Source organism: Triturus cristatus, chromosome 8, assembly GCF_964204655.1.
Source record: "Triturus cristatus chromosome 8, aTriCri1.1, whole genome shotgun sequence".
Taxonomy (NCBI): Eukaryota; Metazoa; Chordata; class Amphibia; order Caudata; family Salamandridae; genus Triturus; species Triturus cristatus.
In genome coordinates, this window is record NC_140591.1 from 221,046,253 (window position 1) to 221,581,986 (window position 535,734).

At 45.2% G+C, this 535,734-nt stretch overlaps 1 protein-coding gene across 1 annotated transcript; it reads left to right on the forward strand.

Moving 5' to 3' along the window:
* The first annotated feature begins 41,702 nt into the window (after nucleotides 1-41,702).
* On the forward strand, nucleotides 41,703-426,339 carry HEPHL1 (hephaestin like 1). Its single transcript, XM_085621400.1, has 20 exons — nucleotides 41,703-41,946; nucleotides 127,128-127,372; nucleotides 142,417-142,629; nucleotides 198,821-198,994; nucleotides 203,325-203,579; nucleotides 207,464-207,632; nucleotides 227,879-228,018; nucleotides 252,029-252,160; nucleotides 253,905-254,116; nucleotides 271,110-271,260; nucleotides 286,000-286,212; nucleotides 312,991-313,201; nucleotides 319,572-319,711; nucleotides 367,338-367,478; nucleotides 367,918-368,024; nucleotides 391,896-392,118; nucleotides 415,664-415,803; nucleotides 419,314-419,476; nucleotides 423,125-423,163; nucleotides 423,247-426,339. Exons 1-20 carry the CDS (start codon nucleotides 41,774-41,776, stop codon nucleotides 423,444-423,446), a joined length of 3,441 nt encoding a protein of 1,146 aa, XP_085477526.1. The 5' UTR covers nucleotides 41,703-41,773; the 3' UTR covers nucleotides 423,447-426,339.
* The last annotated feature ends 109,395 nt before the right edge of the window (nucleotides 426,340-535,734 follow it).

The following is a 535,734-nucleotide window of genomic DNA, read 5'->3' on the forward strand; positions in this document are numbered from 1 at the left end:
TTTAATGTATATATAAATTGTCCGTTGAATGAATGTAAAAAGATGAACAGTCCCAACCAGATATGAAATAAGAAATAAATTATGGTTGTGACTTGGAATGAACTATGAATGTTTTTTTGTTTTTTTTTTTAATAAATTGAAATTCGATGGGATTAGGACCCTATGTACTTGAGCAATTAAATGTACCCTAGTGTAATTACTTTTTGATATCTGTTCCACCACCTCATATTGTCTCTTCAACTAGGCTTTTTTAGCATTGGAGTCATATGCATTCCTCCAAGTACATTCAAGCACTTTACAGTATTTCTTTTGGTTAACTAAATAGTTATCATACCACTAGGCAGGAGATTTGTTTTCTGCTTAACTACCTTTTTTAGAATCAATGTATTCTGAGCCAAGACAATCCAAGAATTGGCATTCATCACTGTGTCATCTATATTAGTGTCGGCCTCCCCCCCCCCCGAATATTGTACCAAGTTGCAAAAGTTGGCTTCATCCAGTTTGTACCATTGTTTACTTACATGGAGTCTACACCTCATTTGCAGAGACGAGGACTCCAACTACAGCTAACGGAACCACAATGTGGTCTGACCAAGCCAGAGGAACAGGAATTTGCACACACAAGTGGGACAGGTTGGAAAACACCTTTCTCCAGCAAATGACCTGTTAAGTGAGTGGAACCCTTAACTCATTGGAAAGGCTGAATAGATTCCAAATCTCTCATTAAGTTTAGAACATGAACCGAATTATTGGATTCAGAGAGCAGGCTCAGCATTGTGGTTCACCAGACAGGAGCAATTTAAGCTAAACATTTGCAGTTTAACTATCTTCAAGCTGCTCCGACTGGAGCCATACTTGTTAAAAGGACTTAATGCAAAATCGCACGCCTTGCAGTTAACTCCCCCTTACTAAGATTCACAGAGTGACATTGTGGGAAGAAGGGCAAGCAATTGTGGTCAAGTATAGCATAAGCAGTACCTGGACAATCTTGCATAGTCCCTAGCCCATGGCGCTGTCCAGGGGTGGATGGCCGCTGACAGGCTTGCCTTTGGTGCACCAGCAACGCGTCCGCACATCAGCCCTCTTTTTAAAGACAGTAGGTGTAGGAAGGTAGGATCCTTCTCCAGTGTTTATCCCCACTTTTTGCCTGGTGTTTGTATGTTTTTGACTAGTCTGACTGGGATCCTATTAATCAGGACCCCAGTCACTGTGCTTCCTCCCTAAGTTTGACTTGGGAAGTACTTCTGTACCTCCACAATTGGCTACTGGTGTGCCCCTGTAAGTCTCTAGTATATGGTAATAAGATACCCAGGGCATAGGTACAACCGGGGTCTCCCCTGGGCTGCTGCATGTATTATGCCATCCATGAGAGACCACTCAAACTGTGACTACAGGCCATTGCAGCCTGTGTAAGCTGGTGCTAGCACCACTTATGACAGATATACGTTTCCAGATATAATATGAGGTCACTACACTTAAAATCTATAAGTGACCCCTAAGGCAGGCCTTTTAATCCTGAAGGCAGGGTGCTGGGTTATAAGTGTGAGGGTGCCCCTGCATGAGCAGGTCACCCTTACAAACCCTGGAGTCGATTCTCCAGACTTTGTAAGTACAGTCAGCCATTTTGTATACATTTAGTGGCCATGCGTTATTATGCAATGGCTAACTATATAGTGGCTGTGCTGAACCTGGGCATGTTTGATACCAAACATGTTGGAATCATACCCCAACACCGTTACCAGTGGGGGGCTCCTCCAGGAAGCCCCACAGTACTCCCGGTAACAGCCTTCCAGGGTATGCCAGCCAACTAGTGTTGTTGCCGACCCCGACACGATTCTGCCCTCCTGCTGCTGAGCTGAGCTTAAGCAGGGGATGGTACAACAAATAGGTTTCCTCTCACAGGGAGGTGTGACCACCTCCCAGGTAGGACTTAGTGTATTGGGCTGGGGTGGGAGTTCCACCAGAATGCTCTGAAGGGCACATTTGGTGCCCTCCTTGCATTCTCTAGTTAGAACCAGTTCTGGGAGCCCTTGGCTCCTGCTCTGGTGCAAAACTGGACAAAGGACATGGGAGTATCCTAACCTCTGTCCAGCCCCTCCTCTGGGAGGGACCTCTGAGTCGTCCTATCAGCTTTCTTAAGGTATGAAAGGGCTTACCTGGGGGTAGGTCCTCAGATTCAGCTTGGGACAAGACTCAAGCCTGAAACCGCGTCACTCTTCAACCATCTGGACACTTAGACTTCGCTGGACTTCGCCTGGAACCGAGACTGCACCAAGGAAGATTCCTGCTACTCCTGATCTCACTGCATTCTTCGTCGTCTGTGCTTCTTCCAGGATCTTCAACAGACCTGTTGGCATCAAGAAAACCCGAAGTAATCTCTGTTGGAGTGAAGGAGTCACTACCCTGCACCTGCCGGTACTGCAATGAAGCTGACCAGTCTGCTGCTCCTGACGTCCCATGGACTTCGAAAGACTCAGCAAAACAGGTGGTGGTTCAGCAACTCCCTCGAAGCCTGACCTGTCCTCTCTGCAATTTTGAAGCCTATTTCCTTCGTCGGAACTGCTGGGACTGAACCCCTGTGCACTGCATCGACTTGCTGTTGCAAGGCCTGGTGGCTATGTACTCCAGAGATCTTCGGGCTACTAGAAGCTCCTGCCTCCAGCATCTCTTCCTGCCAAGATCTTCGTCCTCACCGCAGTCTCTGCATCGTGGGCCTTCATCTTTGATGAGCTGCTTGTGGTCCTCTTGCGACTCCTATTCCATCGGCCTGTAAGTCCTCTTGAGGGTCTTCTACTACTTCCTGCTTGCTTGGGGCCTGCTCTGACCCTCCTGCACTTGGTGAGTCCCTTGGGCCTTGCTGGTCCCAACATTGCTCCTTCCTCGTATTCCACGTCTGTTGCTGCTGCCAAGGCTTGTAGGTGCTCTCGCTGGACACCGACCCCCTGGTTCTCGACTTCTGACATGGGATAGCTTGTGAATGGCTACCTGTCTTCCTCAGTGTCACCTGGTCCTCACAGCTGCAGGGACAAGGTTACCGTCATCAGTCCTGTATCCAGTGGTGGCTCACAGAGGGCGTGCTGCGGGGCAGTAAGGAAAGTAATTATTACTTTCCTCCGTTCCGTCGTATGTCTGAGTTTACTACCCCACCACCCTGTCCCTCCCCGCCCCGCAGCATGCCCTATGCAAGCCGCCACTGCCTGGATCTTCTGTAATCGGTGGGCATTGCTCTTCCGTGCCTCCTGGTGACCTCCAAGTGGCATAGACTCTGTCCCCTCTACTTGTAAGTTCTTCTCTTCAAGATCCACCCTTGGATTCCACTTGACTCTTGCAGAGTCGTTGCCAGCGGCATCTTTACTGAAGTCCTCCATTGTGGTCTATGGCGGGTACGGGCGTCACTTCGCACCTATCCACTCTGCTTCCCTGGTGTAGGTATTCCGGTTCCTGGGGTATCCACAGAGGGGGGGTGACTCTCCAACCTTCTGCCTTCCACAGGTTCTCTTCAGGGTGCACTGGGAAGGGTCCTTCTTCTTCAAAACCGCAACTGCGACTTTCCCGTTGACTTCTATTGAGTACGAGGCTGTGTTTCCACCCTGCACACAGCCTCCGTGGGGTTTCTGGTTATTTACCTTGGGTGGATCCTTGTGTCCCCAGCTGTTCCGAGTCTCCTGGTCCAAGTCCCGACTTCGGTCGCAGTTTGCATTCCACTTTCTTAGTATATGGTTTGGTCTTGCCCTGGAGACTGTGTATTGTGCTTACTTACCTCTTGCAATTGAAGTATATTTGTGTATTTGTTTTGATATCTCCGGGTAGGTGATATACCAATGTGTCAGTGAGTGTTGTGTGATAAATAGACATATTTTTATAACTACACTGTGTCGTTCTTTTTCATTTAACCTACACTAGATGATTAGATCTGGTAAAACAAGCTGCTTAACACTCCTTCTGGACTAGGTCTGAAGGCTGCGCTCCACAGCTACCACTTAGAGAGCTTTCTAAGGTTGTCTAAGACCATTAAAACCACCATAAGGGTTGCCTGGGTTAGTGCAAGGTGCTTCACATAAAAAAGTAAGCACCATATAATAAGCCAGCCTCCTACAGTAGGTCTTACTGGTGAAGTCGTGTGCCAGTCAACTAGACCACACGGACTAACATATGCCTCCAAGATAAGGCACAGCCAAAATGGCTGCTGCCGAGCTTTTTCCCTCTGCAACTCACCGTGAATCGGGGAGAATGCCATAACAAAACCAGCAAAACAATACAGAAATAGTACCAACTTTAAAAGCTGCACTTTACTGTTAAAAACAGCCCACAAAGTAAAAAGACCAGCCAGGAAGCTGCAACAGCAGCATCTTCCTCTTTACATGAGGAGTGCATCTGCACATCAGCCCTTTGTATGGCTTACTGACGAAGGCATGTGACGACCAAGTATCCCGCACAAAGTAAAATATGTCTGCAAGAAAAGGCACAGCCAAAATAGTTGCTGTCGAGCGTTCTCCCTCCTCAACTGGTCATGGACCGGCGAGAATGCCACTAACAAAACCAGCAAACAAATGCATAAATTGTACCAACTTTCAAAACTTCCCTTTTCTGTTACAAATAGCTCAAAGAGTGAAAAGGCCAGCCGGGAAGCGGCAAAAGCAGCATTTTTCTCTTTACTTTTCACTTGCTGTTTGGGAAAGGATAGGCTCATGGTTTGACTGGTAAAAGAAAAGTAATAAAATAATTGTGGTACTAATAGTAATAATTGTGATTCAACAAACGGAAGATTGCTCCTGATGAGATGAAGGTCAGAATCTATGATAACTTGAAAGCCTTGCAGGAGAAGAAATTGACAAAACCAAGAATGATGAAAGACATGTTGTAGTACCGTAGGGGGATATTTAGCTACTAATGATCAAAGGGATTTGATTGAGAGTTTTATTTTACCAGAAAATAATAAAAGGCATGCTCATTCATGAAATGCTGAAAAAAAAAACGCATGCTTATTTCAGGTGTAGGAGCATTCCACATGCGTGTGTCTTTCTTTATTTGAGAAAATTACGAAAAATGCAGCCTCAGCCATGGCCTGTCCTAATGCAAATGTATAATAATTTGTTCCACTCTCCAATTGAAGGTTGTGCTTCTCTTAGAAGTTAAAGGTCACTCAGCGGAGCTCTGCTGGTGGTTGAACAATCTATTACATTCCTGTGTTTCATAATGCACGATTTCATCTTCTTAAGTAAATCTGTACAGCTTTATTTACTTTCGATTGCATTTATTGTATGTGTTTTCGAAGTTTAGAGATGCCAAATCTTGTAATATCAAGTGTCAAAGGTCATATATACATGCCAATATACCCGATTCAGGCTGGAGACTCCGGATTTTTTTTTAATGACTTTCTTTCACCCATCTTCCATCCAAAATTCCCTCAGCTTCAATAGAAGTGAATGGGGGAAATACATTCTCCCGAATATTGTTTTTTCAAATCTCCCACTGTCTTCTTCTAAAATGTTGGCATGTTTGTATCACTTGACATAATGTCTTGTGATATCATCAGGGTAAGCAGTCAGGTGAGGTGACTTCATGTGAAGTCGTGTAGGGGGACTCAAAAAGCAGGATGTCACATCATCTACCCCTAGCATTCTACTGACTCACCCTCCATAAACACAGCCTGGGCTCTCACTCCTTCCCCTTCCTTACATGGAGGTGGTCTGTGTTTAAGCCCCCCACCAACACTCCATACGCCATCAACTCCCTACCCCCCCCCCCCCTCCCTCATTTTATAAAGCGACGGAGAGCCAATTTTCTGTGAAAAAAATCCATGACATATTTTCTCCTTTTGCATCTACGCTGACCACGAGTTTATGGGTTCGGCCAAGGTGCATAATATAACCTTGACTTAAGCCTTCAGACACAATGCAACTCGTGGACTGGACTCGTGAAGTGAAGTACCCTTTCTCTTTCACAGTGGACGCTGAATTGTTTGAAGCTTTTAATGTCTAACGAAGATTAAAATCACTACTCATAAAACCGTTCCTCGATGTTATAGGATTACACAAACACGACTCCTTCGTGGCCTCCGCCCGCTGCAGGTCGGTCCTGGGAAGGCTTGCACAAGAGGCAGCCAGCCAGGCTAGTAACTGGAATGCAAGGGCGCTCATTATCTGTATTTAACGGCCCTGAAAATCCAGCTCTGTGAAATAATGTTAATACCACTGCTGGCTGCCAAGCCGGCGGGGATTCCCCGGGAATTTCCCGCCCTTCAAAACAGGCTTTGTTTTTCCGCACCCGTTTACTTTTCTCCCAGTAATTCAATCAGCTTTCGTTTCCTGACTGTTCACGTTACATCCCAGGCTGACCTGCAGAAGGAAGGAATTGGTGGCCGATATCTTTTACTGTTAGCATATAAAGTATTTTAAAAGAAGCAAGCTGGCAATGAATTATACATTCTAGTGCAGAAGAAATACATAACACAGGCTAGCAAAATTACTACTTTTACACTGGTTCTGAGCAATATGATACAATCACTTTTAGGTAAGTTTTGTACCAGGATGAGTCATGGGGAAGATAAAAAATAGACTTGGCTTTGAAATATGTATGAGCAGTGCATAATTTGTATTAAAAAAAATCAGTGCGAGGGCTCTCGTCAGGAGTCTACTGCAGTTTGCACCACACGTTGCCAATGCCGTGCTGCCAATGATAGTAACAACACAACTACTAACCAACACACACAAGTGTGACAATTTGGACTATCCAGGCACCCAAAGACTGGCTTGGGTTGCAGATAAGAGCCATCTTTAATGTATATTAAATGAACAATTAACTGTTGTTGTGGTCATCTCCAAATTGCCCAGACAGCGCCACCTTGTGGCAAATAATCACAAGTGCTGGTGTTGATAATTAAGTGTCGGTGCCGGCACCGGAATCCACCGGTTCAAATTAAGCACTGTGTATGGGTGTGAATTACAAGCTCCACCTGCATAGGGTCAACCAGCAAGAAGCTTTCTGAATGACCAAAGTCTTCCTCCCTGCTGCAAGAGTGGCCTCTCCAGGGTAAATCTATAAGACCTGGGCCCATGCCAGATTTTCAAAGATATAAAAATGAATTTATATATTTAATTTGAGCCGGTGGTGGCTGGTGGGACCCACTAGCACTCATTTTGAACACCGGAGCGTACTCTTTCATCATCAGTCATTGACCCAGAAGAGGAGAGAGAGAGAGAGAAAAGGGAAGAAATAAGAGGGAAGATGTGAAAACAGAGAGAGAAAGCAGGGTTTAAAAAAACCTAAGAGTGAGATGAAGGTGCCGCGGTGTAGAACTGTGAATGAACAGGCAAAAGGTGGAATCAGGACTAAGCTGCCTTTGTTTTCCTCAACCTCTACATGCAGCAGTGGCAGTGGAATGCTTTAGAGAGAAAGTTTGGGCACTTTCACTCATTCTTTTACAAATTAAACCAGAGGTCTTTAAACTTTTTTTGTTTTGAGGCCCCCTAAGCAAAATGTTTTCAAGTCGCCCCCCCCCCCCCCTCCAAAACCTTATGGTAAGATTTGGGAGAGCTAATCGCAGGTGCAGGGATTACAAAATCATTTCACTGGTACTTTTATCTTTAGCTAATAATCCACACTAAATATGCAAAACAAAACAGAAATTTACCATCATTTGGTGTTGTGTGCCCCTCACACTCCTGGGACCCAATGCCACGGCACTTGACAATTATAGCCATGAGTAGCAGGCTGGTCCCTCTGCCTTTTCACCCCTTCCCCACCATGCTTGCACATCAGTACAACCTTGAAACACACTGTATGTCACTTTCAGAAAAACGGGTTCCCCATGTGGTGTCCGAGCTCTAACCCAAGCAAGGAAAATTAGCCCCCATACCTCTGCTGTAAAGTAAATTAGTCATAAAAGTGAAGCAGTGAGCCCCACAGACTTCTGGGCCCCGGTGTGACTCCACCTGCTCACCTTGCCATTTCACAAGCCTGGCTGCTGGAAGGAATACAGTCACATTCATAAGGCAGCCTAGCATCCCGAGCATGCATCTTGCCCTCCATTAACAGCCGCATATCTGATGCTTTCAGAAGTTACCTGCAGTGTGCAATTGCCCACTTTTTCTTTCATTGTACTTCCTGAAACTGATAATATGTGATGTCATAAGGAGTGCATTGCGGGGTCGTAAGTTATAGTTAGCTCAGGTAACTATAACTGCTGAATTTCAATGGTTTTGTACAAGTGAAACCTGAGTCTAACTATAACGTCCCTAAAACCAGGGTTTTTTAGTGACTTTGTAAGATTCTTTTAATTCTATTTCCTAACTATAACGTCCCCATAACCATTGTTTTTTTTAGTGAAATTGTAAGGTTTTTTAAATTATATTTCCCAACTATAATGTCCCTGTAACCTTTTTTTTTTCAGTGAATTTAATATATATTCACTGAAAAAACTAAAGGTTACAGGGAAGTTATAGTTAGGCTCAGGTTTCACTTGTATAAAACGAGTGAAATTCAGCCGTTGTAGTGAGTGAGCTAACTATAACTTGCTCCCCCTCAATGCACTGATTATGACCTCACATATAACATCACTCATGACATAGTCAGTGACATCATTGATGACATCTCAAATGACATCACTGATGACATCATCCACAGAATCTCTGATGCACCCACTCATACCCCCATATAAACTTTCATACACCACTCCAACTTACACACGTTTTTTAATCTGTCTCAATAGAAGTCAGAATGTCAAACCGTGGAATCAATTACTTCAACAACAATTTAGTAACTGAAAGGCTATCTGATCTCCGGGTGGGTAGGACTCAACCCATTTAGAAAACAAGCAGACAGTCACTAAGATGTACTTTAAGCCTTTTGCTTTGCCAATGTGGCTCATAAGTGTCCATTTCCTTCTCCCTTGGTTGTTTAAATGGCACACCAAAAACCTTCCATAAACATCCTCAGCAACAGCTCTGGATTTTGTGTGTTCCCAATATGTTTTCAAAATTTACACCAGACTATGTCTTTCTGCATAACTCCTGTTGAACAAATATATACACATTGGTTGCAACACTGCATAAAGGAGTACATATTTGCTCTCAGCATTGAAAAAGAAATCCTGATATTTGTTCATGTGACCTAATTTCACCAATTTATTTTTGTCATCATCTGGTGCACCTTCCTGGAGATCTCTCAATACACTCAAAGAAGCTTCGATTGACCTAATTAAGAAACAATTAAAAAATTTTCCATTTTGCACAGTATTTATTCTTGACTGATCCTTAATATTCTCCTCTTTAACAGCCTTACCTTGCAATGCACAATATCTTCGCATCTGACTTACATACCTGTTCCCAAGTGTGACTAAAGGTCATGCTATTTTGGCAGTCATCCCGCCCGCTGCCTTTGCGGTTTGCTCACCCGATTTAGATGTTGGCGGCCCATCATAGAAACACCGCCTCTGTCCCGTTGAATCTGCCAGGAATTTTTGACTGATATGATTGCTGTAGGGCATGAAACGGCTGGCGGCGGGACACTAGCAATGATTCCCATCGAGCTGATTATGAAGTGCCTGCCTGCCAGCCAATCTATTGCGGGAAGACATCCTACTTCTAGGTTGAGGAATCGAAGGAAATGAGGCAAGAACATACCTATTTCCTACTTACTGCTTCCGTTCTCCTCTTCAACGCCTTTGTCCAGGTCCCCCCTTTGCTTCACCGACACCACCACAATGCCAAACGAGTCTGTTGTCACCGGGGTCGAAGGTAAGCCACTTGTACATGTCTCCTACTTATGGTACGTGGGTCATTCAAGGGTGTGTAAATGTTGTGTGAACAGCATGCAAAATGTGACACAAAGGGACATATCACATTGCCTACATATGCATGCTAACATGACACATATATTTTAATATCCATAAGTAACTTGTACAATCCAGCATTCACTACACCAGGACCTCACTCCGCCGAGACACTGCCACTTTTGGACTGAGAACACAGTTGGTGTAATACAGCTGGCTTGATGGCAGCCGGCAGAGAAGACCACTGATGCAGCTGTCTTTTGTATCTAGCCGCCACATCTAAATACAGCAGGCACAAGACCGTCAACTTGGTGGAGTACTTGGGACGGCCCGCCATGGTGGGATGGTGGTAAGACCCCTAACATCAAAATCAGGCCCTAAATCTTTTTGAGACTTATTGACAAAACACTTGACCTCAGCAATTTCTTTTGGTTTTGTTATTGCTTTTAACAAATCAAATATATAGACACTGTGTTAATAGGAGCTCCAGAAGATGTCATAAAGACCCTCTGTGACCATATTGACTGGAGTCATGCACAACACCAAAACCATACTGGGTGTCTGTATAAGTCGTCACATCCACATTTCTGACAAGCAACAAGCTCTTGCCAATGCAACCAATGATGCTGCTTGTGCTGAAGTTACATTTGGCAGTGAGAATGCCTCTAAAGTCCCAGAAATGGTACACACTGCTTTCCATGCTCCACATTGGTCTCTGAAATAAGAACAATCAGCAATGCCAGAACAGCAATTGTGACTGGATTTACTTTAATATTTGGTCTTGGTTTTGTGCATACTTTAGTAACTTTGATTTAATGATGCTGAGGCTCATTATCATCATCATCAATTTCCCTATCTTCATGATTTCTGTCTGAAATAGGAAGCAGTGTTGCTGGATTCAATTAATTGCACCCTTTAATAGAGATGTTTAATGCTGCAAGTATCAACTACTCATTAACGAGTCTGCTTGCCATTAGTGATATTAGTATTACTAATATTAATAGTATGTTAAAAGATCTCAACTGAGTGCGGAACATTTATAATCAAAGTAAGTTTCATTACTATTCCTCCACTCTGTTTAATGGCAACACAAACAGCTGCAACTGATTTCAAACATCCTGGAAGTCTTAAAGCTACTGGATCTAACACTGCTGGTAGGTAGGCCACTGGACGCTTGAGACCATTATGTCTCTGTGTTAAGTATTGAGAGTGCACATCCACCACTCTCATGACAGAACATATAAAACGTTAATTTATAGTCAAGCATCCATAGTGCAGACATTTGACATCCAGAGTGCATGCAAACTCTCTTTCAATTCTTTGAATGCATCGGAGCATTCTTTGTCAAATGGCACAGGATCTTGCATATCACTGCACTTCAACCTTACTAAAGGTTTTACAATGAAGGAAAAGTTTGGAATCCAAACAGTTGCCAACAGTTCCGAAAAACATCCGAACCTCCTTTTTGGGTGGAAGGCTAACTGATTTTCTGAATTGCAGAAATCCTTTTTTTTTAAGGCTTTCCTCACAAGCTCTTCTATGTGATGACCAAGGTAAATCACTTTCATTTTAGGCTTCGCCTACACAGCACTTGCGCTGTGCTTCTGAAATTGTAATGATGAAGGTCCACACAAGAGGTAGTATTTCAGGATGCTCGCCAAAATATGTAGTGATGAAGGTCCACACAAGAGGCAGTATTTCAAGACGCTTTATTCCATGAAGATAACATGTAGTAAGGTACAGGACATCATGTAGTTATGAAGTAGATCAGAGCCCCACCAGGAGCTGCCTGTCAGCTGCTCAGCCCATGACCAACTGTCCCTCTGCCTCTCTCAGTCCCAACATTCCGAGGCATCATCAGACTCCTACATTCTAATGAGTCAGAGCCCAGGCACTGGCAGAGCAGGGCTGTTAACACAACTTACAATATAACATGCAGGATACTACAGAAATCTATTATATTTAATATAAATCTTAAAAGGGGCTTACATCCTGCCCTTACTTTTCACTTGTTTGTGTGTTTGCCACTTACTTTTCCTGCATTTCTATTGGTTGTAGCATTCTATTACCTGCTGATCTTCTTGTGTTCTTCTAATCAGTGTCCCATGTCCCAAGTACTCCCTTTCACCTCTTTTTGTGGTACATTCTTTAGGTTTTGCCTGCACAGCACTTGCGCTGTGCTTGTTTTGTTTAGACTTCACATTGAGAAGCTCCAGTCTCTGGCCAATTGGGCCTCAAAGGTGGAATAGAAATGTGCAGGAAGGCCACCCGGCACAATAGCTACGATGTGTGCCTCCATACCGCCACGGGCTGTGATTCAGCTGGCAGCGCCTCATTTACCTGCTCAAGCGCATCACTGTCTCCCGTGGAGGGCCGTCATTGTTAGAACATCACGGGCATGCCCTGTACACCCTCATTTTCACCGCAGCAGACCGCAGTGACTATCTTTTCTTTTAGGCACACCGTAGGACCATGTGACAGCCTATAGTGTTCAAGAAATGGTGCGGTTCCAGGTCTGGGACCTCGACCTCCTGTAAAACTACATGAAACCCTGTAGATATTACCTTTGGCCTGGAGTATCACATAAAATAACATCCAGGTAGCCATTCTTCTCTGGGAATCAGCATTTACAACGCTGGTAATACTACGCGGGTAGGTTACAACGCAGACGTTACATCGTCCGCTTTGTTACCATGCATGGCAGAACATTGCAAGTCGTTTCTACGACTTGCGCTAGATGGCTCGCAACACCAGGGAATGTGTTGGATTTTAAATCCAATACATTCCCTGCTGTTGCACTAACTGGAGTAGGAATAGTAATTTATGCTATTCCTAAGTCCAGCACGCCATCTAGTGCAAGTCGTAGAAACGACTTGCGATGTAAAGCCATGCGTGGTAACAATGCGGACGATGTAACATCTGTGTTGTAACCTACTGCGGAGTAATGGATGGCGTAGTAACGTCATACATTCCCATTCCCTTGATGGGAGCCATCTTCTTTACTTTTCTTCTTCTCATGATTCCACAGTCTAGCTCCTGGAAGGCTGTGGGAAGGGTTTTTGTTACACCATTCTAAGATGGCAACCTTTCCTATCATTGTCATCACTTTTTCTCTATCAAAGATGGCGACAGCTTAATTCCTGTGACATCACTTCCTGTCTATGGGTAAATAAGGGGCCAAATTCTTCATCTCCTTGTGTTGCAACACTCCTTGCTCCTGCTGATGTGTCCTTGCTTGTGTTGGTGTTCTCTACTCCTGTCTGGTGTATCTTCGCTTCCTGTTCCTGTTGGAATCCTTGGAGCTTTCTGCTCTTGCCTGGAGTTTCTTGTCTTCAGGTCTATTTTTCCTTGCTGGGGTCTTCCGGCCATTACATCGGCCTTCTGCCTTTCGCCTCCTTTCCATTCCTGGAGTCTCTGCCTGCAGTAAGAGGTTTTTTCCCTTCTTGGTTTTTCCTCTTTGGGACTCTTTGACACAGTCTGCTCTGGTGCAACATTGTCGGCAGCAAACACCATGGCTACCAGAAAGGGTCGCCCTTACCTTGGACAGACCAGAACCTTCAAGAACCGAACTCAGGAACCATCTCAGCGAACCAAAGTTGGTATGAGAAGTTCCGACCATGACAGCCTGATTCCCACCGACTGACCTAAACAATGCCCATGGACCACCACCTTAAAATCTTCCCATTCATCCAGGCCAGTGGTCGCTGAGCCCTGGTTGAGATCAAAATACCCCGCAATGGCGGACCATAAGGAGTCCCTGTAACAGGCGTCCTCAAGGGCTGTTGGGTTAAGTCGCCACACAGGGATGACCAAGCGTTCATCAAGTGGCCGAAACCTCAAAAGCAAGAAGCTGTGATCAGACAAGGTGTGGCCAAGATACTCTCAGAGCGTGTCACATATTGACTCAGCTTGTCAGAGCATACAAATCTGTTCAGTCTGGCATGCAGAGAGGAGATAGGGGAATACTAGGAGTAATCCCTCTCAACCCTATGGTGGATATGCCAGATGTCAGTGAACACCCAAAGTCGTAACCAGTCTCGGAGGCCTTCAGCCATTCTATGTGCCTCAGCCCCTGGGAGAGGCATGGCGGAATGGTCCATCAATACATCAGTGACACAAACAAAGTCTCCCCCCATGAGCATATTTTGATCACCAGGTGTCCTAGTGGTGCAGAAAAGGATTGGAAAAAGCTACCTGGTCTTGTTTCGGCACATAGATACTACCAATAGTCTGCCCCTGAGCAGAACATTTCTCCCTGCCCTATGTAAATCTGTCCCAGCCCTAATCCACACCAAGGCCCCTCGGGCATACATTGAGTAGGAGGTGGTATACTACTGCCCTTGTCAACAGAACCACAAGAGGTCTACTTCTATACCAGTAAGGCTGTAGGCTACCCAAACACATGAGAGACAAAAATTGTCAGAGGCATTACTCCACCAGATTCATGGCAAGGGTTGAGGGGTCGGCAGATATAGATTATAGGCATCAGGCCCATTCCAGCCCAGAGAAAGCATGTCACCTGGGAATAGACCACAGCTCTGAATAGACCAGTCGGTTATTCCACATGCAGGAGGTGTAGATAAAAGCACAATGGTGTTCTGTGCGGGCCCCACAGGCACTACAGAGGCAAGGGGATGGGGAGGTCATCAAGAGGTCAGTGACAAAGGCATGGGCCTATGATTTTACTGCCGTACAAGGTGAGTGAAATCAGAAGTGGAGCAAAGCCCAGCAGCTAGACGCCCCAAAGCCACACCCCATCAAATCAGTTTGTTTGCAGACTGAGGGTCACCTTTGGGGGACCCCCGTCACCCATTGCGACCCCTCTGATTCCGACTCCGCCAACTGGTGCACCGATGGGGAGCCCATCAACACCAGGGGCACTATGATTCATCTGTTGCCTGAAGATCAGCAGCCCGATCCCTCTCAGTCTGCGATATAGATGGCTTCATCATAGAAATTTTGCAAGTGGCACCTCGGAAGCATCTCCTGGGTCTGCGCCTCACTGCACCCCCGAGGGCCGTGGGACCGGCAGAGCCGATTCTGAAATGTAGTCCCATGCAGCTTTGGGATCGTCACAAAAGTGTGTGACACTATTCAACATGATTTTCAGTTTGGCCAGGAACATTAATGTGTATTGGAAACCATCTTTCACCTCCAAGAATGTAGCTCATTTGGGCTGTACAGCAGCAACGAAATCCAGGAAAAGCGATATCCTCCCATAAGCACAAATCTGTCTCTGAAGTGAAGCAATTAGGCCACCACAGACCTGGGTGGGTGGCCCAGCACCGGCGGTCGAGCAGGAACCCTGTGTGCTCACTCCAGGTCGAAGAAGCGGGACAGGTGGTTCAGGGCTACTTTGGTCCACAACCATTCTTCAGGGTAAGAGACCATGGCTCCAACTTCCATGCCCTCGGGGAGCCCTACAAGGCATATATTGTTCCTGCGGTTGTGGCCCTTTTGCATCTTCAACACGGTGTTCAAGGATACATAGTCAGTCGCTTAGGGCTGTCACCCTTTGGGTCAGAGCCCGATGTTTCAGCTGCAACTCGTCCACCACTGTCTCTACATCTTTCACCTTGTCGGCCAATTTCTGGTGGTCGGCTCGCAAGAGTCCCATGCCAATTGAGACAGCAGTAATAGCTTGTTGAAAGGTAGTGTTTCAGTTCACAGTGCCACTGGCACACGCCAAGCCAAGATCAGCTGAACAATCTAGGCCGGCAAGCCACAAGCTCCCTGAGGTTCGCTGGGTACAGCATCAGGTCCCAGGGGTCATCAAGTTGCTAGAGGGTTTCTCCGCATGACAATCTGAGGCACATGATTTCCAAAAGGGAGGTGAGCACCCTAGACCCAGCTGCAACACTCTTAGCGTTCAGGGAGAATAGTGGCAAAATATGACCCCCAGAACTCTGCTAAGCCACCAGCCAGCACAGAAATCTCAGGCATCTGGGCAGGGTATGCAGCGCACAGCATAGCAGGTCAGTGACTAGGGCCCCCTCCATGTGCCGACATGCACCCGGCACTACAGGCCTGCCCCTTCTTACTCATCAGCTAGGGCCACCGGCCCATATAACTACTTATGTAAGGGGGCAACTTGCATGACATGTGGCAGGAGCAGAGCACAGGGGGAGCCCTCAGGGGAGTCAGATAGGCTCCTCCCAAAAGAGGCCGGTGCCAGGCACCAGAATGTACCCTGGAGGCGGCCGCATGCAAAAAGCCAGTAGCTCAGATAGGGCCCATGGTTATCTCACCTCCTCTCCTTCAGCTGGCACTGCAGGGGTACTTCACAGCAGGTGGAGCCTCTCACAGGTCTCCAAACACCCCCAGCATGTAGGTGACAGCTGACCAACTCTTTGACCCCTGCATGGCACTGCCAGCATTCACCGCAGTGTATATCAGGAGTTTGGAAGAGCAGTCTTTCTCTCGATCCGACGGTAGAGTTTAGACGCCCCAGATCACCTTGCCCTCCAGCACTCGTCCCCCCTTAAGGACAGCACAGAAGGAAGGCTGTGTCCTTTTAATCGCCGGTCGACCGTGGAGTTCAACACCATCCACAAGTGTTTCATTTTATGGGCCGTGACATGGCCCATCTGTGTCCGTAGTCCGAGGCGGTGATCTTCTGTCCTCCAAGGGTCCCACCAGCCAGGGCCCGGCGGCCCCTACCAGTCGCTACAGTGCTCATGGAGAGGCCTCCTCCCCAGCAGCAGTGTTGCTCTCCTAATTGCCCCAGACAACAGCCTCCAGCAGTGGCACAATCTCTGGCATTTAGCCACCCACCACGCAGACCCCGCAGCAGTCCCCTCTGTTCCACGGGGTCTTCAGCATTCCCCAAATCGTTCTCCAGCCTAGGAGAGCCATCGCCAGGGTTGCCGCCACCAGCACCACAGATGCAAGAGGCAAGGCGTGTCTCTAGGAGGCTGATGGCAAAGGATAAAGTACGGGCTGGAGCTGAGTCAATGAATCAAGCAGCCACTGTCTTCGCCTGTCAAGTCCCTCCCCAGTCCACAGTACTTGAATCACACAAAATAAATTGGTGCTTGTTATCCATCTGTGAATTTTACATCTGCAGAAACCTGGTTAACAATCTGTTTTTTACTTATCCCTACAACATTGATTTCCCTTCCCAAGAGAGGTAGGTTTTGGACTTCCACAGAATGAACTGTAGAATGAATGGGTACCCCCCATATCTCTTAACAAGCATTGGCATAGCCAATAGGTCTCGCCTTTGGGACATTATAAGTGTTTAGTTATCCAGCACAATATCCTTGGTGCACCAACATCAACTGTTGCATGGCTAAACACTTATAAGGTCCCAAAGGCGAGACCTATTGGCTATGCCAATGCTTTTTTATGATAGATACTGCTTCTGCCAATTCAAAATTATTGCTAAGTCTGTATAGAAGTCTTTTAGCAACTCCTTGATCGTTTTGCTAATTCCCACTCATTCATAAAGATGGAATATTTGTTTTTGGTTGTCCGTTGTATCTTATGCTGCTGATAAAGCCAGCAGGGTAAATATCATCAATTGATTCTCACCGACTGGGTGAGTAGGTCTATTATGCTATCTGATAAGACTTAATCATGTTTCTGGCTGCCTTGGATCCTGATTGAAAGTTGTCTACCTGTGAACTCTGAAAGGTACTGGTTGACATTGCTCTCTTGTGTCTTGTTTGGGAAGAGAAGATTAGAGACTGGCCTGTGGTTTGAGGAGTCTTTCACATCAACAGAAGGTATCATGAGGGGGAGGATCTCAAAGACATATTTCTGGGGGCCCTGAATCTGATATGTTGCAGAAGCGTATTCCTAATATCTGTAAGGTTCGGTCAAAGTGTTGTGAAACCAGGGTGGAAATCCGACAGACATTTCATCAAAGGGGTCCATTGGTAGATTGTGCCAGAAAGAATAGTATCATTGTAGCTTTTAGGAATGTACAAAGCATGTTTAAGGCTAAAATTCAAAAATACATTGTTTTATGACTAAATAACATCTCTCCCTCTTGCTCCCTTTCACTCATATAGTGATGAGTCACATAAAAAGGATCTCTCCTTCCCTTCCCTTAAATACTGCTGTGCTGTGCTGAACAATGAGAAGGGTCCTTGCATCAATAGGGGTAATTTCTGTCTTCACTGTGATTGTGGAAGATCGGGTCGGTGGAAACCTGAGGATTCCCATTAGTTAAAATGTTGTGCATGATCACATTTCCTCTGACCCTTTCATGCTGAATCACCATAGTCATAAACTAATCTGCTGATGCACCGATCTGCAGCGCAGCAGTATTTAACAGGAGTGTGAAGCACACAGCTCTCTGGTAAAATAAGACATGTTTTTCTTTTAGTCAAATGTGTTGGGACGCTGGGACGGTCCTTGAAAAACCAGGACTGTTATGGTAAATCCAGGATATTTCATCTAATGACACAGTATTACGGGGACAAAGTGGAAGGGAGAAGCAGCATAGACTGGGGGACACAGAGTGTTAGTGGGGCCTGAAGCAACTCGGGCATGGAAGTAACACGGAGGGCGGGGGGAAGCAAATTGGTGAGAGGCGGAGCACATTAGAGCACGGAGGTAGAAGAGCAGATTGGCGTGAGGGAAGCAGCAACGCAGTGGGGACCACAGAGGGGCGAGCACATCACAGAGGGGCGATGGGGAGACCCACAAATGCCGAAGAAATGCGAGAAAAAATAAAAACCTGAATCAACAAAAAAAAAAAGCATTGGAAATACCTACCGCAAACCTACGCTCCGAGGCTGTGTTGGGTCAGGAGTGCAGTGAAGAGGCGGGGATTATGAGTCTGCAAGCCAAACAAAACAAGCGTTGGCCACGCGCGAGCGGCTGGAGACGCAATATGTGGTGGGGGAGGGGGAGAAGCGGGAGTTGTGTGTGCGCGTGCGTCATCGTGATCGCGATCGCTCTGAAAGCGAAAGTGATCGCGATCGCGATGATGCACGAGTTTCCAAAGTGCTGCTGGCGGCCGGCTGCGCGCATGCACGGTCGCGTGAACGCAAGCGTTAGGCCAGCCAGCAGCACTTTGAAATTCCCATATACAAAATGTCTCTTCGAGCCAGCGCATGCGCTGGGCTCAGCGAGACCTAAAAATGGAACGGGACGGCAACTGACTTCTCTGTCAACATTTGGGCCACTTTGGTCCATCTCTAGGATTGCTGCATGCATGCATTCCTCCTCCCCTTCAGGCACCGTCATTTTCAATCAATCAAGTAGTGCTTGTATAGCGCGGCTTATCACCCTAAAGGATATCCAGGCGCTGTGCTGCAGGTATCAGTCAAAGAGCTAGGTCTTGAGCCCCTTGCTGAAGTGGGTCAGAGGGGTCACGGTGCGGAGGTGAAGGGGGAGAGCGTTCCAGGCTTTGGAGGTAGGAGAAGAAGCATCCTCTGGAGAGGCAGTGATGGATATGTGGTTACTGTGAGAGAGCTAGGTGTGCGGAGCGGAGATTCTGGGTGAGTCGGTGGAAATGCAGGGGGTGGTTAATGTAGGTGGTTCCTTGGTCACGGAGGGCATTGTAGGTGTGGGTCAGAAGCTTAAAATGATATCTCTTCTGGACACGGAGTCAGTGGAGATCCTTCAGATGCTGGGTGATGTGTGCATTGCCATAGTCTAGTCTGCTGGTGATGAGGGCCTGCATCACCGTTTTCCTGCTGCTGATGAGGAAGTAGGCTGAGGAAACGGCGTTGCCTTGACATTTCATGGAGAGTTTGCTGTCCAGGATGATGCTGAGGTTACTGGTGTGGTCTTCTGGTGTGGGGGTGGGTCAAAGCTCCGCTGGCCACCAGGAGTCGTTCAAGAGGGCAGTGTGTTTGGCAAAGATCAGAACTTCAGTTTTGTCAGTGCTGAGCTTTAGGCAGTTGTCCTTCATCCAGGCCGAGACATTCTTCATACAGTTGTGGAGGTTGGCCTTTGTCGAGGTGGGGTCTGCTGAAAATGAGAGGACGAGCTGGGCATCGTCCGCCCAGGAGATGAAGTTGATGTTGTGTGATATGACGATGTCTGCGAGTGGTGGCATGTAGATGTTGAAGAGGGTTGGACTGAGAGATGAGCCTTGAGGTACGCCACAGAGTTTTGTGCTTGGGTTGCGAGGTGAAGGGAGGGAGGTGGACTCACTGAATGTGTCCCGTGGGGAAGGATGCCATCCATCTTAGCGCATCGTCTGTGATTCCAATCTGGTATAGTGGATTGCAGGCGCGTAGCTAGGGGGGGGCGGTGGGGGCGGACCGCCCCAGGCAGCACTGTTTTTAGGGCGGCCGCTCAGCACTGGTGGCCCGTTGCGGCTGCGGCGGCCTTTTTTAATTTATTTAGGGACAGATTTGACTGTCCCTAAATAAATTATAAAGTCAGCCGCGGCCGCAACAGCGAGCGCGGCCGGCGGCCCAGTTAAAAGTTAAACTTGTCTTCAAGCAGCGCGGTGAGCGCGCTGCGCACTGCACGCACCTGACGCTGCCCAGCAGACCTACTTGTTTGTGGTGCGCCAGTGCGTCAGCGCCTGCTGCAGTGCTGCCTTGCCATCATGACGTCGGTCGGTTCCGGTTCGGCAAGACTAGAGCCAGGACTTCGTATTGGTCACCCAGCCTGCTCCAGGGCCTCGCGATGAGAACGTTACGTAGTGGTGACGCGTCACGCGCTTCACCACTACGCACTCGTGAGGACCCAATTCTGTGCTGCACAGGTCGGAGTCGGATTGTCGGAGAAAATAAGTTTGTTTATTCCTATTCCCCTTTCCTGACCCCTGCAGCTGCTTATCGCATCAGGCTGTGACACAGAGTTCGACTAGTAGGTAAGAGAATGTGTTACTATTTTTTTTCTTTTAAAAATATGTGCAGGCCCAGCAGGACACATACTTCTGTGCACGTCATTTAAACAGTTTTTATCCTTCTCATGGCCGATGCAGGACACAATATGACAACGCAATTCAGAATGCCCAGATAACGCTAGTGATTAATGATCCTGCTGGAGAGCAATCGTTTGTCTGTTGGTAGTTTTTAAGTGCAGATGAACTGTATTTTATGTGGATAGCTCAGTGGGTTACTGCCTTTGTCACAGAGATCCTTGTGTTACTTGCAGTTCAGAAGTTACAATCCTAACATAGGACAGTGACCAATGAACTGTCATCAAAGAGCTGCATACAAACATGAATGGTATCGTTTTTTTTGTTTTGTGATATAGTTAGAGCTTCCTCAGTCTTTCATCATTCTAATGTTGCTAAAATGAGTATGTTTGAGCAGAGATACATTTTTATCAGTAAAGCTGATCCCCATGGAATACTCTTTTAAATCCTAAGGTTGTGTTTCCCCAGACCAAATCCTCTCAAAATATACTGCCCACCAGTATGGATGACATGTGATTCCTACACCTTGTAATCCTCATTGGCTTATGTGACATTCCCTGTAGACTGATTTACATACTTGTATGATTGATTGTCTCTGTATAATGTGTTTGTGGTGTAAAGTGCTGACACACTACACTACACTGATATGAGTAGCGCTAAACAACAAATGCATATGAGAGAGAGGCTACGGAGCGATGAGAGGCACTGGTGGAGGGTGGCAGTGAGGGAATCTGAGGAGGAGGTAGTTGGAGGGGCTGTGGAGCGATGAGGGGCACTGGCGGAGGGTGACTGCAGGGCTCGAGTCGGGGTACCAGGCGGGTGGACGGTGTCCGTGTCCCCTCACTTATTTTAACGGGAGCTCGATTACTGGAGCAAATGGAGCCACACATTTACTCTTTGGCCTCTCTGGGGCGAGATTGGAGCTCATTCAGAACGCTGCTCACGCGCTGGCTTCTCTGATGCAATGGCATCTAAGGGGTGAGCGAGGGGAGGCAATGAGTCTGATGGTGCAAGCCACTTTCGTGACATTACTTCCTGTTGTGACGTCAGCGTCCCCATACTTCTTTTTTAGGACTTGTGCCCTGGGTGACAGTGAGGGAATCCGAGGAAGAGGTCATGGTGTGGAGGGGGAGCTAGGGTGAGATGAGGAGCACTGGTGGAGGGTGGTAGTGAGGGAGTCTGAGGAGGAGGTCATGAGGGGGAGAGGCTGCAGAGAGATAAGGGGCACTGGTGGATGGTGGCAGTGAGGGAGTCCAAGGAGGAGGTCATGAGGGGGAGGGGCTATGGGGAGATGAGGGGCACTTGTGGCGTGAGGCAGTGAGGGAATCTGAGGAGGAGGTCACTAGGGGGGCCATGGAGGGACGAGGGGCACTGTTGGAAGGTGGTAGTAAAGGTATTTACAGAGAAAGAGGTTATTAGTGTGGCGCCAAAAAAGACTTTCGCATCAGCGCTAAAGCCGGCCCTGTCATGGCCTTTCTGTTTTTGTTTATTTAATTAGCAGTCGGGTCATAAGGGCTACTGTGGAACATGCTTTAAAGTGCTGCTAATTATATTTACTGCTATATTCAATGTTTTAAGTTTTAAGGTGATTTTACTAATGTTTTTACCGGGAAAAAGCAAAGTGGAGCTCGATAGTGCCTGATATGGGGCTGGGGCCCAAGGACAGCTGTGAGAAAAGGTGCACTGGAGAGAGGAGTAGTGGATAATCAAGCCTGTAAGGGAGAGCGTTGCCGAGTCCGGGGTCAGCTGGAGGTAGTAATGAAGAGGGATCCTCCATGAAGGCTCAAACAGATGGAGCCTGAGTAGTATCACTTGCCTGATACTCCCACCTCAAAAAAATCCTCTTCCCATCAAAGGAACATTACATGGAAAAAGCACTTTTTGTGAGTGATAATATTTAGAAAGAGATTTGGAAAAGAGTGAGTTTTACTGGTCCTTATAAGGCTAAGAAGAGATAAAGGAGGGCTCTGAAGCAGGCCTGCCCAGACATGTATGCGACAAATCGAGCCCGCAGTGGCCCACCCAAATGCACCCTTGGCCCACCCAAATAAAAATTCCTGGAGCCAGGCCTGATGTGTGGCAAAAATATTTGTGCATGTTTGTTATGTGGCATTGCTCTGTGGTGGTGACTGTTTTTAAGCTGCCTCATCTGGAGGCATCCGACTGGGCCTCAGTGGGTTTATCCTGCTGGCTACGATGCATGCTAGTATTTTACAATGAACATTTATGTGCGATGGGGATAGTGATATGTATGGTTAGGGTTGAATGGCCACACAGTGTTAAAGATCCTCAACCCTTTACGTTCAAAGAATGGGTGAGCACAGCTCTAAACGGTTTGAAGCTGAAAGGCTCTCCACAGAGAAGAGGCATGGGGCTTCAAAAAGCATTCCATAAGCGATCAATGACTGGGTGTATAATAATGTTAACAGACAAATCTTGTGGTTCCAGCATCTGAGCAGTACTTCCAAAATTAAGACCCATTACACACATTAAAATCCCACTCCACATTGAGGAAGAATGTAACAGCTTGGACCCAGGGGCTTAGTTGATCCTCGACCATTTACATTCAAACAATGGATGTCTGGAGCTGACAGCATGGCACTCCACAGAGCAGCCCTGCCCTGGCACTGCCTCCCAGCCCGTGTCTCTCTCGGCAGTGGCTCCCTTCCTGTGTCCTGGGTAGACTTGGGGGTAAGTTACAGGCTCAGCCCACAGGACAGGCGGCTCTCAGCTTCCCACCATTGGCTGCACTTCCAGCCCATTAGGAAAATGAAGACCCCTCTCCGGTTGCCCGAGCGGCTAATGTCGTTTTCTGGAAACCCTCCTCATTCTCTTTATCACTCCCTGGCCTCTCTCCCTCACACTGGCCCTCCTCATTCTCTTCCTGTCTCGCCTGTTGGTCGCCCCCCTAAGTATGTGCATCTACAGTCCCTCTACCAATTTGCCTGCCTCTACTCCTTCATTACCTCCCGCTGCTCTCTGACACAAGCCTGACCATGTAATTGCACGTTCTTTTTTCTTCCTGCATCGCGTCCTCTTCCATGAGGTTCCCTCCCTGTCCGGAGTGTGTCTTGCTGTGCATTGCCCTCCCAGGTTCTTTTGTGTCCTCCGTCCCCAGACGTGAACCAACCCCTGCCATAGAGACCCTGGCTCTGGCTGCCACCACTGTGGAGTGCTGCTGGAGGCTGAGTGAGGTAAGAGCTAAACGTTTTCAGAGGGGATATTTAGTGAGTGGCAGAGTGGCAGCATAGCTGCCAAGGTTTCAGATGTGTGACATTTTCTCATAACTTCAGTGTAATTATGATTGACATTTCAACGATTATGAGCATAGCTCCCAAGGTTTCAAATTGCTATGTGTGACATTTTCATAATTCAATTGTAGTTGTGAGTGACATTTCAACGACTATGAGTGACACTTCTTTGCGAGCAAAACTCAAGCAATGAAGACGAGGGAAACATATATATATATATATATATATATATATATATCAGTAATTACACCCATTTGAGCAATGAGAAACTCTAAGAAGACTAAAACTGGTACAAATGTCTGCGGCGGCGGACTCATAATTGCAATAAAATTATGAAAATATCACACCCAGCAATCTGAAAGCTTGGCAGCTATGCACTTTGAGGCTGCTATTTACCAACTGACGTTGGAACTACTCAAAACAACAATGTACAGTAGAACTCTTCTTACTGTGTATCATCTGTGACTTGTCCATGCACATCAAGGGTTGGATCTCTTTGGCAGTACCCCCATATAAGTCATATAGATTGCACAATTTTCTTCTCTAATGTATAATTCAGATGTAGCTTACTCAAATTATTTTAACTTATGTTGGTAATAGATTTTAATGGGCACATATAACAGGGGGGCACAGTAGTATAGCACAATACAGCCCATCCCATAATCTCCATGATTATCTCATGTACATCCAGGGTTCGATTCCCTGGCTTTACATCCCTTAATTTTCAGTTTGATTGTTATTGTCTTCTTTAATTTAGCCATAATGTATGTGTGGTATTAGTTTGGCAATATATTTAAATAGACACACCTAACAGCATCTCATGTAAGTTTAGCATAATGCAGCCTACCTGGTATGCTCAAGACTCACCTCTGTACATCTACTTCCTTTAATCTAGATGTATTTCACTTAAATTTTAGCAGCTGACAATCACACTTAACATGCTTGATGTCGTCTTTGTCTTGTATCTATTTATTTGCCCTGCACATTTCTTTATTTCGAAACATTGACCATTCTTGGCCGACATCACTGTGGTTTAATATTTCTTGTTTCTTCTGAATATTCAAGGAGTGCCGCAGCGCCGGAACAGTTTGTCCCGGGTCTTGGATAGAGTTGAACAAGTCCCCATGGCCCCCACAACTGTGTTTAAGGATTGTGATCATAATGTGTCGGCCCTCCCTGTATTTTAGCTTTGGGCCCCCAGGCAGGCTGTGCACCATGTGTGTGCTGAGGCTGCTGTGAAGGAGAGATGCACTATTACAAGCTGGTTTTGGGTACCAAGAGCACACGTCTTTTCATTCCCAGGGAGTTGGTTGCTGCTGCTTTGAAGTAATGACAGGGAGCGGCCCCTGGATGTTGCCTTTGGGCCACCAGAGTGGGCTTTGTATCTGGTCTGTGTTGGCAAGGTGGAGCTGACTGACCCCTTTGTGCTGCGTTTAGTTTTAAGGGCACACAGTGAGTCATTCCCTGTGAATAATTAATTTGCTGTTTTTGAAAGATAAAGAATCACAGGCTTCGACACTGTTAAGTTGGTTTTGGGTCCCCAGAGCACATCACGTTCGTGCAGGTCCCCACTGCTTTAATGGTGGGACCATGATGTATGGTCATTTAATGTCAGCTGTAGATGAAGGTTACATGAACAGTGTCATGTGTGTGCATGTTTGCATTGTGTTGAGGGGATTACCAGGTAATTGTTCACGCAGCTCTCTGATGGATGTCATATGAGGTTTTTCTGAGTCCCCAGATAGATCATGCAGTCTGTGTGTTCTCTTTTGTACTGCCAGTCACCGGTGTATTCAACTGTGTAGCCTTGGACCGTGTCATGTATGTGCATGTAACTTGCATGATCAAGGTAACTATTCGAGGCGATATTACGTTTTTTTCGGATCTCTTTGAAGTGCATGCCCTCCCGCCGGGGGGGGGGGGGGGGGGGGGCAATCTGAGGGATAGCCCCGGGCGCCACAAGCTCTAGCTACGCCACTGGTGGATTGATGAGGGTGTGGTGGGAGACGGTGTTGAAAACTGTGGACAGGTCCAGGATGATCCAGGCATCTGATTCTCCTCTGTCAAGTAGAGTGCGGATGTCGCCTGTTGCATCGATCAGGGCTGTCTCGTGGTGTGGTTGGCTCTGAAACCTGATTAGGAAGGGTCCAGTAGGTTGTTTCTCTTCAGGTGTTTGGTGAATTGGAGGTTTCTGGCCTTTTCAAGGACTTTGTTGGGGAACGGGAGCTGGGAGATGGGACTGTAGTCCTGGAGCTTGCTGGGGTCTGCCGAACGTTTCTTGAGGAGGGGTCCAACCTTGCGTGTTTCCATGCATCAAAAAAGGTGGCTGTGGTTATGGAGGCATTGAGGATGGTGGTGAGCTGGTGACTGATCTCGTCTCTTCCGAAGTTCAAGAGCTGGTGGGGGCAAGGGTCAGTAAGTGCTCCTGGGTGGATAGAGTTCATAAGAGTGGTTGTGCTCTGTGAGCTGAGTTGTACCCATGCAGTGAGTGGGTGGTCGGCGGTGGTGGTAAATGGGTTGCTGAAGAGGTCAGAGGGTTGGGAATTGAAGTTTCAACAGATGGTTGCTATCTTGTTGTGGAAGTGGTCGGCGAGGGCATTGTAGAGTTTCTGTGAGGAGGTAATCGAGTTCTGGGTGGCTGACGAGCAGGTGAACTCTCTTACAATGGTGAAGAGTTCCTTGGCTTTGTTGGCACTGGTCTCAATCCGGTGGGTCAGGGCCTCTTTTTTAGTGGCTTTGAGCTTGTGGTGGTGGTCGTTGAGGGCTGATTTGTAAATGGCTTGGTAGGTGTGGTTCCTGCTGGTGTGCCATCTTCTTTCCAGTTGTTTGCACCTGCGTGTCGACGTGTTGAGTTCTGGAGTGTATCAGCAGGCTCGTTTGATGGGTCTGTGCATTTTGGTTGGTTTGGTGAGAGCAACTCAGTTGACAACACGGGTGATCCAAGCGTTAAAGTTCTCTATTGTCTGGTCCAGGTTGGGGGTGATGTTGAGCTGTGTGGTGCTGAGGGCATTGGTCCATTGTTGCAGAGTGACCTCGGTCCAGCTACGGTAGGGGGCAATGTGGTGGTTGGGGGTGGGGTGGAGTGGTCCAGCGGGGGTAAAGTGATGGAGTGGTCCAACAAGGTGAGTTCAGAGGTGTGGTTGTATCTGATTATGTTGCTAGATGTAAAAATGGGGTCCAGCGTGTGTCTTGCTTTGTGCATGGGGTCAGTGACCCCTTGCTTGAGGCTGATGTTATCCAATCTTTCCAGGAGGTCAGGGGAGTTCATGTCACGGTAGTCATCCAGGCAGAATTTGAAGTCTCACAGGAAGATGTAGTGTTCGGATTCAGCGATGACGTCACTGAGGCAGGTTTGTGGTCCTGGCGGCGAGGCCCTGGCGGTCTGTATGCAAGGGTGCCTTTGAAGGTGGTTTTGTCATCGGTGCAGAGCTGGAAGTTCATGTGTTCCATGATTGCTGTGATATCGTAATCCGTGATGGTGCAGGCAATTGATTCTTTGTGAACGATGGCAATGTCACCTCCGTGTCTGTTGATCCAGTCACAGTGTTTCATCTTGTAGCTGCTGGGCCTTAGAATGGCAATGTCTGGGGATGATGTGGGGGTGAGCGCGGTCTCAGTGATGAAGGTCACGTCAGGGGTGAGGGTGGAAAAGGTGTCCCAGTTATCTGGCATTGATCAGGAGGCAGCTAAGTTGTTCCGGGGCGGGGAGGTTGCCGGCATCCGGGGCTGGCGTGGTGCATGTTGCTGGGGTGTTGGTCACTGACGTGGAGGTGAACCGCCATTGGATGCAGGTGAAAGGTCCCGCTGTGGAGTGCGATGATGCGAGGCAGCAGTTGTTTTTACACCAGGGAAACAAAGGTCTGCGGTGCAGTATCTGTGGGAGTGAGAAGGGCCAGGGTTCCTGGCGCTGGGTGCGGTCCAGGCATGGATGAGCACAGACGGGCTTGCCTGTGGTGAGCTGACGGTGTGGCCGTGCAGCGGCCTCCATAAGAATTCCTTGGAGGTGGGAGGGGCTGGGCGGGAGGCGGGAGGTTGTAAAGCAGGAAGAAGCCTATAGGAAAATGGAAGGAGGGGACGGGGCCACGAAGGGGAAGTGCACCCAACACTTGAGAAAGACTAGCCCTGTAAACAAGTGCCCACAACAACATCTTTAATATGGGCTCTCAGAGTGAATAAACCCATTTCTCTGCCTTCTTCAAGTGCCAAATCCATTTTTATAATTTAGTTTCATAGCTTTGATTTTGCTGAAGTCCATCTTACATTCATCAGCTACCATCTGCTTCAGTCACACATCTGGCTACTTCTTTAATCAAATATCTCATTTCATCAGCATTATAAGTCAACAGCCTGTTCAAATTATAATTTCCCTGTAACCTTTTACCAAATTCAATTTTTGAAATGGCAATATTAATTTCTTAAGGACCCCCCCACTGCCCTTAGAGGTGTGATAGCTTTAATCTGTTCATCAGGTTGTATATCTTCACTTGTGCTAGGCACCGCTGTCATCACTGTATTTATCAGTGCACTCTGTACCATTAGAGTAGTAGCTGAACCTGTCTAAGTGTACTACCATCCCCCCCAGCACCCGTATCAGGTCCTGAACTAGTGTCACTTGTCCCCACTGGTCCTACTGTGTATGGAGGAGGTCTGAAATTCAAAAGCTCATTTATAAAAATGATCCTCCTTTTCAAAATCCTTCAACTGCTTCTCTTTTTTTATTTGTCTTGTCCTTTCATGTGTTTCTTTAACTATGGCACGATAAGCTGTTACGCCCTCTATCATATCCTCCCTCCAGCATTTCCCCTGCCTGTCCCACTTGTTTTCAAGCCACTGTCTAAATGAGCTCTTCATGTGTTTTGTCATTCTCTTTCTCTGTCATCAGATTCCGATCCCATTCATTAAACACCTCAAACTCTCTAGGTCTTGGCATCAGCTTCATGCCATTCATAGTTTGCCTCAAGAAATCTAATTTTCTACTGTTAAAAGTGTCCTCTAACGGAAACTGTAAATCTTTATCAGAAGCTCTATATTCATGCTATTCAGAGATCTAGGTACATGTGTGAAACCCAATGCTTGTTATCATTTCATATGCAGGCATCCCTTCTGCAGGTATTGTTTTATCCTCTGTAGCAAATACAATAGAAGCTTTAGGTTTTCACAGTACATTCCCCATTATTGTCCCTTCAAAACAACCTCAAAATCACCCTAAAATCACAACAAACGAACTAACGAACAACAATCAATCACAGTGCTGTTTTGTTAAAGGTCAACTTATCACAGCACGGCTCTGTCAGCAACGACCCAATCAGAATGCAGCTTTGTGGTGACATCTCACCAATCCCAGCTCCCTAGCTGATTAACCAATCACAGCACAACTTCTCTAAGAACAGGAAAACAATAACAAAACATTTTTATTTAAACTTAAACTAATTAAACCGCTGTCTGCTTTCTCTACTTAGTAAAATAAATCAATAGCTTAAGTAGACAACTTAATTGCAAACCCCTGAAACTAAGCAATAAGAAAACAAAGGCATTAAACCAAAATCGGAAAACAGAAAGCACTGCTAAAGCACAATTCACACGAGAAAAACTCCCGGCAAGCTGCAGCACACTCTGATTATTGTGCTCATTCCTTTTCACTTGGGAGTAAGATACATAAACCTAAATAAAACACGCAACCTAGGAAAAAAGATTTGTCAGTTCTGAATCCTGGTCTTTGTGCATGCAGCGCCTCGCACTACACTAGGTAGACAAGTAAAACCAATATATCTTGAGATCTTGGATTTGGACAAAACCGACAAGCAAAATCAAAGCAATAAAAATACAAATGCAATTACAAATTTGAAATGTACAACATCAGAAGATTAGTTAGTAATCCACCAGTTAAACCCACAATCATCATGGCATATTCAAACAACTCACAACAAAAACAGAAATCCATTTTTCAAATACAACCAAATACACATTAGCAAATGCATACAACATTCACAAATCAAATCCCCCTATTCAGACTTACACTCCAAATCATTTAGTAACACAATGTAAGTCAATTCTGGAAAGTTTCCAGTAATGGAACTTTTGGCAGAATTCCAAAAACTCTAGGGAACAGCGAATTGGGGACTACTGACCAGGAAATCTTTAAGGATCCACTAGGAAAGAGGAGGTACTCTTATGCAACCATCCTCTGCTACCAAATTGTGGGAGCAGAATCCGAACTTCAAAATTCAAGAAACCCTAAATTTCAGAACACCCAAACTTTACCTTTGGCCATTTCGCTCAGATTCGTATCTTGTGTTTAAGAACACCCTCCCCATCAACAGATCCAACATAAGTTTAGCAGAGTAGCAAATGAGTAACTGAGTCCACTCAATAAATAAGTTCTAGATCTGAGAAAAGTTAAAAGGTTTCATTACAAAATTCTCAGAAATCAAACAGTACAGAGTAATTGCAGAGTATGCCAGGAAGGCTCAAAGGCAAGGTGCATAGTTAGAAATCAGAAATAGTTAAGTCCTAAATGAACAGCAAAATCATGAGATAAATGGACAGTATCGCTAGCTGAAAGATGTTCAGGAAAATCTCCGGCTTACCCCCAAAAGCAAGGGGTTTTTATACACATTTGCAGCATACAGAATTAGAAAAATTACAATCTCATGGTGCATGATAAAAAGTAACAAATATTGGACGAATCAGAAGTTAAAATGTCACATAAATGGCCTGTAACACTATGCCATTTCTAGGTACGTTTCGAGCAGCCTTAGCAACAAAACATTATAAGAAATTCAGCAACAAGGCAACATTTTGAATAATGGGCTATACACAAATGCAAGAGTGCTCACCCAGCATTGGAACTTCAGCGAAAGAAACCTTGAAAAAGCAGTAACAATTGGAACACGTGGAAGTTTATTCACAATACACGCACATCTAGGAAAATAACCAGTTATGTCACAATGTACTGTGCTCTGCTGAAACTGTGGGAAGAGAAGATGCGCAGGGGGACAGGATGGAAGGGGAAATGAGCAGGATGAATTAATACCATCAAAATAGCATCCAGGTAAACCTAATATAGCTTCTCATCCAATTGTGGCATAACTAAATTATGTTAATAAACACACTTCTACGTGTCAGATTAAACTTGTTTCAACTCCAGTTTAATTATTTCAGAATATGTAGTATGGATCTGTTATACAAATCTTTTTTCAGAAGCATTAGTTTTTTTGCATTTTTCCAAAATTCAAAAATGTTACATTTTAATTTTAATGTTATATTTAAATAAATAGTTGACAAGGGTATGGGTGGTTCAATGAATTAGTATATCTTCATCACCATGCAATTTGAGAGGAGAGTGTCTGTGTTGTGTCGGACTTCACCTTTCTTGGTGTAGGTTTTTCTTTCCATTCATACTGTACATGTGCATACCACCAGTGCATGCATGTATAAAGTACACGTGAATGCACTACAATGCATAATTTAAGCCAGTGGTTTCCTGTGGGGCCAATGGCATTAATTTTCGGGGACCGGCACTTATCTTCCTGCATTAGACATTAACAAGAGCATGAGAGAGCCAAACGCACAAAACAGAAAGACGAAAAAAGAGAAAGATAGAAAAAACACCTCAAAGGGAGAAAGCTGGAACCTGCAAGAGTGAGATAAAGTGGCAAGGAGGGTCTGGTAGTGAATTAAAGAGAATTGAGGTGGATTTAGAACCATTTAGCCATGGAATTTGGTGTGCTGACTATCAATTGCACTAGCTGTGAGCTTCTGAGTGGAGCTTTGAGCACTGACACTCATTCGTTTACAAGTTAAGCACTGATGCAAGTGAGACTATGTGGCCTCGGGTTCAGAGCTGCTGGCTTTGGAGCAGGCACCAGGCTTGAATCTCGCAGTGGCACAAATCTTTAGTTCAGGGCTCTGGGAGTCAGCAGTTGGCTCATTGCAGCCGATGTGGACCGGCTGGCTCTGTGGTTTACAGCTCCCCCCTGCTGTACCTCGAGGGGAGGGCAATGAACCTGCTGCTGTGTGCTATGTTATACCAAGCTCTTGCCATGGACGTTCGGCGTTCCCTCAGGTTGGTTTGCTTTCTGGCTCTTTTCCTGCCTGGGCTCATTGTTTGGCGTTTTTTCTCCACATGAGCTGTTTGCCTCTCTCTGCTGGGGAGTTTGCCACTGTTGTGTTATTCGCCCTGCTATAGTAGACCGGGATTGCTGGGTGTGTCCTTTATGGGCATGCGCTCTTTGTGAGCTACCTCTTCCTGTTTGCTCCTGCCCGTGGCGACATGCCTCGGCAGGCGGGACTCGCATTCTTGCACCCTGTGTTATAGTAGAATATCTTCATTCTTGTGATCTATTGCCATGGGTGCATTTTCACTGCATCTATGTGCTCTGCTTGTATCTCTTTGAATATGTTGTATTCGTTTCACATTCTGAAGAACAGTTATTTCTCAGTTTCACTGCTGCTCTTCAGGAGGTGGATGCTCCAATAAACGACTCTTCAACTTTACAAGAGACTCTGTAGAATTTCTTCCTATTACATATTGGTGACGATCTGGGATTTTTCTTACCCTATCAAGACGCTGGAGCATCCACATGCACACCTTATTTCTACTTGGATTACATTTTCTCCTCATTTCCTCCATCCATTGCTGTTGGTTCTTCCTGAGTGCTTTGCTTGTTCCGGCGAGTCGCTGCTTGAGGAATTGCTGGAGATTTGCCGTCCACCCGTTCTAGGCTGTTGTGCATTTATCCGCTTGTTTCGGACCGGCCTGCTGTATTTGTTGCTCCCTTGGCCGTCTGTTACTGTGTAACTCTGGTCGCACGCACTTGATTTTGCTTTCTGGAACTTGCGGTGATTTTTCTTGTTTTCCGAGGATTTGGCACCTCACTGCATTGTTTGTTACCACACGTGCAAACTGGGAGCCGTGTTGTTTACCTTCAAAGCTCCTGCATTCGCTTCCCTCGAGACGCTCGTCACTGCATCCCTTGAGAACGCTTTCTTCATTGTTTTCACGTCCGACGTCGGACATCTGACGAGACGTGCTACATCATCACGTCCCCGCCATATTGGATAGGGTTCGTATATACCCTGCGTGCCTCGGTGACAAGCACACCTTTCTAACACTCTCTTCCCTGCGTGTTTCGGTGACACGCACACCTTATTGTTATTTATTTATCACTTTAACCTTCTCATGCTTTATTTTTACATTTTACAATTTCCACATTATTCTGGTATTGACATTTAAACCTTGTCTCTATTTTTACTCATATTTACCATACCATGAGCACTGTTTGCGGAAACCCTCCACCTCCCTTTTATTCTGGTCCTAACCAACCCAGCATGAAATGGGGAAAATGGTATAGGCTATTTAATAATTATCTGTTACCTATTAATGGTAACAGTTTTAATGCTAAGAGAAAGAAAGCGTTACTCTTAAATACGTTGGGAAGTCATGCTAAGGATGTCTTTGAACATTTACCTCCATCTCCAACACCAGCAGGAATGGACAGTGGTGATTATGATTGCTTCACAGAAGCAATAGATAGACTTAAAAATAGATTTATTGAACAACCCCATATTGTGATGGAGAGATATACTGTGTATACTAGACATCAATTAGTTAACGAATCGGTTGATGCTTATGTTGAATGTTTAAGAGTTTTAGCAGCAGAATGTGATTTTGGGGCTCAATTAGACAAATATATTCAAGACCAATTAATTATTCGTTGTTCTAATAAAAAAATTCAAGAGCAACTTTTAAGGCAAAGCAATCCGTCTTTACAAGAGGCTTTTGAAATTGCCAAGAGTGTTGAACGCTCTATCACCTCATTCAATACTATCAATGTTGATAATCTGACTACAGGTGTAGCAGCTATTAGTTTGAAAGATTCCAATGTTAAACCAGCTAACTTTAGAAGTAAACCTAACAAACTCACTACATTATACACTCCTGCTAAACAATTTCCTAACACTGGTAAACTGTTTTGCAGTCGATATGGTTCGAAATCTCATTCGTTTCAGTTGAGACATTGCCCAGCTAGAGACAAAGAGTGCTACAAATGTAAAAAACTAGGTCATTTTGGAGCACTTTGGCAATCCAACAAGAGAGTTGCCAGTCTTACTGACGAGGATAGTACAGATCAAGTGAATATTGAACCAACGTTTGAAAATACCATTCTATCTATAACAGAAGGTGATTTTCAATGACACAAGTTGGGTCAAGTCACTTACAATGTAAATAATGATATTGATTCCGAACCTTATGTTCCTCCCATGTGTACCATTACTGTTGATGGCAAAAAGGTGTTACTTATGGCAGACTCTGGCTCCCCCTATACAATCATTTCTGATTCCTTTTTCAACAAGTCTTGGAAAGATAAAACGCTTGAACCTAATGACATTCGTGTTTATGGTTTTGGGGACAAAAACATTGAAATGTTGGGGTATTTTGTTTCTCATATTTCTTTTAATCAAAAAACTATAGTTGGAAAAGTTTATGTTGCTGTTGATGGATTGCAGGTGTTGGTGTGGAAACAACAAGGAAAATGTAATATCACTTTGTGTCCTAATGCCAAGATACAAGAATGTTTGGTGGAACATCTGCAAATAGTACATGCTGATCTTCAGAACAATGAAGAAATGGTCCAAGCTATTCTTAAGAACCATAAAAATGTTTTTTCAAAAGATTTAGGAAAAGTTCAAGGGCTTTCTCACAAAATTGTGTTTAAAAAAATGCTGTTCTGTCTAGACGCAAATTGAGAAATGTCCCTTTGTCTGTGAGGAATGAATTGGCTGACAAGATTAAAAAAGTGTGCGCTGATGGGGGCACCGGGCAATCCCCTGGTCGGCCGCACTGGTGGGGGCCGGTTTTGGGCCCCTGGGGACTGTTTTTGTTACAGGGCCATTTTTGCAGCTTAGCTGCAAAATAGGCCCGTAACAAAATCGGCCAAAAACTGGCCCTGGCAAAGAGCTCGGCCGCAACCCCAACCCCCGGGAGGGGGTGGCCGAGCACTTTGCCAGGGCCGGTTTTGGTTCCCAGTCCGGCCCTGGATGAGGTAATAGAACTTGTCAATGCTTCTGAATGGATTTCTCCCATCGTTTTAGTTAAAAAACGGAATGGAGAACTTAGAATGTGCATTGATTTGAGATCAGTAAACAAATAAATCGTTTTGGAATGTCACCCTTTACCTAAGGTACAAGACTTATTAGCCAAATTAGATGGTGCAAATTTTTTTACCACCTTCGATCTCAAATCAGCGTACCATCAAATAGAGTTAACTGAGGATTCAGGAGACATCACTACCTTCATCACACCTGAAGGAACCTTTAGATACATTGGAATACCCTTTGGCCTCTCATCGGCTGCATCAGTGTTTCAAAGGTTAATGAATTGCTTATTTGGGGACACTGATGGAGTGGTGGCTTTTCGGGACCATATCCTGATATTTTCTGACACTATCAAAAAACATCATGAAACCGTTGATAAAGTCTTATCTGTGTTAGAAGATAAAGGTATGACCATTCGCCTGGATAAATGCAAGTTATTTTTGTCTGATGTTGAGTATTTGGGACATCAGATTAAGGGCAACGGCATTTTTCCCGAGAAGGATCTCCTTATGTCCATTAAGAATATGAATAATCCTCAAGACAAAGACCAACTAAAATCCTTTTTAGGATTTTGTATATATTATTCAAGATTTGTTCCTAAGTGCTCTGACATAGTTCTTCTATTAAGATTATTGCTGAAAAAAGGCAGTAAATGTATTTTGACCTCTGATCATTCGCAAACTGTTAATGCTATAAAATCTGCTATTATTGTTTGCAATCCTTAGTCTCCCTTTTCATCATCTGCTACCAATGTTGTTACGGTTGATGCAAGTGCCATAGGTCTTGGTGCTATCCTCAGTCAAGTTAAAACGGGCATCAAAGTCACCATTGCTTTTGCTTCAAGACTCTTGTCTATTTCTGAATCAAAGTGCTCTACAATTGGAAGAGAAGCTTTGGGTTCCCCTTGGGCAGTCGAACATTTTAAAACCTATTTGTGGAGCAAACCCTTTAAACTCAAAACTGGGCACAAACCTTTAATACCTCTTCTATCTAACAATGGTGTTGGGAAAGCATCTTTTAGGTTTGTTCGCATTCTGGCTAAACTGCACGAGTACAATTTTGAGGTAATTTACATTCCTGGTTCTCAAAATATGAGAGCTGACTGTTTGTCCAGGTGTTATCAGATTCTCATATTCCGAATCAAGTTGAATGTTTTGAAGAATGTGTTGTTGCATCTGTTGATGATATGGTTCTCTCAATGTCTCAAGTTATCTCAAAAGAGAAATGGTCAAAAGCCATGGCTTTGGATGAAGACTTAAAAGTTGTGAAAAAATATATTGTTGAAGGTTGGCCAATAGAAAGAAGTCTACCCAAAGAGCTTGTAGTATTTTGGAAAGTTAGAGAAGAGCTATCTATCAATGAAGGTCTTATTTTAAAAGAAGACTCTTTTGTTCCTCCAATAGCCATAAGGAAAAAACGTATGTCTATTGCTCATTTAGGTCAGTCAAGTACTATTATAAAAGTTAGAGACTTATTTTGGTGGCCTTATATGGACAGTTGTGTTGTTGACTTTGTCAGAAATTGTAAGTTATGTGCTGATTCTGATAAAGTTTTGAAGCTACAACACCCACATGTGGTGCAAGTTCAAGTTCCTGACAATCCATGGGAAAAAATTGCAATTGATGTCCGAGGTCCTTACGAAGGAATTTCGACAGAGAAATTATATATACTAGTTGCTATTGATTATTTCTCTAAGTGGGTTGAATTTAAATGGATCAACCAACCTGATTCATTGTCTGTCATCAAATTTCTTCAAGACATTTTCAAAAAAGAAGGTTTACCATCAACGATTGTTTCTGATAATGAGCCTCAATTCACCTCACATGTGTTTACTACTTTCCTCAAAAATGTCAATATTTTACATATTAAGACTGCTCTTTATTCTCCAAATATGAATGGCCTTGTAGAAAGATTTAACAAAACTTTAGTGGAGGGTATTCAATTGGCCATTAAAGCTTGTGTTGATGTTAAAGCTCATGTAGCAGATTTGTTTTGGTCCTATCTCTGTACTCCACACTGTACCACTAAATTCTCACCTTTTGTTCTATTAAAAGGTAGGAAACCCAGACAAAAATGATCTCTTTTATGGGCTAAATCTTATGAAACTAGCTTGAATATGGTTAAAATACACAAGTTAGAAAAAACAAATTGTAACAATTCCAAAAACTCTGTTTATCATAAACAACCAGTATTGTAAGTAGGTGACAAAGTTAAAATCAAATTACCTGTACATGTAAAAAAGGGCCAATCAAAATTTTCTGATGTTTTTATTATTCAAAAGGTTGGTAAAACATCTATTCTTTTAAACAATGGTTCTTGGTGGAGCATTTCTAAAATTGCCAAAGTCAATGTAACCAATTCCAAAACATCTGTGTGTTCTTCCATTCCAGACTTCTCTAATGATTCGGTAATTTTGGAAAAAAGAATAGAGCCAATATGTTCTCCCTCCTTAGTAAATGTTGATAATCCCTCCTTGGTAAATGTTGATCATCTTGTTTCTTCTTCCAGTTCTTCTTCTTCCATGTCGGCTGACATCAAGAGACAGAAATTGTTACCTAAATTTTTAAAGATTTTGTATTATTTTAATGGTATTCCTTCCTTGTGTTTATTGTATCTTTTCCTTTATTTTGTAAGGAAGGAAGATAAATGTGATAGTAGAATGTCTTCATTCTTGTGTTCAATTACCATGGGTGCATTCTCCCTGCATCTATGTGCTCTGCTTGTATCTCTTTGAATATGTTGTATTCGTTCCACATTCTGAAGAGCAGTTACACTGCTGCTCTTCAGGAGGTGGTTGCTCCAATAAACGACTCTTCAACTGTACAAGAGACTCTGTGGGATTTCTTCCTATTACACCCTGTTGTGGTGATGTGTTTGGTGTCCCAGGCCCATGTTGCTCTGCTTCAGTGAGCATGGATTGGGGTCTACCGGTTCGGCTCCTTCGCGTCCCTCGCCTGCCGCACTTGGCATTTGTGGGCGGGGCTTGGGGTTTCCAAGTACTTTTTGCCATGGGCGTGTTATTTGTATGACTCTCGCCGGGGTTCGCTCTGCAGTCTTGTGGCGAGTGGGCTGGGTTTGCTGTGGCCTGGTTTGTTTTCCCCATATGTTTTATGGGGTTACTTTGGGTTGGCTCTGCCCCTGGTCAGGCCTCACTGGATGTCTTCTTGTGGTATGGCGCGGGAGGTCGCCTTTGCTGCCTCGTGTTTTTCGCACACATCTTTGGCTCTATGTTACCCTTTTTGAACTTCTGGTGTTCCTTGGCCATGGTCCTTTGTGCTGTGTCGCTTGGTCTGTGCCACTTGCCCCAGGGGTTGTGTGCACATTATCTTTGGGCCATGCTACGACTGTGGTGGTGGCGGCTTTTTGGTCCTGGGTGTCCCCTCTTTGAGTCCCATTGCCGGTTGTGTTTGACCTGATGAGGATCCGGTGGTGGACTGCCGGAGGGGTGATGCCTGGGCAGCCCTACTGTGGAATCTTGGTGTCTTTTAGTCTCCCCTCCTCTTGCGCTGTAGTCCCCTTCTGTTTCTTCGCGCAACTGTGCCCTTCTGGGTGCCTGTTCACTTTGCACTGTTAAACGCATATGTTAAAAATTGTGCATGACACTGTACCTTTAAGAAAGCTTGCCCTTGTATCTCGTATTGGCTACAAGCTTCACTCTTCAGCCTGATGAATGTTTCATGTGTTTGACTGTCTGTACTTTTTGTTTAGTGTGTAAGGACACAGGACTGTGTCCCACTCTACATTCTAACGTATGTCAAAAATTACTTCTATTGATCATTAAAACTTCAATGTCCGGCTGGGCATTGTACAAATGATATAGAGCCGATTCTGGTCTATATTTATCGTATATTGTATTGTTTTTGAAGGACCTCCTGTTTTTCAAACTGTTCACTTTGCACTAGCACATGTTGCATATATAGCGTGTGGTGGCCAGGTCATTTTTCCTTTACGGCATTCTGTGGTCGTGTTTTGCAGTTGCCTTTCTTTCGTGGCATCTCCGCCATTGGCTTTGACCAGGTCTGGAGGTTTTATGGTCTGTTGCGTCCACAGTTGGGGCCTACGTTTTGTCCTTATCGTCCCTGGTTCAGATCCCGGCATCCTTCGTCCTGTTGGACACCTGTCTGCATATTCCCTTCCCTCTGTTTGGTCCGTTGTGACTTCGCGCTCCTGCCATTTTCGGGTACTTCTTTTCAGCTTTTATTCGTCACCATTGGTTTTTCCAACCCTCTTGGCCCCACTGGCTCTGTGGTTCTACGGGGCCCTCTTTCCTCTGTTCCGTTGTATTTCCTGTATTCTTCTCCTTCTCTGGGTATCTGCCCCTCTCTGCCTGCCGGTTCTGGGGGAGATGGCCTACACACTAGCCGTGCTCTCCAGAGTCCGTCTGCATTTGTACTCTGTTTCTGGCTTCTCCTGGCTCAGTGGTTTCACTACCTCAGGGGCTCATTCATTCTCCCTCGATGGTCTTGGGGACCGATGAGAGTGCCTGAGCGATTGGCGCTGCTGAGGGATTCCTGGCCTGCTGTTCACATTCCTAAGCTCTCTGATCTTTGTCCTGGTGGCATTGGTTGCCTTGCGTTGGGCACTATCTCTGTTTTCTGCTTTCTCCTGTGTATGGGCCACTTTGTGAACCTTGGGGAGTCGGCGTTCTCTCTTCTGAGGGTGGTGACGGGCCTTTTGTTTCTTTTGGCCCCTGGGCCATTCTGACCATTTTTTTCCTGGTTTGGCCTTCCCTGGCTGGGTCTCTTTGCCTTGGCTGTGTTAGCCATTCTCCCTCTGTTTGGGCTTGATTCCCTCATGGTTCAGCCAAGGTGTTCGCTGCTTCCTTCCTCCCATGGCCCTTATTCTCTGGTACCTTGAGGGGATTTGTGTGGTTCTGCCAGTGGTTTGTCTGTTTGTTCCCTCCTAGGTGCGAGACTGTGGTTACCCCTTCTTCTGGGGTTTTCTGCTTGTTTGCATTCATTGGTTCCCATGTTCCCATCTCCACTGCTTGCTCCTCCTTTCAGCCTGTCCTCCCTGCTGCACCTCAGGCTGGGAGTTTGTCGCTGGGATGGTTGTCCCTGTTGGTGCTGAGTTGTGTGCTTGTGGTGCCTCTCTCCTTGTGGTTCTCTTGTGGACCTTCGCCCCTAGTGTCTTGCAGTCGTCATTGGGGTGCTTTGGCTCTCGGTGTCTGGCTCCCTTTTTGCAGGGTCTTTTTGCTTCTGGATCCTGTCCTCTGCTTGGCAGTTCTCGTCCAGGGTCTTCCATTGGTGCTTCTGGCATTGCCTAGTCCTACTTTGCGCCTCTGTTTCCAGTTGCTCTTGTGGGTTTGTGTCCTTCCAGGCTTTTCTCCTGCTTTGTCTTCTCCGGAGATGGGGGTTCTCCATTCTTTGGATGTGTTGTGGGCTTTTTGCATATGCCTGTGCCGTTCCTCTGTCTTTTGGCGGTGGCTTTCTTTTGTGTTGCCTTGGGTCCTTCTGTGTGGGGTCTTGTGCCTTCCTTGCCCCTCCTGACTTTTTGGGTGTTGTTTTCCTCATCCTGGACCTTGTTTCTGGTTGCCTCCTTCCATGATGTTTGTAATGCTACTGCATGGGCCTCTTCCCATGCTTTTGTTTCCCCTTATTGTATTCTTTTGGGGATAGCAGCGTCTGCTGCTTTTAGCGCTGGTGTTTTGTTTCATGTACATGTTTTGTGCTTTGTACTGTTTTCTTTTGTCATTACACTGACGTGTTGGTCTGCCTACCTCCTTCTGGTCTTTGTGTTTCAATCACCATGCGCTTGGGTATGGGTTCATTGTTAAGGAATGGGACGTGAAGACGGACAAGTTGGTAATGCCCGGTTACTCACTAGTAACCTTCATTACTCTGTGTCCTAGTCTTTCCGTTCCATTCCTGAGCCCCTCCCTCCCTATTTCTGTTTATGGTGATTGGTTTGTGTTTTTTCTTCTTCTTGAGGTTCTTTGGTATTCTCAGGATGTGTGGAAGACTCACTTCCCCCTTTATGCATGCCGGGCCAGGTAGGCGGCGCCATATTGGGGGAAGTATTCGACTTTGCTAGGTAATAGGTTTCTGTAGAACAGACAAGCTCATTGTTAAGGAATGGAACAGGAAGGCCAGGGCACGGAGTAATGAAGATTACCGGTGAGTAACCAGGCATTACCTCCTCGTCTGTCTTCGAGGTCGACCATTCCAGCCGTTGGTACCAAGGTAATCATGTAATATAGTCTCCTCAACGCCTCATGATTTAAATATATTTGGGAAGTCCAGCTATGTGTCCCCAAACATCAGCAAAGTGTATGTTCTCAAAATGCACACATTTTTGTCTCGAACACATGCTTTTCTGTTTTGGGATACATATAGTAGTAATTCAACCAAGGCAAAGCTTCTAGGCTAAGCTGCACCCAGGCGAGCTACTTCCAGGGAGAGTCTAGGCAGCCTTTCCATTGATTCGTCGTCCAGTTTATCCCCATGTTCACTATCTGTGCTAGTGGCATGCACTTCACAGATAAAACGTGTCCTACAGATGTGCACTGGGGCTGATAAAAAAGCCTGTGTCAAACGTCAACAAGGAACACAATACTAAAAGAATCTCAGACATCATGTTGATTTACTTCTGCAATAAACAGTGCCCCTTGGAGCAGGGAAGGGAAAAAGACCACGTCGCCATAGCAACCTCATCAGTAGGCGCATTGTATGCCGCCTGTAAGAGCTATCAGCCCCAGCCAGCCTCTGCGCAGGCTGAATGCGGTGGGCGGAGCCTGTCTCGCGGCTCTGGGTTAGACATTGCTCTCAGCTGAGCCGGGTGGCGAGGGACTGAGTGGACGAGGAAGCGGCTCTTTCTGTTATGATGCGTTCGGTAACAAGAGGCTGGGTGCTGGCGCTAGCTTGCCTATGGCTGCAGCCTGGTACGGTAGAACCGATCACCAGGACACACTATTTCGGGATTGAAGAGTTAGACTGGGACTACGCCCCCAGCGGGAGGAACCTTATTAAAGGACAAGCAATCACAGAAGATGAGTAAGTCACATTTTCAAGCAGCCGTTCCAAGAATTATCATGAGGTGTCACTGTTTGTTATGGATTATGATTGGCTAAAATACAGTTTTGTTTTTCATTTTGCCCGGTTGCCGATGTCACGGGGGTGTTTGCACCACGGTACTGGTGATAGCCGCTATCCCTGTACAACACAGCACACCGTGAGTTATTTAACGCCTCAGACAATGTTTTTGGAACTTTGAGTCAGTGCGGTGTCCAGGTGATACCGAGTCACTTTGCTTCCTCAAATAAGCTTCCGCTTAGCACACTAATGCATTGTGGGACTTGTATTCTTGAATCATTGGTGCATTTGGATTCTTGCGCAAGTTTGGAAACATGGGCATCCTTGTTTCATGCGGAGTGAAGACAGGAGGTGGGGGGTTGAAAGGCACACTCAGCCCACCTGGTGAACTGCAGATACCGATGCTTTCGGTCACCCAGATGTCCTATTTAGTTTGCAAATTATTTAAAGTCTAGAAGATACGGCAACTTCACATTATCCAATGTCATGTTATACCATAAACTTTACTATGCAGTATTGCTGTTTTCTGTGTTTACAAATTACGAAGCACGCGTTTAATTTTTTGTCAGTGGTATACGGTGACTACAGTTTGCCATTTTTGAATTTCCCACTTTGAATTTGCTGCGCTGTCCGCCTGGGCTCCGTTTCCTCCCAGACTGTCGTGTGTGCCAGTTTACAGGCCCGCCTGGGTACAAGGGGAACCAAAACAAACAAGCATGCAGGGACTGAGGCAGCTGACCTTTGACTGAGATAATGACAGCCACTGTTTCTGTAAATGTTCTGCTTGCATACCAGTGCCCCCCCCCCCCACCACCACCACCACCAACTGCAGTACTTCAAGCCTAGTGAGGGCTTTAAGTGGGCCGGATCTCGTCGGTGCTCTAAAAAGTAGATGCTGAAACGGGTCTCCATTTTTGCCCTAACCCTCGGGGTGAAAAACAAAATCTTAACTCTGCAGCGGTGCCAGCCTTCACTGCCGTTGAGGTAACTTCAAAGAGACTCCTACCTAGTAGTTCTTTTACAGTCTCATCATTTCAGAACGGAAGTCGCCCCCACGCTGCCCGCCTGCTCTGCCTGCCTCCTTACCTGCTGCCTGCCCGACCTCGGATCCCCGGCAGCCCAGCCACCGCAGGGCCGCCCACCAAGCCCGCATAGGTTTTCCCGCCGTTCCCTGCCGCGACCCCGCCCCCCCGTCTGCCGATTGGCCCCCTGCGCTCCCCGCCTCCCAGCGGACCCTCCCTCCCGGCTCCCTTCTTATGACGCCCCCTGAGCGACCGCGCAGCGGACGCGCGCAGCGGGTGCACCGATTGAGCGCCGAAGGTGCGCCAAAGGTAAGCCCGTCTACGCCTGTCCGCGCCCCGCGCCAGGACCCCTGGCCCCCGCAGACCCCAGCCCACCCGCCGGACTTACGCCGCCGCCACCCTCAACGCACTCAACACCGGCCGAATCCCAGGATGCTACAGAGCCACCCCGAGACGCACCCACGGACCCTTCAGCTGCCACTCCTGCAAGTTCACCTGCATCCGGACCTGCACTGCACCAACACTCACCAAGCCGAACACCAGCAGCAACCACCTGAAGTGCATCCTGCTCAACACCCGCTCCGTCCACAGACACACCGTCCAACTCTGGAACCTCCTCGACACCACAGCTCCTGACGTCGCCTTCCTCACGGAAACATGGATGAACGCCTCCTCAGCGCCCGACATCGCCATCCCAGAGGGCTACAAGATCACCCGGAGGGACCGCGGCAACCAGACCGGAGGAGGCATCGCCATCATCCACAGGAACACCATCCGCATCACGACCAACACTGACGACACCCTGACAACCGCCGAACACCTGCACTTCCAGATCCACACCGACCCCAAGACCACCCTCGGGGGCACCCTGATCTACCGACCCCCGGGACCCCGCACACCATTCAGCGAAGACATCGCCGACTTCATCAGCCCGCACACCCTCCCCTCCGCTGACTACATCCTCCTCGGGGACCTCAACTTCCACCTGGAGAACGACAACGACCGCAACACCACTACCCTGCTTGACAACCTCGCCAACCTCGGACTCAAGCAGCTGGTGACCACCCCCACCCACCTCGCCGGACACACACTCGACGCCGTCTTCTCATCCAGCAAGGACATCGTCTTCAGCCACGCCACCGGACTCCACTGGACGGACCACAGCTGCATCCACTTCAGCTTCGGAAGGACCACGATCCACCACCACCAGCCACAGGTTGCACGAAGAAGCTGGAAAAAGATCACAGCCGACCAACTCGCCGCATCCCTGAGCCAGCACCCTCCCGCCAGCTCAGCGAACCCCAGGCAGGCCGCCGACAACCTCACGAAGTGGATCAGCAAATGCGCAAACGAACTCGCCCCCCTGAGGACCCCGCCCAGCAGACCCGGCAGCAAGAAGGCCCCTTGGTTCACCGACGAACTCAAATGCTCCAAGAAGAACTGCCGAGCCCTCGAGAAAGCCTGGAGAAGAGACCCAACACCGGACAACATGACTACCCTCAAGCTCGCCACCCGAAAGCTCCATCAACTGATCCACGCCACCAAGAAAACAGCATTCAAGGACCGCCTGGACAACAACGCACACAACAGCAAGGAACTCTTCAACATCGTGAAAGAGCTCTCCAACCCCAACGCCGGAAACAACGACATCACCCCATCGCAAGACCTCTGCAACTCCCTCGCCTCGTACTTCCACAACAAGATCGCTGACATACACAACAGCTTCAGCACACAACCAACGCCACCCACGACCGCACCAACGCCCCCCACCACCACCCTCAGCGCCTGGACACCGTTCAACACCGAAGACACCATCCGCACGATGAACTCCATCCACTCCGGATCCCCAACCGACCCCTGCCCTCACCACGTCTTCAACAAGGCCGACGCTGTCATCGCACCCCACCTGCGGGACATCATCAATACCTCCTTCGACACCGCCACCTTCCCGGAGAGCTGGAAGCACGCCGATCTCAGCGCTCTACTAAAGAAACCAACAGCGGACCCCACCGAACTCAAGAACTACCGCCCCATCTCGCTCCTCCTGTTTCCAGCCAAAGTCATCGAGAAGACAGTCAACAAGCAGCTGGCCGCCTTCCTCGAGACGAACGGATCCCTCGACCCCTCACAGTCTGGCTTCCGGGCCAACCACAGCACCGAAACCGCCCTCATCGCTGCCACCGATGACATCCGAGCCCTGCTGGACAACGGAGAAACAGCGGTCCTCATCCTTCTAGACCTCTCCGCGGCATTCAACACTAGTGCAGCGCCTCAACAACGTCGGAATCCAGGAGAAGGCACTGGATTGGATCATCTCCTTCCTCGTTGGAAGGACACAGAGAGTTCGCCTACCCCCGTTCAGATCTGCAGCAACAGAAGTCATCTGCGGCGTTCCCCCAAGGCTCCTCGCTCAGCCCCACCCTCTTCAATGTCTACATGTGCCCCCTTGCGGCCATCGCATGCCAACACAACCTCAACATCATCTCCTACGCCGACGACACACAGCTGATCCTCTCCCTCACCAACGACCCCGCCACCGCCAGAGCCAACCTACACCAAGGGATGAAAGACGTAGCCGAATGGATGACGACCAGCCGCTTGAAACTGAACTCAGACAAGACGGAAGTCCTCATCCTGGGCTCCTCGCCCTCCGCCTGGGACGACTCCTGGTGGCCCCCCGCCCTGGGCACCGTACCCAAACCGACAGACCACGCACGCAACCTGGGATTCATCCTGGACTCCTCCCTCTCCATGACCAGACAAGTCAATGCCGTCTCCTCGTCTTGTTTCAACATCCTGCGCATGCTACGTAAGATCTTCCGGTGGATCCCCACCGAGACCAGGAAGACGGTCACCCAGGCCCTCGTCACCAGCCGTCTGGACTACGGCAACGCCCTCTACGCCGGAACCACCGCCAAGCTCCAGAAGAGACTCCAGCGGATCCAGAACGCCTCAGCGAGACTCATCCTTGACATCCCCAGACACAGCCACGTCTCCAGACACCTGAGAGACCTGCACTGGCTCCCGGTCAACAAGAGAATTACCTTCCGGCTCCTCACCCACGCACACAAAGCCCTACACAACCAAGGCCCGAGTTACCTCAACAGCCACCTCAACTTCTACGCTCCCAAACGCCATCTCCGATCGACCAGTCACGCCCTCGCTGCCGTCCCCCGCATCCGAAGAGCGACAACAGGAGGAAGGTCCTTCTCCCACCTGGCCGCCAAGACCTGGAACTCCCTCCCTCCCGACCTACGCCTGACCCAAGACCACCTCTCCTTCAGGAAGAAGCTCAAGACCTGGCTGTTCGAGCAGTAGCGGACCCCCCCCCCCCCCCCCCCCCCCTAGCGCCTTGAGACCCTCCGGGTGAGTAGTGCGCGTTATAAATGCCTTTGATTGATTGATTGAAGTATTTTCAATATTATATGCAACAAAGCCATAGTTGTTGCTTGTGTATCTTATGCAACTAACAGCATTTGACAAAGCCAATAGACCTAGCTTGTTGTAGGTAATCTTACTTACTGTATTACATATATGGATTCAATCACAGAAACAGCAAAATGCCAGTCAGGCGGCACACTATGCTAAGGACACAATTTTAGCTTACTCTTTTTAAGCCACGCCCTTAACTGCAAGGGCCACCCCCATTTGAGAGACCAACCAATTGTTTCATCCCAGTTAAAGCCCTGAGCCTCGTCCAGTAAAAAGGGTAAACAATATATGTCACTCGTGCTCTTTTTCGGAAGTAGCACAACAACCGTCACTGGCACCTGAAACTGTAACGTGTGAAGTGCCGGTTCAGCATTGGGTAGACCTCTTGCACAAGTCTCTCACAGGTTTTTCAGTTAATTACTCTCCGAAGCGTCCTTGCAGTAAAAGTGCAGACTAAGTACTGATGCGGACTATTCTCCAGGGTAAAACTGCGTGGCACAAGGGAGCAAAGGTGACGGGGGGGCGGGGCCTTGAGTGCCGTCGGTCCATCTGTCCGTCACCTACAATCGTACCGAGCTCTCTTCTGTTTCTACAGCTACGAAGCGCTGCCTTGTGTCATTCGAGCCGGATCCCACGCGGCCTGGCAGGTCACACATGCAATTAAGGGTCAGAGCGTGCAGTCGCCTTCACAGCTGGAGGTGAAGGAAGGAATCCCTTGAACTCAACATTAAAGCCGCTTTTAAACTCTCACATTGTATTTTGTTGTTTCAGCGTCTCTCAGACTTCTAGAGTATTCAATTCAATTTTAAAAATAACGTTATTCGGTCCGTGGCTGAACCTTAAAGGCGTACACACTCATAAAATGCGACCCCAATACATTTTACAGGCACAAATAAATATAGAAAACATTATACATTGAACGCAGTATATATACAAATGACAAGAATAGAATTCATCTGATTGTATAGTGCCATGTGACCGCACTGCTGACCGAAAAGATAAGCTTTACACAGAGGCAGGACTCTTTATCTAAAAATTGTTGGAGATGATAGTAAGCCTGAACGCAGTGCCCAACGTCCCTACTTTTTAGGAACGGGGCCAAGCACCTGTTAGTGTACATTTTATAAAAGTCACAGAAAGAAGTAATGTAACATTGATTGGTTGGGGGTATTCTTACCGGGACGTACTTTACGTTCTAAATTATGGGGCATATTAACAAGGGCTTTATCTCCGCTTTTTTGGCTTTAAAAGCCAAAGAAGCGGAGATAAAAATATCACCCTATCAACAACAGGGTGCTAACATGCAAAATCGCATGTTAGCACCCTTTTTCACTACGCTTCCCTTTGCATCTCTAATGAGTTGCAAAGTGGGCGTTCTAGAGCAAAATAATAGGAGAAATGTTGCTATGCGACATTTCTCCTATTATCAGCTTCACGCTAACCCTGTTAGAGACAAAAAAAAGAAGCGCTAACCACGGTTAACACTGCTTTTTTACGTCTGCTAATTTTCAGACTTAGCTATGTAATCCAATGGGAGGTGGATTACATGGCTAAGTCCACCATGGGCTATCAACAAGGATATCTCTATCCTTGTAGTTTTATCGCTGCATTACCAGCGATAACCTCCCAAAAGGTGGTTAGCGTTGTTAATAACGCGATAACCAGGCGATATTATCCAGCGATAGCGGGCGTTAAAAAAATTAACAGGGATGGCATGAGGTGTTCTGTCTAAGAAAATACGGGACAGGCCTATCTCGCCACGTGATTTATTGACATACGCCAGCCATGGTATTGTAAGCCCCTTATCTCAAGCCAGGAAATCAATTTTTATGTCCTGGGTTAAACTCGCCTTCTCTTTTTTCTGCATTGATAACCACAGTGAAGTCGGTTTAATATGATTGGGATCACTCAGGTAATTCAAATCCAGTTCCTTATGGCAAACACAGTGAGGGGTAGAAAAGGGGACGGCTAGAACTGTCCTGAGGAAACCATTTCCTTCCCTCTGTGCTGTTACACAGTCACCTATTCCCCAAATTTCTGCCCCATATGATGCTAACGGGACACAGCGGCAAAAATCTACAATGTGGGGGCCAGTATCCGGCCCCCCCCTGGGGCATGGGAGGCCAAGAAGGGATCCCACTGCTCGGGGCAACTTTGCTCTGCAAAGGGCAGGGTTTGGAGCTGAAGGTTACACCCAAATAAGAACATGAGGCTGCCCGAGGCCCACACAGGCCCCCCCCCATAGGAGGGGGGCCACCCTAGTGCCACATGATGGCACAAACACAACAGGGCTAGTGTTTGGAACCCCCGGATGTCCAAGCGCTACTCTTTGTCATTTGCGGCGCGACAGTGGGCAGGGGGCAGGTATATCTAGCTCCCCCGCCCAGCTGGTGATCCTTTTTCGCGCCGAGGATCTTATGCAAAATAAACCTTAAGCAATGTTTTCTCCAACAACCAATGTGTCATGTGTGTTCTTTATCATGGTATTGCTGTGATTGCAGGTTTGGTGTGTTGCCGATATTGGCACTAGCTGCCTGTGCTTGTCAGTCAATGGGATCCAGCTTGTATGGACGTAAGTCTAATGCGCTTAGGGCCACAGGACATAATGAATTATTTAACATAATTAGTTGTTAGCTCGAGATCAGCCATGAACTGTACCGATGATTGCAGTAGTGAGCGCAGCACTTTACGGGTGCGGGCCATAGGCACGGCGTCACCCGGATACAACAGAACTGGTTGCGGTACGCCGTTTATTTGGAACATCGGGGGTACTTGATGTCAGCTCTGCGCCTAATTTATTAATACAAAGATAAAACAACAAAGGCACAAGGACACACCCTTGACAAACCTCCCCCTTCTACGCAGATCTCATTTGAGACCTCCCCATTTTGGCCAAGCCTGAATCTGGCCTTTGTGTTTGTATGTAAAGAAATTAGTAGCTACACTAAATATTTATCTAGGCCTATCTCCAGAAGTAAATGCCACAACTTTGACCTGTTGGCACAATCAAATGTCAGTGGCAGGTCCATAAAGGCGGGATAAAGAGAGGACTGCTTGGCAACTGTATATTTCCCGATGAGTAAGTTCACATGTATGCCTTGCTCGATGCTGGTAGGCTTACCTGGCAATGCAGAGTTCTCAGCGGCTTTACGCTTGCCCATGGTACTGAGTAAGGAGAAACCGTGCCCTTACCTAGAAATATTTTATGGTTTATATCTTTTTATTGAATTTCAGAAAGAAAAACAAATTCACCACCTACATCCAATTGGCTGGTGTGAAAACATCGGATATTATAGAGGGAGAGAAAGGATAGAGGCTAGAGGTGTAGAAGAGGAGAAACTGTAGAGGGGTGTGGGGAAATCAGCGCTTGCTATTATCGTGCGTGCCTGGTGGGCATCGTCTTCTGTCCTGCGTTGCTGCGGGGATGACTTCGGGTCTCGGGGGAGATCTCTAGTAAGTCCAAGCACACGTAGGTACTCCAGAGTGGATTTCCAGGTTTTATCGAAGCGGGGAGGCTGTGAGATATACTGGCTGTAACCTTCTCCATTCCTACCACTTCCCATAATTTATGTATCCAATCAAAGCTGGTGGGGACGCCCTCCTTACCCCACCTAATCAGTATCACCTGTTTGGCCGCCCCCAACGCTAGCGTAATGGCTCTTCCTCTACATGACTTCAAGGGGTATGTTAAGGCGTTCGGGAGGCCTAGTAATATGTAACTTAGAAATCGTAGTAGGTCAGTATCGTAGGTGTTATTTATGTCAGGCAATATAGAATCTTGGGGCATTCCCACAGTAGATGGGTCAAGGTACCTATCTGGCCGCAGTGGCGCCAGCAGTAAGCATCTGCCCCCCGTTTCCAGCGCGCCACCCTTTCTGGGGTGTAGTACCAGTAATACACTATTTTGAGGAACATCTCCTTGCCTGCCGTACTACAAGAGGATTCTCTGGCCCTGTGTACAATGTCTTGCCAATCTTTAGGGGAAAATTCTCGCGCGCACTCTGTCTCCCATCTGCGCTGCGCTGGTGTTTTACCTCACTGTGTGGGCGTGATTAAAAAGGCATATATGTCTGACATGAGCCTTTTGTCTGAGGTTCTGGTTATAAACCATTTCTCGAATTTCGTTAGGGGTCGCCCTGCGTGTATATGGACTGTCAGTTGTGTCACCCAGTGTCTTAGGGCAAGGTACTGCCAGTACGTGGATTTAGGGAGCCCATATCCCTCCACCAGTTGGGGGAAGTCCATTATCCCATTCTCGTCGAAAAGATTCCCCACCCTCTTGCAGTTAGCTTCTTGCCACGTAAGGTAACTCTGTCCTTGACTTGCCGGTGGGAACTCTGGGTGACCTATGAAAGGAGTCAATGGGGATGTAGGGGTTGACAGGCCTTGTGCCAACTGGACCCTGTCCCAAGTCGTCAGCGTGGATCTCAATACCGGGGATATGTATACCCCCAGTGGGCGGTAACACTTAGGAAGCCATAGGGCCTTCCACATATGTATACTCGCTATTGCCCGATCTTTGAAGATTTTGGACATTAGCCTATACCATTCGACCATATAGCGTAATAGGGCCGCTTGATAGTAGCGCACCAAATTGGGAAGTCCCAGGCTACCATCAGCTTGCTTCAAATAGGTTTGTTGGCATGCCATGCGGGCTTTCTTCACGCCCCAGACGAAATCCACTAAGAGATGTTGCAGTTTGGCGAGTATCTGAGGGGGAGGCTGTAGCGGGAGAGTTTACACAACATACAATATACGGGGAAGTATAGTCATCTTGACTGCGGCTAATCTGCCCAGCCAAGACAGTGTATTGTCTCCATCGTTGGAAGGTGACGCGTGTGTTATTTAGTAGTGTATCATAGTTCTCACGTACCGTATGGTCCAGCGTAGAGAATATCTAGAGGCCAAGATAGGGGGCACCTGTGTCCGCCCATCCAAAGGGGTAATCCGCCTTTAACCGCTATAGGTCAGCACTAGGAATAGTGAGGCTAAGGGCTTGGGTCTTGTGTATATTCATCCTAAAGCCTGTGACTTGGTCAAAGACTTCGAATTCCCGCATGAGTGGTGGTATGGAGGGTTCTGGGTGAGTGAGAAAAAGCACCACATCGTCCACGTAAAGGGAAATCTTGTGTTACCTAGCTCCCATGTGAATGCCAGTGATTGCGGAGTGCTGATGAATACGTTCCGCAAAGGGCTCCATATACAGAGAAAATAGAAGAGGTGATAAAGAACACCCCTGCAGGGTGCCTCTCCCAATTTTGAAGGGTTGAGACCCAATCCCATTGACATGAATCAGTGCTGCAGGGACTTTATATGTGCTATTGACCCATTGCAAGAATCTTGGTCCCAGGCCAAATCCCGCCGATACCATACGCAGATAAGCCCACTGAACCCAGTCAAAAGCCTTCTCGGCATCTACCGACAAGAGCAAGGCTGGTTTCTGTGATCATTGGGTCTTGTCGATAAGGTGGCATAGTCGGCGGGAGCCATCGCTACAGTTCCTTTTGGGTATAAAGCCAAACTGGTCCGGGTCCACTAGCCCCTGCATGTGTGGTGCTAGGCGGTCCGCCAGTATGCTGGTGAAGATTTTGAAATCAACATTCAGCAGCGAAATAGGGCGGTACCTTCAGTACTGTAGGAATTAAAAAGTTGCGTGTGTATCGGGAGTAAGCTCGGGTCCAAGCTTTTATAAAAATCTGAAGAAAATCCATCTTCCCCTGGGGCCTTGCCTGACTCCAGACCCTGAATCGCTTTCAGTACCTCGTCTGGTGTGATGTCTACCTCTAATTTATCTGCATCCGTAGCCGGAAGAGAGGCGACCTGTGCTTAAGCGACATATGCCTCTGCTGCTGCTTCATCTGAGGGATCTGCCGTGTACAAAGCAGTGTAGAATTTTTCAAATTCCAGAGCTATCAGGTCGCCTTGTATTGTGTCTCGGTGTCCGGTTTCTATCTCTGCTATGTGGCGCTGCAGTATTTGTCCCAGAAATACTTTAAAAGACAATATTCCACACAGCGGCCTCGACAGAGGGGTGGCCCAGCCCAGCCTTGTCTGGCCACGGATGGACACAGTTGGGCCCGCACTTGGCCCCGGCTTTGCCCAGGCATGGCCAGCGCAGCGGGGAAGCCGGTAGTGATATGAGTGCTCGGTGCAGGGCACCCCGCCCCCTTGCTCATGATGATCGCGCTTCCGGGTGCTTGGGGAGCTGGTAAATTAAGTCTCTCCCTTCAGCAATAATAATATATAAACAATGGGGTGACCCTGTGTCCCTCAGAACCTGGGTAAGATTATTATAGGAAAACAATGGTTCTGTCGGGTAATAATGGCACACCAGCAGCAGCAGTACATGGGGGCGTAAAACCCCCTCAGGCATCAAAGTAATTTTGGGAGAGAGGGGCGCAGCACAGACCACTGATCATTTGTATTGTGTGAAAAAGGGCGCTTTAATCAAACTGGTGTACATCACAACATTACCTGGGCAGTCCAGCTTACAAAACTAGTGCCCCACAACACATCAAATGAACTAGCCAATATTCTACCCCCACCCCTATGGTACCACCCACATAAACCACTGTGCAACTATCTCATTTGAACTGTAGTGCATTTCATCAGTTTTCAACTTCAACTTTCTCCTACAGCCTATCTCTACATGTATCAACCTCTAAGCAACCAAACTTCCTGCTTACCCTCCCTTTCCACTTGGTTCACCAACTGGCAATGCCAACCAAATTCCTGTAAACTCATGCAAAACTTTCCAGGTCACTGCCACCCAGAAATATGAAGCCTGCTAACTTTTTCGGCCCAGCTCTACCTCCCCCACTAAATGGTCAGCTTTTACCTCCGCTCCAACAAATATAACTCCAGCCCAACACCAACAAATGTACCCCGTCCTGTTAACGTATTAATATTAGCATGGAAAATGCTTCCGGAACCAATTTCCCTGTTCACTTACTTGCACGCCCTGTCTATAGCTGAGGGCTTGCTGGCCCCCCTCAAACTCCTCGGCATAATCTTTGCCTGTAGCACAAAGCGGCTGGCCCACCGGGCATTAATCTGCAATAAATCCTGTTTCATGGCCCTCAACAGCACCACACCTTTCTACCTCCCGAAATCCTTCTCCCCTAAATGGAGAACCAACACGTTTGGGCACCTTCCGTCTTTTAACATGCCAGTAAAACACTGAGAGAGTTTGCACCAATAACCCCCACAAATAATGGTAAACAAATGCTTGTGAAAACCCCAATCCTCCTCATAAGCCCTTAGTGTGGTTTGGCTCTCTGTCCACTTGATGAATGAGTGGCCCACCACCCAAATGGACACATCCTCCGCCGCGGGACATGCAAATGAACCTGCAACCAAACAAAACAAGCATTGGCATAGCCAATAGGTCTCACCTTTGGGACCTTTATAAGTGCTTAGCCATGCAACAGCTGATGTTGTTGTACCAAGGATATTGTACTGCATAACTAAACACTTATAAGGTCCCAAAGGCGAGACCTATTGGCTATGACGATGCTTTTTTTTTTTTTTTTTAAGGACAAGCAGTGCTATCAGGCTCCGGCTGGCACTTAGTCCACCGCAGGGTAGAAGAGGGGTAGAGTGGTAGAAGAGGGGTAGAGGGGTAGAAGAGGGGTAGAGGGGTAGAAGAGGGGTACAGGGTTAGAAGAGGGGTATAAGAGGGGTAGTAGAGGGGTAGGGGGTAGTGGGGTAGAGGGGTAGTAGAGGGGTAGTGGGGTAGAAGGGTAAAGGGGTAGAAGAGGGGTAGAGGGGTAGAGGGTTAGAAGAGGGGTAGAGGGGTAGAAGGGTGGTAGAAGAGGGGTAGAGGGGTGGTAGAGGGATAGAAGAGGGATAGATGGATAGAAAAGGGGTAGATGGGTAGTAGAGGGGTTGAAGAGGGGTAGAGGGGTTGAAGAGGGGTAGAGGGGTTGAAGAGGGGTAGAGGGGTTGAGGGGTAGAAGAGGGGTTGAGGGGTAGAAGAGTAGAAGAGGGGTAGACGAGGGGTAGAGGGGTAGTAGAGGGGTAGAGGGGTAGTAGAGGGGTAGATGGTTAGTAATGGGGTAGAGGGGTAGTAGAGGGGTAGAGGGGTGGAAGAGGGGTAGTAGAGGGGTAGAAGACGAGTAGAAGAGGGGTAGAGGGGTAGAAGAAGGGTAGAGGGGTAGAAGAAGGGTAGAGGGGTAGTAGAGGGGTGGTAGAGGGGTAGTAGAGGGGTAGAGGTGACATAGAGGGGAAGAGAGGTAGAAGAGGGGAAGAGGGGTAGAAGAGGGGAAGAGGGGTAGAAGAGGGGAAGAGGGGTAGAAGAGGGGTAGAAGAGAGGTAGAAGGGTAGAGGGGTAGAAGAGGGGTAGATGGGTAGAAGAGGGGTAGAGGGGTAGAAGGGGTAGGGGGTTAGAAGGGGGTCAGGGGTAGAAAAGGGGTAGTAGAGGGGTAGAGGGGTAGTAGAGGGGTAGAATGGTAGAGCGGTAGAGGTGTGGTATAGGGCTAGAGGAGTGGTAGAGGGGTAGAAGGGTAGAAGAGGGGTAGAAGAGGGGTAGAAGGGTAGAAGAGAGGTAGAGGGGTAGACGAGGGGTAGAAGAGGGGTAGAGGGGTAGTAGAGGGGTAGAGGGGTGGTAGAGGGGTAGAAGATGGGTAGAAGAGGGGTAGTGGAGGGGTAGAAGGGTAGAGGGGTAGAAGGGTAGAAGAGGGGTAGAGGGGTAGAAGAGGGGTAGTGCAGTGGTTCTATATATTTATCACAGCAGCAATACACTGGGAATGTCCTGCGAGGGTTTTATTTTATATAAAAATACATCACTTTAGTATGTCTCAGAATATATAAATATATGCACAGTAGGAATGAAAGTAAAAAATGTAACCAACCTTGCCAATAGGTCTGGTCTTGATACATTTGTACAGGTTCTATGTTGAATGCATTGACAAACGCCGCACGTGCAGGTGCTCATTTGCCTACAGACACGGCCCAGATGTGCACTTGAATGCACATGTACACACAATCGGACCGCACACGTAGCAGCACATGCAGACGCAGGTGGATGTTGGTTGGAAAAATGCTTAAAATCATGGCTGTGAAGTGCTATAGAGGGATGGACAGCTGGCTGGGGGTGTATGCGATGGTGGGTGGAAGGATGTGTAGATAGAAGGGCGTTGATGCATTGCTGGGTGTATAAAAGAGTGAGTGAATAGATGAATGCTTGGGTCTCCGTGGAAAAATGAGTGTTTGCTTGTTAGTGGATGGATATATGCTTGCTTGGGTTGATGGAAATATGTGGGTGAGTGGATGAATGTACGAGTATTTAGAAGTAAGAATAGATGGCACTTTCTAAAACTTTGTTTAATTGATATTGGTTAAGCAGATCAGCCCAAAGATAGATTAATGAAGTGTTTAAAAAATGTATACGACATTGGAATCTTGCACAGATCTCTATTAGACAAAGTCAGTGGTGTGTTACTGATGAAAAGGAATTTGTTGTATTTAACTACATCCAAACTTCCCTCAATGGAATCTACTCGATAACCACATTGTAAGCCAAGAGGTCACACACTGTCATTAAATAAACATGAGACCATGTACTGCCAGCAACGCAAAACGCAGTTGGCAAGAGAAATGTAGAAGCATAGCTGGAATTCCTTCATCCAAACCAGAGAGAATATAGAACAAGCGGGAGATGTGTGCGCGCGCACGCTAAAAGAAAAAAAAAAGGACGCTAGTGGTATGCGCGCGCGACAGCAAAAGTGAAAGCAGGCTGGCGAGTGGTGTGCGATGTGCGCGCACCATGACGAGAGAGGAAAGCCAGATGGCGCCTCTGCTCATCATTGTGCGTGTAACCGCATGCTCTATGCCAGCCAAAAGGCTGTGGTCGGCTTTTTAAAGCCCACGCACTAAATGTCTCGCATGAACAGCGCATGCGCTGGCTCAGGCGAGACCTAAACAGCAGTAAAACTTCTCGCAACGTGACCCGCGGCTCTTCCCTCAGCTCCCAGAACACACACATAATGCCTGTAACATTCTGAAGACCAACACCCCAAACGCATAATGTCTTTGTGTGCTCAGCCTCTATTACCTGGTTCAGTCGCAGCACCAGTCCGGAAGGAATGCGTACCTCTATAGATCCCCTGGACCCATCGGGTCCTTTTTCGAGGACCTACAGTCGGCCTTATCAGTACCTTGCATGCGTTCTGCGCACTGCTTGTTATTAGGCGACTTAAATTTGCACATGGACTGTCTAACCGATGCTGAAGCTACCAAACTCCGTGATATCACGGCGATGTTAGGGCTAGCCCCTTTTATCCACAGCCCCACTCACGTGAAAGGCCACACATTAGATGTGATCTTTTCCTCCAAGCCTATTGAGGTGTCCCCTCCACTCCCGGTCCTCTGGTCAGATCATTATCTGATAAACTTTGCCTTAGTGTTTGTATCTAAGCTTAGCCAAAGGGCTCTGAAGGAAGGGTCCCGGCAATCTAGAGCCTTCCACCTAGTGACAGCAGATATGCTCTCCGATGCTCTCTGCCAATACCCGTGTCAACTGACAGGGGTTCTGGAAGCCGACCTAATCCTGGTCCAGAACTGGATGCAGGCAAGATTCGAGGAGCTGGCCCCATTGAAGCCTGCTAGAACAGCACCTCATCTTAATTCTGCTCCTTGGTTCTCTTCCACTTTACGTACAATGCGACAAGACTGCAAAAAGTTGGAAAGGCGGTGGCGGCGCAAGTACGATCTTGTGGAGCTAACGAAATACCGCGACGCGATAAAGTCTTACTATAAACAGATTGCCGCAGCCAAAAAGAACTATCTTGAGCAGAGAATTGACAAAGCCGATAATACGAGCCGGGAACTCTTTAGGATTGTGAAGGAGTTTGTCAACCCTGTAGTAGGGACCCCGGTCCATTCACACACGGAAGAATGGATCAAACAGCTCGCCGACTTTTTTGTGACTAAAATCTTAAAGATTCAGGACACTTTTCCATCTGTGGATTCCCGAACGGCTGACGCTGTGTTAGGGGATAAGTCGACCTATTTAGCTCCCTCACAGGCTGAATCTGGGCCTTTACTATCTGTCTTTCCCCAGCTGTCCTGTGAGACATCGCTTGAGCTGTTATCCCGGCTGCAATCTGGCTCGCCTCTGGATGCTTGTCCGGCGAAATGCTTGGGCAAGGTGGCCTCAGCGTTGAACAGCTTGCTGAACCCCCTGCTTAATCTATCATTGAGTTCAGGGGTGGTTCCACGACAATGGAAACACGCACTCATTCTGCCGCTGATTAAGAAGCCTCTGCTCGACCCCCTGCAATGCGCTAACTATAGACCAATCTCCCTCCTCCCTGCTCTGGCGAAGGTGTTGGAGAAACATGTTCAGCATACTCTGACCACCTTTATTGAGAACAACAAACTGCTGCATGACTCCCAGTCCGGCTTTCGTGCGAATTACAGCACGGAGACGGCTCTGGTAGAGGTTACCGACGCCATCAGGGAGTCGCTCGATCATGGGGGAAAGGCTATGCTAGTCATGTTGGACCTATCGGCGGCGTTCGACACCGTCCCACACGCAGGTCTCCTCTCAAGACTCAGGGAGATTGGTCTGCGAGGGACGGTGCTGGACTGGTTTCAATCCTTTCTTGCCGACCGCCGACAGGTGATCTGGGCTCCGCCGTTCTCGGCCGAAATGCTTTCGCTGGAGGTGGGGGTGCCTCAAGGTTCCATCCTGAGCCCCACCATCTTCAACATATACATGGCCCCTCTAGCGGAGGTAGCGGAGGCGTTTGGGGCCCGGGTCATCTCATACGCTGATGACACCCAGCTCTTGTTCACTTGCAGGAAGGGAGAGGCCTTCAACGGCGGCAGAATCAAGGACTGTCTGAGCGCAGTCTTTGCGTGGTTTCAGCGGCACAGCCTGAAATGCAACTCAGACAAATCTGAGCTGCTCTTTTTCGGCTGTGCCCCTGATCCGGGCTGGAAGACATGGTGGCCCCAGGACATGTTCCCTCCAGAGAAACCATCTTCTCAGGTAAAAAATCTCGGAGTGGTGTTTGACGATGATTTATCCTTCCGCCCACACATCCTGGGATTAGCAGGGAAATGTTTCAGCATCCTCAAGATGCTTAGGAAATTTCTTCCTCTGCTCTCACTGCAGTATCGTAGGAATGTAGTCCAGGCGCTTGTGGGCTCCCGCCTGGACTATGCTAATGCACTCTTTGCAGGCCTACCTAAGTATCTGTTATCCAGACTGCAGATTGCCCAGAATTCGGCGGCCAGAGCCATCTATGGGCTGCCCAGGAGAGCTAGCGCCTCTGCGCTCCTGGCTAGGCTGCACTGGCTGCCAATTTCGGGGAGAATCAGATTTAAGCTCCTCACTCTGGCATTTAAAGCCCTCCATGCGATTGGCCCTAACTATCTGAGGAAGCGTATTGCTTTCTATGTGCCGCGGAGGTTGCTGAGGTCGGCGGACCTGGCTAAAATGGAGGTGCCTGTGGTCAAACGTGTTCGGATGGGAGGTCGTTCCTTCCAATACGTGACAGCCTGCTTGTGGAACGAGCTCCCACTTTCCCTTCGGAAAGCAAACAACCTCCTGGCTTTCAGGAAGGAGTTGAAGACTCTGCTCTTTACCAAGTAATCCGCTGTGACTGTAGTAGGTTTGCCTTTGGTTTCCTGTTTCTCTGGGCCTCTTTGCTAAAGCGCCGGGACACCCTTTTGGGGTAGCCGTGCGCTCAAAAAGTTCGGCTTAACATAACAACAACATAATCAGCAGGGGGAACTCCCATGCCGCAAGTGCATTGTGCAGAACTGATAAAGGTTGAAATGCCAAGACCTTCACCCCAGACTGATGCCTGAAAACCATACCACTAAGACCCCCACTACAAGCAGCCCATCGTCCACCCCAAACCACCAGGCATTGCCCTGATGACATTAAAGAGTTCATCACCACCCTTCGCATCTACGCTCTCTGATCAGTTTTCGAGCTACAAAGCCATACCTCCAACCTGCCGTGCCTTCCCATGATGTCCTCCCACTGTACCTCACCCCGACCCCTGCCACCCAGCTACTCCAACAATCGGAATGCATAAAAAAACATCCAGGAAATGAGGGCAGAGAACAAGCATGTCTCCACTGGACCCCAGCATACCGCCGGCAGCTGTCATAGAACCTTTTAAAACAAGTGCCACGTTAGCGGCCGCTTTAGCCACCCCAAATGACCCTGCTCCCTCGCTCAATACTCAAGAAACCTCTATCTGAATTTGCCTGCAGAAGGGGCATATCCCCACAACAATTTCCCCATAAAAGCGATACCCATGAGTTTGCCAGCAAAGGGCCCTCTCGGTTAAGACCAAGACAAACTGAACCACATTCTCAGCCCAAAGCCACTCCTCCACCCTGCGCTGTGCACCCAATGCCAAAAATTCCACCCATGCCTGACTGTAAGCTCTCCGTGTCGACTCTGCGAGGGACCCTACCACCAGTTGCTCTATCCTGCGTTCCCTATCGACCATAACTCCTCCGGCATGGGCGTCTTGTATCCTTGGTCAACCTACAGAATCTTCCCCACTGTAAAATGTCATTGTCCATCCCCAGCACTTCTCGCCGGATATCATGCCGCAAGCAACCCAACACAAGGGAGAGGATGTAGCCTTACGGCTAGAGCGGTCGACCTCGAAGCTGGGGAACCGGGTTCAAGTTTCAGCAACGACCCTTAACATCCTGTGATTCTGGACAAATCACTTAATCTCCCCGTGCCTAACAAAAATGAAAGTGTTCTTTTGTAACAAAACTGGTGCTCATGTAAAGCGCTCTGATACCCGATGTCTCGGGTCTAGTTCGTGCTATATACACCTAAAAAATTAAATAAAAAAGCAACCCAACACAAAACAAAACAGCAGCAATTTCAACACCTGTGCATCCCTGGCAGACTGTCTATTCACGACCTGTACCACCGACAAATTGTCAACCCGGAACCCACCCGCCGATGAGCCAGCTCCATTCCTCACAATGTGACAGCCACCACCAGAGGAAACGGTTACAAAAATGCAACGCTCCTGACCCCTCTTTTCCCTGTGCCAGCAATGCCCCTGCACTCCACCTCCCTTGCCAATACAAACTGAAACCCATACCACCCACTGCATCTGAGAATATCTGCACACCCCAATACATGTCCTTCTGCTGAACTAAAGAAATCCCATTGAAGGACTGTAGGGAAAAACACCCCATCTGAAAATCTTCCTCGGCCCTTGCTGGTAGTTGCACATGATGATGATGCAGCGAGAAGCCAGACAGAGCTAGACCCAACCTTCTGCAAAATCTTCTATCCATTCTGACCGCCCTGCAAGTGAAATTACAGTTCCCCAGCAACACCTGAATTTTCCTAATGTTCTCCTTGTCTCTTGCCAGCATGCAAACCAACAATACCTCCATCGTCTCCTTTTCGTCCTGCAGCAACCTTACCTCCATCTGTTGGGAATCTATTTCAATGCCCAGAAAAGAAAACACTGTACTCGGGCCCACAGGTTTCTCTAGTGCCAAAGGAACACCAAGGTCACCCATGAGCTCTTGGAAACTTACCAGCATCCACTGGTAGACCGCCGAGCTGGGATCCCCCACAAAAAAGAAATCGTCCAAATAATGTGTCACCAACTAATGGCTTGTATGCCAGATGAAAAGCAACTACAGAAATGAACTTTAAAATTCAAACCGTGCATATGATATTGAACAGCCCATTGGCAGTGTCTTGTCTACATACCACAGCCCTTCAAATTGCATGCCCAATAGTTAAAAATAATCCAGATGGACAGGAAGCTGCTGAAAAGCTGACTTCACAAACACTTTGCAAACACAAGGAGATGATGGACGGAGCTCTGAAACTTTTCAGACTCTCACCCCAGACACAGATCTGGGTTGAATTCATCATCGTTCCTTAGCTCACTTCGCCACCCCAGTTCAGACACAGACATATGCAAATCAGTCTTGGCCGAGTTCCTCAAGGGAACATTCCAGCCCGAACTGGCAAATCAGGTCTTCCCTGGACCGTAAATAAGCATCCTGGGACCGGTTTCGGGGTAACATCAGCCAGGCTAGCTAGTATCCAGTGGCAAAGTGAGCAAAGGACCAACGTCCGGGCATTCCCTGCCAACTTAAGGTGAACAAAGAAAACACAAGGAGATGATGGACGGAGCGCTGAAACTTTTCAGACACCCCCAGTCACAGATCTTGGTTGAATCCATCATTGTTCTTTAGTACACTTCGCCACCCCAGTTCAGACCCAACCTTATGCAAATGAGTCTTGACCCTGTTCCTCATGGGACCGGTCCAGCCTGAACTGCCAAGTCAGGTCTTCCCTGGACCGGAAACAAGCATCCTGGGACCGGTTTCTGGGGTAACATCTCTCATCAGCCAGGCTAGCTTGAATCCAGTTGGAACGTGAGCAAGGGACCCAAGTCTGGGTATAACCTGCCAACTTAGGGTGAAGAAAGCAAACATAAGGAGATGATGGACAGAGCGCTTAAACTTTTCAGACACTCCCCCCCCAGTCAAAGATCTGGGTTGAATCCATCATCGTTCCTTAGCTCACTTCGCCACCCCAGTTCAAACCCATCCCTCATCAGCCAGACAAGCTTGAATCCAGTGGCAAAGTGAGCAAAGCACCCATATCTTGGCATACCCTGCCAATTTAGGGTGAACAAAGCAAACACAAGGAGATGATGGACGGAGCGCTGAAACTTTCCAGACACTCGCCCCAGTTACAGATCTGGGTTGAATTCATCATTGTTCTTTAGTTCACTTCACCACCCCAGTTCAGACCCAACCGTATGCAAATCAGTCTTGACCCTGTACCTCATGGGAACAGTCCAGCCCGAACTGCCAAGTCAGGTCTTCCCTGGACTGGAAACAAGCATCCTGGCACCGGTTTCAGGGTAACACCCCTCATCAGCCAGGCTAGCTTGAATCCGGTTGGAACGTGAGCAAGGGACCCAAGTCTGGGTATAACCTGCCAACTTAGGGTGAAGAAAGCAAACATAAGGAGATGATGGACAGAGCGCTTAAACTTTTCAGACACTCCCCCCCCAGTCAAAGATCTGGGTTGAATCCATCATCGTTCCTTAGCTCACTTCGCCACCCCAGTTCAAACCCAGCCATATGCAAATCAGTCTGTTTTTTTGTTGTTGTCCTCATTCACCTCAGGTTCCAATGTCTAATAACTTATCCCAGTAATGAGGAAAAGAAACTGACCTCAGGCAGGCATCAGAAATAGACATTTCCTCCCTGCAGGTACATCTCTCTCAGAATGTCCGATTAACGGCAGCTGCGTCAAATGAGGGGAAGACATTGCAGCAAAAACAGAGAGTTATACAGGTGTAATCATTGGGCAAGTCTATAATCCATTGTATCCTCAATAACCATTGCTTCCCACTTCACCATAGCCCAACTTTGTTACAGAGCCCAGAATCTTTTCTTCTTAGAGTCTTTCCCTAATAAGTCCATTCTAGACATATAAAAAAAGAAATCTAACCACTCCAAATGTTGAGGTGGGGTACCTCCCACCCAATTTTGACAGATTTCTCTTCTGGTCAATAAACTAGCGTAAAACAGGAAATCTCTAGCAATTCCTGAAACTCTTTCCATTACTCCAAAAATGATCAATGAAAGGCTTACCTTAAATTGCAGCCCCAAAATACCTGAAACTGTCTTTCCCACTTCATCCCAAAGCCTCCTTATTCCCGGGCATTGGTGAAACATATGAACATCCATCTCCTTTTCTAGACCACACTTTGTGCATACAGTAGATCTGCCTTTCCCCATCTTTGACAGCTTCTCAGGTGTTATATATGCCCTGTGAAGTGAAAAAAGGGGGTTTCTCTTTAAAAAAGCAGGCTTGAAAATGGAATATAATATGCACAGTGATAATTGCCACGTATTTTGTAACTGCTCCCTTGGCAAGCATCTTTCGCACAATTCTTCTGCCAGGCTGAATTCTCCATCTAAAGTGTCTTGTAATTCCCAAAACCAAAATGAAACGTCTTTGATTCCTGGGAGCTTTCCGAGAAGTTGCTGTTCCAAGCCGTTTACAATACCCAAGGGCAGCTTCCGGCTTTGTTCCCAACTTTTCAATTGTATATATTTCAATTTTGAGAGTTTGCCCCCCAACAGCTCATTTAACCTGTTCCATGGTATAAGGTTACCATCTTGAGTAAGTTCTCCCCAGACCTGTACACCTGCATTTCTTATCGGTACCGCCAGTTTGTCTTTATGACACTCTGGTGTGCCTGGAGATTCCCAAATAGGGGCTGAGTGGGAGTAGTAGTACAATTTTGACCATCGTTTAATAGTACAACAGATTCTAGCCAATGACTGAAGCACTTTTAATTTGATTTAAAAAAAAAAAAAAAAGAGTCTCCAAATCTACAAAGGACATGTCTATACCCACATTGCTTCCTTTTATCATTTCCAAAAGCATGATTCCTAATTCTGATCCATCCGGCGTATTAAAGAGCATTCTGGAGTTAGTCAGTTGGAAGGCCCAAGCATAATATTGGGTGTCTGGTAATGAGAGCCCCTTTTCTCCCTTGTTTTTCCACAAAATCCTAATCCCTTATATGCCCAAATAAAGGTGTTTATCGCTTGCTGGACTTTATTGAAGATTTCTCAAAACGTAGGTGGATCGTATTGAATAGTAAAATTATTTTTGGCAAAATCACCATCTTGGCCAGAGTCACCCACCCAAGAATTGTTAGGGGAATGTGTGCCCATCTCTTAATTAACTGCACAATTTCTCTTGATATCTTTGCTCAGGTTTATTTCTGGAATTTCATTTATTTCTTGCACAGTTTTTAAACCCAGATATCTCATTTCCTTCTTAATCATTGGGTTATCCATTCTCTGATTCCATACCATGACCTCTGTTCCCCTCATTTGCTAGATAACCGGACCCTTTGCCGAACTCCGAAGCCATCTCTAAGGTGGCCGACAGAGCCACTGCAAGATTTGAGGAGAAGACCATAAGATCATCTGCGTATAATGCTACCTTCTTTATTCAACCCTCATGGGAGAAAGGAGAAATGTTAGCTGCCGTTCTAAGTTTATGTGTGAGGGGCTCTATATAAAGGTTAAACAAATGGGGTTTAGGGGGTAACCCTGTCTTGCACCTCTAAGTATTTTAAAAGATGAAGATAGATTCCCGTTCGCTAAAACTCTTGCTGAGGGTGGCTGATATATTAGTTGAATTGCTCTATGAAATGTATCCCGAGCTCGTATTGTTTCAAAACAGTAAACAGGTAAGACCACTTTACCCTATCAAACGCCTTAGAAGCATCTAGAGTAATTTCTACTAAGGGGGTCGAATGGATAGTTGCAAGGTCGATAGCCCCTACGAGCCCGTATTTTAACTCATGTAAATATCTTCCTTTAATGAACCCCTTCTGATCCTTGTGTATCACATCTCCGGCTATCTTACTTGATCTCCCTGCCAGGCTTTTGTGAACATTTTATAATCAGTATTCATGAGTGATATCGGTCTATACAATTCACAGCTTGCGGGATCCTTACCTGGCTTCAAAATAAGTATAATTATTGCTTCATCCGAGGATTTTGGTAGCAGTGCCCCTTGGTCTAAAATCTCTATGATCATTGCTGTGATATATGGGTTTAACACCTCCCATAGAATTTTATATAGCTCCGCTGGTATGCCATCGGGCCCTGCGGTTTTTTCCCCCTTACTTGACTGTACAGCCGTTCTGACCTCCTCCTTTGTGATGTCCTGCTTTAGAAACTTTTGCTGAGTTCAGTCCAGGGGTTCAATAGAGCCTGCTAACCAACCATTAACCTCCTCTTCTAGTACTGTTCCCTCTTCCGAATATAGATCCCAGAAGTAGTCCTTAAATGCCTCTTCTATCTCCATCTCACTGGTCAGCATACCACCTGACTGCCCGTCCTTGATTTCCTTAATCTGATTTTTATTTTGATCTCCCTTAATCTTCGAAGCTAATAGCTTCCCTGCTCCCTCCCGTACTCAAAATGAGCTAACTTACTAGCATCCCATCTTTTTTTAATCCGAGTTTGGATGATTTCTTCCATTTGGTTTTTCAGTAAATGCAGTTTCTTCTTTGCCAAAATCCTACTATCATCTGCTAGATTTGTTTTTATTTCAGTCTCTAACTTTTCCATTTCATTCTCTAACCGACACACCTCACTCCTGTGCCATTTATTTCTTTTGCAAACTGCACTTGTAATCTTACCTCTAATAAAGTCTTTGAGTGTGTCCCATATTATCCCAGTGGGAGCCGAGCCGCTATTGATCTTAAGGAATTCTCCTACTTCTATTTTCAGAGCTTCCATTACTTCTGTATCCACTAGTATAGTACGATCTAGTGTACACTTCCTTCCCGTAGCTCTGCTAGTACCCCTGATTGTTAATGTTACTGCCGAATGGTCTAACAGATGGGTCTTATACATAATGTCTACGATATCCTCTCTCAGGCTACAATCTACTAAAAAGTAGTCTATCCTCCATCTATGTCCATATTTCTTATTATGAAATGAGGCACCCTGCAAGCAGCTGGCCCTCTCTCTCCACAAGTCGCAAACAGCATGTGTTTTCATCATAGATTTAAAAAATGCACGTGATTTGGGAGTAGGTATAGCTCTGCTTTTTTTAATTCATCTAAATTCAGATTCATTATCACGTTAAAGTCTCCTGCCACAATTACGGGACCTGGAAAATCTAACAGATTGGTGAACACGGTTTTTAGTGGCTCACAGTCATCGTAGTTTGAACCATAATATCTACTAATGTTAGATAATCTGTCCCCTATTTTTATTTTTGCTATGATCCACCTGCTGCCCTTATCTACCCTTGTATCCATTATCCATATTTTTGCCTGTTTTTTCACCACTATTGCTACCTCTCGTATATTCGCACCCTGATCTGTACATACCTTCTGTTGTGCCCATCTTTGTTCCCGAAATAGCTCAACACATTCATTTTCCACCAGATGTGTCTCCTGTAGGATCAAAATCTGTGAGGGAGAATCTCTAAAATATTGTAGTATCTTGACCCTCCTCACTTTCATACGTAACCCATGTTCCATGTTAATAATACCTGAATCAACATGTTCCTGCTTTTTTCTCCCTACCCTCCGTTTGGGCACCTATATCTCTTCTGAATGCCTTTCATATCTCTGAGGTTTTTGAGGAATTTTTTAATATTTTTTTCCCACATGCTCCCCACCCAGTGCATCCCTCTTTATCCCCCACACCCTCCCTTGGAGAACCCACCCATACTTCCTTCTGGACCTGATGTTAGTCCAATTTTCTTTCACAACACCACAGGCACCCACCACCAAAACATAAACAAATTCATATTGCCCCCTTTACCCCCCTGTACAACCTTAGGAAAATACAGGGCACACCCTGTCCTACAGCTCCACTTGTACACCTATTATCTCCTAGTTTCCCGCTCCTCCCTTCTTGATAGCCTCTAATAGATCATCTGCCAATTTTTGACTTTTTAACATATGCATTTTATTATTGTGCATAACTCTTAGGGATGCAGGGAATTTAAGCTGTGCTGTCGGCCCTACATTTTTTAATTTGTCTAAATGCTTTCCCAATTCCCAATGTCTGTTTAAGGTGACTCGTGATAGATCTGATCTAATCTCAAATGAGAAGTCTTTCCCCCTTAATGCCTTCAATTGTAATACACATGCAATAATTTTTTCCTTTAGAGCGTACGTCTGAAAGTTAAGGAGAATCTTCAGCGGCTTAACCCCATTTGGATTTTTTCTGAAGGGATTTCTATCTACCCATTGAAATCTTTTGCAATATCCTCCTCACTCTCATCAATCTGAACCATTACCTTTATAAGGGAGACCACAAAAGCTTTTAGATCATTGCCTTCCTTCCCCTCCGGGGCATTCAATATCCTCAGGTTATTTCTTCTTGAGTTAATCTCCAGCTGCTCCAGTTTCTCCTGCAATTCTTGCTCATCCCGCTGTAGCGCCTGTGGTTCCATTTTACTACTGCCTAGATCTTCTTTCAGCTCCCCCACCATGGTCTCAAGCTTTTGCATACTTACACACAGAATATCAGTCTTTTTCGCAAGGGCCTCGCAGAAACTGCATATTTCACTCTGATTTGCTTCAGATACAGCAAAACTCTTCCAAATATTAACAGTGAGCGAAGAAAACATAGTTTCTAAGGAGCTAGCTGGAGCCTCTACATTTTTTTTTCTTTCCCTAGTATTTTAAAGGCCATGTCTGGCAGAAGTTTCTCCTTATCCTTATCTTGTGTAGGATCATCCACTTGGGGCCCAGCTTTCTTTTAAAGCTGTTTCTTGATTAGTCCACTCTGGGCTACATGTACTCCCCTCCGCTGCCATCATTGATAGCACTGGTTTGTCCCCCACCCTCTCTACAGCACCTGTTTCTTGCTCTTGGAGAGTCACCATGGGGGAGGGGTAAGATTTTAAAAAAGGACATGAACAAGGGAGTAATTTTTAATTTGGCTCTAAAATGTAATTCCTTCTTTGCACTCTCCCTGTCGTTTGCACCTCCTTCCTAGACTTCTCATTGGATCTACACACCTGGATTTGGGTAAGGCTGGGCGTAGTGGGCGTAGTGAGGGTACGTGAAGCATTACGGAGTGGGGGCAAATCTACGCCCACCCGCACACTTTACGTAGCCCCACTACGCGCCTCCCGCCTCTCTCCCGCCCTCATTTTACAATTACTTAGAACATTACTTATAAAGAAAATTACTTACCTGAGCTGTCGCGTCCCGGGGCTCCATCTTGCTGCTTCCTGGCTAGCATCTTCCTTACAAATGCGCATGCGCGGGCGCCCGCACATGCGCATTCGTGAGGAAGAAGCTAGCCAGGAAGTAGCAAGATGGAGCCCCGGGACGCGGCAGGACGCGGCAGCTCAGGTAAGTAATTTTCTTTATATGTAATGTTCTAAGTAATTGTAAAATGAGGGCGGGAGGGAGGCGGGTCGCGGGCAACTCTGCTCCACCGCGGCGTGTGCGTAGTCTGCCCCTGCTATGCCTACTTTGCGAAGCACGAAGTGGGCAGTACTACGCACACTCCACGGGCAGAGCGAAGCACTGCGCCCACCCTTAGATTTGGGGGCAAGTTCCTTCCTCACTGTGTTCAGAAGGCAAACAAATTGGGGGAGTATTTAAGAGCTGCTCTGGGGTTTTTCTTTGCTGCCCTCTGTTATATTAACGACCTTCTCCTTTTGCAAAGTTTTGAACTTGCCCACATTTTGTTTTCCCCCACCTAGAATGACCCACCCTATCTCTCACCTGTGTGGCTACCTTCCCGGTAGGCTTTTTTTCCAGCCTTTCCTCCTTCCTTCCACCAATCGATAGCTCTTCCTTGTGGCACTCAGCACTCTCCAAAGCAGCCTGAGAATCCTTCAGCACTTCAGGGACTGCAGGTGCAGCTTATGTGCTGACGCTGCTTCCCACTGACCCGAAGGAGACGTCGCGCTGCCACCCTGAGCTCCAGGGCAGTCGTGAACCTCCGCTCACCCTTAAGTGACAGGGTATGCCCAGACATGGGTCCTTTGCTCACTTTGCCGCTGGATTCAAGCTAGCTAGGCTGATGAGGGGTGTTACCCCGAAACCGGTCTCAGGATCCTTGTTTCCAGTGCAGGGAAGACCTGACTTGGCAATTCAGGCTGGACTGCTGTCCTGGTTTCAATTGCCTGGGGTACCATCAGCCACTTTGCCAGCGCATACTCCTCTTCCTCTTTAGACCCCTTCTTCGAGCAAACCTCCCTATGTAGTAGCTTGAGCATTTCTACATATTCCCCTTTCCAGATTGTCTCTTTGGTAGCCAACATCAATGGCTCCCCCAAATGGCTTTGTCACCTCATATAGAGCAAACTCTAGATCGTGAGCTTCTTGCTTTCCAACCCCTCATTTACCTTCCCTTTATTGTCTACACCCCGCAGCCTTCTCCCATACTGCTAACGTCAGTAGTCTGTCACTGCTCCCTGCATGCCCTTTTCTCAGGCAGTTACTGCATTTGTACCTACTCTCACAGCTGCTATATACTTGCCCTTACGTAGCCGCTTCCCATCCACTAGTCATTCCCTGCCTCCACACCTGCGGACACCATCACTGGACCCACAACGGTGTCTTAGCCCTTGGCCGCCTCGCCAGGGGCCTTCGTGTCTCCACCGCCATACTCGGCCAGTCCACATTTGCCTAAAACACACTAGACACGGCATTAGCAGAACCCCCCCATCCACATAACGACCTGTGCCACCACAGACTCCTCTCCGTCTCATTCCTCACCTTCTTTAAAGCTGTCCTCGTCATAACAAACCAGTGTGACCCCCAAAGGGTCTTCCACCCTGTCCCAACTAGGACCCGCACAAACTCCCCCTTGTGATATCTTTACTTGCTTTGTGGTCGTTGGGTGACACACAGCATCCAGGGGGACTGAAAAAAACCTCTCCATACTGCTCTGCTGACACCATCCATCTGTCCTTCGTGCTGTGCTGGCTGGAGGCCGGTGAGGCAGACAAGCTCGTTCCGGACCTTCTTCTGCAAGCTGTGTAGGGATCCCCCGACGACGTCTGGCAAACCGTACTAGGCCCACCTATCTCTTCCGCTCAGTGCACTCGAGCCGCCCCCAGTTCTACTGAGTCTGGAAACCTGTGTCGTTCCTCCACCTGGAAAAAAAGATGCCTGGACTGGTGAACTGGCTCCCTGCACCTTCCGCATCTGGCCCCCGTCATCCCCCTAGGCCCAAAACCACCTATTGCGTCCTGCCTCCACACTTGCATCTCCCCTGAAGTACCAGCCCACCCCAACCTCAGCAAGTCCTGCTGCACACCCTCCCTGCCATGCATCCCTGGCCCCTGTACCTTCACTTCCCCCTCATCCTCATCCCCACTCCACTCTAACATAGCTGCTACCAACGCAGACGCGGGGCCCCTAGGCTGGGCTGACCCCCATCATCTCCATCCCTTGCTTGCTAAGGGATGTCCCCACCGACTGCAACCCTGAAGCATGCATATAAATCTCCCCCATGGCCTTCCTGTTGCCCAATGGGACTGCAGCCCCTGTGGGGCTCTCTGTAACCACTCCCACCTCTCTGCTCCTGTTCATCATTGGGCCACACCCCAACCGCCAGACCTTTGGCTTGTGAGGGTTCCCCCACCTCGGGGTCCTCCATAATCCCTGAATCATACTCTCCTTCCTCTGCACTGCATGGCACCCTCACTCGCACGGCACGAGTTTCTGGCCCCCTCCTGAAGGCACCCTTGTCTGGTTGACTCGCCCCCTCTCCTGCCCTTGCGCTCTGTTGAGTCAGTACCGATCTCGTGGGCAGCTCTGCAGACACTGCCTGCTTCGCTTGAGCATTTTTGGCAGCGGTCCCATACACACGCAGTCCGTGCGGTCAGGCCACTGGCTTCTAAGCCATATCACTTTCGGCAGCTGCCCTTGTGGCCGCATCACCAGGGGCTCCCAAATTCCCTGTTTCAAACACCTCAAACACCTCAAACCGCTGCCCCACTTCTATTCGCTGGGCCTCTTGGGCTTGCTCGGCCGATATGGGCCACTCCAGATGCCCCGTCTCTTTGTACACCATGAGGGGCCGCTCGTCTCCACACAGAGCAGCCCCTGGCACTTACCCTCTCTGCCGCAGTAGCCGCTGCCCGCAATTTTCACGGCGGTAAACATGAAACAAGCATTGGCATAGCCAATAGGTCTTGCCTTTGGGACCTTATAAGTGTTTAGCCATGCAACATTTGATGTTGCACCAAGGATATATTGTGCTGCATAACTAAATACTTGGTCCCAGGTCCCAAAAGCGAGACCTATTGGCTATGCCAATGCTTTTTTAATACAGACTTCTTGAGGCACAAGTGAAGAGAGTTAAAAAAAAAAAAAAACAAGAGCAGACTGCACTTTCTGGTAGTATGCATGCATCAAAGAAGACTGTGACAATAGTTTACACAACAAAGTGTACCTAAGTTTTTCCTCGACAGACATAGACTGCTGATGTGAACTTTTGCGTGGGTCAGTAGACTTGATGCAGCAATACAAACATATCATAAAACAAAGCGTATCCGTATTGTTACAGCCCATGCACTTGAACACACTGACGGGGATAAAAGAGCATCATAATCTCATCAGCAAGTGTGGCAGAGCTGGGCTTTGAATTAAAAAGCCCCCCTCCTCTGTGGACGAGATTTGGCGGGCCATTATCTGAGGAGATCTGGTAATGAGCTCCAGCCTACCTGACAATTGCCATCCATGCCCTTCTGAGGGGAGAATGGGGGCGGGGTGGACGGCGTCAAACAGGGATACAATTAGCGCCCCGGAGCACACGCCGCACCCTCCTCATCTCACGCGGACTGACAAACTGCTCCCATCAGCCCTTACAAGGCCCCGAGATGCTGTCATTGATAAATACATCCGAAAGGTGATGGGTCAATGGCACGCCTCGTTATTCACCGATAATAACGGCGGGTCTCTGGCTTCCCGCCACACGCAGATGGTTTAAGTCAACAATCGAAAGAAAATAGCAAACCTACCCGCTTCCCTCAGTAAGTAGCCCTCACTCACATCGACTGACATTCTGCAAAAAAAGAACAAGCTTTGGCCACGGGGCCGTGAAAGTGACACGGGCGCGTGGCCCGCGAAAGTGAAAGTGATCGCGATCAAAGACAAATGGCAGCTGCGTGCGTGCACGCTTGAGTGAACGCAAGTGCTAGGCCACCAAAAGCCTGTGGCAGCACTTTGAAAACCCGTATACTAAATGTCTTGCAGAGCAGCACATGCGCTGGCTCATCTAGACCTAAAAATGACCACAGCCATGTGGTCGGATGCCCGTCAAGGCGATCGGGCTGCAATCACTATCACGTTGTTTCCCACCACTAGGTCGATCCGCCTGGCCTCCAGAAGGAGCCACATCACCTCCACCACTTTTGGCGCAGAGTCTGCCATGACTAATAAACCACTGATAATGTTCAAAGTTAATAGCCACCATGCGCTATAAGAAAGAATCACAAGAAAATCGTCACTATATCTCCCTGCCACCAGTCACCAGATCACCTGTACCTAAAATAGTGGCAGGGAGCCCAAAAGAAGCCACTATATAACCTTGAGCTATAATGGGCTATAAATGTAGCCCAAACACAAAATGGTAGTCCTGGACTGCACCATTCTCTCAATCTGCCTGGGGGGCAGACCTTATTGTGGTTGGCTGCCCCTTAAGCCCCCCCCCCTTGGGAGAGGGTTGGTAAAAAAAGAGAAGGAGAAAATGGGGTTTAATGGCCAGAGCTACCAACCAGGCCCGGCTTTAGAGCTGTTGGGGCCTGGTGCAACAATCTTTTTTGGAGCTCCCCATGACCTCCTCCTCGGATTCCCTCACTATCATCCAACATAAGTGCCAATCATCTCTCCAAAGCACCGTCTCGCACATGCATTTAATGTGTTTTAAGGTGCTGGTAAAGGTTGATTTTACTAGCCCACTCAACTAGCCCATAAAATACAGATCTGTACAGCAGGCGTATTAACGCTCTGCGCTACTTTATGGCGAGTCAAACTGCCACTATGTTCTCTCCCTTACAATAACATTAATCAATCCATCAGTCAATCAATCCGGGACTTTTAAAGCACGCTACTCACCCGTAAGGGTCTCAAGGCGCTGGTGTGGGGGCAGCTCTGGGTCAGTTGAAAAGCCAGGTCTTGAGGTTCTTCCTGAAGGTGTGCAGGGTAGGGGAGTGTCTGATGTTGACTGGGAGCTTGTTCCAGGCTTTGGCTGCGACATAGGAGAAGGCTCTTCCACCTGCTCTGGTACTGCAGATGCGCGGGGTCTGTGCTAGGGCGAGGTTGGCGGAGCAGAGGTTTCTTTTGGGTGCGTGGAAAGAGGTTCTTTCATTGAGGTATTAGGGTCTGATGTTGTGGAGGGATTTGTAGGTGTTGGTGAGTAGCTTGAGAGTTACTCTCTTCTCGACGGGGAGCCAGTGCAGGTCTCACAGGTGTTGGGTCATGTGCTCATGTTATCGGGTGCCGAGGACGAGTCTGGCTGCTGTGTTCTGGATGGTCTGGAGTTTGTGTATCAGGGATTTGTTGATTCCAGCATAGAGGGTGTTCCCGTAGTCCAGTCTGCTAGTTATGAGTGCGTGGGTGACGGCTTCGGGGGGGGATCCACTTGAAGGTCTTGTGGAGGATGCAGAGGGAGTTGACACAGGTGGAGGCGACTGCGTTTATCTGGCGAGTCATGGTGAGGGAGGAGTCTAGAATGATGCAGAGGTTCCGGGAGTGGTCCGTCAGGGTGGTTGGGTTTCCGAGGGCAGAGGACTACCAGGAGTTGTCCCAAGCGGTGGGGGAGGGTCCAAGGACGAGGACTTCTCTCTTCTCCAAGTTCAGCTTTAGGCAGCTGTTGCTCATCCAGGCTGCGACGTCTTTAATTCCTTCCTGGAAGATGAGTCTGGTGTCTTCGGGGTTCTTTGGAGGGAGAGGATGAGCTGGGTGTCGTCTGCATAGGATACTATGCTGAGCCCATGCTGTCTGATGATGGTGGCGAGGGGGGCCATTTAGATGTTGAAGAGCATGGGGCTAAGCGATGATCCTTGGGGTATTCCGCAGTTGATCTCTGTGGGTTCGGAGCGGAAGGGTGGGAGTCTAATCCTTTGGGTTCTGCCTGCGAGAAAAGAGCGGATCCAGTCGAGGGCGGTTCCCTGTATGCCAGTGTCGTGGAGTCTGGCTGCAAGAGTAGAGTGGGAGATGGTGTCGAAGGCTGCGGAGAGGTCTAGCAGGATGAGGGCCGAGGTGTGTCCCTGGTCGAGTAGGATGCGGATGTTGTCGGTGGCAGCGAAGAGGGCAGTCTCGTGCTGTGGTTGCTGCGGAATCCAGACTTGGAGGAGTCGAGGATGGCATTCTCTTCGAGAGAGATGGGCCGGTAGTTTTTCATGTCTATCGAGTCAGCCAAGGGTTTCTTGAGGAGGGGCTTGACCTCAGCCCACTTCCAGTCATTGGGGAAGATGCCGGATTCGAAGGTGGCGTTGATGGTGTGGCGCAATTCAGGCGCAATGGCGGCGGCGGCGGCTCTGTGGAAGATGTGAGGTGAGCAGGGGTCTGTGGGGGCTCCTGAATGAGTGCTCTTCATGGTCGTGGTGCTGTCTTCGGTGGTGACCGGTGTCCAGGTAGTGATGGCAGGCTGGCTGTCATTGCTGGAGTGGAGGGTGGTTTCCAGAGTCTGTTAGCTGAAGTTGTCGTAGAGGACCTTGATTTTCAGGTGGGAGTAGGAGCCGAGGTTGTTGCAGAGGTCCTGGGACGGTGTGATGTCCATGGCTTTGCTGGGGGGTTTGGTAAACTGCTGTGTAATGTTGAAGAGTTCCTTTGAGTTGCTGGTGTTAGTGAGGATTTTGTTCAGAATGAAGGTCCTCTTGGTGGCTTTTATGAGTTGGCGGTATTCTGTCATGGCGTGTTTGTAGGTGGTTTTGCTGTTTCTCCATTGTTTCTTGAGACGTCTGGAGGAGTGTCTGGCTTCTTGGAGGTCGGTGCTAAACTAGGCGGCCTTCAGAGGGCATTGTCTGTCGGTGTGGGGGAGGGGAGCGAGCTTGTCCGCGCAGCTGGTGATCCAGTGGTGTACTCCTGTGGCTGCAGAGTTGGCATCGGTTGTGGAGGAGGGGGGGTCGTGGATGAGGGTAGAGTTGAGTTGGTCGTCTGTGACCTTGCTCCAGTTCCTTTGTGGCGGGTGCAGGGTGGGCTTGTGTGCGGTGGTGGTGCTGAAGGAGAAGTATACACAGTGGTGGTCTGTCCAGAGGGGCTGCGAGGTGTGGCTGAAGTGGATGTTTGTCCCCCCTGCGAAGATGGGGCAAGGATGTGTCTGGCCTTGTGGGTGGGGGTGGTGGCGAGCTGCTTCAGTCCGGGGTTGGCAAGGTTGTCTAGGAGGGCGGTGGAGTTGGGGTCACTGCGGTTGTCGAGGTGGAAGTTCAGGTCTCCGATGAGTATGTAGTCCATGGAGGTGATGGCGTGGGGTGTGATGAGGTCGGCAATGGTGGTGGTGAAAGGAGTGCGAGGCCTGGGGGGTCTGTAAGCGAGGGTGCCGCGCAGTGTGGTTCTGTGGCTGGCCTGGATCTGGAAGTGGAGGTGTTCGGTGTTGGAGAGGAAGTCGCTCGTGCTGGAGGTGGAGAGTCAGAGGGAGCTCTTGTGTGCAATGGCGAGTCCTCCTCCTGGTCGGTGGGGGTGGTCCTTCCTCTGGATCTTGTAGCCGTCGGGAAGGGCAGTGGTGATGTTGGGGGCAGAGGTGGCATTTGTCCAGGTTTCCGTGAAGAAGGCGACGTCTGGCGAGAGGGTGTCGAAGAGGTCTCAGATCTCTAGGGCGTCTCTGAGCAGGGAGCGCACAATGAAGAGGATGCATTTCACAGACCCCCCAGGATATAGCGGCATGGATTAGCAAATTTAGCGGCACAAATATGGAAATTTAGCGGCACAAATATGGAAATTTAGCGGCATTTTTGCGGCACTTTATTTTACTCATAATCATTCATTTTCAGCCTGAAATCAATGGCAGCTGTTTTAGCAGAGCATTCCACTTTGAAATAGGCATGTTTAAAGTGTCTGCAGCTCTACGGAAGCACAGCTCCAGTCCTAACCTTGTGGGAGTGTGCTGTATTTCTCCCTGGGATGTTCTAGTGCCCATGTATGCACCCCTGTCGGGCATCGCTGCCTACGGATCCGAGAGGCAGGACACCTCTTCCTCAGGCACCCTCTTTTGCCAATTTTGGGTGCCACTGATGCCCGCAACATTGGTAGCAACATAATATTTTTTTTTTTTAATTTGCTGCAAAGATATTGGTAACAGAAGACAAATGTGACAGTAAATCCCTTCTAGGTTACTCAATTGGTTACATAGAGGTTGCATTTTAAAATATCTTACAGGGTTAAGATACCTGTTGGAGAGACCATTGTGTGCCCTGCAATTTTGAGGGGATTTTAATAGAGGTAAGATAACTTTTGCTCCCAGCTGAATGTTGAAATAAGAAAGCCCTCCTACTGCCTGCACGTTGCTGCACCCAGCCGAATACAAACAGCTTGCAGGCGCTGCTGTATTATCAGACAACAGGACAAATTCAGCATTTTTCTCAGGGAAATTAGCTGCCGGAAGTGAGATCAGGTGGGTTTCCCCTACTTTTCAGCACTGGTTACCATCTCCAAAGAAATTGATAGTTCATGTTGCCTGATAATTGTAGTTTTCTTGTTGGTTACGTTGAACAGTGCATTCTGCACAGACAGGAAACCTTTTGTCATGCAGCAACAAGGTTCAATGGCCACCGCCCGTCTTCCCTTTCCTTGGAATTTTGTGAGCATGAGTATTGACACCCTGGTGCTTGCAAAGGCCTATCCAATAAGGCACACGTACTACATCGCAGACAGCTGTACTGTCAACAGACCTAAAATAATTCTGTTATTTCCATTTCAATTGTTGACTCATTCCTTCTCTCTCTTCGTTTTCTTGCTGTTCTGTTATTTTTCTCAATCCTTGTCGCTCCTCTTCCTTGACTCTGTTTTCATTGCCCCTTCCCTTTCTCTTCTCTTTATTTCCTACCTCCCCTTTCTCTTTTCTCGTTTTCAGTTTTGTTCTTGCTTCCATCACTTCTCATCCCTGTAATTCCCACTCCAGTGCTTCTTATCATTCTCTTTCAAATGCTCTTTCCTCCTTACTTGCTCTGTTCTCTTCTTCGTTGTTTTTTCTCTCTTTTTCACTCCAATTTTCTGCCTCGGTTCTTTTCAGTGCACGTCTCTTCCTTTCATGCCTTTCCCTCCTGCTTTCAGTTTGTCCTTCCTGCCTCTCTGACGCATTCACTTCCAGCACTTCTCCTTTGTCTTCCCATCTCTTCTATCTTTGTCTCTGGTTTATATTCCATCTCCCCACTTCTCCTTCTCTTTGCCCCCCTCCCCCACTTCAGCTCTCACCACCCCCCTCTATTTCATTCTCCTCGCATCTCTGTTCTCCTGTCCCACCGCTCTCTACATCTTGTACTCTTTCTCCCTTCTTCTCCCATCTCTTCCGCTCCTCTTTTCCCCATCTCAACCTCGTTCTGCCCCCTTCAAGGCCTCTCCCTTTCCTCCCCTCTTTAGCCTCCTTTCGCACACCTAATTCTTCTATCCCAGCTCTCTTTTGCCATCTCTATCTTCCTTCCCACCCTCTCCAACTCACACCTTCCATTTCTTTCCAACCTTCCCCTTTCTAGCTCCTTAACTCTAACTTCACATCTCACACTTCTCTCCCCTTCTTGTCTCTTCACCTTTCCCCCTCCTCCAATCTCTCTTCCCTTCACCTCTACATCATCCAGCCCTCCCCCGTTCGCGCCCCCTCACTCTTTATCCCTTTCCCTCTCCATCTCTTCCTCTTTCAATCCTCATCCTCACGTCTCATTGGCAGCTCTCGCCTCTCCACGCTGCACATCTTTCCGTCCCTCGCAGTTTGTTCTTCATTCAAATGCCCGCAGTTGCCGCTGGTCACATCAGCCCCCCTCCCCCACACCTCCTTCACTTGCTCCCCCCACAGGATGCACAGGCTGTCCGAAATCCTTTACCGGCATCTACCAGAGATTCACCATGTGTGGGAGGGGGCGAAATTGAGACACAGAGAGCCCTGTCATGCCCTGGGAACATAATGCAATTACACATTTTAAAAGGGGAGGCATATTATGCAACGTGTATTCGCACCTTCCAGGGTCAAAAAGCATGTGGGGCTCAAAGTCCCTCCCACCCCCCTTCCCCCACCATCGTGTGTGCAGCCCGGGCCAAGACAGCTTCCCCAGCAAACACACAGACAGTTTTAGAGCTGTGTAGGCAAGTGTCTGTATTATTGCAGCCGCACCCAAGTGCTTCACAGGTCTTTAAAAGACTATTTAAATGTTAACAAAGCTTTGTTGTTTTTCACCTCTTCTTAGAGCCCCTGCATATCCACTCTGCCAATTGATGGAAGATTTAGCCCCCCATAAATATTTATACATACTAAAGAATGAAAAGGAAATGTCTGAAGCTCAGCAATGATTCACTAACAACATCTTGCAGAAAGCGTCCGCTGTGATTGACAGCCACATGAGTAACAAACACAAGCTCTGCCACTTTTGCAAAGATTGTTCTGCACACCTGAGGCATTACATCTTGTCGAAGGTGGACTGCCGCCACTGACTGGATATTACTATGCCACAGAGCGCGCTTTTTCCACACCTACTTAGTCAAGGTATGCAAAAAATTTAAGACCAATTATGTGGCATAATCCAGCACATTCTGTGACAGTATTATTTCACAACATTTTAACCCTAATTAGTTCTGTCAGGGCAAACGTTTCACCACATTTCCGAAATTTCGCGGGCAGTTTTGTAAAAATCGCGGCATTTTTACAAAACTGCCGATTTCGCGATTTTTTTGCAAATCGCGAAATCCTGGAGGGTCTGATTTCAGGGCTTCCTTGGTGCAGGCGTCTGGTGTGGGTGCGGAGGTCGGGGGTGCTGTGGATGGTGAAGGAATGTTGGCAGTGTCGGCAGGAGAACTGGCTGTGGGTGGTGTTCGGCGTCGACAGCTGGCAGTTGTTGTTCCTTCCGGGGTTGAGTGCAAGGAGGGCAGCTGGGTTGTAGAGGCGGAAGATGGAAGGTCTAGGGTCCCTGGCACTGGTCGCGGTCGGGTTGCAAATGGGCGCAGACGGGCTTGCCTTTGGCGGTCACCATTAGGTAAGGAAAGGGGGAGGGAATCTCAGCTGGGAGGCGGGAGGGGGAAATCGGCAGGGGGGAGGGGCAGCAGTGGCCAGAAGAGAAATGGGCAGGAACAGGAGAAAAACAAGAAAAAACAGATAAACAAAAACAAAAATACAGGGGCAAAAGACAGAAAAACAGGCACAGTTACAATATAGAAAACAAAGACAGAAAACGAACAGAAAACGGGCACAATACAGCACAATGCAGCACAGACTGCAGTGGAACCAGCAGAAGAGCAAGGCTCTCCCACTGGACCACCAGGGATGAGGCACAGACAGGAGCCTGCGGATGGAGGAAGGCCTCGAACCCCTACCTGTACAGAGCACAGCACGGGCAGCGGCACTTACCAGCAGAGCTGCAGGGGGAGAGAGCAGGTCCCTGACCAGGAGGTCAGAGGTCTTGCCTCAAGAGTTAGCTTGACATTTTTATTGCTGCCTGAAAGCTGGACCCACAGAGAACTCTGCAGCAGGTGATTTAAAAAGGCTATTGCTATACACAGCGCCCCCACTTGAGGTCAGTGACACCCCCTTTCAGGTCAGTGTCCAGTGCGGCTGCACCGGTCGCTCCGCCCTAAAGCCGGCCCTGCTGCCAACTTTGTAACTGAGAAACCAACTTTGAGTCTGGGTGTCGGCTCAACATTATGTGATTCTGGGAAAATCACTTTATCTCCCCATGCCTAACCCCCACCTGCCAAAAAAACAAGCTTTGGCAAAACCAATAAGTTTCACCTATGCAAGACGGATTGTTGTCGTTGATGATGTTGCTCAGCAGCAAGGGCTGCTAAGTATGGCTCAAAGCAAATAAAAATAAAGCACTGTGGTGCGGCCAATGTTGACTGCATCATATCGCTTTGTTTTTATTTACTTCAAGACATGTTGCACGGTAACCCGTGCCACTGTGTAATTGCCTTAAAACAGTGCTGGGGGATGGCAAGCACCCTGGTCTCTGGGGAGAGGATGTGGTGTTCCGAACAGAATTATAGACTATTGAACCAGTTTCTGTGATTCTGGGCAAATCACTTAATCTCCATGTGCCTAAAAAAATATAAGCATTGGCAAAGCCAATATATCCCATCTATTCAATAGCTATTGGTTTTGCCAATTTGTTGTAGCTATGTTGTACACAAGTGTGGCTGCTGTTCAACATGGCTAAAAATTAGTGGTGTGGAGTGTTGTAGAATATTGTGGAGTGGTGTAGTGGGATAAACTGGAGTAGAGTGAAATGGGGTGTCGTGGAGTGGCGTTAAGTGGCATAGAGTTTCGTGGCGGGAGAAGAGTGGAGTGGAGTAGAGTGAAAGGGACTAGAGTGGAGGGGCATGGGGTGGTGTAGAGTGGAGTAGAGTGGAGTGGAGTGAAGTGGCGCAGATTAGATTGTAGTGGCATAGAGTGGAGCAAAGTGGCGTAGAGGGAGTTGTGTACTGTGGAGTCGAGTGTTGGTGCGCAGCATGTAATAGAATAGATTGACAGAGTGGCATAGAGTATCATGGAGTGGAGTGAAGTATTGTGACGTAGAGTGGAGGTCATGTCATAGACTGTAGTGGCATACCACAGAGTGGCATAGAGTGGAGGGGAATTTAGTGGAGTACAGTGTTGTAGATTGGAGTGGTGTAGTGTGTAGTACGGATGGAGTGGTAGTGCACTGCCATTATGGACAAAATATTTCTAATTGAGAAGGCCATTACATTTGCAGAGATGTACAGTTTTATTGATAATCGTATATAGTGTGTAGGAAGCTGGCTCTGTATATACTATACCAAAGTAAGGTATAGTGTGCACAAAGTCCAGTGGATCCCCAGAGGCTTTACAGAGACTAGTGTGGGCGAGCAGTTTGGCTTATCAGTGGGCATTGCTAAGCATTTGTTGTACACACACAGGCAAGAAATGATTAGACACACACAATGACTAAATCTGACACCAATGGTTTGTAAAAATATTACTTTTTGTATATTTATTTCTTAGACCCAAACATACATTGTTGCAGTAAAATACGTTTTGCAATATCATTGTTTTTCAATGTACAAAGTGGAGTGCATTTTTCAATCACAACAATGTTATCCTTTAGGAGGAAAACACAATCAACAGTATGCAGGTAAGTAAACGATTTACAATGTTGGGTGAAGAATCAGTACCAGGAAGGTTCAGGGGAGAGACCTCACTCCACCTCCAGCGGCACTGGGGCAGCCGGGTGCAGAAGTCAAACTCAGGATCTGGTGCCAATGTCATTCAATGGAGAAAGGGGGCAATCAAAGTGGCATTACTTGGAGGTGAGTTTCACAGTTTTGGAACCTAGTCTCTGGGGGTTAAGGTATGCACAGGGGGGCCACAAGGCAGCACCAAACTTACACCTCCTGCAGCACAAGGGCAGCCAGGTGCAGAGTGCCAACTTAGCGTCTGGTGCCCAATGCAAACCAATGGGGAATCTCAAACTTGGAAAAAGGCTGCAGGCTCAGGTGAGGAGGCTGATTGAGGGAAACCTACAGCTGCACAGGTAGGTTGGGATGTGCTGGAGCATCGGGATACCATCAGTAGATCTCCCTGGGCCCAGGGGCTCCGGGTGCAGGTGTGTCCTTTGGCATCAGAAGTTAGCTTACCAGTGCCGTTGCGGTTGGCGGGGGTCGTTGTGCAGAGGAAGCAGGACTCGAAGTGGAGTCCGGCAAGGGTCAACCCAAGAGGGAATCTTACTCAGGATCGCTGGGGAACCTTTTCTGGACTGGTGGGCCTCTTGGACCCGGGCCATGGGAGTCGGTGCAGAGATGGTCGACTTTGCGGTTCCACAACTTTGGTCTTTCAACTTTTTTTTTGGATAGGTCTGCTGTCCACGGGAGATCAGGAGTCTTTGTTGAAGACAAGCAGTCCTCCCAGGGTTTTGGAGGTCGCAGGTGTGCAGGACGAGTTGTGCAATGTTTGAAGTTCGCAGACTGGCTGGCAGGGCTGGGACCACAGCAATCGCTGGAGTTCCTTGTCGTGCAGGGATTGGCTTTTCTTTGTCCTCTTCTTCATAGGTAACAGGTAATCTGAAGATTAAGGTTCAGGGGTTCCCCTAAATACTCAATTTAGGGGCATTACAGGGGTCAGGTAGTAGCCAATGGGCTACTTACCTTTAAGATGCCTTCACCCTTTGTATGTCCACTCCCTCTAGGGAGGGGGAATACCCCCAAACCTATTGGCTAGAATCCTCCAAAACACTATGGAGGATTTCAAAGTAGAGGGTCACTTTAGCTAAGTGCACCTTATGGTGGTCCTGGCTGAGCGGGGACACACCTCTCCTGCTTACTAATTTTCCCGCAGACCTTGCTGCCAAAAAGTGGGGATTGGTCAGGGTGGTAGGCATCTTCACTAGCTGGAGAGGCCCTGGTCAGCATAACAAAAGGCAGGAAGCCTTTGAGGTTCACCGCCGTGCTATGCTATTCCTGCCTGGGGGTAGGTGTGAAGCACCTCCACCCAGAACAGGCTTTGTTTCTGACCCACGAGAGCAAAAGGCTCCCGCCTTAGGGGGTCAGAAACATGTCTAGAAGTGGCAGGCTGGTGCAGACCGGTCAGGAATGCACTAGTGGGTTGGTAGGTTGAGTACATTTATTAATGAATCTAACACTGGCATCAGTCTAGGTTCATTTATCTTGGAATTCGATGAAGCCATCATGGAGCTGTGGAACTCGTAGTGACAAGCTCACAGCCCATGTACTCAGTATGGCTTCACTGTGCATATATAATGTCTAAGAATGGACTTAGACACTATAGGGGCATATCTGCTAATGCAGTTATGCCCTACCAAGAGGTATAGTGCATCATGCCTTAGAGCGGCAAGAGCTAGTTTAGTGGTTACTTACCTATGCTTATTGCACTGCTGGTAGGCCTGGCACACAGGGATGACTGCCAGGTGGACTCTTCACTTTTTTCTGCATCAAAACACGCAGGCTGTAGAGGCAGTGTGCATGTGTTTGGTGAGAGGTGCCTTAGGGTGGGACAAAACATGCTGCAGCCCTTAGAGACCCTTTATGGTCACAAGGCCCTTGGTACCACGCTATCTTTTACTAGGGACTTACATGCGTGCCAGAGGTTTGTCAATTGTGGAAACAAAGGTACAGTTTTGGGAAAGAGCACAGACACTGGAAACCTGGATAGCAGAAACTCCATGCATATTCAGGCAAAGATGAATCAGAGTCGTGCAAAAAGTAGGGGGTAACCATGACAAAAGGAATACTTTCCTACATAGTGCACAAACGATAATGTGTGGAAATGTAATCACCTAGTGTATTCATTTACTTTCATCGTATTAAAATACGTGTCCACCACACTTCAGAATTATAATTTTTTTTGCATCATTTGCACTTTCCTAATTCTGATTTATCTGAAATCGCTGCACAGTTCATTTACAGACTTTTAACATTTTGTTGTGTGCTAGAAAAAAGACTATTCTTTCACAGGAACATTTTCACAAAAAATCCTCTCACTTTGAAGTCAAAAGTGAACATCAAGCTCCCTCACAAGACAGAGCCTGACATTTGACCTTTGTCTTTGACTGCACAGCAAATGTGACAAGATAAGAACAAGATTTGAATGCCTGTTTATAGAAAAAAGCACTAGTGGAAGACTACACTGAGTAGGCTATGCTCCAGGGGAGGGACAAACTCAAATTGGACAGCCTGAAAGGAATAAAGCCAGCAAATGGAAAGCAAATAAAATGTGCATTACAAAACACAAAGCCAATGTTAATTAAAAGGCTGAATGCATTCCCAGGGAAGCTTTCAGAATGTCCCCAAGATGTCATTAGCAGTATGCAATTGTGCAGCTGTTGTGATTTTCGTATAATTATAGATTTGCTGCATTTGCGATATAATCCATCATCTGCTGCATAATATGCAGATTTTTCCCCCAAAAAAACATTTGTTTCTAGCTCAAACGGTTGAAAAGTTACTAAAAACGCAGTGGCACGTTGTTCCGCAGTGGATGCCTTTTGTAAAGGCTGACTGGTCACCTTTCTGTTGCTTATTGCTATATTTCAGTATCACACTGGTCCTAATGAGGTGCAGCCAGTGCCCAGACAGTGTTAACAAGTGAAAAAAGTACAAAATAATGAAGTACTACTATAAAAACATGTGCTGCATTATTTGCGTTTTTTTCCTGCATAATTTACTCAACCCTGACGAATAATTTGTCCTTCTCCTGCCGCATAATTGCAGTGACCATGGTCATTAGCAGCAAACAAGCCAGTAGTGCTGACTCGTAGACTTTGATCTAAAAAATGAGTGTGTCCCTGTGTAACAGAAGTGGTTCTCTTGTAAAGCTCTCCACTACCTTTGCGTCGTGTTTGCGCAATATAAACCAAAAAGAAAAAGCAACAAGAGGGATGAGGGTGGGGAAGAAAGGTGGTTGTTTATGTGGGTTAAAGAGAATAACAGGGGTGAGCAGGGTGTCAAAGTTAAAAAAAATAAAAATAAGTATCAAGAGGGAGGAGGGTGGTAAAGAAAGTGGGTGGAGTGAGTGGGTTAAAGAGAATGCCGGGGGTGGGAGTGCCGAAAAGAAAATAAGAGTACCTGAAGAAGCCTGTGGGCAGTGGAAGCACACTGGCAACAGGAAGCAGTACCTGGTCCGAATATGACTCGTTACAACGCGAGTCCTCACAACGCGTGCCATAACAACGCGGTCGTTACAACGACCGCGTTGTTACCACATAAAGCCATTACTACGAAAGTCATTACATCGACTTGCAGTAGATGGCGTGCTGACATTAGAAATGTATAATTTACTATTCCAACTCCAGCCTATGTAACAGTAGGGAAGGTGTTGGACTAGTAAACTATACTATTTCTAATGTTAGCACGCCATCTACTGCAAGTCGATGTAATGACTTGCGTAGTAATGGCATTGTGTGGTAACAACGCGGTCGTTATAACGACCGCGTTGAAAGCGCATCGGGATGTGATGCCCGCGTTGTAGTTGCTGTTTTCTACCTGGTCCATGCTCCACAGCAGGGATGAAGACTGAACCCCAACAGGAAGCCAAAGGAACCGACCAAAGAGGCATGGTAACAAGACTGACCTGCGAGCCAACCAGTGGTAAGTAAAGGTAAAACATAGGCAGGCTCTAAGCCCCTTTTAAGCTTCTTAAAAAAAGTTTTTTTTAGAACAATAGCTTTCGCTGTAGACAAAACCTAAAAACTGAATGTTCCTTGTTTAATATAACTAGTGCTCATGTAAAATGCTCCAGTACCTTCGGGTCGAGTTCACGTTATATAAAACTACATTAAAAAAAAGAGAGAGAAAAGTGAAGAACATTGTCATTTGCTTTAATCAATAAAGGTTTATTTTGATTTTGGCAAAACCGCTGTTGTCAGTTTTGTAAGTTCTCTTTTTGACACACACCCTTGTCATCAGGTTGTTTGAACACCATGGCCTCAATAGAACCACTTGCCACTCACATAATAATCCACAACAGCCCTACACATGTCCTTGCTTTGCTTGATTTTAAAGGGCCCAGTCAATGCTTAATTTGTAAAAAAAATATATATATATGAAATACATGGGCCCAAACCTTTTCTTAGGAGCCCACCAAATGTGCTGATGAATGCCCTTTTACGAGACAGCCTACTCCCAATTCCACCTCATTCTTCTGTCTCCATTACCCTTCAGTTGCTGTATATCTCTCTTTGCCGGTTCTTTTCCATCCCTGCTTTCTCCCTTGGCCACTATTGTTCCATCTTTCTCTTCTTTATGCCTTTTCTCTCTCTCTCTCTCTCTCTCTCTCTCTCTCTCTCTCTCTCTAGCTCTGGGTCAAAGTCTGATCATTAAAATAAGTCCTAGTTCAAAAAATAAGTACTGCTGCCCACCACAGACGGCCACCAGCAGAAATTAAACAATGTTTCCACTGTGGTAAAAAGTTATTTAGCAGTAACTTTCTTATTGACAGTGTATCACTTGCCTGGACCTATTCATAAATACTGAGGCAGCCATTGAAGTTACTGTGCCCCTTTGGGCCCAGGACCTGCAATGGCCTTGCTGCCACTGTGCTATCCATTTGCTCTTGCCTTTGGAACAAGCTTGAAAGCCACACTGAAGCTATAGTATAGTTGTATGGTTCTGTCCTGCTGACAATGCCTGCAAGGATACATTCAGGCCATCCCAAGCTGTCCAGAGGCATAGCACCTAGAAGCCCTCCCAACCCCTCACTAGATATGGCCAGAGTTACCCAAGAAATATACTGGTAGAAGTGCAGCTGAGCTGAATGATGGCTGCTTGGCATGCACCCTGCCTGGTGGCCACACCTTTGTGGTACTGTTCATTGTGGAGGTGGCCAGCACCCAGTTGGTTGGCTTGTGTGCCTGCAAGAAGCACCTTTTGCCCTTGGAGTTTGCGTTTGCTTCTGTGGGACTGACAGTGGTTTGACCTCTGCCTCGTCTTGATCCACTGACCCAGAATCTCGAAGTCACTTAGCTTGCATGACACCTACACCTTGGTTGACCGGCACCGCTAACCCCAAACCGTGAGATCGGCATACCATCTTGGAGCCACAGAACATACTCTTTGGTCATTGAGGCATGTTCCATTGTTTGTAAGCTCCATGTGCATTATTAATCATTTACTGTTAGACCTGTCAAACATTTTGTATATTTACCTCAATGTTTGTGCTGAAATTCGTTTTTGTTGGCCTTAGGACTCCGTGCACTTTACTACTTCAAACCAGTGCTAAAGTGCTTGTGCTCACTCCCCTAAAATGGTTTGAAGGGCTTACACCTTATTGGCATATTTAATTTACTTTTAAGTCCCTTGCGGTGTGGTATACCATATACTCGGGCCTGTAAATTAAATGCTATTAGTGAGCCTGCAGTACCTATTGTGCCACCCACTTAAGTAAAACCTTAACACGTGTCCCAGGCCTGCCATTGCAGCCTGAATAAAGTTTTAAACTGCCTGTTCAACTTGACAACATAACCCCATTGCCAAGCCTTAATGCATATATGTCATGCCTAAAGGAGGCCCTAGGTAGCCCAAAGGGCAGGGTGCATTGTAATTAAAAGGTTGGACATGCACTTTTAAGTTTTACATGTCCTGGTAGTGAACAACTCCTAAATTATCGTTTTTCACTACTGCAAGGCTTGCCTGTTCCATAGGGTAACATTGGGTTGCCTTATTGCTTTTTAATAAGTACTATTGTTTACCTAGCGCCCCTGCAGGTGGACTCGTTACGTGGGTCACCTACGCAGGAAAACCTAAAGGGTCTGTAGAGATATGAAAATGCGGAGCAGGATGACTCTTGGCTACAATGCCAGGGGCTTTACATTGGAGTACTCCGTCATTACAACTAGTAGGTTGGGACCTAATGGTAGGGAGTACTTGTGAACTGAGCTGAGCAATGTCCCGGAAGCAAGGCGAAAGACCTGTTGGCTCACAGTTGCAATAGCAACCTGCTCAAGAAGCGCCCTGAGATGAGCTGAGGATTTCCTTCAGGTGTTTCTGTTTTGCCCTCAGTCATCGGTCCCCAGGGCGTAGCTTGGTTAGTAGGATTGGGGGAGCTTCAGATTTCCCAGCAATATAATGTTAAAATACATTATAGCACAAGCGGGGTGCATGAGAGGGTCTTGAAGGGCAGTAAAAAGGGTGAGGAATGCAGATTGGTAGGGTTACTAAGTGAGAGAATTCACAATATTTGGTAAATTAGGCAACATTTTTGAAGACTTTCAAAACATAGAGATGGAGAGAGTGTGTATGTGTTTTTATCTGTGTGTGTGTAAAACGTCCTGGTGAAATCCAACAGACACCTCGCCAAACCGACTGAAAGCACCAGTACCCTGTGCTTAATTTGTGAAAAAAATAAGTGTCTGGGCTCTCGTAAGGAGACCACTGCAGCTTGCACCGCATATTGCCCCAGCCTTGGTGCCAGTGACAGTAACAACACAACTACTAACATCACACTCCTACAAGTGTAACAATTCAAACTATTCCAGGACCCCAAAGCTATAAGAATGGCTTGGGGGATATAATAGTAATTTGTAATGTATATTGAATTAACTGCTGTTGTGGTAATCTCTCAATTAACGAAACAGTGCCACCTTGTGGCAGACTGTCACAAGCACCGGTGGTGACAATTAAGTGCCGGTGCCAAGCCCCAGAAATCACCGGCTCAAATTAAGCACTGCCTGTACCCAACTATTTACCAGAAAATACATTTATTAGGGGGAGTATAAAATGCCAAACAGTCCCCCACCCCGAAGCTACACCCCTGATTGATACCTCAGTCACGTAAATATGTATACTCTATAAATGGTCCAGGAATGTAGCTAAGAGTTCTTTTCCACTCAATTTGCATTTATACAGGATTTATATTTCTCGAATCAATCGATGGCTCAGAACCTGGAAATATAGCATTTGTACAAAAAATGTTAGTTTCCAGACTCTAGAAGCGTGCTGAAATAAATGGCCTTTAAAGTACGCTCTGTTCCCAAAAGATAATGAAAGCCTTTGGGCGATCACAAGCACTAAATGAAAGCTCACATTGTTCATCAGCACTTTCTGCTGCAAGAAGTATTAAAAATCCATCAGTTACACTGTTTTGTATAGATTTAGACTTGTTGGGTTTGCATGGCCTCTCATTAGCGCGCGGGTTTTAAGATCGCCGCTGAAGCCTGTGATTTGTAGGCGTGGCTGCATGTATTATACTTCACATAGCATCTTAGAGCAGCCTGTAATGACTTATTACCGTTCAGTCCAGGCACCACGGTGCTAGTGCATACAGGGGTCCAATGACCCTCCATTGGAACATTACCTACGCTCACTTGGTTCATAGGAGGCGGGTATTCCTAACACATCTTGTCTATTCTATGTGGCTTGTCTCCAACACAACAGTCAGTTGAAATCTCCTGGAGACTGGCGTTTCTCAGGCAGTTCTGAATTCACGGCATCTTACAAAATACTGTGGTCCCCAATCAATATGGAAGCAAGAAGAGTGCCTTGTCGACAAAGGGGCCATCCTTCCACAACGTGATCAGATGTCCTTTCACATTCATTATGCTGCATGGCTTGGGATGAAACAGAAGCTCCTCCCTATGTGAGCCTTTTGGCCTGACCTTCACATGTCCTTTTCTCTCATTATTTTCCTACTGCCACATGTGTCTCTTTTTGTAGCCTTTCCACTCCTGTATCTGTCTTGGACCCTGTGGGTGGGCGGATGCATGTGTACATCTTTCAGGCAAACCACAGATGAGCAATGAGTGTGACAGTTTGCTATATGCTTCTGGCACTGAAGGGTATTTATTGAGCGACACCTATAGCGCATTTGCAACAGCTTCTGTACTGCTAATAAGGGCAGTGCTGGATTAAACCCTGTGGAGGCCCCTAGCCACTCGAAATTTCGTGGCAACCCTCAGAATTATCTCCTAATATCCAAAGCACTCGATTTGTTTTACAAAATGACAGCTGCCAGAAGGTGTTTTTTTAGGAGACAAACTGGTATGTGAATCTGATGTTTCTGGTTTATGTACTATAAGTTGTTAATGGGTACATTACATTAATACAGTATTTTCTTTACAGTCTTTAATGTAAAGCTTTAGTTTCTTTGAGTTGATTCATTTTTTTCTATCTTTTGGAAACAATATTTAAGAAAGCTTGATTGTAGTTTTCTTTCAAGATCAAATCAATATTATTTTGATCCATTGTTTTAGGGGCCCTGAAAGGCCCATAGGCCGGTGCCTACTTTGTCTGTTTGGTACTCCGGAACTGAATAAGGGTAACCTTTAGCACAATTCTTGGGCCCTTAAGGGGGCTTGCATGTGTTCAGGGTGTGTCGTCTCCACAAAGAGTTGTCCACAGGGCAAAACCTGTGCATAGTAGGGGATTGGTCACTTAATGGAGCTTGTTCGTTTGGAGATAGTGAGCTTCCCGTAAATAGCTGTGCACATGCAAAACTATGTGTAGTAGAGGCTTGGCCACGTAATTGGACTTGGGTGCTTAGAGGTAGTGGGTTCACCATGAAAAGCTCTGCTTGGGGCAAAGGAGTTTGACTATCAAATGGGACATGGGTGTCTGTTGAGACTGGGCACTCCGTGAAGAGTTTTCCACAGGCTGAAGGCTCTGTGTAGTAGGAGCGTTGGCACCTAATGGGGATTGGGTGTTTGGAGGTAGTGGAGTTTCTGTCAAAATGTGTGCACATTGTGTAGTAGGAGCTTGGCCCAATATTGGGGCTTGTGTGTCTAGAGGGAATGGACTGCAGTCTAATTATTTCATATAAGCACATATGTGTCTGTAAGTTATGTTTTACATGATTCTGTGTCATGTATTGCTCATTTACATATTTCAGAGGCTTTTCTGGTTTGTAGGCTCAATTGAAAAAGCAGTATGTTGAATGGTGTCATCAGTGATGTCGTCAATAATGTCATTGAGATGAACATGTCATGTGTGATGTAATCTATTAGGTCATAAGCAGTGCATGGTGGGGAGTGCAAGTTATAGTAAGCTAAATAAAATATAACCGGTGAATTTCAAAAGGTGTTTCAATTTAAAAGGGTATTTTTGACTGACATTCACCTAACTAGAACGTCCCTGTAACCTTTTGATTTTTTATGGTTGAACTTCTTGGATTTTTTTAAACACAAAGTAAAATATTACTTGCATGCGTAACTGTACATCGTAGGCTATGTAAGGAGGCTTGAGTATGTGAAGGGAGTGAGCTCTCCGTCAAGAGCTGCCTAGAGAGCACAGCCTCTCTCTAGTAGTGGCCTTCACACCAAATCAGCTTGGTAAAAAGTAATGAAGTACATTGATGTAAACTATTTGAAGAGCAAAAACAAAGATTGTTGTTGTGAGCGACCTGACTTCATGGCAAAATTGAAATTGAATTCATAGTTCCTTTTGTGTGTTTTTATTTGTATTTACAGGGTCCAAGAGCCTCTTTTAAATATTTACCATGAATATGCAGAGTTATTGTTTCATTTCAGTATATAACCTTGTTTGAGGAAAAATAGTAGTTCAATGAATTTTGGAGCAAAGCTACTTCTTCACTTAAGTGACAACCCCTTAAAGTGATGCATTTGTAACTCATTTTAAAACAAAAAATGCACTTTTCCCATCTCCTTATCCCTCACTCTTCCTTCTGCTCTCTAACCCTTTCCATCAGTCTCTTCCCTCCTCCTTTCTTTAACTATATCTCTGTGACCCCTTGTCTGAATCCTCCTGTTTTCTAATTAATATTGCTCCTCTTTACCCCTCATTCTTTCTTCTATCACCTTTTCTCATCTTTGTGTCTCCTTCTTTCTTTAGGGCTTTTCTTTCACTCTTTCTTCTACTCTTCTCCTCATTCCCATTCTTCCTTTTTCACCCTACTTCCAGTTTGTCTCTCTTCTCCTTTTTATCTCCATCACCTTTTGAATGGTCTAAAAGTGCACATGCAGAACTTAGGAGTAGACAACTCAGCCAGACCGCCAGTCATTCATTGTCACCCTCACAGACTGCCACTCATACAAATCATATACCAGAAATAACTATCTGCCAGAGAACTGGTGTCAAACAGTATTAGCCTTGTGACAACAGCCGAACACTAGAGGGCACCGGTTTGCAACCCTATATGAAGGCCTATTGGAATATTCTGCTATGCTCTGTATTATAATGGCATTGCCGCATTTGCGTAATAAACCATCATCTGCTGCATATTCAGCAGATTTTACTAAATAAAATGTCCAGCTTAAATGGATCAAAAGTTAGTAAAAACTTGGCAATATGTTCCTGTGCAGTGGAAGGCCCAGTGCAAAGGTTGGCTGTTCATCTTTGAGTTTCTTATTGCTGTATCAGGGTATTAAACTGGTAATAATAAGGTGAAATCTTTTCATAGACAGTGTTACTGTATGTAAAATTGACAAAAAAATGTATACTATTATATAAGGTGCCGCATAATTTGCCTCTTCTTGCCGCATAATTTAGTCAACCCTGTCATATAATTTTGGTCCTCCCCGCGGCATAATTCCAGTTGTACAAAACTCGAGTCCTGACTCAACTAAACCAGTGACACATAATGAAGTGCACCATGCTGTAGCAGAGTCCCTTTAATGCAGGACCGTGGCTTACTTCGGGCGCAGGTGTATCACATGTATAAAGATTGAAATAGCTGAAAATAAAAAAGAAATGGTGCTGGAAGGGGGCTTAATTGATATCTCGCAGACAGTTATTCTTTGATTGAACAGCATCCTATGAAGTGTTCACAAATGTCATCAATATAATTTGTCAATTTTCGGTTCCATCTATATCTCTTGCTCGTTCTCGCTCTCTTCACTCTCCCCACTTTCTTTCTTCTAACTCACCTATTTCTCTCTCCTTCCACCTTTCCCTCCCTCTCTCTCTTATGGGGCACTGGGGGAAATTAAATGCATTCTAATTATTTGCCCATGTAAAATTGTGTCCATACAGAACTCGAGTGCTTTTTCACACTGCCTCTTGCCTTCCTATCTCTACTGTAACGCAAAACCACTCAGATCTGCTAAAAAACATAATTATAATAATAACTTTACACAAATTGAATTTAATGTCCCCTTTCACTTGGGAAAGGCAGCAGACCCTGCATCACACACCTACAATGGGACTAACTGGCAAGGGTCAATGGACCCTGCACTGTTCATCACTGTGTGATGCAACCTCTTGAAACCCGCGGGAAGCCCTGACAAAGGAAATGAGCTGCTGCTGATTCATCAGCGGCGTAGCCGAGGGCAACACCGGTGCATGGCTATAGAGTGGCGCGCTTACGCAGCATGCCGCTGACTCTGCCGCGGTGTTCTTCTGGGACTGGTACTCTCCTTGGCTAAGGGGAAGTTCCAGTACTCAGAGGCTGAAAATTGAAAAGTGCCGTTACTTAGTACCAGTGAGTACTGGCCAAATTAAAGCACTGGGATTAGGTCTCTGGAGTGAGTGGGCGTTGCACACAGTCTGCACACTGGGCGCAGACTGTGCATAATAGGGGCATGGCCATGTAATGAGGCTTCATAGAGTATTAGGACTCAACTTTCCTTAAAGCACTATGCACAGCCTGAAGACTGTTTTATTTTTTGATTTTTTTTGTGTCTCTCCTAGTTCCAGAGGGAGTCCTGAGGGATAGTGACAACATTTATTTATTTAAATTCCAACCCTGCGAGCGTGGAATCCCTCTAGGATCCCTCCACAAGGGCTAGAAGGTCTTGGTATCCCAACCCTGCCGACATATGGCCTTTAAAAAAATTGTTTAGGACTCTGGCACCAAGTCCTATAATGGTGGCCGTAACAATCCTGCGTGACTACCTTAATACCAGCGAGTCAGAATAATTTAATTTGTTTGTTTTTTCCCATTGAGTTCCACAAGACTCCTGCGGCAACACATATCCATAAATTGCAAACTTTAGGTTTTCGAAAACAGCTGAACAGATTGACACCAAATCATAACAAGCATTTGCAATGCAATTGGTCTCGCCTTTGGGACCTTATATGTATTTACCTATGCAGCACATTATTGTGGATACAGCAATATTTAATGTTCCAATGTGGACGAAGCAGTGAAAGGGTACAGTACCACATGCTGTCACTCGGTGTCCCTTGGGACCTCTTTGGACCACGTAAGGTACTGCACCTTTTTTTTAAACTAATATAGCAGTGCCAGCAAAGATGTGGTAGCGAATGAAACATCAAAGAATATATGTGTGCTTGTTTTTTCAAAGAAATTCTTTTAATGGAATGTAGCCACATCATTGCACCTGCTACCACGTTTTCCTGACCTCCAGATCACACCTCATATTACCTTGCCAAATAATAACATCCGGGTCAGTATACTGCTGCGCACGTTAGCACACATATTAAATATATATCAATATCGATGCCATTCTGAGGAAAATATCTGTTTTTGAAATATCCATATAAGTACGATAATGAGTTAATGAAACCTGTTCCCTGCCTTTTGAGTGCTTCTTGTGAAGTCGACTGTGACAGGCATGGTCGCTGCCTTAGAGCAGTGATGGAAGCGTCCCCCAAGGCTCGCATAGGTCTGCGCCTCTAACACATGCGTCAAGGCGGTCACTTTTCTGTAAAATAAAAAACATATTAAGAAGCGTCAGACTAATATATCCTTTGACTTGACAACATCCATATTATTTGTGAAGTCTAGGTGTTCCATTGTAAGATGGGTTCAGATAACATGACAATGTAGTTATCTGAAAGCAAAACAGTGCAGTGGCTACGTGGGAAATATCAGTATGTGCGCACAGACTGGACTGGTGTCACATACAAAACACACAGATGTCACTTTGGATGACAGATTTGTCATATGTGACTGCGATTTAGTTGTTTCTTGAGGAGAAGCATTCTGTGTAATAGGTGTAATTAACACAATTAATAAATGCAGTGTTCTCAGAGGTGGGGACAGGCAAGCAGTGTTGTGGAAGGGGGGGTGGAGATGGCAAAGGGAGATGAAATGAGGGCACTACAGTGCAAACAAAGAGTAAATTAAACAAACGGGCAAAATGAGCAGTGGCCTCGGAGGGGTGGCGGGGGCCAGTGTGCAGTGTTTTTGGAGGGGCTAGGGGGAGGCATTGGGAGATTAAGGGATGGCAAGCGGACCGAAATTTCATGCACAAGTAAACTGAACACTTAAAGAGCAGAGGCAGGCCAGCCAAACAAAAAAGAGTGCTCACAAAGTATAACTAACATGAAGAGTAAGAACACATGTAACAGGGGCAGTCCTCATTAGAGGATACAAAACTCCAAAAGGAGGGACTACTTAGTGTACTCATTAATGAAAAGCCAGCATTTCTAACGGACAGAAAGAGAAATACATGAAAAAGATGGGTGTTTTTTGAAGCCTATATCCTAGATACAGCATGTCTAGAAGAGACACGCATACAACGCATGCGCTGCCTAGGCGAGACCGAAAAAGCATGCTTTCCGGGAAAGGATCTAACTTCCTATCAAATTTGTTGTCATTTTGTTTAGCCCTTTGCGGTAGCATAGTCTAAAGTTCCTATGGGAAATTGCATAAGTAAAATATGTTTTGGGACCCTGCCTTTTTGCCTGCCCCCGCTTGATGGATCACCCTAAAAGTTTTCATGAAGGAACGGAGATGGGTTAACTTTTTTGGGGCAAAGTTTTATGAAGATTCGTCATCCAGTGCCAAAGTTATTAGCAAAACAATAAACACTTTTCCCATGGAAACTTGGTCCTAACTATCACTACACACCAGCAACCACCACTGTGTAATATATACCCTTGAACATGTGTACATATCCTAATATATTTATATATAAATATATATGTACATACAAAGTCAAATTTAATGGTTTTCAGCAAATAACACTGATTTAAAGTGAAAGGTATTTGGGCAAATTGATGTGTGTCGTGTGGTGTCTGGTATTTTTCTGTGATGACTCCTGGCACATTCAACAGCTGTGGTGGTGGGGCCCAAGGGGGAGGTCAGGACAAATATTGCTGGGGCTGTGCCCTCTCTGCCCCCTCACAACACACCAGTGCTTTTTGTAGTGGAATGTGGTGTGTCCCTGAAAAACTACCAAAATGCAACACTTTTCAAACGAGGCAGTTTGAAACATTCAATCATGCCATTCTCTTGAGGCCAGATAGATGTGTTTTCAGTAAAGTGGGAATCCCATGTGCATAGCAAATTCCCTTGAGCCCATCTCATTACAATGAGGCTCATTTTCTGATTTGGCAACCCTTCCTATTTGTGTTCAAAGACTGGAATGACCACTTAAGCAGCTGTATTGGATTTGAGCACTACCACAGGGACCTGGAGTACTCCTCTGTAACCACTACTAGATGCTGATCTAATGCAATGATGATGACTAATTCATCCATACGCCATCTGGCTGTGAGGGCTATCTGAAGTGTCTCTGAAGCAATGTCTTTGTCCTAGAGTTTGACATAGCTGAAGGTTTCCAAGTATCTTTTCTATTAGCTAGTCGAAGAAAGTTCTCTTAGAGGCTGCTAAGCCTCTGTGCCTTCCATGTACCAGTTTAGCATCCTGTTTTTCAAGGACCTTGGGAATTATCAAAACTGAGGCTCTTAGGAATAGCCCTTTCGAATCCTAGCCTGCTAGTTATGCACATTGTGAAAAGCCTTCAGCTTCTTGAGATACTGTGTTTGCACTCTCTTGAAACACTTTGTCTCTGCAGTTTGATGCATTTGTTCGCTGCTGGAAGAATGTCATTCTGACTTACCAGTTCAGATCTGGTCTGCCTTACGAAGTATCATAGGCGTTCTTTAGCTGTTGGAGGTTGTGGCTGTCATTTTGTAGTAAGAAACAGAAGTCAGCAGCTCTGTGCGGTTTTCTGGCTAGTGAACTATCCGTGGGTGGTCATTTACAAGACAGACCCCATCATTCAGTCTTCAGTGGCATCTTTGCTTTGAGTTTCCAAGTATAGTGATAATGGCCTGATAATCGGTGACCACTTGAATGTCTTTGCCCATTAACACATAGAAATACATACACACCCAATCCACCACTGGAGTTTCTTCCTCACCCTACTCCAGGTTTCACCCAGAAAAGCTATCCTCATTATGAGCTGGGGAAAATTGTGAATTTTTATAAATTGTAATTGCATTTATATAGCGCTTACTTTTTCGGCGAGTAGCATGCTACTCTGGAACCCAAAGACGACTAGATGTGAATTAGTATAGGGAGCTATGAAATCAATTTGAGCGGTGGACATGTGAGTTTGTTTTTTGGATTGAAAAGGATAGTGGAGGGATAGAAGAGGGAAGGGTCAGATCAGTGAGTCAGGGAAGGGAAGGGTAATCAGGTGACTCCCTGTAGCTCTCCCATCCAGGACGTCTATGGCTATTTTCACCACAGTGGCCAGGTACGTATTTATTATCCAATGAAGCTAAGTTCATTGGATAATAATAGTGAACAGCCATCTCTTTTTTCCGATTCCCTTAACATTCCCTCTGCAGTCACTGAAAGTATGCTGATTGGTTGACTTTTAAAATACCTGGACAAGATAGAACCCCTTTATCTCTAGGGAATTGAGAATTGTTATACTTATTCTCCCTTTGCCCCACCAAAATGTATCATCTTGCCCTGCAATTCCCTTACTTCAGATTTCAGAATTGTTGGACTTAGCCCTTTTTGCAGGGTCATCCCAGAACTTTTTGCCTTCCTCCTGTATTTTTTCTGACCTGTTGTTGGTGGTTTTATGACTCTGGGCACTTTACCACTGCTAATCAGTGCTAAAGTGCATGTGCTCTCTTTGTAAATTGATGTTATGGATTAGTGATTCCACGATTGGCATATTTGATTTACTTGTCAGACCCTAGTGCAGTGCACTGTGTGTGCCCAGGGACTGTAAATCAAATGGTGCCAGTGGGCTGCAGCACTGATTGTGCCACCCACAGAAGCAGCCTGTAAAGTGTGACTCTGGCCTGCCATTTCAGAGCCTGCGTGCAGTCTGGGAATGCCATGTCAACTTGGCAAGTGCACACACTTGCCAGTCCCTAAACCTTCCCTTTTCTATATATTAGTCACCCCTAAGGTAGGCCCAAGGTACCCCTGTGGGCGGGGTGCATTGTATGTGAAAGGTAGGACATGCCCTGATGGGTGTGGCATCTCCTGATAGTGAAATACTGCCAATTTCGTTTTTCACTATTGCAAGGCCATCTGTTCCCATAGGACAGTATGGGGAGTTTGTTTATAACATCTTATGAACATAACTGACCCTAGGAACAAGATTAAAAAGTAAAGTTTAGTATGCCTGTAATCAGAATGTTAAAGTGCATCTTTTAGTGAGGGTGATTTTTACATTCTGTGTTTGAAAATACCACTTTTAGAAAGTAGGTCTTTTCTTGCCTCACCATCCAGTGTGCCTCTGCTAGGTTTGTGTATTGCATGTCTGGCTTTTTGGATGACAGGGGCTGGAGAGGGGCAGCGGCTCCAGAAGTCTGATGAGTCAGGGCTGGGCTGAATGGAAGTTGTTGTGCACTTGCAAAGTGCCCCACATAACGGGTTTTGGCTGGGTAGAGACACTCTCTGCCTTCAGAGAAAAAATCATTTTTCGGTATAAAAAGAGGGACCCACACCCCAGACTTTTAGATCACTTCTGGGAAATCAAGAGGAACCTTTGTCAAGGAGAAGAGCTGGATAAGCTGAGGAGGAATACTGCACCTGTGCTGTTTGCTGTCTGGGGTTGGCCTGCAGAACTGCTTGCTGCCAAGGAAAGGAGAAAACGAACTTTGCTGTTTGCTTTGTCACCTGCTTGAAGAAATTATTTCTAAGGGCTTGAAACTGAGCATGCCTCCTGTTCTGAAGTCTCAGGGACACAAAGACTTCACCACCAGCTCCCCTGAATTTCCTTGCTGGGAATTCCAACCTGCATAGAGGTGCTTGCTGCTGTTTAGGACCTCTAGAGACTGTTTGTCGCTTGGAGCTGGAAAATTGACGCAACATCGAAGAAACTACCTCAAAAAATCTTGGGGTGAAACTGGACACTGATATGTCCATAAAGTCCCAGTTCCAATCCGTGGCCGGCACATGCTTTGGGCTACTAAAAACGATGAGGAACTTCCTCCCCTTGCTCCCAATCTCGCATAGGAAAACAGTGGTCCAAACCCTGATTACGTCAAGGTTGGACTATGTCAACGTGCTGTACTTGGGTCTCCCTGATTACTTACTGGGCAGCCTGCAGGTGGTAGAAAACGCGGTGGCAAAGGCCGTACTCATGGTCGGACCCAGGACACACATGACTCCTTACTTGAAGTCCCTGCACTGGCTCTCGGTGCAAAAAAGGGTACATTTTAAAGCCCTGGTGCTGGCCTTTTGCAACTTAGGGGCCCCTTACATTAGAAATAGAATTCAGCCCTATACACCATCCAGAACCTTGCGTTCTTCGACCCAGCACCTGACGATCGTGCCAAAGTTTGTTCTGTCACGTATGGGTGGATGCTCCTTCCAGGTGGCAGCCTCGAAGCTATGGAATAGTCTGCCACCCTCCCTGAGACAGGTGCAGGACCTCCTTAGTTTCAGGAGAAACTTAAAAACTTGGCTCTTCCAACAGTAGAGGAGCCATCTGCTGCTGTGTTCACTGCTCTGTCAAGGGGTCACCCTAGCGCCGAGACACTCCCTGGAGTAGCCACACGCTCTACAAATACCCTGTAACAAAACATAATGTAACAAGCGCATCCGCACCTGTTTCAGACGCATCACCGAAGAAACTGTTGCAGCGCCTGCCGCTGCTCGAGAAATCGCTGCACGACGCATCGGGTGCAATGATCTCCGAAGTCCGAGATCACCGCACCAATCCCAACGCAAGCCTGCTGTGTGGCTGCACAAAACCATGCATCGCACCGGATCGATGCATCGCATCGAGGTGCCAAGACTGTCGCATCGTTAGGGGCCGCAGTAAGAAACAGATGCGCCATTTTCTTACTGCATGGGGAGTTGATGCATCACCTACTCTCCGGTAAGGAACAAACGCATCAACTCCTCTGCTCTGCATTAAGAAACCGTCGCATCACCTCCCCCGGAGCAAGGAATCGATGCATCACCTTCCCTGAGTGTAAGGAACCGACGCATCACCATCCCTGTGGCCATTTTGTTTGTTTTGCGTGACCCTTCTAAGGTACTTTTGAGACAAGTGTTGCATCTGCAATTTGCTTGAACTGAACTATTTCTACCATCTGAAAGTCATATTTTTAATACTGTATTATGGATATTTGCCATTTGGTCTTGTTTTGGTTTAGATAAAGATGACTTATTTTTCTTAACTGGTTTGGTGTCCATTTGTAGTGTTTTCACTGTATTACTGTATGTGTTCACAAATGCTTTACACACTGCCTCTGAGATGAGCCTGTCTGCTCGTGCCAAGATACCAAGGGGGTGAACAGTGGTTATTTTAGGAGGGTATCCCCCTTACCCTGACTAGAAGCAAGGGTCCCTAGTTGAACAAAGGTACCTACTTCTGCCAACTAGAGACCCCGATTTCTAACAAGTATGGATACTGGTAGGGTTTGAAACAGATGCTGTACTTGATGGACGTTTAGCTTTAATACATGGATGTGGCATAGCCACGATATAAACATGTGGCACCAGCAACGCACACGTTCCAGTTTTTGATGGTATAATGTTGGTCAGGTGGCTGCACACTGGCCATCCAGCTTGTTTATTAGATATATACTCAGTTACTTCTTCTGTCTTAATGCCCACTTCCATGGTAAGCTCCCCAGGAGCCGGGTCATTGCTTTTGGGGGTGTACAGATGTTCAGGAATTCTGAATTGTCTATTTATTTTAAATTCAGCGACTTTTTCCAATTTATCTGAGGGATCAAATAGTATTGCAATGGCTTTCAGATTCCAATGGAATTAACAGGGTGTCTGCAGCAAGTGCAATTCTTTCAATATTTGGGTGCACACATACGGCTATTACCAGGGAGGGGTTCATCCACCAGTGCAATAAGTTAGGGTGATAGCAGATGCCCCTGCCTCATTCCTTTCTATAATGGGCAGACGTATGACCTGCTGCCATCTACCCTGACCCTAGCTCGATTTTGGTGCCTCATAATTTGTTAGTGTGCACCCTAACATCTAGGGCCCTAAGCCCATTTTGCATAGATCACACCTAGGAAGGTGAGCTCTCCTTATCGAATGTCAGTATCAAGTGCTATTGATTTTATTTTTTTAAAGATATATCTTTATTAGCATTTTTAGAATAAACACACTTTACATGTACAGACATATATGCAGTATCTACCATCAGGTGGCCATGTATATCTCAATAAAAATGCTCAATAATTTGTCCCAATCCACTCGTGCGGGTGGGACAAAACCACAATTGTGAAATACCTCACAAATATTCTCTGTACTTTTACCCATGTGTACTTGAGGGAGTTACAAATATCCAATAAACATAGAGATATATCAACCAAACAATAACACAGCATTTTATCTCTAACTCTGTGAAACTCCGTAATGGTGTGTCTCCTACCAGCTCCGCATCATGGCCTATATCTGCTTCCATAGGGGGGAAATCCGTTCAGTTCAGAGTGCTGGATCCATGTTGGTCATCAGGGGTTTGGGGGGGAAGAAACAAGGAAGGCAGGGAATCCCTCCTACATAGTTCTTATCTAGACACCTCTCAGGCCCAGACCCGAAGCTATCAGCGACCATGTCCTTATGCAGTCTTGGCATCACTTCCTGAGCATGCTTCATGCCAAGCCACCCAGGCTCTTAGTACTTCCGTCCACGGTGGATCCCCCGTGCATCGTCCCTCTGTAGTGCCCTCTGCTCAGCCCTAGCCCATGTGTCTACATTGCTTTCCCAGGCTGTTATAAGGGGACCTGTCACTGTTTTCCAATGCTGTGCTATCTGTCTCCTCGCCAAAACCACAGCTAATTCTGCAAACCTGTTACCCACTTTCCTAGCTTTAGGTTTGGGGGAACAGTGTCAGCAGGCATACCTCTGCTGTGTTGGAAAGAGTGTGGGCCAGGGTCCTCTCAACCATGGTCAAGACTGTCTTCCAGAACTCCCTAAGGCACGCACTCTCCCAGATCATGTGGGCGAACCCCACGTCTCCCAGTCTACATCTAAGGCAACCACAGTCCTCCCTTCCATGCATAGCATTCAATCTATGAGGTGTCAAATATACCATATGGATATAATTGAATTAAATGACCATGAAGTTAGAGTTTCTGGAGACCTGTTTCGGGATCCGCAGGACCCGGGACCCTCATCTGGGATTCGGGATCCCCAGGACCCATTCCTTGTCCAGCAGATCTCTTGCTATCATTTCCCCCCACTTCTCTCGCATCGGAACTAGAGGTCTTTTCACCATTTCCAACAACGCTCTGTACAGCCACTGAACTAAATTTCTGGCTGCCCCTAGTGTTATCAACGCCTGGAGGACCCCATGTGTTTGTGGTTCCTGCTGGCCATTCCGCCATAGGTCCCTAAACGTCCTTGTCATCGAGTGGTATGTCAGAAATTGTCGGTGGGTAGATCACATTGGGATGAAAAATTATCTAGGGAAATTAATGTCCCCAGGTGATAGCAGTCTCTCACTGTGGTAATCCCAGCCATTGTGCATTCCGACAACTGAGCCCTTGTGAATGGAGCCTGTGGGGCACCATGCGGAAACCCGATCAAAGGGAAGTCTGGTGCGTAGGGATGGGCTACGTTTGTACGTCTGAAGCACCTCTTCCAGCAGTCCAATGCAGCTTGCAACAGCACGCCTGGCTTTGGGATAATTACTGCCAGGTGTAGGAACCTGGCCCACAACCACCCCTGGATATTAATACAACTCTCCTGTCCCAGCATTTCGAGATTCCTGCCCTCTAACCATTGAGCTAACCTTGTTTTGAAGGCTGTAGGCAGGTCCAGGGACGAAGGACTCGGCGTTTTATGGGGCCAATTATTGAGTAACTTCTAATGCTTAGAAAATTCACTAATCGTAGTGAATGTTCATGAATGTTCCAAACTTTTGGAGTCTGAAACGTGATTTGTGGACTAAATTTGGTTACAGTTTTTTTGTGGAACATTTACCCTAAAATTGGGATCAACTGAAGAATTCCCTTTCTTGTAATATTGGATATCAAAGAAGAACTGGCGTATGATTGTGAAGCAAACCAAGTAGTGATTGTGGCACTCCAGTGATGTGTACAAGATCGGATTATTTTCCAATTTTGCCCTGAGGAAGCCCGCTGTCGGGCGAAATGCGTTGGCTGTATTGCTGCTGCTGTTCAACTTGCGACATTAAAGAACATATTATGAATTAATGAAAAAACTTGGACTCAAATATTTAGTGTACAACCTTTTGCATTTTGGAGTGTTGCCTCTCTGTGTTGATTTTTATCTGCTTAAAGAAAGATACCGAATGGCCTAACAAAAACCACCGCAGTGCGGGGGGCTGCGGGGCGAGATCCAGGGGGCCCCTCAGCACAGTACCCTGGCCCGAGAGCTTCCCTAAGTGAGTCCGGAGGTGCGGGGAGTGGGGGGGGGGGGGGGCTCAACGTTCGTTAGGTACTGACGATGGCTGTCTGGAGTTTGGCAAACTTCGAGTCAGTCATCACACTAATGCGTCAACCAGAAAAGAGACTGTGTTACCACATAAAGCAATATCCTGAACAAATTCCGTGATGTCAGGGGCGTAACACAAGCCCCCGCAGAGGCCCCCTCAGCTTTCGTTACGCCACTGCGTGATTTCAAACTTTATATTCAAAACGGTGACATCCAATCCTTATATTTTGACTTGCCTCGGTGCGGAAGATCAGATGCAGGTGATTCACTTGTGCACTTGTCTTCAGTGGTGACCTCTTGAGCGCGTGACTTAAAACTGTAAAGATATCTTATGCGGTTTGCACCCGTGCTGCAGGGATCTGCGTGTAAGCTGCTCCTCACAGATCCGAGCCCCCATAGAATACCTCACCATGCCTGTTGCTGAGCCCTCTATGTAACATGAAGGTCACAGGGTTGCATGTTAGTTAGTATCTCATTCGGTCACCGCTCTCACTGCAGAGATCATTGTGTAAACCGGAGGGCACTTTTGGTCAATTAGTGGGTTATGTGCCCTCTACATACAGCCGCATGGAGAGTGAAAATGCATATCGTTACATCATGTCTGCAGTTTTAACTCCTTTTCAAATCTTTTTTTCATGCATGATACAATGTAGGGCTGCCAGATCCTCTTGTAAGGAGCCAACATGTTTCCTCACCCTGGGATTTCCTTGTGTGAGTCATTGCTCCTGGGTGCGGCGCCAACTGAAAACCCTGCACAGGGCAACGGTACAGCTGACTTTGCAAAGACAAATTTACAGCACGCAAAATGACTATGAATCACAGTGCACGAATTGTGTCCCTTGCGTGTCGCAAGGGAGAGTGTGGCTAAGGGGCGTTCTTTTCTTGCAGTCGTATGCAGAAATGCTTTGCAGGAGTTTGTGGTTGTATAGCACCGAATGTGTAGAGTCTGCCAGGGCAGGGGTTACCCATTTGCAAAACTGTCTAATTGACAGCTAACATGGGGCTTGTGCCGCCAGGGGCCTCGGGAGGAGCAGATAGTGGCTCCATGCATTCCCTTCCCAATATCAAATGTCATTGCTGCCCTGGCATCATAACCCGAGCCCCTTTTGGAGAACCCTTGGGGACGCACACAGTGGACCATCCTCTGCGTATCCGGCCCGAGCGGGTCTGGCAACCATAACAATAAAGTGGGTAGTAATTAATGCAAATAAACACTGGCCAATGTGACCCCATGTGAGGTTCTTCAGTAGGGTGTGTTTTTTTTACTTGTGATGGACTGGTGAGTCTGGAGGCTCCTGTGTGGCTGTGTCCGGAATGTCTTCTGACCTCCAAGGCCTCTTTCTAGCCAGGTTTCAATTAGGACAAGGGAATACTTGAAGTGAACTGTCCCAATCTGGCTAGTCTCCTTGCATGGGGCAGCTCTGCCATCACAGCATGCACTGGCTACGTGCTGGCGCCACATGACTCCCTGCTTTGGTCCTGCACCAGGGTATGCCTGGTGAATATCCATAGGAACCAGACGTGCCGGCATGACAATGGGATTTGGGACCCAGCTGGTCGTTTCTGTCTACCACCACTGATGGTGACCCGCAAGCAGAGAACCCTCTCCTCCCACCTGCACAAACAAAATAGTTAAATAGTTTCCAATGACCTAGCTCGAACGCGAGAAATTTGCGTTTCTTGGTATTATTCATTAAGAGAAGCAGACATCATTAGGAAAGCCCATGCACGTTCCTACAGATGTTAAAATTTAACCAAACTGAGGATCCTGTCCATATATGCAAATTACACTGTTATAGACAGACACCAGGAAGGAAACAGACTAGAAGGTACAAGATAAGTAGGCAGAGTCCGGTAAACCAGGACATCTTCGGAGCATATTGCCACAGTAGGACCAGGATTAAATGAGTGGCAAGCAATGTTACAGACCATCGTAGACTTCGATCACATTTTAAGATTTGTATACATCACATTTTAAACAAATCTTTAGTTGATTATCAAGCAGTGTTGGTGACAGTGGGAATAGACTGTAATAGTAGGAAATCATTTGTGACTTTGTTCTAATGTAGTAGAATCTGTCTGTTTCTGTGCTGATTAATTAATTGTTGCTTGGAATTTAAAAATAGAAAAGAAAAACTACAAATGAAAGGTTTTTTATAAGATATATATGGCATGCTCTGTTTTTGGAACCCTGAGGTGTCCCAAACTTGGGTAGCTTAGTTCTGCTTCTGTTTGGCTGTTTCAGATGATGGATGCCTTGACTCTCAGTCAACTTTTAGCTCCAAGTCTGATGTGCTAAGAGAATCATGCGCTGTTCGATTCAGTTGGCGGAGCCAGAGACAGGGTGCACATATATAGTATGACCTAGACCTCTTGTTGTTCCAAGATGGTGTTGTGGAGAGACACCTGCAAATGGAGGTGTAGCCATTACAGTTCCTGAGAATGTGTCACTTGTCAAGCAATAAAAAATACCCGAGCTGAAACAGCAGACCTCGGTGATGAGGTAGGACCTATCAGAAAACAAATTGGGTGAGGCGACCCTAGCCTGAGCAAACCTAACTCTATGTTCTTATTTGCTCTACTGTATTTTAGTCACTCAATCAGCATTTGTATAGTGCAGCACTTGCACCCCTAGAGGTATCTGGGTGCTGAAGGTGCCGAGTCGCAGTCGAAAAGGCAGGTCTTGAGTTTCTTTCTGAAGTCCACCAGGGAGGGTGCTGTGCGGAGGTGGAGGGGCAGGTTGTTCCAGATCTTGGCAGCGATGTAGGAGATGGAGCAGCTGCGATGAATGTGGGGTGTGTGTGTGAGGGCGAGTGAAGTGGAGCACAGGTGTCTTTAGGTCCTGGTGAAAGTTCAGTCGATGATTGCTGTAGGATGGTCCTTGGTTGTATAGAGCTTTGTATGTGTGAGTGAAGATCTTGAACTGGCATCTCATCTGGATGGGTAGCCAGTGGAGGATTCCTGGGTGGGGGGGTTGATGTGAGTGCATTTGGCGAGGTCAAGGAGGAGTCTGGCTGTGGTGTTCTGTACTGTCTTGAGTCTTTTGAGGAGCTGTGTGGGAATTCTTACGTACATGGCATTGCCGTAGTTGAGGTGGCTGGTTACAAGGGTCTGTGTGATGGTCTTTCTATTGTTGATTGGGATCCATCTGAAGATTCTGCAGAGCATGCAAAGGGTGTGGAAGCAGGAGGAGGTGGTGACTACGTTGAGTATAGGAAACTGTTATTTCATTAAGTAAAATCATTTACTACTCATAAGTTTGGGACCTCCCACCTGATTCATTCAGGTTTAAACTCTTTAGTGTAGTAGGGAGGGTCATTAGTGTTTGACTGCTTCTGTCTGTCCATTTCTATGAGCTGGGACAAAGGCCAGCAGCAACCAGAAGACCACAGTGATCAGTGCGCTTGGTGCTTGTTCTTTGGCTCTTTCACAAGGTGTTCTCAGCCAGATTGGATTCTGCTCCACTGCAACATTAATCATGCGATCTGATGTTGAGCATAACCTATCCAGTATCAGTGGTGCAAGCATGCTAGATAGATCTGGGTATCGTCCACATAGAGATGGAAGGGGATGTTGTCTTTTTTGAGTATGGCGATGTGGGTTCCATGTAGATGTTGAATAGTTGTGGGGAGAGAACTGATCCTTGGGGGACACCCCTGCTTATGGGGTGTAGGTCAGATGTGCCGTTTTTTATTTTTATTCTTTGGGTGCAGTTCTGCAGAAAGGAGGTGAACCACTGCGAGACCACCTCTTCCGCTCCGACCCTTTCTTGAAATATCTTGATGAGTAGTTTATGGTCAACGTGTTGAAGGCTGCCGATAAGTCCAGGAGTATAAGTAGACAGCATCGGTCCTTATCAAGTGATTTGTGAACATTATCTATGACATTCAGGGTCACTGTCACTGTACTGTAGCTTTTTCTGAAGCCCGATTGGTGAGGGTCTAGAAGGTTGTTACTGTCCATTTGTTGAGTAAGTTGAAGGAGAACACATCTTTCCATGATTTTAGCTAGGAATGGGAGATTAGAGACAGGTTTGAAGTTGTTGAGATCGTTTGGTCAGAGCCCGGCTTTTTAAGTTAAGCGTGACCTGGCCAAAATTTGAGACACTCAGGCCTGACTCCAGTTTTCAGGCAGCTATTAATAATCTTGGTCCAGAGCGAGGCTTGGGTGAATTTGAGCTTTTTGGCCAGTTGGGTAGAAATGGGATCCGAAAAGTGAGATGAGGGTTTGGAACTGGTAATCATTTCGATGATCTCAGCTTCGGAGATGGGGTTGAAGGATTTCCAGTTGTTTGGGGGGGGTGCTTAGTGTGATATCTTCTATCCCTGGGATCGCGCTTCTGTTGGGGGGGTCTGTGGTGATCCTCCAGGGAGAGCTCAATCTTGGTGATTTTATCATTAAAGAAATTGCAAAAGTTATCGCAAAGGTCTTTGGAGGACTTAACTGAGGATGATGGGGGCTTGGAAGTTTGATGCCCAGTGAGGTTGAAGAGTTCTTTGGGCCTATTTTTTGCATTGTCTAGAGCATCGCAGAAGAAGGAAGTTTTTTTCACTCTCAATATGTTTTTTTGTAGTTCCTGCGTTCAGATTTGAGTCGATCAAGGAGGATTGTGGACGGGTTGTTCCGCCAGAGTCTTTCTGCAGCTCTTAGTTGTCTTCTTTCGAAGCTTAGCTCTGTGTTGAACCAGGATCTATATGGAATGTTTCTGAATCTTTTTTTGTTTCAAGGGAGCTATTTGGTCAAGTATGGAAGTCACTGTTGTATTGTAGTGTGAGGTGAGTTCAGTTGAGGAGAGGTCGCTTGTGGAGGTGGGAAGGAGTGAGCTTACCCTTTCTTCAAGGTCAGCAAGGGGAATCTGACTTAGATTTCTTGCCCAGTGGGGGTTTCCTGTGTACAAGGTAGGCATTGGATCGTTTGGTTGATGTGGAATAGAATGATATGATGGTCTGACCAGTCAACAGGAAGGATGTGGTCAATAGTGACTGTACCTACTTGAGCTATAAAAGCATCCAGGATTGAGCCTCTGTCATGGGTTTGCTCTGTGCAGTGTTGGATAAGGTTGTTGTTGTGTAGAAGTTTGTTCAAGGATTGGATCAGCGAGTTGTTTTCTTCATTCCAGTGTAGGTTGAGGTCACCTAGTATTATGTTATTGGGGTCCAGGAGTGAGCAGTGTGTTATCAAGTCGGAGAGGTGTTCTCCGAATGAGGTGGTGTTGCCTGGCGGGTGGTAGAGGAGATGGCAGTATAGTGTTTTGTTGTCACTCGTCTTAATGGTGGCGGTTAGATATTCAAATGTGTTGTATTTGAAGGAGTCAGTTTCAGTTACGGAGATGTTGCTCTTGTGGATGATTGCAATACCCCCGCCTCGCTGGTTTTTTCTGTCTTTATTGATGATTAAGAAGCCCGGGGGCACAAGCATGTCAATGATTGGGAAAGAGAACTCATTTAGCCATGTTTCAGTGATGAACGTGATGTCTATGTCTTGTTTTGTGAGTTATCCAGGGTGGTCAGTCGGTCGGCGGGTAGGGAGTGGCTTGGGTGAGAATAGCGTGAGTGAGAGAGGGCTTTGCGTAGTGAGGGGAAGAGGGAGTCATATGCATCTAGGTTGTCATTGTTGGCTTGGATCAGGACTGTACAGTTAGTGTTGATGGTCGCAGGGGTGTTGCCACTACGCGGAGGGCGGTTTGAGATTGAGATCGTCAGTTTGCAGCTGAAGGGAGTGCTAGTTGTTTTGGATATGTGAAGGTGCGTTCTAAGAATGATGTTCCATTTCGCAGGTCTTTCGATATAGAAAATGAGATCCATTTTCAATTGGCCTTTGGATGAGCAGTAATATATATGTCAGTGAATAGTGTTTCAAGGTGATCATTCTGTGTTTGAAGTTTCTTTTCGCTTTTAGTGAGAGATTGGGGGTGGAAAACGATAGAGAAGGAGTTAGGGCCATGTGGTTTCAAGCAATTTGGGGCAGAGGGCAATTAAAGTGGCAGGTGTCATTTTGTCTCAGTTGGAAAGGTAGATAGCTACCCAGAGCTCCACCCAGTTTATTGGTCTTAGAAAGTTAGGACTGGGAGGTGTTAGGTGTTGGTATCACTCTCGGTGGCTTAGTGACAGTTAGAGATGTGTTCTTTCTCTTTCTAAGAGTACGTGCTCAGCATTTGAGTCCACGGCGTGAGTTAACTGGGTTCAGTGGTATGGGAGCTACCTCTGACTGTTAGGAGAGGTCAGTTAGATAGGTGTATTACCCCTCAGAGGCTTCCCCGACTGCAGTTATTAGAGAGGTAGAGATAGGGGGTGTCAGGGACTTGTTTCACTTTTGGTGGCTTAGTTACCGTTGTATGTGAGCCCCCTCTCTGTCTGAGAGGGGGCTGCCCAGCATTCATAACATCAGCGTGAGATTTCTGGACTCAGTGGTGGTAAAGTTCCTTTCCTCCCTTGTTGCGGGTCTGTTGCCTCTGCAAGGTGGAGGAAAGGGAGGGGGGGCCAGCCGGGATTTACACTAAGGCGTGATCCTCGAGCCCGGGTGGCCAACTCCTAGAGCTCTTTCCCTGCGGTCGTTTTGCCCGTGAGGTTTCCGTGTTGTCTGCTTATCTATATTATAAGGCTACGGAGGGGCTGAACCTCTCAATTCTCTTATTTATTGGGGTGATGTGGAGTTGTACCTCTCTCTTAGGTTGAATAAGTGTTTTGATCGATTACTCATTGAATAAGTGTTTTGGCATGAGTGTCAAATTGGGCATATCAGGCAGATTAGGCATGTGTACCATCAATAGGTTTATACAAAAGGAGGTGAACAGTTGATGTGTTTTTTTACAGCAGGTGGTAGACATCAAGAAAATGACACCCACATGGTTTTGTGGGAAGTGTTTGTGCTGTTCTCATTGGTAGTGACTAAGGCCCAGTTCTAATTGATTGAAAGGGTCACACTGTTAGAACCATTCTGATTGGTTACTGGCACCCTATCTGAATCCTTGCGAGCACCAACATTGCCATGTCAAACCCTCCAGGGAGGCATGTAAGTGAACCAGATTTTTAAAAATGTTTCTGCATTCAGAAAACTGGTTGACTTCCTTTTTTTTTTATTATATTTTTTATTTTACCATAAAGAAAAGTCCATCTGAAGCGAAAAATCATGATGCTTATAATACCATAGATATGGGTCGGTATATAACAGATAAAAGCCATTATCAGCTAAAACCAGATACCAAAAACGAGAGATTCTGAGGTAATGAGGACTATTTACTAGCAATAAATACATTCAGATGTTAAAGCAGTTACATTTGTCTCTACCCGTAAAAAAAAGAGCTAAATACAATAGAAGGATAAAAGGCAAAAGATACAACAGCATTTCATCGCATAGCCCTTAAACTAAACAGTTATCCCCATACATTTCATTCTGCTTGTGTGAATGGAGTGACCCAGGTTGTAAACAGGCCCAACATCTTTTTCCCTTTTGCCCTACCCTTTTTACCCCTTCGCTCATAAAGTGCTTTTCCTAGATTATAAATGTGCCAAAATCGGCCTTTCCACTGTTGAAAAGTCGGGGGTTGCGGGTCTAACCAGGCAGAGGCAACACAAAGTCTAAAAGATGCCATTGCGATAAAAATAAGCTCTTCTCCCTTTTTCCCTATTAATTCATTGACCCCCAATAGCATAAGATGAGGTGACAGAGGAGCATCCTCTTTTAAAACAAGTTGTAAAAAAAGCTGATATTTCTCGACCGATTGGCTCAATGCAGGGGCAAATGGAAAAAATGTGTATTATGTCCGCAGCATGTGCCTTGCACCTAAATCATTATATTCACTCCATTCCTCCCCATTTCGCAATTTTAGCAGGCGTGATATAAAGGTCAAACAGGGTCTTGAAATGTTGTAATTGCAAATTGGCCGAACACAAGACGGAATTCCCAAATGTAACTGATTTAAGAAAACAAGAATCCAGAACCCCCAGTTTATCTTGCCATCTTTCCTGTGCTTATCTAGATCGTCTGGCAATCCTTCCAACAGGCAGCTATAGAGTTGTGAGATTGAGGAACCCGAACTGCGAATAAGCAGTTCGAGTATTGCCACCTGCCCAAAACCTGCAGCACCGCCAGCTTTTTTGAAAAGGAAATCCCTTAACTGTAAGAATTTTAAAAATCTCGGGGGCCTATACTAAATCTTTCCCGGATTATATCAAAGGGAGCTATGTGACCCCCTGCCAGGAGAGCCCCAATCCTATATAATAACATCTTGACCACTAGCGTTAGGATAGCCTCGCACTCACTGCTATTCTGCTGCTGGCTGCTGCTGTAATTCATTTTTAAAACGTCCCGTTTTTGTGTTTTATTTTAATTTTAGTTATTCGTTTTTCCCCTGTTTTTAAATTAAATCCACTCGCATACCTGCATTGCTGCCACCTTACTCTCACCTTAATTTGGTCAAAGCACCGCGTTTTAGCGGGTCCCTGCCCACTGTCTCGTGCTGGTGGCCATCTTGGGAGGGGGGACATTGCAGGAGGCGCAGGTAGCGCGCTAGTGTCTCTAGTGTCCCGCGCTCGGTGTGCATAAAGCCAGGCAAATCTCAGGTGAGCACCCTTAACATCTTGACCACTAGCGTTAGGATAGCCTCGCACTCACCGCTATTCTGCTGCTGGCTGCTGCTGTAATTCATTTTTAAAACGTCCCGTTTTTGTGTTTTATTTTAATTTTAGTTATTCGTTTTTCCCCTGTTTTTAAATTAAATCCACTCGCATACCTGCATTGCTGCCACCTTACTCTCACCTTAATTTGGTCAAAGCACCGCGTTTTAGCGGGTCCCTGCCCACTGTCTCGTGCTGGTGGCCATCTTGGGAGGGGGGACATTGCAGGAGGCGCAGGTAGCGCGCTAGTGTCTCTAGTGTCCCGCGCTCGGTGTGCATAAAGCTAGCCATGCTGACGCGCAGCGTCATCACGCAGCGTCATCGCCGGACTATCGCCGGAGTTTCGCCAGAGTCAAGCCCGTCTGGGCCCAGACGGGCCCAGGGCACACCACTCTGCTAAACACCTCTTGCCCTCAGATCCCCTGTTACAGGTACTCACGGGACACACTGCTTGCTTTACGCACGCCCAGACACCCCAGCTGCTGCTATTATTGGGCTGAGGGCTCCGTTTTCAATCATTGTCTTGACTGTCGACCGTACAATACTTGTAAGCACCCTAACTCTCTTACTATGGCACTGCTCAACTGTAGATCATTGCCTTGTCATACTACCGAAGTTCATTCCCTCCTTCTGGACCATGGTCTGGATGTTTTATTTCTGACGGAAACGTGGCTGACTACAGGTTCCGACCCCGACATCGTCAACGCTCTTCCCTCGGGGTATCTTATGTTCCATCTTGATAGGCCGGATGGGAGAGGGGGTGGAGTGGCCATTGTTTACAGAGACACATTTGTATGCAAAGCAGTCGACTGTGGCATTAACAACGCTGAAAGTTGTCAGTTTACCCTTTGCATCTCCTCAACTGTCTCTATCTCTGGCCTCCTTGTGTATCGGCCGCCCGCTACCCTAGGGAATTTCGTGGATTCCTTCATGGAGGCTGTCATCCCATTGGCTGCTGCCTCGTCCCACTTCGTCACCCTTGGGGACTTCAATTTTCATTTTGACGACCCCAATGATGTAGTGGCAAGGGAGCTTGTAAGCTCGCTTGGTGCACTGGACCTTCATCTTGTTAATATGGGAGTTACCCATAACAGAGGCCATCAGCTTGATGCAGTTTTTGCTAACTCTGTGAACTTGCAGGCTCTTCAGATGTTGGCTCTCCCCTGGACTGATCATCATCTTGTTCCGTTTAGCTGGCTGCTGGGGAACCGCAGAGACCCCGCTCCTAGACAACATACTGTGGATCGACTTTGGTCGAAGCTCCCGGTGGACAGTTGGGCGGAAGAGCTATCTAGAACCTGTCCTCACTTCACAGATGACCCCAACACTGCTGACCAGCTCTTGGGCAAATGGCTTACCAACTCTCTGGACTTACTGATCCCTAATAAAAGAAGGCTTGTCAGGGAGAGAAGGATTGGCTCTGCCCCCTGGTATACCCCCGAACTGGGGTGCATCAGAACCTCTTGTAAAAGGCTTGAACGTGCCTGGAGGAGAGAGTGGACGGAAGATAGCCGGGCCAATTATAAAAGGGAACTTAGGAAATATAAAAGCGCACTGAAGGACGCTAAAAAGACTTTCTTTAGCGACCGGATTGAGAGAGCAAGCAATTCTTCAGGAGAATCGTTTAAAATCTTCAAGGAACTTCTGAAAGCTCCGGTCCCTCCAGTGTTGCATGATAATCCCAAAGAAAAATGTGAGGAACTGGCCAGCTTCTTCCACTCTAAAATAGAGAAAATATTATCCTCCTTACCTACTATCCCTCAAAGCGATGAATCGGTTGCTAGTCCTACAAGTTGCCTGATTGAGCTAGCATCTTTTGGCCCCTTTTCGGAAGAGGAGGTCATAAAAGTCCTGTTAGAGATGAAGAGTGGCTCCCCGAGTGACCCAGTCCCCATAAAACATCTCAAACTCGTGGCTAACACCTTGTCAACTCCTCTGACTGACCTCTTGAACCTTTCACTCACGCAGGGCATAGTGCCCCAGAGATGGAAAAAGGCCGTGGTGAAGGCCTTATTGAAAAAGCCAGGAATGGACTCATCCAACTTGACCAACTTTAGGCCAATTTCACTTCTGCCTGGTTTCTCAAAAATTGCAGAGAAGCTGGTTAACCGTCAGCTCTCTCACCATCTTGAGTCTAACCACCTGCTAGGAGACTCCCAGACTGGTTTCCGTCCCGGCCATGGAACAGACACTGCCTTGCTGGCAGTAGTGGAGGAGGCAAGGAGCACTCTAGATACAGGAGGGTCAGTGGCAGTGATCCTCCTGGACTTGAGCGCTGCCTTTGACACTGTGAGTCATCAAGTGCTCCTCCAACGTCTGTCAGAGGTAGGTGTCTCAGGGTCGGCCCTGAAATGGTTGGGATCTTTTTTATCTGACCGTTTCTACCAAGTCTGGGAGGGGTCAGAGCAATCTGCCCTAATCCCTCTTCAATGTGGAGTCCCGCAGGGCTCATCGCTGAGCCCTACTTTATTTAATATATATATGACTCCACTTGAAAGAGTGGTCGCCCCCTCGGGGGTGAAGATCATCAGCTATGCTGATGATACTCAGCTGGTGGTCGGCCTCACTCAGCTGGCGGAACAACCTGAGGTTTTACACGACTGCCTCGCCAATGTTTATCGTTGGATGTCCATCTCTGCCTTAAAGCTCAATGGAGGTAAAACCGAGCTGATGCTCCTGGGCAATCCCAGTCCCTCCATTATTGCGACCTGTTGGCCCCGGTCTCTTGGTGACCCACCATCCCCCAAGAAGGAGATCAAGTCCTTGGGAGTATGGTTGGAAGAAGATCTGTCCTTCCGGACTCATGCCAGGAAGACCGCAGGGGTTTGCTTTGGCTTACTGAAATCAGCCCGAAAGGTGCTACCTTTGCTTCCTGATCCAGCAAGGAAGCTGTTGATACGTGGCCTAATCCTATCGAGGCTCGATTATGGGAATGCGCTGTTTCTCGGTGCCCCCGAAGCGACCTTTAAAACTCTCCAACAGGTGCAAAACGCAGCTGCGAGAATCCTTATGGATGTTTCCAGAAGGCAGTCTGCTGCTCCTGCTCTCAGAGCGCTTCACTGGCTCCCCGTGAAGGAGCGGGTGAAATTTAAGGCGCTATGTACTGCCCACAAAATTCTACATGGCAAAGGCCCCCCTATCCTTGCGCATATGGCCCGTCCCTATAAACCTCCACGTCTGCTGCGCTCGGACCAAAAACACCTTCTGCAGTCAGCCAGAGTAAGAAAAGCTCGTTCTGGGGGTAGGCGTTTCTCGGTGCAGGTGGCTTCTCTTTGGAACTCTCTGCCCATCAGGATTCGCTCAGAGCCCAAGATCCTACCATTTAGGAAACTTCTTAAGACCTACCTGTTTCCACAGTAGTGACTAGCTGAGTCTCCCCTTCTGGTCTGTTGCGCCGGGACGCCCCTGGGTAAGCTGAGCGCATTACAAATTTCATATTATTATTATTATTATTATTATTATATTTTATCCAAACAGTGGTTCAAAGTGTACAAAGAATTACTATAGCACAAACATATGTCAACAACAATTGAATAATTCAAACAAAAATGATATATATAACAACAATACACACCTAACAGTAAAGAGAAAAAAGAAAATACAGCCCATATACGGAAAATCTAGAAAGACCTACAAAATGTATTCAATAAAAAAGTTTCGTGAGGCTCAGACATATAATCTGGTATATATAACATTTGATAGACATACACAACCAGACAAGTGGCAGACAAAAAGAGGTTACATAAAAGAAGAAGTTCCAGGACAACACTGGAACTACAACAAACAGAACAATGTGTCCTCCATAAATTGCGGCCACAATTGCGTCGATGACGTTTCGACCTTTGTCATTAGTACACGGTCATCTTCAGGACAGATAATTAACTGAGCATCCCACCAGACAATTTCTTTTCGCAGGAAGGAGAGCAGGCATGGTAGTAATCAATGCTTGTATAAAGAAAATTATGTTTGTGTAAAAAGAGAAGAAATTGACTGGAAGCCCTTTACAATTCAGCTCCAATCATTTCTTGGCCTCTGTAACTGCTGGGAGTCAATCTAGCAGAACTAGCCACAGGAGGAATGTTCCCTTTCTCTACACTTCCTGCATGCGCCCGAACAAAAGTAAATTAAATTCAAGCGCCAACTCGATTGTGGGGCCCGATCCTATATAAGCCACCTCTTTCCCACCTTGCCAAACACTCATCCTGTAGGGCCATTGGGAGCTGTTCGTTCCTGATCAAGGGAGTATACCTGTTAAATCTGCCTTCTCCTAATTTTTTCCCTTATGCCAGCCCAGTTACGAAAGGCAATAATTAAAACCTTGAATCACCCCGTGGAAAAAGGCTGTGGATAGGAATGGTAGGTGGGCTATAATGGATTGTCAAAGTAGTGCAAGTTTTTTATACTGAGTTCAGTATATGCATCAGTGCTAGATGATCCAGGTTTACTGCGTTTTCTAGCTAATGAATTGCCCTCTTGGTCGGCACCTTATGTGGTCTGCGGAGATTTAAATCTTAACGGTTCAAGAGGAATCCCAGGTGATACTGGCGTATCTAGTAAAGGGCGCAAACCACACTCCATGAGGGCGTATAACAATCTTTTAAAAGACATCGGCCCTAGTAGATGTGTGGGCTAAATTGAAAGCTGATGATTCTGGCTATACTTATTATTCGGCACCTCATGGTAAATTCGCTCGGCTTGATTATTTTTTTATTTCCCCATCTCTTCTTCAGAAGGCTAAGGTGGAGCTTTTTCAAAGAGTAATGTCTGATCACAGCCCTATTGTCATGGAACTTCCAGTTAGTGGCATACGTAAGGAGTATACGGCTTGGACGTTTGAGAGGGCACTCCTCTCAGACAATGAATATGTCGAATATATGAAGGGTTGGATCAGAGAATTCTTTGACAATAATATCGGTAGCGGTACTCCTGGAATGATGTGGGATGCTTTTAAGGCTACAATGAGAGAGGAGACTCTACAAAATAGTCTGACCAAACAGAAAAAAGGGGCTGCGCAGATTAAACTGTTTTATCTGAAGCTCGCCCGCCTGGAAACAGAACTAATATGCAAGGTAGCTAGGGGAGAGGACCTCTCCGCAACTTTGAATTCTATCACGGTCACTACAGCATGCCTGTCCCACTTTAATACTGATAGGACAGCTGGGAAGTACTTGGCCAAAAGACAGGACTGTTACGAATTTAGTGAGTATGTTGGTCGATTATTGGCAGTTAGGGCTAGGCAACAGGTTGCGTCAGGTCATATAGAACAGGCTAAGAATATGAGTGGGATCCCGGAGATATTAGAGAGGCTTTTAGGGAGTTTTATGAGGATCTATATAGCACTTCTCCTTCTGCTACTCCTTTAGAGGATGATGAACTGGGGGAATTTACCCCGAAAAGAAAGGTCTCCCAGGAGGAGTGTCTACAATTGGGACTTGATATCTCACAGGAGGAGTTGAATTGCGCACTTGAATCCCTACCAGCAGGTAAGGCAACGGGCACCGATTATATCCCTATAGAGTTTTATAAGGTTTTTTTAGTGAGACCTGCCAGGCTCTGTTAGGCACATTTAAGAGAGGTCAGGGAAGGAGCTCTACCACCAGGCTCTTGGGGCACTGCCAATATCATCGTTTTCTTATAGAAGGGCAAAGATCCTATTAGTCTGGGCTCATACAGACCCCTTACACTGCTCAACAGTGATGCTTAACTATACTCGAAGATTTTTGCCACTCGGCTGAATTCTGTGATGCATCAACAAGTTACAGTATGGCAGCACGGTTTCATACAGGGGAGAGGGACGGAGGACCATGTCAGAAGGGTAATTTCACTCTTTGACGCTACCGAAGTCCTTACAAATCCTATGGGGGTCGCCTTCTTGGACGCCCAGAAGGCTTTTAATCGTGTGGCATGGAATTACTTATGGAAGGTTCTGGAGGGCAACGGCCTGGGAGATTCATTTGTGAATGTGATATGGGTCTTGTACATCAACCCTATCGCACGACTGAGAATAATGGGGGGGGAATCAGAGGGTTTTTCAATCGGCAGGAGCACTAGGCAGGGCTGCCCGTCCTCCCCCCTGTTATTCGTACTAAATATTGACCCCCTTCTTAGACGGCTGGAGGCCTTGGCAGATATTATTCCTGTAAGCCTACACGGTTGGGATACTAAGCTCCTGGCGTATGCCGACGATGTGGCCATAATTACTTCTGACCCCGATGGAGCGATGTGCGCTGTGGAAAGCATTGCCAAAGACTTTGGGACTCATTCAGGCTTTTCGTTGAATAGTGCTAAAACACAGATTTTTATAAATAGACTCGTTACGACCTCAGACACTCGGATTGTTGAGAAAGCGGTTTATCTAGGGGCATGCATAACAGCTAAGGTCGAGGATATCGTAGAGCTAAATATGACCCCCATAAAGGGGAAAATTACAAATGATCTCCAGCGACGGGACAATCTGAAGCTGTCGGTAATGGGGAGGTGCAATATCATAAAAATGATGATTTTGCCTAAATTGCTGTATTTCTTTTGCACAATCCCCCTGGAAATACACAATTTCTGGTTTCGTCAAATTGAGAGGGAGGTAGCGATATTTATTTGGTCTTATGGCAAAACAAGGAGAGCTAACGCATTTTTATCTCTCCCAAGGGAGAGAGGGGGATGGGGACTCCCACATTTTAAGCTATACTACCTAGCTGCAGTCTTCCAATATTACAGGGCTCTCCTTGGTGTCAAGGCTAGGGATGGAAACAACTCTAGCTACGTCCCCGCAATATTTGAAATCTTGATTGGCACACGGGCTAACGGTCGTTTCTTAAAATTTTATGAAGCCAGCTACTTTAAGAAAACTGGTTGAATTCCATGCCGATTATGTAACCCAGAGAATGTGCTCGAAGGAAAATAAAACATCCACACAACAATGAAACAACATTGTTCAATTCATTGAAAATGAGTAATTTTAATTCTATTAAGCATTATGCTTTGATAGCCTCTTCTTTCATTTGTTTGGATTGATCTGGGAAAAGTTGGCTTACTTATTATAGAGATAATCAGAAGTCCCGGAAACAGTTAAGCCAGTGTACACTGGGTGACCCGGTAGATAATTCTCAACACCAGTGCCTCACTGTATGTATGGAAGTGAGTAAACGTGTCTCTGGCCAGTTCTTTGGGGCTCAGGAAACTCTGACACCTAGGCACTCATCTTAACAAGTGTTCCATTTTGCCTATGGATCCTTAGAAAAAAAAAACTACTGGACATTGTATTGTCTAATGGCCAGTATCTTCCTTTGGGTTTGGTCACAGGCATCTTTATTTTTGTGCATGACCTCAAGTTACCAATTATTTTAAAAGAAGAAATACTGATAGAGCCGGCTTTAGGCCAGCTTCATTCAACGCTTGGCTTTCATGTGTTTTCCATAGTTTGCTGTTGGTTGGATGGTCATCGAGGTGTGCATTTTGAAGATGGTTATGTTCCATTTGTGTTCCCATTAGGTTTTGGTAATGGGGTCATCGCATAGTTCTCTTTTGCCTGAAGTTTGCCAGACAGCACAGCTGACTGGTTGTGAAAGACTTTAAGGGGACATGTCAAAGCAACTCTGCCTATTGTTTTCGATTAGCTTTTTGTCTTGTTTCTCTTACTTTCTTGCTTTCTATTCAATGGTTTTATTTATTTTAGCCTGTCCCTCCAAACTTTGTCCCTCCCTTGGAGCATAGCCTGCTTACTATCTCTCTAATTGTCTCCTATTATGCTTCCACAAGTGTCTACTTTTTGGGAACTTTTTTCTTTTTCTAAAAGCACTCCATGAGAGTGCATTTGTTTCCCTGCCTTAAGAGTGCATGCAGTTCCCCAGCCATGAGAGTGCATGCGTTTTTACAATTCAGAATATTTGCCTGTTTCTCTAAACATATTTCTTTTCATAACATTATACAAATTTAATTTTAGACAACTTTGTCCTTTGATCCGCTCTTGCGTATACTTTCAATTTTATACAGAGTTGACCTGCTCTCCTGTGCACTTTAAATCGATGCTGTGTTCTTTCATCGTTTGCTTCCACCTCTCAAGTTGCCCTGTCTCCTTTTGCTGCCCTCACTGTGCCCTCTGTGTTGCTTCCCCCACTCGTGCCCTCTGTGTTCCTTCTGCCCAACTGCCTGTTGTTTCCCCATGTTCAGTAAATTAACCATCTGTGTTGCTTACCCCAACCGGCGCTCTTCCCCCACCCATGTTTTGCACGCGATCCGCTCACAATACTTTTTTTTTTTTCAGATCCAACTCAGATTGGTAAACAAGGGAAAAAAAGCTTGTGTCCCATGGGCTTTGTTCCTGTTATTACCCTTGCTTTACGGCATCGGGGACGGTGTGCAGCATGGCTAAAAACATTTGCAAAGCCAATATGTCCCAAAGGCGAGATCTGCTGGCTTTGCCAATGCTTGTTATACTAAAGATGCGACTTATAGCTTGACACCCAGTGTGTGTTCCTGGATTTATTTACTCTGCTGATACAACAACATTTTAATTGTAGAGTGTTGGTATTTTTCTTTAGGAAGTACTTACAGATGATACCTTATCCTGTCTTTAAGGCACGGTAATATTCATCAATAGCCTTTGACCATACATTTCTTTCACTTTGTTGTCATAGTAACATGTTGGGTGTACAGAACATTTCCTTTTTCACAGTAAAAAACAAGCATTTACAATGCAATAGGTCTCGAAACTGCGAATTTTATAGCTATTGGCATTGTAAATGGCAATGCCTTTAAAAAAATTAAAAGCTATTGTTATTTACAATATCAAAAGCAACACCTATTGCATTGCATAGCACGTGTCCGTTACTTACATCCTGCAATATAACCATTGTCTCGGTGCCATGAGTCCTCAAAGAACACTAAACAGTCTCAGCTCTGACCCTCTCAAACTCACATGAAGAAGAGACCATTTAAAATTCTACAAAAAATGTAAATAGATTCACCCAGTCTTTTGAGGTATCTGTTTCCTTCAAACCTGCAGTTCTTGCACCTTTATTTCACTACTCCATTGCTCCGTTGAAGCCCTTTCCACTCACACTCGAAAGCAATCAAGCATCCGCAAGCATACCCTTGCTCCCTCTGGCTTACCATATGCGTCCTGATGCACAAGCTGGTTGTTTCAAGCCGTGCAGCCCTCTAACCGACCGGGTGGGGGTGGGGGGGGGGGAGATGTGGTGGGGATTTGATGTGCTCTTCAATCCAGGGCAGGAAAGCGCTGCCATGACGATACAGAGTATGTAACCGAGTCTTGGTAAATACTGATCCATACTGAGATCGAACCTGCAACCTTGTTGTTATTATCGCCACACTGTATCTGCTGAGCTAACAGGCCCGAACTAGTAAATAAAGAAAACATTCTAAATCAGTTCAAATCTCCGTTACCATGGGAGAACACGCATATTACATTCTTCACTGAACGATTGAAAACGCTGCCAATTATAACAATTGCCACTTTGATCAGCCCTGTGGCGGCTGGTGCGGGCCTACCTATGCCGTTACCTTGCACCTTCCCCATCCTAATAGGCGGGCTGAAAATTGCTGCTTGACTCTCCTCGTGCGAAGACAGCCCCCGCTGCGCAACAGGAAGCCTGCATCAGCCAACCAGTGCACCGCGACCAGCCATGCGAGCCCCATTGTTACAATTATCAAGGCACCGGCCCCCAAGGTGAGCCCAGAGACCTGAAATCGCACTCCGTTGCAAGGCAGTGTGAGAAAGCAGCCCCTTCCCCCATCCCAAAGCACGTCTGAAGAGCACACAGTCGTGTTAGTGCTGCGTGTATCTGAAGAGCACAGGGCGGTATTGTGCTGTGTGTATCTAGCGAGCACACAGAGGAGTATTAGCAGTGTGTGGTCTCTTGACAACACGCAGAGGCATCCGCGCTACATGCATCTGGAGAGCACAGATTAGCGCTATGTGTATCGGTTGACCGCACAGAGAGGCATTAGCGCTGCGTGTATCTGGAGAGAACAGGTATCGGGAGAGCACATTGAGAGAGCACAATGAGAGGTATCGGCGCTGCTTATATGCGGTATTAGACGAGCAGCCTCTCCTTTCCTCCTCTCGTTGCTCAAAGCGAGGACCAGGGCCGGACTGGGGACTATAACCGTCCCTGGCAAAGTGCTCGGCCGGCCCCTGGGGCTTGGGGGTGCCGCCGAGCTCTTTCCCAGGGTCGGTTTTCGGACGATTTTGTTACAGGGCCGATTTTGCAGCTATGCTGAAAAAACGTCCCTGTAACAAAAACGGCCCCCAGGGGCTCAAAACCGGCCCCCACCCGTGCGGCGCACCGGGGGATTGCCCGGTGCCCGCTACGGCCAGTCCGGCCCTGGCGAGGACAGTCGGAGGAGGAGAAGAAGGAATATCAAGCATTGCGGAAAGGCAGGGGGCCATCTGTTTTTACTCAGGCGCGCGTTGATATTTGCATCGCATTTTCGCTTTCACTTTAAGTGAAAGCGCGATGCAAAATAAGAAATTGCTTTGCAACAGCTGCAAAGTAGACAAACCAGTCCGGATGGGCCAGCCGAAAAGGTGAAAGGGCGGCAACAAAAATACCCCATTTCCAATGGCAGGCCACCGTTGAGCATAAACGGTGACACAAGCCAATGAAAATGAGGGGCAGGGCTTCGAGTCCCCTTCTGAAAACCCCTCATCAACAATATCTCTCGCCGAGCGAGCAATGCATGCCCTGCAACGCTAGGCGAGACCTAAAAAAGCATGCATATAGGCTTGCTTTAAGATGCAATAATGCTCAATGTTTGTGCTTGCCACATGGTGTTACATGTTTTTCAAATAAATGAAACATTTAGTCAATCTTGTGCTCTGTAGTTCTGTAACACTGAATAGTTTTTACAGGTAAATTCTGTCTGTCTGTCTTTTACCAGGCAAGTATAACTTCCCATTGGCCCAGGCAGTTTACACTTGGTGCACATCTTTCTAAATGGCAGTAAAGGTTTGCGATTGCGGCCTAGGTGCTCTATGCCGGCTAATTGGGAAGTTCAGAACGTTTTGCAAATTTAACGGTTCAGTCACGTGAGTTCCGGTCAGCATGCAGCAATACTGTCCATCAAGTGACTCAAGCAGTTGTAATTTGGGACACTGGTGGCTCATGGTAAAGTCTTGGCAACTTTTAAATGTGTGACGTGTTTAAGGATACATGACTTGGTGTGGGTGGAGGGAATCCAAGCCTTGCATGTAGGAGAACCAGTGCTTAACTTGAGCCGGTGGTTTTCTGTGTTTGGCACTGGCAGTAAATTGTCCACACCTGCACTTATGACAGTCATCCACATGGTGTCTCTTTTTGCTTAATTTAGAAACGAGCACAGCAGTTGTTGGTTTATTTGATCTAATTTAAAAATGAACGATATGTACCGCCAAAGCAATTCTTATAGCTATGGGGGCCTGGACTAGTGAGAATTGTCACACTTGTGGGAGTGTAATGGTTAGATCCCGTAATTGGCAGCGCTGACAGTGACAATGGCGGTGCAAGTGGAAGTGGCATTTTAGGTGGGCCCTGGCTGGTATTTGTTTTTTACAAATTGAGCACTGAGAAGAACATGCCAGTTGGGCAGGTATCAAGTGAAATGAGGAAACCATATCAGTCTGAATTGCAGCAAGGGCTAAGCACGAGAACCTTGGGAAGCCCACCCTGTGCCGTGGTAATAAAAAGAGATATCTGTTCCAGGGGAAGAAAGTGTGCCTAAGCGACCTGGCTAAAGCTTTCTATCTGACGCTATTGAGCTCTTAACTCCTCCAACGTGTTACTGACATACAACAAACCAGGGTCTCTTTTGCAGGGAGGATAACGAGAGAAGTGGATGGGCCATCTGTGGCCACTGTGTGCAAAATCTCTGTATGATCCTAGGAATCGCACACAAGACCTCGGATACTGCCCAGCTTTGGCAGCCTTAGACCTGGGCGTAGACTCTCAACCATCGTGCATGCTGGAACCTGCAACTGGTCTGACGGGAAATAGCAGTGCGAGCCACAATAGAGGTAGACACCTAATACAAATCCCAGTAACAAACAAGAACAATATGCCAGGTATTGCTGTAATATACGCTGATGATAAGTCCAGCTGTGCCCATCATATGCCCAAGTGTTGGTATTGTAGCTTCTGGTTACTCTTCGGCACCTATTTTGGCAGTGATGACAGAGGGTTTGTCAGTAAACTGAGCACAGGAATAGGGGAACCTGTGCTCTAAATATGGAAAGCAATTCTTTCTGGGACATAATTTTCCACCAGATGCACTCTGAGACTGCCATGATAGTTTATTTTATGGGGATATATTGGACAAAAACCATTCTTTGCATTCAGGAGGGACTCCTTCAGACTCCCCAAACAATGCCTAAATCACCTTTAATGGCCATTTCAAGAAGACATTTCAGTGGAAAATATGCTCTCTGTACAGAGACTCTACCTTGCCACTCCATGCTTTACTGATATATATTTGGGAAAGTGTGTTTCAAAATGCACCATCTGAGACCATGCAACAAGGCTACCATACTCCTGCTGAATGGGTGTGGCTAATTTTCTACACTTGTCCTTTATAATACTACTTTGATTTTTTTTTTTTTATAAAACCTGTGATTTCACTGACATTACATTGGCAGCAGCACTCCCACACCAAAAATTGTTCCAGCACCACTACATATAAAAGGAGCAGATATGCCCCCTCTCAAGCACATGGTTATGGCCTGCCACTAAGACGATGGGACAACTAGTAGTGTAGATTCCACTGCCCTTGAGAATGCCACCCCCACTCGCCAGGGCTGCCACTATAGAGAGCTTGGAGGCGCTTCAGAAACCTGAGGCGCTGAACCTCTGGATATCAGATGGTAAGTGTATATCGAGTACAAGCGCCTTAAACACGGACATCAGGGCTCTGTATCTGTGGGGCGAGCCCTGAACCAGGACAAAGGTAGAGGGCTATCCCAGTACTCTAACCCACCCAGAGGGTCATTCTTGCAGTTCTGTCTGACTGTGTTCCTCTAGAATTCTCTTCTCCATGTAGCCCTGGATCCTGGCACTTCTCAGCTTGTCTGTGACGTATGGATTCCCAGTCCTTGCCTCTTGTGTAACATGCTCCAGGGTATGGAGCAGCTCTAGCTGCATTCTACAGCTTTCCAGAGCAGTTTAACACCATATTCCAGAGCTGTTCATACCCAGGCAGACGCCCCTATCATTTAACTGCTGAATTCATTCCCCCTTTGTCCAGATTGGCCAGGCCGTCCCTGAAGGTCAGTATCAGAGGCTCCACCTGTTCTAAGATGTGACTTCTGTAAGACCTCCAGGCAGGGGCGTAGCTTCACGTGGTGTTTGGGATGTTAATAAATAGTTGGTTACAGGAGCTTTCAGTGGGGTATGGTCTGTCGGATTTCACCTGGTATTTTTAAATACGCCGACAAAAACACATACATGCGCTCTTGTCTCTGTTTTGAAGGTCTTAAAACATGGTTATTTTACAAAAAACTGTTTTAAGCACCCTCACTCCTTTCTGTTTCCATTTGCTCTTAACCCCCCCCCCATATGCTACTTCTCATATCATGATTAACATGATATGAAGCTCACACCCCACGGGTCTTACTGACCAAGCTACACCCCTGCCTGCAGGAGAGTGTATGCCCTCTGAAATAGGTCTGACAAAGTACACATACCTATTCCATTCACTGTCTTCAATGGCAGACGTCTGAAAAGCAGCCTTACACTACCATGTGCCTAGATACAGCCATCACATGACATGGTGCCGCTGGCACTTGACGGAGTGCTGCGTCATCACCTTATTGCCACCACCATCTTCTAGCTCCCTCTTATCTTAAAATACTACTCCCCTTTTCCCTTTTAAGGGAGTATATGGACTCCCAGAAGTTCCAGGTGGGAGAGAACCTGTTCCTGCAGTTATGTTCTCCTGCCTCATACTTGTGCATCAGGCACTGGGGAAGACAGAGCCCCCTGCTGGGTACCCTGTCTTTCTAGGATCACATTATGCACTCTGGGTAGGAGCACAGGGGTACTGCAGAGAAGAGTTGTGCAATGAGATTGCACTTTCCTCCCCTCATGACCTTCTCATTATGGCTATAGTGAGGCTCTGGTACTTCCAGCAGGCGCTTCATCCTGCTGAACCCCATTCTAGTGTTTTGGCTCTTCTTACTCCATTCTATTGTCAACATGAGGTTGTTGGAGGGCATGGGGAGGACCAGCTGGTGAAAACCCCAGTGATGGAACAGCTTTCTTTGCTTCTCTGTGTGTTCATCTATGTGACCAAAGATAGCATAGGGCCTACACGGGTCGGGTACCAAGAGATGCAAGTGCTGGGCCTTACCTCTGTTGACTATTGAAAGATTAAACTGAGCACTGGAATCGGAGACTGTAGTAATCCAGGAATGTAGGTATACTGTATGGCAGCAGTTCCTAAACTTTTGACTTCTGTCAACCCATACTGAACCACTACTGGAAGCCGGGGAAACCCACCTAAGCAATTTCTATGATTTGAACCTCAACACAACAACGGAAATAGTGTCACGAATGATCATCAAATAAATACACAAATTATGAAATATTTTTTTCAATACACAAACCAAAAATATATGCAAAAACCGAAACTGTACTCGAAAGCTTGGACTTTTTACAATTTTAGTTTTTAAGACAAAGCAATATGCTAGACTCTAGCACTTAACTTTATCTTTTTTGCTCCCTTATGCATCCCAGTGCTTCAATTGATGCCTCCAATTATCCATAGTAGATTATGTGTGTTTCACTGACGCTGCTTCCACAAATCAAGATAGGAATAGAACGTAATTTTTAAGCTCCAATTTTAAATTCTTAACATTTACACAGCATTTCAAAATTTTCAAATTTTCTTCTTTATGATTATACACATCATTAATAGACAAAAAATGTATTTTCTAAATAGTTGTGCACCCCCGTGAGTAGGCATCCCTGCTTAAGAACCTCTGCAGTATGGTATAACTGGTCAACAATGGGCTTTGTTTTAGTGTAAATTTGCCTTCATTTGTAATGGTGGATTATTTGACTGTTGGCTTCTCACTGCAGACCAATTTAGTCTGTCACTTTAGTCAGGCCTTTCCCAATAGTTAACCCAGCCCTTTCACCTCATACTCTTAAATGCTCTCTCACCTGTGGTTTGCAGGAACCTTGCCTTTACATTTTCCCTTTAGGTTGTATGGTAAGTCATTCTTCCCTGGTTTCTCCCCCAATATTTAGGAAATATTCCACTAAGCAATGTATGCACAAATAAACCTTCAGATGTGCTGCTAGGTTTTTCTGAGCTCTACCTATAGCATTTGTTGCCTTTGAAAAACTGTCTTGCTGGTTGTGTCTTAGTAAGTGTGTTACAGAAATATCATTGCACCAAAGTTAACTTGATGCTTTGTGTGTCACAGGCATGCTTCAGTATTTTTGGCAAAGGAAGCGAACACGATTGGACGGGTGTACAAAAAGGCCGTTTACAAGGAGTTCACCGATGACGACTATACAACAGAAGTCCCTAAACCCGCCTGGCTGGGGTTTCTGGGCCCGTTGTTGAAGGCTGAGGTCGACGATAAAATTGTAGTGCATTTGAAGAATATGGCTTCACGTCCGTACTCTCTTCATCCTCACGGAGTTTTCTATGAGAAAGATTCCGAAGGTAAGCAACATTTTGTTGTTGTTTGTTTACCTTTTGTAGGTGAACTTCAGCTTTCATGCCACTGATGTATTGTAATTTTGCCCAATTCTGGCAGAGTAGCAAACCTAAAGGGAGGACCAATAGTTATGCGACAATAGAGTATCAAATTATGCAGCAGGGTTAACTAAATTATATGCAAAAAAAGGCAAATAATGTGGCGTTGTTGCAGGAATTCTGCTCGGAAACAGAACCATGCTTGGGGCCATAGAACATCAGTATGTAGGGACTGAGTTGCCGTACCACCTCCGTATCTAAGAGCCTGAGCCCGACTAGCTATAGTTCCTCACTTGTCCTCCAAACCTTTCCAGAGAGACAAATAATGTTGGCACCCCAGAACAAAACACTCTCGACCCTCTCAGAGATCGCGGGAACAGGACACACTCTTCTGCTCCCTCACTCGTAATTGTCCACAATAAGATAAAAAAGAGACATGAAGGAAGTTTACAATTTATATTTAAACTATTGTGCTCTAAGGTGCAATCATTGCGTCGCAATTATAAAACAAAATAAATGCCAATATTATCATCAGCATGGTTAATAAACCAAATACAATAAAAAGACCTGGCATGTTATCTGATAGATCTGCCTAAACCCTCCCGTACTACTGAAGCTAAAGGGTTATATTTTATAGATCTCTGAGTTTAGTGGCAGACCCCATACTTTAGCATACATAGGTGGATGTTCAACATCTCAGCTGCCGCAGAACTCGTCTCAGGATCTTCACACTGTGTGTCTGTTTTTTCAAAACCCCTGTACTCAGTTATATGACAAGTGTTGCTGTGTTTATAGCAACATTTGTTCCGTTTGAGGAAGAAACTAATATAGTTTTTACTGTAATCTGCAGATTATGCAGCATATGATGAGTTTTGTGGCAAAATACTATAATCCAAGCAGCCCAGTCAATAGAGAATTGGTCGTGGAAGTCAAATATATAGCTGTTGAGAATTAAGGCTTCAAAAAGAGAAAATGAAAACTACCAAAATGATATGGCCATAGTTTAAGTTCAAAATGTAAGTACCATTAGAGACAACCGGTTTGATGTTATAAAAATGGATTCATCTTATTGACACAGAAGTGAATAGAATGAGCTTGAGAGTTGCAAAACCATGTTGACATATTTTTGCACAGTAGTGTTTCCATGTCATGATACTAAAAAGTGAAGCCACCTTTGGTCATTAACAAGTGTGTCTAGGCTAAACGTGTAGGCACTACCCGGCCACAACATTATTTTATAGTTGTGTAGGTGTGCTCAAAATACAACTACAAGGTATTGGGAACCTATACGTTGTTTAATTATCAGTATATTGATTCCAAAAAATGATACTGGGTGTCCATATTCTTAACACAAAACTGTTATATGCTCTCAGTCATTGATGACCAGATTAACATAACTTGGTGCCATATTTGATCCCATTATTGTCTCACAAAAAAATTGTCATAAATTTTAAAACCATTCTTTTTTTCCCATATAACCAAGATAGTCCTAATAAATGTGATAAAAGTTAGTTACCTTATTCTGCACCTGCAGTTCTCTTATAATTTTGTAATCATTTTATACATTCAAAATGGAGACGTTCATGTTTAAGTCTACACGGAGATCACTAAATACATGTTCCCAATTCAACCCTGCACTTTCTATTTTCCTATAAAAGCCCGATGTGTTCCACTAGAGGTTGAAATACACAACAGACAGTACCAGAAGCAGGCGCTCTCTTAATGATGTTAAAATGGTATGTTTTCTACACATCTCGCCTAGCCATCTCTTGCACCAGGGGCACTTATTTGCCATCATGAACTCTTTTCAAAGAAGGGTTTCACCATGCTTAGATTGCTTGATGAAAACATGACCCAAGACAAGATGTGCAGATAAATAAATAATAGATTTTAACTACTTCTAGAGGTGCATCTGCTTTTGGCATCATCTAATAGGTTGAAATTGTGTAAAGGAAATTATGCAGCCCATGCAGCAGTGCACTAGTACTGGATGCTCCATGTGCAGTATGTCAGTGCAGCACCTAGCAGAACCTTTTGTGTGTGTTCACATTAGCCCTAAAAATGTGCGCCAATAGAACATCCTATTTGAAATATTTATACTAATAAACATACATACATGTATTCAGTACTACATTCAAAGGCTAAGTCCCACATCATTAACATGATAGGCCTGACTGACGTGAGAAACAAGTGCTTCCTGCCGCGCAGACTGCACATGACAATTTCTTTACATAGGAAAACCACTCCTACTACTCACAAAAACTAGTCAATGTAAGTTTCATCCTGCTACTTAAATGTACACTGTCCTGGGTCTGGTAAAATAACTGTTTCTACCTACTACTCATGAAACAAATAGCATGGCAGAAACCATATGTACAGGTCCACAGAGGAATGCTGTGTATTACCATTGTAGAGGGGAGAAGAAGAAGAGCGTCATGGCCGGCTGGAGGCTTTCATGAACCTGGGTATGGGCTTCACCACACTCAATAATGGCAATAAATACCATATTATGCTCTGCAAATCTGAAAATAAGTCCAAAACCGCTGACTGAACATCTCAAGAGACATTAGATATTCAACGACAACAGCTAAAGCTAACAAACAGCACAATGTCCAACCTGAGCGTCCTCATGGATGTGCTGGTGAATGCTGTTCTGTGCCCTGCCTATCGTAGTAGTGTGGATTCTGATTTTCATGGATTGTAATCTAGGGTTCAGTGACTCAGTAGTGCACAAGTCTTCAGCAATTCCATGAATCATTGACACTGCTACTGGAAAGTGCAATGGGAAATTGTAAACCTGTGAAATTAGGTTTTTTTCTTTAATGACTCCATTAGTACCTGAGAAATATGAAAATGACTTGTAAGATGTGGCTTGAAATTTTGTGAAGCAGATTAAGTCTTGAGAGTCGTTCCCAGCGTGAGACTTCTGTACTGTGTTGAGTGAGGTGAAAGGTATCAGTCACCTGCCTATGAATGTCTTGGGCGAGTGTGTGGGTGTGTGTGTGAGGGGGTGGGCTGGGTGCCTAACTCATCCTTATTCACTTATCTGCTTCTCTCCCACACCCCCCAACTACTCCCCATCCGCCACCCGTCCTAGTATTCTTGAAGGTATACTCCTTTTTAATGCACGTTTGAGCCTACTTGTGTACTCTGTGTCCACTGATGTTTTATAGATGCTTTTTAAGTAAATATTCAGTTAAACACACTTTGTGATGTATTTTCTAGGCATCTCAATCCATTCTTTCTACACCCCAGTACAAGTACATAATGGATTAGTCAGGCTTGTTTCCCCCTTGTAGGTCGAAATGCAATAGACATTTTTGTGAGCAGAAAGACAGAATGTGTGTTGAATACGAGAAATTCATAAAATGTAAGTCATTTTTAAATTGAGAAGAATTAAAGGGAGATATAGAATAGAAAATGCATTAAAGTGTTTTGAAAAAAATATATGAAATTGTGTAAATAGCTGGACACAAGGATATAGAGAACCCTACAACAATATTGTCGGGACAGCTTTAGTTGTCCTTCCGATGTTTGCAATAAATAAAAATAATACATAAAAAATGAAATCATACATAGAAAGAGAACAGTCATTACTCTTGGCTGTGTCAGTCATGTTATAGATCAGTCTGCCAGACAACTTTTCGATAATTGGATCTTTCCCTAGCTGGGGACAAGGATCTGTTCATGTTAGCTCGCGACGACGAAAGTGAACCTGGTGGCGCATGATACGAGGAAAGCTTAGTCGGTGCTGGCGCTGCACGTGCACTCTTGTTATCACTTCCTCAGTGAGGAGTGTCCTGCCTCTCTTAAACTCTATGGCCATCGGGGAAGAGGAGGTTGGACCTAGAGGAACATGCAGTCCTTGTCTGACAACCGCTCCCAAGGGGGACTGAAAGGACACTGCCGTGACACAGGGGGTACAACGAGCAAGAGGTGGCATCAGGCCCTGGCATTGGGGACCGTATAAGAACGAGCCAAGGATGAGGATTGTGCCCCCCGCAGTCCTTGTCAGGACCGAAAAATGCCAGTTACCACTGACTGTTCAATATAATGCATCCGACCTGGGATTTCTAGGCAGATGCTATGTAGGGCTTTGAGGTAAACTGCTTTTGCTTCATTCCCCATCGCTGTATTGGTAGAAGGGTTGGGTACTAGTTCATATGTGGCAGCAGAGTATTTCAGAGTGTTACTGAGGGTCCAAGTCTAGGTTGATGATGACATTGGGACGGGATTTTGAATGGGAGAAAAAAACGTATTGTCTGCGGAGAAACTTAGCAAAGCTTGTTGTGGTCATCCATTCTTAGTGAGCGCGTGTTACTCTTTGCGAAGCCATTTCTCATTATTTTAAAATAGAAGTAAGCAGCGTACATACAAATACAGACAGTAAAACCATTAATATCCAGTAACGTTTAACTGCTGGCTGAGAACCATACATACATACATAGATCATAAAAATACAACAAACAGAAGTAGAGAAGAAAAAGCGGCACAAGACCAGGGACCAAACAAAAGTACGCAGATACACAAGTGTAATCATCACATAGTCGCAGTGGAAACAGTAGTGCTGAGATGGATCAAGAGGGCAAGAAAGAGGACATTACTCAGATATGAGACTAAGATAATAGGACCAGCAGGTCTGGAAAAGGGGCAAAAAGATAGTAATCAAGGGGTGACAAGACAATAAGGAGTGGGACGGAGATGAGCGGCAACGAAAAAGGCAAGAGTGTGATCGCAAGAAAATGAAGGTAGTAATTCAGAAACAAATCAGGCAGCAGAATCATACACCCAATCCAAGAATCAATACAACCACTGGGAAATATTTCAAGATATTGTTTGTATACTAAAAAGTATGGTAGAAAAAAGGCAAAAATGCAAGATAAGGTGCGAAAGTCCTATGCCATCAGAGCAGAAAGCACAGGGTTTCATATGCCCTCAAAGACGGAAATCTGTTTATGAAGCCTGTAGACAAGTCTTTTGTGGCTGGCCATTATCATCGCCTTCCACTGCCAGGTGGTGTTGGAATCGCTGCTGTCTTTCCGTTCTGGATGCATCTCTTCACAACAGGCAGGGATTTGGAGAACCAATGTCTCCAAAGCACAGTCGGACGAGGAGCGTGAGTGACCTCCTGTACGGTGGCGAGGGAGGGCGATCTAAAAGTTGAAGCCACTAGATTCTCTCATGCTCGCCAACACATGGGACCAGTATAAAGACATGGCAGGCCTAGAGCATGTGCAAGATATCAATCCCAGGTTTTTCATATATCCATCTGCCATACTGGTAGCTAAAGCATGCTAAGCAGAGTTTGGATGGTAACCTGCACCAGTCTTGAAATATTTTAAATAAGTCATTGTGTCACTGAAAAACAGAGCAAGGATGAAAGTTTAGTTATTAATGTCGTACAGCTCTATAGTGAATCTATCATCTGGCATCCTTTTAGACATATCGTTAATGGCCTTAGTCACATTATCTTCCAACACACCATCCTCCAACCTCTTTTGGGCATCAATGGACAGTTTTGACGACCTACTTTGTACAGAAATTTCTCTTCTAACATACTTGTGTCAATGCGGTCATAATCGTACACTTGCTGTAGAAGAAGGCAGATTCTTAGGTAACGTCCGGGGGTTGAGTAGACAACCTATTTTATTGGTCTCAAATGGTATGAACAAGTAAGGACGAGTCTCTCCTGCCCAGTTGTATCTCCATAACGGACTTTTCTCTAGGTTTGTTGTTTCTCCACTTTATTCTGACAAGGCATATTCCACCAGAGAGACAAAGGGTGCATTAAGTTTGAATTCGTATTTTGGCTTGTTTATATGTCACCTTCTTTGAAGAGGGGAAACCAGCTCCACAGTTGAAATCGTTTGTATCGTTGCATGATTGGAGATGCGCCCTCTCCGAATGGATCACAAGGAAACCTCTGGTAGAAGCAAACAAGAGGTGAGAAAAGTCAGTGTTGCAAACACATTGCCCGACATCACGTCCCTAAGGAGACCCCTGTTGCGGCCACCACCAAGGTTGAGTCTCCCAGAACTATTCACGAGTCAATAATCCTATTTCATTCTCCTTGACATTTTACCATTAAGTTAACAAACACAGTCAGAGTCCTATAAGGTCAAATTATATATGGTGAGTCTGCCATCGAAAGTTTGTGCTGTATCTAGATTTTTGCCAAAGTGGGAGAGACTAAGATTTTATAATCAACATTAAAAGTGATTTATGAAACAAGATCACCTCTCTGTCCTTAAAGCTAGGACCGGATGATGAGTTTGTCAGCTTCTGCAAGAGCTTGTTGTGTCTAATGAAGAAGAAATGTATTTGGTGACGTAATAGCTACTTCTCGCTTAGGGCAAACATACTGTGGTCCCTGTATACAGGTGTTCTTTTTGGTAACAGAGGTATCCAGGAAGGGGAAACGCTATGTACAGTGTAAATAAAGTACCTACATATTTGTTGGACAGATTCTTCAGGGAATAACATGCTGTAAAGGTGATGATGTAGTCTCTTCAAGCCGAACATGCCGGGTGATGATCAAGGGATTATCAGGGACAGGGAAAGGATGGGACAATGCGGTGGCCAGTTTAAGCCAGGCCTGGTTTCCTGAAGTCAGGGAACTGTGACCAGTTGGGCTGTGAATCCACACACTCACTCATGGCAGGCTAGGAAACTGTCACAAGGCTTTCAGTGGGACAAATAGTCTCTTAAAAGTGCTGCCACCATGACTTTCTGGTTCATATTGGAACCCTGTCCATGTAGCACTCCCTGCAATTCTGCATCCAGCAGACTGAGAAGTTTCTGTAAGACCTGTAACTTATTTAGAAGTCTCTTCTGCATGTTAATGTAGAGGGCATTACAATAGTCCAACTTTGAAAGAATGAGGGCAGTAACCCCTAGTTTCCTTAGATCGAGTGGAATGAAGGGAAGAACCCTTCTTAAGATCTTTAAAGTCAAGAAAGATGAGGAAGTCAGTGTGTTTATTCACTTTGTCAAATGACAGTTTGTCGTCAAACACAATTCCTAGGTTTTTTTACTTTAGGAACAGGGACTGGTGAATCTCCTAAATCTGACGGGCACCTGGCTGGAGACCAAAAGGAAGTACGATTGCCAAGTAGGAGAACTTCTGTCTTGCCAGAGTTACATTTTAGGAAATTCTTTAATATCCAGTGGCTGATATGCTGCATAAACCTGTGGAAGTTGGCAGCTGTGACTTCCTGGTTTCCGGACACAGAAACCACAATCTGGGTGTCATCTGCATGCTTACCACAGAAACCAAATTTTAGATGAGATTAGCTAAGGGCGTAATATACAAATGGAAAATGATTGGGCTCAGAGCACTGGCGTAACCCAGCTCCTCACTGTGCGCAAGTTCCATGTGGCCCTCTCAGCACAGTACTCAGCCCTGAGAGATCCTTATTGAGTCTGGAGGGGGCCCCTCCTCGTACCTTGAAGGGGGGCCTCCTCAAGTTTTGTTACCCAACAGGCTCAGGGATGGGTCCTGAGGCACCCTACAAGGAAGAGAAAACGGACTGGAGGTGTAGCCATCTGTAGCAACAGATTGCTCTGTCTTATAGAAAGAATTTGAGAAGAGCCAGAGCAGAATCCCTATACCCAATGAGTTGAGACAGTCAATTAACACCCCATGATTGACCCTATCAAATGCGGCCAAGAGGTCTACCAAGATCAATGTAGTACTACTGCCCCTGTCAAGAATAGCTCTCAGTTCCTCGGAGGCCACTATCAGAACAGATTCTGTACTGTGTTGGCCCTGGAAACCAAATTGTGTATGGTCCAGAAGTTTATTGGTTTCAAGAAAGAGATCAATTTAATTGATATTTGCCTCCTCCACAATCTTGGTGGGAAAGGGAATGCGAGCGATGGGCTTGTAGTCATTTGGGTCCAGAGGACTAAGATTCGTTTTTTTTAAACAGAGGTAGGATAGAGGCTACTTTCCAGACCTCTAGAACCTTGATTAAACATTTCATTAAAGATGTAATTTAAATATCAGGCTGTTGTTGTGGGGATCAGTTGCAAGATCTTAAGAGGACAGGGGTCCAAAAGTGAGCCCGATCTCATAGATAATAGTAAATCCTGAACTTGATCTGTAATTAATGCGAGGAAAGAAGAAAGAGCTACTGAGTCAGAAAGAGAGAGTGTCACCTCATGACTTGGGGAACCCACTGTGCAGAAACTTTCTACACTAACATCTATAGATGTCAAAGAAACGTGTGCCAAATTTGTGGTGAAGGTATTATATATATATATATATATCTACCACCTTTGCCTGAAAGGCAGGTGCAGTGCTGTCTCATAAAGATTGACTGCTAAAGGTCCTATTGAGAACTTCGATCTTAGCAAGTTGTTTTGCCGTAGAGAATAGTTCTTTTAAATAATTTTTTAATGTTATTATCTTCTGCGAAAAATAGGCCGATTTTTCTGCGAAGAGCAAAGCTTTGTGTCCTGAAATTTTCTGTTTGTAGAGAATGTTTTCCCTAGGTTCATAGTTTTTGCTCCAACTACCCTCTTGTTGTCGGCAGACCTGTTTCAGCTCTCTGAGTTTCTCAGAGAACCAGGGCTGGGAGAAGCAGTCTCCAATTACTTACTAGCTTTACCTAGGCTAGCTGACTAAAAGTTGAAGTTAGCCAGGACTGATACGCCAATGTGTCATGGTCAAGGCTATTTGTGACAGTTTATTATCAAACATTTTAGAGTCGATAGTATGCCAGGGGTGGTTGGTTCTCGAAAAAGTGGTGGGAAAGTTTTTACTTGCCTTAGCCACAAACTTTAAATTGAACATGACCGCAGCGTGATCAGACCAGGTTAGCAGTAGTGCCTCTGAAAAAGGTAATGAAGTGTTATACCATCAAGTGTGTGACCAGCAGCTGATTCATGTCAAGACTGTTCCTTAAATCTAACAGATTCTCTGTGTTTCTATCTTCCTTGTTCTTCAAATGAAAATTAAAATCGCAGAGAACAGTAAAGTTGGCAGTCTGAGCCTTACCTTCTAGTAATTGGCCGAAAATTCGTAGGAACGCTGATCTAGGACGAGGCGGTCGGTAAATTAGCAGACCATTAAAGGAAGTGTTCTTATTAAAAACAAACTTAAAAACTAAAGCCTCACAAACAGTGGAGAGAGGGGCTGCAGAGAAACTACCAATCAGATGGTTTCGATACACAATGGCCAGACCACCCCCTTTCTTTCCAACACAGTCCAATCTAAAAACTGAGTACCCCTCTGGGATAGCTGATGCTAAGTCACGGCCAGAACTATAATCGGCCCAAGTTTCAGAGGCAAAAGCGAGGTCTACAGTGTGGGTTTGAAGGAACTCAAAAAATTCTATTTCATCTTGAGGGCACATTTTCAATAGCTCTTCCCTGGTATACTGAGGTATCAGACTGGATTCTAGTAGCAAACCGTCATGGTGGCTGGCAGTGATTGCAGTCTGAGTGCAGACAGGCACAGACGGACTTGCCTTAGGTGGTGCCAGTGGCGTGCCCTGTACGCGGCCGAGCAGTTTGGCTTCTTCTGAAGCCCAAAGGGCTTCAGAAGGATGAGGGGGGCGTGTCCAAAGCGCTCCACAGCGTACGATAACTGTGAGGGCAAAAGAAAGACTAACATGCATCCAGCAACCCCTTCTGTACAGGTGCAAGCTCCTTTAGCCTGCACAGATACTGGTAAGTAAAGCAAAATTAAAATAAGAGGGAGAAATACTAAAAACCACTAAAAGAAATAAGGTTAAAAGTGAGGCTCAGAAGTCTTCCAAATGGTGCCAGTTCCAATGGGATTCGGAGTCAGACACCTGCCTAAAAACGAACACTAGTGCATACAAGGAAATTAAGTGAAGGAAGGGCTAACCTTCTGTTGTTAGCAGCACAGACATGCAGTTTACCTTCTTTTGAAGGCCAACATCCGGGGAAAGTAAGGGGCACTGCGCAATAACTGTGAGGGCAAAAGGAAGACTATCAAGGGTCCAGCAACAGACACTAGCATATGTGGTTGCCACATAACTGCCATGCAAGGCGCCGTCCCTTACGGCATGGCAGTCTTTTCCAAGGTGGCACCTCCAAGCATACAGGATCACGGCTACGGTGTCACTCAGGCTTCAGCCCTCACCACATGGCAATCTTTTTACATGACTATATTCAGGGTGGCCCTCTCCTGGCATACGGGGGTTACCAACTTAGTACTGCACATGGGCAACAACCCAATCAGTGCAACAGCAGCCATCTCCTCACACTTTGCACCAGGCATCCACTCGACACGGCTCCCCACTAGTCCTCACTCCCTTCAACACTCTCCTATTACTTGCAAGGCACAATGGTTGGTTCTCCAGCCTCCAGAGCAGGTGGTCTGGGTTTCCCTGGATGATGTCACCTCACCCAGCAGGGAGACTAGCAGGCCTTGGCCCGTGGTCATGGTTACAGGCAGATGTCTTGCAGAGCTTCCCCTCCTCACACAGCCTGTCTGGCTGCCTGGCAAATGACAGTTTTTGGGGTCTCAGCCTCTCCTTCTTAGAGTCCATTTCCATACACCAAATGTGATTTACGGTCTGGGTCTTTAAGGTTTTATGTTGAGACTCTTCATTTTTCAAAGTACATACTTCTCCACTGCCTCTTCCTCTTAAAAAGCTGTCCGTTACAGCAGGAGAGACTCCGAAGCTGATAGTCCCACCACACAGGCCATGGACGTGACTAGAGTTCACACCTGGATGCCAGCCATAGTGATATGTGTATCAAAAGATTAATCTTGGGCTCCCAGCCCCACTCTTTATCATTCTCTCATCATCCCCATCTCCTTCCTGAGATGCATCTAGGCCCATTCCTTGTGATGTCTCACTGAATCAAAGAGCCCCTTTTGAAGTGTACAGGGGGAGCTTCACTCTCCACAGCTCCAGTGTGTCCCACCTAGCTCATAAGAATGTAGCAATTCACAAATCTTTCTGGGGGCATTTCTCTACCTCCTAGTGTCTTCACGAGGAAGGCAGGGACCTCAGAAAATGGAACCAAGGTTGCTCAATGTAATGTACCATTACAGGCACACTTGCACTCAGTGTATGTACACAGCACACACACTATTGACCACTGTTGCCTCCATGTATTGTTCCACCACAGGCACACATACTCTCAGCACACACATTCACTCTGCACACACTGCTCAGTACTGTAGCCTTTGTGTATTGTGCCACTTGCATGCACACCTACTGCCAAGCCACACATTCATCACGTGCTCTCTGCACAACACTACTGCCTTCATGTACTGTACTCTTCATAGGTAGACATACACCCAGTACATGCACTCACCGTGCACGCACTGCATAGCACTACATCTTTCATGTCTACACTCCTTTCAGTTATACATACTAGTACATGCACTCAGTATGCACGCAGTACACAGGATGTCTCTATCCCTGCATTGTCCCATTCCTAGGCACACATACAACTAGTGCAAAGTCCCCACTTCTGCACAGCACTTCACATCTAAATGATGTAGGCCAAAGGGCGAGTTAAGCACACACCAGCAACACTTTGAAAATGTGAGTGAGCCTGCAGGCCTCATTCCGGTGGCATGGGTTGGCAAGTCCTGTTCACTCCTACTGATCACTACATGGTATGATGCCTTTGTACTGCTTAACTCTTGGTGAAGTTAGTAACCTTCCACCATTCAGGCAGTTACAGACCAGAAAGCACAATGACTTACCAAATGCTGGGACCTGGTCTAGTTCTTCATCAGGATCATTGCAGACTAGATCGTTAACATTGAAGATATTCAAGAATCTGTTCATCATGATGGTCTTGTGCACTTTTTAAAGTTTTGTTTACTTGATCCGCTCACTGCAGGAAGGCCTACATGACCATTAAGGTCAAGCTTTAAGCACACTGGTAAGATCAGGTGTTAGTGACACAACAGTCAGCCCCTGCAGTGATCAAATAAATCAGATAACTTACTCTAATTCAACAAGAATAAAATGATCAAATACAGTCAACAAAGGAACCTCCACTCCAGATTGGCACCTCGCCTTAAAATCCCACCATACAAGAGAAATAACATAACTGGCACATCTTTCTCTATTCAAGCAGGCATACTATAGAATTAATTCCCCCAAACATAAGGTCCACAAATAACTATCTTATTTTCAGAAGACTACTCAAGAGTTGGCTCTTTCCTATATAACCACCATACTCAAACACAAATGTACAGAATATCCCTGTGTATATAAACATTAAATTGTATTATATGTATGTATCTAGATATGTTTATTTCTTGATATAAATATGTACTTATGTATCTCTTACTTCACTCCTATAGTCCGATGCACTACCCTATATTTCACCCTATAACTCTTTCAATATATTGTCTACTTCCACTCTCTGACTCATCCCAAACCTCAATCTTCTACTATGATCTCCAGGACTCTTCCCACCTCTATCCCTCCTTGGATCACCCCAAACCTTATTTTAATACTATGATCTCCCAAACAACCCTCTAAATTCTTCCTTCACCTATCCCTCCTTTGACTCATCTCAAAACCAATTTTACTACTGTGATCTCCCTAATCTATTTCCAGAGATTCTTCCCTCCATCTCTCATTTTACTCACCCAAACCTCATCTTACTACTATGATCTCCCAATTAACACTTTCTAGACTCTTCCCTCCTCTATTGCCCCTTTCCCCCCATTATCCTTTTCAATCCAAGTAACAGAGTCACATGTCCACCATTAAAATTTCCCTATACTAATCTACTACTAATCCTTTTGGGTTCCAAAGTAGCGTGCTACTCGCTGAAAATCACTTTGACGCCTCTTCAGGGTTAGTAAGCTCTATATAAGTACATTTACAGCAATACAATGCCATGAGGGTAGTGCTGTGGGGGCCCTCCTGGTCCAACAAGATTGGAATCCATGAGAAGTGCCTATGTCATGGCACACACGCGTGATCAGTGTTTGCCTATGACTACAAAAATAAGCATTGGGGATCCAGACAACAATACCGTTGTGCACTCAGGGCATGCAAACTTTGCAGAAAACTTTTATATCCCAACTATCCTTTATAATATTGCACACTTCGGAGATGATGTTTTTGTATTAGAGCGACCTAAGCAATAAAACTCCGCCTGAGCTTAGGAACCTCAGTGTCTGAGGCTGGTGCAAACCAGAAGCTTGCCGGGGCGAATGGGTGGATTTACTGATTTCATCAGTACTTCTGTTTTTAAACGGTTTTGTTTAGGAAATTCATGAATTCTTAACCAATTGAATGCATGGAAACAGTTTTGAATTTTATTGATAGTATGTGTTTTCCAGTTATTCAGCTGTAATTGGGCAACAAACACTTGTTTTTATTTATTTATAGTGGGGTTTTTTAATTAACATCATTCTTAAAATTGATAAAGTTTATGCTTCACTGACATGGGTTCTGATTACACTCCACTCCCTGATCCAAAACACGCTCCTGTGCTTTGAGACAACCACATAGGTGGGCCATTGAAGCTACCTACAAGAGAATCCGTGCACCAATCTTACACCGGTGTGTGCGGGAAGAAGGGTAATAGTAGGCATTGTGAGCATTGTTGCTTGATTCCCTCTACTTTAATTCCGATTCCATAATGTGCTACTAGTGCTACTATGCGAAAACTAGAAAGTTACAGAATTGAAGATATTTCCATTAGCAAAACATTGCAATTGATAGCACGCGTCTGTTCTAGGCCGGCACTGGGGCGGTGCGACTGGTGCCATTGTACTGGGTGCTGCCTTCAGGGGGCGCTGTGTTTGCAGGCTTATTTTGGAATTAAAAGCACCTGCTGCCAGGATCCTTGCCTCCAGCAATTTCCAGGCAACAATACAAATGTCAAGATAACTCTGGTGATTAATGTTCTTCCTGGAGAAAGATCGGAGTTTTAATATGCCTGCTGCAAAGCACGTGTACCATGCAGATCACAAAGTGAATATAATGCAAATAGGTCAGTGGGCTACTGCTTTTGTCCGAGAGATCCTTTTGTTATTTGCAGTTTATAAGTTAAAATCGTAATATAGAACAGTGAATTATCAACTGTCATCAAAGAACTGCATGTACACTACAACGTATAGATTAGAGCACAGATTAATGTTGCTAAAAGTGTTAATTTGGGTAGAAATCGATTCTTATTATTGAAGAGAACCCTCAACTATGCTGTTCCATTTTCAATTCTGAGTTTGTGTTTCTACAGACCAAGCACTCTTTAAACTATACTGCCTACCAGTATAGATGACATGTGACTCCTACACCCTGTAGTCCTCTATCTTATGTAACATTTCCTATACACTGATTTACAGATGTATGATTGATTGTCTCTGTGTAATGTGTGTGTGATGCAAAGTGCTCTGACACTCTGCACTGGTATAAGGGCCGCTATATAACTAACTAAATGCATCTGAAAGAGAGTGGTCATGGAGACTTGAGGGGCACAGTTAAAAGGTGGTGGTGAGGGATTTTGTGAAGGAGGGGGTCACCACCTCCACCATGAAGGGGGGGGGCGCCAACAAACAGTGACAGAGGAATTCACAATCCATATGTTTAAATAGTTCTCTAGTTCCAGTCTCACATGGTCTAAGAGAAGCATAACCCAAATGTTTGAGAGCAGCAAGAAAGAGACTTGCAGGCCCATGATTGAGAAAAAATGTGTAACCCCTGGTTTGAAAATCCCGCCTCTATCATGTGGCTTCTGTTTCTTTAAGAGGCGGGAAGAACAATGGCACTCAGTGTCACATTTTGCATTTGATAGATTTGCCAGAATGATAATTCTCTTGCCGTATACATCTTACACTCAGCCGCATTCCAAGAGACTGTCGCAGTACCATTTGTGTGACTCAGTAACTATTGCTGAAATTATTATTTTTCATTATTTTAGTTTTTTTTGTATATATTCTATTCTATCTACATATAAGTCCGACTCCCCAACCCTCTGGTTGGGTGACTGCATTAGTTGTGATTGTTATAAGGTCTATCTCCCACCCTTACATATGTTTCACATTTCAGGAGCCCTCTACCCAGATAAAACCAGTGGGAGCAACAAAAAGGATGATTTTGTTCCTCCTGGAGGTAATCACACCTATGTATGGATAGTGAAGGAACAGTACGCTCCCACCGCTGAAGACCCCAGCTGCCTGACATGGATCTACCACTCCCACATCGATGCGCCAAAGGATATTGCATCTGGATTAATAGGAGCCCTGCTTACTTGTAGAAAGGGTAAGTATTTTATTTAATTTGCAAATTAACTAGTTTACTTATTTAAAAAAAATGTGTTCTTATTGCTACACCACATCCAACTTTTGGAAATAATGAGCTGAAGTTGTTCAGTGCCAATTTAGCTAGGGAATGTGAGAGTTGTTGGTGAAGTGAATGAAATATGTCCAGAGGATTTCTTTGGAAAGGAATCCCCAACCTTGGAACAGAAAACACAAGAAGTTGGGAGCCTTGTCCCACTGGGTGAGAAAAGGACTTTGCCCACTACCAAAAGATCAGAATATGCGCATATACTCCCAACACCTAGGACATTTTTTTTAACAAGTATTTTTATTGACTTTCCCTGCACTTGACTGAGCAAGATGTACAATGTATCAGCAGAGAATATCTACAAAGCAAACCTTACGTCAAAAACGAGGTAGAGAAGGCAAGTAGGGAATGGGAAGGAGTCCAGAACCAGTGCGTTGTTGGAGGTAGGATGAGGACAAAGTCAGGGCACGAGAGACCTATAGGACCAGGCCACATCGTCAGAGACACAATTGGAGGAAAAGGAGGAGGGTTTGGCATGCCACTGGGGCTCAGTCAGGGAAGGTTCAGCACTGGGGGAGCACAATGCATGGTTCATTGAGGTAGTGTATCATCCCTTGTAAGGGTGACGATAAATGCTCGAGAAGGGCAGCCCACGCCTGGAAGATGGGCTGCCTATGGATGCACCAAACCTCCTCAAGCCGTAATGCCTCGCTCTTGGCCTGTCCCCACCGCTGCACAGCCCCATGCCTGGCACCAATCCTGGAGGCTGAGAAGAATGTCAATTAAGGCCAATTGAGCGCTTATTAAGGAGTAAAGCTAGACCCGCAAAGCACACCCCCACTACCACACACTTTCTGTGTTTTCTCGATCCCATTGTGCAGGCTTCCAAAGTGTCTATATCTGGGAGTTCTGTCACCTCGTGGAGTGTGTTGTGGATATCTTGCCAGTACTGAGAGAGGGCTGAACAGACCAGAGCATGTGCTGAAGATCTGCCAATAATCCCCATCAGCGGGTGCAGCCTAGGTGGGCCATGGGAAAATAACAGTTTTCCTGGTGTGGTGTGGTGCTCTATACAGTACAGGAAACTCTATGCTCTGAAACTGGGCGTTACGGGAGACTTTTTCCAGGAATTTGAGGTCTCAGTCACATTCAGAATCGTGGCATGCCCGGCCTATATCCCTATCCCATTTGTCTCGGAGGAAGGTGAGCAGGGCTCATAGCCTTATAGCTCTGTAGAGCCATGTGATAAGTCGGCGTCCCGTCCCCATAGTGAATAAAGTTTGAACAGCTGTATGTATGGGAGGTTCAGTGTCTACTATGGACCATTGGCAATGAAGGTTCTGCTGTATCTGGTGGTACTGTAAAAACTGCCCTCTGAGAAGAGTGAAGTCATTGATTAGGCAGCCGATGGGAACAAGCTAGCCATCTACGAACAAGTTGCCCATCCTTGTGGGAGAACGATCATGCTAGGGGGTAAAATCCCTGAAAAAGGGGCCAGAGCCAGAAAAAATGGGAAACCTCGCAGGGGGAAGGCCAGGGGGTATGGGACTACATGGCTTGTAAGGGCCAGCATCTGTCAAACAGATTTGTGTGCTGTGCTCGTCAGGCATGGTAAGTGCTGCTCAAGGTGGGCTGCCTTAGGCAGTAAGAAGCTCTGGAGATCTGGGAGGGGGAGGGAGTCTGTGTCTGCGTGAGTTTCTAACAGGTTGTGCTGCACCAGCCACCGAGACTCACTTTGAGGCTGCTAGATAGTAAGCCTCAAAGGAAAGGTATGCCTAGACCACCCCTCTCAACGGGGAGCTGCAATTTCTGTAAGGCTATATGGTGGCGCTTGTTATTCCAGATAAGCTCCTGCAGTTGAGCCTCCAAATGGTGAAAACATCTGCGGGTGGGGGAATCTGGAAGATTGGCAAAGTGATGAAGAAGGTGGAGGAGCATGATCATTTTAGATTGGGCGATATTGCCCCTTAAGGCTAGTGGCAGGGATTTCCAGAATAAATGTGTATTTGTAAAGCACATTCACCCAGAAAGGTATCTTGGCGCTGAATAACAGATGTTTATTGTTAGTAAACTCAATGGTACTCATTTTGTTGACCTCCGAAGGATGAAAGGCTGAGTGGACCCGCCAGGATTTGAACCTGTGACCATGAGGTCGAACACAGGCCCCTATAGTGGACGGATTAGTCCACTAAGCCACCAAACCCGGCAATTGAACCTGGAACTTTATGGCTATGAATCTTTTTAAAGGTAACCACTGCAGGTTACCTTAAAAAAGATCCATGGGAGAGCGGCACAAGCAGACCCCTAGATATCGAACTGCATCTATTTTCCACTCCAGTTGGTATCCTCCCATCCAAACCTCGTCGGGGGCCAGGGACTCTCCCAAGGGACATGCACAGGATTTTGCCAATCTCACCTCAAATTTGGAAATATGCACAAAGGAACTCAATGGGGTATGAATAGAGGAGAGATCTGTGTGAACGTCTCTGATGTAGAGTAGTAGATCGTCTGTGTAAAGAGAAACTCTGTGAGTCATGCTGCTGAGAGGAATGCCCAACACCCTTCCCTCCAAACGGAGTCGGGAGGCCAAAAGCTCCACTGCAAGTGCAAACAGCAATGGAGAGAGGGGACAGCCCTGTCTGGTACCCCTCTCTACTGAAAATGCTGGGAAGACCAAGCGGCCCAACCGAACTCTAGATCGTGGAGAAGTGTATAGTTATCGAGTGTATGACGAAAGGCGCTCACGCAATCCAAATGTGGACAGTACTTGGAAGAGGAAGTCCCATCCCGTTAAATGCATTCTCTAAATCAAGAATACGGCAAGCATCATAGGGAATCGGCAGGGGGCCTGGTCCATTAAGTGGAAAAGGTGTCACAGATTATGAGAGGTGCTCCATCCTGGGACGAAGTAATTTTGGTCAGGGTCAAGTAGGTTTGGCAGGAGTTGGTCAAAGCGCTCAACAAGTATCTTTCCCAGAATTCTATAATCCATGCTCAATATAGGAATGGGACTATAGGACGCAAGAACGGTCGGGTCATGGTGAGGCTTTGGGAGCAATGTCAGGACGGATTCACACAGAGAAGGAGGCAGACTTTCAGTACATAAGGCATCTTCTTAGACCTCGGCCAGGCGAGGGGCATGAAGGGAGCAAAAAGTACTGTAATATTCAACTGAAAGACCGTCGAGGCTGGGTGTCAGTCAGTCAGTCAGTCAATTATCTTTATTCGATTATTGAAAATCATAAAAGAACGAGCAAAAAAATACATAACAACAATTCATCAGATCATTAAATTTTCGTACAATTATCAAAAAAAAGAAACAATTAAATTTGTACATTTAAAACATGCATAAATATTTTAAAAAGGGTAAAAAGAAGGGTATGTTATAAAAAAGAGGAAGTTCATTTTTCACAGATAAAGTGCCTGTGCCTAAATTTGGACTTATTCAAACGTACTCCTGCCACTAGAAAACTAGCGACAGCAAAGGCTACTTTTATATTAGGAAGAAGTTGCAAGAAAAGCAGAGCTGGTTTTACCTGAATAAAGCCCTGAGAACGTAAAATAGGGAGCAAGTACCTTTTTCTAATCTCAATGTAATGGCCGCAGAACATAATAAAGTGCATCGTATCCTGAACCGAGAAACAATCGCAATCACAGGGTTCAGCGTCATCAGGTCTTGCCCAAGTTCCAAAGTTACCCAAGATAAAGTGGATTAAATCGAAACGAAATCTCGTTAAGAGAAAACGATGGTAAGGGTTTGTTACCCACACAAGGTATGGTTCCATTCCGGGAACAGAATTGAGCAAAAAGTGTTTCCTTACCATGGTTTTTTTTAACTCTTGTGCTTCCCTTTCCAAAGCGTATAGATTTAACAGGGTATTTTTAACTGATTTTAAGTCTTCGTAAGTTATTTCATCCGGAGATGAAAAGAGCTCCGGTCGGCCTGCTAAGGACAGCTGAGTTCTCACATATCTTACCCATGGGATTTTAAGAGCTCCGTCCAGGGCTAAACAGTCTTTTAAAATGGTGTGATTTAATGTAAGCTCCTGGTTAAGCCAGATTTTTAACCAGCCAATCACTGGAGCTAATTTCAGAGTATCAGCTATATAACCCAAACCTGCCTCTGAATGTAATGCAAACGTCGGGGTTGATTGGGGAACAGAAAGAAGAGATCTTAAGAATTTGTTTTCTACATTCTGTATTTTAGTGGGGTTAATATATCCCCAAATAATGGAGCCATACTGGGCGACTGCCATGCATTTTGCTTTATAAACTTTAATTATGCTTTCCATAGGACGTGCGCCCAGTTTTTTGGCAAAACCCAACAGCCCTGCGGTTGCTCTAGCGACAGCGTTGCTTTTAACCAGAAGCTGAGGGCCCCAGGAGCCCTTTTCATCAAAAGTCACACCTAAATATGGGAAAGAAGGAACTCTCTTTACCTCCTTCCCTGCGCAATAAAATGTTAGCATCTTTTTTTTTCTGCCTGCGTGTCCAGAGATCATTACGTGTGATTTATCTGTATTAATTTTCATATCCAAAGATGCCATAAAAGCTCCAAAGGATAAAAGGAGTTTATTCAATGCAACTCCAGAGCGTGCAAGAAGAACAGCGTCATCCGCGTACAGGAGGACAGGTATCTTTGTCTCCCCTGCACGCGGAATATCACTGTGTGATGTTTGCATTACTGTCTCGAGGTCGTTGATATATAGAGTAAATAATAGGGGGGCGAGTATACACCCTTGTCTAACCCCCCTCTCAGACTTAAAGAGACAGGTGCATCTTCCTTCCCTAGTGACTCTTACAGAAGTCATAAGATCCTTATGTAGCTCAGCTAAGTAAACAACTAAGGGTGGGTCAAGGCCCATGGCCAACAGGATCCCCCACAGCTTCGACCTGTTAACTAGGTCAAAAGCTGAGGAGAGGTCCATAAAGGCCATGTACAGTGAGCCACCCCTAGCGACCACATATTTGTTTATAATAAGCTCTAGGTTTAGGCATTGATCTAAAGTTCCTCTTTTGGCTCTAAAGCCATATTGTGCATTAGATAAAATACCCTTACTATCTAAAATCGTGGACAATCTGCCTAACAGGACTCTCCCCAAAATTTTGACACTTGAATCAATAAGAGAGATGGGCCTGTAACAGGCCGGATCTGTCCTCTGGCCCTTTTTGAAGATTGGCACGAGGCTGGGTGTTTTATTCCTGGCGTGCAAATAGCTTGTTTTATCTCTTGGATGGTTAAGGGCCCATCGAATTCCTTACGACAGATTGGAGTGACTTCCGGGAGGGAGCACTCTGAGAGAAAGGGGCTAATCTCGTCCCCAGAGTATGAGGGGTTGCAGCGTAGACTGTGGAATAGTAGGCTTCCAGGATGGTCTGCCGGATGAGAGGGGCAGACCCTGTGGGCAGGGTGATCACTAGAATAAACCGGGAACTGGAATCCTGGCAGGCCAGCCAATTCAAGAGCTTAATAGATATAGCTCCCTTTCCAGTGCGTTTTAGCCTTATATGCCTTAAATTTAAAGCAACGCCGCTGGTCAACAACTATGGCCTATTGAGTCTTGGCATCCGAAAGTGGCGCCCGTCTGAAAATGACAAGAACCACTGTCTTATCCAGGTCTGAAATCAGGCGTTCAGCCTAAGTTATTTCCTGGTCTAGTGTTTTGCAGACCCCAGAAGTTTCTTGGATGCATTGCCTGGGTGTGACCACCTTAAAGGTGTCCACTCAATAGCGAGCGAGGACACCGAACCGCTATTGGTAGAAAAAATATTGAGTGATGTTTTGAGCATGTGAGGCCTGAAAGGAGGGGTCCTCCAGAGTCTTCTTGGGCAGGCACCATGTATGGGCTGGAGGAGCACCCCAGGAGAGGTCCACTGTCGGTGCATAGTGGACAGAAAGTATGCGCCTGATAATCTGCCCGGCATACAGCATCTAGGAGAGTGGCCGACAGGAAGATCTGATCAAGATGCACATAGAGGTCATACACTGACAGTAGAAGTGCTCGCCTGTATGACTCGACTGCCATGCGTCGATCAATGCCCATTGGTGGATCCACTCCCGGAGGAATGCTGCTTGCGTGTGGAGAGGAGTGTGTGGCAATGGGGGGGCGGGAGCGGTGTAAGGAGTTATCAAGTGTGCAGTTGTAATCACCAGGTATGATCCATTGGGTCCCTGTTTTGTGTGCTAGTGTGAGCAGATGGTGCGAGGGCCTCTAAGTTGTGTGGGGCGGATGTGCCCCAGCTGATGGGCCAGCTGCAGGCCACAGAGGTCGGGGCGGCCTCCACAGTCAGTAAACTGTGGCAGAAGGTATGGGGATGGCAGAATTGGTTGCTATCAGCCCCAATCAACACCACCAACTCTACAAGAGGCTGGGCCACAGGATGGCACATTCAGGCGGGCCAAGGGAGAGATTTTACAAGATCTGAGTGCCCGGCATCTCTGTACCTAAATGGGGGAAACTGCAGATTAAATATGGCAATTTAACAGAGCATATTTTCAGTTTGCTTCACATCAACTGATTGGTTTATTCCATGCTAGTCAGATTGTATTGTACTGTATCCTTTAAGTAGCACTAACTACCCCTTTGTTGGGTGCTTAAGCACTTGCCTATATGGGTAGCATGCTATGTAGTGTGTGTGATTGGAGGGGTGTTGTCTTTGTTTTGATTTTATGTGGAAAGTGTTTCCGTTTCATGAATGCGAACCACTGGGTTGGATATCGAGTTTTTGGACGCAGCGCTTTATAGTGTAAAGGATGAGGAAGTGGGTGAGATAGGGTCACAAGTTATGGTTTTTTGTAATCTGGCATCTTTGATCTGCTGTGCAGGTCCCTTTATGGTGTTTTTATGCTCACAGTCCACTAAACCGGTTTCCTCACAGGGTTGCCCATTTTTAGATTTTTTTGTTTGTTTATGGTTCTGAGCAGCAGTGGTGGCTGATGGAGTTTGAAAGTGGTAAGGCATGAAATTAAACCATCAATTTTCTATTATTGAGCAGGCCTGGGGGGGTAAATGTGCTGTTTATGCCCCTTTTTTATAGGTCCTTCAGTTCTACCCTCTTTGTAAAAGAACATTATAAAAACATGTATTATAAGAAACACGCGTTTTAGAATTATGCTAAACGGAACATAATTTTGCACCCCAGGGTTCATTTGCACATAGGGTGCACTTCCCCTGTTGTGGGGCTGTTAACAGTATAATGTGGTGGAAGGGGAGTTTTGGCTTTGTTATAACAATGTTTTGTCTTTTTAATGTTTGAAATCAGTTCTATGGAGAATTTGTTACAGAAGGCTTGCGATTATGGCCTGTCTCTCTTTTGGCACTCTGGATTATGGAATTCTGCTAGGATCTTGTGGGTGTCCTTAGAAGTGTAGTCAGCATCAGTTAGGCATGTGAGATAGCGCTATCATTTGTGGCTCTTATGGCTTTACTGTAATCTGTTTACTGGTGTAGTATGATTTTTCTTTATTTCAAAACATGATTTTCTCCACTTTCATCATACAAAGGAAAACATTATTTTAAGCCCTCCTTCTATTTAGTTGCAGACAGTAGATATTTTTTGGTAATGGTTTCCCAAGGATAAAGGTCCTGGTGTGAAGTTGGAGAGGGGGGCAGTCCACAGTGAAAATCAATATGCGTATTGCAAAGGATAGAGAAGAACTGAGATCCAAGGATGGCCTGTCTATTGTCTTGCTTGTCCTGTCTGCAGTACTTACTGACCTACACAGACTACCAGCTTAAATTGCAATTTATTGGGGGGGGTTGACAGCATAAAATATATATATATGATAGACCTGATGATATAGAAAATGTTGACACGTTTTGCTAATAAAAAGGTGGCCATAGACTCTCCACTTCTTAAATGTACTAGTGTCCTGGTGAATGAATTGGTTATCCATTTATTCTCAATTCATGTTTCTTGAGTAAGATATGAAATCTGACCAAATCCCATGTAGAAAAATTCTATAAACAATAGGTTTCTTTTGTCATCTTTGCTTTTTTTTTATTTCGACATTTTCACTGGGCCATGGCTTTAATTTGAACAAAAGCTCTCCTCTTTCTTGAACTTTTGTCAAGTAGAATAAGCAGATTGCTCTGTTTCAAACAGTACTTTTGTCATACTGCATTCAGAGTCTCTAGACATACATTTATTGTTTTTGGTCAGGTTTGCTTTAAAATTATGTGGAAAAATCACAGTCTCAAATAGACCCGGACGCCAATATACCCAGTTTAATATGAATCTGGTCCAGTTAAGACCGGATAAGTAGGAATGAGGTCTAAAACACTTGTCTCTATCAGAATTGTGATACAATTGGCTGATGAGTGCGATATGTCATACTCGTCGGCACATCACATCACACCACATCAAATGTGTTCACTAATAAAGTTTGTAAGCCCTGATGAAGACCTTTGCAACTAATTATCAGGTCTAGAGAAGGTTGAAACACGTCTGCACAATAAAGTGCATTTGAGAGCACCCCCCCCCCCACAAAGGTTAACAAAAGCCAGAGGACATTAATAAGGAGAATTGAAGCCACATACACAACCAACTGTAGAACATTGTACCCCAAGCCCATAAAATCCCTCGTTGTACACATGACAACACAAAAGGAGGACACTTTTGTATCCCCTCCGTTTATACATTTTATGTTGGACACTTTTTTGCTGTTACATGGATATATATTGCCTATGTGAAATGTAATTTATGTGTTTGATTGCTAAGCCATTTGTCTCATTGTATTGAATATTAATGTGAATCGACCACAGCTATTGTGTAATTAAATAAGTCTTTTGTGGATGTACTATATGTTCACAGGAAAGAACATCCCTTGCTTGCTTATAATATTTGTTTTTCAATCACTTCTAATTCGTCATGGTTTGGATGAAATGTATTCAGTATATGTTCTAGTGCAGGTACAGATATGTGATGATCTTTAAATAACTTTCTCAATAATATGGAATGCTCTTTAGCAAGAGCAGGTATGGAATGGTAATGCAGCCCAAGTAACTCTTGACCAATTCATGATATGGGAGGTGTCTTTTTGTGTAGCCCCGCCCCCTACTTCCTTAACTTGAGCATCTCACGGACCCAACTGCCCAGATATACAATAATGTTTAAGCCTTAATTTCTCAGAAACTAGTAAATGGATTTACACCACGTAGAAAAAAGCACAAGCAGTGAACCAAGATCTAGCTTCATGCCAAATTTTGTGTAATTCGGTTGAGCAGTTTTTGCTGTTGTGCTTCTTAGAGAAGTCTATGGAAAATGCATGGTGATTTTATGTTTTGGGAACCCCCTTTTTTTCTCAGCCCCCATTCAATGGATCATCCTAAAACTTTCCATGCAAAAACAAGCAAAAAGTAGCACCTTTTTGGAAAGTTCGTGGAGATTCGTCAAACGGGGAGAAAGTTATCAGCAACACAAAAAATGCTTTTCCTATGTAACAGCTGATCTAACTATAACTATGTATATATCTATATCTATATTCACAGAAAAAACCATAGGTTTCAGGCACGTTATAGTTAGGAATTAGCATTTAAAAAACCTCAGAAATTCACTGACAAAACCATAGGTTTCAGGGGTGTTATAGTTAGCTGGACTTTTCACTTGTACAAAACCATTGAAATTCCCCCGTTATAGTTAGTTCAGCTAACTATAACTCGCGCGCCCGCAATGCACTGCTGATGACGTCACATATTACATCACTCATGACATGGTCAGTGACATCACTCATGACATCACTGATGACATCTCAAATGACATCACTGATGACATCACTGATGACATCATCCAGTGAATGTGTGTTTTTCTGAAAATTAAATATGTTTTATATATGTATATCTCAAGGTCGATGGAAGAATAAATGGGTATATAAGTGTCTAAATGGATGATTTGTTTTTGAAAAATTGATTGTGTAACTGACTGATTAAGTGTATCATAGTGAATACATGGCTTAGTGAGTAATGTTTAAATATGTAAATATCTGTATCAGTCTCTCACTTTGTGTATAAGTGGCTGCATGGGTTGGTGAGTAGCTACATGGGTGTCTATATAGGTTATTAGTTGGTTTTTTGAGTATCAGTCTGAGTGTCTGCATGGTTCGGTGGGGGGTATTACGTAGTGCATAGGTGCATGAATGAGTGACTCACTGTTTGTATGTGTTGAACACAGCATGTGTGCAGGACTGTATGGGTGGATGAGTGTGTGTATGGGTGTGTTAGTGAGTGAATGACTGTCTCAATAGTGTCTTTATGAGTAACTACATATGTTTTAAACTAGTATATGTGACTATTGGTGTATATATGTGAGTATATGTGAGAGTGAGAGATTGAAAGAGTTCCTGTATGAATAAGTATGTGTTTCTATAAGTGATTGTTTAAAAGACTAAGTATGTGTAAGTTTCCGTAGAAGTAAGTATGGTGGTGTGTGTATAACTGTATATGCAAGTAAATGTATGTTTGATTCTTTATTAGCATGAGTGACTATGTGTGTGAGTAACTCTATGGATGAGTGGCATTGTGTAACAGGATGTATAGGTGTATGAGTACATATGATGAGTGAGTACATGTATGAGTGACTGTATAGGACTGTTGGTGAATGAGTGGATGTGTATGTGGATCTTAGAATTACTGAAGAGGTTGTTGTAACTGGTATTGGTATGTCCATTGTTTTGAAAATTTTAGTCTCTATTTTTGAATGTGTGTATCAAAGGTTATATTAGGGTGAGAGGAGGTCTGCCACTCTATCACAAGGATGATGTCATCAGTGATGTCATCAGTGATGTCATTTGAGATGTCATCAGTGATGTCATGAGTGATGTCACTGACCATGTCATGAGTGATGTAATATGTGACGTCATCAGCAGTGCATTGCGGGCGCGCGAGTTATAGTTAGCTGAACTAACTATAACGGGGGAATTTCAATGGTTTTGTACAAGTGAAAAGTCCAGCTAACTATAACACCCCTGAAACCTATGGTTTTGTCAGTGAATTTCTGAGGTTTTTTAAATGCTAATTCCTAACTATAACGTGCCTGAAACCTATGGTTTTTTCTGTGAATTTCAAAGGTTTTTTAAATGCTAATTTCTAACTATGCCTACAGAGATAGGACATGTGAAGAAAGAAGAAAAAATGCACAGAAAGAAACAAAAGAAGTGCAGAAAGAAGCAACAGAAGTCCTCAAATACGAAGATAAGTGCAGGAAGAAGGATAACATGCAGAAAGAACAAAAAGAAGAGCAGAAAGAAGCCTTGTTGCAAAATCATCCTGTACCCTCAACTTTTTCAGACGGATACTGGTGGTAACTGAGTCTGACTAACCAGTCCTAGAGCCAGTGCTATGTTAAAAGACACTTAGAATACAGTGAAAACACCTACATACACTAGGGAGCATTATGCGTTGGGGTCCCCCTGTGATTAGCATGACCTCCTCTGTAAGCCCCTAGTGTATAATAGGGCATGGGGATTAAAACTACCTCTTAAAACAGGCCACAGGGCGTTTTTGCACACGTTAACTCAGGCCCCGTCCCCTCCCTTCACCACTGTGTAAACACGCCCTGTGTCCATTTTTAGTTGGGAGATTAAGTTCATTTGAATCCTGAGGGTCCCTAGGGTCCAACTAGCCCACTAGGTACCTCCAGTAAGTGCCACAGAGCTGCGTTGCAGAGAGGTGTAAAAAGTGGCACGGCCTGGACCACCTCTCTGCAATGCAGCTCAGTGGCGCTTACTGGAAGCACTTGGTGGGCTAGTTAGCCCCCAGGGGCCCTCAGTATTGAAGGGAAATCATATCCCCAATTTAAAACATGCCATAGTGCGTGTTTGCACACGTCACCTCAAGCCCCGTCCCCTCCCTTCACCACTGTGTAAACGCGCCCTGTGGCTGTTCTAAGTTGAGAGATTAAGTCCCCCTGAATCCTAAGGGTCCCTAGGGTCAAACTAGACCACTAGGTACCTCCAGTAAGCGCCACAGAGCTGCGTTGCAGAGAGGTGTAAAAAGGGGCTTGGCCTCAGAACACCTGGCTGCAGCGCAGCTCCCTGGCGCATACTGGAGATGCCTGTTGGGGGCGCGTTTGCAGAGTGCTGCACGGAGGGGGCATGGCCTCCGGCACGATGCCAGTCTTTTATTTATTTTAGTTTTTTAAGAAGGGGGGCTGTTTGGTTCCCCTTCTTATTCTAATTTATTGGCCCTGATGACCCCATAACCCAGGGCCAGTCTCCTAATTATATTTTTTTGACCCCAATCCCCAGGGCCGGCCACTGTTTTTTATTATTTTTAAAAAATATATATTTATAGACACACCTAGGACATGCTGGACAAACCGTACGTACCTATCACCATGACGATTTGCGTGATATTCATTAAAAGGCGACTATGCATGCAATGAATCCACGTGGAATGTATTTACACCACTAGTGAAGCTCTGACATGTCTGATGCCCTACCGTGCCTAATCCTGGTAGACACCCTTGTCGTTTATTTATACAAACATGGGTAGCTATTGACGGGCACATTTAATACACATGCACACCAAGCCATTCAAAGGGGATTCGACAAAAATTCGACCAAAACTATGCAAGAAACCCCCCTCACGGTTAATAAAACACACATCCACTGCCGGATGTGTAATACTTTTTATTTTACTCTCTGGAAAGGGGACGAACATCACTTGAGAGTCACAGCGTGCTCCTGACAGAGCCCAATGCTGTGTTACACCCACCATTGCCTGCCGAGTGCCACACACCTCTGTGTTGTATTCCACTAGCTAGTGCATATGCTATGACACTCTCTAGCCCATGTGCACTGTAACACCACCCCGTGAATATGTCATGCCACACTTGTCTTCGCACGGGTTATATTGCCCCATCTAACGTGCCTTTCTCGATGCCTATGTTATAACGCACAGTGCTATGCCATACATATTACAATCTGGGATCCATATATTTGTCACAGTGCATATGCAACGTTACACTCCCCAGCACATATTTTATATTACAACTTTAGAGACTAGTTAGGTTACACAACACTGCCCTGTGCATATTACACTCCAAGGCGCATATCGCATAGCACGCGCTAGTGCCTGTGCTATCTCGCGCTCTCCAATGAATCTGTCATTGCGCACAATGTATTGCATATTATATTTCACGCCCGGTTCATCTTATATCACACTTTTTGGTGCATAGTTTATACCATACACTATATCTAGTTTTCATTTTCAATCGTGCTCTCAGGACTATGTTCTATATAACACTGTGTTCACCTACCCTTTTCACGGGCATTACATTTTGCGATAGGGGGTGGAGGGTCAGGGGGTGTTTCTGCCAAGTGAGCCCGGAGTCACAGTCACAAACGTCCTCTTCTTCCTGAATAAAAGTGAGATTATGCTGCATACTTGTTCATATTTTAAGTCGTTCGCACAGACACAATGTTTTAAAAACAATAAAGTTCCTAATACCCGCCTTCTCTGAACAGTTAGCTTGCTGCCCCATCCCCTTCCTCCCTATCCTCTGTTGTGTGAATCCATGGACTAGCCTCCTCCCTCCTGCCATGCATGGTCTGATGTGCTGCCACTGCCCTCAATTTAGTATGATGTACCAGTCCACTCCTCCTGCCCTCCATTGCCCAATTCTATGCCCCATCATTGACCTCCTGCTTAAACTCTGTGCTTAGCTTGCTGCCCCTATTCTCCTTCCCCCTGCCCTCCGATGTCTTTGTGCATGCCCCTGCTCCATCCTTTTTGCCCACCATGTCCCATGGACCTGCCACTCCTATCTACTCTGAGTGTTCTGTTGAGCTGCCACTCCCCTCCCACCTGCCTAGCATTGTCAGATGACTGTAACCTGTCCCTGCCACCTCCACCCTGCCTGTCCACATGCCATGCCCCTATCCTCTTCCTCCTGTCCTACATGGTCCATTGTACTGCCACACCCTTCTGCCCTCCCTGGTCTGTTGTGCTGCAACTGCTCCTCCTGCCTGCCCCGTGTGGTCTGTTGTGAGGTCCCTTCCCCTGAACTTTCTTGTCTGTGCACAGGTCCTGACCCTCCCTTCTATCCTCCATTGTCCTTTGTGCATGCCCCTCCACCCTCCTTCTTGCCCATCATAGCCATTGTGCTGCCACTAACCCTCCCACTTGCCATGCGTGGTCTTCTGTGCTGCCATGGCCCCTCCCACCTTCCCTGTGTGGTCAGTTAGCTGCCCCTGACCCCCTCCCACCTTCCCTCCATGGTCTGTGTGTATGCCATCACAGTCTCACTGTTGCTCTTCATGGTGTGTCTTGCTTCTAGTGCCCATCCTGCCTGACCTCCATGGCTATCTTGCTGCTCCTGCCCTGCCCCCTTGCCCCCAGCCCTACTCCCTCCCTCCTGGCTTGTCTGTTCCATTGTAATGCCCCTGATCCGTCCCTCCTGCCCTTTATGGTCTGTTATGCTGCAGCTTTCTCTCCTGTCTGTCCATTATGGTCAGCTAGCTACCATTGCCTCTTGCCCCTCTGTTCTCTGTTGTCCATGTGCATGGTCCTGTCCCCTCCCTCTTGCTTTCTATGGATTGTTGTGCTGCACTCCCGTCCTGCATGCCCTGTGTGGTGTATTGTGCTGCTGCAAACCCTGATGCCTGCCCTGCAGGGTCAGTTTGGTGCACCTCTCCATGTCCCTCCTGTCCTCTGTTATCCAAGTCCATGTCCCTATCCCATTTCCTTCCATGATCCAATGTACCATACTTGCGAACATTTTGAACTTGGTAAGAGGGAGATTTTGAAAAAAAACTGGGGTATTGATTTTCCCCTTTGAGTTACATTGAAAAAGAGGATATTGTAGACAGGAGACAGATCAAATAAAGCCCATTTGAGCTTAAAAACATTGGACGTTTCCTGGCTGAATCGGGTCTGTTGGCATGTATGGTTGTACTACCATTGCCTCTTCCTTCTGCCCACAATGGTCTATTACATTGCCACAGCCTTGAAGGAGGGTAGATTTTGTATCACAGGGGGCCCCTGGCCCGTTCTGTCCACACCTGAAGTGTGAGACCCTTGTCCTTGCCCTGCCAGCTGCATTTGTAGGCCGTATTAAATTGACCAGCGGGTCCTGTGTTGCTATATAATTATCCTGAGACATCCTTACCACTCAGCCAGCATAAAACCCCTGTGTAGGCCCTTCTGTTCAATATGTAGGCCTCTTTGTTAAATTGACCATAGCTCTGCAATTTTAGTGTATAGCAGTCTGAAGGCAGGTCTGCGAGGCCTTCTGATCCAAACTAGTAGCCCCCACCCTACCCGAGTGCTCCGTGCTCGGTATCAAAGTTCAACATCCCCCTGAAGCTGTCGACATACAGTAGGCTGCATCCTGGACTGGTACTTGCTTCCTGGGCAAGTTTCCCGCTTTTAAGGAAGTGGCAACCGCAGAGCGTCAAGTTAGGAGAACTGAGGAGATTTTATACATAAATATATTGAATTCCCGTACAATACCCATTATTTTCTGCTTGCTCTATGGAACTTACGATAAGCGATTGGCCTGAGAGACTGACCTTTTCACCCAGTCCATTGTCAGCATTAAGTGGGTAAATGACGAAATGTCTGGTAAAATCTGCAGACGAAGCTTTTGGGTAGCATACGTAGGTAGATGTAGCGTGCAAAGGAGCCCACAAAATGATATAAAAAGGGAGCACCCACAGATATCGACGGACTACCTCGCCGTCTGTATGTAGGTTAACAGGCAGTGCAGGTTTTCCCCAAGAGCTGGGAGCTCTTGTCTTCCTTTGCTTAAAATGTCTTGCTCTGCTTTGCTTGAAGTATCTTATTCTATTTTACCTATATGAAATGTCATGTTATGTTTAACCATTGTTCTCTTTACTTTTGCATTTAAAAGATTTTGTATTGTAATTGCAGGAATGCTTGCTCTAAGAGTAAACGTGAGTGTTCCTAGGTAACATTTTCCTTGGTGTAACTTGTTTCTCATGATGCATTTATAGATGTGTTTTCTCTCTCTCTCTGTCAGTACATTAATTGAGATACAGAGAATATTATGACAGCTGTATGATTATCTGGATTCTGTATTTTGTACTTTATGTCTCTATTCTGCGGTTTCTTTGAAGTTGCATCTTCTCATTAAACTGCCATTGTATTCTGCCTCCAATTCCATGTCTCATATGTCTGTTTTCTTCATTTTTGGAGCAAGCGTTCCTAGGCACCCCGGCTCAAATTAAGGTGCCCCTTTTGTCCCTGACTCACTTTCCTGCTCAGTTCTGTGGTGGCTCCCGGGGATCTGGGGACCGCCCCTAGCTTCCTTGACCCGTAATAGATCTTCCCTCCAACAGCCTCTCTTGCAAGTCCTGTATTGTTGGTTTGTTGCCCCTGCCCCCCTTTCCACTGCCCTCTGTTGTGCTTCCACGGCCCTTCCTGCCTGCTCAGTGTGGTTAAATTGTTGCCTTTGCACCCTCCTACCTGCCTTCAATTTTCAGAGTCCGTGCCCCTGGCCTCTGCCTCTCAACAGTATCCTAATGAACAACTAGATTGCTAACATTCTATATTTATTACAAAAGTGTGGAACGCCTGACATCATCTTGATGTAATCAAAACTGTAATACCTAGAGCATTTCCTTTAGAAATTACATATATGAGAGGGTCTTATTGGCATCAAAATTATGGTTAGTGCTCTAAAAGACTAAAATAAGGACATATTTTCTGAGTTTTCAAATAGCGACAAAGCACTTTTAAATTATTTGTTATCTTTATGTTTTTTTATCCAGTTGACCACTTGATTAAATGTTGCACTTAGGGGAGAGGATGTGGTGTTACTTCCAGAACTGCAGACTTTGCAACTGGGGAACCAGGTTGAAGTTTCTGCTTCAGCTCGACATTCTGTGATTCTGGTCAAATCACTTAGTCTCCCCATGTCTACAACCAAAATGAATTTGTTCTTGTGTGATGTAACCAATGCTCATGTAAAGCACTCCAATACCTGACAAGTCTGCTCTATATAACACTGCAAAAACACAAAATAATAAGTGTTTTGCACACTTCTGTCATTGGGCTATATTTGGGCTACATCTGGTTGATTTTGGGCTACATTTGGGCTCTTTTGTCTCCGGTGGCCATCTTGGGAGATTTCTTTGTTATGAAGTTTCCTAATTTCCTCATGTACTGCAGTCTCCTCAGTAGGAAATGCTTTCAGTTTTTTACTTTGATTCCATCATGAAGGTATTCAGATATGTCACACATTTGCCATAAATTCTGAATGTTAGCACTCTAGTTGCTCATTAGATCACTGTAGTAAAACTACTCCACCATGGAAGTCTGCTCCTGGTATTAAAAGTGCATGTTTCAATCTGCATGTCAGAATTTTTTAATGAAATAGAAGAGGATTTGAGAAGTCACTCAAAATGTGCCCTCATTTTCTTTCTTCAGCATTAATCATAATTTCTATGGCAAAATGAACCTCCTCATTGTGTTCCTTTTTAAATTAAATGTTTTAAGTGTTACCAGTTTATTCCAATCAAGATGGCTTCAGGTGTGCCATACTTTTGTCATAATGAAGACAGTAAGCGCTCTAGTTGTTTTTAAGAACATTCTGGGACATTCTGTCATTGGGCTATACTTGGGCTACATCTGGGTGATATTTGGGCTACATTTGGGCTCTTTTGTCTCTGGTGGCCATCTTGGGAGACTTATTTGTTATGAAGTTTCCTAATTTCCTCATTTACTGCAGTCTCCTCAGTAGGAAGTACTTTCAGTTTTTTACTTTGATTCCATCAAGAAGGCATTCAGATGTGTCACACATTTGCCATAAATTCAGAATGTTAGCACTCTTTTTGCTCATTAGATCACTGTAGTAAAGCTACTGCTCACCAGGGAAAACTGCTGCTGGTATTGAAAGTGCATGTTTCAGTCTGCATGTCAGAATTTTTTAATGAAATAGAAGAGGATTTGAGAAGTCACTCAAAATGTGCCCTAATTTTTCTTTCTGCAGCACTAATCATACTTTTTATGGAAAAATGAACCCCCTCATTTTGTTCCTTTTTAAATTAAATGTTTTAAGAGTTACCACTTTAATCCAAGCAAGATGGCTTCAGGTGTGCCATACGTTTATCATAAGTAGGACTGTTAGCGCTCTAGTAGTTCTTTGGAACACTCTGGGAAGCTGCAGTAGAACACAAAGGAATCAACTGACAGTCTCTGCCCTTGTTGGATGTACATGTTTTACTGAGAATGTCAGACTTCATTCTCACATGACTGAGAAAGATAATGTGAATTTACAGAAAATAAGCTCTCAGTTTAGCCTATAGATCACCTTCCAAACCTCTGTGGTAAAAGCATGAGAAAATATTTTTCTCTCAATCATGATATCCCAGCAGAAGGCTTTTTCACATGGTGAAATCACCTTAGAACATACCACAATTCCTAAAATGAGTATGGTACCATCAACAAATGATTTATAATGTAACTAAAGTCTTAAAACCTTCTATTAACTGCAATGCTTTTTAATGAGGTGCTATCATGTATATTGGTCCCAAGATGGCTGCCAACACTTCTTGGATGAAGTGCTGACAGCCAATCAGATCTCAGGATGAGATGTGTGGTTAGGCTCCGCCCACATATATATATGCTTTTAAATGCTATTTACTCAGGAAATACTGAACAGATTTACACCAGACCTGCAAAAGGCACTTCCTTGACCTTATGGCTACCTCTCTGCCAAATTTCAAGTAATTCTGTTCAGCCGTTCGGGCTGTAGCTGTGTCTAAAGGTCCTATGGAAAAATGCATGGGGAAAACGCGTTTTGGGACCCCCCTTTTTTCTCGGCCCCTGCTTGACGAATCCCCCCGAGACTTTCAGGGTAGGAGCGGAGCGTAGCGCCCCACCTATTTTGAAAATTTCGCGAGGATTCGTCGACCGGCGCCAAAGTTATTCCAAATAGAATGTTGCGGATTTCCTATGGAAACAGGGTCCTAACTATAACTACCTACTGGCGACCGCCAGTAGGTAATATATCAATATATATATATATCTATATAGATAGCTATATATATATATATAAATATATATACATATCTATATTCACAGAAAAAACCATAGGTTTCAGGCACGTTATAGTTAGGAATTAGCATTTAAAAAACCTCAGAAATTCACTGACAAAACCATAGGTTTCAGGGGTGTTATAGTTAGCTGGACTTTTCACTTGTACAAAACCATTGAAATTCCCCCGTTATAGTTAGTTCAGCTAACTATAACTCGCGCGCCCGCAATGCACTGCTGATGACGTCACATATTACATCACTCATGACATGGTCAGTGACATCACTCATGACATCACTGATGACATCTCAAATGACATCACTGATGACATCACTGATGACATCATCCAGTGAATGTGTGTTTTTCTGAAAATTAAATATGTTTTATATATGTATATCTCAAGGTCGATGGAAGAATAAATGGGTATATAAGTGTCTAAATGGATGATTTGTTTTTGAAAAATTGATTGTGTAACTGACTGATTAAGTGTATCATAGTGAATACATGGCTTAGTGAGTAATGTTTAAATATGTAAATATCTGTATCAGTCTCTCACTTTGTGTATAAGTGGCTGCATGGGTTGGTGAGTAGCTACATGGGTGTCTATATAGGTTATTAGTTGGTTTTTTGAGTATCAGTCTGAGTGTCTGCATGGTTCGGTGGGGGGTATTACGTAGTGCATAGGTGCATGAATGAGTGACTCACTGTTTGTATGTGTTGAACACAGCATGTGTGCAGGACTGTATGGGTGGATGAGTGTGTGTATGGGTGTGTTAGTGAGTGAATGACTGTCTCAATAGTGTCTTTATGAGTAACTACATATGTTTTAAACTAGTATATGTGACTATTGGTGTATATATGTGAGTATATGTGAGAGTGAGAGATTGAAAGAGTTCCTGTATGAATAAGTATGTGTTTCTATAAGTGATTGTTTAAAAGACTAAGTATGTGTAAGTTTCCGTAGAAGTAAGTATGGTGGTGTGTGTATAACTGTATATGCAAGCAAATGTATGTTTGATTCTTTATTAGCATGAGTGACTATGTGTGTGAGTAACTCTATGGATGAGTGGCATTGTGTAACAGGATGTATAGGTGTATGAGTACATATGATGAGTGAGTACATGTATGAGTGACTGTATAGGACTGTTGGTGAATGAGTGGATGTGTATGTGGATCTTAGAATTACTGAAGAGGTTGTTGTAACTGGTATTGGTATGTCCATTGTTTTGAAAATTTTAGTCTCTATTTTTGAATGTGTGTATCAAAGGTTATATTAGGGTGAGAGGAGGTCTGCCACTCTATCACAAGGATGATGTCATCAGTGATGTCATCAGTGATGTCATTTGAGATGTCATCAGTGATGTCATGAGTGATGTCACTGACCATGTCATGAGTGATGTAATATGTGACGTCATCAGCAGTGCATTGCGGGCGCGCGAGTTATAGTTAGCTGAACTAACTATAACGGGGGAATTTCAATGGTTTTGTACAAGTGAAAAGTCCAGCTAACTATAACACCCCTGAAACCTATGGTTTTGTCAGTGAATTTCTGAGGTTTTTTAAATGCTAATTCCTAACTATAACGTGCCTGAAACCTATGGTTTTTTCTGTGAATTTCAAAGGTTTTTTAAATGCTAATTTCTAACTATGCCTACAGAGATAGGACATGTGAAGAAAGAAGAAAAAATGCACAGAAAGAAACAAAAGAAGTGCAGAAAGAAGCAACAGAAGTCCTCAAATACGAAGATAAGTGCAGGAAGAAGGATAACATGCAGAAAGAACAAAAAGAAGAGCAGAAAGAAGCCTTGTTGCAAAATCATCCTGTACCCTCAACTTTTTCAGACGGATACTGGTGGTAACTGAGTCTGACTAACCAGTCCTAGAGCCAGTGCTATGTTAAAAGACACTTAGAATACAGTGAAAACACCTACATACACTAGGGAGCATTATGCGTTGGGGTCCCCCTGTGATTAGCATGACCTCCTCTGTAAGCCCCTAGTGTATAATAGGGCATGGGGATTAAAACTACCTCTTAAAACAGGCCACAGGGCGTTTTTGCACACGTTAACTCAGGCCCCGTCCCCTCCCTTCACCACTGTGTAAACACGCCCTGTGTCCATTTTTAGTTGGGAGATTAAGTTCATTTGAATCCTGAGGGTCCCTAGGGTCCAACTAGCCCACTAGGTACCTCCAGTAAGTGCCACAGAGCTGCGTTGCAGAGAGGTGTAAAAAGTGGCACGGCCTGGACCACCTCTCTGCAATGCAGCTCAGTGGCGCTTACTGGAAGCACTTGGTGGGCTAGTTAGCCCCCAGGGGCCCTCAGTATTGAAGGGAAATCATATCCCCAATTTAAAACATGCCATAGTGCGTGTTTGCACACGTCACCTCAAGCCCCGTCCCCTCCCTTCACCACTGTGTAAACGCGCCCTGTGGCTGTTCTAAGTTGAGAGATTAAGTCCCCCTGAATCCTAAGGGTCCCTAGGGTCAAACTAGACCACTAGGTACCTCCAGTAAGCGCCACAGAGCTGCGTTGCAGAGAGGTGTAAAAAGGGGCTTGGCCTCAGAACACCTGGCTGCAGCGCAGCTCCCTGGCGCATACTGGAGATGCCTGTTGGGGGCGCGTTTGCAGAGTGCTGCACGGAGGGGGCATGGCCTCCGGCACGATGCCAGTCTTTTATTTATTTTAGTTTTTTAAGAAGGGGGGCTGTTTGGTTCCCCTTCTTATTCTAATTTATTGGCCCTGATGACCCCATAACCCAGGGCCAGTCTCCTAATTATATTTTTTTGACCCCAATCCCCAGGGCCGGCCACTGTTTTTTATTATTTTTAAAAAATATATATTTATAGACACACCTAGGACATGCTGGACAAACCGTACGTACCTATCACCATGACGATTTGCGTGATATTCATTAAAAGGCGACTATGCATGCAATGAATCCACGTGGAATGTATTTACACCACTAGTGAAGCTCTGACATGTCTGATGCCCTACCGTGCCTAATCCTGGTAGACACCCTTGTCGTTTATTTATACAAACATGGGTAGCTATTGACGGGCACATTTAATACACATGCACACCAAGCCATTCAAAGGGGATTCGACAAAAATTCGACCAAAACTATGCAAGAAACCCCCCTCACGGTTAATAAAACACACATCCACTGCCGGATGTGTAATACTTTTTATTTTACTCTCTGGAAAGGGGACGAACATCACTTGAGAGTCACAGCGTGCTCCTGACAGAGCCCAATGCTGTGTTACACCCACCATTGCCTGCCGAGTGCCACACACCTCTGTGTTGTATTCCACTAGCTAGTGCATATGCTATGACACTCTCTAGCCCATGTGCACTGTAACACCACCCCGTGAATATGTCATGCCACACTTGTCTTCGCACGGGTTATATTGCCCCATCTAACGTGCCTTTCTCGATGCCTATGTTATAACGCACAGTGCTATGCCATACATATTACAATCTGGGATCCATATATTTGTCACAGTGCATATGCAACGTTACACTCCCCAGCACATATTTTATATTACAACTTTAGAGACTAGTTAGGTTACACAACACTGCCCTGTGCATATTACACTCCAAGGCGCATATCGCATAGCACGCGCTAGTGCCTGTGCTATCTCGCGCTCTCCAATGAATCTGTCATTGCGCACAATGTATTGCATATTATATTTCACGCCCGGTTCATCTTATATCACACTTTTTGGTGCATAGTTTATACCATACACTATATCTAGTTTTCATTTTCAATCGTGCTCTCAGGACTATGTTCTATATAACACTGTGTTCACCTACCCTTTTCACGGGCATTACATTTTGCGATAGGGGGTGGAGGGTCAGGGGGTGTTTCTGCCAAGTGAGCCCGGAGTCACAGTCACAAACGTCCTCTTCTTCCTGAATAAAAGTGAGATTATGCTGCATACTTGTTCATATTTTAAGTCGTTCGCACAGACACAATGTTTTAAAAACAATAAAGTTCCTAATACCCGCCTTCTCTGAACAGTTAGCTTGCTGCCCCATCCCCTTCCTCCCTATCCTCTGTTGTGTGAATCCATGGACTAGCCTCCTCCCTCCTGCCATGCATGGTCTGATGTGCTGCCACTGCCCTCAATTTAGTATGATGTACCAGTCCACTCCTCCTGCCCTCCATTGCCCAATTCTATGCCCCATCATTGACCTCCTGCTTAAACTCTGTGCTTAGCTTGCTGCCCCTATTCTCCTTCCCCCTGCCCTCCGATGTCTTTGTGCATGCCCCTGCTCCATCCTTTTTGCCCACCATGTCCCATGGACCTGCCACTCCTATCTACTCTGAGTGTTCTGTTGAGCTGCCACTCCCCTCCCACCTGCCTAGCATTGTCAGATGACTGTAACCTGTCCCTGCCACCTCCACCCTGCCTGTCCACATGCCATGCCCCTATCCTCTTCCTCCTGTCCTACATGGTCCATTGTACTGCCACACCCTTCTGCCCTCCCTGGTCTGTTGTGCTGCAACTGCTCCTCCTGCCTGCCCCGTGTGGTCTGTTGTGAGGTCCCTTCCCCTGAACTTTCTTGTCTGTGCACAGGTCCTGACCCTCCCTTCTATCCTCCATTGTCCTTTGTGCATGCCCCTCCACCCTCCTTCTTGCCCATCATAGCCATTGTGCTGCCACTAACCCTCCCACTTGCCATGCGTGGTCTTCTGTGCTGCCATGGCCCCTCCCACCTTCCCTGTGTGGTCAGTTAGCTGCCCCTGACCCCCTCCCACCTTCCCTCCATGGTCTGTGTGTATGCCATCACAGTCTCACTGTTGCTCTTCATGGTGTGTCTTGCTTCTAGTGCCCATCCTGCCTGACCTCCATGGCTATCTTGCTGCTCCTGCCCTGCCCCCTTGCCCCCAGCCCTACTCCCTCCCTCCTGGCTTGTCTGTTCCATTGTAATGCCCCTGATCCGTCCCTCCTGCCCTTTATGGTCTGTTATGCTGCAGCTTTCTCTCCTGTCTGTCCATTATGGTCAGCTAGCTACCATTGCCTCTTGCCCCTCTGTTCTCTGTTGTCCATGTGCATGGTCCTGTCCCCTCCCTCTTGCTTTCTATGGATTGTTGTGCTGCACTCCCGTCCTGCATGCCCTGTGTGGTGTATTGTGCTGCTGCAAACCCTGATGCCTGCCCTGCAGGGTCAGTTTGGTGCACCTCTCCATGTCCCTCCTGTCCTCTGTTATCCAAGTCCATGTCCCTATCCCATTTCCTTCCATGATCCAATGTACCATACTTGCGAACATTTTGAACTTGGTAAGAGGGAGATTTTGAAAAAAAACTGGGGTATTGATTTTCCCCTTTGAGTTACATTGAAAAAGAGGATATTGTAGACAGGAGACAGATCAAATAAAGCCCATTTGAGCTTAAAAACATTGGACGTTTCCTGGCTGAATCGGGTCTGTTGGCATGTATGGTTGTACTACCATTGCCTCTTCCTTCTGCCCACAATGGTCTATTACATTGCCACAGCCTTGAAGGAGGGTAGATTTTGTATCACAGGGGGCCCCTGGCCCGTTCTGTCCACACCTGAAGTGTGAGACCCTTGTCCTTGCCCTGCCAGCTGCATTTGTAGGCCGTATTAAATTGACCAGCGGGTCCTGTGTTGCTATATAATTATCCTGAGACATCCTTACCACTCAGCCAGCATAAAACCCCTGTGTAGGCCCTTCTGTTCAATATGTAGGCCTCTTTGTTAAATTGACCATAGCTCTGCAATTTTAGTGTATAGCAGTCTGAAGGCAGGTCTGCGAGGCCTTCTGATCCAAACTAGTAGCCCCCACCCTACCCGAGTGCTCCGTGCTCGGTATCAAAGTTCAACATCCCCCTGAAGCTGTCGACATACAGTAGGCTGCATCCTGGACTGGTACTTGCTTCCTGGGCAAGTTTCCCGCTTTTAAGGAAGTGGCAACCGCAGAGCGTCAAGTTAGGAGAACTGAGGAGATTTTATACATAAATATATTGAATTCCCGTACAATACCCATTATTTTCTGCTTGCTCTATGGAACTTACGATAAGCGATTGGCCTGAGAGACTGACCTTTTCACCCAGTCCATTGTCAGCATTAAGTGGGTAAATGACGAAATGTCTGGTAAAATCTGCAGACGAAGCTTTTGGGTAGCATACGTAGGTAGATGTAGCGTGCAAAGGAGCCCACAAAATGATATAAAAAGGGAGCACCCACAGATATCGACGGACTACCTCGCCGTCTGTATGTAGGTTAACAGGCAGTGCAGGTTTTCCCCAAGAGCTGGGAGCTCTTGTCTTCCTTTGCTTAAAATGTCTTGCTCTGCTTTGCTTGAAGTATCTTATTCTATTTTACCTATATGAAATGTCATGTTATGTTTAACCATTGTTCTCTTTACTTTTGCATTTAAAAGATTTTGTATTGTAATTGCAGGAATGCTTGCTCTAAGAGTAAACGTGAGTGTTCCTAGGTAACATTTTCCTTGGTGTAACTTGTTTCTCATGATGCATTTATAGATGTGTTTTCTCTCTCTCTCTGTCAGTACATTAATTGAGATACAGAGAATATTATGACAGCTGTATGATTATCTGGATTCTGTATTTTGTACTTTATGTCTCTATTCTGCGGTTTCTTTGAAGTTGCATCTTCTCATTAAACTGCCATTGTATTCTGCCTCCAATTCCATGTCTCATATGTCTGTTTTCTTCATTTTTGGAGCAAGCGTTCCTAGGCACCCCGGCTCAAATTAAGGTGCCCCTTTTGTCCCTGACTCACTTTCCTGCTCAGTTCTGTGGTGGCTCCCGGGGATCTGGGGACCGCCCCTAGCTTCCTTGACCCGTAATAGATCTTCCCTCCAACAGCCTCTCTTGCAAGTCCTGTATTGTTGGTTTGTTGCCCCTGCCCCCCTTTCCACTGCCCTCTGTTGTGCTTCCACGGCCCTTCCTGCCTGCTCAGTGTGGTTAAATTGTTGCCTTTGCACCCTCCTACCTGCCTTCAATTTTCAGAGTCCGTGCCCCTGGCCTCTGCCTCTCAACAGTATCCTAATGAACAACTAGATTGCTAACATTCTATATTTATTACAAAAGTGTGGAACGCCTGACATCATCTTGATGTAATCAAAACTGTAATACCTAGAGCATTTCCTTTAGAAATTACATATATGAGAGGGTCTTATTGGCATCAAAATTATGGTTAGTGCTCTAAAAGACTAAAATAAGGACATATTTTCTGAGTTTTCAAATAGCGACAAAGCACTTTTAAATTATTTGTTATCTTTATGTTTTTTTATCCAGTTGACCACTTGATTAAATGTTGCACTTAGGGGAGAGGATGTGGTGTTACTTCCAGAACTGCAGACTTTGCAACTGGGGAACCAGGTTGAAGTTTCTGCTTCAGCTCGACATTCTGTGATTCTGGTCAAATCACTTAGTCTCCCCATGTCTACAACCAAAATGAATTTGTTCTTGTGTGATGTAACCAATGCTCATGTAAAGCACTCCAATACCTGACAAGTCTGCTCTATATAACACTGCAAAAACACAAAATAATAAGTGTTTTGCACACTTCTGTCATTGGGCTATATTTGGGCTACATCTGGTTGATTTTGGGCTACATTTGGGCTCTTTTGTCTCCGGTGGCCATCTTGGGAGATTTCTTTGTTATGAAGTTTCCTAATTTCCTCATGTACTGCAGTCTCCTCAGTAGGAAATGCTTTCAGTTTTTTACTTTGATTCCATCATGAAGGTATTCAGATATGTCACACATTTGCCATAAATTCTGAATGTTAGCACTCTAGTTGCTCATTAGATCACTGTAGTAAAACTACTCCACCATGGAAGTCTGCTCCTGGTATTAAAAGTGCATGTTTCAATCTGCATGTCAGAATTTTTTAATGAAATAGAAGAGGATTTGAGAAGTCACTCAAAATGTGCCCTCATTTTCTTTCTTCAGCATTAATCATAATTTCTATGGCAAAATGAACCTCCTCATTGTGTTCCTTTTTAAATTAAATGTTTTAAGTGTTACCAGTTTATTCCAATCAAGATGGCTTCAGGTGTGCCATACTTTTGTCATAATGAAGACAGTAAGCGCTCTAGTTGTTTTTAAGAACATTCTGGGACATTCTGTCATTGGGCTATACTTGGGCTACATCTGGGTGATATTTGGGCTACATTTGGGCTCTTTTGTCTCTGGTGGCCATCTTGGGAGACTTATTTGTTATGAAGTTTCCTAATTTCCTCATTTACTGCAGTCTCCTCAGTAGGAAGTACTTTCAGTTTTTTACTTTGATTCCATCAAGAAGGCATTCAGATGTGTCACACATTTGCCATAAATTCAGAATGTTAGCACTCTTTTTGCTCATTAGATCACTGTAGTAAAGCTACTGCTCACCAGGGAAAACTGCTGCTGGTATTGAAAGTGCATGTTTCAGTCTGCATGTCAGAATTTTTTAATGAAATAGAAGAGGATTTGAGAAGTCACTCAAAATGTGCCCTAATTTTTCTTTCTGCAGCACTAATCATACTTTTTATGGAAAAATGAACCCCCTCATTTTGTTCCTTTTTAAATTAAATGTTTTAAGAGTTACCACTTTAATCCAAGCAAGATGGCTTCAGGTGTGCCATACGTTTATCATAAGTAGGACTGTTAGCGCTCTAGTAGTTCTTTGGAACACTCTGGGAAGCTGCAGTAGAACACAAAGGAATCAACTGACAGTCTCTGCCCTTGTTGGATGTACATGTTTTACTGAGAATGTCAGACTTCATTCTCACATGACTGAGAAAGATAATGTGAATTTACAGAAAATAAGCTCTCAGTTTAGCCTATAGATCACCTTCCAAACCTCTGTGGTAAAAGCATGAGAAAATATTTTTCTCTCAATCATGATATCCCAGCAGAAGGCTTTTTCACATGGTGAAATCACCTTAGAACATACCACAATTCCTAAAATGAGTATGGTACCATCAACAAATGATTTATAATGTAACTAAAGTCTTAAAACCTTCTATTAACTGCAATGCTTTTTAATGAGGTGCTATCATGTATATTGGTCCCAAGATGGCTGCCAACACTTCTTGGATGAAGTGCTGACAGCCAATCAGATCTCAGGATGAGATGTGTGGTTAGGCTCCGCCCACATATATATATGCTTTTAAATGCTATTTACTCAGGAAATACTGAACAGATTTACACCAGACCTGCAAAAGGCACTTCCTTGACCTTATGGCTACCTCTCTGCCAAATTTCAAGTAATTCTGTTCAGCCGTTCGGGCTGTAGCTGTGTCTAAAGGTCCTATGGAAAAATGCATGGGGAAAACGCGTTTTGGGACCCCCCTTTTTTCTCGGCCCCTGCTTGACGAATCCCCCCGAGACTTTCAGGGTAGGAGCGGAGCGTAGCGCCCCACCTATTTTGAAAATTTCGCGAGGATTCGTCGACCGGCGCCAAAGTTATTCCAAATAGAATGTTGCGGATTTCCTATGGAAACAGGGTCCTAACTATAACTACCTACTGGCGACCGCCAGTAGGTAATATATAGATATATAGATATATATATATATTTATAGATATAAAATTCACTGGAAAAAAACAAAGGTTACAGGGACATTAAAGTTAGGATATAGAATTTAAAAAAACTTAGATATTCACTGAAAAAGCCAAATGTTACAGGGACGTTATAGTTAGGAAATAGAATTTAAAAAACGTGGAAATTCACAAAAAAAACAGTGATGTTATTTTATTGTTAGATGTTAATGAAGTTTTTATCATACTTTAGATACTATTTTGTCTTTTAAAAAATGTTTTTATATGTTTTTAAACATAAGAATCACTTATGTACTTAAAGTAAATGAAGTTTTTTTAATGTAATTAAACAAATAAATAGTTTTTTTTTTAAAACAATTTGAGGTACCACGGTATCTTTGCGGGTCCTGAAATACAGACCGGCTGCTACTTTGTGGGTTTTACTCCCAATCACCTGTTCGGAACGAATCGGCAAGTCAAAATCCGCGGATTCACTGAAAACTTATATAAATTACTGCACATAGGCACACCTCTCTAGTGTCATTAATAACATCAGTGTGAACATATTTATAAGTATATATAAACCACCTTATATATGTTTTTCAAAAAATGTACCCATTTTACCAGCTTTGCGAATCGGCGAATTTACAGACCGGATCAGCGAATTCACTCAAACACACCTCAACGGTGCCATCTAGTTGGATACATTAAGAATCCACCCTTCCACATGCAACACCACACCCCAAAGCAGTTACTTCTCCAGTGAAGTCTCTAGAAGGAGGATAGAGAGCCAGCACTGCTGTGCTTTTAGAAAATGGCAGAAGATACATCGTCAGTCCAAGATAAGCATCCACGACCTGTTGAGGATTAAGAAGAAGACACACCTCCTTGCAGAAAAGAAAGTGATGCGTTTAAGCACTTTACTATACCTTCTGGGGAAAACAGTTGCGGCTTCTCCTGTGAATCAGCAGTGGGGGGGATGAGGGTGGAGAAAATTAAAATAAAAAAATTTACTTACCTGCCGGCCGGCCTCTCTTCTGTCCTCTTCCTGGCTTCTGTTGGAGCAAGAAACAGTATAGGTTCCCCATAGCCAATCACAAGGCTGAAATGCAGTGTTGTGATTTGTAAGCACCCAGGCTCCCCTGAGCCAATCACAAAGCTGCAATGCAGCATTGTGATTGGTCGGAGCGCTGTGGGTCAGCGCTCAGACGGGGAATGGAAGCCCGGGCATGTTCTCCACCCAGGCTGTTAAGTAACCTGGGTGGAGGACATGCAAAGTGCGCATAAATGTTTGACCTGCCCCAGAGGGACGGCCAAACATTCATGCACATTTAGGAGTGTGACACCATTCCTACCCCCTGTGCAGCCTACCCCTGCCCCACAAAACTGCCCCAGCACAGAAAAATAAAATGATAATAACATCTCATTATTATCATTTTATTTTTCCTTTTTTGCTGTGCTTCAAAAAGGCAGTGGGGCGAGGCTCCTCCGCCTTAACGGAGGAACCTACCCTGAGGGAAAAGAAGGTAACAGCACAAAATGTCAAGTGCACAATTAGTGATAAGCAGTTATCCAGAGGCACCGCAAAGAAGTATTTGCATGGGACAAGTTCTATGAGGAAGCACCTAAAAATTCATGAGAGGGTCTACAACCAGATGATGAGAGAGAAAGCAGGTGCAACAGGCCAGTCTCCCTCTACAGCAGCCTTGGGAGAACCATCTTCAGCTGCAGTCATTACAATACCTGCTGCGTGTGGGGAACTGAGTGACATGGTTATTCACTATGCAAAATGCCATCTGCTTGTCGCTGTAACAATGTCTTCTGTGGGTGCATTCTTGGATACAGTGAAGATGCATTGCTGTTAGTTTTCTTTTCCTCTCAGTGACTACATAATGTTTGTTGAAGAGTGAAGTCAGTTGCTTCTTTGCATTTGCCCATCCTTACCCTTTTAACTACATTGTTCACTTTTTGTTTTAAAAAAATCTAAAAAAGTTTTTAACAAGCATTTGCAATGCAATAGATCTTGCATTTGTGAGATTTTGAGCTATTGGCATTGTAAATGACAATGCCTTTTATTTATGTGTTTTGAAAACCCGCAGCATAAACATGCACTTTGTACTCATAGTTGTTGCTTACAAGAAGCGAGGCCGGCAGTAACTGCACCTCTTTTACTGCCATCCTTCCTTCTTGTAAGCAAGGACTATAAGTACAAAGTGCGTGTTTATGCACCACTTGCAGGTTTTCAAAGCACATAAATAAAAGGCATTGTCATTTTTAATGCCAATAGCTCAAACTCTTGCAAGTGCGAGACCTATTGCGTTGCAAATCTTTTTTTTTGAGCTCATAGCAGTAGGAGATTTGGATGAGTAAATGGGAGGTGGAGGGGGGAAGATTCAGAGGGAAGGGTTTAGAAAGACTTGTTTGGGAGATCTGAATAGTAGAAGAGGTATGAGATGATGCAAGGAGGGGTAGAGTCTAGAAAGGGTTATTTTATCCCATTGATGGTATGTTTGCAGGGTTGTGACCAAAACTATAAATATGAGTGTAAATATTCAGCAATTTATTTGGTGCAGAAAACCGTTTCTAATTGCTCCGGATTGCGTCAAATGAGGTAATGAGGAACAGAAGAAAGATAAGTTCCCCAGGACCACATTATTTCCTAGGTGAAGCCAAACCTGAAACTTAGAAGGAAAGTTATGTAACTAGTTGTTCGTCTGCCTTATTTGAATTATGTGGAATAGATTCTAATGCCTCTGGAACAAAACTGTTATGTGATTCGGTCGATGTTTCCTGGGTCACCCCGGCAATTTAGCAAGTAGATAGAATCTAAACGCTCTTCGTGTCACTGGAAGACAAAACCTCTAGCCAGGAATTAGCTGGAGTGCCTCGGGGGACATCAATTACATCCACTTCAGTCTAGACATCAGCAAACCCGATTTCTAATCAAAACCCGAACACTCTGCCGCACCCCTCGAAACGTCCATTTTGTCTCTACCCCTCTTCCACTTACTACCACCCTGACAAATCGCCTGTGCACTTTCTTCCTGGTGTTTACACAACAACACTTTCTTGATAAGGAAAGTTAGGTACCACGTGCATGGTCTGTGACAAAATGACACCGTTCACTGCAGGTCGAATGCGGCCCCCAGGGGAAGTGAAGGTCGCAGACCAGTCTTGCCCTGGGGAATTTGCGCAAAGACCGGAAGGACAAGGTGGGGGGTGGGATTAGAGTGGCAAGGGAAAGGGGCGGGATTTGGGTGGCTTTATAACATGTTGGGAGAGGAGGAACAGCCTCTTCGTAACACCCGAGCAACACTGGGAGGACATAATAAAACTTTGTCCACCCACCCACCCTACAGGTCTTATGCGATGGGCTTGGGGTGGTTTTCGGGTATGAGCGTGCCAGTTTAGGGCAGGTTGCAGAGCAGAGATGTTGCGGTACTTTGGAGGGGTGGTGAGTCGCATACTGGCGGATCCACCCCTGGGGGTGGAGAACGGTACACGGGTGACTGATAGCGGGGCGCGTGAGGCAATGAAGGAAATGCAACAGAGGATGCTCGGAGGGCAAGTGAAGGTGAGAATGGGGAGAGGAAGGAGGTCACCGAGTGAATGGGGAAGAGTCAAACAGGTGAGATGGTTTTGAGAAGGAAGAATGGAGAATGAGTTGGTATGGGATGGGGAAAGTATATTTATTGCATTTATGTACTATGTAAGAAAGTTTAAAGGATTGCAACCTTGTCCTAATAAATGGCCTTTTACGCTTCAAGTAACAGCGTGGAGTGTGGTTCTTGCGCGAGGGGGTGTCTTTCGGAAGCATGCTGCGTCTATGAATGTACTGCTTTTCGAATTATGCTGTCTTCAGATGAAACCATAGGGCTCCTTTTTATGCGCAGCAATACAAACAATTTCTGCTGAAGCAGGAAAACAACAAGTCGCACACTAATCACAGTTGTCCCTTGCCTCCTCGCGTTGTGTGATCCTCTGCAAATCAGTTGTCTCTCGGACACGATTCCCTTGCTCATAAAGATTAGGGGTATTATTACCCCGTGTTGCAGGGGCAGCTGTTAAGGTGCGTTGCTACCTTGAACTGAGAACCCTATGAACAAGAATAATATATTTTAAAGCACCGCTCCTGTCACCTCTAAGTGCTTTAAATAGCAACTGTTACCATTACTTTTTGTAAAGATATAACATTTACCCACCTCAGAAGTATGGTCCGCCCATAACATTCCAAGTCAGCAGCGATGTTTAACTCGCTGAGCCATCTTGTACAGTTGTTATGTGTGTGAGACAGCTGTGCAGTGGCGAGTGCATGCGTGTACTAAGTATATGCTTTAAGTTTAATTTCTCATTTTTGGTCCGAATTTAATTTCAGGTATGCCAGATTGTGTTCACCCTCATTGGCAGGGAGATTTGTACATGGCGTTCTCTGATGGGCAGCTGCCATTTACATGGGATGACTGAAAGTCCCCCTCGTGAGTTTGGGCCCTCTGCAATAACATATTTTAAATGGGTGAAAAATAAGTGATCAAACACACAAGGCCATGACAATGTCTGAGGCAAAATGACACGCGGCTGAGAGAGTGTTCTGGACACGCAGCTACGACTTGTAATCTCTCGTTATGTCTGCTACAATACAACGGAAGTCGAAATGTAACAACTGCACAACGAACATTAGGCGTTTTTAATCCATCTATTCTCCCTTGTCTTTCTAACAAAGATGTTTCTTACGTAAAGTTTTGTTGTTTACCTACCAAAAGTACCCCACTAGCTGCAAGCAAAGATGCAAGCGTGTGTACACAAAGACAATATGTAGTCCTTACCTGTGGAGTATTTGAATTTCAAATAATGAGTAGTTAATGCAGACGTGCTCTGCTTTTCAGACAACGTTTTGAAACATTGAACTTCTGTTGATCACTGAATATCTATAAATGTGAATAACCAGTTACTGTGCCTGGGTTGGTGGCTGATTAGTGTTGCGGAGTACCATGTTATTTGGTGTTTACTAGCAGAGCGTGATCGGAAGCTCTCTGCTTACCTCTGACCCCTGTGCAAAAACAACAGTTGATAGACAGAATGCAGAACAATGTCATACATTCACCCCAGTACAGAGATCTGGGCCTAAATCCATCGTTTTTTTGCTCACCACGCCATTCCAGTTTGAACCCAGCCATATCAAAATCAGTCTTGACCCTGTGCCTCATGGGAACAGTCCAGCCCGAACTGCCAAGCCAGGTCCTCCCTGGACTGAAAACAAGCATACTAGGACCGGTTTCGGGGTTTCACCCCTCTTCAGCCACGATAGCTTACAGACTGTAAATAAAAGATCTTGAGTAACAACACATGTAAAAGGGCCAAACCTGATTGGAGGCTACAAAATAAGACAGGGAGGTACTAAGGAGGGACTAATAAGCCTATTAACAAATCAAAAGCGAGCATTTACAAAGGACATGCACAGCAGCCAATTAAAAAGATGGGTAGAGAGTAGGCGGAGGTTCAAGTCCATACCTAAAGACAGCAAAAGCGATGCCTAGGCCATGGCTAAAAACTGTTAAAAACCCTTTTACTAAAAATAACGATTCTTGTTAGAACCACCATGTAGAGCTAACTCTGTGTTTTTAATGTATCTGGGACTGTATCTGTGTGAGAGTAGGTGTGTCAGTGTGTGCATTAGTGTGTACCTGGGTGTGTTCTTTGATATATTACTGCGTTGTCCCTCGCCACTGTATCGCCCAGGGGAGACTACAACTCCCAGGCGCCTGAGCGCCCGTTGACGCCAGTTACGCGCCCGGAGGCGCACAAAAGTCCGAGGCTCCCTCCGCATCGCGGGACGCGCGCGGGCGGCGCCGGGCTAAGCCCGGGCAAAGGGCGGGCCGTCAGGGGCCGTGGGAGGCTGGGCTGGGCCGATTCTCTTGGTTCCCGAAACAAGGCTGTCAATTGCTGCTTCGTATTTACAAGAGGACTGTTGAGACAAGTCGAGGGAGGGGGCTTGAGGGTTATCCACCGTTTGGCACATTGAGCCCCAGACACAGGGACCCCATCTTCCAGGAGTCCCTGCGTTGACATCACCTGCACCTGGGTGCTCACTTTGTTTGCCCCGCCCCCCGAACACCTCCCTCCTATATCAGGATTAGTACTCACACGTTGAGCACACGGGAGCAGCCCGGGACAAGTCTGTGGCTGCCCGTGATTGGACGAGGTTGGACTGGACTACAATTATTGGTTTTCTGTCCTATCATATTTTGGATCCCATCGTAGAGGGTATCCATCCATTAATACAGATTGTGGTTTGTTCTAGGTATTGTTTGCCTCAATATACTTTAATATGTCTTTAAGGTCTGGTAAAGATCGTACAGTTCAACTGCAAACTTCTAAGGGGATAGTTTCTGGACCGCTTGATGCCTTCATAACTCGAGCAACTGGGATATTAGAAAAAGAAATAGCAATGGCCGAGAAAAGACTTTCGCTAGATTTAGTCAGTGGTAAGCGTTCCTCTCTGGGTGCCCTTGCTACAATTTCTAGCCCTGTGGCTCAAGTCCTGTCTAATAGCTCATACTCAGTAGCGACTGAGGCACTAACGCATGTTGAAGGAGAAGGGGTGGGTTCTCTACATTCTGTAGACAATATTGATTCGAGCTTGGATGATACTCAGAATAGCGGGGATAAAGATAGGGGCTCAGATAGTGTGGACATAGTTAATAATTCTGAGTTGAATCCACCAGTAGTGGTTGATCCTTCGAGACAAACAGCCCGTAAAAGGAAAAAGGTCCAGAGCCGTCAGGGGGGGAGAGATCAGAAGTTGCATAAGTTAAACGTTTCTAACAGTACTTGTGCCGTTGGTTCGCTGTTGCCCACTGCTCCGCAACTCCCCCCGGTACTTCCCAATGTATTATGCCCCGCTCTAATTCCCTTTGGTTCATCAGATTCATGCCCTACTTGTCTTAATAGCGATGAAATCCTGTTGGTAAAAATGGAGGCTATGATTAAAACTCTCCTGCTTCCCGTTCTGGAGCGAACCAGGTTGATGACCGTTAAAATTGATGCTTTGGAGTCTGTAGTGAACACGAATATGCGCTTGCTTCAGAAGTTATCCGTCCCCTCCACAGTAGCGGGGGCTTCTACTTCTCAGGCAAGTAAAATTAAGTGTATAAACAATGATAGCTCTGGTAAAGCAACGGGGGTTGTAGCAAACAAATCTACAGCACTGGGGGGTTCTGGGGACAAAACTAGCACTGCTGATGTAGGCATCTTGGTGCAGGAAGCCAGAAAGGCCACCTCCAAGTTAATTGCGCAACGGGTTCAAGCAGGCTGGTCGGACGACAGTGTAAACGTCGCCCCTAGTACCTCTTCCCAGCCTTCCTTAGGAAAGCCAGCCATTATTCGTAATTCCAATACCCATACTGGGGGGAACGCTACTAAGAATGTTCACCTTCGTACAGATTTACCCCCCGAAGCAAATCAATATACCATTGTGCTAACTGGGGTAGCACCTGTAAAGGAGGGTATTAAAGAGACTGACAGGGACCTACGCAACAAAGTAGTATTCTGGCTTAATAAAAATCGCCCCCTCCCGCCATCAACTTCAACTGAAATTCTATTCGTGAGGAGAGTAGATTGGGTGGGTCATGGGACCAAAGATTTAGAGGGTGATTGTATCTTGGTATCGTTTAAGGACCCTTGGGTGGTGGAGTCTATTCGAAGGGAAGTAAGGTTTGCAAGACTGGGGGATGTACAAACTCTGGAGCTTGCTTACTTCTATCCCGAAAGACACTTTAAATTCCCATCAGGCCCCCCGCCCATGAGATTACTAGATAGGAGGCGTCCAACTGTCAGAACACCTTACCTCCCCCAACGCCCATTACTTTTCAATCGCTACGGCCCCCTTTCCGATCTAGAGGCCATTGATTGACTACATCCACCAACTAGGGTGAACAGTATTGTTGAGTGTTGTAGGAATGTGGTAACTAGGCCCGAAAGGGTGGAATCCTTCCCTGGGAACGCTGAAGAGGGGGGCTTAATGTTAAACTTTACAGGGGGGACGGTTGAAGCGTCCGCTGAGCATATTATAGAGGCAACCGTGGGGGTGGATAGTGCACGTATGGTTCTCAGTCTGGAGACAAGGGCAGAACTAGTGAGGGAAGTGGAGAACCCTGCTATTACTGTGCCAATGGCCCAATTTTCCAAAAGTAATGTAACAACTCCATATGATACACTAAAGGTAGCTTCCTGGAATGTGGCTGGGATCAAGGGTCGGCTACACTCTAGGGAGTGGTTGGAATTTATAGATACTTTCGACATTATATTACTCCAGGAAACTTGGGCAACGGTTCCAATCCACAGGGTTGGGTTTATTAATTTTTTTAAACCTGCACTTAGCGGTAGCAAAGGGCGTGCTTCAGGGGGGTTACTGATTTGGGTGAAGCAGGCCTTGGGATTCCATCTGTCCGAAATACTTGTAGAACATCAAGACCTCTTGGGAATTAAATTGAGTAAGGTTGTCCATCGGGACCTGATTATAATTAACATCTATGCACGAGGCCTACCTGGAGGCCGCTGCCCTGGTATTGTTGACGTAGTGGACAGGTATTTCGATGGGTTGGGAAGCGATAATTTTCTTGTTTTAGCGGGTGATCTGAACTGCACCTTTGAGCCGCTTCAGGCAGTTGGGGACAGTTGGGGGTCTGCAGAGGATGCTGTCTGGAACATTCCGGATTTATCAATTGATAAAATTGCTAAAGGGACCGAGGCTGCTTTGAACTGGATGGCCTTATGTTTGAATAGGGGCTTAAGGGCAGTTAATGGTCGCTCCACATCAGATCAATGCGCCTGTGATACTTATGATAATGGTCTAAGGAAAAGCCGCATAGATTATATTTTGTTAAAGTTGGAATTCTGGCAATACATGATAGACATGGAAGTGGTATCCCGCCCAGAAAGTGACCACAATCCGCTGTCACTTAGACTAAGGCTGCCGGGTATCAATAGATTGAAGGATCCAGATACTCTTAGGACAGGAGAAGTCGCCCTGACCAATGATCGAAGAAGGCTGAAATGGTCTAAGTTAGTGGGGGACGTCACTCTCTTCGAAAGTATCAAAAATTTGGTCACCAATACGGTGAACGAACCCATGCCCATTGTGTCTGAGGGGGCCGGTCTTGATTACGTTATTGAGTCTCACGAATGTTGTTTTGAGCAGCTTAAATCTCTTTTATCCATTCCATGTTCAAAAGGCCCGTTAAAAACACTTGGTTCCCGTCAGAAGTGGTATAATGGGAAATGTAGGGAGGCTTATAGTCAACTAGTTAAAGCGGTCAAGTCTCGGGCTATGATTGATGTCAAGCTAGCAAGGGTACAGTATAAAAAAAACCAGTGGGATGCTAAAAGAGAGTGGGAAGACAGGCACTGGTCCGACCTTTTGGATGCATCTACATCCAATAACCAGACTAAATTCTGGGAACTTGTAAAGTGGGGCAGAGACCCAGATTTCCGAACGCCTACAAATCATGTTTCTCCCGAAACCTGGGTGGATTTTTATGCTGCCCAATTTAGGTCTGAGAACTCGGAATCTTCTACAATGTTAAGTAGTGTGTATACATTGTCTGATCAAGGTGGGGTCCTGATCTTCACAGAACATGAAACTGAATTAGCCTTGGGCTTGACTCAGCAGGGGAAAGCACCGGGGATGGACTTAATCCCTGCTGACCTGTTTAAAGCCAACCACGAACTTTGGGTACCGTATATTACCAGGTTAGCCAATGCAATTGCCAAAGGTGCTAGAATCCCCAAGTCATGGAAGGGGGCTGAGATCCTTCCAATTCACAAAAAAGGAGATCGGTCCAATCCGGGCAATTATCGCCCGATTAGCCTTATTGATTCTCTTCAAAAGGTCTTTGCAAGGATGGTCTTAGGTAGAGTTCAGGGTTGGATGGTTTCTGAGGGCATCTTGTCTCCCATGCAAGCAGGCTTCAGATCTGGTACCAGCACCATCGACCAGGTGTTTAGATTTTGTCTGATTTACTGGAACGTGGTGCTGTTGGGCGGGGGAACAATCTTCGCCGCGTTTATTGATCTGAAAGCGGCTTTTGACATGGTGCCGAGGGCTAAACTGTGGCGTATCTTGAGAGACTTAGGCCTGCCCATGGAACTACTTGATTTAATTGTTAAACTGCATGATGACAACTTTGCAAGGGTTCGGTGGGGAGGTCAAGGACAAGTGACGAACAGCTTTCCGGTAACACGCGGGGTCCGTCAGGGGTGTGTTTTGGCGCCCACACTCTTCCTGTTATTTATTGACCAGGTAGTAAATTTTTTTAAGGCGTTCCCTACTGACGCTCCTTCCCTGGCCGGGACGAGGTTCCCCATGCTTATCTTCGCTGATGACACTCTGCTCCTCTCTAAGACCAGAAGTGGTTTACAGCGGGCTCTGAACCGCTTTGAGGAGTTCTGTGTCATCAACGATCTGAAGGTAAACGTAGGCAAAACTAAGTTTATGGTTCTTACTAAGAAACTCTCGGTGCGGAGTTCGGTAAGCATGGGTGGGGTTAACTTGGAACAAGTTGAGCATATGACCTACCTAGGGGTGACCCTAGATTTTCGCTTACGATGGAAGGAGCAGGTGGTCGAACAGCAGCTAAAACTGGCCCGCTTAACTGGTTGTCTTCTTAGGGAGCAAAAGAGATCCATTACCAAACGTGTGCACCCAGCGTTAAAAATTTACGCCACAAAGATTAATGCTGCTATTTTATATGGTGCGGATCTCTGGCCGTATATGGATCTTTCTAGCCTGTTTAAAGCACAGTGTAAGTTCTTGCGGAGTTTAGTGGGGCTACCGCAATCCACTCCATCCATACCTCTTTGTCTGGATTTAGGATGTAACCCAATAAATGAGATGGCAAGGTTCAGATTGGTAGCCTTCTGGAGGCGGATTTGGACTTCTCCCGACCTTGCCCTTTTTGCTAATGAACTTGCTGAAGTTAGGTCTATTGAGGGCTCCGGGAGAATTCCATGGCTACGTACGGTAAAAACCATTTTGGTTGAAATGGGAATGGAACAGCTGTGGGTGTCCCCAGGAACCAATGTATTTCCCACCAAACAAGAATTTAAAGCTCTGTATTGGGCCTCAGTTCGACAAACCCTAGTGACTGCCTCTAGCTCTACCAGTCTAACAGGAAGGTTCCTGATTAATAAACTGGATCTCTCTCGCGAGAGTTACTGGGATATTATTACCAGGCCACTCGACAAGAAACTCTATCATCAGTTCCGGGTGGGATCCCTGCCTTTGAATTCATTCACAAAAAATTGGGCTTCTGGAGTAACTGAATTTTGCCAATGGTGCCCGGGCCATAAGGAGACTGAGGGTCATCTTTTATTTGCCTGTCCCATGTATCAAGACCCACGTAGAAAATGGATAAAACCTCTGTTCCAACGCCTTACCTGCAGTAGGTCTGCGGAGGCCATTTGGGTATTAAAGACCAATACCTCAGAGTTGTTCGTGGTGAGCATAGCGAAATTTCTTGGCTGGGTTTGGATCATTAGAGCTAAAAAACAGGTAGAAAAGATTTCTCCTCTGAATTATATTTAAAACATTATTTCTCTGATCTAACGTTGGACATTGTACATAGTATATTAAGACTGTTATATTTATTGTTTTTATACTTTTAAAATTATTTAGACGGGCTGTCTTTGTATTATTGGGATGTTTAACAAGGGTTTTAAATGTATTGATCTTATTGTGTGTAAAAATATTCGTAAATTGGACAGTTTCTCGTGATTGCAAAGTGTGAGTAGTTTGATAATTGGACCAAACTGTATGTGTTGATTTTGCTGTATTTTATGATTTTATTATCGAAATAAAGACTTTAAAACCTGAAAACCTGATATATTACTGCTTGCCATGGTGTGTCATTGTCTGCATTGCTGTATACTTGGGCATGTCACTGTCTGCATTGGTAAGTCCTTGGGTGTGTCAGTGTGTGCCTGGGTGTGTTATTGGATGCATTAGTGTTTGGTTGGCTGTGTCAGTGTCTGCATTGTTGGAAGCCTGAGTGTGTGAGTGTCTGCATTGGTAAGTCCCTGGAAGTGTATTCGTGTGCCTAAGTGTGTTATGTGATGCATCACTGTTTGGTTGGGTGTGTCAGTGTCTACATTGGCAAGTCTCTGGATGTATCAGTGTGTGCGTTAGTGTGTGCCTCTGGGTGTTATTCGATGCATTAGTATTTGGCTGGCTGTGTCAGTGTCTGCATTCCTGTATGGATGGGTATGTCAGTGTCTGCACTGGTAAGTATCTGGGTGTGCGTCAGTGTGTGCCCAGTTGTCTTATTTGATGCATTACTGTTTGGGTGGATGTGTCAGTGTCTGCATTTATGTATGCCTGGGTGTGTTATTGTCTGCATTGGTAAGCCTATGGCTGTATCAGTGTGTACGTCAGTGTATGCCTCGGTGTGTTATTCGATGCATTAGAATTTGGCTGGCTGGGTCAGAGCCTGCATTCCTGTATGGCTGGGTGTGTCAGTGTCTGCATTGGTACATCTGTGGGTGTCTCAGTGTGTGCGTCCGTGTTTGCCTGGGTGTCTTATTGGATGCATTGGTGTTTGGATGGCTGTGCCACTGTCTGCATTGCTGTATGCGTGGGTGTGTCAGTGTCTGCATTGGTAAGTCTCTGGGTGTATCAGTGTGTGTGTCAGTGTGTGCCTCAGTATATTATTTGATGCATTAGCATTTGGCTGGGTGTCCGTGTCTGCATTGGTAAGTTGCTGGATGTATCAGTGTGTGCCTTTGTATGTGTCTCGGTGTGCTATTGGTTTTGAGGTTCTGTGAGTGGGTGTACGAGTTGTTGTGTGGGTGTGTGAGTAGGTGTGTGAGTAGTTGTGTGGGTCTGTGAGTAAGTGTATGTTTTATTTTTAAATTAGAGTCTGGATCCGTCCAAATGCACCCAAATCTGGGAGGATCTGCAGATCCTCGTGTGGGAAAAAAATGTTTTTGGACAATTTCTTGCCCATAAGGCAGTGGTTCCCAAACTTTTTTGACCCGCAGCTCCCTTGACCGATTTCCCGTAGGCTGTTGCTCCCGGTAAATATGTTGCACCCTTAAGAATATTGCTTCCCACGCAACCGCCCCTGTGGCCCAGCCCATGCTACGCCACTGCCTACCAGTATGGATGGCATCTGACTCTTACACCTTGTAGCCCTCATTGTCTTAAGTGACACTTCCTATACATTGACTTTCACATTTATGATTCATTTTCACTATATAATATGTGTGTGATGTAACACACTCCTACACCCTGCTGTACATACTTCGAATGAGTAGCACTGTAAAAGAAATTAAATGCACATTAGAGAGGGTCTGAGTGGAAATGAGAGGCACCATTGGAGGGTGATAGCTAGGCCAGACTGCCCTTAACTGGCATCAGGCATTTCCCTGGGAGGCTGGAAGGGTGTGGGGGGGGGTTGTTTTGTTACTGTGGGCTGGCCCTGCAAAGTTCCTTGCATATCCAGCAGTTTTCAGCCAACAATAAACGTGTCACGGATAACTCTGGTGACTAATGTACCTGCTAGAACGAGATGAGAGTCTTCTTTAGTGACAGTTTTGAATCATCATCTAAGGTAGCACAAGGTAAGGTAGCCTGCTGCAAAGAATGTGTACCAACAGTATTTTATGTGCATAGGTCAGTGGTTTACTGCTTTTGTCACTGAGATTCTTTTGTTACTGTGCAGTTCATAAGTTACATACGTAATCTAGCCAGTGAGCTATGAACTGCCATCAAAGAGCTGCATGCAAGCCGCATGGTACAGGTTATAAAGTTATGCTTTCCTCCCACTGTTTCATTATCCTGATATTGCTAAAAAAGGTTTGTTTGGGTAGTAATACATTCTTATCAATAAAGTCAACGCTAACTACTGTGTTATGTTCTGAATCCTGAGTTTGAGCTTCTTCAGACCAAGCACTCTTACAAAATGCCTACCAGTATGGGTGACGTGCATCCTACACCATGTAGTCCCCGTTGCCTTATGTAACACTTTCTATACACGGATTTACACATGTATGATTCATTGTCTCTGTACGTGTGTGTGATGTAAAGTGCTTTGGCACCCTACACTGGTATGAGATGTCAGATGTCATCCATACTGTTAGGCAGTGGCATAGTGTGGCCGGGGCCACAGGGCGGTTGCGTCGGGTGCAATATTCTTAGTGGTGCAACAGTTAAAAAACAAACAGATTTGTGGTGGGGGGACTCGAGTCATGTCGGTGCTGTTGTCTGCAAGTGCAGGTTATGTTGTCTTGCCTGCCTTTCCCCTCAGAAGGGCTGCACAGAGATGTGCCCTCTCGCATCGCTCATGGCTTTGGGGCCGGAGTTTGCTTGACCAAATGTGCACATTCGCATAAAATAAGTAAACTTTAGTACCAGGTCAGATGGGCCAATAATTTACTTTACCAATGCTTTTTTCTTTATATCCTTTAAGCTATGTTATTTGTAGTCATCAGTGTGTGCTTGTGTGTTCAAACCATGTCTTCTGGCTACAGTAATTCAAACAAACCAATAAACCTGAAGCAGGGACCATACCGGGGCCCTACTCCTAGGGAGGGAGGGGTGACCTTGAGTCACCATGCCAAGGGATGCATTCTCCCTGCTATGATCACAACTAACAACAAAAGGATATCCCTCTGCCCAAATAAGGCGCATTCCTTTTCAACTAAGTACAATTTTCTCCTCTCTAGTAGTGGCATGTTTGACATCCTGATGAAAGCTCTGGATCCACGTGGCCTCATGGTAGAGGCCGAAACAGGTCGCCGATTTATTAGGGTCAGAGGACCATAATATCCTTATCCCAGACCGAGATGTTTTAACTTTACCCAAACAACTGCTTATAAATGGAAACAAAGGTTGGCTGAGGTATTTCAATATATTTTTAGGTACCCCGATCGCAAGAATATTGTGAGTGCTCCATGGAATATAGCCGAGCCCATCCTGGGTGTTGGGGACCAGGATGAGACCAGAGCATGAAGCATGCCACCACTAGAGTGGGTGAAAGTCTAACAAAAGAAAAGGAAACTCTTCCTTTTCTGGGACATCGGACACAGCACTTTGCTGAAAAGGAAAGCTCTGTATTCAGGTAGGGATACCCTTTTGTTGTTAGTACAGTCTCTCATAGCGGATAGGGCTTTTTCTTTAGACTAATGCAACTCATATTTTCCTGTGATTTGCATTAAAAATAAGAAGAGTTTCCATTCCTGTTCTTACTACACCTGACTGCTAGGAAGCACATATGTACTTCTTTTAAACCTGAGCAAGTTATTTTTTAATCCACAATGTTTACTACAGGAACATGGCCACAACGTTTAGATGATGGCTATTTTTGTCTTAAGTATAGAATAAAATTGTATTTTTCAACAAAAAAAACAACAAAAAACACACACACATGTATCCATCGTACAAGCTTCCCAAGACCAGACCTATTTAGGATGTCAATGAATGTTTTAAATCTTTACGGAGGGCAGAGAGAGCTGTTGCACCCTAAAAAGAGTATGCACTGTTCCCCTTTGCTTAGCCCACCTGAATCGCATATCTAATCACGTTTTTCAGGGGCGAATAGGTCATCAGGATAGAATTATAAACATTCTCTGGGCCAACTTGTGCACTAATGATACATTTAAAATAAAAGGTTTGGCAATGAGAATGAAGTACGATAACAAACGGGAGGGAGAATAAAACATGAGCTGGCGAGACTGCGAATGCTGCCTAGGCCATACTGAATGGGAGAACACTATTATATTTGTTTTAACATAATCATCCTTCTACTTGCAGTCCCCCTAGCCCTCAGGTCAGAATCAGCAGATCGGGGGATTTACAGTAATCCAGGAGCATCTCCTCTGTCCAAGACTTAAACTGTAAGTTGTGAATCAGTGGCACGCGCCCCAGATTAGTCAGCTGGCGGGCCCCTCTTCTGAATGTATTGTTTATTCTAAGACTTGATGCAGAATTAACAAGCATTTGCAATGCAACAGGTCTCGCATTTACGCGAGTTTAATCTACTGGCATTGTAAATGACAATACTTTTTATGATGTTTCAAAAACCAAAACATAAATAAAAGGCATTTTCTTTTACAATGCCAATAGCTCAAACTCACGTAAATGCGAGACCTGTTGCATTGCAAATGCTTGTTAACTTCTTTGGATGGATTCTTTTCATTAACTGGAATCTGTACATTTCTTCCATCTGGTGAGATGCAATTTTTTTCTATATGTACTGTTAAAACAGAATGCCCTGCACTAGACCAAGGCAGGAGGAGAGCGCCACATGCTTTGACAGCCCAGACTGGCCCCTTGTCATTCTGTATGTGACAATCAGCCGACATACAGAATGACAGTGGGCGGGGTGGGGCTGCACTTGTGCACAGCCAGACTACTAAGGCAGTCTGGGACTAACTAAACAGCTATTCCAATCAGCACTCTCTGCCCCCTGGCTCGGACTGGAAATACACCTGGCTCCGACCAGCACAGAATTTCAACCACCTCCCAAATACAATGAACATTATGGCATAAAAAACGTTCTGCTTGAGTACGGTGAGCAAGCCCTGAGGCGTGTGCACCTACTGCCACCCAGTGGCCACTACAAGGACTGCAGTCTGCCGAAACAGTCCACCAAAACCTAGCTTCACCACTGAATATCACGGTGCGCAGTATTGATAGCCCAGCAGAACACACAGACTTGACTTCTTGGCAGTTGGCACACTTCCAGAATCAGAACTTCTCGGATCAGATTGCTGTCAAACTCACTTCCTTGGGTAGAATGCCATCCAGTCATCTGATGGACACAAACTACTTTTCTCAAAGTATCCTGGTAACGTAACTATTGCTGTTTTCTGGTCTTTTCCTGGGTATGCCAGTGAAGACCTGGTGAAGTGATTCGTTTCAACTAGCACAGTCTTAATAGTTCAACTATCTGGATTCATTGTTTGCAGGTCTGTGCACTCCACTGTTCCATTTGGAGAGTTTTTCTCAGAAATGTCTTTCTTTGAGCCCACAGAGTGCTCTTGCAGTACTTTTGAATACTCACTTTATTCTTCTTGTTCTTTCTACTCAACAATGCCTGTTCTCTTTATGTAAAACTTTGAGAACTATTACTTAATAATTCTAATGCAGTGGCAGCCATTGATAGGAGTGAAATGCTACTTCTTATCTGTACAGAATTCTTTCATTTGTTATTAGCATGTCCTAAATGATACTTTGATGCATGGTAAGAGAGAAGTTGGCTTGTTTAACCTAAGCTGTAGCACTGCAGTCTCTTTCCCCATCTATCGTTTGAGATTCATAAAGAAATTCTTGGTGTACATTTGCTTAAGAAATTAGAAAAATGGTGGTGATGTTGCAGTATAGGTTTTTTGTGATTGGAGATTCCACTCACAAGCTTTCTGCAGTGCACATGTGGTTATTAGTAGCTTAGAGTGGTTGTACTGCTACAATATAACATGGGGAATTCATCTATTATTTCTGGAGCCTCAGGGTGAGGGTGTCTTGAGAAAATCTTGGCATTGATATTCACCTGCCCAAGGCTGTGCTTAAAATTGTCAGCTTGCAAACTGTGGCCTTTGGCTTCCAGGTTGGTTGTTTTGAACACAAGGGGCAGTATGTTACAACTTTTTCTAACTGAACAAACTCTTTTACTAATAGTTCAGTATTTTGCAGTTACTGCTCAGTCTAGAGTTAGGAATGTAGTTTAGTTTTTCTATACCTGACCAGTGTCTTTTGGCATAATCCACCAGTTAAGGAATGTGTCATTCTACATCTTGGAGTACTGCTTTCAGTCCTGCATGGGTATCCTTTAAATGTAGAATGTATCATTACCTTGAGTCAGAAAATGGCAACACCATTGCTGTAGTCCATTTATGAATAAAAGTCATATTTGCAGTTTGGTGTTCAGACTGTCCCTAGCCCGATGGTATGAGGGAACAGGGTGTTTTTATTCTCTTCCAGTCCTATTTGTGTGTGGCAGTAATTTAACTTCCTTTTCTTAGATGATAGCTTATTGAATGGCGCAGAGTCTGGAACAAGGTTTTTGAATCCAAATTGAATGACTCAATGTCATTATCATGCTCGGGTGAATTAGCAAATGTTATACAGAATTACAGTACTTTGACGCATCTTGTTCATGCCTTCCCTAAGCCTTCCAAAAGGCTATAATATTCTTCAAGTGGCTTCCTGTTCAATGAGGTTTTCTAAGCAAAAGGTGTAGTCCCACATTACTGGCCTGAGCATCTCCTGCTATCTACATAACTGGGCAAGGTCCTAAACCAGTTGGTACTGGACATTTTTGTGTGAAACTTCATGGTAATTGATAGAAGTTGACTTGCATGTTACGGTTGTCAGTGCCTGAGAGGCACTCAACAAAGGGCTAATTAGTTTAGACATTCCACCGTCATGAAATGAAAAGTGTTGCTTGTATAGCGCGACTGCCACTCCTAACGGAGTCTCCTGGCGCTGTAAATAACTAAGGTCAGCTGTATCAGATTAGGAGCTAGATCAGGGCCAGGCAACAGGCATCTGCTTTTCCAAAGATCCATGTCTTTAGAGCCTTTCTAAACTGCTCTTCCTGTTCCGTTGCTCTAAGTTCCTTTGGCCTTTGCCCCCAATACCGTTGCCGATTTCCCTCCTTTGGTTGTCAATTTGAAACCAGGCAGTTAAGCAAGTTTGCAGAACTAGATCTAAGTGTCCTCGCTGTGATATATGGATTGAATCTTGTAGAGAGGTATACAGGACCCAGCTGGTGGAATGCTCTGAACGTCGTCAACAGTAATTCAAACAAAATTCTTTTATGAACCGGGAGCCAGTGAAGGGTCTTCAGGGCGGCAGAGGCAGACGCTCTACGAGAAAGCTGCTACATGCTGTACTACTTGTAGTCTCCTCAGGGTAGCTTTATTAGATTTATCTTAGATGGTTTCTTTGAAAAGAGATTATGCTGCACCATAATAAATGTTGAACTTCCACAAAACTGGTACTTCAGTCATGGGATTTATGAGGACAGCGAGTGATTCAGCTATTTTTTTGCGGGTGGTGGCACTGAAGTTAATTGGCATTTTGGTCACTTGTGGCATTAGCTGTTGTTGTTTCCCTCACCTACCACTTGAGTAGTTTGTTCCGAGTTAAGAGACTTGGTAATGAAAACTAAGGTGTTCTCCTCTAATTGAGAACTGAAACACTGGGCAAATCATCTACTGCTCTCTGGGGACCGTCTGGTTCAGACAACACAACATACCCAGATCATTACCACTTGTGTAGCAAAATGTCTCACGTTTGTCCCTAGTTACAATTCTAACCACCTACCGATTACCCACTCCATAGTTATCCTTCACTTGATTCATTCATTCTAGACATGGGCTAGTTCATGTTTCAAGCTGTTAAACATTTCTGCATTTTCTGTCTGCTCTATCACAAAATTCTCTTCTGCTATCCCTAGGGATCACTGTGTAGCTTTTAGCTTTACTATTCCTGTCATACATTTATTTGACCAACTCTGAAAACAGCAGAGAGCTTATTTTTGCTCTAAACAAAGTTAAAGTAGTAATAGCTTTTCCAGCTTGGCTCTACTGAGGTTTTATCAGTCTGAGGTCCCAGGTTGATTGATTCTTTGTGTAGTCTTGGTAATCTCTCCCCAAGCCCCATCTTTGTATTAAGGAACTTGGTCAGAACCTCCTAGTGTTGTCCGGTGAAGTACAATATTGCCTGTAGGTCTACAATACCTTAATATTTGCTATTCTTCTGCTTTGCTGGACTTCCTGTAAGAAATTCCTTTGGATTGGGAACCCAGAGACGGTCAGCATGGTCAGTTTTCTTCATGCCGGATAGTGCCATTCTTTTACTGTCAGTGTAGCATGCTCCATCCAGTTCTCCTTCAAGATGGGTTTCAAAGCACATAGAAAGTTGGTAGTAACTTGCATCCAGCTTGGGGGATTTTACAGTCTCTCTGAAGGATATGGAGGAAGCAGATTACTTATTTAAGTGATCTTCTGGTGGAGTATACTGATGCACAGGCAAATAATTTTCGAATTCTTCATCGCATATTTCTTATATCCAATTGATTAAATATGCTTAACATTAACAATTGTGTCTCCATCCCCAGAAGTTTTGATTAGAAGTTGACACTTTTTCCCATGCCTGCTTGAAGTATATTGTTATAATATAGTCAGTTAGAAAAGTTCTTAAAAAGATGGTATGGTAGTCGGCTACATACCAAACCTACATTATAGGGGAAAAACCTTTAAAATTCCCGGAAAAAGTTGCATTTGAAAGAGTATTATGCTTTTTTCCTTAAAACCTAAAAAGCTCTGAAATGTTTGATTTATAATTTGGTACGCAGCCATAACTCCCCTCAGTTTGATAATTCTTAGGAGGAATATTTGGGGAGGTCTTTCTGTTCAGGGATGAAGTAATATGTAATGAAAAACACATTTGTGGCATTGGCAGTTGTCAGAGGTGCCAAAGCATACCTAAGACGCAAACCATTTTATGTGAATGGCTAGAATCTCCAGTGAGGGTTGGAGGAGTTCAATGCTGTTGGTTGCCTCAAATAATTTTTTTCATTGGAGGTCGATCTTCCAAGGTTATGAGCAAAGCAAATCCTTTGAAATGGAATGCTGCACATGGAGCTATTGGGTCTGTTTTGCATAGGATGCGGATGAAAGGAGTGTAGAAAGTGATGTTTGGGAAGTATGGAGGAGAAAAGATATGTATAGATTTGATGTCCAGTGTGAGAAATTTTAATAAGTCTGCGTTTTGAGTTGAGCTTCAGCCTGTCTGGTGGTGTTCATTGGAGGTGGAAGTGGATTGGGATAGGTGAACATTTTAAGCATGGCAGAGAGGGCGTCCAGCAGAAGAGCACAGAGTAGACTACCAAGATAGTTGATTAGGATTAGGAAATTGGTCAATCATCCCATAAACTAAATGAAAGAGGAGGTGTTGCCAGGTTTTGTGTACATCAACATTAGGTTTTCTCAGTTTGGCCAGCACTACATGGTCATCATTCGGAATGTTTCAAAACAATAAGAGTAGGGAAGGCCAGTGACCATGTCATTGGCCAGGGTAAGAAGGTTATCAATTGTTGACTACATGGGTCAGTGAAAAGCAATGAGTTTTAGCTAACTTTAGAATGGGCATTTGCTCAGATGGAGATTAGAGGATAAACGTTCATTGGATGGTTAAAAGCAAAGGGAGCAACGAGCAAGCCAAGTAAGAAAGTGGATGGGGAGTAAAGGTTGTCTAAAATAAATGGTCTGCTGCAAATGAGTATGATCTAGAATCAGAAGTATGAAGTAAAGTCAATGTCTGGTGAAGGACTGCCTAGGAGTTGTGAGTGGAGAGAGAGGTTAGATTAGAAGGTTGTAGAGGGTGTACGTTGAGGATGTGTATGTAAAGATGTGAGGAGGTTTTAGTAAGTTAGTGTGATCTAGTCCAGGACCCTTATAAGGGCTTTGAGTGATTCTCTTAAAACTCTTTAAGACGTTCTTCAATCTGCTAAACTGCAGCTAGATGCACTTGGTTTCGAAGACCTGGGATAGCTGCATGTACAAGCAGCTGTCAATCCTCATCTTGTTGGCATGGCAAGCACACATCAACAGCATGGACTATGAGATGCTAATTTAGATTTTGATTTGGACTACTCTAGCCTTTTTTGTCTTGACTCATAATATCTCTCATCAGTCAACCATCACAAAATTTAATTAATGTATGATGCACTCCACTTTTTGTCCACATAATGCCTCTGATTGATATTAGACGCTTTACACATACTTTTCAGATGTAACAAAAATAACAGAAAATCGGACTTGTTCGTTCATTAAGGGTCAGTCTAGCAAGAGTTAGAACTTCCTGGAAGAATAACTGAGTGCTGATCAGAATGTGGATGAAAGAAAACTGGTTGGGGCTTCTTCGCTCAAAGACTGAAATATTCAACACAAGGTCTCGTCACCCTTTCCTTTTTGCATAGTTCTACTTTCTTGGCTTTTGTAAATGAGTATGAAATACTGTTTAAACGTGCACTATGTTTGAACTCCCGGGTCACACACATTAATACATTCTGTCTACAGTAGGATCAGCTTGATAATAAAGCACTTTACATTTATTTATTTATTCACCTTATAAAGTGCATAGTGACCTGAAAGGGCATTTCCAGCACTAAGAATTGAGAAGATCAGAGTGAAGACTAAGAATGTTAATTGATACACATATCCGTGAAATCCGGCACATGGCGAGAGGCATATCTGACCACTCCCCGGTGTGGGCTCATTTGGAGCTGGGACAGGAAGGAGTAGGTAGGATAGCCCCCATAAATACATGGCTTCCCTGAGACTCCGGTATACGTAATGCCCTACTGCAGGCCATGGACCTGTACTTCCAGGAAAATTAGGGCACGGTTGGCTCCCCCCAGACACTATGGGAAGCATTTAATATGGTGATTCGAGGACAGGCGCTTTCCCAAATAGCCGGAGCGCGTATGGATAGATTGAAGGAACTGGTGACAGTGGAAGGCGAGGTCCTCAGTCTAGAAAGGGAGCTCGACGAGGAGATGACACAGGAAAGGGTCCATGCCTTGCAGCTTAAACAAGATGAATATAAAGTGATAGCCATGGCGAGGGTGAGATCCTTAGGGAGGGAAACGGAGAGTAGGGTGTATGACCTCGGGGACAAAGCGGGCAAGCTCATAGCCTGGCTGGACAGGAAAGAACTGACATCCAGACTGGTACCTGAATTGATTGATAAAGATCGCCTATCCATCACAGACCCTCAGGCCATTGCCAACATGTTTGCTGCCCAACATCGTAGCATATATAGCACGTACAATTCTCACATGGAAGAGGATTCCCAGTCCCTGCTCAGGGACATTGCCCTTCCTGTCCTACAAGTAGATGAACGGGAACTATTAGACAGTGACTTCACTAATGATGAAATTGCGACGGCGATCAGATGCCTCCAGGCGGGCAAGACATTGGGACCAAACGGCCTACCAATTGAACTATATAAACTTGCGCCGGACAAACTAGCCCCACCCCTGCGTTCCTTGTTTGCAGAGAGCAAGAAGCAGGGGATGTTACCGCTAGATCAGCGGATAGCCACAATCATTACCATTCACAAAGAGGGCAAACCCAGGACAGACTGCACATAGTACAGGCTCATCTCTCTTCTAAATGCTGAACCTAAAATACTTGCTAAGCTACTGGCTAACCGCCTCGTAAAAGTGATCAGTGGCCTAGTATACCCAGACCAGTCGGGCTTCATGCCACAACGAAATACGGTCCTGGATCTCCGTAGAGTGCATGGCGTGATGGGAGAACGGGACACGTTACAAGAGACAGCAATTATAGTTTCACTGGATGCCTCAATGGCGTTCAACACCATTGAATGGCCTTACCACTTTGCCGTGCTCACAAAAATGGGATTTGGAGAGGGGTTTATTCAATGGGTCAAGCTCCTGTATTCGGAACCCCTGGCGCAAGTTGAAGTGAACAACAAAAAATCTGCAGTCTTCCCTCCTCCTTTTTGCTCTAGCCCTGGAGCCCCTGGCGGCATGGGTCCGCAAAGACCCGGTTATATGCGGACTAAGATGGGCTCCATCATGGGAAGACCGCATCTCGCTTTACGCGGATGACATCCTTTTGTTTCTAGCCGCTCCAAAAGTGTCGCTGATTGCAGTGTTCGATATTTTTGCGATCTTTGGCAGATTCACTGGTTACTCCATTAATTGGGGTATATCTCATATCTACGTTCTGCACGAGAACCCACCCGCTGTACCTAAGGGCTGTCCTATCCAAATCACCACTATGGGCTTTAAATACTTGGAGATACACGTGATTTCAAATCCTCAGCTCTGTTATGACCGTAACCTACTGCCACCATTACAAAGATTGAAGCGGGATGCCACCTCATGTAAGGCACTCCCTCTCTCATTGCTGGGCAGTGCGGCACTCTTTAAGATGATGTCCCTGCCCCGCTTCCTCTATGTGCTGCAGAAATACCCAGATCCAGTGCCCGCTCTCTACTTTAAAGAAATCGAGGGCCTCCAGAGGGAATTGCTGTGGGGAGGGAAACCTCGAATCTCACTCAACAAGTTCACCCTCAACTGGTATGACAGTGGGATCAGTCTCTCAGACCTAAAGAAGTATTACTGGGTGGCACGCCTTGCAGCCATCACTCATGGCACATATCGTCGAATGGACGATCCGGGATACACTATGGATCGATAGCTCCTCCCAGGTGGGAACTATAACAGGGCACTTTATTCTAGGCCAAGGCGATTTCCCCTCACCGGGCCAGCAAAACACTCGGTCCAAGTCTGGCACACAGCCACCAAGAGTCTGGGATGGGAACGGAAACTAACACTGGCAACACCCCTCTGGGACTCCGAGAGACTAGGTGACCTTTGGAAGTCGAAAGGCTTTGATAAATGGGATCTCATCGGAATCTCGACTATTGGGGATATGTGGGTACAGGGCGACGTGGCGACCTTTGCTTCTCTGCAACAGAAATATGAGCTTGCCAACACAGAAGACTTAAGTTACCTACAAGTCCGTCACGCACTACAATCACACCTACCCAAAGGCTCTTCTCCCCCAGAATACACACCTCTCGAGGATAGACTGCTCGATGGCTACTTACCAGAAAAAGTGATCTCCCTCACATACAAAAAACTCATAAATAACACAGCAGACTCTCTCCAGGGCACCAGGGCACCAGGTCACCAGGGCAAAGTGGGAAAGAGATGACCTTGAACTGGACGACGATGAACGGCAAGAGGCACTGACCTCCCCAAGGGAAGTGGCTATCTCGGCCAGGTTACGACTAGTCCAGCTTAAAATCTTACATAGGGTGTACATTACTGGACCCTGCCTGGTTTGAAAAGGGAGTGCTGAAGGGGGAGAATGCAGAAGGCAATGTGGCTCTCACGGAACGTTTATGCATATAATATGGGAGTTTGATCTTATTCAGAGGTACTGGCGTCAAATACGTACAGTTCTAGATGAAGTGTTGGGACTGGACATCTGCCTTGAGGCAAAGAGATGCCTACTAAATGTTTTGGAACCCACAGATTTGAGCGGAATGGGTAAGATTTGGGTAACGCTGGGCCTCATGTTGGCAAAAAGGAATATCGCCCAGCAATGGGGAGCCACTACTCCACCAACTATCATGGAATGGAAGGAAAGCATGGATTGGTGTATGATCTGAGAAAAGACTGTATATATTGCGAGGGGCTGCCCTAAGAAATGGACACTAATCTGAAAGGCTTGGAACACGTACCGTGGAGAGATCTGTAGTCCGCCACACAGCACTAGCTCAGATGACTTGTCCTCACCATAAGAGATGTACCCCCTGATGTACCACTGCTTTCATTCTGCTTGTCGCTGTGTATTGTCAACATGTCACCAAATGAACTCCTCCTGTTTGTAACATATTTACATGGTTCATGTTTCAGTGCTGATTCTTGTTTGTTAAATAAAAAGAATTATAAAAAAAAGAGAATCTTATTTGATAAATTGCTAGCCATTAACTAACTCACAAATAACCTTGTTTTTAAAGATTCCAGAACTGTAGGTAGGATATCTCTGTTCCAACAGAGACTGGAAGTTGATTCCATTATTACACCCCTTAGTAGTGGCCTGACACTAGTTTTAGTCTTCTTGAGTCTTGGTACTCTCAAAAATTGGTGATAGGTGATTTAAGATTTCTTTATGTTGCATATCTCATAATTGTTCGATTTCAGAAAAATTGGGCCTTGCTGATGTACTGCTTTGTGACAACGAAAGTTTACTAACTGATCCTTTCATCTGAGGCCCAAAACTAGCCTCCCAGCTGTGCTTTATACCACTTGCAGACTTTGTAAATATCCAAGGAGACTCACAAGAAGTTAGTTCTCATTTTCCAGGTGCAATGTTATTCAACTGAAAACACAAAACCATTGCATTTCCAAACCTTTGACTCAAATGGAGATAGTGTTTGTTCTCATAGGACATATCGTGTGTGGGCACTCCAGACGTTTTTATTGGGGGAAGTAGAAGTCCGAAATATCATGGCAATTGGGATTTTGCTATTGGCTGCAACTTTCGGTGTTTTTCCTGAAATTGTGTTTTGTATTTCCTTGGTTTTCGCTTCTAGTGGGACATTGTGGATAACAAAAGTGGTGTGTTGTATCCGCCCCACACCTCCCTGGATACCACGGTTATCAAGCATTGATCTCTTGTCTTTATGGAGCCATGTGTTTAAACACATGGCCCCATAAAGATAAGAAAGAGCTTCACGACAGCCGTGAAGCAGGCGAGCCAGTCCGGCTCGGAGACAAAGGGCGTGAACAGAAAACTCTCATTTCCAATGGCAGGCCACCGTTTACCATAATACAGTGACGCCGGCTAATGGAAATGAGGGGCGGGGCTTAAAGCCCTTTTCTGAAAGTCCTCTCCTTCAAAATCTCTCACGGAGGCAGAGCAGGGCTCTGCCCTGCAACGCACGTGAGACCTAAAAATGGCTCAGATTCTTAGGTTCACTGGATTCGAGTTGACCTTGGGCCCAAATATTGCAGCCATTCCTCATGGCAAATTGCTGCAATGTTTATGTTTCAAAATGTTCCTTAACATGGTTGCATTTTGGCATCTTTGTGTCCAATATTCTATGCCCCCCTAAAACACATGTGGCTTGCTGTTCATGATGGGTGTGGCAATACATTTTTGTCGCTCATTCACAAATATTATTCGATTTTTCCAAAAGTTATGAATTGCTAATGGGCTTATGAGTATTTTGAAATTCTGGGTGATGGTGTGTGATTCCTTTCCTTAAATGCAGGTGCATGGTCAGAAGCCATAGCCCAGTTCTTAGTTCTGGATAACACGTGTTTGTGGACAAAAGTATATACATATCTATCTCTGTAGAGGAAACGTCAGGTGAACATAGTGGTAGGTAAATTTTCAATAAAAAAAAAATACCTGCGTAATTCTTGTCACCATTTTATCTTTAACATTACTATCTTGTAAATTCAGCTTTGTTTTTTTGTTTTGTTGGGGGGGGGCAAAACCCTTGATCAATCTGCACAAGTGTCCTCTTCGTGGATTTAGAATTTTATATAGCTTTCTGTTATATAATGTTTTCTGCTTTAAACCATAGCTCTGTCACCTAGTTCCCCCGCATAGTGCAAGAACTTAGAAACTGAATATTTACCACTACTTTCAACTATGCATTCATAAAAGAGCAAAATAGATTTCCCTCTCAGCCTGTCTTTGTAGCACAGACATGAGGGTATTAAAAGTACATATTACTTGCACAAAGCTTTACTTTATTTTTCATATTTTAGATGAACATCAATAGCCAGATTTTCATAGAGCGTAGACGAGTAATCTGTAAACCCAAGATAGCCTAACAATCCCCAACATTTTGGGTAGAAAGAAAGGGATGCAACTTTGGCCTACATAATATTTGTAGAGGGTTATAAAAAGATTATGAAAGCTTATGAGTGAGCAGTCCCAAATATCAATGGAGGGTTTAGCATTCTGGAGAGAAAAGGGGTGAGCATTATGATGGTTAAAAAATGGCATTTCGTTTCCAAAAAGGCAGGGAAGAGTTTTTCAAGACTTTCCAAATGAATCCTCATTGATTGTTGTTCTGCTTTCTGTGTAGGGATCCTCGAAGGGCGTAGACTTGGTCGGACTGATGTCGATAAGGATTTTGTCCTTATGTTCAGTGTTGTGGATGAAAACCTCAGCTGGTACCTTGATGAAAACATGAATGTCAATGGTCTACAATCAGTCGACAAAGAAGACGAAGACTTCATGGAGAGCAACAAAATGCACGGTAAGTGGAGAGCAATTGGAACTTTATAAGTAGTGTGGTGGAAATGTCTGTTGATAGTTCATCAACCCTCCCCTGAGGCATTGTGTATTAAGTAAATGTCAATAAGTGGCCTTGTGCCTTGTAGCTGCAAAGTAAAGATGGGACTAGTGTTCCTTATGATAACTGCCATCTGTTGGTTCAGCTGCTTGACTTGGGGTGCTGTCTATGGAATGCTCAATTGTACATTTAATGAAGGTTCTGCTAACTTTGTTGAGATAAAAGATTATATAAGTGTGCATGTTGTGAAATCGAGAGTCACCCAGCACTTAATACAATATTTCAGTTCTTTGCCAGTGCACTCATGAGCATTATAAATGTTTCTGTAGATGCAAATGCAGGGAGCTGTCAGGAGGGTTACACACCCCACAGACTCTGGCTCTTAAAGTCCGCAGTTTTGTTTAAAGTACTTTACAGATTGATAGTTCAATAGCTGCATATCTTCACACCCGTGAATCGGAAATTCTGTCTTCTGGTACTAGTAAAGGGGTGAACAGACCTGATGGAACAGAGAAAAGTGGTGCTATGTTGGACTCTCTATGGATCCCATTTTCAGTTGCCCTTCATATTCCAATCCCTGTGCAAACTTCTGCTTTTTCAGTAACAAAAGTTGTATATTTCGCAATAATGATGGCAAATACTGCTGCATGTGGATTTGCATTCATTCTATTCAATTTAGTTCCTGTAAAATGCTATGTTCACCAAGCTACTTGGCGCTAGCATTAATATGCATTACTAAAATGAATACTTTAGTTGTTGCCAGGTTAAACAAACGTCTTCGAGAGTTTTATAATATGAAGAGGATTGATTCGGTCAAAAGATAGATTGGTAGGGAATACCAGATCTTTACTACTGCCACTGAAAAAGTTCTGCCCCCAAATCTAAACTTTTTGGTAGATGGAATTTTAGCAAGAAATTGAGCATTTGATGGAAGACTGCATGTAGACGCGTACCATAAAGACATTTAGGTGAGGAATTCTGGAGTTTGGCTGTATAGGATTACTGGTGATTTGAAAATAATCCTTTGTTTTATTGGGAGCCAGGAGCTGCTAAACAATAGGTATAATATGACCACTTTTGGAGGGCGTTGTGGTAAGGCATGCCGCAGCATTCTGGATTAATTGCATTTGATGTTTGATTATGTCAGTGGAGGCCAGATAGCGAAATTGTACAATAGCGTTTATTATAGGAATCTGAGATTGGGCATCAATGAAATGAAGCAATGTTTGTATGAACTTCGGCTGCCAATAGCAAGTTTTGGCCGCTTTGATGACTAATTTTTCAGATAAAGGTCATTGATGATATCTATGCCCATGTTTTGAGCACAGACACAGCTGTTGGGCAAGGCCCCTTTTGTGATATCCAGTAGAACAACTTTGATGAACAGGATTCTTCTGTTGTACTTAGTATCCCAGTCTTAAAAGGATTTAGCTTGCAAAGTATCATTGAAGGGGTACTTACAGAACCGTGCTAATGATATCTTGGACGCCAGATACCTTTCTCTGGCATATTATAGTACAGCCTTGGCTTTATGAAAATGCACTTGAGCCTGGTAAAGCCGAAGATCATCCAGGCCACATGGCATGAGGGTAACTTTAGCTTTAAAACTAACTACTTCTACTTGACTTATAACAACTAAGATATTGCAACATATTCTGAGGATTCCATCATTACCATGCTGCAGGATGTAAAATAATTCACATAACTCGTTTAGAAGAGGTGTGGCGCCGCGGCCAGGGCGACTGACTCTGGAATCTGGGGATCACGGTTCGATCCCCGGCGCCGGTGGCAGATTAGCCCAGCACCACTTGACTCTGGGCAATAGCTTGCTTAATCTTCCCGACGGCCCCCAGCGCCTAGAGACCCTTGCGGGTGTTTGTTCGCGCTTTACAAATGTGGATTATTATTATTATTATTAGACGGAGCCGAGGCTGCCCTTTTCAAATGTAAAACATAGAATGCAGGAAAATCAACTTTGCGAAGGGAAAAGGCATTTTTCAGTGGGTCCAGAAACTGCATTCAAACTTCAGACAGTCTGCAAGTTCATAATTTGAATACATTTTGGTACATTTAGTTTTATATACACGTTAGTGTGTTTTTTAATGTTATATTTGTAATTGTTTATAAGGAATGAATATAATCATGTACGTTATTAAAGCTTTCCTTTTGAAACTCAGAGTGGTTTATTTTGCCTGGAAAGGCATTTCTGTCGTCAAGCAAAGGGTCTTCTCCAGATAATTAACTTTGGAATAAATCACAGGCTCCAGGCTGGAGCTGAAAAGCACCCAAATATTAATTAACTAAAATGTTTCTCCTCTCCAAACGCATTTTTTTGTATTAAAAAAAAATGAAAACAGTTTTCAAAACTGTAGCATTTACAGAAATGGATGACTGTCTCTCCATATTTTGTTTCCAGGGGAGGTGGAGTCTACTTCAGCTAATGGTTTCCAGCCTCCGAGTAACCTGCTTTGCTGCTGGAGGGGGGATGCGTGCTGGCCTAGGTCAGCATTGTGATGCTTAAAAACATCATCAAAGCGGCTTTTCCCCCCATAGAGGGAAAAGTTAAATTAGAAATCGCCCCATCACTAGCCCAGCACTGCCACCTGCTGCAGGGGAAGAAGAAAATGTGCAGTGGGAGAAAAAGAAAACAGGAGTGATGGGAATTCAGAAATAAAATCATCAAACCGGATACCCTGTGAGGTTTCAAATCACCCATTCCCACAGCAGTGTGAGAGAGCCACTCCTTGACCCCATGGGTATTTGGGGAAGAGTAAAACCACCACAGAGAATCCCGATGGCTTGTCGGGCACTGAATCACCCACAAGAAAGACTGAGTGCTTTAGTCCATAATGAGTGTTGCGTTGACCACTGCTCTCGATGGTTGCCTTGGATGACTCACTGTAGGAAAGGAGTAAACTTCAAAATCTTTGCTAGGGAAAAGAAGACAAGTCCTCGGAAGCACAGCTGCTGGACTGGAGTCATACGTTGAGACTTGCTGATTGGGAGCCCCATCGACTCAAAGTTATTTGTTGCCTTGAACTCATTTGGTAACTATTCAATACCTTCAGACAACATTGACTATAGAAGTACAAAAAATTATATCTGCATAGTCCATTAAGAAGATCTACAGGGGCCTGTAGCAGTTCAGCTAGCACTTGGAGATCCTTTATTGTGTTGCTGTTGAAGTAGATCTCTGCTGAGCTACTCTGCATCCAAACCTCGCACATCCGACAGAGTATGAGCCAGAAATAGGTTGGCAACTCTCCTTCACTACTCCCATGAAACATTTGCCACCAGTACTTGAATAATCATAGAATTTTTAAATCAAGCAATTTAAACCTGGGAAGAACTAGGTTTTTAACCACAAAATGACAGACCTTAACTCCTACCATCTCACCACTGCTTTGTTAAGAAAGGGTACCCAATTTGGATATTAAACAAATTCTTTGTCTTAGAATGAAGGCTATAACTTCTAAAGAAGGATGTTTGGGAGTCAGTCTTTTACCACCAAACTCTAAACGAGCATGGCTATAAAGCAGTGTTTCCTGTTGATCCTCCCCAACACCTATGAGTAATTTCAGTGAAGTCTTCCAGTATTCAAAGCCATGCATCCAAGCAGTGATCGCATAGTTTGCTGGTGAAAAGATAGAAAGGCGTTTCTTACCACATATACAATTTTTCTGTTCAGGATAGTGATAGAAAATATTTGAATAAAGTAGGATTTGAAATTCAAAGATATCTAAATAGGGATAAACAAACGTGCCCATTGGCCTCCAACCTCTAATCAAAATCTCCCATTTTCCCTTTATTCGCAAAGTTCCATCCCTGGATTATCATAGTTTGTGCCCCCAAAAAATCTACAGTTCAGGAAAAAACTGTCCAAGGTAGGTTTTGCTTTCAAACTATATGCTTTGGTCCATAACAAATCTCTAACAATTTTTAGTTGTCTAAGTCATAAACCCTTCATCAGGTGCTGTTTTATATTCTGAACCTTTCATTAGGTGTAATCTCACATTCAAAATATTTCATAAGGCGTATTCTCATGTGTGACGTCAGGGCTGGATCCATGCTGGATAGTTAGGATAACCACCTACGGTATAAACGTGCTTCACTAAGATGCAACAATTATGTTATGCGGGAATCAGAAAAATATGTCATGGATCCGACATTGTTTTAAATGCAGTTCAAAACTCTAACCTACTTTTCAGTCTGACCTAAATATAAAGAACAACTGAGGTGCTGGCACCGCAGAAACGTCACTCTATCATATGTGTATCTTGTGTTTTCTTTTAAGCTATCAATGGCTACTTGTATGGAAATCTACCAGGACTGGACATGTGTGCGGGTGAACGCGTGTCCTGGCATTTGTTTGGAATGGGTAATGAGGTTGATGTCCACTCTGCCTATTTTCACGGCCACACCATCACCAACAGAGGCCACAGAGCTGACGTGGTCAACTTGTTTCCTGCCACGTTTGTAACCGCAGAGATGAATACATGGAATCTTGGAAATTGGTTGCTGAGCTGTCAAGTTAATGATCACATACAAGGTAAACCTACTTACAGATAATTTCATAACATAGTTGTAGACAGAAAAATTTGTACTTTTTGCATCAATGCATGGTGCCCATTTATTTTAATTACAGTGTGGTTGTTGTATATTCCTCTCCACTACCATAAATGCTGAACGTATCAGAACCCCCCCACCTCCCCTCCAACGCACCATGACTGGGAAACTGGAATGGCATTTTGTAAAATGATGGAAATTTTTTTTTTTACAAAGCGTGTGGGTGTAAAACAAAATTTGAGGAAATATGGGGTTGATGGGAGGAAATGGTGGGATGAGAGTAGTAGGAACGATCGTATGCACAGGGAGGTAGCTGTCCTGGCTATCTTTGATATCCGAAAGGGAGAATTTGGAAAACTGTTGATGGACATTTTGTGAACTGAACACAGTATCTGGAGCGGAGAGGGATTCAGTATGAATTGTGATCACTGTTGCTGACTCAGTGTTTGATAGCTGTCATGATAATGTAGGTTTGTTACTATGTTGATTTCGTACAGATAAACAAATAAAAATAAATATAAATATTTTTTTTTAATAATTGCTGATTGTAAAACCCAGTGTAGTGATATTTCAATGCTGTTTTCTGAATGGTGCTGAGTTAGTCGCTAGCACCTATTAGCTGCTCTGCTGTTAGGGAGATACCAGAGGGAGCAGTGCCATTGGTAGTGCCCTGAGAACGAGATCCAGGCAGCGTTGAAGAGTTCAGCCTTTCTGCTGAAACTGAGGGAAGTAGTCTTCTCTTTTTCAATACTGCGGTATGCACCTTCTTCACCGCATGCATAGGTTTATTTGATGCCAGGAGTGTGGATGGGACTCTGGCCAATGCTGAGGTAAGGAAGGATAAGCAGAGGCCTCAAAAAAGAAAGTGAGAGTCAGAGAGGAGTTTTGATACGGGGTATGGACATTTCCACTGATGGTTTTTCACTTTGATTGCTGTTGTTAACGAGCCTCTTTCTCCATGGAGACAGAAGGCTGTTAAAGTAAAAGTAATGACCAGTGAAGAACGTGTCTCCGTTGTAGTTGCTTGCCCAACGGATGGATGGGATGCTCTTTTCCACTCTGGGTTTGTCTCCCACCTCTTAGGTTAATTTCTACCTATTACTTATTTATCCAATAAGAAATACCCATCCATTCATAAGTGGTTAGAAAAGTGTGTACCCTAGAAAGTTAAATAATAAATGAGAGAGTGAAATTCCTGCATTCCTATTCCTTTTGACCTGGATCAAGTTCTGTGACTGTAATGTGATGCAAGACTGCAGTACATGTGATTGGTCAGTGTTGGTTACAGGTGTACCTAAATACATTTACTCCACTGAGTAAATAGCAGCCCCCTTCTACAATCCAAAAATTGCCTAGGTGCTTGTCTCCAATGTTTGAATCAAATGGTATTTTTTTTACCATGTATACAAACTCTGTCAGGTGTCTCATTGTAGGATGTGACAAACATTTTGCGTGGTGTACCCCCAGACCTTTGCATTAACTGTTTGTGTTGGCAGTAGAACTCTGTAGACATTATTCCTGCTAACCAGTGGTAAAGACCTTTGCTGCCCCTTTCAAAATAATGAAATTGATATATACCCCTAATTGGAAAATGTAACTTATTTATAAGTTCCTGGTATATGGTGCAAACTACACCCAGGGTCTGTAAGTTAAATGTCACTAGAGGACAGCAGCATCCATTGTGCCAACCATGACAGTGTAAAACAAGGCTTCAGGACTAAAGCAGCTTTTAAACTGCAATCTGACCTGTACAAATAAAACCTTTTGCAGATCCAATCTTTTCCTTTTAAATATTAATAAGTCGCCCTTTAATATGCCTTACTGCTCATAAGGCAGGGTGCATGGTATTTAAAAGTAGGATATATAGAAAATTAATGTAGACATGTCCTTACAGTGAAAAAGCCCCAAAACTATTTTCACTGCAGCAAGGCTGGCTATATCATAGGAAAACACTGGAATGTAATATTACATTTAATAATGCTATCTCTAGGTGGGAAACTGCTAAAGCTTTCATTCTTGGACTCTTTGTAGTATGTATTAAAAGCCAATGCACTGGTGAAGTCAGATTTTTAATAAATATTAAGGATAAGGTACTTTTAAAGTCCCCTTTTCCCCTGCCTAAAGCCTCTGTAGGCTACTTTGTATCAGCCTCAAGCTGCAGCCCTCTTAGTGCCTAGCGCTCAATGAGGTGAGAAAACTGCTCCCAGAGTATGAGACAATTGCTTGGGTGTGGGAAGGTAAATTCTGCTGGCAGGAGGGCTATTTGTGCAGTGCCCAGGAACTTATTTATCTTCAAAAGGGCCCTCCGCTGTCACAGGCACACAAAAGGTGCTGGGAGGAAAGCTTGCAATAATAATAACCACTAGCAATCTCTGGGGGTAGCATTCCAACCTATCATTTTTTGCCTGTCATGACACCTTAGTTTGGATCCAGCCATATGCAAATCTGTCTTGACCCTGATCCGGAACACATGCAACCCAATACCTGTTTTAGCCTGTTTGTGGCTCATCAGTCTGGTATAAGTTGGTTCCAGTGGCGCAATGAGCATGGGAACCATGTCTGTGCATACCCTTACCACTTAGGGCATTACATCAAACAAACAAAATGTGGTGGGAGGAATGCTTTCAGTAAGTCCAAACACTGGCAATCTCTTGATGTAGCATTCCAACTCATTGTTCTTTTGCACACCCTGCCACCTAATTATGGACCTAGCCATTTGCAAATCAGTCTTGACCCTGCTCCAATAGGAACTGTCCGGCCCGAACTGCCAGGTCAGGTCCTCCCCTGGGAGTCTTAACCTCCTCAGGCTGTCCCAGCTTTCCTAGAACCCTGAGCTGTGTCATAGTGTACTCCTCCTAATATCCTGAGAAACCTGGGACTTAGAAACGTTTTGTTTTCTAAGACCTCCGGAGGACGTGGACATACCTGCCAAGCTGATCCGACGAAGGTGCGTTTCCCTGGGGCTGAAGATTCCTTTTCCCCATTTATAGCTTTTCCAAAGCAACAAATCTGTTTCAGCAGGACCTCACGGACAAGGTATCTGGCCTTGTGGAGCCCTCTTCTGCTACAGCCTTCAGCGTTGCCCTACTGCTAGAATGTGAACTCCAAAAATGTTACGAAATGCAAGCGTAGATATCTTTACCGGGTGAAGGCACCAAAAATATCTGGCTTGCAAGGGACCTTCCTTTGGAGTAAAAATAGAATTGTTCTGACACTCTGAGCTTTCCCACCAATAGTCAGCGGCATTACTGGGACCTCACCTGACAGCTTGTCGACCTTGTGGAGCCCTTCTGGGCCACAGTCTGAGGATTTGCTCTGCTGAAGATTTTGGACTTCCATTTATGAGACTAAGTCCCACGGTAAATCCTCCGAGCGGGTCGAACCTTGTTTCTTTGTCCTACATACTCTGCTTCACAGATGGCCTCAAATTGAGCCTCGGTCCTGCTCTACTGTGACGCTTCAGCCCTTGTTAGCACTTAACGGTTTTGGTGCTATTTTTAATTAAAATTTAAACATTCATATTGCTGGTTCCTCCTATTTTTTGTTGTCATTTCAATGTCATTTTATTCATTAAAATATAGTCTAAGAATTGTGGTTATTGCTTAAGTAGGGCCACCACCCCCTTAACCTATACACCTAATTTCTTACATCCAGTACCTGCGATTATTTGGAAAATGCATATAGATATCAGATCTGCATAACAATTGAACTACACCCTAATAGTTACAAAGAGTGTAAAGTTCCGATGGGATAAAGAAAGTAGCATCACAATTTTTTAATAATTAAATTGCCACACTTTAGTTGTTTTGATACCACAAATGTTAATACTCAAGTTAATGGAAGGTACTAACGTTTTCATCTTTGCAGCTGGAATGCAGGCCCTTTACAACGTAGAGTCTTGCAGCGACAAGTTGTCCACTCCTCCGCTGACTGGACGTGAAAGACAATACTTCATCGCTGCTGAAAACGTGCTTTGGAATTACGGCCCTGAAGGAATAGACAGATTCAGTGGCGAGGCATTAAATGCAACAGGCAGGTAAGTTGGCTCTTATAATTGCAACTTAATTTTTTTCAGTCCTTGCTTTTTTTGGGGATTTCCTTAAGGAATTATGGCAGCCCTATTAAACTCATATTTGTGGTTCTTAATGTATTATTGATCAGCCACCTTGGTGTCCATTGTCCACTCTCCACCTGCAGAACACTACTAGAACAATTAACATCTGACAAAGGATATTCCACATCCTACGTGTCTGCCTGGTATGCTCCGTGAAAGATGGAAACTGCTGAGGGACCCTTTTATCTGAGCCAAAGTAAGAACTGACAAGTGCTTATAAAGGGCCTCAACCCCAAAAATACACGTTTGAACGTAAGGGTCGGTAAATATGTACCATTATTTGTGGCGAAGGAAAGTGCTTGCAATTGTGAGAGCAAAGACTTGTCATCGCACACGGAAACAACATACCAAATGAAGTAACTTGCCTAGCGGTAATCAACCTTTTTTTCATAATAATTGTTTTAGTTATCCTAATCCAATAATTGCTGATTGTGTTGTGTTTCTTTTCTATTTATTGAATAACATGTTATGTATATTTAAGTGTAATGATTTTAACTGACTATGCACTTAATCAGTAATAAATCTGAATTCAACAATCTGATTTTGGATCAGGACATGGCGCTAAAACCTCCATTCTCAAAATTATCCATGACTTCCTTCAAAACTTTGTTGCATGCTGGTACTCCTTCATCCATTGACTGTTTTCAGTACCATTGATCTCAGCATCCTCTACCATAGAGAATAAACTGGGCATCGGGGTTATGGTACCGCACTAGTTCATGTCTTACCTCTTCAGCAAAAGCGAATGTATCAAAACAGGTGACTCCCTGTCAGCCCCAATCGCTGCCCCATTTGGGTACTAGATGGGTCCATCCTTACTTTATCAATGTTAATTTTCATATGAAAAGAGAGCGAAACTGATCCTTGAGTCGCCTTCCCTAACAAATTAAATTTACCAATACCGAACCCAAGGATGATACTCACCCAAATATTAAGATATTCTTTGAAAGTCATATATTCTAATACAGGGCAAACACAAATGTTTTCTATTTGTGATACTGTAAGGGAGGGATCAAGAGGCAGAGGTATACGTTTACAAGACATATGCACCACAGTGAGGCATTCATGGAGAAATTCTAAAGTGTGTTTTTTCTACACATTTGTTTAACTTTCTCAGATGTACTCATGCTCCTGAAAAAAGGACCAATCTGGACCATCATTTTGGAATGTCTTTGCATTGTCCCTGGTTTGCTGATTTATGAGTTATTCATGAACCTTAAATATTGTTGAAACCTGTGTCATAGACCATTGTGCAAGCATTACATTGGAACATAGGACTTTCACCGAATAGTTTAATATTTGGATGGATATCGTCCCTGGACTTTTAGGCAGATTTGATCCCTTACTGTTCAACCTATAAGTTGAACCACCATTTGACATGTTTTCTGGTACAGACATTGACCAATATGTGAATGATGCACAACTATATTTACACTGTGAGAACACTGAGAACATGAGTGCACCAAGCAAATGCCTCTGACACCAGCTCTTGGAGATCCCAGAGAGATAAAGCTCAATAAACAAAGCACATAGATTTCTTCTGCAAATCACCTAATGGGTCCAAGGTCATCTGACCTGACTGGATTGGTAAATTACAGGCTTTAAACAGCTTTCATAAGATTGTTACATCAACCAACTCATTCTGCTTCAGGCTGAATTGACAGCTGACTCTTGACATTCCTATAATGAGTGATATCATAAGTTGGTAAAACTACTGACTTTAACTAAAGTTACTGCATGACATTAGACCCTTAATTCACATAAACTAATTTAAAACTGCTGTACAAGCACTTGAGAAATCCTGGATTGAGTATGGAAACACACTGTTAACTGGATTACCTACATTTTTTTTCTCTTGCCTCCCTAAATTGACCACTGGCACAAGAAAAGTTGAATAACTCCTATCCAAAAGTCTCTAAAATGAATTGTGTCTTACCACATGACTGCCTGTCTCCATTACAAGCTCATACTCGTCAATTCTCCATCGTCTCACTCAAAAACTGGAAGTATCTGGCCAAACTATCTGACAAAAACCTAAAAAGAACTAACACATTCATTCTCAAAACTCTGTGTTTTAAAAATATTTCCCTCTTAGACGCACCTTCTCCGCAAAATGGCCCAATCTAAGGAAAGCGCTTCCTAGGTATACAAGCCTTGATCCTACACTTACAATTTTCAACTCCACAGTGAAAGGCCCTTTACAAACCCTGACTTTATCTTACTACACATGGAACTGTCTGTAACCCCTCTTTGCCAAGTGTATGCACAGTCTGCTCTCTTTCTGCATCCCTCTGTACAGCTGAGTTATTGAATATTGTCCCCAACTGCATTGCTATTGGGCCTACTCTGCCTGTCCTACACTCCCACTCACCCTTAACTCCTTACAAATGTACCTCAGTCCAGTTCCCTATGTGTTACCTTCAATCGCTGTGCATTTTACACACGTTATTGACTGGTATATATCTAATTGCCCAGTTTTGTACATAGTCCCTCTTCTATTCTGCTGTTGGGCAGTGTTTTTTTGGCAGATGACCCTTCACAGTACAGTGCTCGGTCACCCTTCTAAGATCTAGTAGTTTTTACTACAGCACAACTGTTGTTTACCTTATGAATTGTATTTGGCACTTATGGTAATTAATAATTATCTTCACATTATGTCTGGTGTAATTTATAAGGGGAGGGCAGCTATATTACCATATACCTCTCAACCTAACGACATCTGGTCCCCATTCCAAGTTTAAAAAAAACCTTTATTCTGCAAAAAATGGTACAAAAGTTAAAACCAAAATTCAATAAAACAGATAAAAGAATACACGGTCAGAATATTGTTTACACATATAGGCTTACAAAGTACCTGAATTTAAATCCCATGTAAAAGACAGCTCAGCCATTGAAGAAAGATTTCCTTCCAAAATGTGGAGAAACAATCGAAGCTACGCAGTGGATTAAGATCTTGTTTGAATACATATCTTGTTCCTTCTATACAAACAGTGCATAAAATTGGTTCCTAAAAAACAGATTTCCAATTAGTTTATAGCATTTGGGATTACTAGCAAGGGATCAACCCATTTCTAAAGAAATGTAAAAAAGCAAAAGTTATTTATGATAAAATGTGAAGAGATAAATAGCCATGTAACCCATAAATAAAATAATAAAGTGTGTCATGACCGACCATATCTAAAGTGCATAATACAATGTTGCAATAACTCATACTCGTTAGCATCACTCTAACATAAGCAAACCACACTCGGGCTCTGTGAATCCCAATTCAGATCTTATAGATAGTACTACCAGTTATAACAGGTGTGATTATAAGGCGTTATGATCTAAAGCACCTGTATTTCCATTCTGTTCTTATTTGCTTGCTAAACACAACCCTCCACCTTCATCTCAAACTTGATGACATCAGAGATTCCGACCCACCATGAATTGACAAGAGCTGTTTAATAGTGGTTACCTATCTATGTAATTTTTATGTTTTTAATTTTGTCTTTATTGGTTGGTTGGCTTATACTACGAGTGCTCTTAACTAAGATAAGGTTTAACTGATGCTTTGCATGTTGATGATGTGGTCTGTAGCAGACGCATGCTAAGGTTGAGGGTTACTTTTTTGTGCACTTACTCAACAAAATCACAAAATAAAATGTAAAGGACAACACAGTGGGAGAACAGATCAGACAGAATATCATGTAATTTAATCAGCATTAGTTCGTGTCGGATCATTTGTTTCCTGTTGAAACTTCAATGTCTCTTGACTCACCAATGTCCCAGAGATCTAGCGTCCTAAGAATTAGTAGAGCATGCGTTGTCGTTTTCCTAATGAAGTTGTACTACTTTTTTATGACGTTGTATTGATTTATTTATGCAGTATTAATTATGATGCTATATGTTTAATGTTCATTTTGTAGGATTCAAGAATTGGGTGTTTTTAACTTCTAAATGTACATATCAGAATTATTTTTTATGCAGAATGTGATGTTCAAGAAGATTTATATACAGTACATACTGGCTTAATAAATTTGTTCCGTTTGTAATAGTGGACATATTTCTGTTTATTTTGCATATTTTTTATATGCTTTTTATTTTTACCTTTATATTTTGGTGATATGATGTGTATAGTTATTGAGTGATTTATTGAACCAAAGAGGATTTTATTTGACCTTGAGCTTTTCGACTTTGTCAATGTTTATTTTGTTTTGTTATGGTTTTTGCAGAATTGTTGGGAAATCTGCTGAGCTGTGTCAATTTAAAAAAAGAAATCGTAGCTAAAAGCCAAAGTACTTTTTTGGTCTCAAAAAGCACCCTTCGCCATACTATCCCCTGGTACTGAAGAGAACTACTTTGTGTGTGAGGGTCTTCTTTGTGTAGGGGTAGAATGCCGTCAGTCACAGTGAAGTTAACCCGTGGCAGAAGTGGGCTGACCCATTGCCCATGTTGTATGCCGTAACTGGGCGGAAGAAAATGTCATTGACACAATAATAGGTTGTCGATGGATAGATGGGTAAATAAGTGGATACATGATTGAAATTGAAATGCATAATTGGATGCACATTTGGGTGTCTGCTTGAATTACCCATGCCCATCTCTATGACCTTGAGGTTACAGAGACACCTTGAGCTTTAGTCAGAATCTGAAACATGTGACAGATACCACCAGCAGAGGAAGGTGAAACTGGCTAGTACCAGCACAACCTTCTCAGGAGGCTGATTGAAGAACCCAGTTGAGTGAAGACCAGCAGCCCCACACAAAGATGTGTGATTTAGCAGGGTGAAATTAACATGCAGTTTGGTGCCTTCACCATGTTTGCTCGAATGTGAATTTACCTTGAAAAAACAAAAGATAAGAGGCATTTGGCAAAACAGGAAGAGTTGGTTTAATCAAACACTTCGGCCACGAAAACAGTTACATAAACAAGTCTGAGGACTGTCTCAAAGTACAATAGATCTGAGCGCCATTATATACATTACTTCACACATCATAAAACAATGCAGAGGTCTTTTTTAGGAAAAGTAATGTGGGCCTAGTCATGGAGTCATAAATTACTCCCACCTGATAACCTATGCAGGTGGGTCTCGACCTTGTATGGACACAATGAGGGCCAGTGAGTAACTTTTCCAGATGTCTGGCAAGGGGAACATGTGATCACTGCATGTGCTGTGTCTAGATTGGTTGAGTGTTCCTAACTTCATGGTGTTTTGGGAACATGTGCACCCCTCTAACCATGTGTGCTTTATTGGAGCCAATCTCCCTGGACCATTGAGTGTCGCTGCCTATCTGTGGAAATGATCTGGGTTTTTCCTGTTTGTGCATTTGTTCTGCTCGTTATCTGTGACCCCACCTGTGAGCAGTTGCCTCAGGCCTAAGTCGCAGGGCCTGCTTGCCTGCGTATTTTGTCTCTGGCTTGATGGAGAGGTCATATCGGGTGCTTTAGACAACAGTGATGTTATTATGTTTTTATAACTACATGTATCATTGCATACATCGACTTTTTCAACATTGACATTCCCCCCTCTAGTTGGATTTTTAACAAACATCCTTTGCCTCATACTTCCTGACAGTCACATTTTTAGGGGCTTGTCATGTTTCAGTTTTAACTATTACTACGTTTCCCTAGTTACTTGTACCCTACTGAATTTGGGGACTGCGGTTTGACAGCAGGAAATCCCCACTTGTAGGAAACCACACAAAAACAATATGAAGATTAGAACGGGAAGCAATGACATAAACAAACCAGTCAACCTCTGGGCGAGACAGGAAAATCAATTGGTGTACCATTACTGCTCAGAAGCACCTCCCTCCTTACACATCTGTTTGCAAGTGATGCAGTGCTTGGATGAAAAGAGTCAGAGTCCCCGTATCCATGTCGTTGCCTGGCATAAACGTGCAGCAGGACGCACCGATCTTGGCAGACACCCTTCCCTCCATAGCAGTCATCAAGCCCAACACATATTGATGTTCCATCACCATGAGGTGGATGACTCTTAGGGGCCCATTATGATATCGGGCGGATCGCAATGGCTGGGCCGGCGGTGGCCACTGCCGGCTCGGCAGTGGCGATCTGCCCACAAAATGCCCCTGGTTCACCCCCGCCATCTTGGCGAGGGGCACCGCGGCAGACGGAAAGACCGTCCGCAGCTTTTCCACCGGTCGGATTGGCGTCCGGGCTGAAAAGGGGCACAATATGGTGGCAGTATCTTGCAGGCACCGCCATCCATATTAGTATGGCTGCGGTGGAATGCTTTTCCATGGCTGAGACTCCGCCATGGAAAGGCATGCGGTAAAAACTTTGGGGGCCTGTTGCGGGCCCCCAGGGGGTTAAGGGGGTGGTGGGCTGCACTTGGGGGGTACCTATGGTACCCCCTCCATTGGCATACACAAGGTCGCAGGCAACGCACAGGGCCTGTCATGTTGTGCATGCCAATGCACAACATGCATATTTAACAATGTGGCGGGTGCTGCTCAAAGCACCGCCCACCACAATGTTAAATATGCGCCATGCGACCGCCAGGGTGGCGGTCGCATCCTAATGGGCACAGCGGGACAGCAGCACCTCTGGTGGTCCGTCCCGTTTACCGCCGCCCGCCATCGTAATGGACCTCTTTGTTCTTCCTTAATTGCATTAAGACCAAACTCAGTACTGTTCATCATTTTGAACATTTCCCATTGGGCGTTTGCTTTTTTCTGAACGCTGAAGAAGGGTATGGACCCTCCTGCATTTACTTGTATGTCTGAAAACAGTCTAAATTCTTCCAGAATGTCCTTGTACCGAGCCAAAATAATCAGAAGTTCTTTTCTCTTGTGCCTGATGCCACAGAACTGTCTTCTTCTGTAACAGGTGTTGGTACAACTCTGACAAATCTTCTCCAGGTATGAACAGGCTCAGGTGTGTATGGTAACGAGGGAGCATAGGCCCCCAATCCGGGGACGAGCTGGGTGTAGTCAATTCGCCGCACTGCCAGTAGGTATCCATCAGCGTGGAGGTGCTCCATTGAATGTCTGGTGTGTGTAGTATTGCACCACAGTTCTTATTTGTGGAGAATGGAATCATTCCTTTACCTCTGAAACACAAGAAATACAGTGTAAGTTTCCATTCAATTAGGGTTTTCCTCTTCCCTTCCAACCAAGTGTACCAATCTATCTCAATATCCCATATTTCCTGACATGGGTTATTTATGCTGGTTTTTAACCCTCCCCTACAAGACTCATTTTCCTTCGTATCATTGAAGTGGATAGCCCTACACTTGAACTCCAGGTCTGGGGTCCATTTGCTATTAAAGAAGACTGCCCCAGATATGCTAAGGACCACCCTGGGACCACAGACGGAAGTGGAAGCAGACATGTTTGTGCACTGGTGCGGTAGCTTTGCTACCTCCAAGAACCTCTTTTCTGGAAAGTTTTAGGGCCAAACAGTGTCTTCACCTATGGTGCCCCTCCTACGCATCTTATCTAGCTGTGTTTGAATATCACTAGGCTAGGTAAAAAGGTACAGTGCTGTGGGATTGGTCTCATAATGGTCACATTTACCACTACACAATGAGGCTCTACTCTGTTGAGTTGTATCTTGCCCCAAATCCTACATCGGTACAGTTGGAGAAGGCATTTCGCTTTTTCGGGGGCTACCTCTTTGGACAAGTAAAACCTGTCTGTACCTACTGCATGCAGTATTAATAAACAGACATAAAATAACCACCGTGGGAGCCCAGACATCAGCTGGGTCATGTGCTGATACCATGTGTTGTGTAAGAGCATGTCCTGCAGTGCATGTGGGATGCTAGTGTTGTGTTCAGTCTAATTATAAGTGACATGGAAGAGGTCCCTATGCAAGTGCTGTGAAAATGTAGGGGTGGACTCCATTTGACTAGGCAAATCTTGGGCAAGGTGTGGATGCGGCCACACCCACAATAAACAAAGAGTATACCATTGCACAACAATACATAACATATTAAACATTGCAGGTCTTGGATGACTTCCAGGGGAGACGTCTGTAGTCCTCCTGTGATTGTAGGTTTCATTAATTGTGGAAAAGTAAAAAAAAAGATTGTGGTACGGTTCATAGTGGGCTTGCTGTGGAACGTTTCAGCTGCACGTCGGAGAGTTGGACCCATGCCTCTCTCCTCTCCACCTTGAGGGCAGTAGGTGTTGCAAAGATCACTCGGTGGGGTCCTTCAAACTTGGCTTGCTTCCATTTCCTTACCATATTGTAGATTTACACTTCCTGTCCAGGTTGCATTGCTTGACGGTTCCCATGTTTAACCTGTCAGGGGTTTTGGTTAACTCAGAGAGATACAAATGCTATTCGGCTCCTAGTGCCAGAGAGCTCGCCTCAGTGCTTACTTTGGTCTGTGTTTTTTGGATCAGTGTTCTCATCAGTCTACCAGTTACAATTGGATGTGGTGTAAGATGGTGGTCGCTGCTGGATGTGTTCCTTAACATGAACAAGGCTAGGGGCATACAGTGGAGACACTTCTTTTTAAGGCTGGTCCAGATTTTGCTTAATTAATTTGTTAACAGGCCGTTGAGTCTCTCAACGCCACCATTGCTTTGGGGGGTGATATGCTGAGGCTAGTTTGTGTGTTATACCTAAAAGGGTGCAGATGTGATTGAACATGGAGTTGACATTGTGCTTGGGCATTGATACCCCCAACCTGAGTATCCCTTCCCTGCAGAGGTAAGTTGCCGCTGCCGTGGCGTCGCAGTGTAGGCAAGGGCCAGATTCGATCTACCTGGAGTTTGAGCAGTTAGGTATCAATAGTTGGAACAAAGATTGATACAATTAATGTGTAGCACATTAAAGGGTCCCGTCGGTCTGGGGGATAGCTGATGGCAGGACCTTGAGTGTAGGTTTGGGTGAGTATAATTGGCAGACAGTGTATCCATTTAAAGACATGGTTACTGCTCCTGTCACGATGAGGATGAGCTAGTTTCTCTGCGTACCATGTTGTCTTTTGCTGTGTGTGTTGGTAGGTGAAGTTGGGGCAAAGCTATGTTAACTAGGCTCTGCGGCATGACAAGCTACCCTGTGGGTATATGTCGATATATAAGGTCCTGTGCAGTCTGTGTGCCACTCCTACATAACCATTGCTCTTTTCCGTCAGGCAGTGTGGTCTTCTTCAGCTACCCCAAGTATAACCCTGCTGTGTCTGCGTATAGCTTGTCTTCTGGTAGTTACATCGATGATGCCTGCTGTAAAGCGAGTACGCTTGTTTCTTTGAACATTGCATAAGCTGCCTTTTCTGCAATTTGATCTGCTAATGTATTCCCCCAGATATGAAGTCCTTCCCCCCGGTATGAGCGGCACATTTTACCATGGCGACGAGTTCAGATAGAGTCAGCACATCGAGTAGTGGGTGACGGGGGTGCCATCTGATTTCAGAAACCCTTACCTTCTCCACATGCTAGAGTACACCGTGGTGGTGACTTAAGCCAAGTTGCCATCTTTCCCGAGCTTTGGCTGAGGGCTTCAATTCATGTTGTCAGCACCGCTGCCTGCGCTGAGAGGTGGGGGAGCAGAGATAGCTGTGTGGTTACTTGCAGTGTTTCTGAGGGTGTGAGGCTACGAGCCATTACTTCAGCTGCCCCCGTGTGTCTTACACCTGTCTGTTCGTCTATATCGTGGAGGACCTGTTGAAGAACAATACCTCACTATCTAAGTTGGGATCCTCCTCTGTCTGGCTAATCCCCTAGTGGGTGTATGTTGTGCAGTCATGGATCTCCTCCTTCTCCTGAACCTCGTGGGCTAGGAATGTGGTTGGGTTAGCTAGATGGCACATACTATTTTTAGAGATGGTCTGGAGAGCATTATTTTGTACCCTACAACCTGTTGTCAGTGTGCTCTTGCTCTTTTGAATGACTGCAAGCACTGAATGCTCTGCATACAGTGTCAGCAGTGCTCCCCGCACAAAGGAGGTGGTTTTTATTTTACGGCAAAGGCTGCTGCTGCTAGTGCCTGCTGGCATAGGAAATGACCCTGTATGACTGAATCCAAGAGCTCACTGTAGTACACAAAGGGTTTCTGCCCCAGGGGTTACTTTTGTGTTAGGATGGCTAACATGACTCGCCCTTCACTGTGACTGAATAAGAAGAATTCCTTCTTTTAATTGGGTATTCCTAACACAGGGCAGTTTGTTATCCCTGTTATGAGCTCGCCGAAGGCTTTGTGCTTCTCAGGCATCCATGCTAGTTCCTCGTTTCCGGTTTTCACCTTCTTCATGGCTTCAAGTAAGGGGTCAACAAGTGCGCTATAGTCAAAGACGCACGGCCGGACATAGCTGCATATTCCTAAAAACATTTGCATACCCTTTTAAGTTTTTGGTAGTGGCACAGCCCTGATAGTATCCGCGCTTTCCGGCGTCATCTGCCGACTGGCTGCTGAGATTAGTTGGCCCAACTAACCTCCTGTTGTACATACTGCAAACTCCCCGTTTCCACCTTGTACCCTTTCTCGGCATGTGCAGTCAGGAGGGCTATTGTGCCCTAGCGACATAGGTCCTCAGAGGGACTACATATCAAGATGTCGTCAGCGTACTGAATCAAGGTGCTGTTCGATTGGAAGTTGGCAGGATCCTCCCTCAGTATTCTGTTGAAGATACTGGAGACACACAGTACCCTTGCGGTAGACTCTGGTATAGCAGCTGAACCCCTCGGAAGGTGAACACCGCCAGGGACTGACTGTCAGGGTGCAACAGAATGCTAAAGTATGCGTTCTTGATGTCTATCATGGAAAAATAGCGGGTGTCTGCAGTTATCTTTGTCAATATAATGGAGAGGTCTGGCACTACAGGGAATTCTAGGACCATGATGTCATTGAGGGGGCACAAGTCCTACACCAGGCGCAAGGTCCCTCCCTTACTCTTTTTGACCAGAAAAATCGGTGTGTTGCCGAGGGAAACCCCCATGTGAAGGACCTCCTGATTAATTAGTGCTTCAATTGTTGGTGATATAGGGTATGATGGGCTGTTCTTGCAGGGTTATTTTTACCAGTTCAACGATATTGATGAGCCCCACAATGTAGGGTCCCTTGGCCCATAACTGTGGCGGTGCTGCTGAGAAGTCTTGCTCCTGCCAAGTTGCCAATACCGTCATGGGCGTTGGAGCCCAAATCTGCAGTACCACCCTAACCACAGTTGGGTCAGCGAAGATGATTTATTAGGCCTCTGGACAATTACTGAGTAGCTGGTCATCGGTTACCTCCCGTATGCTAAGACCGGGCATAACGCAGATGATACATGCCCACATTGTGATCTCATGGTCAGTGGCCAGCAGCACCTCATGTTTGGGCCGCACCTCAATGGCTTCCAAGCAAAACAGCACCGCCTTCTGGGGTTTCATATCATGGTGACCCATCCGGCAGAACACGAATTCACGGGCAGCTGTAGTTTCCGACCCAGCAGTTTTTTGTGTTTTTTTTCAAGAGTTTGATATAGTGCGAACTAGACCCGAGACATCATGTATCACAGCGCTTTACATGAGCACCAGTTTTCGTTACACGAGAACACATACATATATATATTTTTTTGTTAGGCACGGGTAGATTAAGTGATTTGCCCAGAATTACAGGATGTTGTGCGTCGTTGCCGAGCAGTTCAGATAAATTTTCAATTTTCGTGAGTACAGCATTGGTGAAGGTCGTCAGGTCAGTGGGTGTTGCCCTTATTGGCCTGTCTGCGCGATATAGGTGGATTAAAGACAAGAGTCTTGATTGGGTAACCCCCAGGGGTTGTGCAGGCTGATCGTCTGAGAAATTAATGGCCATATTTAAAACTAGAAGATTAGTCAGGGATGAGGGGTGATATAACAGCTGTACCTTTATGTGGCTGCCTCCTACATCTATTTACGTATACTCCTCTTATGAATTTTATGATGATGTCTGTTTTAAACTGAACGTTTCCTTTCTTTTTATGACGATCTGTATTTTAACTGGTTGTCATTTTAAAGAGGTGTATCGTTTATGAATTTTCATGTTGATATGAGTTTTAGATCGATTGTCCCACTGTCCCATGGAGAAACTGTTTATCCGATTTTTTTGCACATGCCTGTTTATAACTGTCAAAAAGGCGGAACACCGATTCCTTTTCTTAAATTTTGAATAGTTTTTAAGATTATTGGGACATGATCTTTGTATAGGTTCCCATGTTGTCTTATAGAATGTTTTGCGGTGTACTTTTATGGCTTTAACCAGCCGAATAAAGTTGATCTTGACTTGACTTGAGTGTGGGTGTGTGTGTGTCATCCATCGGATGTGGACTGGCCAATATCAGCCCCGTGGCTTGTCTGATTATGGAAGTGGAGGGAGGATTGCGACCCAGTGCCGGCCTTGGGAAATGCCACTGGAATCAAGCTATCCTGGCTGACGAGGGCTGAAAGCCCGAAACCGGTCCTAGGATGCTTGTTTCCAGTCCAGGGAGGACCTGGCTTGGCAGTTCGGGCTGGACTGTTCCCATGGGGCACAGGGTCAAGACTGATTTGCATATGGCTGGGTTCAAACTGGAATGGCATGGTGAGCAAAAAAACGATGGATTTAGGCCCAGATCTCTGTACTGGGGTGAATGTATGACATTGTTCTGCATTCTGTCCATCAATTGTTGTTTTTGCATTTGTCACCCCGAGTGGGAAGGGTATGCTCAGACGTGAGTCCCGTGCTCTCCATGCCACTGGAATCAAGCTATCCTGGCTGACGAGGGCTGAAAGCCCGAAACCGGTCCTAGGATGCTTGTTTCCAGTCCAGGGAGGACCTGGCTTGGCAGTTCGGGCTGGACTGTTCCCATGGGGCACAGGGTCAAGACTGATTTGCATATGGCTGGGTTCAAACTGGAATGGCATGGTGAGCAAAAAAACGATGGATTTAGGCCCAGATCTCTGTACTGGGGTGAATGTATGACATTGTTCTGCATTCTGTCCATCAATTGTTGTTTTTGCATTTGTCACCCCGAGTGGGAAGGGTATGCTCAGACGTGAGTCCCGTGCTCTCCATGCCACTGGAATCAAGCTATCCTGGCTGACGAGGGCTGAAAGCCCGAAACCGGTCCTAGGATGCTTGTTTCCAGTCCAGGGAGGACCTGGCTTGGCAGTTCGGGCTGGACTGTTCCCATGGGGCACAGGGTCAAGACTGATTTGCATATGGCTGGGTTCAAACTGGAATGGCATGGTGAGCAAAAAAACAATGGATTTAGGCCCAGATCTCTGTACTGGGGTGAATGTATGACATTGTTCTGCATTCTGTCCATCAATTGTTGTTTTTGCATTTGTCACCCCGAGTGGGAAGGGTATGCTCAGACGTGAGTCCCGTGCTCTCCATGCCACTGGAATCAAGCTATCCTGGCTGACGAGGGCTGAAAGCCCGAAACCGGTCCTAGGATGCTTGTTTCCAGTCCAGGGAGGACCTGGCTTGGCAGTTCGGGCTGGACTGTTCCCATGGGGCACAGGGTCAAGACTGATTTGCATATGGCTGGGTTCAAACTGGAATGGCATGGTGAGCAAAAAAACGATGGATTTAGGCCCAGATCTCTGTACTGGGGTGAATGTATGACATTGTTCTGCATTCTGTCCATCAATTGTTGTTTTTGCATTTGTCACCCCGAGTGGGAAGGGTATGCTCAGACGTGAGTCCCGTGCTCTCCATGCCACTGGAATCAAGCTATCCTGGCTGACGAGGGCTGAAAGCCCGAAACCGGTCCTAGGATGCTTGTTTCCAGTCCAGGGAGGACCTGGCTTGGCAGTTCAGGCTGAACTGTTCCCATGGGGCACAGGGTCAAGACTGATTTGCATATGGCTGGGTTCAAACTGGAATGGCATGGTGAGCAAAAAAACGATGGATTTAGGCCCAGATCTCTGTACTGGGGTGAATGTATGACATTGTTCTGCATTCTGTCCATCAATTGTTGTTTTGGCCTTGGGAAATCTCTGCACTACTTCCTCGAATCTCTGCCACTACATGCTAAATCCTTCCTGAACCTCTGCAGCGATACCCGATTGGTGCTCCTGCCTTCTGCATCATTGTGGCAACAGCTGTTCTTACCAGGATCACCTGAGGGCTGGAACCCCTTTTCTCACCCCCACTAGTTGGGTCACTCTCCAGAACTATGATACTCCCAGTCATCCAAGTGTGTTCACCCGGACGGGGGACAGTGCACGTTCTCCACGCTGCTAGGGTTCGATGGGCTGAACGCGACAGACAGGGAGTCAAACTTCAGGGCGCTTTAGCACTGGACTGGGGTGATGCTGGGATTGCCTGGGCCTGCTGGCCTGTTAGCCTCCCATGTCTGGATCTAGTAGTTTATTGTTCAGTAGGGGGCCCTCTGGCTCCCGCGACCGATAGATTTGTATAACCTAATGTTGGGATAGCAGGCATCAAGGAGAGCAACTCCCTTCCTACATACGGTGGGGGAGGCGCAAATGCCTTACTTACTGGTTCTGGGATAAATTTGTCGTTCTGGGCCCCCTCAAAGATGGCCCGCAGTTCTAACACTGCTTCTCTTCTGGCTTTTTTGCCATAGGTATTTGATCCGAATATGTGTCCTCATGTGTTCGATTATGTTAGTGTCGAAGGTTCCCCCCTCTGGCCAGGGGAGCTCGTGTGTCTTAGTGGGTGCGTGCCATTCATGGCAATACTTGCTCAGTTTTTTAACCTGTGTGGGGAACCTAGTTTTCATGTACTTTAGCGGTGACTCCATGATAAATTGGGAACTTTTTTAAGGAACTGATATACTGTAGCTTCTCTGAATTAAGTAATCTTAAATTCTACTCTGGTTGTGGGGAAATAAATACACAGGGATAACTGATTACAACTACTTTACTACAAGCTCAACGTTATGTACAGATTCATCAGAATAGACATATCAGAAACACAAACCACAATTTATATGAAGGGTCACAATCTGAAAGAAAGTCCAATTGTTAGTTCAAACATGTGAAATTAGCAGCAAAATAGCAGAGCCTAGTTAGATATGGAATAACGATTGTAAAAATTGGGAATGCCTTCATAAGCACATTGAGTCATTGACAAACACCACACTCAAGACAAAAATGCAGTTCCAACAATTTGCCAGCACCACAACCTCATGAATGCATCACTTAATAACCACAATGAAGATAAAGAGAGAAAAAACTCATGGAGAAAAAATGATGAATTTGTCAAACAACTACCTTAGCCCACTCCTAGAGCATGCTACCGGATTACAAGAGGAGGCTCTGCAGGGCACATGGGACTAATTGAGCCTGATCGGTTCCAGGACAAAGATAACAATTTATGAGGAAAAGAGAAACGACTCTACAACCACCAGCCCTTCTTAACCAAGCACAAGCTACACCTAATCTCCAAGGACCAAATTTTCCCTGGTATTGCACCCTATATCACACCCAGGGGTCATGCGTACCATCTGTGGTCCAAGCGAACAACACCTCTTCTTTCAGATGCCAACAAGAAACTGTTAATACTGAGAAAACCCTTTTGGACAAAATATAAGATTGAGGTGCTGGCCCTATATCACACCCAGGGCCTATGCGTACCGTCTGTGTCACACCCAGTGTTCGAAGCGGTGATTACTCACCCCTCTGTCACACTCAGGGGACAAGCGTAACATCTGTGTCACTCCCAGCATTCCAAGCGACTAGCAACCTTCACCCTTCCTAGTGTACTGACTATCGTAGCATGGTGACCTCTGCTGGAACGCCTCCAAGGCCACCTTGCGACTACTTATTTCAGACACATAAATAGGCAATATGTCAGATTTCTGTCAGTCGCAGGGTGCTCAGGTTACATTTCTGTGCTCCTTCCTAGTTTGCCATGCGCAAAATGCTAGGACTTAGGGCCAGATGTAGGTAAATTCAATGTTGTGATTCCTTAATAGCTATTTTTACCGAATTGCTATTAAGTACTCGCAAAATGGAATGTATGTCGGAATCGCAAACATATTTTCGATTCCTTAATATTCCTTAATTGCGAATCGCAAATTGAGATTCGCATCAAGGAATACGTTCCCATTCATTCCTATGGGCGAAGAGGCCCATAGGAATGAATGGGATTTGCGCACGCAATTTGCGAGAAACCAAGAGGCACTCGCAAATTGCGTGCGCAATTTCAAGGGTGCAAGCGTTCCAAAAGGACACCCTGTTGCACCCCTGAAATGTGCATGTATGTGTGCCACACGGCACTTTGAAAAAAGCTAAAAAGTGTTTTTTAAAGGAAATCGCAAAATACCACCAACTTGAAGTTGGTGGCAATTTGCGATTCCTTAAGGCAAAATCGCAATTTGCGATGCCTACGAGCATTGCATTTAGGGAATCGCAAATTGCGATTCTCTAAATGTTTGCGCAAAATAAGGAATCGCAATTTATGTGATTCCTTATTTTGCGATAGGTTATTTGCCTACCTTCATTGCTCACAGCCAAATTGCGATCTCAAATGCTGAAATTCTGCGAATTCTAGCTTTTGCGATCGCAATTTGGCTTCCTACATCTGGCCCTTAGTCTCTAACCCATTGACGGCGGCATCAGGACGGGCCACCACCCTGTGGATTCAGCAGAACTTTCAGTCAATTGTGGTGTCTGTTCACCTTCCTTGCTGCACAGATGTGAATCCGTCTGGGCAGGGTCCTTTCCTTCGGCCACAGTTGGATTCGAAGCACCCAACTCTCCTATCTGGCTCAGCAAAATGTTGCTCAAATGTGAATTTACCCTTAAAAATAAAAGACAAGAGGCATTTGGCAAAGCGGGATCAGTTGGTTTAATTAAACACTTCAGCCGGGAGAACAGTTACAGATTCTGGGTCTGGGTCTGAGGACTGTCTCAAAGTACAGTCGATCTGAGTGCCATTATATACATTTCTTGTTGCATCATAAACCAATTCAGAGATACTTTTTAGGAAAAGGAATGTGGCCCGAGTCATGGCGTCATAAATTACTCCCACAAATAACAAATGCAGGTGTACGCAATGAGGGCCAGTGGGTAACGTGTCCAGATGTCCGTTATGGGGAGCGCATAATCACTGCGTGTGCTGAGTCCTTATTTGCTGAGTGTTCCTAACTTCATGTGGCATCTAACTTTATGGTGTTTTAGGCAACGTGCGCACCCCTCCAGCCATCTGTGTTTTATTGGGGGCCAATCTCCCTGGACCATTGTAATGTCGCTGCCTCTCTGTGGGATTGATCTGGGTTTTTCCTGTTTGCGCCCACACCACCTTTGGTCTGTCAATCAGTTGCCTTAGGCCTATGTGGCAGGGTCTGCCTGGTCCCATATTTCTAACTCGGGGTCGATGGAGAGGTCATATCGGGTGATTTCAACAATAGTGATGTGATTGTGTTTTTATATACATATGTATCGTTGCGTACATCGACTTTTTCAATATTAACTTGCAGGATCTTGCTTCATACTGTAACCCACAGAACACTTTGGATATGGCTGCACTGTGAATCTTGTCTGCAGTCTGAGAGTGCATCCTCATTGTACACCTTGAGACTGTTGTTTAGGGCTGATCCACTGCTGTGTTCTCAGTGGTGCCCTGAGTTAATTCCTCGTCTTGGCAGCAGCTGTTAACCTGCTGTGTCTCAGGGGAGGTAGTGCATCCTCCTCCACCAGCACTCTTCACCCTGCTCACATTTTCAATACCTCTTTTTCCTCAAGCAGTAGTTGCTTGCCTATTTCACTGAATAAGGCGCAATGATGACATGAAAGGAGACGAGAGCCATTGATATGTATGGTAAGGATACTAAACACTGTAATAGCTTGTTTGCTGATGCCCTACCAACCCTTCAATCATGTTTAAACAATCGACTGTGACTTGTTTTGGTACATAATTCACACCCAACGTTTCACTCATTCACTCTAACATCATCCATGCACTTCCTTTTAGTTAGGACACTGCAACATTCTCACAGAACACTTATAGGAAGCCAGAGAAGGATCCTCTGTTGCCACTGTTTATAACCTGTGATTACAAATTATTCAAATAAATGTTCATATTTTCATAGCATAGCAGCCATGCAATTTAGTATGTTTTGGTCTTTACTCTTTGCTTAAACCTGCTTACCCTGCTTTGGGCAACATTGATTACTGGTTTGTGGTTCTTGAAATCCTTTTGTGTGCTCTGATTCCTGCTTTGGGGCTTTGATTCCTGCTTTAGAAGTGGTTCCTGGTTTGAGCACTCTGATTTCTGCTTTAACATGGTCTGATTCTTGCTTTGGGGTTGTCTGATTCCTGCTTTGGGGTTCTCTGAGTTCTGCTTTGGTGTGCTCCCATTTCTGGTTTCTGGTGCATCGATTGCTGATTTGTGAGTCTTGGATTCCTGTTTTCTATCTTTTGATTCCTATTGTCAGGTGTGGTGGTGCTCTGATTTCTACTTTGTTGTCTTTGGTTCTTAGTTTTGTATACCCTATTTCCTTATATGGGGATGCTCTAATTTCTGGTTTACAATTGTCAGATTGACTGGTCTGTATGTTTTGATTTCTTCTTTGTTGGATGTTTGGGTTCTCTGATTACTCGTTTTGGTTGGGATGCTGTGATTCTTATTGTATGTTTTATTTTCTGCTTTGCCAGTGGTGCTCAGTTTCTTGGTTTGTATACTATGATTATAGGTTTGTGTCGAATCAAATAAAGCTTGTTTTGAATTGAATTGAATATAGGTTTGTGTGCTATGAGTCATGGTTCGAGTTGTTTATTCCAGCAAAATGAAGCAATTCTTTACGAAGGTTAACATCTAAGCGACTGTCCACGCACTGGTCCAATTACATCCCAACCATGACAACATTTGGCCAATTACCTACCCCAAAAGCAGAAGTGAAAACCTTGGAATCTGATTTGACTCCGAGTTGACATTCGACAGTCAGATTCTAAAGGTAGCGGGGAAATGCTACGGGCCATGAAAATCCTGAGGAAAGTCCTTGGTCTGTTACCACCTAATGCCAGGAAAACCATAGTACATGCGGTAATAACCTCCCAATTGGATTACGGGAATGTACTATATCTTGGTGCTACAAAAAAAGGACTATCCAAACTACAGAGGGTGCAGAATGCGGTGGCTCGATTGGTACTTAGCCTCCTGAGAAGAGCTAACATGAAGAAAGCCCTGACAGTACTACACTGGCTGGTAGTGGAAAAGAGTTGTGTTTAAGGCAATGTGCCATTGTCACCGCATTCTATTAAAGAACGGCCCAAGATACCTTCAACCATTACTAACCCAATACATCCCAGGACGGAGTTTAAGATCTATGGGGAAGGCACTGGTGACGGTACCGAGAATATTTAGAGCAAGAATGGGGGCACGCTCCTTCAGGTACCTTGCAGCAAAAACATGGAACACCCTACCAATTGCCCTAAGAACAGAGTCTTGCGAAAGTAGATTTCGCAATCAGCTAAAGATCTGTCTGTTCGCTAAAACTGAATAAGTGGAACTCGGTAGGTCATGCAGCTTGCATTCGCATCTTTCAGAGTCTATGTCTTAGCGCGGGGACACACCCGTGGTGTAAGCATGCACTCTACAAATGAAAAAAATAAAAAATAAAATAAATGCTGCCTGCCAGCATCCCAGAGGCTTACTTGACCCCACAAAGGGTTACATAAGTCCTGCATATCTACCTGACAAGAGACCAGGAAGTGCTAAAAGAAGAAATAATAGATCTTCTGCTGTGCAAAGAGACATCACCTGGCTTGCTTCCTTTTCCTCTTCAGAAAAAAACTTAAAACCTACTTGTCAAGCAACACTTGTTGCTCCATGACCTCCCAGTAGCTGACGACATGAAGAACACCACCACAATGCATTCACCTCACCTAGTTCCTTGTCTTGCCACTGTGCACCTCTTGCACTGATCTCTCACTCGCCCCCTCCACTCTAATGTCGTTACCCTATCCCCCTGCCCTTTCCATTTGTGCCTCCATTTCTCTCTTGTCTACCCTCCTTTTATGTTTAGAATGCTGTTAGTTTGTAGATATGTTTCTGTTTTATTAATTGCACATACATCTTAGGAAAACACAAAAGTATATCACTGGATTGCTCTTTACCTACCCTCAAGGTTATTGGTTGTCTTCATTTTCAACAAAAGTTATGGCATTTCTTTTGAGCTTACCGGTTCAGTTACCTCAGTGTGAAGTATGTTCGACAGTTCACTGCAAATTACAACAAACAAGTACATATGTATATACATACAGATGTCTTCTAAACATACTTTATTTTTGTGCAGCGACTCCGCGATCTTCTTTGCTAAAACTGGCAATAACCTTGGAGGAAGCTATATGAAAGCTCACTACGTTGAATATACTGATGGAACCTTCACTAAGAGGAAGGAAAGATCAGAAGCTGAAAGACATCTTGGAATACTTGGTATGGGAAATCTCTGTGGTTGTAAATATTTATTATCGAATAGGTTTTCGAAGTGGTGTCAAATGTGTAGTGTTGATAAATACATTTTTGTATGAATAACATGCAAGTGTGTCTGTGTGTCTGTTTCGCACACAATTTACGGCATAATATTGTGAGGGGCGGTGCCTAAGAATCAGCATTAATCATTAATCGTTGGTACTACTAACATTTGTTTTATAAGCACTCTGTCATCAGCCTATATCTGCATGAATCAATGACACCTTGACGTCTCATAAAAAATATTGGTCTTCTTAAACTATCCATTGGACACACCATAGACTATAAAAAAAGGGAATTTTTAACCCTTTGGCTACACCTTGAACCAAAAATATATAGTCATCTTGTCAAAGTATTTAAAGAAGTGTCTTATTTAAAAATGTATTTAATATAGGTTTGTGTGCTATGAGTCATGGTTGGAGTTGTTTCTTCCAGCAAAATGAAGCAATTCTTTACGGAGGTTAACATCTAAGCGACTGTCCACGTTCTGGTCCAATTACATCCCAACCATGACAACATTTGGCCAATTACCTACCCCAAAAGCAGAAGTGAAAAACCTTGGAATCTGGTTTGACTCCGAGTTGACATTCGACAGTCAGATTCGAAAGGTAGCGGGGAAATGCTACAGGGCCATGAAAAACCCTGAGGAAAGTCCTTGATCTGTTACCACCTAATGCCAGGAAAACCATAGTACATGCGGTAATAACCTCCCAATTGGATTACGGGACTAATTGCTGATGAAATGGTTTCTCAATTAGTCTACCTTTCAAAAGCAATAATAAATACACAAAATCAGGCACCCAACCCACCCTCAACTTGTACCCTTCTTCCACCACTGCTCATTCACAGATCACATAACTAACTGCCATTCAACCCGATACCAAGCCAATTGTCACAACCACTTTTTGTTTACATAGTCCATACCATGTTCAAAGAAGTGGGTGGAACAAATCAGTTACCGAATAGGTCCAATGCTCTCAGGTTAGGTTTTGAAGCTAGGGATGGATAGCCCATTGATATATAGTCCAGCAGTGACTTTCAGATATCATTACATTTCTAATGCTTTTCATGCTAATATTGGCAATGAATCTTTCTGAACCTAGAATAGTCCTAATCCTTGTGTCCACACAAAGGTAGCACATCTTTCTTCTTTCTCCAAGATGCTGTGGAGAGCTTCATCTTATTTTTCATTGTTTTACATTGTTTTCAAAAAATTTTAAAATCACCACTTTTCATTTCTTACTGTTTTTTGCTCCACAAACAATCATGGAGACCGTGTTTTTAAGTGGCTGAAAGAATTTGGCCTATTTCTTTCCTTACCACGTACATTCCCACAGTCCGTTTTACCTTATTTCATGGTTCGTATTCCCTTCTCTGTCTCTGTCTCTGGCCCTTGAATTTGGTCTGACAAGTAACTTATTTCCCTTACCTTCCTGTCGTCTTTCCAGTGGTCCAGTCCCACTTCATTTCCAGGATGTGCATAGATGGGGATATGTTTGCATCTTATTATGATTTGATTGCAGTAGATAAAATATGAATAATGATCATTCAATATACCTTCCTGCTGCTTTATTCTTCAGACAGATGCCAAAGATGGACTGAATTAAGATTTTCTGTTTATGACGTAATATATCTTGCCAGATCATTTAGTGCTCTGCTGTTGGAAGTCAGTGTTACAATGCCCAGTTCCTATTCTTGTATCGAGAAAGAACTGGGCATTAGCTCAATTCATGTGACATTAGAGTCTGATGTATGTCTAATCTTTCTCTACCTCATAATAAGGGAGAAGTTTGCTAAGAAAAGAATGTGCATACTGATAGTTATGGATCATTAGTGACAGGATATATGACACGGTATAAACAAGCAGCTGCAGTAGTAAAGAAATGTAATGACCTACAGGATGCCTTTGACCAAAGCTAGTGTGAGGACCGCTTGGTATTGATTTTCACCATGCATGTGGGTCTTTATTTGAATGCAGTGCAGGATCTTTGCTCCTGCCAGGCATATGTAATGGTTGCCCAAAGCACTTTTTTACTTTGTGTTCTGTGCAGCATTAACTGTTATCGCATTTTCTGTCTTCAGTGAAGGAAAGAGCACTGCTCGATATGTTACCATCCAGTATGGGCAGCTCGGATTGCCAATCTACTTTTGCCAAGTGTCTGAGATTGTTTCTGAATCATCATTTTCTATTCTTATTTTGACATGGAGGAAGTAGGAATGAAAGTTGAACTTGATGATGGGGTACTATGAGGGACATGGTCTACTTCTATGTGTAAAAGACACACAGATGAGGGACGGAATGCAGAGCAAATCAAACATTCACCCCCGTCAAGATATCTGGGTTAAATCCATCGTTCTTTTGCTCACCATGCCACCCCAGTTTAGACCTAGCCAGATCCAAATCAGTCTTGACCCTGTGCCTCATGGGAACAGTCCAGCCCCAACTGCCAAGCCAGGTCCTCCCTAGACTGGAAACAAGCATCCTGGGACTGGTTTCGGGGCATCACCCCTCATCAGCCAGGCTAGCTTGAATCCATTGGCACAGTGACCCACGTCTGGGCATATACGGTGCATTTAGGGCAAGAAAGCAAAAGACACACAGATGATGGACGGAATGCAGAGCAAATCAAAAATTGACCCCCCAGTCAAGAGATCTGGGTTAAATCTATCGTTGTTTTGCTCACCATGCTACCCCAGTTTATACCAGGCTATATCCATATCCGTCTTGACCCTGGGCCTCATGGGAACAGTCCAGCCCAAACTGCCAAGCCAGGTCCTCCCTGGACCGGAAACAAGCATCCTGGTACCGGTTTTGGGGCATCACCCCTCATCAGCCAGGCTAGCTTGAATTCAGTAGCACAGTGAGCCCGGGACCCACTTCTGGGCATACCCAGCGCACTTAGGCAGAGAAAGCAAAGGATACAGATGATGGACGGAATGTAGAGCAAATCAAACATTCACCCCCAGTCAAGAGATCTGGGTTAAATACATTGTTCTTTTGCTCACTATGCCACCCCAGTTAAGATCCAGCCATATGCAAATCAGTCTTGACCCTGTTCCTCATGGGAACAGTCCAGCCCGAATGGTGATGCCTGGAAACCTGTCCCAGAATGCTTGTTTCCGGTCCAGGGAGGACCAGGCTTGGCAGTTCGGTTTGGACTGTTCCCATGAGGCACAGGGTTAAGACTGGTTTGCATATGGCTAGATCTATAGTGGGGTGGCATGGTGAGCAAAAGAACGATGGATTTAACCCAGATCTCTTGACGGGGGTGACTGTTTGATTTGCTCTGCATTGCATCCTTCATCTGTGTCCTTTGCTTTCTCCGCCTAAGTGCGCCGGGTATGCCCAGACGTGGGTCCCGGGCTCACTCTGCCACTGGATTCAAGCTAGCCTGGCTAATGAGGGGTGATGCCCTGAATCCATTCCCAGGGTGCTTGTTTCCAGTCCAGGAAGGACCCGGCTTGGCAGTTCAGGCTGGACTGTTCCAATGAGGAACAAGGTCAAGACTGATTTGCATATGGCTGAGTCTAAACAGGGGTGGCATTGTGAGCAAAAGAACAATGGATCTCTTGACTGGGGGGTGAAAGTTTGATTTGCTCTGCATTCCGTCCATCATCTGTGTGTCTTTTACTTCTATGTGTAGCCTCAGAACAAATTCATGCACCTGCTTTTGCTAAACCTGTGCTCTCTGCTGCACTGACTTCATGTTTCTTGGCCACACTGTTTGCAGCTCATAGAGTAGTAGATTTTCCAAATTAATGTATGTGCTCTAGACAATACAGATTCACCAAAACTGGCACATGGACCCCTTCTGGGTCTGTGCTTGGTGACTGAAGATGCTTGTGATATGGTCCTTGTCCTTCTATATGAGAGTATATGTCTTCTATAGACATGCTTTTGAGATAATCACTAAGATCAGGAGAGTTAGGCACATTGCTTAATGGAAGGATATTGATTCTAGAGGCACCCATATGCATGGTGATCTTGATTGCCACAATCTTGATACCTTAACTTTCAGAAAGTAAAGCTCCGTCCCGCTGTCAGTGAAGGAGGATGATATCCAGGTGATGCCTCCTGCCCAAACAGAGACCTTACTCATAGCCCAGCTGCGAACCTGTTGGCCACTACACAGCAATGTGCAGTGGACAGTGAGCTGAAGCCATACATATGAGGTAGGCCTTGCTTCCAAAAAGGGATTTCAATTAGGTCCAGGGAGTACAGGGAGTCCAGTGGCTTACCATGGACCAAGTGTGTCATAGTGAGAGATTCATCACTGAAAAGTGCTGAGAGGTAGAGGATGCATCTCTAAACCTTGCACACCAGAGGGAACCAAAGCAAAAACAGTGTAGCTAAAGCCAGTGTATTCCGGTTTCTACTGAAAAGCAAATATTCTCTTATGTGGTATTTTATTAGTTGTAATTGGTTTTATCTGAAAACCTATTACCCTAGGTAGGGTCCACCCTCCCCCTTAGATGTCTCTCACTGAGAAATTCAATGGGTTTAGTGCCTCTCCATATGCACAAGAAACCGCCTGTTGAAGAGCTTCCAGTAAGGAAGGTTCCAGTTTCATTGGATGGACCTGGAAGAAATATACTACCCTCGGCATTACATTAATCTTAACAGTGTTGATCCTTCCCATCCCAGAAACAAACATGGGGACGATGTTATCTAATCTCTGCAAATTTCTGGTAACAACCAAAGGAAGTTGGCTTTATTGATGTCTTCTATTGAGGGAGTAATTCTTACTCTGTATAGTTGGTTGACCATTAGAATTGGAATTGATTTTTCACGTGGTTCCTCAGTATTTCCAGCAAAGTAAGATTCAGAGTCCCCATATTCACTTTATAGTCAGTCAGATTTTGGAATATTTGTAGATTTTCTCTCAGTGCCTGTTGTGACCTAACAAGACAGCTAATCATGCATACTCAGGGAAGAGAGAAAATGTCTCTATAAAAGGGCATAAGTATAAGCTAACTGAATTGTAGCTTAATGGATATGATATGCAATTCTTTCTAGCTGTGGGGTTGTGATAATTAGCTATAACAATTCTAAGGCATCAGTGTGCAAAGTCAAAGTCCACCAATGTATATTCCAAAAAGTACCAGTCCACATGGATGAAGGCCTTCTATGCATCTAATGAAACAAGCATCACTGGCATATTATTCTTTCTAACCTTCTTGAGCAAGTGGACCACCTTTCTAATGTTATCACAGGCTTCCCTTTTCTTTATAAAACCTGACTGATCAGGATGGATTAACCCTGTAGGCACCTGTTGTCAGAATCTTTGAATAATGCGCTTGGTCTATATGAAAAGCAAAATTAGAGATTCTTCTCTGGTCTTAGTATCACAATCACCTCGGTCTCGCTCAATGGATGACAGTAGTGTCACCTTATCTCTGATGTGATTAAATAATGCAATAATTCTAGGAGTTAACTGAGAGACAAAGAACTTGCATACAGCCATCCGGTCAGCCAGCAGGCTTTGGTAGGGGTAAGAAACCTAAGGGCTAAGGAGACCTTGCTTAAAATCGGTGCCTCAAAATTTAAACTTGGGAGGGTGAGAGCCTTCATATTTTAGCTCAGGCTATTGATGAAACCTATTCTGCAGCCAATTAAGGCTTAGCTCTGTACAGCCTTGTACAATATGTCTTAAATTCACTCAGTTTTCTCTCCTGTGAGGGACTCTCTTTCCCCTTATCTGTAAATATTTCATGAACATAACCCTTTTCCATTTTTCCCCTCCGCTGGAATGCAAGCGAATTCCTACTTTACTTGTCTCATAAGATTGTGTTTTAAGGAAAAGGTGCAGGAGGGACAATTCCCACCCTATTTCCAAAATCTTCTTGAGTTGGCCCTTAATATACACCAGAGTTTCATAGGCTGGGATTTCTAAATTCCTGTTTAATTTTCTTTCGCTCAGATACCAAATGTCATATTTCTATAGACAGATTTAAGAAGTTCATCTGTTTGTTGAAATTAAACTGCCTACCAACTCTATCCTATAACACTAACCAATCCACTCATCAGTAACACAACCCCATTCCACACCATACTTAACTACATCCCATTTAGACACACACTCCCTGCTCCAATTACTCCTAACAGACCCCCTTTTATCACTAACAAACATATACTCAGCCTTTCATCATTTGTCCAACCAACACCCTCCTCTTCCTTCTACCATAATAACACAAATGCACAACACATACACTGCATGGCACCACACATTTTAACTCTTGCAACAAACCAGTCTAAGACAAACACTCTTACCTCTACTTCATTCCCTCCTACACACAACACACACTCTACTCATAAACACATCACCACCCCCTCTACCTTACAACTTCCACTCACAAACAATACTATACAAACAAATCCATCTCATGAAAAAAATATACCAGCACCTCTTTTCACTACTCCTAAAAAAAAAAACATATCACGCACACCAGCACAATAAACTCTCTTAAGCACAACACCTCATAATAGTCACAAAATACAAACATACACCCACCTTTCAAACCTCATAAGGCAATAAACTCCAATGCAAAGCTTTCTCTCTTCCACCACACCTAACACACTTACAGCAACACAGTAACTCTCTTCCAACCACCTCTCATCCATTGGACAATTTAGAACCTTACTACATGACCCACATAAGCAACTTGCCACACCTCACAACTTCGCTTCTCCATGTCTACTGCACAACAATGTTACATCACAAAAACAACACAGCGTACCAACTCACTCTCAAACACTTTCTCCACCACCTACACATGCAGACCCATCAAAATGCCTTCTTAGCCTGCTGTACGAGGACCACATTACAGAACAGCTACACAATTGCTGTCCTAATACAGCTAATACCAGCACTAAAAACACACCTGCTGCAAATTCACACAATACTGATCACTCTTCTACAGAACAAAGTCTCACTATCGCCAAAGCACATTCTCTAAACTGTCTACTAATAATGCTCAATCGCTGTCTAAAAACAAACATTACATCTACAACATTTTCACCGATGCAAAACCAGACATACTATTCATAACTGAATCATGGTTGGGAGATGACATGGCTCCACTCCTGCATGAAGCAATTCCTCTAGGCTATCAAACGATCACCCAAAATCGTATAGGCAAAAAAGGAGGTGGTCTAGCTGTTGTGTTCAGGCAAATATTACATATCACTAAAGTTGACGACATCTCCATAAAGAATTGTGAGGCTCTTCTTACCAGATGCAATCCTACACCGCCTTCCTCCTGTAACTTCCTGCTCCTTTACAGACCTCCACCTAGCAAGGCGACATTCCCAGGCGCACTTCTAGACAGTTTCAAATCTGATAACAATACACTCCAAACTATGTGTTCTGGGTGACCTCAACATTTGTTTTGACAAACCCAATATGACCCATCCAAAAACAATAATCACTGGCCTAGATGCACTAAACCTGCATCAGATTGTCCACAAACCCACACACATAGCTGGACATATCCTAAATGTCATTTTTGCTAATACCAAACTAGTTACCTTTCAAAATATAACTTCAGTCACATGGTCAGACCACCACTGGCTCGCTTTCCAACATAAAACAACACTAAGGGACTCACCTAAAACTAGCTTACATCCATCCACCTATCGGCCGTGGAACAAACTCAATTTGGAACACTTGGAAAAGACAACTAACATCAAGTATAAATCTGGAAACAATAAATTCTGTTCAAAATCTATATGAGTGGCTACAGGAAGCTTTTGACATCGTGATACCACTCAAAGCCACACAACAGCACAAAAGAAAAAAAGCGCCTTGGAGATATATAGAGATAAAAGACATAAAACAACAAATTAGAAAGATGCAAAGTACCTGGCTCAAAACAAACGCCTAACAAGAAAAACTTCCCTTACAGAAAATTAACAGATTCTACAAGTCAGCTATCAAAAAAGCTAAGAAAATGTACTATTCAGACAGAATTCAAAATGCTAAATGTGCAAATTAAGAATTCTATAAAATACTCCATCAATTTCGTAAACCAAATTGCCTAGAAGGAACTCATCCTGTTACTCAAGATTTCACAGACAAACTGGCAAATCATTACAGGGGCAAAGCACCAACACTAACCCTTTTACAAAACGACAATCCAAGAATACTCTAACCCACCCTCTCCGTTCCTTCCAACACATCTTACACAATGAATTTATGGACCTGGTCAAAGCAAGCAGGCCTGCCGTCAGCCCTTCTGACCCGTGTCCACTGCAAACTTTCAAGACAATTCTTTTAACAACCTCTGCTGCTACTCTAGTAAGAAGAATCATCTATGATTCCTTAAGTACTGGAATATTTCCAGAAGAACTCAAAAAGTCATACTTACGCACTTTACTGAAGAAAACAAACTTGGACCCTCAGAACCCTGACAACCATAGACCCATTACAAATGGACCTTTTGTAGGCAAACTGATAGAAAGATAAACGTTCGCCAAAATGTCACAATTCATTGAAGCGAATGCCATACATTCAGACTTCCAAACAGGATTCCATCCGGGAAGAGGCACATAATCTGCCCTCCTTGCCATCTGGGATGACCTGAAGAACACAGTAGACCGCAACAGGGTTGCTGCGCTACTCCTCTTGGACCTCTCGGCTCCCTTTGACAGGGTTGACCATGACACTCTAATAGAAAGACTCTATGAAGCCGGCATAGAGGTGACTGCTCTAGACTGGATCGCATCCAACTTCGAAACCGAACTAATGTCATCCAATCCCTTTCTCATCCAAACCATACTCCACAAAAGCTGGGGTCCCTCAAGGCTGTATCATCTCGCCCATGCTTTTCAACTTCTACATGAAGTCCTTACCGACACTGATCAATCAATTTCACCTCACGTGCTATAACTATGCAGATGACACACAAATACTCCTTCAACTTGAATGCCCATAGACATTGGAAACTCTCCAATTTTCAGTTGTCTCAGAGCTGTGGATCAGTGGATGACTTGGCGCCATCTCAAATTGAATGCTTCCAAAACGGAAATACTCACGTGTGGCGATTGGAAACATTATGACTCGCTTGCCACCTGGCCTGATGAACTGGGATCACCACCTAAAGTGTCAAAGGAAGTAAGAAACCTCGGAATGACCATAGACTCCAAGCTATTGATGAATGCCCAAGTGGACAAACTAGCAAGATCAAGCTTTGTCACTATAAAAACGCTGCAACAAATTTTCCCCCATTTGGGATTTCCACACAAGGTCCAAGCTCCCATCTCCCTTATTCTGTCCCAACTCAATTACACCAGTAGCCTCTACCATGGATCACCTTTAACAACTATGAAAAGACTACAACGGATTCGGAACTCGGCTGCCAGACTACTTTTGCATATCAAACCGCGAGACCACATCTCCCCTGCCTTGAAAGCCCTGCATTGGTTACCGGTTGCCAGAAGCTCCACGTTCAAGCTGCTTTGTGTCACCCACAATGCAATACATTGAATGGGATCACTCTTAATCAGGAATAAAATCACCAAACACATTCAACAAAGGGACCTCCACTCTAAAGTGGCACCTTGCCTCAAAATCCAAGATACAAAAAAACAATGGGTGGCACATCCTTCTCTGTTCAAGCAGCCAAAATATGGAACTCTTTACCCCCAACATAACATCCACAGACAACCACCTTATCTTCAGAATACTACTCAAGAATTGGCTCTTCCCCACATAAGCACATACACAAACAGAAATCTACAGCATATCCCTCTGTATATAAGCATTTATTTTTACTATAGATATGTACATAACTTTGTGTATTGCTTTGTATAAACATGTAGAATAATTATGTTGTTAAAAAATATATAATAATAAATGTTTAAAGTACAATAACACTTGAAAACCAGAGTTTATCTAATGCATCTTTAATCTACATATACTCACTTCCTTTATGCATCTATATACCTTCCATGTACTTGGATCTATATATTTATTACTTTTCTCCTAAAAAAGCATATCCAATGCACTACCCTATTTCTCATCCTATACCACTATCAATATATTAATCCACATATACCTATCTCCTTTATGCATCTATATACTTTCCGTGCACTTATGCATCTATTTATCGCTTTCTTCCAATTCAGCATATCCAATGCACTATCCTATTTCTCACCCTATACTTCTCTCAATATATCTTCTACCCCAACTTTGACTCATCTCAAACTTATTTCTGCTACTTGTCCAATGCGCTACCCTATTTCTCACCCTATACCTCTATCAATATATCCTCTACATCCACTCTCTCATTTATCCCAAACCCCATACCACTACTATGATCCCCAAAATAACCCATTCTAGACTCTTCCCTACTCTACCCCTCCTTGCATCGTGTGACACCTCTTTAACTATATTGATCCCCCAAAACAAGCCTTTCTAAAATCTTCCCTCTGACTCTTTCCCTCCACATGCCCTTTTTACTCATCCCAAAGCCTCCTCCTACTGCTATAACCTCCACAAAAAAAACGAAAACAAAGTCTAAATCCTTCACTCTCCTATCCCGCCACTATCCTTTATCAATCAAAATAACAGACTAACACTAACATGTTCACTTCTGAAATTTCATATTTCACTACACTAATTCACCACTAATCCTTTATGGGTTCCAGAGTGGCCTGCTACTCGGCAAAAAGAGATTCAACACCTCATCAGAGGTAGCAAGCACTATATAAATGCAAACCTTTTTCCCTCCTCTATCTGTGGTAAATAAAATTCCTTTACCGGGACTTAATTTGATATATAAACATAATAAAATAGCTCAGTAAAATGAGAGGCAGAATCCGTGGTATTAGAGGTTCGGAATGGGCTTTATTCCAGTGATCGATTATAATCGGTTGCTCCAAGTTCCATCACCACGGGGGTTCAGGAAGTGAAGTACATACTTTATTGACAAGAAATGACTTTTATAGATCATACATTACAATGAGGCGAATGCAGTAGGCGTAACAATTGATAAGGAAAATGACGATTTATCTGCGTAACCAAAAATGGGTGTAATAAGGAGTAAAAAGGAACGTAATTGGTTATGGTGTCACATATAGGCGGATCCATAAGATAATACTTGGCATAGATGCGCGCGCAGCAACATGACGTGTAATTGACGTGTAACTAGGGGGTGAAGGGGACTTGACATTTAGCTCTACATGTGGAGACAAGAAGTCTGGGGGGTCAAGTCAACCTAATCCCAAATCATATCTAACATCCTATGTTTAAAGAACTATGTTATCCACGAAAGAAGGACTCTCGAACAGAATCTATTCTATACTGACTGTGCGTGCGTGTACAAGCGTCTAAGTGTCTACACTAAATGCGAGGGGATAGGAATATTCCATGGTAACAGGGCTATGAATTACTTGCATGAGGACAGAGAAGCCGGGCCTTTTGCTTGGTAACTGGAAGAATGTTTACTTAAACTACTAGGCAGGAATGCATCGGCTGAGGGGGAAGCAGATAATTCGAAGGTGAAATACAGTTCTTGGCAGAGAATAGGCTGATGTCAGGCTTCGTGAGCCGCGCAGAGAATGAGACAAAGTTCATGGTCACAGATGCAGGCTCAGACTGGAGCTTTCAGAGGCAGAAGGCAAGAAGAGTTTGATGACAGAATCAGGGCCTACTTGCCTGGACTGCAAAATGGAGTAACTGAGCCATATAAAGCCGGTGGCCTTTCATATTTAGGAATGGAATATCCGGCCTATTCATGGCGGATCTGACAGAGGACATGTTGACGGTGGACGCACATGTATTTGCGTCTTCATAACTGGAACTGGAGGAAACATACATGTACTTGTAACATGCACATAGAACCGTTGGGGTCCAAGATAGGGGACATAACTGACCAGAAAAATCCATATTTCCACATTCCCTCCTTGTCCCCTACTTGCCCGTCAAGAGATATCAATCTTCATTAATCCATTGATCTGTTCGTATAGCATCATTTGTTCTTCTTTCTTCTTCCGTGACGAATGAGATCTTGGTGGTGGAATACACGATGTGGCACACAGGCCACAGATCGCTGGTCCACATTGTAGACATAGACAGCAACTGAATAGTATGAGAAGGCCAATACCTAGGAAAGATAGGACCTTCCATCCAAAGGTAGATAATACACTCCAAAACCAACCGGACCAAGTCCAAGTGCCTGGGTTCTGGTGTATCTGGCTTACAATCTTATGAAGGCGAGTTATAGCTTTATATACAGATGGCGAATTTTCTGGTATGAATACGCAGCAGCTTGATCCGATGACCCTACAAGCTCCGCCCCTATCAGCCAGGATGACGTCAAGGACAAGACGATTTTGAAGCACAACAATCCGCATAGCAGACTGCTCTTCTGTTAAATTGCCTAGGGCGGAAATAGTTTCATTCACTACCGCTTCAAGGGTTCTAGTTAATCTACGTATCAGCTTACTATTAGTAACAGTACCTATATAGGGAAAGATGCCTTTATTGAAATCTGTGTATTTTTCCCATGCTGTTTCAGTGTAATCGACAATTGGGAGATCTCTCCGCTCTCTGTTGTGTACTAAATGAATATTTCTATAATAATCAGGAGGAGCTAGGAAAACAGGTGGCAAAAGGAATGCAATGTAGCAGGTACCATCCCAATCTAGAGGTAGACGCATATATGCAGTCTGACCACATATAAAGTAGGAGTGGCGATAAGCTCTAAATGAAGATTTGCCTTGATCACTGAACTCTACTGTAGTAGTGCATTTACTATGGCCCATATGTATGGAACCAACTTTTCTTACACACAATTCACCTTTCGCTGGGAATACTGACATGGTGGGTAAAACTAGTTCAACTTCGGATTCGACATTTAGAATCATGAGATTAGGTGTAAAGTTACCTAATCCATATACTTCATTTTCTAGATCAGTTCCTGTTCCTTTGGGGCGACCCTCCTTGTCAGGATAACAGACTTTGAATAAAACTAGGTTCAGATTTCCCCATACCCAATGGTCTTGATAAACTGCTGTGTCTGAGTCTATGGAATTGATTAAACTAAACCATGCTCCACAGGAGCCATTATGTGTAAACGGATGTGGAAAGAAAGGCAGGACTCCTTCATAATTCTGATAGGGAGGGAGTCGGCCACACACCCAACAATTAGTTGCATTACTAGTCTGATGGGAATGATGTAACATACTAATGAAAGTGTTATTGCGCAGCGCAAGTCTATAAGACAATTCATGCGGCGGTCACTAAAAGAATGTTCTGCGGTAACATTGTAAACGTTTCTGGCAATAGGGTAATATATGTGCAACAATATACTTGCAGTAATTATTAAAAGACTTAAGGAAAACAAGATTAATAATGTCACTATGCAATGGCTACGCAGTGATTTACAATACGCCTGTCGTTTCAACATTTTCCGCGACTGTCCATGATTCAGGTCTAGAGGATACATGTCAGAGACAAATTCAACCGCTTCACCTTGGAGAGGACTTAAACAATCAAATTGTCTGACGTTCTAGGCCTCAATTTTACTTTATAGAGTTCGGTTTTAGTCTTTTCAACCAAAGGAAGTTTTGAATCAGTCTGTGAGGGAGTGCAGGGCACAATGTCTATATCCGAGGATAGTCCATGAAATTTCTTGATATGACTTGAATGAATCCAGCCCTTGCGGCCCTCGATCTTCACGGCTGTCCTTGTAGTGAGCAGAACCAACTTGGGTGTCTTCCACCTGGGCTCCAGCTGAGTCTTTCGGTCGAAATTTCTCACAAATACGAGATCACCCGGAACTACGTCATGGGGTTTCACCTCAGTGTTGTCGGGAAAGGCTGCAGCTACCTGTGAACGACAAGATTGTAGTGCAGACATCAAGGAAGCCAAGTAATCTGTCAGCATATTACAGTCAACATCAGTTATTTTGCGTGGTATAGGCGTCCCCCACATATTTGGTGGTCTGCCAAAGATCACCTCATACGGGGATAGCCCTGTTCGAGAGTGTGCTACCATTCTCATGTAAAAGAGTGCAACTGGTAACGCTACTATCCAGTCGACACCTTTCTCTCTGCATATTTTGGACAATCTGATTTTCAGTATCTGATTATGTCTTTCTACGAGACCTGCTGCCTCGGGGTGTCGGACACGGTGGAATTTCCACTGATATCCTAACAGAAGTGAAACATGTTTCATTAATTCGGATGAGAACGGCTGGCCGTTATCTGAGTAGACAACACGTGGTAAACCGTATCGTGGGAAGAATTCTCGAACCAACTGTTTGGCAGTAGTCGGGGCAGTGTAATCTGAAACCGGGTATGCCTCCGTCCAACGGGACAGAGCGCAGACAACTACGAGAACATATTTGAATCCTCGACATCGTTCCATCTGGATATAATCCATCTGGAGCACTTCAAAAGGGTGATCAGGAGGATGAAATCCACCCTGTTCTACGGGAACGCTTTTTCCTGGGTTGAACTGGCAACAGATCATACAGGTACGGACTTTTTGTTTGGCTGCTGCTCGTAAATCTTTATTGAACCAAATGTGTTGAATGCTGTCTAGCATAGCTTTTTCTCCTAGATGTGCTGGACTATGTATAGTGTTAATTATAACTTGGACCATTGAATCAGGAAGGAACCATACAGACTTTTCCTTCATCATCCATCCTTGGTCCGTTTGGATCCCTCCTAATTCAGTCCATTTCTTTATTTCGTCTGGTGTAGCATGTGTCTGTATGTCAATTACGTCAAGAGTAGGATCTTTAACTGTCATACACTGTGTCGGTGTCGGGACTATTGTCTTTATCATGTCGGGGGTTTGAGTTTGAGCAGTCTGTTTAGCTGTTCTGTCGGCTAGATCATTGCCTTGGGAAATGATATCAGTAACCTTCGCATGAGCCTTACATTTCATAATTGATATTGCAGTGGGTCGATGTATTGCATCTAATAAGGCATGAATGAGGGGTCCGTGCTGAATGTGGGCACCGTGGGAAGTTAAATAACCTCTCTCTCGCCACAGCACGCCGAAGTCATGTACAACTCCGAATGCATAACGTGAATCAGTGTATATGTTGACTTTTTTATTCGTGGCTTGAATACAAGCTTGTGTCAGAGCGATGAGCTCTGCGGCTTGAGCTGACAAAGTATTTATACGATTAGTTTCAATGACTTCAGTATCTGTTGTGACTGCGTAAGCAGCCACCAACTCTCCTGTATTTGTTCTCATACATGAACCATCTACATACAATGTCAGGTCTGGGTCTGACAATGGGACATCGGTTAAGTCTTGTCTGGGTTTTGTCGTTATAGTAATAACTTCAATACAGTCATGGGCTAGTGGGTCTGTTCCGGTTACTGGCAAAAGTGTGGCAGGATTTAATGTGTTACAGCGTCTGATTTCTATGTGTGGCTGAAACAATGTAAGCTCGTATCCTGTAAGTCGCGCTATAGTCAAGTGTTGTGTTTGCGTTCTATTTACAAGAACCTCTACTGTATGTGGTACTTGAACTGTCAATGGATGTCCTAACACTATGGCATCGCTTTGTCTGATTGCTAAAGCTGTCGCTGCCACTGATTTTAGGCATGCAGGCAAAGCCTGAGCTACGGGATCTAATGTACTAGAAAAATAAGCACATGGTTTGTGTGCTCCTGCTTGTTCCTGTGTGAGTACTGACAAGGCAGTACCTTCGCGTTCTGTAACAAAGAGTGTAAACTGTTTTCTGTAACATGGTGTTGCTAAGACAGGTGCTTGACATAAAGCTTTCTTTAGGCTTTCAAAAGCTTGTGTATGTTCCTGAGTCCAAGGGAGAACAGTCGATGTGGCTGCCTCCTGTGTGGTTAACTGAATGAGTGGTTTTGCTAGAAATGCGTACTGAGGGATCCACTGCCTGCAATATGAAGTGAGACCTATGAAAGCCCGCACCTCCTTTTGTGTCTTGGGTGTTGGCATGTTAGCTATTAACTGAATGCGGTCCGGTGTAAGCTGCCTTCCCTCCTTGGACAGCGAGTGTCCAAGATAAACAACTCGCTGGACACAGAATTGCAGCTTAGAAGGGGACACCTTGTGCCCCTTTTCGGCTAGAAATTTTAAAACTGTCAGTGATGCTTTTTCACATTCCGGTTCGCTTCTTGCGGTGATCAGCAGATCATCGACGTATTGGAGCAGAGCAGTGTTAACTGGCATGTGGATACTATCTAGTTCTCGTTTCAGTGCTTGGCTATAGATGCTGGGGCTTTCTGTAAATCCTTGAGGTGCGCGTGAGAATTTAAAGCTACGTCCATTTAAACTAAATCCGAACAAATATTGGCTCTCCGGATCTATTGGGACGCTGAAAAAAGCATTCTTGAGATCAATTACAGTAAAGAATGTTGCTTCGGAATCAATGGCTGTCAGTAATGACGAGATATCTGGGACCACAGGGAATTGTGGCACAATGCACTTGTTTAATTCGCGCAGATCAATAACCAATCGATATACTGGCGGGGCCTTTGGATCTGTTCGTTTAAGAATCGGAATTATCGGTGAATTACATACATTGGAGTCTGTTTCCACAACTACTCCTTGGGCAATGAGCTCGTCAATGATTTGTAGTAAAGCCACTACAGCATCTGGTGGTAACTTGTATTGTCGCATTCGTGGTAGCACCACTCCTGCCTTTAATGTGACTCGATATGGTGTAATATTCATGCAACCAACATCAGTAGGGCCTTGTGCCCATAGATGTGTAGGTAAAGTCTGCAGTCGGGGATCCATGTCTCTAGACACATAGTGACCTTTAAAATCACGTAAAAACAACCTTACTCCTTCCGGAGAACAACATATTATGGCTCCTAGAGCTTTCAGTGTTTTTATTCCTAACAGATTTTCTGGACATGATTTAGTAAGCAATAAATCTGTAGTTCGGGTCAGAGGTCCTATCGTAAGTGGAAGAGGCTGTGATACTTCATTAACAATAGGTTTTCCTGAAAAACCAAGGGAAATATTCTGTGAGCCTGAGAGGGGTGCCCCTGGAACTTCACTACGTTTTATAGTTGTTCGACTTGCCCCTGTATCGAGTAAAAATTTTCTATCTTGGCCTAATAATTCACTATGTACATAAGGTCCTTCTTGATCTACAGGTATTTCAATAAGGGGTAAGTCAACTTCCCTCTCTAGGCTAGTTCATGCGTAACGCTGATACTCAGGATATTCATACTGTGCGGTCTGATACATTTGTCGTGTTGTTGTCTGTGTGGCAGCAACAGGCAACGGTGGTGCAGCTGGCACAAACTGTATTGGCTGTTGTGCGGCTGGCATGGCCTGGGCATGCTGCAGAGCTCCTTGTTCATTCTGATCTTGTCTGAGTGGCCGTGATCTTTCTTGTGTTTTACCTATGGCGATATTATGTTTTAAAACTGGACAGTCGTGTACGTAATGACCTGGCTTTTTACAATAATTGCATGTCCCTTTTACAGGTCCTGCTGAATCGGAATGTGTCATACCCTTTTTATGTCCTTCAGCTGGAACTGTCTGGGAAACTAGCATTTTCATTTTCGTGTCTTTCATGCGTCTGTGTTCATGTTCTTGTTCCTCTCTAATTCTATTGTGATGGTACTGTAACATTTGTAACATTTGTGATGGAGTGTTACCTTGCCAGGTACTCTCGAATTTTAATACTCTATTCTTTACTTGGGGTAGGGCATTTTCTACTAATTTTGTTACGAACAGATGCGGGTATGATTCGCTACTTGCTTTTATGCCACTATTTATACCAAAACATTTTTCAAATCGGGCATAGTAATCACTAGTGTCTTCATCTTGCTTCTGTTTACAGGCTGAAATTGTACCCCAATCTTCCTTTTTCGTAGTTAATAAACGTGGCAGTACCTGTACTAATAAACCTGGTAGTGCTTTAGTTCTATCCCCAAGCCCTGCTCCTGCAGTTCGGGCCCTTTCTTCTGCTTCCAATGCTGACCATTCTATCTTTTGGTCTCCTACCTCCCACTCTTTTTCCTTGAGTTTCTCATAAATGCCAGCAGGCATCAATACCTTTAATATTGTCATAATGTCGGGATAGGTATACTCTCCCATGAGTAACATGTCTTTAATTTCTCGGTGAAAACCCGCTGGGTCTTTGTCATGACTGGGTACCACTTTCTTCATTTGTAACAATTCTATTTTTGATATGGGCGTATATACAAATACGCGCTTAAACTCATTGTCCTCGCCTTTTATTGGGTGCACTTCTCGTAAGGGATTCTGTCTATCCATGTGATACGTGGTTCTTTCCTTGACGGGCAATGAGACATGCTCTGCGCATACAAAAAGAATATACTGCTTTCTTGATTCTAGAATTTCTTTAATTAATTTAGTACCTGCACCTCTCCATTTATTCATAAGCAATTCAGTCAATATGTCAGGTAAGGGACCAGGGTCCGAACGCTGACTCCGATATAGTATAATGAGTTGTTGAATCATATAAATCCCAACTAACCTCTGTTCATCTGGGGTGAGATTCAAAAATGTGCGTACTACTGTATCATCACTATATTTTCCGGGACTGTCCACCCAATGGACAGCTGCCCTGGCTAAATCTTGTTCATCCATAGAATCGAGAAAATGATAACCCCTTCGTTCTCGGAGTAGTTTGTCGGCGGTTTGGAACGAATGCTCGTTTGACCTGATGTTAATTATAGGTATTTGGAAATTCCTGTTATTATCTGGACATATCGGACGTATCGGGTCAGTAGGACATCTATTACTATTACAAGATCTTCCTTTACCTACATAGGCTATGGTGTCTGACTGTCCTGCGGGCAGTCCTGACTCTTCCTCCTCGTTTTGTTCGAACTCGTCTACCGCTAATCTTTCTTCGTGTAGGCGTTCTATTTCTTTACGGATCTTTCGGCACATGGCTATTATACAATTTTGTTTATCATGTCTACCTTCTGATATATTCTGGCTCCATCTGGTAAGAATTTGCATTGCTTCCGGGTCTACCCTCGGTCGGTCTTCATTTCTGATCACACAATTTATGAGGAAACGTAACAGTTCCCCCTGTATCTCCACTTTCTGGTATTCCATAGCTCTGTTAATACATTCTGGATCTCGCCCTGTTTGGACAAAATGGTATATTTTATCTAGATGCGCAGTCATTCCTGGTAACTTCCCTAAGTACACTGCGGCTCGTCTGATACGCAAGGATGCCAGGATCATTTCGTCCTCTTTGCCGGGCACAGGGTCATATCTGCAATCTATAAGAAGTTCCTTAAGCGTACGGGCATTTATGAGTTTGGGGGTACGTGAATGTGCTGACTCTTGAAAAGCAAGTTTATTTATTCTGGGTGGCGTGGAAAAAATGTTGCTAGCACCTCCCGCAGCCCCATCTGGGGTGTCGGGTGTGAAAGGATTCGTTGAACGTGACACAGCAACTATAGGTGTGGACACAGCTATAGAAGCAGCTGTAGGAACAGATGTAGAAACAGATGTGCTTGCCGGAACTTGTGACTCGATTTGTTGCTGTAGGGATACGGGTACTGGATCTTGGCGTTGGATCTCCCTGGTATGCGGCTATGTGGGGCGGAATTAGCATACTCGGGAGCTGCGTCATCTAAATATGAGGAAAGAAAAACATCTTCTGCGGTTCTAGGATGCCCCTTAGGATGTACCTTTATTGGGAACAATGGGGGTGGCAAGTCTTTCGGTTTTTCTGGAGTAGCCTTAGGTAATCCTTCGGCCAGGAGGGGATACATACCATTCATAAGGGCATTTCTTTGCCTATCTACTTGTTCTGATTTCACTCGGATACCTTCCTCAATTAATGGATTCTCTCGAACTTTATTTGAACTCTCTTTATTCTTTTCTTCCTGTCTACGTGCTTTTTCTGTGCGTCTATGAGATTCTTTACGCCATAACTCAACGGCGTCTTTCTGTGACTGTCTGACCTTCCTTTTCCATAACTCTTCCTCGACTTTCATGATGCACTCTGCATCCCAGGTTCCCGCTGTGGGCCACCTCTGACTTTCTGGTAATTCCTTGGTGTAGTCTACCCATAAATCAAGAAATAATATAGCCATGTTTATGATACATGAAGTACCCTGGAGTGTCCCTAGGAGGAATAGGAACGGCTTCTTCGAGTACCCCTTTTCTTGTAGTGATCTGTCTTAGTTTCGAAAAGAGCGGCATATTGAGAACTGATTTGATACTTAATCTTGAACACACTTAGTACAAAAGCACAATAATGAACAACCATTCATACCACAATATGCAGGACGTTTAACACATTAAACATTAAACATTAAACATTAAATATTTTTAACCTTTAAAATAACCAACAATGATGATCGTCTGCATAACTAATCACCAAGCATAATTCTTTGACAATAACTAGATACTTCGGAATACTTGATATACTGCTAAACAGTACAGATACACTGCTGAAACAGTGCAGACCGGATTTGTGTACCCAAACCCGTCTTGACCGGCACAACCTATGTGCACGTCAGAAATGCCTCCCCAGTAATGGTACTCACCGGGTAGCTTCGGAAACGGAAGGCCTCGGAAACCGGACTTGGACTGGACTCGACTCGACTCGACTCGTCGGAAACTGGACTCGACTTCGAACTGGTGGGCCTCTGTATACCTCGGATCTTGCTCTCTCAGCTAGGCTCTGGTCGGGATACTTCGCACTTCTCACCGCCTCGTCTGGGTGTTGATCGCAGCCTCAGTCGCCCCCGCTTGACCGGAGGGAGATACAGGAAATCCTGCTGGTACGCGTTATTGTCCGTCCAGCTGTGGCAGGAGACCGGGCCTGCAACTCACCGCCGGCGCGTGAGATGAGAAAGTGTCCCTGTTCGGGCGCCATTCATGTGGTAAATAAAATTCCTTTACCGGGACTTAATTTGATATATAAACATAATAAAATAGCTCAGTAAAATGAGAGGCAGAATCCGTGGTATTAGAGGTTCGGAATGGGCTTTATTCCAGTGATCGATTATAATCGGTTGCTCCAAGTTCCATCACCACGGGGGTTCAGGAAGTGAAGTACATACTTTATTGACAAGAAATGACTTTTATAGATCATACATTACAATGAGGCGAATGCAGTAGGCGTAACAATTGATAAGGAAAATGACGATTTATCTGCGTAACCAAAAATGGGTGTAATAAGGAGTAAAAAGGAACGTAATTGGTTATGGTGTCACATATAGGCGGATCCATAAGATAATACTTGGCATAGATGCGCGCGCAGCAACATGACGTGTAATTGACGTGTAACTAGGGGGTGAAGGGGACTTGACATTTAGCTCTACATGTGGAGACAAGAAGTCTGGGGGGTCAAGTCAACCTAATCCCAAATCATATCTAACATCCTATGTTTAAAGAACTATGTTATCCACGAAAGAAGGACTCTCGAACAGAATCTATTCTATACTGACTGTGCGTGCATGTACAAGCGTCTAAGTGTCTACACTAAATGCGAGGGGATAGGAATATTCCATGGTAACAGGGCTATGAATTACTTGCATGAGGACAGAGAAGCCGGGCCTTTTGCTTGGTAACTGGAAGAATGTTTACTTAAACTACTAGGCAGGAATGCATCGGCTGAGGGGGAAGCAGATAATTCGAAGGTGAAATACAGTTCTTGGCAGAGAATAGGCTGATGTCAGGCTTCGTGAGCCACGCAGAGAATGAGACAAAGTTCATGGTCACAGATGCAGGCTCAGACTGGAGCTTTCAGAGGCAGAAGGCAAGAAGAGTTTGATGACAGAATCAGGGCCTACTTGCCTGGACTGCAAAATGGAGTAACTGAGCCATATAAAGCCGGTGGCCTTTCATATTTAGGAATGGAATATCCGGCCTATTCATGGCGGATCTGACAGAGGACATGTTGACGGTGGACGCACATGTATTTGCGTCTTCATAACTGGAACTGGAGGAAACATACATGTACTTGTAACATGCACATAGAACCGTTGGGGTCCAAGATAGGGGACATAACTGTCCTGAAAAATCCATATCTCCACTACCCTTCTCTATGCAAATAACTGAATAACATTTCCACCACTCAAATTACTTTCATATTTCACTATACTAATTCACCACTAATCCTCTGTGGGTTTCCGGAGCAGCGTGCTACTCGCCAAACAAAGCACTTCAATACCCCATCAGGGGTAACAAATGCTATATAAATACAAACCTTTTTTCCCTCTTCTATCCTTCTGAATCCAAATAATTGACTAACCTATCCACCACTTAAATTACTTTCATATTTGACTATACTAATTCAACACTAATCGTTTATGGGTTCCGGAGTAGTGTGCTACTTGCCAAAAAGGCGCTTTGACACCTCGTAATGGGTAGTAAGCGCTATATAAATGCAATTACAATACAATACAATACCATCACTGCTTTAATACCATCCCAGGCTACATGGAGTGAGATCTTCCCTCTTTCATTGAGTTGAAACTGTTCCATAGTTTATGGAAGGATTTCCTTTATGAGAATAGTGTTCACAAGAGGAGAAGGATTAAGATGCCACTTCAAACTTCTGCTCAAGTTTCATCCCAGGTCCTTCTCAGCACCACTTGGAGCATGGTCAGAGATGGTACAAACTTGAGAATACAGTCCTGGAGCGGTGGTGGTCTGGGAGGAGTCATAGTCTTACTTATAAAGACATGTTCAGAAAAGAAGGTACAGTCTTTATCTTATTTCTGTTGTTCCCTCTAAATATCTCAGGGCACAAATGGTCTTTCATTTCTAAATTAACTTTTTCCTTATAGGAAACCACAAATTTAGAAATGCAAAACCAAGGGCAACTATGGGTCTAAGGTGGGCACTCTATGGCACTAGCAAAACTGACGTTCTGTGTGCCTTTTCCTAATTTGCACATGGTTACTATTGACTTGGAGTCGATGGTAATAGCATTTCCTAAATGCCCATTTCACATTTAGGAAATGCTTTGTACATGTGCTTAGGAAATTGCAAGTAGGTAATCCCTATTTGCGATATCCTATTTAGGGAATTGCAAAATATGATTTCTACTGAAGAAACCTAGCATTTTGCAATGGCATTTAGACCTTTGTACATATGGAAAGGCAGTATTGCATTTCTTAATGGGTCAAAATTGAAAGTCGAGTCCTTAAAGGACAATCACATTGTTAATGGACCAAATGGTCACACTGCGGAAAGCCTAGAGCACTGGATTGTGCATTGTGTTGCACTAGAGCTAAAACTGCTCGCCAATTCCTTTGCAGACCCCATCTTAGTAACAGGGGACATGGGCATAGAGGTACAGAGTGAGGTATAGGAACTGACTACAAACACAATGGTTGGACTCACCCAGTTAGCTATGTATTCCTAAATCAGGCAGATAGGATCTTTTGATACCGCGAATCCTGCATCATTTATGGCTTATTGGCATCTCTACAGTATCCTGGCCCTGGCAGTACACATGCGTAGCTGTTTCTCCAAATCAGCAAATTGATGTGAAAGAAAAGAACGGGAATTTAAAAAAAGTGTGCCCCATTCAATGCTGTATCCTCCTACTGCTACATAAGTAAAATAATTATATCCTTAGACAATAACTAAATCATGCATCGTCAGTAGCTGTTACATCTAACCGTGGCCGATCAGTATGCAAATTACACTTTTTTTGTTTTAGAATTTTATTGATGCAAATGGCACTTAAAAGAAATAGTGGACTGGAGAGGGTGTGGGTTGACTTATTGTATAGATTGTATTACTTCTGAGTAAAAATGTCAGTGTATGCAAACAAAACTGCTCTTAAGATTTTTCTGTTCCAGTTTATTATCATAGCATTTCTGCTGCTCTTAAGCTGTTTAAAACCAAAAGAGTGGAAAGACCCTTTTAATTATCAGTGTGGTGGGCTAAATGTTGCAGGGAGGCCCATTTTGAGTCCAATAGTTATTGTTATGTTATGCTTAATGATATGTGTTCACTTGAACACATTGGAAAAAAACGAATGAAACCTAAACTTTTTTCCTAAGGCCCTGTCATCAAAATGGAAGTGGGGGATACAGTGTTGGTGACTTTTTCAAACCAAGCTGAAAGGAATTACAGCATCGTACCCCATGGGGTAGCCTACAGCAAGTCCTCCGAAGGGGCAGAGTATGGTGATGGTAAGTAGACCTGTGGCCTTTAATTGAGACCTTCTTTTACACTCATTGTGTAACTACATAGCATGCCAGACTAAAGAAAGGAAATCTGGATTGTTCCAAATCCTAAGTGCAGGATTAGGAACCTTACATATGTGGAAAACAAACCTGTTGTTGAAGATGTTTCCATTCTGGAAATCATTCCTTCTTCTTCCCCATTATGAGAATTTTGAAAGGTAGAATAGGAGAGGTCTGAAAAACACACATACCATCATGCTCATGAGCTTTTTCACGTTACTTGTTGTAATGTCTTCGTCCTCCTCATGAATAGGAGCATATGTTAAAAAGATTGAGCATGTGTGTTGTCTAAAGGATGGGCGTACTTTACTTATGCCATTGCAAATCTGTCCGAGGATGTCACTCGTCCCTGCTAATGTACCTAGGCATATCAGGTATATTATGTTAATGGGCCAGCTCAGGTAAAATAAACTGGTACAAGCTTGAGGATGCTTTATAAATTGCAATGCCATTTAAAGTTTGACTAAGCACGCGGATTTCTGCATACACATATTTTAGCATCCTTGAATTGATATGATATTGACTAAACTCAAAGGATTTGTAATTTCCTTTTATTGAGTCTCCTACATTTGTAATGTTTTTAATTCAATTAATGTTCTAAAGTTAAACATTGGAAAATTAAGACACTTGTAATTAACAAATGAGTGCTGCTGAAATTAATAGTTTGCTTACAATACCGTTGAGGTGTCCAGTTTTATAGATGAGTAATGATACTAGCCTCAGTTCATTGTTCTTGAAATAGGCCTACCACCCCTTATTTGTGTATAAAATTAGTGTAAGTACCTACCCGTGAGGCTCATTCCCCGTGGACCTAATCTGGAGTCCTGATTTTATATTTAGTATGCTTTTTCTCTGTTGCCATATGCTCACTGTGTCAGAAAAGGGACACTAGGCAGCACAGAAGAACATACCCACAGGGTTGAAACTCGTCCACAACTTCCCAGTCGAGCATCGTACACCAGAAAGTATATGGCCAGCCATACCCTGAGCATATTAATTCAACAAAAATGGAACTTATGATGATTGCCTTTGCAACTCTTAGAATCCTACCCCGCAGGTTCATTGACAGAGAGCATACATGAACTTAATTTCCAGTCCAGCCACACTTGCTGCTTAAAATTCTTGATCTGCAATTCCTCAATTGATTCATTCATATCCAGTTAGACCAAACAGTATTTAAACGCTACACCCCATTAGGTATCACAGATGGTTGGTGAATACCCCTCGCACAGCACTTTGCACATCACACTGTTACTTTTTACTGATCCCGAATTCATATGATATTGATGAAACTCAACGGATTTATGATTTATGTATTTAGTATCTTGCATGCTGATTTTATTTTTTAACTAGTGAAATTTCCAAAGTTAAGAATTGTTGGGTTAAGACTCACTTGTAATTAACAAGTGAAACTGTAGAATTAATTGTTTGCATACAACAGAACCTTGAGGTATCCACTTGTGTTACGATTGTTGTTATTGGCCTAACCGCATGGATCTTAAAATAGGTGCAGCACCTCTTACTTGTATATCAATCAGAAGGATCACATGTGGTTAAGCCTGTTCAGCAGGTTACTGCCACAGCAGAGGTAACAAAGGAGCATAGTATTAGAAGTGAGCTGCAAAAGGATGGATTTGCTTGCGCTGACTGTATCATTTTTCATGTGGAAATGTTTTGGTTGTTTATGAAGGACTTCAAAAGACCGGCTCACAAGTTGAACATGGAGCAACCTTCCAATACACATGGACGGTCCCGGAAAATGCAGGTCCAACAAACAGTGATCCACCTTGCCTTACCTACCTGTACTACTCTGCAGTTGATGGAGTGATGGACACCAACTCTGGTCTTGTCGGCCCATTAATTGTTTGTAAGAAGAACACATTAAATGATAATGGAACACAGGTGAGAAAAAATGATATTTGTATATATTTTCTCTTTAATGAAGTGGAACTATAGATATCTAGCTTTCACCTATTTGTGTCTTAAGAGTCTATGCCTTAATTACCTATATTTTAACGAATGTCATATAGTGATTTGACAGTGCAGTTATCTTGTATAGGTGTGTGTATGGATGCTGGCACGCACTGAAGATTTTTCAAGTTCTTGACCCTCTCTCATTACATCCCTCCAGAGTAAAAAACTCTTTCGCGTCCAGAGAATTTTAGCCTTCACAATATTCATAGGTGATTGAAACAAAGTTTCTCTTCCCAGTTTAGCTAAAGTGTCCCTTCTATAAAATAACCATTTAATTGATCGCCAACCATGGAGCTTCATGCAGTCCTTGATTATATCTCTGTTAAAGTGGTTGCCAGGATGTATCCAAATAGTGAGCCATTTAAGCAGAGGGCACAATGCAATGATATCCGAAAGATACAGCATACCCTTGTGAACCATAAATACAGGGTTGGATACCGGAATCACCAGGAGACGTCTACAGAAGCTATTTTCCTCCAATTGGAGCACCGAAGTAGCTATGTAGCTACAAACATCGCTGCCATATACGGCTGTAGTAACCAATTTGGCTTGAGATATTTTTACCAGTGCACTTAAAGATCTACTTCCTATTCTTGAGGAAAATGAGACAAAAGTCGCTGCAGAGTGAGATAAGGGCAGCCGTTTTGACGCAACAGGCCCAAAGAGGAGAGGTTGTCAGAATCAACCCTTGGATATGTTAACGTTTAAACCTCTGTTAACTTGTGGTCCTGTACCTGAAAAGATCTAGATTTAGTCCCCTTTGGGCCCAAAACCATTACCTGAGACTTGCCGTGATTAGTTGCTAAAACAAAACTATTCATGTAGCTAACAAAGCCATCAAACAATGCTTGGAGGCCTAGTGCAGTTCTTGTGGGCAAGATGGTATCATCCGCATATATTATGTTATTTTATGGGGTATTTATTGAGCACACATACACCAGAAAGGTCTCTGGGCGCTGAGGTAGATAGCAAAAGCTGGAATCGGAAGTTAACCACAGGCTTGTCTAAACAGCCAGGTTTTTAAGTGCTTCTTAAAACCCCCATAGTTGTCTGTAGATCTCTGATCAAGAGGGATCTTGTTCCAAGTGTGGGGAGCAATCACTGTAAAACTAGCTCCACCCAGCCCTTTTCTTTTGCTTCTTGGAACAGCCAATAGGTTCAGGTAGGCTGATCTATGATGGCGATTCAGAATATAGCACTGAATTTTAGTAGATATAAAAGCAGAACTTTTGCATTGAAGGGATTTAAAAATTATACAGCCTGTTTTTTAAAAAGAAATGGTCCTCTGGGCTACCTGGAGACAATGTAGTTTTTCCATCAAGGGTGTAGTCTGACAATGTCTAGGCTGACGAAAGACCAGCCGAGCTGATTGGTTTTATGCTATTTGCAATCTATGGCTTTAGCCTATGGAGAGCCCTAAATAGAGAGCATAAGCATAGTCAATTCGGGACATTACTAAGGCAATGATAATTTGGATGAATGCTTCAAAAGTGAAGTATCACCTTATTTTCCTAATTCTCAGAAGTTGGAGAAAACATGAAGAGGTCACAGCACCTATCTGGGATTTCATGGATAGCTCCTCATCAATGAGGATCCCAAGACTTTTCACTACTTTCCAGGGTGTATGGGAACATCCCACAAAAAGGCCAAAATGAAGGATTACACTGGTGAATTTTATTCTTGGTCACCTCAGTCTCCGTTTTGTCAAAGTTCAGCTTCAACTAATGGCCATTCATCCAGTGGCGAAAGTATATCATGATCTCTTGGAAAAATTCTTTGGATTCCATTGTAATGCCGATGGTAAAATCAGCTGAATGTCATCAGCATATTTCTGTATTTTCACCTTCTGCTGGTGGAGGGAGTGTATCAATGGGTGAATGTATAGTTATATAAGATGAGGGCATAGGGAGGAACCCTGGGGCACGCCACAGTTGAGATGAAACTTAGAAGAACAAAAGGAAAAAAGACGGACAGGTTGTAAACAGTCTTTAAGGAAGGATTCCATCCAGTCAAGTGTAGTACCTTGCAAGCCTGCAGTCCTGGCATGGTCGATCACAATAGTATGATGGTCCGTATCAAAGACCGCAGATAAATCTAATAAGACAAGTGCCTATGTAGCCTCTATCAGCTTCTCTCCTTAAATCGTCCATGATGGCGAGACTGACAGTCTCTGTTAGTATGATCTGGGTGAAAGCCAGCCTGATTTGGGTCCAGGAAGTCAGATTCCTCCAACAAGGTGCAGAGAAGTTGAGCAACATGAGTCTCTAATAATTTTGCCAAATAGGAAAGTAATGACATCAGCCTGTAGTTTTTCAAAATAGCTGGATCCTCCCCAGGTTTTATCTGCAGGGGGAGCACGACAGCCTCCTCGAAGGAGTGTGGGACCTTTCCCTGCCTGAGGTATTGATTAAGAAGCGCGGTCGCTATCTCAGGTAAACAGTAAAGACTGTTTTTGGAATCTGAGGGGGACCGATACCATTAGGAGAGCCCGTTTTAACTTTAGCCATTAAGTCTATAAGATGATCTTTACTAATACCGCAAAATCTGAAAGGACCTCAGAGTTTTTGTCTTCTTGTGAGGTTACAATATTTAGGGAAGTAGTTGAAATACCATCTTTTATCATCTTTATTTTGTCTACAGAAAAGGAATACATGGCATTACATAGCTCTTGAGAGGGTACCACCAGTATGGTTACTCTGTCCAAATTGCATAGTTCTCTGAGAGTCTAAAAAATAACCTTAGTTTTGTTTTCTGAGTTCAAAACTTTATATGAAAAAAATGAGATTTTGCCTGTTGGATTAATTTTTTGTAACTCTTTAAAGGTTGCACAAAAGCTTCCGTATTTTCAGGTAAATAGGAAGTACGTCATTTCCATTCAGCTTGCCGAAGTTCCAGTTTTGCAGATTTTAACTCACCTGAAAACCATTTGGGCGCTTCATGACGTCGAGATTTATTTAATTTTCGGAGAGGGGCATGTGTCTTACTGGCTACTGTTAGCCAATCTATTATTACCTCCTGAAGATCATCCAGATTCTCAGTGGTAGTAGGTAAAGCGTGTGCCAATGTATCACAACGCAAGTTAAGATTTATCCAATTCCTAGACACAATGCCTGGACAAGGGGGAGGTTTTGGTAAGGAAGAGTCTTTCAAAACAAACTGAGTAAAGTGATAGTCCAACCAAATACATGAGGAGACAGTGAGATCTGAAATTGTTAAATTGGAGGACCAAATCTGATCTAAAGTGTGACCTATTACATGTGTGGGTTCATGCACATGTTGGTCAAATTTAGACTGGTTAAATCTATAGCCATTTGGCTGCCAGCCTCTTCATTCATATAATAGTTTAAATATCCACGAAAAAATGATTTTCGCGTGGTGGATGGCTAAAGAAGCTAATGAATCCGCCAAAGTTTGGGGAAATTGCTAGATATGACTTGGGGGTCTATTTATGAGGGCAAATAGCAGTGGGTAAGTGGAAGAGTCAAATTTCATCAACGTATTATCCACAATACGGATCAATATAGGGGTAAGTTTGTTAAATATGAGGTGTTGTTTGACTACTGCCACAATCCCGCCGCCTTTTTTAGAGTAATGTAGATAATAATTTTCCAGGAGGGCTGCCAGGATATTACATACAGATTAATTAGTTAGCCACGTTTCTTTCAGGAGTAATATGTCTGGAGAATCTGAAATAAGTACGTCAAATATCTCTTGTTGGACATAGTGGCTGACCCCTGGCCCCGGCGGGCCGCGGATGGGTGCAAAAGAGTTTGCCTTCGGAGCGTCTTCAGCACACCAGCAGAGCGTCTGCAGGAGCTCTGACTGACTCTGCCCACCTAGTCCCCCCAACCAATGAAAAGCACAAACAGCGCCTCCTGACTGGTATATGAGCAGGGCACAGCGGTGACATGTAAAACCAAAATGCAGGTTATCTAAAGTGCTAGGTGATAAATATTTAAAAAGATAGTGCAAATTTCAGCAGTAATTTAAGAAGCAAGCTGCCTATGCTACCTATGCATATAACAATGCGGGAATCATACGATTACCAACTCACGGGCAAACTCGCCCCTAGATCATTCACATACAAGGTGAACAGAAAAGGGGCCAGTATGCAACCCTGTATTACACCTCGCTTCAGGGAAAAAGATTTCTATAGGACCTATCCACATTATACTGGACAACTGCCAAAATGTCCCTATGCAGTGTACTAAGAAAAGAGACAATCTCTCTATCCATTTCAAGGTTCAGTAAAATATGCCATAATTTTAACCTAATCACTCTGTCGAATGTCGATGATAGGTATATAAAGGCGATGAACAGGGACCCAGGCCACGTCACAGTATACTTGTTAATTAACAAGTAGAGATTTAGACACTGATCACATGTGCCGAGGCCAGGGCGAAACCCACATTCCAGATAGGAGAGTATGGAGCCATCCTCTGCCTACAAAATTGCCCTCTCCAGAATTACCCTGCCTATCTCCTTGACAACTTAATCAATAAAAGAGATTGGGCGTTAACAACTAGATGAGTCTCTTGAGCCCTTCTTCTATATAAGGATAGTGACAGACTGAGACCCTAAGACTGGGAGACTTATCCGCATTGCCGAATTATGGCGTGGGTTAAGATCTGTGTCCAAAATTCTGGCGTATCCTTGAGCAGATCTGCAGAGATCCCCTCGGGTCCAGGGGCTTTATGTGAGGGGAGGCGATCTATGGTTCATTGGGTCTCCTCACCAGTAAAGGTTAGGTTACAATGAGAGGTGTCTAATGGGACAGGCTCACATTGACCCCCGATACAGAGGGCATTGTAAGCACTCTCAGAATGATTAACCTATTTCTCGTGGAGAATATGCGAGAAATTAAGGCGGTCCCCGATGTTATTAAATAGAGGGTGATTACCCACCTCCCAAAATCTGCAACTATTGGACCCAGTTGATGCCTCGGTCAGTTCCTCTCATGCTTCCTCTTTCTGTGCCCTTTTTCACCTGTCCAACAACTTCTTATAGGCCAGTCAGTCAGTCAAAACCACTTTATTCGGTTAATAAAAACCATAAAAGTACACAACATACAACATATATCACATCATTAATAAAAAAAGAGATAAAATTCATAGGTAAGCTTGGGCGACATAAAACATTTCATTACCAGAATTCATAAATATAAAAAATAAAAAAAGTAACCAATAAGTCATATAAAACAGCGGATAATCCAAGATACATATTATTCCGCATAGAATTCTCAAATGGAAGGGCAAGCGTTTAAACAAAATTCATTTGATCATATGAGAATGTCCGGGTTACATGTCGTGGTATGCCATTTTTTCCTAAGCCTCACATCAGCCACTAAGAAGCTCGCAATATTAAAAGTCTCCCAGGGATCGTTCTGCATCTGTAGATATAATAGAGCAGGTCTAACCTGCATAAAACCTTTTATCTTTAAAATGAAGATTAAAAACTTTCTATGCATGTCACTAAAATGCATTCAGCCCTGTGAATCTGCTAATAAACAATGAATAAGATTAAATCGAAATCTAATTTAAAGGAGACGATGGAAAGGATTAGTAACAAATCTCAAATAAGGTTCTATCAGTGGGGAAGTTTTTAGCAGAAGATATGCTTTCACGGTAGGTTTCATTATCTCAGACGCCTCTCTCTCTAAAAACAACAAGTTTAAAAAACAAGCATTTACAATGCAATGGTCTCGGCATTGTTAAAGTTAGAGCTATTGGCATTGCTCATGACATTAATTTTGTTTATGTTTTTGTTTTTAAAACATTTAAAGAAACTGCATTGTTATTTACAATGTCAATAGCTTAATCACTCTCAAATGCGAGACCTATTGCATTTGCACCCACACACACAAAGCCACCCACACACACAGAGCCACCCACAGAGGCACTCACATAGAGCAACCCACACACAAATAGAGCCACCCACAGAGCCACCTACACACACACACGCAGTGGCCCACTGACCTATTTACATTATGTGCACTTTGTGATCTGCATGGTACATGTTCTTTGCTGCAGGCACATTAACCCTATGTGCTACCTTTCCAGGAGTCAAAACTTCCACTAGACAAAACTCCGATCTCTCTCTAGGAAGAACATTAAACACCAGAGTCATCATGACATTTTTATTGTTGCCGAAAATTGCTGGAGGCCAGGAAGGAGGCAGCAAGCGCTTTTAAAACCTTAATTTACTTGCAAACATAATGTTTTCACCCAAAGTCAGTGCCCGGTCTCACCGGTTGCACTGCCCTAGAGCTGGCCCTTCTCAAGGGTCCTGTGACCTAAGTGACAGAGTCACTGTTGTTCTTGGCTGTGCTGCTCATAGGTCTGCTAGCAAGACTGGAGGTGAACTTCAGTATGGATTGTGGTGGACAAACCTTGAAGGTTAACCCAGACTTGCCAGTGCTAGGGTCCACCTGCTGGTGCTAAGACACCAGCGTTTCTAAGGTCTTGCGAAGCCTTCTAAGGTCTAGCATGGGATTGTGCTCTCTCAGCAGAGTCGTCTGGTGGACTGGTTATTAAGGCTGAACCTGGTTCCCCAGTTCCAAATTCAGCAGCTCTGGCCATAGTGCCACATCGTCTCCCCCACTGAACACCATACTGTCCCACTGAGAAAAACTCACACTGCCTTCAACTACAACCCATTTGCTGCCGGCAATAAACACCTGGATGAGGCTCAATTTAAATGACGCAATAGACAAGAGCAATATACGGCCTACAAAAATAAGTAACATCATCCTGGAAAAAGCAAACACTCATAGAGGAATGCAAAATTTTGCAAACCATGTGAAATGCAAGGAGGAACAACATTGTTACCTTAACGCTTTTACACTCACTATTCAGAAATCAGTGAGTGTTTTTGCCTGAAAGGAGCCTTGAATGGTCCCATTTCAATGTCCATTGCTGATATCCTTACAAAACGTTAGCAGTTTGACCCAGAGCCGCAGTATACATTTTGTTTTCCAATCCACACCTTGCAGTACCTCCAGGATTGGTGCACTAGTTGCAAGCCCCGGGAAAACAAAGGCAAGAAAAAAAAAATAGCGCTTCACTGGCAAACTCTGTGTAAGAGTGGCGCTAATGTGTTTGGGTGTGAATAAAATCAATCTGGCCAGTTTGCTACCACTGTCCTACTTTATTTAGTAATTTGTCATATTTTTAACCTTTTATTCCAGATGCTGCACCTTAGAATTAAAATACGACATTTCCAGCAAAAATGATTTTCTTTTTTGGATCCATTTCACAGTGGAGCAAATAAAAGACAGTAGAGGAAAGAGAGTGAGAACCCCATCTTGAAGTCAAGATTTTCAGTAAGAGAAGAACTGCTAGGCAGAAAGAGAGGGAGGAATGAAAGAGTGGGGGGGGGGGGCAGCTGAAGCGGCAGAGCAGAAGCGGACACTGTATTTTTCTTCTGTAAGTAAGAAGGATAAGACAGAGTCCTGTTACTTCTCTGCCGCCCGTGAACCATGTGAAATGCAAGCAGGAACAACATTGTTACCTTAACGCTTTTACACTCACTATTCAGAAATCAGTGAGTGCTTTTGCCTGAAAGGGGCCTTGAATGGTCCCATTTCAATGGCCATTGCTGATATCCTTACAAAACGTTAGCAGTATGGTAAAAAGACCACATCCCTGGACGCAGAGCCGCAGTACACATTTTGTTTTCCGATCCACACCTTGCAGTACCTCCAGGATTTGTGCACAAGTTGCAAGCCCAGGGAAAATAAATACAAGAAATCAAAAATAGCGCTTCACTGGCAAACTCTGTAAAAGTTGCGCTTAGTTGTGGAGTTGATATGGCTCCTGCCTCTTGTAGGGGGCGTTACTATATACGGGCGCTACTAATGTTAACCCCTCAAACGAGAAGGCCGTTGAGAGCGCGTTATGAAGGAGAGGTCTCCCGCACAAAAGAGGTACCCCTATCGAAAGCTAGACCTATGCAGAAAGCTTGGGCCAGTGAGGAAAGTAAACCTGTGCTCGAGAGGATTCCAGCGCCGAAGAGATGTCTGTAAGCGAAAGGTAGATGGGAACGGAAGAATGATTTCCAGCGCAGAGATAAACCCCCGTGAGGGGCAAGGATGGAAGAGATGGCTGTAAGGGAATGTTATTGGTATGGAAGACTGGATACCACCAAGGAACAAAGTGCATGAGGGAAAGGTAAATTGGTATGGAGGAAAGGTTTGCAGCACAATAAAGATGGCCCCAAGAGAAAAGAAAACATGTGGAAATGCAAGCAGGAACAACATTGTTACCTTAACCTTAGCGCTTTTACTCACTATTCAGAAATCAGTGAGTGCTTTTACCTGAAAGGAGCCAGGAAACGCCGGACTTGAAACGCCGATCGAGGAAATGCCGAGATCAGCCTTGCAGCAAGGAAGAGGCGACCCCACGTCCCGCTCCGTAAAGACCACGCATAAAATGGCCGAACCTTCCGATGTAAAAAAGAAACCCAAAAAACACGACCACCACGTGTAAAAGGGGCAGGGACTACGAAAAAGAGAAAGAAACGAAAAAACATGCCCTCGAATCCGAAAAAGACGGGGCTTGTTTGGAGAGACAAAGCTCTTCTCCAATGGCTGACCAGCATTTAAGAGGCCAGCTAACGGAGAAGAGTGAAGAAGAGGGGCGGGTTCAAGCCCCTCTTCTGAAAAACATAAAATCTCGGAGCGAGACTGCGCAAGCGCAGCCTTCGCAGCCGAGACCTAATGAGTTTTAACCCACACCAGGTCCTCTTTTCTTAGTTTACCGGGGGAATCAAAGAGTTTGGGGTGCCCTAGTTTATTTAAAATTGACTTAACATATTGTAACCACGGGATACTGCTTGTTCTCTCCAAGGAGACACAATCCCTGACAATCTCTTGATTCAGTGCCAATTCTGGATTACTCCAGATCGTTAGCCAACATACCACTGAGGCCAACCCTAACAATTAAGAAACATAGCCAATGCCTAATTCTTGATGTATAACATAGGTGGGGGTAGATTGGGAGACCGACAACAGGAGCCTTACGAACTTATTTTCGACTATCTGAAGCCCCTCTACCGATTTGTATCCCCATATTGCAGACCCATACCTCGCAATAGCAATCCATTTGGACCTGTATATGTTGAGTATGGCTTTGATTGGATTGGCCCCCAGTCATTGAGCAAAACCCTGGACGGCTGCTGGAGATCTTGCCATGGCATATTTTTTTGCTTTCCGTTTAGGAACCCACGAACCCCTCCCATCAAACTAAACCACCAAGTATGTAAAAGAGGTCACCCTAGTCAGTTCTTTGCCTTCACAATAACATTTTTAAGCTACTTTTCTTTCTGGCCCATAGTCATTGATTTTTGCTATGTTGACTATTAGATTCAAAGATTGCATAAAGGCCCCAAAGGAGTCCAAAAACCTCTGGAGTCCTTCAGCTGTGTGAGCCAACAGTACCGCATCGTCTGCGTATAGGAGGGCAGGGATAGCCATGTCCCCTACTCGTGGGATGTCTGGGCTAGCAGAACATAGTGAGGTGCCTAAATTGTTTATGTATAAAGTAAAAAACAGGGGTACTAAAATACAACCCTGTCGGACGCCTCTACCTATGCTAAAGTGCTTTGTGCATTTGCCATCTTGGTTGACTCTCACCCTCACATATAGATCCCTATGTAGGTCGGCCAGGAAATAGACTAAGCAGTGATCCATTCCCATATCGATCAATATGGCCCATAGCTTTGTTCTATTTACTAGATCGAATGTCGAGGATAGATCCATGAAAGCCAACTGTAATGCCCCTTCTTAAAGGCAATTCATCTACTTGCAATTAGACTGCGATCCTTAGGCACAGCTTTGAGAGCATTCACTAACGATTTATGAGCTCTCAAACAGTCCATAATAAACCAACCTGAAACACTATTTTTTGTTGATTTGAAAGGGAGTGATAGTTTTGACTTAATTTTCTCTCCTATCATTGAATATGCATTTAAGAAAGTGGTGTCAGTACAGTAGCCCTCCAAACATGTCTTGGTATCAGCTCATTTGGTCACCATGAGGGATCTTAAAAAGTCCTCTAGGATAACCATGGACCACTATCATCTTCTGCCTTGATCAGTCGAAACACGACTTGCATAGGTGACCCTATCCCGGTGCGGGACCCGTACATAAAGATCTTCCATGTTGATGCCAATTTAACTATGGTCACTGAAATCAAAGACATTTACCCTAAAGTGTTTCAAAATGTTCATCAGAAAGACTGAAATAAAAATAATAATCTATTGTAGAGAATTACCCTCTACCAGTGAATGTAGGAGGAAAAGATCCATCATTAGACTGAAATTGCTTAGTCTTAGCACACTCCAGATTGAATTCAGCAAGAAGGTGATTTCAAAGGGAGCCAGCTTGAGTGTGTTCCATATGAATACAAGACTCACATAATCGCATAAAGTATGAGATTGTGGGCCTAATAAGCAAGCATGTATATTAAAATCCCCTGTTAAAATAAGTCCAGCTCCTATATTATTACAAGTTTCAGTATGGAGCATTTGGGGGCATATGTATCAACATCTCCATTTGCGATTCTCAAATAGCGATTTTTAAAGAATCGCTATTTGAGAATTGCAAAACGGGATGTATTTAAACAATCGCAAAACTTTTGCAATTTCTTAAAATTCCTTAATTGCGATTTGCAAATTGCGAAATTGCAATTAAGGAATACCTTCCCATTCATTCCTATGGGCCAGGAGACCCATAGGAATGAATGTGAAGTAATTCCCAAATTGCGATTCGCAATTTGCTAATCGCAATTTGAGAATAATTTCAAAGGTGCAAGGGTGTCATGATGACACCCTGATGCACCCCTGAAATGAGCATGTGTGCGCATATGGCGCACATACATGCCCTAAGGGCATGTATGTGCGCCACGTGGCACTTTGTAAAATTCAAAAAAGTGCATTTTGAAAGGAAATCGCAAATTACCACCAACTAGAAGTTGGTGGTAATTTGCGATTTCTTAAGGATAATTCGCACAACTTGGGTGCGTGTTACATATCATTTAAGAAATCACATTTTGCGATTTCTTAAATGCTTACGCAAAATTAAGAAATCGCTAAATTAGCAATTCCTTATTTTTGCGATGAGATATTGGCTCATACATCCTGATTAGCGATTTTTTAATCACAAACGCTGTTATTTTGCGAATCGCAGCATTTGCGATTAAAAAATCGTTTGATACATATGCCCCTTGGTTCCTAAGAATAGAGAGAGTATCACAGAATATGGGACCTATGTGGCATTATAAACATTTAGTAAGACCACATTACCAACTGCAAGGGAGCTAATAAGAATTGCCTGTATGTTTGGGTAACTTGTTAACAGTTCCTTAATTCTACAATTCAGTGATGGGGAGATGAGAAGCTGCAGTCCACCGCTTGTATGCTCCTTATTCATGGTGTAGTGGGGTTGAAATATAATTTATGTTCCTCCAGAAACAAGATCCCTTCTGCCTCCCACGTCTCCTGCAGATTTATTATGGCAAATGATCTTAGATATAATTACCACCTCAGACTCATATCTTTTATTGTTTATGCCTGCCATATTCTAAGAAGCTTATGTGGGATTGCAAACACAATTATCATTTATATTCAATTGATCATCAGTGGTGTTAGGAAGAATGGAGGGGTCACAATCCACTATGATAGTAAGTGCTCCAGTCTGCATAGCCCTTATATCTACTAACTGATCTAATGCCCGACTACCACTCACCGTGTTCCCTGCCCCCTCACTATCTTGTGGCCTGGCCTTACATGACTGAAACTGTTTAGTCAGTCTGACGATTCTGCCCCCAGGGCCTCAAAGCGATTATAAGTGGGTATAACAAAGTCTCCACCGTCAGCTACCCTAAGAGCTCCATGACTGATGTCCGGGTTAGGATCCCTTGCCTGAGGAGAACACTGGGCAGCCAATGGTCAATAAAAATATGCAAGAGTAAAGGGTTGAATGTTAGTTCTATAGGTAGACTCTCCTGCTAGATTCAAAACCATTTGAGCACCCTAGGACAATTAAAGTTGACAACTATAGAATCCTCCTGCAAGGTTTTAGGAGTTGTCCCAACCCAGTCAACCCTCCGAGCCATAATCCCATTTACCAGAATTCTCCCTTCACTGCCCACTTGCGTTAACCAATGACTGACCTTATTTTTCAGACTGGGGTAACCTTTTCTACCCTAGGCAGGGGGGGGGAGGCCAAGGACCACTCCTCATGGGCCCACTATACCAGATTCTTGTGACACATGGCTAAGTTAGGACCGGGAAGAAACACTGCCATTTTTACTTGTACACATTTCTTAAGTTGCTTTCTCTTCGACATGATGAAGTTTGACACAAATTTGCTTGCATGACAGTGCAGGAGTAGTTTCTCTGAAACCACATTGCTCACAAAACCACTTCGTAAGTACACTACTAATGACCCCTTAAACATTTCGAACAAGGCCTCAACACACATTGTGCAGTTGTTGTTGTTAATTATTTAATCCATGAGGCGACATTGCTATCACAGAGACAGTAAACAATGTCAGCTCTGCTGGAGCATTGACATGGAAGTATGGGTACTATTGTTATAAATACACACCTATTTCCGTGCTCAAATTAGAGGAGCACTCTCCTATCATTACGAGGTCATCTCTGTGTCGGAGTCTGAGCTCAGCTGATTCCTGTTTTCCCTCTGCGAGGAGGGATATTCAACATGTGACCAAGACAGGGAACTGCATACCTTGCCTTCAGGTAATGGGGATTTAGATCACCCAATGGGGGATTCTTGGCAGAACACCCACCCTAGGCAACTAGGTTAGTGAGCATATAATAGGAGTACACTATACCCAGTACTTATATGCCAGTATATATATATATAATTGTTCATTCTCTTCACTGTCCATGTATTGCTACTCACTTTATCTTCTGTTTATTGATTATTGCAGCACATGTATTTTATACAAGAATCACAATGGTTCAATAAATATTGAAAATGCCCCTTTGTGTATTTCTTGGATATTTCTCCGAGAGCCCACTAGCGACTGACCGAAAAGGTTCTAGATCTGCTAACACGATTTCTGGGGAGATCAGGGTTGTCATGTCTTTAGGTTGCCCAAACCATTTGCTACCTTATTAGGGTTAGGCACACTGTGAGCTAGCAGGTCTAATGGCCAACATATCCTTAGGGGGTGCATAGAATCAGTCTGACACCATCCCATTTATGTTGTCCAACAAACAGTTCCTACTGAAAATTGGAAACCGTGCAACACTGAGATCGCAAAACCCCTGCCCCCTTTGTCAGCCTGTGTGCCATATTTGCCCTAGGACCCGTCTGGTCACCTGTGGACGTTACTAATCCTGGCGGGACTGGCGAGTGTGTCCCCCCACCTTTTCTGGCCTGGGTGGGTGAATGGGTGGCAGTAACAATACATCTATGGCAAATTAGAGGTTCACTGGACAGATACCCTCTGTGTTTCAGTTTACAGCCCCACCTAAGTACAGTACTCACAGGATCCATCAGAGGGATATTATTCTCGCAATGTGTTTCTATGTGCCTGTTTGTCTTGGTTCTCGATAAAGCAGGGACTAAATCAGGCTTTCTCTTACTCTTACATGCAGGCCATTTTCAGGTGGCGAGTTCTTACTCATGTTCGCTGATTAATGGAATTCTACAGCTGTGGTCACTTGGGTAGTCCCTCCTGACTGGGTCTCATCGCCTCCCCTTATTCATGGCGCTCAAAATTGCAGCGCGGATTGGCTGATTATGTCTTGGTCCAGGGCAGTAATCCGAAAAGCCAGTTCCTCCTCGACCATACATATTTCCTCATTAATTGCCCCCTTGCCATTGTCAGAACTGAGAGGATGCAGGATTTAGAAGCGCTGTTTGTAACCTTGTCCTTAGAAGAAGGTTCGTACACTGAAACTTCTGAGTATGATGAAACGCTTGCATATTTCACAGATGGTGTACGAGTGACGAATCAAAAAGGGGTGGCACAGCCCGGCCTCCTCCAGGCGTGGACCAGCCGACCCTTGGCCAGGGCTTCGCCCAGGCGAAGCCCGCACTGCAGTAGGGATGGAGCAGCTAAGAACACTGTTGGTGGGGGCATGGCATGCCCCAGTGCCTCCTGGGCAATGCAGTTCCTTCTGGGCGTATGTGTCCCAGAGCTGCTGGTCTCAGTGTCCCACGCTGCTGGAGGCATGCTAACACGGTCCGTAGGGGTGTGGCATACCCCGTTGCGTAATAGGCAATGCAGTCACATCTGTGCGTATGTGCCCCTAAACTTCCTGGCTCGGTATACCCACTAAGATAGAAAATTCAGAGTCTGCTTCACAGCTCCAATGGCAATTCTGGGTGATCTATACAAGGCACGACCCATTAAAACTTCAGTGGCATGCCAACAGACTTTCCATCTTCCACAATCTGACTCAGTAAGGCATGTCCAGTTATCACATAGGCCCCAACAGCAAAAGCAGAGAGACACTCTTTTTGGGGATCAAAATGTGATAGGGACCTGCCTGAGAAGAGGTTCAATAAAAAAGGGATTTTCCACTTCGTACAGGTTATTAAACTCCTGACAGAAATTAATGAGACCTTCCTATGTGGTGCCATGGGTGACAGACCTAGATACACAAATCATAGTAGAATCCTGAACATGTATATGTGCGAAAGTGCAAAATTGTCTGAATGCACACAATAGCCAGATTTTACATAATGTTTAGCTCTTGATTTCTGTTGGAGGGGTTGTGGCAAAGGGGCATCATGGCCCATATGTGGTGGTATTGTAATCAGGTCCAGGTTTTCTGGTTAGAGGTTCTGGAACAAATCAAAAGGATTGTTTTATAGTGGAATCTCTTGATATTATTGTTGGAGATACTGGGATGAGACGAATACCAGTAAGCTGCAGTTACGGGCAAGCGTAATACACATATTTTACTTGCAGCTTGTCTAGCATTAGCTCCTAAATAGAAACAACCATACTCTCCTCCTCTCAATATGTGGTGGACCAAATTATGACATATATTTGCCATAAAAATGTGTTTGCCTTGTTAGCTGATTAAATGGCCAAATTCGAAGATCTGGACATCTTTTAAAACCTAGACTAAAACACTGGTAAGCACAGAACTGGCTGAGGACATATGCCAGCAGTTCTACATAGATGAGCGTTTGTAGGCCGTCTTCTGCCCCTCCACCTACTGAGGATGATTTTGCATTGATAGACAAAATCAAGAACCACTTTAAGATTTACCCTGCTAGAATACAAATGTTCAACGTACTTGTCAAAATCCAAAATGCTGGCTTCTCCTTAGTTCTTTGCAATTTTGAAGCTACTATCTCCCCTGCTCTCCCCTGTCGCTTCTCCCTCTTACCCATCTTGACATTGCACTTAAAATAATAACACGTTTTGTACTGAATACTATGGTCTGCTGTGTACTCTTGCCTGTATTTTCAATGGATGTGCTATTCTGCTTCCACTTAAAGAAGAAAAAACTTAAATTACTTTTTGGGGGAAAAATGTTGAGGCTGATGATAGCACCTAGAGGACCTTTATGAGTGAATGTTTGAGCTCCATAAATGTATGAATTATAATAAATAATAATAATGTACAGAAAGCCGTGTGGATTTATCTGGAGTAATCAAGTTATTTGAGTTTTTCGTCTGGTGTCTATTTAGGGTCAGAAGTGCTCCGTTTCCAGTTGTTTTATTCGTAGTTTCTTTGAGAGGTCCCTTGGCCCACATAGCTCTCTTTAGCAGTATTGAGTCAGTTGACTCACAAGTTCCTATGCACTTATTTAGGGGCTACCTTTATGGACGTTAGCTATATGAACATCTCAGGGTTAACTACATGTGGACTTGAAGGGTGTTTGTATGGGTGCATTTTTACCAGAGTCTTTCAGTCTGTTCCAAGGTGAGCTCTTTTATATCTAACATAATGTCCTGTCATTAGTGAAGCTTTTCTCTGGTCCAAAAACAGATTTCTGCTTAACTGACTTAATTTCTAAGGACTGTGTAGAGGGGTGTTCAGATAATGCCTTACATACTTACATGTAATCCTCATTTCCAGTCTTACCCTTTTTCATCAGTCCCTATGTTCCCTATGTTCCTCCCAACCTCACAGTGAATAGAGCGCTTCGATTCAATTGGTGAGGGCCCTCATACTACACTTGGGAGGGTTTGGTAAAGAAAGCCTCATTATGTAATTCCTGGAAGTGTTGGGGGGCTTTTTCTTATTTCCTTGATAATAGTGTGTACCTGCCTTGGAGCTTAAGGGGTAAGTCAACTTATCTCACAAGGACTGTGACATGTAAGAGAGAGAGTTGGAGTAATGAAAATTGCTGGTAAGTTTTTTTTAGGGGCTGTTGTTTCCCATCCTCTCCTGTTCTCCATTGTTACATTTTTAATAGTCTTGTTATAATCTTGCAGATCTGTGAATGGGTTGTAGATGGAACTTCCTGCCAGAAGATGTGTGTAATTGAACAATTAAATCTATCAAATGAACTTCCCTTAAACTATTCCTGAGAAGTGTGTTCGAATAGCAGAAGAAGTAGGAGATGCTCCAATTTTTCCCCTATTTTTCAGGCGAGTCAGCTCTTTCTCTGGCTGCACTCCCTAAATAATCCAAAGCCTCTCCTTAGGCTGGGGGTATTGCTGGTGGAAGAGGGATGTGTACCCTGGGGCACCTGCATACTGGAGGGACTTGGAGCTGGCAGCCACAGAATGCTCCCTTGGTGTCCTGTAGGGGTAGCTATAGCTGGAAAGGGAGTATTCCATTTGGATTGCCAACTCCAAGATTTTCATTCGCGTAGCATCTGTTCCCCATTTTGCACTTAGGAGACCCCAAGTAAAGTATATATAATCTGTGCATTTGCAAAGAAACAATAGACACAAGTTTCCATCCTTCTTTTTCGTTTCCAGAGAGGAATCAACAAAGAATTCTACCTGCTGTTTACTGTTTTTGATGAGAATTTGAGCTGGTTACTTGAGAAAAATATTGACATGTTCGCTAAAGATCCACTAAACATCGACAGAGAAGATGAAAGTTTCCAGGAATCAAACAAAATGCATGGTAAGTTATGTTTTGGAAGCCTCTGCAGATTCTTAGATCTAATTTTCCCAAAGATCTCTGATAACATTTCCATGGAAAAGAAGAAGCCAAGTAAATACACCTTACAGTTGGCAAATTTCCATTGAATGGGTTTGTGATCTCTGTTCTCACATATGCATTGAATTGCCACAGTCAAACTTATCATTGTGCCCACAAAAATCATTGTGTAGGGTTCAGGGCTCCTATTTGCCTTATAACTTTTGGTAAGTATTCTGAAACAATCTGTGGCTTCTCTTATTTTTATGAGACTATTTGACACACTGTACTATGTTGCAGGGAACAGTGTCCTTGTCAAGCACTTTAAGTCCTAATGTTGATCATTTCAAGTGAGTTAAGTAATCTCTGATTTCCATAGTACAAGTGTGATCCAGCTTACAGAAGTGACCATAAAGCAATTTTGAAAGGCCAAGCATTTGCTTGTTACAGCGAGTGTTCATGGTTTACTTTGTACTTTCGCTTGGTGAAATGGGATTTATGTATGCATCTAATTTAAATCAATACATGAATCCAAATGGTGCATGATGTTTATTTGCAAGTGCTATTTACATACATACATATGCAAATTATAACATTTGTACCAGCAGAATGAGCACTGGCAATCCTTTTCCAGTGTTCTTTATTTATAGGTTCACAAGTTTCCTTCTACTAAAGTTGGATGATGAATAAGTGGGAGATTAAGTTCCTGTGGCAGCCAATGGCACCCCCCATCATTCTAATTATGTGACTGGGTGTGAATGTTTCTTTACAATGCCTTCTAATCTTTCTTCTGCTTTCGGAATACTGTCAAACCTGGTTCACACATGAACCATGATGTATATGTAATTGTTCTGTATTGTAGAACTACCTGCTTGCTTGATACTCCCATACAATTTATTTTATCTCATCTTTTGGAATCACGTTTGTACCATATATTTCAGTGAAGTGTGTAAAGCACTGTGACACCTGGATGTGAGGGTTGGGAGAGGGGGTTAACATGCGCTATATAAAAACAAAAACACATACATAAATCTTGTGCAGAGGACTACTGCCACAGGTAACAGTTTACTTTCTCCTTATGCTTACCTTTGTTTAACATTCAGATATGCAGGGGGTGAGTTTTTTTTATATCCCCTGTATTACCTTATATTGAGGATAATTCTGTTTGTGTAATATTGATACATTACACGAAGAGTATGCTGTTCCCCAGAGCGGACAACGTGTTAGAGAGGTAGGGGAGGGAAATCCTCCTTGTCGGAACTAGAGTCCTCACACACCCAGCAAGCTAGGTGTCATGCTTCATCATATGGACTTGCTCCTTGTCGGGTCGGCGCTGCAATACCCGATGGGCACCCATAAAGGGGCTCTTTAGCGGAGATCTTTTGTTCCTGCTGTATGGTGCGTGGGTGTGAGGGCCCTAAAACACTGTAGATGTGATGTGGATGGGTGACGTTAAAAAAGGTTGGATAATCCAAATAAACTTTTTATGAGGGTGGTTATCCACCTTCTTAAAAGAGTGGCCGCTCTCTGGCTATATGGACACGAGCTTGAAGTCCCGCCAAATCTAGTGGTAACCTAACTGAAGGGTAAAACTCACTCCAATCGGGATTTGGGTTCCAGACACCAGTATCGTGGTGTCCCGTCCACGTTGGACGTGCACCGGTAAACCTCCTGCGTGCTGAGCCACAAAGCTGCGTCCTTGAAGTGTGGTAGGTAGGAGTCTCCTTTCCCACCACCACGTGTAGATAGTATATACACTAGGTCCTGATGAAATGCAATGGATCAGTATTGACCACGAAGCATGAAACATGTCGACCACACTGTGAGAGATGAGCCAGAGAGCGGCCACTCTGTTTTCTTTTAAGAAGGTGGATAACCACCCTACTATAAAGTTTATTTGGATTATCCAACCTTTTTTAACGTCACCCACCCACATCACATCTTCACAGTTTTTTTAGGGCCCTCACACCCACTCACCATATGGCAGGAACAAAAGATCTCCGCTAAAGAGCCCCTTTATGGGTATTGCAGCGCCGACCCGACGAGGAGCAAGTCCATATGCTAGCATGACACCTAGCTTGCTGGGTGTGTGAGGACTCTAGTTCCGACAAGGAGGATTTCCCTCCCCCTACCTCCCTAACATGTTGTCCGCCCTGGGGAACAGTATACTCTTCGTGTAATGTATTGACTGGGCACTTACGCTGGACCCCGTCAACAAGACCTAACAGTTCCCCTTCTTTGCTAGAGCGTGTGTAATATTAATATCATGTATTAAGAAACTTTGTTCGTGCTCATAAAAAAAAACCTTGCTTCCTTGATGGGCTGAGTCCCAAAGTGGTGCAGGTGGAAGATTGTTGTTGATTGAGGTACCAGTGTCCACAGGAAATAAGTTGCCTAACTAACTCAGCGTTAAAAAAATCTCAGAAAATGTAGAATGCTAATAAAAGATGGTTGTTGCATAGGGTTAGATGACTTGTGCTTGCTTTTCACTTGTGTGTTTAACTTCCGCTTTGTATTGTTTTAATTGTTAAAGAGGACACCCTAATCGCCCCAGGAAATCTAGGACACAATCATATATATAATGTGGCAGCGCTCAGAAAAGGAGGGAATTTGTCCAGACCATTTAGAATCAAACATATATTCTTTGAACATAACCACAATAACAAATATTTGGTAGATAAAGGGAAAATTGAAAACTTTGGTAATTATTATTATTACAGTCGAGCAATATAACTTATGTAGTTATAGTTAGGTTACGTTTTATACCAACAGTGCCAGTTTTTTGTTCATGAATAACTTTTGAGCTCCTTGATGAATCGACACAAATCTGGCAGCCCTTTGACATGTGGATCCTTGATCCATGCATTGGAATTTCCCTGAGGGTTATGCAAGCACAAATTCTATGTCACATTATGCTCTCATCTAAAGTCCAAACCAATGGACTGGTTTACACTGACATACATTTGAGTATTTGTATTGCTAGTGTTGTGAATATACCTGTGGGTACTAGTAAAGCAGGCATCCCAATGTTATTGTGTCATATGATGTCTGTGGATTTAGAAAAGAAATAACAGATTCCTGTTGCAGAAAAAAAGATCCTAGGTATGCAGAGTCAGCCCCCCCACACACACTCCCCATACTGCTCAAACACACCATACTGCACACACATCTTCCAAACCCCCATGTGAAGTGTATGGATACTACCAGTGGATTAAATAGTAGATCTGTACCAAATGTTCATTGTAGTGGGGATCATGATCAGTAACGCCCCACAGGCCATTGATTCCATCTTACCCTCCCCTTCAAAATATGTCTAAAAAGCCACAGAAATTGACAGATAGAAATATGTTAAGTTTAAGCGTGTATGCAAATAAAAAGCAATTGGCCAATTGTGAATAACTGCACCACAGTAGCCATAGGTCACCCTTAAATGTGGAGAACCATTTAGTTTTCAGAGCTGGCTTAGGTCTCATGCTTTCAAAGCTGTGAAGGTCTTTGAAAACCATGGTCATTATTAGAATTCTGAAAATATCTCTTATCACAACTATATACAGCAACAACAAAAAGATGATGGAAGGAATGCTTTAATTGATCACAGCCAGTGACAATTGCTCGGGCCTCTTTGCCCATTGCTTTTGGCCAACTGTGGGGTTCCAGGCAAAGATTTGCCTTCTATAAATCAGTCTTGGTCCTGCTCCAATAGAACAGTCCAGACCGAACTGCCAGACCAAGTCCCCACATAGGCCGAAACCGTTCTTGCGTTGCTTATGTTCCCATCCAGTTTGAGCTGTGGGTTTCCCCTTAGAGCAGGGCCAAGGCTCGTTTGCATCTGGCTGGATCTAATCTGAAGTGAATGATGGACAGAGAAAATGATGGACTGGGATGCGGCCTTGTAATTATTAGTAGCTTTGATTACTTCATGCTATGAAGACATTACCTTTTGTATTCTTGAATGTGACGCCCTAAGTGCAACAGGTATGCCCAGGCACGGGTCCCGTGCTTACTGTGAGACTGGAACCAAGCTACCCCCAAATAAAGAGGCTCAAATAGACTGAAACCAGGGCTGTTGCAGCGAGTTAGAGGGTGCCTTGGTGTGCTCTTACCTGCCCTTACATCCCGAGGAGCTGAGCCTGTGGATTGCGAGTCTCCCTCCCGCCGTCGCCGGACAAACGCGACCGCCGTGTGGGGGGAGAGTAGTGAAAACTACATATCCCAAGATCCCTGCCATCCCGGAAGTGCCGCTTTTTCGCGCCAGAAGGCGCTACAAAACTGACTCTGCCCTCGGCTGAGCGGGGGCTGTTGCAGCGAGTTAGAGGGTGCCTTGGTGTGCTCTTACCTGCCCTTACATCCCGAGGAGCTGAGCCTGTGGATTGCGAGTCTCCCTCCCGCCGTCGCCGGACAAACGCGACCGCCGTGTGGGGGGAGAGTAGTGAAAACTACATATCCCAAGATCCCTGCCATCCCGGAAGTGCCGCTTTTTCGCGCCAGAAGGCGCTACAAAACTGACTCTGCCCTCCGCATCGCGGGACGCGCGCGGGCGGCGCCGGGCTAAGCCCGGGACAAGGGCGGGACCGTCTGTGGCCGTCAGGGGCCGGAAGAGGCCGGGCTGGGCCACCCCCCTTAGCAGATTATATTGTGGACTTTTACTCCTTTTAACTTTGGTGGTATCATTTCATAGTAAGTGCTATTTTATAGTTGGTTATCGTTTTTAGCCAGTTTACTAAGTTGTATTTTTACATTTTGTGCAGCATGTCTAAAACGTCTGGGACCCCCCGTTTAACTGTATCTACACTTGATAATTATTTAGTCAAAGTTGTAGACAAAATCAATAAGGAACGTAGACTATCCTTAGGTTTGACCAACACATGTGGCCATGAGAAGATAAGCCAATCAGTTTCAGCTGAGATCCATCCATTCGAGGACAGCCAAGTATTGGTACCTATAACCCCCCCTTCGAGTGTGAGCACCTGCATAACAGACTGTACTTCAGCCCCTCTACCCAACTCAGAACTGCTCTTGGATCCCGATATCAGTATGTCTCCAAATGTTACGGTAGTTTCAACCCCTGTACCCCATAAGACACATAGAGTGCTAAGATCAGGTTCACATGCTATCAGATATGCTCAGCCCAAGAAGGGGGTCCGTAAAAGCAAAAAGAATACGACTATTAGTGTTCCACCTGAACATACCTGTTTAGTTAATGGTGATAATTCTACGCCATTGACATTGGCACCAGTACAATTTGATATGTTAATGGGTATGATTGATAGTAAATTAGACAAAATTATTATACCGCTTTTAGACAGACTTGAGGTTGTATCCAGGGAGGTGAATAGACTGGGCGAAATGTTGCAACAAGGTTATATACCACGTAATAGCTCCCCTCCGATTGTTATGGAGGGGGAGACCAGGGATCAAACGGCTAATACCGTGCAACAATCTAAAATCTTAAAAAGTACTGGCCAACTTTGTATGGATCATAGCACTCAGAACCAGTTAATTAATGGGACTACATTAAGTAATAACCAGCGGGGGTCTGTAGGTAATGTAATACAACGTGCTTCTGAGGATATCCATAGTGCCAATTCTGTTATCGGTCTCCCGAATAATATAACTACCGTTCATACAGCGAACTTAAATAGGCCTCCAGGAGGAGGGAGGTCTAATAATCCCCGGCTCCCCCAACCTAATCTGCCACCGGACTGCGCACCTTACGTGGCAGTTTTAACAAACGTGCCAGTTATCAGTCAGGATGGGTCTAACTACCCTGCGGAATCACATGATTCCCTTAAAAACAAAACTGTGGCCTGGCTCAATCGAGAATGTGGTTTTCCGGTGGCTAAGGCGGACCAGATTTTGACTACCACCAGAACAAAGTGGATTGGATTTACCCCTAAAAATATTCCTGGTGACTGTGTCATCATTAATTTTAGTAACCCTCATTTAGCAACAACAGCATTGATTCATGCAATGTCCCGCCCCAGTACCAACCAGGGAATTGTACTTCGTCCCCTTGGCTTCTTTTATAGGCAACAGATCGAGCACCTCCCGTTACAGCGGAGGAGAAGGGTAACGAGGGGAAATGAGGGCTTTGGTCCGATCAACACCGAGGTAGCAACTGCCAACCGCTATCAATGTCTGAGTGGATTGGACCAAAACGATTGACAAAAAATGGGCAATGTCACAGGTCATATAGTTGATACCCCAGGAAACCCAGGCCAACCAACAATGGACCTGATAAATGGTCTATCAGGGCCGTTGGCAGAAACTATGGTAATCCGTCTGCCCCTAGCTCTAACGGGAAACATAAAGGGTAATACTATGTTGGAAGATGAGAGCCCATCGGCTGCCCCTTCCCAACATGATAAATCCGTTATAAATTTGGAGACAGGGGTACATTCCTCATTTGATTGTCACATTGCAAGTTGGAATATCGCTGGGATTCGATCTAAAACAGATAGTTTGGGGTGGATGGAATTCATAAATCTTTTTGATATTATTTGTTTGCAGGAAACCTGGTGTACCGATTTTAAAGGCTATAATGGTTTTAACTCTTACCAGCTCCCTGCTATTGGCTCGGTCTCAGGTAGAGCCAAGGGTGGTCTACTTGTCTTGATTTCAGTTAAAGCCCCTTTGTCAGTTATTAAACATGTACAAGTCGGGGTTTATTCCCAGATCTTATGGCTGCATATTAACGGAGGTAGGAATATTCTTTTAATCAATTTTTACAATAATTGTTTTAACGATTCCAGGGATCAGCCGGTCAAGGACCTCTCAAATGCATTAGAAGAGTTATATATGGACTCAAACGAAGTCTTTGACTTACTTCTGGTTGGGGATTTTAATATTACCACATGCCCTTTTTACGAGGATAATGTTTGCGGTCTAGTGGACACCCACGAGGATGGGATTCTCCATTTTAAACATAACTACTATGGAGATGCCCTAAATAATTTGCTCGCTTCCTTTAATATGCTCATTATGGTCAATGAGAAAAATGCACAAGGGGAAATCTGTCCCACTTTTATAGGCCGTGGTATGAATTCTGTAATAGACTTTATTTGTATTTCCTCGGGCTTGGAGATCCTGTTTAGGGCCCCAAAGGTAATAGACATTCAGTTAAGTGACCATAACTGTTTGGAAGTAAAGGCTAGGTTGTGGGAAAAGGACAATGTCGTAGCCCCTGGCCGTTTTATTAATAGCATTGAGGTAGAGCGCCCTAATGGTATTAGGCTTAGGTGGAAGGGGGACAAGGCAGTTATTACGTCCGATTCGATCATAACCAATTCCCTGCCACATATCACCGCGATTCTTGAGGATAATTTATTTACTTTATCATCAATTGACCATTTTATCAGCATTAATGCGGCCATTGATTCAAAACTCACAGGTACCTGCAAACATAATGGGGATAAACCGCGGGGTTGGTTTAATTCAGCCTGTACCTTGGCCCTGAGGGAGCTGAAATCTGCCCTATCTGTTAAACCCAGAGATAAGGGATTAGTCGTAGACTTAAGGGCTAGATATAATGAAACCCTTAAGATTAGGAAGGCGGAACTTCGGCAAGAAGCCTGGGAAACTTATCCATGGCAGCCGATACGAATAACTGTACCCTATTCTGGAAAACGGTTAATTCACCATTCCTCAAAGACGAAAAAATTCCAGACTTAAACTCCCACGTTATGCAGGCCGACTGGATCACACATTTCTCTAAAATTTTCCAGCCAGATGGTGGTGGGCAAACTTCAGGGAAACAATGGCCGCATATTCCATTAAATTTTAAGGTTCAAGAGGTTTTAGATAGTATACGGGACAGTAAGGGGGGGAAATCACAAGGCCCAGATGGGGTTCCAATAGATTTATATAAACTAGTCCCAGAAATTTGGGGGCCTCTGCTTACAAATATTTTTAACGCAGCTGTTAGAAACAAGATGCCACCGACTTGGGAAGAATCGATTTTAATCCCTATATTTAAGAAAGGTAATCGCGGCGAGGCCAAGAATTACCGACCAATCTCACTGTTGGACTCTTCTGTTAAGGTTATGAGTCGAGTGCTTATGGTGAGATTGGAGGAATGGGCTGAAGAAAACGGCATTTTAGCCGATAGCCAATTTGGCTTCAGGAAGGGCCGCGGAACAATAGAACAATGCCTTAACTTAAACCTATTGGTGGGTAAATATACCCTGGCGAAAACTGGCACTATCTATCTCTGCTTCGCAGATCTTAGCAGTGCATTTGATTTGGTGGATCATGGTATCCTTTGGGAAACTTTATTGGGAATGGGTGCCCCAGAGGGTATTATCTTCTTCCTTGCGCGCCTATACTCTAAACTAAGAGCCTGTGTCCGTTATGGGCCACAAGGCGAGTGTACACCTATGTTCGAGATTGGGCGTGGAATTCGTCAGGGTTGCGTGCTAGCCCCACTGCTTTTTATTCTGTTTATTAATGAAGTCGAATCCTTCCTTAAATCTTTGGCAGTGGACGCCCCCAAAATTAATAACGAATTTGTTCCCGTGTTACTCTATGCGGATGACGCGGTTTTAATTTCTCGTACACCATACGGTCTACAATTGCTGTTGGATGGTTTTATGCAATTTATCAAGGGTAGAAAGCTAGTCTTAAATAAATCCAAAACTTTTGTTATGGAATGTGGTAATAGGATTAGTAAAAAACAAATCTCCTTTTTTATCGAGGGTCAGAAGGTCCAGGCTGTTGATAATTTCTCCTATTTGGGGGTTACGTTCTCAAATAAAAATACCTGGACAACTGAACTTAAGAATGTAAGGTCTAAAATGGCCAGGAGTGCCTTTGGTATTTTTACTATGGCAACTAAACTAGGCGATAGGCGGATTAAGGACATGCTCAAAATTTACCAGTCCCGGTGTGTCTCTATTGCGCTGTACGGAGCTGGCATTTGGGGCTATGCCCCGACAAGTAGCCTGCAGGTTGAACAGAACACCTTTCTAAAAAAACTCCTGTGTTTGCCAAGCTCTTTTTCAAACACACTTGTGCATAACGAACTGGGCATTTGTCATCTTTCCGATTTGACCCCCCTTAGACCTTTGCTCCTGTGGCGCTCTATTTGGTCTAAAGAGGAGACATCCATGTGTAGAGCAATTATCTCCGATTGTCTTAACCTGGACCATTTCACAAGGATCCCGTGGCTGAAGTATGTTATCGACAACTTTCGGGCAGTCTTTAACATAGACATCCTAGTGGACCATCATGCGGCAGAAATGTTGTCTAAAATTGATCTCAAGCAGCGTTTTTTACAAGAGGCCGCCATTAAAAGACATCAGATTAGCTCCAACCTATCCACATATACCTTTTATTATGACTTGAACGAAATCGGGGGCTTTCAACCTTATCTGTCACAAATCACCTGGAAGGCACATCGGTTTGTGTTGACTAGATTTAGAATGGGAATTGTCCACAACCTTGTTGCCTTCCCAACCATGAATTTACATCCTGTTGGTCCTTGTTTATGTGATAGTTCTACTCCCCAAAGCACTGTGCACTTTCTCCTACTTTGTCAATTGTTTAAACACCTCCGGATTGCGTATCTGAAACCCCTGTCTTTAAAATTTAAAGTCAGAACAATTCGTGACTGTATGTGTCTACTTTTTAATTTACATCACCCGGTAATATGTTTTTATACGGCTACTTTTCTCCTTAAATCCATTAATGCAAGGAAAAGTATGCTTTTTTAAAATAATGTTTTATCATGATGAATTTTTCTGCCTCTGTATTTATTACTTATTTTGTTGTATTGTGTACTTTTATGAACTTATTATATGTTCGAATAAAGCCTTATGAAATGAAATGACTGAAACCAGTCCTGGGTTGCTTGTGTTCCGGTTCAGAAAGAGCCTGGTCTTGCAATACGGGTTGGATTGTTAGTATCGGAGAAGGACCAAGGCTGTTTTGCCTATGGCTGGGTGTAGTCTAAGGTGGCATGGTGGGCAAAACAATATGGACTGGAATGCAGCCCTCAGGACTTACCAATGGTTGAGATTAACTCAGAAATTCCATCTATCACTTTTTTTTGCATTCCATGTAGCCCTACTTCATTGCTTCTTTCTCTTTCTGTTTTTTATTGTTCTCTCTTTCTCCTGTAACCTTTCCCTGATTGGTCTACATCCATACCTGGACTGTAATCAATAGTGTGCCAGTTCTTTTATACAAGCAATCCTTATCTGTGAAGCTTGTTGTTGGTCTGTTTCCTTCTGCAGCCTTCACTCAATAAGATGTCCATATGTGACTAATCCAGTTCCAGCTTTCCAACATTTATCATTTCATCTCTTAAAACATCTGCAACTTTAATCCAGGAATACCTAAAGGGAGAAAACTGGTAGGCATATTCAGATATTAACCCATCAAGGTGAAGAGACTAGTTACATAATTGACCTGTCCAGTGAATAGTGTTCACACATGGAAAGATCACACATTGGGGTTCGGGGGTCTCCACATCTGCAGGCAGCAGAACAAAGAACTCTGCCTCAGAGATGATGACCATCCGAACAGTAGGGACATTTGCCAAGGCTTCTGAATGATGTAGCTGTTAAGTGTGGCTGGTGATGAGGGGGACAGGTTGTTTTGTTCTCTGGGTCAGACTGGGGAAAGTCAGGATAGGGGAAGAGGAGAGAAGGGAAGCTGCCTCTGTTACATTGGCAATTGCCAGTACACAATTGCTCATATACTGGTTTTATAATGCATTTCTGTCTTTGAAACGTAGCCTGTTACTGTGAAGAAGTAATATCACGTACTGCAAGCACAATGACTGCTATTTAAATTCAACAAATGGCCGCCTGTAGACAGCACTGTGTATGTGTTGATAAATTAAAAGCAGAGCACAGAATAAATAGCACCACTGACTCACAGGTCTTACTGCTATGATTTTAAATCTCTGGTCTAATATCTTTATCTCACCCCACATCTACATACATCCCATTGAGGCGTAGGGTTGTTACCTGGATCTGAATAATGATGTTTTGACCTCTTACGAGAGGTGAGGGCCATGGAAAGGTAAAGTTCTTGACAATGACGAAGCATATCCTGCCATTGTATGCCACCCTTAGGAAACATCTGTCACCAGTGACCGGCCATTCATTGCCCCTTACCTTGTTTGACACTTTAGTAAGTCAACTGTAATTGTGCACAAAACAGGTGGGTTCTGGGTTCTTTTGTGAGCCTTTTTAGGTGGAGGAAAGTGCCACTAATAGCTTTTTCCAGAGGGAAGTCCTAATTTCAAGTACTTTCTTTGTTTCATTGTTTTGGTTTAAATCAAGAGCCCATTTTTGTTTCTGACCTACTAGTTGAATGCATTGCTGGCTTGGTGCTTTGCCTGCTTGGGCGCTTTATCAAAACGTTATACTTCTCAAATAATTTGACTTGGTGAAATATTAGATAGTTATTTTATATAGAACTAAAAATTGGCCCAGATCTCTCAGAAATCCTCATTTTTGTTTTTCCCCTCTTTAAAGCTTCCATGACGAAAGAAGTATCAGTGATCACAGAAGCGCTCTTACACATGTTGAATTTATGGAAATATGAGAGTAGGGTGCAGGTTACAGTAGGAGAAGCTCACACTACACTGAAAGAAATATTTACTGCAGGGATGGAAGCAATACAGATATCTATAGTTATTTAGAGTTGTGGCTTATGGGGCTTGGTCTGGTGTTTGGAGGAAATAGTGGCAAGCTGTTGTTATCGAGTGGAGCAAAACAGATTGTAGGTTGTGACTCGAGGTTACTTTTTATATTTTTATTTTTGAGTTTTGTTTGCGCAAAATTGACCCGAGGGTATCAGAGCGTTTTACAGAGTGCGCACAGAAAGTTTACAAGGAGTACAAATGAGGAGAGCAGTAGTAGGCATGCAAAGTAAAAATCTGCAATAAATAGTACACATACTAGGTAAAAATGTACCTGTATACACATACAGTGATTGCAGGAATACATAAAGGGAGAAAACTAGTAGGCATACAGGGTGAAAATCTACAATAGAGAGTGGACATGCAGGGTAAAAATATACACATAAAAATATACAATAGATGTTGTTGTGGATGTATGAAAAAGTTTAGAGGTAGCGATGGTAGGTTATTTCAGATGTAGTAGGAGTCGATGCGCAGTAATTTCCTGAGGTAGTGGAGTTCCGGCTTTAAGATGGTGGAAGAGGGAAGTGTAACATGGGAAGTTGATTATTTCTGGAGGGAAGATTCAGATATTTGTTGAGAAGAAGGTATTTAAGGTTTTTCCTGAAGTGAAGGAATGATTGGTTGTCATGTAGATCCTTTTGAAGAGCATTCTAAATTCTAGGAGTATTCCCAGTGTTTGACCTTCACAAAGGCCTCGTTCGGCCAGCTTTTGATAACTTCTTTGTGAGGTAAATAGTGTAGAGAGCTTTGTGTGTAATGCAGGCTGTCTTGAATATACTTCTTGCTTTGATTGGTAGCCAGTTGAGTTTCTTAAGTGTGGGAGTGATGTGATCATATCAGCTCTCCCTGAAGGAGAGTCTAGCCACTGCGTTAAGTGTGGATTTCATTGTTACGGTTGCATTACCATAGTCCAGCTTGAAAAAGACTAGGGATTGCACTACAGTTTTTTTAAGTGTTTCAGTGTGTAGAAGAAACTTTTTGTTTAGGCATTGATATGGTCTTTCAGTTTCAGGTTTTTGTCTACTGTAATCCCTAGTGATTTAACAGAGTTGGAAATCGATAGTTTACAATTGAAAGCAGTTAGGCTTTCTAGCTAGCTATGAACAGGATTGGATTTTCCTTTTGGGTGAATGAGGAGGAGTTCGGTTTTGGTGGTGTTAAGCTTTAAGTGGTTGTTGTTTGTCAGCCATGACTGTACCATGGAGAGTGGTATTTAGGTGCTGGATATCTTTAATGATCAGATTTTAATGTGTAGTTGGGTGTCGTCTGCATAGAGATGCTAGGCAGTTCTGTCTTGTTACAGGATCATTGCAAGAGTTTCCATATATACATTGAAAAAAGTAGGGGACAGGATTGATCCTTGTGGAACTCTGTGAGCCTTAAGTTGCAAGTGAGGTGGAACTGTTTAGTTTGATGGTCCTGATGCGAGGTGGCTGTTTCATTGGTGCTATGCTGTCACTGTCTGTTGTGTTTTGAGTCAACAATGCCAGATTTTCATAATTTCTTGATTTGTACGATGTCTGTGACAGACAGGTCTTATGGCTTCAGAAGAATGCAAATCACATAATAATATGCAGGAAACCAAACTGCAGAAACAGTTATGAATAGCTCATTTCTTTCTTTCGTAGAGTTAATGTTAGCTCACAAAGTCTACATCACTACTAGGGACATTTCCTGTAAATAGGCTTATGAATTTCTATCAACCAGGGTACAACACAATATTATGGACCCACTGAATTAACATTGATAGCGCTGTATTACATACTGCATGTTGGTAAATCACAGTACTTTCAGATGCCCTCTGACCAAGTGGCTTGTCATTCGTGCATTGTCTCTTGCTTTATCAGGAAACATGAAGAGAAGCCCCTGGACCAGGGAGGGTACCCCCATCCTTTCAAACTCTATCCAGAAGTACACCACGCATATTGATATGATCGGGAGCATTCATTGATATTAAGTGCACTAGGGCGCCAGTGTTGACATACATTGATATTGTGACACACATTGCACTACTACTGTTTTAGGGCCTCATATATGAAGCCTTTCTGAGGTCGTAAACAGGCCGCTACGCAGAATTGACCCGTCTGCGAATGTAAAAACGGCTATTGAACATTTAGCAAACCCAAATTACGATTCGGTAAACTGTTACTGAATCCCAATATGGGAATGCGATTCGGTATTAGGAAGGGGCATGTTAAAGCTATCCTTTCCTAATATTGAATCCCATCAGTATGCACAAATGTTTTGTGACCGAAATGCAGTCGCAAAAAATGTACATGTTACCACCTATTTCAAATAGGTGGTAACCCATTCACAATTTTTTTTTAAAGCATTTTTTTTAAGAGCAGGCAGTGGTCCCAAAATTAACGGAAAACTTGTCACTCTTCTTTTTGTAAAGAAGCCTGTTGTCCTTTAAAGAAATGGGCTGCTTTACAAAAAAAAATGATTGCTTTATTTAAAAGCAATCAAAGACATTGTAGCCTGATGACCTCAGCAGGCCATGAATTTTGCGATTCCTAATGAGTCGCAAATTGTGACCTACCTCATTAATATTCATGAGGTAGGTAATTTGTGACCCACTGGGAATTGCAGAAAGTTTTCAACATACTTTCAGCATACATGCCGTTTTGCGATTCCCTAATTGCAAATTAGCACGGATTCGCAATTAGGGAATCACAAAATGGTTTCTTCATACATCTGGCCCTTAGTCACTAAAGGCCATGCTGTTCAATTTAGCCAGTGCCTAGATAACATGAGCAATATTATTATGATTTTGTTTCACAAGGTTAACAACATTAGTTTACATTGTTTTCCAGATATAATAACTCTTACCTGTTCCCGGATCTTGAGCTTCCTCCCATTCACACCACTTCTCACTAGATTTGATGCACACAACATACTTAGTTCTTACCTTTGGCACTGTCATTTATGGCTTCATAAGCTGCACGTGCCAGCCCACTTACATTCCTGTTTATTGCTAACCAGATCTCATCTTGTCTATCTTCTCAGTAAAGCATCAATAAATTCTTTTGAAGTCACAAAAAATATTGTGCTTTTTTTTCTCTTTCTAGCTGTGAATGGGTATATGTACGGCAATATGCCAGGCCTGGAGATGTGCAATAATGACAATGTATCGTGGCACGTCATCGGCCTGGGCACAGAAGTTGACATGCATGGAATCAACTTTGAAGGCAACACCATTCATATGGGTGGAATGACGAGGGATACCTTAAATTTGTTTCCTCATTCATCAGTAACCGCCTTGATGGAGCCTGATGACGTGGGTAAGTACCTATGTATAAACAAGTTGTCTTGTCCATCATGGGCATCATTTAACCTGGTCGTATTGTGATTACAATCTGGTAGTTGTAGATGGGTAACAACTATCTGATTATTGCAATATGTAGGTTCACACATAAGTCTCGATTTCCAGTTCATTATTGACCCCACTCGCACACCGGTAGTACAACAAAGTGTTGTAAGTGATATGACAACATCATTTTATTGCTGTAATCTTTGACAGCTCATATAAACAAATGTTCATCCAGATTTTCAAATATGAGGGTCGTATGCAGCAAAATGCACAGAATTTCATGAACTTTATCCCTTCTAAACACATTTTCTTTCTCTGACAATTTGTTAACAAATGTAGGTTTGAAAAGAGAACCTATTAGCGCTCTCTGACTTTCCTTCTGCACACCACAGACCTGGAAGGGAATGTGAATGGAGCAAGAGCTCCTCTCCCCCAACTTGAGTCCAAACACACATTTGTGTACCTATACGTGGATGGCACAGTATTTTAGATTGTACTAATGTTGGTTTACAAAGATCTTTTGTGGCACTAAAAGCTTGTAGGAAGGAGAGCAAGATAGTAACATATATAGTTTTAAACAAAAAATTTAATTATTTATCCATAGGTGTTAGGTTGATTTCTTGCCCTCTGGGTAATTTCCCAGTTGACCAATCATCATCGTATCAATATTTGGGGTTGTGATTTGACAGACGTGAATGTCCTCTTTCTCATAAAATTAAAATAATCGTTCAAAATTGATATTTGGTGCATGGAACTTCAGAATGACATTCCCATTCCAGCATTTAGTCCCTTTCTTTTAGTATTTCTAGCACAATTATTTCCCTTATTAGTTTACAGTGGGGAGGTTTTCACTGGCATTTTTACAAAGTAGCTAGTCCTTGCCTAATAATCTGCCTTTTGGTTGTTGCAGAAAAGTCTATAGGCATAGACCTCCGTCAAATTTAAACTCAGGACACAATCATTTGCTCGTTATTCTTCTTATTATTATTACTATACATGATTTATAAAGTACATGGCTACTTAACAAAGGTTTCCCGGCTCTAGCCTCCTCACTGAACCAGAATCAACCAACATTTTCAAATGAATCAACAATTAGCTGTTGTTAAAGAGGTGGGAATATCCATGTTTTAAGCAATTTACAAAAGGCTGTGAGCAATTTACAGGCTGTGAGCATTTTTGGCAAGGCGTTCCAGATCTTAGATCTCAGATACACAACTGCCCGGCAACCGTGATGGGTTTTGTTAACTCTGGGAACCACTGCCAGCTCCTGATGGCTAGAGCGGAGCGAGCGTGTTGCCACCCTATGTGGAGCTCTGAAGCACATTTTTGGACTGGTAACACTCTACACCATGGAGGAGTGTTTGGTTAGCAGAATGTTGTAGTTGTTGTGATCATATGTGGAAAGTGTTTTGGTGTCCTTTGCAAGTGACCCGAGATGTCAGAGATTGGTACGCTAATTATAGTTAGGGCTAGACATATAGCCATTTACACAGCATAGGTCTAACCAGAGGATTATGGGTGCGGTGTGTGAACTATTAAAAAAAGGGTAGGTCCAGTAAACCATATGGCAACATGTGCAGTATAGACTTGCTGTCAAATAAGAACCATGGTGCCAAACAGGCAAGAATGGGAGATTGAGCAGTAGCTGTGGACCATTTTGAAAGGCACTGATACGGTTTACGAGTATGGTAGCTTTCGTGAGTGGGGAAAGATGTGAAAAAGGAATCAAGGTTGGCAACCTGGGCAGAGGGAGGGCAAAATTGAGAGCGATTTGCACCACAAGCACATCTCATACTCCGGAAGGCTAACACGTGCAGAGAAATAGCCTTAACCAGATCATGGCCTAGACAAACTTTCCCAAGATTCACTGTAGCCACGGTGGTATAGTATCATGAAAATTTAGCAAGTAGGTTTCTAGTGCAACAGTGCAGATTTATTTACATCACAAATCGCATTATGAAATCAATGTCTAAACATGATAAGTGCAGAGTGACCCGACGTGAGCAACAACCACAACCAAATGTATAGGTGAAACAAGTGATGAAATTCTCAAGGTATATTGGAATTCAAACAACCATGCAGTAAAGTCCTATTAGACCAGGCACATAGTTGCCTATCCACACAGCTGTTGTGACAGATCAGAAGGTTTGTTTGCAAAGAATGTCAACTGCATTCCGACCCATTACAGGATAAGAACAAAGATCAAAACTAAAGGATCCCACTAAGATCATGTCCCAAATAATGTGTCACCAGGGGTGCATTTTCAACCTTACACCTGATGCGATTTCTGTGTTGACCAATTCTTAGTTTCACCTGGTGGGAATTCTGACCGACATAGATCAAGCCACACGGGCACCAAATGCAGTGACCCACATTGCTGAATAAACAGTTAGTATACTGCTTAAGTTCAAGTTTGACATTAAAATGAATAAAACAAGCATTGGCATAGTCAATAGGTCTCGCTTTTGGGACCTTATAAGTATTTAGTTTTGCATATCAATATCCTTGGTGCAACAACATCAACTGTTGCATGGCTAAACACTTATAAGGTACAAGGTTTAGCCATGCAACAGCTGATGTTGTTGCACCAAGGATAATGTGCTGCAAAACTAAATACTTATAAGGTCCCAAAAGCGAGACCTATTGGCTATGCCAATGCTTGTTTTTGTTTACACTGGAATCTATGTTGTATGTATGGTTTTCTTCTCAGAAGGCTGCACTTGATGAATCAGATGTGCATTTAAGAGACTCAGGCTGTGTCTAGTGGGAAGAGACGTCCAAGGGGATGGGGCCTTCAGATGTGCCACCCCGAGCGGGGCTTGTTAATGCTGTTTTTTTTCATGTTCCTCCCGCGCCGTCAATGCATATGTTCTGACCAGTGGGTGTTCATTACCATGTAAGGGCAGCAGTGGATTGCGGGGAGATTGCTGAGTGGCCCTTATTAGTTTGGTGGGGGAGAAGAGGGGTAGCGTTGTGTTTCCCTGCCGTTTTGGGCAGGAAGGAAGCCTGCATATGGTGATTTAATGAAGGGCGTGGGCGTTATATCTGCTATACCCGAGCAAAGGGTGCTGTTCAACACTCCGTCCATCATTTACTTTGGTTTTGCTTTGTTCGCCATAAGTTGGCAGGGTATGCTCAGACGTGAGTCCCTTGCTCACTTTGCCACTGGATTCAAGCAAGCCTGACTGAAGACGGCTGAAATGCCAGAAACCGGTCCTAGGAAGCTTGTTTCCGGTCCAGGGAAGACATGGCTTGGCAGTTCGGGCTGGACTGTTCCCATGAGGCACAGGGTCAGACTGATTTGCATATGGCCATGTCTGAACTGGGGTGGCAGAGTGGGCTAAAGAACGGTGATGGATTAAACCCAGATCAGTTGACTGGGGGTGAGTGCTTGCAATGTTCAACACTCCGTCCATCATTTCCTTTGGTTTTGCTGTCCAAAGCGGCTCATAGTTTGAGCCCAAGGAAACGGCGGGCATGCACTGCATAAATTATTAAAGAGGTGTGTACTCCGGGAGCTTGCTGGAGCGAGGCCTCGGTGAAGTGGCTACATGCTCATAAAGTGAAACAGCAGGAAATGTGTGTGAAGAGCAAAATAAAAGGAAGAATGAAGTGTGTGCGCTATACCAATAATGTCAGAAAAAGGCCACTTTAAATAAATAAAATAGCGTGGTCAAGTAGCACGGAGGGATTCAGTGTGGAAGAGTGACGCGTGCGAGTAACAGGCTGCACTGCTTTCTTTGTTGAGAGCGACTGTGGGAGGGCACCTCAATGGAAGAATCAAACGACTTTAGCCACTGATCACACCCTTCCATTCGGAAACAATCTTCTAGTTAGAATTTGTTGCAGCAAAGGAAGATATGCTGGCTAGCTCCCAAAAATAAACAATAAATGAATGGGTTACAGATATTGAACAACATAATTACTTGTAAAGCGCAAACATATCACCTCTTTTAAGGGTTTCGAGGCGCTGGGGGCCGTTGGGGCGATTAACTGAGCTACTGTCCAGAGTCACATGATGCTTAGCTGAGCTGCCGCCAACGATCGAACCGTGAACCCCGCTCTCCGGAGACAGTCGCTCTGGCTGCTGCGCCACACCTATTCTTCATATGTAACTGATATGACTGGCGAGCCGGAGACTGAAATTTTGAAACCCTGTTTAGAACAGTAAAAATTGGCCCTTCGAACATCTTGCTACGTGAGGGTGGGGCAAGGAAATGGTTATCCCTACCCTTGTGCATCAAAGAATGTATAAGAAGGAATGAGAATAGTAAACACAAATGTGAGTATATGGTGCACCTCAGCTCAAACTCTTAGGGAACAATACACACGGATTAAAGATATCCACTGGTTGCCAATTAAGGGGAATGCCCGCACAGACAGCGAAACAATGCAGAATATGACCAGCTACTTAAAGTAAGATGAATACAATAAAACATGTTTGAGACCCTAGGGGCACTACTGGCTGGGCGACGTATTGCAGTTCATGGCATGAGCAAGCCCCACATTGATGAAGCTGAACACAGGGCGTGTTAGAGTTGGCCATGGAAAGGCAAATGGAAATTATGAGTAAGATGAAAAGCTAAGACCTGGCTAACTGGTCTGCAATGATTCAGGTATTGTCTAATACCCCTGACAGTGGGTCTCCTTACACTGGTTGGTGTTCTGTGTGGGGAGAAAGAATGTATAGTGATGGCTTCTGTGGTGACTGGGGCTCGGTCTGATGGGTGCTGGAGAGTAGTAGCCAATCCAGAGGTGTGCTTGGTACAGTAGCTCCTGCTCGCCCTATGGCCGTCTAAAAATGTTTCTGACAGTTTAAGAAAGTAGCAGGGAAGATGTAGAAGGAACGTTTCTAGTTTGACAGAGTAAATAGAAGGTGAGGAAGATATTGTGAATGTTGAGTTGACACCTAGGAAATTATGTAGGGGTTCAGATTTGACAGTATTTCACTGTGTAAATTAACCATGAAATGTGGGGGAAGCATGAGGACAAGATAAATTGATATGAGATACTGAATAGTTCTGAGTAGCAGAAGAGGAGGAAAGAAAATATATTGTTCTTGAAAGGGTAGAGCATAAGGCTGTATACATCAATCCACTACTGAATGTCAGAGAAAGAAGTACTAAGTAGTAAGTAAGGGCAAGAAAAGTGTCAGGGTGTTATGTGGGTGAGGCTCAACCAGGGCAAAATCCCTCAAAAGAGAAGTGAATGCATTGTTCACCTGGAGAACTACCATAACCATTTGGACGTGTAGAGTTTTTTCAACTCTTCGAATACACAGATACAGTACAAAAATGGGCCATTTAATGAATGCAGTTTGAGTATGAACAATAGCTAAATACCTCTTAGGATTATTGGAAGTTGTTGTTAATGTATCAAGGCACATTGTAAACAGAGATGCAATCTGAATATAGAATCATTAAGGAGCATGCATCTCTTTATGGTGCACAGACAATCTGAAGCAGGTGTCCACATTCTGATTTCCAAAGGGAACGTAAAATAGCCATGTTTTACATTGAAATACATTGGTGAATTATAGGACACTTACAACAGCACCAAATATTGAGGAGTGTTGTGCCAAATCCTATCTAAACAAATGAATTTTCTTCTGTATCATCATAATACATCAGGTAAAAGGCAGCGTGGCAGAAATATACAAATCTAGTTCTTGATGGCAGGAATCATAGGCATCCGGATGCAATTTTTAACCATAAATATCTGTTCTGCCAGAATACAGATCCTGGTGCAGAGAAAGCCACTTGACATGTGGGTTCTTAGGAACGTTTTCTCAATAAACTAGCTGTCTTAGAAAGGGATGAGGCCCCTAAATAAGCCAACCTATACATTTCTAAGTGTATGTTCATTGGGACATGCATTTAGGTAGACTGATCCCCTTGCAAATCAATCCCCGAATTAAAGTATATATGCAGGTACAATAGAATAACTTTGTGCCTGCATATTAAGCCATATGTGGACACTTCCTGTTGTGTACGCACTCGGCCCCAGTAGCTTGTTGTGGCCTATATTTGTAATAAGTATGTTCATGCCTCTTTAATTGTGATGCAGCCCCTTGGAGTCCTGCATACATCATATGGAATGTGATGCCCCTAGACAACAATATACTTATAGAGAGTTAGTGAACAGCTGGTCTTGTGGTGGCTGTGCAGTTACATGGTGGATGCATAAAACCTGCGTATGTGTTCTCTTAACATAGCTGTGAGGTAACTCTACAGCAAACGTATAAAACACCTCAAGAGGTTAAAATTACCAGCACCCTTTTGGGTCAGGCCAGTGTGGAAATACTGAGAGCATTCCGATTCTAACAACATTAGAAAAACAGATTAACAACATGTTAGGTTATTTCCAAAACAACCGTTATACCACCACAATCAACAGGATAAAAACAGTGTATTTAGTATGCCGAAAAACGTTGGTTTTTTTTACGAGCAACAAACATACTTTCACCACAAAAGCGCCAAATAACTTCCAACACTTAAGTTTTGATTTGATTACATCAATAGGATTTAAACAAGGTGAAGAATATGGAGTTTAATCTACGGCAGAATAGTAGAAAATGCAGACTTCACGGAGAAGAAATGCCACGCCCCCCCCTCCCTTGATATTTTTAAGTGTGTTTTGGTATACACTGCAATAATGTTTATGTTATCAGAACCTGCTAGCAAGTCACCAGTTTATTCGTGTGACATCTATGCAGCTTCCAATCCATCAAGGGGATTTTACTGAAATTGCAATCAATACGGGGAGGAGGGGGCAAATCGGTGGGGGGAGCACTCAAACTATCAGGATTAAAACGAGCTCAAAACATCAACTTGTTGGAAGAGCATAAACACATAGCTTGTAGTAGGAGGGAAAACTACCTGCAAAATAGAAGTTCATGTTTTTTGAGGGGGAAAATTGGGGGGGAAAAATCTAGGGGTGGGCGGAATTTGCGTAATCGCGTTACGCAAATCTCCGCGAAACGGTAAAAAATCTCCGCGAACACGCAGAAATTCCGCGAACACGCGGAATTGCTTGTTCGCGATACTTTTTTCCTGTTCGCGATCGCTGTTTGCGTGCTCGGGGTGAAATATCTCGCGAACACGCATATTGAGAACGCGAACAAGCAAAAAATTTCGCGAAGTCGCGGAACGCAGATTTTTGGGCAATTTCGCGTTCTCCGCGGAACGCGAAATTACCCAAATTCCGCAAATTCCGCGAGCGGAACGGAATTTACCGCCCAGGCCTAGAAAAATCTGAAGAATAAAAATGAAAACATGTTTCGGCAAACCCATCCTTACTATGAAGTTTTGGGAACGTATAGCACGTTTCATGCTCGTTTTAAGAATGAACGTGATGTGAACGAGCTGCAAGAGCGGTATTCCCCATTAAAGAACTCTTGATTTGCTTGGTCGCAACAAACCTAGGACCACGTTTCAATGTATGGCTATGTCTACGAACGGTATTTACAAGTGTGTGCATAGATGAAGACGCGCCTCATAAACGGTTCAAAATACAAGCCCAGTTTAAAACCGAGTTTGTTGTCTTTTGCCACTTACCTTCCACCGGTCTTCCTACATGCCACTGGAAGTCTGACCCTGTACCCGGAAAAACCCAGACTACGTTTTACTGGGGGCAAAACAACAGCACTGGATGGACTTCTTTGGTATGCAAATAGAAGGAATGTCCAAGATATCAGCCCTTAAACAGCTGCAGCATAAGTTTCACAGGGCAGGGGGGCAGTGTAGTGAGCACGTTACAGATGTCACTCAAGGACAAAACTGACTTCCCTTTTTACATTAAACATATCGGTTCTGCTGTTCCCGACAGAAATAGCTATCTGCACTGCATTTTGTCACAGGCAATATTTACAATGTGGACGAAAAGAACAGCTTGCCGACATACTGAGCAGACAAGCATTGGCCACGCACGCAGCTGCGAGATGCGATATGTGGAGGGGGAGGGGGGAAAAGGGGGAGAGGGAGAAGTGGGAGTTGGACGCGCGGCCGAGAGACGCGCTCTGTGATGGGAGGGGGAGCAGGGGGTGAGCCATAAAGGAAAGCCAGGGCGCAGAAAGCCGGCAGCTGTGCGCGTGCACGCTCGCGTGAAAGCAAGCGCTGGGCCGTGTTACAGCACTTTTAAAAGCCCTAACTAAATGTCTCGCAGGGCAGCGCATGCGCTGGCTCAGGTAAGACCTAAAAACGGGTGTTGGATGTAAACTGGCTCAACACACAGGTGCCACACTTAAAGTGTCCCATAATAAGGTCTAAAACCCCAGCTTAGTTGGATATTAGTGTTTGGTTTAGTAGGCATGGCACTGACATAAACCAGCTGTTCTCTAATACTCTTGGGCCTTTAGTTGGAAAAAGGGTAAGCTCATAGTCATTAATCTGTTTGAAGAAGGTCTAATGTTTCTTGATTATTTTGACAATTTTGTTCATGTCTGGACAGTATGTGGTGAAACAGACCAATTGGTCAGACTGGTTCTTGCTCCTAGTCTGTTAGATCTCATCTCTGAGGTTGTACTAGGCTCGTATCATGGCAGTCCTAACTGAACGCTTGGGGTAACCTCTCTCAAGCAACTTAGTGGGCAAGATATCAGCCTCTCCGAATAAATCCTGCTTGCAGGTACAGTTACGGTGGACCCTCAGAAACTGGCCATTTGGAAGGCCATCGCTCAAGGTACGAGGATGGTAACTGTTGTACTGTAGAGTGTTTTACGTTCTGTGAGCTTCCTGTACAAGGTCATAACAAGTCGATTGTCGTTATGCTTAATAAGCAAATCAAAAACTGTATACAATTATGATCACTCTTGTTGGTAGATTGTTGTGGGTATTGTTTAAGTACTCCACAAAGGATTCCAATGTATCACATAAATATATCATCTATGTATCTCTTCAAACAGGGTATATGTGTCTTAAACGAGTTCTGATTTGACAATACCAAGTTATTCTCAAAATTATCTACATAGAGGTTTGCCAAACCATTGAAGTCCCTGAGCACTGTTGATAGTAATAATGTTTGTATGCAAAATAGTTGCATGTAAGAGCAACTCAAGAAGCTCCACTATCAATTCTGTGGGGACTTGTTTAGGGTCAGGCAGTCTATCTAGGACCTGCTGTATAATCTCTATACTTTCTGTATGAGTAATATTGGTATACTGGGAGAAGATGTAGCCTTACGGCTAGAGCGGTCGACCTAGAAGCTGGAGACCCGGGTTTGAGTCCCAGCAACACTGCTCAACATCCTGTGGTTCTGGGCAAATCACTTAATCTCCCTATGCATAACAAAAATGAACTTGTCCGTCTGTAATGTAACTGGTGCTCGTGTAAAGCGCTCTGATACCTGATATCTTCGGGTAAAGTTTGTGCTTTATAAAACTCTAAAAAACATTTTTTTAAAAGGTATTCTATATCCAAGGTCACTAGCTGTCCATGTGTGGGATCAAAATCCAATCCTTCAATCAGGTTAACCATATATGTGCTGTCTCTCACATATGTTTCTAATAGGGGAACAAAATCTTTAATGAAGGTGTCAACATATTCACCAATGGGTTCAAGGTTGGAGCCCTGGGGGTTAGTAGAGCCACACACAAATTCTCTGAGTGCGTTTCCAGGCCCACTGGAGTTGAGAAGAGATGACCGGGTAGGTAGGAGCTAGGAGTTTTGGTTCCAGTGGGGCCAGGGGTGAAGGAAAAGTGGTGTCATGTGACCCGTGTGGACTTCTACCCACAACCTATGAATAAAAAAGAGAACGGAAAAAGAAGGGGCAAGCCCTGGAGACAATAATAGGTAGGTGCTGGGAAGAAAACGGGAAGAAGAACTGATCCACCTCAAATCTGCAAATACACAAACGAGTGTGGAGTTTTAAAAAAAAATAACACGCATTTACAATGCAATAGGTCTTGCAATGACATTATTTTGAGCTATTGACATTGTAAATGACATTGTTTTTCTTTTGTAAAACATAAATAAAAGGCATTGTAATTTAAAATGCCAATAGCTAAAATGTTTCTGCGAAACCTATTGCATTGCTTTCTCTGTCTCTTGAGTTGAAAGCGCTCGGGCATAGTCCAGCCCTGCGAATACCAAAGCGCCCTTTGCAGCTGCGCTAGGAGTTGAGTAGCCACAGAAGGAAGACACATGTTGTCTGGTCGGTGGAAGCAAAGGAAATGCCACAGTAAATTACTGGGTATAAGCGTCTGCCTCTGTATTTGCACACTTGCCCCCTTTCCATTATCGGCTTGGGAAAGCTGGACTGTCGATGGACTGGTTTATGATGGGTCTGGTGGCCTCCACAAAGGCAGGGTGGTGCCTCTAGTTACAGAAAGGTTGCCAACCCTTGTTTTACGGATTACTGTGGCCAGTTGTGATGATAAACGCTTGCCACCGGGCCACAGCAGCTGCACAGAGCGAACTCCTACGATTTATTGAGTCACAGGGGCCTGGTAGGTTACTTGGCCACGACTAGTACTTATTTGTTCAAGCTCTTTAGCACCTGTGGTCGGTGCGGGGTGCTCCTTTTAATCTTTAATACGCCTTGGTAGGGAAATTGCTAACTTCCGGGCTAAACACAGTAAAAGCAGGTCCCCAATAGCGGAGTCAATAATCCAGTAGTTGAGCACAGTCCCCGATGGCCCGCTAACCAATGCGTTCAGGTGGACCGGCCCGCAATCTATTAGGCATGGTTCATGAGCCCCGATACTTGTGTCACCAGGAGCAGGGCTCACTATCACTTGAATGTCCCGCCAGTCTGCAATTGAAAAGAAATGGTCCCCGCCAGCCCGCTTCCCAGTAACAGTCCCTCAGCAGCCCTGCTAACAAGAAAACAGTTCCCCCAGCAAGGTAGCTCAAAAGCAATACAGATTTGCGAGGCGCTTATGTTTTCAAAAGGGTTCTGTGCAATGCCACATAGATACCAGCAGTCCCGCAGTTGGTCGTCTGCCCGCACAGTCTCTGGCCCACAGCCTGCCCAAGGCAATTCTTCACTTGCACGCAACCGTGGGTGTTTACCTGAGGGGAGGGCGAGGCACACACTGGTGCGAGGCTCCTTCGGGTCTCCGGGATGTGTGGCAGTGATGGACTGCACCATGGGAGGGAGCAGGAGAACTCTTCCGAAATCGCCTGCAGCTCTTCCCCTTGGCTCCGTCACGCTGTGTCGGCGGAGGCGTGCCTCAATCGCATCCTGGTTGCTGGCGAATGCCTGATCCCCGCACTGCATCCCAGCTGGTGATATTTAACCTCTTGCAGACTCGGGGCCAGCAGCGCATGCTGCTCGGCTCTGGATCCTCTGCTGTGCTGCTGCCTTTGGCCGGATAGGGCACGAGCACGGGGTAGCGTGCACGGGCAGCTACAGCGCGCACCTCCTCTCCCCGGCTCACACGTAAACAGAGGGCACATGGGATGCATGTGCACAGCACGTGCACGGTCTTCCCCAGCTGATTGGATAAACTCTGCCTGAACCTTACCTGCCATGCCTCCTGAGTTAACAGAACAGCCAAAAACAGAGAGACACTGTACACTCGATGTCCCAAGGGCGTGTACAAAAAAGCCACAGGGCTGTAACCAAACACCCTGCAGAGCAATCAAAAGACAGGGTTTTAAATATATATGGACATTGACTAATTGAAAGCATGGGCGGGATCAGAAGTTCTTCTCCATTAAATACTTTTACCCCAATAAATCTTGCTACGCGAGCAACGCATGCGCGCTGCATCGCTAGGCTAGACCTAAAAAAGGCTGGTTGTTTTCCTGCAAACTAAAACTAAAACCCACCAAGTTCTCAAAGCAATCTAAACACAGACAGTGGCAGCTGACAAGGAATGTGGTAGCGGGGGGGGGGGATGGGTTGAGGGGGTTGTTGAAAAAACAAACTATAAAAGAAAGAAAACACCTCTTCGCGGCTGGCATCTCTCCTCGTCGTTGCTTCTCTCCCTGGCGAATCCCGCTAGCAGGAAGCACACAGGCTCCCCTAAGCCAATCACAACGCTGCAATGCAGTGTTGTGATTGGTCTTATTGCTGTGGTTCGGCGCTCAGACGGGGACTGTGAGCCTGTGCATTTTCCCCCACCAGGCTCTTCATTACAGCCTGGTGGGGAACATGCAAAGTGCACTTGACTGTTTGGCCGGCCGGCCCAAGAAACCCGGACAAACTGTCATGCACACTTAGTGTGCCCACCACTCCTCCCCCTGTGACCCCAGCCCTAACTTAGACCCGTAGCTATGAAAAATAAAATGATGATAACCATGTTCTTATCATTCTATTTTTCCTTTTTTCACTGCTCTGAGAGCAGTGCGGCGACGCTCCTCCACCTTAGTGCAGGAGCTGCCCCTGAACACAGACCCCTTAGTGAAGGGTATATGGAAGGATGTGCTATTGCTCACACCTAACTCTTCTAATGTACGTTCCAGGTTTAGTGGTGCCAGAAAGTTGGAATGAGTTCTGGAGTTGAAAAAAATTTAATAGTGAACACTCTACTTGTCCCATTTAATTCAATGGTGACTGAAACGAAAGTGAGAGTTGTGGCACTCCCGAATTGCCTCCAGCCATCAGGGGCATAAATAGACCTGAGCTCTGTCAGTGCAGGGCTAGAGGCCAGCACTGGAGGCGAGGAGGTTGTGATGGTCAAAGCAAGGAGGTGCAGCAAGGGAGTACAGTTTTCTTTCTAATATCGCGGGTTCCACCAGGTCTCTGTGTAGACACGGTGCTGCCCATAGAAGATACAAAGGTTATCTAGGTTCATGTGATCCATCATCAGTTCTTGCACAAGTAACATTCATCATCCAATTCATGACCGATGTTAAAATGGAAAATGTACATTTTCTCTGTGAAGAGTGTTATTCAATATATTGCCACTAGAGGGCAATCTTGTTTTAAAAACGACTTAATAAAAAACATTCCCTGTGAAAGGAGCAGGTTCATTGAGTAGCAATGCTACTCTTGATTGAAGATTAAATTACGATATTGTAAAAGAAGACACTCCTACACGTCATTTTGTTGATATCCTCAAAACCCATTATCTCCGATACGTTAAGGCGTAACCTTTAGCGTGTGTAAACTCAAATATCTAAAGCGCTATCGTCATTCCTTTTGCAGAAGTTGTCTCCACCACCACCCCCTCATAAGAGTATTTTGAATTGAGATTTATTTGTATGCTCTTAATGACTTGGAATCGCGCATGTCTCTCAACTACTCGTCTTTGAATGGGATTACTTTCGTTTTTTGTTTTATTACTAGCAAACCCCCCTCTCTGCAGTTCATATTTGAAGACAGAAAAAATATTTAGAAAATGAAAGTTAATAATCTGTTCAATGTCAGCTTGTTTCTTTGTCACGTGTTGTTCTGGCTTTCAATGTCCAAAAGCTCATAGTAAGCATGTTTCAAACTTAATCAGGATATTTCATTAGTACCCTGCTAGAACCTCTGGCTTTGTGGCCGGTGTGTGTGGGAACTGGTAAACGTTTTTCCTAAACGCTGTTGGTCTTGTCTGTGTTTCTCGCTCAGTGTCCTTCCGGGGTTTACAAAGCTCATCCTTTGCCTCTGTATTTAGGAGGGTTCTTGTTCTGGGGCCCCTCAGACCCGTGCGAGTCTTCCATGGGCCTCGACTAGTTTCAGCTGTGAGGTTGCATCAGCTCTTTGGCTGTCAGATCACCTCTAGGTTGTAACTGTCTGAGCACCTGGTGACCAGGTGAGTGCTTCGGTGGGCCTTCTGCCGTCCGATAGAAGCTTGAAAGACAGGCGTCTTGCTGACCGCGCTGGCAGTGTGCTTGCATGCCAGTGAGAAGAAGGGAGGCGTGAGGCTCACGGACAGGGGATTCCTTTTCCCTTCCCTTGCAGTATGTGGAGCAGTCAGGTGGCTTCTGCGCAAACGTTTGGATGTTTTTCGGTGGGCAGAAAGAACAGTTTTGCACTGGGTGCCCGGATAGTGTGATAGTTGTTTTCCTCAAATTCTAATGCCCAATAGATGAGAAACGTTAACTTAGTACAGCTTTGTGTTTTTTCTTCCATCGTGGGTGTGTCATCGTAGCATACCACATGATTATTTCCGCTGTTATTATTTTTGTCATAATAAAGAATTGAAGGCTTTGCAATGAAAAGGGCTAAACGTTTTTATCTGCTCTGAACCAGATGTATTTAAGGACAACCTCATTGCCCCGGCCTGAATAACATACTATGTAACAAGTCATGTGGCCTGAATCGACTCTGGGAATGTCCGCGTCTAATGTAGTAGGATAATGAGAGAATCTTCAAATGTATTCTGTAGTAAAATGTTTATTTCAGCTTGTTCCCTATTGGTGAATATCACGTGAACTATGTATTCGTGAAGGAAATGTATGAAGCTCTTTGTCTAAAGTCCTATAGAAGGAAGTGATTTCTGTTTAGGCGGGAGGCTCACCTTGTCCCTTTCTTAGAAGAATCTATGCTTGATTTTCAGTAGAACTTTATGGAGTGCTTTTTGTATCTTTATGATTTATATGCTAATATACTTATTGCTCGATGGTCCAGTTTTGGCATTTCCGTTCCTATATTCTTTAAATAAACTAACACTTTAGTGCTTGTCTGTCGTTCTTACCTAAATGTGTTGGAATATAATACTAATGCATGAATTCTAAATCAAGTAGAGACGGGTCCAACGAGGAGCACCAAAGTCCGGTAGGGACTACGCCGTTCATGGTCCAAGTAGGTTATCGTGCATTAAGCAGGGAAAAGAGATACCAGTTTGCGCTCTGACATGAATGATCACACACACACACTCCCACTTTGTTCAAACATCCTTTGCAAGCATGTTTTAGAATGTTTAAGGAAATCTCCAGGTATCAGGGCATGAGACAGCTTTCTATGCATAGGGATGGTTTATTGGGTCACTTTTCTGGATTTATTGGTGCAATGTCATTGCTTATGTAAATTTAAATTTTTTCATGGTTCCATATATTGGCATTTAATCTGTTCCTAAATGCTGACTGTTAGACCTGGCATCATTGGCATGAGTCTCTCCTCCATTTTTTTCTGTTTGCCTCCTCTGTTTACGATGTTTTTGCTGGATCATTGCTTTGGGCACTGTGCCACTGCTGATCAGTGCCACAGTGCAAGTGCTCCCTATGTTAAATTGTTACATTGATTGGTGTTACCATGATTGGCTTGGTTGACTTACTGTTCAGACCCTAGTCTAGTGCACTGCGTGTGCCAAGGGCGTGTAAGTTAACTGCTGCTGGTGGGCTTGCAGCACTGGTTGTGCCACCCACAGAAGCAGCGTGTAAAATGTGTCTCAGGCCTGCCACCGCAGCGCCTGCGTGCAGTCCCTGACTGCCATGTCGACTTGGTAAGGAAACCTACTTACCAGTCTCTAAACCTTCACTTTGCCACATTTCAGACACCTCTATGGTAGGCCCTAGGGCAGGGTGCATTGTTGGTAAAAGGTAGGTCATGCCCGGATGTGTGTGGCATGACCTAATAGTGAATTACAGCCATTTTCGTTTTTCACTATTGAAGGGCTACCTGCCTCCAATAGGCCAGACTGGGCAGACTGATTATTAACTCCATTATAATCTATCTGACTCAGGGAGCATGGTAGCAAGTCGAGTTTAGTATCCCTGAACTCAGAATTTAATAACACACCCTTTAGGATGGATGGTTTTTAAATTCTATGTTTGAAAATAGCACTTTTAGAAAGTGGCTATTTTCTTGTCCAACTATCTACCGGTCTCTGCTGGTTTGGTGTGTGTGTCAGGGGCTGGGTGGCTCCAGAGGTCTGAATGAGTCAGTGTGGGGTGAATGGGGCGTTTACACATAGAGTGAGGGAAGAGTAGCCTGCCCTGCCTGACACAATACTGCTCCACCTCCTGCTGGGCGACTGATAGCCCTGCTCCTGCCAGTGACAATACTGGCTCCGCCTCCTGCTGGGCGGCTGAGGACTCTGCCCTGCTCAGTAAATAGGCCAGGTGCCTCTGCCTGGCAACACCCACAACAAACCTGAGATGGTGGGAATCTCCCTGCTTGGACAAAGGGAACAAAGGGAAAAAGGGGTATAAGAGAAGGACCCCTGAACCAAGAACTCAGATCACTTCTGACAAGGAAACCTGTACCAAGGACAAGAAGCCTGCTGATCTAAGGACTTGCCTCCCCTTTCTGCCAGAGTGCTGTTTTGCTGTGGAGGAACCTGAAAGCTGCTTCTTTATTTTTGCCAAGGAACAAGGAGAGAGGAACTTGGTGTGTACTCTCTGAACACTTGCTAGGAAATCTCCAAGGACTGGAAGAGTGCCAGTCTCCTGCTGAAGTCACAGGGCCAAAGGACTTCACCATTTGCTGAATTGCTGGAAAGTGTTGTTTCCAGTACACAAGGGAAAATCTGCAGTCTCGACGCCGCCGACGCCGCCGAATCCAGCTCGACATCGTGAGTAACGGCTCCAGTGTCCCGAGCCTTCGACGCCGGCCGCCGGGCCCGATCGACGCCAGCAGCAACGCCAGTGAGCAGTGGGTATCGGCCCCGGCCCCGGCTCCAAGTGACCCCGTCTCGACGCCGGTATCGACGCCAGTGAGGAGTGAGTATCGGCTCCACCTCCAAGCGACCCTGTCCCGACGCCGCTACTGATCGCATCGACTCGACGCCCTTCTCGACGCCGTGAGCGCTGCTCCGGCCCGACATCCCTCGACGCCGCTGCGGATTGACCCGACTCCGAGGCACGATCGACGCCGACCTCGACGCCGACATCTCGACGCCGTGGATCATCGTTTTCTTCGTTTCTCAAGGTACTGTACTTGTGGGGTCTGTTGCAACTCCAGGCTCGACGTAGCGCTCCTCGCGGTCGACGCCGAACCTTGGGAATCTTGTAGACTCGCCGTCGTGTGACTCCTGGGGGGGTTACATTGTTGCCAAAGAACTGTGCTCAGAAGAATACTTTGCTAAAGAACTATTTGCCAAGAAGAAACCTTACTTGAACTATTATTTTTCCTTCCAAAGAGTATTTATTAAGACTGTGGTATATTTTTGTCGTTATTTGGTATTGTGCTAAGCCTTATATAAAAATACTATTTTTATAATAACTTCTGTGTCGTGTCCATCTGTAGTGTATTCACTTTATTACTGTATGTGGTCATAAATGCTTAACACACTGCCTCTGAGATAAGCCTGTCTGCTCTGCCAAGCTACCAAGGGGGTAGCAGGGGTTATCTGAGTGTGTAATCCCCTTGCCCTGACTAGAGTTGGTTGGTCCCTATTTGTCAGAAGTGTATACCTCTGCCAACTAGAGACCGCCGGTTCTAACATTGGTGGTCAGCGGTGAGGATTGAACTTTGCATTTATGACTCATGTGCAGTGATTAGTGTATGCTACATAGTGAAAGCAGACCATAACGCAGCCACAATCTGTTTTTGGTAGGATATTCTATTTTTGTTCTCCGCTTTCCTGGAGCTTATTTTCTTAAACACTGCCAGTTTTGACCATGGAGAATGCCAGAGCTGCTACACCTGTGGAGATTGTTGTGGGGGAATTTGATAAGGAGAAGATAGATTCCTACAAGCTAAAGGATCTAAGAGGATTTTGCAAGCAGTTTAAAGTTCCTACCACAGGTCTCAAATTGAGAGGCGACTTCCTCAAAGCGCTGAAGGCCTGGTTAGAGGCCAGAGATCCCTCTGACCCGGTGGTGGTACCGGAAGAGGAAGAAGAAGAGGAAGAGGAAGAGCCCACAGGTGGGCCAGTGTCATCTCCAGGCAGCAGTGTTTCCTCTAAGAGCCTTTCTCCTGAAGAGTTGGAAGACAGGGAGAAGGAGAGGGAATACAAGTTAGAGATAGCAAAACTTAAATTAGGAGGGCAGTTGGAATTAGAGAATGCAAGAAGCAAGAGAGAAGCTGAAATGGAGAGCAAGAGATTAGATTTTGAGAGAGAGAAATTAGCGTTTGAACGTGAGAAGATGGTGAGGGAGATGGAGCTTAAAACTAAGAGTTTAGAGTTGAATCCCTCTGGTGGCAGCACTCCATCTGTGCCTGCAGAAAGTAGGTTTTATTTTCCTAAAGATGTGATCAAAGATTACAGTAAGAATGAAGATATTAGCCAATGGTTTAAAGCATATGAGTTAGCGTTATTGGCCCACCGGGTCCCTGAGAAAGATTGGGGAACGGGGTTGTGGAGCCGCTTTACAAATGAAGGGAGAGATACCTTGTTGAACCTTCCTGCTGAGGATAGGATGTCTTATACTCATATGAAAGATGCTTTAATGCTGAGATATGGCTTAACTCCAGAAAAGTACAGACAAACCTTTAGAGAATGTAAGAAGTTGCCTGGTACTACGTGGGTTGAATATGTGTCTTTTTTCTGCAGAACCATGGATGGTTGGATAAAGGGTAGCAAGGTTGAAAGTTATGATGCTCTTTATGATTTGTTTGCTTGGGAGCACTTGTCTAATAACTGTTTTCCAGAGCTACGCCAGCACCTTGTTGATAGCAAGATATCTAACCCTAGAAAACTTGCTGAGGAGGCGGACCGCTGGATCAGTACCAGGGTCCACAAGGGTCCAGTGGGAGACTCAGCCAAAGGTGGGTAGGGTCCCCAGCAGAAGAGTGGGGGGGACAGGGGTAAACAGAGGGAGTTTCAGAAAGGGCCCCAAAGTAGTCCCCAAGGGAACCAAGGGAAGGGTTCCCAGCCTCCCCCTGTAAAGAAGCCAGAGGCCCCGACAGGTAAACCTGTTCACAGGGGCCCCATGACCTGCTATGCCTGTAAGCAGGTGGGACACCGTTATTATGATCCCCAGTGTCCCATGAAGGATTCGAATGCACCGCCGCGTGCACCCCCTCGTCAGGTAACGAGTGTAGCCCTGGGAGGGGATGAGATGGGTGCCCCCAGTGGGTGGGGTCCCGCAGAAATGTCCCTGGTCTCTTTAGGAGACGTGGAAATGGTCCCTCCAACCCCTCTGCCTAGTAACACTAAGAAATATGGGCAGTGGGTGACCATTAATGGCCATAGGGTGGAAGCTCTCAGAGACACCGGAGCGAGTGTGACAGCTGTCAAGTGTCACTTGGTGTCCAGAGAGCAGGTGGTCCCTCATGCATTCTACCCCGTTGTAGCTGCTGACAACTCACAGAGTCAGTGTGAGGTAGCTCAAGTTCCCTTTGAGTGGGGGGGGGGGGTCTCAGGTACTCTTCAGGTTGCTGTGAGGCCCGCCATGCCTGTTGATTGTCTCCTGGGCAATGATTTGGAGGACTCCCCTTGGGCTAAGGTGGAGAGAAAATCGCATCTGGAAATGTTGGGTCTGCCTGAGTGGGTGTGTGCGACCACCCGGTCCATGTCAGTCAGTAAGGGTGTTGATGGGGCCCTGGAGCCTGAAAGTATGGCCCAGGTCCCAACCGTGAAGAGAAGGGGCAGGGGGCGCGGGAAACCGTCCCCCATCGTTCCCGCGGTCCAGGAGGGAGCAGACCCTGAGGGGGATGCCCTGGAACCGACAGGAGAACAAGTGGCCGAACTGGGAGACCTGCCCGAGCTGACCCATTGGCAGCAGGATGGTGGTCCCTCCAGGGAGGAATTTTGTGCTGAACAGAAAGTGTGCCCTTCTCTTGTGGGTATGAGGCAGCAGGCCTCAGCCCAAACGACAGGTGATCAGTCAGGATCACATTGGGTCTACTGGGAGAACGACCTCCTGTATAGCGAGCCTAAGGCTGCTGAACCTGGGTCAGCCCGTGTGCTGGTGGTACCCCAGCGCTTCAGAGCCTTCCTACTGGGGTTGGCTCATGACGTTCCGTTAGCTGGACATCTGGGGCAGGACAAGACCTATGACAGGCTTGTCACCCATTTTTATTGGCCCCAGATGAGAAGGGATTCAGATATCCATTGTAGGACCTGTCAAACTTGCCAGGCAAGTGGGAAAAGCGGGCGGAAGCAGAAGGCTCCCCTCCAACCTTTTCCCGTCGTCAGTACCCCCTTTGAGCGAGTGGGAATTGACATTGTGGGGCCACTGGACCCCAAGACAGCCATGGGCAACAGGTTTATCCTGGTCTTGGTGGACCATGCCACCCGGTACCCGGAAGCCATCCCTCTCCGCACAGTGACGGCCCCCATGGTGGGACGGGCACTGATGGGTGTTTTCTCCCGCATGGGGTTCCCCAGAGAGGTGGTGTCAGACCGGGGCACCAACTTCATTTCGAATTATATGAAGTCCCTGTGGAAGGAGTGTGGGGTAACCTACAAGTTTACCACTCCTTACCACCCTCAAGGTAATGGGCTGGTTGAGAGATTCAACCGGACCCTAAAAGGCATGATCATGGGTCTTGAAGAACCAATGAGGCGTAAATGGGACGTCCTCTTGCCATGCCTGCTGTTTGCTTACCGTGAGGTGCCACAGAAGTCTCTAGGGTTCAGCCCCTTTGAGCTTTTGTATGGTCACCCGGTAAGAGGACCTTGGAGTCTGATCAAAGAAGGCTGGGAGCAATCTCCCAGGAAACCTCCCCAGGATGTATATAGTTACATGCTGGCCTTTAGGAACCAGACTTGGCGCTTCAGAGATCTTGCTCAGGCAAATCTGGAGGCCAGCCAGGAAGAGATGAAGCGGTGGTACGATCAGAATGCCACTCTGGTTGAGCTTCAACCTGGTCAGAAAGTTTGGGTCATGGCCCCTGTGGAACCTTGTGCGCTCAAGGACAGGTGGACTGGACCATTTGAGGTTGTGGAGAAAAAGAGCGATGTCACCTACTTGGTGGACTTGAAGTCTCCCAGGAACCCCTTAAGGGTCCTGCATGTCAACCGGTTAAAGCCCCACTTAGAAAGGTCCGAAGTGGGCATGCTCCTTGCCACAGATGCTGGGATGGAGGAGGAGAGTGAGCCTCTTCCTGACCTCCTGTGTGCAAAAGAAAAAGATGGGTCAGTGGATGGTGTTGTCCTCTCTGACACACTGACCCCTGAGCAGCAGCAAGATTGTCGCCATCTGTTGGTACAATTCCCTGATCTGTTCTCCTTAATCCCTGGTGTCACTCAGTGGTGTGTCCATGATGTGGACACTGGGGACAGCACTCCTGTGAGGCACAAGGCCTACAGGGTGACTGAAAAGGTCAGAGCATATATCAAGGAGGAAGTCTCCAAGATGTTTGCCTTAGGGGTGGTTGAGTCCTCTAGCAGTCCTTGGGCCAGCCCAGTGGTCTTGGTCCCAAAGGCTGCAGCGCCTGGTGCTTCACCAGAACTTCGGTTCTGTGTGGATTACCGAGGACTCAATTCGGTCACCAAGACTGACGCGCACCCCATCCCCAGAGCTGATGAGCTCATCGATCGGTTGGGGGCTGCCCGGTACCTTAGTACGTTTGATCTAACGTCTGGGTACTGGCAGATCGCCTTGACTGATGGGGCAAAAGAGAGGTCTGCATTCTCCACACCAGATGGGCACTACCAGTTCCGTGTGATGCCCTTTGGGATGAAGAATGCCCCTGCCACATTCCAGAGGTTGGTTAACCAGGTACTGGCCGGGCTGGAAGATTTCAGCGCCGCCTACCTGGACGATATAGCAGTGTTCAGCGCCAGCTGGGAGGAACACTTGCGCCACCTCCAGGAAGTGTTGTTGGTCCTGCGCCGAGCAGGCCTCACAATCAAGGCTAGTAAGTGCCAGATTGGGCAGGGTTCAGTGGTGTACTTGGGGCACCAAGTAGGGAGTGGCAAGGTGGCCCCCCTGCAACCCAAGATAGATACCATCCTGGCTTGGGAACCGCCCAAAACCCAGACTCAGGTGAGAGCCTTCTTGGGTCTCACGGGTTACTACAGGAGGTTTGTCAAGGGGTATGGCAACATTGTGCACCCCTTGACCTCGCTGACTTCCAGGAAGCAGCCGAGACTTGTGATCTGGACTGACGCCTGTCAGAACGCCTTTGACACCCTGAAAACTGCAATGTGTACAGCACCGGTCCTCCAGGCACCCGACTTTTCAAAAGAATTCATTGTCCAGACAGACGCTTCAGAGCATGGTGTGGGGGCTGTTCTAGCACAGATGAATGAGGAGGGCCGAGACTTACCTGTAGCCTTCATCAGCCGGAGGTTACTTCCCAGGGAACAAAGGTGGAGTGCGATAGAGCGTGAGGCATTTGCTGTGGTCTGGGCGCTGAAGAAGCTAAGACCCTACCTGTTTGGGACTCACTTCCGGGTTCAGACAGACCACAGGCCCCTCAGATGGTTAATGCAGATGAGGGGTGAGAACCCAAAGCTGTTGAGGTGGTCCATTTCCCTACAGGGGATGGACTTTACGGTGGAACACCGCCCTGGTACAGATCACGCCAATGCTGATGGTCTGTCCAGATTTTTCCGCCTTAGTGATGAGGACTCCCTGGGTGAAGGGTAGTTCTCCCCACATTTCAGCTGGAGGGGACACGTGTTAGACCTGGCATCATTGGCATGAGTCTCTCCTCCATTTTTTTCTGTTTGCCTCCTCTGTTTACGATGTTTTTGCTGGATCATTGCTTTGGGCACTGTGCCACTGCTGATCAGTGCCACAGTGCAAGTGCTCCCTATGTTAAATTGTTACATTGATTGGTGTTACCATGATTGGCTTGGTTGACTTACTGTTCAGACCCTAGTCTAGTGCACTGCGTGTGCCAAGGGCGTGTAAGTTAACTGCTGCTGGTGGGCTTGCAGCACTGGTTGTGCCACCCACAGAAGCAGCGTGTAAAATGTGTCTCAGGCCTGCCACCGCAGCGCCTGCGTGCAGTCCCTGACTGCCATGTCGACTTGGTAAGGAAACCTACTTACCAGTCTCTAAACCTTCACTTTGCCACATTTCAGACACCTCTATGGTAGGCCCTAGGGCAGGGTGCATTGTTGGTAAAAGGTAGGTCATGCCCGGATGTGTGTGGCATGACCTAATAGTGAATTACAGCCATTTTCGTTTTTCACTATTGAAGGGCTACCTGCCTCCAATAGGCCAGACTGGGCAGACTGATTATTAACTCCATTATAATCTATCTGACTCAGGGAGCATGGTAGCAAGTCGAGTTTAGTATCCCTGAACTCAGAATTTAATAACACACCCTTTAGGATGGATGGTTTTTAAATTCTATGTTTGAAAATAGCACTTTTAGAAAGTGGCTATTTTCTTGTCCAACTATCTACCGGTCTCTGCTGGTTTGGTGTGTGTGTCAGGGGCTGGGTGGCTCCAGAGGTCTGAATGAGTCAGTGTGGGGTGAATGGGGCGTTTACACATAGAGTGAGGGAAGAGTAGCCTGCCCTGCCTGACACAATACTGGCTCCACCTCCTGCTGGGCGACTGATAGCCCTGCTCCTGCCAGTGACAATACTGGCTCCGCCTCCTGCTGGGCGGCTGAGGACTCTGCCCTGCTCAGTGAATAGGAACAAAGAAACAAGGCTAAGAGGGATCAATCTCGTTTATTTTGACTCAAGAAACAATTAATTTTCTCGGTAACAACTTATTTCTTATAAGAAACTATATTCATCATAATTTATCAGGGACGAATATCTCTTGGTGAACATCAGAGCACTTCAACACAAAATATATACAAATTTGCACAAACATGAAGCAAAACAACAACCTCTATTTACAATTTCATTAAATTATATGAAATGCAAATACACATACAATTTATGTACACAACAAACTATCAAATATCAATTCCCCTAATCATGGTTCCAAATCAATGTATACTAGTTATTTATAGTAATACATTTGGAGGAAATCCTTTTTGGCATCCGAGGTGTTACTCCTCTCCTATTGTTTTATGTGTCTGCCAAACAAAGATAATTCTTGAATCAACACACTTAGTGGATTCCTCCTACGTCAAAATGTCGACGCGTTCGCGTTTCAGCCTCCAACTATTTGGCCTCTTCAGGACGGGGATAACAAGCTATCTGGTTCAAGTCTGGGCGGGTATTGCAGGGGCAGTACGTCAAGCAACGTCTTCTCAGTGTCTCAAAAAAGTTCGAATAATGCCTTGTACAGGTCCGGCTGGACCTCTCATATGGCGTAACGTAACTTCAATATCTTTTACATCTGGTCCATAGCCTCAGTATGAAAGAATCGCCATACGTCTTAATCAACAAGTTTCGGGGTCGCTTTAAAATTCTTCCACTCGATCCCCTCTCACTCACCCACTGATACGGGCTCGCGTACACGCCTCTGAATCCGCCGCTTCAGTTTCACCAAATGAGACCGTGCGGTCTCATTTGGTGAAACTGAAGCGGCGGATTCAGAGGCGTGTACGCGAGCCCGTATCAGTGGGTGAGTGAGAGGGGATCGAGTGGAAGAATTTTAAAGCGACCCCGAAACTTGTTGATTAAGACGTATGGCGATTCTTTCATACTGAGGCTATGGACCAGATGTAAAAGATATTGAAGTTACGTTACGCCATATGAGAGGTCCAGCCGGACCTGTACAAGGCATTATTCGAACTTTTTTGAGACACTGAGAAGACGTTGCTTGACGTACTGCCCCTGCAATACCCGCCCAGACTTGAACCAGATAGCTTGTTATCCCCGTCCTGAAGAGGCCAAATAGTTGGAGGCTGAAACGCGAACGCGTCGACATTTTGACGTAGGAGGAATCCACTAAGTGTGTTGATTCAAGAATTATCTTTGTTTGGCAGACACATAAAACAATAGGAGAGGAGTAACACCTCGGATGCCAAAAAGGATTTCCTCCAAATGTATTACTATAAATAACTAGTATACATTGATTTGGAACCATGATTAGGGGAATTGATATTTGATAGTTTGTTGTGTACATAAATTGTATGTGTATTTGCATTTCATATAATTTAATGAAATTGTAAATAGAGGTTGTTGTTTTGCTTCATGTTTGTGCAAATTTGTATATATTTTGTGTTGAAGTGCTCTGATGTTCACCAAGAGATATTCGTCCCTGATAAATTATGATGAATATAGTTTCTTATAAGAAATAAGTTGTTACCGAGAAAATTAATTGTTTCTTGAGTCAAAATAAACGAGATTGATCCCTCTTAGCCTTGTTTCTTTGTTCCTTTTGGATGTTCCTTACCCAGGCGTGGGAGGGTTATTTGGGTATGCCCCAGTACACTTTCTTGACTGCTCAGTGAATAGGCCAGGTGCCTCTGCCTGGCAACACCCACAACAAACCTGAGATGGTGGGAATCTCCCTGCTTGGACAAAGGGAACAAAGGGAAAAAGGGGTATAAGAGAAGGACCCCTGAACCAAGAACTCAGATCACTTCTGACAAGGAAACCTGTACCAAGGACAAGAAGCCTGCTGATCTAAGGACTTGCCTCCCCTTTCTGCCAGAGTGCTGTTTTGCTGTGGAGGAACCTGAAAGCTGCTTCTTTATTTTTGCCAAGGAACAAGGAGAGAGGAACTTGGTGTGTACTCTCTGAACACTTGCTAGGAAATCTCCAAGGACTGGAAGAGTGCCAGTCTCCTGCTGAAGTCACAGGGCCAAAGGACTTCACCATTTGCTGAATTGCTGGAAAGTGTTGTTTCCAGTACACAAGGGAAAATCTGCAGTCTCGCCGCCGCCGAATCCAGCTCGACATCGTGAGTAATGGCTCCAGTGTCCCGAGCCTTCGACGCCGGCCGCCGGGCCCGATCGACGCCAGCAGCAACGCCAGTGAGCAGTGGGTATCGGCCCCGGCTCCAAGTGACCCCGTCTCGACGCCGGTATCGACGCCAGTGAGGAGTGAGTATCGGCTCCACCTCCAAGCGACCCCGTCCCGACGCCGCTACTGATCGCATCGACTCAACGCCCTTCTCGACGCCGTGAGCGCTGCTCCGGCCCGACATCCCTCGACGCCGCTGCGGATTGACCCGACTCCGAGGCACGATCGACGCCGACCTCGACGCCGACATCTCGACGCCGTGGATCATCGTTTTCTTCGTTTCTCAAGGTACTGTACTTGTGGGGTCTGTTGCAACTCCAGGCTCGACGTAGCGCTCCTCGCGGTCGACGCCGAACCTTGGGAATCTTGTAGACTCGCCGTCGTGTGACTCCTGGGGGGGTTACATTGTTGCCAAAGAACTGTGCTCAGAAGAATACTTTGCTAAAGAACTATTTGCCAAGAAGAAACCTTACTTGAACTATTATTTTTCCTTCCAAAGAGTATTTATTAAGACTGTGGTATATTTTTGTCGTTATTTGGTCTTGTGCTAAGCCTTATATAAAAATACTATTTTTATAATAACTTCTGTGTCGTGTCCATCTGTAGTGTATTCACTTTATTACTGTATGTGGTCATAAATGCTTAACACACTGCCTCTGAGATAAGCCTGTCTGCTCTGCCAAGCTACCAAGGGGGTAGCAGGGGTTATCTGAGTGTGTAATCCCCTTGCCCTGACTAGAGTTGGTTGGTCCCTATTTGTCAGATGTGTATACCTCTGCCAACTAGAGACTGCCGGTTCTAACACTGACAATTTTCGAAAATGGTGGATTTTGGGCACAGGCAAATAAAGTTATTTTGCAAGGATAACACCCTATGCTCAAGGGAGCAGTGGATTTAACCTATAGGTCTTTGGCTTCAGAATTGGCAACTTGTCTACTAGACTGGATTTTACCAGAGACATATTAAGCACCAAGTAGCATCTCTTTGTGGCACATTGTTGTACTTCATTTGTGGAAGTTACATTAAATGGAAATGTTGTTATATGATTTTATTTTAATGTTTAATTCGCTAGCTGAGTTTGACTCTGCCTAGCTGCGTTTACAATTTGCTTGTGTGTCAAATGAATTTTCCAGCTCTCGCCAAAAGCACTGTGAAATCTGCTTTCAAAATCTGTCTTCAGAAGTTTTATGTAAATAATTCTCTTGTCAATTTCAGGCATCTTTCAGGTAGTGTGTCGAACAACTGATCACTTCACTGGGGGCATGAAACAGATGTATGAGGTGAAAAGCTGCAACAATACGCCCACGTCTAGGCGCGAGTACAGTGCTATGAGGACATATTTCATCGCAGCTGAAGAGATAAACTGGGACTATTCTCCTAATCGGAGTTGGGAACTTGAGAGGCATAATGCTACAGAACAAGACAGGTACAGTACACCAGAAACATGAGATGAAAGCTGTATGCCCTTTCCTCTGTGGCCCTTATCTCTTACTCTCTGTGTAAACCGTTGGGTAAGAACACCACTCTTCGATTATTGACTGATGTCTTTAGATGGGCCCCTGGAGGTTGACGAGGTCTACTCAAGGGGTCCACGACAGTTTTACAAAATTAAATTAGGTTACAATTATTAAAGTAATTACAAATAAAGAAGCACACTTAATAATGTGAGAACTTTTTCTATATCTGATTGTGAATGAAACACAATATTTTCATATTTGAGCATTTGTTTGGTGTATGCGTGTTTTTATATTTTAGTGTACTTTATTGAGGTTCAAATACTAGAAATTTCTTAGGTCGGGGGTCACCGGATTCTAATATTGACTCAGTGGGGGTCCCGGGATTCCAACAATGATTCAGTGGGGGTCCTCAGAAGTCAAAAGTTTAAGAACTGCTGATTTAGAGGACCCTTAAAAACTTTTTAAAGAAAAACATCTTTGCCAAGTTCATGGGAACTAAGCAACTAGCTGAACGGAAGGAAATATTCAACTTTGTTTTGGGGAGTGTGCAGGCAATAAAAGGAATGTACACACTAATCTCACACATTCTGGCCGGCACGATTGGTGCCTGTGTAAGTGTCCTGTGATGGTGCACAGAATACACAAAGTTAGGACACTGTGTTTTCCGATCCATGCCGCGTCCCCAGGTATTTCCAAAAGGTTCGCATTTGACTGAAATATTTAACTCACGTGAACTATGGAGAACACAGCAGGAACAGAGGGCCTGCTAAACACATTCTTGTTGGCCAGAACCTGAATGGCCATTCTATGGGAAAAATTCACTTTGTGCACTAGGTACTTTTCTATGTGTAGTTCCTCAAAATAGCATGAGAATGACAGGGTTGGACAAGGATCAAAAATAGGCGCGGGCACCAAAATAAAGGTGGGAAATTGGATAACTAAAGTAGTGGCCCACATTTGAAAATTGAGGCAGTTTGGAACTTGTAAAGACATATTATAGGTATTTTGCAAGGTATGGGGGACTGCATGCATTTGTGCTTGCAGCAGGCAATGTTTGTGGTAATATCAGGGAACTCATCAGTAAAAATAGCCCATTAGACCATAAACAGACCCTCAAACAGCCACAAAACCAGGCCCGCACATTGACATGTAAGACCAGCCTTTTTGGCACTGCCAGATAGCCCTATAGGCCAATCTGACCCTGGTGGATGAGCGGACAAGGCACCAAGCAGATTTGCAATGTAATAGGTCTCGCATTTTTGAAACTTTGAACTATTGGTTTTGTAAATGACAATGCCTTTTATTATTGCAGGTTTTTTTTAACACATAAAAAAATGCATTGTCATTTACAATGCTAATAGCTCAAAATCTCGCAATTTCGAGACATATTGCATTGCAAATGCTTGTTTTGTTTTCTTTTTAAGTAAACAGCATCAAAGCATTCCTTTCCTCCATAGACGTCACTTGGTCAAAGTGCTCCCGGATCACTGTTTATTTTGTATTCCCTCTACACTCCACCCCTCTGCTCCTTAATCTGTTTTGATTGTTAAGCAGAAAATGTGAAACTTCAAGTTTGGACTGTAACATCTCCGATCAGCATTTCCGTTCGAGATACAAATATATAAAAAACACATGGATGCCCCTTCGCTCTTTTACTCAAGCACAATATTTTTTTAAACAACTTAAAACTGGAGTATTCTCTTGGATGAGACACCGTCTGTGCCAGTGGTATAAATTATCACCATAAGGGCTCACCACCAGTGAGCCCACCTATTGCACTGCGAAATGAGGAATATTTCCTTGCGTTAGGCCACTTCCTCCTAAATTGTCCCTTTTTTCAACCATTGTATAGCAATCATTTGTTCTCATCCATATTTCATCAATCTTTATGCTCAATTGCGTCACTCCGGAGACAGCTAGATTGCGCCTTAGTTCTTTATTCAAAATTTAAAATGCCTCCTGTGTGCCCATCCAGGCCTTCACCAGTGACATGTAAAGGAACAATTGTATTACAGAATGAGCTCATTTCATTACACCCAATGCATTTCGAGTCACGAGACTCTTCATCAGGGGTCACTGAAAACAAATAAAATAAAAAAAGACAGCTCAATAGACTGCTCAACAGTAACTTACAGTAAACCAAAAATAGCTTAAACACACCCAACACCCCCTCCCTCAAATACCCCCCTGCTAATACACAACTGAAAACTAATCCTGTCCTCTGCTTGCTCAACCCCACCTAACTAAGAAGTAGGTCACTCCATATCCCACCACAAAACAACGCTTATGCTCCAAAAATACACCAGCCCGCAGTCCCCCACTCTCACCTAAACCAGTGTTAGAACTAAACAAAAATCACCATCCTCCTTTGCTTCCGACCTCATCAACCCACTGCCCATCACTGCTAAATCACTGAAACACTTAACTTAAATCTGTTTTCAAACCCAATCCCGCTGCTTACTCAGCACCACCCACCCTAAAAGTGCATCCGTGACCTTGGACGTATAAACTCTAGTGCATCCCCCTATCTGCCCATGCTCCCCACCTTCCGTTCAGATTCACCTTATCCATAACCCGTTCCCATCCCCCCTCCATAAATTACCTGTAAGCCTCACACCGACAGCCTAATGTCCCCATTCCCCTCCATCCCCTCTGAATCTTCTTCCTCTGCCGATAGGACCGTTTCTTAAGTATGCGCATCCAGCCCCCGCATCACCCGCGGTGCGGGGGGGGGGCGAGCTGCAGGGGTCCCCTCAGTCCAGTACTCAGGCTTTAGAACTCCAGATTAAATTCGGAGTGGGGGCCCCTCCGTGTACCTTGCAGGTACCTCCCCCCCCCAGCTTTCGTTACGCCACTCCATCCACATGTGACCAATCACCTCTCATCACTCTCTAGACTGACTCGGACCACGTGCTTCGATTCTTCCATAACTGTGCTTCTTGAAAGAGAGAAAATATAAATTCTATTCCCCATAATCCACTGCGCTGATGAAAAACTAAAGAAAGACCATGTTCACCTAATTTACCCCACACCTGCATGTCCAATTCGAAAATATTATCTGTGAAAAATGAACAGCAAGCATAAAAAACAATATTGTCCCCACGCATTCAAAGACCCGTATCAAAATCAAAACCATGATAGTGACTGTACATGAAATAGAACGTAACCCCCCCCCCCCCGATATTAGATAAAAATCAGTGAATTAATCTGCTGCAGTTGTAATACATGAAATGAAAACCTTTCAAGCAATCAAAAATTCAACTGTCTCTTTCTATCAGATGCTGCTATTTTCATCAGAAATGTTCCATCGTCACTCCTTGAGCGCCGCTCCGCATCTTCCATTTTACTCTGTCTCCGAGGTGATGAAATATTCTTTAGCCATTTTCGTACAGTGGTATAAATTGGGCATTTCTAAGGCGCCCGCTTAATTAACTGACAGCCTGACAAGTTAGAGGCAAGAAAAACAACCCCTGCCCCACCAAAGGAACAAATCCGTTTTGTTCTCAGTTGGGTTAAACCCCGCTCTGTCGGGAGGGGCAAGCATGGCACAGAAACCTGCATGCAAGGCTCTCTGGAGACTGCCCCGAGCTGCGTACCCATGCGTCAAATTATGTTATATACCTGTGTGCTGTTTGTTATGTACTTTTTTTCAAAAATATTGTGCCAATCATTATAATAAAGAAGTTTCAGAGAAAAAGGAAAACATTTCCACCTTTTACTCACAGCGCTACTCCTCGCATGATGTACTTAATGGATCGTGAAGGACTTGAAAAGGGTTTGGAACAAGAAACCACCGACAATTTTACCATATACAGAGCAAAATATGAATGCGCTGAATGTTGCAGGAAAGCATGTAGTGCCTGCAGTAGGAGAAATGCAGTAAAGAAAATAGCGCTTACAGACTAAATAAGACAAACCGTGTAACAACCGAAGTAAAATGGCCATTCCTCATGGGGGGTTACAAATTAAGACAAGGTGGTACTAAGGAGGGACTAACAAGCCTAATAACGAATCAGAAGTCAGCATTTACGAAGGACAATCACACAAGCCAATGACAAACATGAGCTGAGAGTGGGTGGGGCTTCAATTCCATACTCCAATACAGCATGCCTCGCAGAGCATGCGCTGCCCTGGCTCGACCTAAAAAGGACTTACCAGTAGGCAGACCAGGAACACTTGTAAGCTCATCCTGACTCACAGCAGGACTGGCCTCTTTTTGTGCACCTCTTATGTTCCAGCTCGGGGCCCATATTTGATATGAGCTGGTGTCCATGTCCAAACTACAACTGACTTTCTGCCTTTTTGTGATTGTGTGGTGCTTCTTTGTATTAGAACAGACCTCTGGCATCTGTTGTTTTCAGTCATAGGCCGTGCTGAGTAATGAAGGCAGGCTCTATCAGACAGGTCTCCTCTGTGACTGCCCCAGGCTCTCCAGACAGTGAATTTGGCCCAGTCAGGTGCATGCCTCTGTTCTCTACTCATTCGTGAAGGAAATGCTCACCAGACAGGCCATTCCTGAAGCTGGCCATAGAGTGCTGCTTTACTTCTGCACACTTTGGTGTGTACGACATAAATAATACTGTGTTAAGTGCTCACTTATGTGATCAACGAATGGTCACTGTATTGGAGAGAGAAGCAAAATATATGCAAGATAATAGAAGAGAAGCAGTGCTATATGCATGCATTAAAATAAATGCATCTTACAAGTGCTTTTGGTAACATATTGTAAACAGTGGAACATGTCTAAAAAACAGAATTTGAAGCATGCAGTGTGGATAGAAATTACGGCAGTGAAGGACTAGGAAAGGTCCAAAGATTAAATAAATACCTCATCATGGACCATGGATGCAAGTCGCTGCGTCATCGTCCTACAGACATGCCCAGCAAACAGCAAGATTGTATATTTTGTTGAAACAAGTAACTGGCAAAAGTGGAGTGAGCAGTTCTAGTGGTAAATATTTCTGCTAATACTTTCCGTGCCGCAGTGGGAATTGATGCAATCTGCTTCTTTTCCGTAAAGTTCTCTTGTTTGGGCATTGGTGGGTCTTGCCTAGAATCCAAGCATTTTCTGCATCCCACCTGCAACCTTGGATCCACAAAAGTGGCAAAAGTCATTATTGCAGTTGTAGCTCGTGTACACTCGGAAAACCCCTAGTGATTGGGCCATCTGGCCTGAAGAGGAGGGCCTGGAAATGCTTTCTAAATCTCTCCATCATTGTAGAAATCACAGTCAAGAAAGAAATGTTAAAGGTTCATGCGGCATTACAAACCCCAGCCTGCCAATGGGATACTTCCGTAAATGCGAAATAGTATAACTTATTAGGACAATTTGGCATTGAACAAGTGTCCCCAGGATGTAGTTGTCTCAATAAGCCTTTCCAGTTTGAACTGAAAGAAATATTTAAGGGTCTATCAAGCAATAAAGATAATATTAAAGCTATTTATCAGTGTCCCGGTGACCATCTTTACACAGATACTACCTATCGTCCAGTATGTCTATGGATCTTTAACATTTTTTGCTTCGATTGCCTTCGATTTCTTACACTTTGTGCTCACCTTGTTTGTTAAACTCTGGTGTATGTTTACTGTAGACATAAGTCCTGAAGTATTCAGCAGTTCGACTGGTGGACAATCCACCTGTGGAAAGTTTGGAAGCATTTTTTACCAAACCTGTATTACTAAAGGATTTAATTCTTGATTTCTCTGTGGCTTGTTCCCTATTTACTTGGCGAGTGGCCTCTTAATTTGGATGGGACCAGTAACAGTAGTTACTGGTCCCATCGGAATTATAAGGTTTTTACTTTCACTCGGAGGATTTGGCTGTTGCAAGCATCTGAAAACTTTGGATGAAAATCTGTCGCAAAATTATGAATTACTTATTGATTAACCCTGCAATTCTTTTCTTAGTAGATCATCAGGATCCACTTTGAGAAGCGCTGGATTTTCTCCTTCCCTGGAGTTACCGGTACCCCTGGTATCGGGGAATCCGGGTGTGCAGTAACTTTGGCCCATTTCCTTAGGCCACTCCTAATGATGGCTGTATTGCATACAAGCCAAATCCAATGTTTATGACAAACTCAGGTTGTTCTTGGAAGACTTACTCCTCCCAGAATTACAAATGTTTTTGTGTGATCTGATTTTTCTTCCCAACATTTTTATATTGACTCATAATCCACTTATACAATAAATATTGTATTATATTGTATTACACAAGTCATGTACTTAAAGGACCCAGAACTTGCATGCCTACATATGTGTGCTGCTATGATGAGATGAAATCGGTGCAAAATAATTTTCATTAATTAGTACAATTTTCTTGTTTGTTTATTCAATTTGTAGCTATGGCCACGTGTTTGTCAATAGTGATGAAAACCATATAGGATCAAAATACAAAAAAGTTGTTTACAGAGAATACACCAACGGAGAATTTACGACAACCAAAAAAAGAACTCATGATGAGCAGCACTTAGGCATCTTAGGTACATTTCTTTTTGTGACTATTGTACAGTATTTTGTGGAATCAAATCTTTTGTTACAACTTTGAGCAGGCCTGTCAAGTGCAGATATATTTATCTCAGTGCAAGTATTCAGTTGTCTAACTTACAGTTGATCACCTGGGCAGTCTTTGTTTTAACTCCAGAGCACACACATTTAACTTCTTCAATAAACAGCTCATGCTGAGGAAATGTGCCATTTTAAAAACTGTATGCCGTTTAAAACTTTATTAGTCTTAATGTATTGGATTTATTTGAATTACACACCTACCTGAGAGTTTAATGATATATTTCATAATAGAAGAAAAACAAACATTGACACAATCTAAACCACAAACAACACAAATATCACTACGAGGAATGTTGTCCTGAAGAATTTGATCTTGTATGTGTTACAGAGCAGGTATCTGGTCTAAGGAGGAAGGTATACTGTATACCAAGTACCTAATTTGAGAAAAGCTGACCTCACAAAGCGGTTGCTTCTGAACACTCACTGAAGATTTCAAGCGACACCTACCTTTCTATTGCAACCTATATTGCTGCGTAGTCCTGTAGGCCATTTTAGCTGGTCTCAATTTGGCTGTGGCGCGAGAGCTTGTGCAGATAGCAGTGATTTGGAATTATCTACTCTAAGGGGTGACGCTTGTGTACACATTTCAGCTGCTTTTGTCCGCTCAATCCTTGTCGTCAAAGACCAAATGCGCTCTGCACATCGAATCAGTTCATACTCGAAATGTATAAGTGCGATTCATACTGTAAATAAGTCAAATTTCCAAGCTGTAATACATTTTCATGGGCCCTGAGCATTCTCTAAGGGTAAAAGCCTGATCGGATTTCAGAAATTACACAGGCTCTTGTGTTAACGCTGCAGTGAAAGAGAATTTTGAAGTTAAGAATTTTAATCAGACATTCGGTAAAAATGGCAGCTTGCAGTTTTTTACTCCATTCTCAGTTGCCCTCAGATTCTATTGCTACCCTCAGCTCTGATTTGTCTGTATTCATCTTCACCATCTTCACTTCCACTCAGCTTCCATGCTCAAGCAGTGTGACTTCTGTTTTGGATTGTTTGAAGTGGGACACATATCTGTGTGTCATCGCCATACTCAAGACATGACAGGAAATGTCTTCTCATGACATCCCCGGGTGGCAGCAAACAAACAACGAACAGATAATATAGAACCTACAGGAGAGCAAAAGAGGGCAAGCCTACATGCTACACATGGATGACATATATGGCCACTACAAATGTGTTTCTTCATCGAAGGTGTAGCCAACATATTACTGCATTGCTTTGCTTAATGTAGAAAAATACATCCTTAAATTGATTTACAACTGTCTCTGTACCCCATATAGGAAGAAATTCCCTACCTTTTGTTGTTTTCTTGCTTTTTTGAGCACATATCCATCACATATCTTTGTAATACTGGTACTGAATGCATTTCTAATTTCAGGCTTGTTGGGGTTATGGCCTTAGTGCCCAAGCATGGGTTGGGCTACACTTGCTGGATATTTCCACTGTATCACAATAAGATTAACCTAAAGAGAACTTGGGCCCAGTGGGTGTCTATCCACTCCATTCTCTTATGCCCTCTACAACCGTGCGAAATATTTGAGTGTCAAGTCTCCCTAGTATACACACAACTCTGTGAACCTATGGGCCTATCCAGGAATCCTCATCAACTAACTGAACCTCTTGTGGCATACAGTTCCTGAAGACAGTAGGGGCCTCTCCTTCTTCTAGAGCTTCTGGAGCAACCCACATTCATTGCACCTCTGGGTGAAACACATTACATCCCAACACTGCACTGGTGAAAGAGGCATCCTTAACCCTTTGTTCCTGCAGTTAGTCATCACTCAGTGGCTGGTAGTCCTGTGCAGCAGCGGTACATATTTGGATCCTTTGGGTCCACGCAGAGGCGTAGGAGACTGGGACACCTCTCTTTCCATCATTTAGTGTCTATCCCAAATGATTGGCTTATCTGGGTCCCCAGAAGACTGAGGTTCCATTGAGGTGAACCATGAGAGGCTCCTGGAAAGCACATCAGAATTAAGATCTAACTTGAAACTTACTACTTAGTCAGGGTGACATCCCTGTCAACTTCCACCACCAGCCCTTTACATCAACTCCACCATGGCTTCTTGTCAGAGTGCAGCGCAATCTGTCCTGAACATTTTGTTTGTGGTATCAGATTGATACATTAATCTCCCCCTCAGTCATACATAGTAAAAAATAATAAATGGGCCGCAGACCTGCTGCAACTCAATTAAAGAAAGAACTAACACCTAACCGGGGAAAGAAAGAAATCCTGCTTATTCCCCTGCCCGGCACATGCAACCTAATATATGGCAAGTAATGCTCAAATATATTGAAAGCTTATTTAATGGATGGTCTAAAATTTATTTCAGTGGTTGAGCCAAACCCAGCAACCTCCTCAATCATGGGAGAAGGTTTAAGGCTTTCATGTTTTTGGTGTCATGTCCCTGGCAAGAACAAGAGTTAAAGATTTACTATGAGAACAAGCCGAACAAGGTTTCTTTTATAATAGTGAATACTCTGTGATCCCTGCAATTCTACCTGGGCACCTCGCTCCTGGTTATCTTGAAAATGGTCTGAAGGAAAAATATAAAGGATAAAATAAGTGCAAATTACGCAAATGTCTCGCTACATAAAAGAGAATCTCGATAATGCTTAATCAACAGTAGAGAAGAAAGTTCCCAGAACAACTTAGGAAGAAAAGAACAAATGACCCAGAGAAAATATCAGGTAAAGGTATCAAATGAAATGTAGCAGGACTCGAAAATAAAAGGTCTGTCGCGAGCCAGAAATAGGGTTTAAGATTTAGATTAAGGGAATTCATTTAAATCCCTGCTGATATACCACGTTTACCAGATTGGTGAACGGTAAATCATGTAAAGTTGCATGTCTATTATGGTGTATAACCAGCAAAACATTTAAAAATGTGCATCCACAAATAGTGTCTCTGTATCATCTGAGTCTGTGCAAAGTTGCTCTGAGTTAAATCCTAGCAGCTTGCGTAGTTGTGGTGAAGACAATATATCAGGTCATTGAAGCCAAGTAAGGAGGTAGAACAGACGACTTAGCCAACCTTTGAAATACTAAGCGGTTTCAGCGTAATTGGAATAAGGTAGCAGTAGAACGTGTAGTTGTGTGAGAACAAGATTCTTCTGAGGGGTTTCACGCTTACATTTTTAGGATCATGATTGGCATCTTTCTTCTGGGCTAAAAGCTAGAGTGACCATGGTTGTGCTAGAGACAAATACATGTTGTAGGAGATAACGTATGTAGAGTGAGCCAAATAGGTATATCTAAGTACTTCTTTATGTCTAGTAAATGTCTTCTTACTGTGTGTGATCAAACCCTTGCAGAGGTCTGCACAAAATCTCAATGTGATTAGTATTGCTTATGTGGGCGCACTATCGGCTCAGAGAAGGGATTCAAAATAGCATTTCAAAATACAGTCAATATTAACGGACTGATTCAAAAAGGAGTTAGAAATCCGAAATGGAGGAAAAACCATGAAGGGTTTTTATATTTTTAAAAGGGCAATACAGAAAATAGAAACAAGCAAACACAGCAGCAATCTCATTGGATCAGTCAAAGTACATAGAAGTCAATTGCCACGAAGGCTCTCAATTACAGAAATAAAGCAATAATGAGCAAATATCAAGTAAATAGACTAACTCTCATATGTGCAGTAAATCAGTAGGAAATGGGACAGCATCCCTAGTAGAAACCGAAAAGAATCTGACACACTCCCAAATTCCAGGCTTTATATAGCCATTTTCAGCATAGGAAATCACGAAAACTAAAAATTCAGTATGGTATGAGCATTATTACAGCAAATCACAATTCATATTTCTAAAACATCACAAACCCTTACCATCTTAGCACTTCATGAATATTGATTTGCCCCTTCTGACTTAAGGTCATCGAAGGTGTCTGAACAAAATAGTTACATAAACAACGGAAAACAATTGTGAATGAATGCATTACAGTGTGCTATCAGGAAGAGCATGGGAAAGTAGCAAAAGGATTCCTCCAGTGAGTTCTTTGAAAACAATATTTCATTTAAAATAAACCATGCACATCTTGCTTTATGTTGTACCAAGTGGGGTTATATAAACACACAATGAATATCATGATACAACAGCAATTTTAACAAAGATGGAGCCGAGGCTTAACTGAGGGTTAGTTTATTCTAAGCCAGGCAACCACACAATAATACATCATAATGAATTTCAATTGCAATAGCTCCATGTTAATGCACATTATAAGAATTCTGATTTAGAGTGACAAATCTTAATGCACATATACAGTTTTAATGTGGATAACTTCCACACTTCAGTGTCTTTGTAAAAAAAAAAAAGAAAATGCTGAGCAAAAGCTTGATATTGAGATAGGCTCAGATCTAGCTAGACATTTTTTATGAAACAAATATCCCAGTGAAAAAGGGACGGTCTCAGTTTTTGAAGTATTGAAGTTCTCAAGAGTGTACTGTCTGTGCACCAACTACAATTTTCTTCCTGTGGGCTTAGTCTAGGGATACAATTTCTCTCTGACTTCTTACATAAGGTAATCTGCAAAGCTTCAGTTTTGCAGCGTGAATCTTTTCTGGATTCCCATGCTGTGCATTATTCCGCCATCTAGTGGTTGGGTCCGGAATTTTCGTATTTGCCCTTTTTTGTTTTCTCATTAGTGGGCGTCAACATCCCACCATTTGGTGTCCTCTTGTGACGTTGACTTGCTTCCTCCCGAAGCTCCCACCTTTGGTCGCCATCTTCAGATTCTTTTTTTCTGCCGTTGGTTCTGTATCGATATGGAAGGAGCTCCAACATTTGGAGTCAAGAATCTATGAAAACTAGCAAAAAAAGTCAAGAACAACGATTCAAGGTACCGTACTTCGAATCGAGGTGCCAAAGGGTGCCAAGAGGGTAAAAAACAACCTTGACGATTACACGAATATTGCACGTACAGGGGGCACCCTGTGCATGGTAATGGACAACACACCATTCAAGTTTTGCCAAAATTGTCATCACAAATACGCCCAGAAAAACTAACATCCAGCCTGCAACCTCTGCTTACCGGTGGATCACCGAAGTGAAGATTGCAATGTGTGTTCGGCGTTCACCGCAAAAACGTTGAGGGTAATAGAGAGGCAGAGAAGAGCCAACTACAACATGCAAGGCCAAAGCACAGCACCATCTCTACGAGACCAGGGACTCTCGAGCGAGGAAGAGGACAATGTCACAGAAGGTCCAGAAGACGAAACAGACATGGACATCCAAGTCGTCAGGGTCGAAAAGAAGACTTCAAGAGAGGTAAGAGAACTGTTGTCCTTGAAGAAAGTAGACAAGTCCAGAAAAACAGACTTAAGGGCCTTGAAGGGAGCATCGGCGTCGAAGCACTACAAGTCCGCAGTCTCGTCCCAAAAGAAACACTCCCTAGGCAGGCCTTGGTGTTTTTCATGGTGTTTCGCTACGTGGAACTCCACAAAGTGACAAAAATCTCTGCAGAGTTCCGCAAGTGGCATAGTGGAGTGCGAACTGCCATTCGCACAGATCTTCCTACCACTAGGGTAGAAATTCTACCCGAGCGACAGCTCAAGCTCGCCAGCTTACTGTTCGCGAACGCGAGCGGGGAAAAAACTCTGCAGCACTACGTGGAGCAGAGGTTTGTGCGCTCTGCGGAGTGCAGTCAACTCTGCAAACTCCACGAACGGAGCGGAGTTCACCGCCCAGGTCTTTACTGTACGATCCTTAGACAAGGACTCCATAATGGCTAAGACCCTCGAGAAATCCAAGATGTCGAAAGAGCGTCAAGGAAAAGACACATCGACATCAAAATAAGAGAGGTCAAATCCCGAGAAACATGGCTCGACGCCCGCTGCTGTCGGCAGTGAAGACAAAAGCAGAAAGACTCGACGACGAAACACAAGCTTTGAGAAGAAAAAGAAAAGACTGGAGGCAGAAATGGTCAGTATTTTGCAACGAAAAATGTTTGACGACAGCTTGAAGCACTTTAAGATATCGTCGAAAAGCTTGACAGAAAAAGAAAAAATCGTCAAGGATTTAGAACCTCCGGTGACGCCAGAACCATTAGAGGAACAAGAAGAGTTATTTTTCGAGGAAGAAGAAGAACAAACTTACCTGGAATCTGAAACCTCTGAGGTTCAAAAACTTCAATGGCAAGACCTCGTCACAGACTCACCAGAGGATGCTGTTGACACCTATCCTTCGAGTCCTTCCCCACCAGATGACATTAATATGTACAACCAGATCATCAAGAAGGCTGGCAGAAACCTATCGGGTACAGCTGGAAGAAGAAAAACCACAATCGTGTTTTTTGCTCGAAACATTAATGCCTACACAATCAAGGAACCAATTCCTTCCTATCCTGCCAAGTGTGCTAGACCAAGAAAAAGAGGAATTTATAGAGCCTGCCACACGTAAGGCAGTCATGTCTAGGGGAGAGAAAAAATATATAAACCCTCCTCCAAGGACCCTGTTTACATCAAGGGATCAGTAACAGCTGACTCCATCATAACAGTCACAGTCAGGAAAAGGGCTAATGTACTTCCACTACTGGTCCACCACTGGAAAAGGAAAGCAAAAGAATGGACCTTATGGGGAGAAAGGTCGAGAGAAATGCAGCAAACCAATGGCGCATTGCCAATTCCAATGCCTTGCTTAACAGACATGCATACCAACACTGGGAGGAGGTAGGGGAGCTACTAAAACACCTACCGGAACAATGCCAAAAGAGAGCAAGCCACTAATAGAGGAGGGGAAGAATATAGCAAATACATGCTTAAAATCTGCCCTAGATGCCACGGCAACATCAAGCAGACAAATGATGATCGGCATCGCAGAAAGAAGACACGCATTGCTGTGGATCTCAGGATTCGAGCTAGAGGTGCAGAACAACATACCGAACACACCATTCAATGGGGAACAGCTCTGTGGAAGCATTGTGGACGACAAGCTGAACCAATTAAAGAAAGAAAATGAAACAGTAAGGTCTATGGGATGCGTAGAGGAACCACCCCCTCAAGGAGGCCAGCAGGGAGAGGAAACCACCACCCCACAACCTCACATCAAACATACCAGCAAGGTTACCAAGGGGGAAACCAAGGGCATCAACAAGGACAGCAACAAAATTGGCAATACCTACAAGGAAGACAATCCTTTCGAGGATGCCCCTGTGGAAGAGGCCTGCCACAAAAGGAGGAGCACCCACAACATCTAAATGACTGAATTGGGGACTTACTCTCAAGCCGTGAGGGGAACGGCCAGCGTGTCCAGCGTGCCCAGCAGTGGTGCTCCAGCTCTCCAGCTCTCCAGCCGTGAGGGAAACGGCCAGCGCTCGCGCACCGACGCTCGGGGGAACTACAGTACCCAGGTGCCCCGGCGGCGGAAGTGACGCCGCACGAGCGCCAGGAGGCGCCTTAAGGCACGGAGCGCCCCTCGCACCCGCGAGTCGCACCCGCGGGAGAAGCCCGGGCAAAGGGCGGGCCCTCTGTGGCCCTCAGGGGACGGAAGAGGCCGGGCTGGGCCACCCCTCTTGATTCTACACACGAAACAGGTAACTACTCCAAGCATGGGCAAACGTACTACGAAAACTACATGCACTGTTACTGCCGCCCCTGTTGATTCGCCCACATCAATAGTTGCACTGTTGGCCAATGCTCTCACTATGGTTACAAATGAGATCGCTGACACTGAACGTAGAATGTCTTTTGGATTCCCCACTACTACTACTACTGTGCCATGTTCACAATCACCTAAAGCTTTATCTAATCCGGACCTCCCCCTCTCCCCCATAGTAACAGTCGTTAAAACAAATAGTAACGTGGACACTCTAAGTATGACCACTGGAAAACCAAGTTTGCGGTCTATTGCTGTAACAGACTGCCAAGCGGAGCCAGCACCAGATAAAATGCCACGCTCCAACAAACCTGTAAGAGAGAAACGTAAGAGAGGCCCAGTGAAAAGTATAGTAAATAAAAGGAAACAATTAGGTCGATGCAGAAATCAACCAACGCCACAGAGTTTGTGGAATAAAGATAAAGCCAAAGACTGTGAAATAGTAACATCAAGTGCCAATGAGGACTCACTACTCTCGTCATTTCCACTGGATGAAGGACCCGAGAGACCCACTACTCTCACACAAAGATTAGAGTCTCCAACCGCGGACAAAAGTATTTGTAGAGTCTCTATGTCATCCAAGGAGAGTAGCGTCAATACAGTCAGTACCCAGACTGAGGTCACCGATCAAAACTTTTTACTCAAATTCAATGGCAACTTGATAGAAACAATTGTTGATACTATTTTTAAACAAGTCGAAATTCAAATAGTCAAACAATTTAATACTGTTTTTAAGAGACTGGACAAAATCGAAAACCTTGTTAAAAAAGAGGAAACAAAAAGGAAAGGATCTATTAACTTAGACGTCGTTAGAGGTGATAAAATTATGAGTAAATTAGAAACTCTATGTAAGGATCTGAGGGAGGGGAATCAGAATGTCGCCACTGATTTCAGCCGTGTAAATATGCAAGGTCCTACTGTTGATAAAATTGTGTCATCTAAAAGTACCTCTGCTAACATTTTACCTACATTGTCCACGGGTCCTGATCATGACCCCCCTGGTCCAGAAGGAACAGTAACTGGTACCTCTATCCTGGATGCCAAGACCCCGCTAGTCCCCAGAACAGATAGGACAGGTATTACTCCGGACGACACAAGTGCTGGAGGAGGCCCATTAGTAAGAAACAGATCTGCTAATAATTTAGGGCAGTTCCTCAACTTACCCCCAGAATCTTGCCCATATGTTTTAGTGTTAGCTGGCGTACCTGCTCTGAAAGAAGGTCAAAGTGAGTCATGGGTACAACTACATAATAAATGCATTAATTGGCTGACAAAACATAGAGGGGCAAGATGGAACATATCAAATGAAATCATACTAACTCGTAGGGTAAGTTGGGTGGGGCCACAACAGAAAAATATTAGCGGGGATTGTATAGTGATTAACTTTAGACATCCGAACTTTGTGAAATATTTTATGGACACATGCAACATCTATGCCAGTACATCCACTACAATAAGCCTCCACCCTTTGGGCTATTTTTATAGGCCCCCCCACAGACCAATTCAGACAGCCTCTTACACCGTCAAGTCAAGTCAAGTCAAGTCAGTAAATTTATATAGCGCGCTACATACCCAGAGGGTCTCAAGGCGCTTGAGGAAGGGTGGGGACTTACTTGTCAAATATCCACGTTTTAAGTTGCTTTCTGAATGCTAGGTGGTTCTGAGTAAGGCGAAGGTGAGTGGGAAGTGAGTTCCAGGTTTTAGCTGCCAGGTAGGAGAAGGATCTACCTCCCATGGTGGTTTTGTTGATGCGAGGTACAGTGGCAAGGGCCTGGTTGGAGGATCGTAGCTGGCGGGGGGGGGTGTAGAAGGACAGTCGTGTGTTGAGGCATTCGGGTCCGATTTCGTAGAGTGCTTTGTGTGCGTGGGTTAGGAGGCGGAAAGTAATCCTCTTATTGACGGGGAGCCAGTGGAGGCTTTTCAGGTGACCAGAGATGTGTTCTTTACGCGGGATGTCTAATATGAGCCTAGCTGAAGCGTTCTGGATGCGTTGGAGTTTTTTCTGGAGTTTTGCGGTGGTACCGGCGTAAAGGGTGTTTCCGTAGTCCAGTCGGCTCGTGACCAGAGCGTGGGTGACTGTTTTTCTAGTTTCGGTGGGGATCCAGCGAAATGTTTTTTTGAGCATGCGAAGAATGTTGAAGCAAGATGAAGAAACGGCGTTGACTTGTCTGTTCATCGAGAGTGAGGAATCCAGGATGACGCCCAGGTTCCGTGCGTGGTCTGTCGGGATGGGTGCTTTTCCAAGGGCCTCTGGCCACCAAGAGTCATCCCAGGCGGAGGGGGAGGTGCCTAGGATGAGGACTTCTGTTTTGTCTGAGTTCAGTTTCAGACGGCTGTGTTTCATCCATTCGGCTACTTCTTTCATTCCTTCATGCAGGTTGATTTTGGCGGTGTTAGGGTCTCTGGTGAGTGATAAGATCAGTTGAGTGTCGTCGGCGTAGGAGATGATGTTGAGGTTATGTTGGCGTGCGATGACCGCGAGGGGGCTCATGTATACGTTGAAGAGGGTGGGGCTGAGTGAAGATCCTTGTGGTACGCCGCAGATGACTTCAGTGGCCTCTGACTTGAATGGTGGAAGGCTGACTCTCTGGGTTCTTCCGGTGAGGAACGAGGTGATCCATTCCAGTGCTTTTCCTTGGATTCCGACGTTTCTGAGACGTTGTAAAAGGGTGCTATGACAGACCGTGTCGAAGGCTGCGGAGAGGTCGAGGAGGATGAGGGCGACTGTGTCTCCATTGTCCAGTAGAGTTCGAATGTCGTCTGTTGCGGCGATGAGGGCGGTTTCAGTGCTGTGCTTGGCTCGGAAGCCGGATTGTGAGGAGTCGAGGGATTTGTTGGTTTCGAGGAAGGCGGCGAGCTGGTTGTTGACCGCTTTCTCGATTACTTTGGCCGGGAATGGGAGGAGCGAGATGGGGCGGTAGTTTTTGAGTTCGGTGAGGTCAGCTGTGGGTTTCTTCAGAAGGGCGCTGAGTTCGGCATGTTTCCAGCTTTCCGGGAAGGTGCCGGATTTGAGGGAGCAGTTGATGACGTCTCGGAGGTGTGGTGCTATGACGGAGTCTGCTTTGTTGAAGATGTGGTGAGGGCATGGGTCTGTGGGGGATCCTGAGTGGATAGAGTTAATCAGACGGATGGTGTCCTCAGTGGAGATTGGCTTCCAGACATTGAGGCTATTCGGGGGGGGTGGGGGTCCTGCAGGGGGTTGGGTGGGTTGGTTTCTGGGTCGGTTGTCGAAGCTGTTGTGGATGTCTGCAATTTTGTTGTGGAAGAATGAGGCTAGGGAGTCGCAGAGGGCTTGAGAGGGGATGATGTCGTTGGAGTTGGCCGAGGGGTTGGTAAATTCCTTGACGATGTTGAATAATTCCTTGCTGTTGTGGGCGTTGTTATCTAGTCGGTTCTTGAAAGCGGCTTTCTTGGCATTCCGGATCAGTTGGTGGTGTATGCGGGTGGCGTTTTTGAAGGCGTCCTTGGTGCTGGTGGTTGGGTCTTTTTTCCAGGCCTTCTCAAGGGAGCGACAGAGTTTCTTGGATTTCTGAAGATCATCGTTGAACCAGGAGGCCTTCTTGCTGCCTAGTTTGATTTGTCGTTTTTTCAGTGGTGCTAGGATGTCGGCGCTGTTGGATAACCATTGGGTGAGGTTGGTGGCTGCTTGGTCTGGGTTTGAGGAGTGGGCTGGGGGGTTTTGCAGAAGCGATGAGGAGATCTGGTCGGTGGTGATTTTGTTCCAGTTTCTTAGCAGAGTGGGTTGGTGGTGGATGTTGGATGTGGGCTTGTTGTAGGTAAAGTGAACGCAGCTGTGGTCAGTCCAAAGGAGAGCTGTGGTGTGGCTGAAGGAGATATGTTTGCTGGAGGTGAAGATAGGGTCGAGTGTGTGACCTGCGATGTGGGTGGGGGTAGTGACAAGTTGTTTAAGTCCGAGGTTGGCGAGGTTGTCCAAAAGGGTGGTGGTGTTGCGGTCGTTGTTCTTTTCAAGGTGAAAGTTGAGGTCTCCCAGAAGGATGTACTCCTCGGAGGGGAGCGCGTGTGGAGTGATGAAGTCCGTGATGTCTTCACTAAATTGTGCGCGGGGTCCTGGTGGTCTGTAAAGGAGGGTGCCTCTGAGCGTGGTCTTGGGGTCGGTGTGGATCTGGAAGTGAAGGTGTTCAGAGTTGGCGAGATTGACGTCTGAGCTGGTTGAGATGCGGATGGATTTCTTATGGACGATAGCGATGCCTCCTCCTATGTGGCCGGTACGGTCCTTGCGAATGATCTTATAGCCTTCCGGGATGGCAATGGTGATGTCTGGGGCTGAAGAGGCATTCATCCATGTTTCTGTTAGGAAGGCTACGTCCGGAGAGATGGTGTCTAGTAGATTCCAGAGGTCAATGGCGTGCCTGTGGATCGATCGGGTGTTGAGTAGGATGCATTTTAGATGGTGGGGGTCGGTTATATGTTTTGTGTTTGTGGATGAGGAGTTGTTCTTGGTGCCGTCGAACTTGCAGGAGTTGCAGGAGAAGGGTCCATGGGTGTGTCCAGGGGCGGCTTGGACGCAGTTGGGGGAACGGCCGGGGTTGAGGGCTAGGAGGGTGGTGGCATCGTAAGTAATGCGGGAGGGGTGGGCATTACGAGGACCAGGGGGAATGGCGCTGGGCGCGGTCCAGGCGCGGACGGGCGTAGACGGGCTTACCTTTGGCGCACCTTCGGCGCGACAGGGGCGCGATCGCTGCGCGTGAACGCTGCGCCCTATTGCATCTGTCATATAAGGATAGTGGAGGGGGAGGGGCGAGGGAGGAGCTGCTGGGAGGCGGGTGCGTGGTGTAGGGGGCGGGCTCCGGCCACAACAACAACAACCCAGGTAATGGCGGCTCAAAGGCAATAGCCGACCGGGTTGGGGAGGAATAGTTAAATAATTAATCTGTGGTGAGTAGCGGGGCGCAGACAGTCAAGCAGACAGACAAAGCGCTATCTCTATGAGCAAGGCACTGTGAAAAATAACGAGTTTCAATCGATGTAGGCACTCTCACAGCGCTAGCGAGATACAGTAAATTCAAGCAAGCAGAGTCGCAGTTGAATAATGCTTCAATCAAAGTAGGCACAGTAGCAGCGCTAACGATACCCAGCCAGCGTTAAGGGAGGAGGACTTAGAAAGTTTAGACTGACAACCATCAACATTTCCCACCATGGTGGATAAGGTTGCTAGTACAGTGCCTATGGATACGGTCAACTCTATACGCACCAATAAATCTTGTCCAGATAGATTAGTCCTGCCACATGTAGCTTGTTCAGACTGTCCCATTATTCCTACTTCCTCTACCATCAGCCCATCAACTGACACCCTAAGCGTTATTAGCTGGAATATTGCAGGGCTCCCAGGTAAGATGAAAATCAAAGAATGGGTTACCTGGATAAGTAACTTTGATGTGGTAATGTTACAGGAAACATGGTGTACATCTACCCATTTGTTGGAGGGTTTCTTTTGCCACAATCTTATTGTACCAACCCCTGCCTTGGGACGTCCAAGCGGCGGTCTATCTATCTGGGCAAAAATTTCTAAGGATACGAAAATTGAACCTCTAAATGTGGTTAGTAAAAATCTGGTAGCCGTTAAATATACTGCAAGGGTAAAGATTTGTTTTATAAATTTTTATAATAATGATTTTGTCAACCATCCTAACCCCACCTTTTTAGAACTGTTTAAGTTTATCGATGATGTTGTGGATGGTGAAAAATACGGTTTATTCGATGGTATTTGTGTTGGCGGTGACTTTAATGCTCATATTCATACTACTTCTCCGTCCTGTAGATGAGGCTCGGAATTATTGGATCTTTTACAAAGTAGAGACCTAGATGATGTCATGGGCCATTGTGGAATTGATGAGGGAAAGGTACCGGCCCCCACGTATATTGGTCGTGGTTTTTCAACCACGATTGATTATATGTTTACCTCTTCCCCCCTTAGTGAAGTGTTAATTAAATCTAAGGTTGTCAGTAGCCCATACAGTGACCATCTACCATTAGTAATTCATCTTAAATCTATTAAAAAGCCTGTAGGTCTATGTGAGGTCGGAGTTCAAAATATTAATGTATCCTCTGATAGACTAAGAATCATCTGGAGAGGGATCAATAACCGAGAGATCTTGACCAATGTAATTAAGAACAATCCCCTGTTGATTTCTAACTGTTTAACATTTGGTGGACCTGATATTACTAGATCCTTTTGTGATCTATGTGCAGTAATAAAAAGGGCTATTTCCAGACCGGTAATAGAACATAATACGAACACCCAAAGATGGTTTGATAATAATTGTTCCAGGGCTAATAGAGAACTTAGGAAAGCTCTTGAAGCTAAACCCCGAGATATTTCCCTTGTCAGTTCATTACGTTTTAAATATAAACAGGTCTTAAAAACCAGAACTGAAGAGCTCCTAATAAGCCACTGGGATAATCTCACCAAAACAACCGCTCTAAAAGATACCACCGGCTTCTGGAAAGAAGTAAAAAGTTTGAGAGCCCTGGGCTGTAACATCACCCCGATAAATTGTAATATCACAGGTGATTCATGGGTCAGCCATTTTTCTAAGCTCTATGCTACAGCCGGGAATTCTTCTGAGGACACTTTCCCAGATGATACTGTAGTCATTACACTAGAGGAGGTGGAGGAAGCCATCGCAAATAGTGCTGGCAACAAGGCCCCTGGCCCGGATGGTCTGTCCATCGACCAGATAAAATCAAATACATGGTTTTGGGCCCCCCTACTTTGTAATCTCTTTAATAATTTAGGTAAGGAATCTATCCCTCCCACATGGTCTTGTAGTACCATTGTGCCTATTTTTAAAAAGGGAGATAGGATGGACCCGGGGTGTTATCGTCCAATATCTTTGATCGACAACACCCTGAAGGTCCTTGGCAGGGTCTTGTTTGACAAAATAAGCACTTGGGCAGACGATAACTCCATCATCCACCGTTGCCAGCTCGGCTTTCGGAGCAAGCTTGGGACGGTGGAACAATGTCTAAACCTTAACCTCATAATGGCCAAATACACGAGAGCTAAACGCTCTCCGCTGTACTTTGGCTTCATGGACCTAAGCTCAGCGTTTGATTTCGTTAATCGCTCTCGTTTGTGGTCCATTCTTTTAAATTATGGTTTAGACGAACCCCTAGTGCACTTTCTGGCCAATCTTCATCGTAACTTGAAAGCCCGAGTTCGTTTAAATAATGATGGTGAGGTTTCAAATGAGATTTTAATTAGCAAGGGGGTAAGACAGGGCTGTGTCTTGGCCCCCTTGCTTTTTATCTTATACATCAATGAATTAACTCATTCTCTGTGTAATTTGACAAAGGACGTTCCAATTATCAATAAGAAACCTATCCCGGCGTTACTCTATGCTGATGATGCGGTCCTTATGGGCCGCACTCCGAATGCTCTACGTATTTTAATAACGGGATTCGTTAATTATATGTCCGATCTTGGGCTGTGCACTAATTTTAACAAATCGTTTATCATGACTTGCGGCCCTAAAAATTATAAAATCCCAAAGATTGTGATAGGTCCAAATATCCTAAAAAGCACATGCACTTTCCCCTATCTGGGTCTCTTATTCTCTAATAGTGGTTCGTGGCAACCACACGTGGCGATGGGGAGAAATAAACTCTCAAAATCGATTAATTCTATCACCTCCCTACGCCAACCGCGTCAGGCTGATGTGGTTCTTAGCCTATTACAAATTTATCGAACCCAATGTCTCCCAACTGGCACATATGGTGCAGAAGTTTGGGGGTTTTCAAACTGTAAACCAATACAGAGCGAAGAGAACAGATTTTGTCGAAAAATCCTGGGGGGAGTTATTAGCGCACCGACCTTTGTTTGTCACAATGAATTAAAATTAAAATTTGTTGAGGATTTTATTAGAGCGAGACCTGCATTATTTTGGCTAAGGATATGGCAAAACTCGGCAGCCTCATTGACTCGTGAGATTATCTTAGACTGTCTGAAAAGTGATAATGTAGCCCTAATCCCATGGATTAATGCGGTAGAGAGCAGCCTTAAGAGCGTCAATTACGGTCACCTGTTCACATATCCGGATAGGATTGACGCCTCTCATAAAAATTTGGTGAGAAGAGCACTCTATCAGCATTTCCAGAATGAAAGGGAAAGAGCAGTTTCTGTGAAACAATCCACAGTCGACTATTTATCAATCCAGGAATCTCATATTGAATCCTCGATGTCCCCCCAGCCTTATTTATGTAAAAAACTGGGCAGATGGACCAGATGTTTACTATTTAGATTCAGGGACAGGAGCATTATAAATCTTATCTGCTTTCCACTGGGCTATATTAAAAATTTGGAAAAACTATATTGTCCTTGTGACCACGGTGGAACCCAGACTATGCTCCATTTTATCTTCGGTTGTGGATTTTATATGAAATTCACAAGACATTATCTAATACCATATTGTAAGAAATATGATTTGCTTACCCACAACCTTGCCTATAGACACTTTCTAATGCTAGGATCTGATGAATTAATTTTTAGAGTTAGTAGCTTTCTTAAAGCCATCGTATGCTCACGCAGGTCGTTGAAAATTGATTAGCTCTGTTAAATATTTACTTTGCACTTTAAAACATGTCTTGACGGAATTTAACATATTATTCAGTTTTATTATGCACAGCCCAGTGAGTAGGTTTTTGTGTTTTCATTGCTGTCTTTTTATAAATTATATTCTTATATGTAATGTCTGACGGCCCAAAATTGTAGTTTTGATGTGTATTTTATAATGTTTGTTTATGTGCTTTTATGGATGGTTTGTGAAATCCGAATAAAGTCTATTTGAATTGAATTGAATTGACTGAATTGCAAGCACGACACACACTTCGGAAAGACAGTTCCAACATTCTACACCAGTAGGAGGCAGACTAAAGAACTTCCTCCAAAAAAGGAAAGAGATCACTACGGACAAATGGATCTTAAACCTAATACAGTACGGTTACTGCATAGAACTAGTCAAAACACCTTCAAACAAAAGCCCAAGGAGAAAGGTACATTCCAAAGGAGAAACTATTCTGTTACTCCAAGAAGTACAAGAACTACAAGCAAAAGAAGCTATAGAACACGTACCACACAAGGAAAGAAACAAGGGAAATTACTCTACGTACTTCCTAATTCTGAAGATAGACGAAACGCTGCGTCCTATTTTAGATCTCAGATTTCTCAACAAGTTCATAAAGACTAAAAGTTTCAAGATGACGACCCTGCAAGAGGAAATAACTCAATTGCAAAAAGGGGACTACAAGGCTACTATAGACTTAAATGATGCCTATTTACACATCTCCATGAACAACAGACACAAAAGGCTACTAAGATTTGTGGTCAACAACACTCACTACCAATTCAAAGTGCTAGCATTCAGTCTAAAGTCAGCACCAAGAGTGTTCACAAAGTGTCTAGCAGCAGTAGCCGCACGCCTAAGAAGACAGGTAATCCATGTACAAGCGTACTTAGATGACTGGTTAGTAAGTTCAAACTCATACAGAGTCTGCAGAAAGCATATACGCCAAGTAATAGATACACTAATCCAGCTCGGCTTCTCCATACACTGGGAGAAATCTTCGCCAGAACAAGAAAAACGTCTTGGGAGCTAGAATAAATTCAGTAGTGGGGAAAGTGTTCCCAAGCGAGAAACAAACAATAGCCCTACTGAAAGAGATACAGCTATGCCTGAAGGGGCAAACTCTGACAGTGAGGACAGTGGGGAAGCTACTAGGGATGATGGCTTCATGCATTCACTTAATCCCAAACATTCGCCTACACAAGACCATTCCAGGAATGGCTTCAGGCACAATGGTCACAAGTAACAGGGAGTTGGGAGAATCCAGTGGTTGTCACACAAAAAATACAAGAAGAAATAGCATGGTGGAAGAGAGAGAACATATCACAAGGGAGACCCTTCACGCAACCAACTCCAATGGTGACCATAACAACGGATGCCTCACAAATAGGATGGGGAGCTCACATGAACAACCTCAAAGTAAGAGGACTGTGGACACAGCACGAAGTTCTACAGCAGATCAACATCCTAGAATTAAAAAAACGTGTTTCTAGCCTTAAAAGCCTTTCAAAAAGAGCTATACGGCCAAACAATTCTAATACAAACGGACAACACTACCACCATGTTTTACAGAAACAAACAAGGAGGAATGCATTCAGTGGCACTTTCGACTCTAGCTCAGCAACTCTAGACGTGGGCAATCCCACAGAACATAAACATAATAGCAATCCACCTGCCAGGGAAGGACAATGTAGAAGCGGAGAGACTAAACAGACAAGCTTCGTCATCCCACAAGTGGGAGAAGAATCAATATGAACTCAACAAGATTTTTCACAAATGGGGAACTCCAGAAGTCGACCTCTTTGCAACACCCCACAATTCAAAATGCCAATGCTTCGCATCCAGGCAACCTTGCAATCAGTCCCTAGGGAATGTGCTATGGATAAACTGGTCAGGGAGATTTGCTTACGCTTTTCCCAAATACCACTAATCCACAAGGTGATCAACAAATGCAAGATCAGCCATAAGACAATGATTCTCATTGCCCCACAATGGGCGCAGTGGACCTGGTTCTCAGAGATAATGAGGATATCTCAGGAGTCAATTCACAAATTGCCAAACAGGCAAAACTTACTAACCATGCAAGAGGGAAGAGTGAGTCACCCAGAACTGGAAAGCCTGAGCCTCCCTGCATGGCTCCTGAGGACACAGAATTTGCGCACCTAAAGCTACCAGAGAGCACAATGGCAGTCTTAAGGGAAGCGAGAAAGCCGACTACTAGGAAATGTTACACATCAACATGGAACTGATTCTCTTATGGTGCCTAAAAGAAGGTCTTTCACAAAAAATCACAAAAGAAAAGACAGTTCTGAAGTACTTAACACATCTACTGCAAAGTAAGCTAACCCACACATCACGGAAAGTTCACCTAGCAGCAATTGTAGCATACACAAGAGAACTCACAGGGAAGAGCTTCTTCACTTCTCACGTGGTCAAAAGGTTCCTAGAAGGGGCAAAAAGAATCACCCCACCAAAGATGGTGCCAGCACCCACATGGAACCTAAATATAGTACTTGCTCAGCCGATGAAAGCACCATTTGAACCACTACACAAGGCAACTCCACAAATGCTCACACTACAGACTGCATTTTTAGTAGCGATAACATCACTACATAGAGTTAGTGAGTTGCAGGCACTAACATTACAGGAACCCTATTTCCAATTACATAATGACAGAATCGTCATGAGAACAGATCCACACTTCTTGCCAAAGGTGGTATCACGATTCCACATAAACTAATCCATACAAATACCAAGTTTCTTCCAGAATCCAAAAACACAAGCAGAGAGAGCATTGCACACTCTTGATGCTAGAAGAGCAGTCATGTATTACATTAAAAAGACAAAGCAACTCTTCGTATCTTTTGCAAACAGTTTTTTGGGAAGGCCAGTAACCAAGCACAATGCAAGATGGACTGCACAAGCCTTACAATTGTGCCACAAACAAGCAGGACAGACATTACAAAGAGCTCCACGGGCTCACTCGACTAGAAAGAAAGGAGCAACGATCACCTTTCTAGCCAATACTCCAATTCAAAACATTTGCATGGCAGCAACATGGTCTTCAGTACACGTTCACAAAACACTACTGTGTGGACATCCAAATGAATAAGGAAGCACAAGTAGGACAAAAAGTCTTGCAACATATAATCACAAACCAATGCTCATCTTCCACCCAGCCACCACAGAACTAGCAAACCGCTACAAAATCTATGCACAGCATGTGAATCTAGAATAAAATCACGCTGCAAAACATATTGTTTCTAACCTGTCGGTGTAGTTTTGCAGCTTGAAGAATTTTCTGGTTTCACTAGCGAACCACCCTCCTCGACCAAGAAAGACGAGACAAAGGGGAAGGAGAGGAAAAAAAAAAGAATCCGAAGATGGCGACCAAAGGTGGGAGCCGCCGGAGGAAGCATGTCGACATCACAGGAGAACACCAAATGGTTGGATGTCGATGCCCACTAATGATTGCATTTTTGGAAGACCAGATAGCTCTATGCCTTTAATAGAATAGAAGCATTGCCAATGCCAGTAGGTCAGGCTCTAATACGCTGCACCCTGCACTCTCACAGGCACTTAGCTCATCCTGCTCTGACATGAACAGAGTCTTTTACCTCTGGTGTGGTGGAAAGGAAAGAGCATCTCCCTGCTTTGGTGCAGTGTACAGGCACAGCCAGGATTGCATAAGAAGAGGTATGTAGATTTGAGAGGGCATGCAGGGCTGAGCTACTGGGAACAAGTGCCTTTCAGACCACGCAGAGTGTCTTAAATAAAATCTGTCTATTCATTTTTTTTTTACACAATTTGATCATTAATTAAGTAAGCCTGCATTCCTATAATCTAAACATAATGCCTTAGCTACCTGGATCACCGACCTTATCCTTTCAACTCGGAGGTAAGGAAGAATTTTTGTGAAGTTCTACAAAAGGGAGTAATGTACCAACGATTGTGTTGACATGCTGGTAGGAGTTAAGATAAGGATTAATAGTAATACCAACATTTTTGGTAATGGTAGTAGGCACAGAGGGTGAGCCAAAAGTCAGTGACTATTAAACTGAGGACCGAACCATCGGATAATTTCCTAGAACGAACTCCTCTAATTTATATGCATTCAACTTCAAAATGCTATTGGTCACTCAATATGCAACAGAAGCAAGACATTCCAGGAATTTAAAGGGAAAGTCAAAGTTTATGCCACGTTGTTGTGTCATGAATCAAGTATCAAAAGCATGGTTAAAAAATAAATCTAGAAGAATTACTTAAAACAACTTAAGGGGTTAAATCAACATTACAGTACTCCACAAATTACACAATACATCCTAATAAATCAATGTGAACTGTTTTTTGGTTTTAAAAAGTGCCTAAATTTACACACAACTTACTACTGAATATAAAATTACAAATGTACATAATGCAAACAAGACTTTTCTAGCACCACTTGAACTAGAAAACTGTGCCAGACAATCTGTTAGTGTTAAACATTATAATAGCCCCTCCCCATGGTAATAGTCAATGGGTTCACAACTGGATGTTCTTTCTATTGTAGTTTCCATAGAGTTCTCAAAGTGAAGCTCCTTTCTCTTGCAATTGTGAGAGAGTTCACAATGTAACCCCCACCTCCTAGTGCATTCTTTCGAAGAGTTCAAAGTGTAGAACTAGACTCTGAGTATTGAGGCAGAGCACTCCAAAGCCAACTCGGGGTGGTGGTATGGGCAAGACACTCAGAACTGAGAAACACTCAATAAGTCAGTGTCCTACCGATGCCTCACAATTACATACATTTATACAATTTCAGCTGGAATTACAGATTGGAACCCCTCGTTTAGGGGCCTCACAGATTAACCAGGGTGCAAGTCATATAACCCAGCAAAATATCAGAGGGAGCAGCTAACCCTGTAGATGTCATCTATTCATGTTTTCTGTGAGGTTCCATGTCACAGTTTGCACACCAGCAGACTCTAAGCCTAAAAACCAACAATGCCCCTCTATGGGCTATTGGAAAACATGAGGCTTTTCACAATGAAAAGGTTTAAGTCTACAGGCTTTGTGAAGTCATTCACAATGAAAAATAAGAGTCCTGACGCCTTTGCCACCACATTTATTAATCAGTAAAGTAAGTCTGTTAGCTTTATCCCGAATAGGTTGTTTCTGCCTAGAGAGACCCATCAAACATTTTAGGCAGACCCAAATTGGAAATTCACAACAACATAACCTCTTCTTCTGCAGTCACCAAGCATTTTCTGGTTCCAGACATAACAAAGGTTGTAATTACTAAACCCCTTTCCAATGCATTTAACTTGGGGTCGGTGTTAACAATGCCCATATCATAAGTCTTCATAAGTGGACTAACACAACCAATTTCCAACCAAATACTTATAGAGAATGTCAACACATTGGCACAGCTATACCCCTCCCTTAGTACTGCACCTTACACCTCTTGTTCTTGTGACCACATAAGCCCTGGCAGATAGCTGTACTTTCAAAGCGATCCTAAAACCAATGAAATGCCAGGCAAGCAGGTTTTGTCAAAGGGGATAACTAAAACACTTGCGTATAAGTCCTACAAAGGGAATTCATGTTGAAAAAGACTTTTCTGCAGACTGTAACAGTGTCATTACAATCTACCCATAAAGACCTATTGGTTTTAACAAATGCTTTTGATAATAAATAATTGAGGCATATTGTCTTTGTCATAACCAGCTCAGACATATGGCCTCTGACACAACCGTTCCCAGTGAACCAGTGAGGCCTACAGCCTTGACCATTGCTTTGTCACTGTACCAACTCAGACTTACTCTACTGAGCGTAATATGAGCAATACAAGCACTTTTTTCAGCAGAAACACAGAACTTCTGCCTATTCAAATCCTGCCAGACCTAAAAATTGAAGGCACTAGTTAGATGAGGTGCCGAGTGGAATTGAGTTCCCTTCCATTTTTAGGTCTCGCCTGACCCAGCGCATGCGGTGGTCTGGCGAGACTTTTTGTGAGGGCATAAAAAAAATGCTACCATGGCCGGCCTAGAGCTACAGTGCATGTGCGCGGGCGCGCGCCGCGCTTGATCGCTATCACTTTCACTTTCGCGGCCGCACAGCTGCTTTGATGTTTGATCGGTTCGGTCCTCTTCGCATCCCGGTGTACTTTCCTTCGTATTCCTGCGCACCCTCCTCTTGCCTTCCAGTTTCTCTCTCCTTACATTCTGACTGGCTTCCTCCCTTTCCTTCATATTGTACTCTGTTTTCTTGCGCTATTGCTGTCCTCAATTTCCCTACACATCTTCTAATCTCTGTTTTCATCCTGGCTCTGTTGCTCTCTTGCATTTACCTATCGCTTCCTCTTTCCTTTCATTCTACTGTACTGTTTGTCCCCTTTCCTTTGTATTATTCCTCTACTCTGCATCCATTGTGGCTCGCCCTCTATTTAAGTCCTCTTCATAGCCAATAGGTATCGCCTTTGGGACCTTATAAGTGTTTAGCCATGCAACAGTTGCATAACTAAATACTTATAAGGTCCCAAAAGCGAGACCTGTTGGCTATGCCAATGCTTGTTTAAGCCTGATATCAAAATGGAAGAGAGAGCACCCACAGAGATTATAAAAGTACCCTGCACGGTGTTCAGAAAATGAAGAGCGAAACCAAGTGACACTTATAATAGAGAAAGTTTACTCTCAGCCATTTTAAGAATATGTTGATTCTTCACAGCTGGACATGATATTTTCAATATGCTGCTATCTTTGAACTGTTTGACTTACCAGCTACTATTCTGGAGTCATTTTCTGCTGTTTCTCACATTGAAAACTCCCCAAAAGGTGTAACTAATGTATGGGGTACATACGATCATTTCTATCCCCGTTGAGTCTTTGTTTTCACATGTTTGCCTTCCATTTTACGTATATACCACGTTTTGTTTTGAATGGAATTAAGAAACCATGAATATTTCATTAGACTATGTTTTGTCTTGTATTCTGTGGTATTCCTTTGAGGTCTTGCTTCTGCAACCTAACACTTTAATAAGGTGGAGTGTGACTGGTTCAATTGAGTTGTTACCTGACTTATTAAGGGTGGGTCTTCCCCAATCTCTTGTAAGTTTTCTTGAAACCAGTAACCATACCCCACCATTTTAAAGTGGATGGGTGCCTCAGATGTTAACATTAGTGAATCATCTAGTGGTGTATCCACAAGAGAGAGAAATTACATTCACTTGGCAAAATTAAGGTTTAGTGTGTACCCATGATTTTGTGATGGTCCACGGGCCACATATGTGAAATTCATGGATCTCGTAGTCACTGTTGCTACTTCATCAGAGATCTCATAAACCCATAAAAGCTCTTCGATTATTTCAACATAATTGGTGGAGTCGATTCAAACATTTGAAGCGGACATTAAGGCACAGGCCATATTAGGTTTTGCCAGCACAGCACTTGTACTGTGCTTGCACAATCTCTAGTAAAGGAAACAAACATCTTAACCCCTTGAGTGCCCCGCCCTTTCCCCGCCCTGTGCCGGCCCTTTCATTAGCGGCGGGGTTCATGACGAGATAGTCTCGTCATGGGCACAGCGCAACCGTGGCCCATGACGAGACCATCTCGTCATGGGCACTCAAGAGGTTAAAAGGGCCCTAGAGCCCTCCCATAACTCAGCTCTAGTTGCCATTGGTTGGCTCCCACCTCTCTCTCATTTCCTTGCTTACGATTGGACAGCGCCGCCTCCTTGCCTCCGGCTTCCTCCTGGGAGATTGTGCGTGTGTGTGTGTTGCTGCCATGGAGCATGGACCAAGTACAGCTTCCTGTCTGTGCCTATGTGCCTGCAGAGGTAGTTTATATATAGATTTTGTTAAGGGTAGCACTCCATCAGAGTCATTGTTTGGCAGGCTGCCTCTACCCATAAGCATTTGTTGTTGCGTTCCCTGTTACCCTACCTCCTCTCTCATGTTGCTGTTTGCCCACATGGCCTCCTATTGCTTGCCCCATCCCCAGACCGACCCTCTAATAACTCCCAGTCCCTGCTTCTCCAACTGTCTGCACTGCTTGCCCCCTCTGACTTCCCATTGCTTGGCTCATCCACAGATCTCTCCTCCCCAGACTCATAGTATCGCCCATGCTTTTTCCATTGGTGTTTGCCTCCGCCCACCAAACCATCCACATCCGAACCCCTTGGCCATCTACATCCCTTATAAACACTCACATCACTATCTTCGGTCCCTATTATCTTTGGTGCAGACAAAACAGCAATCCTCTTTTCAACAGCAGCACACTGTCCTCCTCAGCAGCATTCTTCTCCTATGCTGCGTTCCATCACTGTTTTCAACAGGGTAGCATCATGCTCCTCAGCAGCACCACATTCTCCTTGGCAGCACTACAATGCCTTCAGCAGCACCTCACCCCTCTCTTCAGCACCACTGCACCCCTCTTCTCAACAGCCCCGCGTTCTCCTCTGCAGCACAGTACTCTTCTCCTCTACAGCACTGCACCCTTATTCTAGAAAGCACAGCATCCTTCTTCTCAGAAGTGAAGAACCACTGACCTCAACAGCACTGCATTCCTCACCTCAACAGAATTCTTCCCACTGAGTATCACCACACCCCCCTCTCAACAGCCCTGTGCCCCCTCATCAACACCAATGTATGGCCCTCAGCAGCACCACAAGCCCCTCCTCAGCTTGTCTCCTCTGCAGTCCTTCACTGCTTTCCATAGCTGCCCAGCACCCTTTGCCTCAGAAGAACTGAATCCCTCCTCAAGGGGACAACTGTACTGTACTCAGTATCACTGCACTCTTGTGAATGTGTCCTTAACTGGTGCTCATGAAGAACGCTGGTGTTGATTGAGTGCTGATGCTAAGCACCGGAAACCACTGGCTCAAATTAAGCACTGCTTTGTGACCTTGGTACTTATTATGTGGAGTACTGTCAAACACTTTTCTGTTTGTTCTAAGTCTTCATCCGCTCTCTCCCTGATGGGGCAGATAGGACCTTGCCATTCAGCTTAAACATTCACTTTGATAGTACTGAAAGCCAGACACAAGCACAGCGCTCCAGACAGAGATTAGATTCGAATGACCCCCTTCTATTGGTTTATTCTCTATTGTGTTGCCATTAGATATGATCTTCAGTGCAGGACTTGCATCGTGCCTTTTTAAAAGTTAATGGTACACCGCTTTTGCTTCCATTGAAAGAACAACACAGAGCCTGTCCACACCATTAGTGCTTTACAGTGGCGGCTGGTGAAGGCTGAAAGGGGTGAGGTGCAAGATAAAACCATAAAAGTGGAAAGGTGATAAAGTTGGGGAGGGACTCCCCCAGAGATTTTTTTTCAAAATTGGGGTTAATGGTTGATTTCCCAGTACAATTTCTTTAATAAAATAATAAAAACGCAATGGGTTTTCCAGGCATTTCTAAAGGTTTGCCAAGGAAGCCTGACTGCCCAAGAGCTGCAGGCAACAGGTAGGAGACCAGCATGCAGAAAATCGAAATGTGGTGTCCAACTGCAGCGTCATAGAGCACGTCACGGTTACCAAATGCCAAAAGGTCAACCTATAAATTGTTATTTAGGTTTACTAACATTTAGTGAGAATAGGTAAACTACCACAGGAGTTAAATCATAAAATGTAACTCTTTTTTGCAGAAACTGAGATAAAAACATCAAATGAAAAAAGTATAAAGTGGAAAATGAAGGAATGTATGAGAATTGAAAGCATCAGTCCCAAAGTAAATAAAATAGGCAGAGGCACAAAACACCGTTTCAAAGGAATTTTGAAAGATTACCTGCATAATCTCAGTTCTTTGGGTGCTGTTGACGATGCCAGTCACGGCATAACCGTAGTTATCAATTTCTCCCTTATTAGCATGTCTAAAGGTGCTTTTTCCAGGACATTTTCACTATTTTTGCCTGCCTCCTCGAGCTGTTTAAGTATTGACAATAAAGCACTAATGGTGTGGACAGGCTCTGTGTTGTTCCCTCAATGGAAGCAAAAGCGGTGTACCATTAACTTTTAAAAAGGCACGATGCAAGTGCTGCACTGAAGATCATATCTAATGGCAACACAATAGAGAATAAACCAATAGAAGGGGGTCATTCGAATCTAATCTCTGTCTGGAGCGCTTTGCTTGTGCCTGGACTTCAGGACTGTCAAAGTGAATGTTTACGCTGAATGGCAAGGTCCTATCTGCCCAACCAGGGAGGGAGAGGATGAAGACTTAGAACAAACAGAAAAGTGTTTGACAGTAATCCACATAATAAGTATCAAGGTCACAAAGCAGTGCTTAATTTGAGCCAGTGGTTTCCGGTGCTCAGCATCAGCACTTAATCATCAACACCAGCGTTCTTCATGAGCACCAGTTAAGGACACATTCACATTCATTTCAGGCGCGGGGAGATTAAGTGATTTGCCCAGAACCACAGGATATTGAGCCGACGCCAAGACTCGTACCTGGTTCCCCCAGCTTCCAAGTCGGCAGCTCTGTCCATTATGCCACATCCTGGGCTGGTGCCAGCTGCCTTCTGAGGTGAGCCCTGGTACTTACTTATTTTATTTACAAATTGACCACTTTTTTTCAGTGGCACAATGCTTTCCTGATAACATGCTGTCAAAAATGTAGAAATGTAGGTGCATGGATTTACGCCTAGATTTGATTTGATTTGCAGTTTTGTACAGCGCTTGAATGTTCTGAGGTGTCTTGGCGCTGCTTCTTACCTTACCTAAGCACTAGAGGTTTTACTTGTTACCTTTCCCTATGTGGGGACTAAAATAAATTGCCACACAGGGGGAAGCTTGCGTAGGATCAGGCACAAGGGAAAGCTTGCCCAGGGTCATACAAGGGGGTCAAGAATGAAATCTGGGAATAGAAACCTATATTCCTCCCACTACGAGCAGGAATAAGCGCCACCCTGCTACATCTGAGCAGACGCTTCAGACAAACCGAGTGAGAACGAGTAGGTGAAATTCGCACAGGCAGCCAACTTTTGGGCATTTTTTAAAAACTAGATGTTATAAAAGCTATTGTTAAAAGAATTTGGGGGATAGCGGGGGGGAGAGGGGAGAGAGGAGGGGTGCCCTTTCGCCCATAACAGTGAGCCACTGCTGAGCAGCACCGCATCCCCCTCAGCAGCTCGTCCTTGCCTTCAGCTACACTGCACCTCCCTCCCTAGCAGCCCTGCACTCCCTTGGCAGCATCTTGCATGGCCGGCTTTACTAATCCAGACTTGTTCTTTGCCGCGGGCATATTAACCCTCTGCACTACTTCATGGCGAGTCAAAATCTGCCGCTAGACAAAAATCCGATCTCTCTCTATAGCAGGAACATTAATCACAAGAGGTACCTTGACATTTTTATTGCTGCCTGAAAGCTGTTCATAAGGAACTCTGCAGCAGGTGCTTTTAAATCTTGTGTTATTGCTAAACACAGTACCCCCCTGAGGTCAGCCTCCCCCCGCCCCCATTCCAGGCCAGCGCCCAGTGCGGCTGCACCAGTCGCACCGCTCACCATTTACTATCACAGTGTGCACGGAAGATGATATGTGCCCTCAGAGTGGTGCTGATACAGCAGCAAAAGAAGCCAGGGTCCTCTGGTCCTGTGTGCAATGCAAAGCTCCACGAGATGAATCTCTTAAGAGAGCGCAGACCGTGGGAAGGATAACTCTCATCTTCAACTAGATCAGAAAAGAAAGCATCTTGCGGCTTCTCCGGCTGGTTGGTAGTTCTCGTTGGTGCACGTGTGGGAAGTGCTCAGTGAGCCAGGTAACTGCCTGCCAGAACCGCAGGGAACGGGTTTCTTTGTTTGTTCCTCCTACTGCAGTGTGTGTTTTTCTGCTGGCTGGATTATGGGGCTAGAAATAGAGCCCGAAAGGGGCCCGTTTCAGCTGCCCTTTTAAATTACTACCGGTACTCAGACCCGGCAGGATCCAGCCCCCTTAGAGCCTGGCTCCTTCGTCTTCCTCTAGTCCTTCTCCCTTGGTCTCCTTCCCATGCTTTCCTCCAGAAACCTTATTTTGTTTTATCTCATTGCTATGCGTTTACTTTACTACTTCCCTCTCTTTCATCCCTTTTTCTCCTCGCCCCCTTTCGAATCTTCTCGTCCCACTTCCTACTATTTAGTTTTATTTCCTCTTACCATGTTCAAGTTAGTGCTTCACTCTTTTCTTCCTCTCCTCATCCATCCTCCTTTCTTGTTTCTCCTTTTTTGTTTTTTCTCCGGGGTTCTTGTCACCTCCTGTTCTTCCTATTACCTCCTCATTCCTCCACTCTTTTGTGCCTCCGCCATGCCATCATTTACCATCTCACCGATATCCTTCATATCTACATACACCTCCTTTCACCTTATATCAACCCTCTTCTTCCTTTCCCACCCACCCACCCTTCCTTCCCCTTTCCTTTCTCTTTCTCCATGTGCTCTGTCTCGTTCTGTCGTTCTTTGTGACTGTCTTTCTCCCAGTTACACTTGATACATCACCACGCACTCCAGTCTGTGCCACTCCACTCTGCTGCCCTCCAATCCACGCCACTCTACTACACTCTACACAACTCTACTACACTCTGCGCCGCTCTACTTCACTCTACGCCACTCGACTTCACTCTACGCCACTCGACTTCACTCTACGTCACTCTACTTCACTCTACACCACTCGACTTCACTCTACGCCACTCGACTTCACTCTACGTCACTCTACTTCACTCTATGTCACTCCACTCCACTTCACTCCATTCTATACCACTTTACGCCACTCTACTCCACTCCAAGCCACTCAACCCCACACCTCTCAACACCACTCTACGCTATGCCACCCTGCTCTACTCTACTGCACTCCGCTCCACTTTACGCCATTCCACTCTCCTCTACAACACACCACTAACTTTTAGCCGTGCTGAGCGCCAGTCCCACAGTTGTACTACATGGCTAAAGGACATTGCCAAAACCAATTGGTTTCACCTATGTGAGATATATTGACACCCAACATGGCTTAAAGTAAAAAAAATACAAAAAAATTGCTATGACACAGCCATCATTGACTGCGTCTTTTTTTTTTACTTTAAGCCATGTTGTAGAGCAGCAACGCCAATAGATCTCGCATAGGTGAAAACTAAATGTTTTCCAATGCGTGCATTAGAAAGCCAGTCTGAATACTATACCTTATATCATTAGGAACCGATAAGCAGGAGACAGATTCAAAAGAAGATCGCTCCACAATATTAATACAATTGAAAAATATACCATAGAAGTATAAGGTTGCCTTTTATGTGAATTTATTTTCTTGCATGACAATCTTAACAGAAATAATGTACATTGGCGGTAGTAAACTAGGATAGTATTAGGGCACCTTGATGATAGCAAGATGGTGGAGCAGCGAAAGCAGTGGTAAGTAAGGGAGCATGGCACAGCGTAGAAAGAAACAGAAGCTGTGCAGACTGTGAGATTTTCTCTATTTAGCCTTTATTTTTGGTGAGGAGTTGATGCCTCAGAGACCCTTCCATTTGTTCAAATGGTGCTTGAGGGCCTCCTCGAAACTGCCTAAAACAGTGGAATTCTAGTAAAGTGATGAGGGTGTATCTGAACAGCCATAAGTAAGAATGAATACCAGAGTTAGATATTTTTGGAGTGCTCTGTAGTGCCTTGGGAGCCAGCAGGCCGACGGACACGGGTCGCATAGTGATCTGAATTAGCGAAGGTACTACACATGAGGGAGGCAAAGTTGAAGACTTGATTAAGATGTTGGCTGGAGTTTAGGGGACATCCTGGAGGATACACGGGTTCAGTAATTGAGTTGACTGTTGACAAGGGCCTATGAATGGTTTGGCAAAGGGGGACAGTGTGATCAGATGACTGTTACACATATTGGGAAGATTAGGTGAGGATCTAGCGGGTGTCTTGATGAATAATAAGAGATAATAGAGTTGTAGCTCGCAGCGGAAGTACTTAAAGTTACAATTGTAGTGGATCAAGATGTTGGCACCGATGAGAACATGTAGGGAGGAAATGGTTTTGAATGCCAAAAACAAGGTGAAATTGCTCATTTCTGTTTTAACTGGGTTAAGTATTCGTCAGCATAGAACCATCCACTGGCAAATGAGCTAGAGATATCAGTAACATTTTCCAGACTAAAGAGAAGATTATTTTATCATCATCAAAGTGGTAATACACGAGTCTGGATGTTGAGAGGATGATTTTGAGCTAACTAGTGTATAGTGAGAACTGGAAAGGACCAATGATTGAGCTTCAGGGCATCCAGAGCAAGAGATGGTTTGTGGTGGAGGGAATATAGAACCATGAAGCCAGGTAGGACCAATCAGAGATGGTTACCTGGGTTCCTCATCCTTCCATGGTGGATCAGCGCTTGGCATGGTCTGCCATTTCAGATGCAGCTAAGAGGTCACTCAGAAAAGATAAAGAGTTCGGAGAGTTGGCTGCCATAACAACAAAATAACATTTTCTGTGGGTTGCATTTTTTAAGAATCATGCCTGTGAGCAATTGCAAATATTGGTGATGACGTTGTTGTGCGAAAGGTGATTGAAGGTGACCCTCTCCAGGATCATTATGAAGAATGGGAGCAGGGTATTTAAAGAGTTAGAAATGATCTGGTAGTATTTGCTTGGGTTTAGGACGCTTGGAGCAGAGGTACAGAAAAGAATGGACTGGTTGAGTGCTCTGTAAACGTGGTGGAATCGAAGGAGGCGATGGTTTAGATAGTCTGAAGGAGAGTCTGTTGGGGCTTTGCTGAGTGACGTCCGACTGAGGATGGGACCAGCGGAATGTGCACGGCTTAGACGGAGAGAAAGCACGAAAATATTGCAAGATGTAAAGTTGAAATAAGGACGAAGGAAGGACTTTTAGGATTATTGAGGTAGAGCGTAATTTTTCAGATCTTTGTTAGGAAAAAAGTGGCAAAACCAACTGCTGTGACGATGGTTTGTCGGTTTTGTGTCTGGGATGGACAGACACAGGATTAAAAGGTTCATACAGCTGGCTTAGCTGTAGATGGAGATGGGAGACCAGCACCTGAAAGTAAGGAGATTCAGCAAGGTCAAGCTTTATGGTGATACTGGTGAGGGGTTTTGTTGTCACGAAGAAGTTTGAGATGCCAACCCTCCTCCTCTTGGGTAGTTTGCATTCGGCTTCTCTTCTCCTTGATGGTGTGAGCGATCCAGGATCTGCCATGGTTAAAAGGGGATAAAGATGCAGCAAGATAGGAGGCAGGAAGACCCCATGGAGGGTGTAGTGTAGTTGGAATCAATTCATCCTATCCAATAATAGGTTTGCTTTTTATATTATTAAGGCAACAAGGTTGGGATGGTCAAAGATCTATCATATATATAATATATTTTCTGATTCATTTAAATCGTGCATACATTAGGATGCTATTAAACATTATTAGTTTCTTGATGAATCACTGTTTTTGACAAACATTATAGGCCTAAGTTCACCTCTGATGTAGGGAGCAGCCTTGTTCCTCTCCAGCGCCTTTGGATAAGGCATGGCTTTTCTTGGGCCAATGGTTGAACATATTTTGGAAGCATAATCACTGGAAGTCTGTACCTGCAGAATTATTCTGCCGAGGACCACCCAGTGAATCATCTCCCATAATCAGTGTGCTTTTTTAGGTCGAGGACTACCGGTCTGCCGAAGGCAGAACCGGAAGTCGGAAGATTTAATGTTTTCTAGAGTGGCTATTTAGCCCGCCTCTCTTTTTGCCTCTCCTCCATTGGCTGGATTCCTAAACGGAGGCCAGCCATTGGAGGAGAGAGCCGTCCCTCCAAATAGGCTCCGTCTTTTTTAGATTCGGGGGCGTGTTCTTGCTGTTCTTTCTACTTTTTAGCCACGCCCTTTCTCAGGCGTGTTTTTCTCTCCTCCAGCCAATGGCAAGAGGAGAGAAAAAGAAACACGCCCCCGAATCTGAAACGGCCGCTGCCTTTCTCCGAGGCATTTCTTCTTCGCCTCGGAGAAAGGCGGTGGTGTTCATGGCGTCCTCTCCCCCTAGCTAGGACAGTAGCACCTGCGTTTTACCGGTTTATTAAGTCCTCTCATGTTGAGCGTACAAAACTTTATGTGGCTTGACCTGCTTTGGGAGTAACCAGGTAGGTGTTTGTTATGTGATGCAGCCTCATGTCGAGCCTGAAGTTATCGCTAAATTGTATGGAGCTCTCCTACAAATCCCTGCCTGTTTTCCGTTGTGTGGCAGGCGACATCTGCCTCCAGCGCGAGGCGCTTCAGCTTACAGCGAGCGAGTGATAAGGCGTAACATAACGTCAAGTCGGGCCCGCCTTGGAAAAGGGGGGCTGTGATACGACACAGCACCACCATCCGAGTGTAGGTTGCCCAGCGTGGTTACATGCAGTTTGCACACTAAAATAAACTGTGCGCAGTGTCGAAATGGGATGCCTGTCAAATGAAAACACCGCAAGGTCTTTGGGTCCGTGTATGAAAGTAGGTTCTTCAAAGAGGGCATGAACTTTCGGCCAGCGCCTCCCTTTCCGAGAGATTGTCCTGCGTACCCCGCCGCAGACCGCAGTGCGATGTTATTATCTGGGAACAGACCCGCCGGGCAGAGAACTGCGCCGTCCACGAACTCCGGCTTTGCTTGTGTCTGCGCTGTTCTTGGCTCGTCGTGTGTTTTCCTTCATGTTTCGGTGCTGCTGCTTTCACTGTTTCAGAAGTGATAACTACGAACTCCAGTCCCCCTATAGAGTAATGTACCTAGCTGCAAGCGAGAGCAGGGGTGATGAGCAATAAAACAATGCTCGGACAATCGATATATATTCAGCGAAGGCTGCTGCAGAAATTCGGTAGTCATGAGAGCTATGCGTTATTTCTTTTTACAAACTGCCTCCTCAGAGAAATTAGCAGCAGGGAAAAGTTGGATAGTACATATTATTTCTTCTGGCTTACTTTAGTCACAGGCAGGCTCTGTTTTACACTAGGTTACGGGGTAAGGCACCAGTTGCAACGATCGGTGCGTATCCAGGACTTGTTGGGTGGAAGACGGTGACTGTGGTGTTAAATGCATTTGCAGGAGTGACTTGCTTGGGCTTTCATCTCATGTTTAGCTCTTACAATAACACAGCAGGTTAATGTTCCTGCTTCACAGCATCGCCTATAAATGTCGGTTACAGATGTGTTTTATGTAAGACAGCTGAGCTCAGTGGGTTAATGTCTTTGTTGCATAGATTCGTATGCTACGTGCAGGCAGTGCAGGAAGTGAGGGGGTCAAGCTAGATCAGGGAACCAGCAGCTGTTATGGAGCCTGCTCTGGTTCTGCTGGCCTGATGGAGTATGCTGAATTTGCCTAATGTAATTTGCCAACACCGGGATGCATTCTAGATGTGCTTGTAGCATGGTATGCTTTCCGTAGAGAGCAGCAGCCTGCAGGTGATGAGGTGTCTTTCCCAAAATTCACTTACAACTGGGTCCAAACACACAGGCCTCACTTAAAGAGCCATCAGTCTCACTTGTGTTCCAGTATCATCCTGGCTGGAAGCTATCTTGATCGTAGCATCTAAATGCCAATGCAATGGAGGGAAACAAAGGCTCTTAGGTTATCACTTCATAAATTCTTAAAAGAAACTGTGATTTGGAGACATGTTTTTGACTTTGTGTGTAAGAGATATGCATTCACTGTAAGAATATCAGATATATCTGTCTGTATGAATACCAACACAAATAACAAGTTAAATGCACTAATTTATGTTTAATTTAATTCTTTAATACCTCTCTCATCCCAATATGGGGCATCTGAGCACTTTAGAGCATACGCATACATTAGAAAGAGACAATAAATCATACAAGTGTGCAAATCAATGTTTTGTTAAAGCCCTGTTTTGCTCCAGACTGAAACACACGCCATGCCACCATCTGTGCGGCATTAGCTTTGCTGCTTCGCCCGCTGCCAGGGTGAATGGCTGCGCGCGCTGCCACGTAAATCTCCACAGAAGTGGGGCTGCCCCGCCCGCCTGTAATCCACAGCTGAAAGGACGCGAACGAGGCTCTGTGAAAAGGCCGTGCAACGAGTCTCTGTCAGTCAGCCCGGGTCTATTTTCTGTCCCAGCCTGAATCTGACCCTGCAACATCGACGCCCTAATTGTTCGCGCCTCGGCAGGTTTGAGGCGCTATGTAAACGCACTTACAAAAGCCATGCAGCCCACCACCACCTTAGGCACGCCCCCGCCCACACGGGAGCACCCCCACTGTATCCCTAGCGACCCCTACCAATTTACCTCACAGTGAGCTGCTAATGACCGCCCACTGTCCCGGAAGGGCATCTTCGCACATTCCAACACAATGCCCTGGTCTTGCTGAGTCCACGCCGGGGTTATTCTGAAAACCGAGGCGTGTGTTGAATGAGTCTGTGCCAGTCTACCCAAAGTACTACAGAGTGGGCACATTTTGCCAATACAACAAACATGCAAATCCTAGCGCTTCATTATGAACATGGGGCGTCTTTAAAATCGGTACTTGTGTACCACGAGTCCCACCGCGTGGGTAAAGTTAACAATATACCACTCTCATCACATTACACCGGAGCAGCGAGGTGCATGTATACAGCCCACGTAAATACCACAAGTGCACACTTTAAAACAAAATGACAAATAAATACTCCATATGGCATTCAAATGGAAAATTAAGATTTGCGAAAGTAACTGTTACAGTTTACAAGAAATATTCATTATATCACAAAAACGACATTTTGACTAAAAATTGAGCTGTGGTCAGTTTGCGTCAGTCATACTAACAAGTGATGCGCCGTCGACACAGTTTATATCAGTGTTTAACGAGACTGAGCACTGAGGGTGTAGTGTCCCCGTGACCATTACAGAGGGGCTTTCCCTAATGGTTACAGTTTCCATAAACTCCTCTAGCGCGTGAAACCTAAGAACTGACGTGCCCGTTGTGCAGTTATCAGAGTAGTTTAAGTGCGGACGAGCGGCGCGTCTATGTCCAGTGTGTGTGAACCAGCAGTCAATGCCCGCTTGAGTCGGTTTCAGGCAATACCTAATTTCTGATGTTGAATATGAATTTTGAGCTGAGTTAAGGCCCCGCATGCGTTACAGACAGTACTGAGAAAGCTACTAATCTCGTCGCCACAATGTCCCCCTGAGGACTGAGCTCTGTTGACACAACTGTCTATCTCCCTCCTCAAAGGGGCACGGAGTGCGCAGTTTCCTCAGTCGGACCGCGCCTTCGTGCCGGATGCGGATATCGAGGCTTGCCCCCTGACTGAGCGGGGTTCACAGTGATGTTATTGTAGTCAGTGTGTCATGGGTCCTAGTGCAAGGAAGGACATGCCTCCCCGGCTGCTGTTTGAAGTGTGAAATACAATAATATTCAAGGCTCAGTGTGTCCCTGGTGTCACTGCACCTGCTGCACCAATGGAAGCTTCACCCCTGGGGGTCCTTTGCAGGGACGCCTGAGTGAAGTCTGTGAGGTTACAGTAAATGGCGGCAGATAGGACTTGCTTGCTCGCACGAAGATCACGGCTTGGGAGGGAACTCTGCCTTCTTTGGCCTGCAAGGCAGACAGCCCTGGGCAAGTTTTTGGGGCACAAGCTCTTCTTGTCAGTGGTTATTGGTCAATGCTTCTTGTGAAATACAGGACTCGATTATTTGCAGTCCGCCTCGCATAATGCACGGGGGTAGCTTCTTCAGGAAGATTGGGGGGGAGGGGTATATACGTCAGATTTCCCAACAATCACGCAGGTTAAAATACATTATATGCACTCTCTCTCTATCTCACTACCTCACTCTCTATCACTACATCACTATCTATTTCTATCTCACTCTCACTACCTCACTATATCACAACACACTCTCTCAAAACTTCACTACATCACTCTCTCACTACCTCGCAACTTCACTCTCTCTTTCTAACTCACTAATTCACTCTCTCTATCTCACTAGCTCACTCTCTCTCTCAAATACACTAAGTCACTTACACTCACTCTTTCACTACCTCACTACATCACTATCTGTTTCTATCTTAATACCTCACAACATCCCTCACTACCTCACTCTCTCTTTCACTACCTCAATCTTTCTCTATCTCACAACATCACTCACTGTTTCTATCTCACTACATCAGAAAATACCTCAATCACTAACTCACTCTTTCACTACCTCACTCTCTACCTCACTCTCTCTCACTACCTCACTCTCTATTTCAATACCTCACTCTCTCTCTATCTCACTACCTCACTCTCTCTCTGCTAATGCAATAGGTATCACATATGCAAAAAAACAACTAATGCCAATAGAAATGACAATGCCATTTATTTAGGGATACAAAAATGATAAAAAAATAATGAGCAATACCAATAGCTCTACCTATAATATTGCCGAGACCATTGCATTGTAAATGCTTGTTTTATATCGTATTGTATGGTGGTTGCAGTAATATAGCGTTTACTGCTCTTGGCTAAGCTTTGAAGCGCTTGACCGCGAGTAGCATGCTACTCGTCTCTGATTAGTCTGTGTTCTGTTCACTGCCTAATCGCCCTGTATCCAGGCTGCAGTGGGGTTTTTATTAGAGACATTAGGCAGCGTTTGGAAGATGTTAATGACTGCTTACGGCAGGTTGAATTATTGTTTTTAGTTCTGAGTGCTGTAATGTTCAGTCAAATCATTTAGCAAACATTCTGTGGTATGTGGCTGCAATTAAATCTGCAATTAGCCTGGAAGAACACAGGTACCTCTCTCAAGCAGTATTAAAAAGATGGAATAATGATGTCTCCGCAGTACTTAGCACTAGGCTTGTAGTGCTGTTATGTTTTGGTGGAGCGTGGTCTGTTTCTTCTGCTGATATTCGCGAATGACTTTCTTAAACTCCTACCTGTGATTCTTTCTACGTGTATTTGTGTGTATTGTAGTCTATGACCATTGAGTAAAATGTTGGTTAAGGGGCTATGCATTTATTATTTTTGTTGTTGCTATTGGTTTCATTTTCTTTTTCTGTTGAATATCGGCCTCTCAACAACGGAGAGAAACAATTGGAAAACATGTATCGCAGCTCTTCAGTTTATTTATTTTATTTTTAAGTGTTTCATCCAATCCACAATTTTTGGTATTCTGGTGCTTGTAGGCCTGAATTTAAAAATGGCACACACAGGACTACCAGGAGCAGTGGTAGTAGTATGTAGATGTATTAAAACATGATTTATGCATGCCTGTGATTATATGTGTTACCATCAATGTTCCCTCTAAATTATTTCCTCTGTACACGGCAATGCTAGGCCTCTGAGCACTTCATACAAGGCTATGTGCACCAGGGACTAGTGAAAATTCACTAGGCAAGTGAGCATGTTGTATGAGTTCCCAAAATCAGTGGTATTCAGCGTAAAATGCTTCATTTTGAGGCAACTGATTTAATGTAATGGATTAGCAAACCAAAATGGTTCCATCAGCACCCCAATGACAACATTAATTATTTACCCTTGCAGCAAATTTGGCCCACAGATGCAGAAATGACAGGCTTAGAAGTTTGTGTTTTGTGCTCACCAATGCAAAAATGCCATGGACGAGCAGAATTTGCCACTCATGACCTAGAGAAAAAGCATAAGTCCTGATCGTCTTCTTAGGACAGTGTTGTGCAGCCGCGGTCCATGCAGGTAACAGCGGTGGAGCGGTGCGGCCAGGTAAGTGGGGATTTCGAGGGACGATGCAAAGGGAAAATTAAATACATCATTAATTTTCCCTCTGCATCGTCCCTCGAAATCCCCCCATACACGGCCCCACCGCCCCACCAATGTTACCTGCACGGACTGTGGCTGGAGTTGTGTAATATAGTTCCAGGGCTGCCACATTGGTGCCAATATTTTTAGGGTATCCTATTGAGGTACATTTATACACACTAGTGGTAAAAGAACATCATTTGCCTTGTCAGTGCTTATCTGGAAAATCTGTCATGAACCATTTTTTTCTGACCTATGTTGTAACACAGCTAAGCATAGTTCTGGAATCTCCTGGCCACTGATCGATTGAAGCTCATAGTAATAGCCTCACACAAAGCCTAACAATGCCTGCTTATGTGATAACCTCTCTCTTTCTAGCACAACCATCGACTGGTCCTTTGTCATGAAGGCGATTTTCAAGCCAGTGTTCAAGTCCCAGTATGGTTAGCACTCTGGGGTTAAAAACCAGCATTGGCTGAGAGTCCCCTCATCACATGGGTCAGTTTAAACGCATGCATATGAGCTTGTATCACAGCTCTTTTCCTATCCCACCTGTTAGAATAACTTTGATGCAATACATCAATGACTTTACAGCCTCTCAAATAGGAAAAATAGAGACACCTGGACAAATGCTCGAGGGAAAATGTGAGTGTAAACAACACACAATAAATACCTGAGTATTGGCTATTTGGACTCGGATATCACCTCATCCCTCCTATTCACAGTTTGCCTGCCTCTGTCATTTAAAGCAAGATTTGTCTCCTGTCATTCACAAACTTTAAACAAAACTAGTAGCATGTATAAGGCTTACCTTCCGGCGGTCCATATTCAATCACAGGCAGGGTCAAACCCAGCTGTGTGGAGCCTCCCCCATGACCAGTGCTTTAAGACAAATTAAAAGGTTGGGCCATCTCTTAAAGGGGCATGGCCAAAGAAGCGTAAATAGGAATCCTTTCCAAAAGTCATTAGGGTGTGACTTTAAATATGAAAACGAAAATCCGGTACTTAACACAGCTTGTCCCCTCACCATTACTGGGGTGCCACGCTGTGTGTTTTCTGTATTGCATCCAGACATATTACAAAGGCATGGGCCTAAAACAGGCTAGACCTATTGGCTTTACCAGTGTTTGTTAGGAGTATCAATTAAATGGATAACAGTGATTTTAATGTTCATTATTGGAATTGAAGATGTTTTAGTTCTGAAACTATGAGGCTGATATATATAAAAAAAAAAGTAAGGTCTGTGGAAGAGGGTAGTTAGTGGTCTTCAAAGTGTTTAGTAACTCCTTTTATCTTCAGACCCCTTTCCTCTGCAGTCTCTCACTTAGACACTTAGTCCTCTTTTCTATCTACATCTTTTTGAAATCCTTACTATCTCCATATCTTACACATCATCCTTTTCTTCTCGAATACCGTTCTCTCTCTCCGCCTGCAGGTACCTCCATTTATCTGCTCCACTTCACCATTTCCCAATACCAGTGGGGGCTGGTGACATTTGAAAGTGGTGGGGAGTAAAAGTTCTGGGGGGGTGCCCGGTGGCAAATGAGTGTAGCGAGCAAGTCTGACTGCCATTTGGAGAGTTGGGTGGGGGATCCACCCTCCCCCCTTCGAGAAAACTTTGAAAAAAGAGTGAGCAAATGGTGCATTTTCAAGCAAATATGAGAAAACAAGAAGATTAATAAAGTTATTGTGAAAGTGCAGTTATGACCTCAATAAAGAGATTTCATATGATAATGACATGTGGCGTAATGGCTACTGGGGATGCATAATACAAAGAATCCACTTGTACGGAACAAATGTAAAATGAGAAGAAATGGTTTGTAAGCACACAGAGACTGCTGAAAGGTAATTTATTACAAAACAAATGTGATGGGAACCACTCTCTAGAAAACAAGTTATTTTTGTTTCATGTATTGGTCAGGAGTAAAATGTGACATGTCACCTTCTTCTGAATCCATGGCCACAATTTTGAAGCAAGTGGCATATCACCTATTTCCCTTAAAATACTGATCGCCTGACATAGCAAACAATCTCTGATCCCGTAAACTGGGCCCTTCAACCCTCAATCATTCTCCTTTCAATCAGCATGACAAATGCTGAGAGGTTTGCACACAGCCAGGTCACCACTTTAATGAGATTTCAACCAAGAGGTGCTGAAATATTATTATAAAGAGCTTTCTGGTGGCTCCAACTTTTTTTTTTTTTAAGTTTGATTTATTGAGAGATAACAAAAGAAGTAAAACATCAATAAAATGGATATATCAAACCTATTTAACAATAAAGTGATGAATGAAAATAAGAAGAAAATATAGAAATACAACTTTGTACCTATGTATTAGAAGAGGCAAAACATTATAGAAATAAAAGAAAAAAAGAAGGGGGGATCAAAGGGGGAGGGAACAAAAGTAATTAATATAAAGCATCTAAAATATCATACAAGTTGTACAGATAATATAACATCGTAAGCATACCAATAAGATGAAAAATTAAAGAAATGCTATGGTAAGTAGCGAGAACCATTTAAACAACGATCTTAAAGGGGCAAAGGGAGAAATTTAAGGTGGTTTTTGTACTTTATCAGATACATTTTTAGAGGCTCCAAAGGAAGAGGCAGCTTGGGATAAATAAGTTGTTAAGGGGAGCCATAAAAGATATCTTTCAATTGCTAGAGATATAGGAGAAACATAGTTCATATCTAGTCAATGATGAAAACATACAGCATTCCACCAGGCTCTAAAGGTGACTTTATCAGCCTGTTTCCAATTTGAAGTTATTAAATGAAAAGCAATAGTTAGTAATAAGTCTAAAAGTTGAAAACCTAATGGAGTTTGAGGCCATTGAGGGGAGAGAGTACCTAAAGATTTATTTGCAAGGGAGAAAGGGATTTGGACCTTAAAAAATTAGCTTAATTTGAGACCAGACTAACTGCCAGAAATGATGAATGGAGGGGCACTCAAAGAGCATATGTTTTAAATCTGCGGCGGGGCAGGGACAGGACCAACATGTAGGGGATGAGTCAGATGAAAAAGAGGCTAAGGACATAGGGGAGAGTAATATTCTATGGTAGATGAAAAAAGGGTTTGTGTGGTATTTGCAGCTCGAGAGGTCTTATGAGGCTTAGACCAGATTTTATCCCAAGTAGTAATTGGCCATTCTTGAGAAAAATCTTTTTCCCACATCCTCTCAGTTTTTGATTTGAGCCTGTCTGATGAGAATAGTAAGGATTTGTAAATGTTGAATGCTAAAGAAGAACCTTCTAGAATTGAGAGTAAAGATTCAGACGTTACAGGAAGGTCAGTAGATGCTGGTAAACTTTGAAGAAATTGCGTGAGGGAGAGCTGAAGAACATTATATTGCGATCTGGGGGATGTCGGTAAAGAAAAGTTAGATAGAAGATCAGAAAAAGTAAGGGGTTTATTGTCAGATATAAGTTGAGAAAGCCAGCGTAAGCCACTAGAATGCCACGTTTTCCAGTATATAGAGTGATCACGAATCCGTATAGATTTATTATGCCAAATAGGCTGATTATGAAGGGAATTAAGGGAGGGATGTGATGAAGAGAAAAGGGGAGATAAAAGTCTACGAGAGTGAGAAATGATCGGGTAGCGCAAATAAGTAATATTGTCAGTAAAGGTTATGATCTCCTGAAAGTCAAAAGGAGCAACAAGTTATTTTTCTAATTGTAGCCAGAGAAGTGGATGTAAGGGAAGATCCGTAGAAATCCACTTAGCAGCTTGCTTTAGTGAGAAAACAGAATGATAAGATTTATGGTTGGGAATTTGAGGCCACCGTTAGGTCTGTCATTCTAGAGGGAAGATAAAGCAACACGCGAAGATTTACCTTTCCATAAACATTTCGTCAAAGTGGAATCAATTGTTTTGAAATAATATGTATATGAATCATAGAAATAATATATAGCACTAAAGGGGAGAGCATAATCTTAATAGAGTCTCACCGACCCCACCAGGAGAGAAAAAGGGGATGCCAATAATTAATAATATCACTTAAGGTTTTAATAATGTAATCAAAATTTACTTTGAGGGTGTCGGACAATAAAGGTGTGATCCATAAACCAAGGTATTTTATTTTAAGGGGTTGCCAGGAAAAACCAGAGGAATCAAAGAGATGTTTTTGACAAACAAAATTTTAAGGCAAAATTTCGCATTTATCAGTGTTTAGACGATAACCCGAGAGTTTAGAAAACGAGGATATTTGCTGAAGGAAAGGAGTGAGGGAAGTTTCAGGATTAGAGCAATATAAAATAATATCATCAGCATAAACTGAAAACTTAATTTGATGAGATCCTGTAATATGGTCATCATGTCTAATTTAAGTTAAGAAAGGTTCTAGGGCTATGACAAAAAATAAAGGGGATAAAGGACATCCTTGTCTCACCCCCCTACGTAACGAGAAATAATCAGAAGTCTTGCCATTGGCAAATATTGAAGCGTGCGGGTCTGAATATAATAGAGAAATTAAAGAAATCAGTTTAGAAGGAAAACCAGTCTATTTCAGAGCTTGAAACATAAAGTCCCAACCAATCCTGTTGAATGCTTTCTCAGCATCTAGGGTAATCGCTGCAATTGGGGAAGAAGCTTTACTTAGGATATTAAAAAAGACTCGAGAATTGTCAGATGCAAGTCATCCTTTAACAAAACCTGCTTGTTCGGGACCAATGAGATAAGGTAAAAGAGGATCAATACGGAGTGCCAGAATCTTAGCAAAGATTTTGTAATCTGTGTTGACTAACGAAATAGGCCGATAATTCTTGCAAAGAGAATGATCTTTGTCATCTTTGGAAATTAAGCAGATCATTGCTTCTTGAAATGTGCCTCTGGAGGCACCAGTATTCCCAAAGGATTGGAATAGAGATAAGAGCTTGGGAAGAAGGATATTTGCAAAATGAGAATAAAATTCAATGGTAAATCCATCGGGCCAGGCGCCTTCCCACGACGTAGTACCGTAACAGCCTGAGACATATCTGCTAGGAAAATATCAGCTCCCAAAGAGTCAAAATCAATGTGATTAGATGGAGGAGAAGGAATATATCTAAAATAGGAAAGAAGGTCAGAATTATCTGGTGGAGATTCAGGAGTGTAAAGATTTTTATAAAAGGAAACACATTTATTTAAAATATCCTTATCTTTATAAATAGGGGTGCCAGCAGGGCCTTGCAATGATTCTATCTTTTCTTACTTTTAGATAATTGGCCAATAGCTTACCCATCTTGTTCTGACCACCATAATAACGGGAACTACTTTTCAGGAGGTAGTTGGAGGCTGCATCAGTGGACAATTTATTAAAGTAATTTTGGCTTCAAGAAGATTTTTCAAAGCAGATTCATTATTAGAATGATAATACTTGTATTCTAGTTGTTTAATTTTAGTTAGTAACTGAGAGGACTGAGTTTCAAGAGATTTCTTCTTTTGTGATACAAAATTTATAATAAAACCTCTGACAGCTTCTTTAAAGGAATCCCAGACCATCACAAAAGGAGACTCTGGGATGTTGTTGATGGCGAAAAATTTCAAGGCAAAGGAATTACATTTCTGCCCAAAATTTGGGTCGAGTAATAGGGAATTGTTAAAACGCCATCACCCAGGATGCGGGGAAAAGGGTATCAAATCAATATCAACAAAAACCGGGGCGTGGTCCGATATTAAAATGTAACCAATTTCAGTGAATGGCATGTTGGGACAGGGATTTACTTAGGAAAAGGTCATCAATACGGGATTGAGAGTGATGGGGAGGTGAATAGAAACTGTACTCTCTAAGGTCGGGATGACAAAGTCTCCAGATATCAACCAATGTTTTACGCCAAATTGAGGAGACAAATTGAGCTTACATTATAGAAGGTGTAAACTTAACAGTGGAGTGTCTATGTAGAATAAAAAACTACAATTTGGCAGCGCACTTTTGGACACAATATATGATACAGATTGAAACTTTTCAGGGGGTAACTTTCACGCAATGAATAACATGCTTGAAAAATGAAAGGATGGCCTACCTCCACTGACGGTTGGAGTGCATGTGCCTCCGTTCTGGCAGGGGCCACTGGAGCAAAGTTCCAGAGCAGAGAGGGAGCATCCCGGTGAGACATCGCCAGATTCCTCCAAGTGCGCGTAGTTGCAGGACTTGCTGTTCAAAGTGATTACACTAAATTGTACCCCTGTCTTCCTCATTACAATTAGCGCTCAGGATCTTTTATTTACCTACTAAAGTGGTGTAGGGGAAAAACACTACATAACATAATGACCATATCATACCTGAAAGTACCACAGACTCCGACTGTAAGGTTTGTCAATTTACTATAAGGCTAAGAATAACAAGATGTATACACATCGTGAAATTAGCATATAGAAATATAGGAAAATCAATACAGAGCCGATTCTACGAATATAAGTAATTCGGCACAACAGGAATACAATAGTGAATTCAAGGATAAGGATGCAGCTCAATATAGAAGCAGAGTCTAAATCATTTTTCATTAGAAATAAAACAAATCTGTCCCTACACTATACTAACAGGAGATGCTATCTAATACCCTTCCATCTATTCCCAAAGGTGTCAGCACATGTTGACTTCCTGAGAAGTACTCACGTCAAATGGGTTAAGGTGCATAAGGCTAGGAGCGAGTTCTAAGATGCTCCTTTCTCTCCGAAAGCTAGCAGAAGTCTGGGGTCTCTGTCCCTGCGCATCATACAATATAGAATGAGATTCTTTGGTTCATGCTGGAAAAACTTTCCTTTGCAACTTTTTCTATCTGGGGAGGTTCACGCTCTTAAGGCTTCTTTGTTCGGTGTGGTGACCTTGATTCCCAGAGCAGCCAGACACAAAAGATATCCTCCCTTCTCGCTTCCAACTGTCTTCAAAGCATTCCTTGTATCTTCTACAATCTGAAAATAACGAGTTGGCATTCCGATACCTGCAGTAGGATGAGAACATTGCTATTTCTTGAAAACAACATGCATTTCATTATTTATTTCTCGAGAAGACAAGGAGGTGCAAAGACAAGTACAGTCTTGGGCATAGAAAGTCGGGCAACTTTAAACAAAAAAACGATTACATTATATGATTATAATCCATCCTGCTCTCTGTATATGCAGGCATGAAGATACATACATAATCATATTATCATATTATAGCATTGCACTACAATGTTTAAATGAGTCTGCTGAATACATGTTCATAATCATAAAACACTGCAAACGATATACTTGTGCGTAGGTGCATGACAACCATGACTATAATGCACCCATACAAATAGAGTGCTGAAAGCGCTCTATCAAAAGGAAGCTCTAGTCCGTTGAGAATAATGGAAACCATGCACCCTCTGAAACCGTTGCTCACTTGTGGACTCCGCCCATGTCGCGTGCCCTGATGTCGGATGTGGCCACCCAAGTAGACATGGTTGTCTAGGTTAAGTGTCCGTTGAGTTCCTGGAGCAGTGCCCGACGCAGTGTGAACCCGGTCCAGGACTAACCTGGCATAATTTCCATCCACCTCCAGCGACACGGTGTGCTACTGGCCGTAGCTGACCTGTGTGCACGTGAACAGACACCATTCCGGGACCACTGCCGCAGTCAAACTTGTCCTGCAAATCTGCCGTTGTTGATCTAAAGAAGTAAAACATATATTTTACACATGGAAAACGGTCCTGTTGTGGAGTCGCAGTAACGCAAGTGCACCAGACGGTGGCGGCAACGCTACATAGCAAAATAATGAAAACAGTAAGCATGGAAATGGGAAATAAAAATATGTTGCTTTAGTTCTAGTTAACGGCTAGCGCATGTCAACAAAGTATAAACATATGTATTCTGCTCCCATAAAATTAAGAGCAACTTCCTAATTTACTGTGTCCTCTACTTTACGAACGACCCAAATCGCACTTCTTTTTAAAATACCATGTTAAAAGCAACAGCAAATTTCACACAAAACAAGGGGACATTCGTAAAGGTACTAAACACAGCACCCTACAACAAGCGCGGCCACGCGGCCGTGAAAGGGAGAGCGACCACGATACTGAACAGATGCCCTGCCCAGCCATCTGCTGAGCGAGAGCACGTGCTTCTAATAAAAGCGGCAAGGAAACCTGAGACAAAACACATGGCCCCTGCGTGCCGCTGCTGGCTCCCGAGAGCAAAACGCTCTGGGAGAAAACATTTCTCAAGAAGCTGGGACATCCACACACCTTTGGCCAATTGCGTACTAAAGCCAGACGCAAAGGCCAATCGCATGTGAGCACCACAGGCACGAGCTTCTTCTAAAGCTGAAGGGATTCCAAGAGGTCGATTTCCTATGTAGCGCATGCGCGCTGCCATAGGCTCGACCTAAAAAAATCAGTACTCATGCTCAAAGTAGAAGATTAATTCAGCCCCCTGAACGTAACACATTTCTAGGCAATGTAGCTGTAATGCTGACTTCAATACACTGCATCTTAAAACCATGACTGAGATTTTTAGTTCCAGAAAATTCTGTGATGTTTCTCGCATAATTTCTGTGCGCCCCCCACCCCCTTCCCCCAAAAGTGGGTGCTCATGAGGTGATGAATGAAAGACCAGTTTAGGTCAAAGTCAGTTTTTTAAGATATTAATCATAGGCTACAATCTCGGACTTCAGTCTCTTCACTTAGGCCTCACGTAAAGAAGACAAGCAGTGGCAAAGCCAATAGGTCTCACTTTTGTGACCTATCAGCTTTTCTAATGGTGTTTAGCCATGCTGCACAGCATTCTGATGCTGTGCAGCGTGCTGAAAAATTTAATTAGAAAACATGTACGCGAGTGCTTCATCAGTTTGTAGAAGCACACACCACGCATGCATGCACCTACAACATTACACCAGGGTTTTTTTTTCTTTTTAGTTATCGATCTGAGTTGGCTTGGTAACTAAAGAGAAAATAAAACAAGGAAAGCAATTTAATTTTTTTAAATTTAAAGCAAGGGAGTTAGGAACAGAAGCAAGAGACGGAAAGTCAAAGCAAAACGGAGAGGGCGGGAGGGCCGAGAAAGCAACACAAGGGATTACGGAAGGGATGGTAAAGCAACACAGAGAGTGCAGGTTGCAACCGGAAGAACCACAGGGTGGGAGCAGGGAGAAGCACGCGGGTGACTGTGAGCAATATGGAGAGCACAGGGAGAGAAGCACACAAGCTTGACAGTTTAAAAACATAAGCACTCTATCGGAGTGCTTAACAGAAAAGAAAAAGTAGTGTTTGATTGCAAGTAGTGGAAATTAAGATGTCAACAAATCAAAGCAATGGTAAAGAGGCAATGCTCCATGGGAGGGACAACCACAAGACAGCCAAGCTGAAACACGAATATGAAGCAGGCAAATGAGAGTGACAGGAAAGCCAACCAATTGTGCAGTACCTTGTAGCAGTTACACCAGTCTCGCTGTTGAAATACATACCAGAGGTAGCATTTTCGAGCTAAATATGAAACCTCATTCTCTTTTATTAAAAGAGCCTTCCTCACAAATGTACTTCCTGCTCAAATGAGGTTGTAATGTAAAATACCCAATATGCACCTCAAGCTATCTGAACTCAAATTAAGGTTTTATGCTTGCAACCCTATAAGAACAAGTATTCATCTTTTTTATATGCCATGACTTTTATTCTCATTGAGATTGTTGGCAAGGTTTATGAAGATAACCAACATTGTCATAGGCGTGAATAACAACATTTAGCACTGAAAATGATGGGCATTTTATGATTTATTTCAGGACCAATCATTAGAGCAGAGGTCGGAGAGTCAATACTGATTGTTTTTAAAAATAAAGCCAAGCAGCCATATTCAATCCATGCACACGGTGTGGAAGAAGTTGATGCAGGAAAACCAACCAAAGTGGCAATAACACAGCCCGGTGAGTAATGAAATAATACAAATAAAGCCATAAGCTTTTAAAGCAAATATATATTTGGCATTTGGGATCTAAAAGTCAAACGGTTAAACATTAAGGATTACCAAACTGTTTTTTTTCTGCAAACACTTAATGATTGATTTGAATTTTACAATCTTCTGTGTGATTTTACACTTTTCAGTAGAACTTTGTAATGAATACGTGTTATGTTAATTGTGCCCCAGTTAAGGGAAGTGCCAGCCTCATTTTTTGATGTATCTATATGGACGAAAAATGGACAACGTATCCATGTGTTTTCTGTGAAATAAAATAACAGGCTGTCCAGAAATCAGAAATTGAAAAATCTTCCTGTCACTTTGAAAAGCATTTCAATGCATGCAACATCTTTTTGGCTTTCTTCTCATTCTCAGCTTATCACACTAGCTTTTCATTCCTGTTTCAGGTGAAGTGAACCTCTATCGATGGAATGTGCCTGAAAGGTCGGGTCCGGGCAGTGACGACCCCAACTGTATAACCTGGGTTTATTATTCCACAGTGGAGTTTGTGAAGGTAATTTAGACATATCCTATTCATCTTATTTACTCAATGCTGGGGATTCGTAGTAAATAGTCTGTTGTGTGATAGGGCAATTTTATTCACCACTAAGCCTCCATGACACCAGTTGAGACCTTCAACCTCTCCTCAAACTCAGTTCCTCCAGCTTCAGTCGTTTTTTTAATTTCCCCGACATCAGAGATGAGGCCTAGGCCACTCTTTGTTGATGGAGTGATTTGTCTGCTTAATTTCAATTTCAGGAAGACTTGCTGTGTGTGTTTTCTAATCTGGGCCTTGCAGATTTTGGATTCGAACATTTTTTCTACTTTAACACCTCTCGTGTAATATCATTGTTTATATTGTGGTTTATGACCCTCTTCTTCCATCATCAAATTCTATAATTTACCTAAAGCTTTTCTGAGTTTGCTACATGTCTCATGTGAAGAGCCAATTTTATGCTTTGTCATTAACTCTAGTACCTGTTTCTCTAGGTCTTGTTTCTCTGTTTGCATTATACTGAAAAATTGAGTGGTGCCAACATTGAGTTCTCTAAGGACAGCTTTTATAGCATACCAATGTATATCCCACACCACATCCTCCTCTGCATTTTTATCAAAATAATACTGGGTAGCATTTGCAAAGGCCCATCTCAGGCCACTGTCTCTGTGCTTTTTAGGTCGAGCATTCGAGACCTCTTGAGTATACTTTAGTATATACTTATATATGTACTTATATGTGGGCTTAGAGTCCAACCACTGCTTTCAATTGTCGATTTCAGTGTCCTTTAAAAATACTTGCTTGCTAGTGGTCAGTCCTATCTCTTGTCCCTCCTTTTGTCTTTGGTTTCCTCCCACAGGAGTAGGGACCAACTACAGTATAGGTACGCTCATTTGGGGCACTATTTTATTTCTTTGTTTCCTGCTCTCAGGCCTCTCTCCCCTCCTACCACATCTCCCACCTCCTCCCATGTGCTACATGCCCCCAAGCCTACAACGTCTCCCACCTCCTCCCATGTGCTTTATGCCCACCCCTGTCCTGCAACGTCTCCCACCTCCTCCCATGTGCTGCATGTCCACCCTTGTCCTGCAACATCTCCCACCTCCTACCATGTGCTACATGCCCACCCCTGTCCTTCAACATCTCCCACCTCCTACCATGTGCTACATGCCCACCCCTGTCCTGCAACGTCTCCCACCTCCTCCCATGTGCTACATGCTCACCCCTGTCCTGCAACGTCTCCCACCTCCTCCCATGTACTACATGCCCACATTTCCTCCAGTTCTTCCACCTCCTCCCATGTGCTACATGCCCATCCCTCTCCTGCCACGTCTCCCACTTGCTCCCATGTGCTACATGCTCACTCCTCTCCTGCCATGTCTCCCACCTCCTCCCATGTGCTACATGCCCATCCCCCTCCTTCTATGTCTCCCGCCTCCTCCCATATGCTACATGCCCACCCCTCTCCTGCCAGGTCTACCACCTCCTCCCATGCGCTACATGCCCACCCCTCTCCTGCCAGGTCTCCCACCTCCTCTCATGTGCTACATGCCCACCCCTCTCCTGCCACATCTCCCACCTCCTCCCATGTGCTACATGCCCACCCCTCTCCTGCCACATTTCCCACCTCCTCCCATGTGCTACATGCCCACCCCTCCTGCCAGGTCTACCACCTCCTCCCATGTGCTACATGCCCACCCCTCTCCTGCCATGTCTGCCACCTCCTCCCTTGTGCTACATGCCCACTCCTGTCCTGCCACGTCTCCCACCTCCCCTCATGTGCTACATGCCCACCCCTCCTGCCAGGTCTCCCACCTCCTACCATGTGCTACCTGCCCACCCTTCTCCTGCCATGTCTCCCACCTCCTACCATGTACTACATGCCCACCCCACCTGCCAGGTCTACCACCTCCTCCCATGTGCTGCATGCCCACCCCTGTCCTGGTATTCTCCCACCTCCTCCCATGTGCTACATGCCCACCCATCTCCTACCAGGTCTCCCACCTCCACTTGTGTGCTACATGCCCACCCCTGTCCTGCCACGTCTCCCAGCTCCTCCCATGTGCTACATGCCCACCCTTCCTCCAGTTCTTCCACCTCCTCCCATGTGCTACATGCCCTTCCCTCTCCTGCCACGTCTCCCACCTGCTCCCATGTGCTACATGCTCACTCCTCTACTGCCACATCTCCCACCTCCTCCCATGTGCTACATGCCCACCCCTCCTGCCAAGTCTCCCACCTCCTCCCATGTGCTGCATGCCCACCCCTCTCCTGCCATGTCTCCCACCTCCTCCAAAATGCTGCATGCCCACCGCTGTCCTGCAACGTCTCCCACCTCCTCCCATGTGCTATGTGCCCACTCCTGTCCTGCAACGTGTCCCACCTCCTCCCATGTGCTACATGCCCACCCCTGTCCTTCAACATCTCCCACCTCCTCGCATGTGCTACATGCCCACCCACCTCCTGCCACGTCTCCCACCTCCTCCCATGTGCTACATGCCCACCCCTGTCCTGCAACGTCTCCCGCCTCATTCCATGTGCTACATGCCCACCCCTCCTGCCAGGTCTCCGACCTCCTCCTATGTGGAACATGCCCACCCCTCTCCAGCAACGTCTCCCACCTCCTCCCATGTGCTACATGCCCACCCCTCATGCCAGTTCTCCCACCTCCTCCCATGTGCTACATGCCCACCCCTCCTGCCAGGTCTCCCATCTTCTCCCATGTGCTACATGCCCACCCCTCCTGCCAGGCCTCCTACATCCTCCATGTGCTACATGCCCACCCCCACCTCCCCCTGCGTGGCTGTGTGCTTATTCCATGAAATTCATATTGATATACCCGTTGTCCTGGTCTCCCTGTAACTCCTCCTCTTTTCATCAGTCACAGAAATAAAATACTGTTCACTGAATTCTGGGACATGTAGTTCTTTTTTCCTTTAAACTGCACTAAGTGCACGAATAGTACTACATATTCATTCCTGCCAAGCGATTTCTCACTGCGCCTTGATATCACCACCATTCCAGTGCGTGCCGGTGTGTTTAGTGAGTCCTGGTGTTGTTCATGCCATATATTGGGGCCGCAGCAGTGGATCACAAAGGAGGCAGCTGGGGTTCAGGAGACAGCAGCAGGTTTCAGGGTAACACTAGCAGCCAGTAGAGCGCATTTTACAAATCAGTCAGACACACCAAGATGGCTTCAGTTCCTTCTTGTCTGTCCATTTCATAAAACTTGGAGGGGATGTTTAGCTGGTAGGACCTGCGTCACTTTATCTAAGACATTGCATTTACAAATGCTTGCTTAAATTTAATTGCCGCCTCTAAATAAAAGCTGTCTCAAACATATTAGCCGGGAGAAAGCGGCTCTCTCCTCACTTTCGGGCAGGGGTAGAGTGCATTTCCTACAGTTTGTGAGCACACGTTTCACCGGCTGGGACTGTGTACACAGGCTTCGCTGTACGGGAGAAGGCCCACACCCACACCTTTCACCTCACTTCAGCACCCACACCTGTCCCTCCTTCCTCGCCTTCAGCCAGCGCTGTATCTTCGACCCGCTAGTCTGGGGCTGCGGATTAAGCACCGTCTCTAAATTAAAGCTGTCTGAAACATATTCTCCGGGGGAAAGCTGATCTCTTCTCGCTGTCGGGCAAGGGCAGAGTGTATTTTCTCTGAGTTGTGGACACACGTTTCACCCGCTGGGATTGCTTGGCATATGTCCCAGAGCTATTGCTGCTGCCTTCAGGGGATGTACTTGGGTGGCTACTCTTCTGCCAAGGGTCAACTGACTTTCCCTTTAATGACATCACTTGGGTCCCCATTCTGAGGAGTCCCGGAATACTGCGCCGTTAGTTAGGCACAGAAGTACTGATACCACAGACATTGGTAATTCCTGTACGTGGAAGTTCCGCAGCATTCTGTGTGGCACCCAAGGGACCCCCATTCAACAGGGGAATTACTGGAATCAGTGTTTACATTTATGGATACCCACGGCAATCAGGGCAGTGGTGCGCAAGTGGAACTACTGTCGTCCTCGAATCCAGGGTTTGGATGTTAAACCCTTTTTAGGTCTCGCCTACGCAGTGCGCATGCGCTGCTTAGGAGGAGACCTTTAGAAATCAATTCAGTTTTTCAGGCAAAAACGTGCATGCATTGCATTGCTTTGAATGGCAATGCGTGCACATTTGGCGATTCCCTTGTGGGAGCGAGCTTAGAAACCATCTGTTTGTAATTAACAGATGGTTCCTGCTCGCTACCGCAAGGGAAACAGGCGCAGGCCCTCTCTTCTCTCCCCTCCCCCTGCTGCCTCCTCCTCTCCTCGTCAAACTGTTTTTTTTTCTATTAACTTTCAGCGTGAGGCTTGCACACGCTTGTTATTTCAGGTCAGGAGCTCCTACTGGGATTTGGTTCTCTTTTGTCTGCCCGCTCCTGCCCTTTGCCACTCTCTCAGAGTCCAGTTAAAATTTAGTCCATGGGCACTTAGTTTGGCTTCAGGCCAGGGGCCCCGGCTGGGTAATACCCACCCCAGTGACATGGCCTGCAAATAACCAGATCGAGTCTCCTAAACTGGGAGCCACGTAAAACTAAACCCCACCTTTGACCACCACAGCCTCAGTCCTACAATTGCACTTCATGACTAATGCGCAGGGGATGCTCTCACTTTAACTGTAATTAGCTTGCGCGGTTCAAAGTTGCTGCCTTGCCCTCTTGGCCTCACCTTGCGTAGTGCATATGTTTGATAGCCAAGTCAGGTTGCTGCGATCTGCAGCTGTCCTCTGCTGGCCCCCCTGGGAATATGATGCTTTACCTTTAAGGCACAGGCTCCACTCTTGCTCTGAAGCCGGGTGCTGTAGCCTGTCCCTTTAAGGGGTGGGGGCGCGCTTCTGCCTAATCTCTTCTCTTGCCTGGCTGACAACAATGAAACCGGACACTGCCGCTCACCGCTATGGTGGTCCTCAAAGCCTTCTCCTGGCTACTTGAACACGGTAACTATTGGCTCTCGCGATGTTAGCCTGGCAGAGTCGCGTTGCCGCACTTAAGCAGCCGTCCTCTGCCGCTAACGAGCCCGGGTCCTCCAAATGCTAAGCACAGCAATGGACCCATGTGCAGTGGTCACGCAGAGTCACATCGCTGCGCTAAGTAGTGGTCTTCTGCCTGCAATGGGCCTGGGTCAGGTTGATGAGCCACTCGCTTGATTTCCGCATGCGGTCCCAGTGTTGAAGCAAAGAGCCTGGGCAAGGGCCAGGAATCGTCCTTCTGAATGTTTAGCAAGGAAGTGTCGCAATTCCTTCACACAAGGCCAGCATTACAGGAGGTGAGTTCGGGCAACAGTTTTGTTGACCCTGTGGCGCTGTCCTAGCATGAACAGTGACTGGGTACGGGCGCTTCACCTTGACTAGGGCCTTGATGCCCCGTGTGCACATTTCAAACCCCGCACGCCGCCCCCATTGGCTGGCAGGTTTTGTGCCACTCTTTTCCAATTCGGCGCTTCCCTCACCACACCCCTCTCTATTGGTCTTAGGTGGTGGGGTGTCGTTTCCTGCCCATTGTTGTGTCCCCTCCCAGGGATAACAGTTCCTGGTTCTTTGGCACTGCTTGCTGCGCCGGTCCCTCTAGCCCCCTCCAGGTGCGGGCCTCTGCTAAAATGGCCTGCGTAGTCTTATCCACCATTTGATGTGCTGCAATAGCAAAAGTGAGCCACTGCCTTTAATAAACTGTTAAGAGCAAAAACGTTGGGTGTTCCTCTGCAACTTTAATAGTGAGGGATCAAACATGAGCACACAGGCACTCAGTCTGAGGACCGCACAATTGGTAGGAAGCGTGTTTAAACAAGCATTGGCATAGCCAATGGGTCTCGCCTTTGGAACCTTATAAGTATTTAGTTATGCACACAATATCCTTGGTGCAACAACATCAACTGTTGCTTGGGTAAACACTTATAAGGTCCCAAAGGCGAGACCTATTGGCTATGCCAATGCTTGTTTGTGTGGCTGAGCTCATGTAGTCTTGCATTTTTCCTCTCTGCCTTCCATCCGCAGGTTCACTATGTTCTTCTATTTTGGGAGCCAGTCATTCGGTCAGTGATTTGAACAGGCCACGTGACCTTGCAAACACACGCATTCATTGGGCCCACTTCAGCCACTTGACACGGGTTTCCAATATATTTGAGCACAATTCTTTCAGTGTTATGGCATGTCTGGATGAGGGCCAGCTACCTCTGTCTAGTACACGGATTTCAATCGCAATGTGTTTGAACTGACCACCTAGTGGTGTAGCAGTAATTTTCCGTAAGTATTAGTGGTCTTTTGAAAGGCAGTCCTTTTTACAATCCCGAAGTATTTCCGGTGCTCTTCATCGAATATCCACTCGATGCTTCACAACTGTAGGAACAGTCACAAAGTGTGTGATGCATTGCGAGTCACAAAAAGGGGGTCAGCCCCTGCCCAACTCCTACTCCTTGAAGATCGCAAGGCCCCCAATGTGTTCACTGCAGCTCAGAATGATAAATGCAAAGCGCACGACACCTTTGCACATTCTGAATTGTAACTTTACATTCTGCAAAGGCATCTGCGTTGGGCAGGGATCACTTTGTAAATAGCATGCAAGTGCCCGGTTGGTTAAACATGATGGTGAGGAGATTGATAAGTGTGCTTTCAGTCTGAACGTTTTCTCGCTTTTGCACCTGTGTCCATATACTCTTTTGTGTCTAGAAAGGTGGTCCACGTCATAAGTTGGATACATGATGTGGTGTCAGACATGGTTCCTGGGCCGAATAACTTTCAATATGCTTTACTTGTGGTGTGATGATTATTGGTTAACATCAATGATTTCACTTTTCCTTTCCCTTAGGTGTTGATGTTCTTCGGATTAGCCATTCCAGTTTTGTTTAATTCTCTGCCCGCTTTCTTGAGTGGTTCATGTGCTTGTTTGATTAAACCTGTCATCTGTTCACTTTACAAAACAAAAAAATCTACATTTTCTCAGCAAATGTACATAAGCACTTTCTCCCCTAATTATACAAGACATAATAGACTTCTCACGACAATGTCTGCAATTCGTTGTCCCCTTTATTTGGCAAGTAGGCCTGCTTTTCAGATTAAGGCCCAACATTTCAATATAACAGTTTACAATGGCATTATGTCAGTGCTTTGACCTAATTGTAATGTCCCTATATTTTGAGTTTTCTATAATTGCCTACCATTTTATATTTGTCCTGGCTGCCAGTCTTATAAAAGCACATATGGCATTGGTAAATTAATTGCCAGTGTTAAGGCTTTTCATCTAATCCTTGAAAGCACCACCAGAACTAACGTCGTAGTAGCAATTAAGAAAATAGGTAAAATCGAGGTTTAGATCTAGTTTCTGTGATTGTCGATGATGCTGCACCAAATCACCAAGATATACGCATACTTCTTTTCATTTGGATTTTAACAAAACATTAAGGAATTTAAATGAGCTTCCTCTTCCATCCTCTTGAGTTTCCCTCTATCTCCATACATTTTGTTTATCATAACAATATCACAGACGTTGTGCCCTATTGTTATCTCCCTTAGAGACAGTACAAATGTATGTTCATAACATCTCTCTTTGTAAACAATACATGTTAAACATGTAAGTTTTTTTATACTGTGCGTTTACAAATGCTTGCCTAATTTTAATTGCCTCCTCCAAATAAAAGCTGCTTAAACATAGCCGGGGGGAAAGCTGCTCTGTCCTCTCTGTTGGGCAGGGGCAGAGTGCATTCCTCTGGGTTGTGAACACATGTTTCAACGGTTGGGACTGTGTATGCAGGTTTCGAGTGCTGTATGGTAGAAGGCCCCAGCCCACACCTTTCACTCTCACTCCAGCACCCACACTGGTCACGCCTTCCTCACCTTCAGCCAGCACTGTGTCTTCGACCTGCTGGTCTGGGGCTGCAGTTTAAGCGCCAAGCTGTCTTCTCTTAGTCTCTATTATTTGACCTCTGTGTCTCTACCTCCTTCTTTGTGCTTAGACTCCATCTAGTCCTTCTCAAAGACTCCTTTCTGAGCAGAGCCCTCTCCCCATTACCTGCCCTCTACCAATGTAAGCTCAAGGAAGCCCCCCTGAGTTTGTCTTCTGAAGTCACAGTAGGACATGGACCACCATTACTTAAGGGCTACCATTCTATAAGGATCCATACTGTATCCCGTTATTTCATGATCACAAATGTAACAAAGGGTTGACATTGCATGTTTTCATTTTGATATTTGGACAACTCGTTGCATATTATAAGGTTTTGTAAATTTATGTGCAATGAAAGGCTGCTTTTTTGTACTTAGGTTTCATCATTTTAAATTTGGTAACACAATCCACACTGGTACACTCCGCACCATGCCACATAATTCCAATCAGTTTAATTTCACTCAACTTCACACACTTCCATGCCACACAATTCAACTCTACACATTTCCATTCCATACCACATAATTCAACAACAAGCCACATATTTCAACTCAACAACAAAATTACACAACACACCACATACATCTAATCCACACCACAGAATATCACATCATGCCACAAAATTCAACCGCACACCACATCATTTAATTCCACAACATACCACTCCACAACACAAAATGCCATTTCACATAATTACAGTCTGACATACAATCCCACTCCACATTATTCCAGTACGCTCAATAGAACATAATTTCCACTGCACACCATGCTACATAATTCTGCTACACAAATCCACTCCACATCACAAACAATTCCACAACAAACAAGTCTAATCCAACCCACATAATTCCACTCCTCACCACATACATCCACTCCACTCCAATAACACATAGGTTAAAGACATTGTAATTTGCAACGCCAATACCTCTAATTCTCACAAATGCGAGACCAATTTGCATTGCAAATGCTTGTTTTAAATATAATCCCCATTCCGTAGGCCTGGGCAGGGTAACTGTTGTGCAATCCAAGTTCAGTGTCCCCGGGGCATGATCAGGCAGAACGTGGGTATCAATATCTACAATCACAACTCTTAGATCAGTGACTCTATGAATCAAAAAAAGTTGATCTTAGAGCAGACTCTGTGTACAATCAAAAATAACTTATAATCGCGTTCAGCTCCATGCTTAATTTGCCTGTATCTATTTAGGTGTGTGTTCCTTGAGACAGAGCAGGAGGTGGGTCTTCATTTTCGAACTGAATATAAGAGCTAGCTCAAAATTTGGCTATTGTAGCATTATAGCCGTCTTACATGGTCAGAGCTCCTCCCATAAAATTGGCAGTAGATGGGAATATATCAATAGAAAATGTTTCTCGGTTGTCATTCATGATCTTCCAACAGTATTACCCATATCATAAGAGTAATCCTGCATTGCCGCCTCCTGAGCTTCCTTTCGGTTGCCATATAGTTGCAGAGTGCCTCCTAAATGTTCCTTGATCATGCTGTCATTGAAACCAGCGCTAAATAATTCTCCGCCTGATCTTTGCAGTATACAAAGTCCCATAGACACTGTCATCATTGGGAACAGGCCTCACGCTCCTTTGTTCTAGCAGTAGAAACTATAATGCATGGTGCTGCCATCCAATAAGGTCAGTAGTGGTGGTGGCGGCATCCTCTTTCCCGCTATTTCTGACAACATATAAAAGACTATGTGGCAATCCTTGGAAGAAATAGATACATCAAAGACCCTGCAAATACGCAAGTTAGTCATATGGAGAGAGCCCCCAGCGCACAGCTTCATCCACAACAGCTCCAGCAGGAAGTATGTATACATAAGCATTCCAAGAGAAATGACATATCAGTTCTAGAGTAAAAACAGCGCAAGGAATGACAACACGACAGCGAAAGATAAACAAACACAGCCACTAGACACACACACACACTAGTAGACTGGGAAAAATCACCCGCAAGAGGACTGTGTAGGACATAGCATGTCTTGTGGCAAAAGACAACACACTGCCATCAAGCACACTACAAGCTCAAGGCAAGTTCATGCCAGTTGGATGCAATCTGCCATCGTATGCTTACATCTGCTACAGCTTTTCTCAATCATAATCTAAAAAGTTTAGTTTACCTTGTATGTAATATAGCCTGTCTAGATATGTCTAGTGTAAAATTTGGTGTTTTGTGTTATATGGTACAATTTTAATTTGCAAACAGCATTATCTTCACTGCTTATCTGTCAGTAACATTGCTAAATCTATGTCCCAGTTGCATGTAGTCAGAAATGGCTCCACCACACTCTTGTTTTGGATACCAATGTAATTTCTGGTAATGAATATCCTAGAATTAGCACTCTTAATCAAATGAGTGAGAATACATAACTCGTGGGGTTCCACTGGATATCCAGCCTATGCTTTTATCAGCATGTTGCTGATTCTGAAATGCAGGAAGATATCTACTGGTGTAAATTCTCCCTCGGTCTTATAGTGTGCCAGTCATGTAAATTGACGTTGAAAGATGCCCTGATTTTGCAAAGTGCAATCTAGATAGCTGGGTTACTTACTGCTTTATATGCAGAGGTTAACAGTGTATTATGGCTATATGCTAATGGAAATTCCAGGTAATACACTTTTCTCCTGCCCCCCTGCTCTCACCATCACATGCCACACCCAGCAAGTACAAGCAGCTGTGGCCACATATTCACTAGGGCATGCGGATTGGTTAGCCATCACCATTGCCAATGAGACTTGTGCCGCCACTTCACACTCCACCGAAGAATGCAGTGTTTTTATTTTAAATTGATCATTATTGGCAAATTCCATAAACAACCAGTTCAGATATCCAAGTATCGGGTTAATACAGCAAATAACACATATAGGACAATTCCAGCTGGCATGAAAATAAAATCAAAGAGAAGGCAGTAAACAATAACCTCCCTATCACAACAAAACACTCTTTCTAGACCCCACACCACTCAAGACATCAACCTCTTGAAAGAGAAAGATAATTAAGGGCAAGAAAACTGGCATTTAACATGCCATCCAGGTGCCAAAGTAGCAGGTGGCCTACATACACTGACAAAAGGAGTCTATCTGGTCCTTACTGATCACTCTAAGGTGGCTTATCGTCTGACTTTGGACTGATAGCCAAAAGGAAGGGTTCCTAGTCCAGCTTAGTGGTGTGTCTGTATTTGATCTTGGACAAGGGTATGCATCCAGTTACACCTTTTCAAGCCTGTATAGTTCTGCCCTCGATACCTGCAGCCCCGGGGCAGAAGAAACTCTCCAGTTTATTGCTATTTGGCATTTGGCAAGGGCCAATGCAAGATCTTTGAACCTGGTAGTGGACTTGTTGGCTTTTGTTCCAGTCATAAGCATCAGCAGGCAGAGTTTTGGTGTCCTCCTATCAGTCTTCCCAGTCCATTCTCAATCTCAATCTTTCCGTACCAGCGACTGACAATTCCACGGCATCAAACCATGAAACCAAAATCTGCTCCCTCTTGGCCGCATCTTGGACATACCAGTGGCGTCTTGGAATATATAGTTTGCAGTCTTGCAATAATTAGATACATTCTATGTAGAAAATGTAATAAGTTTAAGTTGTGCATTTATGAAGATATGGCATGCATATTGAAGGGCCTGTGACCATTCTGCATCCGTCAGCTATCCCCAAGCCCCTTCTCCCACTTAGATCTTAGTGGGGTCAGTGGCTTGATTTTGGTGTCTCTAATGGATCTATATGCAATCCTGATGAATTGTCTGCCATTACCCTGTGTCCACAGCATGCGTGTGGGTGCATCTGTCTGCGGCTCTATTCTGCCCTCACCCCATACACACTATAGCTTCTGTCAAAGCAGCATGAGTCAGGAACTGCCCTTTGAGAAGGTCATATGTTTGGCGTAAAGCATCGAAGGACAAGAGGACTCCACTGTCATACTGATCACCCACTGTGGTGATCCCTGCATGGGTTTAGGGAGTCTTGTTCACTCAGCAGGCACACTCCTTATGCACTATGTTAGTGCATGATGGTATCAATAATATGCAAAGTATCCCTCTGTTGCCACAGAACACAGGTCTTTGTTCAGTACCACAAATCCTCCATGGTCATAGGGGAGGGTCATTATCTCCCAGTGCAACTTGGGCTACTTCCCTTCCCAGATATGTGTTATTAATAGTGTTTCGACAGTCAAAAAAAGCCTTGTTACAAGGAATTGGACCATTTACAAACACGTATAATTTATGTAGGACCAGCACCTTGACAAGGCAGATCATACCAGCCAAAGACAGGGGGAGCTTTAGCCATCTGTCCTTTCACCTTTGTCAGCATCTGGTCATAGTTCTCACAAAGGGTCTCCTCTATTTCCTGGTGAACATGGGCCCCCATATATTGAATTGGCCTTACACTGCACTTTCCCAAATATACAAAGAAAACCTCAAAAGTGGCCTTTGTCAACATCATTAGTTTGGAATTGCTCCAGTTTATCTGTAGCCCAGACGTATCCCCAAATGCATTGTCCTGTCCAATTATAGGTGCTAGTTTTTTGCTGTGCTTGTCTGACATATAGCAATGTGTCATCGGCATACAGTGACACTAAGATGCTCCAAATGCCAAACTGCAAATCACTGCTTGCACAGAATTCCCTCAGGTGACTGCAGAAACGCCCTCAGATTTCCCTGGAAATGGATATTTCAGCTCACAGCTGCCCATTTACCTTCGCTCGGGACGGGCATATAGCAGATAGTAATTATACTGCCCCAACAATGCTGTCCCATAATCTTATCCTCTCAAGTACCTTAAACGGGCACCACTACTCCAAAGAATCAAACACTTTTTCCTCATCCAAAAACAATGCCACTGCATGAAAGTCTTGGGAAATAGTAATTTTATCTGCTTTGAACTGAATCGCTGCTGACACCAAAATGTCTTTGATTTGAAAATACTGAACTTTCGTTAGTAGTCAGATTCTTCTGGATCTGGAAGTTAGTTAATCCTCGATTGGTTATCCACAACAGGGTTTGCACATGGATTTCTATGTTATAATTGGATATTTATTTATTTATAGGTATCTTTGCAGAACTCTGATCAGGGGTTGGATATCTCCCTTTGCAGGAGGAGACTACAATTCGACAGTGTCATGAAGCGAGTTGGGGGGGTGGTTAGTGTAGTGTCTTCAGAGTTAGAAATGATGGAACCCTTTTGGATTCTGAGGGCCTCCGTAGGACTGTGACATAAGTGTTAAAGAGGAATGCACTGAAGACTGCTTGAGAATATTGACTTCACAGTTACAGATGAATTAAGACGTGTAAACTTAAGCTCCATGTGTAGCGTAGTCATTGGTGGATTCCCACGCTTGGGTGGACGCGACAAATGGCGATGAGTTAGGGCCTAAGTAACCCATATATCGACAGTGCTCTCACAGAGAGTTTGCAGTGGGCCAAAAAAACTGCTTGTGCGTGCCACATGTGTTGCAGTCGAAGTACGGAATCAACGCCTAATGCATGTGGAATCAAAGCACAACGCCAGACGCTGTAAGGAAGTTGAAAAGAAAGAAAGCATTGCAAAGAAATCTGCATATCGGTGACCGAGAACTTGCTGGTCAGACTGCACATCAAGGTACTACATCTGCTACGCAATATACAGTCATAAGTAATCCAGAGCATTAATGCTAAAGGCAGTTGCAACCAGATTTCAAAGAGCAGCTATTAATAATCACAAGTGGTGAAGACAAAGTGCACGCAAAGAGACATCAAAGAGTAAAACATATAGTTACTCACCAGAACCTGAGTAAAGTGAGCCAGTACGACCTCAGCGCCAGGCACTGCAACCCCGATCAAGCACAGGCGTTGTGTTTGACAGGCTCGGGACTTCACCAAAGACTCCTAAGTCTTTGGACTAGTGAAATGCGGTTTTCTCATGGACGCAAATACTAATGTCGTGTTTTCAAAAGTGGTCAACGATGATCCAGAGGCCAGCACATCTCAAGGCTTTAGAGATGACTCACACAAACAGATTTAAGACAAACCACAGACCGAGCAATAGAGATCTCCACCCTCAATAACAATAACCCCCAGAAATGGTTACAACACTGCTGCTTTCCTGAAACCCCCACCACATTGGATACAGCCAGAAAGCAAAATATTGGCAATAGATGGACTGCTTGGATGGAGACATTTGATGATTTCATTGATGCGCTTGAAGAGACCGATAGCAAAAAGATTATCAAGTATCTCAAAAACCTTTCTGGTGATGGTGTAAAACAAGTCATAATGAAAATGCTGTAAAGTGACAAAGACGTCACATATCATCAAATTAAAGGAGTGTTGAATCTCAAGTTTAATCCAATGCCAAAAGTTGATTACGTACAATTCATATTCAACCAAGAATGCCAGAAAGTTGGTGAAACCATAGATGTATTTGTGGAGAGACTCAACACAATCATCAGACATTATAAGTTCAATTAATTCAATTATGAAAAAGCTATGCGTCTGAGAGTTATTGACAAATGCTTGTCAGATTCATTCAGACACCGAATGCTGAGAGAAACTCTAAGTGTAGAGCAAGTATTAATGGCTACCAGAGATGGAAGAGTGTGCTGATAAACAAGCTGCTGATATGGAGGCCGGAGTGTCCAGAACTAATATGTCATGAGTGTGAACAATAAGCTAAAACAAAAGACCTAAGGAACCAAGACTGATAGAGCACTAACAAGCACACCCTCTAGTATCCCAATCCAAAAGGGTTCTGGAAAACAAAAAGTATAGTTCCTCTGTATCCAATATTGTGTATACAGATCTTGAACAGTTATTAATCAGCAAGACGTTCCATCAGCATACAGAGTCCCAACGAGTCAGAAATTCTTCAATTTGGTGATATTTTATTCATATTTTTCAAGATCCAGCATAAAATCTGCCAATGTGTCTGTGCCAACACGTGTTTCGTCTGCCCGTAGACTTTTTCAAGGCTGTGTTCATTAAAAGTTGACCCTAAGCGAACCACGAATCCGATCACTGAGAAGCTTCTCTCAGAAGACGTGTTTCGTCTGCCCGTAGTCCAAAACATAGGGAGTTCTCTTTATTTTCTGAGAGAAGCTTCTAAGTGATCGGATTCGTGGTTCGCTTAGGGTCAACTTTTAATGAACACCGCCTTGAAAAAGTCTACGGGCAGACGAAACACGTGTTGGCGCAGGCACATTGGCAGATTTTATGCTGGATCTTTAAAAAATATGAATAAAATATCACCAAATTGAAGAATTTCTGAATCTTTGGGACTCTGTATGCTGATGGAACGTCTTGCTGATTAATAACTGTTCAAAATCTGTATACACAATATTGGATACAGAGGAACTATACTTTTTGTTTTCCAGAACCCTTTTGGATTGCTGATACTAGAGGCTGTGCTTGTTAGTGCTCTATCAGTCTTGGTTGTTTGTACACATTTGGTTCTCTTTTGTGTGATTAACATCTCCTGGTAGTAGGAGCGTTGGAGCCATTAGCACCCCAAAAAAATAACTGTTTTACTAAAAACCCTTTTTTTCACACACCGTATACTCAAACACGCTAAACCGTTTGTAGTATTTGACGATAGGTATTCATAATCCGTTGTTGTGAGCGACCCAAAAGTCCAACGCTCCAGGAGTCACCCCCTAAATCTGAAGTCAATCCTGTTGCATTACGAATGGCGGCCCCTCATGGCTGTAATATATCCCAAGATCAAAATAAAGAGAACTCCCTATGTTTCGGAGTCTGAAACATACAGAGTTCTCTTTATTTTCTGAGAGAAGCTTCTCAGTGATCGGATTCGTGGTTCGCTTAGGGTCAACTTTTCGTGAACACCGCCTTGAAAAAGTCTACGGGCAGACGAAACATGTGTTGGCGCAGGCACATTGGCAGATTTTATGCTGGATCTTTGAAAAATATGAATAAAATATCACCAAATTGAAGAATTTCTGACTCTTTGGGACTCTGTATGCTGATGGAACGTCTTGCTGATTAATAACTGTTCAAGATCTGTATACACAATATTGGATACAGAGGAACTATACTTTTTGTTTTCCAGAACCCTTTTGGATTGCTGATACCAGAGGGTGTGCTTGTTAGTGCTCTATCAGTCTTGGTTGTTTGTACACATTTGGTTCTCTTTTGTGTGATTAACATCTCCTGGTAGTAGGTGCGTTGGAGCTATTAGCACCCCAAAAAAATAACTGTTTTACTAAAAACCCTTTTTTTCACACTCCACTACAGTATATCAGATACAATTGTTCTATTCTTTGACTGCGGTCTTTTTTCACCCGGTGTGAACCATTACTATCAGTTTATTATAATAAAAGACCTAAGGACACAAAGTCATGTCTACACTTAAAAAGAAGTTGTGTTTTAAATGGGGATTCTTGTTTCTACACGAATGTAAATATTCTGCTCTTGGACAAATATGTAAAGGCTGTGGGAAGGAGGACCATTTTGTGACGTTGTGAATTGAATGAGAACGACATCTAGGTCCCCACATTGTGGATATGATAACACATTTAAATGGTGCAAGTTCTTCTCTCGCCTTGATTTAAATAAAGGTTATCATCAGTTAGAACTTGAATAAAATTGCAGATACATTACAACCTTTTCTACAAAGGGTCTGTTTTTATACAAAAGACTAATTTTTAGTGTGTCATCCGCGGCTGAACTGTTTCAAGAGGTCATTCAATGTATCATACAGCCTGTAGTATTGGCGCGATTGAATGAAATCCCTATTTTCAATCTGAGTAGCCAGACCATTGACGTCTTTACTGAATCCCTCTTAACTAAGGGCCTATCTTTTGTCCCTCATAGCAAAACTAATAAATTTGAAATTTTTCAAGATTTGATGATCTTTTTTAGGAAAATCAGACTTCATTGTTTGTATGAGGGTCAAGAAGATCAATTACAAATCGAGGACAATAGATCAGGTCTCAAAGCTACATTCACGTTTCTCCCTACTTTGGATCAAGTAGGACCGGAGATAGCTATATTCGAACATGCAGTCTTTAACAAACTGACAGCAGCCACCAAATACATCCCTGCTCCTGGATTTAACATATCTTGTGACGAACACACAGAACTTAAATCTCTCATCCAGAATAAGAACTTAACTGTTAAATGCTGTGACAAAGGGGGTGGGATAGTGTTACTGGACACTGATCAATATGTCCTCAAGATGGAGGACATGTTGCACGACAAATTACACTACATAACTGTCCAAACAGATCCTACTAAAAAAGTCCAAAAACTAGTGCTTCATATAACCACACAAGCACTTAGACAAAACCAGATATGGGAGAAAGAATGGGAATATCTCAATATCGATAAACTCAGAATGGCAGCCATTTACGGAGTCCCGAAGATTCAAAACACAGTACAGATCCTCAATACAGACCCATAGTTACCACCATTGGGTCTGTCACAGAGCCTCTATCCAAGTATGTGGACACTAAACTAAGACCACATGTCCCCAAGATGCCATCTTATATTCGAGAGACTCGAGAGATAATAAATAAAATTGAACATCTAAACTTTAATGCCACGACACACACTATGGTCACAATGGACATAGAGGCTCTCTATAGAAACATACCACAGATGGGAGCAATCGAAGCAGTTACTTGGTTTATGGAAACATTTGACATTGACTGTCCCCGGACATTCGTTATTGAATGCCTGAAAGTGATCTTGACAGAAAACACTTTTGAGTACAACAGATCTCTCTACAAGCAAACAAAGGGAGTAAGCATGGGGGCATCTTGTGCCTCCACAGTGGCCATTATTTATATGGCCCAATTCGAAAAACGTTACATCGACAATGAGATTGCCCCCTTTAGTGAATCAGTAAGTAACAGGTCCATATATATAGACAATGTCTTTTTTATCTGGACAGCCAACCCAGAAGACATCCCCTGAATTTGTATCCTGGCTCAATCTTTGTGATACCAATATCTCTTTCACGGCTAACTCCAGTAACACCAAAGTAGAGTTTCTATATATTATGATTCAGAACCAAGTAGATAATTTAGAAGTGGATCTTTACACCAAACCGACAGCTCGCAACACACTGTTGCACTACTAGAGCTACCACCCTCAGGTCCAAAAATCAAGCATTCCTTTCGAACAGTTCCTACGCTTGTGTAGGAACTGTACCAATGTAAAGGACTTTGACGCCCGAGCCATAGAAATGAAAGCCAAAGTTGTGGCTCGTGGTTATCCTAGACGGCTAGTACGTGATTCGTACAAACGAGCACGATACTACGACAGGCAGCACCTACTAATACAATGAAATCGAAAACCAGACTGGTATTCGTGACACGTCATTCCACCATGAATGAGAGAATTCGCCATATTATTAACTCTAATTGACACATTTTAAATGCGACCAGAGAAGAAGGATCCTGTATACCTAAACCTCTTTTCACGTACAGGAAGAACACAAATCTCAAAGATCTCATTGTACGGTCACGCATGCCAACCAAACAATTGCCCAAACATCTATACTGGGCAACAAATTTCCCACAAGGAATTACAAATGTATGTCCTGCGTTACTTGTCAATTTGCTATTGAAACCCGCACTTTTGTTTTCAATGGCATCAATCTTGATTTGAACACCCTCACCAATTGCAAGACCACCAACATTATCTACCTAATTCTATGTCCCTGCATGAAGGGATATGTGGGGGAAAACCTCACGATCCATGACTACCCGTCTAACAGAACACAGGTCTGCCATTCGTACTCATAAAATCCAGGCCCCATTAGTTAAACACTATATGGAGGCACAACATACCACCAAAGATTTACGATGGCTCATCCTGGAGAAGATACATGTTAATTCATGTAGCAAAAGTACAGATATAAGTAAACGCCGAGAAGTCTACTGGATCTTTTCTTTGAACACCTACAAAAATGGGATGAACAATGAAATCCCATGGGATCAGGTGATCAGACACAACAATACTTAAGGCATCTCATCTACAATTTTTTCTATTTCACCTTTGTCCATGTGATTACATTTGCTATGATGGCTGCACCTTCAGCAGCCATCTATTCTGTTTTGTGCTTTCTTTTCCATTTTCGTTTATACACACTTCACTGTTCTGCTGTTCTTCCAAAGCACACATTGTTGGCCCCTTTGATATCATGCATTATATTGGAATGGATTATCCGTTTCTCCCTATTTTTCTTATAGTCAATAAGTCTTTTTCTTGTAATAGAACCTATCCCATTAAAATTGACAATTTGTGTGACCATAAATATCGTTTACAACCTGAAGATGTGTTATGATATACCTAGTTCAGTTTCTCGATCATTCTTCGAAACTGTTCAAATATGGCCGCCGTAATTCATCTGACAGCCGTTTACATTGACTATGACGCTCTCAATTAGCCCTTTGGGTGCTTGGAACATCTCGGCATGCCTACCAACATGGACGCTTCATTTGGCATCTTCTTCCCCCTTGTGATATGTATATAATAGCGTTAGAATCTTGACGCGAGCAATTATCTGCAAACGGCACAACGTGCGGCGTAGTATGCCGTATTTGATCAGAATCCGCACACGCCGTTTCACAGGGGATGCAATACAGTCTTCCACACCGGTAAGAACTTTTTATGATCTATTGATCCATATTCTCTTACACTGGTTTTATGCGAGCATTTTCGTCACCTTACCGCTACAGCCTATGAGCCTTGCACTGCAACATTCTGTTCAGTATGCCAATAATCATCCCAAGGCTAGAGTATGTTATGAATTCCAACTAAGGACCCGGACATTAAGTAACACCTTCTCCGCCCCCCATTGCAGGACTTTCTGATCGCATTTGTCCTCCAGTTAAAGGCAGCGGCCGCATCAATTCCACATTAAATGACAATACAGTTAAGCCTGTTAAACCCGTTTTACTTATTGACTAGGCTACTATCTTGGTAGTCGTTAATCATAGATAATGGGCAGTGCTATGTCGATTATTAGGTCATCAAACATAGGAACAGTATCAATTAGACTGTCCCTTTTCATTTTTTAGTGCGAGACGCCTTAAAAATATCCTTGTTTTCCATCATTGGGATTTACAAGGATGCTCCCTCCTCCACCCGCATCTGTATTACATATCAAAACATTTGGATCAATGGTCTTTTTATCAGATATTAACAGCAGTAACCATATACATAGGTAAGCCTTCCCGCATTTGGGCAACCTAACGTTTCCCCCTCTTGAACAAAGAATAAAACTTAACACTGTCTGTTACTTACATATTTTGCATCTCGCTCTTTGTCCCCATTAGGTCGCTTGACTTATCAAGTACCTTAACCTCCTCTACACTTGCTGCCAGAATATTTCAAGTTTCTATCAAGGTAACTTTATATCTGAGCTCTTTAGCACATCTGTATACATTCCACGGGTGATGATGGGGCAGTGGGTGTCGTCCACACCTGTGCTCTATGACGACCTGTCTACCCTATACAGTGTACAGTACACCTTAATAGTGACCTGAATTCGAAATACGCAGATGGGCTACCTCCACAAATATATTACTTTGCTTCTCCTGAATCTCTAGTCTGTGCACAACTCTACATCTTTTTTCCTAAACAAAGTACTACACTTGGTGAAGGAAATCCTTTTCTATTAACTTCTCAGTCCAATTTTGGACGTTTCTAATTAATTCACTCCTAGGTGGCGTCTTGTTTCCTGTGCCAAGTCCTTTTTAAACACCTACATTTTCTAATCTTAAACTTTGACTCTTGTTTGAGCACTGTTTTTCATTAGGACCTATATATGTCTCTTATACGGCTTTTTTATGTGCACCCTGTTTAGATGCTTTCATTAAACCATACATGGATTCCTGATGAAGGCGCACCGCCGAAACGCACGTAGGACACAGATTCTCAACAGCCATGCCAAATATGATTATTGCTTAATGAAATGAAGTGAATTTTTTATTGTACAATCCATGTTTCCACCTTCAAAAACATAATTTCTGTATGTGACCTTTACATACAATATTGTGTACAAATAGGCATTTTGTGAATGTATCAGTATGACTGAATACTTACAGTAGGAATCATGGTTTTATGTAGAATGAATTAATGCATATCATTATTGTGCATACTGTGATACTATTTTGAGAGGACAATTGTCTAATCTTCCTCCTTTCTTTTATTCTCAAAAAAAGAATTTTTTTTCTATATAAATAAAACATTTTTGATACCTAACACATGGGTGTGTATATATTGCTTGTAAAAAAGTTCTTAGGTCCACGTTTTTCGATTAAATTTCCGAAAGGTTTTTCCCACATGTCATACAGCCTGTCATGAATGAAATCAGTTTTAGCGATGACATATTGGTTTTCGGAGCTACACACAAAGGACATGATAAAGCTCTTACACAAGTATGCTGTTTGCTTGCTGAAGCAGGCTTGACTCTGAATGCAGAGAAGTGCGAGTCCCATAAGACAAAGCTAAAATGATTTGACCATATCTTTTCTGATGGCGGTATGATAGCAGATCTTGCTAAAGTACAAGCACTGTCACAAGCTGACACCCCAGAAGATGTTTCTATAGTGAGTTCATTTCTTGGCATGGCCAGTTAATGTTCCAGATACCTACAAGACTTTGCTACTGTAAGTGCTCTATTGAGAGACTTGACGAAAAAGAATGTTTTAATTCATTGGTCATCATAAATGTAAGAAAAGTTAAAAAAAAATTAAACAAACCATTGAGAGTGCTACGGAAATGGCTTACTTCGATCCCAAACTACAGACAGCGAACTGCCCAAGGGTCCAGGAGAACTGGCAGCAGGTGGTGGCAAAGCTAAGGGAAGTGACTACGGTTGTGTTAGAGGAGATGCGCCAGATGTGCCTGCTTGCCATTATCATGAGACTCAGGCAAGGGAAGTTCCACTGGAAATTCCTACAGTTGGCCCCGGTGCTGGCCAAGAGGAGAATAGCCATTGGGTGAATGGGTACTAGAGCCCCTTTCGTCACACTGTCGCATAGATATGTCGAGAAATGGGCTGTCGCAGAGGAGGTCCATATGAAACTTAGCTGCAGGGATGACAAATTACAGGAGGACTTGGACAACTGGGCCACATTACTCAAGAGTATGTATGATGATCGGGATGGGATTAAAACACAGGCCACACAGTCACAGGGAGCAGAGTCCCCTGATACACAAAGACACGATGTGGGGAGTGCGAGATTGTTAATGTCTGCTTCTGAGTTATAGTGAGCTGGTCGGCCGTAAAGAAAGGTCTGTAGTCAACTACACGGATTATGAGAGTGGTGAAATGGGACTAATCTTTCAAAGCAGAAATACAGCAAAACAGAACGCTTCTGGGAGGGTGATGAGCCTGGTGGGGGGTTTGGGACTGCTCTCCTAGTCTTGTATCATTGATTACATTACATTGCCATAAAGACTATACCGAGTTATATTTCTTGATGTTTATTTTACAGCTACTACCGTTTACTTACAGGTGAACAATGCATGTTTGTACACGTCATGGGATGCTTGTTTCTGGTTCAGAGAAGACCTGGCTTGGCAGTTCGGCCTGGACTGTTCCCATTAGGCACAGGGTCAAGACTGGTTTGCATATAGCTGGGTCTGAACTGAGGTGGCGAAGTCAGATAAAGAATGATGATGAATTCAAACCAGATCTGTGACTGGGGGTGAGTGTCTGAAAACTTTCAGCTCTCTGTCCATCATCTCCTTGTGTTCGCTTTCTCCACCCTAAGTTGGCCGGGTATGCCCAGACGTGGGTCCCTTGCTCACTATGCCACTGGATTCAAGCTAGCCTGGCTGATGATGGGTGTTACCCCGAAACCGGTCCTAGGATGCTTGTTTCCGGTTCAGGGAAGACCTGGCTTGGCAGTTCGGGCTGGACTGTACCCATGAGGGACAGGATCAAGACTGATTTGCATATAGCTGGGTCTGAACTGAGATGACAAAGTGAGATAAAGAATGATGATGGCTTCAACCCAGATCTGTGACTAGGGGTGAGTGTCTGAAATGTTTCAGCTCTCCGTCCATCATCTCCTTGTACTTGCATTGGATATAATTACGCATCAGTATTGAAACCAACACCCTTGAAATTTTACCAGTGATGGTCAATATCAAAAATACAAAAATGTTAAGGATGAATTGTCTATAACTCAGGAAGGAGTTACCCTGCATGGGGCGAGAATTCTGATTCCGGAGTGTCTGAGACAGAAAATAATTGAAGTGGCCCATGAAGGACATCCTGGAATTGTTGCCACAAAACGAGCTCTCTGAGACCATGCCTGGTTTCCTCATCTTTATGACAGGGTTGAAAAGGAATTAAAGACCTGTCATCTATGCAACTGCCTTTCTACAAAAACTGCTCACCACACATTGAGCATGTCATAATTCCCAAAGCATGCATGGAAAGCAGCATGGGGCGCTTGGAAACAACAAGAATTTGCAATACAATAGGTTTCGCCTTTTTGAAACTTTGACCTATTGGAATTGTAAATGACAAAGCCTTTTGTTATTGCAGGTTTTTTAAACACAAATAAAAGGCATTGTAATTTACAATGCCAATAGCTCACAATCTCGCAATTGCGAGACCTATTGCATTGCAAATGCTTGTTGCTCTTGCCTTTCTTCTGAGTGCTCAGTATTCACAATTCTTTCTAGTATGTTGCCTTACTTGTTTCTCTTAAACTAGCTTTGGAAATATGATTAAAAAAGCTCAAATTACACTTTTCCTAGATGCATCGACTGTTCTTAGCAAGTGATGTTATGTGAGGCTAGTCCTACTTTCAAGAGGAATGGGTGAAACACATGTAATTGTCTGAAATGAAAATGCATGTAAATTTCTATTGATTTTAATGTATTTGGCGAAACCCAGATGGGAAACAGCCGAGAGCACCTTATAGAAAATTAGGGAATGGTTGTGGACTGAGTTTGTATGATTACATACAGTGATTGTCTTTTGTCTACTTGCAGGACACATACAGTGGTCTCGTTGGACCCCTGATAACTTGCCGGAAAGGAATATTGAACAGCCAGGGCTTCAGGGCAGATGTTGATCGTGAATTTGCTCTCCTCTTTTTGGTGTTTGATGAAAACGAGTCTTGGTATCTCCACGACAACATCAGGAAATACCTTCGGAAGAATCCTGAGGACTTCAAAGAGCCCGAAGACTTTGAGGAAAGCAACAAAATCCACGGTGGGTGATGTTTTGTTGAAAGAAAGACGTTCTAGAGAGAAAGAAGCCAGAAGATGAAATAAAGACTGTAGAGGAAAAAACAGGCTGTAAAGCATCTGATATATTTGCACTATGATTTTCCATAAAATACCCATTATGGGACTGATTCACAAACTTTTTGGTACAAATGATTTGTCTTGGGTAGGCTACAAATTACGAGTGGTGTAAATTAACAGATTCTGTTTTGCTGATTCAAAGCATTCTGAGATTTACACCTTGCTAGGAAGAACATCTGACTGAACAAAATGTGGATTTTCAATCAGTAGTTGAAGGTTAGGATGAATAAAGGAATGTTTGTGGGGTTGGGATAGAGGAGTTCATGCAAGATACAAGGAGTAATCACATAGTCAGATCTTTATGGACATTCACAAACATTTTGTATGGCTGTTACTCTTTTTGATTCTGTTTATATAGTAAGTTGGGTGCATGGATTTTACAACTTGCATACATGTCCATGAGTATGTTATTTGCTTGTTTAGTGCACGATTACACTGAGGCACCTTGGTGCTAGTAGTAGTAATAGGCAAAACAAGAAAATAGTTAAAGCTAACAGAACATAGGTCTTGAGGCTCATTTTCAAATGTTTTTAATCCACACTGCGACTCTGTTTGATTGGTATAGTATTCCAGAGCTGGGGGCCAGAACTCCGATGAGATGATTGAAGCCAATCCTGTAGGACTGCTAGTACAAAGGGAGACTCAAGGTCTTATAGAATGTTCCGGCCTATTTCATAAATGCCTGGTGGATCAAGCTCAGTGAATTAAAATAAACCTGGTGTTTTACAGGAAACTAGTGAAGCAAGCAGTGAGCTGAAGGCTCATGATCAAAGTTATTGAGCCCAAAAACCAGCTTGACAGAATAGTTTTGGAGGTGCTGACATGTATGAATCAAGGACTTTGGCAGACTACCGTATATAAGATTGCAGTGGTCCATGTGTAAGATCACGCATGCATCTACCACTGAGGCATGCATCTAAACGGTCAAGAAAGCGAGAATCTTCTGCACTTTCCTGAACTGTAAAAATCTGGTCACCGAGTGCTTTTTCACTTGGGCTGTGAAAGATAGGTCTTGATTAGAGAAGTCACCCAGTTACTTTCCAATAATCACACCCCTTGCTTGTCGCTGTTGAGCTTCAAAACCGTATGCATATTTCAAGCTCAAATGTCACCCAGCTTGCCAATAGAGTTCAATGCCTGTCAATCAAATCTGAGCACCTGCTAGGTACCATCTGCAACTGAAAATGTTTTAAAGACTTAGGAGTGCTCAAAGGCCCTCAGAAATTGCATTTACAACCTGAACATGATTGGAAAAAGGGTGAAACCCTTAGGGGCTCCAAAGCTACAATAAATTTCAGCAGATCTGAAAGGCAAAGCTTACGTCCAGTCTTGACTCACACAGACATGGGGTAGTGAGTACTGCAGCCTGATTTCGCCAATGAGTGTTTCATGATTAACCCACAAAACCCTGTCAACAGATCTAACAGCACCAGCTTTGCTTGCATGGCTTGCTACTTATCCAGGGTGCCACCATAACATGATAAATGCTTTCCCATAATTTTGAAAATCGCAGGGAGGAGAGTCATTGGTCAATAGTGATTAAAAACAGCCAGAACAAGGCCAGGCTGCTTAGCGGTGGGTGAGACAATCCCTTGTTTCCAAGAACTAGGGCTGCATTCTGTGGTTAAGGAAGGATGGATGAACACATGGATCCCTGGTGCCAGTACCTGTTTTTAAATTAAATGTGGCTTGAGATGCTTCCATTGTCTCAATGGAGAAAATGGTGTCAGTAGCAGCTTGCTACCAATCTTCTCTTGCTTCAACTTGTGCTAGACACATATGTGTATCAGTATCAATCATGTCCTCTTAAATGTTGCGATTTGCTCTGAAAAATAAGCACCTAGATTGTAACTGGCATGTGGGTACAGGTGGGGAAAAGCAACTTATGGGGAGTGAAAAAGAATTTGGTGATGAATAACACTCTCGTGGCTGTGTGTGAAGCTGATGCAAGGCGAAAGCCACAAAAGGATTCTTTTGTTATGTGGGAGGCTTATACTGACTAAGGCAAACCTTTTACATAGCTCCAAATTCAGCATAATATGTTTCTTTTTGTTTATGAATAGTGACTGGGCCATTACTTAAGGTGTCTGCCTACTGACGATACACAAGGACATGAGTAACGTGGAATATACTGGTCGTCTTCTCTATTAAGGAAGCCATAGAAGAATTGAATCTGATCTGACACATCCCCCGACAGGTCTAAAGGGGAAGAAATGTGCTAAAACTCAAAAATGCCCCCCACCCCTAATACAATCACAGACAGTTCTGGAAAAGGCCACAGGTGGAAAGCTGGTAAACCGTAGGGTAAGCCTTTGGCTTAGCATCAAAAAAAGAAAAAAGACAATGGTCATACCACATGATGGGGTATTTGGACAAAATATCTCATTGTAAATATCGGGAGACGGAAATCTTGGGGAAAAAATATTGTGATACAAAAATATCAGGATGCAGAAATATCATTGTCAAGAATATCTTATTTTTTAGGTAAGTAATATTGTTAATATTGGTTTCAATAATACAGTTGTAAAAAGTATTAAAGTTCATATAATCATTTTGTGTTATTATTGTTTGTATAATTGTCAATAATATTTTAAAATGTAGTTTGTCATTTAAGTGATTTATAATTTTTAATTTAATAGCTAATAATAATGTATAGTGTTGTAGCAGGCTGCTAGGTTTGTATGGGTATAGGGTGTGAAGTTAATTAATTAATAATTAACAATTACTAATTTATTAGGTGCGGGCTGCTAGATTTGTAGGGGTATAGGGTGGGAAGTTCATTAAGTAATAAATTACAATTATTCATTTATTATTGATTATTTAATTCATTATTATGTAAATTGTGTTATCATTATATGTTTTAGTTATATTTTAGGTGCGAATTGCTGGGTTTGTTTGGAGCATAGGGTGGGAAGTTAAGTGACAATAAACAATGATTTATTTATTAAATTGATAATTATGTTCATTATGTAATACTGATTTATTTCAGTTGTGGGTTGCTAGGCTTGTAGGGATATAGTGTGGGCCGTTAACTAAGTTTAATTGGAGGCGTGGCCTGATGCAAGATGGTGTAGATTGTCTGAGCCCGGAGCTTCGACCCATGCCCGCGAGCAAAAGGGATCCTTACCCCCCCAGGCGCTGAAGTTACCAGGATTGTGCTGACGAGAGCACAGAGATTCGCGTGAGTGGCATTGGAAGCCACGCAGGCCAAAGGAAACCAGCGAGGCTGGAGCAATTACGGCAGACAGACTGGAGCTGGCCCGACTGCCATCTTCCCTTTGTCTCTCAGCATGGCTGCTGGGGCCGCATCGGAGACTCATTTGGATACCAGCATGGGGGTGCCCCCTGACAGAAACGACTAGCAGGAGATATCTCGGTATGCAGCCCCCATCCTCAGGAAGACGTGTTGTTAGTGGCTAAGGAGCTGCATGGGAAGTCCGCAAAGAGGACATGCTTCCTCCCACCTCTTTCCCTCAGCCACAGAACAAATAATTGTGCTATGCGGAGGTCAGCCGTCGTGGGGAGAGTAAAGGGAGAAGGGGTTATCATCCCCCAAGAAGAGCAGGGCAGCAGAGGAGCCAGCCGGGCACCGGCCCTGGGGGATATTCAGATGGTAGAGAGGCCCACAGACAACTGGTGAGTGTGCCGGCCCCCCTGTGAGGAAAGCAAGAACTAAAAGTGCTGCTGCCACAGCAGGCTGTGGTAGCCGGGCACTCGGGATCACCACAGCGGACTTGGAGGACACTTGAAACAGAGCCCAGCCCACAACCTACTGGCGGCCCTCTTGGCAGTGTGTATAATGGACTAGAGACTGGATGTGCTTTCTTCCGCCCCTCCCCTACCCCGCTCATGGCTTAGAAGCCCCTTTGGGCAGAATGCTACAGACGGCGTATGGGACCAGGCCCTGACTGAGAATCCAGTAGTAGTCTGGAAGGGACCCTTCACCTCCCCTGAAAATGGTGGTTGGAGTCACCAGGGTTGGACAATTGGACAAAGGCATGGTAGGGTGGAGTGAGCGCTCATGCCGAAGGTGTTGGGGATTACACGTTTGCCCGAAGCAGAGAGTCCCTGTCTGGCTTGCTACCCTTGGAGCTGGGTCCTGTGACCCTTAACTGACGGGTGGTGGTACAGGGGGTGAGCACCCAACGCCTGTCGGTGGCAGCTCTGGAATTGTTGCACCATATTCTGCCCTAAGAACATTAAGATGGTGGGGACGGTCGGGAACGCGCTGCATGCCTGGAGATTCAGGGGGCGACCAACCAACCCTGCCAGAAGACAGCGGCCTGGATGTGCACACACTCACAATTCTGGCCATCTGGCAAGATGGCCATGTTGGTCAAAATTGACTCGGTGTTGTAGGAGGTGCACTTGCTTAGTACCGACCACACTAAGCTAGCGGACTGAGTGGCGGATAACAAAAGCACTGTAGCTCAGATCTGACCATCAGTAAGGGAGTATGGCTTCTATCTGAAGGCCCTGGAGAGAGGGAGGGGGGCCACGTTAGCAGACAAAATGAATGCCTTTGAGGGCTGCTCTTGCCTCAACAATATTTGGGTTGTGGGGATCCAGGAGAAGTCGGAAGGCCCCAGAGTGGAGATATCCCTGGAGAAGCTGTTACAGGGAAGACCTTGAAATCGCCTGGGCCCCGCCCTTCTAGCAATGGTTGCCAGCTTGTTGAACTTCCAGGATCAGGATGGTTTATAGCAGGGTTCGAGGACACATGGCCCGTGGATGGTGGAGGGTGCGCAGGTGAACATTTACCCTGATTTATATGGTGGTCGTCCAGCACCAAAAGGAATCCTTTTGGGTCGTTAAGTAACACCTTCTCAAGTTGGATAGTCGGTATGCTCTCCTGTTCTGGGTTGTGGCTCGGGTAGAGACATTTCCACGGCAGCAGCTGCCGTCTGGGACCGGTTGGAGAAATGGGGATTCTAGCCACTGGCGGAGGAGGAACGGTTTCAGGTGCCACGATGGCTGGAGTGAAAAAGCAGGCGGAAGACACAGCTGAGGAAGTTGCATAGCACCCCAACAAATGAGCAAGAGCAGACGGACAGAGCAAGGGTGGTGGCGAATCTCCAACGCCAAACCTCCCTGGAGATCACCAACTGGTGGGAGGCCTTGGAAACAGATATTGGGGACTCGTCGGAAAAGAATTTCATTAGTGACGCAGACGGCGATCTTGGACCTGTACTGAGGACCACCCTGATGACATTGGACAAACTAGTGTGATACTACAGACAGTAAGCTGGGGTCACTACTGGATCAGTGGGCATGGAAGAGATATGGAGCTTGTCCACTGCGCTAACATGGGGAGTGGTGAGTAATGACTTAAAGGCGGGAGGGATCACAGGCCTGTGAGGGGCCATTTTGTCAATCACACTGACGAGTGGAACTGAGGACTGCAATTGATGTGGGTCCAAATTTTTATGTGTGTTGGGCAACGGACATACAATGCATTGGGGTGATAGCTGGTTATAAGACTGCAGCATGGTAAGATACGCTGGGTGGGAATTTGGGGTATAGTTTTGGTTTTGCAGTTTCCAGCCAGGGTAGGAAATGGAAGGCCAGTATTGCTAACCCCCTCTCCCGTCTGGGAGGCCAGCTCCTCCAAGTGATGTATACTGACAAACTGTGTAATGAAGACTCACCACCTTCGATTTGTCACGTGAAATGTAAATGGGTTGGGTAGCACGATCAAGAGGGACTTGCATGTTACGTGGTGGATGTGGTGTTTCCCCATGAAACGCATTTAAAGGGGTTCAACTGGGCAGGGGACGCTACGTGGTGGTGGGACACGCAGGCTACACAGTGGGTTCCAGAGGGTGGCAATCCTGATGTGCAAATTCCTCCCATTCAGGTGACAGAGACGTGTTTGGTGGACCTGGACTGCTACACGTGGTCTTGGGTAAGTGGGAGTGGGATATGGTAGTGCTGATTAGTGTCTATGCCCCTCCAGGACTACAGGCGGAATCATTACAGCTCCTGGGCCAATTACTTTGGGATCTCCCAAAGTTTCAGTGGTTTTGTATATTTAAATCTTTACATTGTTACTGAAATTCTCACCTAACTATAGCATTATTTTAATCTTTGTTTTTTAAACTGAATATTTCATATATATATCTATATATATAGTAGCTCAAGGAAGCCTTTTCAAACAGAAGGAGGGTGGGAGCACACTGCCTCGCATCTAGGCCTGAGTGGAACTTGGGGAGTTTGTCTGCAGAATTCCGCGGAGTTACCCAAAAACTCTGCCAAATTCCGCGGAGTCCTGTGAGCGGTGGGGTATTGCCCAGCCACCCCTTATAAAGTCCCTTTGGCTTCTGAGGGTTGTACAAGTGCCCCTATTGTTGTCACAGGTAAGTCACTCAAGGTAAAAGTTGTAATCGCTTTGGTCATCTGAAACCACAGAATATCCCAGGGAGCAAGGCTAGAGAGGCTGAACTGCTTTATTTTTATCGCTACCCGGCAAATTACGTTTTTATTGACGCTCTTCAGCTCAAAGGTTTCATAACGGAAAAATTACTTTTGTATCACATGACATTAGATGACATAAAAAATACAAAACCGGGGATTGGAGGGTCCGTGGGAAGATTTAAAGACCGGCACAGATACTTTCCCTATGAAAAACGCAAAACAAACTAAATTATCTGTGGGTCTAGCCAGTCACTAGGCACTCTAAGGCGTCCTAAACACAAGTAAAGTATATTAAACCTCACACAGGGAAGTCCTATTTAAAGGACAGAATCCCATCACTCACCAGAGGTGACATGCTTCATCATCTGGGATCTCCTCCTGGCTGTAAATCCTAGTACAGCCGAGGGCTACAACCCCCGTGCTGTGAGGGAGGAGCTCAGGGATGTTTTCAAAATTCAGGGAAGTACTACAGTCCACCAGATGAAGAGCTAAAGTTCATTAATTGGTGATAGGTGCAGTGCTCAAAGAAAAAGCGTGAAAAAGTGTACTAAAACTAACTACCAGGAGAAGAAAAAAGTTTAATATATATCTTGTGGTGTCAGGGTTGAAAACAGCGCTGAATCAGTTTTAAAAAATAACTGCTACTACCAAGTTAGAGGGTCGGTCTACATATTTCTGCTATCATGACCTACAGAGTGTCTAGCATTCCTCAGGACCTAGAAGTGTAAACTACTGCATATGCACACCAAATTGCTGTTTTCTAGGTGCATGTAGTTGTCAAACCTGCGTGAGAAGAAATACAAATAGAGGTACAATTAGATACTTGTGTGAATATAGTAACTGAAAATGAGTTAGCATACTCATTACTTCAACTAATGATCACATTTAATGTGCAAAAAAGGGTTATATTAATTTGAAACTTACCCAGAATGTGTGGGTAAAAAACCTCACCTCACCTGGCAACTGCTCAGGACGTGAGGCACTGCTCTAGAGAAAAATTTAGGTTTTTTTTAAACCTAGTTTATTGATTTTCATAAACATTCTCATAGGACATGGATATCGTAATATTCTTGCGGCAGCGTTTTTACAGCCTTAATACGGAATGGATTTTAACATAGACGTACTATAGTCTGTGAATTTTAACAGTTAGGCATGTGACAGATGTACATACAATACGTCCCAATAGTCATAGCACAGCTAATCATATAAACCGCCACCAGTTTTATTGGAACATACCCGCTCCTTCCCCCAGTGTTCTAAAGTTTGTAGCTAATTTAGAGCATGTCACTGGCCGCATGTTCCTGGTCTAGATGTAATAATTCTTGTCGATGTTGTGTTCCCGTCCACGTAACTACCACACGTGTCCTTGCTAGTCACAACAGTAATTTAATTTATTGTGTGCTCGGGGTGCTAGGTGCATGGTCTGTAGTTATACCCTTGAGTGCCTCTAGCATTGTGTCACATTCCATGGATATTTGCTTTTTACGGAGGCCGCGTGCCTCTTCAGGAGCTGCACTTTCAGCAAATCCCCAGCATTTCACTGTGCCATGTATATATAGCGGGTGGCCTCCTCGATTTCCACCCCATAGTGATGGAACTTTTCCCCAATATAATTGCCAAGTCAAGAAAGCTTTGTTGGACCTTGTGGGAGGACGATCGCTTACGAAGATCTAGTAAACATTCCAAAATCGAATCTTCGATATCCATACCTGTGACCGAGTGTGTATGTTGGTGTACCGCCAGGTGTGGACATGCCCACAGCATGTGGACTAAATCTGCTTCTTCCATTTGACATCAAGGGCATCGTTGCTGTGTGTGGGGATACATCTTCTGTAAGCAGTGCGGTGTGAGATAAGCCCTGTGTAGTATCATACACTGTATAAATTTAAATTTGGCATTTCTAGACACTTTTTAGGATATTCTAGTATGGACGCCCATTCCCTGTCTGTTATATCACGTCCGACATCCACCACCCACTTAGCCTTCAGGGCATCCAGAGGTGTCGCCGCGCGCGGATTCCTACGTACAACCATTTAATGAGGTGGCTACTAGTTCATGTGTTTGGGGCTCTGCCTGTTGAGGGACCCAATGTTTTTTCACATAATGTAAGATCGACGCATGAAGCATGTATAGGTGATTCGGTACCCCGTTTTCCCGAACAAAGTTATCATGGTCCATTAATATTCTGGCATTGAAAAAGGCCCCGATCGTATCCACACCTTCATTCGACTATGTCTGGAGCCTGTGTGAAGTAAGTCTACCAGTGTAAAGTGGGATGCCCAACAGTGGGATATTGTCTGCATAAGGAGGGGAAGTGGTTGTTTATTGTAGTGCTCTCTTCCAGCAGTGTAGTGCTGTTCGCAAGAGGGGCAGTGTGTCCAGCGGAATCCCAGCCTTTGGTAGTAGTAGAGGAGTCGAGGGAGGACCACCATTTTGGATATCGCTACTCGACCCATCGTTGAGAGTGGAAGCGAGGTCCAGACTGCTATACTGGAGCGCAGCCCTCATATGGCCTTATGCAGATTGCACTCCAACATATCCACCGATGATCTATAAATCTGGATGCCTAATTATTTAAAGGTGGTGTGTGCAACTGGGAGTCTGTACAGACCAAAGTCAATCTCTTTAGGGCATGTATCCTGGTGAAAGAAGAAGGCATTTGATTTCGACTCATTTATGGTCAGACCGGATATACTTGCAAATGAGGCAAATATTCTAGGTATCAGATCCAAGTTTCCCATGAGATCACTCGCATAAATTATTATGTCGTTTGCATATGCAGATATTAAATGTGTGGTGTTGACGGATGGTATCCCTACATGTTGTGCCTCATGTCGTAATTTGAGTGCTAACGGCTCCAAGGCAAGTACGAACAGCAGTGGGGAGAGTGGACAGCCCTGACCTGTACCTTTGTATATGGGATATTCCTTAGATATATGACTACCTGTCCTCACCCTAGCAGTAGGAGCGTGGTATAATAGGCGTACCCAGCGAAGGTAACCTGGGGGGAGTCCAAATCTCTCAAGAGCCCGGAACATATAGTCCCACGATAAAGTATCAAATGCCCGTCTGAGGTCGAGTGCTATACAACGTGCGTTAATTAAGTGGTCCGGGTTAGTTGACATTATGTGGTCGAATCTTCGTATGTTTAAGGACGTATTACGTGCTGGTGTAAATCCGCATTGTTCTGTGTGAATTAATTTGGGTAAATAGGGCAGGAGTCTGTTAGCTAATATTTTACTTAATATTTTATATTCAGTCACTAGGAGTGAGAGCGGACGGTACCCTGTGATGTTCGAGGTGTCCCTACATGGTTTAGGGAGAGTGACTATTAGCGTCTGTGTAGTACAGTCAGGGAGCTTGCCCAAATCTAGTGATATTTTGTATAGGATTTCTAGTTGTGGGACCAAAATTTCTGAGTATGTAGTGTAAAATTCTACAGGTAAACCATCTAGTCCCAGTGTTTTATTGTGCGGTAATCCGTTTATAGCGGCTTTTATTTCAATGCTCGTGATTGGGCCTTCCAAGCCATCTCTGCATCCTACAGGGATCTGGGGATATGGCAGGTCTGCCAGGAATGTATCTATCATGGCACTATTCAGTGGGCCAGCCTACTGTACAGGGCAGTGTCATACGCAAGAAAGAAATTATTTATCTCTTGTTGAGTATAAACCACATTACCCCCAGGTAAGGATACTTGACTTATCACAGTAGGCGGAGGATCCGCTTTCAATACCTTCGACAAGAGCGTCCATACTTTGTCAGTGTTTGTGTGTTGCAATAGTGTGTATACTCTATAATCTATAACTCTAAGAGTTTCCACAAGTTCAGCATGTTTGTCAGTGTCTCCCACCGCTTCCAGCTCCAACCTGCCCATATTCTCCTCAGTAGATTTCAAAGTTGCATGTATTTCCTGCCTGGCTCCCACTGTAGTGCTAATTGCGGCACCCCTAATCACTGTATTTAACGCATCTCATTCCACTAAAATTGAGGATGCGTTATTACCATTTTCAGCAAAATAATTCACCGCTGTAGTGGATAATGCCGAGCGAAACACCGCATCCTCCAATAATTGAGGCCATAGTCTCCAGGTAGGGACTGGAGTGGAACCCTTACCGCATGCAATACTGATTTCTAGTGGGTTGTGATCGGAGAAGGTTTTCGCCAAGTAGGTAGCATGAGGTATTTGTGCAGCTATAGTGTGAGAGCAGAAAAACTTTTCGATCCTTGTATGTAAGTCATGGACTGGGGAGTACTCTCCATGTGCTGTATTTTGCAGGCGTCACACGTCATATAAATCCGAGCCTGTCACCCAATTACAAAGAGCTTCAGCTTGTTTAACAACCCCGGCACTATGGAGGGGTGGGTGTGAACGATTCAGGGTCAATATTCATGACTGCATTGCAGTCCCCACCAATCACCCATGAAAGTGCTTCCCATCCAGCTAAAATTGCATTAAGACTCATGAAGTATTTATTTTGGTTGAGATTAGGGGCATATATGTTCCCTAATACAACATGCCTACCATCAAGTGTCCCGTGAATAAAAAGGTATCTGCCCTGCGTATCACACCGTCGTTCCAGTTCCACAAATGGGACACCATACCTAATCCAAATTGCAACACCTCTGGCAAAGGTGGAGTAATCAGTGGAGTATAATTGCCCTTTCCATTTCTTGCGCATTTTTTCTGCTTCTGATATTGTAAGATGAGTCTCCTGTAATAGTACAATTTGCGCTTTGCGTCTAAGCAATTGTGCATGCACTCTGTGCCGTTAATAAACAGATCCCAGACCCCGAACATTCCATGTTATTAAAGTGTAAGTGAGTAGCTTATGCATGGCCTGACATGTATAGTGGTAGGACCCACGGACAGGGCAGTAAACCAAGAATTAGAGCATGGCAACAAGGTTACATCAGAACACATTAATCCCCAACAAACCAATAATACAAGGCCCAGCCGAAAAACTATGCTGCACCAAACCAAAAATAAAACAACCAACATTGTGTTGCATTGAACTAGTGCATACGCAAATGGGGGTACGTTGCTTGTGCCTAGCACTATTTTGTGCCTACACATAATTGCTCAAGAGAGCCCGGAGAGAATTGTTGAAACATTACAAAGCCATACTAAACACTGAAAAAAATGATATGTATGTCCTTGGGAGCATGCAACAATAGCTCTGCGCTCGCATAGACTACTGTACAGTCGAGGCTGCGGTTCTGTGGTTAACAGCCCAGGAGATCATAAGCTGTTTGAGGTGTTACTGTGGGGAACAATGCAACGCTGCCCCCTGAATCAGAATGTTTAACACTTCTTTCCATGGAATCAGAGTCCACATGCAAGGTAGAGTCTCTGAATGTGGTTTCAGTGTCTAAGACCTCGTCTCTGCTTTTTGCACCTGCTTATCATTGGGAATATGGGTTACTTTGGAGTGGGGACCCTTGCCCGTGCGGCACGAGCTCCGTCTCTGCATTCGCATAGAGTCACCAGAGTGTGTATGGTGGATTGTTCTGGATCTAGTCGCTGGTTTGGTCACTTTTATCCACTCTTCCATGTCCTCAGGAGTATCGAAGAAGTAGGTTTTCTGATCGTATATCATTTTTAATCTGGACGGGAATAATAAGGCATACTTGAGGTTCAAATCCCGCAATTTCTTTTTGACAGGTTGAAATGTGGATCGCCTCTGTTGGACCAGTAGGGTGTAGTCCGGATATATGGACACCCGGCAGTTCTCATACCTAATTTGGGATCGCTCTCTTGCCCGCTGAAGCAGCGCATCTCGGTCCCTAAAATTCAGGATTTTGACTATTAACGGCCTCGGAGGGGCACCAGCCCTTGGTCTACCTGTGGGTATCCTATGGGCCCGTTCTATGCAGAAGAAGTTTGAGAGCCCGTCAGGAGTTACATACTCTCGGAACCATTGTTCCATGAATGAGGTTGCATTGGATCCTTCTGAACGCTCAGAAATGCCTATGACGCGTACGTTATTGCGTCTCGCTCTTCCTTCTGCATTCTCCACCCTGTCCAGAATGCCCATGACTTGACGTTGTAATCCACTAGTTGTGATGCCTATTCTTTGTGTTGTGGTATAAGTTCTGCCAGGGCTTCACTATTGGTTTGTACCTTAGAGGCTAGCTTTGAATGGTCTGCCTTGAGCAGTGTGAAACCAGCAGTGTGAGCCAATTTGTTGCTCAATCGCTCTTCTGGACTTCCTGACCTCTAGTTAAATTAAATCCAGTTTGTCCGGAGCCGACGTTTCCATAGTGGGTGGCACACAGGAGAGTGAGGGGGGGCAGGTAGACTGTTCCAGTTCTTCAGTGGACTGTGAGTTAGTAACAGGGGGCTCCTGCATTTTCCCTCTTTGTCGTCCCATTGCGCACTCTGCTTCAGCCACACCAGACACACAGACCCCACAGTGTTGACAGTATCACCAAAAGGGGGGGTGGAACCGACCTGAGCCGTAGGAGGTTTGCCACACACTTCGCAGTTTTCACAGTACAGGACAACGTCTCATACAGGGGTACGCCCCCAGAGGCAGTCGAAGGCCACCACTCACTACTGTCTACTGTATGGCACAAATCCACTGGTGGGCCGTCACAGCAACGCCATACACATTTAACCTGGTAACTGAGAGCGGAACGCACAAGAGGAGTGGAGTGTATGTTATTTGTGTGACAGTGCACAGTCCTATTCCAATAGTGCCCCACTGTAAAGGACTACAAGGAAGCAGCTACATAAGGATTCACAGTGTGGAAATCAGGGCTAGCAGGTGTAGATCTAGGCCCCATGGAACAGTGTTGCCTCACAGGAGTTCAGAGTTCACGCCCCTCCGGGGCCACAGTAATATGCACTGACCTGAGTCATTAAGGAATCAGCAGAACGATGTAATGTTGACTCTGCCAGCATGGGTATGCGGACCTCTTGAACGTCCCACTCGGTGCCGTCGTCTCGCGCTGCCCACGGCAGTCTCTGCTCACCCCGTCTGAACTGCCACCGACCTCACTTAGGACTTACTGGAGGGGAAAGTGAGCTCGACAACCACATAGTGCACAGAGAGGGAGGCGGCTGCCTGTAGAGATCACGCGGCTTCCAGCGCACCGGAGAGGACGGCGTCCAGTGGCGGAGCAGAGAGCACAGTTAGGAGCACAGTCGTGTCGGGCACTCCCGTGCAGCATTGCTCATCGGACCAGGTAAAGTCCGTAGCTCCATGCAGTGAGGGGGAGGGAGACAGGGGAGGTGGAGAGGGCAGGGCACCACACTCTCAAAGGTGCTGGCACCAGCGCAGGCTCACGTTCCAAGCCTCCCCAGATCCGGGCCGTTGCAGTTCTCGGTAGCGGGGGAGGGGCTCGCCCACTGCTTCTCCAGCGCTCGGCGCACTGCCCCCTTACCCGCAGAATGGACGGACCACCAGAGAAGATGAGTCCCGTGGGGCGCACCATACACGGCTGCAACAACCTCTTCGCCATCCGTCTCACGGAACACAGTGGCGTCTGCTCCAAACCAGCATGCAGCGGTGTCCGGCCCACGGCAGCAAGGGACCAGAGATCGTCCACCCCGTCCCCTTTGGGAACCTTGGATGGCACTAGGGGATGTTACAGCAGTCCCACTCTGTGTTCCCGTTGCAAAAGGCTCAGCGGAACACAGTTTAAAGGTATGGCGTAGGATAACTGTAGCCGGGCTCTGGAGCATCCCTAAAACACGTCCGCCATGCCTGGCGGTTCGCCACACCCCCTAGAGAAAAATTAAGTTCACAGAGAAACAAACTCGGTCTGTAACATAACTGCGATAAAAACAGACTCGTCTTTACTAAATTTCATGGTGTGTATTGATGAAAAGGCTTGTATACACATGGAGCCAGACATTACCTTATTGTCCATAGAGAGAGCGAGTCTCCTGACAATGGGCATGCTCATTTTAAACTGTTAATGTATATCAATATTATCATTCACATAACTTGATTAGATGTATAGTTCAATAAGGGGTACTGTAAATAAACATGTATTCTAGAAGTGTGTCTATTTTATAGAACGCTAATAGGTCACGAAACTTCATCTTCGTGGTTATAAAGTTCGTCTTACCGCTGGTAGGTGTTTCTAACCAGACTCTTAATACAGATAGAGGTTAAGCTGTTTCGATGTCTGAACAGTAGTGGCAAAAAAACTTTCGATCTACGACATATTCATTTAGTGAAAATGATAAGCGGTGTAACGCAAGGAGCAGATGCGTGTTCTCACAGGTAATTGATGTCTTACTATTGCTAGTGTAAGGAGCTGACCACACGCTCATGTAGATCACGGACAAATACTCAAGTCGGTATGCTGGCAAGAGCTAACAATGCACGCCTGTGATGTCGTGATCATGACGTGATACGCTTGATGCGTACGCGTCGTGTCACGTGGGTTAAAAAGAATAAAAGTAGGTTACGCCCACACGTACGCCACTGAGGCTACGGCGGCAGACCAGTTAAGGCACACACCTTGTCTCCGCCTCGTTATTCCCGCGGTAGGCCCCAGTCACGACCTCTTTCCTCGGCTCGCGCCCCGTGCACCTTCTGACGGGGACCGGAGGACATAACATAAACTGGCGACGAGGGCGGGACGTGCCCTCGCCGACGCGTGTTACGCTGGTGTGGTGGCCGCGAGCTCTGTCCTCGGCTCGCGGCGCTCGTGCCCCAGCATAGCGCGGAGAACGGATCCTTGCGGAAGCGCTGCAGGCCTAGCGCGTGTGGAGCGTGAATGTCCTGCTCTGCCACCACGAGGTTCCAGGCCTAGAAGGAGGCTAAACATCTGGCCCCAACGCAAGTAAGCCCTGTAAGTGCTGCCAATTGCACTGGTGAAGGGGAGACAGCCCCTGGGACACCTGGTGAGTACCTGTGGATGAGTGTCTGTGGCCCCGACTGGCAGAGAAGCTAGAATAAGCCCACACCTGAACACAGTGATCCATCGTCTCACAGCTTTCAATCAGGAGGGTGGCCCATCAGTCAGAAGCGCACAAGGTGCAAGAGGAATACCCACAAGGGCTAGAGGCACGACACACAGGACACACGCATAGACCAGGGAGGACCACACACTGCGTTGTGTAACAGCCATGGCCACGATACCGCCAATAGAACCATTCATAGTAGAAGGATCGCCGTCGTCAATTGCGGCCAAATGGAAGTACTGGGAAGATCGGCTGCGAATATTTTTTGAGGCCACCAAAGTCCACAGGGACCAAAAAAGGGCAATGATCATACACCTCGGGGGGAAAAGACATTCACAACATTGTCAAGACGCTACCGGAGGCCACTCCCAAGACGCACCTCACACTGATAGCTGCCCTTAATGAACACTTCGAACCAATGGCTAACCGCGATTATGAGAGGTTCATCTTCCAGCAAGCGCGCCAACTTCCGGATGAGTCGCTCGACACGTATCATGCACGCCTGAAAAATCTTGCAGCCACGTGTGGATTCCGGGATGAGACGGAAGAAATCAGAGGGCAGATCATCCAGGGTTGTGCATCGGCCAAACTGCGAGAGCGCATACTAGAAGAATCCGGGAAGCCGCTGGCGGAAATCCTGACAACGGGTCGGACCAAAGAACTGTCAAAAGCACAAGCAGCGCATATGGAAGCCGTTCTTCAAGCGCCGGTGAAGACTGAACCTGTAAATGCAGTGTCAGCCAGACCCCCACAGAGGTGGGGCAAGAAAGGAACGGGAACTTCACCCCCAGGACAGCCAAAGTCGTGTGGATACTGTGGAGGATCGCCGCACGCAGCAGCAGAGTGTCCTGCGAAAGGCAAACGATGCTCGGGATGCGGAAGATTCAATCATTTCGAAAAAGTGTGCCGGTCGAAAAAGTACCGCAGGCCCCGCCAAGCGGCGAACGCCATCAAAGAAGAGGATCCCGTACCCAGCGACATGGATGATGACGAGGAGGAAGAGAGAGTGGTGCACAAAATCCACATGATTGGTACTGCTACCCGCAAAGCAAGACGCCTACCACAGTGCAACATCCGAGTAGGGTCGCAGGAGGTCACCGCAGTCGTGGACACCGGGGCCACCATTAACATCATGGCCGCCGCCCTACACAGCACGATGCACCCGAAACCGGCGCTACACCCCTCAGCGATAACGGTGTTTGCGTATGGCCAGGAAGCCCCGTTGAAAATACGTGGACGGTTCCGGACAGTCATTTCCCACGGCACGCAGTCCGTCACCACCGACATTTACGTCACAGAAGACGGCCAGGGGATGCTACTGGGATGCCGAGCGGCTGAAGACCTGGGTGTCGTGACATTTGCTTTCGGAGTGCACCAAGAATCCCTGCAACACATCCTAGACGAGTTCGAAGAGATCTTCCGGGGGATCGGGAAGTTCCGAGGGAAAGAAATCCATCTACACATTGACCCAACGGTCCAGCCGGTTGCCCTACGACACCGGCGAATAGCATTTCATCTGAGGCCGCTGGTGGAAGAAGAACTCAAGAAACTAGAAGCAGCAGGGATAATTGAAAAGGTATCCGGTCCCACTCCGTGGGTGTCCCCCATCGTAGTTGCCCGGAAGCCCAAACAGCCGGGTGCGGTGAGAATTTGCGTTGACATGCGACTCCCCAACGTTGCGATCAAGCGGGAATGCCACATCACTCCCACGATAGATGATCTCATTGGAGAAATGGCGGGAGCCTGTTGGTTTTCAAAATTGGACCTCAGGTCCGGATATCACCAACTAGTACTGGACGAAGCTTCCCGAAACATCACAACGTTTTCCACACATGTGGGACTCAGGCGGTACACCAGGCTAAGTTTTGGAGTGTCCAGTGCCGCAGAAGTATTCCAAAACGTAATACAGGAGTTGATTGCAGGCATCCCGGGGGTAATCAATGTCAGCGATGACATCATAACCCATGCCAAAACTATTCAAGAACACCATGAACGACTGCTCCAAGTACTCCGCCGGGTACGAGAGGCCGGCCTTACTCTCCACCGAGAGAAATGCGAGTTCCTATGCACCAAACTGCAATTCTTTGGCTATACCTTCTCCGCGGAAGGAGTGAACCCAGGCCCCGAGAAAGTGAAGGACATCAAAGAAGCGGTCGCTCCCACCAACATCACGGAAGTTCGCAGTTTCCTTGGGATGGTCAATTATTGTGGAAGATTTGGCCAACCTGACGGCACCGCTGAGGGAACTGACCAAGGAGTCCACCACCTGGAAGTGGGGCAGTGAACAAGCCCAGGCCTTTGAAAGGATCAAGGAGTCCCTCTCTGAAGCTACGACCCTGGCGTTCTTTGACCCCTCCAAGCTAACCCTGGTCGCCGTTGATGCTGGTCTGGTCGGGCTGGGGGCCGTCCTCCTACAAAGAAGGAACCCTCAAGAAGAGTGGGCTCCCGTAGCATTCGCCAGCAGATCACTCACCGCGACAGAGCAAAGGTACTCGCAAATAGAAAAAGAAGCCATCGCGATTCATTGGGGGTGCCACCATTTTCATCTATACGTGTACGGAAAGCCGTTTGTAGTGGCAACAGACCACAAGCCGCTAGTAGCATTGTTTCTCAGGGACTTCGACTAAGCCACCGCCACGAATTGAAAAGTGGATGCTGCAGCTCCAAAACTACAATTGCAAAATAGAGTATCAACCTGGATCCAATAATCCGGCTGACCACCTGTCCCGCCATCCTCGGAAAGCTACGGCCCACGAAATGGAGGAGGCCGCTGATACGGAAGAGTATGTCAGGTGTGTTACTGCCCGCTCCTGTCCTCTACCCATTTCCATGGCCAGTCTACAGGAAGCTACCAGCCAGGATGAGTGTTTGCAGCGTGCTAAGAGAGCCATTTGGGACAGCAGCTGGCACAGAGCGAAGGAGGAGTGGAAAAGCTTAACAATCACAGCACAACAAATAATGGACAGTTTGTACCATGTTCGGGACGAGCTCACCGAGGATGACACAGGGTGTTTGCTACGAGGACACCGGTTGGTAATTCCTACGTCTCTAACCCAGAGGGTAGTGGACCTTGCCCATGTCTGACATCAGGGCATGGTGAAAACAAAAGCGAGGCTGCGCACAAAAGTCTGGTTTCCACTAATGGATGACTTGGTAGAGGACACCGTTCGGGCGTGTCCATCGTGTCAGGTCACTGGGGAGGCACCCCGACCTGCCCCTGTCATCATGGAACCTCGGCCGAGGGTCTCATGGTCCCGACTGAGTGTCGATTTTGGCAGTCTTCCAGATGGGCGCCATACCTTGGTCGCCATTGACGATCACTCGAAGTATCCTGAGGTGGAAATATTGTCGGCACTCAGCGCGACTGAAGTTATAACAAAGCTCGAAAAGATCATGGCTGCCCATGGACTCGTGAAAGAGATAAGAACTGACAATGGATCCCCGTTTCAAAGTCAAGAGTTTGCCGCATATCTGCAAGCGCTGGGGATACATCATCGCCGGATCACTCCCCGCTGGCCGCAAGCGAATAGGGAAGCTGAAAGATTTATGCGAACACTCAACAAAGTAATACATATTGCAAATGACAAGGCTCAATCTGTAGAGTTGGCCATCTTTACTTTTCTCCGGAGTTATCGCCAAATACCTCACACAACTACTGGGGTGGCTACCGCGCATTTATTAATGGGTAGAATAATCACCGACACGATCCCTCACCACCCGGAGTGGCGACCAGACAATCCCGAAGACAGTGCCATCGACGCCCGGCGGCGAATATCACACGCTCATGTGAGTACCCGGCGAAGAGCCGCTTTGCCCAACATCCGCTGAGGGGACACTGTACTGCTCAAGAACCGAGCCCAAGGAAGCAATTTCCGGTTGACTTTTGAGAAAGAACCGTGGACGGTGGAGTCCGTCAAGGGAACTTGTGTCACGGCCACCCGTAAGAGAGAGAGAATAACCCGAAATATATCCTATTTCAAAAGGTATCACCCGCAGCGAGGAGAAGCGGCCTCTGACCAGAGGAGCGACACCGGGAACACAGGGCGTGTGGAAGATCGGGTGGAAGATGTCGACGTTGGTGATGGAGAAGTGGAGCCGGCCATGGAGGACCCTGGAGAAACTGACTTTTCCCGGTCAATCCCGCAGAGAGAGGGGCATGACACCCCCGTGAGTCCAGGGCGACCGTCTCGCGAGGCGGTGACCCCTGGCGAGGAGCAAGGTGGACATTCCGGAGACTCACAAGGCCGGGGTGCGTCGCAATACCGCCTGCGGAATAATCCTGAGCCCTCCTGTCGTCTTAAGGACTACATCACGTAAGACTGTTCCATCTGTTTAATTTGATTTTTGAAACGTTTGCGACAAAAGTGAGCACAGGGCGGGGAGCCCAATGTCAGAAATGTTATAGGCCAATTTTTGGTTTCTTTTCATGTTTGTTGGGGAGGAATGTGATGTCGTGATCATGACGCGATACGCTTGATGCGTACGCGTCGTGTCACGTGGGTTAAAAAGAATAAAAGTAGGTTACGCCCATACGTACGCCACTGAGGCTATGGCGGCGGACCAGTTAAGGCACACACCTTGTCTCCGCCTCGTTATTCCAGCGGTAGGCCCCAGTTACGACCTCTGTCCTCGGCTTGCGGCCCCGTGCACCTTCTGACGGGGGCCGGAGGACATAACACACGCCTACCGTGTAGATGTCTCAGAGACCTCTAATTAACAGGTATATATTCGTTAGACTATTTAAAAAGGAGCTTTAGAACGGGACTGCTGCATTTGTCATGTTCACGCTTCACATAGTCCAGGCAAGGGGCGTATCACGTCGCCAAATAGAGCAAACAGTAGTTGGCAGTAATTAAACAAAAAGAGTCGAGAGAAAACATAAAGAATCGAAAGAAAACATGAATAGCTCACCTCTCCGTAAGTACCTCGGGCTACACTGAGCTGTAGTCGGAGGTAGCAACCTTCTCCGTGACGGTTTGTCGACGTGATGCACCCCTTGCCTTGAGTATGTGAAGCGTGAACATGACAAATTCAGTGGTCCCATTCTAAAGTTCCTTTTTAAATAGTCTAACGAATATATACCTGTTAATTAGAGGTCTCTGCGGCATCTACACGGTAGGCGTGCATTTTTAGATCTTGCAAGTATACTGACTTGAGTATTTGTCCGTGATCTACATGAGCGTGTGGTCAGCTCCTTACACTAGCGATAGTAAGACATAATTTACCTGTGAGAACATGCATCTGCTCCTTGCGTTACACCACTTATCATTTTCACTAAATGAATATGTCGTAGATCGAAAGTTTTTTTGCCACTACTGTTCAGACATCGAAACAGTTTAACCTCTATCTGTATTAGGAGTCTGATTAGAAACACCTACCAGCGGTAAGCGAAACTTCTTTATAACCACGAAGATGAATTTTCGTGACTTCTTGCTGTTCTATACAATAGACACACTTCTAGAATGCATGTTTATTTACAGTATCCCTTTTGAATTAAACATCGAATCAAATTATGTGAATGATAATATTGGTATACACTAACAGTTTAAAATGAGCATGTCCATTGTCAGGAGATTCGCTATCTCTATGACCAATAAGGTAATGTCTGGCTCCATGTGTATACAAGCCTTTTCATCAATACACACCATGAAATTTAGTACAGACGAGTCTGTTTTTATTGCAGTTATGTTACGGACAAACCCGTAATTAATACAGAGTTTGTTTCTCTGTCAACTTTACTTTTCTCTAGAGCGGTGCCTCACGTCCTGAGCAGTTGCCAGGTGAGTTGAGGTTTCTTACCCACATATTTTGGGTAAGTTTCAAATTAATATAACCCTTTTTTGCACACAAAATGTGATCATTAGTTGAAGTAATGAGTATGCTAACTCATTTTCAGTTACTATATTCACACAAGTATCCAATTGTACTTCTATTTGTATTTCTTCTCACGCAGGCTTGACAACTACACACACCTAGAATACAGCGGTTTTGTGTGTATGGTTGTATCTGCTCCTTTTAGCAGCTACACCTGTGTTCTTGGATGTTTATTATTATTATTAGTTTTTTCACACTAAATGCAGTAACTTATACTTCTAGGTCCTGAGGAATGCTAGACACTCCGTAGTTCATGATAGCAGAAACATATAGACCGTCCCTCTAACTTGATAGTTGCAGTTATTTTTTAAACTGCTTCAGCACTGTTTTTAACCCTGACACCACGAGATATATATTAAACTTTTTTCTTCTCCTGGTAGTTAGTTTTAGTACACTTTTTCACGCTTTTTCTTTGAGCACTGCACCCATCACCTAGTAATGAACTACAGCTCTTCATCTGGTGGATTTTAGTACATCCCTGAATATTGAAAACATCCCTGAGCTCCTCCCTCACAGTGAGGGGGTTGTAGCCCTTGTCTGTACTAGGATTTACAGCTGGGAGGAGATCCCAGATGATGAAGCATGTCACCTCTGGTGAGTGATGGGATTCCGTCCTTCAAATAGGGCTTCCCTGCGTGAGGTTTAATATACTTTACTTGTGTTAAGGACGCCCTAGAGTGCCTAGTGACTGGCTAGACCCACAGATAATTTAGTCTGTTTTGTGATTAGATGACATCAAACACATAACAAAGGGTGGCAATGCTTTAGAGTTGAACTGAGTCTAGTACACACTGGCCAGGCCTCTGTGGAACACGTGAAATGTACATGTGTAAACTAAACCCCACTCTCAAGGAACTTTCTGAAAAGGCATTTCTCTAGTTTATTTCTGATTGCCAACTTTTGTTCTCAGCCCCTTCTTAGGGGAAACGCCTTATTCTAGTTAATAGTTAAAACCTTAAAACATTGCTTAAAGAAAAGCGTCTTTGGTTATCCCATATGTTTTAAGGATTAGAATTGGATTAGCCCCTTGCACCCCTTGTAGCATATGTAAAACATTAAATGGCCATTGAGTTAAGAGAAAAAAAACAATTATTTTCTCCCAGCCTCGCATCTCTAACAATCGCTACACTAACCATAGGCACTCTAGAATGGTGCTTTGTTTGGTGATCTCAACTGGGGTTGTGACATCATTCACAACATTACAAAATCTTTAAAAAGTATTTACATTCTCCCCAGGTCCACAGCCGCCTCTCCACCGTTGTGTCGTCTCTCCGGAACCAGGAAGCTCTCAGGATCCCTCCCCTGACCAATCACAACACTGCAATGCAGTGTTGTGATTGAACTGAGCGACGTAGCTCGGCGCTCAGACGTGAACTGGGAGGGTTTGTATGTTTCTCACCAGGCTGTGTAATGCAGCCTGGTGAGGAACATGCAAAGTGCTCATGACTGCTTGGGGCAGCCCAAGAGGGCCGTCCAAGCAGTCATGAGCACTTTGGCATGTGCAGCAACCACTCCTCCTCCTGGACGTCACAGGAGCCCAGCCCCGCCCAGCCTGGCTGAAAAAAAAATCATAATAACAGAAAAACTTCTGTTATTATGATTACATTTTTTTACACTGCTGCGTGAGCAGTGGGGCGACGCTCCTCTACCTTAGTGGAGGAGCCACCACTGGTCATGCTCCAGCAGACAATAGTGAGCCAGGTAAGGGCTGCCTAGAATTGCCAGCTCACGATCTCTACCATATTCTTCAGTGCTGGGCTTCATTTGGCATGCTAATGTGTTCTGGGAGCTGTAGTCTCAGTTTTTCGTTAAACCAGCTATACTAATAACCCTGATGATGATTTGTGGCAGGAAATGCTAGGAAAGGTAACCAGATGCCATGGAACACGGAGACGGATAGGGACGGGGAAACAGAAGCGGATCAGGTACAGATCTGTTTCGGTCTACTGTGGAGGGAAAAACTTTGATATTCTGGGATAATTGATTTGTACTTTTAAAATGAGAAGCTCTTGATTTATTTATGTAGTTTTCTGACATTTGTAAATAGAAATCATAGTTTCTGTAACACATTTGTTTGCAATTCTGTAATTGGGTGTCTCTTGTCTAAGTGTTCAATAAGGTAAGTCCAAGATCGTCGCAGCAGGAAAGATGTGTAGAAGAACGGTTATGTTTACAAAATATTCAGTTCTGTACTTCAAAAACAAATTTATCTTGACCATCAAATGTTTTTTCTCGTCAGCAATAAATGGAAAGATCTATGGAAACCTTCATGGCTTGACAATGATAGAAGGAGAAAAGACAAACTGGTACTTGATGGGACTTGGAAATGAAGTTGACATGCACACTGTACACTTCCATGCTCAGAGTTTCCTGTTCAAGGTTAGTACAAATTAAATGTATTTAGCAGTTAAAAAGATGTGTATCTGATTGTAATGCTTGTGAGTAGGGAAGTATCTTTGTAACATCCCAATGTAGATTCACTGTGTGAAAGAAAGGCAGATACATTTGTGAGTTGTAACTCAAGGTCACTACAGGCCAACACACTTTTCCTAACTGAGCCCTTACACCATATTGTCTTAGTATGTGAAGAGGAGGATTGGTTGAGCCTCGCAGTGTTAACCATTGCATGTCATGAATTCCTATTCATGGTAACTACTTGTGTGTCATGCGTTTTTCCCAACCTTGTTATTCCATGACTAGTAAATGTCACTAGCTGGAAGGTAGAACGCAGGAACACTGGATGAAGTCAGTTGGAGTGGAACTGCTTGATGCTCCTGTTATACTCATCTTGTTCTTCTAAATTAGCTCCACATTGCCACAAAGTTGATGGAGTGGTCATCAGTGTGTTCATTTCTAGTATAATACTGCTCATCTTTCCCCTTAACAAATTAATACATTGAATATTCTACAATCTATTTCCACAATATCTTAAGGAAAATAAACTAAAATTACCATAAAAGAATAATACCAAATGTGAATGGAAAATGCAACTCTACAATACATTACATTACATAATCCTGCAAGTCTGAAGGCAACTTGCGACAACATACACTTTTTCATATTCCTTGCATTGCATCATTAGGGCTCGTTCCACTACTTATTGAACATGCAGCATTTGTTTGCTGCAATCCTAGCCCTATTAGATCCTTCTAATTCAAATGGCCCACGTACTGCATCTTTTCCAGACAGAGCCATAAGCACATTTCTATCATCTTTGCAGCAATCAACTTTTTGCTACAATCTGCTACATTGTTTAACTCATGCTGTCCTCTAAATCATCACACAAGGACCCCCTTTTTAAATTCCACACAGCTCCAAGCTCTACTATAACTGCATTCTTGAAAAGCTCAGTTACCTGCATGGGATTAGGGCTTGTGCAGTACATTTACCAGAATCAGAAGGTTTCATCAGTCTAACCCAGTCCCTTTTTTTCGCACAACACTTACTGTTTTTTCCTCCCTTATTGTCCATTGAAGTCTTCATTTGTTGTACATATCCTCAGTATTTCTGATTTCGTGGTAGTCAATTTCAGAATCCACCACACTTATTTTTTAACTACTATGATACCAATTTGGAACCTGCTTTACATCCCCATAACAACCGAAATGGAGTCAACAAGGAAATAGGATTAGTTTTAGTCCTGTAAGTAAGCAAAGTGGATTCCAATGCTTTCCTCCAAACACTTCCGCCCTTGATAGCTAACTGAATAGATTATTTTGTTACTCTGTTCAATCTCTCAACTTGACCATTTACCTCAGAGTGAAATACGGAATGTCTCCTATGTTGTATACCTGACTGGTAAAGAATTGCTCAGTGTGATTACTTGTAAATTGCTGATACAATACATTCAGACAATCCCTCCCTGCAGAATAACGCTTCTAATAATTCCACAATGACTTATAATGTAACCTCTCCAATCATCCTTACTTTGGGCCGTTTGGAATAGTAATCCATAGCAACTATCCCATAAGCTTCTTGTCAGAGAAGAAAGGAAAATGGCCCATTTTTATTTTTTTAGAAGAAATCTCAATTGTTTCACCTTAGTTGCATAGTCTTCTATAAATTTAGAATGAAATTGAGTTAACCCAAGGAAAGCCACTTATTTTTCCTTCGACGTAGACGTGCGTGCTTTCATCACACCTTCAACTTGGTAGACTTTTGGCTTTATACCAGTATTAATAATGGTATGGATTCTGTATTCAACCTATTTTCTACAAACATTTTACTTATAAAACTTAAGTGTGAGACCTTTTTCCTGAAGGATACGTTTTGGTCATGTTCAAGCATGTATTTGCCAAAATCTAGGTTATCATCCTGGAACGCCACTGATCCCCCAATTCCATCCAAAGGTTATTTCATCCGTTTTTGAAAATTGGAGGCCACACTTGACAGGCTAAAAGGATGATAGCAAAACATACCTTCTGGTGTAACAAATGTCATTGGATTCCTGGAATCTTCATTCAAGACTACTTGATGTTTTCCACTTGCCAGGTCTAATGTTGAAAATTTGACACTCCAGCCAAAACGCTTACCATCTCATGCAAATTGGATAAAGGGTGTGAGTCCACTCATTGAGGCTTCGGAGATCTACACACAGTCCTAATTCCCCTGACCCTTTGATGGATATTACTACAGACAATACTCATGGAGACAATTCTATAGGTTTAATATGTATTTTCTTACTACAGCTGTTAATACATTTTTTAACCTACTTCTGTACATAAGAGGAGCATTTCTCATCTGAAGTCTGACCTGCACAGCATTATCTTTCAGAACTATCTTACATTTGAATTCCCCCAATTTGTCATTAAAAACCAAGCCAAATCTTTTTTTAAACTGCCTATAAATTCATCAGATTCCAATGTATAATGTGATCTCTGATTCAAACTATCCATCTTCATAGAATTCACAATAATTATAAAAACTGAAAGATTGGCCCTAGGGTCTAACTCTTTTTACATTAGGAGCAAATTTGATCTAAAGCTGGGCAATTTTTGTTAATTGTCTAAATGCGATTGGTTCCACACGTATAGCAAGCTAAATTACCTTTCTTTTTCTCTTCCAATATGTTAATTTACTTTTTAGGTTTGGCAACAAAATTCTTATCGGAAATAGAATGTACTTGAAATGTAGAGTCAGCTCCTAATTTCTTGAATAAAACGTTCAGAGTGTTCTACCCCTTCAGATAATTTTGTAGTAGCATTCCATGGCAGGTTTGCATTTACCCATACTCTTTCCTATACTTTTTTGTAGTTGATTCCCATTAACATTTGATCTTGCAAAACCTGCTGGCAGTTGTTATGATGAAAATCACACATTGTGCTAGAGATCTTAGTGCAGACACATATTCTTGAATAGATTCAACACTATCTTGCTTTCCGTATTAAAAATTGGAATGTTCAGTCACCTTATTTGTTTTTTTTCCTAACATAGATGCATGTCACCTGGTCTTTCTAACAAAGGTAGATTCTTGAATTCTTTTAATCCCAACCAACCCAAACAATGTTTTAATAAAGATAATTTCCAATGAGGTGTGAAGAATCACCTTCTAGAACTTCTACATACACAAGGAAAACTGTTTGGCATGTTACCCAATCCATGGGTGGTTCACCAGGTGATGTTAAAAATACCGGCAGTGGTATGATACTTGACATTATGGAATGTTTACAAAAATATATTTATATTATATACAATATATAATATGTGAAAATGTATATAATAAATTGACAAAAGAGAAGTAGACACCGTCATCTGGTTTTAAATAAAGTAGTTACCGCTGTCCAGTTGCCTGTGTAAAGTTAAACCAATGACATATGACTGTCAAAATAATACTTAAATTAAAAATATCAAATAGTAATGAACTTACTGTTTTGTCATTTCTTTCCGCAGACTGACAAGGAGCACAGGGCGGATGTGTATGATCTTTTTCCTGGGACGTTTCAGACCATAGAGCTGATAGCGGGAAATCCTGGGACCTGGTTGCTGCATTGTCATGTAACCGACCACATTCATGCTGGCATGGAAACAACATTCACGATCAGACGAAAATCAGGTGTGGATTCATGGTTCTTTGTCCTGCTGGAGGATGGGTCTAGCCCTCTTCAGAGCTCTTCAAGACAGCAACTCCCAGTAGTTGGTACAGACATGGTGTTTTGGGTCGTCAGGGTGTAACTTGTAGGTCGGGTCATCCTAGTGGAATTTTGTGAGGACACACTAGAGGGGCACCCTTGAAAACTGATGGACAATTTAGGGACAACATTAGAAAGACATGATAGTAGTTTCCAAGATAACAATTTACCAAACCAGCTGAATTTACATTTTTTAATACTTCTGGCATGGGTGTTTTGTCAAGACAGATAACCTGTATCTAAGGGTGGTTTCTTGTTCAGATTTCTGCCAAAATACACCATATTTTAGAAACATATACCCATCATGGGATTCCCTCTTGTATATTTTCGCCTGAGTTAATCATATGGCTGAATGGCTGTGGTTTAAATGTGTGTACTAATAGCTTTTGTAAAAACATATTTCTATTACTAGGGAACCCATTGGGATCTGAAATACATAGGCTTTTGACGTCATTTTTTTCTTTTAAAGAAAAGGAGCAAATGTATGCTTAAAAGCATTCATTGACCATGTTTTTTTTAATAAAAAACTGTATTTAAAAGATATGTTGTAACAGTGAGTAGAGTAAATCTTGCTAAATGATTTACAAATATATGGACATTGTGTTGGCATCTTAAAATACTATTTGTAAGTGATGGAAAATGGTGGGAAAGTCAATTCCTGGCACAATTCTTGAAATAACCCTCAAAAGAACCATGGCTGTACCTTAAAGCAACATGACATTTCTCTATCGCAGTATGAGATAACACAACATGAGATTTAAAGCTGAGTTGATATAAATAGTTCTTAAAACTGACAATTTGGCCCCCAGGTGCTGACTGCACCATCAGCTGTCCCAGTTCGCCTCCTGGGGAGCCAAGGCCTTTGCCAACCAAGCTTATCAACAGCCTCACCCCACAGGGGAATGAGACGAAGGCTTGGATCACTGGTCCACTGCCACTCTCACTCCCCGTAACCTCAGGGATGCAGGTGGAGGTGGAGGGGTCTGATTAATCACCCAACTTCAGGATTTTGGTGTATTGTTGAGGTCTCGGTAGGTGCCTGGTTTCATCCGCCATCTTAACTCACTGGCACCCCTTCCACTGATTTATGTTTAATCTAACATCTACCAATAATTAAAAAAGTAAATGAATTGAAACACAAAAACATGTCTATGAAAACAACCAGTCGCAGTGTCAGCCCTTCCTCCAGCATGAAAAGTATGCTGTTGTCAGGCTAAACATGTATAGCCAAGCCAAGTCATGAGATTGGACAAGAAGCCACATGTTAAAAAATATGGTGGGCTCAACTGAATACAAACACAACTAAAGGCTTTTGAAGTTCAATTTCTCCACCCCAATTCTGTTACTCAAGAACTAGTGAGTGTCCCCTTGGCAGTGCAACTTCAGCTAATGTTGAAGAAACTGTTTAAAGTTCACCTTAAGAAAAAAAGGAATTTCTTTTACTCATTTTATCATTTTAAGCTTAAAAAAAAGTGTGTTAGGGATTTTATTACTAAAGTGCTGTACCTGCTTCAAGCCACATTCTGCAGCCAAGCTTCGTTCCCCAGCAATCTTCCAAACTCAAACTTCTTCCGAATACTGCAGTGAGTCTTGCAGTGGAACAATATGTTTTAGTTGGGCACAAGGGTCATCCGCCATTATGCTTGCTGTCAGAGAGAAGAATAGGAAAGTAACTGGTAGGGATCAGCCCTTTGCCATATTTCATGTTAATGGTACCTAGCAGAAATTCAGATGTGATGCATGCTGACTTGGGAAGAGATTTCAACTTAGCTGCATACATTTTGACTGTTCGTGTGCTCCAGTAAGGTGGGCGTCTGTAAATTGTCATCTGGAAATGCCCATCCTTGAAGGTAGCCAGTCTCCCATGCTTCACCATTGTACACTCATATAGGCTTCAATAACGTGACTGAAACAGTGGAGGACGTGGACTAGCTGCCAACATCTGGCTCCTTATGTAGTTGGCACTTTAACTTTTCCACCGATTTAAATTTAATTTAATTGGATTGTTTCCTCTAATTAGAGCCCCTCCTTAATTTGGTATTAGTCATCTGCTTATTTATTTTGTATTGCCAGGCTGCCACTTGACCTGAAAAGCAAAACTGGAAATCTGCCCAGGGATGTAGTGAAATGCACTGAGGAGTAGGGCAATAACATTAACCTGAACAGAGGAGGTATTACGAGTACGGCAGTCCTAGTGACCGCCGTACTCATGGTGGTGGCCCGTCCACCACCACCCTGGCGGTCTGACCGCCATATTACGATGGTGGCAGTGGGATTGCCACCAGACTGCCGCCCCTGTTGGGATCCAGGATCTCACACCAGTGGTGGTGTGGAAAGGGGCGTGACTATGCTGGCGGTGCCAATGCTGGCACAGCCAAGCATATTACGACTTGCATTTCTATCACCCATTTCATGGCAGGGAAGTCCATGAAGGAAAGTCAGGCAAGGGGGCCCTAACAGGACCCTGGTTTATTTGTCCAAGGAGGTATGTGCGGGGTACACATGTTGTGCCCCCCTATAATTGCACTTTCGTGCATGCACTGCATGCCACACAGTGCACATACGCGCAGCAGCCTCTCTTACGATGGTGGTATGTTGTATAGGCTCTCCTATGAGCTTAACATACCCGCAGCCATGACACTGCCACAGCACCGCCCACCCACCCTGGATTAAACTCGTAATCTTGTGAGCAGGTGCACCAAGGGCTTGGTGGTCTTCCTGGGGCCACCGCAATGGTGGTCCCAGATGAATAACTCCAAACTCGTAATTAGGCCCTGAGTCTACTTACTTGAGCTTTTATGTTTTTCGTATTTCTGTAAAATTCCTAGTTTAATTTCCATTTTGTGGGAGTGCTTCTACGGTTTGAGGAACTGATTGAAGAATAAGACTGTACTGTGGCCCCCATCTGCTGGGGTTAATAGAGGATTTAAAGGGTATTTATTACATAAACTGTATATTTTCTTATTATTTTGTTTTGGTAATCATAAAATCAAGCCAGTTGCAAGACAGTCCCCAAGTTTAGCCTTCCCTCTTCTTTCTGTCTCACTCTCCTCGCCCATCCCCCCCGCTACTGAATATTTACTCACTCCAAGAATTCTGCTACTATCTCAGTTGTTTCTTTCCCCAAATATTTAGTGGGTCAAAGCGTTTTTAGTCCTCTCGTCATTCCTGGATTCCTCTGCGGCAAAATAAAACCAGAAAAAAATAGCTCGAGCTAAAAGTTCAACCAATGGAAAATAACGACACCATGATGTATTCAGTGTTACTTTGTGTCCCTTTTTGTACTTTTTACATTATTCAATCATATTTTGTTCTTTAAGAAATTTGCATTATTGAAAATAATAAATAAAAATACAGTGAATCGTGGAAACACGCAGACAGCACAATTTAGCATGATAAAAGAACAAGAGCATTTTTGTGATGGCTAAGAAATGTTTTTTCTTGGGCTAAGTACATGATATTCTGGCATTCTTACTTGTTTCTTTGCCACGACTGAGTCCTTCATCTGCTAATCAATGAATGATCTAATACCAGACCTTTGTTTTTATTTTATCTTTTATCAAACACAATAGATCCTGTAGGCCCACATGAAGAATATGGTGTTACAAAAGGTATGAATATTTTCTGAAATTAGAACTGCTTGTAACAGTGTTCAGTAAATAAAGCATTTATATGAGATTTTTCTATTTTTCAGGCAGCAGCCAAGCAGGAGTAGAGCTCTTTGGAAGCAGCCTGGATGCCAGACAGGCTAAGACCGCCCTCATAGCCTTGCTCATCATTGGAATCACGCTTCTCTCGATACTATTGACTGTCCTTGTTGTTCTCAGTGTCCTCCGGAAAAGGATGTTTCGTTGGACGTACCGTAACCCTGCACTCCCAGTCGATACCTTGTGAATGCTTTTTTATATAGGAACGTGCAGTATTACTGGTGGCAGGGGTGCCGCTGTAAAGTATTATGTTACTTGAAAACAGGATGTTGAATGTGCAAGCCTTTTGACCATTCAGCGAAATGTGGCTCCAAAGTTTGGATTTGTTAAATAGGGATTATGATCCACCAAACAATTTGATCTTAAGGTATGTCGAGTTAAGGTTCCTCAGATGTGTGGAGGACAGTTAAGCGAGCTGCTGATGAAATGAATATTTCAGTATGATGTTGCATGTTCAATGATCAAATACTAATTGAACTTAAAATCAGAACAAACCATGCATTTCAATTGTTGCAAAATGTTGGCATTGTTCAGTCTCATTGAGAGGTTGCACAAATGAAAGTGTTAACCAGCTTCCTTTAGCGACTGTCAGTCTCCATGTGGTGTTGGTGTAAACGCTTTATTGAGCACGTTAGTGAAAGATATTTATATAGTAACAGACATGGGCTGCAACAATAGGAAGAGAATTGGTCTGATGTCCAGAATTCCGATGGCAGTAACTCCAAGGAATGAGTGTTAGCCAGATCACTGAGCTTGAAGCCCTGAACACCTAACAGCCATCAGCTTTAACAGACCATTTTAGTCCCACTTATTATCCCTCCAGCCCCTCCTCTCACTGTTTATTACATAGCCAGTCAAGGTAGAGGTACAGGATTCGGTCAGCTCCTTCATATGCTTACTGGATCTTGAACCACATACCGTGAGGTCGGCACCTCAAACCTCCTCGCTGGGCATCAGCATGTTATGTATTAAAATGGATTGAGAGGAGAAAGTGTTTTCCAGGGACAAAAGTCAGTGAAGCCCGAAAGATAAGCCTGCTTCTGCCTCAGAGATCTTGATTCAGGACAGAGGAAGCAGAATCCTTGAGTCCCATTGCACCATCTGAGAAAAACAAAAACACAGCCAAGCTCTGCCCTTTCCCACACCTAGAATTTCTTCCTTGCAATTAATGTAAAAAACTAAAAGCAGCTCATTTTCAACCAAGTGCTCTAGAGCTGTCGATCACTGTAGTCTGTGGCAATCAGTGCTTTAAGAGGGATGAAAAAATGGAGGGCGTTCTAGGAACAGCATGGTCTAAGTAACGCATATAGGAGGCGATCTATGTTACAAGACGATGAGCAATATATATTGTTAGAACCCCTATGATTAACAAATTCAGAAATAGTCTTTCTTTGCAAAGAGAATAACCAAAATTGGCAAGCAAGAAGCCCCATCGATACCAATCTCTAAGCAAGCTCTGTTCAGATATTACTTTGCAAAGCTCTTTATGAAGGCACCTTGGAGTCTCCGCAGCAAAGGTTCACTCAAAGTCTGGGCTTGATTCACAAGAGTAGGTCACACTTCGGAAGTAAGTTTACACTTTGTAGTATGTTTACTGTGTTCAGTATTCACAAATTCTGAGTGTAGACTTACTACAAAAGCGTAAATTACATGTTCCCATCACCAATTGGCCTACTTATGTGTGAGTGAGTGGGTGACATCCATCCCTAAACCCCTCCCAAACCCCTTCTTACTCCTCCCTAATCCCATTCCTTTCAGTAGTAAGACTTTCCCTTTTACAACCGACTCCCCCCTGTCCTCCCCACATTTACTTTTAAAATCCATGCTTACATGTGCTTAGACTCCGCAGTCGAGCAGAACTTCGCACCTATAAGCATAGGCGGTACTTGAACTTTATAGTATGTTTTGTAGCGCCTGTGTAGCACCACAAAACGTACTACAAAGTGAAGATTTCCAAATCTCCATCAAAAAGCCCAAGCACGACCCCCCTTTGAAAACCCCTTCGAAAACCTGTCTAAAATGCCCTATCCAGACCTGCTTCAAAATACCCCATCTAACTGCCCATCATGTCCCCCTTATAAAGCCTCATCCAGTCCCTCTTCTTTAAAGCTGTTTCCAGGACCCTCGGTAACAAGCTTCATCTAGTCTCTTCCTATTTAGATTTTCTTCAAAATCCGAGCCCACTTGCCCTTCTGGAATACCCCATCCACTCACCCTTTCAGTTCCAGGGCGGTACACTTCAAAAAACATCATTAATTTCCTCATGATTTCCCTAACCACCTCCCAATATTCAGAGTCCCATCCACTCCTCTCTAAAAGCCACCTCCACCCTTCTCTAGTAACAACATCCAATCCTAACTCATTAAATTGCCACCTAATTCTTTATATTTGTGTTTATAGTTAAATGTTTTATAGAGCACATGGTCACCCAAATAGGGTGTCTCAGCGCTGCAGAAGAAACACACCTCACCCTCAATCAGTCTGGCTTTGCCAGTTAGTAAAGCCAAGTCTTTAGAAGTTCCCAAAAATATATAAAAGATTGCCCTCCCTGTCTAATACGGTATATCGGGGAAACCTACGCCATTTTCAGATTGGCCGAGTATAGGCATCTTGCAGGGAGGTAAGGGATGACCAGACTCCTAAAACAGTGTAGTTCCATTGTGTCAGAGTTCCATAGGTGAAAAAGAGAGCCTTGTATTAAATGCACTCCATAAAGGGAAACAAATTCAGTTCTCTTAGCTGAGCCTCCAAAGACGCGAACAAGGGAGTATGCCTAAAAGACATGCTGCGGCATGTTGAATAGTTTGAAGTCTTTCTAAGGAAGCCTTGGAGAGACCAAGATAAAGGACCTACCATACCCTACGTGGGGCCATGGCCTGCTGGCTCCTCGACATTTGTTATCCTCCCAACTCTAATGTGATGTGTGCCATATTCCTGTGCCCTTCCCTCCCCCACCCGCCCACTCCACTTTGCATTTAATGATACTGTTTATTCCTTCTTGTACTACACTGCACCATGATGTGTATTTTTGCTTCAATAAAATATGATGACACAAAAAAGGAAAAGAAGAAAAAAAAAAGGACCTACCATAATCCAGGCAGAAAGGGATCAACATCTCTACTATGTTTTTCTCTATGGATGTTGGTAGTAGCTAAAGAATTCTCTGAAACTTCTTAGGAGGCCAAAACAGCAGGATGTCACTAGTGATAGGGTGATCAAACCTAAGTTCACTATCCAGGCAGATTCCCAAACTTTTCACCACCTGTTTGGCCGCTGGCAGTGGTCTGAGAGCCTCAAGCCATCATGTGGGCCCCCAGAAGCTTGGCCGATTCCCAATAATAATAAACTCTGTTTTTCTGCTGTTGAAGTTGTAGACAGTTTTGCTCCATCCAGCCTGCCATGGCCTACAAGCAGCAACTAATTTGGGGAGGTTTTACAAAGTTTGATGCCCATAAATGCCATGTGTGTACCTCGTCTTCAATACCTGACATAGACTGCACAGCATATGATCAGATAAAGCAATATCACAAATGCTATGCTGAAAATGTTAAGTGCAGAATATAGAAGGCCTGCTCAAAAAAATCAGCAGTTGATTGGATCCCATCATAGCGTTCACCAAAGAACAGTTCACATTAAATCTGTAATCTCAGTGAGATACCCCGTCTCTCCCTCTACTCCGCATCTGGCAAAGTGCTTTCTTGGACACAACGTTGTAGCACCTGCCTTGCTTAAAGATTCCAACCAGTAGGAATTCTTTATTGAAACTCGATTCTTGAATTGTGAGCAAGATTTATGAACTTTACAGAATTCCTACTGGTTATAGTCTTTAAGCAGTGCAAAGAGGGGATGAAACCCATCGGGGAACGCTTCGGAATAATTGGTGTCTTGCACTCTTGAATCAGAGAGTGAAATGCTACTGCACGCTACAAGTTGAGTACTTTATTGGATAACTTTGAGTAACTAGGAGTGCGTGATACTCTTTACTTGAGTAGCTCCTGCCGTCCCACTTGCATAAGATGGATCATGGACTCTCAAAATGCACAAAATCTGTACTGTGTGAATTATGTAGAAAGCTTGAAGTGGAGGGTTTGAGGGACCCACCTCTAAGCCAAAGGCCAAACCCACTGGTAGAATCTATGGTCTCTTTTGAATTGATAGAAGCTGCCACCATTCTTGTCCCATCTGGGACATTCACATGTATAGTCTGTCATGGGTAGTTGCATCCAGGATTCCATTGCATACATCTTAAAAGTAGAAGCAGCGATGATAACTCAGTACACCACAAGGCTAATATAGAAAGCTAGTGCCTGATTTAGAGTTGGTTGGTAATGGAAATTATCCCAGTATCCTACAAAGCATTAAATTGCTTTGTGAATATTTCACCAAACATTGAATTACAGAGGTTACCTCAAGGAATGCTCCATAACACAACGAGCACTGTGAAGCAGCTGCGGAACAACATGCTTAGTGCTGTCAAAAACACTTGAATGAATCGTTGATTCACTAAAATGTATTCCACATCAAGGGGCAACTGAAATTGATGTTTTGACTAGTATCCCACTGACCTTTAAATCTAGTTTACTGCTCCGATATAGCCACAGTTGTTACTTTGCCCCAACTATCACTGTACGTAAACATCAGTGGTCAGTGACTGCGACTGGCCACCATGTTGGGTATTCGTTCTAAGCCACTTTCTTTAGGTGTCAATGGCTGGCACATTGACTTGTGCTTTTAGAACGCAATAAGAACGAAAGGTTCTAAATACATTAGCACAATTTACTGAGATCTTCGTTCCTCCAATGTAAAATGTGTTGTAGTGTTAGAGCTTTTCAAAATGATCCCTCTTTCTTACTAAGGTACCCATTTTTGGTATGATGGACCATTGGCCCAGAATATTTAATTGTATTTTGTTACTGTAAATGATGGTACTGAAGTACTTGTGTTTCTGTTTTTTAAACACATATAATTTATTTTTGGAACTTCAAATAAGTAGCAAGATGTACACAGACTACTTAAAGCACTCCTGAATGTGAATTTCACTGAGCATCTGTGTAGGTAGACAATGAATAATTGTGTTTGTGTCTTGAAATGCATTGTTAATGTTGAGAAATGGAAACGGTAAATATTTAAAAGTGTAAAGTTTTATTATAAATCATTTTTCCGACGATGCTTCTTAAAATGCAGTGTTTTCTTTTGTGAAATAAATTTTGGTTTCTATTTAACGTGTTTGAGTTTAGAATGAAAAATGTCTAGCTTGTGAGAACTTATTTTACAAAGCAGACTTCCAAAAGTATAACCTAACACCATCCCGATTGAATAGTTGAAGGTGGAATGGACAAGAATTTGGCTCCAAAAATGATTCATATATCGGTAATCTGACGAAACATGCATTTCAATTTCAAGCTGACTGCATAGCATAACAAGCATTTGCAATGCAAACTGGTTTTGCATTTGTGAGAGTTAGAGGTATTGGCATTCTAAATGACAATGTCTTTTACCTATGTGAGTGAAGTGGATGTATATGGAGTGGAATTATGTGGGTTGAATTGGACGTGTTTGTTGTGGAATTGTGTGTGGTGTGGAGTGGATTTGTATAGCAGAATTATGTGGCATGACGTGCAGTGGAAATATGTGGAAATTATGTTGTATTGAGTGTACTGCAATAATGTGGCGTGGGATTGTATGTCAGACTGTAATTATGTGAAATGACATTTTGTGTTGTGGAGTGGTATGTTGTGGAATTAAATGATGTGGTGTGCTGTTGAATTCTGTGGCATGATGTGATATTCTGTGGTGTGGATTGGATGTATGCGGTGTGTTGTGTAATTGTGTTGTTGAGTTGAAATATGTGGCTTGTTGAATTATGTGGTATGAAATGGAAATGTGTAGAGTTGAATTGTGTGGTGTGGAGTTGAGTGAAATTACGCTGATTGGAATTATGTGGCATGGTGCGGAGTATACTTGTGTGCATTGTTACAAAGTTTTAAAATGATTAAATCGAAGTACAAAAAAGGCGGCCTTTCATTGCGCATACATTTACAAAACCTTATAATATGCAACTACTTGTCCAAATATCAAAATGAAAACATGCAAAGTCAACCTCTAGTGACATTTGTGTTCATGAAAGGTCGGGATACAGCATGGATCCTTATAGAATGGTAGCCCTTAAGTACTGGTCGTCCATGTTCTACTGTGACTTCAGAAGACAAACTCAAGGGGGCTTCCTTGAGCTTACATTGGTAGAGGGCAGGTAATGGGGAGAGGGCTCTGCCCGGAGAGGAGTCTTTGAGAAGGAATAGATGGAGTCTAAGCACAAAGAAGGAGGAAGACACGTTGGTACACACAGAGGTCAGATAAGAGAGATTAAGAGAAGACAGCTTGGCGCTTAAACTGCAGCCCCAGACCAGCAGGTCGAAGACACAGTGATGGCTGAAGGTGATGATGGCGGGACCTGTGTGGGTGCTGGAGTGAGAGTGAAATGTGTGGGCTGGGGCCTTCTACCGTACAGCACTCGAAACCTGCATACACAGTCCCAACCGGTGAAACATGTGTTCACAACCCAGAGGAATGCACTCTGCCCCTGCCCAACAGTGAGGACAGAGCAGCTTTCCCCCCCGGCTATGTTTGAAGCAGCTTTTTATTTGGAGGAGGCAATTAAAATTAAGCAAGCATTTGTAAATGCACAGTATATATAAAAAAAATACATGTTTAACATGTATTGTTTACAAAGAGATGTTATGAACATACATTTGTACTGTCTCTAAGGGAGATAACAATAGGGCACAACTTCTTTGATATTGTTATGATAAACAAAATGTATGGAGATAGAGGGAAACTCAAAAGGATGGAAGAGGAACCTCATTTGAATTCCTTAATGTTTTGTTAAAATCCAAATGAAAAGAAAAATGAGTATATCTTGGTGATTTGGTGCAGCATCATCGACAATCACACAAACTAGATCTAAACCTCGATTTTACCTATTGTCTTAGTTGTTACTACGACATAAGTTCTGGTGGTGCTGCACTCTAGATTCTCGTCCCATAATGCTTTGCAGGGCCTTTGGTTGGAATTGTATTTTTGCCCATAACCATGCTTGTTGTGGTCCTAGGAGGATGGGACCACCACCGAATCGTTCAGCATGATGTGCTCTTTGTGTTCAAGGCATCTGCTTGGTTCTCTCCCTAGGTTAGGGAGGACCCCACAATCATCACCTCTCTCACTGCTTGCTGTATTTTAATTTTCACTTTTGTGAGATGACTATATTATCAAAAGTATGTGAGGTTTCTGTTTTATTAATTGGCATGAGACGGAATTGCAGAGCAGTGGAGTTCACAGAGTTTTTCTTCAACTCCGCATTCTGTGTAGTGGTACTCTGCGAACTACGGCACCCTTCATTTTATTTCTATGATTGATAAAAATAGGAGTCGTTGCAGGGAGACCAGGACAATGGGGAGGAGGAAGGAGACCTGGCAGGACAGGGGTGGGCATGTAGCACATGGGAGGAGATGGGCGACATAGCATGACAGGGGTGGGCATGTAGCACATGGGAGGAGGTGGGAGACCTGGCTGGTGGGAGGTGGGCATGTAGCACATGGGAGAAGGTGGGAGATGTGGCAGGACAGGGGTGAGCATGTAGCACATGGGAGGAGGTGGGAGACCTGGCTGGAGAGGGGTGGGCATGTAGCAAATGGGAGAAGGTGGGAGACGTGCCAGGACAGGTGTGGGCATGTAGCACATGGAAGCAGGTGGGAGACATGGCAGGACAGAGGTGGTATGCCGCACATGGAAGGAGGTGGGAGACGTGGCAAGACAGGGGTGGACATGTAGCACATGGGAGGAGGTGGGAGACATGTCAGAACAGGGGTGGGCATGTAGCACATGGGAGGAGGTGGGAGACCTGGCAGGAGAGGGGTAGGCATGTAGAAAATGGGAGAAGGTAGGAAACATGCCAGGACAGGGGTGGGCATGTAGAACATGGGAGGAGGTGGGAGCCCTGGCAGGACAGGGGTGGGCATGTAACACATGGGAGGAGGTGGGAGACGTGGCAGGAGAGGTGGGCATGTAGCACATGGGAGGAGGTGGGAGCCCTGGCAGGACAGGGGTGGGCATGTAGCACATGGGTCAAGGTGGGAGATGTGGGAGGAGAGGGGTGGGCTTGTAGCACATGGGAGGAGGTGGAAGACATTACAGGACAGGGGTGGGCATGTAGCACGTGGGAGGAGGTGGGAGACTTTGCAGGACGGGGTGGGTAGGTTGCACATGGAAGGAGATGGGAGACATTGCAAGATAGGGGTGAGCAGGTAGCACATGGGAGGAGGTGGGAGACGTTGCAGTAGAGCGGTGGGCAGGTAGCACATGGAGGTGGGAGATGTTGCAGGACAGGGGTGGGCATGTAGCACATGCAAGGAGGTGGAAGACGTTGCAGGACAGGGGTGGGCATGTAGCCCATGGGAGGAGGTGGGAGATGTTGCAGGAGGGGGGTGGGCATGTAGCACATGGGAGGAGGTGGCAGATGTTGCAGGTCAGGGGTGGGCATGTAGCACATGGGAGGAGGTGGGAGATGTTGCAGGACGGGGGCATGTAACACATGGGAGGTGGTGGGAGACGTGGTAGAAGGAGTGAGGGAAGTGAGAGGAGGAAAAAAAGACATAAAATAGTCCCCAAATGAGCGTAACGGTACCTCAGTTGGTCCCTACTCCTGTGGGAAGAAACCAAACACAAAAAGAGAGACAAGACATAGGATTGACCACTAGCAAGCAAGTATTTTTAAAGGATACATGTAGGAGAGTAGGATCTGCACCTTTGTTGTCCCCACTTTTTTTCTGATGTTTACACTGGTTTCTGGCTATAGTCTGGCAGTCACCCCTAAGGCAGGCCCTATCAATCCTGAGGGCAGGGTGCTTGGTTTCCATGTGAGGGGGTGCCTCTGCCTGAGCAGGGCCCCTCTGCAGCTCTCAGAGTCTATTCTCTGGGGCGGTTTGTGAATGCGGCCAAACCATATACTCTTAAGTGCATTATAACCTCACGGTAAATGCTAACTCTGGGATGGCTGCATTAAAACATGTTGTGTTTGGTGTCAAACGCTTTGGAATCATACCCCCACACCAGTAACTGGTGTGGGAGTATGATCCCACCCTTCTAGAGGGATAGACATGTACCCACTATGGAAACACAGTAGAATCCTGAAGAGCCCTGGCATCACAAAATGGATGCCACCAGTCACAGACACTGACCTGCTGATGACCGGAACTCGCAGTGGAGGAGGCCCAACATTAAGCATCCTGTCCCAGGGAGGTGTGGTCACCTCCCAGACAGGATTTAGTGTATTGGGGCTGGGTGGGTGCACTCCTAGAGTGCTTTGAAGTCCTGCACTGGGGAAGCAGTAGGCTCCTCTGTGCATATGCCAGCTCAAACCGGTTCAGGGGCTACCTGCCCCTGCTCTGGCGTGACACTGGACAAAGGGAAGTGGGTGTAGCCACCCACTCCCCTGACCCTCCCATAGGTGGGGTCATAGAGCTAGTCCCTCCCTTCCTTCTAGTATAAGTTAGGGAACCCTTGCCATTGCAAACTAGATATCCCTGGACGACACTCTGAAGAAGAATCCTGGACCTTCGACGTTCCACTACCTCTGGAAGACTGAAGAATCTCCATTGGAGTCAAGGAGTGACTCCCCTGCTTGACAGGCACCCAATCTTGCAATCAATGGTCAGAAACTTTCCTGCTCCCGCCGGAGTTCGAAGTCCCTGCATCCTAGGAAGAGGATTTCCTGACTTCTCCAAGGCCATCATGAGTCCCCAGTGATGCTGAGGCAAGTGGACCCCACGAGTGACGAGGAACCGCAATCCCTGGGTACCGTGCACTATTTTCGAGTGCAACCCCTTCACGACATTCTACGAACTTGTGCATTAGACCACGTGTGGTCCAAGCCTCCAGCAGGATTTCCACTGAAGATCAGAGGCCTACCCCATCCTGAGTGACCGTGGGCCCCTGTTGAGTGAATCCTCCCGAGGCGTCTTTGCGATCCCTTGCCGGTTGGCTTGTGGGTCCCCAGAAGACTTTTCTACAAAACCAAAGGGCTTCCCTGGTTGCTCCAGGTCTGTCCTGACTTCCCCTCGCTGGGTGAGTCCCTCAGACCTTGCTGGTCTGCACCGCTGACGTTTTACACTTTCCACAAGACTTGCTGTTGTCCAATCTGGTTGCCAACACCTCAGTAAGCTGCAGACTTTGAGGGACACACCAAATCCAGCTCCTGGTCATCGTCGACACCTCCTGGACCTCGTGGCTGAAGAGTCAAGACACCTGTGGATCACCTGAAATCACCCGACGACTGTGGGCATCCATCTTCCTTGCCCAGTGACTTTGAACACTGTCCTCTTTGCTTTCAGGTCTTCCTTCTTCTGAATCCAGCCTTGGATTCCACCGGACACTTCTCCCGTCTTCACAAGCAGCAAGTCTTCTTTGGCTCCCATTGAAAATGACGCCGCGACCCGACACCAAAAGACACCTATGCACCCGGCTTTCCTGGGTGAGGTAACTCCAGCACTACGGTGCTCCTGTGGGTGTTGGCTCTAGAATTACTTACCCTGTAAGTGACTTGCTTGTAGACTCTCCCGAAGTATCCTAAAACTCTACATTTCTAATCGCAACTTGCTTCATTGAAGTCAATTGGGATCCGCGACTGCAGGCGTCTCCCGTGGGTCCTTTACTTACCTGCCTTGGGTGGATTAGTGAGGCTCCAGCACATCTGAAGGCCCTAGGCCTTGTCCCCTTGCAAGTCGTTATCTCTAAGTCTCTTTTTTAGTGTATGGTCTGGTATGCCCCTAGGGCCCCAGCCATATTTGTGCTTAACTTGTTGTGAAATGTTGATTTGTGCATATGTCCTTGACTTCTAATCTCATAAAGAGATTAGTAGAGTGTGTCTAGTAATAAATACATATATATTTTATATATATACCTGTGTGTTCTTTGATTTAGTAATTCAAGAGATTATAAGGTAAAACATGCTGCTTTACATTCCTCTAAAGACTTAGCCTGAAGGCTGCTCTCCACAGCTGCCACTAGGATAGCTTTCTTCAAAAAGGTTGTCTTAAACCTACTACCATAAGAGTCGAATTGTACTGGTGCAAGGTGTCTACTTTAACTAGTGAACAGCATATACCAGGCCAACTTCTCACATTGGTGGGCAGCGTGTGGGATTACAGCTTGCCATTGTTTTACCAGAAAATCTCTATTTGAATTACTAACTGAAAACCACTATAGGTACTCAAGGTACATATAAAGTCAAGCTTAGTATCAATAAGTTCTACTGAACTTAGAGCTGTGTGTCAAGGGATAGCACACCCTTTCTACTAGGATAAGCTAGGATCAGTAGGCCACATACTAGTGTAGGTAGTACAACACTGCACAACACTAGAATGTCCTTAAGGGTTGGAACCAGTGGGTCCACCCAGCCTCAGTATAAGGACATGACTTTCTTTGACCTGAAAGCCATGTGTGCTGCAAGGCACCTGAGGATAGGACAGAAACCCTCCACACTACACCTGATAGATCTGCTGACAGCAGATGATCTTAGATTAGCTCTAGGAGCTAATGAGTCTGAATCAGGGGTGGGTCAATTACAGTGTCTGGGTCAGATGATGAAAATCAGGATGACCTGGACTCTGTGGTTGAAGGGCCAGACCCACAAGGGTCTGAAAAGGACAGAGGAATTCTCCCTAAGAGAACTGACAGAGTGGAGGAGAGGCCTAGGTCTCCTTCTAGGGAGTCTGACCATTCCTATCACTCTGGCAGAGAATCGGTCCAGCATAGGAACTCCTACCTTCCTACAAGGGAGACCTCCTCTGACAGAATGTACAAACTGCTGCAGTATGAGGAAGCAAGGTCTGCCCTCAAAGCCAAGCAGTTTGCATTAGATAGAGAAGCCTTTGAGCTCCAGAGAGCTTTCAGAAGATAGGGGTTAGAAACCTCTGGTGGCAGCAACAGTGTCCCTAGAGTCAGAGAATATATTCCAGACCATAGGAACCTGTCTAAGGTTATTCCTCCCTACCAGAGTGGTGATGATATCCACAGATGGATAACTGCTATGGAAAGGGCCTGTAGAGTGCAACAGGTCCCCCAAAAGCAGTGGGGAGCAATCTTGTGGCTCTCCTTTTCAGATAATGGCATGGACAAGGTGATCACTGTTAGAGAAGGGGATGCTGATGACTATGAAGTCCTGAAGAGTGCACTGATAGATGGGTTTGGCTTAACCACTGAGCAGTACAGGTTGAAGTTCAGAGACACCTACAAAGCACAGACTCAGGACTGGACTGACTTTGTAGATTGTGCAACCAAGGCTCTGGAGGGTTGGCTGGTTGGCAGTAGGGTTACTGATTTCAAGGGATTGTATAATCTAATGATGAGAGAACAGATCCTTAATAATTGCCAGAACCAGTTGTTGCATCAGTACCTGGTGGACTCTGATCTGTAATGCACAATGTAAGTAGGAAAAGCTTCTAGACTTACGGGGGGGGCGAGAGGAACTAAAGAGGGGAGTGCACCCTCCCGTGTTTTAACACTGCTTTACCACAAAGTACTCCCCACTACCGACTCGCTAATGAGTGGTTGGATCCATTTGAACAATCCTGGAATTCTGATAGTGTGGAGATCCCTACGTGAAGTCACTATAGGACACCACTATTGAGTGGGGAAGGAGGCAAATCCTTTTGTTTTATATTCCCTCACACACCCTAGTGGTGTCATGCTTCATCATAGGGACACCCCGATGCCTAGAAGTCAGGGTGGGCTCAACTGTCTTTCAGGGAGCTCTTAGGAAGATATTTTTGGCCAGGGGGATAAAGATTCAGATCCCAGTTTCCCTTTTATTCTTGGATCTGTTGGGGGTGATAATAAAATACAAAGTAAGGGTCAGTAGGGATATTATGGTCCTAAGACCCTATAGCCAACATATTTCAGTCCTTGTAAGCCCCATAAAGGGTGCTGGACTTTCTTCAGGGCGGAGTAATGTGCCCCCTGGTATGAGTAATAAAGAGAATTTCCCTATACTACTTGTTATAAGGGCAGCTAGCGCTCCTTATTGATTTTTTAAGACAAATTAGTCTCACGTAATCACTCCATCTAGGAAGAGAAAAAGAAAAGAAAAGAAAAAATATACCACATATTGTTGTATATAGAGTTCTAGATTGTTCATATCTACATGCGTTCGTGTTCATTGAACTGTGGTGAACAGTTTTCCCACCACACACGCGGAGGTGGCGAGTGAAAACACACTTCGTTTATCAAACGCTCGTGTTTGTATTATGCCCATTGTAGTGGCGGCATTATGCCGCATCCTATCACCTTTCACTCTTAGGTGTGCGTTGTTGATATTGATCCAACACCCGTGTCATTCCCTCATGATCAAACTTGTAGCTTTAAAAATCGCCATATCTTTTCGGAAGTGCAATAACGTATTCGCATGCTCTCACTTCATGCTCATTCGTATATATACCTTTCACTCTCTCTCTCATTCATCCTTACCCCGTTTAGGAAGGGGTTTCAACTCCTAGTGGAGAACCAACGCTCTTCGGGGTAGCCCTGTAGTCAAACACTGTGTGTTTACAGGAGCACAATCACCAAGTTTAAAAGATAAATCAATTTTCAAGTCACCCGAACCGTCGGCCAACAGTTGTGATGGGGGAGACAAAACAAAACAAAACAAAGGACAATATCCATGAGAACAGTGCTGGAGGCTGGACCCCGAGGGAGCCAGCTCTCTTCTCATACCTTATGTTCGTGACTTGGCTTCATATTTATTCACGCCATCAAGGGTCCTGCCCCTCGTCCCGTCCTATTTGGAGGTGGTTCCACTGCTTGGGGTTCTGAGTTACGTCGATCTCCCGCTATAAATGTATCGATGTCTATTGGATGGTGTCACGCCCATTTCCGGGTTGCGTAATGGACGTCACAGTGACTCTTGCAGGAATTATGGGTATTGTAGTTCTACACTCAAACAGCTCCGTTTTTAATGTGGAATCAACAAAGTAATGCTGGTAGTGTCCTGCCTATTCATGGTCGTAAAACGTATGTCAACGTGACATTAGCATGAATCATGGGTGTTACGGTTCTAAAATAGGACCGCTCCGATTGCGCTATGAATATTCAATGGAAATTATAAAAGTTATGTTTGTAATGTGGAATAGGAGTCTCAGCCACTCCCAGCGGTATATCGGGTTATGAAGATATCATTTTGTTTTCTCGTGCTATTAAATGTGTGAAAACCCAACTTATTGGGACTGTAGGGCTGGAGATACCCAATCATATTATACGATTTTGCATTATCAATACACTAATGACGAAAATTCCGCCATAATGAACATTTAGATGTTTTTCAATGTTCGCCTCGGTATTCATAGTGAAGGGGCTGGACTTGTATATAGTATCTGATTAATCCGATCCTGCCTGTGACCTACCATGATCTCAGGGGCGTGGGAGATAGGGTGGTCATTGTGGAATGGGTTGTAATGAAATGCGTTGTGCTTAAGATTTGTAATTATCAATTACACATTCACAGCCCCAGTAGTGACACAATTAGGTAACTTCATTCACGTGATTTTGGAAACATTACATTATTGATTCACCCTAGATATATGTGTTGTTGGGAGAGGGATACTTAAGGGTCGCGAATCCCTGAATTGATAAAAGTACTACCTCTCTATCAAGAGATGTAGATATACAGTCAATTACCTTTTATTGAGTTGATTCCACGGTATCGAATCATTCAGTCCAACAATGTGGGTTTTAAGTCTATACACCCATCGCTGTTCACGTTCGAGTAGGGTTTTGGACATGTCACCATCACCCTTCACCTTCTCGATAATTGTCCACCACAAGTCTGTGTCCGTGTGTTTTTTCTCTATATAGTGAGCGGTGAGTTTAGTTGATGAAATAGCCCTTCTGATTGTGCTTCTATGCTCACTAATACGCACTTTAACTTTTCTCCCTGTCATCCCCACATACATGAGTTGGCAGGGGCATTTGATGAGGTAAATCACCTTATCGGTGTTACAGTTTGTGTGTGAACGTTGTTCCCATGTATACTGCATGCCTAGGTCTATTTCTTTGGTGTGTTCAGTTAGGGGGCAAACCACACATGAGCCACATGGGTAGTGGCCAGTGACCCCTGGTTGGTTCCATAGTGTCAATTGGTGTGTAGTTTGCATTTTAGTCTTCCTGAAATCAGTGTGTATAAGGGAGTCCCTAAGACTCCGGTGTCGTTTGAAAGAGAACATTGGTTTCTCAAATTTCAATTGATTTGAGGTTAAGACTGTCCACTTTTTGTTGATGATTTTCTTAATTGCATTCGATGATGCATTAAAAGTTGTTACACATATAAGTGTGTCCTGCTCCTCTTTCTGATGTTTTTCCAGTAGCGCCTCTCTAGGTGTGTTGCGGGACCGTTTCTTAGCTTTATCAATGATCTTCTTGGGGTATGATCTTTCTTCTAGTTTCTTTGCCAGATTTTCTGCTTCCACTTTGTATTCTTTGAGGTCCGCACAATTTCTTCGGATTCGTAAGAATTGGCCCACCGGGAGGTTCTCTCTAAGAGCATGGGGATGAGCACTATTAAAATGTAATAAGCTATTTTTGTCTGTTGGTTTAGAAAAAAGGGAACTAGTAACCCCTCCGTTCTTTGCACTCAGTTTGACATCTAGAAATGACACCTGTTCCTGGTTAAATGTCATAGTGAACTTCAGGTGTGGGTTGAGTTGGTTAATCCACGTATGAAAGTTGGTCAAAGTGGCTGTGTCACCCTCCCAAATCACCAGGATGTCATCTATGTAGCGCCACCACCCCTTGATGTTGTCAGTATAAGGATTCGTGGTCCAAACATGTTCTTCTTCTAGTTGCCCCACATACAAACACGCTATGCTTGGCGCGAATGTGCTGCCCATCGATGTACCGTGTACCTGCAGGTACAACTGATCCTCGAACCTGAAGCAGTTCTCTTTTAATGCTAGGCTCATTAGTGTGACAACCCAACTGACTGGAGCATCCCAGGTTCATTCCTCCCGGTGTAAGAGTGTTTCCGTTACTCTAATGCTTTCGTCCTGCGGAATGCTGGTGTATAATGCTTCTACATCCAAACATACAAAGACATTATGTCTTGGATCGTATGTAACATCCTGTAGGACATTCAACAGATGTTTGGTGTCTTGTATGTAAGACCTGATGCGAGTAACCAAGGGACGGAGGAACCAGTCAGTGTATTTCGATAAGGGTTCCAGAAGGTCCCGGATACAATAGGCCTCCCTGGGGTGGAACTTTTCCTTTATGAATTTTAGGTATTGTATAGAAGACCGGTGTCCTCTGGTCTTCACAATTCAAGAACTCATGTTCCTTTTTATTTATCCATCCCTGGTCCAGTGCTTCTATGGTCAGAATGTTTATAGTTTTTCTAAGACGAGAAGTAGGGTCTTTAGAGATAGGTTTGTAGTATTTGGTGTCTGACAGCAAGTTGATGCAGGCTGTTCTGTAGGCTGTGGTGCTCTGTATCACCCTAGCTCCACCCTTGTCTGCTGGTTTTATAACAATATCTGATCTCGTGCTTAATTCTCTAAGGGCCTGACGTCCTTTTTAGGTCGAGGACTACCGGTCTGCCGAAAGGCAGAACCGGAAGTCGGAGATTTAATGACTTGTTCTCCATTGGCTGGCCTCGTAAATGCTGGCCAGCCACTGGAGAAGAGGTCAGTCACTCCATTTAGGCCCCGTCCTTTTCGGATCGGGGGGCGTGTTTTTTGCGAGAAGTCTCAAGGAGGAGACAACAGCAAAACACGCCCCCGAATCCGAAAACGACGCTGCCTTTAGGCGGTTGTGTCTCTCTCTCTGTGAAGGCAGAAGGATCACGAGGGTGAAGCACAGGACGGCAATGTCGCCAGCGAGGGACCTTCTGCATCAACTCAGGTACACAGGTATGTACCCTGCCCCCCCCCCCAATCTACCCATGCCCGAAACAAATGAGTGTGCTTGGGTCACGCAGGGGCGGCGGCAGCGCTTCACCCCGGTGCCCTGAATGGCATCTCTCCAAGGGGCTCATCCATCCATCCTGGGTCCCAGCAGAGACGGGAACACGACGAAAGGAGTCCCCTGAATACAATCCTTTCCTGCTCTCCCGGCCTCATCTGCTGCGTTTCCCTCTGCTGCTCGCTGCTGGCCCGGCTCCTGTCCCCGACCCCAAGGGCGTATCTTCAGGGGGGTTTGTATGGGGTGACCTCCATTCGGTCCGGTCCTGTGGCGTGCATTCAGGCTGGGAGTTGGTACCATTAAAACATCTGGGCAGCAGCGACTATGATATCTGGTCTAGCAGGCCTTTGAAAGATCACCGATGGAAGCACGGACGTGGCATTTTGCTTTTTGATGGCCCCTGGAGTGTTGTACACTTTTTGGTGGAGATCAGTCGTCAGTATTGTGAGTTTTGAGGGTCTTCTGTGTCGTTTATGCAACTCTCAAATTTACACCAGAAGGGTTTAGATTTGTAGGTGACCAGCAGGTTAGTGGATACCACGGCTGCTTGCAAACATTTTTGTTAGTGTAGAATCGCACAATTTGGTTAAAGTGGGGAAGTCAGGATTAACCCCAGGTTGTCTGGTTTCACATGGTGCTTTGTGTGCTCTGGGCCGCCCCCCCCCCCTCTTTCAGCGCGAGGCGCGCGCTTGTTTTTCAAGTGCTGCCGTTTCTGGTAGGAGGCTTAATTTGTGGCCGTCCAAGGCGGGTTTCTTTCCTTTGTCTGCCTTGTTTGGTGGCCGCTGCTGTGATCTGATCAGGGCGTCTATTGTTTGCACAAGGCGGTCACCCCAGGCTCTTTGGGGGAGATTGGTCGAGTGGGTGCAAGTATGAGGGTTCAAGTTCTGGCCTGGTTTTGGTATCTACTTGAGGAAGGAGCGGAGGGGGGGGTAGGGGGAGAACCCTTACGCATGGCGAGTAGTCTTGCTAGTTTAATTTTCAGTCTGCGGCTCCCTCGCCAGTCTGGGTGGAAGCAGCATGACTGACCTGACTCTCGCGGCGGCAGCTTCTTAACTTTTCATTGCTTTGGTTTATTTGTAAGAGTGGAGCCCGGACGCATTGGATTTGCTCAGGGAGGGGGGGGAATCGATTGAGCTTGTGACTGAGTCAGAGGGTTCCTCCAATCTCAGGCGGGTGGTCGTCTCCTGCTGAACGCACACGGGTGTATTGAGAAACAGACCGCACTTTAAAGGCGGATGAATGTTTTATGTGCATTACAGAACACTCCTGCAGCGGGCACCGGGCTCATTCCTGGTGGGCCCGAAGGGCAGGGGTCAGTTTTGTTACCGGGAGCCAACGGTGCTGCAATATGGGCCCCGGGTCCCTGTACCGCAGCGTCTCTTGACACTAGTGTTCATTCCTCCCATCCTTCACGGCCGCAGCTCCCCAGTATCCATCCCGGGGGTCTCTGCCCAATATCCATCCCGGGGGTCTCTTCCCAGTCCGGTGGGAGTGTTTCTATAGCGTCCTTATGGTATTTTATAGGTTAAGAGGGGCTTGAACCAGCCCCTCTTCTTCCCTGTTCTCCATTGGCTGGCCTCGTAAATGCTGGCCAGCCACTGGAGAAGAGGTCAGTCACTCCATTTAGGCCCCGTCCTTTTCGGATCGGGGGGCGTGTTTTTTGCGAGAAGTCTCAAGGAGGAGACAACAGCAAAACACGCCCCCGAATCCGAAAACGACGCTGCCTTTAGGCGGTTGTGTCTCTCTCTCTGTGAAGGCAGAAGGATCACGAGGGTGAAGCACAGGAGGGCAATGTCGCCAGCGAGGGACCTTCTGCATCAACTCAGGTACACAGGTATGTACCCAGCCCCCCCCCCCCCCAATCTACCCATGCCCGAAACAAATGAGTGTGCTTGGGTCACGCAGGGGCGGCGGCAGCGCTTCACCCCGGTGCCCTGAATGGCATCTCTCCAAGGGGCTCATCCATCCATCCTGGGTCCCAGCAGAGACGGGAACACGACGAAAGGAGTCCCCTGAATACAATCCTTTCCTGCTCTCCCGGCCTCATCTGCTGCGTTTCCCTCTGCTGCTCGCTGCTGGCCCGGCTCCTGTCCCCGACCCCAAGGGCGTATCTTCAGGGGGGTTTGTATGGGGTGACCTCCATTCGGTCCGGTCCTGTGGCGTGCATTCAGGCTGGGAGTTGGTACCATTAAAACATCTGGGCAGCAGCGACTATGATATCTGGTCTAGCAGGCCTTTGAAAGATCACCGATGGAAGCACGGACGTGGCATTTTGCTTTTTGATGGCCCCTGGAGTGTTGTACACTTTTTGGTGGAGATCAGTCGTCAGTATTGTGCAGTTTTGAGGGTCTTCTGTGTCGTTTATGCAACTCTCAAATTTACACCAGAAGGGTTTAGATTTTTAGGTGACCAGCAGGTTAGTGGATACCACGGCTGCTTGCAAACATTTTTGTTAGTGTAGAATCGCACAATTTGGTTAAAGTGGGGAAGTCAGGATTAACCCCAGGTTGTCTGGTTTCACATGGTGCTTTGTGTGCTCTGGGCCGCCCCCCCCCCCCCTCTTTCAGCGCGAGGCGCGCGCTTGTTTTTCAAGTGCTGCCGTTTCTGGTAGGAGGCTTAATTTGTGGCCGTCCAAGGCGGGTTTCTTTCCTTTGTCTGCCTTGTTTGGTGGCCGCTGCTGTGATCCGATCAGGGCGTCTATTGTTTGCACAAGGCGGTCACCCCAGGCTCTTTGGGGGAGATTGGTCGAGTGGGTGCAAGTATGAGGGTTCAAGTTCTGGCCTGGTTTTGGTATCTACTTGAGGAAGGAGCGGAGGGGGGGGGGTAGGGGGAGAACCCTTACGCATGGCGAGTGGTCTTGCTAGTTTAATTTTCAGTCTGCGGCTCCCTCGCCAGTCTGGGTGGAAGCAGCATGACTGACCTGACTCTCGCGGCGGCAGCTTCTTAACTTTTCATTGCTTTGGTTTATTTGTAAGAGTGGAGCCCGGACGCATTGGATTTGCTCAGGGAGGGGGGGGGGGGGAATCGATTGAGCTTGTGACTGAGTCAGAGGGTTCCTCCAATCTCAGGCGGGTGGTCGTCTCCTGCTGAACGCACACGGGTGTATTGAGAAACAGACCGCACTTTAAAGGCGGATGAATGTTTTATGTGCATTACAGAACACTCCTGCAGCGGGCACCGGGCTCATTCCTGGTGGGCCCGAAGGGCAGGGGTCAGTTTTGTTACCGGGAGCCAACGGTGCTGCAATATGGGCCCCGGGTCCCTGTACCGCAGCGTCTCTTGACACTAGTGTTCATTCCTCCCATCCTTCACGGCCGCAGCTCCCCAGTATCCATCCCGGGGGTCTCTGCCCAATATCCATCCCGGGGGTCTCTTCCCAGTCCGGTGGGAGTGTTTCTATAGCGTCCTTATGGTATTTTATAGGTTGTCGGGGCCTTTGTGTGCTCTGGACCCCCCCCCCCTTTTAGCGCGAGGCGCGCGCTTGTTTTTCAAGTGCTGGCGTTTCTGGTAGGAGGCTTAATTTGTGGCCGTCCAAGGCGGGTTTCTTTCCTTTGTCTGCCTTGTTTTGTTGTCTGGGGGAGGGGGGGCAGGCAGTTCTGGGTTTATGTTTCCCCTGCTCAGTCTCTGCTCTGTGCTCGCAAGGGAGAGGGCGGTTTAAGACTCCTGACCCCTCTTTGCCTTTTAGAGGCCCTGCTGACAATGCAGGGTTTATCTCGGTCCTTACCCGCGTGGCAGGCTCCTGGAGTGGGTGCTAGGTGCCACTGTGCGACAGGCTGGTGGGGCTGGGGCGAGCAGAGTAGGATGGACAGGCTGTGACATCCTCCTACACAGAGTTACGTATCAGGTGACCCCGCGTCACCAGGACACAACCTTTCCAATGCGGTCTTTCTCCTCCGGTGCGTTACCTGTCAACCCAGTGCGTCTATTGGAAGTAACCCAGGACTTCAACTCCCAGAATAACCTGATGTGTTAAAGCGTTCAGGAATAAATAAGGCAGATTGGAAACTAGATTGAATGAGGTGCCAGGATGCACTGGGCCATCCGAGCCCCCGTAGATGCCCACCGACACCCGGGCATACAGGCACCCTAGGGTGGTGATCATCCAACCACCATGGCGCTGCTGCTTCTCTTCGGATATATTAATATAGCACCTCAAGGGGCACCCAAGCGCTGACTTTACCCAGTATAACTACAAAAACATGATTTTTTTAATACAGCGCTTTATACCACACGTCTGCTGATTCTAAGCACTGTAGATAACAAGTGGTGTTATTGTCTGCTTTCACAACCATCAGGAGGAGGGCGACAATCAGCCTCGCTAATGTGTAATCTCTTGACCTGCTGCGCCCTCCTTCCAGCAGCAAACACTCACTCACTGGGCTGTCTCCAGCCCGAGGGAGGGACTGCTGTAAAAACATCATCTGCCGACCCAGCCACCCTACTCGCAACTTAATCCACTTTGATCCATGTCATTTGCAGATTGTCTTTCAGTTGCTTCCAGTCCAGCTACTTCAAAAGTAAGAGAACAAGCATTTACAATGCAACGGTCTCGGCATTGTTAAAGTTAGAGCTATTGGCATTGCTCATGACAATGCCGTTTCTTTAAATGTTTTAACCCCTTCGCTGCTAGGCCTTTTCCCCTCTGTGCTAAGCCCTTTTTGGGCTATTTGAGGTAGTGCGCGCTTAGGCCCCTGTAACTTTTTGACCACATTAGGTATCCACGCCAAATTTGCGTCCTTTTCTTCCAACATCTTGGGGATTCTAAAGGTACCCAGGGTTTGTGGATTCTCCTAGAGGGTTCCCAGAAATTAGTCAAAATACAGCAATTTTTTTTTTTTTTTGTGAAAAATGTGAAAAACGGGCTGCAAATGAAAGCTTCTGGGTTTTTCTCTGCAAATGGTATCAAAAAAGGGTTTGTGGGGCTGAAATCACAATTTCTCCAGCTTTTAGGGAATGACAGACTTTTGTTAGAAAACCAACATTTTTTACACAGTTTTGGCATTTTTCTGGGACATACCCTATTTTTGCTATTTTTTGTGCTTTCAACCTCCTTCCAGTTAACGGTAGAAAAGGGTAACAAAACAATAATGGATCCTGGAAAGCTATACATTTGTGAAAAGTAGACAAAATTCTGAATTCAGCAAGGGGTCATTTGCGTAGATCCATCAAGGTTTCTTTATAGAAATTTACAGGCAAATATAGGAAAAATTAAAAATTTGTTGAAAAAAGCAGCCTTTTGAGTCAACGTTTTTACCTGTAACTTCTTCGAATTATGACATCTCTTTGAAAGCAATGTACCGTTACATCCGGTAGACCTTCCTGGTTGTGAGGACATATAGGACTTGTAGGTTCACCAAGAGCCCAACGAACCCAGAGTAGAAAAATGAGCAGCATTTTGTAATGTTTTTTTTTTTTGGTCCGGGTATATAGCAATTATTGTGGGAAAATGTATACTTGGAAAAATCGGTATGAAAGTCACCTATGTATTTCTGAAATGGGAACAAATTACAGAGTTCAGAAACAGTGCATATTTGCACATTTTCGAAATTGGGAATACTCATATTTGCATGACAATTATTGGTCATTTTTCAAAATGACTTTTTTTTTACACAATGTCTTTCATTTGGAAGGGAGAAATGCATCAAAAATCAATAGGTAATAACAGTTGCTTTACAAATTTGAACTACCCTAAGTCTCCCGAGAAAAATGGTACCTCACTTGTGTGGGTAGGCATAGTGCCCACGACAGGAAGTGGCTCAAAACCTAAGGTGAACACACCACATTTTCACACTGAAAATTTACACTTTTTTTGCAAAGAGTCTAGCTGTAGTTTTTGAACCCTAGCCCTGCCGGCACCTAGGGAAACCTAGCAAACCTATACATTTTTGAAAACTAGACACCCAGGGGAATCCAGGATGGGGTGACTTGACTGCCTCCCACCATGGTCTGTTACCCAGAATCCCTTGCAAACGTAAAAAATTGACAAAAAAAACACATTTTCCCCACATTTCTGTGATGGAAAGTTCTGGAATCTGCGTGGATCCACAAATTTCCACCCACCCCGCGTTCCCCAAAGTCCTACGAGAAAAATGGTACCTCACTTGTGCGGGTCGGCCTAGTGCCCGCGGCAGGAAACGGCGCAAAACGCAACGTGGTTTTGCAGTGAAAAATGACCCTTTTTTTGGCAAAGTGACTAGCTGTAGATTTTGTACCCTAGCCCTGCCGGCACCTAGGGAAACCTAGCAAACCTATACATTTCTGAAAACTAGACACCCAGGGGAATCCAGGATGGGGTGACTTGACTGCCTCCCACCATGGTCTGTTACCCAGAATCCCTTGCAAACGTAAAAAATTGACAAAAAAAACACATTTTCCCCACATTTCTGTGATGGAAAGTTCTGGAATCTGCGTGGATCCACAAATTTCTACCCACCCCGCGTTCCCCAAAGTCCTACGAGAAAAATGGTACCTCACTTGTGCGGGTCGGCCTAGTGCCCGCGACAGGAAACGGCGCAAAACGCAACGTAGTTTTGCAGTGAAAAATGACCCTTTTTTTGGCAAAGTGACTAGCTGTAGATTTTGTACCCTAGCCCTGCCGGCACCTAGGGAAACCTAGCAAACCTATACATTTCTGAAAACTAGACACCCAGGGGAATCCAGGATGGGGTGACTTGACTGCCTCCCACCATGGTCTGTTACCCAGAATCCCTTGCAAACGTAAAAAATTGACAAAAAAAACACATTTTCCCCACATTTCTGTGATGGAAAGTTCTGGAATCTGCGTGGATCCACAAATTTCCACCCACCCCGCGTTCCCCAAAGTCCTACGAGAAAAATGGTACCTCACTTGTGCGGGTCGGCCTAGTGCCCGCGACAGGAAACGGCGCAAAACGCAACGTGGTTTTGGAGTGAAAAATGACCCTTTTTTTGGCAAAGTGACTAGCTGTAGATTTTGTACCCTAGCCCTGCCGGCACCTAGGGAAACCTAGCAAACCTATACATTTTTGAAAACTAGACACCCAGGGGAATCCAGGATGGGGTGACTTGACTGCCTCCCACCATGGTCTGTTACCCAGAATCCCTTGCAAACGTAAAAAATTGACAAAAAAAACACATTTTCCCCACATTTCTGTGATGGAAAGTTCTGGAATCTGCGTGGATCCACAAATTTCCACCCACCCCGCGTTCCCCAAAGTCCTACGAGAAAAATGGTACCTCACTTGTGCGGGTCGGCCTAGTGCCCGCGACAGGAAACGGCGCAAAACGCAACGTGGTTTTGCAGTGAAAAATGACACTTTTTTTGGCAAAGTGACTAGCTGTAGATTTTGTACCCTAGCCCTGCCGGCACCTAGGGAAACCTAGCAAACCTATACATTTCTGAAAACTAGACACCCAGGGGAATCCAGGATGGGGTGACTTGACTGCCTCCCACCATGGTCTGTTACCCAGAATCCCTTGCAAACGTAAAAAATTGACAAAAAAAACACATTTTCCCCACATTTCTGTGATGGAAAGTTCTGGAATCTGCGTGGATCCACAAATTTCCACGCACCCCACGTTCCCCAAAGTCCTACGAGAAAAATGGTACCTCACTTGTGCGGGTCGGCCTAGTGCCCGCGACAGGAAACGGCGCAAAACGCAACGTGGTTTTGGAGTGAAAAATGACCCTTTTTTTGGCAAAGTGACTAGCTGTAGATTTTGTACCCTAGCCCTGCCGGCACCTAGGGAAACCTAGCAAACCTATACATTTCTGAAAACTAGACACCCAGGGGAATCCAGGATGGGGTGACTTGACTGCCTCCCACCATGGTCTGTTACCCAGAATCCCTTGCAAACGTAAAAAATTGACAAAAAAAACACATTTTCCCCACATTTCTGTGATGGAAAGTTCTGGAATCTGCGTGGATCCACAAATTTCCACCCACCCCGCGTTCCCCAAAGTCCTACAAGAAAAATGGTACCTCACTTGTGCGGGTCGGCCTAGTGCCCGCGACAGGAAACGGCGCAAAACGCAACGTGGTTTTGGAGTGAAAAATGACCCTTTTTTTGGCAAAGTGACTAGCTGTAGATTTTGTACCCTAGCCCTGCCGGCACCTAGGGAAACCTAGCAAACCTATACATTTCTGAAAACTAGACACCCAGGGGAATCCAGGATGGGGTGACTTGACTGCCTCCCACCATGGTCTGTTACCCAGAATCCCTAGCAAACGTAAAAAATTGACAAAAAAAACACATTTTCCCCACATTTCTGTGATGGAAAGTTCTGGAATCTGCGTGGATCCACAAATTTCCACCCACCCCGCGTTCCACAAAGTCCTACGAGAAAAATGGTGCCTCACTTGTGCGGGTCGGCCTAGTGCCCGCGACAGGAAACGGCGCAAAACGCAACGTGGTTTTGGAGTGAAAAATGACCCTTTTTTTGGCAAAGTGACTAGCTGTAGATTTGGTACCCTAGCCCTGCCGGCACCTAGGGAAACCTAGCAAACCTATACATTTCTGAAAACTAGACACCCAGGGGAATCCAGGATGGGGTGAGTTGACTGCCTCCCACCATGGTCTGTTACCCAGAATCCCTTGCAAACGTAAAAAATTGACAAAAAAAACACATTTTCCCCACATTTCTGTGATGGAAAGTTCTGGAATCTGCGTGGATCCACAAATTTCCACCCACCCCGCGTTCCCCAAAGTCCTACGAGAAAAATGGTACCTCACTTGTGCGGGTCGGCCTAGTGCCCGCAACAGGAAACGGCGCAAAACGCAACGTGGTTTTGCAGTGAAAAATGACCCTTTTTTTGGCAAAGTGACTAGCTGTAGATTTTGTACCCTAGCCCTGCCGGCACCTAGGGAAACCTAGCAAACCTATACATTTCTGAAAACTAGACACCCAGGGGAATCCAGGATGGGGTGACGTGACTGCCTCCCACCATGGTCTGTTACCCAGAATCCCTTGCAAACGTAAAAAATTGACAAAAAAAACACATTTTCCCCACATTTCTGTGATGGAAAGTTCTGGAATCTGCGTGGATCCACAAATTTCCACCCACCCCGCGTTCCCCAAAGTCCTACGAGAAAAATGGTACCTCACTTGTGCGGGTTGGCCTAGTGCCCGCGACAGGAAACGGCGCAAAACGCAACGTGGTTTTGGAGTGAAAAATGACCCTTTTTTTGGCAAAGTGACTAGCTGTAGATTTTGTACCCTAGCCCTGCCGGCACCTATGGAAACCTAGCAAACCTATACATTTCTGAAAACTAGACACCCAGGGGAATCCAGGATGGGGTGACTTGACTGCCTCCCACCATGGTCTGTTACCCAGAATCCCTTGCAAACGTAAAAAATTGACAAAAAAAACACATTTTCCCCACATTTCTGTGATGGAAAGTTCTGGAATCTGCGTGGATCCACAAATTTCCACCCACCCTGCGTTCCCCAAAGTCCTACGAGAAAAATGGTACCTCACTTGTGCGGGTCGGCTTAGTGCCCGCGACAGGAAACGGCGCAAAACGCAACGTGGTTTTGCAGTGAAAAATGACCCTTTTTTTGGCAAAGTGACTAGCTGTAGATTTTGTACCCTAGCCCTGCCGGCACCTAGGGAAACCTAGCAAACCCACGCATTTCTGAAAACTAGACACCCGGCGGCTTCCAGGGAGATATGGCTTGCGTGGATACCCCAACGTTTCCTTACCCAGAATCCCCTGCAAACCTCAAATTTTGCTCAAAAAATCACTTTTTTCACACATTTTGGGGTGGGAAAGTAGTGGCATCACCGGGCTCACACAAATTTACCACCACCCAGCGTTCCCCCAGGTCTCCCGGTAAAAATGGTGCCTCACTTGTGTGGGAGGCCCAAGTACCCGCGGCAGGCAAGGGCCCCAAACGTAGTGAGGCGACATCAAGATGGCCTATCGCCAAACCACCTGGTTTTGCAAGGGGGGTCACTTTGGTTTTTGGCCCGGTGCGCGGCGGCCATCTAGGGAAACCTACCAAACCCAGGCATTTTTGAAAACTAGACACCCGGCGGCTTCCAGGGAGGTATGGCTTGCGTGGATCCCCCAACGTTTCCTTACCCAGAATCCCCTGCAAACCTCAAATTTTGCTCAAAAAATCACTTTTTTCACACATTTTGGGGTGGGAAAGTAGTGGCATCACCGGGCTCACACAAATTTACCACCACCCAGCGTTCCCCCAGGTCTCCCGGTAAAAATGGTGCCTCACTTGTGTGGGAGGCCCAAGTACCCGCGGCAGGCAAGGGCCCCAAACGTAGTGAGGCGACATCAAGATGGCCTATCGCCAAACCACCTGGTTTTGCAAGGGGGGTCACTTTGGTTTTTGGCCCGGTGCGCGGCGGACATCTAGGGAAACCTAGCAAACCCAGGCATTTTTGAAAACTAGACACCCGGCGGCTTCCAGGGAGGTATGGCTTGCGTGGATCCCCCAACGTTTCCTTACCCAGAATCCCCTGCAAACCTCAATTTTTGCTCAAAAAATCACTTTTTTCACACATTTTGGGGTGGGAAAGTAGTGGCATCACCGGGCTCACACAAATTTACCACCACCCAGCGTTCCCCCAGGTCTCCCGGTAAAAATGGTGCCTCACTTGTGTGGGAGGCCCAAGTACCCGCGGCAGGCAAGGGCCCCAAACGTAGTGAGGCGACATCAAGATGGCCTATCGCCAAACCACCTGGTTTTGCAAGGGGGGTCACTTTGGTTTTTGGCCCGGTGCGCGGCGGCCATCTAGGGAAATCTAGCAAACCCAGGCATTTTTGAAAACTAGACACCCGGCGGCTTCCAGGGAGGTATGGCTTGCGTGGATCCCCCAACGTTTCCTTACCCAGAATCCCCTGCAAACCTCAATTTTTGCTCAAAAAATCACTTTTTTCACACATTTTGGGGTGGGAAAGTAGTGGCATCACCGGGCTCACACAAATTTACCACCACCCAGCGTTCCCCCAGGTCTCCCGGTAAAAATGGTGCCTCACTTGTGTGGGAGGCCCAAGTACCCGCGGCAGGCAAGGGCCCCAAACGTAGTGAGGCGACATCAAGATGGCCTATCGCCAAACCACCTGGTTTTGCAAGGGGGGTCACTTTGGTTTTTGGCCCGGTGCGCGGCGGCCATCTAGGGAAACCTACCAAACCCAGGCATTTTTGAAAACTAGACACCCGGCGGCTTCCAGGGAGGTATGGCTTGCGTGGATTCCCCAACGTTTCCTTCCCCAGAATCCCCTGCAAACCTCAAATTTTGCTCAAAAAATCACTTTTTTCACACATTTTGGGGTGGGAAAGTAGTGGCATCACCGGGCTCACACAAATTTACCACCACCCAGCGTTCCCCCAGGTCTCCCGGTAAAAATGGTGCCTCACTTGTGTGGGAGGCCCAAGTACCCGCGGCAGGCAAGGGCCCCAAACGTAGTGAGGCGACATCAAGATGGCCTATCGCCAAACCACCTGGTTTTGCAAGGGGGGTCACTTTGGTTTTTGGCCCGGTGCGCGGCGGCCATCTAGGGAAACCTAGCAAACCCAGGCATTTTTGAAAACTAGACACCCGGCGGCTTCCAGGGAGGTATGGCTTGCGTGGATCCCCCAACGTTTCCTTACCCAGAATCCCCTGCAAAACCTCAATTTTTGCTCAAAAAATCACTTTTTTCACACATTTTGGGGTGGGAAAGTAGTGGCATCACCGGGCTCACACAAATTTACCACCACCCAGCGTTCCCCCAGGTCTCCCGGTAAAAATGGTGCCTCACTTGTGTGGGAGGCCCAAGTACCCGCGGCAGGCAAGGGCCCCAAACGTAGTGAGGCGACATCAAGATGGCCTATCGCCAAACCACCTGGTTTTGCAAGGGGGGTCACTTTGGTTTTTGGCCCGGTGCGCGGCGGCCATCTAGGGAAACCTAGCAAACCCAGGCATTTTTGAAAACTAGACACCCGGCGGCTTCCAGGGAGGTATGGCTTGCGTGGATCCCCCAACGTTTCCTTACCCAGAATCCCCTGCAAACCTCAAATTTTGCTCAAAAAATCACTTTTTTCACACATTTTGGGGTGGGAAAGTAGTGGCATCACCGGGCTCACACAAATTTACCACCACCCAGCGTTCCCCCAGGTCTCCCGGTAAAAATGGTGCCTCACTTGTGTGGGAGGCCCAAGTACCCGCGGCAGGCAAGGGCCCCAAACGTAGTGAGGCGACATCAAGATGGCCTATCGCCAAACTACCTGGTTTTGCAAGGGGGTCACTTTGGTTTTTGGCCCGGTGCGCGGCGGCCATCTAGGGAAACCTAGCAAACCCAGGCATTTTTGAAAACTAGACACCCGGCGGCTTCCAGGGAGGTATGGCTTGCGTGGATCCCCCAACGTTTCCTTACCCAGAATCCCCTGCAAACCTCAAATTTTGCTCAAAAAATCACTTTTTTCACACATTTTGGGGTGGGAAAGTAGTGGCATCACCGGGCTCACACAAATTTACCACCACCCAGCGTTCCCCCAGGTCTCCCGGTAAAAATGGTGCCTCACTTGTGTGGGAGGCCCAAGTACCCGCGGCAGGCAAGGACAACAAACGTAGTGAGGCGACATCAACATTGCCTATCCCAAATGTCGCCTCACTACGTTTGTTGTCCTTGCCTGCCGCGGGTACTTGGGCCTCCCACACAAGTGAGGCACCATTTTTACCGGGAGACCTGGGGGAACGCTGGGTGGTGGTAAATTTGTGTGAGCCCGGTGATGCCACTACTTTCCCACCCCAAAATGTGTGAAAAAAGTGATTTTTTGAGCAAAAAATGAGGTTTGCAGGGGATTCTGGGTAAGGAAACGTTGGGGGATCCACGCAAGCCATACCTCCCTGGAAGCCGCCGGGTGTCTAGTTTTCAAAAATGCCTGGGTTTGCTAGGTTTCCCTAGATGGCCGCCGCGCACCGGGCCAAAAACCAAAGTGACCCCCCTTGCAAAACCAGGTGGTTTGGCGATAGGCCATCTTGATGTCGCCTCACTACGTTTGGGGCCCTTGCCTGCCGCGGGTACTTGGGCCTCCCACACAAGTGAGGCACCATTTTTACCGGGAGACCTGGGGGAACGCTGGGTGGTGGTAAATTTGTGTGAGCCCGGTGATGCCACTACTTTCCCACCCCAAAATGTGTGAAAAAAGTGATTTTTTGAGCAAAAAATGAGGTTTGCAGGGGATTCTGGGTAAGGAAACGTTGGGGGATCCACGCAAGCCATACCTCCCTGGAAGCCGCCGGGTGTCTAGTTTTCAAAAATGCCTGGGTTTGCTAGGTTTCCCTAGATGGCCGCCGCGCACCGGGCCAAAAACCAAAGTGACCCCCCTTGCAAAACCAGGTGGTTTGGCGATAGGCCATCTTGATGTCGCCTCACTACGTTTGGGGCCCTTGCCTGCCGCGGGTACTTGGGCCTCCCACACAAGTGAGGCACCATTTTTACCGGGAGACCTGGGGGAACGCTGGGTGGTGGTAAATTTGTGTGAGCCCGGTGATGCCACTACTTTCCCACCCCAAAATGTGTGAAAAAAGTGATTTTTTGAGCAAAAATTGAGGTTTGCAGGGGATTCTGGGTAAGGAAACGTTGGGGGATCCACGCAAGCCATACCTCCCTGGAAGCCGCCGGGTGTCTAGTTTTCAAAAATGCCTGGGTTTGGTAGGTTTCCCTAGATGGCCGCCGCGCACCGGGCCAAAAACCAAAGTGACCCCCCTTGCAAAACCAGGTGGTTTGGCGATAGGCCATCTTGATGTCGCCTCACTACGTTTGTTGTCCTTGCCTGCCGCGGGTACTTGGGCCTCCCACACAAGTGAGGCACCATTTTTACCGGGAGACCTGGGGGAGCGCTGGGTGGTGGTAAATTTGTGTGAGCCCGGTGATGCGACTACTTTCCCACCCCAAAATGTGTGAAAAAAGTGATTTTTTGAGCAAAAATTGAGGTTTGCAGGGGATTCTGGGTAAGGAAACGTTGGGGGATCCACGCAAGCCATACCTCCCTGGAAGCCGCCGGGTGTCTAGTTTTCAAAAATGCCTGGGTTTGCTAGGTTTCCCTAGATGGCCGCCGCGCACCGGGCCAAAAACCAAAGTGACCCCCCTTGCAAAACCAGGTGGTTTGGCGATAGGCCATCTTGATGTCGCCTCACTACGTTTGGGGCCCTTGCCTGCCGCGGGTACTTGGGCCTCCCACACAAGTGAGGCACCATTTTTACCGGGAGACCTGGGGGAACGCTGGGTGGTGGTAAATTTGTGTGAGCCCGGTGATGCCACTACTTTCCCACCCCAAAATGTGTGAAAAAAAGTGATTTTTTGAGCAAAAAATGAGGTTTGCAGGGGATTCTGGGTAAGGAAACGTTGGGGGATCCACGCAAGCCATACCTCCCTGGAAGCCGCCGGGTGTCTAGTTTTAAAAAATGCCTGGGTTTGCTAGGTTTCCCTAGATGGCCGCCGCGCACCGGGCCAAAAACCAAAGTGACCCCCCTTGCAAAACCAGGTGGTTTGGCGATAGGCCATCTTGATGTCGCCTCACTACGTTTGGGGCCCTTGCCTGCCGCGGGTACTTGGGCCTCCCACACAAGTGAGGCACCATTTTTACCGGGAGACCTGGGGGAACGCTGGGTGGTGGTAAATTTGTGTGAGCCCGGTGATGCCACTACTTTCCCACCCCAAAATGTGTGAAAAAAGTGATTTTTTGAGCAAAAAATGAGGTTTGCAGGGGATTCTGGGTAAGGAAACGTTGGGGGATCCACGCAAGCCATACCTCCCTGGAAGCCGCCGGGTGTCTAGTTTTCAAAAATGCCTGGGTTTGGTAGGTTTCCCTAGATGGCCGCCGCGCACCGGGCCAAAAACCAAAGTGACCCCCCTTGCAAAACCAGGTGGTTTGGCGATAGGCCATCTTGATGTCGCCTCACTACGTTTGGGGCCCTTGCCTGCCGCGGGTACTTGGGCCTCCCACACAAGTGAGGCACCATTTTTACCGGGAGACCTGGGGGAACGCTGGGTGGTGGTAAATTTGTGTGAGCCCGGTGATGCCACTACTTTCCCACCCCAAAATGTGTGAAAAAAGTGATTTTTTGAGCAAAAATTGAGGTTTGCAGGGGATTCTGGGTAAGGAAACGTTGGGGGATCCACGCAAGCCATACCTCCCTGGAAGCCGCCGGGTGTCTAGTTTTCAAAAATGCCTGGGTTTGGTAGGTTTCCCTAGATGGCCGCCGCGCACCGGGCCAAAAACCAAAGTGACCCCCCTTGCAAAACCAGGTGGTTTGGCGATAGGCCATCTTGATGTCGCCTCACTACGTTTGGGGCCCTTGCCTGCCGCGGGTACTTGGGCCTCCCACACAAGTGAGGCACCATTTTTACCGGGAGACCTGGGGGAACGCTGGGTGGTGGTAAATTTGTGTGAGCCCGGTGATGCCACTACTTTCCCACCCCAAAATGTGTGAAAAAAGTGATTTTTTGAGCAAAAATTGAGGTTTGCAGGGGATTCTGGGTAAGGAAACGTTGGGGGATCCACGCAAGCCATACCTCCCTGGAAGCCGCCGGGTGTCTAGTTTTCAGAAATGCCTGGGTTTGGTAGGTTTCCCTAGATGGCCGCCGCGCACCGGGCCAAAAACCAAAGTGACCCCCCTTGCAAAACCAGGTGGTTTGGCGATAGGCCATCTTGATGTCGCCTCACTACGTTTGGGGCCCTTGCCTGCCGCGGGTACTTGGGCCTCCCACACAAGTGAGGCACCATTTTTACCGGGAGACCTGGGGGAACGCTGGGTGGTGGTAAATTTGTGTGAGCCCGGTGATGCCACTACTTTCCCACCCCAAAATGTGTGAAAAAAGTGATTTTTTGAGCAAAAAATGAGGTTTGCAGGGGATTCTGGGTAAGGAAACGTTGGGGGATCCACGCAAGCCATACCTCCCTGGAAGCCGCCGGGTGTCTAGTTTTCAAAAATGCCTGGGTTTGCTAGGTTTCCCTAGATGGCCGCCGCGCACCGGGCCAAAAACCAAAGTGACCCCCCTTGCAAAACCAGGTGGTTTGGCGATAGGCCATCTTGATGTCGCCTCACTACGTTTGGGGCCCTTGCCTGCCGCGGGTACTTGGGCCTCCCACACAAGTGAGGCACCATTTTTACCGGGAGACCTGGGGGAACGCTGGGTGGTGGTAAATTTGTGTGAGCCCGGTGATGCCACTACTTTCCCACCCCAAAATGTGTGAAAAAAGTGATTTTTTGGGCAAAAAATGAGGATTGCAGGGGATTCTGGGTAAGGAAACGTTGGGGGATCCACGCAAGCCATACCTCCCTGGAAGCCGCCGGGTGTCTAGTTTTCAGAAATGCGTGGGTTGGAAAGGTTTCCCTAGATGGCCGCCGAGCCCTGGGCAAAAAACCAAAGTAACCCCCCTTGCAAAACCAGATTACCTATTGTTACTACAGCGTGAGAATTTAGGAATAATACTGCAAAGAAAATGTGGCAGACAATTTGAGGTTTACAGGACAATGGGGATAAAAAATATTTTTCAAATCACTAGAGAGACATCACCATGAACTCCCAAGGGTTTTCGACAATATCTACAGTTGGTGGGTTATTCTTACATGGAAAGTGTACCTTGGCAGAGAAACAAAAGACAAAGATTCCTGCACAACCATCTATTCCTCAAACACACACACATACTGGTTGGATTTGGCACGAGGGCAAGTCATGGTTCAGTGTATTAAATTTTATTAACAAGAGATTTCACAAAAATGAAATGCACTGTCAATAATTAAATTCACAAAAAACCAAACCAATGACTTGCAGCTCGTGAGCTGTAAAGCCACGTCAAGGCACCAACCGCTTTACAGGCCATTCACACACCTTTCATACGTGATACAAACAAGACCATTCGCACCACCAGGTACAAAAGCAACACAGTACAAAAATCACCAAAAAGGGACAAGGTACACCCTGCTTCAGAAAGACAAATATTACTGCACAGTCATCTAACCCGCAAGCACACACACATACTGGTTGGATTTGGCACGAGGGTGAGTGATGGTTCAGTAGATAAAATTGTATTACCAAGTGATTTCACAAAACATGAAATGCACTGGTAATAATTGAAAGGGCAAGAAACTGAACCATTGACTCACAGCTCGTGAGCTGTAAAGCCACGACAAGGCACCAACCTCTTTACAGGCCATTCATACACCTTTCATACGTGTGAGACATACAAAACCATTCACACCGCCAGCCGCGGGCCCATCACATAACAAAACTCACACCAGCACACAGCGCCATTCAAGGGCCCATCACTTTTACACGCCCACAATCCAGACACAGCAACTACACAGGCTGAAGGATTGCGTGGAGTGGCACTCAGCTAGCAGTGTGTGTAGTGACCAGCAGAAAGTCACTACTCACACACAGCCAGCCAAGCACCAGTCGACACACACCGCTAGCCAAACGCCAGTCCACGCACACCGCTAGCCAAGCGCCAGTCCAGGCACACCGCCATCCAATCGCCAGTCCAGGCACACCGGCAGCCAATCGCCAATCCACCTACACCGCCAGCCAAGCTCCAGTCCACGGACACCACCAGACAAGCACCATTCCACGCACACCGCCAGCCAAGCTCCAGTCCACACACACCACCAGACAAGCTCCAGTCCACGGACACCACCAGCCAAGCTCCAGTCCACGGACACCACCAGCCAAACACCAGTCCGCACACACCACCAGTCCACACACACCGCCAGCCAAGTACCAGTCCACGCACACCGCCAGCCAAGCACCATTCCACGCACACCACCAGCCAAGCACCATTCCACGCACACCGCCACCAAGCACCATTCCACGCACACCACCAGCCACGCACCAGTCCACGCACACCGCCAGCCAAGCACCATTCCACGCACACCACCAGCCACGCACCAGTCCACGCACACCGCCAGTCCATGCACACCGCCAGTCCACGCACACCGTCAGCCAAGCACCATTCCACGCACACCACCAACCAAGTGCCAGTCCACACACACCAACAGCCAAGCGCAAGCCTACACACACCGCCATCACATTTTGGATTTTTTTAGAAAAAAATAAAAACACAAACAAATTGCAAATAGATACAAATCTTCTAACAGAAAATCAGCAACTAAATACATTGCACTAACACCAACCTTGAAACAGAATCATATTTTCCAAAGAATACAGACCAGGCAGTTCACTTTACCACTCATGAATCTTCCCAGAAGTTTTTACGCGTGTGGTACGCTCGGAAACAAGCAGAGAGACACAGTGCAGGATGAGAGGGACAATCGGGGCAGTACATACGACTCTCCTTCCGCAAACCTCTTCGCCAACAGACTCTACATCTCCTACTGGGAAAATCTTTTACGGGTGTGGGAGGAATGTGATCTGGAAAGTGGCGTTCTTTCAATCTAGCAACATCCTCCACCAGTCCAACTCTAGGAACACTTGCCTGTTCCACTACAACAAGGCTGCCTATTACAGACTCCTGAAACTTAGCAAAAGTCATCTTTGACTCAGGGCAAGAATCCTGGAACACAACAAAAGCATTAAACATTGCCAAGTGGAAAAGAGGGATAGCCAACTTCTTGTACCAAATGTAAGCCTTACGAAGAGCAGTGTAAGGTTCCAACCTCTGATCTACTCTGTCAACACCACCCATGTACCTATTATAGTCTAAAACACATACAGGTTTGCGCGCTTCAGCGACCTGACCCCAAACAGTCACAGGTGCAGTGCTTTCATCATGGATGGAAGTCAGCATGTAGACATCTCTCCTGTCTGTAAACTTCACAGCAAGAAGCTCCTGGCAACGCAACGCACTGCACTGTCCCCGCACAAGCTTTTGACAAACAAGTTCTTTCGGAAAACCTTTACGGTTACAGCGGACTGTGCCACAAGCAAAAGTGTCCACTTTGGCCAATTCCCTGAACAACCGTACACCAGTGTAGAAGTTATCTACATATAAATGGTGGCCTTTGTTAAAAAATCCTCTACCAAGTTCCCAAACAATTTTCTCAGTCACTCCAAAAGTGGACGGACAACCAGGGAGGTTAAACCTAGATTCCTTACCGGTGTACACCCTGAAATTAGAGACATATCCAGTCCTACTGTCACACAGCATATACAGCTTTATTCCATAGCGTGCCCTCTTACTAGGAATGTATTGCCTAAAAACCAAGCGGCCCTTGAACAACACCAAAGACTCATCCACTGCAATTTCTCTACCAGGGGCATAAATCTCAGAAAATCGATCAACAAAGTGATCAAGGACAGGCCTAATCTTAAAAAGACGGTCACAATCAGGGTGATCTCGTGGCAACGCTAAACCATTATCTACAAAGTGCATCATCCGAAGCAGAAGCAAATACCTGTCACGACTCATGACTGCCGGAAAAATAGACGTTGCCATCAAGGGACTGCTAGACCAATATGAAGCCAATGATGGCTTCCTTAGCAAGCCCATCAAAAAAGTTAAACCCAAGAACTTCTTCATCTCTTCAACATTTGTGGGAGTCCACCGGGTAGCTCTAGAGTGTGGCTTAAGACTGGCACTGTTGTCCCTCAAAAACTGTTCGGCATACAAATTAGTCTGCTCAACAATCTCTGCCAAAAACACATCGTCCATAAACAACTGAAAAAAATTTACAGGCAAAAAGTTCTCGGTATTCACTCTAGACCCTGGAACACCAGTAAACTCAGGAAATTCCGGCTGCACCATGCCAGGGGCAACCCAGAGGTCATCACTTTCAACGGGAAGACTTGCAGCCCCAGCCTGCAGCCCAGATGTCTCTTGCCGCACTACACCAACGGAAAGGCTTGCAGCCCCAGCCTGCAGCCCAGATGCCTCTTGCCGCACTACACCAACGGGAAGCCTTGCAGTCCCAGCCTGCAGCCCAGATGTCTCTTGCCGCACTACACCAACGGGAAGCCTTGCAGCCGCAGGCTGCAGCCCAGATGCCTCTTGCCGCACTATCGGCACATCAGTCTCCTCCTCTAACACAGGCACTTCATCCGCACTAAGAGTATCTTCATCATCCGATGACCCCATACGGAGAGAAAACTCACTGCCAGAATCGTCCCCTGCCCCCTCTCCCTCAGAAGCAGAGTCAGTCTCTGACCCAATATCAGAGGAAGACTCAAACAGCAAACCAACAACCTGCTGAGCAGTCATCCTGCGGCTAGCCATTATACCTACTAAGATAGAAGACTGCACAAACAAGTCAACAACAACCAACAATGTGCAAACCAAGTAAGTAAAGAAATGTGTACCTTATATCAATAAGATCAATGTACTCAAAAACTATACAATCCAAAATCAAAAGAGACAGCTGCACTCACCAGAAACAAACTCTGCAGTGACACAGCAAAGACCAACGATATCAAACTAGAAAGAAGAAAAAAAAACAAATTACTCACAAGACAACAAAATACACATCGTGCACCAATGCAAAAAGTTTTTGAAACTCAAAAACCAAACATACTGCTATTATTACACCATTTGCAAAAAAAACCAGGCAGAGAAATCAAACACATTTGCATTGTACAAAAAAACAGTCTCTTACCAAACTACACAAACAGCAAAACCACCAGAACCAAAACGTCACCGTGAACAGAAGAAAAGCCTTCACCTAGAACAAAAAAGTAAACAAAAAAAACATTACAATTGGAAATCACAAAAAATATAACAATAAACATTATAATATGCCATGTCACTACCCAAATGGTCAATCGGTTTGTGTGCCAGGTCAGGCAGAAAACAGCAGGAAAAAAAAGGCTATTCAGTCCCGGGGCAGGTGAGCCAAATACATATAACAAATTGCACCCTGGAAGCGAGGGGTCACTTCTATTTCTAATTGAACTAATTCCCTGGTGTCTAGTGGGCTTTTCTGCCCCCAATGGGAGCAGAAACGGCAAAAAAATAAAACCGATCTGCCCACAGAGGGGGCAGAAAAGTCTTCAAAACATTTAGGGGCCCAAGGAAGCGACCCTTGCCCAAGGGGTCGCTTCCTACAATAATATTTATATCCCTGGTGTCTAGTGGGCTTTTCTGCCCCCCCCCCCCCTAGGGGCAGAAACGGACAGAAAGACGACCAATCTGCCCCCAGGGGGGGCAGAAAAGTATTCTAAATAATTAGGCCGCAAAGGAAGCGACCCTTGCCCAAGGGGTCGCTTCCTACATAAAGAAAAAGACATCCCTGGTGTCTAGTGGGCTTTTCTGCCCCCCCTGGGGGCAGAAACGGGCAGAAAGACGACCGATCTGCCCCCAGGGGGGGCAGAAAAGTCTTCTAATCACTTTACCACCCTAGGAAGCGACCCTTGCCCAAGGGGTCGCTTCCTACATAACGAAATAGACATCCCTGGTGTCTAGTGGGCTTTTCTGCCCCCCCTAGGGGCAGAAACGGGCAGAAAGAAGACTGATCTGCCCCCAGGGGGGGCAGAAAAGTCTTCAAATTATTGGGCCCCCCAAGGAAGCGACCCTTGCCTAAGGGGTCGCTTCCTACATAGCATAAACGACATCCCTGGTGTCTAGTGGGCTTTTCTGCCCCCCCTGGGGGCAGAAACGCACAGAAAGCGGACCGATCTGCCCCCAGGGGGGGCAGAAAAGACTTCCAAAAATTTTGCCCCCAAGGAAGCGACCCTTGCCTAAGGGGTCGCTTCCTACATAGTAAAAACGACATCCCTGGTGTCTAGTGGGCTTTTCTGCCCCCCCTGGGGGCAGAAACGCGCAGAAAGCGGACCGATCTGCCCCCAGGGGGGGCAGAAAAGACTTCGCCAAATTTTTATCCCCAAGGAAGCGACCCTTGCCTAAGGGGTCGCTTCCCAAATTCGAAATACCAAATCCCTGGTGTCTAGTGGGGCATCCCTACTCCACGATCGCGACGCTGTGCGCGATCGTGGAGCAGGAATGCCCTGTATTGAGATATCGGGGGAGAGGAAATACTCTTTCCTCTCCCCCGATGCCTCAATACTACAGATTTCACCGCCGCGGCCCCCACCGGACTACAAACACCTACCTCTGCTCCCTTGGACGCGCTGGAAGAAATGGATTCCAGCGCGTCCAACGCTTCCTGATGACGCCGGCGCGCGCTGTGCGCGCTGACGTCATCAGAAAGCGTGGGGGGGCTCGGGGGGGCTCGGGGGTGGCAGCGGAAGCTCTTCCGCTGCCACCCCGTAAAGGGGGTGAAGATCGCTGCACAAGGGGGGGAGCGCCAGCGCTTCCCCCGGGGGCTGTCCTCATGACGGAACGGTTCCGTCATGAGCACAGCCCAACCGATGCTCATGACGGAACCGTTCCGTCATGAGCATCGAAGGGGTTAAAAACAAAAACATAAACAAAAATAATGTCATGAGCAATGCCAATAGCTCTAACTTTAACAATGCCGAGACCGTTGCATTGTAAATGCTTGTTTACTCATGTTATCAAAAGTAACCCTTCCGATTGGTAAATTCTCAATCTCATTTGACACCGCCTCTTCAAAGGCTATTACTTCTGGGGGCATCAGTGAAGAAGGGGGGAAAAAATGTGACTTCACACATAGGTATGTATATTTGTGGTCATCAATCGGTGTCTCCTTACCCATGAAGAATGTTTTTAATCTTATCTTGCGAAAAAATTCGCTCAATTCGCACCTTATCTGGAGTTTGTCCAGATGTGTTGTTGGCACAAATCCCAGACCTTTGTTCAGGATATCGATTTCTTCTGTTGTTAAGGTGATGTCGGTGAGGTTCACCACTAGTCCCGGGATGTGCTTGTCCCTGCTGTTGGTCCTTTCGTCATGCTCCGTGTATTCATTGTTGTGTTGCTGTCTTCCCATTGGACCTGTTTTCCCACGTTGTGCCTCCTGCCACGTTTTCCTCTCTTTCCGCCCTGTCCTAAAAAACGGTTCTGATTGAAATTTGGCTGGAAGTAAGGTCCCATCTGGAAGTGTTGCTCTACCTGGACTCTGATCTGACCTCTCCCCAAGAATTGGGAAAGAAGCCAGACAAATGGGTCAGAACCAGGGTGAGGCAGAAAACCCAGAACCAAGGGGGTGACACTAAGAAGCAGGATTCTAAGGGCTCTGAGAAAGGTGGGGATAAGTCAAAAGACCAGAAGTCTTCACAAGGGCCCCAGAAATCTGCATCTGGTGGGGATTCACAGTCCTACAAGGGAAAATGCCAAAAGAAGCCCTGGTGCAAATTCTGTAAACAGAAAGGGCACTGGACTTCTGATTGTAACAAGTCCAAAGACCAAACCACCACCACTCCTGTCCCTAAGGCAACTGTTCCCCCTACTGCAGCTACTGGTGGAGGTGGTACTCAGAATAAGGGTGTAGTAGGGTTGACCCTGGGTTCTGAAGTGGACTCTGGCCTAGTCAGAGTACCCACTCAGGCCTTGCTGATTTGTGATGGAGACATTGATATGTCCATCCTAGTGAGCCCCAGTAATCTGGGCAAATACAAACAGCAGCCTGTAATAAAAGGCAAACAGGCTTTGGCATTCAGGGACACAGGTGCTAGTGTCACCATGGTGGCCGAGGATCTTGTGGACCCTGGGCAGATCATCCTGGGCGAAATGTACCAGGTTACCAATGCAAGCAATGTCAGGACCAACCATAGTCTGGCAGCTGTGAATTTGTCCTGGGGAGGGGTAACTGGCCTCAAGAAAGTAGTAGTCAGTGCAGACCTCCCTGTTGAATGTCTATTGGGCAATGATCTAGAGACTTCAGCCTGGTCTGAAGTAGAGTTATCGACTCATGCTGAGATGTTGGGCATCCCTGCAGAGGTATTTGCTGTGACCAGGTCACAGGCCAAAGTGCATAACACTGAACCAGCTCTGGATCCTGAAACTATGGACCAGGTGCTTCCCAAGAAGAGGAGCAGTAGAGTTAAGGCAGTGCCTTCCCCTCTGTTTCAGATCACAGATTCACCTCTTGAGGGAGGAGAAACAAATCCTGAAGAAGGAACTGCCCCAGAGGGACTTCAGCCTGATCAGGTTGAGTTCTTGGGGGCAGGGGGACCTTCTAGGGAAGATATGAGCAAGGAGCAACAGTGCTGTCCCTCTCTTGAACCCCTCAGACAGTAGGCTGCTGCTGAGGCTGCTGGGCGTGCTTGTGGGTCCCATAAAGTTTATTGAGATGAGGGACTCCTATATTCTGAGGGTAGAGATCCAGCCCCTGGAGCCACCAGGAGGTTGGTAATACCTAAGACGTTTAGGGGGTTCCTCTTGACCCTAGCACATGATATCCCTTTGGCAGGTCACTTGGGCCAAAACAAGACCTGGGACAGGCTTGTTCCACATTTTCATTGGCCACATATGTCAGAGGACACCAAGGAGTTTTGTCGCTCCTGTGTCACTTGCCAAGCCAGTGGCAAGTCAGGTGGCACAACAAAGGCCCCCCTGATACCACTACCTGTGGTGGGGGTACCCTTTAAAAGGGTAGGGATTGACATTGTTGGTCCCCTTGACCCTCCAACTGCATCTGAGCACAGATTTATCCTGGTGGTAGTGGATCATGCCACCAGGTACCCTGGGGCAAGTCCCCTGAGGACCACCACAGCTCCTGTGGTGGCAAGAGCCCTCATTGGAGTTTTCTCCAGAGTGGGTTTCCCAAAGGAGGTCATATCTGACAGAGGTACCAACTTCATGTCAGGATATCTAAAAGCAATGTGGAAGGAGTGTGGTGTAACTTATAAATTCACTACTCCCTATCATCCACAATGCAATGGGTTAGTTGAACGTTTCAACAAAACCCTAAAGGGAATGATTAAAGGCCTCCCAGAAAAGCTTAGGCAAAAATGGGACCTTCTTCTTCCCTGCCTTCTGTTTGCATACAGAGAGGTTCCACAGAAGGGGGTTGGTTACAGCCCATTAGAACTTCTGTTTGGGCATCCTGTAAAAGGTCCATTATGTTTGGTGAAGGAGGACTGGGAGTTACCTCTCAAACCCCCAAACAGGATGTGATGGACTATGTACTTGGTCTCCTCTCCAGGATGGCCGAATACATGAAGAAGGCAACTAAAAACCTGGAGGCCAGCCAAGAATTACAAAAAACTTGGCATGACCAAAAGGCTGTGCTGACTGTGTACCAGCCAGGACAGAAAGTGTGGGTGTTGGAGCCTGTGGCCCCAGCAGCTCTCCAAGACAAGTGGAGGGGCCCCCATTACATTGTTGAGCAAAAGGGAGAAGTCTCCTATCTGGTGAATCTTGGAACTCCCAGGAGCCCCCTGAGAGTGCTCCATGTCAACAGATGGAAACCATATGTTGACAGGGCTGACATGGGCTTGCTCATGGCAACTGATGAGGAACAGGAGGAGGAGAGTGACCCTCTCCCTGACCTGCTCTCACAGAACCCTGATGATGGGTCAGTAGATGGTGTTGCTTTGGCAAGCAGCCTCACTGACCATCAGCAAACTGAATGCAGACAAGTTCTGCAGCAGTACAGACATATGTTTAGCCTGACCCCTAGTCAGACTTCCTGGTGCACCCATGAGGTGGACACTGGAGACAGTCTGCCTGTCAAGAGTAAAATCTACAGGCAACCTGACCATGTCAGGGACTGTATCAGGACTGAAGTCCAGAAACCAGTAACTGGTGTGGGAGTATGATTCCCACCCTTCTAGAGGGATAGACATGTACCCACTGTGGAAACACGGTAGAATCCTGAAGAGCCCTGGCATCACAAAATGGATGCCACAAGTCACAGACACGGGGCTGCCCTCCTGCTGATGACCGAAACTCGCAGTGGAGGAGGCCCAACAATAGGCATCCTGTCCCAGGGAGGTTTGGTCACCTCCCAGACAGGATTTAGTGTATTGGGGCTGGGTGGGTGCACTCCTAGAGTGCTTTGAAGTCCTGCACTGGGGGAGCAGTAGGCTCCTCTGTGCATATGCCAGCTCAAACCGGTTCAGGGACTACCCCCCCCTGCTCTGGCGCAAAACTGGACAAAGGGAAGTGGTTGTAGCCACCCACTCCCCTGACCCTCCCATAGGTGGAGTCATAGAGCTAGTCTCTCCCTTCCTTCTAGTATAAGTTAAGGAACCCTTGCCATGCAAACTAGATATCCCTGGATGATGCTCTGCAGAAGAATCCTGGACCTTCGACGTTCCACTACCTCTGGAAGACTGAAGAATCTCCCTTTGAGTGACTCCCCTGCTTGGCAGGCACCCAATCTTGCAATCAATGGTCGCAAACTTTCCCGCTCCCGCCAGAGTTCGAAGTCCCTGCATTCTAGGAAGAGGATTTCCTGACTTCTCCAAGGCCATCGCGAGTCCCCAGCGACACTGAGGTAAGTGGACCCCACGAGTGACGAGGAACCACAATCCCTGGGTACCGTGCACTATTTTCAAGTGCAACCCCTTCCCGATGTTCTACGAACTTGTGCATTGGACCACTTATGGTCCAAGCCTCCAGCAGGATTTCCACTGAAGATCAGAGGCCTACCCCGTCCCGAGTGATCGTGGGCCCCTGTTGAGTGAACCCTCCCGAGGCATCTTCGCTATCCCTTGCCGGTTGGCTTGTGGGTCCCCAGAAGACTTTTCTACAACACCAAAGGGCTTCTCTGGTTGCTCCAGGCCTGCCCTGACTTACCCTCGCTGGATGAGTCCCTCAGACCTTGCTGGTCTGCAACGCTGACTTTTTACACTTTCCACGAGACTTGCTGTTGCCAAGGCTTGTTGGCTCCAATCTGGTCGCCAACACCTCAGTAAGCTGTAGACTTCGTGGGACACGCTGAATCTAGCTCCTGGTCATCATCGATGCCTCCTGGACCTCGTGGCTGAAGAGTCAAGACACCCATGAATCACCTGAAATCACCAGACGACTGTGGGCATCCATCTTCCTTGCCCCGGGTCACTGCCCAGTGACTTTGAATACTGTCTCTTCGGCTTTCAGGTCTTCCTTCTTCTGAATCCAGCCTTGGATTCCACCGGACACTTCTCCCAGCTTCACAAGCAGCAAGTCTTCTTTGGCTCCCATTGAAAACGACACCGCGACCCGACACCAAAAGACACCTATGGACTCGGCTTCGCTGGGTGAGGTAACTCCAGCACTACGGTGCTCCTGTGGGTGTTGGCTTTAGAACTACTTACCCTGTAAGTGACTTGCTTGTAAACTCTCCCGAAGTATCCTAAAACTCTAAATTTCCAATTACGATTTGCTCCATTGAAGTCAATTGGGAAACGCGGCTGTGTTCTCACACTGCAGGCGTCTCCCGTGGGTCCTTTACTTACCTGCCTTGGGTGGATTAGTGAGGCCCCAGCACTTCTGAAGGCCCTAGGCCTTGTCCCCTTGCAAGTCGTTATCTCTAAGTCTCTTTTTTAGTATATGGTCTGGTACGCCCCTAGGGCCCCCGCATTTTTGGGCTTAACTTGTTGTGAAATGTTGATTTGTGCATATGTCCTTGACTTCTAATCTCATAAAGAGATTAGTAGAGTGTGTCTAGTAATAAATGCATATATATTTTATATATATATACCTATGTGGTGTCCTTTCATTTAGTAATTAAAGAGATTATAAGGTAAAACAAGCTGCTTTACATTCCTCTAAAGACTTAGCCTGAAGGCTGCTCACCACAGCTACCACTAGGATAGCTTTCTTTAAAAGGTTGTCTTAAACCTAGTACTATAAGAGTCGAATTTTACTGGTGCAAGGTGCCCACTTTAACTAGTGAATAGCATATACCAGGCCAACTTCTCACAACACTGAAATGGACAAATGAAAGCAGTGGATGGACTCTAAGCCCACATATAAGTATATACTAAAGTATATACAAGAGGTCTCGAATGCTCGACCTAAAAAGGTGTGCTTCATCGTTGTTAAAAACGGGCCATGTAATCAAAATACACATTAAGTGCATTTCAGTTTTTATGTATAGACTCTTCATTCTTTTGTGTCCCTGGCTTTCAAAGGTTGTCTCCCTACTGGTAGCTGTACTGATCCAGCATTACAAGAGCACTTTGCCGCTGCTTTTTAGTATATGTAGTTATTCGTTGAACCACTTGTTCTTCTGTTTGTTGCTTCTTTTTGGTTGATTGTTTTTAGTCGTTTGGTTCTGTTTGAGGTTGTGAAAGTTTGGTTCCTAGCAAGTGGTAGGGTTTTATTCTTCAGGGTGTGTGGTTTATTTGGTTGTGCGAGATCATGTCAATGTGGACTTGCAGGTTTTACGATGACTCTCAGATATTATCTAGTTATCAGGCCACCAACACCCAGGTATCCTATACCCTGGACTTCTAAGTGCACTGCAGGATTGATTTAGGCTTGGGCTTACAACTGAATGACCGGAGTGAATAGCCCGATGATGTTAGAGCCTAGAGTGTTGAGGATGTTCTGCTCTAACTGCTAATGCAGTTGTGCATATAGATTAACCACCCTTTTGACAATAAGATTCCTATCGTTCAATTTTAGGGATAGGGAAGGACTGGTTGGGCTCCGTAAGGTGCTGCACTATCTGAAGAGGCATGATGTCCATGTTGCCTTCGTATAAGAGGAACGCCTACATAGAGTGTAGTAGGAAAGACTGAACAAGGGATATAGGGGGTAGTGTTTTTGTACAATAATTTCCTCCTACACTAAAGGGGCTCTTGATATGGATCATGGCTGGGAAAACTATTGAATTAAATGAGGCACTGATTAATGTAGAGGGTGGATCTGTGATTGTGTTTAGGACACTGGATGGTAACCTGCTGTGCCACGATAATAATTGTGTACATGCAAGTGTAAACCATAGTTGCTTAATGTTCATCACTTTACTCTCTGAAGTAAATACAACTATCTTTCTATCTATATATTCTCTGAAAAAAACGAAAGGTTACAGAGACATTATAGTTAGGCTGACATTTCACTTGTAAAAAACCAGAGAAATTCAGCAGCTATAGTTTCCGGAGCTAACTATAACTCGTGCCCCTGCAGTGTACTGCTTATGACCTCACATATTACATCACTCATGACATTGTCAGTGACATCACTGATGACATCTCAAATTACATGACTGATGACATCATCCAGTGATTATGATGGTTATTAAAAGGTTTATGAATATCAAATATATATACCAAGGTGTAGTGGTGAATCAGTGAGTGTATGAGTGCCTGTATGAATGATTTAGTGGTTGCGTAACTGACTGTATAAGTGAGTAATTAGGTGTCTCAGTGAATATATGGGTGAGTGACTGGTTGTTTGAATGTCTGTATGAGTATGTTAGTTGGTGTGTAAGTTGCTGAATGGGTGTGTGAGTGGGTACATGAGTTGCTGTATGGCTGAGTGATTGGTTGTCTGAGTACCTGTATACATGTCTGAGTGTGTGGGTGGGGGTGTGTGTGACTGCTTGTATGGATGAGCAAGTGGGTGAGTCAGTGTCTGTAAGTGTTAGTGAGTGTGTTTTTCAGGGGCTGTATGGGTGAGTGAGTGTGTATGGTTGTGTCCGTGGCTGAGTACATGTGTCAGAGGTATATGGGTGAGTAACTGGATATGTGAAAGGCAGTATAGGTGAGTGCTGGAGTATATGAGTGACTGTATGTGTGAGTAAGTGATTGCAAGAGTGGCTGTATGGGTGAGTGTGTGCTTGTGTCAGTGACTGTATAGGCTAGTTAGTTTGTGTTAGTATCTGTATGAATAAGTGAATGGGTGTGTATATTACTGTATAGGTGAGTAAGTGGCTGTGTGATTGACTGGGTGAGTGAGTAGGTGTGTGAGTAGCTCAGCACTGATCACCTAGCGAAGCTGTGTTTGAATGCTCGCTGGTGACATTACTTTGAACCACGAACTCAGGGTGAATATTGGATTGATTTTATTAAATGTATGGTTTTTAACTTACCTTTGATTGGAAACTGCATTTGTTTTTAAAAATTGACAGGAAGGGAGTTGTTCCTCGTGTTTGAGCACTTGCACTTTCATTGGAGCTCCGCTCCTGGCGAGAACGATACCACTTCCGCCGGTTAGCGGTCTAGTGGTTCAGGGGGGCATACTTAAGGAGCATGCTGTCGCGCCCGCGCAGCACTGATCACCTAGCGAAGCTGTGTTTGAATGCTCGCTGGTGACATTACTTTGAACCACAAACTCGGGGTGAATATTGGATTGATTTTATTAAATGTATGGTTTTTAACTTAACTTTGATTGGAAATGGCATTTGTTTTTAAAAATTGACAGGAAGGGAGTTGTTCCTCGTGTTTGAGCACTTGCACTTTCATTGGAGCTCCGCTCCTGGCGAGAACGATACCACTTCCGCCAGTTAGCGGTCTAGTGGTTCAGGGGGGCATACTTAAGGAGCATGCTGTCGTGCCCGCACAGCGGATGCGTGCAGCGGGCGCGCCGCTGGCGTGCCGAAGGCGCGCCTAAGGCAAGCCCGTCTGCGCCCGTCCGCGCTCGGGCCGGGCACAGGGCCAGTCCCCATGGCCTCCCCATACCGGATAGAAGGAACTATACTAGTAAGGAACTTCACATGCTAAATCAGATAGACAAAGGTCTTCATTGTCATAAATTGTTTCCAGGCACCTACTATGAAAGTAAAACACTTTCAGACATAGTTAGGGGGAGCTATGAGTGTTTGGCACCGCTTCCAACGATGTTAAACTTACCTATTAAACATAGGGAAACTACTCAGGTTTCGGTTGGGGGAAATGGAAGGGATACTCATTTGAACTGTATGTTATTTAATGCTAGATCACTAGTAAAGCACTCTATGGAATGTGCCCTTTTATTGGAGGATAATAACATTAAATTGGCATTTATTACAGAGACGTGGTTAGACAGCACCTCGGGTCCGGACCGGGTTAAAGCCACACCATTTGGCTTTCACTGCTATACTCTTGATCGAACCCAGAAAAGGGGTGGAGGGCTTGCGGTGAAGCATCATGATTCGCTTACTCCACACTTCGTCCCTGTCTACGATCAAGGGTGTGAAGCTCTTTCTTTTAAGATATTTTCAGCACTTTATAAGCCTTTTAAAGGGATTTTAATTTATCGTCCTCCGGGTGGGAAGAATGGCTTTTTGGACTCTTTGAGTCTGTTATTAGAAGAAGGGCTGAGTCAACAATCATTTGTAGCGCTTGGAGATTTCAGCTTTCACTTGGAGAAACCTGAGGATCCGGACACAGCCAGACTAAACAACATCATGGCCATAGGTGCATTTGAACAACTGGTCTCCTTTCCTACTCATATGAAAGGTCATACCCTAGATGGGATATTTTCAAACAATAGTGACCTAGTTAATATCTCCATCCTTCCGATCACCTGGTCTGATCACTTTGTGGTCAAGTTTGAACTAATTAGCTCTAGGAGGTGTTTCACTGGTTTTAAACAGAACAAGGAGATTACTACTAGGGCATGGGGAAAACTAGATACTAAACAATTGGAATCTTCCCTTATTGATTCAATGTATACAGCTCCACAGGACATTGAAGAAGCAACATGTTTGTATAACAGTTGGATAGTTGATGCATGTCTTAAATTAGTACCCCCTAAAAAATAGACACCTAAAAGGGCTTCACCTACCGCACCTTGGTACTCAGGTGAGCTCCGGGAAAAAAATTTATTATGTAAACGTGTTGAAAGGATATGGCGGAATAACTATGCTACGGCTGACAAAATAGAATTTAAATTAACTATCTCCAATTATAAGCAATCCCTTATGTTAGCTAAGAAAGAATTTTTTTCTTTACAAATAACTAAAGCTAAATCTGATTCTAAGGAGCTGTTCAAAACAGTTATTAAACTGTCCAGACCCAGGACCCCAACCGATCTTGTTGCCCCAGACTTCTGTAATGTAGTCGGGGCGTTTTTTCAGTCGAAAGTTGAAACAATTTTTCTTTCTTTGTCAGACTCGATTGATAAAAATCAGACTGATTTAAAATTGGAAATTTCTGATCCACCAGGGAGTACCTTGGACTATTTTTTTCCTCTGGAAAAAGAGGACACTGTGAAATTGCTGAACAGTATAAAATCTGGTGCCCCGAGTGATCCGTGTCCTACATGGATCATTAAGCAGATTGCTGATACTATCTGTAGGGTTCTGACACCTTTGTTCAACGATATATTTATATCTGGAATCTTTCCTAACCTTTGGAAAAAAGCTTCAGTGCTCCCGTTACTGAAAAAACAGTCTTTGGACCCCAAGGACCCAATCAATTACCGTCCTATTTCCAGACTTCCCCTGCCAGCAAAAATACTAGAAAAAGCTATAAACAGGCAACTTAGTGATTTTCTCCACTCTAACAACTCTCTGGATTCCTCACAATACGGTTTCAGAGCTTTTCACAGCACTGAGCTGGCGCTTCTTAAATCTACAGAGGAGATTAGAGAGGCTGTGGATAAGGGAGGGAATGCGATGCTGATCCTATTAGACCTTTCCACGGCCTTTGATACCGTTCACCATGAGGTATAACTTAATCAGTTATCAGAGATCGGGATAGGAGGTCGAGCCTGGAATTTGTTAAACTCCTTTTTGAAGGACAGGTCACAAACAGTCGAACTAAATGGCAACATTTCTGAACCCTTCTCCTTGCCATGTGGGGTGCCGCAGGGCTCAGCTCTTAGCCCCACACTTTTTAACATCTATGTGGCACCCCTGGCTGGCATTATTAGATCTTTTGGGTTCCAACTCACCTCCTACGCAGACGACACACAAATTGTGCTGTAGGTGATGGAGGGAGCTGAAAAGGAAATAGGTGCACGTTTTTCAGATTGTATGGGATCCATCTCTATGTGGATGTCGGCAAATTGCCTCAAATTGAATTCAGCTAAAACGGAGGTTCTGAGATTTGGTAACAATCCTCGGATGTGGACACCTGATTGGTGGCCTGTCAAGCTTGGTCTTTGTCCCTCACCTTCCAGGAAAGCCAAAAATCTGGGTGTGGTGATAGATGACAAACTTACTATGGGGGACCAGGTGAGTAAGGTGACGTCGGGATGCTCAATGGTGCTTAGAATGATCAGAAAAATTAGGTTTTTTCTATCCGAGGGTACTCTGAGAACGGTGGTGACTGCATTAATACTGTCACGCCTTGACTATTGTAATAGTCTTTATCTTAATATGCAAATACAACATCAAAATAGGATGCAGGTCATTCAGAATGCTGCAGCCAAACTGCTGACCTGGACTCCTAGGACTGTTTCAGTCAAGGGAGAATTAAAGAAACTGCACTGGCTCCCAACTCACCTAAGATCTCGCTTTAAGGCCTTGTGTATTGTGTTTAGAGCCTTGAACGGGATTGGTCCAGAGTTTCTTAAAAATAAGTTTTCTTGGTATATCCCTTGCAGAACTCTTAGATCTACTGGTGCTAAGCTAGTGAAAACTCCCTGTTTCAAAAAAGTTAACTGGGGAGGTAGAAGTTTTGTAAATAGTGCTTCCAAAACCTGGAATGAACTCCCTTTCATGTTGAGAAACACCTCTGATTTCAGTTTTTTTAGGAAAAATCTTAAAACATGGTTCTTCTCTCAGTTTTAGTTCTCTGTTATCTTAGGTTATCAGTGCTCAGCGCCAGGACACCATATGGTAATCGTGCGCTCTAGAAGTCATAATAACATAACATAACATGTGTGGCTGATAGTGTGTGAGTGGGGATAGGGGTACATATATCAGTGGCTGTATTAGTGAGTGAGTTGGATTATGAGTGGCTGTATGGCTGACTGAGTGGATGTGTGTGTAGACCTATGAATCAGTGAGTGGGTGTGTAAGTACTGGTATGGGGGTCAATGGTTTTGAGAATGATAGTGTGGAAGTTGGAGTGGGGGTATGAAAGGTTATATTGGGATATGAGTGACTCTGTCACAGATTCTGTGGATGATGTCATGAGTGATGTCATTTGAGATGTCATCAGTGATGTCACTAACCATGTCATGAGTGATGTAATATGTGAGGTCATAAGCAGTGCATTGAAGGGTCGTGATGTATAGTTAGCTCAGCTAACAAAAACTGCAGAATCTCTCTGTTTTTGTATGAGTGAAATGTCAGCCTAACTATAACGTCTCTGTAACCGTTGTTTTTTTCAGTGAGTTTCTAAGATTTTTCAATTCCATTTCCTAACTACAAAGTCCCTGTAACCTTTGTTTTTTTCAGTGAATTTTTTAACTTGTAGGCGCGCTTGCAGAGTGATTGAGAAAGGGGTCTGGGCCTCCGACCAGCTCTCAGGAATTCCGCTCTGTAGGACTTACAGGAGGGCTTCTTGGCCCCGAAGGTCACTCAGGAGTAAAGTGGACTTCATCCTCCAACCAGTAGTGCACCACGAGCCGTGTTTCCAGAGTGGTGGAGAAAGGGGGCATGGCCTCCGAAGACCTCTTAGCAAATCCGTTGTGCGGGATTCATTGGAGATAACAGGAGGGGTAATTGGCCTCCAAAGACGTCCTTGGTTGCCAACTAGCCCTTCTATTACCTGCAGTAAGTTCCACATAGCAGGATTGAGGAGACCTGGTAGGAGGCCACGCCCCTTTTTACCACCATTCAGCACACACGCCTCCTGGTGTACTATGAGAGGCACGTTTGCAGAGAGGTAGTGAAAGGGGACGTGGTCTCTGACCAACTGTCCGCAATCCCACTTTGTGAAGCTTACTAGAGGTAACAGTAGTCCTTGTTGGCCCCTAAGAACCCTCAGCAGCCAAGGGGACTTCATCCCCCACCCAGCTTCGAGCCAGGAGATGGTGGAGAATGGGACGAGTTGCCTGTATTTTTTTTTACTTTTATTTTTTCTATTTTTTAGGAAGGGGGGGCCTCGTGGCCCACCTTCCCTGGACCATTATGGGCCCTGGCCCGTTTTTTAATTTAAATTTTTTTTAAAGGGAGTGGGTCCACGCGGCCCCTCTACCCGGGCGATTTTAGCCACGCAATCCCCAGGGGCCTGGCCTGTAGTGTGGGTGCCCTGGTCCCACCCATGGCACCCTCATTGAAAACATTGGGGACCATGGGGGCGCGTCATGACCCCGCGGTTCCTGCCGGCTCTCCGCCTCCTACGGGAGCTGGCATTGCTTTGGGATCCAGAGAGCTGCTGACATGAAGTTTCCTGGATCCCAAAGCAATGTGTCTGTTTCCCTGTTTACTTCACAGCGGGCAGGGAAACAGACACTGCTCTAGGGCTCCAGGAGGGGGGCAGCGCAGTGCAGCCCCCCTCCTTAGTTCAAACTTGCCAAAGGGGGGTGGTGGTCCCCAGTGCTGGGGGTCCGCAATGGACCCCCTTAATTATTGTATTTTAGCCCCGGGGAGGTGGCGGTCCCCGGGGCAGGCTGTAATGCCTCCCCCACTATTTTGGGGGGAAAAATGTGTGTCCTACGAGGTGGCGGCCCCCGGGGCAGCGGGGAGGCCATACACTTTTTTTTAAAAGTGTGCCCGGGGCAGGGGGGTCCGCAAGTCCCCCCCATATCATTTGAATTAGCCCTGGGGCGGTTGCAGTCCTCGGTGCTGGGGCTTCTGCGAGGCCCCCCCACATAACTGCAATTACCCCAAGGGAGGTGGCGATCCCCAGGGCTGCGGGCAGGCCCAATGGGCAAACCCACATTCATAATTAAAGGTGCCCCGGGAAGGTGGCGCCCCCAGATATTTGCTAAGCCCAAGGAGGGGGGCCCTGTGAGCCCCACTCCTATATTCATCATATGCCCCCGGGACCAGGCCCACCTGAGGGTTATTGTACAGCAAGCATGGGAAATTGCCACAAATTGTGCGTTTTGGGGGTCAGGGTATTCCTACCATGCCCACTTTTCATTTTCTTCATTTTTTGGGGGGGTTCCGTGAAGCCGAGTCCCAAGATGGCTGCCAACACTTCCTGGTTGAAGTGTCGGCAGCCAATCAGTGCTGTGCGTTGCCCTGCACAACCTTGTGTCTGGACAAAGCTATACCTCTCTGAAGAGCTCTAGTGATAGCAAAACACGTGTCAGGGGTTGCTTTTATTCATTTCAGGTAGGCTTGGATGGTATTTACCAATCCTAAGTTGTAATACTGTGCCTGGAGTGGTAAAAGTCTTTGGCCATTTTACAGTTCGGCAAGGATAGCACTCTGCTAATCCTAATCCTAAAATCTTTGCTGTAGAAATGGTAAAAGACTTTGTCCCTTTCTATCTCGGCGTGGATGGCACTGTCCTAATCCTATGCTTAAAGACTTTGATAGAAAAGCAGACATTTGAGGTGAGCAAATTTAGAGTGTCGCTAGTGTTGAGAGTGCTCGGTAATGGAGCTGCTTTCCACATAAACTTGAGAACTACTATATATATATATATATATATATATATATATATATATTCACTGAAAAAACCATAGGTTTCACACATGTTATAGTTAGCGGAAATTTTACTGATAAAAAACCAATGAAATTCCCCCGTTATAGTTAGTGCAGGCAACTATAACTCACGCGACCGCAATCCTCTGCTGATGCTAATACTGTATTTAGACACTTATTTGCCCATGTCTTCTTCCATACATTTTTAGCTATACATATATTACAAATATTTTTTTTTCATAAAGACACATATGTCATCAGCAGAAGATTGCGGTCGCGTGAGTTATAGTTGCCTGCACTAACTATAACGGGGGAATTTCATTGGTTTTTTATCAGTAAAATTTCCGCTAACTATAACATGTGTGAAACCTATGGTTTTTTCAGTGAATTTGCAAGGTTTTTTAAATGCTAATTCCTAACTATAACGTGTGTGAAACCTATGGTTTTTTCAGTGAATTTGTACGGTTTTTTAAATGCTAAGTTACTTTACGCCATTCGTGGCGTGCGCGCCCACTTAACGCAGTTCGTTCCGTGCGCGCACGGTGCGCTTCGCGCACCGTGCGCGCACAGTGAGCACGCGGTGCGCTTCGCGCACCGCGCGCCCACTTTACGCAGTTAGTGCCGTGCACGCACGGTGGGCACGCGGTGCGCTATGCGCACCGCGTGTCCACGTTACGCTAGATGGGCCATGTACACACGATGCGCTTCGCGCACCGTGCGCACATGGAGGACATATGATGCACTTCGTTTTGAAAGGTAATATTTTATTTTTTCAATGATTTTATAAGCCATGCACAAATGGTGCCATTCGGGCACCATTTGCACACGGGGTGGGGAGAGTGTGGATAACTTTTTTTTTTAAATATTTTTTACCGTACGCGTACGGTAAGCGTAATCGGCGAAATTAGCGAAAAATAAAAAATTCCGTTTTTGGCATTGGGGGATCTTTGGGGACTCCCTTAACATGGCTAGGTGTTTTGGAGCTGTCCAAATAGCCCCTTTACATGTTTTTGTGCCTTGTATTTTAATCCACACTCTCAGTGCGAGAGAGAAAATGGCGGCCCCCGCTTCCTGGTTTCGGCCGATTCGAATGTTTACTAAGATCTAAGAGCCAATCAGAATCGCGCACGCCACCGTACGCGTACGGTAAGCGTACCGTAAGCGCACCGTAAGCTGGCTCAGATATATATATTGATTTAAAGGCTATTTTCTCAGAATCTACTGAACAGATTTACACCAAACCTACAAAAGGCACTTCCTTGACCTGAAGACTACCTCTCTGCCAAATTTCTAGTAATTCTGTTCAGCCGTTCGGGCTGTAGCTGTGTCTAAAGGTCCTATGGAAAAATGCATGGGAAAAACGCGTTTTGGGACCCCCCTTTTATCTCAGCCCCCGCTTGACGAATCCCCCCTAGACTTTCAGGGTAGGAGCGGAGCGTAGCGCCCCACCTATTTTGAAAAATTCGCGAGGATTCGTCGACCGGCGCCAAAGTTATTCAAAATAGAATGTTGCGGATTTCCTATGGAAACGTGGTCCTAACTATAACTACCTACTGGCGACCGCCAGTAGGTAATATATATATATATATATTCACTGAAAAAACAATAGGTTTCAGGGGCGTTATAGTTAGCTGGACATTTCCCTCGTACAAAACCCTAGAAATTCCCCCGTTATAGTTAGTTCAGCTAACTATAACTCGCGCCCCCGCAATGCACTGCTGATGATGTCACATATTACATCACTCATGACATGGTCAGGGACATCACTGATGACATCTCAAATGACATCACTGATGACATCACTGATGACATCATCCATGTGATAAATTAGTGTATCTTCTCACACCCTAATATAACCTTTGATACACCCACTCAAAATTTCAGACGGCCATTCTCAAAACCATAGATAATCCAATACCAATAACGACATACCCACTCATTGACTCTTAGGTCTACACTTACAGAAATACAGACTACCATTTTCGAAACAATAGAGACACCAATACCAGTTACTACGTACGCACACACTGATTCCTAGGTCTATACACACATCCACTCACTCACCTGTACAGTCACTCATAAATATAGTCACTCAGTACAGGACTATCATATGCATTTATACACCTATATAGACACTCACACACCGCCAATCATCAATAGCGGTACTCACACACCTAGTCAGTCATGCAAATAATTAATCACACTCCCATTTACTCACCTATACAGTTATACACACACAAGTTCACTTACTCATAAAAATACTACCACATTCTTACGCTCTTATACAATTACTGATACAAGCACACATTCATCCATACAGCCACTCTCACAATCACACACTCTCACATATAGCCAGTTATATACCCTTACACACATATATACTGCCTTTCACATATGTAGTTACTCACACATGAACCACTGAGACATACATTCAATCACTAACACACCCATGCATACACTCACCCAACCATACAGTCCATCACAGATGCAATCTTAAAACCATGCACCCATAGAATCACCCACTCACACATCTATGCACAGAGTCACACACACCCCACCCACACAAACACTCAGGCACCCATACAGATACTCAGACAACCAATCAATAACCCATATAGACATTCATATAGCTATTCACAAAACCATGCAGCCACTTTTACACCAACAGACAAGACAGATACAGACATTCACACAGTTTAGTCACTAGTCTGCATACGTTTAATGACTCACGTATAGAGTCAGTCACGCACCGACTAAATCATCCATTCACACACTTATACAGCCACTCATTCTTCCATAGGCCTTTCCCTATATATATTAAACATTACAGAAACACACACTCACTGGATGACGTCATCAGTGATGTCATTTGAGATGTCATCAGTGATGTCACTGACCATGTCATGAGTGATGTAATATATGACGTCATCAGCAGTGCATTGCGGGGGCGCGAGTTATAGTTAGCTGAACTAACTATAACGGGGGAATTTCTAGGGTTTTGTACAAGGGAAATGTCCAGCTAACTATAACGCCCCTGAAACCTATGGTTTTTTCAGTGAATTTCTAAGGTTTTTTAAATGTGTGATGTAATATGTGACATCATCAGCAGTGCATTGCGGGGCCGCAAGTTATAGTTAGCTGAACTAACTATAACGGGGGAATTTCTAGGGTTTTGTACGAGGGAAATGTCCAGCTAACTATAACGCCCCTGAAACCTATGGTTTTTTTCAGTGAATTTCTAAGGTTTTTTAAATGCTAATTCCTGATTATAACGTGTATGAAACCTATGGTTTTTTCAGTGAATTTCAAAGGTTTTTTAAATGCTAATTCCTAACTATAACATACTTGAAACTTATGGTTTTTTAAGTGAATTTCAAAGGTTTTTTAAATGCTAATTCCTATCTATAACTTATCTCTGAAGCTATGATGTTTAATGATTTTCATAGGATTTCTAAATCTTTACATTTCAGTGTGTCAATTCCTTTAATTATGTTTTATTGTTTTTCACCATTTTTGAAAGTTTTTTTTGCAATTAATTCTTTAAAAAATATTATTTTTTTAATGATTCTTTTTTTATATTTTTGAAACTATATTCTTAATACTTTGTTACTTTTTTACAATTTTTGGGGGATTCGTGCACCCTATGCGCACCTTTCTCGATCCCTGCGTGGAACATAGTCGCCATTTTACGATTGTAGTGTAGGATCCGCGTACGGTATGCGATGGGTACGTATTTTCGTGCGCGATTGCTATGCGATCGGTACGCGACTCCAAGCCCATACGCGACACGTATAAAGCACGTTACGCGATGCTCGCGCGCTTCCGCAAAACGTCATGTGCGTGTTTGACGCGATGGGTGCGCGAATCCCGCGAAGTAATTTAAATGCCAAAAAACATATATATATGTATTTCATGTGAATATTAATAGAAGACATAATCTAAACAACTCATAAAATTAATATAATTTTACTTCTAATCCTAGGTAGGGTGGTGGTCCCCAGGGCCCTCAAGGGCTCCAGGAGGGGGGCCACGCAGCCCCCCTCCCTCAAACAATGAAGCCCCGGGGGGTGGTGGTCCCCGGGGCATGGGGGGCGTTCAACTCCCCCACCCTGTCTATTTTCTAGCCCTGGGGGGTAGTGGTCCCCGGGGCTGAAGGGCCCCCCTGGGCCCCCCATTAATTTTTACAGATTTTGCCCCCAGGAATTGGCCCCCCCGGGGGCTAATTATTAAGGAAGCGCAGAAGCCCGCGCTTCGGGTTTTTTTTTTTTCTGGCCGGATCCGTGCACCCTGCGCGCATTTTGCAGTTAAAAAATAAAGAAAAAGGGGGCCCCAGTTGGTCCTTCTGGGACCCCCTAAGCAACACTAGAGGGTCAGAGTATTTCTACCCTGCCCCCTTTACATCTTTCACACACTTATTTCCCTTACTTAATCAGCCTCGCTTCTACCGAGGCACAAAATGGCTGCCAACAGTTCCTGGTTTCGAATGTAGACAGACACTTGACAGCCAATTAGCATTCAGCGCGTCATCGGGAGGGTGCGCGCTCAGTTCGCAGAGGGTGCGCTCAGGGTGCGCATAGGGTGCGCGGATCCTCCGAGGCCATAGATATATCCTACTGGCAGTCGTAGTTATAGTTACAACCTAATTTCCATAGGAAAAGCATTTTTTGATTTGCTTATAACTTTAGCTTCATTTGACGAATCTTCGCGAAATTCTACCAAAAAAACTCTATCCAAGTCAGCTCCTATCCTGAAAGTTTGGGGGTGATTCATCAAGGGGGGTCACAAAACGCTTTTCCTCATGTTTATATCCATGGGAAATTTTGCACCGAGCTACAGCCTGAACTGCTGAACGGAATTAACACAAATTTTGCAGAAAGGTAGAGCTTGGTTCAGAATGCAACCTTTTAAAATGGTGTAAATCCGTTCAGTAGTTTTGAGAAATTCAAAGAATTAGAGTCAAAAAATAAATTTCCCATAGGAAACTTTGTGGAAGGCTAGAGCCGAAACTACTGAACGGAATTACCCCAAATTTGGCAAAAAGGTAGTGCTTGGATCAGAAAGCGATCTATTTTTTTAAATGGTGTAAATCTGTTTAGTAGTTGCTGAGAAATTAGGAAAAATAAAAGTTTCGATATCTGGGACGGAGCCTAAGTCCCGTGCACAAGCTTCACTGTGATTGGCTGTCAACACTCCAAACCAGGAAGTGTTGGCAGCCATCTTGTGACTCGGTAGAAGCGAGTCACCAGAAAACAGAGAAACAAAGGTATAAAACAAGAGAAGGGGGCAGGGTAGAAACACCCTGACCCCCTAGGCCTGCTCAGGGGGTCCCAGAAGGACCCTCAGGGCCAAAGAAAGCATTTTTATTTTTTAAACAATTATCGGCGCAATTCGCACTGGGGTCACGGGTTCCCATGTATTATTTTAATGAGGCCCCGGGGTGGGCTTGGTCCTGGGGGCGTTTCTTAAAAAATAATAGTGGGGGCTCGCTGGGGCTGCGGGGGCCTGCTGTGGTCCCCGTAGACCTGGGGCTTTACTCATGTTGGGAGGGGGTTGCGAGGCCCCCCTCCTGGAGTCCTCCATGCACTTATAACTTTGGCGTCGTTTGACGAATCTTTACTAAATTTTCCAAAAAGTTTCATTTTTTTGATCAGCTCCTATCTTGAAAGTTTAGGGGTGTATTGAGGACGTACAAGGTTGGTTGTTGATTGAAAGCAAGTTTATTGCGAGATATATGCACCCAGGACCGGAGCCATCCAGCTGCGAAGACATATACCAGGTGATTGGTCAAGAAGGGACTGAGAAAAAAGGGGGGTCCGAAAAAGTATTTTCTCAATGCATTTTCCATAGAAAACTTTAGACAAGGCTACAGGTCAAACTGCTGAACGGAATTACGCCATATTTGTCAGGGAGAAAGGTCTTGGTCCAGGAATCGCGCTTTTGTTGAAATGGTGTAAATCCGTTCAGTAGTTTTTGAGATATTCAAGGGAAAAAAAGATATATATATCTGGACGGTGCCTAACTCCCGAGCATGAGCTTGCCTCCGATTGGCTGCTAACAATTCAAACCAGGAAGTGTTCTCTGATTGGATACTAACACTTCAAACCAGGAAGTTTTAGCAGCCATCTTGTGCCTCGCATCGAGTGAAAATATAAAACAAAGGTGCCGGGCGCAATTTAATATACCGGAGCTCTGTATGTGCGAGATACCCCTTTCATGCTGCGTCTCCCTACATCAGCAGGTAACGCACCCTTTTCCCCCATCAACAGCATACCTCCAACAACATTCTTGGGCCTGCAAGTCTCCCTCTGCGAAGCACTTGTGAGCTCACAGCTCTTCGGGTGCGAGTTCTCTGGCCCGCAGTTGTATCTGTGAAGCCAAGACTGGAAATATATTGCAGGTCTCTCTCTGCGAGATATGCTTTTCATGGTCCCTCTCCCCGCATCAATGATCCACAGCTATCCCTTTGGAAGCCAATGGCTCGCACCTTTCCCTATACCAGTCAGCCAGCAGGTGTTCCTCTGCGAGCTGGCCCGCAGCTCTCCCTCTGCGAACTGACAGGCCGCGGTTCTCCCTCTATGAGCCTACCAGTCGGCTCGCAGCTCTTCATCTACGAGCCAGCATGCCGGCTCGTAAGTCTCTAAGAACAGATGCAATGGAGGCAACGATCATGCAGGTCGGACACCCAACAGTGCTCCAAAATCCCCCAGCAGGACCTCCTTTGTCTGCCATCCCACCTCACCCCCACCCCCCACAAACAAATGTGACAGTCACGTTAGGGAATCTGGAACGTAAAAAATTGGGTAATGTTTAATTATTAATAAGAAGAGGCTTGTGAGGTTGGACAAATAGGAATCTTAGTCATGTATGGATTTACATATAAAACATTTTATTAAAACAAAACAACAAATAAAACTATGTACAGCCATGTCGTCTCATCTCTGGACCATTTCTGAATCACAACCTGCAAGACAAAAAGAAATATAAGATGGTGCGTCATGCATCCAGCAACGGAGAAAAAGAAAGGGAGAAAGAGGGAGGGAGAGAGAGAGAGAGGAAGACAAAGAAAGAGAGAAACAGTGAGAGGGAAAGAGAGAAAGAGTGAGATACAAGGAAGAGAGAAAGAGCGAAACTGTGAGAGAAAGGAACAGAGAGAGAGAGAGTGAGAGAGAGGAAGAGAGAGAGAGAAAGAGTGAGAGGAAGAGAGACAAAGAGTGAGAGAGAGGAGGAGAGAAAGAGAACGAGAGCAAGAGTGTAAGAGAGAAAGAGTAAGATACAAGGAAAAGAGAGAGAGAGAAACAGTGTGAGAGAGAGACAAAGAGTGAGCGATAGGAAGAGAGAGAGAGAAAGAAAGAATGAGAGGAAGAGACAGAGAAAGAGAGAAAGTGTGAGTGACAGAAAGGAAGAGATGGAGAGGGAGAGGGAGTGTTGAAACTGTGGAGAAAATCCTCACAGCTCACATTTCTGCCACCGGTGTGTCTCCAACCACGTGCCGGGATATAGGGCAGCCCTCAAGCTTAGTCATCTGAAACATAGTATGGAATCAGTAATGGATGAGTACATACAACTGCGCACGCCTAAATCGCTGTCCCGCCTTTGTGTATCCAGGCTAGTGTACTCCTTCCACTTCCACTGCCCAGAGGTGTCTACCCGCTGCTGTACACCCAGGCTGCTGCACCCCATCCACCCCCACTGTCTATAGGTGTTTGCCCGCCACTGCGCATCCAGACTGCTGCACCCCATCCACTCCCACTGCCCAGAGGTGTATGACAGCCGCTGCACACCTAGGCTGCTGCACCCCATGCACTCCCACTGCCCGGAGTTGACTGCCCGCCACTATGCAAACAAGCCACTACTCACCTTCCGCCACCGGCGTGTGTCGAAGAGGGTCCACCACGTGCCTAAGCAACCTCCTCACCCATTGTGTACACGCGGCGAAGCGGAGCTCACAATTCAGGTTGAGTTTTGATTGCAGGATGGCCACGCATCATTGCAGACCTGCTAGACAAAAAGCAAGATAAGATTGTGCGTCTTGCGTCCATAAAAGGAGAGAGAAAGAGAGATAGAGAGAGCAAGAAAGAGTGAGAGGAAAACAGAGAGAGAGAGAAACAGTGAGAGTGAGAGGAAGAGAGAGAAATAGTGAGAGAAATGAAGAGAGAGAGAAACAGTGAGAGAGAGGAAGAGAGAGAGAGAAAGAGTGAGAGGAAGAGAGAGAGAAAGAGAGAAACAGTGTGAGAGGAAGAGAGAGAGAGAAAGAGTGTGAAGGAGAGAAAAGAAGAGATGAAGAGGGACAGTGAGTGCCCATACTATGGACAAAACACTCACAGCTCTCCTTTACGCCACCGCTGTGTCTCCAATCACCTGCCAGGACCTAGTGGAGCCCTCAAGCTCCCACATCTGAAACATAGTACAGAATTAGTAATGGCAGAGTATATACGACTGCGTACGCCTAAATCGCTGTGCCACCTTTGTGCATCCAGGCTAATGCACAGCATCTACTCCCACGGATTTGCCCACCGCTGCGCACCCAGGCCTCACTGCTCACCTTTTTGTGGACAGGGCACCCTCCACATCATGCTGCCGCGCTCCGCAAGCCTACAAGTCTTATATTTGGTGCTGTGTCTTGATTTTTCCATGGCAGAGGAAATACTAGTGCACCTATCATCATTGCAGGTTGCACACTCGCTCAGTCCTTGCGGTGCCACTAGCTCAGTGACCAGTGAGGCCACACACATGGCAGTAGACCCCCTGTTCGATGGCTCAGGCCTGCATGAGGTGTCCAGACCACCAGGACGGGCCATCACAGTACATGCGGTGGGAGCAACTCTAAAATGGCGTAGAGCACAGGCTCCCGGTCTTTTTTATTGGTAGGGTCACGTGTCCTGTGACGCCTGTGTTGGATGGGTGTGGTGTGGGTGTATACCAGCCGTGAGGGATTGGCTGTGACATAGTGACAACTAGACCTGTGACGAGCAGATCACTACAATGAAAATCTGGGCCATGTAGCGTTGTTGTCCTTCCCTGTAAGCGTAAGCAGAGTGGGCTGGCCTGGCGTATGCTAGTCCTGCTTGAGGCTGTGAAGAATGATTCCGGGGCTATGGGCGTGGCTCCATCGTGAGCTGTATGAGGAAACAATACCAGAACTTTGGAAAGGTTCAATTATAGCACCAATCCACAAAAAAGAGGACAAGGCTGATCCTAACAACTACCGCCTAATAGCACTGATAGACAATGAGGCAAAATATTTTTCAGGCACAATACTTGAAGATTTAATATCCTGGGCAGAGGTTAGTTCAGTTATACCGTGGAATCAGACTGGGTTTTGTAAATCAACAAGTACCACTACCAACATTCTTACACTATCCTTAATAATCGATGCAGCCAAAATTTCTAAACAACCATTACATCTGTGCTTCATTGACTTCAGTGCTGCCTTCGATAATGTGGACAGAGGCAGACTATGGAGGAAATTGGATCAATGGGGTGCACCAGCGCCTATTGTAAATATGCTGAAGATCTTACACACAAACACCTGGGTGCAGGTGAAATTAGGTGATGGCACCCACATCTCCAAAAAAATCTACACCACAAAAGGCTTGAAACAGGGTTATGTGCTCGCACCAACCTTGTTTAATTTATATCTGGCCGATCTGCCAAAAGTACTCAATGCTTGTAATTCTCATTCCCCGAGGTTAGGTGGGACTGTACTGTCCAACCTAATGTATGCAGATGACGTAGTCCTGCTTAGCCACACGCACGTTGGACTACAGAACCTCCTGACGGCAATGCAGAACTATGCCGCAGAGAATAATCTAAGGATAAATCTGCAAAAAACACGGACGATGACAATCCACAACAACAAAATGACACGCCACAGAAATTGGTTTCTCGGTGATAGAAAAATCGACGTGGCTGACGAATACAGATACCTAGGAATAATAACAGAGAAAAGAGGCTTGTTTAAATCTCAGATGAAGGAGGAAAGAAGAAAGGGCACGCTAATGGCTATAACACAAAAAAATCTTGCATACAAACTTACGGGGCCGCTTTTGACCCCCTTATTAAAGGTTGCTCAGGCGAAACTTCTTCCCACAATTGCATACGGCAGCGAAGCAATGCGGGGCAGAGACGCCAAGGAACTAGACAACCTACAGGTCAAAGCATACAAACAAATGTTCTGTCTTCCGAACTACACCTCTCCAGCCCAGGTTAGGTTGGAGTTCGGGCTCCTACGACAAGACCTCGCAAAACAGGGTGCATATATCATCTGCTGGTATAAGATCAAAAGTTCTCTGTCCCACATGCTTAACAGTTTGCTGTGGCAAGATCTGCAGCACAGAGACACGTCTCAAGCCAGAGCTTACCTTCAGTCAGCTCTGGAACACACTAAACTACAGGAACTCTGGGACGCCCAAATCGGATATCACGTATTCAAAAAACTGGTCTGGAAAGCCATCAAACAAACGTCACTGATCGAAGATAAGGCAACCTTTTCTAACAGAGCCCACGCCTGGATGACTCTGAATACATATAAATCACTGTCCCCTCAAACATATTTTAATCAGGGGTATTCTAAAGCAGTAAAAATAAGTTTTCTGAGATTAAGATTAGGAATTCTACCTTGTGCCCAGCATCTTCCGCCATGGCAACGGCTGACAGCACAAGACTACTGCAGCTTGTGCAAAACTAAACAAGGTGATATACTACACTTAATTTGCCTATGCAAAGACATGTCTCAAGACCGGCGGAAACTTCTAAAAAACCTATTCAATATAAATGGTATTCGAACTAGGAGACAAGCGGTGCTAGCCTGTTTCAATCCAGAAAACACTCAGCTAAACTGCCGCTTAGTAAAATTTTTAATGCTTGCAGAACAAAAACAGCTGAAAAACTTGGTAGTTGACCACAGAATCATTAATGCTCTTCAAAATTCTGAAGGGGACATGGATTTGTCTCAGCCGGTTTGCAAGGACTCAACATCCATCTATAACGGGACCAAGCCTCAGCTAGCACTTACACAGGAATCAGTTTAGACTGTGCTGTGCGGCGTGGAAGATTCATTACAAACCCACTTACAAGAAAGCCCTTTTGAATGAACTAAGAACTTGCCTGCTCACTCCGCTGTTGTTTTATACAAACGTTATATACGGCTCTCTTAAAAAAAATTAAATTTTTGCACACAACTTACACCATCCATAAGTAAATTGCAAAAGGGTATGTTTCAACAATAAGACAATAGCATGACAGCACTTTGGAATAAATCTCAGGTATTAGTCTATTTTTACTGTCACACTGACTATTTGCACAAGGAAATGTTTTAAAATGTTGTGGAAAAAGCAACTTGTTTTATAATATTTTTTTTTTTAAACTGTTTTGATATTACGCACTGTTAACAAATGTTATATTGTCATGGTTTTAATTAACTGCACAATAAAATTATTCTGATTCTGATTCTGTATGAGGAATCAACTGATGCACATGCGGGTGTTCTTGTTGTAGTGTTGCCGTCACCCGGGTCGCAAGCATCAATGTGTCACTCTGCGAGCCAAGTCCCACAACATGGTGAACATAGAAGGTACAGGGAATGACTGACCCTACATTCATCCATAGTTCCACACAAGAAAGATGGTGGACATGACACATCTGTGTGAATGTTTATTGCACATTCAGTGGACTATTGCAGCTGTAGCAATGCAGAGCCTGCAAAGCCCAAATTTCAGTTGTTGGGACATGGAGGGCAGCCAATTAGAGACAAGCTCTTTGCCAGAGCTAGGCTGCGCCAACATATGTACTTATACAATCACTCCGCCAATTCCCACGCACTTATAAAATCACTATACACTCTCCTTACAGTACTCTAATCGTCCAGTATCTACGTACGTACTTGTACAATGACCGAGACAAAGTTACATAATCAAAGTTTTCTCCCACTGTCAAAGGTAAGTTGGTTGCATATGCTGTCCAGAGCACAATGTAATGTGGTAGGGCCCAGGGGCAGCATGTTGCATACATAATGAACACACAGACGTAGATAGATAGTGTAACTGGGTACGGGCACGTGCGCTCGACTCCTTTTTATTGCCAGGGTCACATGTCCAGTGACGTCTGTGCTGGATGCGTGTGGGGTGAGTGTAAGCCAGCCCTCCGGGTATGGTTGGTGCTGGCAACAAGTACAACAGTAATCATTGGATCAGAAACAGAGATTCAATCATAAAGGGGCAATGATTTGTGCTGCACTAAGGTAGGGGCACCAGATGTGAAATAATACACAAAAGAGTCTATCGTAAAGGGTCCATGACTTGTGGTACACTGAGGTAGGGGCACCAGATGTGAAATTATACACAAAATATTGTATCATAAAGGGTTCATGAGTTGTGCTGCATTGAGATAAGAGCATTAGAAGCATTCAGCGTGTGCGCAGCCAGCGATGATGCGTGGTCCGGGCGGGCCACACTGGGAGCAATGTCTCTTGCCTACTGGAGTGCGTCATCTGCAATTGCGACTCGATCTGAATTGTGAGCCCTGGAGTCCGCAATGTAGATGTAAGGCAGTAGTCAGCACAGACATTGAGGAATGCTTTTTGTCACTTCCTCTTGACAAAATCCGAGGACATAGAGTACAATTCTGTCTGCAATTAATAAATCATGTCTCAATGTAAATTGTGAGGTCTGCTGACCGCAGTGTATGTAACAAAAGATGAAATATGTATGGAATACATTGTTGAAATGTGTAGGTTTCGAAGACGTTATAGTTAGTTGCCTACTGGACTCTGAAATTAATGAATCAAGACTGAATTCGAACTGTAAGCTCTGCTGTCTGCAGTGTAGACTGCCATTCAGTGTTCCTTTGGACTTGCAAGATGAATTTGGTCATTGTACTAAAGCTATAATTGATATCAAAAAAGTTCTTGAAGCAAGGATACTAAAAGGATATTATTTAGGTTTCGAAGACTTTGTAGTTATTTGCCTACTGGACTCTGTAATTAATGAATCAAGACTAAATTTTAATTGTGAGCCCAGCTGACCGCAGTGTAGGCGGGAGGCAGCGGTCAGCAAGGGCCCACAGCCACGTGGCGTTGAGTTGAGCTGCACACTTAGTGGCACCTGAAGCAACCAGCATGTGCGGATCCTGCGATGATGCGTTGTCCAGGCAGGCCGCACTGGTAGCAATGTCTTTTGTCTAATGAATTCTGCCTTAATAAGGCTACGTGGCGATGACTTGTGGTGCAGTTTTATTTATTTATTTCAGATTTATAGTGCGCATGGCTGCCTCAGCGACGAGGCGTCCCAGCGCAAACCAAGGACCAGAAACGAGAGCCAAGGAGAGAGAGACAGAGTGATTAGACAGTAGAAGTAGGAAAAAGCCATGTTTTCAAGGCCTTGCGAAATGCCAAATGATTCGGAACAGTTCTGATAGGGGTTGGGAGCGAGTTCCAGAGTTTTGCTGCCATACAGCGGAAGGAATGTGTCAGAGTCCGACCCTCCACGAATCGAATCCGGCCCGAAGTGACATTTCGAACCCTTCTTTGCCATTTCAGCCCCTGGATTGGGAGACCGCCTCAGCGGGACCGATGCAACTACCTGTTGCGGGTCGCTGGCCCTTTAAGACCGAGGAGGAATCTCCCGTGACGAGCGTTTGGGGGCGGAGCCACAGAGCGCCTTTGCCCGATAAAGATTGGCCAACTGGAGAGGAAGACGGAAGTATCCCGAAGGAGGCAGGCGTGGGACGAACGGAGGAGAAGACAGAGAGAGACCCGAAGAGCGAGCAGACGACCGTAGAACCGAAGACCGGCAAGCCAGGAGGCCAACGATCCGGCTCTTCGCCCAGCCACTCCCCAGGGGGGACGTGGCTCACCCAGGTGCGGCAGCGCTTGCGAGGGCCGTGGGAGGCGGGGAGGGAGTCCGGAAAGCCGGGGTAGAGGAACGCCTGCTTCGGCGCAGCACACGCGCGATACGGAGGAGAAAAGCAGCCCCAAACTCCCTGTGTTGGTGACGGACCCCCCCCCTCACAGACTCCCATTACTAGTAGCCGGGTGGAAAACCTCCTCACCCCCTTTTCCCTGACACGACTGAAAGAGGCCGAATCACTGACACGTGTCTCCTTTCTTTTGTTTCCTTAATGCCCGGGAGCCCAAGCTGATAACCAAGCTTTACACCGGACGAGCTGTCCTAGAAGAGAAAGAGCACATGGTGGAGAAACCTGTTTGCTGACCGAGGGCTTTACCGGAAGAAATGACTTTGTTTTTGGTCACAAAATAAACAATACCTCACATACAACCAGTTGCTGTTGGCTCAATTCTTCAGCCCTCGACATATGGTGGAGAATGCGGGCACTTTGACCTCTTGCACCTAAGTCCCCATGGAGAATCTAATACAGCACATCGTCGAGGGCCAGAAGAAGCTCGAATGGGCTGTGGAGCGTCAACTGACCTCCGCTCAGGCCGATAGAGACACATTCAAGGACCTTATGAAGGCTCAGATGGAGACCCTGATAAAAGTAGTGGAAGACCCGGCCACAACCTGTACGGGCCACAGGCTATCCAAGGGGGTGTCCGCCCTTCCCACAGTATCCTTACAGAAATACGTACCCGGAGAAGATCCGGACGCGTTCCTATTGAATTTCGAGAGGGCTGCCCGGGCCTCAGGCTGGCCTGTAAGCAAATGGCCCTTCTTTTTGGCTCCTCTCTTGACAGGGGAAGCACAGGCAGCCTATCAGGTGGCAAATGCTGGCGGGGTCACCCCATATGAAGATGTCAAGACCCTCATTCTAGACCACTTAGGTATGGACACGGAAGCCTACAGACTACGGTTCCGGAAGGAAAAAGGAACCCCTGTAGACACTCCAAAAACCCTATACTATAAGCTGAAGCTAGCAGCAGAGAAGTGGTTAAAACCAGCAGAACGGTCAAAAGAGGAGGTCATGGGGGCGGTGATATTGGAACAATTTCTGGACGCTCTACCCTTTTCAACGCAAAGGTGGTTGCGACAGCATGCGAACCTCACTGCTGAACAAGCAGTGGAACTAGCAACCGCCTTTTCTCGCGCACAGCCTCGGACCTCTCCTTGGGAACCTGAAAAGCCGAGACCAGCTCCTGCCCCTAGAAAACCCCTACGGCCTATCAAGGAACCGGAAAGAATACGACCCCAAAGAAGCGATCCTCCTTTTAGAGCCCCCCAGTGCTTTGATTGTGGGGAGTGGGGCCATATGGCTCGCTTTTGTCCACGTAAGAAAACAGAAGAGCCGATGGACGTTAGTTACCTTCCTCAGAACCTCATGTACACAGCTGAGATGAGAACCTCCTTTTATGTAAGTTTATGTCTGAATGGGGTACAAGTCAAGGCTCTTCTCGACTCCGGTTGTCGACAATCCGTGATACGGGCTTCCCTCGTGTCCCCTTCCCAACTTCTCCCTGGCAGGAAGGTCCTCATCCGCTGTGTACACGGAGACGTCCGTCCCTATCCGGTAGCACGGGTTACCTTGCAACCAAGAAGAGGGGTTCCTTCGTCAGTGGTAGTTGGGGTCTTGGACACTCTACCCGAAAAATTGATTATAGGTACCGACAATCCCGCCTTTCTCTCGTTTTTTCAACAGGTACTACGAGGGAAAAGGGCAACGTCCTCAAACTCTCCCGTCTCTGGTGCACTCTTAACACAAGAACCATGGGTGTCTGATAGGGACTTCCATTGGGCACAAAGCAACGACACCTCCCTCCCGCATGCTTGGTCGGAAGCCCGACAACCTACAAACCGGTCCTACCCTAAATTCCAAATCAACAACGATTTGTTGTATAGGCTACCGGGACCCGGCGAGCACCCTCAGCTCTTGGTCCCTCAAGACTTTCGGGAACAAATACTATTCTTCGCACATTCCCACCTCCTTGCCGCTCACATGGGGGCTGAGAAAACCACACAAGGACTCCTACGTCTTTTCTACTGGCCCGGTATATACGCACAAACCAAGAAATACTGCAGTGAATGTCCCATATGTCAGAAAACGAATCCCTATACACCCCCACAGGCCCCTCTACAACCTCTGCCTATAATAGGACAACCCTTTGACAGGGTGGGGATGGACCTCATCGGGCCCCTTCCCCGCTCCCGGAAGGGATTTCAGTACGTGCTGGTACTGGTAGACTACTGTACCCGTTTCCCTGATGCATTCCCCCTTCGAGCCCCCACTACCACAAACATCTCGGACAAACTAATAGAATACTTCTCTAGGGTGGGATTCCCTCGCCAAATCCTAACAGATCAAGGCACCCCGTTTGTCTCCAAGTTGATGGCCCAAATATGCAAGACCCTAGATGTACGACATATAAAAGCCTAGTAGAGAGGTATAATGGGACCCTGAAACTCACATTAAAAAAGCTCTTGTCTGGGGAGGGAAAGGATTGGGACCGCCTGCTTCCCCTTGCCCTTTTTGTTATCCGGGGTCAAGTACAGAGCAGTTTAGGGTGTTCTTCGTTTGAACTACTGTACGGGAGACAACCCCGAACACTTCTTGAAATGACCAGGGAAGCCTGGGAGAAAGGACAAAATGATACCCAGGACATGCTAGAGTACACCCAGCAACTGCGGGCGAAAATAGGTAAACTTCGAGACTTAGCTCACGCCAAATTGGATAGAAAACAGACCCTGCAGAAACAACAGTACTACAAGGGGAAAAAGCTACGAACCCTGCAGGTGGGAGACTGGGTCTTAGTCCATATACCCTCCTCCCTTTCTTCCGTTAGGACGGAATGGAAAGGTCCCTTTGAGGTCATTAAAACTCTGGGAGCCACCACCTACCAAGTCCGCCTAGGTCCAAAAAAGATTCAGACGTACCACATAAATCTCTTAAAGAAATGGCTGGGACCCCCACCAATACCCAACCAGCTGGTACAGACCTTAACCCCGGACCCCTGCACTCTGTCTCACCTACCTATTAACGAGAGCTTAACCCCACACCAAAGGGAGGAGTTATTGCAAACCCTAACCAACTTCCAAACCCTTTTTTCAGACCAACCTGGGAAAACCAACCTTATCGAACACAGTATCGAGACAGAGGCAGGGAAGACAGTAAAACAAAGGCCATATCGGCTTCCCGCCTCCCGAAAACAAGCTGTTTCCGAGGAAATACGCCAGATGTTACAAATGGGAATCATCCGTCCCTCAACAAGTAACTGGAATTCTCCCATAGTTCTGGTGCCAAAACCCGACGGTTCGATCCGGTTTTGCATTGACTTCAGACAAGTAAATGCCATATCAAAACTGGACGCGTACCCCATACCCAGAGTGGATGATCTTGTAGAGCGACTGGGGGAGGCTCGATATATAACCACACTGGACTTGACCAAAGGTTATTGGCAGGTACCATTACGGTCCTCGGATCAGGAAAAGACCGCCTTCTCCACACCTGACGGTCTTTTCGAGTTCACAGTCCTCCCCTTTGGGTTACACGGGGCACCAGCCACCTTTCAGAGGTTGATGAACACTATACTGAAACCTCATCAAGCCTTTTCCTCCGCATACCTCGACGATATCGTCATCCATAGTCCCACTTGGGAACGCCATCTAGAGGACATACGTGAGGTATTAGGCTCCCTCCAGCAGGCTGGTCTACATGTCAATGCAAAGAAGTCCCGAGCCGCTTTCCATAGAGTACGATACCTGGGGTTCGTTATAGGCGATGGGTGCATCGAACCCCAGGACGAAAAGATCAGAGCCATACAACAAGCCCCCTTACCAACAACAAAAAAGGAAGTTCGGGCGTTCCTGGACTTGCTAGGCTACTACCGTAGGTTCATTCCCCACTATGCAGAAATTTCAACTCCCCTTACGGACCTCCTACAGAAAAACACTCCGAAAGCTGCCCTGTCCACCCCCTCCCTTGCTGTGCGAACGGCCATTAAAGAATTAAAACGGGCCATCACCAGCCACCCCGTCCTCATCTCCCCGGACCACTCCCGACCCTTTGTCCTCCAGACAGACGCCTCAGACGTTGGGATAGGAGCAGTGTTATCCCAAACCACCCGGGAGGGGGTCGAAAAACCTGTCCTGTTCATCAGTAGAAAGTTGTTTCCGAGGGAACAGGCCTACCCCATAATCGAGAAGGAATGTCTTGCCATTAAATGGGCCGTTGACAAACTCCAATATTACCTGGAGGGTACCCATTTCCTCCTCTATACGGACCATGCACCCTTAGTGTGGATGAGCAGGAACAAGGGTAACAACCCGCGTATCATGAGGTGGTTCTTGTCCCTCCAGCCTTATTCCTTTGAGGTGCGTCACCGTAAGGGACTCCTCAATGCCAACGCTGACTTTCTCTCGTGCATGCCTGTCGTCCCCGACCGGGACGAATCTGGGGTAGGGGTGTGTCAGAGTCCGACCCTCCACGAATCGAATCCGGCCCGAAGTGACATTTCGAACCCTTCTTTGCCATTTCAGCCCCTGGATTGGGAGACCGCCTCAGCGGGACCGATGCACCTACCTGTTGCGGGCCGCTGGCCCTTTAAGACCGAGGAGGAATCTCCCGTGACGAGCATTTGGGGGCGGAGCCACGGAGCGCCTTTGCCCGATAAAGATTGGCCAACTGGAGAGGAAGACGGAAGTATCCCGAAGGAGGCAGGCGTGGGACGAACGGAGGAGAAGACAGAGAGAGACCCGAAGAGCGAGCAGACGACCGTAGAACCGAAGACCGGAAAGCCAGGAGGCCAACGATCCGGCTCTTCGCCCAGCCACTCCCCAGGGGGGACGTGGCTCACCCAGGTGCGGCAGCGCTTGCGAGGGCCGTGGGAGGCGGGGAGGGAGTCCGGAAAGCCGGGGTAGAGGAACGCCTGCTTCGGCGCAGCACACGCGCGATACGGAGGAGAAAAGCAGCCCCAAACTCCCTGTGTTGGTGACGGACCCCCCCCCCCCTCACAGACTCCCATTACTAGTAGCCGGGTGGAAAACCTCCTCACCCCCTTTTCCCTGACACGACTGAAAGAGGCCGAATCACTGACACGTGTCTCCTTTCTTTTGTTTCCTTAATGCCCGGGAGCCCAAGCTGATAACCAAGCTTTACACCGGACGAGCTGTCCTAGCAGAGAAAGAGCACATGGTGGAGAAACCTGTTTGCTGACCGAGGGCTTTACCGGAAGAAATGACTTTGTTTTTGGTCACAAAATAAACAATACCTCACATACAACCAGTTGCTGTTGGCTCACTTCTTCAGCCCTCGACAGAATGCCTCCCGGCTCTCGCTCTCTAGACTAGGGGAATACAAACCAGAGCAAGGTCAGCGGATCTCAGCGAGCGCTTAGGCACATAGGACTCTATCAGATGGAGTAGCCCCGGTGGAGCCTGTCGTGACAAGATCTTAAGTGAAATGCACAGTGCCTTGAATTGAATCCGCTTGTCATCCGGCAGCCAATGGAGTTTGGGGAGGATGTGCGCCACTGAGCAAGATCTAGGCAATGCAACCAGAATCCGTGCTGCCGCGTTCTGAACCCTCTGCAGGCGCTTGATACTAGCCTTGTTAACTCCCAAATAGAGGGAATTTCCGTAGTCCAATCTTGACAAAACAGACGCCTGGACAATGGTCTGGTGCACCTTGGGAGGGAAGAACCCGAGCACATGGTTTTAGGCCACGCAGGAGCCCAAAACATACCCCCGCAACGACTTTTGTTTGTTTATCGAAAGTCAAGCCATTATCAAACCACACCCCCAGATTTTTTGCAGTTTCCTTAGGGAGTGGGGCGGGTTTGAGGTGGTCTGGCCAACATTGCTCAGACCGTAGCTCCTGGTCCTTCCCAAGCAACAGAATCTCTGATTTACTGGCATTTAGCTGTAAACAGTTTGCTGCCATCCAATCAGAGATAGCCAGAAGATTTTCCCTAAACTTGTCCAAATTGGTGTTGCATTTCTTCGAGAAAGCTATCACCAATTGGGTGTCGTCAGCATACGACACCAAAGACAACCCCCTACCCTTAGCCACCTCTGCCAGGAGGCTGACATATAGATTGAACAAAAGAGGGCTTAGTATGGAGCCATGTGCACCCCCTGATGCAACGCAAACTCCTGAGAGGAGAAAGGAGGTACTAAGACCTGAAAAGATCTCTCCGCTAGGAAAGACCGATTCCAAGCCAGAGCCGAATCCCTGATCCCAATATCCTGTAGGCGTTTGAGAAGTATCTTCTGGGACACGGTGTCAAATGCCAAAAGGACCAAGGCCGCAGAGTCCCCTGCATCCAAACTGCCCCTAATGGCTTCCGACAGGGCCAATTGCGCTGACTCGGAGCTGTGCCTAGGCCGGAAGCCATGTTGTGAAGGATCAAGGATGGCATACTTCTCGATGAATTTAGACAGAGTGGAGTTCACATGTGCTTCCACCACCTTAGCCAAGAAAGGCATCTGGGAAATGGGCCTTTCACACTGTAGGTAGTCCTACTTTACACCAGTAAAAGGCAGATGTTACATTCCTACTGCTAACGCAGCTGATCGCCTGTTTTATTATTATTATTAGCATTAGTTGTTGCTCTCATTTGTGGCGATTATTTTTTGCTGAAGCTTTTGCTGGAAATCTGGCGATATCGGCTGTTTTCACCAGGTTGAGAATGGAATGATCACTTAAAATCACTGAAAAAAACATAGGTTTAATGAACATTATAATTAGATATTAGCATTTAAAAAACCTTTGTAATTCACTAAAAAAAACATAGGTTTTAGGGACGTTATAGTTACAAACTATCATTTTAAAAACCTTTGAAATTCACCGAAAAAACCATAGGTTTCAGTGACGTTATAGTTACAAATTAGCATTTAAAAAACCTTTGAAATTCACTGAAAAAACCATAGGTTTCAGGGACGTTATAGTTAGTTGCACATTTCACTCGTACAAAACCATAGAAATGCAGCCGTTATAGTTAGTTGAGCTAACTATAACTCACGACCCCGCAATGCACTGCTTATACTGTCACATATTACATCATTCATGACATGGTCAGTAACATCACTGATGACATCATCCACGTGAAAATCTGATGCACCTCCTCATACCTTAACCCCTTGGCTGCGGCAGGAATTCCGCCGCAGCGCTGGGGTGGGTTTGGGGGCAGCGCGGTGGCGCTGTGCTCATGACGGAGCCACTCCGTCATGAGTCACGGTTGAGCTGTGCTCATGACTGAGTGGTTCCGTCACGGCGTCGCCCACTTACGCTACACGCCTGCACAGGCGGGGAAAAGGCGCCACGTGGGCGGACCGGCCGCCAACGGCCGCAGCATGACGGAACCACTCCGTCATGAGCACAGCGCGACCGTGGCTCATGACGGAGTGGTTCCGTCATGAGCAGGGAAGGGGTTAATAAAACCTTTGATACACCCACTCTAAAATACAGACTACCATTTTCAAAACAATAGAGACACCAATACCAGTTACTACGTACGCACACACTGATTCCTAGGTCTATACACATCTACTCCTTCACCCATACAGTCACTCATACATGCAGTGACTCATCAATACAACACTATTATAGGCACTCATACACCTATACAAACACTCACACACCGCCACTCATCCAGAGTTACTCACACATCTAGTCAGTCATGCAAAGAATCAATCACACTTCTATTTACTCAGCTATACAGTTATACACACACAACCTCACGTATTCATAGTGATACTAACATATACTTACTTTCTTATACAATCACTGATGCAAGTACACACTCATCGATACAGCACTCTCACAATCACTGACTCTCACGTATAGTCATTTATGTACTCCAACTCTCTCATGCACTGTGTTTTACATATGTAGTTACTTGGACATGTAGCACTGAGATATCCATTCACTTACCAACACACTCATACACACACTCACCCACCCATACAGCTGTTTCCACATGCAGTCTTGAACCCATACACCCAGTGAATACTCACGCATCCATGCACAAAGTCACACACCTCCCACCCAAGCACACACACACTCAGGCACCCATACAATTACTCAGGCAACCAATCAATAACCCATATAGACACTCATGTAGCTACTCATCAACCAATGCAGCAGTTACACAGCAATAGGCAGATTGATACAGACATTCACACAGTCACTAACCCATGAATTCAGTAAGACACATTTAATCACTCACTTATACAGTCAAAAACGCACCTACTAAATCCTCCATCCACACACTTATACACCCACTCATTCTTCAATATACCTTGGCCAATATATTTAGAAAACATATTTAAACTTTACAGAAATACACAGTCACTGGATGATGTCATCAGTGATGTCATTTGAGATGTCATCAGTGATGTCACTGACCATGTCATGAACGATGTAATATGTGACGTCATAAGCAGTGCATTGCGGGGGCGTGAGTTATAGTTAGCTCAACTAACTATAACGGCCGAATTTCTACGGTTTTGTACAAGTGAAATGTGCAACTAACTATAACATCCCCAAAACCTATGTTTTTTTCAGTGAATATATATATATATTTTTTTTTTGGACCATGTACTCAATAGGTCATTTCACTACATCTGTAATGTATTCTCTGATGCTTAAGACTGACAATTAATATGTGTGTGAGATAAGTGGAGGGACTAGCACCTATTGGAGGGTGATTAATTCTTCTTTCATCTATATGGCCTGCACACAAGACTAAATCGGTTCCTACACACACACGCTTGATTTTAGGCAAAAGGCTGACAAGCAATGACTAAAAAGATTCCCAAAGGGCACTGAATGTAGAAGGGTGCATAGTGAAGCGACAGTTCTGCAAAATAATGCCTGATCATAATTTCCTACTTCTGATGTTGTCGTGGCCAGCAGATAACCAAGATTCCAACATGGCAGATACAGTCCATGGCTCTGCAGGGTGCTGAATTCTGCAGAACCATTAAGGATGGTCTGCTCTAGGCTGGGCGGGAGACTTGAGTGTGAAATGGGAGGCATTTCATTTTGTACCACAAAGGGCTTCTTTGGGAATGATGTGTGGTCCAGGAAATATATTGTGGTTTATCTGCTTGATATTAAGTGGAAGACTGAAAGTTAGAAAGTCAGAACTGTAATGATCTGAAGAATTGTAGACTGATTCGCAGATGCTAGGTTGAGACATAGTGTGGCAGATGAGAGACTAGGTTTTCTAGATTATTGACTCAATGTTTCCAGGAAGCATCGGAGGCAGGGGACTAATCAATTGGGCTGCCTGCTTGAGCTCTGACTCCGATGGAAGGCATGGATTAATACTGTAAATGACAATGATCGATTTATGACACGTTACCAATGGGAGATCAAGGTGAAATTCTCCAGCTTCTGAAAGTAATGCACATCCAGACTTGCATCTAGCGAGAGGCTATGATAGTGTTGATATCCAAGCCAGTGAAAGGCTGGTTAGAGAGGTCATCCTGATGCTTCTTGTCAGTGCTGAATTTAGACTTCAGATCTCTGGGAACAGATCAAGCACAAGGTTGCCAGCCACACTGTGCAAACTCCTCTATCATGATCAGAATGGATTTATTTCTGGACGGAATACTATGATTTATTAAGTGCCTAGGCAGCGCGCATGCGCTGTGTGCAAGACCTGTTGTTATCTCCTCTATCAGCTTTTGGCATGCCTGTGAATTACCATTTGTTTGTTGTTGTGCCATTTAGAAATACTGGGTTTTTATTGGTGCATTGGGTCTGATTCTCCTGCCTTTGCATGCTTGGGTCACGCCCAGGCAATTTCACTCACTGTTTGCTTGCGTTGGCCATCCCAATATGTTCACGGTTCTTTCTGGTCATCCTGATCTGCCTTTTTATTTTGTAGGCTATCAACATCGTTTTAGGCTTTCAGGCCGTTTCACACAGCAGTGCTTTGTTTGGCACCTGCAAAGTGGTGATTTCTGTCCGGTAGCTGTTGAGCTATGCCAATAGCTCTAACTCCAAAAAATGCAAGACCTATTGCATTTCTAAATTGTTCCATATTATGGGCCTGATTTAGATCTTGGCGAACATGATACTCCATCACAAAGGTGATGGATTACCTGACCGCCAAAATATAAATCCCATTATATCCTCTGAGATTTACATTTCGGCAAACGGGTTATCTATGACCGTTGTGACGGAGTAACATGTCCACCGAGATCGAAATCAGGCCCTATGTCACAAATGGCTGACTGGGTCTTCCACTTTGTGGCTGTGTCATTGGATGCTGAAGAGGCATTTAAATGCTATGCAGGGATTATTTGTATAGAAATTTGCAAAAAACTGAAATGTCTCTTCTGGCCAGGGTGCCGCTATGCTCTGTAACACTGGTCAGCATTACTTTACCGTTAGCAGATAGAAAATAGTAAACATGGGTGTCATAACTGCTGTCGTTAAAGACCCAGAAATTGTGTCCCACTATAGACTTGTCTGACCTGCCATTCACTGGAGACCACTATGACAACGCATTGTGCACCCATCGTGAGAGGAGTAACCTTCTCAGTGAGGCTCAGAAAGGCTTATAGAAAATGGACGAACTCCGCAACTCTCAAGAAAAAAGGTAACTGTGCACCCTAATAATAATATACCTGGCTTGCTACAGCATTGGCATCGATGGTGGAAGCCTTACCTGGTTTACATCCTGTCTGAGTTCAGGTACCAAAGTCAAACTGGATCCCTCCCTATGGGCCCAACATCTGCCATCTGTTAAGGATCAGTCACCTCACTTGTGCCTCTGTTATATTTGTATGGGTCCCATGACTCACATACTTGATGCTCATGACATCTCCTTTCACATGTAGGTGAATGGCCAGATATGTGTGTGTCTTTAAAGGAACAATATACCTGGCCTTGATTCTGGGACTTCGACTAAAGAACACTGGACACTGGTTCGGACCCATCCAGTTGGACTCTAACCTCTATCCACCCTTCATTTTATACATGAATAACATTCTTAGATCTCAGTGTGCCCAATAGCATATTACTCTCATTCAGTAACTAATGTGTGAACACAGAGTGTTTATACTGTACTCAGCCAATGTAAAGAAAAGCTCTTTAACATTGAAAAATAATCAAATGACGCGTGTACCTTATATTTGAAACACAGATGCAAAATTGCTCTTCTGCTCCTGGTATCAAAGGGCCCATCACTCATTTACAAAAGTGGTCAATGTAAAACAGTATTTCAGCCAACTGGCGTAAAAGCCTCATACTTAAACACTGAGTTGAATGACCATGAATCGCTTGCGGATCAAAGATCCTTTTTCTGCCAATTACAGATTTGCTGACCAGGTGTAACCTGGATTTTGTGGCCATCATGGTCAGTTTGCCTGGTGAGTCTGACCTCCCTAGTAAGTCTGACACCTCTAGAGTCCAACCAACAAAAGCATAACAACTGGATCATCTCGCATTAGGAAGATGGGAGTATATCCCTTTCCAGATGACAACCACAGAGTTGACACAGTACTGAAAAATTATGCATTATTAGAGGTTAAGTCAGTGTAAGCTACCACCAGCAACCATTTCTATTGTATACATTTCTGTCACTATTCATGTCCATACGCAGCCTTTGTTTCACTTCGTATTTCCTTGTTATTCCCTTTATTTCCTCCCAATGTTGCTGCTTATTAGCTTTGAAGGGTCGGTGCTTTCACATGGCTGGGGACCTGGGTCTTTTGTATGGGAAGTTAAGGAACCAAACTGGTGGTGGCGTGAAGACATCGACAAGATAAGAGTAAAAGTAATAAAGCCAGTGTAGAGGTGAGGGAAGTCCAAAAGGCAGGAAGACCACAGAGGAGGTGCTTACCTCTTAGGGGGTAAACTCTGGAAAGGGAAGGAAAAGGTAAAATATTAGTCGGGTGTAACTGGGAGCGCTATTTGGCACAAATCTACAAGTGAGGGTGCAGGCCCCAAAACTGCTCTACTTGGGCAAAAGCTGCACAAATAACAACTGGGACCAAATGAGATTCAGTAACTTGCCTGAGAAGGAAATGCAAATGCTCCATATTCAAAGGTGTCCCACAACAGAGGAATGGGAATTGGGAAACTGGCATAAGGAGTCCATTGGCAGGTTCTGATAAAGCAGTGGTCACAAGAAAGTGAATGGTGTACACTATGCTCTCGAATTTGGGGAAAGTAGCCTGGGAAATGGGGGTCCAGCTTAAGCACCGTATTCGCTTCAGGGGCCTACATTGCAACTTGGTCCATTGACTCCCTCATGTAGGGATGCTCAGGATTACAGCATATATATAAATAGTTGTTCTCAAATTACAGCCTTTACCAGTTCCTTAGGATGCTCAATAATGACACCACTACCAACTTTCTGCTTCTGTTGCTCTTTGCACTTGCCTGATTATACCCGCCAGGAGGTCTCAACTTTGTTGAAATCCTGTTTGGGGTCAAGGGCATTCCTGAGGCATGACATTATCACCATCTGAGGTCGTGCGGCTGATGTAGCTCTGCAGCAAGCCCTATCAATCTGGCACTCAACATTTAGGACATGGTCTCAGTTGCAGGTTCAACAGGTGAAGGCTCACATCGTTTGACTCTAGGATCGCCACCATCTCAGAGAACCTCACGCACCCCTAGGCTCAGCTCCATTTTCTCTTTGCAAAGAAGGTACCAGATTCTCATCTCAGCAGGGGTGTGTATGTTACTCCAAACCTGATGTCTCTTGGTAGTCCATGTGTTCGGTGAATGTAATATCCATCTGCAAGCACACTTTGATGGCATGTGATGGGTAGCAGTAACCTGGGTGACCCCTTGCACTGCCATCGTATGCTCCTTCTCATTATTCTCTTCTGTATTCTTTGGTGTGGCAATGTTATTAGGGACAAAAGTCCTGTGAGCCATATAGTCAATTTCCAAGTACCGACAGCACCATATCAGGAACCCCCAACTACATCAACTGAACCTTAATCCAGAGACGACACTTGTCCTGACAGGTGACACTGCTTTGTTTTCTGCAAATCAGTTTTATTCTTTTAGTTTCTGTTTCCAGAGGTGATGACAGGTGTTCTCATACTCTGTTCTGCTGTGCTGGGCAAAGTAAGAGAGGTTGTAGATGCCAACCCAGATAATCTCATGCTTACTACTTTCCCTCCTCGTGCATTTCTTTGTGAGACCATAGAGAAGAGAGAGGTCACCTGACCACACTCGCTGGCTCAAGTGTGGGATTAGGAGCCCAACAAGCGTCCAGTGTTCATGTAGCTCATTTGATCTTGTGATGAAGAAGACCATGAGGATGACCGGGCTTGTGCTGAGGCCCATGGCAAGCCACTTGTGCTACTCTATTATGTAACGCTTGATATTAAAACATGCAAATAACAGCAACCTGTCATGTCCCACAACTAGGCACCACCATGGAATAGCGAACATTTTCCTCAACCCCATACAGTGCTCTGTTGTATCGTTCATCCATGCATACATCTCAGCTGCCCTAGATCTCAGCAGATGTAAATCTCTGCAGCTACGTCAGGTTTTTCATCAACCAGGTATTTTTTCCCTGTGTATAATACCATTGTGAAGAGTGCGTTAACCTGTTTTGATTGCACTCCACAATGGAGTTCATAATGGGTATTAAGGGTTCACCCAGAGAGGCATTTCTTTCATCATGGGTGATGCTGTCTCCTCTTATCTCAGCTCCTGATGTAGACATTGTAAGCCAAGAGTTTGTATATTGTTTTAGGAGTCACATTCAGTGGAGACATTTTCTTTGTGTCTACCTTTCCTCTGCCAAGCCAGTTTCAGAAGGCCATCTCCAGTGCAACACAACTTCACTTAGGTTGTCTGCCCACATCCTACATCTTATGTTCTATGTCTAAAATTGCTGAGGCAGCATTAATGTCTGAATCTGTCTGACTTTGATATACATTGCAGTACAGATGGATGATTGCCAACCTGAATAAACCAGAGTGATTGTAAGTCATTTGGCATTTGATAACCATGGAGCTGTCTACCTCCTACTGGATAAATGCACTTTGTAGTGGCTGGCTTCTTCTACAAATTGTGGGACAACTTGAATTCGAGTAGCTAATTGGCTTAGGTCCAACTGCACTGTTTCTGAATATAAACCTGCTATGTGAGCTGTCAATGCACAAACGTCCAATGCACAAACACAGAGAAAGATCTAGAAAAGAGGCAGTAAACTTGGTTGCCTGGCTTGAATGAGTAGGAAACATACTCCAGTGCTGACAAAAACCTACCCTTCTGCTCATAGACGTGGCAGGAGTTAGACTGTTCAGTTTGCTAGAAACTGGCTTATTCTAGACCTAAACTTCATGGCCAGCAGTTCCACATGCTGCAGTGAAAAATGTTGAATTACAAAGTGCTGACACCCTCGCCCACTACTCAGCCCAATCAAATATTGCTAAATTTGGAGAGCAGAGCTCTCAACCATCTCTCACTTTTCCTCAGAGAGAGATCTTAAACAGAGTGGCATTGACAAACACTTAAGGGCAACAGAAGACTCGAGCAGTCTTCTGGGGGGACGAGTTTCAACGATATGGACTGCTTTTTCTGTGCTTGTGTTTGTTAATTTACTTGGAACTGAAAAATGGTGTATAGCCCATCCATGATGGTTCTCATGAGCATGTTGACCTCAACTTCCCTGACTGCATTTTTCCCCTGAGACTTCCCACCACTTTATGGGAGCTCGCCGATCACTCCATATCACCACTTTGGACCAAAACACTCACTCACAGCTGACCTTGCACAGCAGCCTCTGCTAATTAAGGCTGCATCCACTACAAGAGTAGAAATAATGTATAGACTCTCCCACTGCAGTCAGGGTATCCCACTTCACACTGATGCATCTGATTGCCACTTCGGCACAGATCCTTCATGCTGGACCTAGATAAACGCCAACTGGAGCCACACTGTGCCTTGTGTTCACTGACAGAGTACAATTATGCCTGCTGTGGTGACAAGAATGTCGTCTTCATGGGTTTACGGATGTGTGCCCCTGGGTAATCCATCTGTAGATTTCACTGGCTTATAGATTTTGTTTTCTTACTAGTGTTGCTGGGTTTGAATTTCCTTAAAAAGCAGAAGACAAAAGGCATCTAGCAAAACAGGAACAGTTTGTTCAATTAATCTTTTCGGCCGGTAGAACAGTTTCAGGCACAAGGTCTGAGGACTGTCTCAGTTTACATCGAGTTTGGCGTCTCTTCATACACAATATTACAACAAGCAATAAAAGGTTTCTGGCATACCATATAAGGTGAGGAATGTTGGTTGCTGCCTTTAGGGTCATAAATTAATGGTCAATGGTTACTACAGATTGGTTTGACCTATGTGGACACAGTGTGGCCAGTGGTGACTGTGTCCAGCTGTCCAAAAAGAACAATTGATGTACAGAATGCAGAACAATGTCATACATTCACCTCAGTACAAAGATCTGGGCCTAAATCCATCGTTTGTTTTGCTCACCATGCCATTCCAGCTAGGACCCAGCCATATGCAAATCAGTCTTGACCCTGTGCCCAATGGGAACAGTCCAGCCCGAACTGCCAGGCCAGGTCCTCCCTGGACTGGAAACAAGCATCCTAGGACCGGTTTCGGGCTTTCAGCCCTCATCATCCAGGATAGCTTGACTCCAGTGGCATAGAGAGCACGGGACCCACGTCTGGGCATACCCGTCCCCCTCTGGGAGACAAATGCAAAAAGAACAATTGATGGACAGAATGCAGAACAATGTCATACATTCACCCCAGTACAGAGATCTGGGCCTAAATCCATCGTTTTTTTGCTCACCATGCCATTCCAGCTTGGACCCAGCCATATGCAAATCAGTCTTGACCCTGGGCCCAATGGCAACAGTCCAGCCCGAACTGCCAGGCCAGGTCCTCCCTGGACCGGAAACAAGCATCCTAGGACCGGTATCAGGCTTTCAGCCCACATCAGCCGGCATGGGAAGCACATAATCACTACATGTGCTAGGCCCTGATTGGCTATGTGTCCCTAACTTATGTAACATCTGACTTTATGGTGTGTTAGGAGCATGTGTATCCCCTCCGGCCATCTGTGCTTAATTGGGGCTATCTCCCATTGCCATTGTAATATTGCTGTGTCTATCTGTGAAATTGTTTAAGAGTTTCCTGCGAGAGTGTTTGTCTGTCAGCTATGCACCCACGCATCTGTGACCCATCAATCAGTAATCCTAGGCCTAGGTCGCAGGACCTGCCTGACTACATACTCGTGTGTCGAGTTAGATGTGGAGTTCAGAACGAGTGATTCTATTAAGGACGATTAGTTCATTTTTATTGATAAACACATCGATATCCATATTAATATTACCCCCTCTGGTCGATTTTTCAACTACACTAACTCAAGCGTTTGTAACAATATTTTATTTGGGTCCTGCTGTTCCCTATGCTCGCTCTTGACTACGACAAACTTCCTAATTACTTGTATTTTACCTAGTTTAAGACCTGTGTTTTTACAGTAGGCTATCCCCAACTGTATAACTCCGCAAACCAATTGAAACACAATGATAGCTAGCAACATTAATTTACACTGACCGGAAATCCATCGTGGGAGCAAGGAAACCAATTCGAAAACCACTCCTGCTAAGGGGCACCTCCTTCTTCATGCATGCTTCTCTGTAGATTATGCAGTGCTTGGATGGCAAGTGTCAATGCTCAATTGTCCATGTCGTTTCCTGGGATGAATGTGTGGTAGGTTGCGCCTATATTGGCGCAGATCTCTCCCACCATTGCCGTCATCAAGTCCAGTACATATCGGTGCTGCATTACCATGGGATAGATGGCTCACATTTCTTCCTTGATCGAATTGAGGCCGAGCTCAGTGCTGTTCATCATCTTGAGCATTTCCCACCAGGTAATCTAGAGCCAGCGGGCGTTAGCTTTTGTCTGTAGGGTGAAGAAGTGTGTTGACCCCTTCCCCTCAGCTGTGCTTCCATGAACAGCCTGAATTCTTTTGGAATGTCTTTGAACTGAGCTCAGCCAAAATAGTCCGCCACTCTCTTCTCCCGAGCTTGGTGCAGCAAGGTGGTCTTTTTCTTTAACGGTTGCAGGTACAACTCTGCTTGCTCTTCTTTGGAAATGACCAGGGTCGGGTGTGCAAGGTCACCAGGAAGCACAATCCCCTCCAACCGGGAACCACACTGCCAGTGGAAATCCATCAAGAAATGGGGCACTTCCATGCTATTTGGAATGTGTAGAATCACTCTGCAGTAAGCATTTGTGCCCATCGGAGGTGTCCCTTTTTCTTTAAAACAAAAGTAATATAGTGTAAGTTTCCGTACAATCAGAGGCTGACCTTTTCCTTCTAGCCAAGTGTATCCACCCACCTCGGTGGCCCGATCTCCTGACATAGGTTAGTTACACTTTCATTGAACCCTCCCCCATGCGGCCCATTCCCCTTTTTATCCCTAAGCTAGACGGCCCTACACAGGAATTCCATGTCAAGAGACCACTTGTTGTTGAAGACCATACAAGAAACACTAAGGGCAACCCTCGGTCCACAGATGGATGCTGGAGCAGGTGTGTTCATGCACTAAGTTGGGGTTTTCACTACATCCAAGAAACTCTTCTCCTGGAAGTCTTGGTGCCAAACAGTATATTCCCCTAGGGTGCCCTTCCTACGCATTCTGTCTAGCTCGGTTTGGATATCAGTGGGTTCGGTAAAAAAGTATAACGCTGTCGGGTTGATGTTGTATCGGGTCAGGTATGCAACTACCCTGTGTGATTCTAGTTTGTTGAGTTGGATCTTGGCCCTTGTCCTACATAAGTAAAGGTGAATGAGGCACTTTGCTTTCTCTGGGCTACCTCTTGCGACAGATAAAGCCTAACTGTGCCTATTGCATGTGGGAAGAATGACAGACATAACATGACCAAGCTGATGCTTGGGAGACATCTGAGGTCATGTGTTGGTACCAAGTGTTAGGTAAGAGGGTGCTATGTAGTGCGTGCAGGATGCTAGTTTTTGGTTTAGTGTAATTGTAAGTGACATAAGATAGGTCCCTACGCAGGTGCTGTAGTTCTGCATTTTTTTATTTCTTTTGACACTGCTGTTGCTCAATGGTACTTAAGTGTGGGACTAGCCATAGTAGGCAGAGCATACATATACACATAAATATACATAACTCTTGTTGTGAAATCGTAGTTCAAGTTGTGAGTCCCTTCAGAGCCATCTGTGCCCCGCCAGTAGCTGTGTTTCTTTTGCCTAATTTGAAAATGATAGCGGTGTTTAGTTCATGGAGGTCATCGCTATGGAAAGGCAGACTACACAAAGGAATGATGCACCCATGCGGGTGCTAAGCAGACACCTCGCTGAGGGCCTGCGGGTTTTCACTCCTTTCATTGGCGTGAGTTTTGGGAATGTCCTTTTCCTTCTTCGTAGTGGTTGATCAAAAGTTTCATTGGTGCACTTGGTTGTATTCTTTACCTGTTTTGAAAGAACTTGGTTGATTGTTAACTCAGAAACATTACACATACTCCGTTATTGAAATATTTGGGAGACCCTGACTCACCCTAGGGATCTGATCCCAACACTCCACTGAGTCGTGATCTAGTGGGGTACTGGAAGGTGACTCCTATTGCATATATTGTAGTCGTTTTAAGGAATAAGGGTGATGCTTATTATCCAGATGGATCCTAATCTCTTTATAAGCCATTGAGCCCCCTCAAATTATAACTAGCTGATTTTTGGACCTTCGACATTTCGATTTTGGGTGATTGGATCCGTTATAGGTATGTTTGTGAGGAAGTCTCATGAATCATGGAGGGATTTATTTATTTATAAGTTTTATATAGTGCTTGCTAGACCCGAAGGTATGAGAAAGCTTTTCAAAATCGTGACCAGAAAATACAGTAAAACAGACATGAGAATACAAACGAGGCGAGCATTCAAAATAGAAAATAGTAAACATCCAAGAAATAAAAAGCAGTACCAAAAACAAGAGAAGCAATTCGAGAGGAACTAATAGACAGCATAAAACAGGTAAAAACAGCCTATGGTCGTCGGGACTAGATCAGTATACACAGTATTTAGTCCAGGTCAATAATCTAGGAGTTAAAGTATTTGTTGAGGAGGAGTTGTTTCAGGATTCTTTTGAAGTTAGGGAAGGAGGGGTTGCATCGAAGGTCACAAGGTAAAGAGTTCCAAATGCTCAGAGCATTTCCAGAAAAGGAGCGAGACTTGGTTGTTGATTTATTTTAGATTTGGAGGTATGAGTAACAGAGCATTGGAGCTTCTCAAAGACCTGGTAGACCCAGCTTTCATTAGTTTGTTTTCAAGGTAGTTGGGAGTGTGTGAGTGAAGTGCTTTGTGGAATATACATGCAGACTTATAAGTACATCTTCCTTCGATAGGAAGCCAGTTTAGGCTCTTGAGGGCAGGAGTGATGTGTTCAAAACAATAGACGTCTGAAATGAGCCGGGCTGCCAAGTTAAGAACTGATCTAAAGGGTGCAGGGTGAGATTTCAGCATCCCTGTGAGAATGGCGTTACCATAGTCTAGTTTGGTAAGGACCAAGGATTGCACAACAGTCTTGAAATCATCGGCGGGATTGAAAGGTTTTATTTTATCAATGTTTTTTAGTGAGTACACGGCTCCTTTTGCTGAATTCTTGATGTGTTCTATCATTGACAGGTTTTTGTCCAGGAAGAAGCCCAGGGACTTTGTGGAGTTGGATATAGTGAGAGAGCAATTTAAGGTTTTCGGATTGTTGAGCCGTTCGTGGATTGGTAGGTGGCTGCATTTGGGGGAGAATAGAATTACTTCAGTTTTGATGGGGTTTAGCTTTAGGTGATTAGAGTAAAACCAGGATTGTAGCTCGATCAGTGTGGCGTTAAGATGTCGAATGTCACTGGGTGATTTGATTTTGAAGTAAAGTTGCGTGTCATCAGCATATAGGTGATATTTGATTCCTGCCTGCTTCAAGATGACCATCAGGGGTTCCATGAAGAGATTGAAATGCGAGGGGGATAGAATGGAGCCCTGTGGCACTCCTAGATTGACCCGTGAGGGTTTAGAAAGACATGAGTTAATTTTGATTTGTTGCGGTGTTGTAGGTAAGATGTAAACCATTTTAAGACGGTGCCATTGATGCTGAAGCAACACCACAGAGATTCAAGTAGGGTTAAGTGATTACCAGTATCGAACGACGCCGATAGGTCAAGAAGGATAAGTAGGCTAGCGTCTCCTTCGTCTAGGGATCTGTGAATGTCATCATATATATTGAGCATGGCTATTACAGTGCTGCAGCCTTTTCTGAAACCGGATTGGAAAGTGTCTAGAAGGGTGAATTTTCATATATGATGATTACGTTGCTGTAAGACACATTTCTCCAACGCCTTGGCTAGGAACGGGAGGTGTGAGATGGGTCTGAGGTTTTTGAGATCGTTAGGGTCAGCCCTGAGATATTTGGGAATGGGTGTGATTTGTCCTCATTGGAGAGAGATTGGAACACAGCCCATGGTGAGAGATGTGTTGATGATTAGAGTCCAAAACGGGGTGATGATGTGGTTGAGGTTTTTCTCCATCGTGGATGGGAGGGTGTCTTTTGTGTGGGTTGAAGGCTTTAGATTTCTTATTATATTGAAGACTTCCTTTTCCGACAGGGGATTGAAGTCAGACCAGTTGGCGCTGTTTTTCAGTTTGGCGTGGTTTGGGTATCTGTTAGTACCTTTAGGGGTTGTTTGGTCAGTGATGGGAACATAAGGAGGGTCTGTCGTGAGGGGTGGTGAGTCGGAGGGGAAGTAAGGACGGAGGACAGAGAGGAGACTTGCAAGAAGGATTGCTAAATTTTGACAACTTTGTCAGAGAAAAAGCAAGCAATTTCTTCACATCATTCATTTGTGACGGTTAAAGTAAGAGGGGGGTCAGTAGTTTGTCTTTTCACGATGTTAAAGAGTTCCCTGGGTCTATTTTTTTCACAATCCAGTTGGTCACGGAAGGAGGCTTTTTCTTTAAAGATGTGTTTTTCGTATGATAGCCTTGTAGTTCTGAGTAGAGCTAGATGAGTAGTCAAGGGGTTTTGTCTCCAAGACCTTTCTGCTTGTCTGAGTTTTCTTCTTTCATTGTTGAGGTCTGGCTTAAACCATGATTTAGATTTAGTAGCTCTCACTTGTTTTATTTTGGGCGGGGCCACTTGGTCGAGAACAACCAAGATCGATGAGTCGTAGTGTGAAGTAAGCTCTTCAGCTGTGTACGGGGGGAGCTGTAGTTGTTCAAGAATCTTGGATTCAAGTTCAAGAATTGGGACAAGTTTGATATTTCTGGTTAATTGCTTGAGTTTTTTTGTAACATCAGGGAGGGGTCTGAATGTGGTATTAATATTGAAGAGAATTAGATGGTGGTCTGACAAATCTATAGGAGATATGGAGCTGATGGAGATCAGGTAATTTTGTGCGATAATTGCATCCAGGGTGGAGCCTTTAATGTGTGTTGGTTCATTGCAGAGTTGATTTAGGTTGTTTAGATTCAGAAGGTTTGTAAGTAGTCACACTGAAGTATCTTCTGCGTTGTTCCAATGAATGTTGAAATCGCCCAGGAACTCATCCTTCATGTCAGTTAGGGCAAACCTGATAATCAGATCAGAGAACTCTTCTGTGAAGAGGACTCGGTCACCAGGAGGATGGTAGATGGTGTAGAATTTGATAGGATGTGAGCCTTTGGTTACAATTTCTACCCCAAGGTGTTCAAAGGTCAAGTATTTTGCCATGTTTAATATGGAGAGTTGGATTTCTATCTTGTGAATAATGGCTAGGCCTTCCCCAGCCCGTATAGGTCTGTCCTGTCTGATGAGAGTATAACCGGGAGGGATAAGCAGGTCAGGAATAGGGGAGGCGTGTTCATTTAGCCAGGATTCAGTGAGGAAAGCTATATCTATTTCTTCCCTGAGGATAGAATCAGCTATAGCAGTAGCGTGTTTGGCTGCTGATCTACAGTTGAGGAGCATGCAAGAGGGAGGGCTGGACTTTTTCGTGGAGGCTGGAATAGTTTGAATGGTGGTGAGTTGAGCTTGTGGTCTGGGTTCGTTGCTGGTTGAGGGGATTCTATTAGTGCTCACAATTACTGGGATGGTGAGGGGGTGAGGAGACCTCATCTGTGGTTTAGTAAGGTAGGATTCACTGAGAGCAGCCGCTTCAAGATCAGATAGGGTGCGGGGAGCCCGGTGGGGTCTGTGGGACAGACAGCTTAAAGGAGTGAAGAGCCAGGGGGAGTGTTTGGGGGCTATGGTAGGGGAGCTGGTGTGAGAAGGTCATTTATAATTCTCTGGAGTGAGGTTTCTGGATAGCTTCGCCTGTTTAGAGATGTCACGTCTAAGGTGAGCTATGTAATTCGCCAGTGAGTCAAGTTTCTGTTCCATACGGGACAAGATCTGTGAGTGTGTTATTGACGCTTCCAGTCATGTGTGCAGGAGGCTTCGAGACAAGACCTCGGGGCCTAGGAGCAGAGCATGTTTGGATATGGGAGGACTCCTTACTATGGGAACTAGGCTTCAGGATAGCTAGAGTGGGGTGCAAAGGGACAAAAATAGAGTCTGGGGTTGCGTCAGCAGAGGGTTCAGGAGAGGTTGGTCTAGTGATGAGGCCCGAGCAGCTAGGTTTGCTGAGTCTAACGTTGTGATTTGCTACCAGGAGATTGCTGATTGGGGTGGACAAAGGTGAGGAAAATCCACTGAGCGTTTTTGTGCTGAGTGTGTTTATGGGGGAAGTAAGGTTGCTAGTTGGATCCGTGGGTGGCTTTGGGCTGGATGGTGATTTAGAAGAGGGAAGGCGGCGGGTCGGTTCAGGTGAGCTTGTCAGGCGTCAGGGGGATGGAGGCAAAAGGAAGAGGTTTAGAAAATGACCGAATGTGTTGATCGAATAGGGAGAGGTGAGGGTCGGCTGCTTGTATAAGAATGATTCTTGTCTTAAAAAAGGATATATCAAACTCACCTCTAAAATATGAGGAGGGGTCGACATCAGCTTAGTTCCATAGGGTATCTTGATAGTCTTTGATACTTGTAGTAGAAGCTGGAAGGTGTTTTGCCATTTTGCCGGTCGTTTGGAATTGAAGACAAAGTTAGTTTTCATGGTTCCATTGGATAGATTGTGGTAGGTATCAGCAATTTGAGTTTCCGGGTGTTGTTTCAGTAATTTGTGTTTCAGGTTCTTTTTCGCATTTTTTGAAATATGAGAAGGATAATCAATAGACCATGAGTTAGGACCATATCTGACCAGAATAGATACCAGGGATAGAATTGTAGCTCTTTAGCAAGAGTTCTAGGTGTGAGCAGTGTTGCCTTTTTTCACCAAGTCTATTTTCCTGCTGGGGCTACCCCTATGAAATTTCCACCTGTTGCTCTTGCTACTTTGTTGTGTAGTTTAGTCCTTATAATAGCTAAACATGTGTGAAACCTGTTGGAAGAGGGTGTGTGTTGCTGTTTGCTGGTGTTTGCCACGTGCCCCGTGAACACGTTTCTGCGTTTCATGCATTTTCCTGCTCCCAGCACATGGTGTCCAACATGGGCCTCTCTTGTGGTCTCAGATACCTGACTATGGATAATCCTGACTCCGCCTTTCATCTCCAAACTTCATTTTGGGTGTCTTCCTTGGCCTCCATTCTTCATTGCTTCCCTTGACCCTGCTCCAGGCAGGTCACTCCCCACGCCGCACAGCACCACCTGTTGTGCCCATGTCCCTGTGCTCGCTGCTTCTGATGTGAGTTCTAGGCCCTCCTCCACCCGCAGGCTACCACCCGCGCCTCATCCCTGGTGGCCCAGTGGTGGGCCGTAGGTTCTGTATACAAGATCACCCGCAGGGACCGCACCAACGGAACAGGAGGAGGAATCGCCATTGTCCACAGAAACACCCTCAGAATCTCGACCAGCACCGACGACACGCTTATCACCGCCGAACACCTGCACTTCCAGATCCACACTGACCCCAACACCACCCTCAGAGGAACCCTCATCTACAGACCACCCGGCCGCAGTTCAGCGACTCTATCGCCGACTTCGTCAGCACACACGCCCTTGCTTCCACGGACTTCATCCTCCTCGGAGACCTGAATTCCACCTCAAGAACATCAATGACAGCAACTCCACCATCCTGCTCAGCAACCTCACCAACCTTGGACTCAAACAGCTCGTCACGACTCCCACCTACTCGGTCGGACACACGCTTGACCCCATCTTCTCCGCCAGCAACCACGCCACCTTCTGCCACCACACCCTCCGCGCACACCTCCACAACGCAGGGATCCGCAACAAAGAACTGGACTAGACCACCTCCGCATGCTCCGCAAGGTCTACAGATGGATCTCCACCGGAACCAGAAGGACGGTCACCCAGGCTCTCGTCAGCAGCAGACTGGACTACGGCAACGCTCTCTACGCAGGAACCTCAGCCAACCTCCAGAAACGACTACAACGCATACAGAACACCTCTGCACGCCTCATCCTCGACATCCCCCGCCACAGCCACATCACAGCCCACCTGAAAGACCTGCACTGGCTCTCCGTCAACAAGAGGATCACCTTCAAGCTCCTCACCCACGCTCACAAAGCACTCCACAACACCGGACCAGCGTAACTCAACGAATGACTCACCTTCTACACCCTGAACCGCCAACTTTGATACGCTGACCTCACCCTTGCCCCGTCCCCCGCATCGGTCGTGCAACCGCCGGCGGCAGATCGTTCTCCCACCTCGCCGCAAAAACCTGGAACACCCTCCCCATCCGCCTACGACAGACCCAGGACCTGCTGCCCTTCAGGAGAGTCCTCAAGGCCTGGCTGTTTGAGCAGTAGCAGCACCCCCACCCCTCACCCCCAGCGCCTTGAAACCCTCACGGGTAAGTAGTACGCTCTACAAATGAACTGATTGATTGATTGCTCCATGGGGAGATGCTTGGAGGCTGCTCTGTGATCATTTCCCCTCCCCACTGCTTCCCCCGTGAGGTTGGCAGTTAGGGCGACTGTTTTCTGAGATGGTGTAAGATTGGGGAATCGTGAGTGGGCTGCACTTGGAATGGAGCTGAGCCTGGAAGGGGAGTACCCGGTGCCCGGCGTTCTATCTGGAGTGGAGGAAGAGGTTCAGAAGCCTCCGAACCTGGCACCCCCCCTCCCTTGGACCATATCCCTCTTGAAAGGTTCAGTGAACCCTAGCTGGAGTCTCGAGCTTGTCATTCTGCTGAGGTAGGGAGACCAGATTCCTGAAGTCAAAAGAAAAGTCTGTTTCCTAAAAATAGACATGGAACTGTAATTTTCCCATGGAAGAGGGGCACAAAATACAGAGCTCTCCAATCGGTGCGAGCGCAGGCCCCTAGACACTAAGGGGCATAGACTTTAGTGGGTTATCTCTGAAAAAGGTTGATACCCATTTCTGCACTGGAACTCATGAAGACTAGCTCAGTGGGAGCCTCTCCTAAAACACACTGGAGGGAGCTGCCGGAATAGACCACCAAGAAAGAGGACTGGGGCAAGTCCAAGACGTCTGGTCACCCTACACAGAGGCCCTTTAGCTTATTGATGTCACACGTGGGGGCAGTGGAGGTATTGGGACCTGCCATCTTGGGCGCCAGGAGAATATGGTTCCCTTAACTGTGGATGGCATCATTTGTAACTGAAAGGGGAGGTCTCCATTGATTCAGAAGCCTCTAGTGCATTTAGGAGCGCTGTTGGATGACGCTTCATGAAGGAAAAGTCAATTTTGGGCCGGATGCCCAGGGAAATGGAGACCTTTTGACTTGGTAATTGGAACGTGTCCTACTGGACTTTTGATAGCAGGACCTAGGTGGCAGCTTTTGAAGCAGATTTCTTCCCCGCCCCCTCATCAGACTGCCCTGTCCCTGGGGTGTGGCCAGTGAACCACACCCTGGGGAATCAGCCAGCAGAGTGGGGCCTAGTTTTCTTTGGGCGTTTTGGGCAACCTGGCTATTCTGAGTTCCTACAGACTCATAGTTGATATCTGGACTTGGTGTGGATTCCCGAAAGCAAGTAAAACTTTGGACCCCCAATGCTGTCTGTGGTCTTTTCTGGTCTGAAAAAGGGTGAGAGGTCTGCTGTTGGAGCTATTGGAGGTTGGATCATTGGGATTATTGTTATTTTCTGTTTTCATCTGCTGAGGGGACCTATTTTACAGTTGATTTTGGCCTTGTAATTGCACGAAGGTGCTACATCCCCCCACTGTCATCCCTCCTTGCCGAGGCTGCAGCCCCAGTTGCGATGGGTTCCCTGTCGGTGGCTGCTGCTGCCACGTGCTCGCCCAATTGCTCAATCCCTGCTGTGGCTGTGTGGTGGCTGACGGATCTTCCTGCGACTCTGTATAAGCTACGTTCATATAGCCCTGCGCTTGTTACTGATGAAAGACATTAATGGGGTTGTGCGGTGGCGGGTCCAGTCTCGCTAACCTCTGTTGTTTTGAATGCTAATGGTATGCTTTTCATCGGCACGTCTCTAACAGGTGACCCTGCCTCTGACAATAGTAGCACTCTTGAGTATCCGGTTGCAGACAGCCTCCCTGGCCTCTACTACCATAATTCGTCCATACTACTAAACTACCTGTTTAGGACCCTCTAAAGTTTTGCGGTGGAGTCCCCATTGTGACTGGTGCCATCTGCATGATTGCTGCCATTGCAGCCTCCTGGAGGGCGGTCTTTTTCAAATTATGTTGAACTAACTTTGGCATATTTCTTTGGGTCTGCTCCTGCTTTTCTCTCTCCTTCTCTTGCCTTTTCTTTTGGTAGTGGAGTATATGGGTTTATATCCTCCACCAGGGTATGGTATCTAACCTGACTACACTGTCCAGCCCACTCTGTATCTCGGTGGGTATCCCTTTCTTAAGAATAGTGTAGAAAAATGTGACTTGTGGGCCCCTATCAGTCTATGGCTGTCCGATTCCTTGTCCCCATCTTTCCCTCATTCTATTCAGGAAATCGTTTATGCTTTCCTCTGGCTTCATGGTTTCTGTCATTAGCCCTCCTACATCTGAGCGGTCAGGAAATATTTCTCTCAAGGTGGTCCAGATTTGGTGCCTTTGAGTATTGAACGCTTTGCCGTCGTTCTGAGTATCTGTTAGCATAATTGCTGAAATGTGAGCCTGGGCGAACACTGGGTTAGTCTGCTCCCCAATTAGGCTGCTCAGCAATTTTTTCATGTCCCTTATCGCTAGGCTGATACTTGCTGTGTTTTTCTCGAAGCATGTAATCCATTTCCCTGCCCTATCCATCATCGACTGTAACTTTGTCCTCAGCCCTTCTTTATCCATCTGGGCCCATGGCAATTCTCGCTGTAGCAGGCATGTTCTTGTTCTGGGGGACTCTGGGGGCTTCTCCTCAACGTATCGTTCCCACCTTGTAAGGCATTGCTGCGTGAAGAGTAAGTCCCAACTAGGGCAGCCTCCTTCATGCCTGATGCAATCCTCCATTATTGCCATGTCCTCTGGCTCAAATGATCCTTCTCTAAGCCAAGACCTCTCATATTGATCACTATCCTCAGTCCAGTCTGCCAGAAAGTCGCAAAAAGTGTACACAAAGGTTTTGCCTTATTTTCTAACTATTATCTCTCTTGGGGTAAGTTATCTTTGTCATGCACCCATAAAGAGCAGCGTGTATTCTCATCACTGCTTTTCTCGTGTGCATGCACAGGTGCAATTTTATTTCTCCTGCGTCGCAGGTGGGTAAGTACTTGTCTGCCTTGCTCCTTTATCTCTTGGTCAGCCCCTTTCCTCTGTCGACTTACCGATGTGGTTCTGAGTCCTGCTAGTAGTACTTCGTCTACCTCCGACTCTTCCCAGTACCGCACCCAGGGCCTGGTCCTTCTTTCCTCAGAAAAAGTGTACGCTGTTCTGTCTTCTAACTCTATGTCTCAGGGGCATATTCTCAAGGACTTATCACTGAGTTATCAGCACTTTAGCGCAGCAGAAGTGGCGAAATAATTATCGCCCCATTCTCAAGCTGGTGCAAACTGCCAAAATCACCTGTTTTCCAGCAATAGCTTCCGCAAAAAACATCGCCACGGATGAGAGTGACAACTAATGCAAATTATATGCAGATTAGGCATTCCAGTGCAAAAACACACAAAAACACCACTTCGCGATATTCTCAACAGCCAGACAGATTTGCGATGCAATCCAAAAACAGGCGATAAGGCACGTTAGCAGCAGGGATTTAACACCTGCCTTTTACTGGTATAAAGCAGGACGACTACCTGCAGTATGAAAGGGAGCCCAGCCCAGAGCCACATCTGAAGACCAACCCATGTCATGGAGACACTGATCATGCAGTTCAGAGACCCAAGAGGTCCACAACACCCACCGCCACCACCCCATGCCCCCCCGGATCACCTCCCCCTCTGACTACCACCGAGGCAGCGCAGAACAGGACAGCGGACGTTCCGAAAACGGCATGGCCCCTCAGCCACATAATAGTAGAATGTGGGGAGAGGTGGGGACCAAGTATGTGTGAAGGAGGCAAGTCACCCATGAATAGGAATGCACACAATGCCAAGTGTGGCAGTGATGTGCTAGGTAGACCTCAGTATGTTATCTCAGGCAGTGGGGAAGACCTCGTCATGTAACTGTGTCATCCCCCGCTGTAAGCGTAAGCGGAGTGGGCTGGTCCGGCGTATGCCAGTCCAGCGTAGGAGTGTGAATAAATAGGCCGGGGCTCTGGGCGTGGTTCACTTCCGGGATGGCCAACGCATCTGCCAGGGCGGCGCCCCTCACCCTGCCATGATGCCGCCGCCGTGATCGCCAGCCTCCTCAGCCGATCGCTGGCATCCACGACACAGGCCCCCAGCGGCACAGCACCGCTGAGTTATGTCTGTGCTGACTACTGCCATTGACCTACACTGCGGTCATCAGGGCTCACAATTTGAATCCAGTCTTGATTAATTCATGGCACAGGCCAGTAGGCCACAGACATTTCTACCAGTGCGACCCGCCCGGACCACGCATCATTGCAGGCCGCGCACTCCTGGAGCGCCTCAAGTGCTACTAACTCTGTGCACCACAAGTCAACGCCACGTGGCTGTGGGCCCCTGCTGACCTCTGCCTCCAGCCTACACTGTGGTCAGCAGGGCTCACAATTCAGATCGAGTCGCAATTGCAGATGACGCAGTCCAGTAGGCAAAAGACATTGCTACCAGTGCGGCCTGCCCGGACCACGCATCATCGCAGGCAGCGCACTCCCTGAGCGACACAGGTGCCACTAACTCTGTGCACCACAACTCATGGACCCTTTATGATTGAGTTACGTACTGTGGACTGCGGATGCAACAATGTCACCTCAGGAAGTGTGGAAGACCTGGTACGATGATGAGGAAGATGAGGCAGGTGTAACACACCCCACAGCAGCTGCAGCAGGAATATCCGAAAAGACACAATCATTGACAATTTCTTCACAAGAGCACGCTTCGCTCTGGTGCCCCTACCCCAGTGCGCCACAAGTCATGGCCCCTTATGATGGAATATTGGGTGACCTCTGTACTTGCTCCGGCTACCTCCATGATGCTTCGCAGTTGTTTGTGTTATGTTGGTGTTTTCGGTTTCCGCTTTAGTGGTGATCACTGTTCAAGTTGTTGCCAGCACCAACCACTCCCTGAGGGCTGGCTCACACTCACCCCACACCCATCCAGCACAGGCGTCACTGGATATGTGATCCTGGTAATAAAAAGGGGCGGGGCACGTGCCCGTAGCCAGTTCCACTATCTATCCAAGTGTGCCCGTGTGGTCATTATGTATGAATGATGGCCCCGGGCCTTACCACATTACATTGTGCTGTGGACAGCGGACGCAACCATGTCACCTTAGGCAGTGGGTAAGAGCTTAGACATGTAGCTAAGTCATCCCCCCCCCCTGTAAGCAACAATGTAGCATGCCCCCGTAGGGCTGGCTCGCACAAACGGAGTAATGAAGGAGCGTAAGACCGCTCGGGGTCCATGATCATACATGCCAAGTGTTGTGTGTATCCGTATTGCCGCAGTATGAGCCAAATGGCTAGCCCCATTAGCAGCAACAGTTCAGCCAAGCATGTACTCTACATCTGTGTCCGCCCTATTCTTACCATGGGCCTACACTCACGTAGCCCACCACCTTCAGCGGCCAACATCACAGTGTCGTTGTCAGGCTTGTGGACATGCGCAGACAGGCATGACAATGCTGTGCCGTAGAAGTGCAAATGATGCAATCACGCAGCACACATGAGTGAATGAGTTCGGGGGAGGGAGGAGCAGCTGTGAGGCAACGTAACACACAGTGATGCCACATGGAAGACATGTTAAACATGAATCCCAAAGTCGCACTCATCCCTACCCCAACAAGCCACTTCACATTTCTTGAATGCAAGCAGATTACAAACTTACACTAGGGATGAAAGCTCCTTTGTCTGAACTATCAGGCGGAAGCACATCTGCACCTCCGACCACGGAATTGCATGTGCCCGGCAATCCCTGACAGATACTATAGCAGCTGATGCCGACTCCCACACTACGCACAGCCAGACAAGAGACCAATGTATACACACCCCACACACAGGAGTCCTTGCTCGAAGTTATCTTGCATGGAATGGCCTTCACACTTACTCCCACAACATCCCAGGCGTACAATCGGTGTGCACTAAAACAACTCATTGATCCGAGATGTGGCATTTCATCTACAGAACTGGCGCAGGTCAGAATAGGGCCGCTTCAACAAGAGCCACTAACGCATTGGCCGAACATTCTGGACACATGCACAACCCCTGTCACATGCATGGATGCTGCATTTACTGGGGGCACTGCCATTGGCAGTGCTGCGGATCAGTTACCGGCTAAGCTTCCGCCTTGCCAACATCACCAGCATTCAGCTTGTGTTGCATTGTCGATCATGCATATTCGAGTGGTCCATGGATGTCTGCCTATCCAACAGGACGGTAGCTGAACTGGATTTTGACATGTGTGTGCACCCCCTGTTGGCCCACGACCAGGAGTGTCACCGTGATACCTGTTTATGGGATGCCTTGATACTTGGCATACATGCTGGCACCCGGACCTGCGAGATTGCACAAATCCTCGTGTGCAGTGACCACATTGAACCGCTCCCCTATTGGGCTGTAGTGCTAATTGGTGTAAGGGTGTGGATGCAGCACATCTGTCCGGACATGCTAATGGATCGTCTCACCGTCCTGTCTGATGAAGCCGACAGCGACCTCATGTTGGAAATGTTAGCCTACGAAGCTGCAATCACTTTCATGGACGAGTAACTACGTACCTGCAGCCACAACAGATTGGAACACATTGGACATGTTCCGACACCTTGTTGCATCTTGGAGATCTGGTCACATATCCCATGACAACAGTGGACATAGCTGCATTCACCTGTACTCTGAATACATGAGTGGACAACAACGTGGCTTAACACACACCTGTGAAAGGTGAGGCACTCCCCCGGAGTGGACAGCGGTGCTTGGCAACGTTCCTCATTCTGATATACTGCTGCATTGGTCTGCATATTGTGGCACTTATCTTGCCCATACTGACACGCATGTACTAATAAATTCTACGCACCTTCTCTTGTATTCAACTGTGATGAGTGTTGATTTGAATGATAATGTGTGTCTCAATGCCGGTCTGGGTCAAGTGAAACATGTGCATTGATAGCATTATCCAGGGAGTACCTTTTTGTGGAATCACTGTTCCTATATTCATCCATACTTTCATTCTTGATTGATCATGGCCATGAAACATCTGTGTGAATTGGAAGGTTTTATTCACATTAGTGGAGTGTTAAAGGTGGACCAATACAGGGCCATGCAAAGCCCACTTTACATTGTTGGCCCGTGGAGGGCCAGCCAGAGTCCTTTCAGGATTGACAAGTTCATAGAGAGTGGAAGACTACAGTCCGCAGTGTGATTGCTGTGTCACTGGTAACCAAACCAAATATGGCAGTCCATGTCGAGGTCCAAGGTAAGTGTCGCTCAGTGTATAGGGGGACAGTGGGAGGTGTTATTCCAGGGCATGATGCAGAGAGCAGAACCAAGCTGACAGCGGCCATATGGCGGAGGTGAATGCTACCACTTCATTCTAGCCACAAAGCCAGATTCATCATCATCTTCGTCCTCTGATGTGTCAGGTGCCTCACATGCGGGTTGTGGTGTTTTGTCTGCATCACTGTGTGGCAGTGACACATCAGGGGATGGAGGAGGAAAATCTGCCGCACTGTGTGGCACTGACACTTCAGGGGGAGGAGATGTGTATGTAGTCGTAGCACCAGCATCCATCTGCACCAGGCCTTGTGGTGGCAATGCCATGACAAGGATCTGCAGGGCATGGAAGATCCCAGCTACATCTCGCTGGTGTGCAGTCGTGGCAAACATTCTTTCCACCTGCATCCGCTCCAAGCTCTCCATCACTCTCCTTATGTGTCCCAACTCACGGATGACATCGCTGGGGCCACTCTGACTAGGCAGTTGTTCTTGGCTCAGAGTCATGACTCCTGCGATGTCAGCCATGGCTTGTTGTAGAGCAAGGAGCGGACAGTGGGTGTCCGTTAGGGACTGTGAGTGGTCCCTGATGGGACTTAGACACCCACGTATGGCACCTAGTTTGGCTGCCATGAGGTCGAACCCCACCTGCAGCTGGTCAGACATATTCTCCTGGCAGCCTAACACACGGCGTTGGAAGGCCATGTGTTGGTCGTGGGGGTCCTGGGAGACAGCCGTGGTGGTGGGTGCTTCCTGCTGTGTGGTCTGTGCAGGGGGTGGGGTCTCATGGATGCCGCTGGGCTGCCCTGCTCCTGAAGGTGGGGTGCCGGAATTGTCCCTGAGCTGTTGGAGTGCGTCGGTATAGATATTGGGGAGGTCCTCTTCATTATCAGTGCTGAGTTGTTGGGTCTGCTCTGCAGGAGGTGTTGATTCTCCCTCTGCAATGTGAAGGGGAAATGCAGATTGACATTGTGTTTACATGTATGTTCACGCATTGTACAAGTTTACTGTCAGACTGCATGGCAATGTACATTGTGACTGTTTATGAGGAGATGCCTATTTGAAGCGGGACACTTGGCATTTCAACACCATCAGGGATGTGTGATTGTACTTGTACATTGTCATCTCACAGTTTCCTGCTATGCCAAATGTGACTGGCCATTTTCTACACACAAGCGGCAGCAGTTGTGTCATCTGTTCTGTTGTGAAAGTGTTGCAGTTTGTACCACATTGTTGTCGATGTTGGGGTGCTCTGCATCTTATGTGTGTGTGCTGCATTGTGGGTGAGTTGCCCCTTTGGCTCTGATTTGGCTAGCCCTTATCCCCTTCAGGCGGTGTGCCTTTCACTTCTGTGCTTATACAGTGCTGAGATGTTGCAGACTTGCGTAACTTTGGCTCTTGGTTGGAGTTGTGACTCTTGGGCATAATTTGCCCGCAGATGTGCTATACTTACTTGTGCATGTGTGCCATTGTGCCCATCTGCCCCCGTCCCCCCAGTCCCTGGTCGTTACTCACCCTGCTGCTGTTGGCTCAGGTCATGTTGTGTAGTGTCCGGTCCCCCAACTCCAGCCACCGTCTCCCCAATGATGGTCCCAGGCTGGTCCTCCGTGGGGTTTGTGGGGTTCTGGTTGTCCACTGTACTTACTCCGGCTACCTCCATGGTGCTTCGCAGTTGTGTGGGTCTTGTTTGTGTTTTTGGTTGCCGCTTTTATAGTGATTTTGGCTGCCTGACTTGTGGAACTTGCAGGCAGGCACTGCTTCTCGCTGGATTTTTTATCGCAGTTGTGCCCATCGCAAGTTTTTTTGCATTGGGGTTTAGATTTTTATCGCCGTCCAGGGACTTTTATCGCGGACATTTGACGCATTGTCGGGATATTATTGCATGTTACCACCGTGTTGTGAATACGACGTTGACATGGAGTTATTTTCCCGCGATAGACGGCGATATGAGAGATTGCATTAGCCGATTTTGGCGAGGATTATCGCACGTTCTTGAGAATATCCCTCTCAGTTGTGTGCCCTTTCTCTCTCAAGCCTCTGTTTACGTCTCTCATACTTGCCCCGTCTGGCCTGTCGCCTTAGCCCAGAGCTACGCACTGTCCTCTTTAGTCTGCAAAAAGAACAATTAATGGACAGAATGCTGAACAATGTCAAACATTCACCCCCAATACAGAGGTCTGGGCCTAAATCCATTGTTTGTTTGCCTGCCCCGAAATCGGTCCCAGGATGATTGTTCCAGGTCCAGGGAGGACATGGCCTGGCAGTTCGGGCTTGAATATTCCCATGAGGGGCAGGGTCAAGACTGATTTAAATAGGGATCAGTCCAAACTGGGGTGGCATAGTGAGCAAAAGAATGATGGATTAAACCCATATCTCTTGATTGGGGTGAGTGGTTAAAAGGTTTCGGCACTCAGCCCATCATCTTGTTGTGTTTGCTATGTCCTCTTTAGTCTGGCTTCACCTTCCAACTCGCTCTCTGTTTTCTCCTCTGTTACCTGGGCACCCCCTGAAGCCCCACCTTCATCATCGGTTCCTGGGGGACTGAATATCCCTTCCTCTCCCAAGCTTGCTGAGTCACTATTGGGAACCGCCACAAACTTCCCTGACACATGTTTCCGTTTGGGATGTGTATTTTACACCCCTTTGAGGTGGCAAGAATCGAGTGTGGTAGACTGTGAGTCGAGCTGGAGGTGTCTGGGCTCGCTTGCTTTTAGACATCAAGGTCTTAAACTTATCTGACCTTTTTCTGGTGGGAGGCTCGTCGGCATCTACTATTATTGGGTTTGAATATCATAATGCAGGGGGAGCGGGTGTAAGCATGTCCATCCCTGCATATGGTGGCGGAGTTGCTCACACCTCGCTTTCAGTCGGCATCATGGGGTTATAGGTTTGAAGCTCTCCGAAGATGGCCCAGAATTCTAAGACTGACTCTCTTTTATGCCTCTTCTGTCCTGCGTATTTAGTTTTTATATGTGTTTTAGTGTGCTCAATTACATTTGTGTCAAATGTTCCCTCCTTATGCCAAGGAAATGGGTGTGCAAATGCCATTCCTGGCAAAACTTGTTAAGCTTTTTTTTATCTGCTTTGGGAACTAAGTGCTCATGTGCTTTAGTGGGAAATCTATAGCAATTTTTAATAATTTTGAAGTACAATTCAAATGACTTTATTCTAGTTTTATTTGTCGAATCCTAGGGGCAATTCTTACGTGGTGCACTCTTACAATTTACAGACTATGAGCTCAGTGCTTACAGTTTTACATAAAAACTGTTTGAACGAGCATGTCAATACATACATACATACATACATACATACATACATACATAAACCAAGATATGACTGCATATGTAGTATTGTAACACAGGGTGAATATGCGATTTGTTACAATAAAACCTGCCGGAATTCAAATGATCATACGATACAGTTTTCAAAGATAATCAATGTAAAATCATCACGTACAAGAATACATTTCAAAAAATTAATTTGTAAAAAAAAAAAGAAAAGCACACTCCTAGCGCATGTTAGCCTCTAAGCAGTGATGGTGTGTGTGGTACAGTTTACTAAGTGAGCTGGATAGTCTGCCAATCTCTGCTCCTAGACAAAGGTGGTAAACATAGGCACCATTCAGTAATAACTCTCAAATTACCGGCTCCTCTTGGCCACATACGAGTTACGCCCAGTTCCCTGGGTGTAATTTTTCCTGAACCGAATTTCACGTCCCGTCTCATGCGGAAGGACAAAGCGGTATGCCCCTCCCATACTCCTTCCAGATACTATGTGTGTTAAGAAACTGCTTAAGCATTGGGAAACCCTAGAACTAAAAACTATAAGACTGAGGTGTGACTCCGCCCAATCAGGATAGCTATATCACAAAATTCAGCATCCCAGGAGCCATCAAAGGGCTATACATGTTATCACACCACATTCACCTTAGCTAGCGGTCAGCTATCAAATAAAGGTGACTTCCGTGGGGTGCCTCTGAGGCGCCTTATGACTGATATAGTTAGGACATATAAAATAGGTAATATGCCAGACCCTGTCAGTTGCAGGGAGCTCAAGTTATCTTTTTATGCTTCTCCCTCGTGTACCATATGCCATATGTTTTATATTACGTTTTAGGTTCAGATGTAGTCTCTTACCCTCTGTGACGGCTGCTTCAGGGCGAACCTCTGACCCAGGGATTCAGCAGAACTTCCATTCATTTACAGTGTCAGCCCACCTTTCTTGTTGTGCAAGGTGAATTCGTCTGTGCGAGCTTGCCTTCCTTTGGCTGCAGTCAGGTATGAGGTCCCTAAGCTCCTAGGGTGACTTGCCAAAATATTGCTAGGTTTGGATTTCCTTAAAAAACAGAAGACAAGAGACATTTGGCAAAACAGCAGCAGTTTGTTTAGTTAAACGTTTCGGCCGGGAGACAAGTTACAGGCACAAGGTCCGAGGACTGTCTCAATTTACATCAAGTTTGAGGCTCTATATATACAAACTACCGTATATGGAGAAGAATGTTGATTACTGCCTTCAGGGTGATAAATTTATGGTCAATGACTGCAACTGGTGGGTCTCAACCTTGCGTGGTCACTGTGTGGCTAGTATTGACTACGTCCAGATGCCCGGCATGGGGATCGTGTGATCACTAAGTGTGCTTGGCCCTGATTGGCTATGTGCTCCTAACTCATGTGGCATCTGACTTTATGATGTTTTAGGAGCGCGCGTACCCCCTCCAGCCACATGTGCTTTATCGAGGCAATCTCCCCTGACCATTGTAATATTGCTGCGCGTATCTGTGGAATTTAGCCAGAGTTTCCTGCCTGAGTGTTTGCCTGCCAGCTATGCACACTCCCACCTGTGACCCATCAATCAGTAATCCCGGGCCTAGGTTGCAGGGCCTGCCTGACTACATGCTTGCATGCTGAGGTAGATGTGGAGTCCAGAACGGGTGATTCTATTAATAAGGATAATTCATTTTTATCGATAAGTGCATCTACATCCATATTAACACTAGCATGAATGACAGTCCAGTATGCTAGATTAGGCCTAGGCTGTATGAAATGCTCTGTGATCTGTAGGGGCGCACTAATAATGCCTTCCTAGGACAAAAGGACTAATGCTGGTGTCCTGGGACACAGTTATTGAGTAGCCGTGGCAGCATACCATTTTCTTATCTGTAGTATAGGACAGGAATTTTTCCTGGTCTTGAACCTAACTCAGGTAACTTTCTGCCACCATGATGTGTTGGAGCCTGCATTACTAACTCTGAGAGAGTAGTGTGTGAAAGGGGATATGGTGTCTGGTAGCTAGACTCCATGTTGAATGTAAGTATGTGACTGTGAGGTCAGTGGGATCTATTGCAGATCTTCCCTACTAAAGCATAAGACATGAAGGTGGCCGACAGACAGTATCCCCACACTGGCAGTGTATCGCTATCATTCTTGAGCTTTAGGCTTAGTATCAGAGAGTAAGGTGTGGGAGAAAGGAGACAGAGTTGCATTAGTTATGCAGCAGTGACATTTTTAACAGAGACCTGCTGATTGTCTCTTCCCGAGCACCCAAAATTTGGTTTGATGTGGGAAGTGGGGTCAGCGGTTTACTTTGTTGTGAACAGGGAACCAGCCTTGCAGGGCCTGCCCATTTGTCCCTCTGAGGTGCGACTCCTTCACGCGGATGCCTGACAGGTGCAAAGTCTTTTCTCATGGTTGTGCTCATGTTGAGCTGCTGTAGAAGCTGTAGGACTGCATTTGTATCAGAGCCTGCCTGTCCTTTTGAGAGAGGAAATCAGGCAATATCCCAGCAGCAAGAGAATGCCCAAAGGAGCCTAGCCTCTATGCCTGAGTGGACTAATGTGGGATAGGTGCAGGAACTAAACAGAGTGCTGACTCCTTTGTTCTATCCTACCAGATGTAGCCGAGTTGTGTCTTTGTAGTTTCTTTATTTGGTCTTAGTTACAGGTTGTTATCCACGTAGAACAAGATGGTAATCATGTACATCAGCTTGATAAACCATGTACTACAGCCCCACCAGGAGAAGCCTGCCTGCTGCCCATCTTCACCTGTCGCACCTCACCCACACAGGCACCCATGCATCTCTGTCACACCAACATTCCACTCAGAACACTTAAACTGGCTGAGCAGCTAGGAGCCAGGTAAACTGGGATAAACATAAGTACATAAGCAGGATATAACACATATTCTCCTCTTAAAATTGAAAAACAAATAAACAATACCAAAAGGTATCAACTATGCACAACAAAGTACAAATAAAGAAAATAGTTCAAAACTCAGGGATGCAAAGTAAAATACAACATCTCAAAAGAGTCTGAACAATGAAGAAACCAGAAAGGATGGATATATTAATTGAAAGGCAATATCAATTAAATTGACAATCAATATCACCCATAAAAACAATTTAAAAACAATTTGTAAAGTGAAACAAAGGGTGACACGCACCCTGAGAATTCAATCCCTACTACAAGGGAACAGAAAGTATAGACAGGATTCCTCACGTAAGGAATATAATGTGTGTTGTGAAAATGGGACCAAAAACCCATATTGACGCCCCTCATGTAAGGGTCAAACACGTGGGACTGTAACCCATAAAGTCCTCCCTCCTGTAAGGGTTTTTGACTGAAACTGTGTAAATGGGATCAGACCTGGCAGACATTGGACTGTTACCCATAAAGACACACCCTGTGTAAGGATTTTTAATGTACTGCGTGTAGATGGAACTAACACCCATAACCTACCCCTGACGTAAGAGTGAGAAACTAATGTAAATGGGACCATGACCCATAAAGACATACCCTGTATAAGAGTTAACAACGGAAACGCATGTAAATGGGAATGACACCCAGTTAGGCAACCCCCATGTAGAGGTCACATAATGTACTATGTAGAAATGGGACTAGTACCCATACCCATCCCTCATGTAAGGGAGTGTAACGTATAGAAATGGAACTAAAATCCATACCCGTCTCTCATGTAAGGTAGTCTGATGTGTAAATATGGAACTAAAATCCATACCCGTCCCTCATGAGAGGGAGTGTAAGAAGAAACCAAGAGATGGGTGTCCACCACCCACTAAAACACTAGGACCTCCCTTATGTAAGAGTACCTAAGCTTTCAAAGTAAATGGGCAACTTAAACCCATAACGCAATCCCACATGTAAGGGATATACAATCCAATGTAGCAGTGTCACCTAAATCTATTGCCAATTGTAAGCAGGACAATCTAGTGTAAATGTAAAACTGGGGCCAGAACAACCCCAAAAGTAATCCCACTTGTAAGGGATAAGTAAACTACAAATTAGAGACATAGAGTGAATACTATGTGAGGTATCAAATTCGCATCGTAGTGTAACCAACATAGTATTTAGACAAATAGGAACACTAGAACTGTAGGCACCAGTAGGAAATGGGTAACGTTAAAAGGCCCCACAAACAAGTACTGCTAAACAGGCCACACACAAGTCACTTTGACCCTAGAGAAATATTTGTGGCAAACAGATTAAAACATTTTCAAAGCGTGTACTCTGCCACGACCTCTAGGCATCGAACTTCATGTCCACGCGAGTGGTGACCCCTAAAAGAATGCCGTTGAGCAATGTCAACCTTCATTAACTTCTAGCTTGCATGAGGATGTCTGAGGACCCCACAGGAATTGCAGGCAGCATACTTAGACAATTGCTTCACATGCGTGTAACTGTTTTGTTAGATACAGAAAGCCAATCTACTGTCAAACTTTTGAAACGGGTGGCCCCCAGACACTGGTGCTTTACCAAATCCTTCCTTTACTCAAGAATGAAGTACAGAGCAGCAGTACCATGTCCCCGGTCTCCTTCAAATTTCCGTACAACTTTATTGGTACTGCACGTGGTTGGCAGAAAGTGATCCGAAGCAGGCTGGACCCTATGGGACACTTCGTAGCCCCGGTGTTGCTTGATGCCTCCAACCCCATGATGGCGAAACACAAATGACGCTGCGCCCGATGGCTCAAGGCGCGTTACTGCTAGCAAGGATCCCACGGCAGCCAGAAGATGTGTAGTAGCAAAGTCATCACAGAGGATCCCACGGGGGCACAGCACGACTCCAGAAAAAGTAATGTGCACGCGCTCTATTAGAAATTTTAAACACTGCATATCTGTTTAACAAGCCTCACTGTAGGCAATTCGTTGACGGTAAGTACAAAAATATTTAGATAAACTCACCACAGTCTGTGGCTTTTACAGATCAAATAGCCTCCTCCATCTGCTGGCACCGAGACTAGGGTTCCAAAAAGTCTCATATGTAGATGTAACCCACGTAATCTAGACGTTATAAAAGACATGCCAAAGTGACGTTGTAATCCAAGAACAAAACGCGTGTTGAGACCTTCCAGAAACCAAACAGCCACATGGGAAGGCACCAAGTACAACGATTTCCCATTAAGAGGGCTTGATGGCTGTGCAAAAAAACTTGAATGCCTGAGTTGTTGAGCTTGTTCCCATTACAGCAATATGACAGGACTAAACACTGCAGCCAAAGGTGACAGTTCCATAGACAAGAAAGCTTACTGTGCTTAGGATCACACAATGAATTACGCCCAGGTCGGGGCTGTCCGATGGAAGGACACTGGTGGGGCTGCGAGGCGTTGTGCTTCATTTTCACTGCTTTCTTGTGGACAACTTTGCTTTTCTGTGAAACCTTCCTCCTTGAAATGTACTTTATGCTGCCAGCATCTATTGTTTCAGTAGATTCCTTCAACTTTGTATCTTCTTTTGTGAGCCAGGTACAGGAAGACCAAATGTACGTTATGGGTCTGTCTCCAGGTCATCGCCAAAAATATGTTATATCTTACCAGACGTAGCCGAGTTATGTCTTTGTAGTTTCTTTATTTGGTCTTATTTACAGGTTGGTATCCATGTAGAACAAGATGGTAATCATGTACATCTGCTTGGTAATCCATGTACTACAGCCCGGTAATCCATGTGCTACAGCCCCGCCAGGAGAAGCCTGCCTGCTGCCCATCTTCACCTGTGGTACAAAAGGGGGTGGTGATGGACGGAGCATCACAACAAATCAAACACTCACACCCAGTCAACAGATCTGGGTTTGATCCATCACCGTTCTTTAGCCCACTCTGCCACCCCAGTTCAGACATGGCCATATGCAAATCAGTCTGACCCTGTGCCTCATGGGAACAGTGCAGCCCGAACTGCCAAGCCATGTCTTCCCTGGACCGGAAACAAGCTTCCTAGGACCGGTTTCTGGCATTTCAGCCGTTTTCAGCCAGGCTTGCTTGAATCCAGTGGCAAAGTGAGCAAGGGACTCACGTCTGAGCATACCCTGCCAACTTATGGCGAACAAAGCGGTACATAAGGGGGTGGTGATGGACGGAGCATCAGAACAAATCAAAAACTCACACCCAGTCAACAGATCTGGGTTTGATCCATCACCGTTCTTTAGCCCACTCTGCCACCCCAGTTCAGACATGGCCATATGCAAATCAGTCTGACCCTGTGCCTCATGGGAACAGTGCAGCCCGAACTGCCAAGCCATGTCTTCCCTGGACCGGAAACAAGCTTCCTAGGACCGGTTTCTGGCATTTAAGCCGTCTTCAGCCAGGCTTGCTTGAATCCAGTGGCAAAGTGAGCAAGGGACTCACGTCTGAGCATACCCTGCCAACTTATGGCGAACAAAGCGGTACAAAAGGGGGTGGTGATGGACGGAGCATCAGAACAAATCAAACACTCACACCCAGTCAACAGATCTGGGTTTGATCCATCACCGTTCTTTAGCCCACTCTGCCACCCCAGTTCAGACATGGCCATATACAAATCAGTCTGACCCTGTGCCTCATGGGAACAGTGGAGCCCGAACTTCCAAGCCATGTCTTCCCTGGACCGGAAACAAGCTTCCTAGGACGGGTTTCTGGCATTTCAGCCGTCTTCAGCCAGGCTTGCTTGAATCCAGTGGCAAAGTGAGCAAGGGACTCACGTCTGAGCATACCCTGCCAACTTATGGCGAACAAAGCGGTACAAAAGGGGGTGGTGATGGACGGAGCATCAGAACAAATCAAACACTCACACCCAGTCAACAGATCTGGGTTTGATCCATCACCGTTCTTTAGCCCACTCTGCCACCCCAGTTCAGACATGGCCATATGCAAATCAGTCTGACCCTGTGCCTCATGGGAACAGTGCAGCCCGAACTGCCAAGCCATGTCTTCCCTGGACCGGAAACAAGCTTCCTAGGACCGGTTTCTGGCATTTCAGCCGTCTTCAGCCAGGCTTGCTTGAATCCAGTGGCAAAGTGAGCAAGGGACTCACGTCTGAGCATACCCTGCCAACTTATGGCGAACAAAGCGGTACAAAAGGGTGTGGTGATGGACGGAGCATCAGAACAAATCAAACACTCACACCCAGTCAACAGATCTGGGTTTGATCCATCACCGTTCTTTAGCCCACTCTGCCACCCCAGTTCAGACATGGCCATATGCAAATCAGTCTGACCCTGTGCCTCATGGGAACAGTGCAGCCCGAACTGCCAAGCCATGTCTTCCCTGGACCGGAAACAAGCTTCCTAGGACCGGTTTCTGGCATTTCAGCCGTCTTCAGCCAGGCTTGCTTGAATCCAGTGGCAAAGTGAGCAAGGGACTCACGTCTGAGCATACCCTGCCAACTTATGGCGAACAAAGCGGTACAAAAGGGGGTGGTGATGGAGGGAGCATCAGAACAAATCAAACACTCACACCCAGTCAACAGATCTGGGTTTGATCCATCACCGTTCTTTAGCCCACTCTGCCACCCCAGTTCAGACATGGCCATATGCATATCGGTCCGACCCTGTGCCTCATGGGAACAGTGCAGCCCGAACTGCCAAGCCATGTCTTCCCTGGACCGGAAACAAGCTTCCTAGGACCGGTTTCTGGCATTTCAGCCGTCTTCAGCCAGCCCGTCCATCACCACCCCCCTTTTGTACCGCTTTGTTCGCCATAAGTTGGCAGGGTATGCTCAGACGTGAGTCCCTTGCTCACTTTGCCACTGGATTCAAGCAAGCCTGGCTGAAGACGGCTGAAATGCCAGAAACCGGTCCTAGGAAGCTTGTTTCCTGTCCAGGGAAGGCATGGCTTGGCAGTTCGGGCTGGACTGTTCCCATGAGGTACAGGGTCAGACTGATTTGCATATGGCCATGTCTGACCTGGGGTGGCAGAGTGGGCTAAAGAACGGTGATGGATCAAACCCAGATCTGTTGACTGGGTGTGAGTGTTTGAGTGGTTCTGATGCTCCGTCCATCACCACCCCCTTTTGTACCGCTTTGTTTGCCATAAGTTGGCAGGGTATGCTCAGACGTGAGTCCCTTGCTCACTTTGCCACTGGATTCAAGCAAGCCTGGCTGAAGACGGCTGAAATGCCAGAAACCGGTCCTAGGAAGCTTGTTTCCGGTCCAGGGAAGGCATGGCTTGGCAGTTCGGGCTGGACTGTTCCCATGAGGTACAGGGTCAGACTGATTTGCATATGGCCATGTCTGACCTGGGGTGGCAGAGTGGGCTAAAGAACGGTGATGGATCAAACCCAGATCTGTTGACTGGGTGTGAGTGTTTGAGTCGTTCTGATGCTCCGTCCATCACCACCCCTTTTTGTACCGCCCATCTTCACCTGTTGCACCTCACCACACAGGCACCCAAACATTCCACGCATCTCTGTCACACCAAATTTCCACTCAGAACACTCACACTGGCTGAGCAGCTAGGAGCCGGGTAAACTGGGATAAACATAAGTAAATAAGCAGGATATAACATCCTTAATCTCTGTAAAATCACCACTGCCATGCTGTGCTCAAGAAGAAGTAACACAGGAGCCGACCCAGGAGCCGGAGTGGATTTTCCTGCCTCCCAAAAACGTATTAAACAAAATCTATTTATGTGGTTTTCAGTTATTTTTCCCTGTCACCGTGTGATATCGCCTCCCCACTGGGAGACGGTGTGATGGGGAGCCGATATCGTGTGTCACAGGGTGGCACCGTGTGAGTTGGAAGGTATGATAACTGTATGAATGAGTCCCGTTGGTGGTGGTTAAAATAAGGAGAGAAAATGTGCCTGGAACCCAGAGGACCATTTCAAGGTTAGAACAATCATTTGCAATGCAATAGGTCTCGCATTTATACGAGTTTGAGCTATTGGCATTGTAAATGACAGTGCCTTTTATTTATGTTTTAAAAAAAACAAACTTAAATAAAAAGCATTGTCATTTACAATGCCAATAGCTCAAACTCGTATAAATGCGAAACCTATTGCATTGCAAATGCTTGTCTGACTGTTTGTGGGCGATTGGGCCGGGTTTTACTGTGGATTCCCCGAATCTTACAACAAACATTGCCTGCACGATGCCTTCTCCCATGCCTTGTAAAGCACATACTTTGTTTACATTTCTTTATTGCCATTTTGGTCAAAAAGCACCACCGGTTGTAAAAAAATAAATAAAATTGGCCCACAGCTCACTTGCAAAACAGGAGCGATTGTTAAGGCGGGCACTCGGGCAATGGGCGTGTATCGGAGATGCAGCCCTAAGTTGCTTTTTGGCGAGAGTGGTGGCCGATTTGTGCTGTCTCAAATGCTGCCAATGGCCCAGTGGGGGGCTGGGCGGCCTTTCCCAGGCAGATGGGTTTCTATTGGGGGGGGGGGGAAGGGGAGCTCGCCCATTAACGTATGCAGATTGAACAGTGGGCCTCAGCAGAAGTGACCCCACTTCCAATCAGGTGTGGTTCATCACTGAACTAATCCGTGCACAGAGTTGTGGCAACATATCTATAAAAAAATAAAAAGAGACGAGGAGCAGATGTGTGAGCGCAGCTGAGGTCGGGGTAGTGAGCGGAGGTGAACTGGCCTTTTGCAAAAGTGAAAGTATTGTCCACGAGCTGGGGCACGGTGCCTTATCAACCCTGTTGAGTTTATCTAGTCAGTTCAGGTCTGCTGTGTCTGCCTGTTCCTGACGCACTTGTTTTGTTATGTCCGCCTCAGCCCGAGGGTGGTAGAGGGCAACGTGCGTGGCTGATGTGAATAGGGATTTCTACCTGCGAGGGGTGGGCTGGTTGCTGCGGAAATCTGGAGACTTCTCAAGAGGCCGATGAACCTCTGTCAGACGCAGTGACGTGTCCAAGTCGCCAGTGACTGGCAGGGCATGGGAACTATTAGTAGGAATAGCAGGGCAGATTCTGAGACATGTCGCTCTCCCTGGGGTCTGCAGGCACGAGGCACAGTAGTAGTAAAGTACCTGTAGAGCAGTCACCGAATGTCCTATATGGCTGTGGCAATTAGGCACGTTCAGTTCTGAAAGCCGTGAGGAGAGAGGTCAGTCACGTGTGCAGGCTTCACGGTGAAAGAAAGTCCCGAATGACGTCCGTAGAGTCAGTGGCCTGTTAGCCGGTGAACAGTTCAGTGTTTATCTGCTGTCTCTCGGGGCCGTGGCAGCCAGCCATGTGTGGTCAAAAAACATGGATGCCTGGTAAAACAA

What these genes read in the sequence shown, in the direction of transcription:
- HEPHL1 (XM_085621400.1), top strand. Translation starts at nt 41,774, where the DNA reads ATGATGCGTTCGGTAACAAGAGGCTGGGTGCTGGCGCTAGCTTGCCTA. An exon ending in GGAATCAAACAAAATGCATG is followed by an intron (nt 271,261 to 285,999) that starts GTAAGTTATGTT and finishes TTCTCTTTCTAG; the next exon opens with CTGTGAATGGGTATATGTAC. An exon ending in CACGATCAGACGAAAATCAG is followed by an intron (nt 419,477 to 423,124) that starts GTGTGGATTCAT and finishes CAAACACAATAG; the next exon opens with ATCCTGTAGGCCCACATGAA.